Source organism: Falco biarmicus, chromosome 4 (genome assembly GCF_023638135.1).
Source record: "Falco biarmicus isolate bFalBia1 chromosome 4, bFalBia1.pri, whole genome shotgun sequence".
NCBI classification, from domain to species: Eukaryota; Metazoa; Chordata; class Aves; order Falconiformes; family Falconidae; genus Falco; species Falco biarmicus.
In genome coordinates this window covers 56,765,136-57,339,530 of record NC_079291.1, presented here as the reverse complement: position 1 = coordinate 57,339,530, position 574,395 = coordinate 56,765,136, and the positions used below count along the sequence as shown (strand labels likewise).

General features: G+C 44.6%; 10 protein-coding genes and 2 long non-coding RNA genes across 23 annotated transcripts; 8 read left to right on the top strand and 4 right to left on the bottom strand.

Moving 5' to 3' along the window:
• Positions 1-43,038: 43,038 nt before the first annotated feature.
• Positions 43,039-127,704, top strand: CTDSPL (CTD small phosphatase like). Of its 4 annotated transcripts, none has more exons than XM_056338673.1 (9): positions 43,039-43,305; positions 90,923-91,077; positions 98,230-98,262; positions 101,725-101,778; positions 105,024-105,125; positions 110,109-110,165; positions 117,433-117,525; positions 119,139-119,324; positions 121,216-127,704. In XM_056338673.1, exons 1-9 carry the CDS (start codon positions 43,230-43,232, stop codon positions 121,339-121,341), a joined length of 882 nt encoding a protein of 293 aa, XP_056194648.1. In that variant the 5' UTR covers positions 43,039-43,229; the 3' UTR covers positions 121,342-127,704. The 4 variants fall into 4 exon arrangements, with proteins under 4 accessions (XP_056194648.1, XP_056194649.1, XP_056194651.1 ...); XM_056338675.1 differs by lacking the exon at positions 43,039-43,305 and adding an exon at positions 43,940-44,124; XM_056338674.1 differs by lacking the exon at positions 101,725-101,778 and having other exon boundaries at positions 43,040-43,305.
• Positions 44,136-65,529, top strand: LOC130149250 (uncharacterized). Its single transcript, XR_008821843.1, has 2 exons — positions 44,136-45,432; positions 45,523-65,529. It is a non-coding gene; the product is annotated as an uncharacterized LOC130149250 (long non-coding RNA).
• A 17,851-nt stretch (positions 127,705-145,555) lies between the features above and the next one.
• VILL (villin like) lies at positions 145,556-183,196 on the top strand. Of its 3 annotated transcripts, XM_056336299.1 has the most exons (21): positions 155,081-155,566; positions 156,840-156,882; positions 158,564-158,645; positions 160,173-160,247; positions 162,311-162,507; positions 164,343-164,451; positions 164,762-164,872; positions 166,812-167,011; positions 167,099-167,177; positions 168,550-168,648; positions 170,892-171,045; positions 172,059-172,159; positions 172,838-172,975; positions 173,492-173,650; positions 174,548-174,727; positions 175,468-175,613; positions 176,324-176,468; positions 177,129-177,317; positions 179,550-179,618; positions 180,501-180,758; positions 181,971-183,196. In XM_056336299.1, the coding sequence occupies exons 2-21, from the start codon at positions 156,854-156,856 to the stop codon at positions 182,082-182,084; spliced, it is 2,634 nt and encodes an 877-aa protein (XP_056192274.1). In that variant the 5' UTR covers positions 155,081-155,566; positions 156,840-156,853; the 3' UTR covers positions 182,085-183,196. The 3 variants fall into 3 exon arrangements, with proteins under 3 accessions (XP_056192276.1, XP_056192274.1, XP_056192275.1); XM_056336301.1 differs by lacking the exons at positions 155,081-155,566; positions 156,840-156,882 and adding an exon at positions 145,556-145,840; XM_056336300.1 differs by lacking the exon at positions 156,840-156,882.
• A 1,993-nt stretch (positions 183,197-185,189) lies between these two features.
• PLCD1 (phospholipase C delta 1) lies at positions 185,190-241,590 on the bottom strand. 2 transcript variants are annotated; one of them, XM_056336304.1, is made up of 15 exons: positions 241,296-241,590; positions 227,255-227,419; positions 216,157-216,385; positions 211,147-211,276; positions 207,067-207,295; positions 205,750-205,951; positions 203,628-203,772; positions 202,430-202,579; positions 195,497-195,664; positions 193,525-193,681; positions 193,093-193,209; positions 191,046-191,224; positions 190,387-190,519; positions 187,136-187,285; positions 185,190-186,761 (listed from the first exon to the last, which is right to left on the bottom strand). In XM_056336304.1, the coding sequence occupies exons 1-15, from the start codon at positions 241,327-241,329 to the stop codon at positions 186,670-186,672; spliced, it is 2,280 nt and encodes a 759-aa protein (XP_056192279.1). In that variant the 5' UTR covers positions 241,330-241,590; the 3' UTR covers positions 185,190-186,669. The 2 variants fall into 2 exon arrangements, with proteins under 2 accessions (XP_056192279.1, XP_056192278.1); XM_056336303.1 differs by lacking the exon at positions 241,296-241,590 and adding an exon at positions 232,182-232,465.
• A 16,382-nt stretch (positions 241,591-257,972) lies between these two features.
• On the top strand, positions 257,973-298,404 carry DLEC1 (DLEC1 cilia and flagella associated protein). The gene is made up of 38 exons (XM_056334268.1): positions 257,973-258,005; positions 258,884-259,024; positions 260,674-260,830; positions 261,364-261,474; positions 262,555-262,748; positions 263,007-263,227; positions 263,466-263,547; positions 263,931-264,018; positions 264,823-264,996; positions 265,787-265,923; positions 266,838-266,930; positions 268,107-268,197; positions 269,116-269,278; positions 271,023-271,215; positions 272,543-272,601; positions 273,136-273,310; positions 275,098-275,191; positions 275,423-275,553; positions 275,865-276,023; positions 277,872-278,011; positions 278,235-278,388; positions 279,864-279,974; positions 281,422-281,552; positions 282,592-282,777; positions 283,223-283,290; positions 284,485-284,636; positions 285,144-285,247; positions 286,192-286,262; positions 287,142-287,359; positions 288,361-288,495; positions 290,391-290,513; positions 291,295-291,389; positions 291,481-291,565; positions 292,113-292,313; positions 293,191-293,352; positions 294,317-294,470; positions 295,062-295,182; positions 298,281-298,404. The coding sequence occupies exons 1-38, from the start codon at positions 257,973-257,975 to the stop codon at positions 298,402-298,404; spliced, it is 5,031 nt and encodes a 1,676-aa protein (XP_056190243.1).
• A 175-nt stretch (positions 298,405-298,579) lies between these two features.
• ACAA1 (acetyl-CoA acyltransferase 1) lies at positions 298,580-311,297 on the bottom strand. Its single transcript, XM_056336163.1, has 12 exons — positions 311,062-311,297; positions 310,258-310,351; positions 309,906-309,963; positions 309,012-309,091; positions 308,511-308,553; positions 306,256-306,354; positions 305,758-305,838; positions 303,662-303,852; positions 303,382-303,561; positions 302,468-302,523; positions 301,515-301,660; positions 298,580-300,551 (listed from the first exon to the last, which is right to left on the bottom strand). Exons 1-12 carry the CDS (start codon positions 311,269-311,271, stop codon positions 300,476-300,478), a joined length of 1,314 nt encoding a protein of 437 aa, XP_056192138.1. The 5' UTR covers positions 311,272-311,297; the 3' UTR covers positions 298,580-300,475.
• A 758-nt stretch (positions 311,298-312,055) lies between these two features.
• On the bottom strand, positions 312,056-394,387 carry LOC130148330 (mitogen-activated protein kinase kinase kinase 3-like). Of its 3 annotated transcripts, none has more exons than XM_056336790.1 (17): positions 394,229-394,387; positions 372,143-372,222; positions 356,565-356,674; positions 346,728-346,771; positions 345,606-345,705; positions 338,983-339,096; positions 337,362-337,473; positions 329,560-329,693; positions 326,712-326,785; positions 324,597-324,664; positions 322,549-322,641; positions 321,340-321,534; positions 320,310-320,458; positions 319,587-319,718; positions 316,818-316,947; positions 316,010-316,187; positions 312,056-314,790 (listed from the first exon to the last, which is right to left on the bottom strand). In XM_056336790.1, exons 2-17 carry the CDS (start codon positions 372,144-372,146, stop codon positions 314,562-314,564), a joined length of 1,866 nt encoding a protein of 621 aa, XP_056192765.1. In that variant the 5' UTR covers positions 372,147-372,222; positions 394,229-394,387; the 3' UTR covers positions 312,056-314,561. The 3 variants fall into 3 exon arrangements, with proteins under 3 accessions (XP_056192765.1, XP_056192766.1, XP_056192767.1); XM_056336791.1 differs by having other exon boundaries at positions 346,728-346,768; XM_056336792.1 differs by lacking the exon at positions 372,143-372,222.
• Positions 394,388-407,604: 13,217 nt separating this feature from the next.
• Positions 407,605-428,866, top strand: LOC130147332 (cryptochrome DASH-like). The gene is made up of 14 exons (XM_056334304.1): positions 407,605-407,752; positions 407,872-408,044; positions 409,664-409,757; positions 410,997-411,127; positions 412,557-412,705; positions 413,077-413,165; positions 414,289-414,362; positions 416,088-416,177; positions 418,060-418,139; positions 419,506-419,565; positions 420,631-420,788; positions 425,232-425,351; positions 426,370-426,546; positions 428,345-428,866. Exons 1-14 carry the CDS (start codon positions 407,687-407,689, stop codon positions 428,450-428,452), a joined length of 1,569 nt encoding a protein of 522 aa, XP_056190279.1. The 5' UTR covers positions 407,605-407,686; the 3' UTR covers positions 428,453-428,866.
• Positions 428,867-429,451: 585 nt separating this feature from the next.
• On the top strand, positions 429,452-444,292 carry MYD88 (MYD88 innate immune signal transduction adaptor). The gene is made up of 5 exons (XM_056334305.1): positions 429,452-430,202; positions 434,911-435,042; positions 437,335-437,515; positions 438,545-438,636; positions 440,648-444,292. Exons 1-5 carry the CDS (start codon positions 429,863-429,865, stop codon positions 440,800-440,802), a joined length of 900 nt encoding a protein of 299 aa, XP_056190280.1. The 5' UTR covers positions 429,452-429,862; the 3' UTR covers positions 440,803-444,292.
• A 2,699-nt stretch (positions 444,293-446,991) lies between these two features.
• LOC130147334 (uncharacterized) lies at positions 446,992-453,909 on the bottom strand. 3 transcript variants are annotated; one of them, XR_008821190.1, is made up of 4 exons: positions 453,210-453,909; positions 451,297-452,631; positions 450,417-450,495; positions 446,992-449,793 (listed from the first exon to the last, which is right to left on the bottom strand). It is a non-coding gene; the product is annotated as an uncharacterized LOC130147334 (long non-coding RNA). The 3 variants fall into 3 exon arrangements; XR_008821193.1 differs by having other exon boundaries at positions 452,574-452,631; positions 453,210-453,820; XR_008821192.1 differs by lacking the exon at positions 451,297-452,631 and having other exon boundaries at positions 453,210-453,812.
• A 262-nt stretch (positions 453,910-454,171) lies between these two features.
• Positions 454,172-547,798, top strand: OXSR1 (oxidative stress responsive kinase 1). The gene is made up of 18 exons (XM_056336287.1): positions 454,172-454,450; positions 474,305-474,417; positions 484,652-484,760; positions 497,464-497,605; positions 512,735-512,790; positions 522,357-522,466; positions 525,926-526,027; positions 528,660-528,793; positions 530,949-530,997; positions 533,312-533,377; positions 533,621-533,743; positions 537,849-537,884; positions 539,033-539,188; positions 541,709-541,782; positions 542,728-542,780; positions 543,177-543,245; positions 544,140-544,204; positions 545,162-547,798. The coding sequence occupies exons 1-18, from the start codon at positions 454,381-454,383 to the stop codon at positions 545,234-545,236; spliced, it is 1,602 nt and encodes a 533-aa protein (XP_056192262.1). The 5' UTR covers positions 454,172-454,380; the 3' UTR covers positions 545,237-547,798.
• Positions 547,799-551,521: 3,723 nt separating this feature from the next.
• Positions 551,522-559,192, top strand: LOC130148792 (solute carrier family 22 member 13-like). 2 transcript variants are annotated; one of them, XM_056337773.1, is made up of 10 exons: positions 551,526-551,968; positions 553,038-553,141; positions 553,494-553,648; positions 554,228-554,396; positions 554,757-554,877; positions 555,497-555,591; positions 555,909-556,123; positions 556,618-556,726; positions 556,879-557,089; positions 557,612-559,192. In XM_056337773.1, the coding sequence occupies exons 1-10, from the start codon at positions 551,597-551,599 to the stop codon at positions 557,705-557,707; spliced, it is 1,647 nt and encodes a 548-aa protein (XP_056193748.1). In that variant the 5' UTR covers positions 551,526-551,596; the 3' UTR covers positions 557,708-559,192. The 2 variants fall into 2 exon arrangements, with proteins under 2 accessions (XP_056193749.1, XP_056193748.1); XM_056337774.1 differs by lacking the exon at positions 557,612-559,192 and having other exon boundaries at positions 551,522-551,968; positions 556,883-557,029.
• The last annotated feature ends 15,203 nt before the right edge of the window (positions 559,193-574,395 follow it).

The window sequence follows — 574,395 nt, the reverse complement described above, 5'->3', positions numbered from 1 at the left end:
GAGCATCCCCAACTCATGACCACTGGTTCTCCAGAAACATCTCCCCTCGGCGAGCACCTGCAGCAATGGTGAGGCAGGGTCTTTCCCTCTAGAACCCTTCTCCCATGGGGGTCTGCAGGGACCTGATTATTTCTATACCAGTTAAAATCCAAACAGCTGTCAAGGTCCTGCATGGTGAAAAATCCCCAAACTCCAGCCAACAGCTAGTTAAAACCCACGAACACCCACAGGCGCCTGGAACATGGGGAAGTCCTGGGACACTCACTCACCAGCCAAGGTGCCGGGATCCTGCCATGGGTCCCTGGCCATCTGGCTCAGAAAGCTGCAGTTGTTGCCTCTCTCCACCCCACCCCAACAAATTTTTTCTTTTCTCCTTGGATTAAACAAACCCTGCGGTGTTTCCAGCGTGACTAATTCCATAACGACAGCAATATCCACTGCCTCCCGTGCAGCCCAGGAAGGTGCCAAGCGCCATTAATGTGCTGGTACACATTGCTATTGCATAATCAGCTGGATCTTCCAGGGGGAAAATGAGCTGAATTAGACAGTCTCCTTCACTGGAATAGCAGGGACCAATGGGGATTTCCACGAGAGAGATTGTTATAAAAGGAAAATCCATATGACGCCATCAGAAACAGCCTTGAAAAACTGCTGTTGTCTGACAAATGCCAAAAAGGAGTCTGTATCTCTAACACACACATTATGTGGCTGTGAAAGCAAAGGGGCTCTTTTCTTCAGTCCTCCCATGCTTCATACGCTGTTACTCTCACACTCTGTGTGGTTCTGTTCATTTCTTCACTCCAGAACTGAACCTACGGCAAAGGGTGAAGTAGGGTTTATTCAACACCACTTCAACTGAACTGAGTTGAAATGTGCCCCGTGTATCTGTTCCTCACCCTGGGCTGCTAAAGGAAAGCCTGGACAGCCCTGGGACCACACCTGGAGAGGCTGAGCACAGCCCCCAGATTCCTGGTGAGATCTCAGCACGATGCTTTGCCCCTCAGATACCCCGTCTCTGCAAGGAGGGGTGGTGACGTGATGTGGTGTGTGACATGTGGCAGTCATATACCAAAGAAAAGGACTGGCTTAGTCTCTGTCCCATAATCCAAGCAATTTTGGACAACTAACTAGGTAAAGAACTGAATTAATTATCCTGCTTTGGCAAGGAAGATGCTACGCATAGAGTCTCATTACTGATGCATTACCACGGAAATGTGTGGCAGGAGGGAGAAAATCTCACCTGCAGTACCTCTAACGTAATTCCCTTCCTTGTGCCCGAAACTGAAAGCCAACGACTGGAAACGTAGCTGAGAAAGGCTTTAACTTCCAACCATTAAGTGTTGAAAACTGACACACCTGATGATGGATAGCAAAGCATCTCTTTAATTTCATTACGGTTGCCAGCAATAACAGCCTTTGTTGGCTCTGGTTTCTGGGCCGGCTCTCCTGGAATCAGGGGCAGGCGATTCCCCACCCCCTTCTCCTGGGATTCACAGCTCTGGGTACAGCCTTACGCCGGCGTTCCCGCGTACCCCTGCAGTCCCTCTTTGCTCATCTGCTAAATTTCCCTGACTTGGAAGCACTAAGCCCTATGCGGGATGTATGAATGTTCCAGACGGCTCTGTTTATTATTAATAAGTTTCTATACGTGTGTGAAAGTCCCTGCAGCTCCCTGCAAAATGAACCTCCAGGCACAGATTTTGTATTGCTTCCCTTGGCCAGCTTTCCCCTCTCTGCAGAGCACGATGCAAATGGGTTTCTAGCAGCACATAGAGGCTTGTAACAAGAAAAGAGGGACCACATCAGCCTTTGGGATCCTTCTTTGCTTGTGACCAAAGCTGTTTTCTAAGCGATGGCTGATCTGTTAATTGGAAGTGTTACGTGGATTGTTTCCTGCCCACCACAGCTATCGTTTTATAGCCTGAAGAATGGTTTGCTCACATCAGGTTGGTTTGGGAGATGGATGTTGGTTAGGACGTCATCCAAGTGAATCCAACACGTTTAATAAGAGCAGTCAATGTCTGTCAAATGCTCGCTGAAGAACTTTGCAATGTTTCTTAGGTATGATTATCCCCAGCTCACAGAGAGGAGACAGTGAAAGGCAGACCACAAGCGCAGAGCTGGGACTGCTGCTGAAATCACGACTCCCAGCGCGGTGCCTTTCCCTGTTATTCATGTAGGAGACAGGAGGACAAGAAGGCTTTTAGGTGAATCTTTTTTTCTGGGGAAACAACAGCCTTCCCAGGTTACCACCAGGACTTCTATTTTTTTATTATTTTTCAGCTCAGCCAGGCTAGATAAATTGTCCTCCAGCGTAAGCACCAGAGCTGCCTCTGACGCTGTGCTTTCAGACAGCTTTAATCTACAGCACAGCAGTTGCCCGGGGCTTTGTGTTGGAGTAACTGAGCAGAGAGCTCTTAGTTTCCCCTCCCATAAAGAAGTTTTCCCCAGGCTTTGCCGTACACACATCCAGGCAGCCGTCACCATGCGGGACACACACATACAAGCTCTGCTCTGTGTTCCTGGCATCTGCTTCCACAGCTCCTGCACTCTGCCTGATTTGCATTGGGGATGTAAAATCCCTGTTGGGTGTCGAAGGACCCTGGGGATGTTTTACACTCTTACCTGCTGAAAGAGGTGGGGGGGACGGTTAATAGCATGGTTGCCTGGACAATGTCAGGTCGTTCACACACGTGCCCCTTTCTTCTCACAATGGCCTGTGGAAGGAAATCAGATTGACCTCTACTTTATTTATCTTCACCATCACTTGCTCTGCCTTGTCAGAAATTGATGACTGTTCTCGGTATTTGCCCCCCGCCCCCGACCTCAGTCAAGAAATACTACAAGGCCCTGCTCTCTTTTTGGAGAGATGCAATCACAGAGCTATAGGCAATCGGCCAGATTAATTCCTGATTACAGCGCAGAATATATGGCCAGTGATTTCTCACATCCCACAATCAGCTGTTTTAGGCAGCCATAAAATATAATACTGCTCATACAATGACTGAAATCCATCTAAAACAACAGAAGGATTTAGTCCCTTCTCCTGGGGATGACTCTCCATTCCTCTGACCTTCCTCACAGCTCTCGTCTGCCTCCTCCTTCAGGTTAAAATCCCCCTCCTTGTACCCAAGGGACCCGCATGCAGCGTTCAGGATGAAATCTTCCAAGCTCTCCGTAAGCATGCTAGAAACACTCCCCTGATTTTGAAAGGAAGGGTAACTCCGTCTTTTCCTGGCCCATTTTTCTGCTGTCTCTTGCTGACTTTGTCACACTTTGTGGGCATGTTTAGAGGAGGAATTAATTGGTTGATACAGGATTGCCTGAGAAAAGCCAAGTGAGAAATGCCTTTCGCAGAACATTCAGCTGGATTCAGTATACAAAATCACAGGGTAACTGCTGTCACAGGATGTACTTCCTCGGTAAGCCAAAGAAGAAAAAAGATAAGAAGGTGAACCCTTCAGTGGACTGGTTTATACTGGCCAGCTCTGATGGTAGGAGATCCCCATCAAAGCTCAACATATCACTGCTATGGCTACCTCTGCAATGTGCTCTGTGGTGCTGCACCCCTCAGGGTCCTGAGGGAGTTAGATGAAGCCCTAAAATCTCCCTCAGTGCCTTCTCCCAGGGGCTGCCTCTAGCAGGCAGACCTGCTCCTGAAGGATTATCTCCAGCATCTTCACCTCCTGCCCCAGGCAGCGCTCCTGACCCAGCAGCTTGACGGCACAGGAGCAGCCCACAGTCCCCTTGCAGGAGACACAGTCTCCCCCCAAACCATGGCCACCAGAAGCAGCTCCCCACGGCCTGGCGCACTGCCTGCTGCATACCCACATGCAGCATCTGGCAGGGTGGCACGCTGCCCGCCCGCAAGCATCTTGCCAGCATCCCCTGGCCCCGCTGCCAGCCCACTCGCCAGGGGCTCACCGCCGGAGGTCTCCTTGCCCGGTCACTGGCCCCTCTGGGGCATCTGCATTCCCATGTGAGACCCATGCAGGTGGCCAAGAGAGGTTTTCTGAGGTCTCTCGTTCCCTCTCAGCCCCTCTCCCAGCATGAGGGATGCTCACACGGAGGAGGAAGCATATGTGTGGGTTTGCTAGAGAAGCAGTGTGCCACGTGGCACCTCTTTTGGACATCTCCCTCACTGGAGACCTTTCTCATCCTTTTATTCCTGTACATGGTGGAGAGCTAAACCACTCTGCAAGCACGAGTTATTTTTAGAAGCCTGCACAGCCAGAGACACCCTCTCACTAGCCAAAGTAAGAGGACACCAAATGGTCCTGACCTTTCTCTCCAAGGCCCCATGTCGGGCCTGTCATTGAGCAGAGCAGAGGGTGGAAGGAGGGAAGGAATGAATTTGTGTGTACTTGCTTGGCCGACTGCCCTTGCCTGGGGCTTGAGTTTATATAAAGAAGGTGAGGACACCACACAGGGATGAAGGTTTTTTGGCCATCACAAGGTTCGGAAGCTCAAGTGACAAGGTCATTGGCTTGAAAATGCTTTCTGAAACCTCCACAACAGGTCTCTTGGAAATGTTTCAACTCATCCCACCCAGGTGTCAACCTGAACGTGCACAGTGACTTTATCTAGAGACTCTGTGATATTTGTTTTTCCTGTGTTCTTATGACACCCCAGTGCTGCGGCAGGAGCACCGGTGCAGTTCTGCATGCATCTAAGCCATCTTTAAAAAAAATAATAAAATACCAAAGAGCAAGGAGTTGATCTCTGCTTGCAGATAGGAGTCCTGAGATGCAGCTAAAAGGAGTCCCACCTTTGGTCTGCCTTGTGCAGAGCCTCAGTTGTCTTTCTCTTTACTTAAATCAGGTGCGGTGTTTATTTGCTCACTATTGGATGTTACCACTCCTGCAACTGCACACTGTTGTGACCAGCTCTGGCTGGAGAAGGTCTTGGCTGCTGTTTGCAGGGTGGTGTTTAGAGAGAGCCCAGCTCTGCCACACAGCCCACCTCCCTTCCCCTCCTACCCCTCGGAGGTGACTGCACACGGTTGGGTGCTGTAGCCGGCGTGGTAGATCCAGACTTGAGCTATCCAGGTCTGGTCCCTGCTTTTCCAATGGACTTTGGAAACAAATCGCTGCCATCCTCCCTCCCACAGCTTCACAGCTGTACAAAGGCACTGTTTCAGTTAAAATGATGTTCCCTGGCCATGGATTGGGGTCCTGCAGTGCTCGCTGCTAAACAAACATAAGAAAGGGAAACTCTGGCTCCAACAAACTTGCAAGATGATTTTAAGACGGGAGGGAGCACGCCAGTGCAGATGAACAGGGTAACAAGATACCTGGCTGTGCCTTTTCCCCTGGCTTTATAACCTCCTCACCCATCAACACACAGCAGTGAACACAACGGACTGCAGGCGCAGCAAAGGACTCAAGCACAATTTGGATAATTAATATCAACAGCCTCTCAATCAGCCCCAGCCCTTGCCTGGATGTGAAAGCCACGCCAAGGAAGCCTTTAACATGCCTGGAGCTGCTGCAGACAATGGGGAGGCTGGATCCCTGGGAGGGCAGCAGGAGGAGAGGAGGAGTCGTCGCTCCATGACCCGTCAGCTCTCCCGAGCATAAGGACGCCTTTGTTTGCTTCTCCTTCAGCCTCCCGTTACCCAGAGGGGGAGAGGCAAGCGATGGCAGAAACCTGGGATTTTCAAACATTCTCTGAGTCAGATGCAGTGGGAGAGGAGGAGGAAAGATTTCCTGCACCCAGCCAGGCTGAAATAAACAGGTTGGAGAGCATGAAGTCCTTGCCTTGGCCGAGAGCAGAAATTTCATCTCATAAACACAAGTGCCTGTGCAAACCCTTAGGGACTTGGGCGTTTGCTTGGTTATCATCTCCCTCAAATCCATCACGGGCAACACCTTGTCGGAAAGCAGCGTCACCCACAGGGTGATCCCATCAGGGGGGGTATCATGATGGGGGCTAGAAGCTTTCCTCCTCACAGCCAGGGGTGTGCAAACCAGTCGGCTTCCCGCTGGCCTGGACACAACCTGCCCCCGAGCCAACCTGAGCCAGGGATCCCCCCTCGTTGTGCCGCCTCCTCCCCACCTCCTGCCCGTGTCAGGGCTGGAGCAGACAGAAACGTTTTCTGGCCCCAGGGTCTGCTCTGAAATGGAGCCTCGCCAGTAGGTTTAGGTTTGTCAGTTTGGGGATTTCCCCTTCTCCCCCCCCAGTTATTTTGGACAGAAGTTTTAAATTACACCAAGTGTCTCCCCCCTCCCTCCTTTTCCTCCTGTGCAATTGTTGTATGAGACTGGAATTACCTGAATGCTGAGATTTCATCTGAATGTCAGGAGGAAGAAGGCAAAAATGCCATTAATTATCTCCAATTGCTTTTATTTACTAGGTATAAAAGAGCAACTGGAAGCTAAACAGGCATGTGGGCAAGTAGGTTCAAAGGGACTGCTGTCATTTAATGGACGCAATGATAAGGAGTTTTAGCATGAGGCTGAATTTAAGGTGATGCTGGCAGAGAGCTCCAGGGCTCTTTTTCCAGGTCAGAAGGAAAAGCTAAGGACAACCGTGCTGACTTTGGCTAAACTCAGTCAAATATTGCAATGGCCATTCTTAACTTGTAGTCAGCTCGAAGGCAGAAAAAACAGCTCCAAACCTGAAGAAAAAGATCGCATGCCTGAAATCTTGCCCGATTTTTTCCAACTGTATCATCTAGTCTAATAAAAGACAATAACTCCTCCTCCCAACCTTGCCTTGCTCACAGCCTGAAAACACCAGAGCTTCAACAATGCTACTATAACAAAGGGAATGAGTCACTCATCAAAGCAAGCATTTGTGCTTGAGACCTTCAGAAAAAAAAAATTATACATATTCATTTATTCTTCTATTTAGCTAAAAAGATCTATGTTACCTGTACCAAATGATATTAAAAAAACCCCACCAAACAAACAAGGAAAAAAACCCAAAAAAACCCACAAAACCCACCCACAGAAAAAAAACCCAACTGTGGCTTCTTGAAATTCAAAATCTGGGTGCAAATGGTTGAAAGATATATCTGGGCCTGAATAACCTAATGTTTCAGCCAGAAGCAGAACAGCAGGAACAAAGGACTTGCTGAAGGATTACATCTAAGCAAGCTCAGGGGAGATAATTTCAACAGATAGATGGCTGTAAGTACACCCAAATGTCAGGAAATGGCACCCGAAAACTGACAGTATCCAGATTCCCTGAGCACAGCGGGCAATGAGGAAGCTGCTGCAATTTTATACCACGAATACTGATCATCTGCACACAAAAAAAGAAAGCCACGTGGCTTGAGAGATTTTCTCGAGTGAGAGATGTGGTGACCACAAGGTGGGCAGGTTGTCAGCTGTAGAAGTTTAACAACACTCCAAAACCCCTTTCAAAAATGGATTAATACAGATGGCCTCTAGTCTTTAAGGCAAGCAGATGCTCTGGCTGCAAAGACAATGTTTTTAAGTGGCATCCACGCTAGTTTGTATCTCTAAACACTGGGGTATGCGCCCAGGACCAGCATCGCCTGGAATTGCAGCAATGCTGAGGCTGCTGCTGCCTGAACAAGGTGGCTTTGTCCCAGCACCTGAAGAAGTAGTGGGGTTTGGTAGCTTCAGTGAATCTTAATTGTACCCATCCAAAAGTAGTGACCTCAGCTCTGCTAACCATAAAACACTGCTCACTTCTTGGGCTTAATGGTGTGTGGCCTGCCAAGGAATCTTTTTTCTCGCTTTCAGAGGCAATCTGTGGGAATTTATTGGCTTTTTAAAGCTGTCTGATCTTTCAGTGAAGGAAACTAATGGAATATCAATGACACCAGGTATTTGTCACAAGTATCATTTATGCAGGAAATATGGGTCTGGCTCAGGAAAGCTCTCCTGCACATGGTTAACCGATTCCACGCGCAGGTCCAGGCAGCAGCTGGAATCAAACCCATGCTTCTCTGCGGCTGCAGGCTTATCAGTCACTACCAAACACAGAAAAGCAAAAAGCATTCCTAATTCAGTTAACTAATTCAATTTAAAACCCCGATGAGGACAAGGCAGCTTGAATTTTCATGGGAGGTTGAATTTAGGACGACACCTTCGCAGCTGGAAAGAATATTTGGTTGATTTTAAGCGCCTTTCCAAAACAAGTGAAAAAAATTTAAAGATGAAAACATTAATTTTCTTGTATTTTATCAGCATCTCCATTTTTTTTCAGCTCTAACTTCTCTACTGAACTACACCTACACCGTATTTGGTGAAAGGTCTGCTCTTTCTTCATCTCTTTTTCTGACAAGTGAAGAGTTATCTAAAAGAAAATGCTATCTAAGAAGTGCTGTGATAGATGTGCATCTTCAGATTTTAACAGAATAAAGCTTTACACACACACTACGTGCTTGTGGGGTCATCTACCTCATGGTAGAGGACTGGAGCCTGCTTTGCTGAGGTCTTACTCCACAGGGCATCATCACAGCCATGATCAGATCCCCAGTGCTGAGACGTGCAAACATCTCACACTCAAACTCTGGGCTTCGGGACACAGATCATCCTTCAGGTTTTCTCACCAGCATTAAATCCAGCCTGCTAAGGACCAAGTCCAGCAGTGAGCCTTCCTGCAACATGGTGGAGAAAACTGCTCGTAAAAGCATGAAATGTACCAGAAAGAAATAAGCAACATAGCTCATTCCTTAAATTTTTTGGGGACCAGTGTTTGAAAAACAGAGGGCAAAGGAAAAAAAGGCCACTTTTGTGCTCAAAGAGCGCAGAAATGTTTAAGTACCTGAAGCTTCATGTTAAATTAGTGCAAAACATGGTGATCTGCTGCAGGGTTTGGATTTCAGCTACTGCAGACCTCAGGGGAGAGGGGAAAGGGAAAGCTCAGGTCCCTGTTTGGACCTGAGTCTGAAAACAGTGAATAAATTAAGCCCAGGATCCGCTAACCCCAGGCGTGTGTCAGGAGAAGCCTCCATAGGAAGGCAGCAGGAATCTGCTGCAGAGTTTTGACAGTGCAATTAACAGCAGGGCTTGATCTGGCAGGGAACAAGAGCAGGAGCGAAAGTAGCCAGGGGAGGATTATTTGTTGGCTCACGTGCCGCTGGGCTGCAAAAACCTCTGGCACTTAGATTCTCTTAGAGCTCACTTAAACAATGATGCCCTGTTCCCTGAATTCAACCCCCAGCTCGGTGCGTCGCTGCCATCACTTGCATCCATCCACCAGCCCACAGGGGAGCAGCTCCTGTCTTGTTTTGCAAACTCCTTGCGCTTCCCTGCCTTCATGGGGAAATGGGGCTGGGATGGGTGCAGGGATAGTCCATCACCACCAATCCCTTTAATTCCTCTGTTCCTTCCAAAGTACACAGAAATCAGCCAGAAACCCAAATTATGGTGGAAAGAGGGTTCAAAATGTAATTTTTTTCTGGAGTCAAACGCTGTGAGTATGTGTTCTGCAGGTTTTATGGGCTGACCCTTAACTCAGAGTGTGGCAGTGCTGCAGGTTCACATCTGAGCTGTCTCTAGGAATATCTACATTAAATGCTGGCAATTCCTGAAGCGGGGAGGGGGGGGGAGGGGAGGAAGAGAGTGAGCGGGAGGGAAACGTGCTACAAAAGCTTGCACATTAGAACATCACATGAACATGTTTAGTATTTCTCCAGTATTATCAGGGGAAAATATCATCCAATTATATCTTAGGTTCCCCTTTTTTTACAGGGCTTTTTAAGCAGTTGTTTTGTTTCATTCTTCTCCTTTTTCTATTTTTGAATTACAGCATTTGCAGAAACAGGAGGAGAATGACAGTTAACACAAGAGAAAAGCCATGGGTGCTCAGAAGGGAGAGAGAGGGAGAGAGATGCTGCCGTTCCTCACCATTTTGGCAGAAAACAGCACGGTTCCAGCCATGCTGCTCAGGTTTGCCTGGCACCAAGTGTCTTTCACCTCTCTCCAGACCCTCTAGTCCCAGCTGAAGGTCCAAGACCCATGATGCAGTTACAGGCACCAGGTTCAGGCAACGGAGTTCCTCCTGTAGATGGAGGCTTAGGCACCTGGCTCACACTAAGATGTCTACACAAAAGCAGCTAAATTTAGGCATTATTCTGCAAGCTGATTCCCAGCCATGGTAATCTGCAATGGTATTCTTGATGATCTGTCAAAGGACAAGACCTTGGGAAGAGAGAACCTCTTGGGGTTCCTACTATCCCAACACGTCTCAAGCTCCAATTTCCCTGGGAAAATCCACAAGAAGTTGGTTAAAGCAGTTCAGAGCAGTTGGATATTTTGCAAACCTCCATCCTGACAGGTAAGACATTGACCCACGGTCACCATCGGTCAGCCAGGCCCAGAGGACTGCTCTCCATCTTCCCTACCATCATTCATCATCATTATATGCTGCTCCACTGGCTCAGTGCCACAGCTGGAAGGCAGCAGCCCTTCCAGTGATGCCAGGAGAGCCGGGAGCACAGCATGTTTCCACAAGTTAAAGTCCCCAAAGGCACTTAACATTGCATGCTCTCTCCTTCTAGGCTGTCACTACAGTACCAGGGGGCTTCCCAAAAATAATCAACAATATTGTTATGAGCCGCTCCCTTGTCGGCTTGTAATTAGCAGCTACTCAACATTTTGGCTGAAAAAGGGTACCAGTGGGCATTGACAGTTCATGTTTCAGAGGGGAGATTTACACGATGCACCTTGTCATTGGTCACCTGTGGGCATCTGCGGTGCGTGGAGGACAGATTCCTTCCCAACACCAGGATGCTTTCTGACCTGAAGCATGAGATCTGATTACAGCAGAGAACCATGAAAGCTATTATGGGTCATAAAGTCACTGAGGTATAAAACCCTCTATTTACTGTTTGAGATCCCAGCTGTAGTCATTGCCTCCTGTGGCACAGACACCCTTCAAGGAGGAATTTCTCACTGTTTATTCTGAAGGCATAGAAGGGGTGATGTTTTCAGCAGTGTTTTTATACCTTGTTCCACTGATGGGCTCTGGCAGTGTTAACCTCTTCAGTGAGGCTGTGTGCTCATCTACCAGTCTTAGAGGGATGTCATTGACCAAAATTAGCTTTGCACTTTAGGATTTGTCAAACTACAATTTTACTAAATGCTTTACCGGTTGCAAAGTGACAGTCCTGACAAAGATAATGCCATGACCCATTGGCTACAAACAAGTGTGAGCACACCCCCTGGCCCCTTCATCTCCTCAGGATTTGCATCTACTGAGATATATGTCACAATGTTTTTTTTATTTTGGTTTTTTTCTTTAACAGGATAGTTCTTTTTCATGTTTTCTGAGAATTTCAGAGCTGCACTTGGAAAATGTTTTCAAAATTTCTTCCATATTTACAAGGACTGGAAGCCCTTTTTAATGTCTGCACTTATTTACTTCACTGAGCATCAGAAGCAGCCCTGAGTTTGGGGGTGGGAACAAGGACCAGGTATTTCAGGTCTCATAGTAAAATCAGGTGAGACAGCAGCACAAATAAGCTGCAGGGCTGCGGCAAGGACAGGAAGGAAGGACTTCGCATGCCACTCTACAGAGGGGCAAGAGCCCAATGAGTGCAGTGGTTTAGGGCCCAGCCCTAGCTGGACTCAAGCTGAAAGAGTAAGGTGCCAGCTGGTCCAGAAAAGATTCAGTAGTATCAGATCTCCTAGTCCTTCCCATACAGACACCTTGTGCCATCACACAAGATGGTGCTCAGAATTTGGAGGAGCCAACAGAAGAAAACTGATTTTAGCTCATAAGGTGCTTAGTCCTATTCATAAATCCACGTGTCAGTGTTAGGCACTATAAGTTGCTAGAAAATTCCAGCCCAGATGCCCAGCAAAGAGACACTGTTTCCTTGCATGATGACAGCCATTCTCAAAGGGGCACCATTGGGACCTGACACCACTGAAGCACACCTGGCTGATGAGCATTTGTAATGAATTAAACTCCCACTGCCCTCCTGTTGTCTCTACAAATGTCCCATTAGGATATAAGCAACAATCAGAGTCGAGAATGCAAAGACAATTAAGCACTGGAATTTAAACAAACCATTAATTACCAAGATACTCTGGCAGATGATGGCACCAACGATGCTTATTACAAGAACCTTCATCAAGTTATCTGCTTTTTCATGTAAGCAGAGGTGATGCTCTTAACTGAGATGAGAAAAATAATTAAAAACCATATAACAAGATGTTTTATTAATGACACGCACATCTCCATCACTCTAAGAAAATTGGGCAATCTGTTCCTATACCACAGCTCTCCATCAAGGGTTTATATTTACCATCACTTTAATAATGACTTGTTAAAGTGCTATCTCATTCCCTTGGGTTGGCTTGAAGGAGGAGGGGACAAAGGAAGCATTTATTTATTAATGGCACCCATTGAGAAGCAGTTCTGTGGCAAAAAGTGCGGTAAAAGAGGAATAGAAAAAAGCATTACAAAGAGGATTCCTTCTTAGCTCATAGGTCTGTTTTTAAGGAAGGGTTTCAGCAATGTAATAACAAAATGCAAATTACTTTAAAAAAAATCTATAGGAAAAATAATTCCCTCCCCCCTCCCCCCCCCCCAAAAAAAAATACCCACCTCGGTTTCTCTTTACAAACCTAAGTCTTTTCTCAGTTGAGCTCGTGTCAAAGGTCTTCAGTGGGAGCAGGAGCAGACCCACCAGGGAATTTGCAAGGTTCGGTGAACCTGAGTTCAATGAGGGGACCACAGAGCACAGCTCTGGGACATGAAACTTATTTTCATTGTCCTTCATAGAAAGCATGAGGTTGGTGTGTCTGAAAACTGAGGTCCTCTCTTGAGCTTTGATCAAACCCTCAACCAAACAAGCTTTTCTAGACTGCTCTGTCAGCTCACCTTGGTGCTGCCTTGGAGGACTGCACACAGGAGCATCCACTTTTCCTGTCCTCAGGCTGGCACTGACAGTGGAACCACCAAGGAGATGACTCACCAAGGTGCTGAGCACTTTGAGTGCTGTTCCCACTGAACTCTAATTTACTTAATCACCACAGATTAAAGCATGTCGAACTAAGGACAGGCATTAGATTTGATGGGGACCCGGTTCTTGTTCTGTTCACACACTATCTAGCAGGGCAAGTCCATTGTCCCTCACCTAGTTTCAGGCTCTAAAACTGAAATGTTTTCTTCCTTTTCCAACAGCAGTTCAAAGTGTACATTTCACCTAAAAAATGAGGGTATAGAAGAACCCAGTTTTCAGATCAAAAGAAATATTTCAGAGGCAACTTTCTCTCTGTCCCACCTATTTACATTAATACACTGGGTCCCACAGGGATTCAATAGCTGTGCTTATGAGAGGGCTGAAAAAACAACAAAATATTATTATAAGTAATAGAGAGGGAAGGTCTCTCACCACAGGCTCACTGCCCAGCACAACCACAGCTCTGCAGAGAGACCAGGAGGGACTAGGACCCTTCTCTGCAAGGACTGCTTTACTCTCTGAAGCCTCCAGCAATGTGGCACTGAAAACGGTCCCACCTCTTGCACATGTAGCCTTGGGTGAGTCACTTTACCTCCCTCAGATACGCATTGTACGGCTAGGGAGGCATGGATACTCCATTTCTGTCATCATTTGGCTGATGGGATTGTAAGGTCTCTATGGTGGCATCCATCTGCTAATAGGTGTGGACACATTTCTGACATTGGAATAAATAATAACAGCGATATTTGGCTTCTCTAAGGCACTTACTGCAAGTGGTCTTGAAGTGCTTTCTAAAAGGTGTAAAATTTCATTATTCTTGATCAGCAAATGCAGCCTTACCCCTGGCAGGAGTGTCTACAGAGTACCACAGCGCCTTTCATCCACTGTTGTCTTTGAAATACAGTAAGCAACCAAATTGCCTCATAGGATCATCCAGGGCTGTGGGCCACGGGTGGTTTGTGACTCTCATTCATCAGAGCACTTCCACAGCCATGTCTCCCTGACCTCCAGGAGAGCCATGCGCCCGCTTAGTTTACAAACAAGTTTCAGAAGGCGTCTGCTGGGCTGGCACTCTGGAGAAGCTCAAGTTTCACTTCCCCAAATGATGAAGCACTTGTTTAGCACTCATTTGGTCAGAAGGTACAGTGCAGTTATTTAACCCTGCCAAGGTTTCACTATGAGAAAAGACAAAATAGTTGAGGTCTAGTGTTATTTGGGCTTTTTTTGGTATTTAAAAGAAAATAATTCCAACAGAAGAAGCAGTTGCCTAACACTGAGGCGAATCAGGGCGTGCACAGGATTGTGCAGCACCGTGGGCGTCTCAGCCGCCCACCCTGACACTGTCATCGTGTGGCCAACACAGCCTTCAAGACCTGCAAAGGGTCTCTCATAACAGGTCACAACACGGATGTGCCAAGGGCTTCCCAAGGGTCTCACAGCTCCCTTCCAGCAGGATGCAGAGGGACCAGCAGTGTCAGCTTCCTAGTTAGAGGAAGGGGCTGCTGCAAGGTCAGGCTGGGAAAGCAGGGTGCTGTGAGCACCATCTGTGTTGCAAACGCAGCAATGCCAAGGGAGTGAGAAGCGGTCTATCAGCCAGGAAGAATACAAGCCCAAGGCCAAAAGCAGGGATACCTGCCCAAGAAGAAGCAGGAAATCGAAATCTGTCCCCCATCAGATGCTGCATGCTCACAGCCTCTAACAGCTGGCAATTGGGGTGATGCAGACACCCAGTGCCCTGAGCTGTATGCAGGGAGCCATGCACAGGCGTGGCCACTGTGGCAACAGCGGCATTTGTACCCCCCCAAGGTCCACCAGCCCACGCATGCTATAGTGAGACCCCAGCTCTGCAGGCACCTCATTGGGATGCCAGGCGAAGCCAAACCCACATGCTTTCAGCGAAGAGAAGGAAACAGCAGGGAGTACACGTCTGCATGTGACCTGGGTGACACAAGCCTGCAGGCACAAATTACATACTTTACAAGTGACATTTGCTGCCATGGGGGAAGATTTGAGTAAGGCTATTAAAAATTCAGCTAAAATCTGCCTGGAAAGAGGACAGCATGTGGTCTTCTTTTATTTTGCACCCCCCAGGGTAACACTGTGATGCTTCTAGCAAGGAAATCCCTCTCCTGCTCCCAGATTTGGCAGTGGGTTTTGCCCCAGGGATGGATTCACATGTTGCATGTGAATCTCTGGCTGCTTTGCAAGCTCCAGGCCAGAATCCCCGCCAGTAAGCACCATGGGAATTGATTTACACCATCAGAGGGTCTGCGTTAGACCAGCTAGAGTTACACAGCTCAGGAGATCCTCAGCAGATTTGTCCTATCAGCCACACTGTGCAGATAGAGAAACTGAGGCACACTGACTCCATGTGCCTTTCCAGTGCAGGCAGTCATAATGAGAGGTCATAACACAGCTCTGCTCCCCTTGATCACATCATCTGGAACAGCATCCACCTCCTCTTTCACACTACCTGCAACGAGAGTGACAAAAGAAATGGCAGCCGTGCACAGAGGCTCCACCTGGGATCAGAGGCACTAGGTGACAGTGAGTAGGGGGTGCCTTAGCACTCTTCTGGGTTTTCATTCAAGGTTTTCTCTTGCTTGATGTGCAATACCCACATCAAGGGACTTCTCCCTCACTCAGCCTTGAATCCTACTAACTTCAGGTATCCTATATGCTTATCTTCTTAGCATCTCTCCCACGGGGTATGAGGCCAAGACCTGTGAAGTCATGGTGTCAGGACCCATTCTGAAGGAGATGAGATCACCTGCTAGCCGCACAATTACATTCAGCCTTCCCTCCACTGAACTTTCTCCATTGCTTCTTCTAAGCTGTGCAGTTTCAAAGGGGGAGACAGAGAAGACCCAACATACTGTTCCAAAATCTGGGATGAAAGAGGGTATTCTGAAAAAAGTAGTCATAATGCTTCAAGAAAGGCACCTGTTCTGGGTTGTGCTGAAGCAGTTGTCAAAATTCAGAGTTGCTTCCACCAGGAGAGATAATTGTAGGATCAAGATCTCCGCAATGCAGTCTTGTTCATCGAGTAAGTCCTTTTTTTTTATTTTTTCTCTCTAGAAATGGTGGAAAAGAAATGAAAGCTGTTTCTGAGTTCACAACTCCAATATATTTTCCAGGTAGGACATGAAAGTGAAATGTATTGTTGCTCTCCTCCTCTCCATTTTCTCAGCAAATGCTAATGGTATTCCTGTGACTACATCCATTGGATATTCTCTCTCCAGTTCTCTGGTCTTTCTCACTAACTTTGGATATACACACTTCAATCTAGTTAAACTCTTCAATTCATATGTGGCTTGCACATTACTTTGCTTTGTCATAGATGGCTACATCACCATGATGATGAGACAGTTATCTTCTTACATGGAATTACTTAATAACTTGCTCCATTTTTCCTCATTGACAGAAACAGTGTGTTCAACCATGTGTTATCTCGGTTCTTAAGAATTTTAAGCAATCTTGCAAGGCCTTGAACAGCTCCCACTCTTTATTTTATCAATGGGATGATCAGAATACATGACTCGCTGCAGTGCTAAAGGATCCTTCAATCTACTGAAGAGAAGCAGGACATAAACTGAAGCCAGAAGTTCAAACCAGGCAAATTCAGATGACACAATTCCCAGTCACAGGGAAAATCTATCAAAGGAAGAGCTGGACTGCCTATCTCCTGAAGACACAATTCTTCTGATTAAATGACTATCCACACGGAAAAGCCAACACTGACTCCTGTCTTGCTATATACCTTTTAGATCCTGTAGAGATCTAGTCCATGTGGTCAGGAGAACCAAAGGGTTATTCTTGTTTTCCTAGAGGACACATCTATAACTGGGCAGATAAATCATGCCTTTGGAGCGTGCCTTTGCTACTACTGATGGTGAAAGGAGCTGGGAGCAGCCACATTAGAGGTAACTATCTATATTGTGATCGTCTACTTCGGAGAGAAGAACTCAGTTTTGCTGCTCAGCTGCTGGCAGATATGATAAAAGACCTATGGAGATCTGCACCTGTCTGGAACTTGGTGTCATCCAGACCTGGGTCTCCTGTAAGTCCTTTATCACGTCTGTCACTGCAGATGCCCACAGATAGCCTGGGTATCAGCTGTCTGGGATAACCTGAAGCATTTCACATAGCAAAAGGTGCCAACGCTTAGAAAATGTATGCATTCAACAAAGCTGCTCATCTGACCAAATCAATCACTCTCTGGGATCTATTGACTGGATGGGCAAGATCTCCACTGACTGTAACTCAGACATTCAATGCTCACATGGACACCACTCTGCAGATGCTTGAATTCAGCTGTCTCTATCTGTGACTGAACCCTACCCTTCATATCATGCAGGGAGCTCAACTCTGTTGACAAGACATAGATCTCTCACACCTCTCAAAGGTCTTGGGGGTATCTTGCCCAACTTCCAGCAGCTGCTCCAAGACAGAGAGAGCCTGTAGACCTGCATCACCTCTTACTAGACTTGCATGGATGCCTCAGATTCCCACAGCATCTCAGAAAAACTCCATACACCCCCCTTTAGGCAACTGAACAGTGCCCTGTATGTTTTCCAGGAACAGACGCATTACTCAAGAATGCATTGCTGGACACAATGCAGAAATACGTGGGTGAATTTTTATGGCATGTGTATACAAGTGCTCAGACTCAAAGATCGACTGGTTTTTATGGCCATATAGTTTCTAAATGCTCCTTACCTATCTTACAGGATGTTTGCTTTGCTCAGATCATTGGTGTAGACAAGGTACTTTTACCGTGCTTTATCACAGGATCTCAAAGTATAAATGTTTTATATAAATCCTGATGTTTATTCTATCAATGGGAACACTCAGTGAAGTTAAGATATAGTCAAACAAGATGCACTAGGACAGAAAACCATGAGCTGCATTTCATACATGTCCATAAACAATCCCAGCTTATCAGAAAAAACAGGTCCAAATGTGTAGGGGGGGCAAAGTAAGCTCTTGGTTACACAACTTCGAGATCATAGCCAATGTGACTATTAGACGTTTTTCAGATGAGCAAGTTATTATCCATGTTGGCATGTGAGAAATAAGGAATTGGTGGCACTCATTAAGAAAGAAAAGAAATGGAAAAACACAAAAAGGAAAGTAGCTTCACTAGTGTTTCCAGTGCTGAACCATTGGCATTCAGGGCTGTGGCCAGGCTAGGGTGAGAAGGCATCTAATTTGGGTGCCCCACACTGACAAATCCTATGAGGGAAAAAAGCTAACCCTCTTCCTCTGGAAGCAGGGGGGGAAGGAGGGTTAGAGCTCAGCTGCTGCAAGGGTTTCCCTTCCTCCACCCTCCCCAGGAAAGCCATCCCCTTTCAAGCACCCCACTCCACCCTGGCCACATCCCAGCACTCGGCTCCCAGCCTCACTTATCCATAAAGGCTGCTCTTAAGATGTTCAACCCCCTCCTTTCCCAGCAGAGAAGGAAAATCCTGGCTGTTTAGAACTAATGGCAATATTCTCAGAATCTGCGGGAAAAGCAGAAGCATTTTCCCCATTTTCCTGTGTCCAAGCTCTTACTGGTGCAGACTGGGAGCAAGCTCTGGCCCCTCTTGCCAGCAGTGCTTTCCCTATAAAAATAGGAGTTTCCAGCAGAACAAGTTTCCCCTAATCATTCGTGGCAGGTGTTTCACCATCAGCCTCTCCATGGGCAAACCGGCTACCAGTCCCTCCACTAAAACCACAGCAAACAAGGTCTGGAGAACAAGACTTGAGATGACAGTCTTTAATAAAAAGGAAGGAAGGAAGAAACAAAACGCTGTGGCAGGCACATAATCGAGTGAACCAAAATGTTGCTACCAACAACCGGGTGACCAGCCTGCTTGGCCAGGGTGTGAGAGGCAGAGCAAATGGCTCAGCAAACCAGCCAGGGGCTGAAATTCAGCACCCGATGATGAGTTGCTGGGGCCAGGACTTGAATTTAGTGTGATTGGGAGTGGAGAAGACAACCTCGTGCTGCCTGCAGCGCCTGCGCTCTCCGGGGAGATGCCTGTCTCCTGCCTGGTCCAGCACTAGAGGGTAACAGTGAGTCAGGCTGCTGGTGGCACATGGCTGGGACAGGTCTTGCTGATGGAGGAGTTGGAAATGGTGATCCCAGAGAGGTAAGAGCAGGGAAGAGCAAATGAAGGGGCAGGTTTCACAGCCCTTGCCACCCTTGCTATGGAGTGCTTGTGGGGCCGGGCTGCACTGAGGAGACAGAGGCGGGTGTGCTGGGAGGGTGCCCTGGCACACTGGTGGGAGAAGAAATGAGGTGGCATTCAGAAATGGGTCACTGAGCTTTGTGTGAGCTCAGGGCCATGAGGTGGGACCCCAGGAAAGGGGATGAGGAGCCTGGTGGAAGGTGCCTTCTGGCCCACACAAGATGACTTTGGGAAAGAGGCAGCTTTACTGCTCGACTTCTGCAAGCAGAGCAGGAGGTGCACGCACTAAACTCCATATGTTATTCTCAAAGCCTGGGTTGCCTGTATTTAGCAGCTAAATGACATGCTCTTGAACACATAATGCAACAGAAGCCCAGTGTAAGCTGTAAACCCACAGCTTGCTGCTTCTGCAGTTCAGGACCTCATCTTCTGCACATGGACATACAAGGCACTGCCAGACACCTCAGCTGCCCGTGACGGCAGGAGCCAGACCTGCTGCCCGTGTCAACCGGCATCGAGCCTAAGACCTCATGCGTATGCAGAGCATACAGCAGATCAGCTCTTCTTAAATAGCGCTTGTATTCCCAGAGGGGCTGTGCCCGGTCATGCATTGCCTGGTAAAGTTGTAGTGAATTATTTTTTCCTTTAAAGCTCCAATATTTTTTGAATCTTTAATCAAAACTGTAAAGCCTAAGAACAGGTTCTCTAGCAATTGATGTTAGGTATCTAGTGGTTAGAAAGGACCAGCAGTCAGGACTCCTGGGTCCCATTTTCAAATTTCCCACTGACTCTTCGAGTGACCTTGAAGAAGTCAATTAATTTCTCCATCATTTTCCAGACAGGTAAAAATGAGGAGATAATTCTTCCCCAGCTCGCTGGGGGATTGTGAGACTTAATTGTTTGCAGGGCACTTTGCTATCCCCAGTTGAGAGGTAAAGGACTTTTACTACACCATAGCTGAAGGAAGGCTGAAGCTCAGCATGGAAAGCCATGAATACTTCAGGAGCGAGACTGCAATGCTCAGAGGGCACACCTGTCTTTGCTGCAAGGAGGCAGAACCGCTCAACTCTGGCTCCCGCGCCTTATACATATGGAAAGCAACTTCCTAGCAGAGAAGACCAGCGGTGCTTTGCACCTGGTGGTCCAGCTCTCCCCATCAGCTGCCCTGCCCCAGGATTTCATCAGCTCTGGAGGCTGATGTCACTTTGCAGTCACGTTACGGAGACAGAAGCAATAAGAAGGAACCAGCTGCCTCCACCCGGAGCCACTCGCAGACATCCATTGTGCACCCCCCCCAGGCTCTCAGCTTTGGCACGTTTGCCGATCCTCACCGATAACATGCTGATACCTCACCAAAAGGGATGCATCACCAGCTGGCAGCCTCTCAGCATCCAGCCACAGCTATGAAGTCCCATCTGGCCTATCAGCTGCTTTACAAAGCCTACCAAGAAATCCTTTAGGGCGTTAGCTTTGCTGGAAAATTGAATATTTTGACATATAGAATGGGGTGATCCTTTCACTGGGGTGCTCTGTTGAGGTCAGTGGAACTGTGTCAGGCCATGCCAGCTGTCTTGGGGTGTAAATGACTCCTGTAGGAAAGGATCTCTGAGTTTATAGATGTGTAAGTTTATTTTTGCCTTGAAGGGAAGCTTGTCACTGCCCTGTCTGCAGAGCTGATCACTGCACAGGTTTCCCTGGGCAAAAGAGAGCAAGAGGAGCTGCCACCTGGGAACTCCATCCAAATTCTCCTGCTTGCCAGGCAGCTCTCCTATCTGCGCTATGAGAGGGGCTGTTTGTTTGCTTTAGGCCATTTCTGTGCAAGGAATAACTAGAGATGAGCAAAATTCAGAGAATTTCTGCTCACATGGGAAATTTCAGCTTTTCAGAGGTTGGTTTGCATCCCAAATCGGGCCATTTCAGCAAAATGAAATTCTGGTCGAACTCACTTGAAACAGTTGGATTCCCCCTGGTGAAAACTGGAATCTGGGGAAAGAAAAGCAGGGAGAAATGGGGGAAGTTTTCTCTTACTTACAGGAAACTTCCCTTTTACAGAAATTGTATTTTTCACTTGTTCCAGTCCCAAACTGCTCCAGAACTTATGCCAGGAATTCCCTCATCTATTTATACTCAGTTTTGCTGTCTGGGTCTTATTGTACCTGGCATTTGCTGTGACATATGACCATGTTGCAAGATAATACCAGGAACATTTACCTTGTGGAAGTGTCGAGGAGGGAGGGATTCCAAGAGCCCTTTGTTAACCTGCTGTCACCAACATGCAAGGACCGTCCCAGGTCCCTCCCACCCTGCCAGCAAGGGTCCAAAGCCCTGTGGCTTTTTGAATACTGCAGCTGCAACAGCGTGGGTATATTTTTGGGGGCCTAAATGCTCTTTTCGGTGAAAAAAAAAAAGCAGCAATGCTGTGAATTTCTATCAGTTTTGCCAAATGAATTCATCTAGAATTAAAAAACATAAGTTGCTTGAGATGGATTTCACTATGAAATGTCTCTTTGTTCAGAGATTTCCTTTTACTCTGTTTTTCTTCTTAAAGTGAAAAATGCTTAAAAGCAAACTTAAATGTTTTCTCTGGGATTGAGTGAAACTTTTTATTAGATCAGGAACAATATAGATGTGTGCAATTATCTTTCAGCATTGCCAGCAAACCAAAACATCTCTTACTCACCTCATTGTAATTGAAAGCGTCGTGGGACACCCCGTTAAAATTGAATCTGCTTGCAATTGGCTTGAATCCAAACAAATAACTCGTAACTGAAACTCTTGTTTTTACACAAAGAGCCATGAAAACATTACTATAATGAGTATCTGTCAGAGCTTACTTTGGGGGACAACTGCCAAATGGTGGCTCTGAATCTGATCTCATCAACACTGCTGTAATTACAAGTAAAATCAGGTCCATGGATTGCTGTTTTCTTGGTACTAAACTGATGTCAGTGTGAGATAGACCAGATCCGGGATGAGGCTCATCTGATTTTATGTAAATGTCTGTATTTGAGTGCCCTTTGCAGCCTCGCACAGGTCCCATCTCCTATCTGCCAGCCTTATGCAGATGCCTCTGATAACATGGGGCATCTAAAGCAGCACATGATGACTGATTAACTCCCTGAAGTTGCATGAGATGAAAATCATTCCCAGAGTCCTCAGGACAGTGGGACTTGGAAATTATGATTTGAAAGTCCCCCTGATGGGACAGTATTTCCAAAGATGGATCATGTAATGGCAGCCTGCAGCATGGCAATCCTGCCCAGATTTTCCGGAGGTTACCCAGCTGAGTCAGGCCATCTCTCGTTATTTTACATAATACACATGGTGAGAGGAAGAACTGCCATGGAGACTGTATGGTACTTTCTTGGAAGGTCCGTGCATTAACTTCTTTTGTCACCTTCCATATAATCGCTTCCATGATTTTCCCGCTGACAAGTCACACCTCTTGCTTTGGGGTGGCGCAGCACCATGCCAAACCGCCCTCCCTCTTTGCAGCGGCAGAGCTTGCTTGCACCACTCTAGGAAGCAGGAGTTTTACACCAGCGGGATTGCATAATCGCTCCAGAAAAGAGGAATTTAACATGTCAGCACTGTCCATGTCTTTATCTCTGTAGGAAAGACATATAGGAACACGCAGACCTTTGTGAGTTGACAGAAAAGAATATCCTTCCCCTGCAGTCTGTCTGAACACAAGTGGCGTAGAGCAGATAGCACCATTTGACCAACAGCCCCAGTGCTGTTTATCTGCTATTAGACCAGAGCTGGCACTGCTTTAAATCACACGTTTCCCCTTTGCTGTCATTTATAACCAATAGAGATATTTTGCATTTATATATCTTCTTTCATCCTAAGGATCCCATGGTGTGTTGTAAGGTATGGTCCAGATGTGGCTCTCCTGTTCAGCAAGTACAGTGGCTCACGAGAACGTCGTGATGGGTTTTGTCCAGGGTGAACTTGCCTGGGCTTTCTGCCCTAGTTGCTTTTTTGCTCATGGGTTCTCTGGTCAGTGGTGGTTTCCCAACTAGTAAAGGAAAGAAGTACAACTGTCCCACTCACTCCCCTATTATGAAATACGTCCTAGAGGGTGGTTTGAAAGGGAGGCATGCCCCAGGGCAAGAAACTCATGAAAGCATGATTTCTGCAAAGGGTCACATGTGCAGATGTTTTAGGGACCAAATTCACATCGTATCTCAGAAAGAAGGCAAATCCATCTCCAGAGATGACTGACTGAAGTGAAAACAGACGGAACAGAGGTTTGATTTTAAAATCCTGAGATCCAGAGAAAACTAGACTGTGAATCTGAGGCTCTCTAATCAAATCTCCATAGCTCAGCTGTAGATGTCTATCTCTGAGCTTACTTGCTAGACCCCATTAGAGTCCATGAAGACAGCCAGGGTCTTTTAGGGCATAACTCAATAGGGCATGTCTTGCAAATGTCTCCTTTAGGATGAGGTAAATTGCTGGAATGCAAAGAGAGTCCAGGATGACTACTCAGAATTAAATGTCCCCATCTCTCTTAACTTCAAGAGAGATGAAAGTTACCGGACTGTACCTTGTAGTGGCACCTGTGAGCCCAAAACAGAACAAGGGATGGAAGTCCCGCTTTCATCTTGACCAACACCTTTGTGTTCTCTGCCCTGCACCTTTCAAAGCAATGGAGATCTGGCAAACAGCACTGGGCAACTTGTTACTTTGGATCCGTACGACAAGCCAGGGAAACAGGCCTTGCTGGACAAAGCCTCTAAAAGTAGTCAAACGATTGCTTAGTTTAATTACCCAGGCCAGAAGTTGGTATAGAAATCAGCAAGTGCAGAACTGCTGATTCACACATACCCAGAAATAACAATCGTAATATTTAGACCACTGAAATAAAAAGAGTGAGCTGGAGATGGGATGAGAAACAGTAACCTTTAAAACACAGCCCATTTTAATGTTTCTTTGGAGATTATAATGCGAATTGTGAAATTACAGGATAAGATGCAAGTTCCCTATTTAGCAAATTAAAGAGAGGTTTCTAGGCTTTCCAGACGCTTCAGCCAGCTTCAAAACAGAGTGGACCAAAACTAAACATCACCCAGACTAGTCACAATCCTGATCAGAAGAACAGATCTAAGAGTATTCTCTCTGAGCATCTGATTCACAATTGATGGGAGTCTTTCCACTGACTTCTCTGGGGTTTGGACTCATGCGGAGCTTTTTCCCCTTAGACGCAGATGATCTCAGACCCATGCCTACAGCTGCTAACAGGGGCAGTGTCTGCCTGTCTGCATTCCAGAGCTAATGCACATTTCAGCCCCTGCAGAGGACTTTGCCTCACCTCCAATGCACAAGGTCACCTCACCTTTGATCCTCTGCATTGGTGTGAGGCTATCTGAGGAGGGCTGTGTAACAACTCAGCAGCTCACTGCCTGCAATGTTTCTCTCTTTAACTGGATTTTTTGCTCCAGTGAAGCTGTTCTCAGAATGGCTGAAGTTCACATGCCCGATCTTAAAGCTAGCGAGAGCGTGATTATTCAGCAGGTGTAAACCAGCTAATGCCAGTACAGTGCAGCTCAGGCATGCATCAGGCAGGATGATGTGTCAAATGATTGTGGTTGTTGCCACGGGAATAACAACACAGGAGAACAGCATCACGTAACATCATGGCAAACTGTCAAATGTCAGCAGGCCATCCATCTTCACCTGCTTCACCTCAGCTGGAGAACGGCACCATGGTTTGGAGACCTGTGTACATTTGGGAGAAGTTTTCTTATCAACTCAATCAGTCCTATTTGTGCTGCTAAACCCCAGCAGTGACTGACAGTCCTGAGCTCATGAGACACATACCAGAATCTTAAGGTGGCCAAAAGCCACAAGACAAGTGACCAATGGAAAGACAGATTGAGGGGAGGGCTTAAGAAGGAGCACGTAGACCAGCTATGTCAACTGCTTCTTAGCTTCCTACTGTTCCTTGTGGGAAGGAGTCTGGCCATCTGCTCTAGTCCCAGGACGGACTCGTGATGTCAGCCTGAGCAACCTTGCCACCTCCACTCTTTCCTCAACTCAAACTCTAAATCACACAGCTGCTTCAACACCAGCAAAGACTGAAAGGTTTCTACATATCCTAGACCAGAATGGCAGATGCACGTGAGTTAACATGCAATTCAAGAGCCCTAGGTGGGCCACACTAGAGGCTTTAGGAGAAAACTTGCCTAGAGTCTTGCCTAGTTTTCCTTCACTCCATATCACTGGTACTCCTACAATCACTACTGCTAGTGAAGTCACATCAACTACTGGCCAACACATCACCACATCACACAGCTCTCTTCAAACATCTCTAGAAGGACACGGCTCTGAAGACACAAGTACCCCCAAGACACTGGCTGCATTAGTTCTCCCTGAATTTCAACCCTTACTAAAGTCCACTAATTAGTACTGTTGGGAACTCTTGAGAAAAGCACGGACAAATACTGAGAAACTACTCAGTGCCAAAAAGCCTAAAATATCATGGCTTTACCTAGTTTATAGTGTATCATAGAATCCAACTTAGAGCACAGGGCGCAAAAATAGCTTCCAATGATGTTATGATGGGCTAAATTCAGCCCTGAGGGGCCGTAGAAATTAATGGAGTTTGGCCCAACATGTGGTTAATGAGGATGGTCTATTTCAAGCCCATAAGGTACCACACTTCTGCCACTACAGATTGGCTGGGAATAATTCACCTCTTTAGAGGCAGTGTATTCACTTCCAGCCCTGGCTATGTTTGCTCTAAATAGAGGCAGCAAAAATAGACATCAAAACCAACAACATTTCTTTCAAACTCCAAATGCCTCTGGCTCCGATTTTGATCTCACATGCAGTAGAAGCTCAAGTGAGTGGAGAAGTTTATTTCTCATTTGTGCCAGTAAAAATGGAATCAGCCCACTATGTTTAACATCGCTTTACAATGCAGAACATTTCAGACAGTATTTAAACATGTAGAAAATGCTAACGCTGATTAAACAAGGCTAACCTTTACTTCTTCAGACCTCTTCCTATGGATAATCTCTTTGCATTTTTTGATTTCTGTAACCACTTAGTTTCTAACTTCCCTGCCCATACAGCTAAATCCACCTCCCCAGAAGTCCCTTGTCAGGAACTTCAGAATCAAACTCATCCAGCATCAGATTTCTAGTTCTGCACAACCCTGTCCTCATTTCTAGAAAACATGTAAGCCCATTCAGACCTATTCAGACCAATATATAAGTGTTTGCTTGTAAGAAGAAGTGCATAAGGATGCTTTCTTGGAGCCTGCATTGTTGCTCCTCCCTTTTGCATCTTAGTCTTAGCGCTCAATTTGAACTTGGCCTTTATGTCTTTGCTGCTGTTTGTTTGTTTTGAGTCAGGACACAGACGGAGAGGCTCCAAATATACCCTCAGTTCCAGTATCCAAATTCTCCATCATGCCCTCTACTTTCCACAAACACTGAAAACCTCCAAAAATGCAAAATGCTCCAGAAAGTACTAAACTGCAATTCAAGTAGTGTCAGATCTTCCAAACAGTCTTGTCATATTTAATGTGGATCATTTGTGCAAAAAATCTCATATATTCCCTCTTCCTCTTACAATTTATCTCAGCTATTCTTAGCTGAAGAGGTGAGGAAGGATTTCCCCTGAATGTCTGACTACAGCCTAAGAAGTTTCAGCTACACCTCTTCTAGTGGACTAAATTGTGCCAGGGAGTATTTTATGGTCCAGAGGCCAACTACCATAGACTGGCTGTGTCCATACTATCAGAGTCCTTCAGCTTCCAGAAAAGGGCAACCTCATCCAAACAGCCTATAGGGAAAGATTCTTTATCCATGTGAGCTTCCAAACAGTGATTGGAAACTGTTTGGGACAGCACTAGGTGGCCTGGGCCAAAAAATGTGCCACGGACCATTCTAACAATCAGAAAAATAATAGAAGGCAAATTCTATGGGATCAACACTATTTGTTTCACTATTGTAGAGGTATCCTCTAAAACCTTCCCATCATCACCAAAAAAAAACCAAACAAAAAACTGGGTAATTTTTTCTGGACTACTTGCTTTTAGCTTACAAGTTGTTCTCCTTTTCCCAGAAAGAAAAATATTCACTGCTGCTAACAGCTGTGTAAGTGGAGCACATGTACATCTTTCCTTTGGGATAAGCTTATGATTTCATTCCTCTGGCTCATAACCTTAGCTCCCCAAACCTGATGACTTTCAGCAAGATAGCCAAAGGTGGGACTTGGGACTGTAAGTATGGACTCATGTCACCTACAGCTATGTAGATTAGGACTTTCCAAGGAGGCTAAAGAACTAAGCGCCCAGCTCCCTTCAGACCCAAAGGTTCTACCTGGGCTTCACTGATACAGACAGTACCTCCCAAAGCACCACTCCGTGTTCCAGCAGAGATGATGAAGGGGAAGATAGTGAAGGGTTTATGTTTAGTCTTTTACCACCCCCAAGCATACTCCATTAATTACTTGGATCACAGTAAAATAAAGAGCTGATTTGAGATTCTCATCTACTTAGTCATTTGTTAACTTCTGATAAAACTGAGCTTTGTCTTCTTATCTCTCTTTGCCAAACAAAGAGGCCAAGGCCAGCAAGTGAACCTCATCTTTCACACTACTCACCTGATTCAACCAGTTACGTATTGTAGTTGATCATTACATTTTCTAGATAACGACTTGCCCTCTATTCTATGATGTAAAAACTGTTTGGTGTGCTAACCAGCACTTAATGGGAAGGAGGAGAAGAGACAAAGCTCCTCTGATATCATATCTTTGTTATCAGTTTCATTGGTGTAAAACTGGCAATAATTTAGCAATGTGTTTGGACCATAATCAGTGGGAATAACTCATCTCTCCAGAATGAAAACATAGTCTTTATCCTCAGTATAAAGCCATTACACCTTATTCTCCACAGACCCTCGTAACAGAAAAGTTTCCCAATGAACAAACTCGACCATCTTATTTTTTATCATTATGATTTCTGAATTCTCAAAATACGAATCTACTCTTCGTTCAGGGAGCTCTGACCCCACTTACTCCATTATACAATCCAGGTTGAAGGCCTAGCCCTTACTCATGGACGCTCTGTGTCTCTTGGGATCTACCTCTCAAATACAACCACCACCAGGCTTCACTTTTCTGGCTAACATATCTGCTCATATCTATCAGGCCTCTCGTCTGGAAGACACTGGGACTTTCTTGGGAACAGACTGACATCTCTAGCTTACAGTCTTTCAAGTCACAATTCCTAACTAGTCATCAAATCTGAGGGAAAATGGAAACTTTGAAAACTTTGAAAATTTACTTTAGAAACTTCACTATCCGTTCTGAAAATCTCAACTTTGGACTGATGCCCTCACAGTGGAAAGAGATCTGTTTTCATTTGGTAGTAGTGATAAAATTTTACTTTCATTTCTAACAGCGTAATTCTGGAAGCAGGTTTAGTTAGTCCCTACAACTATTTCTTTTGGCTAAGGGCAGATTTACACATATGTAACAGATTATATTACCTTTCTCCCACCTACTCTAAAGCTTTGGCACCATGTGTATTTATAGCATTATGCATACAGTAAACAATCACCCTGTAAAATAGGAAGGCAACTCCAGAGAGCAAGTCGTTGCCAATAGCAAAGAGCTGGTTACTTAAAAGGGTAGGTAATGTTCTGAAATACTGAGTGGTTAACAACACATCAAGCGGCTGCTGAGACAATGCTCATATTTACTCAGAGGTCAATTATTCACTCATAAATTTATTGGTTTAATTTCCTTGTAGTCTATTTCCTCTATTACATATTCATAATCACCATCTCTTAAGTTCTCCTCCTACAGCTACTAATTATTCTCTATGTTCACCACATACCCTTTTGTGCCATATAGATGGTGACTATTAATTTCTGTAGAGGAGAGGTTTTTTTAATTAAAACAATGTTCTTTAGAAATAAATGTAAGAACCATCAATTAAATTTAACAAATAAGGAAAATTCATTAAACAGGAATGCCAGTCAAGATGCCAAGCTGAAATTCAAACAACATCCATCACAATTCTATTGTTCCAAAAGGTTGATATAATCAATACAAAGTCCATAGGGTTTCAGTAAGGGAACCATTCATACACTTCTGTTTCTCTGGAAGATGTAGTTACCAGCTCTGTACCTGGGGCAATCAAACAGCATCTCAGCTACTCTGGAAAAGGTGTGCAAAAAGTGTGCTCCATGCAAAGTGCTTCTAAGAAATCAACAGAGAAGACATCTCAGACTTTGCATGGTGTCTTCACTTCTCCACATGAACAAGATCAGGTGCAACGAACTGAAGCATTTGAAATACATCACTGGAAATAGGGGGTCATATTCTCTGGGGACTCCAAACTATTTACTTCTTCAGGGGAGAATCAGGTGTCATTCCTTTTTCAATGAGGATCTTTAAAAAAAAAAAAAAAAAAAAAAAAAAGATGCACAAGCCTTTTAAGGTCTGCAAAGGGTCTTTTTTTGCATCAGCACTTCCCTATTCTGTTTAATTGAAATAGCTGAGAGGGAGAAACTAGAACTAGATTAAGAAAAGTAGTCTGGTGGGTCTCACAAAATGCAGCACTTTGGATCTTGGCTCCAAGCGAACAGGGTAAGAAATGCGCAACTCTGGAACTGGATATTGTCGAGCATTCATTTCATACAGCTACGTTACATAGGACTGAGCAGTTACACATGGTCATTCATACTGTAGTTATACATAATAAAAAAACCATACAATATCGTGCATCTTGCCAATTCTTTTGTAAATACCTATTTGGCCCTGAGCAAGAAAGAAATAGTAGCTTCTGCAGTAGAGCAGTCTCTTGGTCCAGAAGTTGGATTGTGTCCTAGAGCTACCTCATAGATCTGCTTTCCAGAATTGCAGCCAGACACACACAACTCCCATTAAAGTAATTGATTGTTCTGTGAGTTTAATACTTCAATATCCCAGAATCTATAGATTACAATACGCTATATCATAATATATAGCAAATAGCACCGAAGTCAGTTGGCACCAGCTAAATAAAGACCAAACAGAAGATGGATATTAGAGTCCAGAAAGAGGCACAAGGGATATGTTAGAAGCCAGTAGCCAGCTGTGCAGAGTTTAACCTGCCTATGATATTTCTGTGAGGGCTGCAAGCAGAAAATCCCATCCCATTATCTCCAGAGAAGGAAGAAGGATCGTGAAGAGAGAAGGGTGAATTATTAAAGGATAGGCCAAGTATGACTGAGAGCTTATTAAATAGGGAGGAGGATGGGTAAGCGGAGAAACAGCTTGCCAGGCTGGTTCTATTAAAATCTAAGGCCAGATCCTCCATGTAAATTAGCATAGCTCCATTGACTCATGTTGACTGGTTGACTTCTCTGGCTTTATGGCAGTTTACCAGCTGACATTTTAGCCCATTAACTTGAAGCATTGCATGTTTTCCTGTGAGCTTGGTCTTTGTTTATTCTGTCCCCTACTCTTTTTTTTTTTTTTTTTTTTTTTTTCCTGCCAGAACTGACAAAATTCTTCAGCTGAAACATCTGAGGAACGACATCTCATCAAAGATGGACGTTTCCATGGAAATATCTGTTTCAGATGAAATTTTTTGAGCCTTTCACAGATAAAATATAAATAACTGGTTGGACAAGTTTTCAATAAATCAAAATAGAAACTTTGCTGGAGAAGCTGAAATGTTGTTTGGGTTGCATTTTTCCACTCTTTTCTCTAATAAACAACATACAATGCCTGAAGAAACAACCAAAATGAAAATTTGCTGAAAACTCCCAAGAGGAACAAAACCATGTATCAGGTTATTCCCCCACAGATGCCCACATTTATAGCCCTGAGGGCAGAAAGAGATGATGAAGAGCTGGTGGCAGTGATTGCAAGGCAGAGGAGGGAGAGAGAAGCGCTCCTGGATTCTCTCTAGATGAGGGCCTTTTCTTTTTTCTCCCTCTTTTCCCTACTCCTCCCTTCCCACTCATTGCAGCTAGTGCCTCAGACCGTAATCTGCTGGAAAAAAACCCAGAGCAAGCTGTGCCTCCCCTGCACCAGCCGTTGCTGATCGAGAGATACTCTGACATGAATCTAGAAGGTTTTTTCTTCCTCATTTTGAGCACTGATTTAGCCATTCAAATGGACTGACATTTAATCATAGGGGAAATACATCCCAGGGGTGAAACTGCTGTCACAGTCACAGGACTGTTTCCCAAAATATGATCCAAGGAAGCAGAACTCATTATGGAAGATTATGCACTGAAAATTATTTTAAAAATGAGTTTGTAAAATAAAATGCAGAGTTCTGTTCAAACACATAGAGGAGTCTGACCACAATGGAAGCTGGTAACTAACATCCCTGAGAGTCCCGACTGGCAGTCTCGGCCCAAGAATACTAGAGGGAGTAGGAATGCACCCAGGATCCTGGACATATCCACATCTGTGAGCAGTCCCATGCCCTGAAATAATGCTGGCAAACCACTCTTGGAGGGCCTACCCACTTTGTGTAATGACAGCTTTACAATTGCTTTTCAATGCAAAGATAGTATTGAAGATAGAAGATTCAGCTGAGTATTTCCAGGGCTTTACCTTACCACCACTACCCCGAAAGCTCTCCATAAACAAAATGTTCCAACTTAATCCCTGCTTCTGGATATACAGTACTAGCTTCCTTGGCACAGTTCAGAAAAGCAAAAAATGTAAGAAGCCTCCTACGACTGGGGAAGACAGCTAGAGCTACCAGCTGCTTTGAACACTTGTAGAGGAGTACTTGGGGACTGGGTTGCAAATACACCAATACATTCCACTTTCCAGGAGTCTGAAGTATGTTTGGCAATACACAGGAGAGAACTGCTGTTGGTGTGAAACCTCGACTGGGAAGTTGATTAGAGCAGTGCATAATCCCACACATGGATGAATATGGTCATGCTATTTCATTGCCGTCCATAAGGGCCCATAAAAAATATGTCATTTGACTTACTTTTCCCACATAAAGAATAAGATATGTTTAAATTATTGCTAGCTTTAGGCAGTGCTTAGCTGCTGACCAGTGTGGATATCCCATCTGATGGAGCTAAGGAAGAGACATGCAGATTCATCATCACTGCCAAAGTGCTTTTGTACAGCATGTGCTAATGCAGAATGAGACAAGAACTATTTATTTTGGTGGAGGTAAACTCCAGCTTTTCCCGTCAGCTAGTTAGGTGAGGTCAGCCAATTCTTTTTTTTTTTTTTTTTTTAAAAGGTTTGTTAAACCATAAGTGCAATTAAAACCAAAGAGACTGCACTGGGGATAGGTGTTATTCAGTGTGTGTGTGAGAGGGTGCCAGAATCTGGCTCTGAATAGTTTTGATTAACAAACCTGAGTCCGAATTGTTAGAGAACTGTTCATTTCGTTAAGCCATTATTCATGGCCTGTGACTGGTCATAAGTAATGTTCTGCATCCTGATGAGAGGATTGAAGCTTACACTGGAATGATGAATGCCTGACAGCAGATAATGAATAGCGTACTTCCCTCACAATTCACAAATGCTCTAGGGTTTTTGAATTGTAAACTACCAGGCCAACTCACTGAACAAGTACATTGAAATAACATTCCCAAAAGCAGCAGGATTTCAGCTCTTTCTCTATGGGGTAGAGTTTAATTTCCCTAAATCAAAGCAGTACAGGTCAAGCAGGTGTCCTAGAGCTGCTTGTTGGTTTTGTCTCAGGCCCAGGCAGTCTGCAAATACAATCCAACCCCTCAGCCACAAAGTCCTCCTTAGGGAGAGAGCTGGGGGGGTTCCCTGTGAAGGCAAAATGCAACTCTCCCAAAAAGTGTTATCGCTCCATGATCCAGGTACTTCCACTTGTAGTTGGAGCTGCACAAATATCTGCAAATAATAACCCACACAGTCACATAAATAGCAACCAATGGAAGCCAAGTAATTCATTTATCAATATATTGGCCAGCAGACTGTCTTAATTATTTAACTATTCTGGTAAAAGCTAATGCATAAAGAACTTAAATGGTGCATGGATCTTGCACAGGGCCTTTAGCCAAGGGGAAATTTCACACAAAACACCAGGCAGCTCAAAGTCTTCTCTGCATGCAAATGGAACAGAGTACACTTGTGCTACACAGAGCTGCAGGGGCAAAGCATTGCAAATGATGCTTGGACCAACATATGGTGATACTATTTCCCAGTTTTATCACAGTCTCTAAAGGCCAGTTTGGCTTGTCCTCCATCATATGTATTTCCCCAAATGAACGTAATGCAAGTATGCAAGGAAAATGTTTCAATTACTGTCCCAAGGGATAGCCAAATGTAGAATACCAGTCAAGTGATGCTTGGAGAAAATCACCTGAGAACATCAAGATGCACCATGTTGCAGCTGACATTTGACAGACAACCACATGCAGAACACCTTACCCACTACAGAAAAGAAAAAAAAAATTGTTTGGCTGCAGATATCTGCACTTCTCAGGTTGACCTTTCAACCAAGCTGAGGAACCAATTAATTGGATTAACATGGTATATCAGTCTCCGGAGCACTCAACACTTTGCAACTGTGTGAAGTCTGTTGCTGTGGCAGGACTGCCTACACATCTTCAGCTAACAGCGCTACAATCTATTTGCTTCCATTTACAGCCACGTCTTTGCTAGCTGTAAATGACAGCGATGGCACTCATTAAGTTGGTGGCTTGGGACAGGCTTCAAGTTGGAAATGGCTTATGTGAGAATCTCTGTTCAGCAGTATCCTGCTGGGATGGTGGCTCCAAAAATAAACAAGCAGAGGCTTCCCACTGACCCACTGACACAGCATCAGTTACATTTTTATACTTGGCACCTTTTTAGCAAACGATTGCGCTGCGGTTGCATGAGGCAATAGTACACCCTCTGTGAGTCCTTTGTGTCTGTTTGCAGGACCGAGCTCCCGCATCCCCATGGGCTGCTCTGTGCTTCTGCTTCTGACAGGTGGGTGACAGCACCAGGAATTACGGACTTTGCCTATCTTCAAGGAGTAGTACACAACTTACCACACTATACTCTCTCCTGTGCCTTTACCGGGTTGATTTTAAAGACCTTAAATGATAGCTTCAGTCTCAGAGTGGAGAGGTAGCAGATCAGGTAGTCCCAACCCTGCCAGAAACTGTAATCTCAGTTGAAATACTCTTTCTATGCTTTGGCTTTCCACATGAAATTATATTTCTTTTTACACTTCAACTGTAAATCTTTAGGCTGTGGGTCACCTTCTACTACTCTTCATACAGAATCCAGCACAATGAGACTAATTTTGACAAGAGTATTGAGTTACCTTGATCTCACCATCAAATATTTTTATTAACATCAATTTCATCCTGATTGTCCTACATAATTGCATCTTCCTGATGCTTAGAACCTTCTGCTACTTGTAGATACTTATCAGAGAACCTGTTTTGTGTTCCTTTTACTGGACTACAAATTCTTCAGTGTAAAGTGTAGAATATTAATTACTCCAAACTTTTTGTGGATGGCCAGTGTCTCCCGCTTTGGGAGTCACCAGGAACCAGTCAAGCAGCAGCACCTCCACAGCTTTGTATATTCAGGAAAGCAAAGTCATCCGGAGGTCCTGGTGTCCACTGTACTCCTTTTCATCACACAGGTAGCAGAAGGAATATCTGGAGAACAGAACCATATTATTCCCAAGCACAGCCACAGAACTCCTTTAAATTATCTTTGCTCTTCCAATATCTAGAGCTTCTTTCCCCAACAAATGCTGCTAAGTTTCTTTGCAGCTCTCCAGCAACCAGGTGCTGAAGATCACCCCACATTTTAAATGCCCTGCTAGGAAATTCTCCAGGGGGAAGCCACTACAATTGAAATGCTGAGAGTTGTTACGAGCTTTAACAATTTCCTATTTCCTACCCTTTCTGTGGTTCATTTTTCCTTTCCTCTGCCTTACCACTTCCCCCATCAACCCTTCCCCCTCACAGCTTGTGTACAGAACTCACACATGCCTAAGGCTCCCTCTTGTTACATCTGCAGATACTCTCCCCTCTTTTCCACACTCAAGCCTACCCACTTTGACTCAGATTTCTCTACTTCCAGCCACACAGACCACCCCACCACATGCAAAATGCTCTTTCACATTCCAGACACTCTCCTGTTTCACTAGCAGCCGTGTGAACAAAATTTCAATCAAATGGTCAGAGCAGCAAGTAAGCATAGCTCCAAAGACTTCAAAGAGTCTGTGGGTTTCATGCTAGCAATTTTTTGTGGTAGTCATTCACTGCTAGTTAGGTCTAGTATCAGCCTTAACCAATCAAGCCATTTCACTTTCCAAAGCCAACCCATAATTAAAAAAGAAGGCCAAAAGACTCTCAATGATGATGCAATGATGTGTTCTCAGGTGCTGTTCTAGGCACGAGGCCAAAAGCAAAGTTACCATTTATGCAATTTGAAATGAATGGCATAAAATTAGGCACTGACTAGAATTTCTCATTGCAATTGTTAATCGTTTTGACTTTATCTTCCCAACAGTCAGCAGGTTTTCCTTCTGAGAAGTTCTTTCAAAAAAAAATTAGATGGCTACTTACCATGAATATCAGTTGACAGGACATTGCACTTACAAGACCTTTCACGTTCCTCACCCCTCCTTTTCTGTTTCTCAATTAGGCCAAATTCTACTGCCTTTATTCATACCATTGCTTTATTTCATAGCTCACACTGATGATTTCAGTAGTGACTCCTAGAATAAATTACCACTTCAGTGTGCCAAGATGACCTGAAGTCCTTGCTGAGGGCTGTTTCAGGCCTTTGTCATGCTTTTCTTATCCCATTTAATCATCCACAAAGCCAGGACTTTCTCACAGCTCATCAGCTGGTTCCCCCAGATTTGGTAGACAAATATTTTTCCATGTGTACTGTACTTAATGGGAAAGCATAACTGCATCACTAACATGGCATGCATCTACTGTTGCTGTTATTAATGTAGCATTCCCATCATGTAGCTATCAGTAAGAATGGTATTTGTTGCCCTGTTTCAAGGAGGCAAGTTTTAGATGTGATTTATAATGGTTGCATTAGTCAATGCCTCACTGAATCAGGTATTTCACGAATATTTCACATATTTGGGGTTTTTAAGAATAGGTACCAGTAATCAAGATGGGAATTCAGAACATTTAGAAGCATTTAAAAGTATAAACCTCTAAGAGTTATTGAAACACTGTGTACCTTTCTTATTTCCCTCCAGTAAAAGTCCAAACAACTCAGCAGATCGCTTTCAAGTGCTGTGAAGATACCCACCTGAGCTGGTGCACAAGGTAGAGCTTAGTTATGGAGCCTCTTCTTGGAAATCAGTTGGGACACTCGCAAGTATAAATCATGGAGCAAAACCCATTGCTTACCAATACCAGGAGCACAAAGTCAGATCTCCAAAAGATAGGGAAAGCCAGAGTTAAGATGAACATGACCTAGTCTGGAAAGGACAAGCTGCTACACTTGATGCTATGTAGCCTCAGGGGAACATGCAGTAACTGGTTACCCCAGTGCCCTATAAAATCTTCTCCCAGGCTTTCCATAGTTGCTATAAATAGGAGTTATAAACAGCCATGGAACCATAACACGAGATTAGCTATTACATCTGTTTCACAGATAAACTATCCGACAACCAGTAAAACTGAAATGGAAACCAAGTCTCTACAGCTGTATTGGTAGGAATCCTATAGGATGATACAGGGGAACAGAGTGCTCACAATGGGTACCCAGATAAGGGCAAAGCCAAGTTTGACCCTATTCCACTGCTGTGCTCAAGTGAAACAGAAGTACAATCAAAAGTGAAGTCGCGTCTTGACTGTGGTCCCTTGATGACACAGAGTTCCCACCTCTTATCTCTGACCAACAACATAATGTTATAGCCTGGATATCGTCTAAGGCTGCAGATAGACAAGCAACTGCACTACTTGAAGTTACTGTTGCCTCCTAAATGGTTGTTTCTGGCCCTGTGGTATTGCTTCCGTAGTTTCATTTAGGTTGGAAAAGACCTTTAAGATCATCAAGTCCAACCATTCACCTACCACTGCCAAGTCCATCGCTAAACCATGTTGGTAAGCACTGCATCTACTATATGTTTTTAAAATACCTCCAGGTATGGTGATTCCACCACCTCCCTGAGCAGCCCATTCCAATGCTTCACCAACCTTTCAGTGAAGAAATTTTTTCCGAATATCCAACCTAAACCTTCCCTGGCATAACTCGAGACCACTTCCTCCTGTCCTGTTGCTAGTTATCTGGGAGAAGAGACCTACCCCACCTGTCTACAAACCTTTCAGGTAGTTGTAGAGAGCAGTAAGAACACCCCTGAGTCTCCTCCAGACTAAACAAACCCAGATCCTTCAGCTGCTCCTAAGACTTGTGCTCCAGACCCTTCACCTTTGAAACATTCAGAGTAAGCCCTAATTTGGTTTAGGCCATATTATTCAGGCTAAAGAATTTACATAGCTGCCTTCAGTCAGCTGGTTTTAACTAAGTGGGAGCTTTCTTGCAAATGTCTCTGCTAGCTGAATTCTGGTGGCAGCTCATCCAGCTCCAAGATGCTGATGAGCATCTTAGGGCAGTAGGATACTGTTTAAACTTGACCATATGAAGCAGAAGATGCAACTAGCACACACAGTGAATGGGAGACTTTGCTAGTCTTTCAAAAGGCTGGAACATGATTCGGTTGCTTGCTAAAAGAAAAACCAAACAAAAACCAAACAAAAAAAAAAAAAAGAAAACAAACCATGCTCTCTTGCAAAAGTTTATCATTTGCAACTAGGGAGGACTGGATATGTCATTTGTAGTTCACCAGGTGATGAGTTCTACAGAGCCTTCCACCTGTTGGTCACCAGTTGAATTCAACTCATCACCAAAATTACAGCCAGGCATTTTAATTATATGTTTGCTTCATAGTGGGTTGAGCGCTTTTTAGGCATCATTTCTCAAGTGGGTGGCTAGCATCTGGCACAATCAGGCCACATCTGAGTTGGATTCCTTAAAGTTTCTGGATTAGGAGTCTATAGGAATGCAGGATTGAACATAAATTGTTAATGTTAGTAAAAAACCCATTCACCTTATCTTCGGCACTAACTTGACCCAAGCTAATGATGTACATTTTCTGCTACGATATGCACAGTGAAAAGTCAAGGAGAATAAAAAACAGGACCCAAAATTTGCAATGTTATCTTCCCCGCAGAAAAACTTTTATTTTTTTGTTTTACTGGGGAAGAAGAAGGGAGACAGTTTATGTTACAGCTCTTAAAAGTGGCTTTCATGAATCTTTCTCGCCTTGACAGTAATACTGATTCCTCCCAAACAACTCAGCCTGAAACAGAAAACTCAGAATGTTAAAGTTAGGTACAGTTACAGTTGACTGAAAAAGGGACTTAGAATGGAAATTGTTATGCAACTGCTACTTTATGAATTGCTGCCAGATCTGAAGATAATACTAAAGCAGCCTTTTCCTTCTGATTCATTTGGTACTCTTTTACCCTTCCCTGGGACAGCAATAATAACCTCTAATGATAAGTATAGGTTGGAGTTTTCTCATTTCTTTTTGCACAGACAAAAAGAAATAAATACATCGTATGCAAAGGCACAGAATTTTTGGATTTCACAGCATTTGGTGAAACAAAAAATGATCAAGTAAGTACTAGTTTAATAAAATCTCAGATATTCCAACAGGGAATATGCTATGTTTTACTTTGGTGAAAGCAGAGTCCCAGCGCTCTTAAATGCTCTACTGTTTTCTCATCAAAATCTCTCCTGCCATATCAAATAGGTCACTGCACTGAAATCACAGCTACATTTTACGCAGATTGCCTTAACTTTATGAATGCAATCATAAAAAGGGAACTCCATAACTTTGTATTGACGTGTTTTACTGCTGCAATTTACCATTGTAATGGCACTATTTAGGAAACAATGAATGAACTGCAACGAGATAATTAAGGAATAATCTCTGTTACTTCCAAGTACACAAAGCAATAAATGGCTGCCAAAACTGATTAATAGCTGAAGTGAAGTTAAGACATGTAATCAATCTAATAAACCATCTATTGCAAGAATATAGAGGCTTACACTAACTATGAGACATTTCTCTTACTGATACAAACTGCAGTATTTTCCTTTCTTTAGGACATAATATCATGAGACCTTGATTGTTCTTCCATCAAAGTCAAGGGTAAAACTCCCATTGTGGGCCCAGGGTCAAGCCTGCACTGAGCTGATATCAATGAAAATAAATGCTTCCTTTTCATGTAGAACAGTTCTGCTACAAAAAACATTTTTTCCCCCTGTTATAAAACATCCTATGGCATTGAAAGGGGGACACGTTTTAGTGGCAAGGACAAATATCAGAAGTCATGATGAAAATCTGGATGTCCTCCTAGCTTGTACTGCCATTTCCTGCAAAGTGTTGCTTCGCCTGTGCCTCCACCTCCTATCTGTAACATGGGGATGAAACTGTTCACTTGTTCCACCAGATTATTCAGGATTTAGTTCATGTAGCATGTAAAGAAACATAGATAGAAGACACTGTATACACTTCAGAGTGTCTCTAAAGTCAAAGCCGAAAGGAAACAACATGGCTTGCTCTTGATTCTGTTGCACCCATCTCATAACCTGCACAGGAATGGGAGTGAGAGGGCTGGGACAGGCTGAACCACATGCTTGGAGGAAGGGAACCATTTCCTACGTTACAACAGTGCTGCCAGTACCTGCACAGCTGAGCTTCCCAAACTTCCATTCTGCCTCCCACTGCCGTGCAAGAGCATGGACTTCCTACAGCTCCTAGTGTGTTATCAGGATTCTGCTTTTCTGCTCTCCACTTTGGACTGGAGGAGTGACGGAGTGCATGACAGTGGCAAAGGGACAAGTATAGGGTGAGATATCCCCTCCTGGCACGTACTCTCATGCTACTTCCACTTTATGTATCACCATAAATAGCAGTTCCCTCTCTAAACTGAAGTAAGTATCAAATTCCTTCATAAGATAAACAAACAGCTAGCTGTTCAACTGGAGTTTTACAACTTAAGTTGCAAAACCAATCCTACCATCATTTAAAACATACATAACACATGGGCCCAAGGTGAACAATGCATTTGTCAAGCCTTGCAAAACGTGCTTTTGAGCAGACAAGTTGTTTGTATCTCCTCATCCCTGCCTAGAAAAGAGGCACTAGAGCACGTGGTCTCCTAAACACACATTATAATTGCCCTTTCCCTGCAAAGAAGTGGAAGATGTTTTCAGCACTGGATGACTCTCAAACTTGCTCTGAAGCAAGCCCCTTTCGCTTAACACCAGTAGGAAGCTACTTTTGTTTTATCTGAATATAAATATTGATACAGAAACTCACACCAAATAATAATAAGAGGTATGAATTCATTGTTTCAGCAAAAGCTTCTATGCAAATTAACCCTCAGATAATTAAAAATGCCTCCAGTGCCTGGGCGGGTAAAAGATCAAGCACTTGCTAGATTACAACATAACTAGTGCTATGATAAAGCTTCATAATAGCTTAGGAGCAGGAGCTCTCCACCTTTACAGGTAGCAGGACTAATTCCATCAGCCAACACATACTAACTTCTATTCATCTGTGCCCGATCTAACCTGTAAGGGACTGTTTGCAACTGCAGGACTCTTGTCTTAAGAAGCCAAAGCTAAATCGCAGGTTGAAACCTGCACAATTGGATGCAATGCAAGCAGTGGCATTGCGCTCATTCCCTGTGCAAGTGTTTGTCGTAAGAGTAGGACGGGCAAACCTAAAATACAAGTCCCAGAAACCTGCAATACTGGTATCTCTGCATGTACTGCTGTTTAGGGAGTGTTAGCTTTGGGAGAGAAAACACAGCTAGATTTTGAACAACTTTTTCTACATTGAACAAATGCAGCAATTTGAAGACTCACAGCAAAACGTTTAAGCGTGTTGACTGTAGGAATGCACTCACTGAGAGCGAAACAAGGCCCCAGAGCTTTAAACAATTTTCCCCAGAAACTAGATGGGCACTACCACAGATCAGAAATTCCTCAGTGCTGGGCCCATAGCCTCCCTTCATGGTAAAGCTCTGCAACAAGAACAGCTGCTTGCTGTTGGTGGAATTAAACACAACAGTCATTTCTGCAACCTAGCTTGGCAGTTGAAACGCCATGTTTCTGCTACTGCTAGGTAAAACTGTTCAGAACTACATATATATTTTTATGTACATATTTTTAAAAAGCACACAGGCAGTGGCTTTCTCTTTTAGGGCAAAAAAAAGATAGTTGTAGCTACTGTTACTAAAATTCACATCACCTGGGTCTATGCCAGCTACAGAAGGATTTTCCCCCAGTTAATTAATGGAACTTAAATTTATATCTGTCCTTTTTGTAGCAAGGTTGCAACAGAGACTTGCACATGAAGTATTTTTTTCTAGGCAAGAAAAGAGGTTGCAGTTCCTTATTTAAATATGCCACCATGCTTTCTTAAAGGTTTTCTCTTGATTTTGCACTCTGACAATCCCATAAAAGAGCCATTTTTCCGGGTGGGCTCCCCCACCTACCTTCCCCAGCATCAGGGCCCAGCCCCTGGCCAGGGGCAGGGCCCTGAGGCAGGCAGGAGCAGGGCAGGCAGCTGCACCGCCTCCCGCCGCACACAGCAGCACTGGGAATTCCTGGAGAGTCAGACATGCCTTTTAAGATGCTCTAGGGGAAAAAAAACAAAAAAACCCCCAAAAAACTCAAAATCCGAAAATAATAGTGTTTTCTCCGAGAAGAGCTGCCAAAGCTGCCCTCTGTACTTTCTAGTTACACGCTCACCTCTGAAAAACACTTCACGGCCACCTGTAAAAATATTTCATTCCCCACCGGCCAAATCGCCTCCTCGGGCGAGTAACGCCCGTACCCGAAGTAAACCAGCCCCCGCGCAGCCCCGCACGGCCACGGGACAGCCCCTGAGGGGGGGAAATGGCGCTCAAACGCCTTCCCGCCTCCCGGGGCGGCCGCGGCCCCACCCCGCACCCCGCCCGCGACCGGCAGAAGAGCCCTTTGTACGCCACGACAATGGCCACCCCCCCCGCCGTCTCCGCAGGCCCGGTCCCGCCGCAGGCCCGGTCCCGCCGCGGCCCCGCCCCCCGCCGCGGCCCCGCCCTCGCCGTGGCCCCGCCCCGTTGTTTACCGCGCAGCGGGGCCCGGGCGCTGCCCGCTCCCCGCCTCCATGTTGGAGCGTCCCGCGGCGCGGGGGCGGAGCGGGGCGGGGCGCGGGCCGCGCCGGGCGGGCTGACAGGCTGCGAGCGCGGCGGCGGCGGCGACGGCGGGTTGTGGCGCAGCGCGGGGAGCGCGGCCCGGCTCGGCCCCTTTCCCCTCCCTTCCTCCCCTCGCACCGCGCTTCCCTCCTCGCCCGCGCACGGCGGCGGCCCGTGACCCGGGAAAGGGGGGAGGAGGAGGAGGAGGAGGAGGAGGCGGAGGAGGAGGGGGCGGCCCGGCGTCGCTCCGCCGAGCCCGCAGCGCTGCCCGCGGGAAGGGGGGTGGGGGGGAGGGAGGGCCGGGGCGGAGGTGTGAGGGGGGCCGGGGCGGGGGGGCGCGGGGATGAGATAGGCGCGGAGGAGGGCGGCGGCGGCGGCGGCGGGGTATGTAGGCGCGGGGGGCTGTGCCGGGGGACGCGCTCGGGGGAAGGCCCCGCGGGGCGGCTCAGGTGGATGCGGGGGGCGGCGTGAGGCGGGGGCTCGCCGCGGGGGGAGGCGGGCGCGGAGGGCCGGGGGCACTTCCCCCGCCTCGGGAGGCGGCGGCGGCTCCGGCGGGGGCTCGGGGGGAGCGCTGCGGAGGGCTTCCCGGCGGGGTGAATTGGATTAATTAATTTTGGTTTTAAGGGGGGGGTTAATTTGTCTCACCCCCCCCCCTTCCCCCTCCCCTTCCCCCCCCCCTTCCCCGTGAAGAATTGGCGCCTGGAGGAGGCGGCGGTGGCAGCGCTACCGGAGGGGCCCCTGTGCACGGTGCTCCCCCTCCTCCCCCCCTCCCCCCCCCCCAGCTTGGCATCGCTCCTGGAAGAGTTGGGTTTTTTGTTGTTGTTTTCTTTTTTAAATACAAATCTGCGTGTTGATTTTTAAACAACAAACAAATCCCACCACCACACACCCCCTCCCCGCACACAAGCCTGCCTCTGGGAGGGAAATAGCCAGGTGGAATCTCACTCTGTTTCCATGGACAACCCGTCCATTATCACCCAGGTGACTAACCCCAAAGAGGAGGAGATCCTGTCCTGCACTCAGGATAAAGGTGAGCTGCCTTCTTTCTTTCTTCATGTATTTTTTTTTTTGGTTTGTTCGGTTTCGGTTTTTTTTCCCTGGAAATCGGTGCTTAAAAATGCATGTAGTAACAACTTGCATTCTTCAGTGACCATATAATCCTCTCTGGCTGCTGGGAATAGAGGAGGGTTTGTTGGATTTGGTTGGGCTCTTTTTGTGGGATGAAGATATTTGCATGAAGGTCTCGGAAACTGCTTGCTGGATACAGCTGAGAACTTGTTACAGTGCTTTAACTATGGAGTTTAATCAGTAGCTATGTAAATAAAATACTCTTGTTCCTCGAGGGTCGGCGAGGTAACTTCGTGAGGTTGTCACTTTGCAGTTAGTGCCCTGTTTCAGGGAAAGGATACCTGTGCTGGATGTGTTGGAAAATTTTCCAATCTCAGCTGTAAAGATTTAATCCTTCCCCCCTCCCCCTTGCTTTTTGGAAAAAGGTTTCCTGATTACTCTCTACTTGCCTGCATTTCTCCATGCCTCACATTTAAGAATCTGTGTAGCTTTCAGGTTTGCTGTTGGAGGATACTTAGACGTCTCAGAAAGAAACATGGGCTGCTTTTAAAAGTGGGCTCTGTTTACTCTGTAGATAAACAGTTGTTGCTTGCGTAAGGCATCACATTTGGATTGCGTTTTACTCCAAAATAAGACGAATCCAGCTTGGCCGGAGGAGCTGCTGCTTCTCAAAAGTCTGCATATTGACGAAATCCCTTAACCTTATTTCCTTTTGGAAGCTTGGAGTGGTCCTGGGCTGCAAGTGGTTGTGCCCTTGCAGCTGGCAATGAGGAAGGCATGGGTAAGCAGCAGTGTTCAGGTTCTGGGGAGTTGTGTGTGATTGCTCACAGATCTTGGAAGTTGAGTGACAAGTTTGTGCTTTGTTACAGGCAGTGCTGGTAAAAAGGGGAGAAAGGACAGAAATGAGAAATAGTGTGGCGATATGCCCTAGTAGGTATGGTAATAGACCTCTGAGTGGTTTTCTAAAAATGGAGATTGATATATCTCCCCCTAAAATCAATGCTTTTAGTACCCAGAAAGCTTCCATTTTTATGTGACTCATCTTGTAAATACTGAGGGGTCCTGTATCGTTGGAGAAGTTGATCCCTGTTGCTTTCAAAAGGCTGTATGTGAATTCTCTTGTCTTCTCATCTCACCCGTGGTGATTGCAGGAGGAGTGTGGAGGTAGATTTAAAAAAATAAAAAGCCGTCAGGTTGGGAGGTGTCTAAACAAAAAAATATTTTTTTGTTCAGTATAGGAGTGCTGATGTAATTCTCTTTAATTCACATAGCTTGTGAAGTGATACTTCTGCCACAATGCCTTGTTTGTCTCAAGACGTGTTTACCTCTGTTTTGGCAATGTTGAACGTGGGGCATCTACAGTCAATAAGGTGCTGGTGCTCTGCCTACGATGTCTCCTAAGACCGGGTTTGGAGTAAACTTACGTGATTCTGTGCTCAGATGTTGTTATGACTTTAATGGCCTATATTGTATGTACTGGAAGAGCTTCGCTAATATTGTCAGCAGCTGGTTGAAATTTTAGTGTAAAAAAGCCAGCTGAGGCAAGCAGGAAAATTTGACAGCTTGAAAGAAGAGTAAGCATCCACATCAAACAAGTGTCTTCAGAGTCGTCGGTACAGTGAGCTACTCTGTGTAGCGAAAATATGCATATAACTTGCATAACTATGCAGTAACTTGCATAATATGCATTGTGTTCTTGCTATTGGTTTGTCTTTGGCTCGGAATCATGATGGTCTTAATTGCATAGCAAGGGCTTTTCAGGCTGCGCGTTAGCAGGGGAGGGCTGGCAAAGAGTGGAAGGAGAGTAGTTGGAGTTTGAGGCAAGAGGGGACCTCGGCATGATCTTAATACAAGAGGTGGATTAATGTTTTTTCTCTGTGTTTTTTTGGGGAGGGTTTTTTGTTGTTGTTTTTTTAAATGCTGTTGAAGTGCATGCTTTGGATTGACTCTCTGCTCTGTGGTGAGATTTTCCAATAGTGTCAGAACAACTTTTGCAGAAAAAGAATTGCAGGTCTGTCCATCCTGCGCTCTGGAAGGAGAGTGCTGCTTGCTGCTGCCTCTTCCACTACAGGTTTTCCCACTGCTCAAGGTACAGAGCTTGTGAGAACCCGTTGCACTACCTACTTTCCTTTCTGGTTGCATATCGCGTCACTCAATTTTCTGTTACATTTCTTAACAGTTTTAGCAAAGCCTTTGGGTTCGGTGAGCTCGCAGAGAGCCTGACCCTGAAACGGTGAACACGGACAGGATCTTAGACACTGATGTTTAAAGTGAATCTTCACTGCTAATTCAGATTGAATGGAGTATATTGGTACAAAATGGCAAACAAATACTTCAAAGCGCAATGAATTAACTCTTTATTTAACAAATACAAGAATCACCTGAACCTATCTTCTGAAATTTTGCGATACAGTGAATTACAACAGCACTGTACTGTGTGAGCAAAGGCTGTCCAGTTTAATGAAAACCTGCTTTTCCCTTAGAGTTTAGCGTTTGGCTGCAGAAATATGCTTCAGGGTATTAAGTGGCATGTAGTGGCTTCGGGAGTCAGGGTTTTTGTAGGATTTTTGGAACCTTCTGTTGCTGTTTCTTATGGAAAAAATTGGTATTTTTCTTTAAGCTGGAGAGAAGCAGTTTTACAGTAGCTGAGCAACTGCTAAATAATGCATGTGTATACCTTCCAGTGTTCAGTTTTTTTCCCTAAAATTTTCTGAAGCTTTTAATCAGCCATGAGTTCAGCATTTAGCTTGATTTGTTTTGTAAAAAATGCGGTTTATGTTTTTAATGCTTATGCCCAATTTCGCTTGTGCAAGCGAGCGTGATTGGCAAGAAACAGAGCTGTTCTCTGGTCCTGGGGCAGTTAAGGTTTTAGGTTAATACTGTGCTGTACAAATAAAAATGCCTGAATATTTTCTTGCTAATCCAGATGTATTAAAAATTAGCTTTTGAGCCAAGTGAAGCTGTGACAGCTCGTTAAAAAGGAGCTTTTTTAATACTAAGATGGGATTGTTAACATCTATTCTTAACAAATTGTAAAAAATTTCGAAAGTGGAAAAAAACAGATCTTGGTAGGTGAACCATTCCTGAGTATGTTGCCACATGGTGGTGCACTGTATTTAGTTGTCTGTCAAAATGAAAGCTGAGCATGGAAAGTTGCTACAATTATATTGTATTATTATTGTAACGTTTGTTCTGAAATGCCTGTGGTGGTCATGCCTCCGGAGGTTTTTCGTCCCTGTCTATGTTGTTAAATTAGTTCTGGCAAACAGAAACTTACTTTCTCCCTACTGGAAGTGATAGTAGGTGATTAAAGATATTTTGAGCACTAAATTCATTGAGAATTGAATTCCCTGTTTATTTTTTAAGTAATGAAAGTGGTAATTTTTGCAGAAGTATTTTATGTTGTGGTCATTTGGCACTTCTGGAAGTTGGAAGCATTAACAAGACTTGTAACTTGAAATTAAAATGGGGGCTTAAGTTTGTGAAAAGGGATTTATTGGATCGCCAATAAAGGAGAGCAGCTAAGAAAAACTATAGATGAAAACCACAAAGAAAAACTGAAAATCTGAATCCCTGCATAATCAGTTCTACAGATAAAATAAATTGTTTATTTTTATAAGGAAAGTATTAATTCTTATTAAGGAGTTGAACAGTGACCTCTAATGTAAAATCTATACAGTTAAATGTAGAAAACAGTGCAGTACTGACAAGTCTTTGCACTGAGTGTAATGTAGAGAGCGTGATCATTGGTGGGTAATAGGCATTCAGTCCAAAGAAATGAATTTCTTTATTTTACCTACATGCTTTAATTTGATCCTCATAAATGATGCAAGTTCTTTGACATTTACATGTGCCAAGTTAAGTAGTAGCGTAATAATAGTCCAGTCCTCCTTTAGGTATCACCCTCAGGCTGTGGTGTTGTATTTTCTCTCTTCAGATACATCTGTCCTGACTTCTATAAAATTTGTCTGTCAGCTGAGCATCTATTGTCAGTTATTTAGAGTAACTGAATGTTTTACTGTCCCTACAGAAGTGTATTTTATTCTGCAATAAATTATTCGAAAAAGGTTCACAGTGGAAACTAAATCATTACAATAACAGTTTTTAAGATCTCGCATTAAAAGCCAAAAGAAGTGTCCTTACTGTGTCTTCAGTAAAAATAATTTTGAAAACCTATGAAAATATCTTGAATACTCTTTTTTGCCATTACATCACCTGGATTTAGAATACTCAAACATGTGAACGTATGTTAATGTTCCTGAGACATTGTTTCAACAAATTTTTATATTAACTTCAGAATTTTAACTATAAACTAGTGTTAAAAAAAAAAAAAAAAGGTGTTTGAAGCCACTCCGGCGCTACATTGGAATGTGAATTGCTCACAGAGGATAAAATTTTAAATCATTAACTAATGACAAAGCTGTTATATGAAACCAGAGTAACCATACAGTAGGTTTTATGTACCAGGGAGACTGTAGTAACCCAGGATTTGATTTAGGGTAGCAGTTAACAAGCTGAAGTGTGCTGACAGTAACGTGGATGATAATTTGCATGAATATCTAGTATTCAGGCCATGTCTGTAAGCTGCAGCATTATCATTTCTTCATAGTGCATGTCATCTCAAATTCATATTTGTTTCAATGCAGTGATTTAACTAAAGTGTTTAGAAGTTTAACATGCCTTTAAAAAACCAAGGTTGACCTACATTTTGTCAATTCAGTATTCAGAAATGCAAATACCATTTCTGACATAATCACTGAAATGCAGTGTGATCGATGCTACACTTTCAGAATTTAAGCTGAATATTCCGAATAAGCCTTTGGATGATGGGTCTATGTTTGTTTCTTTAAAGTGATAATGAAACTAAAATGCTGAGAATGTGAAAGCTAAGAGAAATGGAACTCGCTTCCCTGGTCAGTGTCAGTGAAAGATGATATTTCCATTTGCCAGGTAGATGGGTTTAACTGTGGTAAGCTTATTTTTCCATCACAGAACACTTAATTTATGGGGTTTACTATCTTGTAAAAATCATCACCCAAATATAAAAATGGTTGCAAATTAGTTCTAGCCCACAATTTTTGTATATGTTGAATCTTAAATATTCACTCAGTAAGCAAGTGTGCCTTTGTTTTCTGCTAAATTTTGGGTTGGAAGAGCTGTTGGTAATGATCACTAGTTGCTCAGTATCACATTTTCTATTAAAAGTCTAGTTTCAGGCAATCCTGGATATGGAAATATTAACCCAGGGAGTGAACTGGTTCATTACTCGACCCTACCTGACGGAGGATTTTGCATGGATTTCTTTGAATTATATTTGAACTATTTCTTTCCACAAGATTTAACATTTTCCTTCCAAAATAAAAAAAAAAAAAGGAAAAGCAAAGCTTGATCTACAGCCTTCTTAGGTTTTTACCCACTGTGTGGATCAGTACTGGAAGATGTGGTTCATCCCTCTTCCTGCTCCTCCCCTTCCTCCTTCCTGCCTGAGGGATAGATCTTGCTGGGAGAGAAGATAGGCATGTACATAGGACGGGTATGAAGTCTTGGTTCTTGAGGGCTGCTGGGCCCCTATGGGGGCTGCTAATAGGACAGGGAATAGGTTTAGTGTCTGCTACAGGCTCTTGACCTGCTCTGACCCCATCCATCTTCGTACTACTCCTGGGTGGTGGGTACTCTCATGATGAAGTTGGTGGGTCTCTCCACCAGTTGGGTGGTTGTCTGTGTTCCCTTATCCCAGTTCATAAGTATTCCCAGAAAGGGGAAGGAATCTTCCAAGCTGCAATAAGAGAGTGGTTGATAGAGCTGAGCAAGCCTATTTAGATCTTTAAAGACCACATCTGGATAGTTAGTAAGGGTTGTATACCATTTGATTCCTCTTAGAAGTGGATACCTGGCTTGAAAATCATAGAATCATTTAGGTTGGAAAAGACCCTTAAGATTGTAAGAGTCTAGCTGTTAACCCAGCACTGCCAAGCCCACTGCTAAACCATGTCCTGAAGTGCCACATCTACACATCTTTTAAATACCTCTAGGGACGGTGACTCCACCACCTCCCTGGGCAGCCTGTTCCAGTGTTTGACAACCCTTTTGGTGGAGAAATTTTCCCAATACCTGAAAAAACTCGCAAAAATTTTCAGCAGCATCTCCGAAGTCTTCATGTGTCTATTCTGTTGAATGATGCTGATACAAGCTCATCTTCCTGGGCAGGAGGCTCAAACGGGATGACATTGTATCAATGGGTTTAACTGCTTTGCTCAACTTCAGATCTTTTTGTAAGGGGCTGTGGGCAGGCAGAGAAGAAAGATGCTTTTTGTGCTGTAATGTAGCCAGAGGCGTTTTTAAGAGTTTCATGTTGGAAATGTTAATATTCTATAAACTCTGCTTTTGCCAGAGTTTCACGGGAACTTGCTTTATTTTTACTTGGAGAGGTTAAGGTGTAAAATGGACATAGATGTGACAAATATGGAAGCGTAAGTAGCATTTAAATAGATCAGAGTAAAAATATGTTCCACACTGTCTACTGTGGTACAATTTTGGCTTCTTTTTGTATTTCTAGAATGTTTGCTATAAGAAAAAAATCCCAACAAAGTCAGTCCTATACGGTCCTTTCAGGATCAGCTACTACTGTGTAATATAGATACTAGTGGTAAAAATACCACCTTTAGACAGATGAGCAGAAAAAGTTCTGTGCATGGTGTTGGGCCTACATAAATTTTGTAGGCTTTAGTCAATGTGTTATCAAAATGAACACTCACAATAAAGTGCCAGATGTTGTTTTATTTGTACAAGATAATAAAGTATAATTTGGAAAAAAAAAAAAGACCCCATTATTAGAAGCGATTGGCTGTACTAGAAGCTAGAATTCTATTATCTAGAAAATCTGTTGAGTTAAATCTGAGTATATATATATGGTAGATGGGTTCTAAGGATGTTGCGATTTTTTTTAAAATGAGATCTTTTTCCTTATTCCTTTTTGCAAGGAAGAACTATTACTCTCTTCTGAGTGTTATAAGTAAATTTAAAGCCTGACAGGGTGAATAAAATGCCCCAGGACATATTTTGTACAGAGAGCTACCCCGAAAGAAGGATGCCTGGTTTGTCAAAACCTCTTTTGTATGTAAATTTAAAATTTTTTTATAAAATTCAGAACAGTTTTGTAGGAAACAAATATTTTATGAACATCAACCTGAAGTTACAGTTTGTATATTGATGATAGTGTTGAAACTCAGATCATCTCTGGTGAGTAACTGATTGGTCAGTTATGTCCGTTGTTTTCTGCTACTGTTGCAGGACCTTCTTATTTTCTTGGTAGGAAGTGATGTATTGATTTTCATTCACCACAGTGCTCTCCCCTACCCCTGCAGCTGTCATGCTTCCTGAGTTGTCTTCCAGGATTCCCAGCAGAATTAGCAAGTTAAACTCATTTTGCTGTTTCCTTGTCTGCTGTAATCAGCAGTAAGATTTTCAACTTTCTTGTTTATTTGATGATTTGCAAAGCTTGGTTATCTCCTTGGTGTATAGCACTGCTCTCCTGGCCTCTGGGAGTCGGAGGGAGGGATTTGTCTCCAGCACATGGAGATGAACTAGCCTCGGGGAACATTTTGGGGTAGATGGATTGGTTTTCATCTTCCTTGCTGTCAGAAAGAAATTCTTCCACAATGGGTGCTATTACAGTGGACATGCGTAGAAGAATCCAGGCATGTTTCTTTCAAGTGATGTTCATAAACAAATCTTTTTAAAGGTATGAATTTTGTACAAAGTTGTTCTCAGCGTGCATTTAACCATTTGGATGCAGTGCTGCTTTAGTTTTGTCCACAAAAGCTTTTTTGTATATACATACCTGAATACCTACGTACTTGCATGGGTTACCCATGAATGCAAGTACATGCGGTTACTGGGGATCTAATCGGAAAGCTTTAGTAAAGTTCAAAATGGTGGGCATAGGTTTTGAAGTTGTAAGGTTTACTCAAACTGTGAAGTCAGCAATTTTTCCTAGTGATAGTTCCAACAGAAGTATTCCATTCTGCAAAGGAGTGGTTCATAGTGACATTTTCCTAGAAGATACTTAATAATTTATACTTGCTTCAGCCAAGCACATTGAAAGATCTAATATTTACCACCTGGAAAGATTTTAAGATTATAAAGGATCTCACTAAACTTTAACAAAAGCCTTACCAATTTTTTTTTTAAAAAAGGACTTATGGGACTTCTTGTAAACAAAAATTGGTTAAAGACCTACATTAACCGTTTGCTGAATACACTGTAAAGCAAAGCACGTCAGAAAAAACATTTTAAGCATGTCTTTTGCAGGGATTTTTGGAGTGAAGCTTTGACCTTTGGTTGGTTTGTTTTTCTTTTTTTAATTCTTTCCCTGGCTGTATTTTGCTTTCTTGCCGCTTTCTCGTCATAAGGTTCTGGACTGCAACAGCTGCCTCTTCGTGCTCTGATGCTGAAGTTTAAGGGGCTCAGAGGTGTTTGGCTCTGGTGACTGTCTCCAGGGTTAATTCTAGTATGAGAAGCTGTAGTAGATGTTTGGGGGTGAGATAGCGGTAATGAGGAACCTCGAACCATATTGCACGGGCAGATTAGCCCCTGGCAGGTTGGCCAAAATGACATAGGAGCTAGCTTAGGAGGAGATACATTCTCTCTTTCTTAACTCCCTATTAAAATCTAGGAAGATAAGGGTCTTCCATCTTGAGTCAGATGCAGGATCACTGCCACTGTATAGCAGCTTTGGTAAAGCAAAGACACTCATTTCTTCTTTGTAACTACCAGTTAAAAACCTTGAGTGAATGTTGTGCTGTGTTTAAAGGGAGGAGATGCATGAAAAATAACCAGTATAATAGAGTAAGTATGCCAGGACTCTCCACAGTACAGCACAGCTTCAGAATTACAGAATATCCCATTTGGGTGAAAGTAAGCATTTGCTCACACATTGTACAGATGACCTGCATAATCCTTGAAGATACGGTTGCCAAAATAGTTTATCTGGGAATTCCTAAACAGAATTAAATGACAGCAATTTGCATTTATTATAATAGTAATCTTAGGAAGGTACTGAAAAATAACATTATAAAGGTACCGATCATGTTTCAGCATATGAATTGTGTGTCAGTAGGGGAAGGAAGGGGAAAATATCTTTACACAGTGACCAACTGAACATGTCAAGTATCTGCACTTGTATTTATCATGAACTTTCACCAACAATCTTCCTGCAATGGATTATGTGTGCTGGAAGGTGATTCGCTCCACCAAGCCATTTGTTGGCCAGCTGCCAATTCTCATGACTTCTTATATGAAGCTGATTTTGTTGAGAATCAGTAAGTTGAAAATTATTTGAGAGTTTTGGAAGTGTGGAGGGGGAAGGTTATGTTAAACTGAGAAAGTTTACAGATTATATAGATCTACACTGATGATTTAGATTAGATATGAGGGAGAAATTCTTCCCTGTGAGGGTGGTGAGATGCTGGCACAGAGCAGCTGTGGGTGCCCCAGCCCTGGCAGTGCCCAAGGCCAGGCTGGACGGGGCTGGGAGCCACCGGGGCTGGGGGCAGGTGTCCCTGCCCATGGCAGGGGGGTTGGAACTAGATGGTCTCTAGGGTCCCTTGCAACGCAAACCACTTTTTGATTCTACACGACTCTATGTTAGTTGGGGAATTAAGAAAAGAAAAGGAAAAGAGTACTGAATGCAATCTACAGTGCAATTCATTTGCTAATGAGACATTGACATAAATTGAAGAGTCCCAGAAGGAGTGGGTTTACAACATAACTGTAAAACAATTTGCATCTGTGTAGAGGTCTCTGCTTATCCACAAAGGAATGAGATTTTAAGTGGATTTGTTTAATCGGGTTTATCTGAGTACATAGTTGTGGGGCTCCTTTTTCCTCACATTTCAAAATCTTGTGTCTTTCTGGAAGATTCCCTCTTGTGTTGAGATTAAAGATGTCAAGGATATAAGTATGGTGAGGTTTAATGGAGAATGAAAGTGAAACCATAAAAAGAAACAGAGAAATGTCCCTCAGAGTGGATTGAATACTTGAATGTTTCTAGCTCCAGGCTATCGTGATAAAACTGACAATTTGATGCAGACTCTGACCTGAATGCTTTTTTTTCCTACCCCGTAAGAAATTTGAAACACTCCAGCAAATTCTTGATATCTGTATTGGAAAAGGATGCTTACAACTTAGACACGCTAACATTACTACAAAGAGCATTTACTGTTGATATTATGATTGTTTGAGGCAGGGGAGTAGTGGTATGTCTGTAAGTCTTTTGGTCTTGTTGGTACCCACCATGCTACCCTACAGTTGCTGCCACTTTTTTTTTTTTTTTTGTAAACATGTCATGGCAGGAAAAAGGATAAAAATTTGAACAAAACTGGAAATCAAACTTGGCAGTTTTGAAAGAGGAATCTCTTCAAGTCTCATTCCTGTATTTACTTGTACTATTATTGCTGAACTTTATTATATTACCTGTTTGGCATTGTTTGAGCAAGGAAGCAAGTTGTTAGAGCAGAGTGGTTTTAAAAATGTCACTACCTTAGTTGTTTCAGTAGTGATGGACTCTTCAATACCTTAAAAATACCTTTTAAATCCAACAGTTGTTAATCTTAAACATAGTAATGGGATACTTTTACTCTCTCATGTTATAAGACTGTAATATTAACAAAAGGAGAAAAATGTGCTTACAGACAACACCTGCCTCAGGCGTAAGAAACAATTTCAATAGATTCCTAAGGACCAGATGCCCCTAGATCCATCAGAAAGGTACTGTTTCCATGAGGTGCAGAATAGCACTTAGCAACTACCATACCACATCTCAAGAAACAATGAGATCAGGAGGAGGGTTTCACTTTATAATTTCTGTTCAAAGTGTTCTTTCAGGATATGTACTAAACAGAGAGAATGAAATTATGCCATTTCATTTGGCACTGTGCAATATGCTAGATTAAGCCCTGAAGTGCAAAACTTAGTCTTGAGCTGGCACCACTGTGGTTCTGTTCAAATACAGTTTCTGCAGTGGCAAATTCCTGTTGCACCAGAAATTTCTGGTTCTTCCCTCAACAACCCAAAAGTGTTTGTATCACCAAACTGTTCAAATAGCGCTTGCAGTCTTCCTAAATTGCGTATCTAAAAATATTTATTGGATCTTTGCAACCTAAAACATAATTCTTCTGTGCTCCTAAAACCAAAAAAACAATACATACACCCCCACACACCAAAAATAAAGCAAACAAACCAAAACCAAGCAAACAACAACAAAATCCCAGTAATATTAGCAGGGATGTAAGCTGTGAAAAGAAACTAATCACAAACGTCTCAGAAGGCAACCTTGTGACGATGACCAGAAAGGATTAGCAGTACGATTTGTACTCAGTCTGTACAAAACATACTCCAACCCCTTGAGAAGGTGTGATGTTAGTGTACAAGGTTGTGCATTTGTTTGAGTAGTGTTTGTACTAAAATGTAGAAGTAACACTGGTTTTGTTTTGGAAATAGGTTCAATGGGTACTAAGGAAAGATAAGAATAAAATAGGGCTGCGCTGACTCATCACAGAATATGCTGAGATAGTCCTAAATTCAACATCTTAAGGTTAATAATCTGTTTCGTTTAGGCTTTGTTTATCCTTTGTGCTGTGGATGGGGTGATGTTGCAATTCACTTTAAATCTGTAGAAGTACATAGGTAAAAATTCATTATTTTGTTTCAGCAAACAGTAATGTATCTCCTACTTACCAGAATGCTTGGTTGTTTGGGTTTTTTTCCTTTACTAATGGTGCAAGGTTGAAGAATGTTTCTTTTGGCCGATTTAAATTACCAGTTGGAGTCAAGGTGGGAAAACAAACCCAAAAATTGATGTGGTGTTTTTAAACTATTTTCAAGTAATTGTCAGCCCAATACATGCTGTTCTTAAAAAAAAAACAAAAAACAAAAAACCAAAAAAACCACCAAAAAAATACCAAAACAAACAAAAAACAAACCAAACAAAACAGCTCTGCAGTTTTTTATTGTGAAGATGATTTCTTAAGTCCCACTGTAGGTGGTCTTTGCATCAGAGCCTTCAAGTAACAAATTACTTTTATCTTCTCCTCTGCTAATAAGGTCAGTAAAGATTTCTTTTTGGATAATAGTGGCTCAGTTTTGAATGCATAATAGTTCTGACTGGGGAACAGGTTCACAGTTATCACCTTTTTAATAGCTGATTAGGTGATAGTCAGCTAGCTGGCTGTTACAAAGTATTTTACAGAAGTAAACATTTCTTGCTTTAAGACTGTATGTTTACAGCAGCTGTGATTGTTTGGGAGTCTGTAGCCTGTGTTTTTGGTTAAATAGCTGATATAGTGGTGCAGTTGTGAAAATGAAGTACCAAGTCCAGTAGGCAGATGTCCTTTGAAGGCAGTTTTAGTTTTGCTTTCTATTTCTTCTACAAAGCAACCAAACATTTATTGATGTTTGATGATCTTGTGCTGTAGCAAAATAAATACTGAATAATTTCCTAATGGGATAGGGTTACTGTTTAGACCCAGTATTCAGAAACACTTTTTTTTTTTTTAAATAAATCTCAATTTTACTAAGTGGCAATGCCTATAAATTCATGTGTTTTCTTTGCAAAGTCTGCATGGGTTAACTCCTCTGTAAACAATTGTTTTGCGTGTTAAATAATAGTAAAGATGTATTGAGCAAGAGAGTTGAATATGAACATGTTAAATTCTTGGTTTGTGTTCCAGTGAAAAGAAGCATCGAGAATATACTAGTGAAGTCACTTTTAAATTCTAGAAAAAATTAAAACATGTCAACTGAATGGCGTACTCGGATACTTAACCTGAAGATACTACTTTGGCAGTGTTTGGGTAGAACTGACCACCAACACCCTTCCCTCTGGAAAACATCACATCTATTCATAGCACTTCCCAGAGGTTAAATGAAGCCCTTGGAACAGTCACAGGAAATAATACCAATGTGCTCTTAAACCGTGACCTTTTGGTCAAAGTGGCCAAATATGCTACTTCTCTTGATTACTGGGAGGACGACATATAATTATTCTTGCCCTGTATGGAGCCGGGAGGTGCCAGGAGGTGTCCCAGGGCCCTTGTGCTCCTGCATGGCCATCACTGACTCCCCTCCCTGCTGGACAGGGTTTTTTGCTGTGTTTATTCACAAACACCACCTGTATATTGATTTCAGCATTTTGGTTCTTTTTGAGGAAAAGCTGAGCCAGATGTTCTGTTGTCCATCAGCTGAGGATGCGTAACTGAGAGAGATGGTGTGCTGCTCATCTTTGATGCTGTTCATTTGGCAGTATTTTCTTAGAAACAAGGCTTTCTGCTGTCATAGTATTTTAAGTACAGTCATTTGCCTCACTTGGAGGAGTTCTAAATAATGCAATACTTAAATATCTGGTAGATTTTTTTCAGTCAGGTACTCAAGCTGTTGGTAGCAATGCTAGAAGTGTTTTCATGTTTGAAAAATAGAGATGTTGCTGTGCCTTACCAGGTGGTCAGAAACAGGAGAATTTCCTTCCTTTGGTCGATAAAATTAGAAGTTGGGGCATCTTCCATTTTTGTCAATGTGTTTCAATGTTTTTCGATTTTGTTTTGTTTGGTTTTTATGAAGTCTGTGATACTCAATAAAAATTGTCATGTGTGCATGTAAGTAAGGTGAGTTTGTTTTAATAATTGGTGGAGGAAACACAGATGCTTGTATGATGCAGTTGATTGCACTGTTGTAGTTGTCTGCTTTAGGATGACATAAATTGTGTCCTGGAGACTCCATTAACAGTAAAGGAAGTGTGCACAGTTTTTCACTGACCTCCATGCTTGGCTGTGTGCAAAGATAGGTGGAATGGAGTTCAGAATCCTAATTTGACAATTTTGTCATCAGCTCTGCACACTGTACATGCCACAGTGGTGTTTGGCAGCACTGAAGTGTAACCAGGGATACAGACTTGCAGAGTCCCGCTGTTTATCTTTAGCTCCTCTTCAGAGGAGGAGGAGGAGAAGAGGGAGAACTTGGCAAAAAAATTTCAGCGGTTGGTGGTGGTGTTCTGCTTCTCTAAGTTTAGCAGCATTGGGGGTGGTTGTTAAAATGGGCTTTCAGATTTTGAAACCTTCTGTTCTGAGCAGCATTAAGTAACTTGGTGCTTCAGCACAGTGGTAGTCTTGATTATGGTGCAGCTTCCAAAGCCAAAATACCTGGCTGAATTTAATCAGTAGTTCAGTAAAAATGGAAGAGATTTAAAAGCCTTCCCTGTTGCAGACAAGAATTGCGTAGTTCGCTCACAGGCAACTTCAGGCAACATACTCAAATTGCAATTTGTGGAAATTTCATGTCACACAGAAGTCCTGTCGCTTTACTCCATAGAGGCAAACCTGAACTCAGCATCAGCAGTGGCTTGTTGTTTTGCCGCTGTAGAGAAACTTCTTGTCTGTTACACAGCCAGGAGAACAATATAGAGGGTTATGGAAAGGCTGCATTATTCCAGGGGCCTTTCTGACTGTTTTCACACTTCTATAGGATGTTAGCAGATCTCCCAATGCAAAAAGCTGCAACTGAATTTGATAAAGTACCACCTCTTCTAATTCCTTCTCTGATGGATTTTGGTAGCTGGCTTCCTGAGTGAGTATTACCAACATTTTTATGTGCTTACCCTTCAGCATTTCCACAAAATCTGCTATAATTGTCTGTTTCTGAATTTACTAAGTACACTTGCAAGACTGTGATCCTTTGCATAATTATTTTTTTAAAGTCTTTGTAAGAAACTTTTTAGTTCCCTGCTCTCCTGTAGTCTGCAGCATTGAAGGGGAATCAATACAGAGTTATGGAAAGGGGGGGGGATTCATCAGGGACAATCACTAACATTGGTTATAGAAGGAAATGGGATGCTGTTGCGGAAGGAAAGGGAGAGATCACACATACATAAGTGTCTCGAGTGGATTCTGTCTGGATTCATCTCTTTATGCTTGCTGATAGCCCAGGGTACTGCTAAGACTAAAAAAGAAGTCTGAAGTCTGCATTCCATTGCAAGAATTGCTATACTTCTTTTAACATATTCGGGAAGCATGAATTTTCTGCAATCATAGCAAAATCAAATTTTCATAGCTCCTTAGAACTAAGACTTTGTATTTTTTTATAAATTTCCTTTGACTTAGACTTCAGGTTGCTTGCATCAGTAGAGGGAAGTGGTATGAGAAGCCTTCACAGAGCTGCATGGCCAAGCCTGGGATGGGGTTCTGACCAATACTCTGCTCACAGGGCTTCCATCTTCCTAGTGCCCATTTTCCTCCTTTCGTGAACTTAAAGCTGTAATATATTGGAATCTTGTCTCATTGATGCCACAGGTGTGTGGGGTTTGGCACCTGTACAGAACCTCATTTGTGTGAGTTTAAGCTCTAGTTCAAGGGGAGGCATTTTAATGCAGGTACTTGCTATGTGGTTTGGGTTGGGGAGGGGGTTGAATTTACAGCCAACTTGAACCTTCTGTTCTGAAATTCTACTTCAGGACTGGATTAAGTCATTCCATAAGCTCAGTGGTATGATTTTAATGGAGCTGGTCTGTGATACTAAGGATAAAATTTAGCTCACTGCTGGGCTTTGTCACAGTAAGATGCATGATGAAAGTTTGCAGTTTGGTGAGTATTTACAAGGTGTTTAGCAATTGGTGAGATGCTAACAGTTTTCATCATTTTTTTTCCTGTGATGTGATTGGGAAGGTGGTATTTTTATTTCTACCGGCAAGCTATGGTACTGCTTGCTCTACCTTTACTATTAACATCCTGGGAAGTAACTTAAGGGAAAGAGAATGATGGTAAGGATCTGGAAAAGGAAGATAGGGTGATATTTCTGAGGTAAACAGAAAACTGAGAAAAAGGAGAGTAAGATAAACTGGTGGAAAGATGCATGAAAGCTTTTAAAGTATTCAGTGTGATGTAAATGTCAGTTTAAAAAAAAAAACACCTTTCAGATGGTACACAAGCCCTTTCTAGGTTTTCATATTTGTCAGTATAGTTTTTCAAGATAAAAATACTAAGCTTTAATTTTCTGCTACATAAAAGAATGTAAAAGAAAAGGCTTATTGTTACACAAGACTGGCAGACTAATATTAGAAAAGGATTTTTTTTTAAGTAGGAATTTTTTTTTAACCCATTAGTAGTATTTCAGCTGTTGTAAAGACTTCTATATATAACATATACAGGAGCGCAAACTATAGATGTTAATCATCTTTACGTAGCAGGGTTGGTTGTTGTGATAGGTGGTGTCCAGGCTCATGGCACCATACAGTAGTTTAGGTTGGAAGGGACATCTGCAGGTCCTTGCTCAGCGCAGGGCTGAGGATGCTCTTGAGTCTTGCCCAGTCAAGTGTTGATTATCTCCAAGGATGGAAGTTTCACAGCCTATCTGGGGCAACTTCTTTTAGTGTTTGACCGCTGCAGTTCTTAGTATTTAGGAGGAATTTATCCTGCTGCAGCTTGGCTTTGTTGCCTCTTCTACTGTTATTGTGTATGTCCAAGAGTTTCATTCCATCTTTAGGTTGCTGTATCTGCTTAAAATGTTAATCTAGACATACAAAAGAATAATTAAATACTTGCTTGTCTGATGTTTCCCTCTTCCTCAAGCAGTTCTCCACTCACTTAAATACAATTCATCTGCAAAGAGCTTTCTCTTCCATTATGTTTGCAGTAATTTTCAGTTTAAAGTCAGTGCTTCTGTTCTCTCACTTGCCTTGGCTGTATTTTTTCCTAAAGATAGGAAGATGCTATAGCTATAGGTTCCTCACTTTACAAAATAATACAATTTTGTCATGCTCTCATATACTCATTTAAGCCATTCTTTGGTTTAGCATAATCACCTGTTAAAAGTATTTATCCTACTGTGCATACACAGTTCTTAAAATTTTCTAGAATAAACAAAATCCCACTTTAAACAGTCATGCTGTGTGTCAAAACTCCCTCAAAAATGTTAAGTCTCTTGGGAAAATGGAACCTGAGTACATTCAAAGGGGATGCTCTTCTTTTTCAGCACCCTCTTGTTGGAACTTACTGGTTCTTGAGACACTGTACCCAACTTACTAATTGTTTTAATAAATGCGTACTGTTAATCCATGAACTTTTCTTAATTGCCCAGTGACATATCCAGAAAAAATATTTTGATAAGGGTGAAGATGCACCTCTGCTTTTATGACCATGTGTTGTAAGTGTTGCATGTCTGAGCTGTAGTTAACACCCCCATGTACCCACCCACCCCCTTTTAATTGGGTTGATTCTCTCCCAGGGGAGAAGATGGGACTGTATGGTCAGTGGCAAAGAGTTCTGCCAGTTTTAGCAGACTCTGTAATTGTGGTTTTACATCTTCACAATGTTAGGATAGGGACTGTTGTGTGTTAGGGTGATAGCTACAGTGTTACAGTAAGTAGGAAGCACACTTCTACAGTGTTACAGTGCTTATATGTGTTCATTACCGTAAAAACCAAAACAAAAAGCATAGTCTCTCTGGAAAACGAGAAAAGGGTAAGCTTAAGAGATGCTGTTAATGAAAATATTGCATTGGTTCCTATTTCAAATAGAGCAACAGCATGTACTTTCTTCAAAAATAAAATTTCCCAAAAATGGAAGGTTCGATGGGAAACCCAAAACCTTTCATGGCTTTTTTTGTCCACTTTTTTGTGGATAAAAATTCTGTTTGAGGCCATCCTACAGAATGCCTAGAGATGCTTAGCTATGGTTGTATACAAACTATTTTTTCTGGTTATGTATTTATGTGAAGGTAATAATGGTTTCAGCTAAGCTTTTCAAAGATGGTAAGGGATAAAATGGTATGTTGTTATTAAATTACATGTGTTTTTCACTCCTTGATAAACATATTCCTGACTATGTAGTGGTCTCACTCCTGAGTAGTTTGCTGTTGTTACACAGTGTATACTCATTTGATCTTGAAATCAACTTCAGCTTGTCTGGTTTTAAAACATAGATGAGATCCTTTGCCTCTAAACTTAACTTTCTCTGCTTTAAAACTTGGTAGGTCGTAATATCCTGCAGCAATGTTGCATGGCAGTTTGATATATTTTCTGGCGACCACACAGAATCTGAGCCTATATAATCTCAGTGAGTAGCAGTTATGATAATGGCTCTTACATAGTACAGTATGAATGTGAGGAAAGTGGGTACTAGTCCCTCCAGAAATGACATGATGATCCATAAACAGCTCTGCGTTCCTGAATAAGAAGCTTAAATAGTGGGCTACTTTTGAATAAATTGCCACCTGACAACTTCTGACATTTTTTTTCTGTTAGATCCCCACCACCCCACCCCCACCCCCCCAACTGTATAATGATTTAAAATAGATTTTGGAATTATACTGTAAGGTGATATGTGAGGAAGTCATGTAGAGAAGATTCAGTTTTGAAAGAACAGCAACATAGAAGACCTTGGTGGTTTGGGGTACTTTTTCAACTCTTCTTTCATTCTGCCTGTTACTATTTTCTGTGCCAATTATGTCTTACGTCACCAGGAAGTTCTGCAGGTCGCACAAGAGATGGGAATGTCAGGCTGGAGTTGGTATCCTTCAAAACATTAATCTTTACTCCAATAAACTGTTGCTAGTATTTGCAGTTAACACAAGTCCTCTTTTCAGTGCTGTGCTTCCCAGATTTTCCTCTCTTGTAAAACTGAACCACTGACAGTCATATCTGCACAAAGGGGCAGGGAGAGCAGGGGTTAAAGATTGCAACAAGGGACAACTTAGCCCTTGCAAAATGTTCTTCTCGGGTTACAGAAAATTACTGTTAAGACTAAGTAGGGATTTTTTTGGTGGTATTAGTGCTGGAGGTGCTTTGTATTTTTTTTTTTTTTTTTAACTGTTGGGTAGAATAATCTCTGCTGCTTCACTTTAGCTTTCCCAGGACGTGTAGGATGACAGTGGTTTAGGTACCACTTTTTGACTTAACTTCTTATTTAGCACAGAACCTGCAGAGGTGATATAGCTTAGTTCTTCATACAACCTGCTGTTCACACAGCCTCAGGAACTATTATTGTTGTTATTATGTCACCTTAGCATTTCATCAGAATACCATGAACGTTAATTTTCAGCACAGAAAATTAAAAAAAAAAATGTCTGGTAGATACTGCTGTAGAAAATCTGTACCTCATTGTAAAATTTCCCCTGAATCCTGTCTTCAAAGAAAATAAAATACAAAATTCTTTCTGTGTCTCCCAATAAAATTCTGACGTATCCTTTCTTTAGGTTCAGCTTTACCTTTTGCAGTGTCTGTTGTTTTATTGCTGTAATACCAATTAGTCCCTAAGAAGCCAGCTCTTTCCCTTTAAACTGCATTGTGATAGTAGGTTGCTTATATTCTGTTAATTCTGTCAAATAAAACAATGTGTGTTAATTACTGGTTTTGTTTCTCACATAGTTGAGCATACAGCTCTATTACACTCAATAGCATGTTTTCTGATTGTTTGTTTTAGTGACAGTATTAGTATTTCACTTCAGTGTTTTAAGATTAACATAATCATTAAGCTGTGTAATAAGATACAGTCTTTATTCTCATGCAGTGAAATGGCAGGGGAAGGCAGGGCATAGTTTTGTGGTTTATTCAAGAAAAGTAAGAAAAAGCAGATTAGCCAATTACTTGGCGTTCTCTGTTATGGGATAGCAAGGCCAAAACTGAAGCATTTACAGTAAAACCCATGTTCGTGGGAGTGGATTATTTTTCCATTTTTTGCCAGATTTGCAAAACACTGAATGTTAGTACCAAAATAATCTTTGTAGCTAGTTTTTGCATATTTGGGGACACGTCTTCTATGATTTACCAGCAGTATTTGGTATACTTTTATAATATATTGTGCTGTTTGTCTCCAGTATGGTTAAACAGAGGTGACTCTGATAACTGCAATTTGGTAGATTTAAGAGTTGAGTGTCTTTGGTTTTGGAGGCAAGATATTAATCTTTGATAACATATTTTCGATGTGTTACTGAAATTCATTTTGTACACTAGCTCTGCTGCTTTTTTCAGTGTTTGTTGTGAGGCTCTTTTCAGCAAAACTTCTGTCAATGATAGCCCCGTGGAAGCGAAGTAGCAGCTAATCAATGTGTGTTTTATCTGTGGATTTAAGTGCTTAACTTAAATGGAAAATTGTTTTATAAAAATGAAAATCTTCCCAATGCAATGTGACAAGCTGCTGCAGCCTCATCTTCTCTGTTTCGTTGTGTGTGTTTGGCTCCCTTTCTGGGTGTAAGTTTAAACAGGAGTTGTCAGACAGAAGAAAGGAAGAAAGGTTGTGTCTTTTGGGTTTGTCTTTTTTTTTTTTTTTTTTTTTTTAATCATTATGCTTCACAGGGCTTTGCCTTTAAAATGTGGTTCCACGTGGAATACATCATGGCTGTTTCTCTTGTGGCCTGTCATCGATGGTGTATTCTCTTCAATTACTATCTTGACTAGTACCCGAAAAATGTAAGACATTAGGCTATCTGCTAGTAGTGTTCCACATTGTTTAGCATAAAAGTATTTGGAAATCCTGTACTCTGAAGTATTTCAGAAAGGTTGCCTTAAAAGTTCTTGAAATGTGTGTGGTCCCTCTTGGCACAGAGACCTGGGATGTGGTCCTCGTAGTTGTACATCCTGGTCTGCCACTGATAATTGCTTGGCTTCTTATTTCCTAAAACAAACAGTATGTTTGGAGTGTGGTTAATAATTATTTCTTAAACTGCTGTCCATGAAAAGCTGTTCTTAATGTGAACCTGCTTTTTAGTAAAAAAGGTTACAGCCCTATTCCTTTAAAAAAAAAAAAAAAGGGATAATCGCGTCACTTCCTGGAAGTATATAGAGTCTGACTCTTACAGTCATCTTCATAAATTACAATGGTTTTCCTTAGGATTCATCCTTTTCTTCCCACTCTCTTCTGGACTTCATGAGCTACCTATAGACACAAATGTGCCAAACATTGTTAATCATTGTGGTTGCTTTTACTGGAGTCTATAATAAGACATCTCATGGCTGAAAGGTGGTTGTACATGTTGAAAAGCTGATAGATGAACATGTCACCATTGACACGAAACATTACAAATGTGCCTGTAGTCATTTCATTCATCACTACAAATGCGATTCTCTTGATCTGCTTGGCATGCATATATATGCACAGTGGCTGAACGGATTTAAGCATGCCTGTGTGTCAAATGATAGTCTAGATGGAGCATGGTGGTAGAAACACTTCTTGTTACAAGAGACAGTTGTAAGTTCAGGGGCCTCTGTTAGCTCTGCTGCATGATGACAGTGGTTATTTGGTTATTGCTTGGAACATGATGGGAAACCATTGGTGTCCATCTGAGCTGTAAGCATCATTGGTCTTGAACATTTTGTTTCCTGTTATATTTGCATTCCTTGAGTTCTGCAGGTTTTGGTTGGTTTTTTTCATGTTTAAGCTTCCTGTTACTACGAACATTTGGACATACGTAATGCTGTTCAGAAGTAGTCCGTTTACAAAAACTATAAAAAAAAAATCAACCTGGGACAACCACAATAAAATTTTTATCAGTTCTTGTAAGGAGACATAATATTGGTTAAAGTGGTGGTTGATTGGTTTATATTATACTATGTAAATAAGGGAAACTTTAAGGAAATGCATAGGTGTTTCACTGACTGTGAAGCCTGTGGACCTGTGTTTTTTACTAATATGCCACGTTATCTTCAAAGGTTAATAAAGAAACAATACAAAATTGCGTGAAGTCTTTTTTTTTAATATATATATATACACACACATATATATCCTTTCTCCCAGGCATTTGAGTTCAGAATTAATTTAGAAAAAACCTTAAACAAAAAAAGCACTAACCCCCCACCCCAAACAAAAATATTTCAGTGTGGTTAGTCACAAAGTGGAAGCATTGATCTCTGTGACAGCTTTCTTAAAGGGAGCTGGGCACCTTTGCAACTCTGACAGAAAAGGCTATAGGCAGGTCCTCATTTGATCAAAAGGGGAAACGTGCCCTGTTGGAAGGTGCTTGTATGGGGATTTTGAGCAGAATTACAGATTGCTTTTGTGTGTTACTGCCTGTGGCACTTAATAAACCCTGAAAATACTAAAATTGCCTGCTTAAGAAAGTGAGAGTCATCTCTTAAGGATTAATATGCACTTCTCAAAATTACTTCCATATTTTATAGAGACATGAAGATTTGTTACAGCAATTATTTTTTAAAAAAGATCTGAGATGAATTGTGCATTTGTGGAAAAGGTTCGGTGCAATGCACATGTTGTGGCAGATGTGGTAAAAGCAGTGGTTATGATGAAAGGAGGTGATCTGCAAAGGCAGGAAAATGCAGGGTCTGTCACAGGAGAGAATCTCAGTTTGGGCAGAGTCCTTCAGCTGTGACAGATGACACCTCTTTAAGCCACATAAGAACTTGGGGGATGCAGGAAGAGACAGTCCATGGTCTACGTTCACACTGCACATGTATTATAGGGTGGAGTAAGATGTACTTTATATGAACAGGAGCAGTGAAGATATTACAGAGCACATAAATACTGTTTGCATTTGCTTTTTGAAGACTGCTGCCTTGCACTGTGGTACATCGTAACAACGGACTTTCAGTGCTGTCCTTGCTCAATAAATGTGTGTCAGCAGTGTCAGCTTCAGAGTGCTCTGTTATGTGGTGAAGCACCCAATGGCATTGTGATGGGTCTTTATGACATTGTAATAATCAAACTTCATTTATGGAGTTATCAAGAAAGATTAAGTGTTAGAAATAATAAAGTTTACTGTAGAGTGGTAGCACTGGAAAGTTTCTGCAGTAACCGAGTTGTATGAATCATAGGATGGGTTGGGTTGGAAGGGACCTTAGAGACCATCTAGTTCCAACCCCCGTGCCATGAGCAGGGCACCTTCCACCAGCCCAGGCTGCTCCCAGCCCTGTCCAGCCTGGCCTTGGGCACTGCCAGGGCTGGGGCACCCACAGCTGCTCTGGGCAACCTGTGCCAGTGTCTCACCACCCTCAAGTAAAGGATTTCTTCCTTATGTCTAATGTAAATCTCCCCTCTTTCAGTGTAAAGTCATTCTCCCTTGTGCTGTTGCTACATGCCCTTGTAAAAGCCCCTCTCCAGCTTTCCTGTCGGCCCCTTTAGGTACTGGGAGGCTGCTGTAAGGTTTCTTCTTCTGCTGTACACACTTCTGCTGCAAGCGCCTTCTCTTCCCCAGGCTGAACAGCCCCAGCTCTCCCAGCCTGTCTGCACAGCAGAGGGGCTCCAGCCCTCTGAGCACCTTTGTGGCCTCCTCTGGACTCACTCCAGCATGTCCGTGTCCTGATGTTGGGGGCCCCATGTGAAAACACATGTCTCTTAGCAGAATAGGGGGTAAAACTGAACGCTACTGATGATGTAAGTACAGCCACGTTGTGTAGATAGTTTTTCCTTGGATCCTTTATGTCTTTGCATCCTTACTGTGCTTTCATTCAGGTACCTGACAGTATCTTGTAATTAGCACATGCCCTATGCTGTATGAGTCCCAGAGTGATTCAAACGATGGTGAAGTGATTTTTGCAGCTAGGTGCTTGGTGAAGGAGTACAGCAGGGCAAGCTGTCCAACACGTCCTCCTAGCATTCAAATAGACTTTGATGTAGGAAGGGCAGCTGAGAGAGATCCTTAAATGCGTGACCCTGAAATCCTAGGGAAGGAGGCACCAGGAGCACAAAAGCGGAAGGTGACTTAGAAAGGGCGACAGTGAAATGGTGACATTCATCAGAGGATTCAAGGGGGAAGAGAGAGAAAGAGAGCGTAAACATTATGATCTGTGAACTACAAGTTGGCAAACCTCAGTAAACTCAGAAGCGGGAGACGTGGCTCAAGAGGGTTCTTTCAGATGCAAACCTGAAAGGAAAAGAGGAGACTTAAGGTGAGGTAGCAGTTTAACAAATTTTTTGTTATGGAGACAAGCACAGACTGTCCCAGTTCAAATGAAGGTAGAAAATACAGTAACATACTAACTTGATACGTTTTTCCAGCATGAGAGGGAAGTTAGGAAGGAAGCAAGCCTGTGGAAAGTCTGACCTAGTTTCCAATAGGGATAAGTATAAAAGAATGTTTGTGTTTCTCTGGTTATTTTTTTTGTTGTTTTTTTTGATGTTCTGTGACTTGTGCTTGCCAGAACATGCACCTCGTAGTGGCTGTGGGGAAAACAAAGAATCAGAGTATTGTAGTAATGAAAGGAAGACAAAGGACTTGGTCTGCTGCTCAGCAGGAAGAGGAAGTTACCAACTTCTGACACTAAAATATTTTATTAAAATGGGGGAAGGGAAGCTTGTATCAGTCTTTGGCTAAGACTTTAATTGAGAGCAGATGGCAAATTAAATCACTGGATGCTGAGTGGCTGGTGTGAAATTATACAACTTCAGAGCTGTGAGCTGTTACCTTTGACACCTTGGGAAGAGTAAATAAGCTTCTAAAAAATCCCAGAAGAATGAACATAACACTTAGGCTGCCTTATTCATAATTTTTAATTTCAGTTTTCAGAAAGGAACATGGAAACATAAGAACTGTTGCAAGAAACCAAGGAAACCAATAGTATCCAGCAAATTTTTCTTTTCAAAAATAAACCATGTCAAAGAAACTGAATGCATTTCTGTAACTTGTTAACAAGGAAAGGATTAGTACATTACCATGAACTGAAGTGAAGCTTTTAAGATGCTAAACTAGAAAACTGTGGTCTGCATATAAACTGCTATAAAATGGGTGGAGAAATCTTTTCCTAATGTATCAATAGTCCAGGGCCCTGAAAGGGATATGGCAGATGGGAGTGTGTAGCAGCCTGTTCTAGGTCTGGTGCTGGTCAGTCTTCAATGAAGTGGATGATGCAATGGAGAACATACTGAATCTGCAGGTACTGAAATAAAAGACACACACTGGATGTTTCCACTAAAAATAGAAAGGGACTGGATGAGCTAAATGTATAGTCTCTGTTTTTCATGTTATTTCATCAGACTATTTCAAGATTTTGTGGAATAAGCCACTGTGAAAACTGAGAAGGGACAACTAATTGTGTTGCTAGTCTGTAGAAAATCCTGAGATACTTGTAGGAGTCAAATTTGACATGCAGCAGTAAAAAAAAGATATATGCCTGTTTACGCATTCCAACATGACAGCTGATTTGTGAGAATGGTGAAGTCGTCCTGCTGTACCCTGTTTCAGAAAGACTTCTTCTGAAGTGCCGTGTAAAGCTTTGAGCACTGGATTTGGATCTGAGTTTTCCAAGGAGCTGGGAGAAAGAAATCAGACTAGAAAAGCAGACCTTCAGTGAAAGGCTGAACAAATTGAGAATTTTCTTTTTTTTTATCTCTGGGAGAGGAATTCCTGATTTTTATTTATTTATCTATGTATCTGTGTGTTGTTTCTGTGATTGATGTGACTGCAACATTTCAATAGTTTGTTTGCCAACAGAAATCACAATAGTACTGGTACTGGCTTACGTTTTTTTCTTTTTTAAATATAGAAGAGGTGTGTTGGTGTGGCTAATTCTGCATGTAGTTAATGTGTGTCTAGTAACTTAATTTTTCCCACCTCTTCTTGATACTACATTGCTGAACATTACATATAAATGGCTATGGGATCTCTGTAGTTGAACATGAAATAAAGGATGAGCGTTTAAAAGTGTCAGGTTCATTCATAACACTGGAAGCACCTTGAATCAGCAGGTCAAACAACCTAAAAGAAATCAAACCCAAATCAGTTTGGGTTGGAAGAGACCTTAAAGATCATCTAGTTTCAACCCCCCTGCCACGGGCAGGGACACCTTCCACCAGCCCAGGTTGCTCTGAGCCTCATCCAAATTGGCCTTGGACATTTCCAGGGCTGGGGCAGCCTGTGCCAGCGCCTCACCACCCTCAGAGTAAAGAATTCCTTCCTTGTATCTAATCTAGATCTCCCCTCTTTCAATTTGAAACTAAATCAGTTCAGCTGTCACTTAAAGCAGTAGCTCTTCTTCCTGCCCTTTTGAGAAAGTAACTTTTCCCTTTAGCCATAGTAAATGCTTTTTGCAGAATACCTCAAGGGACTGATGGTAGGGGGGTGGTCCAATACACCCTCATTTTGTGGTGCCCTTTGCATGTCCTGCAGTACTTTTGGTCGGTAGCTGGTGTTACTCAGCAGACCATAGGCATATAGAAGATACATCAGCTCCTTTTGATGAGGCTGTCAATACAACAGTCAGTGCTTAAGTTAACAGCTGCTGTGCAGTCTGCATCTTAAATGCTTTAAAATTATTGAGAGTAAATCCAGTAGAAACAGTAGTGGAGTGGCTGCTGATCTTACTCAGCAGCTGAAGGAATGGTGAGTCTGGGAATTGGGCAATTGTACCCTGAAGTGCCATGTATACAATTCAACAAATTGCCAGATGTCTTTATGTATAGTATAGTAGTTTACCTGGAGTCGGTAATTGAGGAAGTGCCAAAATAACTGGAAAGGATGACGGGGTTATTTTTACTCTTATTTTAGAGTAGGCCATGAGATTCAGGAAGAAGGAATTGAGGAAAGCTGTTGGGACACATACACAAATAACATTACAAAACACAACATTTCAAGATAAAGAAATCTGACGGTTGGTTGGTTGGTTGGTTGGGGTTTTTTCTTCCCCCTGGGTCATACTGGGGTGGTCTTGACAATGTTGTATTGGCCAAGGGAGGGAAGAAAAGGAGATATGCCGCCTTAAGCTGAGGAGGAAGGAAGCTGTTCTGAGGGTGGAAGGGGCTGATGGCAGAGCCTAGAGACTGGCATGGAGTAAGCAGGCGGAGCACTAGAAAGAGACATGCCTTAGTGCAGAGAAACTCAACTGCTTTGAGACTAAAAGATGATAAGTTGTAGACTCTTCCTTCCTCCCTTGACCACCTCAATCTGCTGCACTGTGTTCCGTGGTTGCCATAGCCAAGCTGTTCTGCTTGCAGTCATGTCTTTTCCATCTTCCTTCCTATCTTCCACAAGCCTGCTATTGCTGCCACTTTCCCAACCCCACAGAAAAAACAGTGGAAGTGCTCCAGTGCAGCTGCATCAGGCTCACATGAAGTGCCTGAAGCATAATGCTGAAAGGTGAATAAAGCTATGAGGACATTGGTGGTTATCTGCTTGTAGTGGCGTTGCAAGGTTTGTTTGTACATTTGTATTTGGATTATCTGCTCTCTTGGTGAATAAAGTTTAGTGTGTTTGTTCAGCTGCAGGAATTTGTTAATCTTTCTTTCCTTCACTTTCCTCCCAGAAATGAGAATAATCTCACCATGGAGAAGTTCAGCAAAGATTTGATCGCAAGAGCTTTCGCTGCTTGCGCTTTTCTTTCTTTTTTTTTTTTTTTCCTGTCGCTGGGAGAATACATTTGTAGTGGTAGCTGGAAGAGAAGAAAACTGAATGTGCAGGATTAAGCTTGAGGCCCCAGCTTCCTGTATAAGGGGAGAGGAGCTCACGAGCCCAAGCCGCCAGGCAAAAGGAAAAAGGGTAATGGACAAACATAGACTATGCCGTTTGCTGCGCTGCGTTCCAGCTGCTGCTGGGTGGACCTCCTGCTGTGGGACATGAGTGACATTTGGGGCAGTCACCGTCAATGCAAAGCTGCCCTTTCGCTGTGCTGAACACGGGAGCTAATGAGGGAAGGTTGGCAGTTTCTCATGGTTTTAACAGTTCAGAAAGCAATAGGGTTTTATTTCTGAGAGGGTTTAGGTAAAAGAGCACCTCATATGAATTTTATTATTCAAGGCTAAAGCAAATGTTGAGAAGTAGGAAAATAGAAGTTCTTGGAAAAAGAGCACATGGAATTCGCCACTCTTTAGTTGAAGAGCCGCAGGTTTGTAGGAGGCTGTCTCTTGAATGCCGCAAAGCCAAGCAGCTTGGGAGTGCCCTGTTCCAAAACCTGCCTGGACCTCTCTTCCCTTTGAAAACTCACTTAGAAATGTGGGTTTTGTAGAGTTTACAGCTCGTTTTCAGTCTCTGATGGGGAACAGATCATCGAACAATATTTGCTACCAAGTTCTCTGCAAACCAGGCATTAGGAAGTCTCCATTTTCCGTGTCTTGCACCTTAGATTTGTCTTTTTGTAGGGAACATGAAGAGCCACCTGAAAATCCAACCAGAGTGAAATCTTTGAATGACAGTAACTTAATGATAATTTTAAAAGGACTTGGTAGTAGATTAGGTTAAAAATAATACTTTCTGTTTTCTACTTTCTTGCTGCGATAATAAGCAGAGTATCCTAGCTCACATGCGTGATACCTTAAAGAAGAAAAATTAAAAGGTATCTTTAAAGGGTAATTGGGCTGATGGTTGGCTTAAACCTGTAGCTGCAGCCGTACAGTCCAGTACGTACCATTTCTTTCAATCACTTTAACAAAAATGACTTTTCTGCCCTTGATATCCTTCCCCTGTTCTACTTACCCTTCCAGCAGCGACAATGCGTAGAGATGAAGACAGAGTTTATGTTTGTTATGTTTGTCCTTCGTTCTGCAGATTGTACTTCTTGTGCTCCTTTCTCAAAGGACACCTTGTCCAGTTCCTTAAGCGACAGCTTGCTGGTGGCTTCCTGGAAAAGATACTTGAAGGCTCCAGGGAATTGAACTTGGCGATACTGCCTTCTAACACAGTCTTGCGAGTCACAAACACTTAAAAATACTTCTATGGTAGCAGTATAATTGGACTCTTGCTTTCTAATTTCTGAAACATCTGGGTTCATATTCCGCAGTTTGTTTATTTTTATCCAAGCCTAAGGATTAGGAAGCCTGAGGCCGTAGCGGAGCCATCAGTCTGCAGAATCAAGGCTTAAACAAGAAGGATGAGATCAATGTGGCCATCGTTCTTAGAAGGACTTCTCTCTTCCTAGAAGTTTTCATCCTTTATAACAGGCAGTTCTTTTTCTCCCTCTGCTTTCTTACATAACTTTTTCTGCTGTAAATGGTTTTGCTTGTGGGATTTGTTTTTATTTACATATGCTGTTAGTACTGTGGACTATAGATGCTTACTTGAAGCCAGGATTCTCTTTGTCTTCTTCATGTAAACAAATCAGTTTTCATGTATAGCTGAAAAAAATCTGTTCCACTTCAGATTATAACACAGTTATGGACCAGAATGTATTATACTCCTTATTGTGGATCCGGTAAGTGATTATCTTTTTTTGATGGCAGTTATAAAGCTATAAAGTATTGTTTTAAAATTGGACTGGTAAGTGGTAGAATATTTTGTTACAGCTTAATTATGGAAAACAGGAGCTTATGGTTTACCCTTACTTAAATGTGTACATGAATCTTTTTAAAGTAATAGGGCAAATATAGTACTGTTTCTGGAGGCTTAAAAAGAAGATTTGTCTCTAATATTAAATTTTTGATGTATTATTCATGAGGAGAGCAAAGCTGAAAGCTTTTTTCTCCTCTCAGTAGAAATGAACTTGGAGAATACATTATCTGTACAGAGAAAATAAAAAAATAAAAGTGACTAACGCTTTCTTATACTGGAATGGTGCGTGCAAGTACTATGAGAATTTCCTCAGGGAGAAGAAGCCAGAATTTTATTGAAAATAAGCTGATACAATCATTGCATAGTTAGTACAATATTACTGGAATTCAGTTCCTAAAAATAGTTAAAGTAATTCTAGTTAGAATGTGTTTTTTAGAATGCCAGAGTGACTGTTTATTGAAGTTGCTTTAAACTCCATGTTTAGGAATTACTACCTCTGGTTTGGATACAGGGCTGGGCTGCATATTTTTCTTAGTTATACCACTTTCAATCTAGCTGTTCAAGATGTATGCATATGCATGCTATGTATTCATGCATGTGTGTATGTACTGTTGTTCTAAGGCAGGCAAAATTTGTGTGAGCTTTTCTATTTATGGCATGTAAATGGCATTTGGAGAAACATTTAAACATATTTAGCATTATGTAATATAATAAATTCTTTCAATATGGAATATTTTAAACCTGGTGCAAACTTAGGTTTGTAATTGTATTTTCTGCTGTATATATATATATGCTATACTACTGTCTGCTATGGTAGTATCACAATAAACAGCAAGTATAAGCTAAGTGATGTCATTTTTAGCGTTCTTTTTCATTTGTACTTTCTCATTCCTAGATCATGCTTGGTTTAATTGCCTGAAATGACTCAAGAAAAAAACAAAACCAACCAAGCTGCATGTTTAGACAAGAGCTCTCAAGATTCGTTTTTCCATTGCTTTACTAGAATCTTAAGCAACAAATTAGTTTATTAATAGGAAAAATATCTGTAATTACTAATAGCCAAACACCACAATTATATTTTGTGGAAGGTGTACCTTAAATTGTTACTTACATGCTAAGGACCTCGTCTAGCAGTGTTTCCTAGATATGTTTACTGTCATTTCTAGATGTTGGATAAAACAGTGTGTGATACCACTGCAGGAATTTATGGTACCTATGATAAGGGAATAAAGTTAGGTTGTTAGAGAATAAAGTTAGGGTGTTACAAGCTAAGTACTTCTCTAGACCTTACTATTAAATTATATGAGTACCTCTCAAATTTTTATATATATTCAGCCCCAAGCTCCTAGTGGAAGGCTGTGTGTGTGCTTTACCTAAGAATAAAAATAAAGGAGGAAATGTTTTGTAGGTGTTTTTTACCCTGGGTTTAAAAAGTCGTTCTATAGGCAGGGAACCATAGCACAAAACATATAAAGCCACTTGACAAAAAAACATGGAAATTCAGAGTGGAGCAGAAAAGTGAATCTAGTTCTCTTTAGACTTTAACTGGTTGTCTTAATTGGTGGGGTTAACCTTTTTCCCTTTGCAGTACATACATCCTATTTAGAAGTAGAATAACAGTATTGTCTTTTGTCACTTCATCTAAATCAATCCTCAATTCCGTATGCCCAGTTGTTACTTGGAGCAGTTGGTACCTTCTGGCATTACTTGGATTTTTGTATTGTCTTTGCTTTTAACAGGAGTATCCAGAACATACAGTTGCAAAAGAATCTGCATATTTCTAGCTCTTTTTTTACATACTCACTTCCAGCCATATTCCTTAATATTTGCTGTGAAATTACAGTGACATAAAACACAAACTGATACAGATGTTTGTACCATAAGCAGAAGAGCAAGAGGAATGTTGCAGGTTAGTAGAACTTGGCATTTTTGAACATTATTCATGAAGATACACCTATCTTTGGGATTGAACAGAAGACTTAAGATAGGAGTGGGAAACTTAAAACCTGTGGCCAGAAAGCAGGCACAAACATTCGATGAGTGTTATAATTACCTTGCATTGTTATCGGATGGTGGTGAAGCATGTTTTAACGCGTGGCTTGTTGAAGGTATTTGGAAACAGTGCTCATCCTTCATTAAAGGGATGAAACAGCCTCTTCAGTGCTTGAGCTCATCTATAAATGTGCACTAGGTGATTAAATAAGATCTTTGAACAATTGCATTTTCTCAAATGAAGAAAAAAAAACCCCTGAGTTTTCTGGATAATGTGCTTGTTTAAGTACTGCACAACTCAGTGTCCAAGGTATTCTCTGTATGAAAAAACATTCCATTTTCACCTCTTGGCAAAAGGAGGGAGGGAGAGTGGAGAAAAAACTGCTGTGAAAGCCCACCCAGCAGGTTTGCCCTGTTTGTATAAGCTCTTTCCCTTGCAAATTGTGTTGTGGTCTTTGAGCTGGTACACATAATCTTTAGGGCAAATAATCTTCCATCAAATGTTCTTTCATCAGACTGTTCCGTACCATGGCATTTTTCACACAGCATATCATGGAGAACTTGCTGGAGTCCCCAGGAATCCTGAAAGCTGGGGTACATTTGGTGGGTGCAGGAGATCATGTTTGGTGTCCCTGTTCCTGATTCAGCCTTGCTGAGGAACCTCAGGTTAAGCCCTAGTCCCGTATTTTGTTTTTCTTGCGAGCAATCTTTTCTGTTTGTAATATGGATGTTCAGGTTTGTAGTTTCAAGTGGTTGGGAAGTAGTTGCATTGATATGGGTAGAGGAGTAGAAGGGTTCAATGAAGGGGTTATTTTGCAGAATTTTTAGGATAAGCAGGCTTGATGGATTGTTTCTGGTCTTAGCCAACTCCACTAACTTACAGGAAAGACTAAAGCAGTGATGTGGGGGATGGTGATCTTTCCCCTAACTGTAAATGTTTGCAATATGAACAGCTGAGCTATTCATCAGGGGCTCTCAGTGGAGAGAAGAAAAAAAATATTTGGTGTTTTTAGGGTGGGTTCTAGTGTAGACAAATGAAATGAATTACAACCTACAACTGCTTATCAGCTTGGCTTTGTGAACGCTGCCTGTGGTCAGCTGGACTGATGAGTGAGCTACCAGGAGGTTATGGAGGATATCCACATAAATTATTTTGGAGCTACAATGATGTAATTAAAACAAAAAATAATAATAATCATTCTGTTCAACATGGAGACCCATTACCACCCAGAAACTTCCCACCACCAGCCGTCTGGCCCTTGGCAGGAGATTTTTGGCAGTGTGAGTCTTAAACACAACGGACCTTACTTTGTTTATTTTGTAGGGCTGGAGTTCGTTGCTTGTGTTGGGACCATGGGAGGAGAGGACTTGTGCCTTCGTTCATGCACATGTGTTTCTGGAGTAGAGTTCTTCAGCAGAAAAGAGAATGTCTTCATAGCATTGCAAGAGTTAGCTCCAGATTTGTACTGTTGATCTTTGTTAAATTTTGGTCTGGGAAAATCCTGTTTGGTCATGTCTTTCTCTTGTCATGTTGTTCCCTGTGTCCCCAAGAAAAATAAGATTTTCCTAGGGAAGGCAGTAATGAAGCAGATATGCTGCTATTTGTCCTCCTCATTTTGGTTATGTAGGAGCAGGAGAGATGCCAGACAGCTTGTTTTGCAGCAGGCACACAATCACATACAATGCTTTTCTGCTTTAGCTTTGTGTAGCTTTGGGAGATTAATTCGAATGCAGAATTTTAGTAATTCATTGATTATGCTGGGGCTGGGCAGAAGGAGCTAAATGGGCAGGGAGAGGCTCTGCCCGAACTGATTAGCACTCAGCCAATAGCCAGAAGACAGCTTTTAAAACTGCTTGTGCCGTGTTATAGTGCAGCAAGTAATACTTATTATTTGGGCCGAAAGGGATTTTTAAAGCTGTTAGGATCAACAGCGCATACAGCTGTGGCAGGTGTGACCATCTTAGGCGATGCTTTTCTCAGTGCAAGTTTTGCTGCACGCAGCCGGGGATCCCGGAGGCACCCGTGCAGTTTTCGGTTAGAAATCGTTGTTGCTGCCCCCCTCTTCCGTCTCAGTGTAAGTTACAACCCACATCACCGGGGGTTGTTGTAGTGAACACCTGCTTGCAGAGCCGGTGCAGGCGTCTCAATGCCAACCGGCAAAGTCCGAGTCAGAGTTGTGCTGAGCGTGTGAGATGACTGAAGAGGAGTGATGCGGAGTGTTGGCTGCTGGCTGGAGCTCTGTAAGGTTAGAGCTTATTATTTTGGGGAGAGGAGAAGGGGCAAGTCTTAAAGATGGCCTTCTAAGTGCTTGAGTATATGCTGAGGTATAGATTTCATATGATTTAAGATTTATGGGTCTGTATGCCTGGGTTTTTCCATCTAAGCTAAGTGCAGTAGATGACTGGATCAGTCATCTGGTTTGGGCTCCTACATGAGATCATACATCAGCTGCTTTTGTCCCCTGAGCCTAGTTGGGACCTCTGCTATTAGAAGTGCTCTTAGTAAGACAAGGGTCCTGTCTCCCTAAGAGATGAAGAATAAGTGCTCTGAAAGACCTGGCTTTCCTTGGTGCCAAGAACAACAGGACAGTACGGTCTGTTTAATGCAAATGGTAAAAGTTCGGCTCCTTTATCCCAAGAAAGAAATGGATGCAAAGCGGTGGGGGATAGTATCGTGTTATGTGCGCACCCTCGCCCCTGCATCATTGATGAAGGGAAACAGCTCTTTATTTTTTTAAATTTTTTGCCAGATCGGGCAGAAACCAACTGATTGGAAATGTTCTGCATAAACGGCTTGGGCAAGAATCTACATTGAGAAACTAGGGCCTGGGCAAGCAGTAATATTAAGAGTAATTTCTGTTGCATCATGCCTTGGTTATCTCCTACAATTAGCACAAAGGCATGTCCTGAAGAAGTAAGCTAGGAAAGAGTGTTAATTTTGTTAATGGGTGCAGATGCTATTTTTACCTTCTTTTATTTTCCTTTGATAAGATCAATATATGACCTTTGTTTGGGGATAACAAGTGGGGTTTGTAGAATGTATCCACATAATTACAAATGTCATCATTTTTGCTTTGGTAAACAACAAAAAGTTACTGTACTGCTTCGGCTATTTTTGTGTTTAGTTTTTTTCTACCAGTTTTTTTTCCTGGTAGAATTAAGGAAACAGTTTATATTTAAACTTCTGCAAACTTGGTCGTCATGAAGACACTGGGTTTTTAACATCAGTTATACAGCAGTCAGTCATTTATGCTTTCTCATGACGTACATGTACAATAACAAGTGGGTAGCTTTCTGCTTTATGGGATTGTTAGAAGCTAAAGCATGGGTATTAAATTGTGTGCATTCCTTCTAGTACAAAGTTTAGGATATTTCAAATAGGTCAAAAGTACTTGATGTTCTGGGTATTTGGAGAAGCAATTAAACATGTCTGCAGCTGTTCCAACCTGCAGCTGAACTGTCAGCTTGGTAGAGTCATCCAAGTACTTGTTCAAGGCACCAAAATGCTTTTTAAAAAATGTCCTCCTATTAAGATTTATGGAATAAGAAAAATTAATATTATTTTTTTTTTAATTTTTATTATCTAAATTTCTAAACAGGCAGTAAACTATGGCTTTATTCTAGAAAGCAGCTGCTGGAAACTGGGCAAATTCTGTTACTTTTCTTGTCCAAACTGTAGTAAATTTATCATACAAAACTTGCAGTTTCCCAATATCTTTTGTTTCATTCTTAATCTAGCTTTCTGAATATCATACTTGCAGGTAGGAATTTGTTGCTTTTAACGGCCTGGGAATACAGGATGGATAAAATAATCTTGAGTTCAAAGTACAAGGTGAGAAGAGCTAGGAATTAATATTTTCCAATTTATTTCTTGGCATTAGTTAAAAATATACTTAATACTAAGCAGTACCTGCAGTCCATGCTGTTAAAGTGCTTGCTGGCATTGTTTGAAGTACTTTATAGACTGTTGATAGTTACCATTTCAGGCTTCTTAATTCTTAATGTGAAATACTGCATTTATCTCTTTTAATAAAATTACAGACTTGCTGAGTAAGGTAAGTTGAACGTTTTCTTTAAAGGTGGTTTTGATATTTAGTTAAGCTTTGTGTTTTGGTACAACTTACATACTCAGCCAGTGGGGAAATAAAAATCTTTGTATCAGACTCCTAAACATTTTTAAATGATGTAAGATGTATATTGGTTTTGGCTGTTCCTTCCTCTGTAGTCAGGGTTTGTTGTTGTTTGGGGTTTTTTTAGTTGATCAGGATTCAGATAGACATTTAGATGTTTTAAACTTAATAGGAGTGCGTTATGTTTGTGTCTCAAAAATGACAGCATGTGTCCTGCTGGCCTTTTTAAATACACCCCAGGGAAGACAAGTTTGAAAGCCAAGGAGGGAGGGTTTGTGCTTCACCAGGGCAATGCTAGGTTTTTTAGCAAATGATTAATAAGAATTCGCGGTACACTCATGTGGGGTTTTTGTGATGTACCTCTTTACTTAGGAGTGCAGATGCTTTGTTACACAAAGATGAAATGCAGCTTAAAATTTTCGTCAGAGATATCTGGCACTGCTGCTGTTCCACAAGTGACACGCTGAATTGAAAAACTGCAGTGATTGATGCTGTAATTACTTTAGATTTAATATAGTTACTGAATATGTGTAGGTCTTACAGAAAACCTAAATTCATCAAAATTCTTTCTAGTTTAACAGGTGAGGGCGGATGCAACAGTTTGAAGAAAAAAAGCAGCAAATACAATTGCAAACATTTTTCTCTCTGTAATATGCACTAGCATTACATGTCCATAAATATTGTATTTAAAAAAAAAGAGAGAATTTATGAAAGATAATCTTAAGGTTGAGTAAATCCTATTCCATGGAAGCTGAAGCTGGAGGAGAAATTACTTTGGCAACAATTCTTCTAAGTCAGGTTTTGTCCCAGCAGATGCACTCGAGTGTCTCACAGCCTGCTTCTTGAGAAATCCCTGTGACTAAAGATGCAACAATTAAGTTTATAATCAAAACCTGATGTTTTAATTTTGCTCCCAGAAGCACTGGATTCAGATAACCTGCTAAAGTGATACTAGCTGTATGCTGACTGTAACTTGGTTTCAGGAGTGTTTTTAGTTGTTAGAAACAGCTGTTACTTTTATATTAATGACCAAAGCACAGATGATGCAGTGATTTAGGGGAAGTTTCCTCTTCCAAATGAGTGGGGTTCCTCTTTCTTCCTTTGTATCTGGGTTTCCTAGTACAGAGAAATTTGGGGAGGAATGGGGGAAAACAGTAATTGGTCCAAATAACATCATCTCTATTAAAGGCGATGTCTTTTGAAGTTATGCAACATCTGGTTTTCTTCCAAAGAAGGTAAATATTTCAGAAGTAGTCATGTGTGTGCCCTTCTCCATTAAGACAGTCTTTTCCAGAAATTACATTATTTAAATGGCATTGGTTCTGTTAAACATGTTACCAGAAATGTTAGCATCATTTTAAATGTGTACTTTCTCGCAGAGTGGGTGATTTATGAGAACTGCACTCAATATCCACAAAATAGGAATGGGTTGGGAGAAATAAGTGGTAATTGGAAATAGAGATCAAAGGAACTAATTTAAAAAAAAAAAAAGTGTCCTAGTTTGATCCTAGTTTGATTTTTACTGTTAAGGATGTATCTTTTGGGGAGAAGACTTTGGATGAGCAATTTCCCTGGAAGGAATGAGAATGTCCCAGAATTATCCCCAGGAAGTGAATGAACAATTCATAAGGCAAAATGCAAAACCAAAACTTTTCCTTGCAAGGGAGCACCCTTTAACAGCATTTTGGTGAGATGCATCTGTTAGATAAGAGCTGTTCCTAGGAAAGAGATGAGAAAGCTTACAAAAATAGACTAATGCTTTAGATTTGATGTCTTACTGAAGTATTTTTTGCAAAAAGTACAGTTGGGAACATTGCTGTCTCTATGGGAACATCTTATGGCTGTATTTAGGAAAAGTAAATTAAGCTTACTGTCCTCAGATGAGCGAGTTTTTGATAAAGCTTTGGTTGGAGGTGTCCTAGTATTTCTGAGGGGAAAAAGAGTGGAAGCATTTTTTCTACATTTGGGTTTGATGAACCACTCATCTCATGCTTTCAAGGCAAAAAAAGTACCAAAACTATCCCCTGTCTTTGAGTCAACCTGCTTGCAGCAGGAGGCAGAAAGAAACTCAGCTCAATTTCACAACCTGAGGTTGTGAATCTGGTCATTGATGGGGAATGGGGGAACCCAAACATCTATTTATTAAACAACAAACTTGATAAGGAAGCAGGTTGATCGTAGGTATGGTGCCCAGCAACAGTCTTAAGGTTTGGATCGTGCTTTGACTTGAAAAATTAACAGATTGGGTAAAATAAGTGCAGCAGGTGGATAGCTTGGTGGTTTGCATGGAGCACAGAAAAAGGGGTTTTTACAGATCTTCAGTAACTGCATACTGATTTCATGGCATAACTTCTTAAAGAAAACATGGCCTGGGGTTGCAGAGGTGTATGTGTCTGTGCCGTAGGTGACTGTCCGTCTGTCTGTCCATTCATACCATGTGTAGTAAGAAAAACACACCCTTCAAAAGTGCTCTTCTTTAGCTTGTTTTTCACTCTGTCTTTATTTTTAAGGAACACCGGTTCGAAGACTCGTGTGTGTGTGTGTGTGCGTGTGTGTGTGTTTGTTTATCATACCAGCTTTGAATTAAATTAAAGTTTAGGGAAAACTGTTAACTGGTTTGGTTGGGTGGTGGCTTCAGATGCCTGCCCGTTGCTCGCTTGTATCTGCTTTTCCTGTGTTTTAGCTGCTCAGCATTTGGCGAATTGTTCTCTTCTGCCTTTCCCACCATGGTACATGTAAGCACAATCCAAGGCAGAGCAGATCAGATACTGTACATATTTTTGCTGTATAAACACATGCTTGTTTACATTTGCTTCGTTGCCATTTTGACTCTAATCCTCTTCCGATGCCAGAGGGTATCAGCCGTGACTAACAAACTCTGAGATACTGCCATTTTGACCCCGTGTGCTGCTCGTGTTTCCATTTGTTTGTTTCTCCTTTGCTTTCCCTCCCAAGTATTTAACAAATTATTATTAAATATCTTCCAGAATGTAAGAGGCCAACCTGGGAGCAATTCAAAAGAGTTGAGATACACAAACATATGTTCTGGTTACTAACCGTTTGTTACTTTACGATTGAAGGCAAACTTAAGTGCTGAGTCCTCGTTCATTAGTGCTGCACATAAAATGGAAATAAAACAATCTTTTTTGCAGATAGGTCTCTTTTGCTGTACAACATTCAGTTCTGAGTAACTGTTGCAGCTTGATTGTAAGCTGCTGCTAATATTTGGCAAAACCTTCTTAAAATAAACCCCCTGACATATGTGCAGTTACTGCTCACTTAACAGCACCCCACAGAAGCTCAGCTTTGCAGATTTTGCATCTTTAAACTTCCAGGTCTTTGCTGATCCAGCTTCACAACACCATGACGTTACACCAACATTGCAAATGCATCAAATTCTTTTTTATCAGCAGAAAAGGCCAGTTTAGATTCATAGGCCACATCTGCTGGTGAACTTTGTGCAGTCTGCCTTTTTTTTTTTCGGGGTTTTTTTTTTTCCTCTTTTACTAGAAGAAAGGTTTGTTTGTTGGCTGCCTGCTCGGGGTGGGACAGGAATGTAATGCATGCACAGACTGCGCAGTATTTCCTGTTCAACTGCTGCTCCAAGCTTCAGCACTGGGAAAATCTCCAGATGGAGCAGCTCAGGCCTCACTTAAACAACGACGAAATGCTACAGCTTCTGAAATGCTTTGGGTTTTTTAAAGAAAATACTTTTTTTTTGAAGTGAATTTTCAGGGTGTGCTGCTGCTTTAAATGCATCAGGTTCTGTGGCATTGCTTCTATAGATTACTGTGGCTGAGACAAAACATTAAGCTTACTGAAGCACTGTAGCACTTACTGAAGCACTCCATAATGTCACTGCAAAAAGTTATATTTATTTTGTAGCATAATACATCTCCATAACATTGCCTGCATATTCAATTAGCTTCTTTTCCATCCAGTTAAAAACAGTAGTAATCTTTTGGCACTGGAGCTACTTTTGCATTATTTGCTATATTTTATTTTGCCCTTAAACTATTTTGAAGTGTTGCTTTTGCAGCACATGAATTACTTTAGAAGTGAAATACTTTTGGTTTAGCAGAAGGAAAAAAAAAATTGGGTTTGATCACTTCTGCCAGTGAATACTAAACTCCAGTGCCGCAACCTTGCCTTGTGTGTAGCGTAAAAGTGAGGTGGGGTTGGGGGGGTGTTTCTTTTAATGTTTTATCTTTTTTCAAGTGGTTCTGGTCCTTTGTATGTGTGGGAGCTCTGTTACCATTTCAGACTACCAGCTGATGGAAGGGTGACTGTGGGGCGTGGCTAGTTATTTATTTTATTTACTAATTTTATTTATAATTTTAAGCAGATACATGATTTGAGAATTTCTATCCGTAGGCTCCTCTGGAATGTATGAAGATGGACTATCTCCTATCTCCCTTGTATTCTTACCCACCTTTTCTGTCCCTGGCTGTTGCAGTGGCAAGCAATACAGGCACACAAATGAAAGTGCTAAGCATTAATTAGTTCCTTCCTGGATCACAGGGAGACCTACTTTTCAGTCTTTTGGAGATACAGATGTACATGTGCTGCTTCTCTAAATTGGAAGTGGTCTCAGTGTGGCCCTGTTAGCTTGTCAAGCACTGGAGCAGGAAAGGAGGCAGCCAGAATCTGGTCTGTTTAATTTGAACTTGAAGGTATTTAACTCAGAACATAGTTCAGCAGGTTAATTAAGTTGTTAAAACAGTTTTTAACTTTTTGGCTTCATTATGAAATTTGGATGCCCCTGAAGCAGTAGATCTGCCTTCAGTCTTCCAGCTGAATAAATGCAAGACTTTGACAGATGCATTTCTTTTAACACAGTATTTCCTAGTAGCAGCTCTCCTAACTTTTGAATACTGCAACACTGCATGACAGCGCAGGTGTTTAAGTTATGGCTTATTTGAGAAGCTGACACACATGATGTGAAGGTTATACCATCATGTATGTGTGTCCAACCAAACCTCAGCCTGCAGACTGAAGTGTACCAGCTGCTTTAGGGTTTTGGAATTTGCCTTGAGATGCATCAGGTTTTTGTGCTGTTTTGAGCCTTTTCATGGTTTCTTGTCCCTCCTTGTCAATTGACTTCTGTGTACAGTTGCTGTTAATATTTACCAGCTGTATCTCATGATGCATCGCAGCCTTGTACAGAGAAAGCAGTGCCACCTTCTTAGTCCCGTATTAAAAAAGTTACTTTAGAATTTCACTACTTTTGATCCTTAGAAAATGAGCATCCAATAACCGACAGCAGATACTTAATCCACTAAGATTTGAGGACTGTAGTAAAGAATTTATGTAGGGCAAAAGAAGTTTTTTTGCTTTAAGCTGCCACAACAAAAATGTTTCCAGAGCTTGCTTTGGTTAGGTAGAGGTCTTATTTCTTTCTCATTCGTCCCAATGATTTTTTCTCCTTTTGTCCTAGGTATTATGTGAAAGTGTATTTTTGTAGGACTTCACAGGTATGGAAAGCAAATTGTAGTATTCTGATATCCACTAGATAACTTCTTTTTGAATGAGATAAACTGTTCTTGCATAACAATTTGATCTTAGTGTACAGGTGCAACTTCTGAGCTTGTTTTCCAAAACATCACGGAATGGGTTAATAAGATTAGTGTTCACTTCTTCCTAAAATTCCTAAAAGTTCATAAATCATAGTGACATTTTTTTTCAGGTGGAAGTGCAGTGACCTACTTTACGTAGATTAAAATGAGATAATGAGATTATCTCAAAAGTAGAAATAAGTTTCTTGGTTATTTTTCCCCTATGTCCCCACCTGTGTTACGTATTTAAGCTTTTATTTCTTGGCCCCTAGCTATGCAATCAGCTCCATATCCAGAGCAGACTAATGCAATGTGTAGGAAAAGGTTTGGTGGGGAGGGGAGAGTTAAATGTTTCAGAAAGATTGTTCTTTCACTAAACTGGTCTGGGATCACTCCCTTCAAAGACATAATTTCAGTGGAAAAACCAAAACTTTACGTTTACTTAATTATGGTTTTAGGGGGAGGAAGGTTGCCAGCTTCAATTGAAATGAAGATAATTCAGGGTTATATCATGCAGAATAATAAACAGAGCGATTTGCTTGGGTTATACATGTTTGAAAGTTAAACCAGTTGCGGGTGGTTGTTTCAGGTATGTGACAGTGCTGGTATTGCTGTATTTTCTGCAAAGCTTACATGGAAGATTAAACTTTTCAATTACAAACTGCAAATGGCATTTAAAACCAAAGCTATGTGGGCATTGCTTACAGATTCAGTGCCAAGTGTTGTAAAATACTTTCTATCCTGGACAATAAGTGACAAAACCAGGAGCTGTATAAGCAAAGTTAGTGGTTTTCTGCCACTTGACTGTTTCTAGCTTGAATCATGTAGGATATAAAATTCTATTTTTCTAATAAGATCAGATGCAGCCTCTTAAGATGGACAAATTATGCATCTCTAATCATGTATACATTGCAAAACGGCTTCCTTTTGAAGAAGGGCTTTGTTTAATACCACTTTATTCTGGCTTGTATCTTTCCATTTTGTATTATAAACAAACTTGTTAGCTGAGAGCTCACGATACACAGATGTTCTTTTTATTGCATTTAGCAAGTTCATCTGTAAGTGCATGGAAAGTCTCTTCATTACCCAGTTCATATTATTTGGGAGAACTGGCTATTGCATTCATTTAATTAGGAAAAAAAATTCAGTGGTAATTAGCTCAGTCATGCACTGCAGCGGGATGGGCTGGATTAGGAGCGCTTCTGTCAGCCCACTGGCTTCCTGCGGCAGCAAGGAGTTCATTGTACAAGGGCAGCATGACAGCCTTTTTTTTTTAATTTCACACAACTACAGCAAAACTTGATGGGAGAATACCTGAACTATACCTTTTAGAGGACAGTGCGAGAGAGAAGCTTTTTCTTCACTGTTTAACTTCAGCTTCTGTTGAAAGTGTCCTGGGTGGGAGAAAAGCAGTGCAACCCTCTGCCTCCAAAGGATGGTTTGGGAGGATGCTGTTAGATTACTTCTGTTAGCATGCTCTTGTATTAAATTCTATTATAATATTTTTCTGTAATACATGGAATTTGTTGTGTTGTCTTTTGCTTCCTCTTCTCTTTGTATAACACAACCACCCAGTATGGGTGCATATCTTCCCTTTAAGCTTATATGATTATAGTAATTTATTTTAAAACTTGCCTTTATCTTTCCTTGAAGCCCTCCCCAGGCTTAGTAGTGCCATGGGTTTGTTAAGACTTGCCAGAAGACCTCAGTAAGCACATTTCTGTGGACCGTCATTGGATTCCATAAACTTGTAGGCAATTCAAGAATTAACTTACCCGCAAGCAGCGGGTAGCACACAGGTTATGAGCAGTGAGGCTTGTTGTTAGAAATAGGATCTGGAAATTATAGGTGAGACCTTGCACTTTCAAATCAGGGAATATCTGTGCCAGAAGGACTTTGCTTCTAGACAGGAAGAGCTGTGCTCCTGTTTCTGACCCTGTCTGCAATAATCTACGAATCCAGCTAATTTGACAAAGTGCTTGGCTGAAGGCTCTTGCAAACCTCTGTGAGATTCCTGGGGAAGAAGTTACACAGAGATCTGAGCATTCTGCTCTTCAGTGTAGCATTAAACCATATGGAAAAGGGAATAAGGAAATAAAATGACAAAATTTGTAAGGGAAAGGAGTGTGTATTTGTTTGTGTGCAAATATGTATGCATATATGTGCATCTGTATATAGATTTAAAACTGAAGAGTTACAGGAAGGTGACATGATTTTGAATGACTGGCCTCTAAAATAGCAGATGAAATTAAGTGTAGATAGATGTGAAAATTTCTACATGGGAAGAGATAAAAACTCTTGACTTAAATTTGCAGTGATGCCTGAAATAACTACTAATAAAGATATCTTGGTGTTACAATAAGATCTTCTGAAAAATCACATTAGCGCAGTCCTCACTTGTAAAACTCAAGTAAGATATTAGGAATTACTAGAAAAGCAATAGAACAGAGAACAAAGCGTTGTGTGGGTGTATAAATTCATGGTGCTGTCCTTTCATTCCCGGATATTGTGTGTGGTTCTAGTCCCTCTCCTCTTGCTCAAAAATACGAATCGGTACAAAGATAAGAAACAAGGAGAGGTTTGGAATTATGAAACAGCTAAACTGTTGGCTGAGCTGTGGGCCTTCTTGTCACAGAGTGCTTTTGGCACTAAAAGTTGACGTAGGCTCAAAATGGGATGGGACAAAGTCATGAGAGAGGAATTTGTTGAGGGCTGTTCCATACACAGTTGATGCCTTTGGGTAAGTTGGTCCTTAAACTGTGGTTAGAGTGCACCTGGGGGGGTGGTAAGGGAAAGCATCTCCTCAGTCTTACGTTGTTCCTTTTCTTGAGCTCTTCTGTAGGTATCTGCAGGTTACAGTCTTCTCTGCTTTCAGGGATAACATGTTTTCGTATTGTGAAGTTGTTTTGCCTGGGCTTTTTTGGTATGTGGTGTTTTACATGTTTGGTATGCAGTGTTGAAGATGTAAAAGGTCAGTTAAAGTTGTCTTCGGCTTTCAGTGCTGATAGGGGTAGTGAGTGTAGTGCTTCTATGGATGTTACAGGAAATCAGTTCCAGAAAGAGAGGTTGTAACTCCTGGAAGATGGAGAGGAAAAAAAGAAAGTGCTCTAAAATTCCATAGGCCGGGTGCTGCTCAGGGTTGGAGTTGACATAATTCAGCTTACCATTCCAGTGTCATTACTACTGGGTTTACGGATAAGCTTTTAAGGAACACCAGCTTTTGTCCTCTGGAGTTGTTTTTTTTCTGTCTTTAAAAATTGCTGGCATCCAGAATACCTAAATTTATGGTAGTGGTTCAATATTAATGTTTCTTTGCACCTTCAGAGTTACAGTTGTTATATTTGTCACTGCTTCAAGAAAAGCAAATCTAGCAAACAGCAGCACCATATTGCATGTAGTCCAGCGTAACTAGGGAAGGAGAAAGTATTTTCTGTGATGCACAACACTGTCATAATTGCTAAAAATGAGACATGGTGCAGATCTTTTCTACATATGCAATACATGTGCCTGTTTATTAATTAAGCACGACATGTAAAACCGCTTGAAAACTTCTGTTCCTTACTGCATCCAAAATTGTAGTTCAATAGGTCACAGTAAAGCCTCTAGAATGTATTATTTTTAAAAATGGATCTCTTTAAAATAACATTCAAATTCATGAAAAGACCTATTTGAAACAGTGCTGTATTACGAATGGCAAAACTGCCAAGATGAAAACCAACATTATTTTTCCTCCAACAAATATTTCACGAAGTGAAAGTGAGTGGCCAGATTGCAGATGTATAATTTGATCAAGGAAAGCAAGCATTCTTAAAAGATTTGAACAAATCAGTAGCTTTTGTCTGAGATTTTTGAATGGTTATTTAGACTAGCCATAGAATTATTTAGTTCAGGAAAAATAAAAGCTTGTAATAAATGCTGTTTTAAGAGCATTGCTATTTTAAGCAGTCAAATGTGATTATTTGCTGTCATATTTTTAAGTAGAGGCTGAAGAAAAAAAATTATTAGGAAGGTTTCTGTGGCACTAGCTGTAGGGAACAGCACACACAGCATTGTGCTTCCCATTCTAATTTCAGCGTATTTCAGTGTCTAAGGTCAGAAAGGAGCTCTCCTTGCCTGGATGACATTGCAATAAACTTGCTTGTGCTTGCCATACCAGTTTTCTTGAGTGCTGTTTTGAGAAAGTCCTTCATAGCTGCGCAGGCATCCTGTGGGAATTTCTAAACACGTTTCTGCAGATCTGTTGCAAACAATGTGACATTTTGAGAGTGAGTCTTTTTTTACTGTGGCTTGGACCATCAATGGCCAGAGTTCTGCATATTTTCTGTTTAACTGGAGTATTGAAAAGCAACGTTTAGATTGGTTTCAGTTTGCAAGTGTCTTCAAAGAAATAAATCACTTCCTTAAACACACGACGCGCAAATCTGTTCACAGTTCCAACTTTATTCTGTTGTCTGAGCACTTTAAATGGTGAAAGTTTAAAAAAAACATTCAGTTTTTGATACCAGTACATTTGCCTCTTAGTAGCAATTAATAACTAAACCTAAGCGTTGCTTACTCCCTTAAGGCAGGAAAATATTGTGGGAAATATGTACTGTATAGAGAACAAAAAATTACTGTTAGACCCATTGGATACCTTGCAAGTGCTTTGAGAGGAGAAGGTGTAGATGTCTAGCTTATGCTGACTCTACAAAATCAGAAGATTTTGTTTGTACTTTCAGAGAGTGCTTGAAAGTTCACTCAAAATCTGCACCATGAGGCTTTCTTGTCAAAGCACATACATGTACCTGCACACCTTCTGACTTCAGAGCACAATGGTATCTCTTAAGGCTTCCAGGGGAGATTTGTTCCATTTCCTACACAACTCTTCTTTCACTGATATTTTCTTCATATAGTAATAATTGTATTATTTGTATTTCTCTTGCCAGTTGCCTTGATTGCACTTGATATATTTGTAGTATCAGGAGGAAGGTAGATACATGTGGCAGTTCCCTAACAATCTGAGAGAGGAGGAAAGAAGGGGAATTATATATTGATGTGTGTAATGGAATTTGCTAAGAATTTCACTTACCCTCTAACTTTGGGCTGGGGAGAATGTTTTGTTCCTTCTAATGCAGCAAGTAAATAAACTGTGTAGCGCACGAATGGCTATTAATCTGTTTGGTGCTACAACTTCCATAGCATCCTTTTTTTTTTTTTTTCCTCAGTGGAATCCACCTTTTAAAGTTTGCTACTTCAAGGTGTGTTGCTGCATAGCTGTGAAAAAAGAATAAAAAGTAACTTGTTCGGGCTTGTTTCCATGTATGTTAAATGAAATCATTTGTTGACTCTGAAAAGGAAGCCATTAATCTCTGTAGTCTAAGGTAGTACTCTGCTGAACGGAGGGGTGGGTTGGTGCTGGGTGAGGTAAGGCGGTACAGCTGAAGGGAGTGCCTGGCTCTGGCGGGGGTGCGTGGTGTTTCGGTTTGCACAGTATTCATGGTCATAGTTGCGGTAAAGTAGTTATTTACAAGATGCACATGCCCCGGCTGTGTCTCATTGTGTTACAACGTGATGATAACAAGTTAAGGATGGATAGCATACAGTTCTGTGTGTTGCAGTGGTGTAGATAAACATCAAAGAAAAAGGGCTGCATGAAAGGCGTAAGATGAAGAGGATGCACCTGCTGTCCCTGCCCTGGAAGGTGCTAAATCTGTCGGGTATTGCACTCTGACATAGGAAACAAATACTTATAGCTGACAATAGATCATTAAACTATTTGGTGATCAAATTGAGTATTACTTAAAATACTCTTAAAACTCTTTTCCAACTCTTTTTATTTGTATTTTAATTTTTTTATTCAATTATTTTATTTTCTATTTTATTTTAACGTGTGTTCAAGATCCTAACATTCAGGAGTTTGAATCTTAAAGAAATCACTAGATGTCTTATGTGCATTTCTCTTCTCCAAACTGTTGCTTCTATTTACAGGTTTTAGTCTTCAAAAAACCTATACTTGCTTTCATTGAACTGTATGTAATGTTTTACCAGTTTGGGTTTTTTTTTTAATCCTGATAGACCAATAAGCAAATTGAAAAGAAAGGCCAGGACTTCTGCTTATTGAGTAACACGCTCTCCAGATTTATTCTGCAGGCAGTGTTGCAGCTCACAGTGCTGCCTCTGTCATGTCTTTTGTCTTCCAGCAACGCTGCCAAACAGTAACAGATGAAACTCAGAAACATCTCAGATCTTTTTCTGACCCTAGCAGGAGTTTAAATGTTGCACATGTGATCGTTAATTTAGCTAGAAAATATGCCTGGGCCTCAGTAGGCATTCATTGCGTTTCTTCTGTTTGCTTACTCAGTCCTGTTTGCTTCCTCAGTCCAGAGACATATTCTAGCAGCAAGTTATTTCATGTAATTTACAGTAATTACTACTTTGGATATTTCTAGGAAAACTCTCAAATGTATTCTCTTAGTGTGGCAAGATCTTTGTTGTGCTGATATGTCGGTTGGCTATAATAGGTTAATGTCACCATGCGAGTTTGACAATGAAAAAATGTGTCGATACAGAAGGAAGGGGATCTCAGTGGGATGGAGAACCTCTTCAAGGTTATCCTAAGACTTGAGAAGGACTTCTGAGGTTATAACCATGCGTCTTAAATTCAGTCATTGTGGTCTGGAAAACTTGGTCTGTACTACATGAATTTATTTTTCTGTTTGGTTTTTTCCTCTCCTAGTGTCCCAATGTAATATCAGCTTGAAGAAGCAGAGGAGTCGAAGTATCTTTAGCACCTTATTCTGCTGCTTTCGTGACTACAATGTCGAACCACCATCTACCAATAGCACCAGTGCTCTTCCTCCTTTGGTGGAGGAGAATGGAGGACTTCAGAAGGTCAGATTTTTATCTTATTTTGCTGTCATATGGGTCTTCTGTAATGAAGGTTTAACTCTGCACTTCTGAAGGTTTGTCTTAATAGATTTCCCTCATGGGGAACACGTTATGAGTTAGAGAAAAAATTACTGTTTTGATGGTGAATGGCTAGTACTGCCTACTCAACTGCAATTCAAAACCAACTGGTCCGTGAAGGGTATTGGCACTATACATTTTAAAAGCAAATGACATCTAAAGTAAGAGTAAGACACTAAAAAAATGTGGACTTCTCATAAATCTTCAGATGCTTGCTGAGTTGTCTCTAGCTTTGGTCCCAGCTACAGGAAGGTTAAAATGTGTCCACTGGAGCATAGTGGAACCTCTTCAATGCCAGTTGAAAGAGTTTTCAGTGACGTAAAAACAGTTTGAAAATGGGGAGAACAGTAATTGTTTGGACCTTTTTTCTAACCAGTTCACCTATGTTTAATGCACACCAACTCCAGTGGTACTGGCTTTTGGCCATTTTTCCAAGCTATTAAGTTTTGTTTACCTAGTAAGTCAAATTGATAATACCTTTTAGCACTTCAAAGCATTGTACGCCAGAGCAGCATGTTACTTTCATGGAGTTCTAGTAATTATATTGCCTTGTCATATTCATAAAACCATGACTGTTCTTTTTAAATCTGATAAGACTGAGAGTTTGTGTTATCAACTGAAGAATTTCAGTTCAATACAGCAACCATTTTTCCATACCATGTTGTTTTTCAGCACTCTCAAAACTCCACTAGTGCTGTACTCTTAACTGAAACACCATTCCCCTAGCACTTACCCCAGACTTCAAGAGATTGCAGATATAGGTGTATCCATGATGGGGAGTAATAGCAGAAATTGAGATGTTTCTATCTTTTTACCCTTCTGCTCTTCACGCTAATTTTTCATATTTGGTGCAGCTGATTTCTTACCTGCCTTCTCCAGTCCATTTTATTTTGTTTTGAATTTTGCTGGTTATGTTTGAATTTTGAAAAGCTCAGGAGAAAGAGCAGAGGAACTGTTTGATGGGAGAGAGGAAAGGAAAGCAAATTTAAATGATGGATACTAAAAATACATGTAAAGGTGAAGGTTGAAGTGCAGCAGTTCATGCTGACACTGCTCACACAGAAGTGCACTGAATATTCCTCTGCCAAGGGAAGGAATTGTATGTGTATTTTTAGGCTTTTGCTAGCCAAGGTACATTTTCACTGAAATGAAAGAAATGTAGCCTGGATGTGCTGAAGGGAAAGCAGAATAGTGTGTAGCATGTGTGCGCACATTCACCTGAGAAACAAAAGGAATGGGAAACTAGTAAAATTTCCCTTTCCGCTATGCTAGGGAATAGGAATGAGGCAGAAGTGAGGCTACTAGCAAAACTACAACTGAGAGAAAAACATAAAGAAGACTTTTGGTTTTTTCTGTAGAAAAATGTGAGTTAAAATGATCTGGAGTCGGTAGTTTTCAGATTGCATTTTTAAAACACTTAATTACTTTCCAGATATATCTTATGCCTTGAGCAAGTGATAGCATGTGTGTTTACACAAGTTTCCATCCTCACTCTGTGCTGCCTTAGCGAGCAGTTTTAAAGTTGTTCAATAGTTGTACAGGAGCCCAAGACACAGATCACAGAATTCATAGGATTATCAGACTGCAGCTCAATAGAGTAAAGAAGTTCAAGGAATATGTTAAAAATAAATAATAAAGTTAAAATGATAAAAATAAAAAATAAATATTTTTTTCAAATAGAATGAAAGGCACTCAGATGCATACAGATCTTCATAGAAGAAATGAAGTATAGCTAAACTTTTGGGTAGTTCTTAAGCGAGTGCAAATAAGTCTGTGACATTTCTATTTTAAATGCAGTATTAAAGACTAATAAGCTTTGTATGTGGTTTTATATGCTGTTTTTATTTTGAGTGCTAACATGGTTAGTGTAAGTAGGAAATTCTTTTAAAGAAAGAAAAACAGCATTGAAGATTTAGATATATTTAAATACTGTTACACTGTCAAGCTAGTGCTTTTTACCAGGAGAGCTGTGGTTTAGAAAAATGCAGGCTGGTTGAATTTGATCGAGTTACACTGAGCATCTTGTCTAGATCAGAAGTGGTAAGTTCATTGGGGTGTGGAGTGGGCCTCTACATCAAAATTGTTGAAATTAAATGTCCAAGAATGAGAAAATTACCTGTTCAAGGAAAGAAGAGAAAGCCTGACAACATACTGCTTAAACTTCTCTGCTATTTAATTAAAGCTCTTTTTGCATTATTCTGCCTGCCAGGTTAGAATACTTTAAATTCTGTTGAGCTGCTGTTGAAATGGTCGCTTACTTATATCTGCTATCTCTTTTGTGTGTTTTATTAATTATTTATCACATCACAGGTGACCTCTGACTAAGACCCAATCAGGTCATGTATTGTGACTCCTCCCTTCAAAACTGGAAAAAGAAAAATTGTCCTATCATTTTAAATAGTTACCATTAGAAACTAGTATAAAATTGCTTGGATGTGCTTTCCTTCTGTCTTTACTGGTTAGTAGTGTTGTTACATGAAAACTGGTGATAAAGACTTCAGAGGAAGGAAAGGAACAGAGAAAGCTTCTGCTGGCTTCACAGGAATTCACTGTTTGTTTTATATTGCTTCTGGCATATTCTTTGAAGTTGGTGTGACAAGCTAACTTCCTTCTCATTAGGAATCTTGATTTTTTAAAATGCTAACCTGTTGAAAAGGAGTGAAAGCAGGGGAGAGTATTTTATAAAGTAATTGAACACAGTTCTGAAATTTTGTTCAGAGTAATTGCATTGTGTGATTTTCATTTATTATTATTATTATTATTATTATTTTTCTGTATTAGAAAAAATGAAATTAGTGCTTCATTTAAAATTTTACCAAACGATGTGACTTGGTTATGCTTGGCAAGTCAAGTGTCATGTCACCTCCTCATAGGATTGGAAGAAACACCAAACCAAGCATGATTTCGAATAAACAGGGTTTTTCAGCACTGACTTTTATTCTATTAGGAGGAAAAAAAGCCCAAAAACTTCTTTAAAGTATTGAGTTAATTTTAAAAACCTCTTACTCACAGAGCAGCTGCTTGTCCAAGTGTGACTCTAATACTGGTAATGAATGGTCTGTTCTGTCTCTAAAGTTTCAATACAACATTTTCCAATAATAACTTGTATTTACTGAAACTATTGTATATTTGGTTTTCTTAAAATGCAACAGCTTTTTAGTGCAGCATTAAGATGTATTCTAAGACATAATATCTATTACAGTGGGTATATCAGCCTCTCTGCAGCTTGGATGCCAAGCCAGATGTGTCATTGGGAGCACACAGTGTTCAGCCTCACGGAATCCTTGCTAATTTTTTCCTGCCTCCTCAGCAGCATGCAGCTCACCAACACCTTTCAGCCGGTTGCTTTTTTTAGGGGCTGGAGTGTTGGAAGAGGGAAGTGTCTTTTGTTTTCTTCTGAGTAAATTCAAATCTCCATTTCTGTTCTTCAATTAGCAACTTGACTCAAGTTGTCTATTTTCTGGGCATGCTTCTGGGTGTAAGGGGTGTGTTTTCTGGGTGAGTTTGCTACCTGAGTTTTGAACTGTTTGCGGATACAGATTTCATCTGCAGACTTCAAGGAGGGATCCAGATAGAGAAAGGTGAGAAAAGCTAGATGTATACTAGTTCTTTCTTCCTTTTGCTTTCAGTCATGGTGGGTGAGGGAGCTCTGACAAGTCTGCCGGCAGCTTGCCATTTCCCTTACAACCCACTTCCACTAGAGTCATCTTTACTTGTGTTTCACAGTTAGATCCAAATCGTGCAGATGGCTCATGTTCATTAAGACGAAGCATTCATGAGGAAAGGGGGTTTTATACTTGCTGGATTAGAGGAGAAAGTCTTGATCCACACTCAACAGGGAAGAAGACAGAATTAGAAGAAGGTTTATTCTGGGGGCAGCAGCTGCCCCTGCTGCTTTCCCTGTAACAAGAATGAAGCCAGAAAGGTCAAGTCCTTGAATTTCCACCTCACCCATCCTAACCACTCCAAAAGTTAGGTCTCCGTCTCCCCACTGCTTTTTGCAGCATAATGCTGTCATCTCCAAGGTGATGCTGGAAAGCTATTTCAATGACGTGTTGTGATGTCTCCAGCACTTATGCCTACTTCAGGGATCTCTGTTTATAACACAGTGCAGGAAAAAGCATCTTCTCTATACCATGTGAATGTGGCTTACCAAAGCGAGAAGAATGGCTTGTAGGGAGCACATTCTTGAGGTCAAAAGTTGTGTTGTCTTCATGCAGGAGACCTGTAGAAGCTGCCTGAGCGTGGACTCTTCGACGGGGAGGTTATTGGCTGTGGACTTTCTGAACAGATGTGGAAAGCAGTCTTACCCTGCAGTGTGGAGGAAGATAATTGAGATTAATGTCAATAATAGTACTCTTTTTCTTAGCTGATCAGAGCAAGAAAATTCCTAGTGTTTGGTTCTGTTGGTCACCATCAGTATGCAGTATGGCAGGTCTATTTAGAGATCAAAAAACCCCTCTGCACAGCTACGTTTGGCTCCTCTCTCTCTGCCAACTCATTCTGACCTCCTTTGCCTCCCAAAAACTCTTCTATATGAAGAGACAAAGCTTGGTATTCCAAGTCAACAAAAGAGTCAAATAGTAACTATATTATTGTTCCTAAAGAACTTACCGCAGTCTGAGATAACCTTTGTGTTAAAGAAATGAATGTGATAAATCTGTTCTTTTGATCAGCTTCTTCTCTAAGGGGGTTATTCTTTAAAATGAAACAGCTTCTGATCTTTGAATACAGACTGTTCTGAAAAAAGCAAAGTAGTGTAGCCTGTCGTTTGATGCTCATTGATACCGTACATGACTGTAGACAGCATTAATGAATGGACACAGTACTGAAAATGTTGTGTGTCTTGCACTAAAATTACATAGCTAAGGGAAAAGGCGGAATTTATTGTTTCATCTGTATATATTGTGCCATTAAAAAACCCCCTGATTTCAGTGGCTGGAGCAATCAGTTCCTGGGTTATATTAGTGACACAGTGGGGAAATTTTGGCATTCTAGGAACCGCTTTGTCCTGTTACCAGTATCAGGAGCTTATGGAAAAACTTCAACAAATGCAGTCATCTGTCATCTATTTCAAACGATACCATTATGACCTATTTCCCTTCCTGTTCCAAGGCATCAGGAAATGAGACAGAACACTTTTTAAAGTTTCCCATAGCACAGTTGTTTTTAAAAAGTATTTGCCTGTTCATGAACACTACGCTTTACCAGCAGACTCTTGCATTTATCTTCCTGCTTGTTTTTACAGTTGTCATCATTACCATTTTGATTTTTGCAGAGGTACTTTTAGGGTTCCTTTTAGGAAATTAGCTTGTTTTCCTTGTTTTTTGATTTGAGAAATTCTGCAAGAAAAGTAAGGGAAGTAGTAATGCAAGTCCTTTAGCAACTTAGGTTCTGGATTCCCATGAAAGTCAAGTTTAACAGTAATACCATGGGGTGCAGCTCTCTCTCAAGGAGACTGCCAAAAGAGAAAGCAAGTTACACTGCAGTGAGTGCCTCTTGAAGCCTGTGGGAAAACCTGAAGTGATACAGCTGTATTTGTGTCCACAATTAAGATAATCTTGTACCGTAACTGTGGATATGCCTCTTCCTCTCATAGATTGTTTTCATCTGTTGACAGAAGAGAAGCTCCAGTTGAATTCTCTACCAGTCAATCCAAAAAATGCCTTTCAGAACTAAACAAAACATGGGTTCACAGTCTGTGTTCTGCCTGCGTAACCATATCCTTGATAACAGTTTGATCACAGGCCAGCTAATCCAGCTGGCACCTACTCAGATTCACTCCTTTCTGAAATGGCCTGTGAACTTCGGATGATGTTCCACTAATAGGACATTAACGTACTGAATTATATTTCTTTTCTTTTTGCCATTACCTTGAGGAAAATTTGGATTCTTACCAGGTCTGTGATGTCTTTCTTTTTATAGAAATCAGGTACTTTTTCCTAAAGCAAACTTCTTGATAGTTCATGCCAGTTGCTGCTCTCTAGCTGCTTCATCATCTTCTCTGGATTTTGGTCAAACTTCAGTAAAAAATTGTGCTGTTATAGCAATAAAAAAAAGAGGACTTTGAGAATAGTATCAAATGACTTTTGTTTGTCAGTGATGTGTCAACACCATGTTAGACTCCCAAACAAGTGAGCATTAGACTTTTTCAGCTGGAAGAGGATGTTTTGGTATTGAAAACAGCTCTTTCAGTAGATAGTCAATCTGCTGGTAAACAGAGCCTGTGTTGTCCAAGTCATCAAAGAATGAAATCATCTACCTAAGCATCATCTGTACGAGAAGGGACAGCTTCCTTTTTTTTTATGTGCTGTGCCCACAAGAAAACAAATACTTATTTTTGACAGATCGGAAGGTTTAGAAAATACGGTTCCTGCTTCCCAAAACCTCTTAAGTATTTGAACTGGTGACCCAGTGACCAGCCTTTCTCCTTTGGAAGCTGTCTTTGTCTCCCAGTGTCAGGGCCCAGGATCAGAAGGTCAAGTTGGCAGAGACTGTTTTGCCTTCTCCCGAGTACAATACAAAAGTGAGACCATGGGAAGAGCACTGATACTGTTGCCTCTTTCTGGGTGAAGAAAGTGGGGTTCCTTGGGTTAGTTTATCATCTTCATGTCCTCAGACTGTTTTGCTGTTGCCTGCATGGAAATGCCTTTTTTTCTGAGGCAGTTGTCTCAAGTGAACTTAACTTCGAGTGGGCTTCTGCCCTGCTACCGAGGTCTGGCTAAGCCTCTTGTTGCTGCAGTGAAAATAGACAAATATACCCATTTGTAGACCTTAAAGCTGAAAAAGTTACAGTAAATACAGGTACTTTCTTATTGTCATCTCTTATTAATCATAGCATGGGGTTTACCAGTCCAGTCTCCTAAAAATCATAAATGTTGATATACTAACAGATCATTTCAGTGACTAAAATGCAAGATCCTGTTTTTATTTATTTATTTTTTACCCCGGTTTCTTGAACACTTTGACCTTTTAGTTTAAAATGTTTGAGTGCTACATTTACTGCTTCAGACCTTTGTTCTACCCTTTAAAAGCCATTACCCTTACAGTGATTTTTTTTTTTTTCTTTTTCCCCAGGGTGACCAGATGCAGGTCATGCCTATACCAAGTGTATGTATTTTTATCCCTTTTTCTTTTAATAATTTTCATAACTTTTGCTTTGATTCATCTTATGTTGCAGTCTAACAGGTCTGTTTTGTGTTGCATGTTAACAAGAGGATTTTATGTTCTGTCTGTAACATTGTATACTCAGAGATGAATTGAACTGCAGGTGTTGTACAGGGACCAAAAGAAGAGTTTGGGTTTTACATGGTTTTCATCTTGCATCTCAGTTAAATTCATTTCTGAATTTTTATTGTTTTGAAAGTGCTTGAAGTAGTCTGAAAGTTGAAGTTACTTACTTTAATTGACACAAAAGGTGACCCATCATCACTATGTGAGAGACAGTTACAGAAACCATTTCCTCTAATTTTTCCCTGTATTCTGGTTGAAAAGAAGAGTTAGAAACCACGTAATTTTTTTGAAACAAACCACTCTAGGAACACAAAGAGTACACTGACCATAACTGCATTACTGCACTCGTTTGAGGTGATGCTCTCCCTGTCAGCTGCTGGTTTTATGGGCCTTAATGTTTCTACTTATCTTCCCTGGATATTCCCTTGGAATGCTGTTTGACATCTGAATTATTTTTCAAAACTAAATAATAGGGGGAAAAAAAATTATTCAAGCTGAAGAGTTTAGTCTTTCTTTTCATTGTTGTTGTTACACTTGGATTCTGTCTTAAAGGTCTTTTCCAACCCGAGTTATTCCATGATTTTTTTGGTTAAAAAGCTGCTCTTTTTTTTACTTATTTTTGTGTGTATGAGAACGTAGGCTTTTTAAAGCTGGAAATATTTTTTTTTCAGCTCCTGTGCTGTTTATAATACTTCTTTATTGCAGAATTTTCCAGGAAATAGCCATGCTGATGTGTGGAGTTACTGACACAGCCCTCTTTCTTGAGATATTTGGTAGCCCCTAAAGACCCAAATATTCCCCAAGATACCGTTTTTTTCATCTTTCCCTTCTCATGTAGCCCAGCACTGTAAGACCTCCTGTAAGAACCCTGGCTGTGCTGCGGGGCAGTAGTGTCAGGAGATTGCCCTAACTCTGCAGATCACTTCTCTCCTTCACCACGTTTTCCTGGATTTAAGAACTGCTAGAAATTACTCTTTATTGCTTACCTATTATTTCTAATATGAAGTTAATTCTAATGTGGCTCATGCATATGTTTGCGTGCATGTGATGTATATGTACACACATGTACATGCATGTAACTTGTTTATATGAAAGTCTGCAAATAGAAAACTTCGTATGTATGAAAATACTGATTTCTAAATTACTTCTCCTTTTACATACCTGCCAGATTCCATTTGGTAACTGTAGTTACTCTGCTAGTAGTTATTTGAATATGAAATATGTTCTGGCTGTGCTCTGAGCTGAAATAAAATTTTGACTAAAAGTGAGCATAGGTATTAATAAGAATTCAAACAAAACAAAATTTTGAAACAACAAATGAGTACAGTTTTGTCAGGTACAAACATGAAATTGAGATACTTTACTAGAACACTGTCTTTGCGATGTTAAAGCAGTGCACTGTTAGATTTGGGTAGTGGTAGGCAATTGAGTGATTCAAGAAGGGGGCTTTTTCCTTTTTCCCAGCTGTAATTGTGCTGACCTATATTCCCAGCACTTTAAGTCAGTAAAATTAGCATATCTTTGCAGTCATGACGTGCAGTTCACAGTGAGCAGGTGACTTTAAACACACTCATTCCTCTTCTCCGATGCCATCAGATGCCTTCTTCCAGCAGGACATGCAAGTGTTGTCAAGCGACCATCAACCGCAGGCAGTTGTGTCGCATTTACTATCGGAGTACGAGCACTTCTGGCTGTCAAACAGAAGCCAGCTAGCATTAGGACATAATAGTCTAAATAAAAGACAGAAGCAAGCCGCCTATGGAGAGAGTGGTAGGAACGAAGATACGTTATATTATAAAAAATCCTAAAATGGAAGCAGTCCTCTTTGTCAGTCTTGCAAGGGTTGTTTGTCCTCAGCACAGCACTGGAGCCCAGAGGTTCACTGCGAAACAGCATTTAACTGTGTGTTTAAGACCCGTTAAGGCAGAAATTCTTGATGCTCTGCTACATGGATGAGAAGTGGGCTGTTGGAACTGTACATATTGTACATACCAGGAAGAAAATCTTCTAAACAGCTCAATCACAATTAAGTTGGGCATTTACTTTTTATAGGGCTCATTGCAAATGGAATCAAGTGTTTAGAGAATTCCTTAGTGACTCTGAAAAGAGTGGTGCCCGCTTCCCACTCATTAAACATTAAAGCTGAAGCCTCCAGTCAAAATACAAGGTTTTCTGGGGCTTTATCATGCATGTATGAAATGTGTCAGTCAGCTGAAGTCACCTGTTTGAAAACTTCCATTGCTTTACGTACATATGTGCAAATCAGTGAAGTGTATCTTCTGTTCAGTCAGATTTTTCCTGTATTAATTGCACTTTATTTAAAAACTTGAAGTAATAGGTATTTTCTCTTGGCTATTGATAGAGATAACTACTAAGCAAGAAATATTCCAACTTCAGGTTAGGTTCTTTAGAAAACAGAAACACTGTGACTTTGGATTTTTTTAAAGATGAACTTTAACGATTCCCAGATAAAGCATAGATTAAACAGCAGCATAATTAATTTTTTCTGATGTTGCAAAATTACTTAGTTTTAGGGCTGAAATAAACACACACAAAATTAGGAAAAACAGATGACACATTATGATGGACCTGACAAAAACATATTAAGTGTAGCTCAGAATGCCTGTGATTTCATGGATTTTTCTCAGCTTTGTTTGGAGAGGAGTACGGTAGAGAAATCAAAGTAGACCCATAGCAACTTCAGCAGTTGTTCTTACTCTTTTGAATAAAAAGGTAGATGAAAATACAAAGCCATGTTAATGCACCTTCTTAAATGAGTTGGAACATTTCTTTTGTTCAGTTTAAAATCCTGGTGTTAAGGAGCAGTACCAAAATTAGTCCTCAGAGTCCCTGCAGAAGTTAAATCTTAGCACTGAGATACTGGTTTTTCGCTTATCCTCACATACTTTTAAACAATTTCTTGTTACAATTTTTTCTAGAAAAAATTCTGTGAACTGCCTGTTTCAGAACTGGAGCTAGCATCTTTTGGCAACTGTGTTTTAAGTGGGAATAATTTATCTTCTATAAGAGTATTTCTGTGTGTAACTGCTGGGAGAAGCTGTTAGCTACGTAGACTGCAACCAAACGTGAATTGAAGGGAACATGAACAGCAAATTAATGTGCTACGCTTAGGCTAGACAACATTTCAAGTATACGAAGAAAGGGCTTATTAATTCTGATACTTGACTCTGTGGGAAATATGGGCCTACAGGGAAGAAAAGTTATGATTGTTTTATGCAGTAATTTTCTGAAAGGTTTGTGTTGACCAGCTGTTTATGCTTCAACCAAAAGTCCTGTTTTCTTGCCACCACCACCCCCTTTTTTTTTTTTTTTTCTTAGGGAATATACTATTTCCACGGGACTGAAGCAGTGCAGCAGTCGTTTCACTACAAGGTCTGTTAAGCTGATCAGCCATGAGACCTGGCTGGAATGTATAAATTCCAAACAGTGACTAGTTTAAAAGCTTTAACTTGTATACAATTTATGTCTTGTTGGAATTGAAGACCAAGCTAGGACTTACAGTACTGAGATACCACATGTTATTTTTCTGCTGAGTTCTGTGGAAGTCTGCATTCTTTCAGAGAGTATTACATAGTAAATACGGGTTGCTGATAGTGACAATTAAATACTCTTAATCATCTTAGATATCTTTGAAGCTACTGTGTTTAAAAAAAGAAATTATCAAAGATCCATAACTATTTGCTATTAACCATGGTGGGAATCTGGTAATTAGAATTCTGCTTGGATATGTCTCCATTAGTGAGAAAATTAAAATACAATATTGAGTAATGCGTGTTTCTGCCTAAAAGCTTTGCTACTCTTGGCATGTGGAATTTGCTTTAGATCGAAAAGCTTGAACAGCGAAACAAATGGATTGACCCTATGTACAAATCCTTTAAGTTCCTAAAGCCTCAAAAATGTCATCCTTGCTCCAAAGCCCTACACAAGATGTTTAGCAGTCTTGCAACTTAGTAGTGCCTTCAGCTTCAGAGTACTTTCCTTATCCCTGTTAGATTATCAGGGGGCAAATGTGTTTTCAGAGTTGAGGCAACAGATACACGGGGTTTGAAATGGAAAATTTATTTATTCTTATCTTCACGTGTGCAAACTGTTGACTAGGTGTCTTTGAAAACAGGATCGGATTGAATTCAAGAAGCGAAAGCGTGTAGGAAGGTTGGTGTGCAGTAGTGGGAGAGTGTCGCCAGGAAAAACCTTTAGGTGTAGTCTTGGTAGATTGTTAGGTCAATAATTACACGTTGTCTCTTAAGGCAGTAGTGAAAAGGGAGAGAGACTAGCAGTAACCAGCATGTGTGTGCAGGTGCCGCAGGTAAGCCTGTTCTTCTCCCGGGTGCTGCTTTTGAGAAAGCAAACAAAGCTGCAGGTGGGTGAAGAAGATGGGCACAGGCAGTCTCTTGCCGTGCAGTCAAGGAATTCAGGTTCTCAGAGTTGAAGGTTCTCACATTTTGTAGCCCTTGGTGTATGTCCATCCTTTTCTTGGTGACAGGCATACTAGTTTCCAGATAAAAAACAAAGATATTTGTGATAAGACAGTGCTTGTATTTTTCATACTCATATTTGTATATGAATGAATATCTATTTCCATATATAAAGATACCCATAGATATTTTCAGTGTGAAAAAGAATTCACGTAGCAGAAGAAATTGCTGTCTTTGGACTGCTTTTTCAGATTAACTTGGTCAAAAATTTGAACTAAATACTAAGTCTAAGAGTACAAAAATTAACTGAACTTTTGTTTAAAACAAGAAGTACACTTACATTTTCTTGGGACATTCCTTCCTTTTTCTATTCTTCAAAGACAAATCAGTATCAGAACATGGGTTTTAAAGATGATTGTCTTAAATGGGTTTGGGGCTTTTTTCAATAACCTTTTAGTCTATTTAAGTTGCAATTCTGGATCCTTCTTACATGAAAAATTGAGATGGGGTGCCTAAATACCTTTTAGGTTTTGAAATAGAAGTGAGAAACCAAAATTCTGTAGATCTGATCTTAGTTGCAAAACAAGCAGTGGTGGAGCTCAAGCAGTTGTTGAAGTAATGTATACTTGGGACTGTCTGTAACCTTGAAAGGGTGTCCTATAAATTTCAGCCTAAGTTACTGTGACAGATGGATACTTTACAGGCATTAAGCAGAAGTTGTTGGGGTTTTTTTTGAAGGTCATTGTTAGATGTGTGCTGAGAGAAAATGCATAGAGGCAAGGGGGTTGTAAGCAAGGCAGCTTCCATTTTGCTAGCTGAAGAAACAAACTGTTGTTGATCTTACTTGTAAGAAAATAAATCAGTTTCAGTAAGCACTCCTAAAAATCCCCCAATAACTTACACCTCAGCTAAAGGCACTTTAAGTCCAGAATCTCATTTGTTAGTTACTTCATTTAAACAAGAACTTAGTAGGCATCATTGGCCAGTGTCTAACAACTTAAGATGACTGAAATCGATCAGTGGTTAATAAACTGTACTTGCTGCTAAAGCAAGTGTTCGGAGGGTGTCAAACTCATCTGTCACCCGCTGTCTGCAAAGGGGTGGCCTCAGATCTCTGCAGCCACCTCTACGAAAGGCTATTGAAAAGAACAAAACCATGATAGATGCATCCTTACCAGAGCAACATTGTCTGAACAGATAAAAAGACAGCAAAAAAAATGAAGTTAGCATTCTGTATCCAATTCTTAATTAATTTAATATCCTCTCAGTCTTGAGCTTCTCCCTATTGATACTTTTCTATAAAGCTGGTCCTTTTCCTTCATCAAAAAGAAAAACCTCTTTAAGTGAGTGTTTCAGCTCTAAGTGGAAGCATTCTCTCCCATTCCTGTTATTTCAGGAAGCATCCAGTACCAAAGTGTAAAATAACGTAACTGTATCGCAAACTGGTATGTTAAAGTGGGGAGTGAGCGATCTGAAGACTACATGACTGTCTGCATTGCTTTCAGAAAAATTGTCAATTCATGTAATTGGTACCGTTTTTTAGTAAGGGCAGCGTACTGTAGAAGAGCCTGGTTTAGGTTCTTTACCGCAGTTTTAATACCTTGATTGGGAATGTAACCATGTGAAAGCTCTTGGTCAGCACCCTCACAAGTGGTAAAACTGAGAGTAGAGACATGCCCTGGAAGATAAAACTACTAATGCTGTCCTACTCCAGGACGGATTTCTCCACTGTAGCGTCTCTCATGACAAACAGAAATCATTTATATAAATGTCCATCAGTGTGATATGGCCGGAAATGGCTTTGACTGTGAATAGCCTAACAAACAGGATAGCAGCTAAACCTCAGGTGTTAGGAAGAGGGCCACTGGAAAAAGATACCATTCTATCAAATGTCCTGTTTTTCTCGGTTTTTTAGTTAGTGATGGTGTTTTGCCATTTTCATTTCCAATGCTTTGGAGATCATTCTAAGTCAGTTTCTCATTTTAAAAAAAAAAAAAAAAAAAGGGAAAAAGTCTATATGGGTATTGCGTGAGCCATTGATTTCCATACATGTACTTGCAATGAGCCCAGAAAAACATTCAACTTCGAGTCATGTATTTCAGTTCCCAGTAATTAATAGAATAGTGATGTTGGCAGAAGAGTGCCTCTTCAATAGAGGTTTTACTTTTTTTTGTTGTCTTCCTCTTTTCTTTTTGTTTTTAGCCACCAGCTAAATACCTCCTGCCAGAACTGACAGCATCAGACTATGGGAAGAAGTGTGTGGTCATTGATTTAGATGAAACTTTAGTGCACAGTTCATTTAAGGTAAGTAAATTCAAAAGCAATTTCTTGCAACTTGAATCTGTCAGTGAATGTTGTAGGAACTGTTAAGTGTCTTAACACATTAACTGGTCTTACAGGCTCTCCCAGGAAGCCTGGTAGTTCCCATTGTTACCCCTATGATTATTCATCCGATTTTAGCTGTAAGGGGGGTAACACAGACATTGCTGGTTTTTTGATTCTGAGAAAGTCACACTGACTGCAACAAGGCCTGGAGTAGTTACTGACTTTATGGCTTCAAATGGCAACTATTCCAACAGAGACCTGTATTTTAACAGGTATAAAACCTGTTGCTCTGAAAATAAGTTTCGTTTTTGATGTTTACATGATGCCATAGTTAGTCCAGGAGAGTGGAAACACAGTACAGCTTTATGCTAGGTAGGCATACCTTAAACCAGTTGATTTGGGGCACCAGTGATTGTTGTGCTGTGTTGCTGGAGAAGATTGCTTTCTGTATCTAGCTGCCGTCCCAATTGCAGTAAGTGTTTTTAAGTAATTAGCTTTCACAACAGTAAAGCAAATAGTGTTAGCTATAGCTGATGAGTCAGTCATCTTCTAGAAGCAGCTTCTATAACCCCTCAAATTTCAGTGTGTGATGGAAGTAGTGGTATTTTTCTATTGTTTAAGTAGGGCTAAAATTACAATAGGAGAATTCAAAAATACCTAAATTGTCTCAGAGTACTGTTAGCATTTCTCATCAGTGTCAGTATATAGTTTTGTACTTCGACTGGAGAATTTATAAGAATTAATAGTATGTTTCCTTACTAGTAGCAAACTAGAATTACCAACTTCATAGTCTTCTAGTTTTGGTTGCGCTCCATTTTTCACTGCTAGCATAAACTCAGCATTTTAATCCTGCAATATTTAGTTGCCAGCATTTAAATATGCGAACCATAATTCATGTTGTGGTTAGATTTTGGCAACAGCCTGTCTTTGTTGACTTAAAGAAGACCTTATATGGAGATACTAGAACAAACATTCCTGTGCCTCAAACTGAAACAAAGAGATTACTCTCTTTATTGTGCCAAATGGTATGTAACAGTTTGTGGTGGCATGCAGGAACCTCTTAACCTCACTGCCAGATCCTTGTCTTCTGTACCCAGACTGAACTTGCAGTAGAGAATTTTCCACGGAGGTCAGAAACACAGCTGGGTTGGGAAGGGAGGGACCATGGCTCCCCAGTTATATGAGAGCCAAAAGCAGGAAGGGAAAGCTGAATATAAATGTCTGAATTTACATAAAAATAATGAAGTCTAGTGTTATCTGAAATGTAAAAATAAGTTTGCTTTCTGAGTGCTGTGGGTAACTGCTGTGATTTTTCTGGTTTTTGAAACAAAATGAGATTCAGTTTAGGTGGTTATTTTCTTTTAACCGTTTTTAAAAAAATACCTGTTTAATGGTTGATATAGTGTAAATCCTTTCTTTTAGGATTGAGGTTTGCCTTTATTGCAGAGTGCTTTTTTAGTGGGCTCATTTTAATCATCCCATTATTCAAATGATATTTAATGGGCATTTAAATGATGTTAAGTAGATACTTAAGAAAAATCAAAAGATTATTCTACTTAATCTTGAACACTTGAATAATGTTTTGTGTTAGGAAAAGAAAACCGGTCCTTTTCTGTGTGAAGTAAATTAGGCAAATGCTGGAGTTTCTGCAGTGTTATGGCTACATGGCTTTATCTTGATGTGAAGTCCTGTGGTGGGAGTCTGTAGGAGAAAAGCAAGTGTTGGAGGAAATGGCTTTAGCTGTTCAGTGGCAAGCACTGTCCAGTGGTGCTGTTTGGATTTTGTTTCATAAAGGGAAAAAAAATCAGCTTAAGTAAGACCATTTGTGGTCATCAGAAATAACAAAGGATTTCCAGAAGAGCAGTGGGTTTAACGCCTATATGCACACTGCTCTGCCTGAATAATCAGCTTACTTTTGCAGTTTCTTTCAGTTGGGGTTCCCCCCGCCACCCCCAACTAAAACGTGTCTGCTCAACCCAGGCAGGTCCTCACTTAAAAGCTGTAAAACCATACATGAATTTGTGATTTTTTAGTACAATAGGGTTTATTTAAAACACATGATATTTTAGAATTCATAATTCTGTTACGAAATAGGCTTCATATTTCAAATGCAGATAATTTTTTTTAACACAGCCAGAGAGGCAGAATATTTAAAGTGCTTTTTATGAAAGCAGCAACATCTGAAGGAGGGTAATTCTTGTCTTTTTATGCCCCTGCATATTTGTGAAGCTTCAAGGAGGTACTAGTCTTTCATGTTAAGTGCATATTAAAGGAATAAAGTTTGGGGTGCTTTGGCAAGAGTAAAAAAGGAATAGATAGACAGTATAGTTATCATTCCCATCATAAAACAATAATAGAAGAAAAATCGTAAATTACTAAATCAAGGAGATGCAAACATGGTTTTGTATAAAATGAATTAAACCACATGCAAGTCTGGAATGTAATCGTATTCAAAACTGGCTGTGAAACACTTTTACAACATTTAAAACACTGAAGCTTTTTATTAAATAGAAACAGTTCTAACTGAAGTAAAAATTTTCCATGGAAATACATTGTCTTTCACGCTCTGTCTCTGTGCTTCCCACTCAAGGCATGTACATGCTTCAGGTGTGCAACACCAGAAACCTTTATCCAGCAAATTCTTGCAGACTTTTCTCTCCTGTCTTCCCGTCAAGAGGAACACAGAACCCCAGTCCATGCTCCCTTCCTTACCACTTGTGCCAACAAGAAAGCTACATAGTACCTGAAGTAGAAGTGGGGGAAGCAAATAATGTAGTTAAGAGTAGTTTGGTTAGTGTTACAAAGTCTAAGGGTGAGTTTTATTTGTTAGCAAAAACTAAGTTGTCTAAACAGAATGTGGTTTTCTCTGACATCTGGTTGGTGTTGCTCCTGTTACAAAAGTTTAGTAATAGCTGTAGTTTTACCAGTGGGCTTCAAAACCTTAGCAACTTGCAGTGACCTATTATTTTTCTGCTGCTACAGAATATTTATCTTGCTTAAGGGAGTCATGCATATATAAATTCTTCAAGTGTGTGCAAGTCTCTTCAAAGTATGCACGGAGCTGGCACCCACTTGAAAACTGGTGGCTGGGTCTTATTGACAGTTCGTTTGGGTTTCTTAAGGTGAAGCTTTAGAACGTTTTTGTGTACCTGTTCTGTGGCTATTAAAGGTGCTGCAGAGTATCTCCTCTGTCTGAGGGGCTTCAAGCAGGTAATGAATGGGAGCCTCCCCTCCATCTTTTTCAGAAGCAGAAAGGGGAATATATCTTGGAAATTGCTTCATGTCAGCTAAACCCAAAAATAACTAGATTTTATCTGTGTGGGTATTTGAGGAATTCTTTAGATCATACTAGTGCAGCGGTCATCGACAAGATGGAGTTTTCCAACGTCAGCTGCTCTGGAGGTTTGGTTGCCTTTACTGGTTGGTCAGGATGAGTAGATTCAGTGTAGCTTCTCATTTGCCCTCTGACACAGCACTTGCAGATGTCAGATCAAACCATCTTGCTTATTACTTTGCTGCTGAGAGAGGGTGTTGCCCTTCTTATAAATTCTTACAGTCATTTTGCTCTCCTCCCAGGAGGCTCGTTTGACGCTGGAATTGGAATCTCATCTTTTCCAGGGAATGGGGTCAAAGTGGTGCTGTCAGTTTAATACTGCAAGATTCTTTTTTCCTACCATTTTTCATAGAGCATAGGCTCACCAGTTTGTGATCTCCTTCTCAAGGCTCCTTACGTTGGCTGTTTCTCTGCTTTCTCGGCACCCCCTTTCCCCCCACAATGGGTTTGAAGGCTGTTTCTAGTCTCACAGATTGTTCAGAGGCACCTCCTTAGTGTGATACTTGAGATCAGCCTGTTAGCTCATCCTGAAAACCAGGTGGGAAAGTCTGTACGAGTTTAATAGAGCTGAGTGCAGAGGTTTTCCAGCCTTAGCTTAGTAATGCCTTACCAGTTACCAGCCAGACTACTCCCAGCCTTCGTTTTAGGCTGTTACCGGTGAAGCGTATTGTCTGTCAATCAGTCACGTTAAAACTCTATTTGGCAGCTCTGAGTCTCAGCCATTTCCAAGCTGCAGACCGTGGAATGAGTTACAAACTACAGCCAGGGATGTTTACGTGATTTTTTTTTTTATCGTGGACATAACGTGTGAGCCATACTAGAGGGTTCTGCCAAATTTGATGTCCACTTGAACAGTCAGCAGTGTGTTCCCCCGCCACCGCTGCTGTGTAGCCAAGATTAGATTGCGTACTCTTAAAACTGTCGGCAAGGACACTTTTCTGTTGGTCAAGTAAAATTACTTTGGAAAGCAGATTTTCATGGTAAGTCTTAAGAAATAAGTTGTAATCAGCAGGCTAGAAAAATGGATTCAAGACCTTGCTCAGAGTGTGCCTGCACTTCCCTTTTGAATTAAGTTTTACATGATTAATTTGATACAGCATGTTATTGAAGCATCGCATCCTGAGAATCAAAATTTAACTATATGACTTCAGTCGTGTTGCAGCTTGTTGCAGTTCCCGATTCAAATATAACTGTTTGGTATTACTTTTACCACTATCTTTATTTTTAATTAATTACTGATTGATGACCCAGAGTAGAATACGCGAAGCACATAGCTGAATTTCTTTGTCATCCACACAGACTTGAGGAAAGAGTTATCAAAATAGATTTTTTTCCTGGCAAACACTGTCAGTGGTAGTGGGGGTTATTCAAGCAGTAATGGATATTACATTGTACAAACCTTAAAAATACAAGAGAAGAGGGAAGTGCAGTATCTGGTGAATACAGCTGTGTAAGGCTTCTGACTTACGTGTGTGTAAAGGGTGTGCACACAGAGTGGAGCTGTATAGTCAGTAATGCTTATTAACTTGTTCCTGAGAAGTAAGTGCTCGTCTCTTTTATGCCTCTGAATTCTCCCTTCTAATGATCTTATTTTTAATGTCGATTTATTTCCTTGTCACTCTTCCTAGCCAATTAGCAATGCTGATTTCATCGTTCCTGTTGAAATTGATGGAACAATACATCAGGTAAGTGCTGCTGTTCTAGTGGTGGAGCTGTCCCAGAGTGCTATCATTCTCCATTTGCTGCTTTACATTCAATAGCATGTCCTTTTACAAAATACAAAAGCTGTGTGTACTGGAGTGTATCATCCAGAGAGGTGTCCCTGTCTGATCAGATATGTAGTTTCTAACTACTAAGTCTCAGTTTTAACTTTTTCAGTTCTCCAGAATATGTCTCTCAGGACTTCAATACTTCACTCTCAATTTTAAAACATTTTCAAACGGGAAATACACTAGGGATGAGTTTTCAAACATTGCTAGGCCCAGAAAAAACTACTTGAATACTGCATTTCACATTCTGTCCACAGATAAACAGGACAGAAGTTGGTTTTAATGTCTGTTTGGTAGTTCATATGGACAAAGCTTTATTAAAATATTAAGGAAAAACAGACATTTCTTCAGCTTCTGTAGCAATCTATGTTTAAGTTCTGTCCCCATTTTTTTCTTTAAGTTATTTAAGTTCCTCTGATAAGACTTTTTATATACTTCAGCATCTTTAAAAGGTCCAGACAAAATTGGCGAGGAGACTAATTTTTATGTCTTATTCTGTAAGAACTTCACTTAAGACTCTGAAATGGTTTTCAGTAAATGCAAAATACCCATAATTTGAAAATCAATCCCCTTCATGTATCTTGGTGCCTTAGCTTTAGTGTCTTTAATCAGTAGTCATCTCAGAAAGCACTGAATGAGAGAAATTACAGCGCCATAAATTTTCCTCTTCAGGCAGACATTAAAGTTCTTGCTGGAGATGGGTTATACAGGCTAATGTGAAGTTGAGCCTTCCTGATACATGAATCTTGCAATTTGTTTGAAACGGCTTCTGTTGGTTGTTATCGGTTAAAGATAATGCAGTTACTGAGTTGCAGATCTTCCCTGGCTGTGATTTAATGGAGATTTTAAATACTTTAATTTCTGAAATGTTGTGTTTTGTGTGAATTATTTTCACTTGGACAAATAGGTTCGTATTTTGATCTTAGAACAATTGATAGGTCATAGTGTTAACTTCCTATTATGAAAACCGTCTGTGTAATTGTCACTCTTTAAATGATATACTAAATATCAGTCAGTGGATTGAAATGTGTTTTAAAGTGATAGTTGCTTTGACAGTTTTTCAGCTGTGCCTGTTTTGTGTAGAAAAATTCGATACCTAGGGTACTTAAACCTGTAATGTTCACCAGCACTGAATGCTTAAAACATGTAAGTGATGGTTTGGGAGGTTTATATTGTGGTATAGTTGGTCCTCATTTGACCTGGGCTTTAGTTGTGTTTGGTGCTGTAATGTGGACTTTTTCTCTCCTAAAACTTTCTAGATCGCTTTCAAGAGGGGACCTAACAGTTTTGAATTGTGTAGGATTGTGATCACTTAGCTTGTCAAGATGGTATATTTACATTTTGAAACAAAACCCAATAAAAGACTGGCTGGGCTTAACAGTCAAGCATTTCAAAAACATGTCGCTTTTCCACTCCCTGCTGCAAACTTTCAGGTTCTTCATCAAGCATAATGCAGTTAGGTACTTGAGATGACTGCATATGGGAGACAACAAAAGAAAACAAAACACCTGGTCAAAGGGAGTGGATCTGTGCATACCCTAAATGTGAACAGGAGGAAGGATGCTCTTAACAGAGAAGGTCAAGTGAAGTTAGTCTGACTGCTCTGCTGGAGACTTCCTTCGTCTTTCAAGGAAATTGCTTAATCTCTTTGTATTTCAAGTTCTTAATCTCTAAAATAGGTAAATATCTCAGTTGCATCAGGGCGGTAGAAGTAAAGTTAATTGTGAGGACTTTGCAATCCTTGAAATAAAGGTAATTTATATAGTATTTATGCAGAACAGGCAGTCTTGGGTTCCCATGTTTGTAATTCCTCTGCAGGCAAAGCAGTGTACTGCTAGCCAGCAGTCTTTTAAAAAAAACTGTAATAACCTAAAGGGCAAAAGTGGCTGTTCTGGCTTAGTCTCATGTGCATTAACACAGGCTGTAGAGCTTTGACAACCAGTTCCCGCTTCAAACCTGAATTTTTGTATTCACTTAGAGCATAAGCGAACAGCTATCAACAGGTTTTCTTGTCTGTCAGAATTTGTCATCTGTATAATGCTTGTCCATTTTCTTAAGCAGTTTATATACTAATCATTGGCATTGGGAAATACAGCCGCATTTTTAAAACGTCATGGGATATGTGAAAGCATATGTTGTGGAACCATATTGTCCGTGGTGCATATCCCTACCTGCTTTACCAGTAAGCCTAGCATCTTGGTAAGCAGGAGATTGTCTGAGAGAGTATTGTTGTACTTGAACTCTGCCTTAGACAGAACTCCATGGAAATCAAGTGGAAAACACCCATTTCAGAAGTGCCCATTCAGAAGGAAATCTGAAATTATACGATCTCGTATACCAAAAATACAAGTTGTGGCAAATTCAGTATGCTTGAAAGAGTTTTGAGACTGACTTACCGAGCAAGTTTTGTTCATGGTAAATGTAAATTTTTGTTGTGCAACAGAGGTATTCAAAGAAGATTGTCTTTGGTTCGGGTTTTTATTTTCACTTACAGAATTTATAATCCAAAGGCTAGAGAGATTCTTGTTCTTCTATAGGGAAGACAATTTAAATCATAATCTTGATGGGTGCCTGGGTAAACCAGCTTCCCTAGATTAAAAAATAGCTTTTCTGAACACCTCTTTTCCCTCTCCCGTCTTTCTTTCTCTAGCTTCATTTACCTTGTCTTTAGAAAGGGTTGGTCATTTTATTTTACAAGAAAATAACTCGTGTGTTGGAGGTCCCTCTCGTTCTGTTATGGGTCTTTAGATGCCTGCAGAGACTCAGCCCATCCACCCATTTACAGGGCAGATGAAGTTACAGGAGGTGAATCCCACACTTTGTGTTGGAAACAATGGCATAGATACAAAAGCACAGTTCTAATGCAAGCTGGTGGTTTTCTGGCCAATTCTCTCATTTCTCTTTAATTCTCTGAATAAAAGGAAGTCAGAGCTGGTCCCCTGCTCTACTGAATTATAGGTGAGAAACTTTGGGAAGTCCAGTTAAATGTGTTGCAACTGAGAGTGCCCTTTAGAGGAAGTTACTGAGGGTGAAAGTAGTGGCTGGAGAAAGATGTTCAACCTGTTTTGTACCCTTGACGTAACTTCTGCAAGAACATGTCCTCTCTTTTGGAGCATGCTTCCCATGTAACAAGTGCAGGGCAATCACAATCCCCAGATTAGAAACTGTGCATCAAGTATAGCTTTAATCGCCCATGAGTGAAGATCTGTAGGGTATGGTGCTCCTTCTTTTATCCAAATTGATTTGCAATGCCTTTGTGCCTTGCTGTCACTGTCAAAGAGTAAAGAGCCAGGTAGAGTTGGATTTGGTGTTGCTTGGAATTTCGTTCTTGAATGTAATTTATTAGGTGAGTAAAGCCAGTTTTTAAGTGTTTGGGTATGTTGTTCTAATTCAATTAGCAATTGCTTGGGTTCAATTGTTGAAAGCTAAAGAAATGTTTCCATGCATACCTTGAATGTAACGTACAAAATGTTTTTTATTGGTGAGGGGAAATGCTGTTTGAATAATAAACTTCCTTTCTGTGAAGTACAAAATGTATTGATTTTCTTACAGAAGGCTGTGGCCTGGTTCAAGTAATCCAGGATAGGCTGTATCCATTCTAGCTGGCCTATTCTTGGTTACTTGCACTGGGAGGCAACCACAACTGCGTGAACCAGAAAAACGAGCCTCAAGGACACACGGTAATTTCTGCTTGCTGTTAAGAAGATGCACCTAGTCCACAAAACAGGACGTTACAGGAGCTTGAATTTGTCACAGGCAGAATTCTTTGTCATTACTTGAAGATTTCATTATTGTAAAGCTGGTTTTGAAAGGCAGTTCTTTGTGACCTGTTCAATTGATTACAGTTGAGCTGGGTTTCTCTTTTGGTTTACAAATACTGAGTCTTTTTAAGACTGCTTTGAGGTATTGAAAATGTATGTGGAAATACCAAATGCTCGAAAACAATTAAAGATAATTGGTTGGGTTCTGCCATTAGCAGCTTAAGTACAGACTCCTGTGAAAACAGGCCTACTGCCTGATTTGTGCCTTAACATTTTAAGAGTAGGGTTCATTTTAAACTAAAAAAAAAAAAAGGGGGGAAAAAAAAGAAAAAAAGACTGTATTCCTCTGAATTCTTACTGATAAGGAAGAAATTAGTGAGCATACGATACAGGAAAACTGGAGGGGGTTTTTGTTCTTTAATGCCCTGAAGACTGTATATAAATCTCAGAAAAATGCCAGGAGCCAGTTAGTCTAGAGGCTTAAACTGAAGACATCAGGCAACAGAGGAGAAAGCCAAGCCACAAATAACCATGTGGCATTGAGATTCAAGTCCAGCCGCTAACAAAGTAAAGGGGAAAATTTTCCAAATGAGGAGGAAGAGGAGAAAAGAGCTGCACTGTCAGCTGAAGAAAGCTTTTTATGTGAAGTAAACCAAAGAGATTTTGTAGCCCAGGATACCAGTACACTTGAAATTTCTTCCAGAGTCTAAGTAGGACTTCTCAAAAAAAAAAAAACCCCACACAAAACTTCAAGGAGAATAACCATCCAGAGTATTAAGATATGTTGTTCTGCAGAAAAAACAGTGCTAAAAAAAATTAAAAAATTTAAAAAACACAGGTGAAGAAGTTGGGTCTTTATGGAGAGGGAGAGAATTAAGGGAAAAATTTGGTGAGACCTGATCCTAAGAGATCATATTTATTATTAATCAGGTATGAGAAGTGGGGCTGTTGGCCTGAGCCCAGTAGATAAGATTTAAGGCCAAACAGCAAGAGAAACTCAAGCAGAGGAGATTGACAGTGCTCTGTGGTGGATCAGGAGATCTAAACTGCAGAAGGGAGACAATATAGCTTAAAATGCTGTGTACTTACAGCTAATACTGACTAGATGCAGTATTAGGAGACCAACAAATTGCCAAAAGAGCATATGTTGCAAATCCTTGCTTTTATAGGGCCACTCCTGTCCGCAAGGCTGTGGTTAAGGAGCTCTCAGTCTGTAGCTACTGAGTTGATTTACTGCATGCTGTCTTTATGGAGGAGGTGGGTTATGTTGCAAGCAGTAAAGTCATATCCTTGGCTTGGAGTTCGTAATCACATTCCAAGTGGAAATACTTCAACACAGGCATAGATAGGGATGGAGAGTGAAGAGGAGGCTTCTTTTGCTGTGGCTGAAGCCACTAGGTTTTAAAAGGGAAATAAATACTAAATTCAGCAGTTACTATCCGAGCATGACTTTGAGACTCTGGAGTGTCCCTTTTGTGGCCTCAAAAATAAGTGTTGGAATATAATTTAAGGCTAAAGAATTAAGGACTTGATTATGAACTGTAGAGTCAAGGAGTAGTTTGCGTCCTGCTGTCTTTCCTCTTATAATTGGCAAGTCAGATAGTTTCTTTCTGGGTACCCAAATACGGAGGAACTGCAATTCTCTTTGTGTCTTTAAAAAATTTGAAGGTGTAATTTGGAAAGGAAATAGTACAGAACAACTTTCTTTAGTAAGATTGAAGTGAAAAATTAATTGCATTGTTATAGGAGAGGAAATTACTTGGTTTATGCCTAGTGAAATACAGGAAACCACTGTAATTATCTGGAAGGAGAATGGTGTTGAAGTGCATCTGTTAACTGTCTTTAATTCATAAAATGTCACATTTATTTGGTTAGGTGCTGCTGTGGTTTTGAAAAAAATACTACAAATTAAAAGTTACAAATTGTCATCTGTATCAAAGTTTGAATATATTGCTTGAATTGGAGGGGCCAGAAATAGTTTAGTTCAGCTGCATAAAAGTAACTTAAAGTGCAAGTCTTCGTGCTCTGCACTATATGCTACATAAAGTGGAAAAGTAATTAACATTTCTGCTTTAGTCACTGAGGTACAGCTGCATCATATATGTTTTTAATAAAACTTTGCTTTCAGATTTAGGTTTTCAGTTTCGGGTCCCTATTCCACAACTGTTTTTCTTTTTTTGCTAAGGACTTGGTTACACTTCAGTTCAAGCTGGCACTTCCATATTTTTCTCCTTCAGGCTTTTTCTCTGGCTGCCTTATGTTTTTTTCCTCTTTATGAATATGAATCTAGTAAAATACATACAATTAATCTTAGTTCTGCATATCAAAGAAAGAAATTACTGGAATTGCATCAGTCTTGCAATTCTTCCTGCATTCAGTTCTGTGCCAGACTTCTCCACTTGAAATGTCCAGTATTAAGGATTAGTTGCCAGAGAAAGATAAAATGCTGCCAGTGTTTTCTCTAAAACTTTTAATCTAACTGCAAACAAGATAAATAAGTATTTTTCAAGCAGACTCCCCTCTTCCCCGTACATTCTTCCCAGTATATTTTGAACTACTTCAGAGCTTTCTGAGCAGCAGTTATCTTATCTTGGTATTTTCTGTGACTGTAGATCATCTTGCTTGCTCTGGAAAGAGAGGCGAGGAGGCTCTGACACCTATTAATCAGGTTGTTGACAGTAGGCAGCCAAGCTGCCTGTATGGTTGTCAGTGCAGAAAGGCAATGTAGCATTGCTGAAACCAAGCTGCTCAAGAGGAGAGAGATCCTGAGTATTTACCATCTTTAAGGCAAGGTCCCAGTAGAAGGTGCTGTAGACTTCATCACTGAATTCTGAAAGCAGCATTTGCTAGACATTTGGCGTGGTGCTGTGAAGATTTTTGGTGAAAGCTTGTCTGCAGAGCCAGGTAACCAGTAACTATCCATAGTGGGAGACAGTGCTTACTGTCTGGATTTTAAAAAATGAAAGAATTAGCCACAGGAAGAAAACAGGTCCCTGTTGTGCTATTCCTGTTATTGCAGAGGTTTCATCAGATTTATTGCTTCTGTAAAGCTCTTCAGGACTGAAGACACCAGCACCAAAATAGTGTCAGTTAAGAGACCTGAATCCTTGCTTCTTGAGAAGCCCCACTTTCACTCTTTGCCTTTAATGAGATTTTTCAAGAAGCATCACTCCAGATGATGCACAGTATTTGCAATTGCATAATCAGCATGGGTCTTGGCAGCCCATGCATTCAAATTTCTCATTATTGGATGACTACTTTCATCTTGTATACTTTTTTTTTTCCTTTCAGCATTTCATTTGAACTGCTTCCACATTACCTTTTGTTTCAAGTGTTAGGATCACAGGAGTGTCTGGGGGTTGTTTTTGTCCTTTCCTTTTACCTTAAACATCATTTGACCTAAGTAGTCATTATCATTTCAGGTTTATGTATTGAAACGACCACATGTGGATGAGTTTCTTCAGAGGATGGGAGAGCTCTTTGAATGTGTACTCTTCACAGCCAGTCTAGCCAAGGTATGTTCCTCTCTCCATCTCATTAGCCCTTACGGCGCTGATCAGTGGACTTTTGGTCGGGTTTTCTATGGATAATTATTTCCACAGTTGGTACTATCTTAATTTTTTCCCCTTCTTTTCTGCTTCTTTGTCTGACAGTGTGTACTTTGTCTGCTAGTGTGTGGGTAAGTGTTTCCATGGTAACACCATCACATATGGGCTTGTCTCATAATGTAGCCTCCATGCATTGCTCATAATGCCAATATGAAAGGCTTACCAAGTTACCATGGTTATAGTGAGAAATTAGAACAAATAGCGTGCAAGTAAAGCAGTATATTAAAGTTGGGCATGAAATAAAATACACTGTATTTAATGCTATCTACATGATCAACCAGTGATTCAGAAATTTTACTGCGTCTGAAAATTGGGAACACGTTTTTGTTCTGTCAAGGTGCAATTACAATCTGAAGTTAGAAAATTGGACATTTTGTGATGCTTGAAACATCAACAGGAATATTTTGTGCCCTCTGGTCTCCAGTAGCAGTAGTACCTCGTAGGTAGTTTTGTGGTAGACATTACAGTAGTAGACACCTTAAGTTCTTCGCTTCTTTCAGTGTACTGTATTTGTGGTGGTTTTGTTTGTAAAATCATACTGATTATTTCCAGGTAATACTCTCCCCTAGTAAGCTTTTACTCCAACTTAGCGTAGAGATGGTGGAAGGGTGCAGGACCCTGTTTGATCTGCTATAGTGCCTTCTGACCAGGGGATTCCTCCCTGCTTCGTGTGTTCTGTTCAGCCACATTGTGAAAATCCTAAATAATGGAATAACTTCATACTGAAGTTAGATGTCTGACAGTTCTCATAGCTAAATTGTGATGGATTTCAACATCAGTTTTTGTTTCTTAGTTTAAAATATAGGAAAATGGTAACTCCTGTAAGTTTTAACTACCATTGTCAAGTACTTGGTTATTTCATGTTCTAGTTTATTTGGATACTTTTCCTTGGACAGTTTATATCAGTTGTTGGATTCTAAGCAGTGCCTCACTCAAAGTATCATCTTATATATAAAATGATAATTTCCCAGTATGGGCATTTTTTGTAATAACATCTTTGTCTGATCTTTTATTGCCCAATTATGCATTTTGGTAATCTGAAGATTCTTACTGACCCAGTCGCTCCAAGGGCATCATTTGAAAAACGACATCAAGCTCAGATTCATTCATTGCAGTTTGTCTTCAGAGGCACATGGAAATGAATGGGCTGTGGAAATAGCTTTATGCAGTTTTTCTGTTAGCATTGGCTGGTTTTATGGTAACGTTAGTTGTGAACTCTGGATCCATCAACTTCTAGGTAACTCTAAGTTGGCCCTAAGAATAAAACCTAATCAATAAATCACAGAAAACATTAGGGTGCAAGTTAGCCTTCCACAAAAAGATAACTGTCCTACTTTTTGTTATCTCCTTATTAATCACTGCAGGTTTGCAGGCATGTAAGTTAATTAACAAGGAACAGGGAAGAAAATTAAGAAAGGGCATTCTATCTGAAATTATTGTCTGTCCCTTCTTTGTATAGTTCTGTGAATTAGCCTTATCTGCAGATTGCTAACTTTGTGTTTCTAACTTCTATTTTTAAGTATGCAGACCCAGTAGCTGACTTACTGGATCGCTGGGGTGTGTTCAGGGCAAGGCTCTTTAGAGAATCCTGTGTTTTCCATCGAGGAAATTACGTGAAGGATCTGAGTCGACTGGGACGTGAGCTGAGTAAAGTTATTATAGTAGATAATTCTCCTGCATCTTACATCTTCCACCCTGAAAATGCAGTAAGTATTCTTAGTATTTTAAGTACTCAAGTGTAACTTTATCCTTCTGGTCCTTGCCCAGACTTTCTGATTCAGAAAATAGCTTTTCAGAACACTTAACTTGTACTAGTTTCTGTATGTTCTTAGACTGCAGGTAGGTTCTGGTATTCACTGCCAAATGGTGAAGGACTAGGGCGAACTGATGTTGACAGTGTGTCATAGTAGTGACTGTTCGTCTGCTTTCGGTTTTAGCTTTTGGCATGAACTCCATCAGTTTTGAGAAATACCAAGCGGTGTAGAACCTGAATAACTAACCTATCTCTAAAAAGCGAAGCTGCCCTCCGGCGTAGTTTTTGTTCTTTGGAGTGGTGATTATGAATGGTTTACTTGAACTGCTTTTAATACTCCCATCTTTTTTCATTGTGTGAATAAAAAAAATATTAGACAAGATAATTAATGCTTTACTGGTTACTATCTGAGTTCTGTATTCGTGGCTAAGGGGAGGAAAAAAAATCAAGATCCTGTTGTGTTGTTGTGCTTCTCCTTTAAGTGTTTTTGTGCTAACTCGCTTCATAATTAGAAATGTTAGTCAACAAGTTCTTCAGGTTTTAGGAATAATGATAAAAGGCAGGCAACAGTACTTCAAGGGAGAATAATTAGGAGCACTGTACATTTTCACTGTGTGTTTCATATCAACTCCAGAAGCTATGATGGAATGGTCTGGCACTTGCTCCATCCATTCCTGCAATCAGTACAGATGCTTACATCTGTTTTATAGCTGCCAGGACAGCAAGCTGGAAGTCCCCTTAGATATACTGACTTTTAAACAACCAGGCTTTGCAGGGTTTTCTTTGATGTTTTTAGACTGCCTTTCATGTGAACTGTTAAAATTAACGTAGGAAATTTTTAGCAAGAACCCTATTTTGCATGGTCCTGCCTCTCTGGATTTTTTTTTTTTTAATGGGAGCTATTTGTCTTGCAGCAGTCAGCTTTTAAGTTTGGATCCTAATACTCTGATGCCCAAAGTGATTGGGTGAAAATGTTTTTCTGGTTGGTGCCACACATGGTTTAAAGCTGCTGTTTATAATAACCAGGACACGTAACTCTAATTTATGTTCATGGTTAAAATTAAAAACCTGATCCAGATCATCATTTGGTATGTCGGAATTCAGTACCAAGAAAATAACAAGCTGTAGAAATTTGGGAGATGAAATTAAGGGCCTTGTCAGAGTGGTTTAATCACGTATGGAAAAGTGCTGCTAGCTAACTGATACTCGAGCCTGTGCAGAAACCAGAGCTTGTAACAAGATCCAAGATACTCTTTGGAAGACCTCAGTATACTTCCTTAGTGAAGACACACAGAGCTCCTTCCCCAAACCCAGCCCACGTATTTAAGGAGTGTTATTACATGCGTTACTTTCTGAACGTGTGCTCAAGGTCTTATGTTTTAATCAGAGAACTGCTCACTGTTTAAATATTTCCTCCACAACCTCATGCCAGAAGGGGTTGTTGCTGCATGCCTATGTTTAGTGACTCACACCGATAATACTTAGAGGGGGAGAAAAAAAAGTTGCCCGTAAATAAAGTGTCAGTACAACTTTATAACCGGTATCATCCTTCCAGTGTGTTCTGAGTGTCAAAGAGGCAGAGCAAATTGAGTTGTCCGGTGCTGGGTCGTGTAGGTTACCTGGACATGTAGGAGAGGGGCAGCTGCATGTCAGCTGGTTTACAGCTGGATTTGGGGGTCGATGTTGCATACTAGAAGACGTGGACTTGAACCTGGCGCTCTGCTTGAATGCTAATGACTAGCAGTTTGCCGTACTGTGATGGCGATGAGTAATCTGCCTAGGCAAAACTCACATGTTCTTCACGTCATGAAGTCATCTTAGTATTGTTGGTTGCTTTGTTTCAGGTGCCTGTGCAGTCCTGGTTTGATGACATGACAGACACAGAGCTGCTAGATCTTATTCCTTTCTTTGAAGGACTAAGCAAAGAGGAAGAAGTTTACAGTATGCTTCATAAACTCTGCAACAGGTAGCCCTTAACTTTGACTGACTTCTGCTACTAGATTGCAGTTGCTAGAGGCTGTCTCCATCTTTTTCAGCTCTTTCAAATGTAAGCTTTGGGGAAGTCGCCCCTGTCAGAAGTGCTACTCTTGATCTTCCTGTTACATTGGACACGAAGGACAATCATGAGTGATGCTATTAAGCCTTGAGAAGCCTGACTCCTAAGGTCATGTGTTCAGACTACTTTTTTAAAGGAAAACAAAAAACAAAAAAAAAGAAGCTATTTTAAATGGGACTCTTTTAATGAATTTCATAAATGGACATCTTTTACTGGATCAGCTTTTCTTAAAACATGCCAAAAAAAGAAGCTTGTATTTCAGCAGTTGAATTTCTCTCCCTTTCTTCCCCTCCCACTATGCAGACAATTTTACCCCCTGCTTAGAGCAGTTGACCTGACTCTGAATTTTTTCTTACAGAATGAAGTGCCTTTTTGAATGTTATTTTAAGATAAAAATTCATTTTTGTATAAGACGTATTTCCAGACATCTTTTAGTCTTGTATTGTCTAAATGCTTTAAAAGGAAAAAGGAAAAATTTTATAGAGCACTGTAATATATAACAAAGGAAAAAGTTGAAACAAAGATGCTGGGTTCCTGTCTCCACAATGACATTAAGTTGTATTACATTTTGTCATGCTCAGAAGGTTGAAGCGTTTGTGGGAGGGGTGATTTGGGTTAATTACATGGTTGTTTCACTGATATGATTTTGGGCACAGTTTTGAACGTATCTGCAGTTGTTTGAGTATTAGGGAATGATGGAATTGAGAAAATAAGGTGGCTAATAGATCTAAAGCACCTTTTAGTCTAGACAGATGAAGTTCTATTGTCTCTGCTTACGCACAACTGCCATGCCTCTCGTTTTTTGGAAAACCATTATCTTGGGAGAATGGGGAGGAGATCTATTTATTAGTTTAAGATTCTTTTCTTAAAAAAAAACCCATCTGGGTAAGCTGGATCTGTATTGAGCTGTTTGGAGTACTTTTTTCTTTTAATTGCTGCTACTGTATACTCACCAAATGGAGTTGACCATCGGCTGTTATACTGTTTTTGCCACTGTGCCTGTGCTATGAAACATTTTCTGTAAGCTGCAAACTTGGGCAATAAATAAAATGCAGGCTTCATAACCCACCCCTATGTATTAATCCTATGGTATCTGATATACCAGAGAACTCATTTAAAGGTGACCTGTAAAGGTTATTTAAAAAAAAAAAAATTCAATTGGGATGAAGCCCTCTCCTTTCTTTGTTATATAAAAATGCACAAAGTATTTTTCCCACATCTCTGGTTTGTATTTCTTTTTCCCCAGCGTGTAAGGTACAGATGGGGAGCTTTACTGAGTCTCACTAGAAGGGCAGATGTTACTAGCCTAGCCTAAAATTGGTCCTCTGGCTTTGGAGCTGAGTCATTCTCATCTCTAAATCTGAGAACCTGCTTAGCATCTTCTGTAGTGTCATAGGTACCCTTTCAAAAGGATTAACGTTTAAATAGATTAAGCCTTTGAAGAACAAGGCACACCTCTTTTTTTTTTTTTTCCCCCTTTCCAGTGTCACCTTTTAATTACCTGCACCAGAAATCTACAAACAGAAAAATTACAGCTATGTTAGCTGTCATCAGAGAAGACTAAATAGACTAGTTGGTGCTTCTAATTAGCCTAGCACTAAATTCTGAATGGTAGATCCCCTTGGCCTTTTTCATTTTTTTTCTCAAAAAGTCTTGATGACTTGGAAAAAAATTTTGGAATGGACTTGGATCGTCATCCTTGTCTAAAACATTGGTGAAGCAGCTTAACAAATTCCTTCATAGAAGGGCAGGCCAGCCTACGCAGGCAGTGAGTAGGTTGTCATAGGTGCAGTATAAAACTGAAAGATGACTTGTCCCCTCGCAGTGCAGCTGTGCGCCAGCTGCTGACTGTGCCGGGTAGCGAGGGATGTTGGAGGCAGTCCCGTGACACTCGTGAGTCTGTACGGCATCACCGTTTTGTTTTCTTACCAGTTGGCATTACCTTAGTACTGTATAATTCTGTGCCACAACAAAAGACAAAAACTGTCAAATTAAAAAAAATATTTAAAAAAAACTGTGTTGGTAAAAAAAAAAAAAAAAAAAAAGACGTATGGATTCTGGTTAGTCCATTAACGTTTACTTTCAGTTTAAGATTGTTTAATTTTGTATTTGACTTCAGAGTAATGAAACTGTAAGCTGCCAAAAAGTTGTTCTCTGAGCAGTATTTTCAACTGTGTTTGTAGCTTCTGGGCTTCAGATGCAGTTTGCAGGGAAGTATTCAGGTTGTAGTTAGTTGTGCAGGTATGATAGAAATGGCTGAAAAAATTCAAAGACTTTTTCGCTAGCATTAGACCAAACAATCTTCTAATTAGACAATAAATGACCCCACCGAGACATTACCATTTGATGGTTGTGACCTGTTGTACGAGATGAACCATGTCATTAGTTCGCATTTATAAAAGCAGCGATTTCATGAACCAGTTGCCTTAAGTCTGTGAATGAATGTTGATTATTAAAGTGTCTTGTATTGTTTTAAAATCCACATATAATGGACAACTGAACTTCTGCACCAGCTTCTGGAAGAACGGTTCTGATGATGTTCTGTGCAACCATTCTTGTTCTGTAGTGTTTATTTTGGCTCTTGAAATCCACGAGTTTAAAAATAAACAACCAACTTTATTTTAACATAGTACAGCGTTAAAATGATACTTGGTGACAATACAAAGGCAAAACACAACAGTTTTGATCTCTGCTAGTATCTTAAGAGTGTTTTCTATAACTTTTGATGGAAAAGTTATTTATTTATTTTTTAAACTCACTCCCATTGAAATAAAACTTGGAGTGCTCTGCAGTCAGGTTTGGACTTGCCTGGGTACTCAAATTTGGCCAAAGGGATCAAACTGTCGTACTTGTTTATTTTGATGCGCTATCATCGTACTTGAAATTTCAAGTGTTAAGTTTGCGTGAATATACATACGCTATATATTTAGAGTTTCTAGATTTTAACAAAGCAATATAGTTCTGTCCATAAAGTCAGATAATGAGTGGAATGTTTGTAAAATTTGTAATACGGGTATTTGATTGTATTTTAAATACAAGATTTTAAAAATCAAAATAGGAAAAAAATACTACTTTCGTACATCTCTTGCATATTTTGAAGTGCAGTTAATGCATGCAGGTCACCAGGGCGGTTGTTAAACCCTGGTTTTCAGTTCTGTTTCTGGATATTACAGAAGCATTAAATAGTCTTTTCCAGTTGGTCATTCTGTTCAGCTAAAGAAATGCTGCCTGGCCTGAAGTTCTGTTGTCCTTTTTATGTCGGGCTAAAAAAGGTTCTTTGCCTGTATAGGTATTTTTAAATTAAGCTGTAAGGCAGAATGCCTTAGATTCTTGAAATTCAACTGAAGTGTTACGATTAAATTGCCGTTTGTAAACTAGGGCTGTGCGCAGAATACTTGTTAACCACCAGGAAGCGTGGCAGGTTGTGAATGGAAGGTCGTAGCAAATGTACAATATTGCTGTGTTCATTTAGGTAGCTTTGGAAGAATAATCTGTCTATTTGTTTTGCCCTTTAATCTTTTTTAAACAGCAAAGTTGTACCTGGAAGAAACTCAGCACCTGAAGAGATTTGGTTATCAGTGTATGCAATCACTTTATCACAGCATGATTTGATTAGACTGGTTGGGGACAATAAAGTATCTAAATGACACTGGTGTGTACTGATGTTGCAGCTCTTGAAATTTCAGTGTAAAAAAAAAATCTGTAGCTCTCTAATTTACAAACACATAATCCTATGTTTTACAGATTCTTTTTAAACTAATAAAACACAGTACCGCACAGCCCTATTTGTAAAACAAAAACAAGTTTGTGCCTCTGATTTCCAAGGTGCTGTGATGTTATGCCTTTGTGGGGCGGGGAGGGCAGGTGAGACTTGCGTGGGGCAATTGCTTAAAAATCTCTGGGCTAACTATGCAAAACCAGCTGTCACTTTTCTGTTTCACATTATATTGTAAAAATCCAGCTGACTCTCTTTCTTTCTTGTTAAAGATCTATTGGGAGCTTCTTAACAGAGGAGTAAGCAATGGAAATGTTTCTTTTTTCTTTTTTTTTTTTTCCTAATAATGGAGCTGTTTACACTTTAATGCAATGAACAATCCAGCGATACTTGAGAAACACTACAGATACCATATGAGTGTTTTCAGGAGAGAGAAGTGTTGTCAATCAGGTATTGAATGGTTTCTTTACTGTCACAAATAAAAAAAATTTAACAATATAGTTACTTGTGCATGTAATACTTCTCTGGGAAAAATAACTTCTGCACTTCTTCAGTAATAGTCGCTGCCCTAGTTTGACAGGGACTTTATTCCTGCTATTGCATATCCGTGTTAGCTAGTAAAATCACCCATCTCTGTTCCACTCTCCTCCTCCTCTCCTCTTTTTAAGTCATGTATAGGACTCCTCATTGACTGCCCTGGCACCTGCTTGTGCAAACAGAGCTGATGAACTACTGATGAACTCTGCTAAATAAATTGGTGGTGACTCTTGCAGATGTTCCAGCTATTTAGATCTCTTGGATGAGATCATACAATAATTTGTTCAAGTCTCAAAGCTGTGTGACTTCTTTTGAAGGGCTTACTTCAGCTACTTGAATAGCTGTTCTTAAAATCACTGCCGTGTCCAAATGAATATCTGAATAAAACACTTTATTTGGTTGGAAACTATTTTGGGACTTTTTATCTGACACAGTAAGACTTGGGCAGAGCCGTCCTTTCTAGGAAAAGGCACATACTATTAATGCTTTATGAGCAGAAAACCTCAGGCCTGTTAGAATAAGCAGCTGGCTCAAGATAACACATTAGTTGCAATTAAAAATATTTTTTTAGTTATTCCTGTAATCAGTTGGAATTACCTGGACTGCCTGTACTTTGTACTGGTGGGTTGGGGGTTTTGATCTATTTTAATTTTTAGGTTGGTTTTTTTGTTTTGTTTTAGTTTTACGAGTCTCCCTAGCTGCTACTTAGCATAAAGATGCCTTTCTTTCACTCAGTAAAACAAGTATTTCGAAACTCATAAAACAGCTCTTTTATAGTGGTGAGAAAGGTACTGTTTTTCTATCCTGACTGATTGAAACTGTCTGCAAAACTGAATATATGATAGTCTATATACATATATGCCTTCCAATATTTTTTTCCCCTTTTTTATTGTGTTCTGACTCAGAAGGAAAGCCAACCTCTCTGAAATTCCCTGCAAGGTGGGATAGGGCTCTTCCAGGTGGGCTGCAGCTCCAGGGGACCCTGCAGTCTGCAGCAGTTTTCCTGGCAAGCGACCTTCGCCTTCCAGATTTCCCACCAACCCAGCTATGCTGGCAGGAGACCAGGTGAAGTTCTCCTGGACTCCTCTGTTGGTTCTGCTGCCACTACTGGAAAATAAATTATCTTTGGGTATAAAATATATTGGTTTGGACAGATTGGCAAGCTCTAAACTTGAAAAGCATCCATGTGTGTTTTGTTTCAAGCCTTCTCAAGCGCTGTTGGGAAGGGCACAGCGCTGAGGAGCGGGCTGTCCTCTAATTGCCTAATGCCGCCGTTAATCAGCATTTCTGAAGCACAGGACGTACACAAACATCTTAGTCTTAATGAGAGATCGATTCGACTCTGTGAAGTAGGTCCGCATCTGCAATTACACACCTTCCCAAAGAGCAATTTAACAAGGGTAGAGTTGGTCATCGCTGAAAGCAGCAGCAACCTGGATTTTGGAGGTGCTGGCTGTGTCTGTGTCGCTGTGCCCCCAGACCCTGGTGGAGCCCGTGCTGCAATCGTACCTCCCACCGCTCCTCTGTGCAACTGGCATCATTACATTTTGCAACCGCCTTTTAATTTTCGGGATGTAAACACGTTTGATCGGGATGTAAATTGCAGGAAAATGCTGGACAGAGAAACGCAGCTGGCACCCCTCAGCCTTGGCCACCGCCCCGGGCTGGACTGCAGCTAGGACAAGGCTGTTGCTACCTGAAGGCGAACAGAGGAGTCACCGTTAAGCCAGAAACATGTCACCCCCTCTGAGAGCCACTGTTCTTCCAGAGAATGAGGGTTGATCGTTTTGTTCATACAAACGCCATGTACACCACCCGTGAATTCCCAGCATTTCAATAAATGTTGCACTCAAAGAGTCTGAGGGTTGTTGGAGGAGTTACTGGCTTGAAAATGGGTTGTTTTCTTTGTCAGATTTTAATGAGCTTTTGTGGTGAAAACCAAATTTCTTTACAGTGTAACTTTGTGATGATTTTTTTCATGCTTTGATTCAGTTTGACAATAAACTATCTGTGTTATTTTTTTCATCCTCTTCATGTCTGATAATGCATATAGCTGAGGTCCGCTCCCAGAAACGCCCCTTTCCCAACACATGCCATTCTCCGGGGGAGGGAAGCAAGGACTGTGTAGCATCAAGTCAGAAAGTTCTCCTCATTCCATTCCTGTCCCAACTTTTTGGACTAGCTGGGATATAATAAGGATTAAAGCCTTGACCGCTAACCATCAAGGGCTTCTTCCTCTACCAGCGTATTTGGGTGGGTGGTTTCAGTTCCTGCTCGCTCTTGTTGACTTGCTGGGATTTGAGTAGCACGATCTTGCGTCTTCCAAAGCCACTGAAGCCCGTCTGTAAGCTGGCGGCGAGGAAGGGGCATGATCTTGGATCCTGGGTGGGGGTAGGGTGGTGGGAGACAACAGATGATAGGGTCTGGTGGGGTTTCCTCTGCAACCCTGGTGCAGGTCCTGCGTAGTCCCTCACGTGGCATTCAGGCACCTGCCAAAGCAGAAGGTCGCTTCCATACCCGGCCACCCTCGGTGCGCTGGGGTGGGCGGGGGCACGTGGAGCAGGAGACACGCTGGTCACGGTCGCCAGTCACCGCGTTTCCCTCCAGGCTGCGCTGGCATCTGCCTCTGTAGCTTGGCAGTCAGTGCCTGTCGTCAGAACATCCCTCGGCAGGTGACCTGATCCTGGCCTTGGGTTAACCAGTGACAACCAGTGTACAGTCAGACAATGCTTAGACCTGAAGCAAGCTGGAGGGAACTGGGGGAGCTGCCTGTGACTTGACTTGAGTCAGTTCAAGGTGACCTTGTGCAGCTGCTTTTCATCTGGCAGGTGTGTCCGAGTCGGGTCTCCAGACAGCAGCATCTAAGCGTTGTGCTGAAGAAGTTTGGTGTAAGCTAAGCACGTGCTAGCAGATTAACCCACAGAAATAGGAAATGTTTTTAATAGGAAAGTCATTTTATAACTGGTTTTAGAATTTTTTTTTTCTAATGTCTACCTAATCACCTGGTTACTACGTGCCATACCATGAGAGGCTGAGACCCGTAGATACATAGAAAAATTTATGTGTGTTTATGCACCTAAAGTTTTCAGGGATAATATGTCTTGGGCCATTTTGCTCCTTCATGAGTAAAAGCATTGATGGGAAGAAAGGTGGAAGATGCGAGACCTGAGCCCGTTTCTAGCCACACGCTGTGTAAGAGTAGGGCTAAGACTGAGAACACACAGCTCCTGCCCTTGGCTCTGCATCACGGGGCTGTGTAGCTCCATAACCCTTAATTTTCCTTTTATCTCTAAATAGCGAGTAGAGCCTTGATCTCGTCTGAATCCTCTGTAACACAGCTTAGTGATTCAGTAAGGCGGGTTCGGGTGGGTAACGGTTCACTGCCCGATCCCTAATCTGCTGAATAGATCTTGAGCTAGTAACTGGAGGGATATGGGCAAATACTTGGGATGATGATGGTTGCAGTTGGAAAATGCTTGGGCCGTTGCATCCCGGAGAGGAGGATGAGCAGGCAGGAAGGGTGGGAGCTGTGGGAGGAGTGGGGTGACCTTGTGGCTCCGGACTGTGGTAGGCCAGGCTGTGGTGGGGTCCGGCGGTGGGTGCACTTGGCTTTTATACACCCCTGATGACAGTTTATGAAAATGGAGAGGGTTTCAGAGGCTGGGGCCATGCAGGGCTCGGTCGCACCACGAGATGGTGCAGCGGTGCAGCACTGGCTTTTAAAGGCACCTAAAGGAAAGCTTAAAAGACGTTATCTCAAGTAAAAGCATCACCATAACTCTGGTAGCTGAATCCCCTGCCAGGCTTGCACTCCACAGGTCCACAGATAACCTCTTCCTTCGGTTAAAAAAAAATATCTCTCAGTATTTCAGAAGCAATTTCTTCATTTGCCCAAGGACTGCTGAGTTCCCTTTGCAAAAGGAACTGGTGGCTCCACAACCCAAGGCAGGGCAGGCAAGTATTCACGGTAATTTTAGTTGCTGATTATGAAAATGCAGAAATGTATGATCAACACATGAAAAATAACGATGGAAATCTTCACTGAACAAATAAATAGTTGAGTTCAAATTGAACGTCCTTACGCTTTCCTAGAATGGTAATCCCATTTATTTTTCTCCAAGATCTTTGCTGTTAACCATCTTCTTCGTCCTTTTTAAAGCAGCGTCATTGTAACTTGTTTGGGATTTGGCTGAAGTGCAGCAGGAAAACTGTGGACAAATGTTAAGTCTCCAGGAGGGGAAGGAAAAAAAAAAAAAAAAAAAAAAAGAAGGAAACCTGGTGCCAAGCTGGCCGGTGCGCCTCCTCCGCTTCCCTGCGGACACGCGTGCGCTGAGCCCTGCGCGCTGGGACCGAGCCAGCCTGTGGAACTGGGGGACGCAGCCGGCCAGGACAGGGCTTGGGGCTGGGCCAGGAAGGCTGCACCTGCCGGGGAACGGACCGCGCTGGCAGGGCTGCATCTCCCCCGCAGTTAGCGCATCGTCCGGTGCCATGTGCCCAACGCGCTGCCAACTGATGAGAGAAGGTGGGTTTGCAGCCTGTAAGCCCCCCTTGCAGCTCATCTCTGTGGGTTTCTGCTCTCATTGCATTGACAGTTGCCTGCTCCTTCCCACCTGGAAGAACCTGCCCTATGAGGAAAGACTGAAGGAGTTGGATCTCTTCAGCCTGGAGAAGACAAGGTTCAGGGTGGACCTCATCACAGCATTCCAGTAATTAAAAGGTGGCTACAAAATGTATGGAGGCTTTTCACAAGGAGTCATCGAGAATATGGTGGGCAATGGGTACAAGCTGCACGAGGAGAGGTTTTATCTTGACATACAAAAGAAAATTTTTATGTTGAGAACAGTCAATCACAGGAACAACCTCCCCAGGGACATGGTGGAGTGATTCTCCGTTGCTGGGGGGTTTCAAGATGTGACAGGACAGGGGGCTAGATCACCTCACCTAGGCTTCCCTTCCCAGGAAAGGTTGGACCAGATGATCTTTCAAGGTCCCTTCCGACCTGAGCTGTTCTTTGATTCTACAGTTCCCACGTGGCTTCTTCCACCTCCTGGCTGACTGTCCCCAGGGATGGGGTGGCCACATGTCCTGGTGAAGGAGGAGGGCTTTGTGGCTCCAGCAGCTGATGAAGATCCATCCAACCAGGGTATCACCCCCAGCTCTGCTATAAACCCTCCAGCCTACCTTGGACACGCTATTTGCTTCCGGCTCCGTTGTTCCCCTTCTTTTGTTCCTTCTTTTAGAGGAATGAACAGGTTTCCCTGAGAGTTGGTTGTTTTATTTCTCTAAGTACAAAACATCTGGATTGGAAGGCGTGCTAAACCCCTCGCAATCCTGCTCCTCATTAATTCTGAGGAGCAAAACTGCCCTTTTCATTCAGTCAGAATATTTTTATTTTGCACATACTGCCATTTGATAAGAGAAGGAGCGTTACTAGAAGGGCATTCACAAATGAGAACACATGGGGCCAAGACATGCTGATGGGTGTTTGCAGACACACATGGGAGAAGCAAACCCTGTCTGGCTTCACCAGGGAATATGATGCACCACGGGGTGATTCGTTTGTGTTTAACCTGAAGGTTAATTCATCCTCTTACAGCCGTCTGAATTTTTCAACAAGACTCTCAGCTGTAGCCCTGAATACATGTTTTGATATAAGCTGCCCTTGCAAAGAGTGAAAAAGGTCGTTCTTGTGGATTTAAATAAGCACTGCAGGTTCTCCTGCCTTCCCATGGTGAGGGGGAGGCTGCCTTGAAAGTTAAATCCCAAGCCTGGGATCCATGCCTGAGCCTAATTCCTGGCTTTTCTAGGTGACAGCTTTGCCTGTCGTGGGCAGCCTCTAGCTGCATGGGGCCCTGGGGGTGCTGGAGCAGAAGGGATGATGCTGCAAGTAACACCTGCATCCCTGTTAGCAAAACAAAGATGTTCTCTGTGCTCCAAAAAAATCAGATTCTGAGCAAACGCATACTCCCCATGAGATGCAGAATGAAGGTGCAACTCGATTAATGTAACCCAGCCAATACAGAGAATTTAAATTAAAAGGAAAAAAATTCCTTGGGAGGTGTCTCCCAGCCTTTCCAGTGATGTACCAGTACCAGGGAAAAGGTCAGGCTCCAGTGAATGACTTGATGTTAAACATGGCTCCCATCTCTCCAGGATCCTGTTTCTCCTTGAACTATTTCGGTTCCCTGGATGCTGTTGGGGCACAGGCGCTTACCACCGTCACTCCAATGGAAAGGAAGGAAATTACCTGAGTTCCCATTGTCCAAGGGGTAAAAAAACCCCCATAAATAATATGTTTTCTTATATCTTCTGTAAAGGCTGAGGCCACGTGCCATTGGACTCCATATCACCCTGGCTCAAATCCGTACTTTGGGAGCTGGGGGATAAATGCTTTTAATTTGCCTATGGTGACTCAGCTACAGGCAGCAAAGGGAACCGGTTTTTCTGGCTGCTTTAGATTTTCTAAATTTCAGCTTTACAGAAAATCAAGTTCTTCTTTTAACTTCTTCATAACCAGGTTGTCAGCTCTGGTGCTTTCTTACTATGTATTTTAAAACCATGAATTTGATGTGGTCTCTGACAGGCTGGATTGCATGGGCACCGGGTTTGTGTCCTCTCACCCATTTTTAGGGAGCTCACCGAGATGGGTATCAGCTCCACCCTGGAAACAGAAGGCTGAAGCAGGGGCACTAATGAGCATAATAGCGGGTTCCCTTCCCTAATACCTTTTTCAGCTTTAGAGCAGATATCCCCTGAGAACTATTGCATGATATTAGTGAAGCAGATACGGGATCATTATGAACTTCCATAATTAAAGAGAAAGGCAGCTCATCCTCCAGTGAGACGAGGCATTTGGTAAGTGCACAGAAGTGCTTTAGCAAATGAAGTGGTTCAGGATCTGAGGAAACTTAACCCAGAGGGAAGTGAAACACAGGTTAGCTGCCGAGATTGTCGGCAGGATGAGAAATGGTTTATAGGTCTCTGCCTTCAGAGGAGCAGAACGCAGGCACCGTTTCATGTTCCTCGGCTCCATCAAGGGGCAAGGTACCCATTTTACAGATGGGAAGTGGAGGTGGAGGAGGGAGAGGGAGAGGCTACCCCAGATCACATAGGTGACCTGTGGCAGAGCTTCTGGGTCCCCTGTGTCCCACCCCATGGGACACGATGTTGTCTCCCCAGGTATCTTGTGAGCCCACACACTCACTGCCGAGGTGCTCACAGCTGCACGGGCTGTGAGTGATGAAATACCGCCAGTCTTTACTGGACGGAGGCGTGTTTGATTTCTCAGTCCATACAGGCCCGCAGCCCAAACCACCTAGCCCTGGCTGGGGGAGGAAGGACACCTCCAACTGCAGGCAACCCTTCTCTATCTCCACAGGAGAGCATCACCCTTTTGGCCCTGCAGCACACCTCTCAGCCCCTGGGATGTTTGCTGTGGTGTGGGGCCAGACTGGCTACAAGAAACCACATCCAATGCACTGGCCTATGCCGCAATAAAGTGGGACTGCAGAGGGACGAGTATTCTTAAAAACCTCATCTTGCTTGCAGCTCTACATCCTGCCATTGCATCAGCTTTGCTTTGGTTCTGAGTCGCCCAGGCTGTGCTCACAGCCAAGTGCTAGAACAGCTTGGGTTTGCTGATCAAAATAAATTGTTTGCATCCTGTTAGAAAACCACAAACTATCTCCTGTCTCTGCTTCCCCACAGGTAATCAACTCCACCTCCAACATCACCTCGAGGTGGCCCATCCACCAGCCTTTATAAGCCTCCCATCACTTGCCTCACGGTAGGGACTTGCTCTTGATGAATTATTTTGAGCAGAAGCTGGAAATGTGGAGCAGCAGCACTATGTCTGGAGTAAACCCAGGTTGTGAATGAGCCTTAGCTGTAGCTTACAAAATTATCAGTAGTTACAAATACAATAGTTAAGGTGAAAGTTGCTGTAGGGAAGCATCTCTCCTGCAAAAGGAGAGGGCTAACAGGCGTGACATGAGATCTAGCAGCTTGTTTGGATGGAGTGGGGGGATGCGTGTTTGCTCGCAGAGACTTCTAGCTTCAGTCTGGGATGTCAGAGGTTTCACTGCAGGGAGGAGATCCCGCCTGCCATGGCACTGCTGAGAAAACCCTGCCAGGGAAGGTGTGATGTGGAGCCAGATTTTCTGTGCCATGACCTCCCACCGCTGCACTCCACGCTCTGGAGAGCTGGTTCTTCTGTAACGATGGCAATTGGAGCCTGGCGACAGGGCTCTGAGTTGCTTTTTTAAATGCCAATCTTTTATCAAAACAAACTGCAAAGTTAGCAATTTCTACAGACTTCCTGCTCCCCTCTCCTGTGTCATGGCCAGCTGTAAAGCAACGAAAAAATGTCACATTTTGTAATAGCACTTTCAAAGTTCAAAACAGTTCTGTAATCATTATTCCCCCCCCCCCCCCCTTTTTTTCCCCCCCTTAAATGTGCAACAGCTCTAGCCTAATTACTTGTATCTTTTATCAGCCCCGAGAGCTGCTCTGAGGACTGTTACGAATGAGCTGCACTACCATAATGGAAGTAACAGAGATATGGGGAAACAAAGGCTGCAGCACTGGCGAGCTGCGTTTGGCCTCAGAGCAGTCAGTTCTAACTGGCTGCTGGCCTGAACCACTGCTCAACGGAAAGAAGTGGAGATGCTGATTTCTAACTAGTCCCAGTCCAAGTCTGTAACTTGCGGAAAGGCACGGTCCTGTTTTCCTAAATATCTGTTGGGAGCTTATCCTGATGCTCTATTTACAATTGCACAGTGGCAAGGCAGGAGGGGAGAGTGACGTTATCAGGCTGAGGTGGGTGGGAGGATGGGAAGCACAAGCTGTCAGGTACCAGAGCTGCCTTCAGATCTACAACAGAGGCAGGAACTTCAAAGCGCTTCAACAAAATGCTAGCTGTCTGAGTTGGAAAACATGCAAGATCGGGAAAAATAACATCAGGTGCTTTTTGCTGGGAAAAATGATCGTGGGAAAAGTCACCCTCATCGCTGGTCAGTCCAAATCATTGGGTGGCAATGGGCAAAAAGTTGTATCCTCTTGAGGTCAGTGTTTTCCCTGCTGTTATCTGCTCCAGGTGATGTTTGTCTCCATCAGTCGCCTGTCCAGAGGTACGTAACATAGCTTTGCTCATCCTTCAGCTCCCCCAGCCTGATCCGAAGCACATTGCTTACAGGAAATTTGAGCAAAAATTGCTTTAGTCATGCCCAAAGCCCCATGGAAAGAACTAAACCCTCCTGTCTCAAAGCCATCTCCTTAAGCTCACTGGGCTTGGTGGTACTTCCCAAAGATCATTTCTTAATGCAGTTTTCCCCAGGGAGAACCCTTTCCCCGCATGGTTTTGGTTACTGCGTTGAGTGAATCGAATCACCAGGCTAGGGGAAGATAAGAGAGGCACTCTTTTAAACACCGCTGTTATTTTAAGGAAGCTCCGTGCAAAATTACGTTACAGTCAATGGGGCTGTGGCTAGTCACACCTGACTGATGGTCTCCCAGGCGAACCAGGGAAGTGGCATGGGTGATGGGTGTCTGAAGCCATGGAGAAGCAACCTGCAGTTCAAACACCATAAGGAGTAGAGGTGAGTTTTCCTGGTGATGATTAAAATTAGAGATGTGAGCAGGGAGATCTCCCTGCATGATAAATCCAAGCAGATCAAATGCATAGAGACCAGAGAACAGCATCGTAAGAAGCCGTGCTGCAGAAAGAGAGCAGGGAGATGGGGTCCAGATCATTTACACCAGGCTTCAGAAGAAAAAACAACCACAAGTTTTAAAAAAACAAACCATTGCCAACAAAAAAAAAAAAAAGAAAAAAGAAAAAAGAAAAAGAAAGTCTAATTCAAGGAATATATTCAAAAGGGGAGAAAGGAGAGGTATGTTAACTCTGGGAAATAATTGCTGCTGTTCTACTGGTGCTGGAGAGACTTTGCTGGGAGCTGTGGTCAGTGCCCGTGTGCTCTAAGGCAGAAGTTTTGAAGTGGGCTGGGAGAGCACTGGGAGGGGAATACAGAAAGCATAGCACAGAGAGCAGCACACAGAGAGGTTCTAGAAGAGAGAGAAGGTTGTTGTCAGGATAAATGCCTGGGTTTCAGCAGGATGCCAGATTTCTGTCACATTGAGAAGGTGGCTTAATTTAAAAAAAAAACTAAAATATTTCAGCAGAGTATTAGGACTACTACACAGCTACTTCCTGGCTATAAGAGTGCATGATGCTGTTGTACTAGATGACTGTTGTGGGTCCCTTCAGACTGAACTTTCTCTCCTCTCCTCTCCTCTCCTCCCCTCCCCTCCCCTCCCCTCCCCTCCCCTCCCCTCCTCCCCTCCCCTCCCCTCCCCTCCCCCCTGCCCTGTGTGGCCTCTTCAGGATGCTTCACACTTCCTATTTCCCTTGTGTGAGTGGGGACACCCCTCACCTAGACAAACAGAGCATGCACCCCACGACCATGACCGTGCTGCAGGTGATGCTTCTTTCCCTTGACCACCAAAGCATCTCTGGGACCACAAGGCACCATGCGCTTCTGTAGCTGGGATCTCTGTAGCTATGTTTCTGTAGCGTCTGCAGCTGGGATTTTCTGGCATGAATGTATCTGGACTTATCATCAAAAGCAAGTGTTGAGAAAGCTCCCAGTGGCCAGGCAGGATGCTGATCTGCTGCTGCTTGGCTTTCAGGGAGCATGAGGTGCAAATCACCCCAGAAAAATTGCATTAGGGGAGCCTCCGGGAAGTGTAATCCAGCTGGGAAGGCTGGTTTAGGAGAGAAAGGGGATGTAAGGCAATAGCGTCAAGCCTACATCATGGGAGCTCTGAAGTATTTTGGAGTTTGGCTGAAATGGCCGAGAGCTGGGGTGTGGGTTTTTATCGAATAACTGCTTCTTTCTGGCTAAAGTGGAAAACATTCCTGAGAAATCTTTAATTTGTCAGTCGTTCATGCAAAACAGCAAATCTGGGCCATGCGCTCCCTATGTGTAAAGTGCGGTCCCTTTAAAATGGCAGGTCCTTTGCTCCACGGGCAGGTTGTGGAGCAGCAGCCCCTGCGCCTCATGCAGCTGCCATGGCCAGTGCCGGCAGAGCTGTGCGAACACGCTCACTGCGCTGCCGACTGCTCTCCTGCGCCTTCCCTCGCACTGCCTGGAACTTGGAAACTAGTCCATCCCCTTCAGATCCCCTCCCTCGCCTGGTTCCTGGCCTTCAGTGCGTTAGAGATGGGCTTTTCCCTTGTGGGACTGGAAAATGATTCATCCACCAGCCCAGGAATGCAACCCTGGAGGCATCATTTGTGGTCCTCTCCCAAAATGCTCTTCTGGAGCTGGATTTCTGTGTGGAAGGAATGTGGTCTGGAAGAGTCCTCCCCAGTAAATCTTTGAGCAAAAAGGAGTTGAGTCCCGGTCTCATCCAGATCCTCCCCAGTAAATCTTTGAGTAACGAGGACTCAAATCCCGGTCTCATCCAGATCCTCACCAGGGAGTGAAAATATCCTGAAACCAAAGGTGGGTGCAGCAGATCTGCCCCCAGGGCCCAGGACCCAACTGCTACTGGGGTGTGAGTGCCCTGCCCTTTCCTCCTCCCCAGGCTGCCAAGCTTCACTGCCACCCTCCTCCTCCCCTGTTTGCAAAGGGGGCGAAGCTGCTGACCCCAGGTGGGGCCAAACCCGTGCAAACCCAGCCAGAGAGCCCATGTGTGAGCGTACGTTGGTGGCATCACGTGCACAGCAACATCCCCGGCACCTGATTATCATCTGTCCCCAAGCAGTTTTCGTAAGAAGTGAAATTGCTCTTGCACTGTGCGGATGCCTACAGATAGAGCTGGTGTCCATTCGCTTTGTTGGATAATATGTTTAATCCAAATAGGCCAAGCCCTGGGCCTAAGGGAGGCAGTTCCGTGACTTCTGATGCTTTCCCTTCATGCCAAAAATTGCTAAGATAATACTGCCCTTTGCTGGACGAGCTCTTCATGCAAGTGCTGCTGTTCAGAAAAACAAGGAAACAGAAGGAGAAACACTGGTCAAATTCCACTGGAGAGCAGAACAAGGATGCCCCAAGCATGACCTCTCACTTGTATTAGAAAGAGTCCCACCTCACACAGAAGGTTTCTCATTTAGTGTTCAACCACAGTCACCAGAACTGCCTGGGAGGAGGCTCTGGGCTCACACGAGCAACTCCCGGTGCCGTTGCTCCAGCCTCTTAACAGTGGGTGGTGTCAGTGTTTGCATGGATTAAGCACCCCTGGGTGTATCAGCCTCACCACAAGGTTTTTCCTGCAAATGAGCACCACTGTTCCTCCCCGGCCTCTCGCACAGGGGTTAGTGGCAGCTGGGGGACACCATCTGTTGTGGGCACCCAAGCCTGTGGGCAGCATTTTAGCTCCAAATGCAACACGGTAGGATGTATGGCCCAAGGGATACAAGAGCCTTGGGTTTCAGCTCTGGCTTTGTCTTCCTGAAGATTATTTCTGGTAAGGCACCTTGACTCTCCAGACTGCGATGTTGCTTAAAAAGTGGCTGGAAGAATTCTTCAATCATTGAAAAACTGTAATAATAAAAATAAAATTGTTCCCCTCAAGTAGCCCTTCATCTTCCAGTTTTTAAGAAGTTCTGTGGGTCCTACTTAATCCAGCCCATTCAACATGTGGTCTTTTACGTGTGACCCTTGGGCTGGTCTACAAGAAGGAGGTGGAGATGAGGTGCAGAAGGCCAGAGGGCACAGGGGGAAGTGCCTACTGCACCCAGCAAAGTGCCTGATCTTCATTCATCACCTGAACCGAGGCTGTGATGAGTATCAGTGCCCTCCTCATGCTTGCTGCAGCAGTACTGGAGCTTCTCCAGCAGCATGACATGACCGTCTGATGAGTGGGGTTAACAGACCAAGCGCGTGTCAGGTGTAGATGGGGCTCCGTGCCCTTGGGGACCGTGGAAAACAGGGAGGGGCAACACGTAGCAGGATGACAGTTTCTTAGCCTTTGGGGTGATTGATTTTTCTTGCTCCTTCCTGGTTGGCACAGGCAGGGCTGCATTCCTGCAGACAATAACTTGCCACCTGGCCAGCCCCAGCGCCAGCTACCTGCTGTATCCCAAGCCCTGGTCTTGGCTCTGCCGGCAGGTCCTCGGGCTCAGCACCCGGCATGGTCTTTCCTCACACCCCTTTGCCTCCTAAGGTTTGAAATTCATTAACTCTGTTTAGCAGATGTGAACAACGGAACATGGTAAATTGGTAAATTCAGCTCACTACCAGACTGCCTGTCCTGGGGAAATTTTTGCTCTATTTTGGGGAAAGACTTCGGGAACCAATTCAAAATTCCCTGAGAAAAACCCAGATCCTCTCCCAGGGCACAGTTGCCACCTGACATGGTACATGGACATCCCCGACACTGTCCATGTCTGGGCACCGGAGACAGGCAGCTGCTGTGACACTAATTTCATGGGGAAGGCTGGTGTGTGTTGGAAGCAGGGCAGGGCTTCAGGGTTTCATCCCTCACCCCAGCCCTTAACAGAGCAACTTTCTGTAGTCACACATGCAGCTGGGTCACTGAAATGAGAGAGGTTAAAAATTAAGCTTGCAAGGGAGGGTGGAGTTATTTTGTGGGCACTCAGGTATGGTCAGCAACGTGAGCAATCAGGTTTCCCACAGTTGTGAAAGCTGCTGGTCTTCTTGAATGCTAGAAGAAAAAAATATAAACAGTGAGAGTAAGAGCTCCAGCAGCCTTTGCCAGTAAAGCTAGCGTGTCCTGCAGCTACACCTTTCAGCATCCAGGGATCCTAAAACACATTAAAACCACTGGGACCGGTTGGCCTTACTGAGTGCTGAAGGACCAGCCTTGTACCCTGCAGGAGAGAAACCCAGGTCACATCTCCCACAGGGTGCGGGCGAGCTGCTGGGGACCTGAGTCGACTTTCTGGCTCTTGCACGGGCATCCCACGTAACCTCATCCAAAAGGCATAAATAACCTCTGTTCGCTCCGGCTCCCACAGGAGAACAAAACATTAATCCCTCATCTTGCTGGCTTGTAGTGTGATTCCCATGCCTAGTCCCGAGGAGCCTGGCCCTCAGGGGGTGTCACCACCATGGCACCAGTGAGTTGCTCCTCCGCTGCCCAAGGGTTGCCCGGGATAACTGCTGCCAGGCTCGTGCACCCATCAACCAGCGCGGCTGTGCCGCCCCTGCCTGCATGGCCTCTGCTGCCAAATGTCTCCTCTCTGCCAGCTCAGCTGACGCTGGAAATCGCGGAGGCTCTGCTTGATGACCCTGACCAAAGCGTGCTGGAATTTGCTGGGTTTCATAAGGTTTTCATTAGGGTGGAGAGGGAGCCCCTGAGGTTTTGTGAAACTCCTGAAGTATCTGTTCAGTGATTTGCAACACCACCCCGTTCGTAGGGATGTTTGTTTTCACTGATCCTCTCTGCTTTTTGTCTGCCTCTCCTCACTGCCTTCCTCTTCAAGGTCAGCGTGCTGCCCTACCTGGGGGAAACACCTGCTCCGTACCATGGCTGAGGTCTGAGGACAGGGTGGCCACAGGATGCTCAGGAGGCTTCATGAACAAATCCCCAAGCTGGAGCATGGGTGACCTGTGTTTGTTCTTCTCCTTTACTGCCCAGTTCCTGCAGTGATGCTGGTTGGGAAACCTTATCCATCTGTATCCTGTACTCCCTCCCTGGTATTATCCCTATAACAGCGAGAGATAATCCCTGCTACCATCTTAAGGCAGACATGAGGGAGGTAAACATCTCCATGCAGGGCTCCCACGATGCCTTATCCTGGGATTAAGTCTGTAAATCACCTGCGTTTGCTTTGCGAATGGCTGAATCAGGATTTAAGATCTCTAGAAGAAGATTGTAATTTAATAACAGTAATCAACAGCTGATAGTCCAGATCCTCAGCTCGCCTGCTTGTGGCTTATGTAAAAATAAGAAAACCACTCAGGAACAGGAACACAATAGATTTGTTTTCCTGCACATCGTTCCCCCATGGTTAGACTCTGTGAAGTCCACCATGCTGCCTTGATGCTCACCCCGTTAGAGTCTCCATCTATTTACAATAAAGGGCCAGCTCCTGCTGAGTCTTCATTGCCATCAGGTACTTCCCTAAAGCTTTTTGGCATTCTGGAAAAGCAGGCTAATTTTCTGAAGTAGTAGATCTAAGCTTTTCTAGCACAAACCTCATTCGTACTAGCAGACAGCAAATAACCTGAAAAACAGCAGGTGCCCAAACTCTGGCATCAGCATTAGGCGTAGGGTTTGACAGGGAACTTGGGGTGATGGGTCTGAGGGACTGTGGTCCTTCTGGAAGTCTCCCCAGATAAAATAATGGTGGGAACACATCCAGCTCTGAACTGAGGCCCCTGTGTTCCTCCTCTGGCTGGCAGGCAGCCAGGGCTGCTGTTTGCCCATGCCACGTCACCCTCCCACCTCACCTATCCTGTTTTCTCAGTGCACCTGCTAATTCTTGGTGGCAGCGGGCAACAGCAAATGGAGAATGGATCAGAGGAACCCACACCCTGCAGTGCACACAGGCACGACCAGCCACCCCCAGAGGTGGCCACCTCCCCAGCTAGCCCTGTGCCCCGATGAGTTGCAGATGAACCTCCCGAAAGGTGATGCTAGGTCTTTTGCTCCAAGGCAGGAGTCATTCACCAGCAGGAGTCTGGAAGAAACACCCTCCCCAAGGATTTTCCTCCACATTACCCCAAATGTAATTCTGGAAAAGAAAACGCATTGCAGTATATCACTCTGCAAAGCCTCCAGTAGCAGCCAGAGCTCACACAGAAAGACCAGGGGGGGTCTGGCACAGGGTGGCCATTTCCATCAGTGTTGTTATAGCCCATATTTATAGTCAGTGCAGTTATATTCACCAAAGTATTCCTCCTTGCTAGCAGAGACTTAAAGTTGCACCTCCCGCCTTCAAGATGGGTTATAGACATTTTAGGACATAAAAGAGAGGTTCAAGACTGACCAGCAGCCCTGGCAGACCTTGCTGTCATGCTACATCCACCCTGGCCCTCTCACCTTTTCTTTCATAGGGGGGTACTTTCTCCTGTAAGCCTGAGGAAACATGAGCCCCATATCCCCAGTTCACAGCCCAGCATAGCTGGCTTAAAATGGCTTTTGCACTAAGATTGCCAAGCAATAAATTGGAGCAATGGCTACAGGCTGCTTCTGCCTCAGTGCTGTGACCCCTGTGCCAGAGCGACTGCTCCTGTCTTATCCTGCTGCAAGCTTGTGGCTCCAGGAAGACAAACTACACCTCTAGAGCTCTCACCAAAATTATTCCTGCCCTGGATCAGCATTTACCCTTCTGTCCTTAGCTTGCCAAGGCCACTCCTTTCTTCTGAATCAGGAGAAAAGGATTTGCCTCTGTGGTATCTGTCGCTCACACGGCTCCGTGCACAGCCTTGCCCAAGAGCTGTGCTGCAAGGGCTCATTTGCAGGATCAAGGCTTCTCTGGGTGCTGAGAGCCATCGACTGACGCGAGGTGCCCAGAGGAGGATGCAATGGCTCCCTGCAGCTCCAGAGGATCGTCTCTCTGTCGGTGCAGCGCAGGCGTGCATCGTGGCACTGCAGCACAGGAGCACGCCTCACCTGCTTGCCCAGCACCTTCCCCTGTCCTGAGACATTCCCATTTGCTGCTATTAATCATTAACCAGCACACTGGTAGCTGCCAGCAGCAGCTCTGTGCTGCCCGGTCAGCTGGAGCACTGCCCTATAAAACTGTTTCCCCGCAAAGCCCCCATCTCCAGTGGTCCGAGCCCACCAGGCCAAAGAGCAAAGCTGTGTTCACTTCCCCGCATTAACACTCCTTTTGCAGGCAGCTGGGCCAAATCCTGAAGCTGGTGCTCAGTCCCTCACAGCTGCCAGTCATCCCTGCCTTGCTCACAGGTTGGATGCCATGGCTGGCTGAGATGTACTTCTCAGGAGGGTCTTTTGCTTTGGGAAGGTATATGCCCCAATAAGTGAGATCTTCGCACATCTTATGGTCAATATACATGCATGTGTACTGCTTCCTCAACTTTTTCCCCATCCCCAGGAGCACAGCAGATAAGGGAGCAGTAAATTATAACCAGTTCTCCTCTATCAGGTCTATAGGCAGACCTGTAAGAGGCACCATAGATTTTCATTTGGCCATCGTGATTTTGTAGGGCCGAGAAGTGCCTGAGCGAGGCTACGTGAGGGATCTATAGTAAAATGTCACATGCTTTGGTTGTGGGTCAAGGAAATGTCTCCTGAAGCATTCTCAGAAATTCATGCAAAGCTTTGGCAGCTACAACTCAGGACATTTAACCTCAAGTAAGTAGTGATGGGTCTTTGCACCGCTGTCTTGAGCAGCTTTGTGGGGTTTTCTTTTTACCTCCTTCCCTCACTTTTCCAAAGGGTGAGGCCCTTGCCATGTTATCTCATCTGCAGGGTTTGGCCTTTCCCCTCTTCCTCCCAGAGCTCCAAATGCAAAAGCAGGGTGGAAATACCTTTGCAACGTGTCATTTTGCAAATACATCCTTGGCAGAGCCTGTTTCCCCATGCACAATGTTAACCTTGTCCACAGGCATGTGGGGTGGCCAAGCCTGAGGCAGATGTGGGCCATTATACTGCCAAACCTTGCTTTTGCACTTCAGCAGTCTTCCACCCAGCAGCTTCTGATTTACAGCAGCATCAACCTGTGACAATGTCTTCAGTGTCTTACGCTTGCACTAGGACACTGAAAACAGCCTCATCTGCCATCTGTATGCATAAAAAAAAAAAAAAAATTAAATTAAACCACAAAGTCTTTGAGCTCTGGGAACAGAGTCAAGGCTTAGGACCAGAACATGAGTGCATCAGGTCATGCACATGGGAAGAACAGCCGGACAGGAACATCTCAGATAATGTTTCAGTTATGAAAGTCAGGCTATTCTGCTTTCTACCAGTACTGAGTTAAACTACTCGGAAATAATGTTTTATGCTCTATAACCCCATGGCATGCCCAGTATTAGCAGGAAGCAAAAGTGCCTACAGCTCAGCACTAAATGAGCCCATGTTTTATAACAAACATTTTCTTTTCCCTTGGCATTGATTGTTCTAAACTGCTTTACATATATTTTTGCAGATCTGGGCTCCTTAAAAGCTTACCAGGATTATTTACTACTTTTTCACTGTGGTGATGGAAAGGAGTGGGGACAGGCAGCTCAGACATCACCTGTGCATGAGCCTGAAGGGCATTCCCAAAGCTGCGGGTATGCGAATGACATCCTTCATCCCAGAGCTCAAATTCATGTAGCCGCAGCCATGGAAATGGGTTGGTTTACATCAGCATCTATCAGCACTGAAAAGGACCCAGCCACACAGCAGCTATTAACGAAACCCTTGGTGCTGGAGCTAATGACGTCATGTGGCGAAAGGGGAACCAGTACATGATTGAGTTCGGTGCCAGTCCTCTGGGATCTCCCATCTTCCAGTGCCTCCCACCACAGCTGCCAGTGTATCACTCTCACTGCGTATCACCCAAGCCAGCAGTGGGCTTGGGGCTGACTCCCAAGATAAAAGCAGCCCTGTCACAGGTCCCCATCTTCTGCAGACTGGAGGAAGACAGAAGATCATTCCTCTGTTCCCTACAGCTGAGGAAGCCACTCAGCATGATGAAATGAAAAGAGCAAAAAATGAAAGGTGAAGGCTGTTAGGGGTTTTGTGAGCTGTAGCCTGCTGACTTTGAAGGATAAATTGCTTTCTAAGGGTCAGTTTTGCATCTTCAACCATGAAACTAAGATCTCTGAAGTGCTTCTCTCGGGTATGGGCACACCTGGGCTGAGTAAGCAGGTTCAGTGCACGCCCTGGTTTGCAGCTATCTGCCGTCAGTGGTACACGGGTCTGTAGCTAATGGCACCGGTATTTCGGGCACTCTTCCCATTACAGGACTAAGAGTGGTCAGTGGACAAGATCTGTGGAAATTGTAGATTTAAACCCGTTCTACACCTGATTTAGCTGATGAGCTGAGCCATATTTATTTTCAGTTTGTGTGGGTTAATCCAAAAAATTAAGGAAATGGCAAGAGAAACTTGAGGTGTAGAAAGGGAGGGAATTGGATAGTTCCCAGTCCAGAGAGGTCATGTAGTTTCCATCCTTGGAGATATTTGAAACACAGCTGGACACAGCCCTGGGTGCCCCAAAGGCAGAGCCACCACCTGATGACAGTGTAAGAAGTGATGCCTCCATCCCCCTCCAGCCAGGGCTGTTCCCTCCACCAGCAGCAAGCAGCACGGTGCAGATGCCAGGCAGGAGCAGCTGGGAATGAGAGGAGATGGTTTGTCTTCAGGTCACCCTCAGCCAGAAGCATCAGGGCATCTGTCGGAAGAGGTAGCTGCGTATTACAGCTGCCCTTCACAGATACTTTTTTTCTTAACGCTAAGCTATGACATTGCAATGAGTATCAACAGGTGCAGCTTTCCACTGCAGAAGGTGGCTGATGCAAACGCTGCCAGCTCCGCTGGGGTTTTCTGGTTTATCATTCATCACCTTTCTCCCGGGAGGGCAGCCTGGTTGCATGCTCCAATGCTCTGTCACATCCCCGTGTCAGCCAGGCACCTTGGTGACAACCCTTACCCCTGCTCCCCATCACTCTGGGCTGCTGCACACCCAGGGCCCCAGCCAGGCCCAGTTTGGCCTTGCAGGGAGCGCAGGAGCCAGCTGAGCCCCTCTCCCCTCAGGCCAGCTGTGCCAAAATTCTGGACAGAGTCAAGGACGGGAGCTGGGACGTTTGGCCCCAAGGGTTGGTGTGGCACCGAGCAGCACCCCACCGTGCTTTGTCCAGCAGAGACAGAGAAAAGGGAGGCGGGGGAAATCCTCTCCTGCCCTTTTCAATCTGGACAAAACAGGTTTCTAATTAAAGCAGCACTTAATCATTATTGCCTCGTGAATGCAGAGCTGGTGGATATTTGATGCAAGCAGAAAGTTGGTTGAAACTCTCTCACACCGGCTCCCTCTGTGAGCCTGGGAATGGGTGTGCTCTCCGGGTAGGAGTGTCCCTGCGGTTAAGTAGAGGATTGAATTACCGAACACTGCTGTTCCGAGCTGACAAGGTAGCAGAACAGCAAACAAAAAGTGCCTTGGAACGAGCTCACTGAAGAGGACAGAAGGCACGGGGGCTGTGGAGGAGGAAGACCTGCGAGGACACCGCGCGCTTCCCAGTGAGGTAAGGAGCTTCCCTGCACCCCTCTTAGATTTATTTCTAAAGGCCAGAACTGTTTAAGGACTTTTGTTCTGCGGGATAGTAAGAAACAACAACAAAAGATAATTAATGGATTTCATATTTTGTTAAAAACTGCTCACCTGGCGTAAGCCAGGATGTCTTTACTGAAAGCAGTGAGCCCATCCTGGTCCGCGCTGTTCAGGGCTGGAACAAGCAGCTCGCTCAGCTTGCCAAGAACCCACCCGGGCTACGTACGGGCTCTGAGGACACATGCTTTTCATTTAGCTCTCTGCACAAACTGGCTTTGATTTCATGCAACGAGCAATTAACAGCGTTCTGTTTTGGCCTGGTTTGTTCTATGCCTTGCTGCTGTGGGGATTTGCTTAAAGCTCACCTGTTTTTTCAACCGGTTACACGGCCAGGCAGTGACAAAAAGCTGTTGGAAGTTCTCGTCAATAGGTCTTGTTGTGTCTAATCGATAGATCTGCTAATGGCTGAACTGCTGGGCTGGTTCGCTCTATAAGCACAGAGTGTTTTCTCATCCTGTTCATTTGAGATGCAAATCGCACTGAGATAAAATTGACTTCTAATGGCGTTGAGCTGCGGGCTTACTTGCCAGTATTTTTCTTAGGTGTGCCTATTAAGAACATAAATATTTAACACAAAGGAGAACCAATATGAATTAGCATCCATGGGAGGTTCACACTTATTCAAGGCTACCATAGCACAGGTGTAAACAAATGTTACGACAGCAGAAGGGAACCGGCCCTACCAGAGCAACACTTGGGCGGTGAATCATCCAGGTGCTCTTTACAGGCTGCCACTAAATGTGAAGAACAGAGCCTGCAAAACAGAGATTAGACCATCGCAGAGCATCAGCCTTCCTTTTTGGTGGGGTTTTACCGTTCCCAGCTGCATGGGCTGAGATACCAGTTGGAAGCAAATGCTAGGACAGGCAATAGCCTGCATGGTGCACATCAGGAAAGCCCTGACAATCTTCCCTTGCCTTCCTCCTGGCAGAGCCAGGTGAACCTCACAGTCTCCTCCTACTCCCTGCAGAAGCAGGCTGCCCCTTCCCACTGGCAGACTTCCTGCCTAGGAAGTAACTCATGATGTTACTTCCTAGGCAGGACTTTGCAGCAGCAGTTGCCAAGGTCTCCCAGCTGGGAGCAAAGGTTTCATGCCATGGCCGCAAACAGTGTCACCCTGGTCTCCTGCCTTCCCCTGTATCCTGGGGCTCCCGGTTAGTTTGAGATAATAAAACTCTGCTCTTGCATGGCCAAATGAAGATGCTCACAATGTCTCCTGCTCCTTACTGTGGAGCTGCACAAGTGTTTCTGGACTTTAAGCAAGGAGGTTGTTAGCTTTTCTGCTACGGACCCTCCGGGGAGCTGTGGGACACGTCATGTGGATGAGATGCACCATGGATTCTGTGACTCGAGGCTGGACCTGCCCTGCAGCCCGGTCCTCCAGCACCACCCATGCTGTGATCATTCATCCCCAGCTGAGGAGGAGACCGGCTCAGACACCTGCCCCATGTTTGGAAGATGCGGGGGCTCTGCTCTGTACTGGGCGTGTCCTGCTGGACCAAGGGCCTTCCCTCAGTTTTAACAGAGCTAAATACCTGGTAGCCCACTATCAGAGCCCTGGAATGCCCTGTGCAGTGAGGAGAAGCTCGAGGCACAGTGAAAGCCTTTGTGCTACCTTTGTTCTACCTGGCCCGGTGGCACTTTAGCCACCCCTGGGGAACACATGTGCCACCACCACCCCTCCTCAAGGTCCCTCCTTCGTCACAGGGAATGGGCTCTTTTGCAGCCCTCTGAGATTTGTCCTGGACTGACACAAATCCACAAGTTGGGCTTTCTATGTATGAAAAGCCCAACAGCACAAGGAAGGACTCGACACACACGCCAAATATCTCTGCTCCAGCTCTTTGTTTTTTCACATATATTCTTCACCTTCTGTTGGCTCCTCAGAGAAGCAGATCATACAGTCACAAGGGGATATACGCTCCTACGACTCATTAAAACCTCTCGTGTCCTCCCTCTCCCCATAATATAACCTTGGAAATGGGCCTAATTATGATTTATCCTGGATGATTATACATTTCATCCCATTCTGGGTGTAAAAGCAATGCAGAAAGAAGTGCTTATTGTCACTAAGTCTTTGCCATCCTTGTCTGAGAAGTCCTGTGAGATGTAATGTTAATTTCCAGCATCAGATGATGTGCATTTGATTCAGTTGCCTTGATTTCCAGGGACCTCTACTTGAAACAGAAATCCTACCGTTTGTTATCTGTCTTTATCTGAGCCTATTCATGCTTATCTGAGGCCGTGCTGGGTAGAGTAACAGTGAAACTTGTTATTACTTTATATCCACATCAAAGACATGAGACACAGGGGATGTTAAATCCTATGCTTGAGCTCCGTCCTGGGCAGTGCCTGTGGAATGAGCTATTCAGAGCAGCCGACCTCCCCTCCCCTACCTAAAAATGTCCTGTTGCCATGCCCTGGGATGAAAGAATAGGTTTCTGTCTGGCCTTTTATTTAAAACTGCTCTTAAACTGAGCAGGGTAAGAAATAGGCAGCACTAGAAAGCATGTTCTTTTTTGGGTGATGGAAACTATGTAACCACTCTCCCTTTGGGAGAGTGCTAGAGCCTGAACTACTATGCTTTGTTGCTGCCTATGAAATAGCTGTCTGGGTCCGGGTAAATCCCACCCATCCCAGTCTTTCAGATGCCTGGTTCCCTTCCCTGTGGTCAGACAAAATTCCCATTGGCAGCTCTGGGCGCGAAAGGCCGTTCCGGATGTATGACTCTTTCTAAAGCTGTTTGCAGGATTTGCAGGGATGTTTTATTCATTCAGCTTTGTGCAGTTGACGTGCTACTCTCTCAAAGCTTGCCTTCATTTCTGCCAAGAGGGGATCACACACGCTTCCCACGCTCGTGGGCTGTGGTCCTGCGTGGACGGAGTTTCACTCCTTATGCCAAGCGAGTGCCAGACGTGCAGCCCCCCGGGCCGGGGCTGTGCTCCTTGCTGTGCTGTGAGTGGAGAGCTGTGCTCAGGTGTGCAGCAGCCCCAGAGCTGGGCAGCATAGGGTTTAGCTCACAAAACCTTGGTGCACCAACACCATCCATCATACAGCACATGATACCACAGGGGCAAAGTTACACCTCCTTATTGCCCCATGTCCCTCTGCCTCTCATTCCCAGTAATCCACCCCATCTCCATTTACCCCATTGTCTCCCTGGACCCTTTTCCTAGCACAAGAGAGAACAGCCACCAAAATTCACCTTGGGAAGGAGACACAACCATGGGGACTCTTGAGGATGAGATGGTGCTCCTCAAGGAGCTTAAAGTGAGGAGAGGCAGGTGGAGACTGAGTGGCACCCACAAAGCCACAGAAGGACCAAGAGTGACCTTGCAGCTCATCCTGGGCTGGAAGGGCTGGGTGAAACAGTAACAAAGACATGACATATGTGGTGCTGAATGCAAGCCTAGAGGTTAACACTAGTATGGGTGACTGCTACCAAAAAACTGGGAGTTTCTGGTGTTCCCTTGAGAGAAGATGCTGTGAAGGGCTGGCTCTGTTTCAAAGACTTAAAAGATCATGAAAGGCAACCCATACCTTGGCTCAGCAGCCCGTTCTAGTGGAAGCCTGGGTTGGGTTGGTTGCTACCTATTTGTTTTGGCACAAGCATCATGGTTTAACCCCAGTCGGCAACTCAGCCCCACACAGCCGCTCACTCACTCCCCCCCAGTGGGGTGGGGTAGAGAATGGGAAGGGTAAGGTGCAAAAACTCCTGGGCTGAGATAAAGGCAGTTTAATAGGTAAACCAAAAGCCATGCAAGCAAAGCAGAACAAGGAATTCATTCATCACTTCCCACGGCAAGCAGGTGCTCAGCCACCCCCAGGACAGCCGGGCTCCAGCACCAGTAATGGGGACTGGGGAAGACAAATGCCATCACTCCAAACATCCCCTCTCTTCCTTCTTCTTCCCCATCTTTATGTGCTGAGCATGACGTGGTACGGTATGGAATGTCCCCTTGGTCAGTGGGGGGCAGCTGTCCCACCCGTGTCCCCTCCCAGCTCCTTGTGCCCCCCAGCCAGCGCTAGTGGGGTGGGGTGAGGAGCAGAAAAGCCCTCGGCTCTGTGTGGGGCCTCAGCAATAACAAAAACATCCCTCTGTTACCAACACTCTTTTCAGCACAAATCCAAAACATAACCCCATATCAGCTACTGTGAAGAAAATTAACTCTACCCCAGCCAAAACCAGCACAACAAGTTCGGTGTCTTTCCGCAGAGGTATGTCAGCCAACATACACAAAAGGTGAGCTTTCCTTTGCAGCTCGAGAAACAAACCTTCCCCCCTGAATAAATCTGTTGCATCTCATCGGGCCAGCGATGGAAATGCAGAGTTACGCACAGAGCACCATGCTTAGGTTCAGGTCGTTTCATTTGCAATCTGAAATGTAAACCTGGTGGGGTTTTTTTCCAGAAGTCTTGGGTTTCTCTTCCCAGTTTTCATGTGATGCTTGCAGGTCTGACCTGGAGCAAAACTGCAACAGCCCCTTCCTTTTGATAGTTAATATCAGTCTTGCTGCTTTCCACTGGGAAGCCAATGCTGTAGGAACCAGTTCTTCAGCTGGTCTGAGTGGAGCCAGACCAGCACCCCTGCTCCATCACCAGCAAACAATGGTCCTGATAGCAAGGGCTTATTCAGCTCCACTAGTTAAACTGTGCACCAGGGAAAACCTGCTTTTTATCTTGCACACGTACATGTATGCACATACACACATGTGTGCGTTCTCACAGTAAATATAAAACTTAGATGCAGCAGCAAAAATCATAACTCATACTTGGGTTTTGAGAAGGATGGGCCAGGTGGGCACCGGTACTTGGGTTTAACTGCAGCTTTATTGACGGTGTTTGGCTGAGTTCACACTGACAGGTCTGGCAAGCAGAGTCTTGGGGCATGATGGATGGGATGGAGCTCCCACACCCGGAGGTGAAGGGCAGCCTGGCATGTTGGGCTCTGCACCCAGGGGGTCCCCATAGGCCAAGGGGACAGTACGTCCCCCCTGACCAAGACCCACTGCATCTGCCCTAGACTCAATGTCAGGATGAGGTGAACCACTCAGGGAGAGTCCTTCTTAGACTTAAGCACCCAGAATTAAGAGGCCCAAGTGAGGATGGATGAATCCCAGCATCTCTCCCCCTCTCCTAGCCTCCCTCCAGGCTCTTTTAACCCTACATAGGAAGCAGTGGCCTTTCCTCAATTTCAGCTGGAAAAATGCCTTCTTTTGAGGCTCTCTCCTCAAGTCCCAGCTGTCACACCCTTCCCCTAAGCTTTTGAAGTTCAGGTGCTCCCCAAAGCTCAGGTAGGTCTCACACAGGTGACCCAAACACCCATGCTCTCGTCCCTGATGTCTCAGCTCTGGCTTTACTTAGCTGCAGTCATTTGCTTAAATAATGCTCCATTAAAGTGCTGGTGTAGGAGAGAATTGTAACTTTTTTCTTGGAGGCGGTGAGTCATTAGAAGTTAGTTTGTGAGAATATTTCTAACCTTAATGACTTCTCTGGAAACCAGGAAGAGGAATTAAAATGGCTTCAGCTTTGTTTTCCTCCTGCGTGCATCTCCTGCCCTCACTGTGGCATGAAGCCCTGCCTTCAGATGCAGTGCTGGTCCCGAGTCAGCGATCTCTCCTTCTCAACAGGGGAGAAAGAGCTGAAAGAAAGGAGAGATTTGTTCGTAACGAGTTGGCAAGCTACACGCTTGCCTTTCCCTTGGGATGGCTCCATACCGTTACTGACTCAATAACCTCACAAAGAGGAGCCAGAGGTGAAATGGATACCTCTGAAGTAGGTGTGTGCCAGGCTGCATTTTATTATTTGAAAAGAATTCACCTGGCACCTTAGCAGAGGTAACGCTGCTGCAAGGCGCTTGCACGCAGAGTAACAGCTTCTTGTGCCACTGTTTTTTTCTCATGGATCTTCAGAGAGAGGTGGGTTTGCAGCAAAAGAGTTTGTTATCGATCACTGGGGCCGATCTCGGGGGGAAGTTACTGCAGCTCAGACTCTGCTGCTGCTTCTGAAAGCTTTGAGTATAACAGGGTTGCCCTCGCCTTGCAGAGATGCTACCTGCCTGGGAGAGCATGCTGCTTTCAAAGACATCCTGGGGAAGAAGGACTTCCCAGGAGAACAGCCAAGAGCTGCATGGGTGCTCTAACCTTCTTTATAGGACACCCAGGCAAGGACTGCCAGCCTCCACGTTCAGCCAGTTTGCTCTCCCTTTCCCAGCGCCAGCCACTGCTGAGCACTGGGCTGTACATCCAGTGGGATGCATGTGGAAACTCAGACTGCATGACTTGGGGGTTGTGGCTGGTGTTAAGGCTTTCTGATTTAATTGTCAGTACATTGTTCTTACATTGTTGAGAAGTTTGCTGGGACAATACAGCTCTACTGTTCCCAGGACAAATAGTCAGTTGTTAAAATTTTAGAGGGGGGATTCAGAAATAGCAGCAGTTCTGGAAAAAACTCCTACAAGTCAGTTTCCCAAGACCATCTGCTTGAAGATCAGACTGCTGGAAAGCTACCAGCACTGAGATAAATAGAGAGGACAAAGGAGGTCATAAAGAGAGGTGTGGAGAGATGAGAAAGATCTTCTGGATGGAGTGAAGCATCGAGCTAGAATTTATGGCAGGTGGAAATTAGGCAGCTGCAGGGACTAGTCAAAGTCAGAGGAGATAAATCGTGTGTTGCCTGCCCTTCGAAATCAGATGTCCTCGGAGAAATTTGAGGAGACAGATGAGATACAGATCAAGGGCTGTTGCAGCTGGGAAGGTGGTTATTCCCCAGGAACCTAGTATTTCCTTGTGCTCCTTGCTTTTAAGTGAGGATCGATGGTAGGATAGGAGAATTAGTGCCCAGCCCATCTGCATGTGGCTCACAGGGGGCTGAAAGGGAAAGGCTCAGCACCAGCAGGTTTCTGGGAAAAACTATGTATACACTACTAAGTCAGAGATGCCAGAAACAGACAGAGGGCGAAGGCACGGGTTGTAAGAAGACACCCTAAGCTAGAGGTCTACTTCTTGGGATGGTGGTTGGAGATGGGGTGGATTTCCAGGGTTCAAGAGACACACCAGGTGGGTCCTGCAGAGACTGGTCAGCTTTTTTCAGACAGGGCAAAATGGTTATTGTTCTTGCAGAACTTGAGAAATTACTTGGTTAGGTGGATCCAGGTTTGTGCATCCTTCAAATTTACTGAAAAGGGAAATCAAACATCTCCTGGGATGTAGAGCCCTTCCAGTTTGAAAGGCCATTATTAGCATAAATTCATCTCAGTGGTTCTCTTCACCCCAGGCTTTTCGATCTTCGCTCACACCCTGAACAGACTTTAGCATCTCAGTCCTCAGCATCCCAGCCCTTGCCCCATGAGCAAAGAACAGAAAAGACCAGTCACCTGTGATGGCAGGTAGCTGCTTGGATGAGACGTGGTCTTGTGATCCCTGGCAGCCACTCATGGAAAAAGGCAAAACCTGCCCATCTGAACCCAGTGAAGTCCCTTCTTAGCTCCAGAGCCACTGAGCCTGAGAAGGTGTGCAAGAAGCTTTTTCACAATCTTAGTTCATCCTGTCCAACACCCCATCTCAATTTTTGATCCACCTTTACTTAAGAGAAGACTAAAAAAGCCCTTCAACCCCTTTCATGATCCACACAGATGATTTTGGTAGCATGGATAGGGGATCTTTTCTGACCAGTGGGGGCAGGTGAAGCATGAAGGTCAGTCCATGTTATTGCCTTAATGCCAACCTGATGGGAGGGCAAGGCTTGCTGAAAGGGCAGTATCTGAACAGGGGCTCACAGTCACCGACCCCGCGGAGCCGAGCCAAGAGAGCACATCCCAGCCATTTCGCCATCTCATTTCAAAGACATTAAGTAAAGGCAAGCCTGCCAGCTTCCCTAATAGGCTGTTCCAATATTTAATTGCCCACCGTGACCAGAAATGGCACTTTATTTCAAGGCCTGTTTTATGTGAATTTTAGCTGCCATGCAAGAGCTCTTCCCAAGAAGGCTGAAGTGCTCTCTGTGGTCAGTCACGAGCGTTTGTGCAGAGCCCTCAGCATGCTGGCCACACTGAGCTCCTGAACCTTGCGGGACTTAGAGGAGGAGGGTGCACCGAGCTGGGCTTTTTCCTCTTTTGCCACTCCCCAAAACTCATATCCCATTCCCTGCCTCATCATCGTGTCCCAGCACATCCAACATGGGTAAGGCAATTCAGCTTCTCTGATTGCAATCCTGCTTGTGATTGTGCAAGAGGGTAGGAGCCGTCACCGACACACACATAGGCATATGGATATGTATGTTGCAGGTGCTCTTGCCTATGCAAACTTCGCCTTCCTGCCAAAAAATTGGAGGAGGATATTATATGACGGTGTGACAACACGGGAGAGAAGCCCCATTGCTGAGCCTCTCTCCCTAGCATTTCCACCTGAGATAAAAGCTACTTTTTCTCCCCTTTGCAACGAGAAAATAAGACAGCTTCCATTGGCTGAGTGCTGTACTTCTGGACAGTCACTCACTAGGGACAGTCACCGTTCAAAGCAATAGTCCTGAGCTGATGCTGATGAGCCACACAAGGTAACCCAACGCTGAATTTCATTCCTCTGGGCAAAACAAGAGTTAACTGCTGTCCTCTCTGCAAACAAAAACATGGCACCTACTTGGGCCCAGATGCCCAGCTATAATGGAGACAATGAAAGCAATTCAACAGCCCTGGTTTACCTCATCTAATGCCAGTCCAAGTATTCCCAATAATTAGGCCTTTCAGCCTGGAAAGGCTGGAGCCACAGCTGCTTCCTATTTTCCCGAAGCTGTACAGAGCATTAGTCATTTCACTGGGGTTTTTTAATTACCGTGACTACAGCCCAGTAAGTGTGCCGCCAAAACCCAGACAAGCCAAATCAGGCTTAATTCAGAATGTACTTGGGGAGTTTGAAATTATCTTCTATCCCCTTTCAGAGTCCTTATTTTCCCTCCCCACCCAAACAGCCCGAGTCTCCGTGAAGAAATGTCCTGCTAGGTCTGCTTTCTCAACACATACCAGGTGGACAAAACGAGGTCGTGAATGCTGGCACTTCCACCCCAACTGTTATTCATTAACTGATCTTGGGAGTGACCTTCACACTTAATTAGTCATCTAGTCCTTCCTAAAGGCAAAGCTTTTCCCCACGCTGTGCTGATTGGAGAGGGGATGGAGAACATATTTAGCAAGCAGGAGCATGGCTGTGGGTTTTGGCAGTGGGTGAAGGGGAGTGGGTGTAGCAGAGACCCATCTGCCCTCAGCCACCAGCTTTCTTACCTAGACCACATCAGGGAAGGCTTTGCTTTTAGCTCTGGAGGCTTCAGGTTGTCCTGGCTGTGACATCCAGCTAAGAGGCCAGACACCAACATTTGGTTTCCAGGTCCTCAGCCCTCACCCAACAGCAACATTTGCTCTCTACAGTTTGATTTATACATCTTCACTGAGGGATGGTGACCCAGCAGAGCAGCTCCAAGCCAGAAGTTGTCTTTGCTATGTAGTGGCCATGTCTCAGCCTGTGCTAATGGTGTGAACCTGTCTCTTCTTACCGTGGTTGTGGGAGTCTCTGAAGATGGTGAAAATAGAGTAGGTGGCCCTGGAGGTGGATATTGGGCAGCTGCATATTACTAACATGGAGGCAAAGAGGTAAGCTACAGCTGCTTTAGTCTCTCTCTCCCTCTTCACAGGTAAAGCCGTGTCTGTGTACAAGGAAGCAAATGTCCGTCCCCGTAACCAGTTTTTTTGCTGGTGAATTCCTGCCCCAGAGGCAGTTGGCTCCTGCTTCTTGCCAATCAGCATTTTACCTGGTGCTGGACCAAACTGGTTTGATTGATCTAGGCACTGACCCAGACACTGCTGCTTAAACCCCACAGTGAACCCAAGCCTCTGAATACCCCCTTTTTATTTTTTTTTAATTAGAAAAGTTTCTGCCCTTCCTCCTGAAGCACAGATGGGAAGTTTGCACTCCATAAATACTGGGTTTTGTGTCTGGTCAGGAGTTGAATTATGGGATCATCTGATTAAAAGCTCACATTAAATCGTTAATGAAATGAGCTGTCTGATTATATAAGTCATATTCCTATTATTTCTAACTTGGCCACCAACTGAAAGAAGCTGGGAAGTCCAAAGAAACAGCCAACCATGTCTGCTTCACGCTCCCCCCAGCTTGATGACTAAGGAGCAAGGGAGGGACAGCATTTCCCAGAAAAGTGGGGACCAGCATTAATGGACAGGTTTCAGGAGCAGAGAACATCCAAGATTCCTGTTTTGAGTCAGAGGTTTGGGTGGGAATTGGTAGAACACTGCTGGCTTTCAGGGGGTTTTGTCCAACGTAGCTGTCTCCGCTCAGAGGAATCTCAGCATCCTTTGGGTTAACTTTTCCAACGGGAGAGGCTGGGAGAAGCAGGGAGCCAGCTGTGTCTCACAGCTGGCCAGCTGCTGGTTTCCTGCTGCCTTTCACAGGGAGCAATGTCAGTTTTGCTGAAAAACTTTACCCCCCTGCATCCTCCCTCACATATAAATGTCTTTGCTGGCTTTGTTTTCAGATTGTTCCTATTTTGATGCTGGAAGGAAAAACCCTAAATAAATGTAAAAGATGGCTGAGGGAAGGAGGCTTTGCTTGGGTTTTTCTTTGATAGGGACTTTTTGAATGCCATGCTAAAAGAAAGGAAAAGTCTTTTCGTTAAAGATCTGAACAGGGATCATGTTTTTGGCTTTAGTTTCTGATAGCCCTGGGCTTCACAGTAGGTGAGTCAGGATGCCATTCAGAAAAGTGTCTAGGTCCTCTGCAGGCGCTGAGATACCTTCCTGGATCTGGCTTTTAATCTGTGTAGCTCTTAATTACCTTTCTGGGAATTGAAATGAAAAATGTCTTTTTTCCTCCTTGCTATTTGTCTTCTTGCCTGGATCCTATCTGGAGGACCTGAGAGGGAGATGAAGGTTGCTGAATGTGCTCCTGATAGGTACATGAAGACATGTGGACTCAGTCTTCCAGAGTCCTTCAGATCTGTGTTCAGGACGGAGTGAGTGCGTCTGACTCCTGCTACAGGGCGCTGCCAGGCTGTAGGTGCCGGCTCAGTTCACACAGCGGCGCTGGGGCTGTGCTCAGCAATGACTTTACGGTGCCAAGTGCAGCACGTCTCTCCATGCTCTCGTAACACGAGCAATAAAGGCGCTTTCTGGCAGGGGATCATCTGCCTTTGTTCTTTTCCTCCTTCAGAAGTTTATTCCACGGCTTTATGCAGTTTGGTTTTCATCTTATGGCGGCTCCGTCGCTGTGCCGAGCCGTGGCACCGTTCCTTCTCGGAGGCGGTTTCCTACAGCTGAGCAGAGGAGTGCGGGGGGGGCTGTGGCCTACAATCAGGGCAGCCTTTTCATCCAGAGACAGAGCAGAAAATGCAGTCAATCAAGTTGTTTTTCACATAATACAATCGTTCCGTCTGTCATGAGCAAATGCAAATCAGGGGAGCGCACTGGCGAAGCGAATGAGTACAAAACACAGGAATCAGTGAGCCGTGTTTTCTCTCGAAGCCAGGCCTCGATTTGTGAGCAGGATTGACTCATACGGGAAAGGCTGATACGGGTCTTGCCCCTACACAAACACAATGTGTCCCGTGGCCACTGCAGCGGAGCAGAGCTGCTCAGGAGGCACCTGCGAAGCCCCCTGGGCCAGCCAGCTCTGCTGGGGTGTAACTCACTGTTTTCATCTGCGTTGGGCTGGGGTTCAGTTTGTTTCAGGAGCTTCCCCTGTAAACAAGCTGGGTTCAGAAATTGCTTCTTGAGCAAATCCTCTGCTATCCAAGCAGTAGGAACAGGGAGCATTGTGAATGGTAGTCCTTTTTTCTTTTCACAGATAGTAGATAGGAGAGAGGATGGATAGGAGACCTTTGCCCATCAGGGGGGCAGCTGGAGATACCAAAAACATGTCGAATGGCCCCAGGCACCTTTGTACAGGCAACTGAAAGCCACCTCTCGCCCATACAGGCAGCAGAGCCTAGGAAACTGCTTGGCTATGTGTAAAGTAGACACCTGGGTCATCATTTGGATCACTCCATATGCTCTGGTGACTATGCTGTGCCCATTGACCTTTACGAAGCTGAGAGCCTGGTGCCCTGCCCTGAGATACCTGTCTTAATTTGGACCTGAATGCCATCCTGAAGTGGAAGGGCTTCATTCCTTAAGCTCCCAGTGCCCCAGGGTACCTGACCTGACCTCCAGTGACTGCTCCAGGAGGGCATGGGTCTCCTGGAGGTCCACTGTTGTCTCTGCCACCCCTTGTGCCATGGTGGGAACAAAGCAGTCCTGATGTCAGGTCCAATACCCCAGCAAATCCTTTCAACCTGTTCAAAATCGCACACCAGAATAACAGTATCCTATCCAGTCTTTGCTGGGCTGTGGTCCCACACTTTGCTTGCCCCACCTTGAGCATGGATAGCCTGGGAATGGGGGTTCATCCCACCTAACTGTTGATAACTAGAGCTGTGCTCTCTTCATAGTCAGCACATAGATATAGAGATACTTCAAGGTGTGGATTATCTGTAGTAAACCTCCACTGACAGTAAGAGGAACCCAGCCGGCTAGCATACTTACTGTTGTATCCAATTATATAGTTATTTTGATTTTTCTTCTTCCTTTCCCTTCTAGCTCAGACTGCAGGATGACAGACGGTGACACAAATCTCCCAACTATCGAGAGAAAGCTGGGACTGCAAATATGGAGCATAGAGGTATGTCAAGAGGCAATGATTACATATGTCCTCTGTGTGTGTGTTTCAAGAAAGAGATACTCCTGAAGTAATCTGAGTAGGAAAAGAGGGTCTTACAGACAAGATACAGGCGGGAAACAGGAGACCCAACGTCTCCCTGGGCAACTTTTAGCATGTTATTGCTTTGGTTTCCTGCTCTGTAAAACAGGGATAATATTGACTAAGAAAACATGAACGTGGTGGGAGTGAAGCTGTTCCTCCAGCACTGGAGGCTTTCTCACCTGCTTCGGAAACCAATACAAGGCTGCTTTAGCACACCAGAAGTAAATTCCCTGTCTGGCCAAGAGGAGGGGTTGTGCATAGGTAACCTCAGCCTATACCAACAGCTGCTGCGGGGGAGGCACCCATTTTTGCAGCAAAGGCATCCCGTGGGGTTTATTTGCACTTCATCTTTCTCTTTCCCGCTCTGATCAATGGATCATTGCATGGAGGGATACTGCAGCCTGCAAAGTCACCTTCTGCTTGCGTGGTGGTTGATTTTTGGATTGGATGTGGGCTGTGCTGAATTCTGCCTTTTTCTGGCCCCATTCACCAAGAACATCCCCCTGCAATAAGAAGGGGTCCCCTCAGTGAGAGGGAGCACATACTGAGGTGCAGAGTCCACTCAGGGGAGCAGTGGGAAGGGGCATCAACACAGGTCTCCAGGTTGTGGTGGCCCTCTACAGGTCCCACTTATGTTCCAAATATCACCGGGTTTTTGCCTTTCCATTTCTCTCCAAAGCACTGTACTAAGCTTCTTTCCAGAGGATCTGTAACTAGAGACGTGTTGGTTCACAAGGGTCAAGCTGGTATGCTGGGAAACAAGTCAGGCCACCAGAAGAATGTATGTCTCTAATTCCAGGGAACCACAGAGCCAGTTCAGGCCCAGGAGCTGCATGTGTACTGGTGGGTGGCACATCCAGGCACCTACAGTGGGCAGGCATGGCTGGTTAATTGTGCACTTGCACCAGCTGAAGTGTGCAATTAGGGTCTGGAGGGGTGAGGCACATGATGGTGACCTCAGGTCTGTCTTTTCTCGGCACTCCTAGTTGCTGTGAATCCCTGGCAAAGTGGTCATCCTAACAAAGCTCTGAAAGTTATCCTTGAACTTAAAGGTACTGAGTAAAAACCATGTCACAAAACTAAACTTAGGATGAGATGTGCTCACTCCCTTGGAAAATTCCCTATAAATGCAAGCTCTGGAGCACTCCAGCCTGACCTCCAGGTCTCCTTACTCTGGACATACAGGACTGCAGAAGGGCAAGGAAACTAAAAAATACTTGTCAATCTGTCCAAGCAGCATTATCATTCACCCCCTCTTACCCCTCAGTACTTCGGCATTTCCCCCAGAAGTGGATTTTCCCAGCTCACAAGCACATTCCTAATTCTTCTGTCTCCAAACCCTGATCGTCACCTTAATATTTCATGCACCCCAGCTGTCTTGCTTCACACACATCAACTTCTGGCTCTGAAGTACTATCAATGACCTAAACACTCATTTCCTTACAGAATATGAAGATGGTTCCTGTACCTGAAAAGGCTTACGGGACTTTTTTTGAAGGAGACTGCTACATAATTCTGCACGTAAGTAAGGCTGACAAGCATTGGTCTCTCTGGTGGGCAACTGGGTCGACCCTTTTCGTTTAGCTCCAACTTGGATCCTAGGTACCCTCACTGTGGGTAAAGTGGTTGTGCATGTACATCCACCACCTTAATCATGCACCTGAATTTAATGTGGCTGTTGCAACACCACCGTGTGTTTAGTAAATCAGAACTCCAGAGAAGCCATTAACTCAGTAATTAGTTGATTAGAAGATATCTAATTGTAATGGAGTCATGTCCGGACATGGCGAAATGGCCAGTACATTCCTGGCAAATTAAATAAAGGCCCACATTTGCATGGCTTATTGGGAGTCTTTTGAGGATGTGAGAGGTGGCCAACTGGAGGGTCTCATTTTCAGCAGATGATGTGAATTATGGAAGTGTGCCACCTACTCTGCATCATGCAAGCAGCAGACAGGCTCTGCAGCCCCTCTCATGTCCCCATTAGGATGCTTCATCTGTCCCACCCAAATCTGATCCAGACCTACTTGTAACCAGCTAAACCCAGGCTAGCCAGAAGCATGAGGAACTTCTGAGAACTAACTCTACTCTATGACCTTGTGTTCCCGAAGCTCTGTGGAAGGATGATGTGTTGCACTCAGCTGCTAGAATTCTTTCCAAATCTCTTCATCTGCATAGAGAAGTCCAGGCCCCCTTGTATCAAAAAACATCCGTACAGTGGAAATCAGAATCATTTCCCCCTTCCTCTGTCTAAGTGTCCCTCCTGCAATTGTCTCCATCAGTCGAGACAGCAAAGCCTCCCCTATCCCACAACAAACAAATGCACATCTACTATATACATCAAGCTGGGATAGCAACGCAGAATGAGTTTCCTGCTCTAATTCACCATGTATGTGCCTTTATGCTGCTGCCTTTCAAGCGCTGAATCAATGTGGTGGCAGGTACCCAAAGACATGCTTAGAGCAGAATATGAATGTCCTTACAAGGAGCTGACTGTAGATATTGGTATAGATTTTGATGCTCACAGACTCGGCTTATGTTGCAACAGCTTCCCCAGGTAGAAGAGCTTGTAACCAGCCCACTCCTCTCTTTTGCCCCTGCAGATGGGAGGGTAAAAATACTCATCTTTGCATTCTCATCTCCACTGGAGGCCCTCCAAACAAAGATTGTCCACAGGACAATGGGACTTTGATCATCTTCAATAGAAAAGTAATAAATTGAGTGATTTTCCCCAAAATTAATTATCTGTGCCTAGAGGAACAGAGGAGCTGTATTTTATTCTTCTACTGTGTTTCGCTGTGGTATCGCTGCATAAAGCAAATAAACAGAATTTAGTGTCAAATCCAGTTTATAAAATGAGCTTTTATTGCCTTTCCCAGATGTCCATGATAGGGTTTAACACAGTAGGTGCTAAAAAATAACTGGTACGACTCGCATAACGAAACACACACCTGTTCTCAGAACACTTGCCTCCTCTTTCTAGGCTGTTGGGTTTTTCTGTAATAAGGTGCATCACAGCATGCACACACAGGCTCAGCTTCATTTGGAGTTATGTCTGTTTTGCAAGTCAGCAGGATTTCAGAGGCAGTTTGTGTTACTATGTCCTGTGACATGAGAAAGAGAACAACAAGAAAGGTAAGAGAGTATCTCCAGGCAAATAAATAGCAGTGTACATAACTTTTTAAACGGTGATCTGTGAGAAGAGTAAAGTTTAAACATCAAACTCTACAAAAGTAGGACAGGTTGAATGCATTAATTTTTGTAATTGCACAGGTGCTCAGTTTTCCTTGATAACAAGAGTTAGAAAAGAGGATCAGACAGGAACATACTTCAGTTCAATATGTACGTAAAACCCACAAATGCTCTCCTGAGCAAGGCCCCTGGCTCCAGGCTGAGCTCCCAGGGAGCATCCTGAGGATCCATCTTGCCTCCCCTCGCTCAGGACAAAGGCAGAAGTGGGAAAGGCCCTGGGAAAATGCTGTATGGTCACTTGGTTTTGCCAGGTCTCCCTGGCCAGAGATATTATTTGGAACGTATATATGTGCTGTGTCTTCATCCCACCTCATCTTTCCCACCTCTTCCAGACCAAAAGAACCTCTCGTGGCTCTGCTGTGGACTTGCATTACTGGATTGGCAAGAATTCATCTCAGGATGAGCAAGGTGCCGCGGCCATGTACGTCACCCAGATGGACAATGCACTCAGGGGGAACCCTGTGCAGCACCGGGAAGTGCAGGAACATGAGTCTGAGACCTTCCGAAGCTATTTCCGCAACGGCATTATGTGAGTAGCACAAAATACCCTGCACCATGGTACGTCATGGTCCCTGGGATTCCCTCTGCTTCTCTACATCTCAGCCATCAATAATTCAAAAATCCAAAAAATATAGATCAGCACTGAAGTTGGTCAGAATTCAGAAGGAAAACTTCCCATTTTGAAAGAATTATTAATAAGCATTGAGTCTGGAACCATGTCATTCTGTTCTACTGGTCATTTTCCCAGGTGGTTGCAGTAAGTGCATCTTAACCTCCTTTTTGCTCACCCTAGGGTCATCCTCTCCTCCACACACTTCATATTAATATGCTTGTACAGGGTACTTCAAACTAACATCCACCTTGAAGAGAAGTGCTAATTTGGTTCATAGTGGGAGTAATAGTCCTGTAGTGGAAGGAAAGTTTGACTCTGAACTTTTGCCATCTAGAAGATACTGTTGAATCCAGCCCTGTGGTCTTTCCTCACTTTGGGGTCTTCAGCAGGTGACTCAGATAGCCATCCTCCAGGAGGACCTTCACTGGCAATTAACAACCAGAGTGCTGTGCTTTTAAACAGCTGAAGAAAACTCAGATGAAAACCCATCCTTGGTCAATACCCTATATCCCAGTCTGACTTCTGCTACTCTGCATTGTGCATCTCTGCTGAGTTTCCTTAGGACTTTTGTGAGATGGAAGAGTGCTTTTACCCTCATCTTAAGGATTAATAAGGGACAATGAAGAACTAAAGTTCAGGCCTTCAAAACCACGTAGGTTTAGAAGTCTATTTGGAAGCCTATCTGCCTGTGAAATGAGTTAGACTTCATCTTGGTCTAAACCACATCCTTAAGGTCAATTAGGAAGCCTGAGGCAGAATGAGAAATTAAAGCAGGCTCTTTCCACAGCTTGATAGGTGGAGTAATCACCAGAGTATCCTTCTGTGGACATGTTAAACTGTTCCACACAGGTCTAAAGTACTGTGAATCACTCACATGCCTGGCCACATTTGCCAGTCTCTTCTTAGCTGTGATAAAATACATATATTACCCACATGGTGAAAACTATACGACTCTCAGCAATTGTCTCTTTTTCCCATAAATGGCCATTATGTTGCTTCACTTATTACTGTAGTATGAACATTGGATCTGTTTTTTACAATGGTCTAGAATATGTGGAAGTGGGTTAGACTTGCCCCAAAGCCATTTTAAAAGCTCTGGGACTTCCCCGGGGGACTGTATCCTCTCACGATGTGATTATGGCTTCCTTGCAGAGTTGCCCAGAAAGCAGGGAATGGTGTTGTGCAGCGAGGCAACACAGTGCTAGCAGCAGCTAGTGCAAAGTGTGTGTTCAAGGATGGAAGAACAAAATTCACAGATTAAATCTGAAAGTGTTCTCTACCTGTTTATGATAGCATTTTTCTGTTTATGGCAACAATTTCCTATCTAAGCTACTTTTAATAGAATAGCTATTTTGAATAAAACCAAATTTTAGCAAAAAGTATGTTTTCTGCAAAATCAATTCAATTTCTTAATTGAATGTTTATGGAATAGTTCAGTGGTGAGATGCCATTGCCATGGTTATTGGGTTCTTCAGTTTGGTTGTGTTATGTTTCTGTTGCCATCCCTGACCTTCCTGTCCATCTACACACCTTCTCCCAAGATGTTCAACAGCGACGCAACACCCATAACAGCTGCATGGACACCATGAGAAGTCATGGTCTGACCAGGGACCATGAACAGTAGAATAAGGCAACACAGCATCTGAAATTCTATTTTTAGGATTACGTTGGCTCTGGAATTTTTAGTTGTTGCCAAAAACTTGAGGTATTTTCTAACCAGCTCTAACTCTTTATTCCCTGCTACACAACAGCTACAAGAAGGGAGGAGTGGCTTCAGGATTTAAGCATGTGGAGACCAATATGTACAACATCAAGCGTCTTCTTCATGTCAAGGGGAAGAAGCACGTGTCAGCCACAGAGGTAAGAAGAAGAAACCTCTTTCCTTACAGATCTTTCCTCTCCTCCTACACTCATTTTTGACCAGGTTTGCCTGCTAGATAGCTCAAGAACCCCTACTACAGGATAGTTTTCAAGACCTCATTTGGGGGGTTGGTATTGCCATGAGAGAAGCCATTGGGTTCAGTGAATAGCTGAGCGCTAGAAAAATGAGCATGTCATTGCAGACCACTTCTTACACACCCAGGGGCAAGTTTGCCATGGCTGCAACATGTCTTCTGCAGCTCTTGTTGTGCTCCCCAGCCTGCCAAATGCTTTCATTTCCTTGTGACAGGTAGCGCTTTCCTGGGACAGTTTCAATAAGGGTGACGTTTTCTTGCTGGACCTCGGGAAAGTGCTGATTCAGTGGAACGGACCCAGCTGCAGCATTGCTGAGAAATCCAGGGTGAGTACAGGCAAAAGCCACTTCATTTACCGGCGGTCTTTTTTAATGCCTGGGGGAAAAAAAAATAGAAAAATAGCACCCAGTGTTTGCACAGTGAAAATCTCAGTAAAACCAGCAGCACAGATGAAAGTAGAAAGTAATTGAATCATAGAATCTTCTGTTGGTTGGAAAAGCGTAGGCTGGAAAAGACCTTTAAGATCATCAAGTCCAACCATCCACCAAACACTGCCAAGCCCACCACTGAACCCTGTCCCTAAGCACCGCAACTACCTGTCTTTTAAACACCTCCAGGGATGGTGATTCCACCACCCCCCTGGGCAGCCTGTTCCAGTGCTTAACCACCTTTTCAGTGGAGAAATTTTTCCTAATATCCAATCTAAACATCCCCTGGCATAACTTGAGGCTGTTCCCTCTTGTCCTGTCACTTGTTACTTGGGAGAAGAGACCCCACCTCACTACACCCTCCTTTCAGGCAGCTGTAGAGAGCTATAGGGTCTCCCTGGAGCCTTCTTTGCTCCAGGCTAAACCACCCCAGTTCCCTCAGTGGCTCCTCATCAGCCTTGTGCTCTAGACCCTTCACCAGCCTCATTGCCCTTCTCTGCACATGCTCCAGCACCTCAATCTCTTTCTTGAAGTGGTAAATCTTGGTAAAAAATCAGCCTAAATCTTTTACTTGCCCATCTGCTGGTATCAGAGGCTCAGGGAAGTGCTGTGTTCCAGTTCGAGCCTGGCCTTAGCTTGGGTTTCGTGGGCAGCCATGGGCACATCACCAGCTCCAGCTCCAGAAAGGCATCCAGCTCCCTCTGGAGAGAGGTCCATCTCCATCCCTCTGTGCCCCGCAGTTTGCATGACATGGAACTAAAAAGTCAGCAACACTAGTAGGTTTAGCTGCAGTCACTACTCCAGGAGTAGATGAATTTTAATATTTTTTTTTACAGCATCACAGGGAATTCCAGCTTGGTCGGTATGAGACAAGTAGGAATACATAACCCAAGTGGTGACATGTCAGGTCCTTTGCAAAAGGGGTCATTATCCTTATCTTACTGATAGAGGAACTGAGATACAGAGATGTAATAAAACATGATATGTCATCAGCAAAGCTGGTGGCCAAACTCATAGCCAATTATTATAAATATTAAAAGTCAGGTGGGTCTGCTCTTCACATGGTGTCACTTGATGAGCTAGGAAGGGGGAGGCCTCACAAGGAAGGCAATTTTCCAGGAATCAGTGGCTAGAGAAGATCCAACAGAGTGGAGAAGAGACAAAGAACCCCTCAGGATACAGAGGGGGGGGAGCAGGTAGAGGAATGGCTGCAGTGAGGACCAGGTCATGGTTCATCTCAGGCCTGGCAACCAAGCAGGTTGTTTCCTAGGTCTAACAAAGAGGGGCCTCTTTCAAAGCTATTGCGGTAAGAGTCATGGGGAAAAAAAAAACCAATGGAAAATGGAAATTTCAGCCTAATTAGTTGCTTGGCATTTCACGCTGCTTTTTCACAGAAAACATCCATGGTTTTTTGAATACTTGAATCATTTAAATATAAAATGTCACCATGGGGCACCCAGGGTCCTGCAGCTCTGCAGCAACAAGCCTTGCTGTCCTCAGCGTGTGTGCATCTCTCTCCCAAACCATCTCACAGGATTATTGGAACTGCTTATGTACAGTCGTACATTGGCAACCCCTGTTGTGGCTACCGCACGCCTGTGCCCGGCAGGAGCAAGCACTGGTAGTGACTATAATGAGCAGTATTTTCCTGAGAGATAGTTAATAAGCAGGCAGTACAGACACATCTGCTTTGTAAATAGCTAAATTTGGAGGACACTAGAAGTTTCAGAGAGCTGTGGTAATCTGGCTTGGAGCAGTGGTGCTCAGTCATTGCTCTAGGTCAAAGCTCACTCAATTTGTCTGCATCAGGATTTACCACCCACTGATCTTTGTGCAGGGTCTGGCGCTGGCTCGCAGCATCAGGGACAGCGAAAGAGGTGGCCGTGCTCAAATTGGCATCATTGACAATGAGAAGGACTCCCCGGACCTCATGCAGATCATGAAGATGGTGATGGGTGAGAGGCACGGGGAGCTCCGAGATGCCATCCCAGATACCAAAGCAGATGAGCTGCAGAAAGCAAATGTCCGGCTCTACCAGTAAGTCTGGGGGTGGGCTCCAAACCCTGCCCTTCCTCATGGTGAACATTGTGGAGCCTGACTCCACTCCGTGGCTCTGTCTTTCAGCGTCTACGAGAAGGACAGTGACCTGGTGGTACAGGAGATAGCCACCCGGCCCCTGACACAGGATCTGCTCCAGCACGAGGTGAGAGAAAGCCACCAGCCTTTACAGCGGGAAAAGGGTGCTGTGGCTTGCTTTGTTTTCATCTGAGCACCTGTTCCAACAGGATACCCCATTTCCTGAAAATTATCAGCCCTTGCATCGTTCAGATTTGTCAGGTGTCCTCTGCAAACAGGACAGCTTAGCCCTGCCACAGCCTCGGTGGCCAGAGGTCGGTGGTGCACTGAAGCTGCTCTAACAAGAGATGGCAAATTGGTCTTCTCAGCCGAGGATGTTATTAGCTTGGCAATCAGAGTCAAGGAGAGCTGCAGGCCCGGAATAAATTCTAGATGGAAATAAGGCTTCTTAATACTTGATGTCTGGGGATAGCCCTCCTCCATCTGCAGAACTCGGAGCAAATAAATATTCTGCTCACAAAATGATGGAGATGTTTTCCTGCAGTAGCAAGTGGCTGGTCTCACTGACCCACCCTGGGAGGACACTCCTTACAGACCCTCTGTCCAAACGCTTTCAGAAACAGCGGCTTTCCTAATATCCTTCTGGCTAAAATCTGGCAAAGAATTGCTTATCCTTAATTCTCTGCAGTGCAAACCAACCTATTCCAAAACAGCGTTGTGCTGCAAGGCTCCAGCTCCCTTATCCATCCTAGTGTCAGCCTTGTTAAATCTCAGTCTCCTTTTACAGGCATATGAAGCTTTTACTTTTCTTGTCAAAGTTCAGTCTGAAAAATGAGAAGCCTTTGGTCGCACAGTGTGGTGTTAGTTTGGAGCAGCAGCTCTCTGCAGCGGAGACAGGCTGCCTGGCAGCCATCTCATCCCCTTCGGGTTCAGGATCCTACTGTGTTCACAATGACGGAACACTTCTAGCTCCACATCAAGGACACAAAATAGACACGCAGAAGATATCTAATTTGGACTTTTCCTGCTCCTTTAGTAGCAGATGTAGATTAATGAGCACTACCATCAGCAGAGCTGAAGCACAGCAGGCTGAGGCTGATATTTCAGCGTGCGCTTCTCCTGGAGCCTATTGGAGCTGGTGTTTCTGTTGGTTTGGGACCATCTCTCATGAGATGGTAATGGCCAGTTTTGAGCAATGCCTAAGAAAAACACATATTTTAACTCATTACAGTTAAAGTGTCCTTGCAAAGGTGGTGTATCCCCAAACCCCTGCCCTGTAGGGTTGGTGGTAGCTGTAGTCCTTTTATAAACCACAGTAAATCCATCCTCTGTTGCCTCTGCTAAGGGCTGCACCAGGCTTAGAGCTCTGCAAGACAAGCAAATGAGCTAGATCTACATCTAATCTAAATCTTCAAAAAGGATCCAACCTGAGTAGGCTACACATGAGGACCTTTGCCTGCACGGAGTTTTTTATGCCTGTTTTTTCTGTTTAATCTCAGGACTGCTACATTTTAGACCAAGGTGGTTTTAAGATTTACGTCTGGAGAGGAAAAGCCTCCAGCCCAGAAGAGAAAAAAGCAGCCTTCACTCGAGCTGTGGTGAGTTGTAATATATGTCATATTGTATATAAGTGCTAGTCTAGGTCTGACCACTAATTACAATTAAGCGTAGGTCTTGAGGAGCTGGTCTGTGTAATAACAGAGAGAGAAGTTAAACCTCTAAGGGAGGCATGATAATGTAAACACACAATTATCAGTCACCAAATTGCACTAGAGCTAAGATCTGCCACTAAAACTAGGAAGAAATTTGTTAAAGAAAGTACAAAAGAAAATACTTCATTACACAGTAAATGGTGAACTTCTGAATTCATTGATTCAAGAGATGGTGGGGGCAGAGAGTGTCAGCAGAGTCAAGGTGGGATTAGACAAATTCATGGTCAACAGGTCCATAAGGATATATTAAAGGGGCTCTTATATCCTAACATCCATGATCCAGTACTGGGGACACTGGGGAGAGTGAAGGCATCACAGTGAAGACAGCCACCAAGCCCATGGTGTGCTCACTGAACGGCATCTCTTAATGCCACTGCTCAGACCCTGAAAGGCATCTCTTGTGTTCCCAAGAGTAACATCTCGGGCAAGTCAGTGGGAACCTTGATTATTTGGGCTCTCAGGAAAAGCCAGACCTTTTATGTAGGTGCTACAGTCCTTAACTGCAAGTCCATCACAGGCAACAAGTCTTTGCACACCATCAGTGGGTCGGGGCCCAGGTTCTGCATGTGAATTTGAAGGTGATACGGGGCTCTTCCTCTGACTGGGTAGAAAGAGATCTGTTATTAACTGCTATTAATTCAGATTGGCCAACCTGAGGCAAGACCAGGGCTCATGTTCAGGTAGAGCACACCAGCATCGTGCCCTGGTACACATGCTGCTCCTCCAGATGAGCTGCCATGCAGTTATTTTCTGGCTCAACACCTCCTTTCACAAAAAATTAGCCTCAAGGGAGGCTTAGCAAATGAGGTATTTGGTAGTTAAGTTGGCAGGCTGAAGTGAAGGCTACAAAGGAACTTAGCTTTTAATTCATCTGTTCACTTACATGAAGACCATAAACAGCCTCATCTTCAATGAGATCTTACCAGGAGATACTGAACTTCGCTGGCCCCACCTTCAAAAAAGTCTTACCTGGAGACACCCAGCTTTAATACCAATCACATCTATTGTCTCAGAGAAGAAAAACTTAGAAATCTTTGCCTTAAAACTTATCTTACAGTCCTCTATGCTCCTTTCAAAAGCTTAACTCAGATGCTTTTTAGTAGGCAATCAGCTCTGCAAATTCTGGCCCTGAGCTACACATGTAGAACAAAAGAGATCTCTTTCTTTCAGTGTGGCAGGTGGGAGGGATGGGAAGACCATCTGCTCTGCTTTTCCCTGGGGGTAATGTGTGGCTGCAGTATTTACAACAGAAGATGAATGCTCAGAAGCCCATGATCAGGCTCCTTCCCCAAACCAGGGCTGTCAGCACTGTACCTCCAGATCATGCTGGAGCCCGCTGGGATAAACAGAAGAGCATTTCCCAAAACCGAACAATGACTTTGGCATTGTGGCACAATGCAGATAATTCTCTTCCCTTTCATATTTTATCAAGCACCTCTGTTGAAGTAATCTTTAAACTCAGTAGTAGCTCTCTTGCAAAGAAATAATTTCTTTGGGGGGGTGGCAGGGGGAGCTGCAGAACAAAAACCCAGAGACTTGTGAGAGTTTAGCCCCTTCAGGACACACATCATGCACTGGAGTACTTGGCTGCCTCCATCCCACCACTACCTTGGCATGCATGCTCTCTACCACACTACAGGGAGGAAAGTCTTCCCTGTTTGAGAGGGACAAACAATCTGGAAAAAAAACTAAGAACTGAACCAGGCTTTTGGGTGATGGGCACACTCAATCGCTATTCCCTCCTCTCTTCTAGATCCATCACTAGAAGCCATCTACAGAGCTGTCTGAGATAGAGGAGGAGGCTATTCATTAGACCTATTGAGTGAGATTTTTTTCAAGACTAAAGTGCCAGGTAGAGATTAAGTTTAGGATGTGATCCAGGTCACCAGCCTCTAGGGAAAGGGGTCAGTCACCTAAATGCAGAAATAATGGATGCTGCAGTGAGAGCTTGCAGACACCTCCATTTATAAGTCTGAATGCAAGTCTTGGGGTGAATCCTGCTCTTGGTCATGCCACTGTGTTCAGTGGGGGATGTTCACTCTTTGGGCTGATTCAGGTCCACATCCCTCTTCTCATGTCTGTAAAAAGCCCAGTGTGTCTCCACTAGCATGCTTTTCCAACCCCACTAGGGTTTTATGCAAGCCAAAGGCTATCCTTCATCCACCAATATTGAAGTAATCAATGATGGAGCAGAGTCAGCCATGTTTAAACAGCTCTTCCAGAGGTGGACAGAAAAGGACGAAGCACAAGGACTTGGCAAAGTCTACACTACTGGCAAAATTGGTGAGCTTGTTTGTCCTGGATTGGGCTTTCCTACCTGTGCTAAGCAACAGCTGAATCCTTCACATTAACTGTCTCCTGCCTTTAGTGTCTTGAAAATCCAGTGCACATGCTTCTCATGCCTTGTATTTTCCACTTCTTCACTAGATGCAAAGGATTCAGGAACTGAACAAAGTTCAGAAGTGCTGAGGCTTCTTATATGAACCAAACTGCCACTTATTCCAAATGTAAATGTTGGCAGAAGATCACTCTTGTCTGAAAAACTTCTGCAAAGTTTCACCTTTGCAGAACTTCCTTATTTTCTTTATAAAGGGCTAATGCTGAACCTGATAAGGAAGTGCTGAACAATATTCTGCTTTCATTTACTCTGGCACCCACCCAACACTTTCCTGACATCAATAGAATTGTTCCGTATTTGCACCAGGTGTAAACGGTGCCTCAATTTATCACGCTGCTGAAATGAATATGACAATGCATTAACCCCAAAGAGTAAACAATACCAAAGAGAGAACCTGTTGGTGAATGATGGGATGGTGACAGAGATGCCGAATGTGTCCATCAGTAACAGTACGAGAGCTGCAAATCTCCTTCCCTTGCAAGTTCTCTTTTAATTTTTTCCTCTGTCTCTCTCGTTGCTGCCCATAAATACTGTTTCTTTATCATGAGCTGGAGAAATATAGCCATTTTATTTCTGAAAGCAACTTTTTAAAAGGAGGGACATATGTATAGATTTTGAAAACAATTATGATTTTTCAGTCAGGAGACAAGTAATATTTTTACAAGCCAATCATCACTGGAACACACTATATGGCCAGTTGCCAGCCTGTAACAGACCAACACGGGAATGTGTGAGCTCTTGCATATTCCAAATTCAGCATTGGCTTGCTGGCTTCTTGGAACCATGGACCAGGTTTTTCTCGCATGTGTAATGATTGCGTGCATGAGGGTGATGCAGAGGGTTTGTGTTTTATTGTACATTCACTGGGTTCTTGTTTTTATTTTGCTGGTGCATGCAGCCAAGGTGGAGCAGGTGAAGTTTGACACCACGCAACTCCACGCCAGACCAGAGTTAGCTGCTGAGCAGAGAATGGTAGATGATGCCTCTGGGGAGATAGAGGTAAGAGAGGTCCTTTTACTGACAGAGGATGCAATAATCAGTGTGTTTCCAAGCATCTCTGCCTTTTCACACACAGCAGCTGTACGGAGCTGGGAAGGTGTGCCCAGCTACCCTCCCCAAGGCAAGCATGGCTGTGGCCAGAGCAAAGTGCTTGCAGACTCTAATGCAGCAGTTACAGCGGTTCAGGGGCATTTCTCCTCCATCCCATGACCACTGGAGCAAAGCAGTCACCAAGATGACTCCTCTCCTGCCATGTGCTTGGGTTATGAAACCAATACAGTCAATCTCCTTCTCATGCTATCTCCCAGTTAGGTCCACACCAACCAAACTTGTGCAGAGCAGAGGCCCCTCTCCAATTCTTGTGGCCTCCCATGGAAGATGGAGCTGGTTGAGAGATGGTCTGTGGGGATGAGAGGGACCTGGAGGCTGCTCCTCCTTGAGGGCCACTGGCTGCTGAAAGTCCATTAACAGCACATGTATGGCGACAGTCACTGGAGAGGTCCAACTTGGCCAGCAAGCACTTAATCAAGCCAGGGGAACATAGGTGACACCCAGGAGAGAGAGGAAGTGTTGTCTTTTCACCTGAAGACCCAAACTTCAGTGGTCTACTAGCAAAGGGGCTGTGCTTTGTCTTCACGTTGACTCTGCTGCTGCTCACCAAGATGTTTGTTTCACTAGGTGTGGAGGATTGAGGACTTGCAAATGCAGCCGGTGAATCCCAAGACATACGGGCAGTTCTACGGGGGTGATTGCTACCTGGTCCTGTACACCTACCAGAGATCAGGCAGGCCCCACTATGTCCTCTACATGTGGCAGGTATGTCAAACCGAAGCGGAAGGGACTGAGCTGTGTCTGCTGGAAGCCTAAAATTGACAGAAGCAATTGCACACAGGAATCCCAACCCAAGCATCCAGAAGAACTCAGCCACCCTTTGCTCAGCAGTTGTCCATTGCAAATATCCCAAGCTGTGCTTTGTAGGCAGCGTGGACACTGAGCCCAAGCTGGCATCAGACAGAACAAGTGATTATGGGGTCTTACAGTGCTGAGGTCAAACTTTGCAGTCTTTCAGATTGTCCCTTAAAGCCTCAGCTCCTGGAGTCATGTGGGTATATGAATTAAAGTGTATTTTCCTCCCCGGAATGCAGAGAGAAGCTTTGAAAAATGGGATGCTAAAGTCTCCAAAAACAGAATGCAAGTGAAATTTAAACATCTGGAAGTTTTAACTTTGGTCTCATGATATCATATGCAGGGCCTGGTGTTGGCAAGATGTTGTGCAGAGCTTCATACCCTTCGTCTCGCCACACTGCACGTGGCATCTCCCTCTCCCCCCAGGGTCGCCATGCCTCTGTGGATGAAATCACCGCCTGTGCCCTCAATGCCATCGAGCTGGACAAGAAGTATGGGGACGAGGCGGTGCAGGTGCGCGTGACCATGGGCAAGGAGCCCACCCACTTCCTGGCCATCTTCAAGGGCAAGCTGATCATTTACGAGGTAAGGTGGCTTTGTGCGCCTGGGCAATGGAAGGTGCAAGCACCGACGGTGGCTCGGCAGTTGCAATGGAAATAGTCCAGAAAAACAGGCTGATACTCGGGAAAGGAGCCTGCCAGGTCTTCATGGGCTGGCAGATGATAGAGGTGGAACATTTCTGCTACTTCTCCCAAGTAGTCTGAATACTGTGTGTGTAAAAACAGTGCTGGACTGACCCAGACTCAGCTGTCCATCCCCAAGCTCCAGCATTAATGTGCGATGTTTTTTCCAACTCCATCCCCAAATACTTTGCAGTTGCAATAAGACAATCATCCCGTGAATTAGATATCACTATCCAGAGAGGGTCCTCCAAAATATCCTACAAACAGTTACATTATTTGAATTGTCCCTGCCTGAATTACATCATGTTAACTACTAACCCACTTCACCTGCTGCTTTGGCTGCCGACATCTGTGGTGGAGACATTGTAAATGGCTGGAGAAGAGGGGGATTGCCCCCAGATCTCAGTGTTGGTTCCACCAAACAGGATTCCATGGCAGATGTTCAGCTAACCCCAGCACAACTGGAAATCAGAGTCCAGCTGCCTTGCCCAATTTACAGGGCAAATGCCTTGCAGTCACTAAGATCTACTCACATTGAACTTGAGCATCTTGATGGAAGCTGGTCAAGAGTCAGAGTAATCAGGGAGAAATGTGGAAGTTATGCCATGTGGGTTTTATTCTCACCTGGAATCAGAAGTTATTTGGATTTCCTCACCTGCTCTGCACAAGACCATGGTCCGTCATTGCAGCAGCGTGGAAGGCTGTGAGCCTCAAAGCCTTCTTCCTCAAATCAGTTGTGCCCTGGATTTGCATGTCCTCCTCCCCTCCCGATAACATCCTTCCCTCTGTTTCCTTGCAGGGCGGCACAAGCCGGGCTCAGAAAAGCATGCCCGAGCCAGCAATCCGCCTCTTCCAGGTGAGGGGCACAGATGAGATGAACACAAAAGCCACAGAGGTGCCAGCCCGGGCCTCCTCGCTTAACTCCAATGACGTCTTTCTGCTGACAACCAGCCAAGTCTGCTACCTGTGGTGCGGGAAGGTGAGGATGCAGTGAGTCCAGGGGAGGAAGCCAAAGGGAGCCAAAATTGCTGATGTGGGGCTTGAGTCTCCACCTCCACGGAGCTGTGGATGTGCCTCCTTGGGTACATAGCCCGTTAATGTCAGTGGAGAAAGGTACACCCAGGAGAAGGCTCTGTCCGTGGAGGATCAGCAGTAAGGCAGCCCTCTGTCTACACAAGTAATCCATCTTGGGGTTCATCTCACCTAATTTTAGATGTTCACACAGCTTTCAGCTGAATAAAGCACCCCAGGTTCTCTAGCTGTAAGAAAATAGCCAGGATTTGAGCGTACTCATTTGCCCTGCTTCAGTCCTGTGTTTCAGGATGAGATGGTAGATGAAACCAAAGCACAAAGAGAAGTTGCAGATGCACCATCATTTCAAGTGTTCATGGCCAGGTTGGATGGGCTTTGAGCAACCTGGTCTGGCAAAAGATGTCCCTGACCATGGCAGGGGGGTTGGAACTAAATGTTCTTTAAAGGTCCCTTCCAGCCCAAACCATTCTATGATTATCTGAGTTTTACTCTAGATGCCATTGGCTGCACTGAATGTCCCCTCAAGGACTAGAAATGGATTCTGAGTAACCAGCTCAGATGAGACCCTCAAAAGCATTCAAGCAGTTCTGAAATTCTCCAGAGGGTAGGACCAAGCCAGCTTTTACCCACAGATAAGTTTTGCCAGTCTGTCCCTAACTCCACCTCAATCTTATGTCCTGAACACAGGGATGTAGCGGAGATGAGAGGGAGATGGCAAAAATGGTAGCTGACATCGTTTCCAAACGGGACAAGCACACCATTTTGGAAGGACAAGAGCCAGCCGAGTTCTGGGAAGCCTTGGGAGGCAAAGCACCTTACGCCAGTGAAAAGAGGTAATAGTGACCTGCCTGTTCCTCTGGGCTTGGCCAGGCAACTTTAAGGAAGAGATCAAGGCTTTGCAGGGAGTAAGCACTTTGATACCGTGTCCTTGCTAAAGGGAGCATGAGGTCACAATATCCCCAAAAGCTTGGTCAGAACCCACAGTGAGATGCCTCTTTCCTAGTTTTTGGGTCAGGCCTTCTGTGAAGTAGGAGCTGCAGAATCAAACCCTGCAGTCAAGGGTGTGCTACATCCTCCTTTCCCAGCAGTAAATCCATCCCATACCTTGTCATAAGGGCCACATGAGCCACATGCTCCATTTCCAGCCTTTATTAGCTTTATGGGCAGCCCCAGAAGGTTCATGAAACTAAATCTGCTTGTGAACAATCTGGATTTCTCCAACCCTCTGGGCAGGTTGATGGGTTTCTTTGCAACCAGGTGATCTGATGTGGCTTTCACCTGACACCAAGCTCACCTCCACAATGAGAGAAGGGGTCTGCTTTTGCCTTCTTTGGATGGAGAAGGAGATATCTTTAAAAACTGTTAAAATGGTCTGAGAATCCCAGAACCTGACATTGCTGACCTTCAGGCCCTTATATGAGTGTTGCCATGTTCCCACCTCTTCCATCAAGGTCATGACAAGTAGCGGCAGGGCCCTGCAGTAACCACAAGGGAAAGGTTTCCATCTCTTGTGCTTTTTCTTTCCCTGCCATGCATGAGGAAGGTTTCAAGAGCAGACCACACACTACCAACCTCGCCTCTTTGAGTGCTCCAACCAGACGGGTCGATTCATCATGACAGAGGTGGTGGGTTTCTGCCAGGAAGACTTGGATGAAGATGACGTCATGCTGCTAGACACATGGGAAGAGGTCAGCACAGACTCCCCCTTCCCTTCTCCCCAAACATATTTTCCAACAGTTTTTGAATCCCTCGTTGAATGTGAAACCAAGAGCAATATATCTTCTGCCCCATCTCCAAACCCTCCACGACGCTTGGTCAGACAAACAGGACTGTGCCCAGTCCTTCTCACCCAGGTGCAGAACACACGGGTGAGGTAGTGTTGCTATCCCTGTTTTGGGATGGAGGAAATGGATGCACCTGGTCCATGCCTTGCTCCAAGGGCAGAAGAACTGGACCTGCTCCAGTCTTTGCTGCCTCATACAACAGGGTGGCACACAGGAACTCTCCCCCTCCTTTCCCAGCACCGGTGGTGACTTGCTTTAGACTATCGGAAACTGTCTCCATGTGGTTCATTTTCTTAGTTGGAGTTTTGGCCCATGCAAAGACTGGGTTTAGCTACCTTGAAATGTACAAGAGCTGTTTCCTGAGTTATTTATGCTTTATGCCTGTCTCAGAAGTAAAATCTTTCTTGGCTGGGATTAAATCTGGGATCAAAATCCCAGGGGACCATTGGGAAACACCATTTCAAGTGGGAAACACTTCTCTCTGCTCCAGCTGGCAGAGACAAACAGCCACCTCTGCACAGGTCCTAACTCCTCACTGATCTTCAATACCTTCTGTCCTTGCAGATTTTCCTTTGGATTGGCAAAACCTCCAACACATATGAAAGGAATGAGGCAATTGCCTCAGCCAAGGAGTATCTCAAGACCCATCCAGCAGGGAGAGACTTGGCAACTCCAATAATTCTAGTGAAACAGGGCTATGAACCCCTCAACTTCACAGGATGGTTCAACGCTTGGGACCCCTACAAATGGAGCGTAAGTTACTGGAAAAGCCCTGAGACATGGACACGTGCTCAGCGGTGCTTGAAGGGTGTTATTGTCGGCGAGCACATCCTCTATGGTGCATGGAACGAAATCTCACTGTGATGGTCCTGAGCTTCATGGTTTCCTGGTGCTACCTGAGCAGCTTCTAACACCTTCACCAGCAAGAAGTACCTGTTTAGTGAAAATGAGGCTTTTGTAAATACATGTAAACATGCTTGAATTCACAGTATTCAGATTTTTATTTTAAGAAAAGATCAGGTTCCAAATCAGGTTTGTGATTTCAGCCAAAAATGCATTGGGGCTGCTAGTAGTAAAATCAAGTTCAGAGTGAAAACAGAAGCACCCCACATCATAAAGGAAAACGAAAAAAATATTTATTTTTCAAAATGCAGCCACAGATAAAAAAATATGATGCAGTTTGAAGGGCAATCTTCGATGAAATGAAAGATACGAGCAGACAGGTATTGTGTCCAGGTTTGTATCTGCCCATCCGAGCCCAGGAGCTCCCGAGCAAGGTCCCTATAATATACAAGCCTCCTTTTCAAAAGCTGATTTACAAATTTACAAATACCAGCTCTTTGCTATATAGAAATGGAGACCTGCCCCATGAGATGCCTGGAAAAGAAGAAAGTCTTTTCTCTCTTCTCTCTCAAACACACAGGCTTCAAATCATTTCAGGAGTATAATGCGGAGCTGAGATTTGCTTGTGTTGCACGAGGCCCCACCGTGCGCTGTCAGGAGCTCCATGCAGACCATGCACCAGCTGCTACAGCCAGCCTGGGGACTCTGTGCTGCACCACAGGGTATATTTGGAATAAAGAACAATCCTGGAGGGGCTTTGGTGGTTAGGAGAGCCAGAGCATCAGTTTATAGTGAACAGGGAGGTGGAAGCAATGCTGCCAGGCTGTGCACCTACATTCGTGCCACCCGATGGCACTGGTGCGCACGGCTTAAGAGGAGGGGAAAAAAAAAACAAAAACCCACAACCCACCACCACAGAAAAAACACAGAAGATGATGGGCAGTTGTGAAAAGCTCAGCTCCCAGGTGGTGTATTCCCGGAGCCTTCCCCAGTGGGCTGCCACTGATTGTCCCTTCTCTCTCCTGGGCTGTTTTTTTTCTGTGAACGTTGGTGTTCAGCCAGTTCACAAGCCATCCCATCTTCTAGTTGCCCAAAGGGCTGTAAGTGAAGTCCCACGCTGAAGCCTGCGGGTGGGACAGCTGGGACAATAGCGTGAAGGTCTCCAGGGGACTTCACACTGCAGGAAAATTCATACAGAGTATTTTATTTCCTGTCACTGGGTTTGCATCGTCTTTCTTTACAGCTGGTGTGGTGGTACAGAGCCTGTCTTGACAGCAGGCTTTGGACAGATAAGACAGCAACTCCCAGAGCAATGACCCTTAAAACAATGTTGATGCTTAGAACAAAGGTCAAAACCTGATATTTTTTTTCTGAGGAACTGCTGAAAAACAAGGATACAGCTCATAAAATATGTGCCTGTAAAAATATCCCCTGTAGGCAGCTTCAGCAACTGCAGAGAAGCAATCCAAATTGTTGACATCCCAGAAACATCTGGTGTGTGTGTTCATTGCTCAGTTTTGGGTCTAAATCTGTTTGCTCTGCAGTCCATGTGTTTATGTTGTTTGTTCTTGTTGGGGAACTTTGTTGGATGATTCTGCTAAGAACTGACATCTCCTGGCTGCTTAGGAAAACACAGTCGTGAGCTTTGCCAATGTATCTAGCATATTCCTATTTTCAGGAAAGAAGAGGTAGCTGGTAATGCATGGCACCAAATTACAAGAAGTCAGGGACTGAGGCTATGAAAAATCTGTTGCTTTAGCTAAATGAGTCAGGGAAGGGAGAAAAAGGAATATTATTTTATCCTAACATTTTCATGCACTGCAAGATTTACTTCAAATGTAAAAGATTTAAATCCAGCAGTAAATAAGATTTCTCTTCATTTGCCTTCTGCTCTCTGAAGTCTTTAAACTTCCTATTTTCACAGACTGGCGAAAGTCCATTTGTTTTTGTTTTCTAGTGAAAGCTCAGATTCTGGCACAGTCTCCTGATTCCAGGAGCTGGCATTTGCAGGAGGCACCAACTGCCACCTCAATGGGCACCACTGGGCTTTAAAATTCATAAGATCTCCTGATCTCATTAGAGAACAAAAGCATGTGCTAATTAAAGGCAGCCCATGCTTCTTACAACTCTCTTTACCTTTAGGATGGCAAGTCCTATGAGGAGATGAAGAACAGCTTAGGAGATGTGTTGGCTATATCCGAGATCAAAGTGGTGAGTTGCTCCTCAACCATACAGGTGGGAAATACCTGAGTTTCAACTCCCCTGCATCCCCCCACCAGTTTGCATGAAGGAGAGGGCGTGACAAGGGGACCTCAGGCTGTCAGGGTCAGGCTGCTGCGCTCCTCTGTGCAAAGCAGAGGGAGACGGGATTAATAACCCCTAAATGCACCCAGATCTCCTGGGCCTTTTCCAGCCTTGTGCAGAGGCATCTGTGAGCAGGAGGTCGGCCAGCTGCTTCCCAAACTACACACGCAAACCAAAGCGTGCACAGCTTTGTGTGCTCAGCGTTGTGTGAGCACTGCGCAGTGGTGGGGCTCTAGAGACGCCTGACAAGGGGCTCCTGGCCAAGAAGGGCACAGCCCAGTGAGGGATCCTACAAACCACAGAGAAAACAAGGTCCCAACAGACCCGAATGTAACAGTCACATGGGATCGGTTCTGCCCTGGCCAGGGGCAGGAGGAAGGCTGGAAGGAAGTGTCAGGGGCTTTGAGCAAGGAGAAATGGCATATCAGGGAGGGGTATGCAGGTAATGCAGAAGTTTTAGACATGGTTGATATCTAATCTCACCTTCTGTCCTCCCACATGTACCTTCCCCTGCTGTTATCTTGAGAAGAATGAGACGACTGTAAGTATTTTCAGTTATTTCTAAGGGCTCTCATCAGCGCTGTGCTTTTAGCAGTCCTAACACCAAGATGCAGCACTGATAGAGGTGTGGGACTGGTGGTTTAGCTCAGAATTTCTCCTTGCATCTTTGGACCAACAAGACGGCCTGTGCCAGAAACAGGGGCCCCAGCAGAGAGAAAGATTGTGGGATAACCCCCAACTTGCTCTGCCAGAGCTTCTTGTCTTGACATGTTTTCCTCCATTTGACAGGACCTTAACAACATCAGCCTGAACCAGAGGACCCTCAGCATGACCAGCTTGGCTGGTTCAAGTACAGCAAGTGCTTCCCCAGATTATAAATCACACTACAACCACAGCGAGAGCAACAGCTACAGCAACAGCAGCAACTACAACAGCAACAACAGCCCTTCCCTGGTGCCCAACGGTGAAGGAATTTACTCCCGAGAGGTGCTGATGAACAAGACGGTGGATGAACTTCCAGAAGGCGTGGATCCCACTAAAAAAGAGGTGACAGCATTGCTGGTTTGATGCCTTTGTAGCTTAACCTGGAACATAGTCATTGCCTAAGTGCACTAGTACTTTATTAAGTCCTGCTTCAGGCTCAGGGAGATACAGCTGGACACGTAGGTCTCATCAAAAAGCAGGAGCTTCACATGAGAGGAAACTGTGGTAGTTTTACCCTAGTTGAAATATTTCTACTTTTTTATGGCAGAAAAATGAATTTTAAATAGTCATTTAAAAAAAAATATTCTGGTAGAGTTGTTTTATCCTGCCACCCAACGTCCCTCCTTGGAGGGACAGAGAATCAAAAGCACCATTCCCCTGCGACACAAGGTGACACAGCTGAGAATGAAGTTTGGTGCAGGTGGGGGGGTGTCAGAAAGCTTGCATTTCAGCAGATCCCATCCAGGGGCGGGGAGGAATGCCACATCTCATATTCTGATCAGCCCAAGGATTCTGGCAACACCTGTAGCTGAGCCCAAGCAAGCCGATGAGAGGGACAGAGGGGCTGAGTTCCTCTACTCTCTACAACCCACATCTGAGCAGTGTCTTGCCCCAAGAGCTCTCCTGGCAAAGGCCGATATGTGCAGCCAGGGAAGCTCATCCACAGCTGCGCCAGCAGCCCTGCCCCATGGCAATGCCCACGTGCTGATGGCTGTACTTCAGCTGGGCTGTGCAGAAGAGCTTTCTTCTACCCAAAACGATGCCGAAAACTCAACCTCCATCTCCCACAGGGTCTTTCTCAGTATCACTGACAAGCCCGCTATCTACAGAACTTTCTTTCTTTCCAGGAATAGGAGTGAACATTTCCAGTCGAATATTTTGGGGGGCTGGGGGTGTAACTGAGCGAGGGGAAGATGCTTTCATAGTGAATCACTACCCAAGAAACCACTCAAAGCTTCACCAATGCACCATGATTAATCCTGGCCTCAGTATGTTTAGCAGGGACCGAATTCCAGCCAGAGCGTGCTAACCCCTCAAACCGAGCATTGCTTTGGGCTGGTGGGCTTTTATTCCCCTGGTGCTTTGGGAAGTGGGATGCAGAATGGTTGCTGGGATATCCCCCCATGAGGACAGGCAGCTGGACAGGAGGACAGGAGCTGCTGGCCTGGAGTCAGGGCTCAGCACTGGCACAGTGAGGAAGGGATGCAGCTGATGGAGGTGTCCCAGCCTCTGTAAAAGCCAAAGCTGACCTCTCCTTGCTCTCTCCCGCTGCAGTACTACCTCTCTGATGCTGATTTCCATGATATCTTTGGGAAGTCCAAGGATGAGTTCTACCAGATGCCCAAATGGAAGCAGCAGAACGAGAAGAAGCAGTATGGACTCTTCTGAGACCGCAGGGGCCATCAGGACTCTGGGACCAACCCTCGCTCTCCTAGGAGCTTCAGGGAAGAAGTACAGACACTTGCTCAATGAACCCACTTCGACATCTCAGTCAGGCCCAGATCCGACGCAGTTATTCCAGCAGCCACTGCTCAGGGGATGGCTCCTCTCTCCCTGCAAACCCTGAACCTAAGGAGGCAAAACCTTTTGCAGGAATGATTTTGCAGGATGGTTTTGCCTCTTTTTGCCACTTTATTGCTGATAGCCATGAAGACATGCACGTGTCACACAACTGCATTGTAGCCTCTTCTTTCCTCTCCCTTTTGCAAATTGCCACGTGCACAAGGTCGTTATCTTTCTTCATTTGTAGATGTCTAAAATTGGGTAAGACAAGGGCTACTTGCAACTGCTATGTAAATCCTGGGTAGGGAGAGGACAGGGGGAGCCTTGAGGTCAGGAAAAGGTGATGGGGTAGCCAGATGTGTGATGGGAATGCACATGGAGTGACATCAGGCAGTTCTGCCACTTCTCACCTTGTGGAAAAACTACTCGCCAAAGAACAGCAAGAATCAGTTGTAGCACATGCATAGCCCAGTGCAGGTAAAACAAATGAGAACCTGGCCTAGAAAAAAAACCACTTATTAAGAATATATTTATTAGCTGATCTGTTTCAAGGGAATGATGAGCCTGAGGGCTAGACACAGCTGTTGATTTTGACTGCCAGAGAAGACTCTATTTTTTTATTATTCAGACAGCATCTCTAATCTCACCTGGCTTCCCTGAGCATGACCAGGTGAATGTAAGAGTCCACCTGCCCACAGACCAGAGGGTTGGGGAAGCCAGGAGAGATTTGGGTATGACCTGAGGCAGAGGGTGTCCCAAATGAAGGTTTTACCAGGGCTCCATCCCTGTGATGTCCGTGGGGCTGAGAGCGCTCATTCCACGGTGCGAGCTCAGTCTGACTGGGGAGGGAGGGCAGGGGGAAATGTGAGCAATCAGTGTTTAAGGGGTACAACTGTAAACTAAAGGCAGAATCACATAAGTTTAAGAAGATGTGGTTTTGCAGCTTTACTCCATTTCCCACCTGATCAGTGATTTCAAATAAACAGCCAGCATCAGCACTGTAAGTGTCCTTGATCAGCATGTGGGGTAGGATGGCAGTAGATGAAAGCTCTGCAGGGCCACCAGTCCTTCAAACACCTGGTCTTTAATGGAACTGGGGATTTCTTTTTAAAAAGAAAAGAACAAACAGAGGAGATGGGGCCCCTTCTGTTCCCAAACATGACATAGCCAGAACCATTTCTCTCCCCATACTCACACACCCTGCTCCTGAAGCCCCCCGTTGCCCATGAACAGGACTACTTGGCTGTGCAGCGGTTGGCCTGGCTGCCCACCACTGCTGCAGGGATGTGGGCTTGGAGCTGAAGAGCTGCAGCTTCCTTGGTTGAGGAGCTAAGGGCTTTCACTCAACACCCAGGACCATGCAGTAGAGGTGAAGTGTCACCATCTAGACGGGCTGGAGGCAGGGGCCTCCAGGTGACGGGGTCTTCTGGACAGATCTTTGCGTTTTAGAATTAGTACTTGCTTCAAATAAACCACAATGCCATCGTTACCTCCGTGCTTCTGCCACCACTGCAATCCCATTTCTGCTTGAGGGTCCAGCCCAAAGCCCACTGCAACCTCCCCGTGCAGAATAAGGTAAGAGTCAAGCAAAGGCACAAATCAGCTGAATTACCCACGTGATTGCTCCTGTTGTGTTCACGCTGAATACAATCAGGGCACATTATCCCTGTTTCAGCCTCTATTGCCACTGCTGGAAGCAGCAATATTGGCAGGAGCATGCTGCAGCAGGGCAATGCAAGCTCCGAAATTAAGGAATTGCTTGTGCACCTCAATAAAAGGCAGGAATGCCACCTACCAGCCCTGGCTGCGGGCCCAGCGAGCACCACGTGATCAAATGGAGACCAGCGGAAATATAGTCGGATTAGGGAGATTAGGCTGGTTTGCTACAAATTGCTTTAATTCCTGTTGCCGTGATGCTCAGCCACACACGAGTGCTCCTGCTAGGACTTGGAACCAGCATGGCATTTTACAGATAATAGATCCTTTGGATATCTGGGCCTCTTGGAAACGGCTGCTGCTCTTCTCTCCTCATGGGCAGAACTGTTCATACTCTCTGCCTCTGATTTCTAAAGAAAAGATTCTCACACACATCATCCCTTTCACGCTGTGGTGTCTGGTGGGCCATGTCCCACTTCTGCTGCTCCCCTCACCAGAGCTCTTCCCTGGAGTGGGGCTCCTGCGCATCCTAATCCGATGATGAGTTCCCTTGACAACAGCATGGACCCTGTCCCTTTCTCTGTGGACCTTGCAGCATTGTCCATCCCATCTCCACCTCAGCTACCTTCCCACCTGGCTCCAGTAGTTTTCCCCCAACTGTGCCCACCTGATGAGGGATGTTCTCTCTTCCCACTGATCTTGCCTACCTGTAAGTGCACAACAGGCAGAGGAAACCCTGGCCTCTCTATGCAGTCCATCTAAGCACACCCTGGCCCTGGATAGTGTGGTCCTGCCCTCACATCTCTCCCCATTCCCTGTCCCCTACTCCTTCAGTACTGGCCACCGCAGGCAGGTAAGGGCTGGTTTAGCTCGATAATTCAACCCAAATCCAATCCTGCAACACCAAAAATGCAAATAATTTTTCTAAGCCAACTCAGGGGGCTGATCTGACTCACCCCACAAGAGCTGGTACCGACACGAGGGGGCAAGAATCCCCTGATCACGCCCACTCTCAGGCTGCATGGTGCAAGCTCCCTCCATGGTACAGGGCAGACCTGGGTATCCTTTGTTCATGCTTTTTACCCCATGTCTCCTTAAAACAAAATGCTCAGAGCATCCAGGGAGCAGGGACTGAACGTAGGCTGTCTCTGAGTTGGAGTCAAGGATGCCCCGGCCTTCACCTTCAAATGCATCTCCTGGTACAACACGCCCCATCCCAGAGGTGAGCTGAGAGCCAGCCCATGTCACTGCAGGACACCCTGTTCCACCTCGGTGGCCACTGCCACTCTTGAACTCTTTCAACCGCTGGTTGTTAATTCAATATGAGCCTTGGAGTTGTGGATATAATTCACATTTAATCTGGTAACAGCTTATAACATCACACAATATTGTAGTGAAGAGGAAAAATCAATGTGCCCAGCAACGCTTACTGCAGCACAACGAACTCCAGGTAGGACTAAATGACACCCAGTTTTGCAGTGGCCCCAAGGCTCACTAAATCCAGGCTATTTTGGACTCAAAAATAGGTGGGGGAGCGAGTTGACTGGAATATGTTTAAAGGGACATTGGCCTCTTTGGTAACAGCTCATCCTCCCCACCATCAGGCATGAAAAACCCCAGAAAGACTGACAGCCTTAAGAAATTAAGCAGGTCTGTCTCCAACTTCATCTTTGTTGCGTTCAAGTAAGAAAGGCAAATAGCGACAAGTAATTGGACGTCTCCAGATTTTTTTTTTACCTTTAATAGTCTAACATGTTGTTAGTAATATAGTTGGCACTTCAAAATATATATTATTTTATTTCAACAATATTCCCTTAACTCTTTAGTTGTACATGAAGAAAAATCACTTGTTGCCATAAATACTGTGTTGCTGAACACTCCTGCCTGCTTGTGCCAGGTTACCTCAACAGCGCAGCTGGGACCAGGCTAACATTTACGACAGTTCCTACTGCCACTTCCTCTGTGTTAAAAAATGACGTTTTTTCTACAAAAACACCAAAAAAAAAAGTTCTACTGCATTAAAAATAAGTCCCACTGTCAGCTGAGCGTATTTCCACTGTCACTGGCAAAAGGCATTCTCTGAGGTCCCGTTGAGTGGGTTTTGCTTTGGGTTAGAGGGAAATTTGCCGTTCGGCAGCTTCTTTCTCCTTCCACAGGACGAGAGCCAGGCTTTGAACGCAAAGCAACCTGGCTGAGAGCCAGGCACACAGGCGGAGAAGTTTTCATGTATTTTTTATTATAATACAAAAGGAAAGTTGAGTTATATAACATGGGCCTTTGTAGTGCAGCTTTCTTTTTTAATCTGCTACAGAAAAGAGGAGAATTGCGTCCCCAATTTAAGACTTCATACAGTGAAAGATGGCTGACATCTGAAGTTACAAAAAGTCACCTGGCATCTGGCCACTAATTTCAGTGGTGGGGTGGATTCTTTTCTTGCGCAGATGTTGGGTGTTTTGTCCAGATGTCTGACCAAACCCAACCCAAGAGCTGTACTTTGCTAAAAAGGAGTCCCTATCCTCTCGCTAAAAGCAAAATTAAAAAATCACACTAAATAAAGTGAACTAAAAACACAGCTGGATTGGTCAAACTGGTACAAAAGGGTTAATCTCAACAGCAGCATTAGGATGTCTCCAGCATGCAGAAGGGAGAGGGTCGATGGCTATTTCACTTTCACATCGGGGTCCTCTGGAACACCATGTGCTGCTCCAGAGAAGGCACTGGGGATTTGACAGGACCCTGACACTGGCAAACTTCACATGCTGAATTCCTTCTAGGTCTGTAACCAAGTTCACTGTGCCCTAAAAGAGCTGGGCTGCTAATCACAGTCCTGGATATTGATGTACACAAAGAGGGTGGAGGAGGAGTACGGGTCTCCATTCTTGGTTAGAAGATGGATGTGGCGGTACCCTGGAAGCAGAGACACAGATGGAAAGTGGCTTTTAGTCCAGCTGGAAAAGTATTCGCTAGCATTTGCCAAGACCCTGCAAAAACATCTCCTTGCCTCAGAGCGTTTCGCTCCCAGTAGCCCAGAGAACAGGTAGGTCTGAGAGGCATGGCTTTGAGCATTGGTGACATTGTGCCCAAGGCCACTGGTGACAAGAGGATCCCTTCCCCAGCGACAGTGTTAACAGCTGCCCAATAAACCATTTATCACTTTGCTCCTACCCTAGAGAGAGGACCTGTTCTGACTCGAGGTGTGATGGATCTGGACCAACTCATCTAGGACACTGGAGCCCCCCCAAGGGCTCAGGGGTTGTGATGAACAGGGAGCAGGGCCTTACCTTGCTTCAGGCTAGTGAAGGGAAGGGTGTACTGCCCGATGAAGTCATTCTTGGTTGACATGTCAAAGTCTTCCACCACAAACCGGACCAGGGCAAGTGCAGGGATCTCTATATCGAATGTAAACTCTTCGTCCCATTTTGGGTTAAAACCTGGGCAACATAGACAAGGATGGAGGTCAGAGCTGCTCACGGTCAAGGAAGGAAGGGAGAGATGCTCACAAGCGAGAACGGAGGTCAGAGGTGCTTGCAAATGGATGGAGACTTTGCCTGACTGACAACCTAATCTGACCCAGGCCAAAGGTCTTAGGAGGTGCCGAGACCATTGTTCCCAGCTCTGATACCGATTTTCTACCTGGTATTAATAAATCCTTCAGCTCAGGCTGCTCAGACCTCAGCACCATGGCCCCAGAAGGCAGTGAGGAGCAGGAGGGAAGTGAGCTCAGCTCCGCTCCACAGGATCTTGCTGGCTGATACATGGACGTCTTTGGTTGCTATTGGACCAGCTGCAAATTCCTACAGCCCTAAACCAGGGGAAAGCAGAGAGGACAGCTGTGCCTTTGTGTCATGACAGCCTTCTGGCACCTTAAGCCTCACTGAGTGCTCAAGGTACACCCATCTGTCAGCACTCTGTGCCTCAGTTTCCCTGTCTGTAAGAAAGGTTAATGAGGAGTGTCTGATTACAAAAAAAGCAACATCAAGTCTGTGGACAAAATGTTTTATGTCTCCCTGTATAAGGGCAGTGGCTGAGACAGCCAGATTAGCCCCACTTCTGTTACGGATAAGGATCTTGTGGTCTGGACTCAGAAAGCAAACAAAACTGAGACTGTCACATCAGAGGAGAGATGAAGAGCAATCTCCGTGCTCGCTCTCCAGGTCACGGCAGGTGCTCTCTGCAGTGTCAATAAACCACTCCCCAGAAACAAACAGGAGGAGAGCACATCCTGTTGGGAATCCTGCTGCCCTTGGCCCAGCCTGTGCAGAGCAGATGCCCAAGGACAGCAAAACATCAGCTGAAGCCTGTCAGTCATGGAGGGTTTGTGGATGATTCCGGAGGAGGCAGGGATCTTTCAGCTGACCCTGAAGGTGCTGAGATGGGCCTGTGGACAGTGCTGCAGCAGAATACCTGTGCTGGGTTGGTGCACTTTATTTGGACTTTCATAGGATTAAATCAACTGGACTGTTCAGATAACATACATCTGCTCCTGACCTCCTTCATCTTTGGGGAAAAAAAACAACCCAGTGTTGTTGAGTCCACGGGAGCAAATCATGAAAGCTGAGGGAAAGTCATCAGCCCTGGGACAGCAGGTTTCACATCTGTCGGGGATTTTCAACTCATTCCAGAGTCATAGCAAGACGATCAGAGCTGTTGAGCCAGCAGGTTCCCACAGCCTCTCTAGCTCCATGGCTGCACCACTGTGACCTGATCTGTGCCCACAGCCTTCAGTCCCACCAACACAGCTCATAGAATCATTTAGGTTGGAAAAGACACTTAAGATCATTAAGTCCAACCATAAAATATCAAACCAGGTGAGCTGCTGAAGCATGGTCACATACCTGAAACCTCAGCCCATGAAACGCAACCCTCTCCCTGCAGCTGCTCCTTTCCAACATTGATGTTTTCACTGTTTGATTCACTTTCCATTGGACAACACTCTTCACACCAGCATGCCTCCAGTACCACTCCAGTACCGCTCCAGCCAGCCAAGGGCTGGCTGTGGGGCTGGGTGTGCTAAGCAGCCCTGAGGAACAGGCCTGGCAGGTCTGCAATGTTGCTTACACAGCTTTGACTCAAGACATTACAAAAATTATTGTAGGTGACGGAAACGGCTGTGAGCTTTAGGAGCTAGGCCAGATTTACTCAAACAGGAAAGAGGAAAAGGGAAACACTGTTGGCAGGGAGGAAAATATGCGTTGGCTTTCTAGTGCTTGGCTCTTACTCTACACAGAAAATGGGGGTGGGGTGGGGGTAGGGGGTGGGGATGTCTGTGTGTACACACATGCCTGTGTGTTTGTCAGCGGGAGGGTGAGGACGGATTTCTCAGACTCCTACTGTCTCATTACTCCCATAGGAGGAAGGGCTGAATATGCCCTCTGCAAATTCAGAAGGCCACACTATTCAGACCCTCACTGCACAGAGGGAAATCACAGCCACGTTTGACCGATGAGAAATGGTCCACAGGGATGTGAAACGTCTGTCTGATCTCTGAGGTCAGTGCTGGGTAAGGCTTGAGCCCGGCTCCTTGGAGGAGGGGGCTTATGGCTTTCACCCTTCACCTGTAACATTGCTGTGATGTGCATTAATCTACCACCAGTGCCACTGTGGCCAAGAGGATGAGCAGATGCAGCGTCCCTGCCTTGCGAGGAGGCGAGGAGGCACAGGAAATGTTCTCCTGCACAGATTATGTTACATATGAGAAGAGGCTGAGAGAAGCTGAATTATTCAACCTGGAGAAGGTTAAGGGGATTATTACTATCCTCCATGACCTCCTTATAGAGAAGACAGAGCCAAGCTCTTCTTACAGGTGCACAGCAAAAGCTTGATGCATAAAGACCACAAACTGCAACAGGGGAACTTGTGGTTTAGAATAGAGATACCTTATTTTGTCATAAGGTCAGTCAAAGACTGGATCACTTGAGAGAGTCTGGGGAATCTCCATCTTCAAAATTCATCTGGGCAATACCCTGAGCAACTTGAGTTGAGTATGGCCCTGCTTTAGGCAGGGGCTGAACAGACACCTCCCGAAGTCCCTTGCAACCTCTTTTTTTTTTTTTTTTTTTTTAAGTTTTTGACAACTTTCAGGATAAAATCAGCCTCACAAGAAGCCTTTTTTAGGGAGATCTTGGTGGGGACCAGTCCATCCCAGGTCACATACAACTGCATGGAGGCAAAGAGCACTTCCAAAGCTCTAGCTCTGCCAATTTGGCAGCCAACCTCAAAACTGACGTTATTTTGCAGGGAATGTCTGTCTCCAAACATCTTAGAGAGAGAAGAGAGGAAAGAACCCCTGAAAGCAATTCTCCATAGGGATATCAATGTGTGGGGCTAGTTGATGCCACCAGCAGTCTATAACCAGAGTCCCTGCACTGAAGCAGGCCAACAGGACCTCACGTATCTGCTTAGTGTGGGTAGGCTTGGGTGCACCTGGGCAGGTCAGGCCACAGGGCAGCAGCCTTGGCAATAAACACTCTACTACATGGAATGAAAGGGTTACTGCCCCATGGAAGCAGCAGTGTGGATGAAAACCCCTTACCATTGTTTTCAATGACTTTGGTCTGCTTCTTGTTGTTATCCTGTTGGACGCCATGGATCTCTACTGTTACCTTAGGATCAACAATGGAATTTTTGCTTTTGTTCACCTTGGGCAGCTGCTGACCAGAGATGATCTGTGAAGGAAACAGAGGAAGAGGTCAGGACATCATTAGGAAAGAGGGCTCCCTGGCACATTTCCCTCTCCTTCTCCAGGAGTGCAGGACTTGCTGTGACAAGCTGATGCTGGTCTTTCAGAGCCAGTGTTGTGACATCCTTCAGAAGAAGTTGTCATGAGTCAAAGCACGTAACGAACATTGCTCCAGCCCAGCCAGCTGGCTAGGGGACAGGCAACTTTTCTAACTGTCCCCACAGTGATCAGATGATACCTGGAAACAACAGTGCTGACTGTTGACTGCATGTCTGCCTGTATGTTTCTGTAACGACAGTGAATGTTGTCATTAACCTCTCCTGTTGCCAAGCATTAAACATGTGAGTAAGTCCCTGGAGGATGAGAGCCCATGCAGCACTGAAGCAGAGACCCCAGCGGTGGGAAATGAGTAGGGGTAAGATAACATTGCCTAGGTGGGACCAGAAGGTACAACCTACACACCCCCCCTGAAGGTGGATGCTACTGAGACATTTTCTGACTTCTGTTCTTACTTTAAGCAGAAGCTTCTTCTTTGTCCCCCATGTTCCTTCTGTGATGGATTTTGGATTGAATTTGGTTTGTTCATCCCGAAGGAATTCCGGCTTTAAGACATACCCAGAAAACCCATTGTCCTGGAACCGACCCTGGTAGACATCCATTTCTGTGCCTGCTGTCTGGAAATTTAGGGCAACTGCAACATAAATAAATAAATTCAGTCACTTTTAGATAAATCAATGGGAATCTTTTTATACTGATTCTGTTCACATGAAATTGCACTTTGTGGACATAAACATTGGCTTCCCATGCTTCAAAGAGCAGGGATAAAACTCTCACAGCCTGATACCCCTAAGGATTTCTTGCATTCAGAGATGTTAGAGACAGGAAGAGCCATTACAGCCACCCCATTTGTCACCCTGCCTTCTACAGGATCAAACAGTGTCCTGCATTGAATTTATGTCACCTGGTTGAAAATTGCATCTTTTAGATAAACCTATTCATTTCTACACTGAAGGAGTTCTGAAGGAGTTATCTCCTGCAGTGAAGACAGCAAATCCTTCTCAGATTGTTTCTCTGGCTACTTAGCCTCATTATAAAACCTCCTTTCCAGCCCAGATATGCCTGTTCTCATTTGCCATCCTGAGGGGCACTGACGCCTCTGCTGGTTAGACTAGAGAGTTCCTCGCTGTCTGAACTCCTCATGTGGGAGCACAGAAGCTGTGATCAAATCACCTCTTCATTGTCTTCTGCCCAAAATAGATCAAGCCTCACTGGTGTCCTAACACCAGGCAGATTTCTTGTATTATTGCCGATGTGCCACTATCTTTTTAAAAGCATTAATGTCAAATCTGGAAGCAGTCTCAGTGAACAGTCTCACTAATACACATAGGGAGCACACACGGACCGCAGCATCTCCTTAGCACTCCATTGATTTCTCAAGGGTGATGCTAACCCCTTTAGCAACTTCTAAGACAGCTCTAGGACAGACAGTAATTTATGTTGATCCTGGGTCCTACATACCCTGTAATACTTGAAGGCCAAAAACATTTTAAATCACTCCCCTGCTTTTCCACCTGCAAGCAAGATTTTAATAACTCCAGTATACTGCTTCTACTGGGAGCTGTAGGTACTTGGGCTTCTGAAAAATCTTACTTTGGGTGCCCAAATACTGAATTCAGGTCAGATAAGGCATGCAGGTCTAGCTTTAGTGTACCCTGGGGGACCTGATGTTGCCTTGCAGGGACTCTCCTGAGTGCTGGGAATACAAGCCCATGGGGGCTAGTTGTGGCCCCATGGGACTGCAGAACCCAGCAAGTTCATATGCTGCCAGGCACATCCAGCCCATGCATATCTACACAGCTGGGGCCAGGGAGTCCTGCATCTGCAGCTTCTCTTGTCTGGCTGGGCCACATTGGCACAACTGGGACATTTCCAACATCCAGCATCACCAAGAGAGCCAAGCATGTCATCGCCACCCTGCCCACTTACCACTGCACCAGGTTTCCTGGATGACAGCTACAACATAATCCACTTAACAGGCTCTGGGACCCTTGTTTTCATGAAATCTCTGAGACAACAACATACCACCAGGGAGGGGCCTCAGTGCTCTGGGGCTAGGTATTATGTGGTGCTGCTCTGACTACAGGGAACAGCTCAGGCCACAGCTTGGCCTTTGTATGGTTATGGCCTTGCCCTAGGGCCCAAGAGAGTTGAGTTTAATTTATCTCTGCCAGATAATTCAGGACACTTTTCAGTATGGGACTGTAACTCCTGGCTCCCTCCTCCTTTGTTAAATGGCAGTAACTCTGCTTCTCGTGAAACTGCAGGGATGCACACATTAATGTGCAGGAAAGACTCTCCTAACAGTTTTGAGGTGGGCCAGAAAGTGGTCTAGGAAAAGTCACTGAGCATTGGCTGAAGAGCTGATCCCTCCCAGTGACCAATGAAACTGTCTGCAAATGGCTTGAGATCACACATCCACCTCAGCTGAAGCCCCTTCCTAGCCAGGTCATGGGTGACCCAGCCAGGCTGACCCTCTCTTGATGTCCCAGTTGTACCCACCGATCTGGCAGCCGACATTCCAGAGATCGATAGGGTTGTAGTTGGAAGAATCTGTCCTCCAGCCTGCAGGGTAGATTCGGCTCAGATGCCTGATGTTGTGATGAATAAAACTGGTTGCTACAGAAAAAAAAGAAGAAAATGTCCCTTTCAGTGATGGGGGCTACTTTTATCTCTTGTTGATGCTGCTGTAGACACTCCCTCTCTGCCTAGTGAGTCTGGCTACATGTGAACTACCTGCATAAAATGCTCTTCTTGGTAATAGCCTCTATGATATTAAGTTATTCCCACTGTTTCTCAGTGACATTCATGAGCAAAGAGATCATAGCCCATGTCTTTCAGGATGCCTTTTTCTCATGCTCAACCACCACTAGCTGGCCCTTTATGGGGGACTGGGATAGGGGATGGCCTTTTGCTGGGGCAGAACACACATACCAGACTCCTGGGCTAGTTTCAGAGCTTTGCTTTCTGTGAACGATGACATCTCGTAGAAAGCCCGAGGATGGCTAGGGTCCTCAAAGCCATTGAAATGGACACTCTTGCAGTAGACAACCGTGTCTGACAGCTCCTTGGCCAGCTTCAAGGTGTCACTCTAAAAGCAGGAGAGATTTGTGGAGAGTTTCTGCAGTCATACTCAAAAGTAATAATCATGTTTTCCCTAGGACCCCTGGGGTTCCTCTTCTCTGCCATCTTCACATGAAAAGGATGCATGCTATCAACCTTCAGTGGCACCTCTATGCAGAGAGGGGATGATAAAAGGGACAGGCTGCCCTTGCCATGTCCCTTGCCCCGTATGGAGAGTGCTAATCCCTCCTCCCAGAGCATCACTTCCCTCTCAGGCCCATCCTGGCCTGTCCAATGATATCACTGACTTCCCAAGTGTTACTACCAAGAATATTTCATTTCATTTCATCTGGCCCATCTCTCCTTCTGCATTTATCTGCACGTTATTATGTGAATAAGTATTTTAGCTTGGCTATCACAACTCATTAGTGATTAGGGCTACAAACACAGTAGGAACCAGCTCAGTCAACCTGTATTGGTGAGCTAAGAGAGGATTTCACACAACAGATGCTTTGCCATCCCAACCCCCCTGTTGCATGATGCTCTCCAGATGGATTCTCTCTTTGTTGGTAGGGTAGCATTTCTGTGGCTCTCTGCATGCATGATCACTTGTATTTCAGCATCCATGGCTGTCTTCAGTTGGTAAACTTTACAACAGAGCCCTAGCAATGAGTTTTCCATACTGTCCTGGTCCCAAGCACGCAAACCTGGGAAGGGAGGGATGCTTTGGCCTCCACAGGGCTAAGGCTTTTTTTCCCTTGAACTAGGAAGTTCTCACAATGCTTTGATGCATCTCACTCCATAGCCACATTCATTGGTGCAAGGCTGATTGAGAGCCACTAAGCTCCCATTAGAAGCAAGAAAAGGAGACACTTCAAAATTATACACATTATTGACTACAGTTCAGAGAAAGAAATGAGACCCTCACAGAGTGAGCAAATCAGCAAGGGGAAGTATAGAGCAGACCAGATCCAGAGGCAACATCAATCAGCTTTGCCATCAGTGGGACTTTATGTATTTATATGACGTGTGAACCTTGTCTGTAAGGGATTGGCATTCACAATGACCTGCAGTCTGGAAAAATGAATGTCCTCACATGAGGGAGCATAACACTGGTATAAAGGCCAGCCTTTTCCTCCCAGAAACAGTCATCCCAATAGCTTTTGTATTGAGCCACCCCTTCCCCATAGATCTGTAGCTCTTCCCTCTCTCCCTTCCTCCCTCCTCTGGGTCGGCAACACAGGGCCCAGTGAGGGTGCAGGTATGTCCCAAAATATGACTAGAAAAGCACCAGTCTCTGGTAATAAACAAAGTCATGACGGTCCCATGACAAATAGATTTCTGGTAATCAGAGACAGATTGAACATGTGCCCTTTCACTGTTTCCCTAAATGCTACGTGGTCTGTCCCAGATGTGGGTCCTCCAGCCTCATCTCAAGGGAAGAGGCCACCCTTCACGCTTGGCTGGCTCTGCAAGATCTCTCGTGGTGCTTGAGACAGAGATCATGAAGCGGAACAAGGACCAGGATCTTTAGCTCCAGCAATTTCAACAACTCACCCTTATATATCCCCAGATAAGTAGCTGAAACCACAGTGAAAACTTAGTTGGGAACGTATTAAAAGCATATTAAAATCGGGTTTTGGTTTGTTTTGTTTTTTTAGGCATGGTACAAAACCCACCTAGAAAGGGGCTTCCCAGCATAAATTGTGGGATAGACTAACAAAACAGGATCTCCTGATGTAGGACTTCAGAGCCTTCTGCAATAGGCAAAGATCTTTTTTTATAGCTTTTCTGTCTTTTCAGGTCTGCCCCTTTTTGGGACTCAGTTACTTCTTTTACTTACCTTCCCCTTCTGCTGTATCTCAGTCTTTACAGATTCATCTTCAATTTCAGCTGCTTCATCTTCATCAGAGACATCCTCAGCCTCCAAGTTGTTGTTCCCATTTGTTCCAGTGGGGTCCTCCTGCCTACTCAGCTTCTTGCCTTTCACAAGGATCTTCCCTTTCAATTGCTGCACAAGGAAAAGTGGACAAATTAGCTGGTGAGTAGAAAAGGTTCTGGCCCACCCTGAAGGAGCAAGGATATAACAGCCCCTCAGCTGTAACCAGGGCCAGGGCCTTTTAGAGTTGCATCAGTCACTGGATATTATCTATAGATATAGGTAAAAATAAGTCTGTTTTTCCACTGAGGCCCTTCCCTGCCTCTGGCCAGCCTCTGAGACTGCAAGCCACAAGTTTGAAAACCCCAGATAGCCCACTGATTCCCCTCTGATACAGAGCTGACCATCCCCTCAACTAGACAACTTAAACTATTGTGCTGTTAGAGGCATGAAAAATCTACTATTTTTTTCAAAACTGAATGTGGCTTAGCAAAAAAGGCCAAGTCTGCCCCTCTGTGGGGCCCTGTTACTTAATTTACCCCAGTCTCTGCAATGTATAGTTATAAACACATGCACAACTTATAAAATCGTATGAGATCCATGCACAGACTGAAACAGCGCAGCCCTCTGCTTCACTGGACATTTCAGTGGGGAGAGAGGTCCATTAAGTTCTGGACCTGTGCTTCATGCATAGCAGACGTGGAGGGTTAGTATGTATGGGATCTGGCAAGTGAAATCTTAGGGTGCTGACAGCCTAAGGGAGCGTTCCCAGACCCTTCCCAAAGATACCTCCTCTTCTGAAAGGAGCTCCTCCTGTGACTGCTACCATGGTACAACACTAACCATAACCAGCAGCGTGTGCCAATGTAACGCAGCTGGCTGCTGAGCTAACCCCAGGAGCACATTTCTTGTGCTGAATCAACTCTCTCCAGCCTCTTTCAAAGTCCACATAAAACTCTTTGGTGAAGGAACCCTCCAACAGTACGTGCTTGCTCACAGACCACCTTACCACTGATGTATCTTGTGCAAGATCTGACTATGGGAAGAAAGCTGAAGCCTGGAGAGGGCTGACTTTGAACCCAACCAAGGCAGCAGCGATTTTGGCTGCAGGGAGCAGTACTGAGAAGGGTGACTGCCTGGGTCCAGTCTCTAAGTGAGCGGGTTATGCCTTAAAATCAGGAACACCCCTAGACCCTATAGCTTTCAGCGAAGTCAGTGAGAGATTTGCTGCCAGCTTGGATCTGTTTGGTACTCCTGGCTTTGGAAGGTTTTAGTTATTCCAGAAAAATGCAATCTCAGAATTAGTCAATGCAACCCCTCAGTCTGTGTAGTATGTTCCCCCTTTCTCAGAGACACCCTGTATTTGCCTTTTCCACTACAACAGCAAAGGCAACAAACCCCACCATTCTCAAATGACAGGACTGTGGAAAACCAAGGATCTTTTATAAAGCAGCACAGGCATTTTCAAAGAGCACCATTCCTGCTTTGTGGGTACAAGCTAATTGCATCACATCTTTACAGAGACCAGCCCAACCCCTCAGCACCCAGCAAAGATGTGGATGAAGCCTGGTTTGAGCTGAAATTTGGCACTGGCACCTGAGACAGCAGTCAAGAGAACTTCAGCTACCACAAATAATCTGTTTACATTGGGGCACTTTCCCTGTCACTCAAAAGCTACACAAAGGCAGCTGGAAGGAATGTACTGGTTACTGGAAATAAAAGGCCCAAAGGAGCAGTCAAAGCACAGCAGCATCCTCCTCCCCATCCCCAGACCCATCTTCCCTCCTTCCAGCCCCTCAGCTCTCTTCCAGGCAGAGCTGTGACCTGCTTCTTCACATCCATGGCCAGGAGATGAGTCAGCTCATCCTCAGAGTCTCACTTCAGTCTGCTCCATGTCTCTTCCCACCGTCCTGCCTCAACACCCAGCTCTCCACTGTTCTTCCACAACACTCACTGGCAGCAGGTGAAATCCAGTTCTGTGTGAGTTTTTAGGCTCCAGCCAACACTTTGAATGGACAAGCCCGGAGGGATTGCACTGGGGACAGCGAGAAGGGGCTCAGAGAATCCCCTCTTGTCCTTTGCAGGCTGCAGATAGCATCCTGATACATAATACACTAGCTGCGTCTGCTTTCTAATGCTCCATAAGAAGTGTTACTGCCTCACCTCACAGGTCAACAGTAAAGAGCTAGGGATAAGGTACCTGGGGCAGATTGCTTGATTCTTAATTACCAGTAGGGCTACTATCCCTTTTTAAGCATCTTCAGTTCAGAACAGCCTGTCCAGCAAGTGGGAGGTGTAACTTCTGGCATGAACCCATCCTACCTGGCTGAATAACACCAGCAGTGAAGGCACAGCAACACAGCCTCCACCTTGTCTCCTCACCACACCCCATACCAGGGCTGCCAGCAGTGGGTCCTTGGTGCTGCTGTTATCCTGTGTAGACTGTGGCTACTCTGTGAAACCTTGGATATGCCCCAGATGCTCCCCATGGCCACAGGAACACTGGTCAGCCCAGACTGTGTTGTACAAGAGTCTCCATAGGGCAATTATGGTGGTCCCCTTTGACCTTGAAATCCCCAAGGCTGGCTCCCTTCTGGAGTCCTGTTGCATAGCAGAGTTTTAGGATCCCCTATACAGCTAACTTCCACCATGACTACAAGGGAGAGCAGCCCATGTGCCACTTAACTCCAGGGGAGAAGCATTAACTTGGTCCACAATAAGGGGTGAGATTCAACCCAAAACAGAGCATTTTCACCTCCTTTTCCTGCAGAAGATGCTATTCTACAGTAACATTCCACTGAACCCACCCTGCAGAAGCTGCCAGTCCCAAACATTGTCTTCCTTCATTTAATATGGGTACTAGGAAGCAAAGTCCTAAATTTAAGAGCTTATCTTCGACAAGGCTTTAAATGAGCTGATACACACAGACACAAACACACACATGCACTTCCTCCATCTCTCTTGGATCCCCATCACGTGATACTGTTTCTAGCCTGAGGCAAAGACACTCACCTCATCAGTTCAGCTCTGTTGAGCAGATCCCTTGTCTTAGGAAGAAGCATTAGCTGAAATACTCAAGAAATACTCTCCAAGTAGATCATAAAGGTATCCTGACTGCCTGTGGCATGTCCAAGGTTGAATACAGGTGTGCTTGTTTTCAGCCTTTCTTTTCTCGTGTGGGCACTGGACACATGGTGTAGCATTGTTTCCAGTTCTGTCCTTGGCTATGTGGTCTGCTGCTCCTGGGTGGACCAGGTTCACCCCCTTGCCATCAAGCACAGTTATCCAAGTTGTTTCCATGTGATGATACCACTGAAAGCCAAGGATTTTTAGGGACAATGCTGTGGGGAATTTGTAAGCTAAGGAAAGGCTACAAGGACACTGGACTCTACTGTGAACATACAGTGGAGTGGCTGCTGGAATAGATCCTTTCCTTTCCTATCCTTTTTCCTTTCCTTTCCTCTCCTCTCTTCTCCTTTCCTTTCCTCACATGCCCTGTAAATCACATTGCCTTAGTTCTGTGCAAGTGGAGCTCTCCTGCTCTCCCACCTTTTCTACTGCATGCTCAACAAGTTCAGCTCTGCAAGAGAAATGGTTCTGACACATGGCTTTACTTCCTTTGGGATTCTGTGACTTGGGACATGGCAACCATCTTAAAAGCACTGTTGATTTTATCAGAAGGAGCAAAAGCTGTAAAGAGCAGAGGATTTTAAAAGATCCGCATACACACATTTAACACACCTGGAAGTTTCCTACGTAGATGTTCAGTCAGGCATAAGGCAGAATGACTTGAAGCCACGTTCATGCCAAATGCATCGTGCCAAAGTAATCCCCCTGGGCTGCCAGTCCCTGGGGTCCATTGCTGGCTTAAGAGACCTGTGACTGAACCCAGCCTGGACTTACCTGAGCCAAACCCAGAAGGGTTTGCTGCCTTGCGGTGAGCATGGGGCACAGCAGCTCAGCCACTCTGCTGGCAGATCAGTAGTGCTGAGCCCTGCACCACCACTGCTATACTGCAAGTGGTTCCTGAGCTGCATGGTTCAAAGTGGTGTTGTATGGGGGCACAGGACACAGCAATGAATGTGACTGATGGGTCAGCTGGTGGGACAGTGGAGGTGTGGGATAGCAGAGACACCTGCCACTGCACTGCACCTCCCAGTTCATGTTCCTAAGGGTCACTTGGCAAGGCAGTTCTGTTAAGCCCAAAACCACTGTCATTGTAAACAAGGAAGTCCAGGAACAAAGATTTGGAGGGGTTTCAGATATGACTGATATGCTGAATAGTTACATGCAGTGTTGGCAGCTGGTTTTGTCTTGTTCCAGGGCTGGGTTTTTGCAGCATTTCCAGCTGGAATGCAGGGACAGGGGAAGGGGCCCTAGCAGACCCCTGTGCACATCAGGGATGGGGCAGAAGGGCCTGCAACAAGCAATGAGCTGCAGAGACTGGATCAGCAGTTCTCTACAACCCTGGTACTGCCCGGCACCTTTATGTGACTTTTGGCCTTTCATCCTACAGGCTTTTAATTTACTATTGGGACCTAAAGACATCAGCTTGAGGGAGATATTTAGATGCTCTGTGTAGCCCAACACTGTTCCCGAAGGGAGCCTAATAAATCAGATGCCCGCCCTGGGCTACGGTATGAATCGTTAGCATGAATCCAAACTGTGTCGATCTTCCTTTAATTACTGACACTGCCCTGCTAACACACCCTGTAGCAATGCTTCGCCTGTTTTTATTTTACAGCCTTTCAGCCCTCTTCCCAGTGACAGATCCCACCCTTTTTCTAATATAAAAAATACTACATTGTCCTGGGCTTCCCCATGTCAGCTTCACAAGGAAGTGGAAAACCCAAGAGATTTCTGGTTTGTTTGATTTTTTATTTTTTTCCTTAATGTTTCAGCTTCAATGTATTTTCCAACAAAAAAACCAGCAGTCCAGCCCTTTTCACATTCTGCCAGTTCACATAGCAGGAAGGTAAAGTACCAGCGAGAAAAGGATAGGTTTTGCTACATTGGCAATTTTTCTCCCTTTAAACTAAATGGATCACTCCTTCCAATGGAGCATATCAGACCAAATCCACTCACTAAGGTAGGTCTGGGCTGTTTTGTTCCAGCTGGGGCCGTGTGTCTGTCTGGGCAACTGGAGCAGGAGGTTAGACAAGCACAGGAATGGGAAAAACATCTTTGGGAAGCTGGGGTCATTCCTTGCCACACACATCACACATTTCTTTCCCTGATGTTTCTCCTTTCTCTCTTCATATCATTTCCCTAGTCACAAGGCAGTGTTTTGAAAAGCCATCGGCATCCTTCCTGATCCTGCATCGGGAAGCCAGGAGGTGACAATGAAGACTTTGATTTTTCCAACTCAGGGAACAGCCTGCAGAGACCTGTCTCCATGCTGGGCATATTGTCACCCTTATAGTCACTTCTTAAATGGAGGCACCTTGTCTGTGGCAGTGCAAATGTCCTGCTGAAGCAGCAGCATTAAAAATTATGATTCATCCTAATTTATTGCACTGGTGCCTAGGGACCAACCCAGATCAGCTTCCCTCTGTGCTAGGCATTGTATCAAGCAAGGCATGACACTCCCAAACAAAAGGGGAAAGTCAGAAAGGAAAAAGAGAAAAAGGCAGAGAGACAACAAATATAGAAGACATTTTGCGTGGATCGTTTCCCTATCCTTTCTCCCCTGATGACTGCCAGCTTTATCCCACTCACAAACTCCTTCCAGCTCCAGCTAGGCATGCTCATCCAATTTTTGGCAAATTATTTCTTTAGTAAAGAAATGCAATTTAAAGGGAACTCTAGCTATCTACACAGAATTAGATTTCTGCAAAGTGCTTAAGAGAAAAGAAAGAAAGAAAACAAACCGGAAGGATGGAAACAGATGAATGTTTCATTTTTACATATGTTTTGGAAACTTTCTTTGTTCAGATCAAGATTCCATTTCCATTTTTTTCTAGTTGTCAGTTAATGATTTTATAATCAAGATCCACTGTTGAGGGCTGTAGATCTACTTCCTCCTGCAGGGCCCAACCTCAGCTCCCAGCTTCCCAGCTGCCCTGATTCATGGGAATCAAAGGGGCATCTCTCTGCAGCCTCCTGCCTCCCCTTGTCCTCCATGGATATCTCCACCCACACCACCCCAGGCCGTTCTCAGAGGGAGGACACTTCATGCTTGACACAGTCTTAGATTACCTGTACTAGTTTTCCCCTTGAGTTTTGAGGGGCAAGCAATCACAGCTTTCAGCCCTCATCACTTCCTAATCAGCAGCCTGGATCTCCACAGTAGAGCACCCAAGGCATTAAAGGAGGAGGAGAGCGTATGCTACAGAGCTCAGCACAGAGCAAAACATTTCACTTACCATGGTATCAGGCAGTGTTCAATCTTGCTGAATTAAAAACATTAGACACCTTGTAATCACTCCTTGTGGTGCTAACCTTCCCTGCATGTGCAGCAACCTAACAGTGCTTCAGAGGATTAGCTGGAAGGAGGTCATATTTAGCTTTGGGGTGTGGGGGGCAGACACAAGACAGACCCTTGGGATTCAGTTCCTCTGGGGCAAGCCAGAAAAGCAACCACCTCATGGGATGAAGGACATTCCCTGGCCTTGGTAAATGGACCAGGAATATCCTCAGTCCTGTAGGGATGTCTCCTCTGAGAGCTTAGACAACACACAAGGAGCAACAGGACATTTTGTGCTTGAGATGCGTATGTTACTTCTAGGTACTCCTGTGTCTTATTTCACCATTGCCCACAGACAACTTCAGTTCCTCAGCAAGTGCAGTTCCCACCAGTTTTCAGGCATATTATCCACCGCTTGGCACCCAGTAAGAAGACAGACCTCTCTTCTTCCACTCTCAGAAGGCAGAAAGTGCTAGAGTGGCCTTGCTTACCTCGGGGGAGGGGAACTGGGATTTATTTCCATCAACTGGGGCAACCAAGAGCATGTCCTGCAGGATCGTCGTCATGTGCTGAGCCATGACCTTCTGCTGATCGACACTGCAGTGGTTCTCCAGGGAGATGATGACAGGGTATGGTGAGGTCTACAACAAGACGGTAACATACATCATCAGTGAACCATGTAATTTCACCAGTCTATAGCAATTGATATAAGCCCAGTGCTGTTTTGTCTGGAAATGAGTGCTTCAACAGTAGGGTCTAGTATTCTGCTAAAATGAGCATTTGTTAAAAATGGACAAATTTAACTATGCAGTAGCTACTCAGATCTCTGCTGGCACCTTCCAGAGATGATGATCCAATGGACAGGGCACCAGGCTGGGTCAGGATGCCTCCCACAGACTTACTGGGGCCCTTTGATGAGGCTCCCTGTGCCTCCATTCTCCACTGGCACTGTGGGCCAGAGCACCTTCCTACCTCAGAGGAAGGACTAGGAAGGGAGGCTTTGAAATCACTGTTTGCTCAAATCCTTAGGTGACTTGAACCCTTCTCCCATTCATGCACAGGCCTGATCTGGTTCCCTGTGGCCCCTGCTAGTCATTTTGTGTGCTGAAGGCATTGTTGTTGTCACTGCTTTAAAACCCCAAAGGAAACTTGATACTAATTCTCAAGTGCACTGAAGGAAAATAGGAGAAAGCCCAGTGAGCCTGGACAGACCCAAGGTTTTTAAAGGCTGCTGGCCCAACGCTGCCATACAAGACTCTAGGCCTGCTCATTCCTTTCAAAGCAGATTGGAAGCAGTCCTTCGCATCAGTCCCTCCAAAACACATGCATATGGGTTCCTCTAAACTCGGAACGGACCCAGAGACATCAAAGCCAACAAATCATGAGCTTGTTTGCATTTCCCACCAGGTACACTCAAGATATTGGGCATTATTTTCATTGCAGTGGGGTCCAGGATGCTGGTATAGATCCAAACTCATGCTCAGATAGGGTGCCTGTCCAGCAACTCCCAGGAATGGATCTCTGCAGAAAGCAGAACATGGATGCCCAGACAGAAGGACACATCTTGTACCCATGAGAAATGCTAAGATGAAGTCTTCATTGTTTATGCTCTCTTCTGGGAGAGCAGAGACCTACGATCAGTCTTGGACTGTGCAATATGAGAAATCTTAGAGGGTCCCTCATCCTTACTTTGAAAGCATAGTTCTTGATGGCCTTAATGACATCGCTGAAGAGGATCTTGGAGGTGAGAGTGTAGCCATGATAAATGATGGGCTCTGAGTTAGGGCCATCCCAGCAATCCAGTTCCACACAGCGGCAGCCTTTGGTGAGGGCTCTGGAAACAAAGAATGGACCTGGTTGGGTACTAAACCTTCTGCTCCATCTCAAAATGAGTGTGCGTGATGCACAGGAAGGTTGACAGGAAGTTAGGGGAGCAAGGGAGAAAAGAGGAGCTTGGAAAAACAGGAAAGCAGATGGAGAAAGGATGGGATCAGGAGGGCTCAGAGGTTGAGCAAGGAAAGCACAGTGGGATCTGAGAAAGGAGGCAGTGAAAATCCAAGGTAAGAGTTATCCAAAGAAGACATAGCAAGTGTCAGATAAGAAAGGACACTCATCATGACTGTGCCCCAAGTCTTTTCCTAAAGATGGCGAAGAGCAGAGAAAATCAAGAGTGGCTGCATTGGAAGAGACAGTAAGACAGTCAGCCTTAGAAGTCAAGTCACAAAGTGTTGATGATGCAACTTCTTCATCTAGATCTGACAAGACATGAGAGATGAATCCTCAGAGCTGTCAGGGAGGGAGATGTGGGAGCCCCATCATAGCTGGGGAGACTGCTGAGGGCCAGTTTTCTAAACTGAATCTACAGACTGAATTTCCACCTGCAAATCCCACCTCTACATACCCATACTTTCATTTTAACTTACTCTAAAATGTAGGTTCCCCCTGTACAAACTTGTATTGTCTAGGAGGTGATTTTGTCTCTTTTACAGTAACTCCCTATATGTTTCAGATAACACAACTCCTTTAACTCATTGCAATAAGAATCATAGAATCATAGGCTTGTAGAATTATAGAATCACAGAACCATATAACGGTTTGGGTTGGAAAGGACCTTAGAGATCATCTAGTTCCAACCCCCCTGCCACAGGCAGGGACATCTGCCACCTGCCCAGGTTGCTCCAAGCCCCATCCAGTCTGGCCTTGGACACTGCCAGGGATGGGGCACCCACAGCTTCTCTGGGCAACCTGTTCCAGAAACATGGGATGTTTGGGTTTTTTTAACAGCCAAAACATAATAATTCTGTTATTTTAAGATACTGTAAGAGGAATTCAAATAGCTACTGAAAAGCAACTTGTGCCAGATTTCACTCTCTACTCTTGAGGTTGTGACTCAAGACAGCCATTGTTCCCTGAGAATCAGATAAGTAATAAACAAAGAACTGTAGTCACTGGCTTGCTTGTAAGGAAATACTGTCTCACTTAATAAAAGTACAGGTCATAGCAGAAGTAATGTAAGATGGCTGTGCAAATTAGTAAAGGCCAGTGCAAACATCTAGCCATGAGACATCAGACAGCATTTGTTGTTAAAGGGAGAATTAGGCAACATGTGATTGATTTTCTGTCCAGGGACACTGCGGGAGTATCTGAGCTGCTAAAGAGGGACCAGGCATGAGTTTCCTGATCACCCACACTGCTTCATTAGCTCACATCCCACCTCTTTTTTAGGACTGATCCAGCTAGGTCTCTCCAAAATAAACCCCACCATGGCTCTAGGGATAGTCCATGCCAGGGGCAACTCTCCAAAAGCAGTCCAGATTGTAAACATCATGACAGTATGCATCATTTTGGCTCCTTCCAGTACCTACAGAGTCCTGCAGCTCTATCCCAGAAATCTTCACTCACTGTAAGCTCCTTGCACTCTCTCAAGCCATATTCAGAGGAATGCAACATACCCCCTCAGCATCATGCTTTGAAAATGCCATGCTAGAGGGCTGGAATTCAGCCTCCACATGATGGTGGATATTTTAAACTACTCCCAAACGTAGTAATTATACATCTTACAGTTGGGTGGACCCCACATGGGCCCAGCAGAGACCCAGGTCAAAGTGCTATGAAAAGGGGGGGCATGGCCAGCCTGGTTTAGAAACAGCTCATCCTAATGTGAACATGGGCCAGTCCACATCACCTGGTCTTGGGGTGGGAGATTGCTTCTTGGTCCTCTCACATCTAGCGGTATAGAGGCACCCTATGTCTTCTGTCAGACAGAGGTCAACCTCTCACACATGTATAAACACACACACACATACTTTACCTGATATAGGCTTCTGTGCTGCTCGGACCTGTGAGCTGGTCTTCCATTAGATAGGTGTTGTGTGAGGATGACACCAAGTAGTGACTGAGAGGTTGAGTCATGTCCTGGTAAACTTTACGGTGGGAGGAGTTGAATATATTCCCATCATCGGACAGCAGGTACATCAGGAAACCATCTTTGGTCATGGCGTTACCCCTCTTGGCTGCCAGATAAATAGATAGAAACCCCATACTGAAAATCTGACCCCACCAGCTTGTGCCATCCTCTTCACCATGATGCCTGCTGCTCTACAAAGGCAAAACATGCTCCCTAGGCGTTCAGCTAATAGTGAAGATACTGATGTTGTTTAGACAATGATGACAGCTTTATCTGCCTGAAAGTGCTTTTAAAACCCCTTCACAAGCATGGGTTTTTATGACACTTATTGTCCTTGATAACACCTTATAAGTGTCAAAGACAGCCCTTACCTCCCCTGTCTCTAGAGATCTACAGTATAAAAATCTCCATTCGACCACTTCAAGCTTCCTTCATGGCAACACAGAGAAGCTTTCAGATGTCTAAACACAGCCAGATAAATCCTGTCTAGATTATCCAATGAATACATGATTTGGAAAGAGTAAATGCAAAATTACCAAACTTTGGGGAGAAACAGATCTCCCCAGCTTGAGAAAGTGAGTTAGATCCCAAGTCTGACATCTGCAAAGCACCATCCCTCTCCTGAAGGACAGCAGATCCTTCACCAGGATAGTGCCAAACCAGTCTGTGGTGCTGCATTCGTTCCTTGAACATGTCTCCGAGGTGCTCCAGACTGACAATTCACTTAACTTCCGAGCAGAAAGACAGTTCTGTGATTGCTCTCCTGAACAGCTGCCACCTTTTTGGCCCTCTAGTCAGAGATCTCACCACCTGATGGCTTTTCAAGTGCCCACATTCAAAAACATCTGCCTCCATTCCTGCTTCTGGAGAACAGAAATGTTGCTACGTTCTTAACCCTGCAAAGCCACATGAGGTCTTGGCATCTGAATAAGCCACCAGAGCCTTTCCCTTAGGAATTGCATCACCCTCTAGCCAACTCTATAGCAACCCCTCTCCCGCTGCTCACTGTAACCAAGCCAAAATTGAAGAGAAATATTTCCCAGGCTCTCCTGTGCCTCCTCTCCTACAGCTGCTAATGTTGCCTTAGAAGACTGGTGTTTTAGAAGCAGCTCTAAGGAGAAAATGACACACAAGACTGCAGAAGAAAGCAGCAGCAAAGCAATTCATAGTTCATCAAGAAAGCAAGATTTTGAACCAAACCAGCTAGGGTTTCCAACCTACCTCTTTCGTTGGGCTCATATCTCTGAATTAAGGCAGGGGCAGCAACAACAGCATCTTCTTCTTGCTGCGTCTCATAGAGGAACCTCACCAGGTTTTGGCAGGACATGAACCCTCCTGCATCTGAGTATTTTTGGAAGATCTTGTCTATTTCCTTCCTCTCTGTTAGTATCTTGTAAAATTCCTCTATCTCATCATCCTCCAGAGCCTCTGTTTTGGACTTGTCACAGTGCTGTAAACGTAGAGGGGAGAAGGAGTGAAAACCTTCTTTCCTTCTGGCATATGCCAGCCGTAATCTGCACCAGGGCTACACAACGCAGAACACAAAATAATTGGAAACAGTTACTGGCCAATGAACAAGAAGCACTTGTTCAATGACAATGGCTTTCATTGACAAGGCCAACAGTCACATAACAGTTACAATTATTACTATTTACTCATATTATCACTGTGCTGAAAAGCACCAGGCATGCCTTGAGCTCCACTGCACTGTGTACTGTGCAAACCATAAGTTCATCAATCTAAATACAAATCAAGGCTCAAGAGAAATGTAACTCTTGATCTCAACAGGAGGAGGAATATAGGGAAACAATTAACTTGATGCATCTTAAACTACTGATAGAGACTGTGGCCTAAAATCCAGTAAGGCCTTCCCCTTGACCTTAGTGGGTCTGAGCTCAGGCCTCAAGAGACTGTCAAGGCTAGCAGTAGGGCTAGTTGCAAAGATGACATCAAAACCCACTTGAAAAAATTGCTAAACATGTACATATTAAGGTATGAAAAAAATCCCTCTTTCCATGGAAATTTTCCATTCTTATCCAAAACCCAGTAAGTAATAAAATCTCCACAAAATTTCAAAGCAGGTATCTTCTCAAGGAGCTGCAATTCACATTCTTCATGCCCCCATGTTCCTCTGCAGTTTGAACTATTCCAGTAGATAACAGCTCCGACAGAGCATGACAGTCAAAGACTTGACTGACCATGAAAGATTAGGAGTTTAAGATATGCAGGTTAGTATCTCCATGAAGGACAACAGCTTTTCCAACAACAAATACTTCCAGTTTATTTAAAATATTCCTGGTTCAATTTTTCATCAGAAATTACAGTCTTTCTATGGCAAATCCTGATAATAATTCTGTTGGTTTTTTCCTAGCAGAATTCTTCATGGAGAGGTGAACAACTATTTTTCAGTCATCTCTGGGATATAAATCTCTGCATTAAATATGGACTGAGAAAAATAAGCTGAGATGGAAAACAAGAACCTATCCCAGAAGAATCACTTATTGCAGGGAGCATTATATCACTTCCAAGTGGTTTTCCCTGCAAATTTCAGCAGTCAACTTACTTCTAGTTAATGCCTTGTTGTTATGATTTTCTCAATATCTAAAGCAGACAAACAGACCCTTAATAGTGGTGTCCCAATCACACATAGCTCACTCACATATTTCAGGTAAGTCTGAAAAACACCATTTTTTGCATGGATGCCAAAACCCCTGCAGGACAAGTTTTTGGCCTAAAAACTCTCCTCTTCAGGCCTGAACTTGGAATGGCAAGTGTGGTCCAGGTCACTCAGAGGAGACCATTGTGCATTTCATTTCACCCTCGCTACTATCAGTTACTACAACTTAGCTGACAGATGGTAACTTCTCAAACCAGAGGAATTAAATTGTTTTCCCTCTTTGATCTCCTATGATAGACAGAGCCATTGTCCTAGGTTTTATGACCAAAATGTATGTCTCAGTTTAACCAGTCATCATACCAATCTCAGCCTAACTCAGCTAATGATCTCATTGATAACCATGGTGGCTTTGGCAGTGCTCCAAGTGAATGACAATGAGGGACTTTCATCCGCTGCCAATCCTCCACTAGAGTCCTTCACTATCTGTTTATGGTGCACATATAAAACCAAACAAAATTATCACGATGTGCAGCATTTCACAAACTGAACCAGTAGCAAAAAGTTCAACTTGTCCTGACTTCAGAATCCGCTGGGTAGAAGCATACTCCAGGACAGATCAGATGCACAGTATAAAAGTGAGTTCCTTCTGCTTGGGCTACAAGAGCTCCAAATTAGAAAGAAGATCTCAACCCAAAATACTGTGATTTACCTCACTTGTATGGATCATGAACCATGAGTCCTGAATGAACCTTGGCCTGCCAGAAAAAGTCAGAACCTTTGTGATGCACCAGAATGAATATTCAGGTTGAAAAGATGTGAGCAATTAGAGGAGCTTCGTGCAGTTTCTGGTTGCATTGCATATGTCTTACTCAGGTATGCCTAAAACCTAGATGTGGACACAGAATTATGTGATGAAAAGCAGTAATAATGTAAGAACATGCCCTGTAGCACTCTCCTGAATCCTTGATCACCCGTGCTTCCTGTGACTAAATGAAGAAAAACTCACTAAGACAGAAAAGATCACCCTTTTAATATGCTGTAATGTCTCTCAGTCCATCTAACTTTAGGCAGTATGTAAACTGAAAATGTAATTGCTTTAGGAGCAAGACAGACTCTTCCTGGAGGCAATTCAGCCCACAAGGGATCTGGAAGAGCCTCTCTTTCCAGTGGCTATATAGGAAACTTACAACAATTACATGCCTAATGAGGGTACTTTAACTAGCTGCCTGTGTTTAGATGGGTTGAATCAAGGTTTAAAAATTACTTGGAGTCCTTCAACAAAAAGGGAATTTAACTTCATCAAGTTTCCATTCCTAGAGCTCCGTTGTAACTATTGCAATAGCAAGAGTTTCATTAATGAAGAGGAGACTGCATCTCTAAAAAAAGGGGGTATCTTTTCAGGTTTTTGATGTTTGAAGATGTAGGGAGTGATTCAGCTGATGAATGTGAGATGTATCCTTTAGGACGAGGTGAATCACACCCCGATCTCCATTATTGGCCTGACCTACACAAACAGCAAAGGAAGTGTAAGTGTTGGTGACTACTTCCAATGTAGAAGTCTGCACTGGAGGCACCTAACTCAGAGGAATCCAAGCCCTATTGCTATTCTTCCAGGATCTTCCTGAGCAGGGAATGAAGCACAGGATATGCCAGCCAGAGCAGGCAATACATTTGGAAGATTTTGCTGAAATTCTTTAAGATCTGCTGACGACCTTCCCCCAGTTCTTGCAGAGTTACCAGGGAAAGAGAGACCTCTGTAAAGCAAGGATTAGGAAAATTGTATCTCCTCTGGGGGAAGGTCCTAGTGAGATCTTGCCAACCTTCCTGCTATCTGCTTACAGGAAGGAGCAGGAGAACTATTGCCCGGTGCCCAAAACCACCCACATGTTTACTGCTGATCAGAAAAAGCATTTCTGAAACTGCACACCCATGAATTCAAATCCTGCTTCAGACAGGATGGAATCTGGAAATTATCCAGATGTTTTATCTCACCTCAGCAAGAAGGCTTCTTTAGAGAGAAACTAAAAGCTCAACAACTGAGAAATTTTCATCCCTTTCTAATCTTCTCATAAGCTCAGCCAGCAAGCCGAATCTTGCGAATTTAGAAGTGTATGTCCCTGACCAGATTAAATATGCCTTGGGTTATTAAATCAACCAGGCTGGTTCAGGCTTGGGTGCAATGTTACACATCTATCATGAATCTGGGTGGGGTTTTTCCTCCAGTTTGATTTCTTTTTGTTTATAACTGTCACTTGGCGTGCCCCACCTCTGAGAAGGTGAGGAACTGGGTTCATAATTGTAACAAAACCACTTTCAGCCAGACTCAGGCACTGACATGTGGTTATGGCATGCAGAACTCCTGAAACACCTGGGACTCAAACTGCACTTGAACTTAGCTTTTCCCTTTTTCTCACATTACCTATGTTTGCATTACATCTTCTATGAATCCTGGCAAAATTAGGCATCAATGGTAAAGAAAGATCTTAACACACCTTCATCAAAGCATTGTGCTGACCTAAGTTGTTAGTGGGGATCTGCTGAGCACCAAAACCCAAGAGTGCTTCCTTGGTACAAGAAAAGATGCTAGGAGTTCACTTTAGCTTAGGTCTCCCACCAAAGCTGAAAGCTGTGGGAGACCTTGACCTGAGCCAATAGCAAATACTTTACTGGCTTGTTCTTATTACCTGGAAAATTTTCTTGGCATGATAGTCATCAACTTCAATGTTTACTTCTTTCAGGAAGTTCTTGAGCTCTTTCAAGCTCATCTTGTTGTCTTTGTTTTTATCAGCTTTCCGCAGGCAGGTATGAATCCAGCTGTGGGATGATGTAAGGAAATCTTTACAGGTCAGTGCCTAGCTTAAATACCACCCTTCTGCTGCCCTTGGCAGTCTGAAGACTCTGAACCACCTCTCCAGCTGCTGTAAATCAGCATGCTACCACTGAACAGCTTACATCATCTCACCTTCTGCTCTGAAAGAGCAAAATGGTGCTTTGGCAGAAGCAAAATGCACTGTAATACAAGCAATTGTGACCCAGGAGAAGCTTTTTGCCATCTGGCCAAGGCTGGATCTGCTCTCTTTACCCTGTAGGAGTTTCTGGCCACAGCCAGAAACAGTCTGATTTCTCTTTTATGACATTCTGCTCCAGATGTATAAAGGGGATAGAGGAAGGATGAAAAGCTCCCAAGTGGAGCTTGGTAAACTCACTGTTACAGATTTGCCCATATTCAGGATATCAAGGCAAACACTGAACAGAAATTCTCCAAAAAGAATCATTAATTTTTTGACTCACCTTCAGCTTCTGTATTTCTTTAGGGATTTCTTCATATATGTCTTAAGAGCTTTGTTGTGAGCAGAATAAAACCCAACTTCGTAGGTCTTGGCTTCCCCTCATGAAATGCACAGGGTCTATTACCGTATCATACTGTGGTAATAGTTCCTAAGAGTCTGGTTTATAATAACTTCAATATATCTATGGATCTGGAGTGTTTACTACAAAAATGAGCTTTTTAATGTGATTCCAGATAATTTGGACTGGATCTCCCATGTTCTTTCAGTCTCTTGGGAAAATAATGCTAGACAGTTGAGATACCTTGCAGTTTGAAACCAAAAAAAAATAATGCTTTTTGCATCATGAACTGCCTCTCTCTAATTTGCTTTACTGTCAAATAAGAAAGATCATCCAGAAAAATCTCCTATTTTTCAATAGAAAAATTATCAAAGTACCAGTTTGATCTCCACAAATGCAACCTTTGACATCTTGCATAGGAAGCATTGCTTCAAACTCATTCTAAAAAATTATCTTTAAAAAATGCCCAATCTGGATGTTAAGCAGAGTAAATCTCAGTGTCAGGAAATACCAGCTGAGGCATGTAATAACAGAACATTTTAACTAGCCCTTTGAAAATAACCCCCCAAAAGGGCATTAACTAACAGGCTTAGGGGCTGTAGACATAACCCTGAAAGAGATTATTCATCACACCTACCACTACATCCAAATATTTCCGAATTATGACTATGGAGATATGTGTAAAGTGTTTGTAAGTATTGTTTGTCTCATGGAAAGTTGAACTTTCTGTCTTTAAAAATCTTGGCAGGTGCTAAGCAATGACCTCACACTGCATCCATCTTAGCCGGGTAATACTAATATTCCCCTTCTTTAGACAGGGAAACCAAAATAAAGAGAGGCTACATTTCCCCAGCTCCCAGGGACACTCTAAGGCCTTGAACCACGGTCTGGCTTGGACTGATTCTTCCCAGAAAATGAAGTTTGGGTCCAGAAGCTCCCATGTGCAGAGAATGCTCTGCTGGGAGCACAATACCATCCATCCTGGGGTAGAGAACACCCCCTCCACCAGCTGTGCTCCAAAGAGCGTCTGCTTAGCATGTCAACATGGTGCCAATAGTAGTGCCACCCATTCATACCTGACCCCTGCACTTCAGCTCCCCTTCACAGCCTTCCCTAAAAATAACAGGCAGGAGTAACATGCAACTCTAGAGAGCCAAGAGGCAATCTAGTCTGTCACGGCCAGAGATGAGTAGCACAGCTGGATAACTGTGTGTAGAAACTACTCTTTTTGCTCTAACCACTGTAAAAACACACCTGTTTTTTAAAAGTGCAGTCATTTCCGCTGATCATGAGCACCCAGAGGTCATGCACATACCCAAAGGCAACTCTGGAAGGCAACATATGGGCAGTAAATGCATCTGCAAAAGAATACGCCCGGGTTCTGCCTGTGAAAGGAGGGTGCTTTCCTGTTATAATCCTTCCAGGGAGGCTGAGCAATGCGGGAGGGAAATCAGGGAGCCCATGAAGAGCACAGGCACACAGTGGGCCCCCTCCCCGCAAGGGCAAGCAGCAAAGAGAAAAAAAGGAGACTACAGACAACTGGGGCCTCAGCCTGCTGTTTCAGCAAGCAGCAGTGACCAGTCCCCAAACACCCAAACTCCCCATGCATCTGGCTCCCCTCAGGTTTAAGACAGCTTAGCAGAGCTGGATGAACCAATTCTTCTCCTCCAATACAAACAGCATTTTGCAGCCCTGGTTGTGGGTCTTCCTTTCACCCAGCGCACCTATTTGGACTTGGGTGGACTAGGAAAAAGCTGGTCCCATTCCTGTGTACATCCAGAGAGAGCCTGCTTCCTTGCCTCTTGTTTTTAAAGGAACTTCCAGCTCCAGGGCTACCAGCTTTCTATTAGAAACCAAAGAGAGATGACTGAAACTATCTGGCAGATATCCCATGAATGTGCTCAGAACAGAAACACTGTAAAACTTCTGGTAAGTGCTTCCCAACCCAAATAAAAGCTCATACATAAATCCCAGAATCGAAGCAGACAGTGCCACACTACTCAAATGAAAAGTCCCTTGTATTTTCTGGTCTAAAGGCTTCCCTGAACAAATACCTGCAATATTTGCTAAATAATCTATGCCAGTTTATTGCAGAGTTGAATCAGAGGCTTAATAAAACAGTACTGTATGTACAAGAACACCAGAAGTACTCACCAAGCATGTGGGAGTTTTATCTTTGTAGGCATACAGGACTGGAAAGGACACCTAAGACACTAAATTGAGTCCCTTGCTACCACAGGCAACTCCATCATATTATAAACTGAACAAACCCCATCTGAAACTAGCAAAATTTTTGCTTTCAATACTTGTTTTCAAAGTCTTGCACATTCCTTACTTGCTTTGCAAGGTTTTGGAGGCTGGAAAAGATACATTGCAAGGCAATTCTCTGGCCATGGGGACAGGCAGGGGACCCAAAACTTCTCATCTACTGACTTTTCTTCCGTGCTTACAGATGTGGAGAACACTTCTGAGGTTTAAAGAAGATCTGAGTAAGCCCACGCTGCCAAGCAAACCCAGCGAAGACAGACTAAATTTAAAATCCCAGGCTTTAATTAAACATCATCAAATTTCAAATGAGAAATCATGCTGTTCTGTAATTCCAGGTTACGTTAAATGGTCTGAGACAATCCCAGATTGGAAGCCAGCACTGCACAGTAATTACTCTTCCAGAAATACGGCTTGCCTACCCACCCTATTTAGCTTCGATTCTGCTTTCCAAAGACAGAGAGGCACTTTTCCACACTGGAAATTTACAGCCTTCTTCCCTTGTAAATGTCATTGTTATTTTTCCCCCCTTAGCAATTTTATCTCTTCTTACGGGGAAGTTTTTCAGCAATATATTCAATTTGACACACTCCAGGGACAACTTTCTGTAGTACAGATTTTCCCCACACACTGTGGGGTGGGGGAAGCCTTCATATTGAAAAGTAAGACTGCCAGGCTGCAACATTTCCAATAACACCAAAGTTTCAAGATTTCAATTTGTCTAGGGACTGCTCCCTTCCACCATGGACACACAACTGGTAACACTCCTGAGGAATGACCTTACAGCCCAGAGCTTGAAAAACCATCTAAGACACTCATAGTGCAGGAGATAAACACAGCATCCCATGCACATCAGAACCAATGGAGCCTGATTCCTTTAAATGAGCAGCACTATTGTTGTGCAAGAGCTTATTAGACTTCAGAGAATTCACAGAAGAGTAAAGCCTGATGAAAGATCATCATTTATGGGCCACCTCCATCATCAGTACCTTATTACCCAGCAGGGAATCCACGTGGAGTGAAGCCTTCACTGAGGGCGAGACTCCCTGGTGCCTGCTCAGGCTCAGACTCCAGCTTTGTGATTTCCCTTAGCTAAGGATTTTGTATCTCCCCTCCTCTCCACAGACACTTTGATGTTGAACAAGGCATGAAGCTTACACCACCTTCCCTCACTGACAGCGCTATCCAGTTTCCTCTCTGATAGCTGGATGGCTATCTTTCTGGAGCTTAAAGGAACTTAATATTTTATGACTGCTGAGGCTCTGTCAAATCAAGGTGAAATCAGCCAACAGGTTCATATGTCATGGTCAGGGCATCAGACACACAGGAACTGCAGAAAATCCATCAAAACTGCACCCACAGATATTGACTCTTTTTATATGAATGTGAGACCTGTGATCACAAAGCAACTTACGGAGTGAAATGCAGCCCTGGGGAAAATTCCTTGTGAATTCAGAGAGCCAGGATTTCACCCAGTAACTCGCTCACTCCCCATTTCACAACTAATCCACTCTTTTCCTGCTCTGCTACTTTTCCTTTTTGATGTCTGCATTGTCACTACAGCAATTGCAGATTCTTTCAGTGCAAAACTTCCTCCCATGCTGAGGCAAATAAGAAGTAATTTTCACTAAAGTCAGTGGAGCTACCCCAGAATAAATTTGGCAGTCAGAAGAGGAGAATCAGTTCCCTCGCCTTGTATTACTGAGAAACACGATAAACAGTACAGGCTTTTTATGCCTTGCCAAGAAGTGTCTGTCCTGGAGTTTACTGCAATGCAAGTGAAACCAACCCCTGATGAACACAAAAAATAATGATTGTTTTATCTGGAGCCCCCTGAAAGAGGTGATTCTTTGCTTAAGGAGCTACGTTAAGCCTGAATCCATTTTTTCTGGTACCACTGTAAACCAGGGGGGGAAAAGCATTGGAAAACAAGGAGCTTACTTGGGTGCAAAAACAGTGTGAGAGAAAACTTGGTGCCCAGGGCCAATAGGAAAAAAGGGGGTTAGTCTAGTATCTCCACCCACAGAGAAAGACAAGTGCATCTTTGTCTGTGATTAATCACTTTATAAAGCAAAGGATACTGTTGGAGTTTCTGTTTCTGGTTCATGGAGTTGCTGTGGGCTATAATTTTCCCGAGGCCAGAGATCCAGTGGTTGGCATCATCCTCTGAACTTGCAATGAGGTCCAGGTTTTTCCGCTGGTCTTTGAAAATGATGGAAAAGCAGCGATACTCTGGGACATCCTTGGCATATTTTTCCATACCTTCTGTTTTATGACCTGACCTCACATCCCGAATATCTTCAATGGAGACTGTGGAAAGAAAGCAGAGCCTGCTGTCAGCAGGGGTTCAGTCAGCCTTATCTCTACTCAGTGAGGGATATTAAGAAATTACTCTCTCCTTCTCCTGCAGCCTCTGAGGGATTCCCTCCCCTTTTCCCCCTTCCACAAACTTTGGTACTAAATAAAGTTCAAATCAAGAGGAGCAGAAAGAGCAGGAAAATAATAATAATTTTTAAAAAAACAACCACAATTCTTTCCCCATGTGCTTTATGTACCAAAGAAGCAGAATATGCACTAGATGCCATGCAGAGATTATCATGTTTATGAGATAAAATCATTGCCAAGAATTTGGTTCCGTCCTTGCAACATCCCTGACTTGATCTCTGCCTCCCTGCAAACATCATCTCACAGGAAAATGAGAGATGACTGCAGTAAGAGGAGAGCAGAGACTAAAATAATAATTCTTTAGTTTGCAATAAACATGAGAACGTATAATTTAAAATCCCATATACTCTTCTCAGCCACATTAGTGCAAATCAGGGAGGCAAAGACCAAAACTTCAGAGCAGTTTGGTGTCACCCATACTCTGTCCTCACCCCTGTCAAGAGTAGACTTGATCCCCTTTGCTGTGAGAAAGCAAAACACTGCTTTCAAGACCATCCTTCCCCATTTCCATCTCTGCCCCTCAGCTAGTGGAAATGAGCCCTGAAGTCACACCAAGTTTGCAAAATGCACACACAAAGCAATCCAGAAGGAGCAGTGCATTCAAGAGACTATATTATTAAACAAATACAAGTAACAGGGACATCCATACATTGCCCCTGAAAGCATGCAGGTACCCTCAAACTGTGGTGAAATCAAGCAAGCTCCTAGCAGCCTGCACAGCTTCTTTTTGTCTTTCATGGGCCACTTAATACATCTACAAAGGACTGAAAGGGCAGAAACCACTTAATCACATTTGACTGCTGAGAAACTTAACACCAAAGTAGGGATGGCACCTTCACACAATAAATGGCATCAATGTTTGCAAACAGTGTTGGAGTCCATAACTAAGAAAGTCTCATTGCATTTTTCTTGGGTGGGAGACAGGCCAGTTAACATTTTGCAAATATCTACCAATACCATCTCAGGGCACACACACAGACAAGGCAATACACTTGAGATATCCAGCCATCTTCTACAACAAGCTTGCCAAAACCTAAATATAACCACAGGACTTTGAAAAAAGAAAAAAATTAGCTTAACCTCTCCTCTACCTCAAACTGTAAATTACAGGTAAAAATTATTTCCTGTAGTGCAGATGTGTGAGATTGATTTTGTTTGTGCTTATCTTGAAGGAGCTTTGTTGAAAATCAGTATGTAAAATCAGAGTGTAAAATAAGAGAAATTTGCCTTTAAGCATCCATTTTATCAGCTTCTTCATTTAAATTGGTGTAATTTCACCATTAAAGTGCCTGGTTCGTTCAAAGTTAACACTGCAGAAAAACACCAGTCAGTATCCACCCTCCACTTTTTAGCTTGGATGCCCTGGGATCATTCAAAATTCCGAAGATGCTCATTAGAGTTTGAAAACTTTCCTTTTTTTCCCAGGGCAGTCATGATACTGCTGGGGGGGGGGGGGGGGAGAAGCCACTCAAAACCACACAAAACTTCAGTCTTCAAAAATCAGTAACTTTCCAAAACCAACACCAGCCATTTGCTTTAAATTCTTACCACATGTTGGGGTGGTCAAACATCTTCCACAGGACTTCGTTGGTTTGGTTCCTATACAAGAACATATCATGAGGACCTTCCTGGAGCTGGCAAAGTTGCTCCCTGACGATTATGAGCAATTATCTTTGTGTGGTCTTTTATTATCACTTCATAAAGGCCAACAGTTGATCAGTCAGAGAGGAGAGGAGGAAAAGGTTGGGTTGGGCTGCTGTGGAATTACATTATCTGGCCAATTAACTGTAGAGTGAAGGTTTATGGTTTTGAGTACTAAAACCATTCTTGAAAGAAAAGGGCTACAATTCTGTGGCAGCTGGGCTGCTAATGGAGAGCCTTGCTGGTGATTCTGTCCGTTAACTAGGGCATTGGGCAAATGATAGTGATTGTGCCTTAGGCAGAACTACACCCTTTAATGTAAAGGATGCTCTCATATTTGGACAGATCCAGCTCAGTCCAAAAGTCTGAATTTTAGTTACGCTCCTTTTATAGCCAATGGGAAAAAAAGAAGCTTTTGGAACACAAATGTTCTGTCCTGTTTAGACAAAAACTTTATGGTAAGATAAATCAGACCTTTAATGCATGGCTGCAGCGGACCCTTGACCAGAAAGGAAGTCCAGCCTGAGCATCTCAGATGCAGACATGATAAGTAGGTGATTCTCCTCCACTCCCGGTCTTTTCTGGTTATGGCATCGCAAGTGGAAGGATCATCCTGTCATTCCTCATCACTTGCCAACTGCTCACCACTGCTTGGCTCATACCAGTTATTGTCCCTTCAGAATGGCTAGCTAGTCTGCTTGTGCAATCAATCCCTAAACTTTGGGTTGGCAAGGACCTAGTGTTTCCAAGACTAGAAAAACTGATGTTAAATATTGGAAATTTAGAAGGGATTCTTTGGAAACCATTACCTGGCAAAGTGAATCCACTGGAAAAGAGAGTTGTGTGGGAGGAAAAAAAGATTGAAAACCTGGGTCTGGAAGGGCTGCCTTGATCTCTTTAGGGTATGCTGAGAAGAGGATGATAGAGGGCACAGAGCTCCTCGATGCAGAAGAGGTACAAGGAAGGCTGAATAACAGCACTGGTGTCTACTATAGTCACGCAAGAGACAAGGAGAGAAACTATCAACACAGGAACTGTTAAAAAAGCAGGGTAAGGGAGGACACTTTTTAAAGCTTTCCATAGCTTGGTCATGTGTACTGCTTTCATCTGTCAATAAAAAAGCTGAAGCCAAAGGAGTTGGCCCAAGCCATCTGCAAATGTTACCTCTTTTCTGGAAAATCTTAACCCAGCATGAGTACATTATCAGCTGCTCCCAGGCAGTGAGTGTACTGTATTAGCAGTCCCAAACTAACTGTGTGCTTAGCTATCTGCAAGGAGAAATCAGAAATAACTGGGGGACAGAGACATTTCACAGCAGAGGAACACTTATAGCAAATACCCATCAATCACATATCACTGCAACCTTCCTGTTCCTTCCCCAACACGCCACAGTGAGGAGGTAACCACAAGCACAAGAAAATCTGGAAAGTTTGCATCTACTTCTCCTGAGTGTTTACGTCTGCTGAAGAGGTGGTTTGTGTAAAGCCCAAAACGTGAAGCACAAGACAAGGAAGCTTGTGTCCATCCTGGCCTCCAGACATTGAGTCAAACAGGTTACATCCCGGTCAGCCCTCCCAGCTGCTGCAGATGCTGCTCAGCCAGTGCCACAGCCAAAGGCTCCCCACTGACATGAACATACAGCAGCATTCCAGTGAAATATTCCTGTCTGAACTAGTCTCGGGGATATGTTGAGAACTTTGCTTTTTAATTCTCCTTTCAGTTTTCATCACTGGATACTGCCCTTGTGCTCCTCCCTTGGTAATTCTCAGTGCCATGCCCTTCTCCCATTTCACCCGTGGCATTAGCAGGCAGGTATGAGTCAGGCCCGCAGGAGGCCAGTTGTGACAACCGTGATGCTTTCAAGCAACCAACATGCATCTTTTGGGTGTCTCTTTTGATTTGGATTTCTCTCTTCATGGCTTTCAAGGAACTTGCTGTTACACTTGCAAACTCATCTGCTCATGCAGAAGGAAGACAAACACCTCTCAAAGGAAAACAAAAGCTGTGATTCACACTGGTGTGTCTGTAATCGGACTTGGGAGAGTCTGCAAGTACCCAAGTCCAAAACAGTGACCCACAAAACCTTGCTGAGCAGGTGCAGAGCCTCACCTGTGCCTCTGCCTGACCCAAAAGCTACCCCATGCCCCAGAAGTTAGTTTCTTCGTTCAAGTGGCCCATGCACAAAAGGGTCCCTCCCCACCTCCCTCCAGCAGGACCTGGGCTGGCCTGACCGTCCTCCATGAGGTGCCCTCAAACACACCCCAGTGCAAGGGTTTCAGCCCTACATGCATGTGGGGAGAGGATGACCATTTGTGTGAGAATCATTCATGCAGGAAGCATTAGGGAGAGGGACATAAAGTCAATCTCACCATCACCTTACAAGCTGTAGCCCCAGAGCTTTCAGGCTTCAGAAGTGCATCCAAGTCACATGTACGCACTGTGAGCCACTGAGCAGCCAAAAATACAAGGGCTGAAGAGCCGGAAGGACAAGCCTGGTAAGGTGTCTAATAATCAGTGCACTTATCTGAGACATGAGCCCTTGCCACTGGCCTCTCCACCTCTTCTCCCATCACTGCTCCACAGGTAAAATGTCCAGACTGTGCTGGGAGCACCGACAGTAAAACATTTTGGTAATCCTAAGGAATACAGGGAAAGGAGCAATGGAGGCAGAGAGCAATCACCCTTTGCCTTCCTCCTGTTTGATAGGCAGCCCTCTGAGAGGAGATATTTTGTCAAGTCTTACGGAAAAGAGAGACAACAAGGAACTGAACCCACATATCCCGGAAACCACTGAGCATATGAAGGACAAGGACTGAAAGGTGCTTCCTCCCTCCTTGTGTCTTTGCTGATAAAGAGGGAGAGAAGGGTCAATCTATCGACACTTGGAGGCACTGCCAGCACAGCTGTCCTTGAGCTACTCCTCAGGAAAGAAGGGCAGTTTTTTCACTCTGGGGAAATGCTCCTCAGATCCTCTTCCTTCCTTATCCTACCTCCCTGTCATTAAGTAGTGATCTCTGCAATGTGGCATTCAGTCACACTGAATTACTCCATCCCGCTCTAATTGTCTCAGTAAGTCACTTCTGTTTACTGTCAGGAAATGCAGATGAGAAATGTACTCTGCTGTTAATAGCTTGCACCGCATTTGCACACAACACTGCATGTCTGCAGAGAGATCAGACCTTCAGCAGCTGCAGCTCAGCCAGGCTGGCTTAGCATCTTGTCAAGAACAGACGAAAGCTGCTCCCTGACCCCAGGACTGCCCTGCCAGCCAAGATGACTGCAGCAAGACTTACACGGATTGCACAACACGCAGAGCACGTGGGGCAAACTGGCACTACTGGCTGCTTCTCTTTTTGGTTTCACCCCAGAAAAAGCTGTTTAGTTGATTTCAGTTTCACTATAGGTGGCTGAAGCTAACGGCCAAACGCAGTTGGGACCAGGACCTTTATAATCAGCGGGAGCTGGAGCACTGTCAACTTGCTGGACTGGGAATGCCAAAGGCTATCCATCACCCTCATCCCTGAGGGATGCTTTAACATAATGATTCAGGGGTGGGTTTAGCATGAGCCCCACTGTGCTGTGCTTTCTTAGCCCTGACCACACTGCACTTTCATCTCCCTCTGCGTGAATTACTGCAGGTCCAAGCTGCTGATTCCTCATCCATTCTCTTCTCCTCTCCCCCTCCACTGATTTGCTCAGCACATTGTTTTAACTTGAGAGCTGCTGCACAGCAGTCAGTCCTCAGTGCTGGTGTGTGTCAGCAGCTGACAACCAGTGATGCAGTGCACATGTAATTTCACAGGTTGTTTGGAAATACCTTTTAATATAAAGTCTTTACCCAATCTTTCTGTCTACCCAACACAGCCCAGGGTGTTGATGTAAATAGAGTGATGTCTATTTACATTCCTTCCACACATCACAACCAGGGCCCTGCAAACTATTTCTGAAACTAGTCCCTACTTCCGCCATTACAGTGCCATTAAATTTGGATCTAAGGCTCTCAACACTTCTGTCTTTGCATTTAACATATGCTATGGAGAATAAGGTCAATATTTGTCAGCACGCTGCCTGTGATGAAAACTGTCACAGCAACGCATGCGGTGGCCTGATTCAAAATTAAATCGAAAAAACAGGCAGCTCTGCATTTGAAATGACTTGTTTTATGGTTGGTGATTTTGATAAAAACTAATGAGACCCACAGACAGGCAGTTTTATTTTCACAGCTGACTGGTGCCTTGCATAACACATTCACATCAGCAAATATTTTTCCAGGGACAAATATATGTCTGACCATGAAGCAATGATTCCTAAAGAAACTGCCTAACCAGCTCCAGAAGGAAACTGTCAGTGCAGCCAGCTGCCTGCCGCGCATATACAGGTTGCTGAGAGTTTCTGTTGACTTTAGGCACTTATCAGGAGCAATTTAAAGTTTTCACTTCTTGACTTGAGCAAGCCCCGAGTAGTATCATGTTTTTTCTGCTCTTCTGCAAGCAAGTTCAGGGCATTAACTCAATGGAGACCACTGTTCATTCTTCCATAAAAATGGTATGGTATGTTCATCGCATGGCATTTTAAGAGCATTCCTAAATTTCACAAGAACTCAAAAATGAAAGAAAACATTTTCTGCTCAACGCTGGTAGTGGGCTATAAACACAAAGCCTTTGTACTACATTTAAATCATGCAAAAATATCCTATAATTGGCTCAGAAGTCAGGGGAACTGGAAGAAATTCTATGCATTTTTATTAGTGAGGATAATTAATCATCACTTCAAAATATCAGTTTCATTACTTTAAATAATAATACAATCATCACTTGCAACATTCAGTTGTGCAACTGAACTCAGTTTAGCTCACCTCTGTAAACTTCCCAAATTGATTCTTTTAACCAAAATACAGGGAAAAAACCACCAAAATACAGGGAAAAAAACCTAACAACAGTGGTTTTTATGTAAAGCTTTTGGCCAGAAATGGAAATATTTCAGCCAAAACTCCTAAATGTCTTTCTTGACTACACTGCTAGTGACTCAACAATGCACCCACAGTGAGTCATCCTTGGTGCAGTGTCTGAAGCTTGCTCACCGCTGTCATGGAATACGTCATCTCCCTGAGTCTCCAGCACAGAAAGAGTGCAGGAGGTAGCAAAGCACCAGCTTTCCCAGGGCTCCACTGTAGCACCCCTAAATCTGAAACAACTCATTCAGTCTTTTCCTTCTGGCTTTGAGTATCCTGCTTCTCCACCAAACGCTCAAAAGGACGTTTCGCTGGTAAGTTTTCAACCATCCCTACAAATCCCCAAGCTCATGGAGTTTTACAGGGATTGAGTCTGGCTTAAGTGAGCTCATGCTAGGGATTTCAGGTGGTTTAAGAAAAGACTTTCAAAAATCAATTTCACTGAAAGCAGCACATGCCTTTTTGATCTTTTTTTCACATAGGTGAGACCTGATATTTTACCACAGCTAAACAAGAGACTGTTGCTGACAGGCTGCTGCTCTTTCAACACAAGACCCTCTGCTCTTCCCCCTTTGTCTCTCCTCTCTCCCACCATATTGATGCTCAGGAGTGAACTAGTTTTGATTGAACTATTTACCAGCTCTCTTGCACAAACCTTTTCTTTGCCCTCAAACTGTTAATCCTGCCACTAGAACCCTATTTTCTTAGCCCAGGGAGAATGCTGTCCCATGTGTAAAAGCCTCATGAGCCAAACAAGGATCCACCCTGACCATGGCTCTACACAACATTTAAGATAACAGAGAGCAGCAGTGCGTTTATAGGCCTGGTATGCAGCTCAGATACAGGATGTAGAAGGCTATGGTGAAAAACGGATTTTTAAAGGTGCCTTTGTACAGCTCTTTGTGCCCAGCACTCCTATGCTTCTGCTGGAGCTAACCAGACATACACACAGGGCGTAACACATTTGTTGGAAAACTGATCACTTAAGATGCTTCAAGGGCTTTTGGAAAAAAAAACCTCCACCCTTGGGCCTAAATGGAACACACTGAAAAATAATGGATTATGGACAATAAGGCACAAATGGATTATGTTCTACCTTCGTAGAACCATATTGGCTATCCCTCAAAAAGCCCTGTGGGTAATAGCTATCAACACAGTATCCAATCTAAATTTCCAGTTGTTTAATATAAAAACAGAGGAAGGTATTGGCTGTACCCTGTGTATCTGATCCAGATAACATCTGTGTCTGTGACAACTCTGATGTGTTGGGGTTTTTTAACTTCAAGCATCTGAGATTTGTCTGTCTAACCTTGGCAGTCCCCAGTTTTATCTACTAGACACCACCACACAATGGTTTACAAATAGCTTTTCTGCATGATTATACGAACAGTAACAGAAATAACAGGAAACTGTCCAAAGAAAAATAAAACTTTTACTCTACCCAGACTTCTCTGAGGTGCCTCCATCTGCTTGCTGTCAGCAATCCTGCAGATAAGATTAGACCTGCTGCTAAAACCTCCCAGTTTCCATTCTGCTCATTCTTTTTCCTTCCTAAAAAAGGCAGCTTATCTGCAGTTTCAGAAAGGCTTTGTACTGGAGGGCAAAAATTACTGTCTGTTAACAAGAAAGGGTGACCCTCTGGAGAGACTCATGTTGAAGTCCCTGATTTTGAGTATCAAATCATGACCTTGCACTCTTCCTCTCATTTGATCACCTCCATACACTGGACCAAATGAGAAGGTAGGTGTAGTGACAGAGCCCTCCGTAGGACACAACACTAACCAGGGGTAATCTTCTCTATACCTAAATCCAAAACAGCCTGGTGACGTTAAAAGCTCAAGAAAGAAACTCAACCCCAGTGATCACTCTGAAAACTTGAGAACGGAAGGTCTCAGAGGAAAAAGGCATGGGAAAAGAGATGTCCTTGGGGTTACGCCTTGGGACTGGGCAGGCACCAGTCCACTCAGTACTCATCTCTCTTGTTGACTTCCAGGTTCAGATGCATCCAGAGCACCTGTTGAAAGCAGCCCTGAGGTGCCCCTCTGAAAGCTTAAGCCACAACTGCGGCACAGCTTCAGACCCTCCCAGAAGCATGTGGGACACAGCCTGCCCCAGCACACTTGGTAGGTCAACCCAGCACCAGGCATGCCTCCGCAGCTAGCCCAGCGTACGGGTGCGAAGCCAGTCCAGCCAGAGCCCTGCCAGAGCCTGTTTTTTCAAAGCAGCAAGGACAAGCTCTGTCTTAGCTGCCTGGTCCCCTTTCCTGCTATCCTGATGACAAAACAGGAATCTTTCTCTGGGGAAAGGTGCGCATGCATGGAGGTGGTACAGTGCACGCAAACGTGGGTGTGAGTCAGTAGGCAGTATCGCTCCACCGTCACTTAGCACTGAGGACACTCCCAGGGCACAGCAAGCTCTCCTTCCTGCAGCGGCACTGACTCCGTCTCCAGGAGTGTGGCAACATCGGTTGTGCCCAGTTAGCAAAGTGTATCTTGAGTGCTGTAAATCCACACCCACATAGACACACTCCCAGCCTGCGCCCAACAGCCAGCGCAAAGGATCTGATCTCGCTGCAGGGCTTTTATTACAGCTCAGTATATGAAAGAGTTACAGTTGTGCCAGGTCTCAATGCCACTGCCCCAGCGACGGGGGCAATAGGTTTGATCAGTGCTTCTCCAAGCAGACAACAAGGTCCCTGGAGCCACAGCCCAAGGATCCTTTACCCTTTACTTCAGAGGACCAGGCGGTGTCAGGATTGTTGCTGGAGGTGTTCTCAGCCCCCATAATTTAGAAACTGCTGGCTCAGAGCAGAGGAAAGAAAGCTCTGAAAGTCATTCCTCTCAACTGCATCCTTATTTGCTTTATAGCAAGACATTATCTGGGAAAGGATATGGGACAGACCTCAAACATTCACTAAGGCCTCTGCATTTGATGTTGTTATCATGGGTTATTGCATTGGTACCTAAACAGCCTAGCTGAGCCCAGGACACTGCCACGCTGGGCATGCAAGCACACAGTAAGGGACCACCTCCAACCTAAAGCCTTTTATAGCTAGATAGAGGAGAGGAAAGGAAATGTGTGGGGAAGGATGCACCAAGAGATGGTGCCCAAGGTCATGTGAGACGAGTGTGGCCATCAGGGTTATAAACCAAACATGTTTTGCCCTGCTACCTTACTCCTCCTACTAAAAGTCTTATCACTGCTTGTGGGAAGCGTGTAATTTGGAAGACCCACCCTTCATTTAGTTAATATGATTGTTACCAAAAAAATTGTGTAAATAACACAGACAGTGTGTTCTACATTTCAGCATGCCACAAAATATATTGCACATTATTAATTTACCTCCTGGATTTATAAGACTGTGATGATTAGTGACAGAGAAATATGCCAGAAGAATACCAAATGAAAAGAAAAAACAGATATAAACAGATATAAAGAGATACACACTCTACTTGATCCCATTCTGACTGCACAGTTGGGCTCCTGGTCCCAGTTATGGCCCCAAGCTGGGTGATGCTGGCACAGAATGGTTTTCCCTGTTTCCATATAATGGTAACTGTTGTATCTGGACTTGTTACAATGGGGCACATTCTGGGTTTCCAAGATAAGAATAAGAACAAGCCTTTCTTCCCAGAGATATCTCCTGCCAGCCCTTTGATCTCCACATCTCTGTGGCTCCCTTGTGAGGCTTAAATACTAGCCTTCCCAGGGGCTGCAGGCAGAAAAGAAGTTGTAGACTTCTGGCAGAGCCCAGACCAGCAGCCCAAGCGCACCATACCACACTGAAGATGCTCAAACCATGGCTCACACTGAGCATTAGGGCCCGGACACTTGAGTAACCTGAACTCTTGCTTTGGGGAGGAAACGAGCCAGGCAGGGACGCTGACACCAGCGTGGTCTGCCCCACAACGATTTTAAGCAGTAGCTCATGAGCTTGGGAAATGTAGCCATTCCTGACATGGCAGATTCCTCCCAGCTGTCTCCAGAGCTGACACCACTGCTCAGCTTGTATGTTACAGGAGGTATGAAGGATCTGGTCTCATTGCTCCAAGCCCTACCTCCACATCACAAGTGTAATGGTCCTGCTTCACCCTAAGCACCTCTGCCCACAGTGCCCCACGCCTATGATGAAGCAAACTTACAGATCTGTGACTCTGGAGACCTCAGCATCTTCTTTGATTCCTGCCATATGGTTTTGCAGTCCTCCTGGAGCTTATAAAACCGCTCCTTTCTCCAAGAGCCTGACTTCACTTTCAGCAGCTGGCTGCCTTTCAGGAGGAACTTCAGATCCTTGTCATCTTTCAGGCCTGCAGAGAAACAGTAGTGATAATATTATAAGTCAACTCAAGAAATTATGCTTATAGGGTTTTCCCTTCCACAGGACACCAATCACAGACATAGACAACCACTGCAGTGTAGCCAGGTCTGGGGAGGACAGCAGAGGAAAGAGACCAAGAAATCCGCCATGCCACCCTTTATGCTCACAAAAGAGGCTGAAGCCTTGTAGATTTCTTAGGTTGACTCCAAACACAATTCTTAGTTGGTTTACAAACATAAAATACCTTCTTCCCGGCAAATATAGAGTAAACTTAGGATGCAAAAATTACAACAAACCAACAACATGTCAGTAAAAGCAAAGGAAAGCAAGCTGTAAAACTTGTAATTGGAGTGCTGTCAGGAACTTTGAAGTGATTTCAAATCTATTTTCTGACAAATTTCCTTTGTGGAAACAGGAATACACAAAGATATCGCTCTTCTTTCTCTAGCAAGCAGTCCCTTCCTATCCACATGGGAATTTTGAAGATCAGCGTCATAAAGCTTAGGACATACACAGGTAAGTTTGTTGCAGGTACCATCACATCAATAAGGCAGTAATAAGGTAGCAGCCATGCTCTCCTCATTGCCCAGCCAGTATCTGAGAGGACCTTTTATCTTTCTTACCCTACTAGGCCACCACATTGCCAAGTAATAACAAACAGAGCTTCTGGTTCCAGGAACTTCAGATTTCACATCTTAATCTAGATTCAGAAAAGCACTTAGACATCTAGAGAGGCAACAGGCATCTACTGAGACTTTGAAAACACAGATTTGGCATTCTACACGGTTTTGAATGTCTCAGCAGCATAGGACTTCCACATACCTAAATACTATGGAGAATCTGTCCCTCAAAACAACCATTAATTACAGATCTGGAGCGTGTGGGCTGGGGAGGGTGAGAGCATGAAACATGAGAAACACATCCTGGGCTTTCTGTAATAGGCACCTTGCATCTCTCTGACACTGCATGAAAGGCTGTTTCCAAGCCGGTGAAACAGCATTCAGCTCTGTAGTACTGATCAAGCACATCCCAACTCAATGGGATTTTTGCTCACCTTATCTTCACAACACAGCCACCTGACACTCACATTATGGGAAATTTCCCAGTGCTACGTAAACATAACGTGGGATCTCACAAAGCAGAAATCCAAGTTAACTGATTATGCAACAACATTTATATTGCAGTGTGGCATTTCCTTGTGACATTGGGTTTGTTCTCCTCTGGAAGACACTGCTGCCTTGAATTGTTTTTTAAACAGGGCAAGGCAATAAATTACTAAGCATCACTTCAGACCTGCTTGAAAAAACAAACCCAGGATGAGATCCAAGTGTCCAAATCCCCAAACTCCTGACAACTCATACAGTAAACCGAAGTGCCAGGTGCTGCAGAGCACCAAGGGGGGTCATGGTAGCAGCAGCAAAATGCAGCACCATGAGTTTGTAAGTGGGATACATTGGCCCAAAGAGAACATTTTAGGTTGCCAAAGAAAGCCTGCAATCTCCACCAGAGATAAATATTAGGGGAGTCCAGTGTTCACTCAGTGGGGCGCTCATACCATTTCACTGGTTTTGCAGATGCTAAGGAGCACACCCAGAGCTGAGCCTGAGTTGAAAGCGCCACAGTGGGAGCTGGAGATCCTGAAAAGGTGGATGTGGCCTCTCTCTTTCCTCTACATTCAATTAGCCATCTCATTAATTGTCTTCCCATGCTACAGCATCCCCTGGGCATCTTGGCTTGTCTGGTCTGGAGGTTCTCAAGGGGAGAATTTGAATGCTTCCTCCTCTAGAAGCCTCAGAAAGAAACTCACAGAGAGAAGAAAAAAAGTCACCTCCACAACACAGAAGAGTGAAAGATTAACCCCAGCCATAAGATCTGGGACACCCTCCGGGGTTTGGTGAGATCAGGCATACCCATGGGTTGACAAGAGGCCAGGCCAACCAGAGGAACAACAGACATCACAACAGCTTCACAGGTCTCCTGACTTACAGTGTTAAGGTCTCCCCTGCGAGGCAAAGGTTTTCCAAGTGCCGAGAAGGTATCACAAGACTTAGGCCTCACTAACATCTCTGTGTATCCCTCAAGAGTTCTGGAGAAGAAACAAATCTCTTCCTTCTCTCTATTCACCTACAACATTTCTGTTCTGGCTCCCAGCCTCATTCCTTCTCTTCCTTCAAATCCCAACCATGCAAGACATCACGGGACTAGGAAGAGGACATGCCATCCTAGGGTGACATAAGGAAAGCAGGAAAGCCATCAATTCCTTTGGGTGTCTATGTGCATAAGTGTGTAATGAGAAATCCCTGTGAACTGGGGCATGTTGTGTTACACAGACACTGCATGCAGCATGCATAATGTGTCATGCTACCTAGACACCCCAAAGAACGGCATCAATGTAATACAGGCAAACCTGGATGGGCACAGGCAGCAGCCAAGAGCAGCTTGCCCTCCTCCAGGCTGGATCTACACAGGCCAGACACAAGCTGGAGCTCAGAGCCCTTTGCCCTGCTCACCAGCACAGCCCAGTCAGTGCATTAATGTGGGTCAAAAACCCCCTTCCTCTTCAGAGGATCTAACTGTGGGTAGGGAGCAGCCCTCCCACTCATTCTTGGCCACCATGCCTGAGGATCAGGCCAGGTTAAATGACTCAGCAAAGGAGGCCACTGCACTCTGCAAGAGCAAGAGGGAAAGATGAAGAGGGATGGTGCATGGTGAAAGCATGGCAAAAATTAAAGATGGCACAGAGCCTGAGTCAGAGGGCAGTGAGAGAAGCCAGGGATGGGATGGAGACAACCTTGCCTCTAGGAGACAGCGAGTTTGCCCAGGAAAGGGCAAGAGGGCTAGTCATGGGTGTCTAACAGCTCCGTCATTCCTTTGATGTGGGAGGCCTTTCAGATAGAGAGCAGTCACCCAGAGTTGACCTCTGCCGGTGGTGACCCCAAGTACCGACTGAAGACCTGACGGTGGGCCCAGAGGAAGGAGTGGCATCCCCTTAGCCAGGTGGGCCCAGTCTGTTTCAGGTCTGCTTTGTGTCTGCCTAGCAGCAGTTCAAGCTCCGACACCTAAACCGGCCAGGAAAGAGGGCCAGTTTTAAAGAGGGCCAGTGTTTTGGGTCCTGCCCCCTATATCCAGTACAAACACTGCCACAGACTCTTTAAATGACCTTGGGTGAGTCACTTAGCTTCCCTACTCCTATCTACAAAGCACCAGCGTTTTGTTACATCAGAGATGGAGCAGAAGATGCTCTGATCTGCTGAGACAGGAATGACAAACACACCCCTCATGTGCCAGTGGGACATTACTCTCTCTTGGTCATTTCAACTGCTTTCTAGAAAGAAACACCTTTTCCCAGTAGAAACCTCATTTCAGGTTTTGTGCCTGAACAAGCTCCTGAGGATTTCTGTCTAACAACCCCACAGAGCTGAGGAGGTTTGTAGTCCAGACCTTCATCTCACAGCAATGGAGACTTGCATGAAAGAAACCAGAGTCATCATACAGATATATGATTTAAAATTTTAAAAACACTGGGCAGCTGGACAAGGGTATTGGTTTCCAACTATATAACAAGACTAGGCATGAGAAGCATAATCACCACACTGAAATAGATGTCCAAACCCTTCCTGAGACATGTGTCTTGCTTAGCATCCTCTGTGAAATACCAAATACATACTTGGCATGCAAAATTGCAGAGTGCGTTTCAAGGGTCAGGCCCCCCTCCTCGCAAAATATCAATCACACACTTTCTAGACAGAACATATTTAGTGTGCAGTAATGTTCAGAGTGAAAATCATGTTTGGCAAAGGTAGGAGCGCCTCAAGCACACACGGCGCTACAATAACTGTGAAGTTAATATACTGCACTATGAAGCTTCAGGCCCTAAGACATTGAAAACGTTAACCTTTGTCTTATCAATCTCAGGTTTACAGCAAGCAGGAAACAATAAAACAATAGCTGTCACGGTAGAAGCGAGACTTTGAGTTCACTAAGGAGATCAAATGATGACCAGAGAAGAGAGTGACAATCCATATTTCTGCATTGCTCACTCACAAATCTGCTGATCTGATATAAACACATTAATTACAATTGCTATAAAACAAGCCTCGTCCTGCTTGCTCTCACCTCTCCCACCTGCTTTAAGACCAGACATAACTCAGGTTTGCAAGTTTAAAAGGGCAGAAAGCCTTTCTGATTAAATCTAAAGAACTCGAGTGCGTAAACGGTGATTTTCCATTTCTACCAGCCCTGTGTAGCCACAGAAATCAAGGGACTGGCATCCACTTGTGCTGTCTCTCCAGAGAGCAGGAACCAGCAATAAGTTCATAGCCACACACAGAAATATGAAACTCCTGAGTTTCCTCTTTCTTTTATCTGGTGAATGCAGACCTCTGAGTGGTTCCACGGGCTCTTACAGCAAGTGGCAATATACCACTGAGAACTCCTAAAATCAGGCAGGAAAAGGGCACTGCCTTCCCCAAACACCCTCAAGCCACGACAGTTCAGAAAGCCCAGCAAGAGATTTGGAAACCAGCCCTTTGCCAAAGAGGTCCCACGTTCTTTGATGCCTCAAACGAAGCGGTTTAAACATCTGGCGGGTGGGTACAGGCAAAGGAAAGGAAAAGAAACCTCGGGAGTTTAAAAATAACCTTGGAGTTGCCTTTAGGGTGGAGCACTGCCTCTGCGCAGGGAAAAGAGGCAGAAATGAAGCGGCTGCCAGCGTGTGGAAGTGCCGAGGGTCTGGCCAACTTGTCCCTTACCCAGCCTGATGCCGTTCAACGCGGCCACTCTACGGCTCTGCTCCCGCAGGATGTTTTCCTGGGACACGCTGCGCTTGGGCTGCCGTCGGATGCACTGCATGGTCCAGCGCCGTGCTCAGGGACACGCGTGGGGCGTCGGGCAGGATGGGGGGCCACGCCACCCCCGCGGGGATCCCAGCTCATCCAGGAGCCTCCGGCGTGCGCGGCGTGAAACGGGGCTCCACGGAGGGAGCGGGGCAGCGGGAGAGCAGGCAGGGGAAGGCAGGGGAGGGCAGAGTCCAGCTGGGGGTGGGACCGCGGGAAGTCTCTCCTCCTGCTTTGCTCACCAGCACGCACTGGATGCAAAATTACAGCAAGGAGCCTGCCGGCAGCTGCCTAGGTAGAAGGAACATGTTTTCCTACAGTCATATGCCAGTGGGGTTTTCGGCATCATTTCCAGGGAGCTGGAGGAGTCCCAGATACTGTTTGCGGCTCCTAATCAGTGCCCAGGGCACAGCCCTGCCTGCCCACAAGCGCCTGGATCAGGGGAAGGCTGCTCCACCCTTTCCCTTCTGTGCAGAGCTGCTCCCTGCCGTTCTCACCGACGGGCACTGGAGAGGGAGCTAAAACCACCTTTTAGCCAGGCCAGACGTAGCCCAAAAGCTGCTCGGAAATTGTGCTTTAATGCTTTTCCTTTTCCACCCAGAGAAGAGCATTTTCCTAAGCCTCTGGAGCAGATCTTCTCTGCCACCGACTTCCGGTATGACTTGGGTGAGTCACTTATCCTTCATTTCAGCATAGCTCTGACAATTCTTGTCATATTTTTGTAATTCGAATTTATCCCATAGTCTGGTACAGAAATATGTCCCCATCGTGGTTTCATAAGTCACTGATAATGCAGAATCAGAGAATAATTCAGGCTGGAATGGACCTCTGGAGCTCTCTAGTTCAACCACCCACTTAGAGGGGTCACCTTCAAAGGCAGATTGGGTTGCTCACAGCCTTGTCCAGGTGAGTTCTGGATATAGAAGGATGGAGACATCACAGCCAATCTACATCCCTGTTCAAGAGTTCAGATGTTCTTAGTGAAGAATTTGTTCATTACGACCAGTATAAATTTCCTTTGCTGAAACTCATGACCATTGCCCATTGCCCTACCAATGGCTGGGACTAAAATCCGTCTCTTCCCTAGCCATGACCCCTTCTGCAGTGAAATACAGCAGCTATGCTTATTAAGCTGTTCCATCCTAGGTCAGACCTTGTTACAGACTAGGGCTTTTTTGTCATTGCCTTTGCTGGCTGCTGCCCTGCCAGGCAAGCCAGAGGTGAAGATACTGCAGGGAGATGGATGTCACCACCAGGGGTGAATGTCCCTTACTGCAGAATCAGCATATGCCCGAAAAATGTCACAGCAAACTACATGTCACTGTTTCTGCTGGAGATGTTACCGAAGGCTCTCCATCGCCAGCCCTCCATCATATTCAATACAGGTTTTAGAAACATAATCTCTATATCTGGTGACTGGCAATCCAGCCATCTCCCTCTTCTTTCTCCACATCCTGAAGGAAGCCCTACCAACATTCACAAGCAAGCACAGAGGACAGGATTATTTGACTAGCACAAGGACAGGATCAGAATCATTAATCGCTGCCATATGCCGCAGGTAAGAAACTCTCTGGGGACAAGGCAGAGCCATTGCATGGCCTTGAACAGCAGTACAACTAATAACACCTTATTTACACATTGCAACTACAAATGACAGGCAGTGAAGGAGCATAAAGGCTTTTTCTGGATGGGACATTTCAGAACACAATAGCCAGGCAGTCAGTAGATGTCTGAGGAAACACCTCCAGCTTTTTCTGAGCCCCCTACACATACAGGGGCTGGGTGTTGGAGCCGTAATCTCTGTAGTGCTCCCCTGAGAGCTGGGAGCTTTGCTTTTCCCTGGCTAGGAGGTGGGCACCATGATATGTAACGGCTAGATGATATTTATTAGCTAGCAGTCTCTGAGCACTTCCCATATTTCACATTGTACTGAAGAGAACTGAGCCAATTAAATGAGTGGGGAAGAGTGGTCTCCCGTACTTGCCTTAGCAAAACAATTTGCTTCTGTGCACCAGCGCTCCTGTCCAGAAGCAGCCAGAGTCCCATAGGGATCCATTTGGGAGCACACAGAGCCCCTCTGCTTAATTTTCCTCTTAATTCCTATTAAGTAGTGCCAGTGACAGCACTGCTCGGAGCTTTCCAGGCCCTCAGAGAATATTTACCATACTTATCCCTGAAATCTGCACACACGCAAAGCACAGGGTCGGCATTCACCGAGTTTATATACTTCTCCAGAACAACAATGTGCAAGTTTTACTGTTGTGAGGACTTCAGAGATGTAAGGCAGTTAAAATCGGCTTGTTTTTAAAATGACCATATGATCATTGGGCCAGAAATGCCCTGCTTTGGGAAACAACAGATCTGGATGTATTGTGGTCTTGAGGTCATTCAAAGACAATCTCGTATCTCATAGATGAAGCCTGATGGGTAAGCATGACACTGTGGGTTACATGGCATTGCTTATTGATGTTACATGATGCTGTGTCACGCTCCAGTGCTGGAGGAAGTGATTCCTGCAAATGGCTTAGGGACAAATTCTCCAACCCTTATTCACTGCAGGTAACACCTGACTAGGTCCAAAGCCTGCAAACACTCAAGCATGCAGTTTTACCTATATAACCAATCCCACTGAAATAAATGGCACTAGTCACATGAGTGAAGTTATTCATGTCCCCGTGCCCAGGTTAAGGGCTGTGCTAATCATCCTACTGATTCCAGCTGGATTACTCACAGAGCAAATGGAGATCAATGTGAACGAGGATGTCAGAACATGGTCCTAAAGTCAGCAAAATGCTTTTAATATCCAGGAAACAGGCACTTGAGATAGAAAGGCTGTAGAATCTGGTAGGAAATGTGCTATGTGAGAAAACTATTAATGCACAGGCTGCTCTTCAGACGGTTTCCAAAATGAATTAATCTCTATCGCATCCTTATACAAAGAAGCTAAGTAAGCACTATTACCACTTCACAGAGGAAGAAGCAGATTAGTTTTGAGCTCTTTGGGGCTGGACTTGTTCTCCCATCACCACAGCGTTTGGGCAATGCCAAAAGCAGTGCAACCCTAATACTGATTACAGTTTCTTTACACTACCCTGACACAAATGACGTGATGGAAATCAGTTGCTGATTTGCCCAAACTTGTGATAATTTAGGACTGCAATGAAAATACCTATGCTGGCAATGACCTCATCTTCACTTCCCCATTGCATCATGCACATGATGTAAATTATTATGACTCATAATGCCTGTGACAGTTACATAACAAATAACAAGTGTCATGTTATTTGTGGGAGTGGGAGATTTTCCCACTGAAAAGGGCCAAAGGCTGTGCCTTGCTCTATGTTTGTTTCCAAGAAGAAATTATCTCTTACATGATGCCATTCTTTGCAGAAACACTGTAATTTCATCTTCCCTTCCAGTGAAATTCAATACAATTATTTTAATAATTGTAATGGCACAATCAGAGTGTCACTGCTTATTAATGAACTGTAATGTCTATCCCTACATGTTTCTAGTCCTCAGCAAGTGTGAGACCAATTCAGTCCAGGTGCACTCAGAATCAATGAGAGTTTGGAAAAGCTGTAGTTCAGCTGGTCTGTAGTAAAACAACAACCTTCCATCCCTTGTCAGAGTGAAACATCAGTCAGAAACTCAAGTTCCTGATGGTAAATAAAGTTCAAGGATTAATTCTGCACACCTAGTATGAGGCATATGGTCAGTGCAGCAGATGCTTGGAAACAAGCACAACCAGCTGCAGTACTGGGCAGTGGCTGCTGTTCAGAAAAGCAACAAACCTGTCAAGTGGCAAGGATTTTGTAGGTTTCTCCAGTGCTTTTGCAAATCATTGATGTCACCTGTGAAGTGCAGAGGCACCTTTTGGTCATTTGCCATCATCCCATGGTTGTATTCAACCTGGCTTTTGTATAAGCTCTTTAGCAGTTTTGTGCCTGGTATCAGTGTAGTACCAGCAATGGCAAGTTGCCTTCCAGCCAAGACTCTGCCAGAAGGACAGGACAGCGAGGCTCCTTCCTTGCCTGTAGGGTCCCACCTGCCCTGCCTTTCCCTCTGGAGTCCATTCGTCACTTCATTCTGCCCTCTCACATCCCACCCATAGAAATCTTGCTCCTTCCTTGTTACCTCCAGGACACCACTCGCTGCTCCCAGCTTTGTTCTCCCCAGCCATGCCTCACACCCTTCGAGGACCAGGCCTTGTTGGCACAGCAGAGCTTGAGAACAGCCAGTTTCTCATCAACAACAAAAAATGCTAATAGCTCCTCTACGCCACCACTCCCCTCCTTGCTCCATCCAGGGAAGTGGGGACCTGAGAGTGGGTGCTGAGACCATATGCATTGGTGCATCTCAGCCCAAAGATGATGCTGCTTTACAGTGGGTGTATCTCTGGTGCATGTGCTATGTACCAAGTTCCACCTTGTGGCGACACTCAGAATGGGCTTCTCCACAAAGCCCGTGGCAGCACCAGCAAACCTCTTTCTATTCTTTACATTGGCTTTTCTTCCCCGTTCCCCTTCCAGGATGCTTGACCGGTCCTGCTGAGCCAGGGCAGGATGACCTTAAAGTTTCAAACAGATATTCTCCCCAGGTATCATGTTATGGCTGTCCTTCAAATCACTGCTTAAAACCTTCCTCTCCTGGTATGCTGGCAAGAAGCCTTATGACGGGCAGGTTTCTGATGCACTGAGGTGACCACTGCCACCTTGCTCGGTATTTCTCAGCCCCACTTTCTCTCTGTATCCTTTGGCTGTTTAACCTTGTGTGCAAGGTCTCTGGGAGGAGAATGGTCCCTTCTCCAGCTCTGCTCTGATCAGTCCACGCAGCCCGACCCTCTTTCCCCAAAACAGGCTGACTATACCCAGACTGCCTACTGGGAAGGATTGCAGGCCCACACTGGATCATGCTATGTGCTAGCTTGCTATGGATCAAAACCAAGTTGGGGAATGTGCTGGCAGTTAAACGGTGCAGAGCCCTGGCCCTGGTTTGCATAGATGAAGCCAGGCTGCCTGCTCAGCAATTTCACAGACAATTCAAATTGTGATCTTTATTCGTGAAAATCTTCATAAATCTTTGTGCCAGTCTGGGTCATTCAAAGGGGAGCCTGGATCCATGCACAGCACAGGCTGTGACCCATCAACAGCTACTGCCCTGCACTCTTGATGAAATCCAGGCAAAACACCTAACTAAAAAGTTCATTGCACTCAGGAACGCAAAACCACACTGAAGGTTTGGTTCGATCCTTCCACTGGTCCCTCCGTTACAGTGCACACCATAGATTTGGCTGCCGTCAGAGGCACTAAAACAAACGCTGGCTTGCAGTAAATTACAGCTTTTCCAGTATTTGGTGTGAACAGTGCGGGAAGAAAGTACCTGAAAAGGACATCAACTTGATGGATAGGACCAGCATCAATAGCCAGGAGCACTCATGCAGCTTAGTTGCCTGACTCCTAAGGCATGTTTCTAGGCACATGCTGATGAAGATGTTCTTTTCATAAAACTGAAGTCAATTGTAGGTAGGTCCCAGGTTCATTTTTATTAAGGACACTTAGCAGCTTTTCTCAACATATTCTTCAGAAGCTGAAATTTCTTCCACAGATGAAATGCAGGTCACGCTCACCATTCTGTAGCAGGAAAAAATTTGTGCAATAATTCAATTGCACAATTGAATTATGCAAAACTAGGGAAAATGTCATTTTTTCCCCTCAAAGTGATTTATCTGGAATTTCAGCACTCTATAAATTTAGCCAAAAACAACCAACTCAACTTGTTTGTTGAGTGTGGTGTCTCAATACAGGGCTTTAAAAGGTACCCATGTGAGGGGCAGCCTGAGCTGTGAGATTTTTCACACACACATTGTCTAAACTGGTTCGTTTAATGCATGGAAGTACCTCAGTTTAGAAGAAATTGTGGCAAAATCTTCTCTACCTGCATAAAAAAAAAAAAACAAACACACACACACAAAAAAAACCTCCACGTTTGACCAAGGTCTGCAGCTTCCTGTTCTGGTGGGCTTGACAGAGCAAGGATTGAGACCCTCCACCCATGGTAAGGACCTAGGGGACGCAGGGGCTGGGGATTAGTCTCGTAGTATTTGTATATCTATAGCACACTGAACAAGGGGCCAGGGGAAGGCAAGATACAATTCACCTGTCTAGATTGCTATAAGCCTAAAATTTCTTGCAGGTACCTACATTTAGCCAGCTGAATCCCACCCTGGATGATCAAATCACCAAGTATTTGTCTGCAGCTATCATTCATAAATACCTGTTTATATATGTCGATCTCCCTGTAAAGGAAACTATACTTGGCTCCCAAATCATCAACACCTTTGGCTCCCCAGAGCTGCCTCTCCAGTCAGCTGAGTTTCTGGATCTTGCACAAACCATCTCTTCTCCACATACCTCTCCCTTTTGTTTTTCCCTGTAGTTGACTATATCCTTTCATCTCTTCTACTTGCAACAGCTTTCCAAGCAACTGTGTTTCCTTCTTCCTCCTCTGTCATTTCCTCTTTAAAATCTATTTTTCCCCAAGCATCCTCTTGCCCAAACTCATCTGCATTTGGGCCTGATGCTAGGGCTTTGCACACCGGCAACAATTTCAAAACCAGCTGCGGGCTTTAGTTTTACTAGAAGACATTGCTTAGATTGGAAAACTAGGAGCTTTTGTATCACAATTAAAAAAAGACCCGAAATGAATTTTACTTATCCTGTCTGAAAAAGAGACAAGTTGTATGTTTAATGCACTGAGAAGTGTCAGTATCACAAATTCTTCCGCACTACTAGAAACTCTACAGCTCAAAAAAACCCCATGTAACGCATCAGACACAACCTGCATCAAATTGGGTGTGCTAGAAGCCTTTTGTTTGTAGGAAAGGAGATTAAGGTCACAGGCTGCTTCAGAACAGATCCCAACTGATCCCAAGCAGCATTATCTCCACCCACGGAGGCTGAAGTTCAGAAGGTGCTTCCTCAGTGCTCCCAGCTAAAAAGGGCAGGTGGAGATGATTCACTTGGAAATTTAGAAGTTAATCCTCAGGAATACCTGACAGAAGAAACAAGGAAATGGCCTGGTTTGTAGGATTTTACTAACCCTTCCTGGCTGATTCTCACCCTGGGATGCAGCAGAGGGCCTTCCTATAATGGGGCTGTGGCATTCCCTGCACAATGTACACACTGTCTTGGATGAAAAAGTCAGTGTATAAGAATAAGGCATAGTACAAATTAGCTATTCTATAATCTGTGTGAGCACAAGGGCTCCCAGTTCAGAAACAAACCAACTTCATGAGGCAAGAGAAAGATTATTAATAGCCCACCGAGTTTAGCAGATGCATTGCATACTAAATGTAGATGACCCCTTTATAAAATAAGCAACAAGAAACCCATCCAGCTGAATTAAATGCATTCAAAATAAAAGGCACAGACCGCTAAATCACAGCAGCTGCTGTGGCTCTGTGGGTAAGGGAGCATGCTCAGTTTTCTTCCCTGCTCAGATCTCCATCCAAATGCAGAGTAAACAAAACCATGTAAACTTTTCAGAAACTCTCATCTACAGTAATACCCACTTCTGCTACCAAAACGTATCTCAGGTGTCTCCTACTGACTGTCAGATATTTTACTGAGACTGAGCCACGTGCCTGTGGTTAGTTCTGGCATGGTAAATACAGACGTTTTACCTATGTTGGGAAAAAAAAAAAGAGAAACTAAAGAAACTGAGTTTCAACATACAGCCATAAACAAAACATATCTGTCTATAAACCACAGTATCTGAGAAATTTCTGACAAGCTACATAGCACAAATCTGATCCTGCTAACGAACAAACATGTGAGCAACTTTTCTTGTCTAAGTAGCCTGGCATTCAGAGTGACTTTGGCACTTGTGCGTGTTATGTGTCAAGGAATTTCAGTAAATACTTTTTTAAAAAGCTTGGCTCATTCAGCACTTGTGTATTTTTCTGCTTGAGACAAGAAAACAGATTAACAAACAGCCACTGAATTCTTCTTGGTTCCTAGCCTCAGAAGACTCAATAATAGTCACTGAAAAATGACCCACAGGCCAGAATAGGAAATATTTTAATAGTTCCAGATGTATTTCTTAGCTTTCTTTCCCCAGTGGTTATATAATGAATGAGATGCCTACAAAAAAGTGTAACATTAACCTCTGTTTCACCTTCCTGTCCAATTTCTGGCATCTGGGAAAATCACAGCAAAGATTTATCGAGCCTGGGAGAATCTTCTCACATTTCTCCTTGTAGTGCTAAACTGATTATGTTCATGGTCAGTCACTTATTGGTCTATTAATTTTTTTGTTTCTTTGTTTACAGCTCAGCTACAGTAAGAAAGCAGCTATCTCATGAACTAAAAATAAGCACTGCTGACTTTCCCCATTTCTGTGGGATCACAATATTCCATTTCAACCTGTAGCTATCACAGTCCTGAGTTGTTTCTTCTCATCTGAGTAAGTAAAATACAATGAAGAGGTAACAAAGCAATCTATTAAAAGTCCATCAAGGGAATAAAGAATATTTCATTACCCTGTCTATAAGACAAGCCTCCCAGTCTTGGTACCAATTGAATCTTCCTAAATCTCACTTGCTAGAATGGCAGAGAGGATTTCTTCTTTTTTAGAAACATTACTTATTTTGTACTTAACATTTATAGTCCTGTGGACAGACGTTGAGCTGAGGTGATTTATCCTGTCTCTGCTGTCTTCACCAAAACCCATGAGTTTACTCAGTTGAGCATCAGTCTCACCCAGTTTCACCATAAAGGGGAGGAGATCTGCATCAACTTTTCTGGACTTGCAGACACGTATCCAGACAAGCCACCTTTCCTACCCACACAGCTAACCCTACTAACAGAGAAAAATCTGTTGTCTCTCTCTGTAATACCGACAAAATGCTGCATTGCTTCCGAGTGAGAGAAAGGGGAGGCAAAGGAGGCGGGGAGAAGAGGGGAAGAAAAATAAAGCTCTTGGACGAAACAAGAGAGCCGAAATGCAAGGACATTTCTACAGACTTACTGTTGCAAGCGAGGAAAGTGCCATTCAATTCCATTGCCGCAAAACAAGTCGATGTGCAGCAGCAGAAAGGGCTCCGGGAAACAGCTGTGCCCAGATGTTAGCACTGGCGCGGGGTGGAAGCCAGACCTGCGAGGCTCCCTCTGCTCCCGTAATCCCCAACGTCAGCTCCCTTCGGAGAGGCCTGCTCCTTCCTCTTGGCTGGAAATGCGTCTTCGCTATGACTCCTCATTTATTTCCCTCCCGCACCCGCACGCCGCCGGCCCAGCGCAGCGAGTGCGGCCGAGCGCCCCAGCCCAGCGCCGGCGGCCCCGCCCCGCCCCGCTGCCCCCCCGCCCCGTGCCCGCTGCGGCCTGACAGCGGAGCCGCCGCGCCGGGCTGCCGGCTCGTCCGCAGCCTCTGCTCCTTTCCAGCAAGGATTCCACAAGTCACAGTGCTGCAGATCTGTCTTTCCGGCTCCCCAGGTCATGGGAAGGGCCTTCAACAGATGCCGGTGGTCGGGGCCTGGGTGTAAAGAGCTTTTAGACCCTCCTGGGGGCATATTTCTTTTTGCAGGGAGCGGGGGAACCAGGTCAGAAATTGCCAATGTAGGAATAGAAGCTGTAACCGCAGCTCGCAGAGGCATGAGTTTAAAGCCAACGAAAAGTTACAAGCTTTGTATTTGAGACAGCGAGACAGAAAGCAGGAGAAACTCCACTGTCCTGAGGCTTCTACTGAGTGGCACTTTCTCCCACTCTGTCCCCTACTCTTGAATTAGATTTTCAAGTGTAGAAAAATAATGCTGGCAAACAGGGAGGGGGAAAGAAAGGGAATCCAGTGTGGGAAAGTAAAGTTTCCCTCTACTTGAATGTTTGGGGGAGATTTTCAGCTATTGTTCTGCTGTTGTTTATTTCCATTTCTGGTTATTAGGTTATCTTGATGCAAACAATTGATGGAGTTGTTGGCAGATTCAAAGCTGTCACTCCTCAGTAGCTGTAAACCCGCAGCTCCGCTGATAAGGGATAAGTCCCTCTCTGATGATGATAGCTCTGGGAAACACATGGTAAAAAATATTTTGGGACTGGGACTGTTTGTCCCTTCCTGACAGGAGGAACTGGGCTGCTCCTTTGAGAGCCCAGACGTTGCTCTCAGATAGTTTTACAGTCCACAAATAAAAGGCTACTGCCACTATCCAAGGAAAATTGCTATAATATAGCAAAGCTCCTTGTGCTAGTACAAAACTAACAAAACCAAACAAGTAGAGAAAAAAAAGAGCAGATTCCACCCCATGCCTCCTCAGAAACACACTCTTCTACCTCACGATCACCAGCATGGCATGGGGGGGGGCTTATCTCCTACTAGACACTTTCCAAAGGACCCAGAAAGGAGCACTCCTTTTGCAAACCCACAGACAAAGAGACATTGACTTGGACAGGGGCAAACTTGGCAGCAAAGTCAGCTGCTGGCAGGCAGGACAGCAGCTGGAGGCACCGAAGAGATCCCCCATACAGCTTCAAAAGCTTCAAGGCAGGAAGATTTCTGGAGGACAACACCAAAACCTATTGCCCTTTCAGCTGATGGGGAAGCGTACTGGAGGGAGTGTACAAGAGGCTGGTGGATGAGTCATCCAGACTGGAAACTCCAGTAAAGCTGAGGTGATGAGGGCACTACGGTTTTCACAAGGGAGTAAAAGTAGAGAAAGGCAGTTTGAAAGCGGTGATGGGAAATGGCATTATAGTAACTCCTTTGCTCTTTATATCACACACCATTGCATGCTGACGTTGCCTAACACAAGCCCCTTAGACATGTACTGGCCAGTATCCTTATTCCCTCTGTGGCAAAGAGGGGAGATGTAAGAGATCTGCATTAATCCAAGAAATTATGAGGCCCATAATCTGGATAGAACCTTTCCACAGCAGCGTAGGGCATGATAGCACCAAGACATGACCATCACTCCCCTGCACCGCTGTGAACACCACCATGATAGCACTGACTGCCTCAGGTTGGGCAGAGCATCGCTAAGCAGGCAAGACGGAGTTTCTCTGCCATCATCCCTTGAGATGTGACGATGAACCCCTGCATTTACCCCTTCATCACAGCCCACTGTACCTTCTTGTGCCTCCTTATTGCCATGCTGCCTTCTCCATGATTGTAGCAGAAGTGGTACCAGAAACAGTGCTGTCAGAAGCATTCACAAAACTTTGCCCAGCTTTTCACTTTACCCCATTACATGTACTCTCCATACTTCTCTATACACCCAGAAGCAACACCATTTAGGCTGCTTTGAGCACTGTGGGAACTTCTGCCACCTTAAACTATGTCATCAGCGTTCCTAAATCCTTGATGCGCTTAACGTTGTAATGTGTGCTCAGAGCAAGTCTGGCACTGGCAGACAGCCTTTCATTTCTCGCATTCATCAGAAAGTACAGCAATCACCATCAGAGCCAGTGACACCTGGCAGCAAACACCCAGAAGCTGAGATCACACAGCACAGGTCTCATCAGAGCCTTGTTTCAGAAGACAACAGCCCTTTTAGTGATATTTCTGCATGCACATCATATGCGCTTGAATTCCCTTTCCTTTGCATTACTGAAACTAGTGAATGTCCAGAATAACAATGAAACCAAAGTGACATGAGGATCTACTGGGCTCCTGTGAGCTGCAGAAGTCCTACTAACAAACAATATTCTAAGAATAATACAACAGTTTAAGAATGTCACATGAATGTGCCTTTTTTCTTGTCCACACCATCATTTCTGAGCTCACCAAAATGCAGAGTCAGGGCATTTCCAGGACTGGAGACAGGCTGTGGGGTTGGCATTGCTTTCCCAAAGCAAAGCTGCCACCTAAAATAGTACAAGGTCAGCGCCGTGATATTTTACCAAGGGACGAGTCCTAAAGCCAGGACACACCTTGCTTAACCCCTTTGCTCTGTAGCCATGTAAGTGAGCTTGGAAAGATTTAAATGTCAGCTGGGCAGGGTGAGAAGCCTGCCTCCCTCTGTAACACACCCTCCAACCATCCATGTGCAGAGGTACCAAGATATCTGCTGAACTGGAGTTGTGCAAAGACAAGGAGCGCTCCCTTTTCTCGAACACCTACACCCCTTTGCCTTCTCCTCCTTTGTGCACACACAGCCCAGCCCAGGCAGCAAAGAACATTTGCAGAGTTCAAAGCCAAAAATGTTTGGAGGGTTTAATTCAACGCTGAACCATAAATCATAGCAAACCCAAAGCAAAGCAGTTTACCTGTCTCCACTCCAAAAGCATGACTCAAGTGTCGATTTAATTGTATGAAGTGGAATGAGTAGCTTTTCATCTCGGAGGAATGCTACACTGCCTGATCACCAAGTATTTCTTATGGAGACGATGCCTCCTGGCTCCCTCTGCCTTTCAGGCTCTCACACACACCCTCCTCATCGCAGATAATGTTCCCAACAGCCTCTCCCAAAGATAACAGCAAAGTGCTTTGTTTGCTTTACAAAAAGGACTCAGGATTTCTGCCGCTGTGACACAGCAGGAGTGTTAAGAAGCATTTGGGGGTTATATGGCCAGCAGGGAGCTTTGGTAGCCATGTGGGGGTCTTTTGTCAGCAGGAATATTACTGAAAGCAGCACAAAAGAAAATGTCATATTAAATAGAGTTCATGTCAATGCAGAAGCAGGACTGGAATTTTTCAGTCACTTCTGTTGTGGTCTGGCTGTTCACAGAAATGTTTTTCATGTCTTTCCCAGTCTGTTTACTGTTTTAGGTGGGATGTTTTGCCATCCTCAGATCGCTGGGTCTCTACATCCAACTGTCATGTAACTAAATTAGTAATACATGGACAGCAAATGTAAAATTTTCACTTGCCTTTTACATTTTGGGAATTGCTCAGGGCTTTTATGAAGCAGTCTATATAGAATTTGGAAGGCCAGCTCCAGTCACCTTGATGACACCTTTTGTAAAGGTATTGTTACTCTTTTGTTATCAGTACTGTCTTTCATTAGGTGGACATAGTTCTTGTCGATAAACACCTTGTGCTTCCTGCCTGTGCAAGATCTGGGATTGAAAGGACTGATCCTGCCACTGAGTGTCCTCTACCCAACATTAACCTATCAGCAAATTTTTCCACAACTGCCAGGTTTCTGTCAGCTGCCAGTCCTTCACCTACAAGAAACATGTTGCAGTGTGGGGAAGAGCAGCCTCACGGCTCAGCAGAAGCTGGCAGAGCTCAGCACCATTGAAAATTAGGTTCCCTTAGGAGATAAATTGGAAAAAGCTCAGGAACACGATTAATGACTCTTCTAAGAGATTACTGGGTTTGTGGACAACTCACTGGGCAAAATAATTCACTGGAGTTTATAAACTAGGGTGGAATGGAATTAACACAACACAGTATCATAACATTCAGAGAAGGGGTTGAGCAGCCAGATGCCTTCTTTGTCACCGTGGACAGCTGTGCCAAAATATCTTCAGACTGAATGATGTTGATCTACATATCTTCATTTAAACCATTTATTGTCACTAGTTACTCCCATGCAGGAGGGTAGTACATAGCCACAAGAAAAAAAAGCGACAGATGCTGGGATGTGTAAAGCTAAACCTGCTGGTGTCATAATCGTGTACAAGTCCCATTAGAACTAATGAGGTATTGCTGCTTGAGCAGAAGATAAATTTCACTTACTAAGCCAGAAATACACCTATCTGACTCTGCATATCTAAAGTATTTGGAGGGCTTTTTCCTGAGTATAAGTTATCAAGAGCAGTTCTAACCACCAAATAAAGCAATAAAACAATTGAAAGAGTCGTCTATTACCGTATTGGTCACAATTAAAGACTTACAGAGTTACCAGCTCAACAAGTCTCACATTGATTTCAGACTGAAAAATTATATGAAAATAGAGGAAAAAACAAGATTATGCATAAGATTTGGGAATAAAAGACCTAAGTTTTGCTAGTTATTCCAAGAAGTTCATTATAAATAGGAATTTCAGTATAAAGGAGACAAATAATTTGACCTCTGTCCAATAGTACTAGGTATGATTTAGATATCTCACTAATTTTGTCTTCAGACTAATTTTAATCTGTGTTGAAAGTTTTATTTCATGTCTGTTTACCTATACCTAATTTCTGTCACTACAGAATAGATTTATGAGTGTCTGAGACTAATTTTTGTGCATTTCTATGCTTTAACAAATTTAGGTTTAAGTGAGCCCTCTAATGTTGAATTCCCTGACTTTAAATATTTTGATTCTGGGATAATGAAAATGTCTTTACCAAAGAGCTATACAGAAAAGTACATTTAGTCTTAAATACTTACTTGCAAGATTTTTATTTTTTTTTTTGGGGGGGGGGGGGGCAGAGACTTCTTTTAAAGCTATGAAAATCTCACCTGTCAAGAGTGAATGAGAGGCTCAAAGAAAATGTCACTCATACATTTCATCAAATTCTCAGTTCAGTGCATCAGTAAACAGCATGGAGCAGCCAATACTAGACAACTGCATATGCTTTATAACTGTGTGAATAATTCAGTAAATCTGAACATTAATATGAAGTTAACATTGTGTGAATGAGAATAACCTAACTGGAGAACCTAGTAATGTACTAGACTTACTGGTATGAAAACATTACTTGGAGTGATTATCACTGTTAGGAAAGAATAGCGGGAGACTGGTATCAGGATCCTGCCACTTTTATCCATTAATGGCTCCTTCTGATACATCCCAGATTATAACAGAGCTGAGACACTGAGCTTCATAACCACTAACATCCAGGTTAGCAAGCACATTTCTAACTTAAAAGACCACAGTCATTAGGCCAAGTCATCTGCTGTCAGGAATGCTTGCCACACATCTTGCACCGCTGCCTCTTTACAGCCAATAGGACTGGGGGTACACAAGTTAAGTATGGAGGAGGGTTGATTATTAACATCACAATAGTTCCTTTTAATATGCTTCATCTGTCAGCTTAACTCTCTGTAACTGGGATAATCACAATAATTGGATGCAATTGTTCATATCATTACCTAATTGCAGCTTTTTTTCACTGCAGCCAATTCATGTGAATTTTAAATGTGCAGAAAATATGGGAAGTCTGAATTACACTGACATTTTAGAAAATCCTATTATGTAGAAGATGGTCCCACAAGTTTAAATTGCATATGAGAATCTTGTGATTCCAGAGTGTGCAACACAGGCAATCAGTGATGTTACAGGTAAGGCATTTTTATTTCTGATCCCAAAGAGTTAAAACTACAATTCACACAAGCTCAGTGACATCAGACTTCCGTCCATGCCCATCAGAACAATTCATGTGGAGTACCAAAATGTTACTGAATTGCTAACATCTCCAGAGCAGATGTTTATGCAGAAAGTATGCAAGGAATTCCTGTGTCTCCCAGAGTCCCAGTGAATAGCCAGCATTTTTGGTGTTAATTTATAATCAGCCATGCTCTTTGAAAAGCCAGACAAGAGATGAAGAGAAAGACATGTACTGAAATCATTTAGGACCGAAAAAAAAAAAAAATCAGACAAGGTGACAATTTATTACGAGATTAATTTTTAGATTAACTTATTTCCTAAATGAATAAAAGGATGAACTTGTAAAATCTCATCAAATGTATTCAAAAGGAGTATTTGTAACCTCTAATTTAGCTTCTTTTAATATCTAGTTTCATTTCATAAGATGAAAGTTAGGAGCACAGTTCAACAAACTGTCACTGAAGACAGGGGAGCCTTTGAAAAGAATGAAGAGGACCAAATTAAGATGCTGAAGTATCTCAAAATAGACAAAGTGAATACCCTTCAGAGAGGTAGTGTTGCAAGTCTGAGATCACGTGCTATATCTTTATTACAAAGGGAATAATGAACCTTTGCTTAAAGTGCAAAGTAGAACTCTATATAAAGGTACAACTGCTACTTCCAAAATCACGCATTTATACTCTTTGACAGAAGCAAATGCAGCCACATTCCTCTGGCTGGTGGTGTTATTTGGATTTTTAACATGAAAACACGAAGAGGATATCAGGGTGCAGAAAGAACCATAAAAGTTGCCCATTGAGGAAGCATTTTATTGTTTTTTGGTGCCTCCTCATCAGTTCTGCAAGTCTGGTGCAGCCAAAGCAAAAAGGTTGAATGACTCATTTCCTTCCTGCTCCTGCTGGAGGGCACCTAAAGCAGCAAAGCCTTTACACAGATGTGCACCCCCTCCAATGTAGACCTGGTTTGTGCAACTACATGCAGACGTGCCTGTGGGAACAATACCCGGAAACTAAGGCACAGAGCTACCCAATTGCTATTAATATATACAGTCCCAGCTACGAGCTTGTGGGCTGTACAAGAAGGAGAGAATAAAACCCTGAAGCTGTGATCTGGACCTTGCCTTCCAGTTTGTGGCACCTCAGGCACCTCCCTAAGCTCCCCAGGGCTTCCCTCATCCACCTAGTCCAAATGATGCCATCAGCTACCCTTGTACACAGCATGAGATCCTTGAATCCTGAAAACTTCACCCTCCTCTCACTCTGGCCATTTATTTGGTAGAGCAAAAGGTGAAAATCCTCACGGACATCTATTTTTCTACAGAAATTGCACTTGTAGCTGACACACTCCAGCTTATAATAGTGGTAGATCTCTTTTAGATGAAAAGTAAAAAGGTCTGCTCTATGAAAACAGAAGACAACCCAACAAACAAGCTTTGGCTGCTTATTGAACATTTCACTCAAAAGCGTTAAAACCATATGGTGTCTCAGCACAAGAACACACCAGAAGGACATGATGGGACATGTTCTTGCTGTTTTATGCCTTATATTCTTCAACCCCAATGAGAATGCAGACCTGATGCTTTTAATCCCAAGGTGCCAGCTGCAGCCCAGGTTAAAATGAGCTTTTGAAGGGTTTTGCTCACTTTCTAATGTATCAGAGAGAATTCTGGGCTGCACTTTGAAGATGCAGGGTTGTATATTTTTAAGGCCAAGTGCAATTAAAAAGAGAATTAACCCTTTCTGCCAAATAGGAAAAATACAGTGAAGCCCCCAAAATTTTTTCTTGCATTAGGAAACTGGTTGTTTTCAGGTCAAAATTAACACTGTAAAAGATTCCATGCTAAACCCACACTGAGGGTCAGGCCATACTTTGTTAATCTGTCACTGATAGTGTCTGGGGGCTCCTGTGGGGCAAAAGTGCTGCTCCTTGAACTCAACAACTTTAAAAACAGTACTTGGGTGTTTAAACACAGAATTCTTCACATCATTTCAAGTGCTCTGGGATGTCCCTGCTGGCTGCCTGCTTCTGCTCCAGAAGGCTGTCAGTCCCCAATAGGTCCTGCATCAATGTCTGCCAGTCCCTAGCAGATGTATTTTGTATCCATGGGCATCTTATATGACAGGCACCTAAATGTAGGCAACTGTAGGCAACACTGTCCTAAGAGCAATATCTTCCCTTGGGAGACCTTGCCTTGCTTACCAGCATGAGGAAGCCCCTAGCTTAGAAATTAACCCTGAAATGTTAAAGGATTATTTAACTAGCCCCTAGAATAGCCTATCTAGAGTTATGTTGTAATACAAACACAAGTAATAAGCTTAATAGAAGAGTTATGTGCAGTTTACAGCAGGGCACAATGGGGAGAAACACAGTTGTTCTGGGACTTCCCCACTAGTCTCAGTGCCTTAGATGAAGGCCACTTAGACGGCAATAAATGAAGGTAAATGGAAACAACACAGCCCTTGCTTCACGATTTCCTGGGCACAGTAAAGGATACTACTGAACCTGTCTTGCTAGCCTGGGCAGAAAAGAAGATGCTGATTTCGTAGGCAGGTACCAGTTCATCTGGCTGGTGAACCAAGCTGTTTCCTCACTTTCTTTGATCTACTGCAGGGCTCATATGGAAAAGCATATGCAAGCCTGCCGGTTTGGCTGAGCCAGCCTTCTCTTTCCCTACCAGCAAAAATGATGTAATATGCTAGGAAAGCGAGGTGATAACACAGCTATACATTTTTCTGATGACAGACTCTGCACACGCTCAGGACACCACCACTTCTCACACCCTCCCATCCCAGTGAGAAGGATTTTCTTTCTTTCATACCAAGTTCCCCTGACTGTATTCCCACAGACACTATTTCCAGTGACATACCTCCCATTCTGCAGGATCTAGGGCACAGCTTGGAGCTAACGTGGCCAGCAAGAATCAAAAATGAGGCCAGGCTATCTTCAGGTAATCAAGCCACTTCCTTTGCAGTTCTGCCACCAGGGCATGCTGCAGCCATGAGCCCTCTGTTTCTCTGGAAGGTGGCAGTCAGACACCCCTCTCCAACAGCACAGCCTATATCCTCTCCCTGCACTCCAGCTCTTTGCAACAGATGACATTGTGCTGCCTGTGATCAATTTGCTTATGTCTCATTCTACCCTTGCAAAGGCTTTGGAGGTAGCTCTAGCACTCCATATTCATGTTGTCCCAAAGTGAACAGTCTCCTTGAGATTATCTTTTGGGACTAAAGGAAGATGTTCTTGTTCATTGTGCAGCCCTAACTCAGCTGGCCTTCTGGGTCATTTATCTGTGCCCAAGTTCCTGAGGATATAGGGATGAAGATATATTTAAACACACTCCATTTGACATCCTGAAACAACATAGCCAGGAAAGACACTGTTTGGTGCTTGGCCTAAATTACTGGTTTCCAGGGAGGTGAAAATAACTCAATTGTAAGGTAAAAATTAAAAATAATGTCTCCTGAGGTTCACCTTAGGAACTTCCTTCTCACCTGGCCTGATGCTCCTATAAGCTTCATCCCCAGTGCTCTCAAGTGGCTGCCTCCTGCCCTCAGCACGCTGACCAAGAGGGAACACTGGGTTCAACAGTTTACACTAAATGTAAGCTGTCTGAATCTGGGACTGTCAGGATCACCATCTGCTGCAAACACATTTTTGCTCATGCTCTTCTTAAAACAGAACCAAGAGCTGGGGACAAATCCAGATGAAAAATCCTAGGTATAGGGGTGTTTGGATTTCTTTTCCTTCTGAATTGGGTGGCAGTTTCTCATTGTACTGCACTTTACAGAGTGCGTGGTGGGTCTTTTCCATCTTCTACTCCAAAGATTCAGATCTCATCCCACCCTCTGCCAGGCGAGGGCCTTGCTCAGCACATCTTCGTATGATAGACATCTAGAGCACAGAGAGGTGTGGAAGAACAATTTTCGGTTTTCCCTTTAACTTATTCACCCAATGCAGAAACCAGGAGAGCAGGGGAATATCTGCAAACACATTGTGTCTGAAAGTTTGCTGACAGGAGTCAGAGAAAAAAACTTACCGGATAAAGGTAAGAAAAAACCTGTTCAATTTCTTGTGCAAAAGATTTCAAGACAAGGAAAGAAAGCCTGATAGCCTGATAAAAGTACTGAGGGCACTGAGACAGCACAAGACAGGCCCAAGCCATGCTTTTCTGACAGCCATGGCTTGGCTGAATGACCCCAGCCAGATAAGTCACAAGCGGGTAAAAAGTAAGTAGTAGAGGGGGGTCTTGGACAGGAGCTTCCAAGGGTAGGGAGAAAAGTAGAAGGAACAGACTGGAAGTTTCTCCTCTTCCAAGGATTCTTTGCATTTATAGAAATCCTGGCTGCTGTGTAAGGAAAAGAACCTCCAAAAGAAACTGAAACCCAGAAGGCAATCAAGGGAAGAGAGAATCTTATTTCCTATTAGTAAAGTCAATCAATGGGTCATTCCCAGTATCATACATTAGCTGTTGTGGAGCTCTGCCATGCCACGCTAGATTGCTTCCAGGACAGAAGAGGCTCACAAAAACCTATTCTAGGAACTGGTATCTGCAGTGTAGTTATGGGGTACAGACATCTCCCCAGTGATGCCCCTGAAGGGTAAAAGAACACTGTTAAGCATCAGTTAAATCTTTTTGTTTACTGCAGTCTTAAGGTCTGGAGAGGTGAAGGCAGTGGTCCACCACCATGTAGATGATGTGCCAAGAAACAGATTAATTTACCAAAAATAGCACTGAGAAGAGCCTTTATGACCACAGAAAAAAAAATCTTGAGTGTAAAAATGCTAACCTTATTCTTTAATTTGGTGAACAAAGGAATATCCAGAAGCAGAAGCCAAATATTGGGTTGTGAATCTAACCAGAGGCTGCTATCCTTGTTAGCTTTCATAGACGTCTTACAAATAATTGGTGGACCCTCAGCTAGTCATGGAGCACAGAATGAAAACCACTAATTTTAACAAAACATGGTACTGGGTAAACTGTTTGGGGCTAGATGTAGCAGCTTTTGACAAAAGGAGATTAGACTGTACTCCCCAAACCCCTCTCTGACCCAGGGACCTGTGAATATGTTGGTGAACTTGGAAGATAAGCCCCGTGTTCTGTTCTGCTTGAGGTCCCAGTATCACACCAGCACTGCACCCTCCAGCTGGATCTCTGCATGGAGGCATAGCCCATTTCCACCCTAATTAGAGAGTGATGTATCTGCCCAGACACTGTCGGAAAGGAATGAGTGGCTCCTTTGTGTATGCATTTTCCACATGCTTCTCCTACATGTTGGGTGTGTCTGCTTTGTAAAATCCCATTCGGCTTGAGTGAAATTACATCATAAGTGTTTCATCAGAAGTACGGCAATACCCACTGACATGTTTTGGTGAGGGATAGACTTGTAGATACAGAAGAGAGAGGTGTGGAAAACAAATAAAAGCTTAAAGCCAGGAAGTGTAAACTGGAAGCAAGTGAAAGGGTTGACTCACATCAGGAGACAGCCACAAAATAACAGCACACAAGATGTTATGAGAAAATAAAGAATACCCAGGTAGAACTGCCAGTTACAGACAATTTCAAACTGCCTCCAAGGGAACTGGAGATGACCTAAGTACAGTCAACAAGGCAAGAGCTGTAAGAAATGGATAGTTTTAAACCAACTAGGACATTTGGAGAAAAAAATATCTTTGGTAGGACAAGGAAGCAGTGCAACGTGAGATGCCAGGTTTCAGAAACTGAGCTGTTTGGCATTTATTACCTGAAACTGAAAGGTTATTTCTCCATTTTCTATGTTTGAAAATTTTACTTGGGTTTTAAAATCAGACTGTGGATGCTGGGTTTAGTTCTTCTTCAAGATACACATGGCAATATGCAAAGGAAACCCACATTCTAGTGATACCTGTTTGGCTGCATCTGCAGTAATTATGGGATAATATATAGATTTGCCAGTGTAATGAATAAACACACTTTACCTAAGACACTGGTAAGAGACTAAGCAGGATTGCTATGGAAGTATTTGTACCTGCTCAGTTGTCTGATTAGAACGAAGATTTAATACAAGGTTTGTTTATAAAGGCTTTCCTGAATACGTGGAAACCTGAATAAGACCACTGGAGGGCAGCAACGTCAAAGTGAATCATGCATCAGCATACTTTTGGGAATTGTTTGGTGAAAACCCAAACCCAAGAAGACCTTAGCAAAGAAATACAAGTAATTAGAAATATTTTTCTGCTACCTAGATGCAAACATACAAACAGTGCAACTATTCTGGTGCAAAAGATAGTACTGCAACATCATTACCTTTACTTTCCCGCATGTAAAAAATGCCACCTGAAGTCTGTATGACTTGTCCTGTTTTCAGAAAATGCTAAAAACATCCAAAACTTGATACATTCTGGACTCTATGGATTTACGGGTTTTAAAAAAAATCAATATATAATAAAAAACTATTTTCTTTATCTTTTTATATACATATATACAATTTGTATCGTATTTCTATTTGAGATAGGTACAGATACGTTTCCAAATGAATCAATATGGTTGCATTAATATAATGGGGGTGGCACACTCAGCAGAATTTTTAACTTTGATTTTTATTTTTAAGAGTGTCCTAATCTTCATAATATCAAGAAAACCTTCAAATATTAATTGAGTGGAATTAGCTTAGTGACTTCTCTGTAAGGACTGTATGGAAGTCCACTGACATTACTGAAGGTTTTGAGGTTGCCATGAAGATAAACATATGAACTTGTCTGCAAGCTGTTTTGATTAGTGAAAGGATGCTATTATTAGTCCAATATTTACACATTTAAGGAATACATGTTCACAATAATTTATTATAATTAGTCAAACACAGCTGTCCATTGCTTTCAAATATATAAGGAAATATACTGTCTGCCTTACATACCCAAGTCATAACATCCAGCTATACTTTTGATAAAATATGAGCATGGTAAATGAAACTGCTATGGAGCTTGCTGTTTTTGTAAAAAGTGTAAGATACAGTTCCATTCTGCAATGTAGTTACATACACATCACCTCTTACTCAGTACTTGAGCTCCGTGATTGCATTCAAATCACATCTCGCCATTTTATATACAAATAAGTTCTGTTATGGTCAGTCTCAGAAAGCTAACAAGCAGGAAGAAGGAGCCAGGCCTGCCTTACCCATAGTGTCATTTGGTACCTGGATGCCTGAACAAACCACCGACACCGACTGTAAGATGATTTTGATAGCTTACAATGGGAAGGACCTTTTCTGAACATGTTACTACCAGAAGAAAGCATGGTTTTGGACAGTAGTTGAACTTTGAACTTGTGGGATAATAAAGAATGTGTGGGGACCACCTGGGGAGCGTGAACAAAATAGATACAGAAAAGCAATACGATCCTGACAAGACATGGAGACTACTTTTAAGAGTGGAATAATCTTGTCTTTAGCATAACTTATGATTCCTCTGAGGTCTGTGACTTAGGCTATGTCTACCATAGCAGGTGGCTTGGTGCACTAGGAGCAGAACTGCAGTGCACAAAAGTCAGTGCTCAGAAAACAATGTCCATTCTGCAGGCATTTGGGGATGTTGTTTCAGACTAGTTTTTGCCTGATTCTGTAGATTGAGAGCCCGTTAGCTAACAGAGAACATGAGGTGAGCTCCTGGAGAGTCGTTTTAGATTAGTTCCCTCCAAAAGAATGTCATTATGCTCCATATTGCACACAAGCATAAAAAGTGGGACCCTCAGGAGTCTCTTCTGATCCACACACCCAATTCAAATCACAATGTCAGCATAAAATCTAACCTTACATGGTACAGAGGGGAAATACAGGGTAAAATGTCTGGTAGAGGTCATATATGGCAGTTAGAAAAAACATCTACATTTATACTTATAAATGTAAGCTAAAGTTTCTGGTGGTTTTTTTTTTACCCCCATTTCCTACATATATAAGTCTCTTTTCAGCCTTTGGAAGTTAAATATCTTAGAATGGTGATAAAGAGGATGATATATATGCAAATTGTTCTTAATATTCATAATATTATATGGAAATGTGAATACATACGTGAACTAAACAGCTTTACAACAGACTAGCGGCATTTATATTTTATGTTTATATGCATAAATGACAATGGCATAAAAATGGAGATCTGACACAAAATATACCAGTGTCACATGGCAAACAACTGTATATAGCTTTGGACCAGTGTTTAAGCCCTCCCTTCTGATCTTGCATTTGACTACTAGGCAGATAGATCTCACCTTCACTTCCAGTTTTCATGGTACATTTCCAGACTGCAGTTGGAAAAAGAAAAACCACCAGCTTCTTAACAGATGATCTGCTTGGCAAGTTACTGAAAGACAGTAAAGATGAAAGTAATGAAGTTTTTTTCACAGTCAGTTTTCATGTGCGTCTATATACTATTTTAAACAAAAGCGTCTGCTTTACTGCCACTACTCTAAGGCTTTCTTAAAGGCTGGGGAATAATTCTTTAAAAAATGCTGGACTTCATTAACATTCCAGTTAGCAAACAGATGTTACAATGAATTGTAACAGCACATGATGAGAAAAGTTGGAATTCTGATACGGAAACATGTCAAAATGTGAATGCTCCAACCTACTTTTAAAGGCAAAGACACACCTATGTGCCTGCACGGAAACAAAGCTACAAACATTTTCTATTGGAAAACACTGGTACCTGGTCCTACTCTTGTCAGTGATTTCTCTGACTTGCCTTAACCTTTGGAACAGGATATTGCAGATTCGCTGTGCTTCCCTTTGGGCAATTTTCCCTTTTTCACAGGGAAACTGAAAACACAGCAGTGCTTCCTAATCTAACTTGGTGTCTTATTCCAAAAGCAGACTTTGGTGAACTGATGAACTAAAGCTTGTGACACTACGTAGTCCCAAGCCCACGTGCCACATGCCTACAAACACCAGTTTCTCAACCACCTCCACAGCTGCTGTGGGGCTTGCACCCCGGGCCTTTTGCTTGTCTGCTCATGGAAAACCTGTTGGTGAATTATTTTTGTGATGGTTGTTTTCTGTGAAGTACCATCAGAGGGCAGTAACGTTGCCCACCTCCACTTCCAGCCCCTGCAAACCCCCTTACAGCAACTGGGATGGAGCCAATGACCCTGAGGGCGACTGAGAAGCCTTGGGGCCCACAGTCTGGTTCTTTCAGAGGAATACGCAAGGGGGAGGAAAATGAAAAAAAAGAAAGAAAGAAAGAGAGAAAGAAAGAGAGAAAGAGAGAAAGAGAAAGAAAGAAAGAAAGAAAGAAAGAAAGAAAGAAAGAAAGAAAGAAAGAAAGAAAGAAAGAAAGAAAGAAAGAAAGAAAGAAAGAAAGAAAGAAAGAAAGAAAGAAAGAAAGAAAGAAAGAAAGAAAGAAAGAAAGAGAGAAAGAGAGAAAGAAAGAAAGAAAGAAAGAGAGAGAAAGAGAGAGAGAAAGAAAGAAAGAAAGAGAGAGAAAGAAGGAGAGAAAGAGAGAGAGAAAGAGAAAGAGAGAAAGAAAGAAAGAGAGAGAAAGAGAGAAAGAAAGGAAAAGAAAGAGAGAAAGAGAGAAAGGAGAGAAAGAGAGAGAGAAAGAAAGAAAGAAAGAAAGAGAGAGAGAGAGAGAAAGAAAGAAGGAGAGAAAGAGAAAGAGAAAGAGAGAGAGAGAGAGAGAGAAAGAGAGAAAGAGAGAAAGAGAGAAAGAGAGAAGGCAGGGTAAGCAGTAAATGCTACGCCAGGATGGTTTCTAAGGAAAACATCACCCACTTCAGCAGGAGCAGGCGGCTGTTGTTAGCAACCGGCATACACAGCCAGGGCACTCTGGCAGGCTGAAGGCAAGATGGATGGTTTCTTGGGCTGATGATGAATTACCCCATCTTCCATCCCTCACAGCCCGGCCTCCGCACTGTGTGTGGCAGCTGGGGAAGGAGCAGAGGATTTGTGTCCTCCCCTCAGCTGCCAAGCTCACGGCCTGCACCGGAGCCTGATGGTGGCGGAGAGGCAAGCCAGGCACAAATCCCCTCAAAAGTTTCAATTCAACATTTTATTTCGTTTCTTATCAATTCATACAGCTCCACTGCTTTAAAAAGAGTACAAAAAGTACCTATTTTGACAGTGGCAGGGCAGAAACAGGGTAGTTGCCCCAGTAAGACATGGGTTGCCTGCCTCAGCCCTCCAACAGCCCTAGCATAGGGGCACGGCGGCGGGAGGGCGGCAAGAGGCTGTGTAAGGGGTGACGAAGCGAGGGGCTGTGTGAGGGGTGACGAGGAGCAGGGTGGGCTGCCCACCATCACCCCGCTCCGCGGTGGCCTCGGACGGCGCTGGGCGCCGGGTTCCTCCACTCCGCCCCGGGCCGCTGCCCCGCCCGGCGGCCGGGCCCTTCCCGCCCACACGGTCGCGTAGCAACGGCGGCGGCGGGCGGCGGCTGAGGGGGCGGTGGGAGGAAGCCGAGGCGTCCGGCCTGCCCGGGGCCACCCCAGCGCCGGGCTTGCCATGGCTCAGCGGAGCCTCTCCGCTGGCACGCAGGTAAGGCAGCGGGGCTGGGCCACACGGGCGCACACCCCGACACCCCCTTCACACATACACACACCACCCGCTGCGCAACCCCCCAACACCCCCTTCACACACACACTCTGCACACCCTCTACACCCCCTGCACACACCCCCACACCGCCTGTACAGCCCCCCAACACCCCCGGCACACACCCAGACACCCCCTTCAGAAACATGCCCCCTGCACAACCCCCCAACACCCCCGGCACATACACCCCACACACACCCTGCACAACCCCCCAACACCCCCAGCACACGCCCCCCTGCAAACACAGGCAAACACAGAACATCCCTACATATATACACACACACAGCCGTACACCCATGCACAGCCCTGCACACAGACACCCCTGTATGCACCCTGGGGCACACAGAGACACCCACCCACCCATGCATGCACCCTGGGGCACAGACACACACCTGCACACAGACACCCCTTTACCCTGTGCAGTGCTCAGTGCTTGCATCTCCCTCGCACACACACACACCCCACTCGCATAGCCCCATAGACACATCCCTGCATAAACCGTGGCACACATACACACTGTGTGCACATGGAGAACCGTGTCGGCCACCATCAGTCACACATACAGCCCACCAGCACAGACACCATCTCTGTGCATGCATGGCCTGTACATGCACATACTTACATACATGTCTTCACACCTCAGTGTTCACGTGCACACTTGCAGTGTGTCCCCTTTCAGGGTCCTTCCCAGGTACCTTTCCCAGCCCTTTCCCCCCAGTTTTCCTTCTCTGTTTGTTAATTCCAGCTGTTGGCACACACCCAGGGAGCTCTTTTGACCCTATCCCAGGCTTTAAACACTAACAACCTCATTTTCTTTCCTCAGGACATCTCCCACTTGCTGGCTAGCACCTTTGAGGACCTGTACACTGGAGATGTTATTGGGGTGGACACGGAGACAAATTGGATCAAGTCCCAAGGAGGAGACAGTGTTTATCATGAGAGTTTTATGGAGGAGCTACAGACGGTACAAGTTGAAACCAAGTCAGAGTTTGGAGCTCTATTCAGCTTTCATTGCTACTTTGTAATTTCTAAATCTTCTGTGAAGTAAAATAAAAAGGCAGGGGGAGATCCTAGAACTGACATTTTAATGGAAATGTGTTTGAGCACAGTTCCCCACAGAACTTTTCATATATGTTAATATTTATCACGTGCTCCTTCATGATACTTTCAGCTCTGGATGGCTTTTCAGGCAGAGTAAGACCAGTAAGACCCGTAGCCCTTTAAATGCCTGTTCTACTGGCTAACAACTTTTCCCTGTAACTGCTGCTCAGCGTCCTAGACTTCCTAACTTGCAATGAAGTATTCTCATGTGCTGCATTTTGAAACCAGATGCTGCAAGTATTATTTATATATGCTTACCTTAGTGGTGCACTACAATACATAACCCATTATTACATCCAAGATTCCCAGTGTTGCAAATGCTAAACAGTGGAAATGAAAAGTACTTGTATTAATCATTGCTCTGACAGCTATTGTCAGTGTATAGAAGTGGAGGAATAATTTGAGCAACAGGTATTTTTTCCAGTCTGTGTCATCATATCCTCTCAAAGGTTATCAGAGCTGAAAAACCTGAAGTTTTATATTTCTTTTGAGTCATTTATGAATATACTGGTGAACACAGCATGTTCTGACTAATAAACATGAATATTTACTCCTGAAATGGACTGCTTGGATATTTCAACTGACAGTACCTGTCTGTAACATGTATGCTACAGCTGAACTAGTCATTCAAGGCTCTCTGTATCATTAGAAAAAAAAAACCACACACAAAAAAAGAAAAAAACCCCCCACCCAGGCACTTTTAGAGCACAATCAATCAGATCCATTTTCATTATCAACTTTGGCATGGGTTGGAATTCTATCCTGGATTCCAGTGACAGTGGAGGGATCCCAGAATGAGCAGAGGAAGAGGAAGCATCTCATTTTAGCTGAGATGCATCCTGTACTTTCTATTTTAAAAAATTAATAAATTATTTAAATCCATTAAATGAATCAAAAGGTTAAGCCTTGTTACGTAAAAGTTCTACAGAAAGCTCAGGCTACAGATGGTCTTGAGGCCAATGTCAGTTTCTCTCGCTGTTGGTCTTGTATGTCTCTGTGTCTCTGCTATATTCCCTCTTTAACTTACATTGCTACCTCTTTGAGGCAGGATTTTTCTTTTTGAGTTGTGCTTGTAAAGCACTTACCACACTGTGCAGAGACATCCAAAATATAACAGGAGGGAGGAGTGAAGTATCACTATTGGGGTATTCTGGTGGTTTAGAAACCCTCCTAGAAACTAGGAGGGAACATTTACTTCAAATTTATTCCTACATTTACAGGCAAAATACAGTGCAGTAGCTACTGTCCACAGAAGGGAAAAGACATTTTTCTTGTCCTGAGAGGGTTTCCTCATCTTTCACAGGTTTTTCTTGGGTAACGCTTCTTACCCCACACAAGTAAATGATAGGAATGACGGTGTTTTAGCAGGCTAGTTTATACTTGTAAAGTAATGATGTTTTGCCAAGCTCTCTGTATTTACCTCTCAAAGGCAAATAGAAAATATTTATCTGTAAGGAGATGTTAACAGCAAAAATTACAGTCATTTCTTTACATTCACCCATCCTGTGACAGCTTCTTGAGGAGTATAAGTGCCAACTGACAGAAGCTGACATAGTAGAAGAGAACATCATTCAGGCCCAGGATCAAGCAAAAGCTGAAGAGCAAAGGGCCCTAAACATGCTGAAGGCAGATGTCGGGAAAGATTTCCACAAATTGGGGTTGCCACCAGGTGAGGATTCTGAAAACACTCTCTCTCTCTCCAGTACATGCTTATGGTACCTGGAGACCAATGCAACAATTGTCTAAATCACTGGCAGGACTGTCTAGTACTCAGTACGCCTTTGATTTGGCATTACATCAATAGAGAAACTTTGAAGCACTTCGTGCAGAGATTCAAGTAGAGTACAATCTGTTTAACACTGTAAGAAACTAAAGAACTAAAAAAGAAACAGGTGGTTTCCAAGGTATTAAATTTGCAATTAATGGTTTGTGACATAACTTTATTACAAGTATAAATACCTTGATATATAGCAGCAACAAACAGACATTAAATGTTTCTCTGATGTCTGCATAGTTGGGTTTGAACTGAATTTAGAAGTGTGGAGGCACATGTCTAAGTCTTGTGATTAAAATACCAGATTCTTTCTCTACCCAAAAATATTACCTGACAGTGGTAGATTATAAAGACAACATTATCTTAAGGGGCTAAGCTTTTGCATATTTTTTTAAAAACTTTTGTTTTGTTTTGTTTTACTGTGGCAGTGGCATCCTCTTTTAGGTGGATTGTGGATAATGAACTTCTCAGAAAGAATAATTTGACCTGCCCTGATGATTATATCACTGATAAATTACCTGTTACTAGAGCACCAAAAGGTAACTTTTAAAGCAGAGGATAATTTAGACTTTCTAGAACACTCAGTAAGAACTGAAGCATTGGAGGAGTAGCAGATCAGAGTATATTTTTGTAGTTTTCTGCCAAAGCAGAAGGCACTCAGTATTACAAGCATAAAATTCCACTGAAGGGACGTTGTCAAAATAAAATTGATTAATTAAAAATTATTAAGCTTAAGTGTGTTTAAATCTGAAATTTAATGGCCATTGCACATTTGTTTACAGTTCTTTCCATCTGACACAAAAACTGTATTAATTGTGACTGCTCTGCCTCTGTTCTATTTCATTAGCGCAAAGCTGCAACTGTATCTTGTGTAGAGAGAAGGGAAGTGGTTACAATAAAGTAAAAACTATTTTCAGTGAAATAAAATTATATTCTTTATTCTGGGTTTAAAATTTTCCAGTTCTGGAAATGTATCAGTTTAATTTGCAAATGAAGATCAGTAAGAAAAAACTTTTGGGCAATGTCAAAACTTCTTTACTTCTTTTACTCATGTGTGAGCCAAGGTGAAAGGTTTTAGTATCATTAAAATGAAATTTCTTGGTCAAGTCAAAACAAACATTTCAGAGTAATCAACTTAACCAAAATTTCCAAGATTTGGGGGTTTTTTCCACTGTAATTCCAAATAAAGCCAAAAATCTAACATCACCTCAGAGTTTCCTCTGAGGTGGCGATTTTGTTGTCTGACTATAGGAACATGGGACTAGATGGCACACCCTGTTTATGTAAATTTTCTGACTGTCATAAGTCCATCATGCAGATCTTTTTGTAAACTGAACAGGATATTCTAAGTCCCACTCACTCATAAGATTAACATGGCTTTCCGAGAGTAGTAACTTTCTTTTTATATGGCTCATTTCATTAGTATTTCTGAAAGCTTTTTATTACAGCATGAAAATTCATTTGTGCAAAGTAAATTATAAATGTATATTAAATTCTAGAGGATTTAAAGTGTTTTTACTATCAGCAAGACTGAAATAAACTCATACACCTATGCTCAGAATAAATGCTTATAATTAATGTGTTTCTTTTACAGAATTAAATATTTCTTTGAATTGCAGGAAAATCAGAACCTGGCTACATGAAAGAGACATTTAGTTTTCAACAGCATGTTTCTTCAAGCTCACGGGACCAGATGCCTGCAGAGGTTGCACACCTACAGAAGACAGCTGGTAGTATGTCAAATGTGTCTTTGTGCACATTAACTCTGCCTTCAACTCCAGACTCCAGCCCCCAGACTAGAAAGACAAATAAGGTACATTTTACAGATTTATTTATTTCAGTTTGTCAGAACTATAAAGCCTATTGCTGTTCCTGTAACAAAGGGTGAATATCAATGCATTGTTGATTTGGCTCCAGTATTTATTCGATTTGATCTGTCGACAGAAATGCAATATTTCTATATGAATTTTCAATGCTGTATAGCTTTCATTAGCCATATACAGATAGCTTTTTCATCATCCTCAAAATTGCCGTGTTTAATTTTGCACCATGATCTCTTTGTTTTTCAAAGAAAACTAATGCCTCACAGAAGTTAGCCTGGAAGGATAGTAAGTGCAAAGCAGAGGGAGAAAGTGAGTGTGCTTACCTTGCCAAACTTGAAAGAAGGCAGAATTACTTGAAGAACCCCCGCTTTTTACCACTAAATACTCTTCATGGAGGCAAATCTCTTGTAATTTCTCAAGTAAAGATGGAACAAACTGTAGCCAGAAGAAAAGCAGAAGGAAATAAAGGGTATGCAGTATATACAGTTTCTTGATTCTGGGCTGGAGCACACAGAGAGCTCCGCTATAGTATTACTGTGGATTTACATGCAGATACTTTGAGCTAAATGTCTGTATAGTCTCTTAGGAAACATGTCTGTATGACATTTTGGTTTTGCTAAAGGGTATGGTACCTTTTTCAGTTTTTATTTTATAATTATTTAAAGAACTTGGCAGTAAGATAACATCTCCTTTTTTTTATCTTTCAGTGATACCCCATTTATTCCTGTGTTTGTTGCCAATCCACCTGCAGTTTTGTTTTCTAATTATGAAGTTGGCCAGGTTTATGAGGTAAGGACTTACTGCTTTGTAGAGAGTTAATTCTGCTACTGAGAAGCATTATGTCCTGCCGTAATCTACATATTTCACACACTTTTCACTTTCTGCAAAAGTCTTGAGTTTCCTCTTTAAATTGAATTAATGACCCTTTAGCTTCCTTGAAGATACTCTTTCACACATGCCACTGACACACTAACCAGTGAAAACTAAAATGGACCCTTTTCAGTCTTGTCTTCATTTTGATAGCATCTGATTCAGCCCTTATTGAATAAACTGAGATTTTTAGGTTGGTTACGATGAAGTATTCGTTACTACTAACAGAGCACTAGGGAATAGCAAACATTATAATGAGTGATGGTAAAGACAATGGAGTATTTTATTTTCTTTTACATAAGATGACTATAGAGCTGCAGAACATCACTTCAACATGTCATCATGTAAGACTTATCCCCCCCTCTACTTCAGCTTTTGCTGTTGGGCCAGGTAAGCGTTCTTTTTACTGCCTTTAAGATGTTAGCACATAAGAGATCTAATTTATCTGCTTGAACAAAGATTTTTTAGAGATGTTCTGTTTGGTTCTGCTATCCATAGTGCTCAGTTCTTTAGAAACTGAAGGCTGACTTATGTCATTGGAACCATTCACATGCAACTCTTAAGCAGATTCAAATGGCCTAATGAGGAATTCAAGAAGACTAATTAATATTAAGGTGTTTGAAATTAGATTGAAATGTATCCACGGAATACCTAGATTGAGTCTTATCCAAAATTCATCTAGGAACAGACTTAGTTTCCACTGAAATTATTAGGGGAACAGGGCAGGAAATAACATACTTCAGTTACAGCAAGGAAGCTTAGGTTAGCGGAAAGTTAAGAAAAACATCTTTCCTACAGTAGAATGAGTAGGCACTGGGACAGGTTGCCTAAGGAGATTGTGGTATCTCAGTCACAACATTGGAGGGATATTGAGAAGAAGTTAGATGACACCATGTAAGCCTTGTTGTCTTGTGGAAGAGAAAAACTGGGTAAAGGTCTCTAGGTTTCTCCTCACTCTGTTTTTTGTAGCTATAAGCATGTTTCAGACAAAAAATCTTTCGGTTCAGTGGAAGATATGCACATACACTGATTACACTGGCAGGCCTTTTGTGGTCATTTATTTTTATCAGCTTGACTTAGGCAATAAATGTGGAGAGTTTACAGGCACCTTTGTTGGGGGAGATGTGATCATAAATACATATGCCAACTTTGGGAGGTTTTAATTTTTTTAATTCCCTGCATTTTTTTTCCAAGGAAAATTTCCAGGAAAGGGAGGAATGATTGCTCCTGGGATGACATGCCAGTATACGGTCCAATTTATTCCTGAATATCTAGGAGATTATGAAGATTTTATATTAGTAGGAACTCAAGTGTCAGAACCCCTTCTGATCCCGATCCAAGCTAAAAGGCCACCTCCAGTGTTAACATGTCAGTAACATCCAATTCTTAAGTTTCTCTAAAGTTAAATGGGCTTTTTTTTTTTTTAATTTCATTTGACTGTCTCCAATTTTAGTGACAAAACAAACATGGACAAATGTGGCAGTCCAGTTTCTATGTTTTGATATCTATCTCATTTTCACTCATAATTAATCTATTAGTTATTAAAATGTAATCCTGTAAAATTTTTCCCCAATTATTTGTTCTTGCCACATGAAACTAATTTTTTTCCACTGTGTTAGAGGAATGAGCAGGAGCCACTTTTCTAGGCTTGCGACTTGTTGATTCTTGAACTCTGACCTGCAATCACTAAATATTAAGGAATTATGTTTTAGTTATAAATATTTGATGCTATTAATTAATATTAATGGCATGTTATGTTAACTATATATGGCTATGACATATCTGAAGGATTCACATCTTAGATATCTAGCCTTAACTGTAACAACCAGGATTACTTTTGCAGAAACTTCCTTTGATTTTTTGTAAATTCATTTTTCCTGTTATACTGAGCTTTTTATAAAATAATCTTACTTTTTGTTATCATTCAGTAGTCTTTAACTATGAAGCACCATTAAAATGTAAGATGAATGCAGAAATATACACCTCATACTGTTTAACATTCAAATGGAAAGAATCTGAGGGGTTTTAGGATTGTAGCACCCAGCATATTCATATGCGGTAATGTTGTCTGTAAAGAGTTATTTAAGAAGTAGCTGGCTTTGCCGACTGCTGGCCTTCACTGTCTGTGCAGTCTGATTTTCTGTGTTACTCATTTCAGTGCCTCACATTATAGACTGTGGTTCCTGCCTTGTTGGAGGAATAAAAGTAACAAAGATTTTGTGCAGAAATGAGGGAATTAACCCTGAGAAGTTCTGTATAATGCCAAAGAAAGCCTGGCCACCACCTGATTTCAAGGTAAGTGATTAGAATGGAAATACTGGGCATGGATGGTATAGATGCCCTGACATGAAGGCCTTTTGATCTAGTCATGGTATATTAGCACAGAATTTGTAAGAACTTTCTGGGGACATCTGTATTGTGCCATTTCCTCAAGAATTCACATTATCCTGGGGACCAATCTCCCTGGATGTCCATACCTTCTGCTTATGCTGTGGCTTGCCTCTGGAAGAAGTCTTGCTCAGTGGTGAGGTAAACTCAGGCATAGATCAGGGAAAGGATAACTGGCTTGAACTTAACCTTACCCTTAAAGCAAATTGAAATGCAATCAGTTCTAGCATTGCTTAAGCTAATTTCCTCGCTGTCCCCACCAAGTTACCACTTACTGACCTTGCTGCACCTGTAGACCCTAGCGGTCCACTCCAGTACTGCTCTGTCTTTAGATTTCCATCAAAAACAAGGTCTAAAGGAAACGGACAAAGAAGATAAGATCTAACTGGTAGATTGGCATACTATGTGCTGGAGGAGAGGCTAACGGGATAGCTGATGTGCCAGGTTGTCCCTCCTGAAACACTTTAAAGTTCCAACTCAAAGTGAATCATAAGCATGGAGAAACAGACAGAGCTCCTATGCTCAGGCATGGCTGTTCTTCTGTGAACATGAATATTAGGGCTCCTGACACTATCGTTTTTCTTTAGAGACAGCACCTTCCCTCCTGCTTTCACCAAGGTAATAAAGCAGGAGTATTTCTGCTGATTAAGCCATATACATAAGCCACATATTTTTGAGATGTGTGAACAAAAAATATAGTAAGAGCTAAACCAGTGATGTTGTAGTATACAGCCTGTTTTAGGTAATGCTGTATTTTAAAAGCAAAAACCTGATCAATTTAATTTGTTTTTTGTTTTCTGGGTTTTTTTTTAACACCTTAGGCTGTTGACACAGTTGATTTTGTGATACAAGATCCTTTTGGAATCCATCCTCCTGTTTTTCAGCTAGCTCCAGGGCAGAGTACAACAGTAGAGGTTAGTATCAACTGCTATAGAAAGTATTTGTACTTTACCAAATACATTAACAAGCAAGAATGATTTTAGAAGATCTTGGCTGGACCTTGCAAATTTGGGTTTGTGTGAACAAAAATGCTCAGATCTTTTTGTGCAATTATACTGGAAGAATTGCAATTGTGAGTCTTATTGGTGAGTCTTTCACTGCAACTTTGAAGGTCTTGCTTATCCACTCAGAGATGGGTCAGATTTTCTCCATGTAGAACATCCTGTTAGAGAAAACTGGAATCGGAGAACACAGGAGCACTTGTTTCACTTTAAAAAAAAAAACAACTTTTACTTTTTGAGATTCCTTGGGAAAAAAGGACATTTGGGGTAATAAATTCTTTTATTGTAGAGCAGCAGCTACAAATCCTTCACTTATGCTGTGCTCTTTCTTCAAAAAGATTCTGTAGTAAGTGTGCATCAATGGTTGCCACCACTGCTTTGTCTGATGTGGGCCATGTTTTGTTACAGCATCACTACGGAGAAAGGAAGAGAGCATGGCTAGCCTCCAGCCCCTCCTTTTACCTGTACCTTCTGGCTGTTGATAAGAGGAATGGGTCAGGCAGATGTGGATAAAGGAGAAACATTTCTCCTCCTTTCTGTCTCTCCAGGTGCATTGCTTCAGCAGAGCCAGGCACACATGGGAGAGAAAGAGGAGATGAATGTAGCATGGGTTGGGTTTGCCAGTGGTAATGGATAACAGGTAGAAGAACAACAATGCACATTACACAGCCAGAGTTTTTGGCCCCTGAACCGTTTTTGTTGAGGTGGGACTCGGGAGGTGGGGAGGGGCACACAACTGCTGCCCTGCTCACACTGTTGTAGCTTGAAAGGCAGCAGTGGCATTGCTCAGAGGGCAGATCCAATTCTGAGGATGCAATTCCACAACTAACCCAGTAGACTGCCCACAACTCCAGTGACTACAAAGGCAGCCTCTGGTGGCCATCCAGATACACACATCTAAGTTTAGTGACCCAGAAAACCTATTTCTTTCTGATCTGTATTAAGGGAGTGTGACACTGCTTCTTGCAAATGCAAGATTTAGTTACTAATCACTAGAAATGTCCTTTAATGAACATTCATGAATTGAAATTTATTACTTCCTGAAGAAAAATCAGTTACAGACATTGCTATTTTACTTCTCTCTTTCAGGTAGTGTTTTTCCCTTCTTTTCCAGAAGTCTCACAGCAAACATACACCATTGTTTCTGACAATTGCCAAGTCAAGGATGTTACAGTCTCAGGTTGGTTTCTAAACATCTAAACATTTCTAACACCATAGATATTCAGATAATGTGAGTAGCAGCTGATGACTTGAAGTGATGGTAACATTTTATGTAATTGGATTAAGCAAATACTTTGTCCCTGATAGTGTTAAATCCTAAGCATTATTATTTTCACTACTACTACTACTACTAGTGTGCCCAGTGCATGAAATACGTTCAGAAAGCACTGAGCTCTTAACTCACTGTAGCCAAAAATCCAAACATGAAATGTCACCAAGTAGCAGAAAAGAAAACCTGTTGCTAGGTGCAGTTTGTTTCTCATTTTGTATCTATAAGATAACATGACAAACTGTAAAACATCAGCTTTAACAGGGCAGAAATACATTTGGGTGTGAAGCAGATTTGGGGCACATCTTGAATTAGGGTATTTAGGAGAGATAGGCAATCTTTGGATTAGCTAATGAAATGAGTTGAAATTCTTGTAAATGTTAGTGCTTGTCTTGTAATTGAGAGTACTATAACATTAGGCTTGATTACATCATGTTATTACAGGTATTTCCTTTGGAAATGTTAGAATAGTGGATTTGTTGCTTTTTTTAAAATTTCAATATACTGCTTAAAACATCTGGGAGCCACATTATCAACCATTGTGAACACCCTGCTCACTTCAGTGAAACAAGGCTAATGTAAGTAAGTGAGCTGAGGTTGTGGCCCTGAAATCCAAATCTGTTAAATTCATGAAGATCTCTATTGATATATGTTGATAAACAAAGAACATCAGGAAAATATTGTACAATTAACACATTGGACTTCTGAAACTTGAGGAAACACCAGATATGATCAGTAATGGCCATTGCTGGCATTTGCTATTAGTGAGTAATATGAACAATGTTAATAACCAGATGGTAAACAGTAATACCTACTCATTTCTTCAAGGAGTTGGACAGCTGATAGCTCTGGAGCTTTTGTTCGTCACAGGTGGAGAAAGCAAGCCTGAACCTGATGAAGTTACTGACGTAACATTACAGCATCTCATACGATTTGACCCCCAAAACCCACACACCACTGAGGAGAAGAAATTGGTTATAAGAAACTCTACGTATGTAGCTACTATATTAATAGAGCAATGTTCTCATACCAGTAGGGATCTCATTTGTGATACCATACTCTTTCAAGCTGGAGAAACCTTCATGCACTTGACAAACTTTGTGCAGAAGCCTTGCTTCATTTTGCTCCCTTGTTTAGTAATTAAGGTTCAAGGATATGCTTGTAAGAGCAGGAACATTATACCTAGATCAAATACTTTGGCAACCACTAGACATACCATTTGGTTCATACGCTGCCAAGGTCAATATATTTGCTTTGGTATAGATAAATCTGTAACTCCAAAGGTTCATAAATATGGATGGTTGAGAAAATATTTTACAGGGTCACCCAGATAAGATTTATCTAACTTTACATGTCTACACTGCATACTTGTGCAACTGAGCTAGGCAGCCTATACTCTTTTCCTTTCATAGTGCAAGGAAATAGATGTTTCTAAGGATGCAATTCTGACTGTAGACATCTCCCATAGAGCAAGACATAAAGCATCCCGGACTCCACTAGATCTCCACTGATTGAAATGGGAGCTCAATGCAACTAACTCATATTAACACTTTCATGATCCCTACTATTGAGTCAATAGATTTAAATATAAACTCTATTTGAAGTCAAGGAATATGCCTCTGTGTACAATTACATTGTATTGAATGTAGTGGCATCCTGATTTTGAGCAAAATCAGTCAGGCAATAATAGAAGTACACTGATGTGCAGGATTGCAGTAGTTAGAGGCTGCAAGCCATCAGAGTAGTAAGGGGGTCAGTGCTGGTTTTAGATACATTCACGTAAACTGCTACTTGCTACAATGAATTTCTGGAAGTTTGTTTTGTGGCCTGGAAACCACACATGCGTAATGCCAGAGCATAATGCTGTTTGGGTAAAGATAGTGTGATTCAGTGAACTGGGTACTGTAAACTGATAAACAATGTGACTATGCCTATTTCCACATTTTCTCTGTGCTATAACCATGACAGCCGTCCCTGCACATCTGGTGTCAGCATTTGTACGAAACAAAGCTGGCAGGTTGAGACTGAACTCCATAGAAGCAAAGAGAAAACTTTTTACTGCTGTAGAAAGGATTCAAGAAATTGTACATGTTCAGTTTTGTCATTGATACTCACTTTCAAATTCCAGTGTCCTTCCTCACCTTAGTAAGGCAAAGTTTCCGTGGTCAGCATGAGCAAGGTTTTAAAACCCATGAAGGCATTCCATGGAATACACTTCTGCTGAAGCAACCTAGTTAAGCAACCTTTTCTGGATTACAAAGAGTATTGCAGAGCCATTGCTGGGTCACTGTGTTTGTTGACATGTTAAAGACCGCACCTTGCACTTGGATTAAATTGAGAATGTTATGTGGATCATCGGCAGTGATCCAACGCAAACATACTGATACCAGGAATGGTCCTGTTGATCTCAGATTCTTGAAAGAATTGTAGAGTTTCCTAAAAGTTGCATCACATGACAAGTTAAATAAGGCAAGAAAGTGTTAACATATCTTACATGTTTATGTAACTTACTTCCATATATTAGCATGTAGTTTGTATAATTTAGATACTCTGAGTCTATGCTGCCTCATCAGCTTTGTAGCTCACAAAGACTAGTAAGTCTAAGTGCTGTAATTTTTAAAGAGAGGAATTCCCTACATGGAGAAAGAAAATGAAAATTTTCTCTCAATACTTTGCTCAAAAATACCTGATGTTTTTAATCATAGCTTTTTTGTTGTTTATTGATCTCTTTGCAGCCATGTAGAACTTCCTTTCTACTGGCAGATAATAAAGCCTAATCTGAAACCATTAATACCAGAAGTAACTGCAGACTTTATGAAGCTTAAATACAACCTAGACACAGACTCAGCCTTCTCCCTAAATCCTGAGCAGGGAGTTTTGCTTCCCCATGCGGATCATGAGTTTACTCTCACTTATACTCCACAGGAGGTATGGCTTGTGATTCCCTCCTATCTACAAACTCCAGCTGTGTATTTTTATGCAAGTCATAAAATCCTTGCTGTGCAGCTTTCTAAATTAAATTTAATTAGCTGGTACTATGCTCTGATAAACAGTGTTCAAAATGTAGAAAGTTACTAAAAGAAAACATGTTTTGACTGCAAAATGCGAGACAGTTTCTGATCTCACGTCAGTTTTGGTACTGACTGGACACAATTTTACACTGAAACTAGGAACACATCCTCAGAGCTGCAGCTGTGCTGGCTGGTAAATGTACCACCCTCACAACACTACCAGCTCCCCCCCAATCTCCTGACCCTTCCCCTTCTGCTAGTGAGCTGCTTTGGGCACGTGCCCCATACCTACTGCAGCCTAAGTAAGTTTGGTTAGCAAACTGATTATTTGAATGGTTTCCAGCTGTAGCTGTTTGGAACTGAAGTGGGTCCTATGAACATCTGTGTGATAAATTAAGGGGATAGTAGTAGCCTTTGGCAGACAAATGATAGTATGCAGCTGTGAGTAAAGAAGGGTGCAACAATGTTTAATGCAGCTTACCAGTGACTGTTGTCTTAGTTTCTGCTCCATTGCCTGTGTAAATAAGGAGTGTGAGCTCACTGTATTTAAAGAAACTTGATCCAGAGTAAGCCCAAGAGTGGGAATATCCCATGCTGTGATGACTGACAGCCATAAGAATGCCTCAAATATGTATGGAAAAGAAAATAACTGGGTTTTTTAAATACTTTAATTAGTTAATAGAAAAATAGATTGAATTAACATATATACTTAAATTAATATCTCTGTACAATCAAATGAAACTTTTGCAAAGCCCTTCAGATTTAAGGCCTGCTTCTCTGTTTCCTTTTTTTCCACCCCATTAGAATATAAAAGGCATCCTCTTTTCCCATGATGGAAAAGTAATGTTTCTTACTCAAAATCAGATTGATGGTCAATTAAGCTAAATACTTTGGAGCAGTTAGGAGAAACTTTTAAGTTATTACAGCAGTACTGAGCTTAATTTGGGGAGTCTTTGCAGATGCTTGTGTGTAGTATGCAATATACTAGGGAAATAATAACAGGCATGTAAAAAATGAATATTTTTCTTGGAACCATGCACCATGAGATCAGAATCTGGCTTAATATTTTGCAGTCAAACATGTTTTCTTTTAGTAACACTAGAGTTTGAATATTGTTTATCAGAGCTTAGTACTCCAATGATGATTGTTCATCCTTTAAATGTAAACTACTTTTTCATCTTTTTTTAATCCTCAGTGTAACTGATTCCATGACATTAAAATCTTCTCCTTCTTCATCTATGTAGCTGAAGAGTTACCACAGTGTGATTCAGATGGTACTGAGGGACATCCCAGAACCACGCTGGTAAGCTGAGAAAAGTATTTCCTGGTAAAATATGTAGCCACATTTTAGCTATGCTATTACATTAAGTTACTGGAATTGTTCATCTTTCTGGTGGTGATGGACTGAGAATTATAAAGGATTTTATCTGCGCAACTAATTGTGGTACCAAGAGCGTCTCTGTGATCTTCCTTCATGTCTGCACACGTGCCTTAGCCCTAGCTAGGGCTGCACCTCTCTTGGAAAAAGATAATACTATCATTTTGTCTGTTCATTTTCCAGGCTTTCTGCTGAGATTTCCAGCTGGTTTTCCTGTTATTACTGTTTGTCACAGCAGTCTATGACTTACATACTTGTTCATGAACAGACTGGGACAACTAGAGTACATTAAAGAACTACTATAATTTTTCCAAGTTTTAACTGTCCCCAGCCTGAGCTAACTGCACATGGGCAGTCTGTAATTGAGAAACTTTTGATGATTTTCAGTTTTGATCTGGCAATTAAAAGACGGGATCCAGTTTAAACTGCTTAATAATTCTACCATGTTTCCTCCCAAAGTTTAGTAAAAGAGGGGATGCTTCAAAACATTCCAGAATACAAAACAAAGGATGTAATAGCACTGGAAATAGAAGTTAAAGGATCTACAGAACCAGTTAATCTTCTTCTGGAACCATATGCCATTATCATCCCTGGAGAAAACTTTATTGGTGTAAATGTCAGGAAAACATTTAAGGTTTGTTAGCTTTTGACTTCACTGTTACCATGTGGTTTTTGTGTCACTAGCTGTCATAGGTGTTATTAGAAGGTACCAGACAATCCATGTTATTTTAGTTTTTCCTAAATATCTTTAAAGGAGACCATGACTTCAGGAGGTCTATACTGAAATCCCCTAGCAAGCCTCCTTAACCCTACACCCCAGGCAGCATGCTTTGTTCTTTTTTTCTCTCTTAAGTTTGATATAAGAGTTTTAGCCTTCTAAATATTTTTGTGGGTCACTAACCTGTTGCTTATCACTTTGTCACTCCTGTAGTGTAAAAGTTTTCCAGTTGGGAGGGATAGCCAATGGATGATTAAATTACTTCATAACAGAGGCACTGTTCATGCAAAGGACTACAGCAAGCACAGAAGAGCTATAAAAGTCACATATGCTGCAGCATGCTAGACCTTACTCTTTCCTGCGGGTTCTGATAATTTCTATTTGACCGTTATGGAACAGACTGCTGCTGAAATTGTCCACTCACTCAATGTCCTCTTTACTATAGATCAGGATCACTTGGGAAAAATAGGCCTGTTAGCAAAAGCCAGGCAGGAAGACCTTTCCCAGTTAAAGGTCTTCCCATTTTTTTGTAAAGATACTGCTCGTCAGCACTTAGTTTTATGCTCTCTCTTCCTAGAAATTCTTTTTCAACTTAAGCCAGCCATTTCATACGTTCTGGTAGTCTAGTATAGCTACATGTGTAGTATAGGTAATTAAGTCACTTACTGATAATATAATGGCATTCTTCACAGTTGCTTTTTTAGTCTTAAAAAGATAAGAATTTGAACTGTGCTTAGAGATAATTGTGCTTCAAAGAACAAAGTCATTTGCTGTAATTAAGAAATAATGTCTGAAAAGATCAGAAGAGCAGGCCAAAGATTTCAAGAGCTTACATCTCTCTCACAAAGAGATCCTTTGGCAAAAAAAAAAAAAGGCTGCTCTCAAAAGATGAATTTGAAGTTCAAGTTTAGAAGGTCTGTTACATTTTTGAAAAATGGAGAAGTTGTTTAAAAGGCTTCAAATATATAATGTTCTTGGAAAGAACAGTTAATAGATTTTCTTCAAGTTTCAGAAAACACCTTCACCTGCATGAAGATAGCGACTGTTAAATATAGTGCTTATATAACCTGACTAAATATAGTGTTTTCAGAATGTATCTCCATATCTGAGCTACATTTACTAAGCTTTCTTTATAGACCTCAAAGATATTGTTGGCAGCACCCAGGGAGTAATAAATCTCATCCTATGGGCTAAAATAGGTCAGAGTAATTGCTTCCAGCACTCTTTAGTTGGCTTTATTTTCAGTAAAGGCAGTGCTTGGAGATGAGGTCAGATGTAGCTCTTGCATCTGTTTTGCAGACACCTGAAATCCAGTCAGGTGAATCCCACTTCTTCCTGTCCTTGTTTCACATCACAGAGGAGAAAGGAAAGGGAGGATGCACTATTATAATGAAAATAACAGTAATTAGTGCATGGTGCTGGGTTAGTACTGTTCAAGTCAGAGGTCAGATGAAATTCTATGCCTTTCTACTCTTAACAGTGCTCAGTTTATTTCAAGATTCAGGTGAAGATACAGTATGTTGTAGCTATATTCAAGGTGTCATAATGTTTAGTAGTGAGCAGGATATGGTTAGAGTTTGCGAAGTATGTGATGTAAGACTCACAATACCTAATTTGCAGTTCATCAGTACTCTCAGCAAATTGCCTTGTTGCTGTGAAAGCTTAAACTGCATTAACTGGCTCGTTGATTTTAATTGTTCTAGATGTGGAATAACAGCAAATCATTGATCAAGTACACCTGGGAGAAAATCGTGTCTTGTGACATCATGGAAGTTGAACCTCACACCGGCATCATAGGTAAAGTTTCTGTGACTTCAAGTATCAATTAATGATAATAATATATAAATTGGTATGAGTGGAAGAGAAGTCACAGAGCACTGTAATGCAAGCTGCAAAAGAAGACCTGATCCCCAGCCCACTGGAGCCAGCAGGAGACTTAATTTGATTCCAGGAGCTCCAGCAACAGGCTTACAGCAAGTGGTTTCTTTGCAAAAGGGTGAGACAGCACCTTGAATTTTTCTTTTCTAGGTAAGAATAAATGTTGTGAATTTGAACTGGTAATTACTGGAAGCAAACCTGGGTGTATCAGCTGTAACCTGCGGTGTAAGATTGAACATCTTCCAGAGCCGGTTGTGCTGCATGTTGAGGCTGCTTTTAAGGTAAGGAACTGTTTAGTGTTGTGGGGTGACTAGCTGTGGGGCCTGCCTATTATCCATATAAAGCTTTTTGCCTCTTAGAGGCGTGACAAATCTAAAGCAGTTGCAAACAGGAGGTATTTTTGCTGTCTAGTAACTATTGAGGCAATGTCGATAGTCCCATGAAAGTAAAAATTTTTTCTGTATTACATGCAATGCATTTGCTTTCTGCTGTTCTTTTTGAAATTGGGTGTTAATCTTAGATAATGTATGCTTCTTAATCAGGCAGTTTTGGCAGAAGTGTCCATTCTGACATCTGTTTCCTGGTGTCCTAGGGTCCACTTCTTTGTATTGATGTTCCATCACTCCAGTTAGGTTTGACTAAGCAGGGTGAGAGTGTGTTAAGAACCTTTGAGATAAAAAATCTATGTCAGCTGCCAGCACAGTGGAGAATGCAAGAAAGCCATGTTTGTCTGGCTGAAAGGAATGAGGAGGTAAGTCACTGCTACAGCTGGCTGCGCTCCCTCTTCAGCTATTTCTTCCTTATGCTTAGCAGTTGTGGTATTCATTCCAGGTATCAGAAGTTCTAATTTCTGTGACTTCTTATGAAACCGGTTCTGCATGGCTCCATAGGTGCACAAGTTATTTTAAGATTAAATGCTTCTTTGCGGTTTTTCCTCTATTTCCATTTGTTACAAATCCACTGCCAGCCTGATCCAAAGAGGTGTGGAATATTTCCTGTATGACAGTGATTTCAGCTGCTGCTGATACAAATAAAAGGGTAAGACTTTATCAGAACTAAGGCTGCTAAACAGTCCTCCCACACACTCACATCAGCACCCGAGATGGGAATCTCAGCACCTACTGAATTGGGCCTTTTGGCTTTAAGCAATAGTTTTGAAACACGCAGGTGTGTCCCAAAATAACAACTTACCATGATGAATATTGAAAGTATTGCTTAGTATTATCTAGACTGTGATGTGTCAAATGCAGTCTATTCCAGTCTTTGACTGCAGAGCTCATTCCATCATTTCATATGAAATAACTAAAGCAGCGTGGAGGCAATACTGGTGGCAAAGAATTGAGTGTGAGCTGCTATCTGCAGATCATCACATATTCCTAAAATAAAAAAAAGATATAAATTTTAAAAAGGCAAAATACTTTGTGGCACGCAGTGGGATTTGTAGCTATATTTCTCTTTGGTATTATGCATTAAAGGGAAGTGAGGAAATCCAGATTCTGGGGTAAGTGCTTTTGGTTGTAATGAAAGGCCAAATTCTGCCTGTAGGGCAGAATTACCTATGCAAGGAATTGAGTTCATTTGTTTTGTGCCAAAATTGGTCTAAATGCTGTTCAGGTCTTCTGTTTTTCTGGAAAGGCTGTCAGTTTTGCAACACAGAGAGAAGCTTGTTAAGCAGGAACTTTCTATTGACCAGCAAGAGATGAAAACCTACAAGATGTTGAACTGTATCCCCATGAGTTCTTGAGCTTTGTTTTCTATGTATCATGTAGATATCTCACCAACTTTGGGGGTGAAAGTTGATGGCAAAAAGAAAAGATTTATAAGTGGTGGTTGTGGCAGCCTTGTAAAACAGGGGGGTGTGTGTGTATCTATCCATTTACCCCCAGTAATCGGAAGTGCCTGATTAAGGATAGGTGTGCCCTGGGGGGGACCCTGTCCTCACAGTCCTCAAGCCCTTACTTCTTACTGTTATTCTTTTGTTGCCTACTATTCCCCATAATTCCCCAAACCCCAGAGAGATTTTAGACTTAGTCTCTAGAATTTTTTATCTCAGAGCCTGTTCATATCCCAGTGAAGATCATGGATCAAGTACTCCATTCCTCCTACTTAAGAGCTACCCCTTTCCTTTCCTGAATCTCTCCAGCCCACACTGGTGCTTTTTCTCTTTCCAGTCCTCCAGCCTTCCTTCCTTGACCTTCTGTCTGAGAATCTCCCCAACTTGTGGCATCTCACGTAGCGGCTGCTCAGCCCCTCCACTTGGGAGGAGATGCTGCTACTGCTGCTGACTGCTTCACATTCCCCGTCACCCTATGCACAGGCTTCCCTGTTATGCCCTTGGCTCTGACTATCCTTCTCTTAGGTCATTGCCTTTTTATTAGCTGTCCCCAGAGAAGCAAAGTCCTGCATCCTTGTCTAGCCAGGTTTTCACGAAGCTAGCACTGTGTTTACTGAAATCAACCCAGGTGGGACTCCAAGGGAAGAAAGAAAGGACATGCCTGAGGAAAAACGAAGCATTGAAATCCTAATTAGACTGTGTGACTTTAGCATTTTACACTTGCTTTGCAGATGTCAAATTTCCATTCCCTCTCTCCTCTCCCAGGTATCTCCCTTTATCATTCAACCATCTGCTGGAGAAATACCTCCTTTGGGTATATGCAGTGTGTCAGTTCAGTTCACATCGTTGCTGTGCCAGCGTCTCCAGACAGTATTAGAACTAGAGGTAGAAAATGGAAAAGGAAGGTAAGGGGGAAAAGTGGTTTTCCTGAGATTCACATGTGATTTTCACTTGAGGTGAAACCAAAAATACGTAGCAGGAGCTCAGAGCGGGGTTGTGCAACTTATCAATGAACTATCCAATCACTAATATTGCTAAATAAACATAATCATTCTTTCCAGCATGCTGTTGTATGTCTAGCACACTTCATTAATGATAACAATAGACCATCTGTGTGTTTATTTCCAGTCATCTTCCTGTTTTTGTTGAAGTTCAGACCCCCCAAGCATGCTTGATATCTAGTCATCTTGTATTCACTGAAATTTATACTGGAGTTCCTGCCAAAGCAACCAGCAAACTTTTTAACCGAACACTACTGCCAGCAAAATACTTATGGGGAAAGGTAAATGTACTTCTAGTAGATGAAGCATACAGGAGGGGTGGAAATTGCCGTTTCTATCAAAATATAAATAATAACTACTCTTAAAAGCTTTTTGGATGTATCTTTTGAGTAGTGCTAGCTGTTTACTGGCTTATGAGCAGAACTACAACTTAAGACCAGCCTTTCTGAAAAGATTAACTACTAGTTCATGTCAATATGCTCTTACTGTCTGTGGATCATCCCCAGGAAAATGGGTGGACAGAGATGTGAGGGGAAATAGAATGTAAGCTACCAGAGTACTGAACAAAGTACCACGGTAGTTTAGGGTTTGCCTTTAATTTAGTAGAGCAAAAAAACAGTGGTGCTTTTAAGTTGTGCCTACGTTTTGCTTAAATTTCACATTCTGGGTGGGATTCAGTTTACAGATTAGGACCCCTAAATTTAATGTCAGTATGTAAGCTATGGTCTGAACTCTCTTTTCAGTCAGTGGACATTCGAGCAGAAAGTTAGTCACCAGAATATATATGTCTAGTGTCGTTTCGTGTGTTGTAGAGTGTTATTGTTGATCTCCAGGTGTAAGTCAAGAAGCGTGGTCTTCTATAAGTCCTGTCACACCAGCCAGCTATGCATGTATGGCTTAACTGTATCCTCTGTGCCTGCATTCAGGAGACTGAGTCCTATCCCATCTATACAGCCAGTGGAGTTCAGAGGAGTATTCAGCTCCTCCTAAAACGGACAGCTACTTTGGTCTGCAGAATGCTCTCTAGCACATACTAGCTGGATGTTGCCTACAGTGGTGGTGGTGTTGACAGCCACAACATATACGTTTAGGTGACTTAGCCTGTAAGCTGAATCCTACTGTCAGTGCCTTGGTCAATCAGATCTACTCTGACATCTAGGGTTCAGCTCAGCTGCCTGCACAAAAGATTTCAGTGCCATCCAAGATGTCCTCAGGTGCCCAGGAGATCTTAACAGAGCATGTAGATGATATAGGACCTATAGGAAAACCTTTTGGAACAGCTGGAGCCAAGGAGGGATATCCACAGCATTTTACATGGTATCTGATGTTTGTGTGTGAGCAACCGAGCTGAACCCCTGGATTCATGCCATGTGCAGTTAGTCACTTAGGGAAGGTGTGAACACCAGGATTGTCTCTGTAGGCCACCTCTGTAGTTAGCGGAGAGAGATGAGGCACCTCTAGGATCCTGCTTCGATATCAGGTAGGTTGGCTTCACGCTGAAAAGGTTTGTGACTGAGAGGGATGACAGTGACTCTGCTCCCAGCCCTGATGCCTCAGTTGGGCACCTGAAGTCATTTGGAATGAAGAACTTACCAACCATGGGGCAAGAGCAAAGCAAGCCCCACAAACTGTATGAGTTGCTACTTGAAAGTGTCTGGAATCTGAGGATAACTTGGTCTTTATAGTCCTTTTTGATCTGAAGAGAAAAAAGGAAAGAATCAGAGTTAGCTGAATGTCTGTCCTTTCTGTTTGGCAGCTCATTGGAAGTCAGGCAGCTTTCTGCTCCACCACTGTCTCCCCGGCCGGTGGCACCTTGGGCCCAAATGAAGAAAAAGAATTCTGCATAGAGCTGTTGGCCAACATCACGGTAAGTTTAAAAGCCGATGCAATTTTATCAAAATAGCAACACTGGCGTTCTCATCTTGCCTCCATCTGACAAAAAGAAGGATTTTTATATATAAAACATAGTGTCCTTTTTTCTGTGCAGTATCTCTGAAATTGCTTTGCTTTAGAGGTACCCTGGTTAAAGGCAAGAATTATGGCAGTCCACATGATGTACAATTTTCTACCCTGTCTCTTTGTTTCTCATCTGTTCTTGTTTTCCTTGTTTCTTAAATCCCTATTCAATTACTCTTAGTGCTTATCACTTCTCTTGGAGCATACAGATCGTCACTTCAGATTACCCCAGATGAAATGGAGCAGACTGGCATATATAGTATAAATTTGGTTTTCTGAATGGAACTGGACTCATGATATTTTAATATTTGAAAATTTAAAAAGGGCTGATGGGACTGAGAGTCTGCAAAATTAGGGTGTAGACTGCAGAGTTTACAAACTTGAGAAATTCAGCCATAGACTTTGTAGGGGCATTCAAACAGCCGATTTAAGAAAACTAAATAAAGGAGCTTCCTATCAGTATGGTGTATCAGTTCCTATTACAGTCACTGGACACCTAAGTTTCATTTATTTGCTTGAAAGTAGGTGTTCAGTACTATCAGAGATGCCCTAGCAGATCTCAGATACCTATGTATGTCTGGCATGTGTGGCACAGGATCCCAGTAAATTTGAGCCTTCTTCGTGGAAGGCTGGAAGCTCAACAGGACATGGGCATCTGAAAGGGCACTTCTGCATATGCCTGGGGAACGGAATGCCATCCCAGCCACCTACAAGAAAGGTGAGCTAGATGCCCAAGTACCATTAATGAGTCAGTGGAGATTTAGAGCTCGTATTTGGAGTTCACCTTTATAACTCAAGGGCTGACATTTAGGGAGTTACATTTAGAAGTCTGAATCTGGATCTGAATCCAGGTCTGAATCCCAGCCTATTACTTTATGCAGGACACACTGATCACCTAGGTATTGATTAGGTGAAAAAGATTAGCTGTGTTGAATTAGAATACTGGTGTGACTGGGCTATATAATTCATCCTACAAGTTCTGCTTTAAACCCAGGTAGAAATAAAACCCTGATTTTGGAATATTATTTAAGCACAACTAGAAGTGAGCTTCAACACTTGCTGTATAGGCAGTGTGTCAAAATTCACTAATGCAGCAGTTCTAGGCTTATAGACTGAGGTGGGTACAAAGCCAAGAAGCAGCCACAAATTTTTATCTTGGTATATGCCTTCTAAGCAAATCTGATACTGGCAGAAAATGCACTTAAAACAATACAGTAAAGCTTCTCACAATTCTGTTGTAGTTCTCATTTTAGTCCAGTGAAGTTTATACACACTTTTAAATAAATTTCTTAATGAGGCTGACTTTCCTCTGTGAAGTTTGTTTCATTCACAAGGAAACTTGACTTTTTGCCTTTCAGGGTGAGCTGAAAGACCTTGTCCTTTTGTGTAGCATAGAAGACATGACTGAACCTCTCTTTCTGAGCATTTCTGGAGAAGTGAAAGGACTGCATGTCACCTACTCAGTACATTGTGACAGTGGAGTTACCAGGTAAATCAAAAGTTTACCCCTGAAGTAAACAAAAATTACTTCTTCCCAGAGCAAAGAAACAATAGAGAAGGGGGGAAAAACCCCACTTACCTATGTAAACTTCAGTCCTCCTCCTGCTGTAGGCAGCAAGGATAGTAAAATGTACTGTGACAATTCAGTAAAGGTGTCTTTTGTGAAGAAAAGGTAAAAGGTGCTGGATTTACACCCTGGCCAAATTCAGCAACTTCATAAGCCCAAGAGAAGACTGGAGAAGAGCACTACTCCACTCCCACCCCACCATTGTTTAGCTGAAACAAAATAAATTAACTGTTAACTTCACACAAATTTCTTATTCATGAATTAATGAATTAACTGCACGTCAGTGAAACTCGTGTTCGTGTGGTGTGGTGTGTCTGCCCTCCCTTGTGCTTCTGGTGCTTGTAACCTGCCAGTTGCCTTCACGCTTGTGTGTAGAGAGTATGAAAAATTACCTTTCTCCCCAGTAACAAAGTGTGGGACCTCTGCAATCTGTCATGTGTTTGTGAGTAACAACTGTTTTCTGGAATGCCAAAAATGTGCAAATTCAGCTCTTAGATGTGAATTTAGAATTACAGAATTATACCCAAAATTCTATATTTTGGACCATTACGTTTTGTTGTTGCACTGTGAGACATGATATGAAAGGAAGATGAATATACTTCTCTTTGACTTGGTATATCTGACTGATTTTTATTTTATTTTTCTGATCTGTTGCATGATTACTCTCTTCTGGAATATGCTCATGTTTATATTTTTTATATAAGTAAAAATGGCTTTAATTTGATAGGTTGGCATGTTATCTATGATAAAAAATTTTACCCCAAATAAATCCTTACGTGGATTGAAGTGAAAACAATGAAAAGCAGTAAATGCTGATGATAAAAATTATAGCCTGCATGGTCCTTTTACACTGATCATTACAACCACATTGCATATTGCACATTTTAAAATCTGCTGAAATTACCTGTGGTGTAAGAAAATAAGACTGATGTCTTCATACTAATGTAACTTTTTCTGACAGTGGTGAAAGGCAGATGTTACAAAGCCCTTGTGATCTTCTCTTGGACTTTGGATCTGAAGTTGCATTCAAAGACATAGTAAAGCGTCAGCTAATTCTTACCAATCACACTGGAATCAGTGCTCCATTCAAAATAGAAGCCGAGTATTTTACTGGCTATTCACCTACTCCAGAACAAGGAATCTGTCCGTAAGTCTTGCTTTTCTGCATAATGACTCAAATACTAATTCAGGTCTGGAATAAATGCAAAATCAGGATAGAGTGCTATTGCCTTTGTCACAAGATACACTTTCTGCAGTGCTCTGGTGGGGTTTTTTAAGCTCTTACTCTGACTGTGGTAATGACACCTGCTGGTGAGGTTTCCTGCAGAAACAAGTAGCTTGCAATGCAAGCTGGTGTAAATGGCAAAACACTCTTGGTTTACACCAGCCAAGGCTCTGTTGTGTTATATTGTGCAGTCTTACAGCTCTCGAGCTAATTGACTCTTAAGGATGTTACTTTCAAAGAATGCTTTGTAGGATTTCCTCCTTTAGGTTATAATGACTACTAATTTAGGAGTCAGGTGGAGCTGTTACTTTAGCAGAGTCATTCTCATTTCACGGAATTGCTGTTGTGAATTTTTTATTTTTTCAAGCTCCTCAAGTTACCTGTTGAAAAGAAGAGGGCCCATCACAAAACATGCAGCTAGAAGAGCACAGTCAGGTATGAGAATAGCTGTTCATTCCCTCAGAGGAAAGAGGGAAAAAGCCGGTGACTACCATATTCAGCATTAAATGTGCCAGTCAGGCACATAATTTCATTCTTGGGGCGTTTGGCTAAGTCTACATAGTTAAATGACTTAGTTCCTCAATTCATTCTGGAGCTTGAAAGCCCACATTGTATAAGCATTAGGTCAGGCTCTTTCTTCCCCCCTCCTCCCTCCTTTTTTCTCTCTTCCCCTGCACCCCCTGCTTTCTCTCTCCATTTCCTCTCCTTTTCTTGAAGAGAATGGTCTGAAACAAAATGAGCGATTCCAGTGATAATTCACTCCCAGAATCACTCCCAGCACATAGTATGGATGACATGCATAATGTTTGGCTATTTCCCTCCCACAGAACCTTCCAATACCATTGCAGCAGGCTTTCCTCCCTCAAACTCAACCCCTTTTATGTACCCTCCCCCCCGTGGAAAGCTACAGCCCAGCCCATCTATCATTTCTGATGCGTTGTACTAAAAAATAATAATATTTGGAGCCACATGAGACCCAGGGAGGGGGGAAATGGGAGCGAAATGCTGTAAAGTGTGGATGTGTCTTCTGTATCCAAAATAAAACTTGGACATATTGGTACCTTGCCATAGAGTTTGGTATCTGTTACAAAGACAGAGCTTTTCAGCTGTTGAATTAGTGCTTAAGATTGGAAAAATGCTGTTCTGACAGATTCCATGCAAGCTTATTGATTTAAAAGGATAGGTGACTCAGATTGTGGAAAGGCTTTGTTTTTTCTAGTTAATTCTTTGCGTTGAAGAGCACACAGAGGTAAAGAGGCAGCTGCTAGTAGAACAATAACCAGTTAGCACAAATTCCAGCTTATTTTTCTCCAATTGAGAGTATGTTTTCATGTAACTAATTAGTGCCTTGCATATTCCAAAGAGTCCTGGATCAGGTTGCTGGAAGAGAGTCCTATAAAATAATTCCTTCAAGAACAAACTCTGAAAAAACAGATGAAGACCAACTGGAGAAGGGAACTTGGGTAAAGTGGTATAAATGTGGGTTGTGTAAATAATCCCAGGATTTTTGAAGCCAGTTAGGTTAGGCTGATTAACATCAGCTAAAAATACGGCCCTATATATTCTTTGGTAGACTAATTTTGTTCCATTTTCTCAAAATTCATCAAATGTTTCTTTGCTGTCCTCCAGAATTTGCAGCAGCAGTGCTGTCTCATGGGAAGGGAGTAGCTTTCCATATACAACCTTCCAGAGGAACTCTGAAAGCCTTCCAACAGCTAATCATAGAAATAGCAGCTTACAACAACATGTGGGGAGAGTACCAGGATAATCTTGTCTGTGAGGTAGGTGGGGCTTTGGTTTTAAGTGAGCTATTGCCATGGCAGATTTTACACTGATTCTACTTCCCAGATTCCTTTCTGTTAGAAATGCTTTTTCAGTTTATTAAGACATCTGTAAAAAGTCTAGATATTGCTATACCGCTACCTCCAATGCCATGTAAGGATCAATTGTTACAGTACCTGGTTTAGTTTTGCGATAACATGTTTATCCCTTGGGAGGTTTTCAGGTGCCTTTAAAATGACTGGAGCTGTTTTGATTTATGTTTGGTAGCTGGCCAGCACACTACTCTGCTCTACCAATACAATATATTGTGTTGTATAGAAAAGCCACAGGAAAGCTGATGAATGTATGAGGCATTGCATTCTCCTGCTGAGAAGACTTTCGTTAGCATATGAATGAGACACTGTCAAAAGAAACCAATCAAAAATATTTGAAAATCCAATCGATTTTGTAACCCAGAGAACTAAAGTTTTATCTTTATTCTAATAGCTAAAATTGATTTTTAATAGGTGGGAGACTTAAAACCTAAATTAATTCCTATGCAAATGACTGTGAAAGGCTCTCCAATCTTCCTACAGATGACAGGACCACAAACAGATCAACCCATAATCAGGTATAGTGCAAAATACTGTCAGAGAAGTAAGAATTAAATACTGTTGGACTACAGCCAACATACACACCTGTTCACATCTCTTTGTGATATAATGAGAAGGTTAGCAAAGTGGTTGTCAACATACAGTATCTGCTTTGATAACACCAATACATTCGTCTCTGCCAACATAATTAGAGAAGAATCTGCATACAAGCCTTCTCAGTTTTACCAGCAATTACTATTCTGGGCTTACAGTCATAGAAGTTCATACAGTCCAGCCTCAGCTGATTCTGTGGAGATGGAAACAGGTACACAGTGGCGGTTCTCATCATCATCTAGAGTTCATTTCTCCCTGTCTCTTTACCTGGAACAGGAAAAATGCAGCCCCAAGGTAAACAGGGGCCTGGGAAGGTTTAAGCCCTTTCAATACAGCACCCAGATGTGCACATCTGGGTGAGGGGTAAGGGTTGGTTTATGGGGACCACGGCACTACACCCTTGACCAGCTGCCTTACAGTATGACTGCTTCTTTCTGACTTCAGAGGAATTGTCACTGTGTATCATGCTCCAGCCAAGAGCATTTGCAATGTCAGCTCTGTAACGAAGCATAGACAATGGATTTAGCTATCTACCATAAAAAAGGTCCTTATGCACCTGGAAATCTGTCTCTGACACAGATCACTCCACTGCTGTGTAGCCATTTGCTGCCGCTGCCAGAGTGTTTCACAAAAGCTGACTCCACATGTTTATCCTGAAAGGTCTGAAACAAATAAGAAAACTGGAAAAAAGAGGCTGATTAAATAAAGCAGTATTGTGCCTCACGGTACAGACTATGCTTTACCTGATAACCGCTCTTAAGAGCTACCAGTGCAGCCAGATATGTTTCTACTTTTAAGAAATTCCTTAATGATTTCAGACATTCACTTCTATTTTCTGCATGTACTGACAGCAAGGTTCCCCCCTCAGGTTTGGCACTCATGTCTCTGGAGAGCCTCCTGTCTTTCGGAGGGTCCAGCTCAACAATCCCACTCCCTTTGGTAAGAGTGACACTTGTACAGCAAACATTGACGCTTGCATCATTCTCCTTATGATAATAAAAATAGAAGAACCCATTAACATGTTAATTAACAGGGCTACTTGTTTCCTAATCAAGATGGGTTTTGTACAAAAAATAACAGTATATAAGTGAGCATCTAAGCTGTTTTCGAACTTAGCTAGTACAGAACAATAATATACTTTGTCAGGTCTTTATATGCATAGTAGTATTTATGATTATGGTGTTATTGCTGTGAATATTAGTTTGCTTTCTGTAACAGTAAAGCAGGTAAGCTCCAGCCAGTGTGGTAGAATATATGTAGTTGACTCCATGTGTTGTTACTATGAAACTGTGCATCCTATCCTGATGTGTCTGTGTTTTCACTCACTGAAATGATGGCAATTCAGGATTTTCCATCCTGTTTTTGTAAGTCTCTCACAGCACTAACCCTGGTCAATCAGATGCGCTACCTGCTTCTTAGTGGCATCATCTGGCTCTTCTGTGTTTAGTCTTTTTTTGTCTCTTGAGTGAGATTTTAAGCTCTTCAGAGCTATCACCTTTTTTTCTTCTTTTTTTTTTCTCCAAATACCACCAAACACATTTGCTTAACAAACAAAATAGTCATAATTTATTTTAAAGTTATTAAAAGTATATATATAAAAACGACCTAGAGAGTGGCCAAGCTATAATAAGAGCATAGCACACGTGGTCTTCAATAATTTTAGTTTACAGCAAACATGGAAAGCTTAAGAAATGCTTTAATACAAATCCAGTTGCTAGACACAAATTGGTTACTTGATGTTCTGGTTCTCTGGTACCAAGTAAACTATGAGTCTTCTCAATGACCAGAATTAATTATCCTTTCTCCTTTTCAATTCAGATATTCGCCTGGACTGGGAAATTTACAACCAAGAGCAAGATGATAAAAAGCTGGTGGACCTGTTGATGTTCTTTGGAGACCCTTTTCCTCCTAAGGATATGGATGAAAATGAGACTTCATCAGTTGGTAGCACCTCAGAGTCAGAGACTGTGTTAAAGTTGGATCAAACTGCCATTCCCTGCGGAAGCATTTATCCAGCTTCACAAACCACAGATGAGGTCAGCTGTTAGTCTGGTTTTTATATTGCTGCTGAGATACTTGATGGGTTTCTTGGCATGAAAGGTTGAAAACAATAACATGCAATATAACTTGTAACTAAGACTGGATTGTTAAAAGAAATGTCAGCTCCTCTCACAGTCAAAAAAGCAGTGCATGGGTAGATGGCTATTGGTATCAGCAATCAGTTTCCAGAATGAGTTACAATCAGATAGCTCTTCAGCTTCTCCTTTTCTTAAAATTAAGGAAGCTGATGAGATACTTTTTAAAATACTGTCATTGAAAAACTAATGCCATTTTTACATGAAAGTGTTACAGTAACTAAAACTCCTTAATTTGGGTCTGCTTTCCTCATGGGTGCTTTGTGGTGTCAATGTGTGCTGTAGTCAGGGAGCAGAATCTAATCTGCAAAGTAAAAATAGCATAAAAATAAAATGATATGGAGGTATTTATCCCACGGCTAAAGTTAGATTGGTTCTGTTACTCTGTTAGAATATGGTAACATCTATTACTCATGAAGTTTGATTATAATATGGCAATTTACTGTCTTGAAGGGCTGGGAGTGACAGGGAAGAAGGTATCATGCAGGTTGCGTAGCTTTACAGAAAAGGTATTAAAATCACATTTTCTCTGCTTCAGCTCAGAAAGCATAGTTTTGAATTCACCTCTACCCTTTCTTGTGCAACAAGGGAATGTTATTGCCCTAGAGTGCTCATTTGTGTAACGGGCCAGAGATGTCACAGTTGAGTACTTCTCTTGGTAGAACAGGATTCAAGCATACACATTTTCCAAGGTATCCAGCAGCGGTTTCAGGAGAGCAAACCCATGCATGAAAAAAGGAATGTACAGGACACATCCACATGTCCAGCTTTTGTGCCAGAATGAAAGAAACTGGAACTGGCCATGCTTACTGACTAGCACAGCAGTTCCCTGTACACTTCACTTGCATTCCTCCTTCACAGCGTAACAGTTTTAACCATTCCCCACCCTTGTGTCCCTGCAGTCTTCAGACTCTGACAGCAAAGAGAAGGAAATCATCACTCAAGAGCCTACAATACAGAAAATTGTCTCTGTACTTACACGACGTCATGAAGGTGTTCCTGCAGACAACCCCTACTCCATTACTCCAAGACAGATAGTAAGCTTTTACATTTTCTGTGTGCTTAGATTTAGCTTATTTTCTGTAGGACAGAGGAGGCAGAGAAGGAGGAGAAGGGAGATTTTGGGTTGAGGTTGAGACTATTAAACAGTGAAACAGTAGACTGGGAGTCTTTGGGATCTTGAAGATGACCATGAGAAGAGTTTGCAAAGTCCACAGAAAAAAGGAAGTGTCCTACCTACATTTGAGCAGTTAACTGATGACTGGAATTAAGTGTTCAGGTGTACTAGGCTTCCTAGGAGTGGCATCTCTGGTCTTCTCACTTGGATTGCCTTGGTAAAATGTGTGACATTAGGTGGGAGACATCCAGCCTGGAACTTTGGAAGCATGTTACTTAACCAGGGTAGATTTGCTGAGTAGGCATGGCAGAGCTGGAAAGCAGTGCTCTGTAGACAGCTCTTTTGGATAAACTATCGTAACTCACAGTACTTCAAAAGCAACTGGTGCAAACAGGGACCAGTGTCACAATTACTTAGGAATAAGATAAAGACAGCACTGGAAAGATCTAACTATGAGTGACAGAGTTGCCAAAAACATCAGTGTGTCAATTTTGATTCTCAAATACTAGCAAGTTTTTTGCCAAAGGGTTTCAGTTACAAGTTAGAATGAGCTAACGATTACATAAAAGAAATAATTACAGAAATGGCATCTTGAAGAAATGAAGCCTACAGTCAGCTCTGGGGTAATTGGGGCTGAGATAGTTCAGATAAACAAGTGCCTCGTTGCAGAGGCAGCCTACATTGGGCTTAGCCAGCAGTGAGCTTGGCCCATATGGAATGGAGTTGATACCTATGCAGTTATTCAGGTAGTCCTCTGCCGAAACATTCTCCCTGTTTCTACTGTTGCTCCAGAAAGGTCTGTTAGCTCAGGTGTTGTGCAGCACAGCTGGCCAGGCCTGGCTTAACTCCATGTCTGAATAGCTAAGCTCTCTGTGACCACAATGCACAGACCCTGCAGTGTTGTGGGGTGTGACAGAGCTTACTAAGCTCCGCTGTGGCCCTGCTAGACCTTAGGCATAACTGTCTTACACTCCTTGCCGCTCTGAGCAGGGGAACAGTGCAAGGAAGAGCTGAGCTAGCTCTGCTTCTGCTGAACAGAGGTCCAGCAAGACCAAACGTCTCACTCTGTAATCGCATGAAATGGGGGAGTTTGTGTCTGCAGAGCACTGGCCTGGAAGCAGTACACGCCACATGGCCCCTGTGCTTACAAACTTGGCTAGCCATGAATTGGCTCTACAGGGAGATGGCAGAGGTTTTTCTGCAGCAATAAGAGGATTTAATCAGAACCTGCATATGTTTCTGCAGCAATAGCAGGATTTAACCATAACATGCATAATGCACCTAAAGAAAGCAGAATCTATTCAACCTGTAAATCCCAGAAAATCCACTGTAGCTGGCTAGTGCATTTGATTACATTCCCTGCTGTCATGTAAAATAAAATAATAGCCAAGAGTAAACTGAACTGTAAAAATACTGTGAATTCACACTTGTAACTCTTCAAAAAGTTTCTTGTATCTGTGAGTGCTGTCAGCTGTGGGAGAAGCATCCAAGTTAGCCAGTGAGTAAGAGCGGGCAGAACTGGGTATTTTTAAAAACAAACAAACAGGGATTTACATATGTTTGTGCACTTACAGAGTTCACCCATGACTGTGCTTAAACTTTGTTGATGCTAAAGAGTGGCTACGGTGATATTTGCAGTTGAACTAATTGTCAGTTTTGTTGTCACATGTTGTCATTTTAGCGCAAGCCTGAGTGTAGCCCGTGTCCAGATTTCATGCTGCTTGTGCAACTCAGCTTTAGTAGCTGAGTACTGAGGTTGTTTGTGCAATCCTAGGCAGCTCCCTGTGCTACAAATCAGTTGTGATTCAACTACAGGTGATTCCAGGAGGTGGAAGTATCTCTGTTGGCATCTCCTTCACCCCACGCATCCTCCCAGAGACTGTGACTGAAGTACAGTGTGAAGGGTTTGTGCTGGGTTTCATGAGCCTAGATGACAAGGTAAACTCCCTATCACAGCAAGGCTAATAATGGCTAGAAAATAATTGTTTCCCTTCCTGCAATTTATGTACAGGCTACTGTGTACCTGGCCAGTCTGTATAAACAGTCCTGCTCCTGCTGCCTTGTACATCCTTCCTTAACTAGGGTTGTTCATTTGTTGCATTTGTCTTTTAGCTTGGAAGCATTTTGGGGTGGGAATGTCACCGTCTTCTTACATTGTCTGGCGCAGTAGACCCCAGACAAAAGCCCAGGATTTGAAACGCTATCACAACATCAGGTTGTATTGATAACAATGGTTAACAATGGGGCTGAGACTCTGGACTGCTGAGTTCTGTTCCTGGCTCTGCTTCCACCTTCCTGTGTGAATTTGGACAGCATATCTCTCCTCTGGGAAACTTCCTCTTCAACAACTGCAAGTGTAGCTCACAGGCTGATGTGAAGCTTGAATAGCATTTTATGAATTACTCTGCAATTCTCTGACTTGAATCATTGCAAAGGCACAAGGTATAATGAATGAATGATAACAGAACATTTAATAAAAACATCCCTAATGTTCCTGATTCCTGGAGGAAGAAACACCTGCGTCTGTATTTACACAGCCATTCAGAGTTCAACTACTGCTTAGCTTTTGCTGTTCCGTGCATGTTGCCACGTCTTAAAACAGGCAATATGTTGTCAAGCAGAATCCTATTTTGACTAACAGCCTCTCAGGCTGAAAGCAGGGGGTTAGGTTTTAGTGCTATCATTTTGTACGTAATTTCTGTTCTCATTTTGTTGTCAGCTTGCAAAGACAGTGCCTAACAAAGTGCATCGCAGAGATGGCTATGAAGCTCCACCATTACGAGTAGACTTGCAAGCTTTTGTAAAGCACGCTCTGTAAGTACCACCGCGCTGAAGGCTGCTACACTCGCAGAATGAACCAGCCTGGAGGGCAGGGCTCTGACCAGCTCTGATTCTTTACACTCAGGGTAAAACTAGACACGGATCATGACAGAGGAATGGTGTTTTATTCAACAGCAAGTGATCTTGTACCAGATCATCCTCTGTTAGGAGTAAGTATTTCATGCACCAATGTATTTGGCTGGTTTGTACTGCTGTGCTACAGTAAGAATTCAGAGCTGTATGCACATCATTTTTAAAATGCATCTTTATCCCCAGTAGCCTTATGTTGCAGTTTTCTATACTGCATGTAACAAGACAGGTAAAACAAAAGGACTACAAGTACTTACCAGCCAGGAATAAGCAAAGTTCAGTTCAGACAATGCCTATTTTATGTGTCTTTCCTTGTAGAGGAGTTTGTAAGTAGAAAAATAAGTACTTATTTTCAGGATATAAAGGTCTGCTAGCAGAATGAGTAACTTAGAGTGGCCTTGTTAGTTTCTGTGGCCCCTGACATTAAAAGTCTTTTAGATTTTATTACGTTATTTGTGGTTTGTTTTCTTTTTAACTCAAGAAATTTTGAAAAACACAAGTAGAAAATACTGGGTTGCTTTGGGGTAAAGTCCTTCAGATCCCCAGTAGTGCTGAATGACCAGACAGACTAGTACAAACCTCTCAAGGGAGTTAAAACTAACCAGTTTTGAATCATTTCTCCACCAGGTTTTGACAGATTCGGTAATGACTCAGAGTTTGAAACTCATCAATTGCGCTAAGGTTCCTCTGTACTTTAGGCTACTTCTGTCTACGCCCTTCAGTCTGTCTAGCACAGATCCCAAAAAGAGCACCAAAACATCCCATGGCAAGAAGGAGGAAAAAGAACAGCAACCACAACTTGTACTTTATCCACAGCAAAACATGCTGGTAGGCTCAAAAATAATAATCTTGTGCCAGAATAGATAGTTTAGTAATTGGTGTGTTAGCATGACCCAGATGAACCACAAGAAAAACACAACCAGCACAGAAATTTCCCAATTTCAGGGGAAATAGTGGTATATTAGCAAATGCTAATTACTGCAATTTTGCCTGCTGTACTGTGGGTACAAAGTACTTTTCTACAGTGGCCATGATGTGCTTTTCTCATCAGCTCTGACCTATTGCAAACTCCTGCAGAAAACCCTGTGGTTTTTGGAGCTCACCTAAGTCAATAGCCATGCATATGATGGGCAAATTAAAAGATTTCCAAAGACTGCAGTCCTTCATTTCCTTAAATTAGATGCAAGCAGTGCAAACAGAGAAAAAATTGCTTCGTTCAATGACATTAAAGGAAACCAAGTTCTGGAGTCAAGAATTAGCTAGGGTGCAAAAAATGAGTAATAGTTGCATTTTTGAAGCGTGCTTCTCATTTTTCAGTGTTCATTTTGACACAGACACACACATGTCTCAATTCCATGTGTGTGGGAAGAAAGAAGGCTTACATGTTTAAGACAGATTTGGGAATATGGTATTTGTAACCTCAGGAGTTGGAACCTTTGTCTTGCTAAAGACTGTTTCTCGCCTGTGGTTCAGAGATTAGCTGTTCACCTTTACACTCCCATCTCTGTGTACTGGATTCATAGGAAATAGCTGTGGGGTTTTTTTAATTATAATGCTTTGTTGCAGTGGGAATTTGGTTGCTGGCATGACACCTTTGGGTCCCAGTGGGAAAATGTGCACCTGGGCCTTTGAGCAATGTTTACTTTGGATTTCCTGCACACAGTGTCTTCTTATGTGATGGTCATCTGAATTCCTCTTCCCACAGGTGAAAGTGTCATTCCACATGACTCTGGAGTTACTTGCGTATCCACAATTGCCAGATACCCAGCTGCTTCCTGGATTCGAAGTGCTCCAGTTTGATAATGGAGAGAGAAAGCTGAAATTTAATCAAAATCTGGTCATTGAACATAGTAACGGCACTACCCAGGTAAGATCAGAAGATGATCTGTGGGCCCTGAGAAAGGGCTGTGCTTCGTCAGCATCTTGGACTTGGAATGAATGTGCCTTTGAGATACAGCCACCTCTAGAGTGAATTGTGCCATCCAGCAAGTGAACAGCCACAGATTTGCAGAAGGAAATAGCTCTCCATTGAGACTCCAGGTGACTCTCAAATGGACAGAGCAGTTTTGGGTCAGCACCCTGGTGCTTGTACCCGAGCTCTTTGTGCAGCATGAGGGCCTGGGTGATACAACTCAACACCCGATCACAGTACGACTCTCCACATCCTTCTGAGACGTGGGGTCAGGACTGTCTCAGCAAAAATGCCAGTGACTGAGTCACCAAGCTTTGCCTCCTGCAGTACCAGAGTGCTTCTTGAAAGTCTCCTGAATCTGTCTAACTCGTGTGGTGTGGTCACAGCCCACACACATTTACAGACCGATCTCTTCCAGATGGAAAGATATAAACTCCCTCAAAGTCTTCAGCCGTTCCAGTACACTGCAGGCATTGTATTTTTTTCATACCAGGTAGTTCTGAGGACTGATCAGTGTAAGATCTGAGCACCCTATCTAAGTTACAGTCAATTTAATAAAAATCTTGGCCAATCTGCACAAACTGAATGACTCACAGCAGGCCATATACAGTCCTAAGGGACAACGAGATGCTGTAATGTCTGCATCTCCACAGAAAACTCTAATAACAAATGAGAATGTTCACTCTGTGTTACTTCATTAAGACCAGTGTCTGTTTTGAAAACCTACCCCAAAAAACAAGCAACAACTTAATTCACTCAAAGCTGTAGAATGGGGGAATTGACTCTATTACAAAAGAACACAAACTACTCTTGATTCAGTGCTTGAGGTTAAGAATGATCCAGCTGTAGCAGATATTATTAAAGCTCTACAAAAATAAGGTGGGGTTTTTTAGTCCATTCCCTTTCCTCTGTTTTGCAGCTGGTGCCAGTGACTGCATACCTCACTGTTCCAGTTCTGGAGCTCTCTTGCAACATGGTTGATTTCAAGACCTGCTTTGTTGAACAGACCAAGACTGAACATGTCTTCTTGTGTAACAGGAGTGGCTGTAGAAGTTACTGGACTGCTTTGCTGGGTATTCTGGTTTTGCAATTCAATTTCCGTGCTATGTAGTTTCCTATTCAGTGTTTTTATTTAGTAAGACTGCATGCACTCACTCGATATATAGCAAATATATGATGTGATGATGTTGGCTGCAAGCATATTGGGTCTGCTTGTGTTTTCACTTATGTGGGCTTTTTTTTTTTTTTTGACATCAGTGTATCTCTGCTGATTTCAGCAGTTATTCCAGATTTAACTAAAAAATTGAATCGCAACTCTCACAAGTAGTGAATATGCTTTGCTCATTTGTAATGGAATCCGAAGAGGCAACAAGAAGTAGCCTGTGAGTTTGGTTTGAGCTTGTACTTGATGCTTCTGACAACAGATGGGCTTCAAAGGGAAGAAGATCAGGGCCTTATTATTTTGACTGTGAGGCCACCAATCACTCCCCTTGATTAGAGGATGAGAACAGAAACTGGCCACATGCATAGAAAGCCTCTGACAGTGCAAGACAATTTATTAGCTGGCTAGCAAGGAGGTGCGTTGTTTTGAGTGCTATATGCTGCACAAACTTATACAAAGGGTCTCGTGTTGCTTTGTTTGATATTTGCCTCTTTCCCTGCAGATGAACAGGAAAGGAATAATGACCTGCAAGTATTTTCTATCTCCCCTACTAATGGCATTTTGGAGGCATGTGAAGGGGGCCCACCCACCAAAGAGATTCTGCAGATCAGCTTTACTGCAAGGTACAGTTAACAGGACTGAAATCTCACTGTTATTCCCTGTCAAGCCCAGACTTACGGTGTGAGTAGTCACTGAAAGCAAAGAGCAGTCCTGCTCTGTTCTTGTGTTATCAGGCTGCTCATTTTGCTTCTAACACTTCCCAGTCCTGGCCTTCCAGCTGGTACTTTTCCCGTATAACAATGTTCCCTACACTGTTCCCATAGATGGGATTTATTTTGGATTTGGCACCCAGAATTTCAGACTTTAGATTTACCCACTTGAAATCATGCTGTTCCAACAGGTGGCACAATGCACTGACTATATAGTGCTGGATAAATTCCCTATCTTTAGGGCAGTGTCTTCAACGGAGGATAAATCACAGGCCTGTAATTCAGTGCAGAAACTGATACAACAGTGACCTCTTTATGCACTCAGCACTTTGTTTAGACAGAGGGAGAAAAGTGTCTGGAGTAGTTCAGAATTCCACTAAAGCATCCGTTTGTCCTGCAGGAAAGTGCAGTGTCTTTTGCAGTCAGTCTCGGGGATCCTTCATTATATAGTTTATGTGCCTTCTCTCTAAAAGAAGCTTTTTAAAGTCCTTTAGTTCTCTACATGCATTCAGCCTACCTCCTGAGGAAGCAAAAAGAGAGAAATGTTCTAATGCAGTGGTGATACAAGTTGCTTTATCCTTGCTTAGCCTGGTGCGGTTTAGTGTTACAGTCCTGTTGATGTTTTGATGAGAAAGAAAAAAATCAATGTATTTTTGTGGCCTCCAGTCCAATGGTTTTCTTCACAACAAAGATAACAGGACCTGCAGGCAAATAACAGCAAAGAACAGATGAAAATTACTTACTTTGTCCTATAAACATAATTTTGCTCTTAATTATGTTTTTGGACACCTTACCATAACCTTTGTAAGGCTAGGGATTAGTTATGAATGGCAGAGGTAAGCAGACGGATCCAAGCTGTGGTGTGGGTGACACATGGAAGAGAAGGGATGCCGTCCAGAGGGACCTTGACAGGCTTGAGAGGTGAGCCTGAGTGAACCTGGTGAAGTTCCACAAGGCCAAGTGCAAGGTCCTGCACCCCATACCACGGCTGGGTGGAGAAGGGATTCACAGTAGCCCTGAGGAGGACTTGAGGGTGCTGGTGCATGAAAACCAGGGTATGACCCAGCAATCGCACTTGCAGCCCAGAAAGCCAACCGCATCCTGGGCTGCATCACACGAAGCATGACCAGCAGGTCAAGGGAGGTGGTTCTCCCCCACTGCTCTGGTGAGACCCCACCTGGAGTAGCTGCGTCCAGCTCTGGAGCCCCCAGCAATAAGAAAGAAGGACATGAACCTGTTGGAGTGGGTCCAGAGGAGGCCACGAAGGTGATCAGCGGGCTGGAGCCCCTCTGCTGTGCAGACAGGCTGGGAGAGCTGGGGCTGTTCAGCCTGGAGAAGAAAAGGCTCAGGAAGATCTTATTGCAGCCTCCCAGTACCTAAAGGGTCCGACAGGAAAGCTGGAGAGGGGCTTTTTACAAGGGCCTGTAGCAACAGGACAAGGGGGGAATGGCTTTAAACTGAAAGAGGGGAGATTTAGATTAGGTATTAAGAAGAAATTCTTTACTGTGAGGGTGGTGAGACATTGGCATGGGCTGCCCAGAGCAGCTGTGGGTGCCCCAGCCCTGGCAGTGCCCAAGGCCAGGCTGGACGGGGCTGGGAGCAGCCTGGGCTGGTGGAAAGTGCCCTGCTCATGGCATGGGGGTTGGAACTAGATGGTCTTTAAGGTCCCTTCCAACCCAAGCCATTCTATGATGACCCAAAGCCCTTCTTTGCTCTAATTAGGAAGATGCAACTCCTGTAAGAAAATTCAGCTTTCATTACAAATCATTTTCTTGGAAGTTATCACATGGTGGCAGAAAGTTTAAGACTGACAAGTCTATCCTGGTGATTTCAGTGAACTCTGAATGGCGCTGATAGGGAAGTTTCAAGAAGCAAACTAGAGGTGACGTGAGTTACTGCTGTAACTTTGCTCTCCCTGGAGCACACTGTGAGATGTCCATCCCTGGAGCTACTGACACCTCAGGGGGACAAAGCCTGGAGCAGCTGCTCAAAGCTGTCCCCACTCTGGGCAGCATCAAGGACCAGAGACCTCCCCAGGCTCCTGACTGCCTACATTTTTCTGGAGCGCTTCTGAATATGCCTAAAGCACTTCTTTTTGTCTGACAACATACATGCTAATCAGCGTGCTGCAAAGTGCCTGGAAGTACCAGAAAGCAAAGATGTTGCTGCATAGCAGCCAGCTCATCTGTTCAGTTCCAGACGAACTCCCACCACAGCAGAGCTCAGGACCAGCATGGCATTAGTAAATAATTATATGCAAGGTGTGAGGTAATTTTCATTTAATAATTCACCTCCCTAAATCAGTGGTCTTCCTGCAGGGGAATATTTTACGAGAAAGGAAAAACAAAAGTTGTCTGGCAGAACAGACTCTTGCCTCAGGCCGTTACAACAGCTGTCTCTCAGATGCAGAGAAGTCCTTCAGATAACAGCCTCAGGAGCGCTGGGTAGCATTAGCCTCAGGCAAATCATGCTGTAAGACTTCCACGTAGCGCAAAACTACACTTGCTGTAAGCTTTTTGATGTTCGCTTACAACCTGGACTCCACTGACTGCCCCTTGTCCTAAGGGAGCTGACAGAAACATTCCCATTGCAAACTCTGTCACAGGGACGCGTTTTCACGTCGAGGCAGTGCAGGAATTTGCTCCCAACCACTGGCCCCCAGCAGAGTTTAATTTTATTTATTTAACTACAATATAATTTCACAAGTAGGAAGATACTCAAGCTGTTCTTTCAATCATGAAGTTAGCAATCCAGGGTCTTTACTTCAGGTACAGGCTGGACCATTCTTTTCAAGCACCCAAGGTGTAGCCATGGGAGATGACCCCATGAAGCCAGGTTGCCACCCGCAGACTCAACATTCAACGTTGAGAGACCAGTGCTTGTGACTAGGCACAGTTTATGTCTTAGGGCAACATTCTCCCCTTTCTCCTCTGCAATATAACTAATCTCATCCTTAAACACAGAGTTGCATCTAGCTGTAACTGAACTATCGTTTTTGCTCTGTGTTTTAGGAGCAACATTGAATATGAAACTATCGTGACCATTACTGGAGTGCTGGGAGAGAAGCCTTGCAGGTTACAGGTCAGGGGACGGGGAACGTATGATGGAAAGTATGAAGACCTGGATTTAATTTAAGCAAGAAAACGTGGGACAAATGTCAAGGTAATGGGTTGGATGCACATGTGCCATCAGTTAAGCCTGTATTTTTGTCTACTTCAGTGTTTTAATATGGACTGAAATTTTAGCAGAATAGAATTTTAAGTTATGAGGGGAAAAAAAGCTTATGCTACTTCAAAGAGAAGTCATAATCTCATTCTGTGCTATTACTTTTATTGCTGTGGTAAGCTTACCATTACCCACAAATCAAGGCTCTGCAAAGAACTGGTTTAAAATTGCAAAGCAGCTACAGTAACACTGTGGCCAAAACCTTCTGCAACTCGGTGTGCCTCAAATTACAGTTAAGCCTGCTGGTACCTTTAAAAAGTGGCTTTTGTTTTGCCTTGTTTATTTGTTTGACATTAAAATGGACAATGACACATAATAAAAGCAAGAATTAGTGAACAGGCCAGCACTCCCCAGGCTGTTTTCTCAATGCCTTACATGAAAAGGGGAAGAGCCAACTTTCCCTGGACTCCTTGGAAAATGACCAACCTGCATGTTTCATCGTGTTTGGGTATTGAGAACATCCCCTTTAGCTACAGAGGGAGGAACCCTTCTTCCTTTTAATTCTTTTCCCCCCACATGGTTCCCATTTACTCACACTTCTCTTTAAATGTTTTTAGTATTACTTTAGCTAAAGGTCACTGAAATTCCCACTTCTGAGCCACTCCCATAATATAAAAGGTTTTTGTTAAAGGCAGTGTGTGTGGGGAGGAGGGGGCTGCAATCCATGCTGGAGGGGAACAAAAGATGCATGATAGCCACCTTCTCCCTAACTTTAGCTTAAACAAACTTGTGCTAGCACTGAGAACTCATTTTACACACAGGAACCTCAGTGTGAAAAAAAAAAAAGACCCTTGAGGATGCTAATACCTCTTTAGTCCCTCTAAATAATTTAATCTCTTTTCTCTAAAACAACAGCATGTATGATCGCTGGGTGAGTGAGACAGGCTACAGCACAGCAATGTGAGAGTATCAAATAGCTCTAACTAATCATGACCAACTAACAATCATCATAAAAACAAAACAAATACACCACAAGAACCCAATTCTATTAAGTGCAAAAGCAAGAGCCAGGACAAGAATTTCTTTTACAAATTTAAACTTTTCTAACATGTCAGAGACTATGTGTACATTTATTTTACAAACCATTAGCTCTGAGTTTCAGTGATCTTTCTGCTCCTAACAGAGAGAACAGGTAAGGGAGAACTTTTCAAGATTAAATACACATTTGTGTTAGCACTGAAGTACTGAGATGTAGTAGTATGTGTAGTTCAGGTAGTACTTGCAGTAAAAGTAAGGCTGAAATCTGTTTTATGGTAGCCAAGTATTATTAAGCATAAGCTTGTCTCTAAGTTAACATCATACAAGCTGATAATTAGAAGTATGTTATAAAAGATGGAACGGCCACTTTCAAATTCCTGCCCTCTAGCAGGCACCTCCTGTGTAAATTACATTCTAGTCCTTCCACTTTCCCCCACTGGAGGCTTCAGAGCAGCTTGTTAAAAGTAGGAAGCTCCAGCGCATTCCCAGCACAGGGACAATCTAAGACACAGCCAATTTATGACTTGCAAAGGACAGACACAGTTGTAAAGGAAATGATGTGAAGTCTTGCACTGCTTTCAAAACAAGCTTCTTGCAAGATGGCGAAATCTTTTAAGAAAACCCTGGAAAAGATGTGCACTCATTCTTCTTTTGAGCAACCCTTTTAGCCAGTTTGTCATACAAAAGTACCATGAACAACTGCTCCCTAATAATAGTCACAGAATAGAGAGATGGATTAAATTAGAAATACTCATTCGCCATCACCACACAAGGGCCTGCAGTTGAATTTCAGCTGATTTCTCACGTCAGCATGCCATTTGCCAGTTTTGTATTCTCCCACCTGCTTAGTAGCTCTGTACAATTTACTCTACAATTTGTGCCTAAAATTTGTAGATGTGGTAACAAATCCCTGAATCCACTTGACTTCAAAGTGCAAATCATTTGCTATTATTAGAGAAGGCAGAGAATTAGCTGCTGCGTTGTTTTGTCAGCACGCTGGAGTTTAGTTCCCTGGGTACTCAAATACTGCTGCAGCACCCATGCCCGTTCCAATGCACATTGATACAACACCGTATGCTCTGAAAGGAAAGAACACATGGAATTAGTAAAAAGACAGATCAGTTTAGATCATCTTGGGGGATTAAAAAAAAAAACCATAAATTTGAGCTACCCACTGCTCTCCTGTGTCACCAAGAGATCCTAACCTAAGGGGTCTCAGTGCTCTAGAGTTCCTGCAGTGTGTCCACATGCTCTGCGAAGCGACACCCATTTCTCTGCCTCCTTTCTGCACAGGAGTGGTGTCCCAGAAGCAAGTTCCTTACCCACCTGCCTCACACATCCTAGCAGCAAGGTTGATCTAGGCCAACTCTTTGTTTCAGGTGGGTTGAGGAAGAAACTCTTCCTTTCCTGCCTCCTACCACTGCCCTTCACATAGCTTTGCTATGTAAAAGTTCAAGGTAAATGTGGGTAGTCAGATGACGTGCAGTTGGATTTCTGGAAAAACAGAGTGGAAAGCTTAATTTCAGAGCAAGTTCTTCCACTTCAGTCTGAGGTGGTTTACTGTTACTGCCCAGTTTGCCTGGCAATTAACAGCTTGCCATCACCATCACCCTCCCCTCCAGGCCTGGTGCATCCTAAGGTGCAGTCCAGTGACACTGTATGTGCCAGCCCAGAGGGAGCAGTGGCACAGCCAGCCAGCAGCAGCTACTGGGTTTCTTCCACATGTCGGGAAAAGCCCGCAGCCTAGGCAGAGGGCTGGCACCAGACTGCCATGAAGCCTGATGCAGCCCAGCCTCACAGAGCCGCCAGCCCTCCGGCTCTGACCGCTGACTTGCTGCCAAGGACCAGGAGAGACTGCCTTGGTGGGCAGCACGACAGCAGACAGCCCTGCCCCTGCAGAGAGCCGTCAGGAATTCATGGTCAAAGCTATCAAAGGCACGGAGAAGGCACACCCAAACCGCTGGCTTACTTCTGAGCCCACAGTACTTACACACTCGGGCTAATACTGTTCCTCAGCGCTCACCTTTTCCCTCTGCGCTCACCTTTTCCCTCTGCGCTTCAATTCATTGAGCAAAGTGACAACTTGACGAGCACCAGTACAGCCCAGTGGGTGCCCCAGTGCTATCGCTCCGCCCAGGGGGTTGACCTTCTCCATGGGAATGCCCAGCTTTTCAACACAGTACACGGCCTAGAAAGACAAGACAGAATGGTTTCATCAAGATGCTTACGCCTTCAGTAGTTCCCAGCGCTGCTGCAATAGAGAGCTGAGAGCACTGCAGAGAAGACTGGTGGTCTCATCCATACATAAAGACAGACCACAAACTATCCTTGGCAGCTCTAGGGTCTTCAAAATATTTGTGTTTAAAATTAATTTAGCTCAAACTATGTTTGTTATTACACAAACTCCACATCGTGTCAGCTGCTCTTAAAGCATTACAGTTAGTACTTAGAGGCCTGACTCTGGCTAGACCATCTTTCCCAGTGGAAAGGAGTAGAACGAATTACAAGTCGAAAGCACACAGAAATGAGCTAAGCCTATCTGCTTCATCTCAAACCGAGCCCTCGTGCTTTCTGACAGGCATGTCACGGATCTGTGGAAGACACGGCAGCGAAGTTTCTACCAAGGACTTCCAAATTAGCGAGTGCCAACACATGCACACTGACACCACCCAGGAACAAATTACAGCCCTTGTGAAACAGAGCTTGCAAGTTGGTATGAGGCTCTGATAGTGAAGATTATATTCTTATCCACTGGACATACTTTTCTGTGTTTTGGGATTTTTTGTTTGTTTGTTTGGGGTTTTTAAAATATTAAGCTGTGTAAGCAATGCCCTGCTTATTTTTACTTGAAGAAAAGGGAAAATAATCTGTGCGTGCCACTAACATTGGGCTGAAGATGTAATATGTGGAACAAGTTCAAATCTTAATTGGGAGACCAAGCTGAAATATACTCAGTGACCAAGAATTGTACAGCTCAAACAGGACGCTCACTCACCTGGCTTGCAAAGGCTTCATTGATTTCATATATATCAATGTCATTCAGAGTCAGACCTATGGTTCAGAAAAGTCAGGATTTAAAAGGAGATATTTTTGCCTTATGACTCCATCAAGTAAAGTAATTTACTTGTAAATTAAAGTTAAAAAAAAACACCAAAAAACAAAGAGAGTAATGCACTCACAGCCTCCCCTTTTTGAATTCTAGTTCTACTCCACTCATGACAAAAAGAGGGGGACCTTGGCTCCACATGGGCTATCTACACTTGTACTCATGTTTATGTACAACGTCTAAAGACTGCAAAATGTCACAGTTCATAGTATTGTGTCACCAAATTTCCCAAGTCTTCCTTAGATTAAATGTGATTTCTTTGTAGAGGGATTAAAGATTGAAGGGTATTTCAGGACTTAAAAATAAAACTATAGGTGAGCAGGAGACCATAGCAACGACACAGGTGGACACAACAATAATCATCAGCTATAAAAGCTATTCAGCCTAATGAGTATGATAAGAACTCTGAGGCAAGCCTGTTCCACTCATCAGATGCCAAAATTATAAAGAAAAAAAAAACCCCACAACCAAAGACCAAACACAAACCCCACACGTTGATCACATTAAGGAAAACAGCACTAAATGAAGGCTAAATCACTTGCCACATGTTAACTGTGGCTGAGACTGTGCAGGGATTGAATCTGGAGCTTCTCAAAGGTGAGCAGACGACAATTCATACATGAGTGCAAGTGAACAGTATTACAGGAATCTGAGGCAGGATCTCTTTGAAGGTTTTGAATTTAAGCTTGCTGTTCCTGCAGCTGATAGCTGCACATGCTTGAATAAATACAGTCTTAAATTTCAGCTCACAGAGTCTGATTTGCCTTGTACCAAACACTGTATGAATGACAAGTGGTTCTCACCCGCCTTTTCCACAGCAACAGGGATTGCATAGGCTGGTCCGATGCCCATAACATCGGGCGGGACTCCAACGACAGCAAAGGACCTGAGCACCCCCAGGACGGGCAGTCCCAGCTGTGCTGCTTTTGAGCGTTTTGCCAGGAGAACCGCAGCTGCTCCATCGCTCACCTGGCTGGCATTACCTGTTGGAAGAGATCTATTAACACCTTTTTTTTTTTTTGCCTAAGCACATTCAAGGCAAGAAAACCACAGGAAGAACACAAATTTAACAAGAAAGCTGACCTGCTGTAGTGCTCCCATCCTCTTTGAAGGCAGGCTTCAGCTTTGCCAAGCCTTCCAGCGTCGTGGAGGGCCTAATCCCTTCATCTTGGTCCACAGTGATTGTTTTTTGCTTGCCCTGATTATCAAGAACAGTGGTCTTCACTGGAACAATCTCAGTTTTAAACAGTCCCATCTGCTGAGCTTTTGCTGCTCTGTTGAAGAAGAGTATGCAAGGTTAAAATATTCTGGAGGAAAACTGCAAGAGAATTAATGTCAAGGAAACCAGTTAGTAAGAGAATGAACTAAGGTGTGACTTGGTACACAGGTACATCATTACCCAGTAGTAGACAAGATAACAGGTGAATAATTACTTCCAACCACAGGAAGGCAGACTTCTTACCTCCACATCACAGGAAAAATATTGCTAACATTATGGGCATTCTCCCCAAACCTGGACCACAGGATCACACACTTCTGAGCAAGATCCCCATTCTGTTCCCATCAACACCTTTGTGACTGGCTGACCACCACCAGCCCGCAGCACGAAGCTGTACTTATCCAGTGGTACAATCACATCACAACCGTAAGAAAATAAATGAATCCCGATGTTCAAAAATCAATTTTTATTTTTGAGAATCTAAACAGGGCAAGTGGGCTAAGCCTCCACATAATGCTAATAATTTCTAAGAAGATAAGGAATAGCTAAAGTTTCACTCATTCCTTGTTTTGTCCTACTAAAGACAAGTTCAGCTTTAGACCACAGACTTCAGGTATAATCTTCTGGCATTTAAATATAACCTTTTAATTCCAAATGACTGCAATGTATGGTGCATAGTTCAGTGTGACTATGTAGAAGGTTATCACTTAAAGATGTGGTAAAGATGGGGTCTGGTCCCTGAGACAGCAGTATTAGCAGCAGGGAACAACCGATACGACCAGACTGATATAAGTAGGCAGAATGCAATTAGCTAAATTAGAATTAGCTCAGGGCACACAGTTTTAATCTTCCATATCAATATGGTATTTTAAAAACCTCCCCTGTAGAGCTCGTTTAGATGATTTACCTGCCAGCAGCAGAGCACCCTTTCCAGGGAATAATGAATTAGAGAGTGAAAGCTTGTTTTACCCACTCATCGCTTCACACTTTTAATAATAAAATGAAAATATTTCCAGGTAATTGAGCATTTGAGCGAAGTGCTGAAGGAAGATCAGTAACTCTGCAGACATCCTGAGACTGAGGCCAGAAAATCACCCCTTTCCTCATGTGAGAGGCGAGGATCGCGTTCACATACCCTTTTGTGTTATCAGTTCAATGTCAGTGAGAAAGGCTGGCATGCCAAGTTCCCTGAGAAGCAGGGCCAGAATTTAAAGGTTAACTGGCCTGTGCAGTGGCTTCCTGTATTAGATAAATAATTGGACCGGGGCGATGCTTAAACAGAGCTCTGAAAGTTAGTTTAACTCTTTGATGGCAGCAACTTTAACGGATCACATGCCACTGGACCGCCAGTACAACTCCACAGATTCCAGGGGTCAGTTGACTTTGGCAGCGATTTAACTGCAGAGGAAGGTTATTAGAGGTAGGACTGGGCTCACTTAGAGCCAAACACCTGCAGTGAAGACAAGCCACTCTTCTCAAACTCGGCAGTTCTCTGAAAATGGCTACATTTAAATATTCCCTCTTAGGACAGGTTCCTTCTGCTGTCACTCCCATGTTCAGTTTCAAATCATAGCGAGCCAAAGCCACTACAAAAATCCTGCACCATACATTCATTTCAGAAACCTCACAGGGGTTGTATCCTTTGGATGCTGAAAAACAGGGGCATTCGCTGCTCAGGGCTCACAAGCTCGATGGTATGTGCACAAGAGTAGTCATACAGCTCTGGACTCGTGTTTCCTTATCACACAACCCGGGACATGCACTGATCTTCGCTCTGACCATCTCAAGCTTCTTTACTCACTACTAAGGTTTGGAGGCAACATGAAGGCTGCACTTAACCACTCCTGGGAAGTACCAATGTGCCTTCTATCTATTTATTCCTTAATCAAAAGGTTAGGAAAAAAAAACACACAACAAAAAAAAAAAAAAAAAAAAAGAGAGAAAAGAAAAAAGCATTTACTTTTGCTGGGAAGCCAAGGCAAAGGCATCCTGCTTCTTTCGGGAAACTCCAAATTTCTCTGCCACATTTTCTGAAGTTATTCTGGGGAAAACAATGTCACAGAATTAATCCAGTGACACAACTAATGGAGCTGCAGTTGGCTTTTACTAACACAACACAAGTACAAGCATTTGCTTTAGTCTGAAAGCTATTTGCTGCCTTCTCAACCTAGAACTGCCTGGCAGAAGCAAATCCTGAATCAAATCTAGGATCAAAACAAGGTTCAAATCCGTTTTCCTTGCTCATTAAGCTGCTGAGCTTAAGACAGAAGACAAGGAAATCTTTCATCAGTTGCTGATCTTCTCCCATTTCACATAATTCATCTTCTACCACAACCAAGGAGGATGCTGACATACAGATCCAAGGTCACCGCATTCAGATTGATTTGAAACAATATGGTAACTGAGAAGACAGGCCATCTAGAAAACTCTTAAACCTTGGGGAAGAGGAAACACTTACCCCATAGGAATAAGGCAATCTCGAGCTTTGCTGTTTTCCATCATGCTGGAACTGATATCACCAGGGTTATTTGCACTTCTGAGGGACATCGTTTCCACCCTAAACAGGAAAAATTTGAATTTGCAACCAGTGCTTTCATACTAACTTTGTGGTAATTGCTCCATTAAGACTATCAAAACTCAGTATCTTGACAACACGCTTTCCTATTATCCTATAGAAATGCAGCTAGTAATTAAGAACTGGCTGAGGCAGCAGCTCATCAATATAAGAATTACCACGAAATGAAAACAGATTGCTAGATTAAATTGGTCCTTGCTTCACTAGCATAGGACACCAACGTCAACAGCTAACTTCTCGCGTTTCCACAGCCAGGAAGGAATTGCTAATGATTCTGGCACATTTGTCCATTGTTACGTGCCATAAAAATGCCACTTACAGCTTAAGAACGGGTTGGCAGTTTAATAGAAGTATTAAGCAAACCATGACAGAGTTATGCCATTTGTATTTCGCAACACAAAGAATTTAAGACATGGATCCCAGAGGCTGCAGATTTTGACCTACAAATGAGTTAACAGATTTAAAACATCCAAATTTACCGCAGGAATACCCAGACATCACTGGGTACAAAGGACCAGTGAGCTTTTGTAAAGTTAGCCTAGATCATGAAGCTTACGATGGGGAGAGGGTTTGAATTCTACTCTGCACCACACAAATACATACACTCATGAAGAGTAAATAACTGAGAAACTATTCCTGGAAAATGCAAGACAAGCAGAAAATAAGTTTGTTTTCCACCAACAGTACTCTCAGGCATTTAAACTAACTTTACTATGAGACACTGCATTACTTGACTGCAGCTGCATCTACTCCCTGAAAGAAGGTATAGAATCAGGTTTTAAGTAAGAGCAAACCACAGCGACTGCGTTTTGTGTTGTCATCCAGTATCTCTTCACCTACAGAGTGCACGCGTCCACTCAGAGGAAGAGCACAACTTGGGATAAACCCAACTCACAAAAGCTATTTTATGTCTTCATGAAGGACCCTGCAGGTTAGAGGCCAGAAAACCTCCCACAATGAAACCCAGTGGCTTGCATACCCAGCGGGCAAAGGCTGGATCCCAAACCCTTTGAGCCTTTCAGTACCTTTAAGCGTATCATTTTGGTGGACATCACCAAGCAGCTTCTGGGAACAAGTGTGTTAAAGTGAACGAGTGAAAAGCCTCATGTGTTCAAACACAAGCATTCCTTGTGAACACCAAGTGTTCTGCCTACATCGGAGGAACACGTCTGACTTGCTGAGCTGTTCATTTCGCAGCAGCCTAAGAAGGCAAGGGCATTCTCCACATCAGATCTTGCTCAACCAGGTACATGCAGGTGCTAAAAAGTTGTAAATATAAACATCTTCCTAAGGACTACTGGATGACTGTGTACACTAACAATTCAAGACAGACTGAGAGTTTCCACGGTAAAGAAAAAGAGAAATCCAGTATTTCAGCCTCAGGATTACGGAATACTTTTTCTTTTCTTTTTTTTTAATTCATTCTTCTGAAATGAGTGTGAATGTGGTCACTAGCATTTCTCCAAAGCTAACCTAACAGTTATGTAATCCTCTAAAATATAAACACTTATGATGTTAGGAGTGAAGCAAAGAACAGCATGCCTGTCCACTGCAGAAGAACATCTGCTGTAAGTACGTAGGACAGTTATTAGCACGGGTAGGGCATTCATTTCTTTATCCAAGAGAGCTGCTGGATATCCAAGGCACCAGTTAATTGGAGATTAATTAAAAAGCTAATAATGGCAGGTTTCAGGTTGTCAGACCTCTGCACACAAGTAGTATGCTACAACAGGGACAGCGGACAGGCTTTTTGCATGCTTGTAAGACATACACAGCCTCTTATTGCAACCCCAGCAGACATGTCACCAAGACCAAAACTTCCAGGAGAATTAAAGGATTTTCAAGCACCCTCCCTCAGACCCTTTAAGATAACCCAATCTGCCAAAAGTACTCAGCAGCCGCTGGAACGGCACAAATTACATCTGCAGTTCCACACTTATATTCAGGTCCTAATTTTAGAGTTTATTCACCCATTTGTCACATGAGAACACCATCTGTTTCCTTGGCCGGGGCGGGGTGGGCGCGGGTGGGACAGGTCTGGTTGGAAGGGGGTTCTAATACCTCACACAAGAGCTGCTGCAGCAGGACAGTGCTACCTTCAGGAAGCCTAGGCAAGTACCATAAAAAGACTTTCTTACCCACAGGCCAAGCCAATGTCATACGATCCATTTCGGATGCCACCTGTAACAGCAGTACATAAATGTTCTTACTATCAGCAGCTGCAAAAGCATTTCCACTCCGGCTGCGGTTTCACGAACACCTGAGGCACCCACTGCAGCCAAATGGGCCATTCCCTCCGCCCTCCTGCCTGCTAGAACGTGAACCAGGTCAAGGAGCCAATGGGGCTGAAGACTAACTGTGACCTGACACGCAACCAGAGAGGACCAGAGGGACCCTTCCAGAAGCTGCCCGATATGAAAGCGATGGTAGGACTTATCCTCAGAAAATCAAGTTACTTCTCTGTGGGTAAACTTGGCCACTGAAGGATATAAAAGTATTCAACTAGCAACACGCTGAAAATTCCCAGCAAAAGAAGACATTGCCTCTACTTTTACTGCTCAGAGAGAGTGGAGGACAGGAGAAATGAGCGATGGGGGGCGGCAGGCATCGACTCTGATCCAAGTGCCCCTAACACGTACCAGCTATGTTGATAATGGCCTGTAGCCCGGAGGAGCATTGCCGGTTCACGCTGGAGCATGGCACCGTCTCTGGAATACCACTAGAAAATAAGACAGTGTTGGCAAAGATTCAGTGATGAAATCCACGCAATAAACCAAAGCTCTAAAGACAGCATTAAGCCACTTGATTAAACTTTAACCCTCAAGTTCAAGACAGATCCCTTTATACATTTCCTGACCTCTTGGTCAACAAGAGAAAGCAAAGTTCATAGATAACTTCCACACTTGATTTGGAAGCGGCTCCGAGTGCTGCTTCCCCACAGGTCTGTCTTCAGAAGATCCTCTGTACGCAGGGCCCTCCTGTGTGCCTAGCTCCCGAGGTCTGATCGGGGCCAGGAATACTGACAAGCTCCGCAACATTTGTAATTACTGGTAGGCTGTGTGTGCACCCTCCAACGCAGTAGCTGTACACCGGTTTACAGAAGCAAATGTCACTTGACAATAGACACTGGCTGGCATATTTGGAAGCTGGGATCCAGCTCAATATGAGCCATCGACCACCAGCACTGGGAAGTGAACAGGAGGACCAGAGACAACTCCACGGGTTTCGGACCATGCAGAGCAGAGCAGCACAGCCTCGCAGCACAGAGAAGCAGCAGGTGCAGCTGGGAGCCCACAGAACAAGATCTCCCGTTCAGAGGCTCAACACAGGTTGAACAGCCTCACTTCTGCCTCCCTGTCCCTTTCCCATCAGGATTCTCCAACTGCTCCATCAGAGTCTAATTCCTAGGCAGAGGGTGATTTGCTGTAACTTCCTAGGAGCGCATAAGACTCGTCAAATCCTCTGACCCAGTGCTGCGCCGTGGCGGAAGACCAAAAAGGAGAGAAAGAACCTTGATCTGATTGAGAGTTTACCTTAGAAACTGTGCAACTCTTGCAATCAAAGCGCCAGCTCCAGGCTGCAGCACGTTTCCTGAATGCAAAGATATGATTCAGTCAATCGGTTGCACTCCCCTCGCTGTTTGCGGTGGCAGTCGGAGGGATGTTAGCATCCCCACGGCTTGGTGCATCCAGCACCCGGATGAGAGCCCCACCACTGGACAGAGGAGTCATGAAGGACACACTGATTTCACAAACCTAACGCTACGCACTAACCCCTTCCAGCCCCACGGTACTTGCAGGACCCCATGGGACACCAGGAGCCGCCTGTCCCACAGAGCTACCCGGGCCAGGAGCTTCCAAGTCTGGACAGAGGCTGCGCGCTCACCCACACAGATGTCTCCCAGGGCCTCAGGACGAAGGCTGACATCTCGAAGGACAGCTGTCATAACGGCGGAGAGCAGTTCATCGGGTGTAGTATCCTGAAAGCACAGGCAATTAGCGCTGCCCAAGGAACACCAGCAGCTGCCCTGTCACCTGTTTGCCCTCAGTGTGCTGGCATACCGTGCTCGGGCAGCTTTACTCCAGTCCTCGCCCCAGGACGGTGGTGGTTTCCCTACAAATGTGGAATTCCTCCGCGCGTTTTTTACCCCAGGGAGCTTTCAAGCACTAACGCCCTAACCCTGCTCCCGTCCCTCCCGGTTTCACACGAGCATGCCTTGCAGGGCCTGCGGGACCAACCTGCGGCCAGTCCGGTGCCAAGCCTCAGCAGGCTGAGCCCCCCCGTTTGTTTCGTGACAGGGCGGTGACCCCCAGCACAGGAACTGGGTTTGACCCAGCAATGCCCATCCTCCGGGGCCATCGCGGCGGTCGGACGCGGGACGCTGCCGTCGCCACCCAGGAGGACGAGGCCCCACCGGGCCGTGCCAGGCGCAGAGACCCCAGGCCTCAAGGGGAGCCGGGACACGCGCGGCTCTGGCCCGGCGTTCGGGGTGGCGGTGGCGGCACCTGGGCCGCGCAGCCCCGGCGCGGAAGCCGTGAGGCGCTGCGGCCCCTCAGGGGGTCCCGAGGCAGCGCCGGGGGCTGCGGGCAGGCGGCGCCGCGCACCCAGCCCGAGCGCAGCGGCGGCGAGCAGGGGCGCCCCCGGGGCCCGGCGGAGGTGCCGCGGGCGGGCAGGGCCCCCGGGCCGTACCTTGAAGGCGCCGCGCTTGGCGCGGCCGATGGCGGTCCTCCGCCCGTGCACCACCACCACATCGTCGGGGCTGGCGGCCCGCGGCGAGGCCCCGGCGCGGCTCCCGCACGGCGCGGCCCGCAGGCCGGTGCCGGGGCCCGGGGGGGAGGGGGCGAGGTGCCCCAGCACCAGCTGCACCCGCCGCAGCGGCGCGCCCGGCCCCGCCGCCATCTTGTCACCGCCGCCCCCCGCGAACAGCCTCGCTCGCGTGCCACGCCCCCTCATTTGCATGGCGCCGCCCTCAGGGCCGCTCCGGGCAAGGAGGCGTTAAAGGCGTGAAACCGAGAAATCCCACCAAAACAAAGCTTCTTAAAAATAAATACATACTGAAATAAATAAATTTAAACTAGATTTTAAATTTCATGTGTCAAGAAAATATAACAGAAAAAAGGGGAAAAAGAGGGAGGGAAGGGAAGGGGAAACGGGAAAAAAAAAGGGAGGGAAGGGAAGGGGGAAGGGAAGGGGGAAGGGGGAAGGGAGGGAAGGGGGAAGGGAAGGGAGGGAAGGGGGAAAGGAAGGGAAGGGAAGGGGGAAGGGAGGGAAGGGGGAAGGAAGGGAAGGGAAAAAATAAAGACCCAATAAAAATAAAGAAAAAAATTAAAATAATTTCAAAAATCAATAAATTAAAAGGAACTAAAATGAAATAAATAAAAAAAAAATAAAATGCCTTGTGCGTTTGGAGCATTTGAACCAAGGGGGATGCCAGGACAAAGGGACACGTGGAGCTGCAGGGGCTGAGACCTGCCGAGAGTCACTATTTGGAGGACGTGCCAGGAACCACCAGGTCCATCCTCACCGGCCCCCCCGGTCCCCTCCTCGCCCCCCGGCTGGGAAGGGACTATGGGGTGTGCGTGGCTGCTCCACCTCCCCCCCAGAGTCATCTCTCCCAGGGACGCCTGCGTGGACGAGCCACCCGGCCCACTACAGGCAAAAATCAAATAAAAACCCAAACAAACCCAAGCAACCAAGAACCAACTTTACATGGCATAATATTACATTCTCTTTTCCTAGTTCCATTCTGTACATCAGAACACTGCAAGGGTTTTTAAACCCAACAAGGCAAAGGCACCTGAGGAGTGAGTCGCACACGCCGACGTGCACACACACACGCACACACGTGCCCCATCCACCCGCGGCGGGCTGGGGGGTTCGGGGCCTGGGGTGGCCATGAACCCCGCTTCGCTCTCAAGGCTTTGGAAAGAAGGAAAACACCCACTCACCACTGAAGGGCTGGGAAAATCAACACCGAACAGATTCGATGGAAGAGGAGAAAACAGCTTAAAAACGCATATTTTTTTTTTTTTTTAGCTTTGGTGAAAACACCTTTTCCCAACAAAACCCTCCCCAGTCAACATTGATTTTTGTTTTTTCTTGTATTTTTATTTTTTCCATTGATCCCGTATTACTGAAGAGACTAATGGATTTGGTCCTATTCACAGAATAAAATTGTTTATTCCCCCTCGGAGAAAGGAGGTGACTCCAACACCCCCCCCCCCCCCCCCCCCCCCCCGAGGAGGGCTGCCCACCACCACCATGTCAAGTGGCACAGACCCCTGGGCGCTGCTCCACCGCAGCCCGCGGCTTCACCGCAGCCCGGCCTGGCGAGTAACTGGCCTCTGCAGCTTTGCAGGCACATTTACAGGGAATCCTTCTAGAATATGCCCTGACACTACCAGTGGTTTGTTTGGTTTGTTTTATTTGTTGGCTTGTTTTAACTGAAATAACTCTAATTTTTGCTTCTCTTTTTAGAGCTGTGGACAAAGAAACACTCCCAGCAGCACACCAGCGGTGCAGTCTAGATCTCTCCCACGCAGAATTATTCAAGGATGTGCAAAGTGACAGGAACAACTGATTTCTGAATTTCCCCTTTGGTCCAAGCAACACTTTTCCTTTTCAATTAAAAAGAATATTAAAATAAACGTGTGTGTGACACACCGGCCCAAGGATGGCAACCTCCCAGCTACTGCTTATTTAACCCTTTGCTGAGCCCATAAAAAAAGTAAGGAAGGGGGAGGTGAGATGGTACAATTAATTTGTCCAAAATAACCAAGATCTGATTAATTAGCCTCCAGGGACTCTGTACGCGCTCCCTGCCCAGGAGGTAGTGCTTTCCAGCAGGGTAGTGCTGCTGTTCAAAGAGGCTGTAGCCCAACTCTGCTTTCAGCTGGCCTGCTTCCTCCTACAAACTCAAATATACCACAGAAAGAAACCTGCTTCCAGCTGCCCTCGGCTGACACAGCTCTGCTCTCCTGGTCTGAGGCTTCACGGGTCTGCAGCTGCTCCCTCAGGCACCACCACAGAGGTGACGTCCCCCTTCCCTGCACCCTGGGCTAGTCCCACGAGGCATGGAGAAGGCACCCAGCCCTCAGCAGCCCAGATCCACAGGCACTGGTCCTCTCTGCCTCATTTTAGGCACCCTCTTGGGTTTTACAGAGACCCACCGGGCTCCTCCTGCAGCTCCACTTCCAACATGCATTAGCATCCCTCCAGCCAGCCCCAGCGCAGCATCAGGGACAGGTTAGCAGGGCTATGGCTGTGAGCAGAAAGCCATCCTCGCCAAGGTCCCCTCCAGCTCCCACCCGAACCCTGATGGCTCCCAGCACGAACTGGCTGGTGCTCAGCCCTGCCCACCGCAGCCATCGACAGCATTTACACATCCCTCTGCACAGCCCATGGCAGAGGTCTCAGGCATCCGTCCGTGGGTGCACCCCACAGAGACCTCCTGCACCCCGAGAAGACCCCTTTTTCCAAGACTTGCACACACATGCGTGCACACACACACACACACACGCACGCGCACAAAGGCAAAGTCAACACGGCTGCCGCATCATCGCGCCCGACGGTGCTTTGTGCCGAGTCGAGCATCACTCCTTGATTGTAACCGCTTAAGGCACAGAACAGTATTAAATGCCGCCCTGCTGGAGACGCTGGCTGCTCCCACGACCTCCAGGAGGGTTTGGTCCCCTTATGAACGGGGACACCCGGGTCCCCCCGACTCTGCAGTCTGAGGATCATCTCCTCCGGCTTGGCTGAAGCCCCTTGTCTGTTCCACTGCGAAAGGTGGTGATCGCCACTGAGCATCTTATTCCTCTGCCAGTCCCGGGGATGCTGCCAGCATCACTGTCGTGCTGGGGGGGAAGACAGATCCCATTTCCCACACTTTCCCCAAGAGATAAGTAACACAGCAAGGGGGGGTGACCCCGGTATCGCTGGCGGCAAGGAGGCTACTTGGTCTGAGGCCAGCACCCGCACAGTCCAGGAAATCCCTCGCTCTGAATTCCTGGCACCAACAGTCCCAAGCGCAGCTTGGAAATCCAACAACGCGGCGGGTGCCGAGCCAGCAATGAGCAAGGGACCTGCGGGGGCCACTGCCAGGACAGCCCAGGGTGGAGGTCTGAAGGCCCCGGGTCTGGCGGCCACCCCCCTCCCACCGGCGCTTCCCCATCCCCGCTGCCAGGGGCTCAGAGCCCGCAGTTGACGAAGGGATGTCTCAGTAGGTCCTCGGCCGTCGGCCTCCGCTTCTCCTCCACGAAGATCTGCTTGAGGAAGTTGCGGCAGGAGTTCGAGACGCCGTCGGGGAGCTGGGGGTTGGTCGGCTGGGTGGCGATTTTAAAAATAGCCGCCATGGCTTCGAACTCTGCCCACGGCGGCTTCTCCGTTAACATCTCCACCACGGTGCAGGCCACGCTCCTGAAACCACACCAAGCACGCAGGGGTGAGACAGCAGGTTAGGGACTGGGGTGGGGGCTGCGCTTCTAAAGTCTAATCGGCTCTAGGATCGCACCTGCCTCAACGGAGCAAACCTCGCTGTTCACACAGGTCCTTGGCACTGAGCTCTCCACTCCCACTAGCAGAAGCAAACTTGAAAGCCTTGCCCTAAAGCCAGCGGCTTTTCTGCCTATGTTAACTGGCAGGTATTAAGTTTCATAAAAGCATACGAGACACCTTAGCAGAGCATCCCCTGAAGGGAGACTCAGGCATGAGTTTAGACACAACAGTTTCAGCAATGCCACGTAGTTCCCCGGGAAGCTGAGCCAGAACGAGATATGTGTGCCTCCATCTCTGACAGGCATCTGACAAGTAAGACATCAGATGAGAGGCAAAGAGCCTGAAAGGTTTCCCTGTCCTTGCTGAGGAGTCCTTGTCTCAGCAGGGACCCTTCTCTGCCACCTCCATTCACGGTGGCTCCCCAAAAAATTGAACAATGCTTCCCTGTCAGCGGCTGGAGCAGGTGGTGCAGGGTACCTGCCTGCCTGCCTAGGACCCCCTAGGTTTCCCCCGCAAGCAGGACTCTGTTGGAGGACCCAGTTTTTGTGGACCCTACTTGCTTGGGCACCCAACAAAACACACTGCAATGACAGTGCTTCCTCCTCATTTACTGGGAGGATTAGTAGTGTTATCCCAACTCTTTCAGGCTCTAGCTGACACCCTCCACAGATCAAAATGTTCACAACCAGCCAGTGGTTTTGGTTGTTTTTGTGCCTGAGCCACGTGCAAACATCCAGCAGCAGATTTTGACAGGCTGCACAAGATCCCCCAGAGCCTCTGAGCTGGGTTTAGTTAACCTAAAAGCAGCCACCAAAACTCAACACCTCTTTTAGCAACCTTTGTTACCAACCTGCTTTCCAGAATTAAAAAGCAGCTACGGGGTCGAGCTGTGCATGACCCTCACATGTGATAAAAGCTTCCAAAAGCAAGTTGTGATTCTGAGGGCTCCTGTTTTAGGACCTTCAGCTACAACACGCTCCCTTGATATCTGCGTAATCGATCCTAACATTCAGTTTCTATTTCCATCCTTTACACTCCTCTGTCTTCCAACTACTAGCTATACCTGTTGCTCCCATGACAACTTCCCAAAGGGACTGTTTGATTTAAGCAGAAATGGTGAGGTTTCTACTACATTCCTTACCACACATCAGCTTTCCTTCCGTAGCCCTCTCCACTGATCACCTCTGGGCTCATCCAGTATGGCGTTCCCGTGACAGATTTAATCCCAGTCCCAGACATGCAGATGGTCTGGATCCGTTTGCTGGCCCCAAAATCTCCAAGTTTCACATTTCCAGCAGAATCTCTCAAAATATTGGCACCTGGGGTGAAAAGCAAAAAAAAAAAAAAAAAAAAAGGAACAAAAACCACAAACACAAGAGATGAAGCAGCAACCTGAACTGAAGTGGCTACAGCGAGGAGAGCAGGAACAGCACAGGCAAAGAGCTGGACACAAGGGAGACCAAAGGGCCTTGCTGGGGCCAGACTCAGCATCACGTACAATCCCTCTCTCCTAAGGCAGCTGTGCTCCGAGAGGCTTGACTCCCACCAGCATCTCCTCACTCCGCAGGTTTCCCAAAAGCAAGCGGTGAATGGGAGATGACAGATCCTCCTCCCCACCCGCAGAGAGGCGAAGAGAGCCCCAGATCTCTCTGACTGCCAGGGCCTCCCAACTCAGGTACGTTACACCAGGTTTTCAGATGTGTAAGGGCAGTTAGCAATAACCCCTCTTAAGAACACCTCATATCTGGGCTTCCCAAGCAGGAAGACAGCACAACGTTTTGGTTTCAGCTGCTTGTTTAAGATTCTCACAGTTCGAATTGGTGAATGCTGGGGGCAAAATTACTTGACCAGATCCCAGCACTGTGTTTTGCACAAGAATTTATATTGGCGCACTGCGAGGCTGGGTTGAAAAACTCCAAGCAAGAAGCCTGTCTGTATTATCTACTCACCTTTAATATCCCTGTGGACAATCATATTGCTGTGCAAGTAGAAGACTCCTTGCAGGATCTGCCTGGTGTATTTCCGTGTGACGTTCTCGGTCAGAGCACCGTAAGCTTTTAGCTGGTCCTTTATTGAGCCCTGTTGCAAAGAAACAACACACACCAACTGTAAGGGCCAGCAGAACCATCATGTCAGGAAAATTTAAAAAGTTACTGTGACCAGCTCAAAAAAACCCACACTCTGCCGCAGAAACAGCAAGACAAAAATTCACTAAGTGCTGGATGGAGCAAAGACTTGTTCTCAGCATCCCAAATCCCAGTGGAGAAAAGGGTACAGTCCCTGCCAGCACTACAGATCTTCTTCCCCCTCTAGTGGCTGGCTGTCACCAATAGCTCATGGAGGAGGACCACACTGAGGAGGAGTTACAACTCCAGCGAGGGGACCAAATCGACCAGATCTTCAGGGCCAAGCTGATGAGTCAGTCTTCTGTGAAGCCTCCCCCCCCCAGCTTCTCACAGCACGGAGCACCTGCTGCCATGAGGCAGGCGGACTCACCAGGGGCAGGACCACATGGGACTGCTTCAGCAAGACCACCCCGGGTAAACAATGTGCAAGTACTTGAATTTCTGCCCCAGGCACGCAGGCTCCTACTGGTTTGATTTCACTGACCAAAGAGGAAAGGAAGCAGGGGTGCAGACATCTAGCATTTGCAAGAGGGTGACCCCCTGCTTTTAGCTCTGTTTTCGGTCCACTTGGAAACAGATGTCCCTCACTATGCCAGAGCTGGGTTTTAACCGGGATGAACCAGGGGTGGATCAGGGGTTCAGTCAGAGAGGTGGCACCCAGCTCTACCTCCAGCATTCAGGTTACCTGGAAAGCAGCAGAAGGGGAAACTCATCCCGTTTCTGCCTGTCCTGCAGCTCTGGGGTTGATCCCAGATTGCCACAGTCCTTCTGCTCTTGGAACAGTGGGCTCCTCTGCTGCAAGTCAGTCACTCAAACCGTGTCAGCTTTTCCACCCACCCCAGTTGTTGCTCTGCCCGGCTACTGCTTTGGCCTTCTGAGGCTGGTGGTGGATCCTGTGGATGGATCTCTTCTTTCCCTTTCACAGGGCTGCTGAAGTAACCCAAGATGCTCTGAAATCGCCCCCTGGTATCAACTCGTATGTAGGGTATGTTCCTTCGCCCACCACCGAGCTAAGCTTCCTTAGCCTGGCCTCCCTCACCCTGACAGGGGCACATCAAACAAGACTGGGAAACAGGGTCTTCAGGGCCTGTGGTCAGATAGACCGTTCCGTTTTCCAAGCACAAATTTTTAAAAAATAGGGCAGGACAGAAAAGACAGTCTCAGCTACTTAATGGGGCAATCATAAGAATGCCAGGCGAACGGTGCACCCGGGCTTGGCCCTGGGAAGACTCTGCCAAGCTGGCTGTGCGAAATCAGAAGCTTTGCAGGACCCAGCCCTGCAGAGCCGCTGCCCTGCAAGGTTCGGGAACGCATTCGCTTCGCTGGCCTTGGGAACCAAAGCCCCGAGCTGCTTTTGTGAAATGGGCTGTTGTTGCAGCACGGAAGTCAATCTGTATTTGGTCAGAGCTCTGGTTTATCGTGTAAAAAAACAAACATTCGACTTCCAGCCCTGCTGGACACTGCCCCCGCACCAAATGTTGGTTTCCTGGCTGCTAACAAACATCGGCACGCTGCAGAGTAAGCGGCAAGGGGCCTGATGAAACTCACGGGGTTTATTCCTCTGGGTCCCCGCCTGGTGGTAAGGCCTGCCAGCGAGATGCCTGCCCACAGGGAGAGAGGAAGGACAGGGCTTGGAAGGGACTCAAACATGTGGAAGTCCACCTGATTGCTCACATGCAAGATGTGTTAAGACAGCTTCTAGCATGTTTACTAATAACTGAAATTATTTGTGACCGGATGACCTAACAGTCCCTCTGACCTTACAAATCTTTGTATAAACAAGGGTTTATCTTCCACACTCTGCGGAATGAATCCAGCTAGACAGGAGGGACTTTGGAGAACAGATCCTCTGACAATATAAATAGCATTTATACCAACCGAAGACTTTGTCTATAAGACTGATGTAATTCACATGCTCACAAACAGAAAGAGATATTCAACTAATCTGCATACATTCTCCAGCCCCTGCTTAGACTCTCCCAACGCTTTCTGATTCTTCTTCTTCCCTAGGGCTATTTCATCCTCTATCAGCAAAGCCACAGACTGAAGCCACTCCTGCCCAAGAGGATAATGCTATCAACAGAAAGTTTTGTCCCGAACAGGAGAAAACTTACAAGTGAGTAACACTGTTTTTAATACACACGTGCTGAAAGCCACAAATAATTGGTGACAGCTGTGGGTGGACAGTTGTACTATTAGCTTTTCCTGCAGGGATTTGCAATAAATACTTAAGGATGGGCTCAGGCCACAGTGTTTGGAGCCAAATCTGGATCATGTCCCACAATCACTGAGTTCAGATTCCAGACTGTGAACACACCCTGCTCCAGGATTCAAACCGAAAACCTGCCTTCAAGGCGTTTGGTGGCTTTTGATTTCACTCGGTGCACATTGAGGGCCTTCACCATGACATCTGACTCACAACCTAAGTCTTCTCGAGCCTTAGGGATGCATCCACTGTTTTGGTCTGGCTCATCAGATATAGAGCAGCTCAGCTGAACAGTTTAACTCCAGATCCAAATTTCACCAGACTCCAGGGCAGTCTAAACACGTTCTCTGTTGCTCAGGACAATCTTTAGCAGGAACTGCACTTACCCCTGGCATGTATTCAACAAAGATAGACAGTTTCTTCTCCTTAGGGTCCCGCAAGCACCCATAGTACTGCACTATCCTGTCATGGCGGAGAGTCTTCAACAGCTGAATCTCACATTCTAAGGCATTCACCTCCTGCAACAGAACAGACGTACTTCGTGACAAAAGGGCATGGTTACTTTGGGAATATTATCCAAATATCGCTTGATGCTGAACACTCTTTTCAGAACACCTGTGAAGCTGCCCACGAGGACATAAGTCACATAAGGCTCAGCAGTGAGAAGCACTGCCGTAAGAAAAAGGTAAGGAGAAAGACAGATGGGATGCACAGGGCCTTGGCTTTGAGACAGGTTTACTCATTATTATTCCTTGTGTTCACGAAGTTTTTCTGGAAAGGTGTGAATGAAGATACCAGCAAAGCTAATGCAGTGCACAGAGTGGGAAGAAGATGAAGGGAGGAAGAAGGCGGAATCTAAGGAAGAGCAGACAGCCCTGCAAGAAACGATACCTGAGACAAAGCAGGCCAACATGACCAAGGAACTAAGCAGTAGAGAAGTCACCAGAGCACGCTGATTGGTGCCACAAGCAATTCGAGACCACTCCAAAAAGGGCAAACACCACATACCCTCCACACACTGCTTTCCATCAAGGACACAGACTCCTCTGCCACCTGCAGCCCACAATTCCCCAAGGGGCTGCAGAACGCAGCCCTGCCCTTGTACTCACTTTACTTGTCTCTTGACTGTCAGGGTCAAAAGGCACCTGCTTCACCGACAGCTCCCGCCCAGTGTCAGCATCATAGCAGAGATAAACTTCCCCAAAAGCTCCTCTTCCCAGCAGCTTCCCCAGCCTCCAGTTCACAGGTGCCTGCAGGGCTACACGAGAGAGGAGAGGGTTAAGAGAAGGGCACGGCAGGGAGACTTCAGCATCAGGGTCCACCTGACCCTACAGAGTGCAGACCAGGCCCGCTGTGAGCTCGCCAGGGCAAGCAGTGAGCCACCCTCTCCCAGGGGCACCATGAAAAAACAGTTCTAATTGCACTAGTGCTCCTGGTCTGTGTGTGGGATGTCTCCCAGTCTGCATTGGTATAAAGCAGAAACAAGTTCCTGAAAAGCGACATTTCTTTAACAGTCCTTCCTCCAAAAACTGCTTCTTAACCCATGTGGGACTTTCTCTGCCCAGCTGTAGGGGTGGTTAGAAGGATACGGCACGGCTGAGCAGCAACCCAGGCAGGGACCAGTAAAGATTTTCATCTCACTGGTCATTCCTATATTGTCGTCCATCCCTGAACAGGCCCAGAATGCACAAATTTTTATAGCGTGGTCAGTCTTGCAATATGACAGCAGCCTGCAACACCATCTTTGGGTGCTGGGGTGACAACAATGTAAGCCAAGGAACAGAGCCTCTGGCTGCATTTGCTCCTACATCCCAAGCCTCATGGAAGCTTCTGGTGCATGAGCACACCGACAGTCCAACACACAAGCAACTTTCTGCAACTCGGCAAGTGATGAACACCAGCTGACCCCAGGCACGCTCTCAGCTCAAGGCCAAGATAAAATACAGTGTGTTCTATTAAACCTTCCTCACTGAGACATAAGCCAGCACAGCATGCCTTGTGTTGGCGCTGGAATCAAAGTGCATTCACACACGGTTAGCTTAGCTGATGCGCAGTAATTAGCAGGTCACAGTAACTCAATTTTGTGTCAAGACCCAGAGGTACTGAGACCTCAGAGACTAGTGGCTTTGATTCACTTACAGTTCCTAGCTTTTGTAGGGGAGGTGCTGAAGACCTGCAGACCTTTTTCACAATTGTTCCACCATTTGGGCCTGTACTCGTCGTACTGCAAGGTGCTGAGCTTGCTGTCCCCATTAAAGCTCTTGGTTCGGCTAGAAGGGACAAGCTGAAACAGGTTCTCCTGGGGGAAGTAACTCCTGGGAAAAGTCCTCCGTCCTGTAGGAGAAAAGGGGAGAGTTACAGCAAGAACACACACACCAACTTGGATCTACCTACCGCCACCTTCTCATGTCGCTGCCTAGATCCAGTGGTGCACCTCTTCCAATTATGCAAAATAAGTTTAATGAAACTGAAGCAAAGCTGTACGGATATTTTAAATTCAATTCAAGAGTTGTTAGCAGCAGGCATTACATCTAATGCAGATGCTTCTAGAGGGGTTTGCAACAGTTTAATTACATTAGGGGTTTTGTTGGTTGTTAAATCATAAACAAACTCTGAACAGCCAAGGATTTGCGCTGCAAATTATCCTTGCCATCCTTTAAGTCCACAGCACAAATGACCACAGAAGCAGTGCCAGATCTCGTGGTAACTGCTTTAACAAAGGTGGTGTCAGTGAGAGATGAAGTTCATTCTGGAAGGCTCAATATGCTGTCTGCATGTCCTCAGTATTTTTCTTCTAAGGGAATTTGATTCTTACTCAGTTTTGCTTCCTACCATTTGCAGTCTCATACAGTGAAAGGAGCGGCAAGATGGTGATGGAGTGGTCCCCACAGCTCAGAGCTCGCCAGCTTAAACCAGAGATGCGCACAGATACCGCTACCCTGAAATTGCTAGGATATTTCCTACAGTGCTGTGAAAAACCTGCTGTAAAGGTCACAAACCAGCATCCTCAAAAGGAAGGAAGTTAGGGGAACAGAAAGGTTGGTATCGCTAGGGATGAGAAATGCCAATCATCCACGTGGCTAAGTTAAAAGAACAGGTGCTAGCAGAGGAGGAGCTGAGCACTGCCTTTCATATATGCTGTGGATGCTCAGCACTTCTCAAGAGCAGACCCACAAGGTCTCACAGAGGATGCTTTTCAGAATACACAAGCGAACCCCAAATTACTCGGTGGTTCTCCCTTTATTAGAAACCTCTCCTTTCCAAGTCTCTCCAGTCCTAGGCACTGTCACAAGCCATCGAGATCCTAGACTGACCACCTCCCTCCCTGACCCACCATCATTTTCTTACCGTCACTGTAGTCCTTGCGACTTTGGGAGAGGTGGTACTGCCTCGGGAAGGTCCCACCTTTCCCAAACCTCTCGCAGAATGGGATGTCAAAATCTGCAGGAGGGAAGAAGATGTGTTTCTGAGATCAGCTCAGTACCAAATGCCTCAAGTGTTTCTTACTGGAAAGCATTCTGGTCCTCAGGCTGAATAACAGACAAGAACCAGGTGACAAGCTATGCATTCACGTGGCCACACATCCCCCAAGGCTCACTCTGAAATCTGTCCACATTCACACACTCCTTAGGGAATAAGGGTTAGACACACTGGTCTTGGTCCCCCTAAAGCAAAGGGGTTTAACTGCTGACTTGATGGACACTGGCCCACACTGTTCAAATACCAAGCAGGGGATTAACACAGACCATGCCTGGTCTCCAAGACAGAGCACTAAACATCTTATTTGCATGTGGAAAAATGCAAAAATTAGCATGGAAACAGAACTGCCAGGCAGGGTCAGGTCCAGATCCATCTACTCCAAAACTTCTGCTCTGATATCAGCTATTTCCAGCTGATATTTGGGGATATCAGCAAAAATCCAGCACTTGGCTAACACCAGACAATCTCTCCCCACTTACTTCTCAGATGTGACTCCTGACCTCTGAAAGCCAGAGACTGATTTATACCTCCAGAGCTCCAAACTTTTATACTTACTTTGATTAAATGCTAGAAAAATAGAATATACAGGAGGGATTAAAGGCCATCAGAGTTTAGATTAGACACAAGATTGAGAGAGAGATGGATATGCACAATAAGAACGTATTTTTTAAAAATAAAAAAATTCCAGCACAGGAAGCCATTGCTGGTAGCACCAAATAACTTTGAGATTAAGATATCTGTCATTTCCCCCCCATCTTTCACTTGCTGTTTTTCCTCCATCCAACTCCAATGACACAGTCCGTTCTGATTGTTTGTTTGTCTTAGCCTGGGGCCAGCAGCCGCTCCTCCGAGACCATTCCTGGCCTCTGCTGCACTTCAGCATGATTTCCCCATTACAGCAGCGCACAAGAGGAGTGCATTAATGGCTGAAATATGGTCAGCAAGAAAAGCAACAAGGACAGGGCAAGACGTTCTCAGCGAGCCACGTGTAGGCAACGATGCCGAGTGGTGTCTCAAAGCAAAATGCCTCCCCAACCACTAGGGATGTATTAAAACCTTGGGCGACGTGGACTGACTGCAGCTTCATCTCTACAGTTCAATCTAGAAATCCTGCCTCAGGCCAGAAATAAGTTAACGTGCCACAGGCTGACTGCCATTTGCTCATTTTTAATAGTGAAAGTCATTACAATATTACAGAGTTTCCATGATTTAACCAGCTGGATGTTTTAAGTGATTAAGCAGTAACCTATGATCCTTGCAAGTTACCAGTACACTTTCCCTAACAGCATTTGCGGTATTACTGGTTATGAATAACGTAAGTGAAAGAGGCATAACTCCCTAGAGAGTTTGGGACTCCAGTTTTGTTATGTACGAAGTCAGAATCCTGAAAGTGCAACTCACAGGTGCTAACAGAGACAAAAGGTGATCCCACGAGGCTGTTTCCATTTGTCAGCACCTCACAGTTGTCTCCAAATACAAAAGCAAGCCTCCCCTCAGCAACTTCTTCCAACACAGAACTCATCAGTGATCTTTCAACAGCTTTAGCTGCTTGCATCCACTTACTTCGGGGCACTTGCTACCCCGTTTGGACTGTTGCTGCTGTAAATTGATTCCCAAACCAGGTCCAAAGGTTCTTCTGTGCTACCACTATCGCTGCAGAGCCAAGGAGGGTTAACGATGACAAGAGCAGCCCTGCTTATGTTTGGTGCTCTGTGTCTTTTGATTTTAAAGAATATTCATGTTTGATCATTACAGGGTCACTTTTGAAGTGTAATCTAAGCAACGGATCTGGTTTGCTTGATTGTTTTTAATTACTTTTCATGCAGTGCCATCTCTCTTAATAGCCTTTTATTCAGACTTTTTACCACATGGCTTTTTATACTTTTAAACAAATACAAACCTCCAAGAGTGCTTACCCATGCAATCGAGACTGTCTTTGGGATGGGTCTTCCTTCCAGGAACAGGGGTTTGGGTAAAGGGTGGGCTGCAGAGGAATGAAAAAAAAACAAAAAACAAAAACCCACAGATACACTTTATTATACCAGAAAAGCTATGGAATGAATTAGGAAGCGATTACATGCAGAAAGGACAGGCTATACCACAAGATGCACTGATCACTGATCAGCCCAGTCTACACAGCTGAGTTCCCATCCTCAACCTGCACAAGAATGAAGATTATTTTTTTTGCTGGATCACAGCTTGTTCCTATGGCAAACAAAAAGGATGCTGCAAAACACAGTCACCAGGTCAAAATGAAGTAGCCAAAACCACCTATGCACAAGGTGGCACATAAGGAGGACTGCAAAGTTCTCTTCCCACAACTTCAAGTGTTCAGCTGTGCAACTCTGCTTTCTATGTACATGGCTTAGTTGCTGCAGATTTACACGCTGGAGTTCTTCAGTCACGCTTGATTCATGTGGGTCTCCCCTCCTCTGCAACATCATTCTCCCATCTTCCTCACACAGGAGGGTCCGTACCACTGCTGGGCACACGCACCCTTCCCCGGAGACCAGGAAGGAGAGAGTGCAGGATCAGTGCTTCAAGGCTTAAGGTCTTTAAACTACACTGAGAGGATGGATAAACTACTGCAAGGGGATCTCAGCAATCCTTTCACTCCAGCCTCTGTAAGGGCCAACAGGGTGATCTGGACAGGTTGCTTTTCCACTCTCCCTTTTAACAAAATGTGCATAGCAGTACAAATCTGCTTTATAAAGCGCTCTGAAATCTACTCATGCCAAAGCTCATCATGGCAGGTTTGCTATGGCAAAGAGGAATTTGTCATGTTATTTCTTAGCATCAGACTGGTCACCATGCCTGGTGACTAGCTCTGCCCTCTTGAGACTAATGTCATCACAAGTAATTGGCTGCAAGGGCTCAGCTATGCCTTTGCAGGAATAGTTGTGCTTACTCCTCTTGCTGCCTTTAAAGAATACAGCCTTCCTCATGCCTTTCCCAGCTCCTAGACCCCATGATGGAAGACAGCTGCCTCCTTTTTTTGCATCTGAAATCAAGCCATACTACCCTCTCGCAAACATGCCTAATGCTCTTCTCTCAGTTCACAACAGTGTTACAACCAGGCTGTGCACCTTCTGTTGTTCTTCCTAGCAAAGTTTAGGCAAAAGCAAAGCTGGGGCATAGAGACCAGGAGCACAAGGAATCCAGCTTTGATACAGGCATAACAATGAGCAAACACATCACAGGAAATTATTAAAAGCCACAAAAAGGAAATGGACCTTGATGAGGAGACAGATCCAAAGCGCACAGAGCTGCAAACCCGAAGCACGCTATGCAATCAAATCAACACAACACAGACCTGCTGGACCATAGCCTTGATGCTGTATGGTAAAAGCAATGGGGCGAAAAAAAGAAAATCTTTGATGCAGATGGAAAAAAAAATATATACTGCTTCCCAAAAGGACACTGTGTCTTATACACAGCCTACCGTGCACAGCAGCAAACATACAGTTGCTGTGCACGTGTGAGCTTGGACCAACCAGCCACACCAACTATTGAACTGCAGCCTGTGTTAGTACAACGTGTCCTAGTTGTTTCCTGCCGAGAAGCTAAACTTAGTTGTTGCTCATCTGGTGTCCTCAGCACCTTGACTGACACGTCTGTGGCTGCTGGCAGTGCACAGGGGCTGCCAAATTTACAAGTGGGCAATGGAGAGTAAACAGCACGCCCAGGGAGGAGGAGGAGGCATGGAGAGGCTAACAAGAGCACTGACCTGGTGACTGCAGAAAGCCAGAGAAGTAGGAGAGGGATTGAACCGAAGCAGAAAACCTGGGCACACAAAGCCAGGCTGTCCACAGATCCCTAGCTACTTTGTCCCTCTCAGATTACTGCAATTCAAATCATGCCCTTACACAGACGTTTGCGCTCGGATCTGGTTTTCAGCATTCAAGATACATTTGTTTTGCTCATCCTCATCCCAACAGGAACCTCAGGGGATGCTACTGACCGCACTCCTCTCCCGCTGTGGAGCGGAGGCTGCCTTTCAGCTTGTGAACATGGTGACATGCACGACTCACCTGTCCACAGATCTGTCCAGCGACTGGCAGCTCCCAGACAGTGACTCATCAGGGCTGATGAAAGCTTCAAGCATCTGACAGTGAAAGAAAAGGGGAAACAATAAAACCATGCACTGCGGCTCTTCAAGCTCCTGTCCTAGCAGACCTCTGCAGGGTCAACAAAACTGCACCAAAGCCAGCTGATTTACACCAGCTGATGCCAGCCCCAGTAGAGATGAGATCCAATCTAACAGAAGTTTTCTTCCCAGTAAAATCCATTTATGACGCCCCCTCTGGATTACTGTTCTTTCCAACTGCTATTTGATAGTAGGGAAACTGAGGCAAATACAATTAGCACCCTGATGTTCAAAGCATGCTGAGAAGTCAACGAGATTCACAGCGCTCAAAATATTTGTGAAAAATAATAGGAATAATAAAAAAAATATATCAGGACAAAAATGATGTGCCCAAGGCCAAGTGGATATTGTGCACCATAGCCAGGATCGCAGCCCTGGCCTCCTGACTTCCCGAGCTGCCCTGGCACACGAGACCAGCCTTCCTCCCCAGTGATAAGCGAAGCATCATCAGGGCTTTTGGCTGGAGGAACTGGCTTGGCTCTCACTAGCTCAGTGAGTCAAAAGCCGCATTTGTGTCGCTTCCTGGATGAGACATTGTACTGGACGGGGTTATTTATAGCTGGTTAGTAACAATAGAGGTTTTGTATTGAGTGGTAAACCTAAGGGCTGTGTGTACTTTCATGTGGAGCAGAGCTTGCTCAGGGCCATGCTGTGCTGCAGCCGGTACGATGCTCCCTCCTGGCTGCAGACCCACAGCAGACACTTGCTAACCCTACTCCACAGCCAGCCCCAAGCCCAGCCTGTTCCCAGGAAAGCTGAGCAACAAGGGTTAAACACCACGTGGAGTCACCCTTTGCTGCTCCTGGACCCACATCGTTCCTCCTTCCCCATGTACAGCAACAGCTTCTCCTTCCACGCACTGTTCCTGCGTTAGACCTCCTCAACTGGTTGTCATAACAGCTCGTGTTGTTTTGGCAAGACAGTCCCAATTGGAAAGTGCAATTCTTCTCTGCTTCCCAGTTTTTACCCCAAAGCCTCATCCTTCAAAATGCACTAGCCAAAGAGGAGCAAGACCTCTGCTAGAACCCACTCCCCACCTCTGGCAGTCATGCCAGGCCTCTCCCGGCAGTTAAAATAGTGCTGAGACAGACTCATTTCTCAAAAGCATAAAATCGGGAATCCGAGCAGGCTCTGTTCAGCTGCCAAGTTGGTCTCAAGGCAAAGACCGCAGTTACATCACAGGCTTGCACAGGGGCATCCCTCAAAAGGCATCCAGCACCAGCTTGTAAGTGGTTTTCCACAAGGCACATATGGAAGCTGCAGCACAAGGACATTCTGAAGGCAAAGCCCATATGGGGAAAAGCATGGCTGTTCCATAAGAAGAGCAAAAAAAACCCCCAAAACAAAACATCCCCAATTCCCCTTTTTCCTGCATTTAATTCACCAGAGAAGGACAGCAGGCCACCCACAGCGCGATGCTGGAGAAAAGCGAGGAGAGAGCATCTGGGAACCTTCATCAGGAGCAGGCTCAGAGCTCAGCTAACGCTAATGAAGCTCCATTAGCAGCCAGTGGAGCTGCACTGATTTACACCCAAGGGGGGTTCATGGGTACTCTCCCCCTGCACGCACGCACACTTTATCTTAATCATACCAAACGTGTTTGGAAGGCATGTGAAAACAACAGAAAGCCAACTTTTGGCTGCAAGAAGCACAAGATACATCTGCACTCTGACGCTGCCAAGCTTCACCCGGAGTGACTTCTGATTTTATTAATGGCTGTATAATAAATGGTTGAAAACACAACTTTGCCATGGAAACGCTGGCACAGCCTGTACACGAAAGCATTACTAGTGGGTGCTGTTTGAGTGTAGGAAATACATGTCTCCCCAGGCAAGATCCTTGGGGGCCAACACAACAGCCTGCTGGAGCGAGCTTAGTGCCTTCCGGATGCCCTTCCATGCCCCTCCGGCATAGCCAGCCCTCCTGCAAATCGTGGATCATGGTCCTGCCCTTCTAAGAGCTTTGCAGGAAGGAATTGTGTGTCCAGACAGCCTAGCTGACTTCACAGGACCTATACTAAGCCCTTCAGAGCTACAGCTTGAGCAGAGATGCAAATGGAGAGGGAGGTGTAAGCTGCTCCCTGCCTTGGGTCCCTCAGCACTACAGAATTTCCCCATCATGGGTAACAAATTGACTGGAGGAAGAGGTCCTGCTCATCCCTGTGCTGAAGAACTAGCTGCTCTTTTATTACGGAGGGATCGGAATATACAAACTCCTTATTAAGAAAGGAAAAAAAAATATACATGGGGGAGGTACAGAGACAAAACCATAGAGAGAGGCTGTGGGCAGAGCCAAGAACTGTAACTAGAACTCAGGCAGAAACAGCACATGGGAAGCAGCAAATGCTGCTGACATCCCCAGGCTGTTGCAATCACAGGCAATCGGTTGCTTGGCACACTCCCACAAGGTCCCCGGGATCCGGGAAGGCTGCAGCCACGAGGGCCCAGCAGCTGGCACGCACGCGTGTCCCAAATCTGTGCGCCTCCAGAGCTACCTGAGGTGCCTGAGCACACTGCCATCACCACTGCAGCTGTTTTTTCAGGTTCCTGGAAGTCAGACTCACTGTTTCTTGAGCATGGCAAGCCCATTGGCACTCATTCCTGGAAAAAGCTGGCCTAAGCCCCACACACAGGGCCCGCTGGGGATTTAATGATAGGAACAGCACTCACAGCACAGCCTCCCTCGTGCCTAACACTGTCCTGGTTTAACCCACACACCCAGACCCCACTTACATTCTGATCCATGGTCTCAGGGATGAACTCGCCCTCGCTATTGATGCTGGTATAGGATCCTTGGCGAGCAATCTGCTGCTGCTCTTCAGGAACGCTCCCTGGGGGCGGAGAACTCCGGCCAGTGTGCAGCGAGCCTAGGACATGGAAAGGTATTGGGTCAAGGAGAGAACCTGCCACATCCAAGTCCTTCCAGAGATGTTCCCGTGATCACTGACCTACTGGAGATGCTGCTGGGTTTGAACTTGTATAGAAGGGAAGAGAGGAGCTAGAGATGTGATACTCTTTATGGGCATCCTACAAAGCTTTTGCAACAGGTACAGTTTGTTTCTGTGGGGCCACACAACATCTAGCAGACTTGGCTTTCAACCTGCACTGGATCCTAAGAGCTGTGCACTGTATCCAGGTGCTCTGTCAATGCCAGAAAGAAAAGGGCCCCAGAGTTTTGTTGTGATGCAATCAGTCAATCTCAAAGCAAAACACGAACTCCAAACCCACCTCCCCTCTTTGACCTCCCAGCGCTTCCTCCCTGGATCATGTCACTGCCTTATTCAGCAATCTGGGAAGCAGCCCGGGTGAACTCGGTGCAACATCACTTAAACGCTTCTTATATGGAAAACAATTTGCACTCAAATACCCCTCTTCTCTCCCCTTCCCTACACAAAAGCGAAAAGCAAGGAAAAGCAGCCCTCAAATCCAAGAACACAGGGAGAGGAATGACCTACAGGATTAGCTGGTCCCATCTCCTGCCAAAGGAGTGTCGTCTCCCCTGTCTGTAGCCCCAGGGGCTCCATGCCTGCAGCTGGCAGAGCCTCCACACCGGGCAGAGCCACCTGGGAAGCCCTGGGGATTTGCAGAGCATCATGTGCAGCTCGGCACAGACAGCAAGGCTTTCACAGGCTCCCCCATAGGGCTCGTCAGCAGAAGAGGGTTTCTATTCTGCACGTGGCAGAGAACTCCACAGCTTCCTTACACAGAAGTCCCACTCCTCCCCCTTATTCCCACAAATCCACCCTAACAGATTCCTTGTGCCTTTTCAGGCTTTAGGGAGCATTGCCCTCACTTGGCCCAGATACATCGGCTTGTCTCCACTTGTCTTTCTGCAGTCCCTCCCCCCTCATCCCTGGGATGTCATCACTTCATGGCAAGGAGCTGCTGACTGAGGTCCATGCTGCTCCGTGCTGGAGCTTTAACTGGTCAGCATTGTGCAATGTGAGCCTTCACACCATGTAACGCTTGTTTTTAAGCAGACTTCTAAAAAGCACACAACCTTGAAGGGTTTAGAAGCACATGGAGATACGTTTCCTTACACTTCATATCCATTTTTGTGTCATTCTTGCCAACTCTTCGGTTCATTACTACCATTTGGTAACAACATACTCAGGCTAAGCACGATATTGCAAGAGAAAGGTACCGGCAAAGGGCCTATCCCATCGTGAAAAGCCAACACTGATCAACACAACACTTCTGCCTCTTCTGCTGCTATTCTGCATCACAGTTACTGTACCAGATTGATCTCTGGCATAAATCCATCAGCGTGATCGACACTACAAATTTGAGCCCCCACCTTTCACTTCAGCTGCTTCTACCATCAGGCACCGTCAGGTGCTTATAATGTTAACAGCATCACACCAGCATTAAAGATCACTAAATCAGGCTTGCTGGATTTATACCAAATAGATAACTGTCCCATGGTATGCCTTCCTCCAGACTCCTTGCTCAGATTGTAAAAATAAAAGTCATATGGCTTTGAGCTACTTTTTTTCATCTTCCTATTTTCTCCTTCACAGATTTCCTGCAGGATAAGAACACAGCGAAAAAAGTCCAACTGAAGTAATGCCAAGATCAAGGGGGAGAAAATCTCTCGAGTGCTGTGGCACTCGTAATGAACTGGCTTTACACCAGCCCTGAAAACAAAACCAGTTGGGAAGTACAGCATCCTCTCTTTGAGGATAAATAAACAAACATTTAACCCTGTAACAGTTTGGGCATCCCAGATAAATCACTGCAGTATCATCCCCTCAACTGCTTAGCAGATGTCAATCTAGAATGCAGCGTAAGGACATTTGGGTGGCTCTTGCTCCAAAAAGCTGCTAGAGGATTTGGTGTGGTGTAACCGCTGCATTGTAGCTCTGTTGAGCATTTCTGTTACTACTACAGTGAGGTGTAGGTCTGCTCGTGCACTCCTGGGATCTCTCACTGCAACAACCCACTCACTGCTCAGAAAGTCTTTGACTTTCAGATTTTACAAAGAGTTGTACATGTGCTGTTTGCTTTTGAACCCAGGGAGTTAAATGAAATTTATCACAAGCGCGAGGACTTTGCATGATCTCACATAAAACCTTTGCCTGTAACAGCTACTCCCAGCCATCAGGTCGGTTGTGTTTGACCTTCCAGAGTCACATTTCCTGCCAAAAACTGCAAAAGGGGATAAAACACTCGCCATTTCCCAGCAGGCAAAGAAGTTAAACAAAACGTTTAGGCTTTTGCACGTCTGGAAACTGTTGGATTGAACCAGATTCCTTTCAGTCAGGCTGTTTGGGTTGAAGAGCTGCTCCAATTAATATATGCAGCTTCACACCTCCAGGGGCACTGGTTGCTGCTGCTTCGCATCCACGCATGCCCATCCACCGGGGAGGAACACAGGGAGGTGGTGGGAACAGAGCCCCAGAGCCCAAGGTCGATTCCCCCGCTCCAGCCCTACCCTGCCTTGTTAACAAAACCTCAGGCAAACTCAGTACTGCTGGTGACTGGGGAATGGAAAAAGAGGGGTCAGGGAAGAGAGCAACTGTGGTAGTCAATGGCAGGCTTTACTCATAGTGGGGGCAGTGCAAGGTATATTGGATATAATAGATAACGCTGCTTTAAACACCCAGAGGCAGAGGAAGAAATGGACACACAAGCCCAGATGTGTGTGTTTGACATATCACAGATGCTCTTCACACTCAAGAAACAGCAGCAGCACCAAGCCGAGGAGAAGCCCCATGGGACTGTCCTCCTGGAGGCTACAGGATTACATATCAGCTCCAGTCCTCAGACCCAGTGGGGATGGGGCAGGCTGTAAGGCACTTCTTTGTAAGTGGAATGCTGGCCAGATCTCAGCTGTTCTATCCAGGATTCCTGAACTCGGAGAAACTCTGCAGATTGGCACCAGTGGAGCATCTGACCTCTGTTACCCTTTGGAGCAAGGTGCTTTGGAAAGGGATTCCTGTGCCTTGTTACACTAATGTAAAGCCATATATTTGGGTCTAGAGCACAGCATGTCCCGAGCAGGGTGAACCAGGCCAGCACGGAGACTTACAGTCACTGCTGGCATCTACTGGGGTCTTTCATGTTGCCTTCTGTTATTTTTATTTAAGAAGTGTCTTTTGTGCAGTATGTGCAGAGCTCGTAGTGCTGCATGTACAGCCAGCTCCCCCGTGCCAGGCTCTGCTTCCCTCCGCCTCCACATTCCCTTGCTTCACCCTTTCCCTGCCCTGGCAGGTCCTTCCCAAAACTTCACCCATCACCAATCAACATCAAGCAGGGGTCCCAACAGAGAAGCCCCTTAAAAGTCAGAGCTGGGGAGGGTTTGCTGGCAGCCACCTACACTCACAGCTGCAGCCACACGGAGCCCAGCCCTGGGATGATGTCAGCGCCGAGCTGAATGAGGGACATGATGTCAAGATGTGCCGTTCCTCTGAGCCCTGGCAGAAACACAGGGCTCAGGATGCAGCAGCACAAGGAGAAGAGATAAACCTGCAGGAAATTTCTCACTCTGTGACTGTCAAGGGGAGGTGTGAGCAGATGGACCAAATCCCCCTTGCCTTCTTCTTTTTCAGTGGGGACCCCTACAAGTCTCCCTCCTCTCCATGCTGATCCTCTGAGGATGGAGTGTCCTACACGCTGATTTAAGGCAAACTTTAGGGTACTTCTATACTAATAAGCAGGAGAGAACCCATTTTCTAGCCCTAAAGCAGCTGGCACGATGCACACAGCCGAATTCTCTTCCTCTTCTCAAAATAAGAGAGGGAGTTACCCATCCCAACTCCTGCAAGAGGTCCCTAGCCCGTGCTACCTCAATTCATATGCAGGCACTGCTGGGATGGCAGCTGTTGGTACACTGGCCAGGGAACGGGCTAATAACTAAGCAACCTCATCAATAGCTAGCCAGTGCTCGTGTCATGGCCCCATTAACTTAACCATGCAGACATCACCTCCACACCTTTATTTCTGAGTCACCTGGCCAGCCTCTGTACCAGCAAAGTCTTTGTACTGTCTCTCTTCAGAGATCTGCATTCAAATCTTCCCAGCATGCTAGCAGGGGTTAGATGCTGCTGCACACGTGTCCCACCACTCATGAAAACCTGGGCACCATCACTGCAGTGGCAATTCTCCAAGGTGAAAGTCCTGCTGTTCCCATGGCTGGTCCATATTCCGCAGCCCAGACCCAGCCAGCATTCACTCCTGGTCTGGAGAGGGCTGGCAGGCACATGATGCCATGGCTCAAGCAGCCTGGTTTGCCAGCACGGAAAAAATAAAATATAAATACAGCTTTTGACAAATGTTTCCACTGAAATGGTGATTCTGGAATGAGGGTTTTAAATAATTTGTGGATAATGTTCTGAAACATGTATTTCCTCAAAGTAAATAAAAACAACCCTCAGTTATCTGAAAATCCAGAACCCAAACAGATTTTAGCTGAAGTTTCCTGGCACTCAGCTGAACAGTTGCAGATGCTGGTCGCCAAGGGACTGGAACATTTTCCACTTCCCCCTCTCCCCTCCAAAAAAGGGGTGTGTGTGTGTGTGTGTGGCAGGATTTTCACTGAAAAAGTTGGGGGGGGGGGGGGGGGGGGGGGGGGGAGAAGAAAATACTGACTTTACATAAGGTTTTTCAGGGACATGGATGAAGACATTTTCTGTCCAGGAGAAGCAAATATAGCCAAATCTTCCCCAGAACATCTATCCCCCGCCTCCCAATGTGCTTGTGCCAATAACATGCAGTTTTATTATTTTTCACTGCTGCTAACATGGCAGAGTCAGCAGAAAAACATGAGACATCTCAGAAACACTGAGAACATGACCCTGAACCACCTTTTTTTATAAAGTCACTTTAGATCTCCTTTTAAATGTGGTTTCAAGAGAAAAGCTGAACTCAGTTAAGATCCTCTCTTGATAGAACCACTCTGACGACAGCAGAAGCAGACCCTGTGGAATACCTCGCAACTGCAAGAATAGCTTCTCCTACAGAAATCCAAGCCTCTTAGGCTGCCTTTTTGTCCATCCACCAGGTTCAGTGATCCCTGGTTTAGGGAACCACAACACAGGATCACCTCCGTCTATTACCTGACATTCAGTTTTATACTCCATTGAAACGCTGCTGCTCTCCCTCGCAGCTCGCTGGAGGTTCTACCCAGCAGTTAGATTACCCAGTTGTGACTCACAAGGTCAAAAAAAATGAATCTGCTGGATTGCAAACACCTCCTAAGCAAAGCTGCAGTAGCTTCATACAGACCCCAGATAACACCAAAGAGAGGTCTGGTGTGCCATCACCATGCAGAGGGCTTGTTGCAACCTCTTTTCAAACTAAAAGCAAGACTGCATGGAAAAAAAAAAAAAGAGGGATGACTGTAGCATGGGCTGGTTACCTTTGCTACTTCACTTTTTAACAGCACCAAGGACACTGGGTTTGGTGCCTTAGCAATCACCATGCAGATTCTCCTGAGGATCCCAGCATTAGCACACACTGTATCCTGCATCTGGTGCTGCCCAGTCCTCCTCCTCCTCCGTTACCTAGGTTAAACCAGCATGTTATACCCATTCCTCCACTCTGTTATTCAAGCATTCCCTCAAACCCCATCTGTACCTCAGGCTCTCACCCTTGCAGAGTTGACATCTCTTCCTTTGTCTGCCTTGTCTTATCTACAGGATGCTCTTCAAGGCAGCGACACCTCACAGTCGGTGGTGTGGACCTGGTCAGAGACTTTCCTAGTATTACAGCAGCTCCGAAACAGTAAGGAAAGGCCAAAGCATGGCATAAAAGTTAGTAGGCAAGTCTAACTCTGCAAGAACTAATCTTCTCACTAGCACAGCTACACATGGAATCAATTCTGCCCATCACGTTCGATTCACACATCAGTGACAGCTCCTGGTGCCACAGCTCTTCGCTGGATTACATTAACAGTTTAACAAGTGCCAAAAAAAGAGCAGCAGAGATTTTTTTGCTCAAGCACAGTTTCTGCTGAGGCTCTGTGCCTTACCATGTGGGTTTGTGTGCATTTCATTCAGGGTCATCTAGTGACTCTGCCAGACTCTGGACAAACTCTCAAGAGCCATGTGAGCTAGAAAAAAAAAAAACCACAATAGAAAAAGACAACCCTAATACATCCAAACACCAGGCCTGAAGGGAGCTCTTGTACAGGTACCACCCACCCCTGGCTTCAGTAAGAACTGGGCATGGCTACACAAGGGGCTATACTGGACCTACCCTGGAAGAACATTTCCTATACATCATTGTCTGAGATGCAGCAAACCACATGATATGTTATCAAGGCAGCACAGGCTATGAGACAGAGAATGGGCTAATCCTTAGAGAAAAGTACTCTTTTGTTGCACAGAGGAAAGTGTGGAAGTGTTTATCACCATATAAGTACAGAGGATCTTTGGAGGATGAAATGTATCTCCACATATATTGGTATAGGTCTCCACTTTATTCAAGACCTCTGATGCTGCCATTTCTACAGTTATTGGATAACTGTATGAAAACAGTAGAGATCCGTAGAAATTACTCTGTAACCAGCACCCACAGACATGCCAGAGAATGTTTGCTGTATGACAAAATCATTAACCCTGCATATGGGTTGTAATATGAATAATTATACCCCTGCTATACAGTCCTGCTTTACCGGTTCTGCACAAGGCACCCTGCTCTCAAAAATCCTACACGGTTCTTTACACAAAAGGTCCTACAAACAGCTTATCAAGAGTACTGAGTACTTGTCATTTCAAAAAGCTCAGAGTATTTTACAAAGCAAGAAAAGCATAAACTCAAGCACAGAAAACCAAAGACTACACAAAGCTACGAATAAACTCCAGTCCCTGCAGAACTACAAGAAGAGACTAGGCATTTGCCAGCCTGGCTTCACAGGCTGCAGGTATCTACTCCCAGCACATCTGAAGGATGGGGATGCTCCCTTCATCTGAAATGAGACCACTGCAAAACTCTGCACGCATCCATTCCCCTGAGAAACCACAAAAGCAGCTACCACAGCCTTCATTTCACTAACAAGAACAGACTGCTGGCATGGAGACACGTATTTGGTCCTCATGTGGTGAAGCTGGTCCCAGCTCAGGAGCTAAGGCACGCAAGCCCATTCAGCTACATTATTCTGCTAGGTGGGAAAGGGGAAGAGACCCCAAGGGAATACTAGCAGGTGGTTAAAAGGAATAAATACCTCAAGGTCTCAAAAAGCCCTGGCTTTTCATAGAGCCTCACTCTTCACTTTGATAAAGCTCAGTAGCGTCAAACCCACTGGAGATTTTTACCACAGCATTCCTCCCCTGTAAATTACACCTCAGATCTCCTGTTGTTCTTAGCTTCCATGCCCAACATGACTCCCTGCTCAGCACAACTTTGTCCGACCTGTGCAGCTTGCAGAGCCTCTTCCTCAGGATAAGTAACAACTGCCCTGATTTGCTGGTGGGAGGTCATCAGGGTGGCCATCCAGACTGTAGCAGCTACAGGGTTGTGACAGAAAAGAGATGGGGATTGTGGCCAGCTTGTAATAGCACAAAACACCCTGCAGAGCGTTGCATTTTACTGACCTGTTGAATACTTCCGTGTCCTCTCTGAGTCTTTGTACAGGGATCCCATGATATCACCCATTGATCTAGAGATCCTCATTTCATGCTGTTTACTGTTGTTTGGCTGGAGAAGCTGGTAATCAGACAAAGGGAATGATCAGACTTGGCCAGAGCCCTTGCGGACACACCATATAAAACCCTGTATTTGGCTCCCCATGACCATATTACCCAAGAACTAAAAAACCCAAACAAACAAACGAAAAACGTGCACGTAATCTAGAGTGATGCAAATATTCACACACAACTCACATCTGTTATTAAAATACTCAAATAAGATTAAGATTAAGCTCCAGTTGATAATGGTGAATACAAATGTTTGACATAAAAGACTGCTCCTGCACTACTTCCAGATAGATACAGACCGATCCCTGGCCTGAACCCAAGTTTGCAATCCCAAAATCAGAGCCTCTCCTCCATACTCCCTAGACTTCAGTGGGCGCTTAGGCACTGCAGAGGTTCCTCTGTAACAGAGCAGAGGAACAGAGTGGAGGATCCTGCTCTGCTTGGCAAGTCAGATAAGGGGGAGAGCAAAGAAATGCATATCCAGCTGTTAACTTAAATGGTAGTGGCCAAGTCTTACTAAGATAACACGCTACAGTATGCTGTGATTTTGCAGTAATTTTATGTGTGACCTTGGAACTGTATGTTCTTACATGCAGGAGCATGGTTACATGCTTCAGGGAGAGATGGACCTACTCTCAAAGGTATGCATGAGTCTACCTGGCTTCTTCGCTCTTAGTAGCCAACTTGCAATACTGCAATGTTCCCACAGTTGCTAAGGCATATTGCCCCATTTCTGCCCAGGATTTAGGAAACCCCAACTGATGGCTTGGTTTCTCTCTAGAACTCTGGTCCCTGTACTTTCTGAGCTTCTAAAAAGGAGCACAGAAGTTCCAGGAGCTGTGAACACCAGCAGCAGCATGAGGACAAACATTACGAGTTTCAATACTCCTCTCTCTGGTACTTCTAGGAAATATAAGGAAGAAAGAGTTGCAACATCCGTAAATCCCTTGCTTTACAGCCTGTGCTTGGGGCAGCATGACATGTGCTTTGGCAAGACACTCTGTGCAGGCGAGGTCAAGCTAACAGGCTTAACTGCAAAACCACTAAGCTCAGGAAAAACAAGTAAATAAATATGGAAAAGACTACAGTCCTGCATGAGACAGAAGGATTCTCCAGTTTGCTGTTCCTGGCCTTTAGTACTGCAGCACCACGTGGAAGGAGCAGTCCCAGTGCTGCCACCCAGCATGGCAAGGGCCTGGGCATCACCCTGTATATGGACAAGAGGCTACAGAGCAATGGTGACAGAATCCCTAGACAGAGAGCACAAGGGGTTCTCTTGGGGTTTAACCTTGTTTGAGGATCAGTACAGTATTTAACCCTCCACAGGATGCAGGAGGAGCTAGAGGGAGCTGCCATCACAGGAGGATTTCCGAGTAGCTGAGCCAGAGCAGGGCTGACCCCCCCTCACGACCAGCTCGCCCTTTGCTCTGCACCGTTCAGAGACTCGTTTCCACTCCCCAACACAATAACAAGGCATCTCGCTCCAGACACAAAAGAGCAGAGAAGGTGAAGGGCTCACATTCGCTTTCTTTGGAGCGCTCACAAGGATCCGCAGGCTCTTCAGGGAAGGGCTCAGCTCCAACTGTTCCATCGCTTTGTCCAAATCTTCCTGGGATTTCAGCGGGATCAGGAGCTGGAAGGGATTGAACAAACACCGGAGCATGGCAGTGTCACACTTTTGGGTAAACAGAGGAAGCAAGATCCTTGCAGTGAGCAGCCTGGGAATCAGGGGACGAGGGAGGAACCTAAGAAGGTGGATGGAAAACAGAGCTCCCATGCCCTCCAGCTTGCCGACCTCTAAAGGTTTCTTCCAAGTTCTCATCTACCAAGGAACAGACACAAAAAATCACAACAAAAAACATCTGCGAGGGGAGAGCTTAAAGGTCACCAGCAATTCAGCTAGTAGGAAGAGGAGATGGCTGAGATGAAAACTTAGGCTTGCTGCCTGCTATTATGGGGCTGCTCTGATCTTGGGGTTTCGTAGGCAAGACCTGCTGCTACCCAGCCTCAAAACAGCCCCACATATGATTCCTGGGAAGATGGTCATGCAGTGGTGTTCCAAGAAAGCAGTGAGCTGCACCCAAGGATTTACTTTGGTGGTTCCTCAGTGGCCGTCCCTACTGCTGCAGCCTGTGTTCCCACACACTGACACAGTCTCCCTAGTATTTGGGCATCAGGTGAGATCGGGGGACATGTCACAAATAAGTCTCTTCCCTCTTCATGTGAAAGGTGTGCATTGCTCTCCCTCCAAGAACCACTTCTTTGACTCCCAGCAGGACAAATTTAGCTTCTGCTCTTTACAAGATAAATAGAACAGAGAACTACACAGTGCTGTGTCTATCAGGCAGCTAAGGTCCCGATGTTTTCCTGGTAAGTGGCAGACTATTGCCCTCGTATCTCCAAAGGGAATTTGACCCTCCTGACACGGCTGTGTGGTGTACCACGTCCTGCAGACAGCCTACAGAGCTTCCAACACCCAACACAGCTGCACTTCAGAGAGGCTCTGTGGCCTTCTGCTGCCCTGGGCTAAGATTAAACCCACAACATTTTGCCCCTCATTCAGGGGCATTCTGCCTAATCTCATAAAAACCGAGCCTCAGCCTCCACAGGTTGCCCCAGGCACTGGCACCGAATCCAGCCAACAGCACACATTATACTCCTGCCTGTGCCAAAGTACACAGCGGTTCCACCTACCAAAGGGACCAAGCAGCCACAGCTCCCAGTAGACTCTCACTGGTCTTACTGGGAGCTGCAGATGCCCAGAACTCCTGAAAGGCAGCTCAGCCCTCCCAGTGGTCAGGGTTCATGCCACCAGCCACAGCAAACACACCTCAGGTCAACCGCCACAGAAGATGACACTCAAGAGCCGCCTGTGTCTACCTTTTTGATCCCAGGGTGTAGCCAAGGCTCTGGCTGTTGGCCCACAGGCAAATACACCTCAGACTGTGTGCACTGAGGCTAGGAATTTGAGTATGACCAGGTCAAGGGAAAACTGCGGGCCCTAGCCAACAGAGATGAGGTTTCACCTTGAGAAACTGGTACAGTCACCTCCTCCACCCATGGACCACAGACCGAGCCTGCCAAGCTCCATCTTCGATATCCCTGTGGCTGCTGTTTCTATGCTGGGAGCACCTCAAGGTTTGGATGGAGTTTCTCCTCTCCTGTGTGATAGAAAGGTTATCTTTTGTCCCCATTTTGCAGACAGAGGAGCAAGCCATATGTGGGCCACCTATTTCATATGATAAAATTAGGCTTAGCTTCATCATCATAGAATCATAGGATCATTTAGGTTGGAAAAGACTTTCAAGTCCATTGAGTCCAACTGTAAGCCTAACACTGCCAAGTCCACCACTATACCATGTCCCTAAATGCCGTATTTACATGCCCTTCAAATACCTCCAGGGATGGTGACTCAACCACTTCCCTGGGCAGCCTGTTCCAGAGCCTGACAACCCTTTTGATGAAGAAATTCTTCCTAATATCCGACCTAAACCTTCCCCAGTGCAACTTGAGGCCATTTCCTCTCATCCTATTGCTTGTTACTTGGGAGAAGGGACCCACACCCACCTCACTACAACCTCCTTTCAGGTAGTTCTAGAGAGCAATAACACACACACACAGACACAGGCCTCCTTTTCTCTATACAACCCCAGTTCCCTCAGGTGCTCCTCATAAGACTTGTGCTCTACACCTTTCACCAGTTTCATCACTCTCCTTTGGACGTGATCCAGCATCTCAATGTCCTTCCTTGATAGTGAGGGGCCCAAAACATCCCTCCAAGAAAGCCAGGCTCCCGCAGCTGTGGATAGCAGGTGGTTCTGAGCTTGTACTTGCCTTAGGCACCCAGCTTTGAGATACTAAAAGCCACGTCTGCAAAGGGGCACTGCAATAGCTAAGTATAACACAACCTGCTATTCTGTAGGTTACAGTCCCAAATTAGATACCCGGGACCCCTATAGCTTGCATGGGAGAGTTAGATACCAGAAACTGGATTAACAGGTGAGAAAATAAAGCTGCCAGATGTAATTGCTGGAAGCTGTAGTAATTGCTGAGGAAAGACAAGGCCAGTTCTCAAAAGGTATTTAAGTAACGAACTCCAGGTTGAGCTAGGTGTGCTCTTCTGGTGTAAGGTATGCAAACGTGGTTGAGAAACTTCTACAAAAAGACAGAAAAAGAGACTCTAGAGCTAAGTATTTAGTACATTCAACCAAGAAGGTGGATAATCAGGCTGTGCAAATTTTGTCTGAAAACTATTCAGTTAACTGTGTGTAAGGAAAAAGGTTCCAAGAGGAAGACTCAAGAAAGCCCTGCTCCAGGATATCCTACAGGCTGTAGGGACCCAAGTTCTCAACCAAACCAGATAGGGAAAAGTTCAGGAAAATGTCCCTTACCTCCCAAGGGACCTAAGCAGCTAGAGGGTTTACAAAGAACACCAACGCCAGTCTTGTCTGGGCTGGGTCTCAACAAGCAAGGCTGCTAACAGATTCCCAGTCTAGGACAGGGCCTGGACATGAATGAAAGCACTCAACAGGTAGATGTTGACTATTGAGGGCTTTCAGTAGGTCCACGGATGAAATGGTTAGACCATTCGTTCATGGATAAACTTTGGGATCTGAATGAATCGCTCACATTCACAGCAGATACCAGACAGAGATGGCGCTGAATACATCTCCCAAATGCTGTGCAGCTGTTCACAGTCTGCTTCCTTAAGCAGTAAAGCTGAACAGATATTCTCTTGGTGCACCAGCTTAACCCTCTAAGTTCATAAGGGCTCCACAGGTGCATCAAGCAGACAAGCCTTCTCTCCTACACTCACCCAAACAGAAATGGGAATGGTGGAGAGCTGCTCCCCCCCATTTCACCACCAAGCAGAATCTGACTCTAAACTCTAAGAGCAGTCCCACTGGCTCACCCATCCCTTTACAGAGCTCCTCACCAGCATTCAGAGCAATCCCTCAACTGCTGCTCTGAACAGAATGTTCTGCAGGTCACTCCATCTCACTCCAATATCACAACATTAATACATTTGCATGTCTGCTTCAGAGGAGCCAAAAACCTCAGGCAGAAACTGCCCTCCTGTTAAAGGGACTGGAGCCAAGTATTTAGCTTGGCTTTACCTATTACCCACATCTGGCAAGTAGATTTTACTCCATTTGGCTTCCAGACTATGGCACATACGGGTATCAGGAAAAGATATCTACTAGGCATGAAACTAAATATAGACTCATGCAGAACCATGGAAGTAATTGCCAGGGTGCATTTCTAGTAACTGGGTTTATTCTGTCTACAGTGAGCAGCTATGAGGAACAGCAAAATTTTCATACATGGAAGTTTCACTAAATAGAACTTATTAGATTTCCTTCTTGCTTTTAAATAGGATACTCCTTGGAGCCTAATATTTTATGTGGGACTTGGTAGTCAATCCACTGCAGTCTAAGAAAGTGAGTGCAAAGGGTGCGTTTTCACTGACTACAACCGTATTGCTAGACCTCACTCTGTAAGACACTGCAGAAAGCCAAAGAATAGTAGGAAACAGGGTTGGGGAAAAATCTGAGAGGTCAATTAGTTCATCTTCCTGCCCAACACAGGACCAACTGGCATCAACAATTCTTGACAAATGTTTGTTATATATGCTTTTATCTCCTCCCCCCCGTAACGGAGCTTCTAACACTTCGCTAGGTTTAACTCTCACTAACCTTCCAAAATGATGCTGAGTGACAGCCTGAGAGGGGACAAGCAAGGGGAGGTCAGAAGGGAACTGGTGGCACACTGAGGTTCAGTGTCCTGCCCAAGGTCACATGACAAGCTGGTTGTGGAGATGGGACAAACAAGGTTGCACTTAGTCACACCTGGAGCAGCTGTGCAGCAGCGCATACAGATCAAATTCAGACAGAGCACTGGCCACAGAAGCTAGTCTTTCATTCTACAACACAGCCAACTGCCTAACAAACACCCATGCCATGCTGTCCATGGACAGGCCAGACTTTGCTTCCCTGATCATCAGCAAGAGCCCAGCCTAGTACTAACATGCAGACGTGCCCCATGCAGTACACCCACCGCCAGGCCCCACTCTTATCTGTACCAGCCCAAGCCTGCTGATTCCATGGTCCCACCAGGATGTGATTCATGCGTGCCCCTGCTCCACCCAGCTGGCATGCTCATCTCACTGATCTTGGCTTCAGGATTCCTGCTTCACTGGGACAGGGACTGCCATTTAGTAAGCTTTTGCAGGGGCCTGTTGACCTCAGTGTAACTTTGGTCTACAAGGTGCTACTGCAAGAGAAACATCTGATGGCAACAATGAATTACTGCACAGCTCCCAGTGAGCAAGAAGAAAGGGTGAAACATTTAATTGTATTGAGTTTGTGGTCAGGCTGTCCCTGAGACTGGCTGTCATGAGACTCAAAACCCTGACCGAGAACACGCTAGGAGCAAAATGTTGGGGTGTCACCATGTGGATAGGTAAGCTATCTCTCCAAAAGGTCACTTTTGTCTGTTTATAGTGTTTCCACAATAACAACCCTGAATTACTACTGCTCAGACCCTTTCCCAAAGGTGTGGGTTCTCACAAAGCAGAATTTTTATGTATAGAAGAACAAAACACAGACTGGAAGCCATCCTCAACCCTAAGAAGTTAGGAATACCCAAAGGCCTGCTCATGGTCCTGCTAACTGCTGGGCACATGCCCAGGAAGACAGTCTCTAGCATGGGATAAAATGCATTATTTAAGCTTCTGTTTGCTGTTGTTGGAAATAAATTCTCTTCCAGTGGAAAGAAACCTGGAATGAAATGAGTCATTCCTGGAGAATTCAATGGCAGGCTTTTCCCGGGAGGGCTGTCAGAGAATGCCCAAGATTAGAAACCTGACTGCATTCAACACCAAAACCCAGCGGACACTTTGGTATCGTGAGGTACCTATTACAAAAGAATAGCAACTTTTTTGTAGATCAAATCTCCATTGAAACAGAAGGGAGGGGGAAAAAAAAGAAAAATAAAAGGGAGAAAGCTCTCTTTACAGTTTCTCTCTCTCCATTCACACTTTAGAGAAAGGCTGTTAGTAATTTGCAATTAGAAATTCAACAAGCAAGATGTCCTGACAGCTTGTTTAAAGGCCATCTATCTGTCATCTGGCCCTCTCCTCTTTCACGAAGCCAAACACAACTTGAGAGTCCAGTGGCTCCAGATGCCTACACAGCTCATGGCAAGATGCCTCACAAGAAAACACTGAGCACACCAAAACAGATGCCAAGCATTGGCCCCTTCTAGGTAAAGGCCCTCAGTAGTACCCTCTTTCCAGACACGGTGCTGGTCTCAAAGAAAAAAGATGGAAAAACACAGCGGCCCATGTTATGAAGAAGGATGGAGAAGACAGACCTTCAAGCCTTACAGTGCCAGGATCACAGAGGAAAAGCTTCTTGGCTGCTTGTATGTGGCCACAGGACCTGCTAAAGGAACCTTCCGTGATGCACATTTCACCACAAGAACATGCACATGGTTCTGGGGTTTTGGGGTGAAACAAAGTCAACCCTAAATAAGAGTACGCTGCGTTAGCAGCACTGTCCCTCACGCTCTGCACTTCACCATGCTCCTGCCACTGCCCCCAAAATGGGAAGGCTTCACATCCAGCCCAGGCATGCAGTAGCCTACAGTCCCTTCATGTAGCTCGCAGGAAAGCCATTTGGACTCAGCTCTTCTCCTCTCTGCCCTGTGTGTGCTCTCACCAGCCAGACATACTCTGAAAGTTGGTCCTATTGCCCCAAGGGTGTTAATGGGAAAACACCTACCGCTGCTGACTGTGCAGCTGAATTGACATCTCCATCATCTCAGTTACTTAATTCTTCCTGCTGTTTGAGTTAGGGGAATTTTTTGTTCTGGGAGAAAGATGACATTCCTGTAATAGGCCTTAATTGAAATAATTTTGAGAAAAGAAAAGTCCGGTTTGGAGTCTGAGAATCCAACTGATCTGTGTCCATACAACAGCTCTTGTATGCTCGCTAGCTGGGAACCACAACATAAGATTACTTTTCTTCACATCCATGTACAAGACAAAATTACAGCCTTAAGAATAAACTACTGCTCAGTTCTGAAGTGGCCACCAGACACCATAAAATGCCCCCTTAGCAATAAGGGGAAGAGTAGTACCTCATTGTTCACACAAACTAAGTCCATCGTCTGTCCAAAAGCATCTGTGACCTTCTGCACCACTTCTTTGAATTTGACTGGTCTTGGAAACTGGATAATCCTGTATACACAAACAAAAACAACAACGGTCTCCATTTAGCAGAAGCATATTGGAATTCAGGGTTAGACTGACAATTCAGAAGAAAGGACCTCTATTCTCCTATCAGAAAGCATAAAGCTTGCTCCTTGCTTTTACACTCACAGAAATGCTGCTCCATCTGCTATGCTCAAGAGGGGAACTGACCAACCCTGCAAGAGTATCTACCCAAAATCCTAGTGCAGCTCCTCTGCTCCTCCCCCTACCGTGAAGTACAGGTGGAAAAGAAGGAATTCCAGCAGCCCTCCACTGGAGAAGACCCAGGATCAGGCACTGGTCCGTGATTCATCACCTCCATTTTCAGCAAGCATCTCTGAATAGGGAGGGGGGATGGAAGAGAGAATGATGCAGTTTGGCATCCTGTGACTCTCCTGTACCACCCCATTCAGCAGATCTATAGGTACATTATCAGCAGGTACTGTCTAGCCCTACGGTAACGCTACTTAAATTTTCTTTGGCTTTAACACGCAACTTGGACCATCAGCCTGTGAGTTTCCAGCCCTGTGTCCTGCCCCACCACCGTCACTGAGCAGAGGTGATTCCATGAAAATGTCAAGCAGGGAAGGGCGGGCAAGCTTTAACTCCCAGCTCTATTTTTATGGGACCTGTGCCCAAAATCTGGTTATCTTAAGTGTCATAGGCTGTTAATCAAAGGACACATTTCTGTAGAGTTGCAGCTCAGCTGTGGTTCAGCAGGGCTCAAGAATTAAAAAAAGAAAAGGAATCCAAGCGTGCACCCTGCGTCCCTGGTAAGAGGCATTTAATGACTTCCAGCTTGGAATCACTTTGCCTGCATGCAAATCCCAGGAGGTACTTGTGGCAAACAGGATGACGAGGCAAGGCTCTTGCATATAAAACTGCAGTTGATTTTAGGGGAATGAATCCTGTTGTGAGCTCATCTGCAGCTGGCTGAAGCCAGTGGGACGATGCTGGCTAGAAAAGGTAATTTGTCCCTGCACGTGTCAGGGACTGGGTTGGGTACATACCTTTTCTCTCCTTCATATTCAAACTTGATCCTGACATTTCGCTGCTGAAAGAAAACAGAGAAAATGGTTAGGTCCCAAACTGCATCCCAGACTGACTCACAGACCCAACGCTGACAGGAGCTCCCAGGGAGCCTTCCCTAACTGCACTGGGCACCTTGTCTATTTAGGGCCAAGCTGTCTGCTGGACTTGCACACTTGGGAAAACCCCACATTGCTGATAAATGTGCTTGTCAAAAAATAAGGTCTTCTGTAAACAAGAGGGCACTCGCTCATCTGTATAACTGTTAGTTTTACTGAAATGCATTAATAAAAGTGGGAAATTGGGAATGCTCTGAACTCAGTTGGGAACAAGGCACTATCATCAGAGGCAAACATGTTAAGTGATGTCTGTCCATCTTCAGCACTTCCCATGGTTTTATCCAAGTACTTTTCTATTGGAAACCTGAAAGGCAAAGCTCAGAGGATGTTTAATAGAGCACAGGAAGATTCTGGGCAAAGAAATAAGAAGTAAAAGCAAGCATCCTATAATGGAAGTGGAGAGACAGTCTCTGGTTTTAAAAGGCAACAGTGCTGGGATGGTGGTGGCTGTTATTTCGTTAGGACCTACAAAATGCAAAGTATATCAGGCACTACACTACACACAGTAAACGCTCACCCTGATCTGACCCATTGCTCACCTCAAGAGAAACCATTAAATTTGCCCAAAGAAGAGCCAGCAGAGTCACAGGCAGACTGGGTACACAGCTGTGCAGGGACTAGTAAAAGCCACTTCTCCCATCCTCTATTTGTGCATATTTAGCAGCAACCGAGACCACAAGGAGCCTTTTCATTCATTCTGCTTCTCAGACCAAGCCTGAGCCAAGCATGCCTCTAGCACCCCTTGGCTCATTCCCAGCACTTTCCAATGGTCTCTAAGGCAGATCAAAACCCTCTTTACTTCCCAGACCACGTTTAGTCACCTCAGTTAACCAGGGCTCTGCCCCGACTAGTGCACACAAGCCTCCTCCAATAGTAGTTTTCTTCCCATGGAGAAAGAAATGCTCGCTGCCTCCCTCCAAGGTGTAACACCAGCGATGACTCGGTCCCGTGCCACCGGCATCTCACAGGCATAATCCCCGAACGGGTGGGTGACAACCCTTCCTGAGCAAGGGCCTTATCTCTAACCCTGGGCTGCCAGCGCGTAAAGGCACACTTTCCATCCTCTCAGAGGGAAAGCAGAGCCACATCGAAACAGCCTTGTCTGTAATGAGGAAAATGAGCTGGATGGGCGTCCTTAGGTTTATTTTTAATCTGACAGCTCAAGTTCTGCGAACACCCACTGAAGTTCAGGAAGTCAAGGCTGGAGGCAATTTGGTTGAAAAGCTTAAAAAACCCCAGCAGATTCAGGGTGAACATGTTGGCTCATCTGAAATGCATGCTTTTTATCTCTGCTTGTGGCATTTTGTGTGTTTCCAGAAAGGCTGGGAAGAACCAGTGCTGGGACAGTCACCAAATGGGGCACTCCATCAGCATTAGAGGCCTGTGCTAAACAGGCACTTGCATCACCTCAGTGCCTACAGCCAGTTCTCCAGACCCACAACATCTGGAAAAACTCCAGGTTCACTTCTAGAACCAGGCCTGACTCTTAAAAAGACCAAACTAACTCTAAAACAGTCCAAAACTCAAAAGAGATGACCATAACCAACCCAGTGTTGAAGGTCCAAGTCATTCTAGCGAGACAGGAAAATACAGGTGAAATTGCTACCTTGGATTACCTCTGTTGGAAAAGGAAAAAAGATATGGGCCCTTTTATGCCAAATTTTACTTGCATGTGCCTCTTTGAACAGGCCCTGGCTGGTTGATCCCTCCTGAATGCTGGCAATAAATCAGCTGGTGTGTGTTCACTGCATGGAGCTCTGCAAAGCCCTTCTCTAAAGTAAAGGAAAAAAATCAGGGCAAGGAACTTTCGAGGTTTCTCCTTACAAAGAAGCAGGACGTGTAAGGGGAAAAGCACATGCAGCTCCGGCCTCACTGCAGGAAACCTTTCAAAACAGAGGTTTCACTTTCAGCACAGCTCTGAATGCTGCACCGAGCTGGGATGTAGCACACACTGCCTGTTTATGCTGAGCAACACAAATTTCACAGACAAGTTCATTCTGAAAAACAGCTTGTGGCTGGAAAATGTCAAAACACGCATATAAAGCTCCAGAGAGAGAAGAAAAGGGGAAAAAAAATGAGCCACGACCCTGCTGCATCCTTTTCTTCTACATCAACAACAGGGCTGATGTGCTGTGGCTCAAAGCCAACAGAAGTAAGCCAGCTGCCCCACAGTGCTTCGCTCTGCTTCTGAGCAGAGCAACACACACACCAGCTGCAACAGGGGAATGAAAACCCACTTCATTTCTTAATTAGGTTTCTTTTCTTTCTGATACAACCTCTTGTCTCCCTCAAAGAAACCAAGACCTTAAGCTCAGAAGCATTTGGAAGGACAAATATATACTTATCTATAGACAGGGAAGTTGGTTAGTTTTAATTTTCAGTCTTCCCTTGGCTTGCTCATGTTTTTGAGCCACAGCTACAGCTGAATTCATTGCTGCTATCAGCAACAAATACTCTTTTCCTTTTTAAAAAAAAGAAGTGGGCAGTGCCCAAAGCACTAGGAAATCCCAAGGGAACGCAAAACACTTCCTAAATGCCAGAGCCGGCTGTGATTTTTTACACCCATGGAAATCTGGTTTGGAGCAACTTGTTTAAGATTACACAGGGAGTCTGGGGCATGGCCAAGTGCTGGAGCAAAATCTCACACGAGTCTGCACCCAGGACCTCAAATGCACAACCAAGGGGAAGGCAGGACCAGAGGACCAGCACCTTCTCCGCAAGGACCTCAAAACAAGGTGCAAATGCTCGAAGGCGGGTCACAGAAGAGGTTGCTGGGTCCTACTCACCTTTTCAATTTCATGAGGAATGGAGACAACAGTGACCCCTTCTTGCACAACTCACATCGTGCTATTAACCCTCTCTGCCATGAGATGTCAAATGATGTTAACAGCAGCCTTGTTCTCCCCTCAGTCAAGAGGGCATTAGCTGGTGTAGAACAAGCTGAGACATCCAAGAAGAGCTTGTGTTAAACAGAGGGGAGGAGAGGGGTAAAGCCATGCCACAAGGCACCTGCCTTAAACACTGAGCTTTGGCAGAGGATTTCAGCAGCGGTGTCGTGGAGCACTGTGAAAGCTGAGGCAGGCAGCGGAGCAAGCAGGGGAAACTGAGGTATGAAGGCGCAAGGTGCTTCACCTAAGGGTGCGAAGAAAAAGCCTGGACTGGGGAAGAGAAGGGTCTGGGGAGACTTTACTGCAGCCTTTCAAGATGTGAAGGGTGTGTTACAAGATGGAGAGAGACTTTTACCAGGCCCTGTAGTGCCAGGACACAGGACACCAGTTTTAAACTGGAAGAAGCGAGATTTAGGTTGGATATTAGGAATATTGGTGTTGGTTTTTTTTTTATGATGAGGGTGGCAAGACACTGGCACAGGTTGCCCAGAGCAGCTGTGGGTGCCCCATCCCTGGCAGTGCCCAAGGCCAGGCTGGACGAGGCTTGGAGCAACCTGGTCTAGTGGCAGGTGTCCCGGCCCATGGCAGGGGGGTGGGAACTAGATGATCTTTGAAGGTCCTTCCAACCTAAACTATGCTGTGATTCATTCTATGAAGCAGAAGAGTGGCAGAGTCAAGCACAAAATTTAGATGTTTGATCTCCTGGATTGTTCATACTGAGCAACCTTCCCTCTCCACGTGCATTTCCGTGTGACACGGGGCACAGCGGAGCCCACGTCTCGGCTGGCGCCTGTAGCCCCTGCTGCGACACAAACAAAACAAGCGACAACCCTGACAGGAAATACCACAGTAATTCCCTTCGTTTCTGGAATAATTTCTTCTCCAAGATACTCGTACCGGCATTTCCTCCAGCCCTGCTAACAAATGGTATTTTACTCTTTCTTGCCATCCACCTTGGAAAGGAAAAAGCAATGCCACTGCAGCCGCCACAAACCCATCACCATCTTTCCAGGCTTTCATTGAGGTATTTTTAGCTCCTTCCTCAAAACTTCAAATTTCACAAAAAGATCACAACTGCCAAGCTTCAGAGGAAGCACTGACGGGAATTGGGGGGGGGGGGGGGGGGGCGGGGTTAGGGGCAACTGCTTCTGCTCACTTGGCTGGGGACCATGCACCCCAGCAAGCTTGGCCAACCTCAGCCCCCAGAGCTGGAAGCAAGAAGCCCTGCACGCTGGTTTAGATTAAGGAAAATGATGAGAAAAAAAAAATATGGAAAAAGTGTTTCCAAACGAAGTGAATCACGATCTTATACAGAGATCCCTGAAGAGCTGACTGCTGTTTGTAATAAAAGCACACACGGAGAGCCGGAAAACATGCGGTTATGCCTAAAATGGAAGTGGCTTCAGAGGAACAGAAGTTGCTGAGCACCCTCGCTGCTGAACACCCACAGGGTCAATCAGATCAGGCTATGGGTCCGGGCTGAGCAATACCATGCCTGTGGAGAATGGTGTCTGGAAGCACAGGGCAGCCTGGCTGCATCACCTCAATGCCACCGACTGCAGGCAGGGACCCAGCGGAGGAGACAGACCCACGCATCCACGTCTGCCCGTGTGATAGCATGGCACCGAGCACTGATGCACCTAGAACTGCCACACTTCAAGATCCCGGACCAACACCAAGTTCAAAGACTCCTCCCTCCACGTCCTCTCCTCCTCCAAAACTCAGCTGCCATCAGAAATAGCATTCTGGTTGGATCCCCACCTCTGTAGCTTGCTTTTTAAGCTGCTCTTGTCAAACCTGACCAGTGGGCAGCTTCGTGCAGCTGAGACACCACAGGGACAAGGCCTTTTGGATCACTTCTTCCACCCATGGTTGCCTCACAAACCACCTGGGACAAAGCCTCTGACTCCAGCATTAACTCTTCTGAGGTCAAGAAAGGCAGGAAAAATCATCACAAGGGGCCTCCTGTTCCCTTCAGCGCTGCCCTGAGAGGGGCTCGTTCCAGCTGTGCTCTCACCCACCCATGAGACCTTGGGCACGCACTTTGCCTCAGTTTCCCCCCTGGGTAAAACAGGGACAATGAAAGAGACATACTTTGGCATGCTGACGGTGAGCAGAGGAATTATTTTCACTTCTCTCATTTTCTGCTCATTGGATTAGGAAACAATGAGAAAGCCCTGCTGAGCAGTGCAGCGTTCAAGCATTAGTGCTCTAGTTACTCCTTTGTACAAAGCCACAAAGCAGTGGGATTCCTCCTCAACTCCTGGCTTCAGGCAAGAGAAATCAGCACTGCAGGGCCAGGCTGGTGGGACTTCTGCACCTCCCCGACGTGCACGTTGTTTGCATTAGTCCTGCGCTCGCCCCTGCTTTTAGCAACGGGACATTCGTTACAAGCCAGACAGCTGGACCATGTCCCTAAACCGCAATAGGAGATGACTAATCCACGTCATTAGGAATTATCTGCACAGAACCCCCACGCACTTTGGGTTATTCAGCAATCAGACAGAAAGGGGTTTGTCTGGGATTGCCCCCTTCCCCTCTCGGGGGGTGGGAGCTATGAGATATCCTGGTCCCCCTGGGAACTTACAGCTCCTTTCCTCTGAACAAGCAAGCCCAGCACGTGAGCAGCTCAGAGGCCAGTGGAAAGATGATGTCTAGAGTGTCCACCACTCCCTGTTACAGATATTTTTGGTTTGTACAGCAGCAGAAATCACTGGCTTCAATATGTTTATCCAAAACCACCTACCTGGCAGGGAATAGCTTTTTATCCAGCTGGATTTCTCCTTGGCATTACCCTCTTAGCACCCAAGTCAGCTCCACACACAGACAAGGGGAAGCCTCTGCCCCAAATCCCTGGGACTCCGCTGCTTTTGCCATCCCCAGCCCAAGGCTTTCCCAGCCAGTGCTGCCCCTCTTGGTCCCTCGCTTCTGCCCCTCTAAAGTGGGGCGATCCCTGTAGAGCTCGCCATAAACACTCCCATCTTCAAGGTGATATTTATGGACCCCCATCACATTCCCCAATGCCAAAACAGAGGTGATAAAGCTAAACTCCTTTTAGGCTCCTTGAAGACCTAGAGACAGAGGGCCCTAAAACATGAGCTGTAGTTTATTCTAGTTATGAGCAAGCCTTCTCCTGCATCCAACTTGCCAAAGAAAAAAGAGTCCAGAGGTAATTTACTAAAAGAACAACTTTCAGGTCAGTCTGACATTGGTTGTGCATGGGAAAACGCTCCTCACAAATATCAGACTTTAATGCCACAGGAGAACTTGCAATCAAAATTAACACGGCAGAGGAATCGTTAGCTGTCAGCAGCTGGGACAAAGCCCCAACACCAACAACCAACTTCATACTGCGAATTGCCCAGTGTTGTTTCTATAAATAAATGGATAGGCACATAAATAGACAGATGCAAAATGAATATTAATATAGTTGTTCCTTTCTACTCCATGCTTTTGTTTGGGATTTCTAACTCTTTGTTGTTTCCCTTCTTATCTCACTCATCCTTTTCCTTAGCAATCACAATGCATATCTTTAGTCTGTTTTCTCCTTCTCCTCTTCAGAGCCACTGCTATAAACAAACCCCTTTGTCTGTTCAGTCCAGGAGATAGTCTGAAAGGACTCCTTCCAGCCACACCAGAGGATGGACAAGGAACAGTGGAGTGATAAAAGGCATAATAAAGGAATAACAGTGCAGATGATGCACCAGGAATAATGTCAGAATGAACCCCCTGTTCCCAAAGAACAGCTTCCTTTTAAAGATGGTGACTTACATGTGGAAGGAAAAGCGCGCCCATCTCTATCCCTCTACCCTGTTTTCTCACAAGGCAGAAAGGCAGTGTAATGTAGTGGCTGACACACCTGACCAGGACTCAGGAGATTCAAGTGCAGACATCACACCTGCTGCCAGCTGCCTGGGCAATCCAGGGGAAGAAACTCATCTGCACCTTGTGTCAAGTATTGCTGTTCTCATTTCTGGCTTGTTCTGCCATGAGGCATTAAGCATCCAGAAACTCAGCCTCAGTCCTAAACTCATTTATAAAGAAAGCAAACTAAAAAACACAAAGATTTTTACGCAATTTGCAAAAGGATGTTCATATCATAAGATCATCTGAAGCAAAACTGTCGATATTTTTGGGAAGTATGGTGTAGCATGCACCACCGCACATTACTTTCTTGTGTGGCCCAGGTCTACCAGGAATACTATCTGGCAGGCTCTACATTTCAAATGCTGTCAAGAGAGCACTAAGGAACCCCTCCAGGAGACAAGGATGAGATAGCACTTCGGTTGTGTTTTTCTGCGGATCAAAAAATTGCTGCAAGCCTCAAAGGGACAGGCTAGTTAGTCAACACATTCTTATTTAAAGTGTTTTTCAGTGGAAATTTGGAACACTGACTAAAGGATTCCCATGCCTCTGAAGAGCTTTTTTTTCCACAGAAATATTTTTGGTTTTGTTGTTTTTTAATCTAACAACTGAATGTCCAGACCCAAGTATTTCAATGTGAGCATGTTGCTGCACAGCCTCAGAAGAGACACCTACAATGTGATTCTCAAGAGGGCAATTTAGCATCTAAATGTCCCATGCCTCACTCTTCGTCTCCAAGAAGGGAGATTGCACAGTGCATCCTTCAGCCTAGCCAGCCAACCTGATTAAAGAAAACAATAAAAAAAGGGAAAAAATACAAGGGAACACCAAGTACCAAAGGGACAACAAATCACAGGCATGAAAACAGCAGTTCCAAAGCAATCTTTCCCCCCGCCATCAATTTCTGTGCTAAAAAGACAAGGAAAAAACCCAAAACTAAAAGGGACTTGAACAAGTTGATTAAAAGTTTGAGCTGCAAACATGAACCAAGTCCCCAATAATTCCACCTACTTTGGCCACTCCCCACCTCGCAGACTAGACTCCCATCACCCCGCAAGCCAGACTTGTTCTAGCTAGTCCAATTTAGTGAAGCAACAATTCAGCATACTCCAGCACGCTTCATCTCGTGGGGCCTGTTGGTCTGAATCCTCAATCCTGGATCCGCGAGGAGAGTGGGATGCTGCTATTTGCATCTCCTCCATCAGAGAGCTCTGAGTAACAATAAGCATGCAGCTACAGCTGGTCCACTTATAGATAAGAATTAAAATACAAAGGAGTAAATGTTTTTCCAAGCATCGATGCTGTAATTGGGAAGGAAATTTTGATTCCTAATACAATACAATCAAATACAAGTGGCAGCCAACAATTCTAAACCTTATATCAGAGCACCACATAACTCCATTGGTGATTTATGAACGAGGCTACAGAATGGATGGGCTGTAGATATGAATTTTACTGCACTACATCAACTTTATGAAACTTTTGTAGATAAGAATTCTGCCAGTGAAAACTCTTATTTTCCTTATTCTCAACTAATTATGCAGTTAACCGTGCATCTGCAGCATTTACATTTCAAAAATGACAGCAGGGATTTTTCCCCAGTGTGAGAAAAATATGCTATTTGAGAGAAGTCTAAAAAGCTTTGCTATCCTGAAAGCAGCCCAAGATGGTTTGGTATGGTCCCCACCCATCAACTTGCAGAAAATGCTATCCTTGGAGCCATCCAAAGCTGTGCTGGATTGTCTGCTTTGCCTGCAGCTGCAGAGCCAGCTCTGAATTTCTCTGGTCAGTTTTGTAAACATCTTGGACTTACTTCAGCATAAGCTGAACACAAATCCAGTGATTCAACTTGGACAGCTGCTACCGCCAGGATACACTTTAAAACAGACATGCTACGTGCGCACGTGTTTTCGTCTGCATGTGTCTAGGAAGCCTAGAGGGATTTGGGAAAGGATTTTCCCCCTTTGTATCCAGAGTTCTTTGTTAGTAGCACAAGTGCCATTAAAATATGCATGACAACAATAAATGACAATTTGTTTTCCTCCTTGCTAGGCATTCAGCAATTGCAAAGTTGACTGAAAGCTTATTCTATGCCACAGCACTAGAAGTGGAACTCCAAGTGGGTTTGCTCAAATGCTTCTCCAGCACCTTCCTGGTCCTCTTAATTATTTTTCCTCTTCTTTGTTTCTTGCTATTTTGACAACTGAATTCCTTCTTCACAACTTCCATGTTTGCGTAATATTTGCTCCATACAGAAACAGGCTATTAAATCCACTTTAGCTATTATATCAATGTCAGCAAATAACTTCTGACATTGCCCAAGGGACAATGTTTTTGCTCACCAGATCAACTCTGAATGTGCAACAGGGCCAAAATGTTTGGTTTTAGCAGCATGAAGATAAACACTGGTAATTAATATTTAAACACTTTATATAAGAATGACATTATTCCTCCCAAAAGAGCCTGGGTGTCTACAGCTCAAAGTTAACAGTATTTCTTTCAAATATCTGAAGCAAAATATGCACATGCTAAAAACCGTATTTCATCAACACTGTCAATAGAAAACATTTGACTAATCCAAATCTTAAAGCTGCATTGCCTGTTCTACTACTTGCAGTTCTAAGCAAGAGAAAGAAGTGCCTTGGGGTGGGATTTGAGATTTAAAACCAGTTTCAGGCTCTCTTGCTATATCTGTAAATGATTTCCGGTATCACTCTTCTCCTCTGCCCCTCCATTGCTCCTCTGCGATACAGGGATGCCTGTAGATCCTTTTCAGCTCTTCAAAAAGAGGTCATGAAGCTTATACCTGGGTAAAATTACGTTATTTCTGATGTGCTGAGCTCCCACAACTTGTCTAACATCTAAACTCAGTTCTCCCAGCATGGTAAGCACTACGTCCACCTCTTTGGTCTACTGGACTTTGGGGTGGACTGAAGCAATGCCTTACCTGTTTGCTGGAGTGGACACTGTTCTTATTCCTGTTGTTGTCCAGCAGACCCCCACATTTGCCTAATGCTGCCAAATCCTTCATAATAGAGTTCAGAGCTTCTTCTTCATCTGCAAAAGAAGGAGAGACAACTGAAGTGTGGAAGGCAACCTTGCCCCTGGTAGTGCAGAGTAAAAATACAGTATTGCAAATATAGTCTTTCAGCCCAAAGTGTTCAAAAGACACGATGTCTAGCCTTCCTATCAAGACGGGCATTCAAAGACTACACCGCAGTCCCTCCCAGTCCATCGTGTCTTGGAAATACAGGTTTCTTCATCACAGATCATCAGAAAAAAAGCCAGTGGCTGGGTGTAGGTGACCACTGCTCCTTCAGCTCGTAGCCCACGTTCACTGCCCACGGGGCCTTTTAGAGAGGCACCAACAGACCACATGCGCTGCCCAGGGGGGCTGGATACAGTTTGTGAACTACAAGGTGGTGCTCTACAGGACAAACTTTTCAGGACCCAGAAAGCTCACGCAGCAGGTGATGAAGAACACCACAGTTCTTCGTTGCCTCATTGCCTCCCTCTTCATTAAAGAGGCTCTAGAGCCACAACTGATTTTCAAAACTAGAGCCAGTGAGAAACCATGGGCAAGGGCAAGAAACTCATTAGAAGAGGTAACAAACTCAGCTATGCTGGATAGACAAACACACACACTGAGAACTTATATAGTATTTCTGATTTCTGCAGTAACTAGAGAACTTTGAAGGACCCATTCGATCTGAAACCAATTTCCTCCTTTTCAAGACTTTTACATCTATGGCTGTGGTCTCTTCAAGTGAACTATTACGCTGCAAAATACCAACCAGGAGCACTAAAAACCCTATCAAGTCCTAGGGCACAGCACACTTGTTAGGAGGGTGTGAAAACCCGTTGCATGCTCCATGGTTATGATACAGTCAAGACAGGCAGGTATTAGGCACATGTAGCTATTACTGTAAAAATATAAATACAGCTACCACGTTTTGTAATGCGAGTTTTACACACTCAGTAAAACTGCGCGTCTCCAGGGACAGAGCCACCCCCTGTGCCAAGCCCGCCTACAGATTTAACTCAAAGTCTGCAAAGATGTGAAAGGTGACAAAAACGGTATGAAAGCAGACAGAAGTGGACCCAAACACTGAGGTTCTTTCCCCAGGAAGGATTAAGTCCTGGATCCTTGTGCTGAGATACAACATCATCTCCTTTTTTCCCACTCCTCCTGATGGGTTTTATCAGGACCAAAGCTATGGGGGGAAAAAAAAAAAAGATGTGAGAAAAAGACTTCTTATGCATGCTGTGCACCCAGAGCCATCTCATTAAAGAAATAAGAAGGGAAATGGGGAAAAATGTTTAAAATTCAGTGTCACTTATTTTAGAGCTCAGAAATGAGCTCTAATGCCTGCATTTTCCTGTAGGCAATGTATATGTGTATATATATATATATATTTAAAATGTAACTGGAATATATATTTTGTTATCAATATTAAATATATCATTAATAAAATAGTAAAATTCATATCAAAGTACACTAAAGTCTGATTCCTCTTCCGTTTTGCATTTCCCTACCCATTAAAAATACAGTTTTGTTTTTCTGGAAGGATGGCAGGGAGCATAACCTGAAATGCTACAGGAAAACACTCAAGATAGATAACTTTCCGTTCTAGTTCCAGGGGGTGGGGGGGGAACAAAACCCCAAAACAAAAACCAACAAGAGTGTTCCCGTAGTTTTGGTTTTGGGGTGGTTTGGTGGTTTTTTTTGGAGGGGGGAGGGTTGTTAGAAGGGACCTCTGTGGGCAAGCATAGTTTTCCAGACAGATTTTTGTAGTAGGAAAAAAACAACAAAAAAACCCAACTTTTTTTGTTGAGGGGGGAGGGACAAGTTAAAAAAAACCCCACAAAAACAAAACCCCCACACACCGCCCTCCAGGAATTTTCCACCAAATCTATCAAGTCTAAAATGCCCTTCATCCCTTTCTTTTTTCCAACCCGAGTGACAACAAACTCTTCCTGACACAAAATGCAGCCTGTAATGTCACAGGGAAACTGGGCTTCAACAGGCAGCAGCAGAGCTGGGCTGTTTCTAGCAAAACCACCGGATTCATCACCACTCTTCCACCTCCAAGCCTCCCTGGACGTGCCTGGCAGCATCTTCGAGGAGATGCATCTCTGGTTATCCCACCAGTGCCCTGCAAGCATATTCCAGAACTTACAAGATTCAGCAGTGGCTGTCCCAAGGAGATGTTAACAACAGGGTTTGCTGGAGATCAATAATAATAATAATAAAAAATAATAAACCAACAAATAGGGACAGAGTAACTTCAAAGTGTTCTGGAGTGACTGGAAGCTGCTCCCTCTATTCCTCCCAAGAGAAAGACCTGGCAGCCCCCAAGAACTGGCCCAACAACCCCACAGACCACATCCCAGAGAGCTCCCACTACATCCCATGGGTACCCACCACAAGGATCAACCATGCAGCTGAGAGCAACAGTATGAACCACACTTTTGCTAGGATGTCCGACAAGCACACGGCACCTCTGAAGACATCAAAAAAGAGAGATCTTTGAGCTGAAGCAGATCCTATCAATATTGCCACTAGAGACCAGTATTCAAGGTCACTGCTTCAGTGCTATTCCTAGAGGACAGATTACTTCATCACTCACATGGACAGTAGTTACAAGAGATTGCAATGTATTTTCACTAGAAGGAAGCTGGAATTGAGCAACACTGCAAAGCAGTGAGACTGATTGGAAGTCACCTCTGCAGGGTGTACAGGAAACCTGGACGTCCTTCTGCCTATCCTACCACATGGGGCTTACACTGGCTACCAAGTCAGGGTCTTCAAACTTTTCCTGGACATTGGAAATCTCTTGGTGTTTAAAGAGAAGACAGAAGTTCATGGGAAATTGGCCTTCCTTGCTTTGTCAATCAGTAAATAACTTGTTACAGGTTAGTTTGGTTTACATTACACTGCCCTCAAAGCAATAACTAAGTCTTCCTCCTCTACCTACCCATCCATTTTGTCAAAACCTTTTCCAACACAGTCTTCTCAGTACATCAAATATAGGTTTAAAAATTCCTGGTGCTCCAGCCCCACATGCATGATTATGAAACTCACATTTCCTTAGAAAGTCTGGCTGCATATCTCTGCTAGAAGCTTCCTTTTGCATCTCTCCCAACATAGCAAAGAGCATCCACTCACTTTCAGTAACTGCTTAAGTTTAGCCCATTTTCAGAAATACCCAACCATCAATTTAATCAGCCTAGAATCAGTAGTCTACTAAAAAGGAAATGCCAGAAACCATTCTGAAAAGCATATGAGAATTTTTTGTAATAAACCCTGAGTGTTACTGGTCAAAAAGGCAATACACACATTCATGCCTTCACTGCTATGAAACAAGGTAAGAAAAATTCTTCCTATAAAAGCAGTGAAGGTTGTTTGCTGCTGCTGCTGGAGTGCGAAAGAACATGACTTAAGCACAAGCACAAATACATTATTTCCTTGAAGTAATGTATTTCTGTGTATTTAAGCAGCTTTTAAGCCACTTTTAATAGTGTGGTTTTAGTTCAAGAGAACTGCAATTTCAGAGGGACTATGACCAAAGCCTCCAACTGTTCAAAACAAAGCGAAAAACACCCCCACACCATGCTCGGAAGCAACTTCAGAGCAGGAGCACAACTTGCATCATCGGTTGCAAAACTGACACTTTCCAGTCCTCCCCACGACAGTTTTGCACAGGGACTGATGCTTTCCAGACTAAGCCTCTTGCCCATCCTAATTACTGCTCTTGGGGTCTCCAAGCTGACTCCCAAGAAGGGTGGAGAACTTTGTTCCATGGAAATAAGCAGCCAGCTCAGCCAGTTCAGTCAAAATTCAAACAAGCACTGAAGCTTACTGGATAATTAAATCCAAATGCCACTCCCAAGCATCTCCAGCAGAAGAGGCGTCACAGGCTGCTTGCTCTCTGTTTGGCTTGGTTTGAGCGAACAGAGGGTGCAGGATGGATGTCTCTCCCCAAGAGAAAACACCAGGAATCAACAGGAATCCCATGCCCAAGGGACACGCAAGAACAGGTTCTCCTGATCTAGCACTGGCAGGACCCAAGCACGCTTCAGCCTTGTGAGAAGGCAGCATTGCAACTACACAAATATACATCTTCCCAGGCTTCGCTGCAGCTCCGGAACAAAACAGCTGCAAGTTGCACAACACCAATGAAGTATCCACAGAGCTCAGATGGACTCAAGAGACTCATGGAAACCATTGACTGTGCAACGTGAGCAGGTTCTTGCTCCTGAACAACCTTCTGGCCCAGCTTCACTCTTGCACCATTTTGTACAAATTCACTTAAGGTATTGCAGGTTGACAGGATGAATTGTACAATGAAGCCTGCCCTCTCTCCCCAGCACAACAAGTAAACAGGACTATTTCTACAATGGAAGACCAGGACAAAGAAAAGCTGATTACACAGGCAGCAAAAATGAAACTTAAAAATCAATTGTGTTTAGCACTGTCCCTTCGTCCCTAATGTCTTGTCTTCCATCCTCAGCTCTGTCTTTATCTTCAGTTATTTCCCTTAGCAGCAAACTAATTTCTTTCTTCCCTACTTCCCACCAACACCCCAATTTTGTGCTTTTTAAATCTGCTTCCCGTGACAAAGCTCATTCGACCATGCTGCCAGCCCACCCAACCAAGGACCACTTCCAACCAAATATAACAGAGGTCTCAAAGATACTCATTTCCCAAAGGTTTGAGGGTGGGGGGAAATATCCATAGTCAAATAGACGAGAGGAACACACACAAGAAATCAACTAAGAGCATGCCGAAGAAGCAATGACCAGTCGAGCTACAGTGGATGTGGGAGGGTTTGGTTTATACTTTTAAAGTACACTGATCCACTTTGGCAAGATCTTGTATCAAAACCAAAATACCTCCTTCTCTCATCAAGTTTTCAGTACTGTAAGATGTTAAGGCTCACAGGTCCCAGACACCACGAATGTGAATCTGGGGCATTCAGTACTTAGCAAAATCAATTACGAAGTAAAATAAAAAAGCCACAAGATGACACATCTCTCTGCCCTTCATATACAGATTTCCGGTACAGCTACATGGCTTTGGTTCCAGCATGTATGCAGGAGAGAGGAACCTGGAGTTTCAGTCTTAGTGCAGTAGGCTCACTGCTGAAAGAGGAAAAGAAAAAAAAAAAAAAAAAAAGAAAGTCAAGGGAGAAACAGCAAGCCTGAAGGTCAACGTGGACCACCCAAAACAATTCAACAGTCAGGAGAGAAAGCAAATGAAGAAGGGACAAAGGAATAATTTAGCTGTGTTCAGATGGTCTAGACAGTGCTGTTATTGTTGGCTTCACTAATAGGTCATTACTAAGAAGCAGCTTACGGCAGTTCCATGAAGCTGCTTCCATGAACGCTGCAAAAAAACAAAAAAGCACCAACCGGATGAAGCACCAAGAAAAGCCTGCAGAAGTAAAACAGAGTCTTGTAAAACACGTCAAGTTTTGATTTGGGCCTCTCACATACACCAGGCAGAGCTAGGGCTGGGAAAAGACAGGGAAAAATCCAGGGCGTTGCAGAAGGGTAGAATATTGTCCTCTGAGTCATTACTGAAGAAGGCTGGAGCATGTAGCTAAGGGGCTGTAAGTTGTCACATACGCTTCCGCTTGGATCCAACGTAAAACCACCAGCGTGACCACCTGTGGTCACTGAACATCTTGCTGTGCTTTTTGCAACCATGATGCTGATCGCCCAGTTCAGCCATCGAGTCTCTGTAAATTCCAGTGGCACCCTCTATCGCTAGCATCCACCTCTCTGGAAGGTGATGCAGCTGCTGGGGATATCCCCAGGCAGAGGAAAGAGTTCTGTGAAGTTTGAGAGGGGATGAAGAGAGGATGGAAAGCCTCACAGAAACATTGTCACCTTCATTAAAAAGGCCTTTTTTCAAAAGGCATGGCTTCAAGCATATAGTGACAAAAATACTCAAATGTAATAAAACATAGTGAAAAGAAATACAGAACCATATGACTATGCCACCGACAATGTTAACTTTGGCCTGAGAAAGACATCACCATTTCCTTGTCTGTTTTTTGAAAAATACACAATTTTTGGATTCACTGCTATATGACATTTATCATTTACCACAGAGAACCTCAATCGAAAGCCAAGACCCACTGCCTCAGCATCAGCCAGTACATGCAAAGGGCAGTCCCTGTCCTGATGGATTTTCAGCTAAACTGTCAGATGGAGAGAGAGGTAAGAGGTTTTTTATGTCTCATCTGATGGACAGGAATCTGAGACAGACAAAAGTCTTTATCAAGACTACACAAGTCTGCAGCCAGAGCTAAATACATTAACAGAGCTTAAATTCAGAAACTTCATCTAGCCTTACTGTCTGTATACAAAGGCCACAGAAATTCATTTAGCAGCCTCTACATCACAATCTTGACTTGGAATCAAGCAAAACAGCCTCTTTCTGAACAGCTTTCTAAAAGTCTCAATTTGAAGAACTAGCATACTTATTCCAATAACTTCTCTGCAACAAATACCTATCTCACCTCCCATTTGAATATAGCTCACTTCATATTCTACTCATTAAATCTTGATATCCCTGTACCTTACAGACCCCTCTATTAACAGAAATCCCTCCCCCATCTTCTGCAGGTATTGACAGACAGCGATCTTCTTCATTTAACTAAATGGAAACACATAGCTTCTTCCATTAGAGTAATCCTTAGTTCATTCCTACAGCTCTTTCTGGTTGTCTTTTTTTTTTTCTTCATGAAGAGCAGAGCAAACATCAGAGTAGCATACAATGTTCAACGGCCACAAGTCCTTTTCGCTTCTATCTGCAGTGTGAGCATGGGGTAACAGCAAACGGTCACATGTTACAGTGAAAGTTCACATCTGTTGGACCAACAGCAACGTGGACTGCCTGCTGCCTTCATCAAAAGGTCAATGCCGTATCAGTCCTGGGTTTGCTTTCCTGGACCTGGGAACTAGAAAACACTAACCTGTTTGAAAGCAGGTGTCAAAGAACTTGCTTGTGAAGACAAATGTTGTCTTTTCTCCAAAAGCCAGAGGAGAAAAAAACAAAAACAAAAACAACAGCTTGGAGATGAAGAGAAACGCAGGACTTTGGGTTTCTCCAGTATCCGCAAACACTATCAACAGACATGTACTGCCACCAGGACTCAAGCCACGCACAAGATACCGGGGCAGAGGTACCAAGACAGCATGGACTTGATCTTAAAAAGCCTCCTCCAGCCTGAATGATTCTATGATTCTCAATAGCAGACAGGATCAATTAGTAAGTAAACACTGTCCCAGTCAATTTAAGGAAGGAGACCAGTGAGCTAGAAGCTCAAAACCCTGATTCGGACCGTAACAAAAGCCCTTAAGCAAGTAAAGAAGGGATCCAGACACTCTCACGGGCAAGTACAAATGCTCTCTTACAACTCACCCCCCCTTAGAAGGGCTGTCTGTAAATGACCTGTGGCAAAACAGATTGCTGTGTGAATCCATCTATGAGAGGTGCAGATAAACCTCCATGTAAATTAAACCCACATGCACAAATCATTTTGCCACCGTCTGGAGAGTGTCCAGTATCTGATAAGGAGAAAAATTACCCAATTACCCTCCCCCAGCCCAATTACTGTGCACCCCAGCAGACACACCAGTGGAGCACGCTCCCTTTGCAAGTCAGCAAAGGGCTCGCTGGCAGCTGGATCCTGCTGTCGTTCACCCTCCTGCAACCCCACCCAAGGGATGGCAAGGTCACCCCTGTGTACGACTCAAGGGCAGGGCACAGCTCAGCAGGTCGAGCAGAGCAATTATACATGAGGAAGTGAGGAAAGACCCTTCTGATACACAGGATTTCTTGGCAGGAGTTTGTTCGCTGACGTCTTAACTTTGGACACACAAATTCACATAGATAACTAATGCTGCAACGTGCTCGGGTTTCCTGAAAGTGCATTTCTTCTTATCAAGAAATTACGATGCTAAAGGGTGCACCATTTAATAGGTAGCAAAGATTATTAACAAACTTTACCTGACAAACTTATGGTAAATGCTCGCTTTCCATAAGTGACATCGGTTTGGATTTTTAATATTGTGTTTCTAGCACAACCAGTAGCCCCTTTGTAAAAATAAACAAAACCAAACCCATCAGAGACTTTTAGCAGCTACAGACGTCCATCACACCAAGTGTCCACTAAAATATCTGTGGGTTTAGGGTACAGTTATACTGTCTCACAAGCCATTTTCTCAGGGGTAAAGCTCCTTTTGAGAATTCCTGCCTCCTATTCCTGCTCTACTCCATGCTATCCCTTAGGTGAGCCGTCCAACTATTGGTAAAATCACACAGTCAACAGATCAAAGAACCTGTTCAGATCAAAACCAACCCTTCCCTTTACATGCCTTTGCAAAGGGGGACAGAAGTTAGTGCTCAGGAGTGGGCTTGAGGGGAAGGCAAGAACCTGTTTGAAAAAAGCTAAATGAGTTATTTTTTAAAATTATAATTAGTAAAGCAATGTATCACATATGTAACTAATTCTGGTCACCATGACAGGACACAACCAGTCCCCAAAATACTAATGTACACAAATAAGCAAACACCTCCAACGTAATATGAAGTGACTGGACTCTTAACATGTCTATAAGAGCATTGAGAGAACAGCAAAGGAGAATAAACTGGTGAATAAATTAATAGGTTATGTCATAACTTATTTGAGATCCAGGGTGTGAGATAACTAAGAACTTCAACTGCCCTCTGAATTTCCCCAGGGAAACCCAAAAACTAAAGTAACTACTGGGACTGCACCTCAGTTTAGGTAAGGCAAGAGCTGTGTCCTTACACCACTGAGCGATCAGTACCTTGCAAAAACCAATACAAAACCTTCCAAGGACACTGAATGGCAAGTTTTAACACTTGTGTTAAAGTTTCAGAGGCTAAGCCACAAATCTTACAAGAAATTTCTCTTGATGAATGCAAAGAGCTGTGGCATGATACTGAGGTATACTCATCCCAGGGATTTACCAGGGACTTTCGCAGTGGAAAAGGACTCGGGATCCAAAAGGTGTTTGGTTTAGATCAGCAGGGAGGGAAAGCAGGGTTGCATCTGTGGTTCGCCGCAACCCTCCGCTCCCAAAACAGCCACCCCTCTGACGGCACCACGCACAGTAACACTCCACGGGATTAGAGCCTGCCCACATTCTGCAACACGCTGCCCTCCACCACAGCTCCCGTCCCTGTGCACGCTTGTCACCATGTCCCCCATACATCCCTGCAGACACGGAGGGCAGCGAAGCCCCCTATGAAACCATTTCCCCCCAGATATACAGCCCCGACGGCTAGATTCGGTCAGGGCAAGGCCGCTCAGGGATGAGGGCAGGTGAACTCCCCAGCAGGGCAGGATGGGGAGCGCTGCTCAGAGGCTGCGCTCTGACGGGTATCTGAGCTGGACAGCTTGGAGATGGGCAAAAACCTTTGTCCTTGTGGGGGTTTTATCCTGTGGCTTTCAGATAAAGGCTCAGGCATAAAACCCTCCTCCCTCCTTTTCGCAGCCCCTCTCCCCAGCACAGTGTTGCTGCTGGGCTTTGTAACAACCTGTGGGGGTTCAACAATGGCACCCCACACCCTTCAACCCTCCTTGGCTAATGGACCAAACATCTGGGTTAAAACTGGCTAGTGTTTGTTGGAGGGAGGAAGATTTTCTGAAGAGAGGGGAGCTGCAGAAACAGGTGCTGCCCCTCATATCCAGCCAGCAACTTGAATCCTGGAGCAGGAGACAGGATGGTTCAATAATAAAAAAAACAGTGGCAAAGCACAGCCCACAACGTGTTTTGCTGGCTAATGAAGGTGTAACTGGGTAAGCTACTTACCTTTAAGCACCTCTGAACTTAGCTGCAAAGCTGGAGGTGTTTGCAAACCCTACTAAGGGGCGCAGAGAATGACAGCATACCTTGATCCCCTGCTACTGAAACTCCTAATGAGATGTAAAGCACAGCAAAGATTAAGCAAGGAAGTCTGTCAGCCAAAAAGCAAGCATTCACCCTACACAGCACCACAGGGAAATCTAACCCAGCCTTGACCGTTCCAGCTGCCAAAGGTCTCCAAGCCCTAGGCAGGCTCTGGCATTGGGTGCCTCCCAGTTGCAGCCCTGGAGAAGACGGGAGGCAGAAGCAGGAATAGAGAGAGCAGTGAGAGTCAGGGCTTTCCTGTAACAGCAGAGTGCTGCAAGGCAAACCATGCTAAATCTCTGCTTCTTAGAATCAAAGTATCATTTCGGTTGGAAGAGACCCTTAAGATAGAGTCCATCTATAAAGCTAACACTGCTCTAGCACAAAACTGTTGTTCCTCATTTGCTTTTGCAGATTAAAATTAGTCTAGGAGAGCTGCAAGCAGGGGCTAGACCCTTGAAAAATTAACATTTAAGAATATTTTGCACACCCATAGCTCTGCTAAGCATTAAATATATATATTAAAAAAATACAGGGGCTGTTTGGTTTTATGGCACGATGCTTCTTCTCCCACGGCATCTGCCTGCAAAACTCCTTACCACTTCAAAGTTACCAGGTACTGGTTTCTCTCACTCATCCCACAACAAACTTTCACAGCTTTTTTGCTAAGCCTGCCCATTGCTCCACAGATACTCGCTACCTTTTCCTTTAATGGATTAACATAATTAAATTAAACTCTGGGCAATTTTTCCAGCCTGTTTTCCTCCTAAGCTTAAAATTTGCTCCTTCTGAAGAAGGGCTTAGTGCCTAAAAGGCAGACTGGTTTTTTTCCACCTCTATCAGTTTGGTCTAATAAAAGATATTACCTCTCCCCACAACCTATACCTCTCTCTTGAGCACACTTGAAAGGAGAAAAATGTTTACCCAGCAAGAAACATAGCTGGCAAGTTATTTCCCCTGACTGCCTCCAATACCTTTGAAGGTTATTTGCAGGCTCATAAAGACCTCTTTCTCCCTCCCAGCCCAGTTACTTCCAGTGCTCAAAGCCACAGCCCAGAGCCCATGAACTCATAACCTGCTGCTGCACCAACGGCTGCGACATCCCAGATACAGCGATGCAGGTCCAGTCCCACCTTCCCCAGGTGCCCGAAGTGCCTGGCGTGACCCTCAACAGAAGCCCTGGGTGCAATGGGCACAGTGCCAGGAAAGGGAGGTGACACGGACACCTCTTAACTCAGACACTTCTCGAAAATAACAAAACCTGAGCGTCCGATGTGCCTTACAAGATAAACTGCTGCAATTCAACCTGAATTACTTTTTTTTAATAGCTCTCAGCATACGAAGAGCAAGTGAAGAGCAAACCCACTACCTTAGACTGAAGAATGAGGAAAATATGTCATGGGAGAGCTGAGACATCAGTGCCTGCATGCAGGGGGATAAGGTGAGTTGGTCTGTTCTGCTCCCAGCAACCGGGGGCAATTCTCTCAGCCTCAGCAGCCCCCGCAAAAAAACACTGAATTGAGTTAAATGGCCAGACCATGGCTGTGCAAACAGGCCCCCTCCTCCTTCAGCAAGCTGCAGCACATCCTGCCAGCCCAGCTTGCACTCGTTTTCTCCAAACACACCCACTGTCAAGGCAATATTGTAAATACGCATCATTCTCCCATCTCCTGCACCTCAGATTACCTTTCTGATGAAGCAAGAGTCACACTCGCTCCAGAAAAGTACTAGAGACCTAAACTTTTGAGTTATGCATACGTATGCTGAACAGAATAGGTAAGTGTTCTGGAGCTTTTATCATCAGAAACACATGTGCATACACACAGCATTTCATAACCAGAATTAAGAATACTTCAGTAATTTTTAAACAAAAACAAAAAAGGCAATAAACAAGCTGATGCTTCTTATATCAACTTCTGCAGTTTTTAAACATTACTTTTACTGTGAGGTGATGTTTAAACACAGCAATTTTTAACCACTATTGACCACACTCCTTTCACTGTGTCGTGTTGGAGACGTGGACATTTTTAGAAGTGTCATACACACTCACTGGTCTACAGCTATGTTTGATCAAATTATAAAGAGGTCCTGGACCCTCACAGAAAGGTGGCAGATGGAAATGCACTGTGAGCTGGGGGACCTGTTCTGTGCCAGGAAAGGTGGAACATCCTGCTTTGGGACACACATGATCTCCACTCCAGTTTTTCTTTCATTATCAAAGCTGAAAAAGCCAATGTAAAAGGCATATGTCACTTGGACTCTCTGAAGCCTGAGAAGAATAGCAGCCCAACAACCACGTTAAAAATTAGTTCATTATTCTTCCAGCCTGCAGGAATTACAGTACCAAACTGACAGCAGATAACCACTTCAGGCTCCTGTACCGTTTTGGATGATCAGTGTCCAGCAAGGTGCGCTGGGGATTTGCCTTCCTGAAGATGTGTCTCAGACCATGCTCAGTCATCTCACCCCACTTCATCTCCATACCCAAGACCTGACCCACTCAGGAAACATGCGGTCATCTTCTGAAGCAGTGACTGAACACCTACAGCATGGCCACATGTCTCCCTCTAGAAATCACAAAGTCCTCCCAACGCCTTTCCAAATCTTTGTTTTCCATACAAAGAAAGTGTCAAACACTTCAGCACAAACACAACTGTTATACACCTGGAGTAAAGTGTCCCAGGACAGCACTAAACAGGAGCCCAAGTCATTTATTGAAGACCAAAGCATGAAGCAAAACCAGAGCAATTCCATCCTGAGATCCTATGCTGTATCCAGTTACTTCCCTCTCAAATTAAACCCTCTGATCTATCTTGCAGAGATACATCCAGATCCTTCACAAACAGCATTAAAAGAATAAATAAGCATTAAGTGACATGGTCATAACCATGTCCACACACCAGACCCAATGCCAAGGACCTCTGCTTAGGCTGACCCCAAGCTGGCACGTGTAGAGATACTGTCTTGGACCTGCAACAGCTGAGCAACCTCCCTGCAGCGCTGGGACGCCACGGCTGCAGAGGGCTAGTCCAAGTGCCACTGCACCGCGTGACACCTCCAAACTGCTATGTCAGAACTGCAGCCCACAGAGATCCCAGAAGTCCCCACTTCCCGTCTTGCGGTCTCCGTACACGGTCATACAGCTTCCCTAGAACCTGTCCAGGAGTGAACAGCCCTGTGCTGAACTCTGAGACACTGAGTAGACTATAAATAGGATCCTAAGAAGAATGGTAGACCTGGAATGGATCTTGAGATACACCTCCTCTGTAGTCAGTTACATGACTGCAAGTTCCCTGTGCTTCCCTTGAAAATGCTCCCTCACCTCTATGCGCAGAAGAAACAAGCACACATATAGAAGGGAGGGGTATGTGTGAAACTAAAAAAACCTCAAAATTCAGACTAATTTTCTGTGTATCAGCAAAGCTGTGGCAACAATCCTTTAACTAACACACACCACTCCGTAAGACTGATCAAGATACACATCACTTCATCTTGCTCCAACAGTCAAGCCAGAGACCAGACTCAGGACCACACCACGATCCTTTCTGAATGCAGCCCGGCAGATCTAACAGGCATTGATGCTGTGTTAGTGACAAGCCACCGCAATATGCTCCAAGCAATGACATTTGGGGAAGGGGACATGCACAGCACCTTCCACCCACACACATGTGTAAGCAGAACTGCAGATCTGCATAAGACCCCTACCAGCTCAGCTTGCCTTCCCAAAAAACAGTCAAGAGCGCCTTGCAGAAGGGTGCTCTCTTCAGCATTCCTGCAATTACTGCTTCCCCAGTGTGCCCATACTGTGTTCACAGCTGACAGTTTGAAGGCACCGAGGAGTACCAACCGTGCTCTCTGAAAAAGAGGCCATCAAATTGACTATCTGCTGAGAACTGGACTGGAGCCAGCAACTCATTCCCTACTGGTGCTCAGAGCAAGTCTGAACTTTCCTTCTTAAAAATAAATTGCATTGACAAAGGAGTGGCTCTCACCTTTAAAGTGAAAATGTCTCTAAAACATTGTGGGGTTTTTCACTAGGGATTTAAAACTGAAATTTGTCATTCTTTATATTGAAGAAGCAGTCTGGACTTTCTCTTCCCCTCTTTTTTTTTTTTTTTAACCTTGGCTTCAAATTAGTCCTCTCCCCACAAAATCTCTCTTCTAGGAAGCAGAGGAAGAGCAAAAAAAAAAAAAACACAACCAGAGAGGTAGAGCCAGGATGGGGTAAACGCCACTTTTCTCCTTTCTCCATGAATGAGGACAAACAGTTAAGGTCTGGTAGCGGCTTAATATTTTTCACTTTTTAAATTCAAACCACTATCACCTGAATCACTTTTCTAGTCTGCAAGGTCAATCCCTAAATTTACAGGTATTCCACCCCCATCTCCTTTTTATTTTTTTAAGCAAGATTTCAACCAGCCCTGAAAAGTTTTGGGTGAACTTGTATAAATGCTGCAAATGTGGAAGTGAGGTGCTCAGCTTCAACCAGGATTCCTCCAACACCTCTTCTTTCTTGGGTCACCGGGTCAGGAAGCCATTTCAGGAGATGTGTTTAGGCTCCTCAAAACCTGTCTCTTCTGGTGAAGGAAACAGGACAATCCAAGCTCAAATAGCTCCACGCATTAATCAAGCACTGACACTCATGTGAGGTAGAACTTGGCCTTGTTCTTCAATCTGCTGAGCTTTCTCTTTCCAGCAAAATTAAAGAGGAGCAGCAGAAACCTTTACAGTTCCTGGAACTGCTACTGGCTGGCAAAATAGCTTGTAGACCTCTTTGGAACTGTCAGTAATGCATGCATCTTCTGCAAAGTCCTTTAGCGGGGATGGGAAGACACCAGGCAAACCCTGCAACTGTGTCCCACCTGTGTGACAGGTTACAAGCACAGCAGCAAGGCATGGACATTTTCCTGCAAGTAAGGTATGATTTTGCGAGAGTAATGTGAAAGTTTGATGGCCAATGGCATGAGAACCTGAAGGAGGGCTGGGGCTCTCACACTTATCACTGCTCACGTGAGCCAGCATCACTGAGCTGATTATTTATGTACTAAAACTGAGACAGTCCAGAACTTCCAGGCGGTCCCGATTTATGACATAATGAATTTTCTTCAGCAGTAGAGATTACATCAAGATCATTATGTACCTCCAGAACTATAAATGATTTCCACTTTTTTTATTTAAAAAAAAAAGAAAAAGTCTCCCTCAGCACCGCAGAGCATCTGATACACAACTATTCCAGTGGAAAAGGGAGAAGGTGAAGGTAATCCAGGTCACCAATTAGAAAAGCAATTTACTCAGGCTCTGTTTGAAACAGAACCTTCCTTGGGAGAAGAGATACAGGGAATGAAGATGCTCTGCCCAGAAATACAAGGCAGACTTGGGAAGAAGCTCCACCTAGAACACAAAGCACCAGATCACACTGATAGTAAGAAGAAGATTTGTCTAATTCTGGCACCACTGAAAGGCAAAACATTAGAAAGCAACGTAATATTCAGCCAGACCATCCTGGTAATGTCTCACACTCTGCTGTCATGCTTGGTAGCCCCAGCCAAAGTTAGCAGGCTGTTAATTGCTTCAGGGGAATCCAATTCTTACCCATCTTTCCATCTACATCAGGCCTCCATTCCACCGGTCCCAGACACTTGTACCTTATCCTCCACTCTCAAGCATCCACCCTGTAATAACAAACATACACAGAGGTTACAAGTTAATTTTGATGTGTCAATGGGAACAGAGACTGAACAGGACCACTCTTCACAAGGCATTTCCCCACCATCACCTGGGCTGGAGGAAAGAGAAGAACCATTTAGTTAGGAAATGAGACCAGGAGTTCCTCCACCTCTACACGCCCCAAAGGTAACACACTACAAACCTGGTACCTTTGTAGTTTTAAAGCCTTGGGAGGAAACAACTTATACTTGTGCCACACATCCCCTTTTGTCGCGAGCAGGTATCTTTAATACATTATACTTGTAATGTATTTTTACATTATTTAATGCAACTCTAAAGCAATACTCTACCTTTAACGCATTGCATTTTGTGGCACCCCTATGGGATAACACCCACTTGGGGAACAGCCTAACAGCAGGACATGGAAAGTCAGCCCCAGAGGCAGCCTGTATCAAAGCAGAATTTAGTATCAAACCTGTATTTAGGCCTTTCAAATTCCAGCCAAGGTTCCTCAAGGCTGGACCAGCTTTCCTCTGACTGCATGGGATAAAAAAACCCTGAGTCTAGGCAGCTCTCAGCAGCAACGTACGCTCCACATGTCCCTCATGGCAAGCATGTCCCTAACAGCCCTTCCCGAGTCTCTGGCTGTTGCCAAGTGCTACTCACGGCTATCCGCTAATCTGCCCAAAACTGCTGCAGAAGCGGGTTCAGTCCCTTGGTATGCTGCACGGAGCCAAAGCTCTGTGCCCCACCACAGGTTGTTCGGGGGTTTTTTTCCTCACAGAGAAACTTAAGGAGTATAAACCTGAACCTGCTGGAGTCAGTCCTGCTCACCAGTGAAAAACCTCATTTTAGACTGAATGAAGGCATAACCCACCTAAAGATGGACACCTTTCAAAGAGCAGTACGATAGAAGTGACCAGCGAAGACCAATCCACTTTAGCTGGCCGATAAGCACACATAAACCTGTGTGACAGCATGAGTAAATGAAGAGACATCTTGAACACTCCAGACTTGCATGGGAAGCCTAAGACATTCCTGTTCTGCAGTCACTGCAGGCAACACTGCCCCAAAGTCAATGAGAGCTGCATACGCCAGGACACAGACACAAACTCTGGAGTGTTAAGCACCATGGATTGGGCAGAAGCAGTAGAAAAATGAAAATCTCCCAGCTCAGTCAAATAGATTTAAACACAATAACAAATCTGAAGTGAACCATGGAATGACCACAAGCGTGGATTAAAATGATTTTCTGCAGCTCCAGCGCCTCGGTGCTGGCAAGCAGGAGGATATTTATTCAACCTATTTTGAGAGAGACGAGCAGGAAGGGAATGCGATAAGAAAGCAGCAGAGGCGGAGACATACGTGTGCCCCGAAGTGCGTTGTTCCTTTTGCTGCTGCAGCTTCCTCTCAGGACAGCATCATTTAGCCTAAGAGCCCACAGCCACCAGGGACTCTCCTCTATCCTTTTTCAAGACAGGGAAGGAGACAAGGAAATAACACACTTGGAAAGGTTAAAAATCCTGTCTTGAGGAGCAACAGTTGGTCTACGCAACGCTGAATCGAGAGCACACCACCACCAAGAAGGCAGTATAAAAATTCCAACTGAGTATAACAAGAGCAGGAAACGGCCCAAATCTTCACTGCTTTTGCTTTCAGAACCGATGGAGACACTTCCAGCAATTAAGCTGCATGCAGTTTGCATCAAGGGCCACATGCAGATAGCCTGGATTAACCCTAAATTCCTCTGATACCCCAGGTTAACTCTCCTATCAGCATAATAGACTTTTCTAATGGCTTTCTGGAGACCTTTCAGACCTTTGCCATCCGTATCTAGTTACAAAAGCATGCACCTACAGGAACCATGCAAACAAACCCTGGAAAAAAACAGGTGACCTTTCCATCAGCAGAGCCCTACCCTGTGCTCTTCTCCATCACCTCTGCCATAGCAAGCCCCTGAGATCCCACTTGCCCAGCTCTCGTGAGTGAACAAGCCCCTGCACACAGTGCAGGAAATTTCCACGGGTACACCAGAGAAAAGAGGTTTTCTATTTTAGCAAATCTTGTCAATCCTGAGCACAGCCAGCCTTCAAATTGGACTGCAAACACTGTCGATTTCCGTGGCTTCCCAAAAATACATACCAGCAGCTTCCTGTTACAGAAGGACAAATTCCTGTTTCTAATACAAATTCTGTTCTTTTATTATCTCCCTTAAAAAACGGAGGGGGGGGTGGAGAGAAGGGGAAAAAATAAGGGGTAAAAAAAAGGAAAAACCACTTTTCTACTCCAATGCACTTCAAAGCGGCATCCCCCTTCTCCTCCAGCTAAGCTCCCTGGTCAGAGCCTCCAACTGCTGGCAGTTTACAATACAAACCAGCGAGCATCCAAAACAGGGCTTCCACTTTGCCCTCCACTGCTCCCACAGCTAGCGGAACCAGTCTCCACTGTAAACCTCTAAATCTCCACTGTCAATCTACAAACTACGGCCCTGGTAACCTCGCCACGCACAAATGTCTCCTATCAAGCAACAGAAGTAAGAGCTCAGCCAAGTGTCGGCTCCCGGGGATCTTGAGGCAATACATTACTCGTATTCCAGGTTTGCATTGTGCACCTAAGACAGACTTCAGCTGCTCATGTCTGCTCAGGAAACTGTTGGAAGTTACTTAACCTGCAGAAAAGCCCAGTATAGATGCTCTCATCTAGAACAAACGCAGCTTCGATTTGACTGAGTTGAACTCAATTCTGCTGCCGAAGTGGCTCAACTCCTTTACAGCTACTTGAGCGCAGAACATGAGTACACATGAGAGCTGTATGCAAAATTATTAATCCACTTTAAAAATTAATCCCGGGTTTTCCCTTCTCTCCCCATACTCCTGGCTGGGAAGGGATTCAGCAACACTGAGTTCAAGTGAAACACCACCAATGTACTCTCCATCTAGACATGACTCCAGCTTCTGTGCATTTAAGTTGTGGAAAGCAAAGTAGGGGAGGAAAGGATGAAGAGGAGCAATTTTTCTCCGCATGTGAGGGAAGACAAAAAAGTGACTGGAAGAGACTTACTAGGAGTAAGGATGTAGGATGGATGTTAGGAAAGTGGGAAAAGCACAGTCCAGCATTGAGAGCCTATTACTCTGCAGCCTATTACTGATTTGAAATGGGATTTACGGTATCACCTACCCCAAAAAGACTATTTCCCCCCCCACAGAGGCTCAGCATCCAACATCAAACAAGGTCTCCAAGCTGGGATGTCTTGCCACTACTGCAGCACAAGCAAATGGCATCTTCCTCTGCAGTTTATCATCCCCAGGCTTCCAGGGAAAGCAGCACCTACTTACTCCTGCCTGAGCACCACTTAACACTTTGGTTTGAAGGTGTAGGGACACACCACTGTAAAAAAATAATAATAAGCCACAGTTGCCCCTGAAATATGGCTCAGCTGGAAAGCTACTCAAACTAGCACTGCTAAAATTGGGACTTTCCTTGTTTTTTCAAGCGGCAGGGAACAACATGTTGGGCTCAGAGAGTTTAACAAGCAAGAGTCAAGCGGAAAAAATCTCTCCTTTTTAAGAGTTGACCACATTAACTTTCAGCAAATTTCCGGGAGTCCTGCCAGGGCGCTGGAGTTTTGTATACTACGGAACTGTTAAAAATATTATTGTAAATGTTATTTTCAAAAAGCTTCAGAGGCCAGGACTGGGGTAGTGTTAAAAACAACAGCAAAGCAAATGAGATTAGTTTAATGGTGAGAATACAAACGTATGCATGCTGATAGCTCAGTCAAACAGCCTGCAGGCTTGGCAAAGACCGATTCAAATGCAAAGAGAGTGGTTGAAATATTACAGGTTTCCTCAGACCATCTCAACCTCATCCTTAGAGTTGACCTTGTGCACATAGAACTGCCCTGGAAATGGGATCCTTATTTCAGGGCTACACAAAAGAACGGCTGAATTTTGGTGACACTTCAGACACGTAAGGCCCTATCCACATGGCATTTTCCACTCAGGTTATTCAAAGGATGTGACACAGAGGTAGCCAAAAAGCAGCCATTTAGACTATGCATCTATAGATGTGGCACTTAGGGACATGGTTTAGTGGTGGACTTGCCAGTGTGAGGTTTATGACTGGACTTGATCTTAAAGGTCTTTTCCAACCCAAACAATTCTATGGTTTTATGTTTATGGGCATGAACTGGGATGGATTTTTTGCAAACACACATGTGACCAGGCCTGGTTTGCAGGCATATCTCCCATGTGGGCTCAAGGGACACTTCAGGAGACAAGATGAGGAGGAAAAACACCCGACAAACCTTTTCTGAGCATGCATTGATCAGGCTGCTAAGCAAGAAGTGACACACATGCATCAGCATAGCTCACATAAGGAGCAAGCCAGTGCAGGAACTACAGCACGTGAAACCTGACAAACAATTCTATATGAACAATCATCAGCTGATTTTTCTGCTCCCTATTTTTGGGTGCAGCACCCCAAAACTGCTTAAGAAAGATTTTTTCACAACACGTTGCTGGGAGATCTGTGCTTAAGCCACCATGCATGATGGACAATACCTTTAGCTGGTGACCCAGCCAATGCAGCTGTATTCAACAGCTGCTTCTAAAGAAGAAAATAATCTCTTGAGCCATCCTGTTGATTCCAGCACAACACGTACATAGAATAAGAGCTTTAAAACCTGCATGACTCCAGCCGTTAACTTCCATGACAGCCCTTTAAAACAGCCATTGATCTCTTAAACTCATCCCTCTCAACACTTTCTCTTCTCACAAATTAGTTTGTAAATTAAACGTTGCAGACAGCATGCTGCAGTAAGTTATTTTTTCAGTTAGTTTCTTTTCTTGCTTTACAGTCATAATCCTTTTACCAAATTCAGTGAAATAATCAGGAATGCATACTGGCATAGAAAATAGCTTTGTTTTTCCATAGAGATCTCCAACTTCTGGAAACCCATGAAACAAAGGAAATCAAAAGGATTAGAAAGGACTCTATCAGAAAAAAAAAAAAAAAAAAAAAAAAATCAGACAACACAGCCCTATCAGGTCAAAGCTAATTTATTTTTACACACACACACATATATATAAACAGAGAGGTCAAGCAGAGCAAATTTCCAGAGAACACACGTGGTCCCCACCTGTTTGATTTTTACTTGTATCAAGGTCTGCACAGCACAGAACTATGTCTCTACGGAACAACTTGGACTTGTTACAGAGGAACTGTCTCCTTCAGCAGCTAGTGGAGACGAACCAATTTGCAGATGCCCTGATTACACCCCAAAGCCCACTTCAGTCCCAACATACTCAGCACCTAAATGCAGATTTTTAAATCAGGCACTGAAGTGACAAAGTCTAAAGGATCCTCACCTCCTGCAACCCAGTACGTTCATCTCCCCAGAAGCCAGCCAAGCCAGGATTATTTAAACACACAGCCCTGCCTGCAGAGTATGAGGGTCTGCAGCTAGAAGAGAGCACTGTTCTGCACCATTTCCCCTTTTACAGGGAAAAATCCTGTCCTGACAGTTACCTGTGCATTTATAAATCAGAAAGAATGCAAGTTACACCAACAGAAACACTGATTCCAACGGACATAACCACCCTAAGTGAACACAGCAAAGGGAAGTTGTATCTCTATGTGTAAGATAAAAGCCAATACAGAAGAGTGTTGTACTTTCTTCCTCCTGCAGGTTTTCATGGCTTTATTTTTTGGTTTCTCCTCAAATGACTGAAGACTTTGCAGGAGGGAAATTAAAACAGAAGAGCGTTATCTGGAAAAGTTAGGCTTCAGGCCTTTTCTGCATTCCTGGAAAAAGCAGAAAGAAGAAGGAGCAGAAACCAAAAAGAGGAATAGATACCAAAACATTCAGATGAAATATGCCCTCAGAAAAGCATTTGCCTCAGAGCAAAATCTTTCCTGAGAAAAGCAGTTGGGAGAAAAGCATCTGTGCAGCACCAGTCTGCTATCCAGCATCAGAAATGAAGTTTCCATGAACAAAGCTTTATGCCAAAGAGCTGCAAAGCCAATGTTGTGCAACAGAGAACGTGGCCTGAGAGCCAGCATCCGCACCGGAGACTGGGACACTCAGTTCTCCATGAGAATGATGGCAAGCAGGGAACCAACCCCGTCTCTGTAGGTTTGACCTCTAAGAGTATCAAGTGTATTACAGACTTTATGACTGGCCCAACATGCTATAACATGGAGGTTAACGCTAGGTGACCAAGCTGTGGACCAGAAAGGAGGGAGTTCCATCCCATCCCCTAGGTGGGCAGCAAGACCTCATAGCAGGACCAGGGCTTTGAAGCCATTGTGCCATCTTCCATGCTCATCCTACCTTCTAGCTGACCCACTTTCTGTCACTTGCAACATCTCGCTGAAAGCACACAGATTAACACCTGTATCCCCTGTGATTTGTCCTACCAGCCTTTGTATACCACCATTTACCCTCAGCCTGCTGCGATCGATAGTCCCTCTCGCAGCCATCCCACCGCACAGCTTCCTCTTTAACAAGCCACAGCCTCACCCCTGCAGCCTGTCTAGATTTGATTGATCACAAGGTGACTTTCTAATCGACTGCAAAGCCAAGGGCTGAGGACTAATTGACTACTTTCTGCTCTCTCAGCAGCTACCTGGTTATTTTGCTCCTTCCTCGTGGGCAAGAAGCGTGAGCTCCACAGCACATGGTGAGACCAGGACCTGAGGATCGGCCCCCAAGAGCCACTGCAAAATTTGCAAGATCCTTTTCTTGGTCATGCCACTTCTGCCATGCAAATCTGGATTGAGATTAGACCAGGGGGAGGAAGCAGAGCTCAGCAAGTGCTTGGTGGCAAGCAAAGATGGAAAGATGTGCTGTGGTTTTGGGCAGAAGGACCATGATTCTGCACAGCTCCAGGACACCGCTGTCTCCACAAGCTGCTGGTTTACGCACGCCATCAGTGGGGTCATGATGGAGTTATGAAATAGAAACACGTGGGTCAGCTTTCAGAGAGGTTTCCTTCTCCTTGTCCTCTTGACTTTAGTATCACATGAACTTAAGTACACTTACCTTAATGCATGACTAAACACAATAAAAAATAAGCCATCAACAGAGCAGGAACCAGACTGGGCAGCACACAGCCATACACTCACACAACCTCACAGGTCTGCAGAGCACTACATATTGCCCAAAGTGCTCAGGGACCCCCAGGTCTGCCCTGCCTCTCCTGCCAGCCCTTCACCATCCAATTTTCATGTAGCTGTGGCTCTGCAGAGCCCAGGCACAAGCTGTTGCTTGCTCTAGCACATACAAGGCAGCTTCTTCTGGAGAATGAGAAGCAACCTTGAGTTGCCCAAACTGTGCCACCCAGAGTCATCATGTAATGGTGACCTGTGTCCCCCCCTGTGAAAGGCAGGTCTTGGCTGCTGCACCAACTCTCCTTCATTCCCCAAGCCCCGTGGAGGGAAGGAAAGGTGAGGAAACAGAGGAAAAAGCAGATCCTGACTCTAAATCCAGCTTAGGGCACTGCAGAATGTAAGGTTGAGAGAGAGCATGACAGCTCACCAAGGCCAAGAGCAGTCTGCAAGGCAGGCAGAGCGATGAGTAATTTCCTCTCCTACAGCATCCAGCCTGGTGCAGTGCAATGGAAAGTCACAGGCAGCAGAAGGCTGTGGGCTTCTTTGGCTATCTCTGAGGAATTCTGACCTGAAGACTTTCTGAAGAGAGAAGCCCATCACCCCTGAGGCCATGGACCAACCTTGAATTGTCAAGGCAGCTGCACAACACCTCTGAACTGGACGACTAGTTGCTCAGCTGCTCCAAAATCAGGTCACTTATTAGGCACAGCGGGGAAACAGTCCTAACTACTTTTAGAAGAAAGCTCTGGAGAAATACAGTTCAACTCAGTATTGATTCCCACAGCCCCATTACAGACAGACAGAATTAATTTCCAGGATGGAAAGAAACATATGCCGGCATATCAAAACAAAATACAGAAGCCTTTCCAGTTCTTCAGCTGCATTTCAATGGAAACCAGAAGGCTGTCACGATGGAAAGATTTCAGTTTTCTAATTAATCCTCCCTGCTGAGCATTTAATGCTACTAATTGATGAGGAGAGGCGGTGTCCAGACAGCGTTTGCAATTGCTTTTTACATCTTTAGACCAAGTTTTCTCTAAATTAAATAATAATAATAAGGCAGATTTTCTCCCTGCATGCACTGTGCCCTGCTCCAGCTCCCTCCTCCCTAGAAGATGTCTGGTTGAGGGAAGGGAGGCAAAGCCCATGTCGGAGCTCGTTTACAAGTGTTGGACGTCTTCCTGGAAAACGTCATCTGTGATACTGTCACTTCCACAGAACACGCCAAGAGAAAGGCCATCAGTGCCAGGGACACTGTCTGTACCATGAAACACCCAACCCCTACCCCCCATGGATGTAGGGAATAGCTTCTCCTGATTCAACAGAGCAATCTCTCAGCCAAGAGATGTCCCGTAACACCCCCAGAAAATACACAAATTGCACTGTGCTGTCAAGAAACAGATCATCAGGTCCCACAGCACAGCCCCAGGGGCCCAACACAGTGTCACCACCAGCAAGAACATCTCACTGGTGGCAGATCAGGCTTGGTTGCTCCCCTGTGGTCCTGATCTCTAATCCTAAATATTGATCTCACACCACTGTTGACCAGGAGACACCTCTGGAGCCAGCAGATTGATCCTAAATGCAAAAGCCAACACAGTCCTAACACAAGAAGGCAGTTCAGCACATACCTGGATATGAAATTTCTGATCTCATCCCCTATCTATTAAGCACATGCTCTAGTTTTTTCCTGAATTAGTTAAGGACAGAATCTGTCCCTTTATACTCGACACTCAGCTATTTCAATCTGGGAGATGCTAAGTGCTCTGAGCTGCAAATGAAATCAGGGAGTGCAAAACGGAAAAAAAAAAAAAAGGAAAAAAGAAAATACACATGCATGAGGCTGTGCTATGGTTACCGACAAGTAATAAATGAAACAGTGTTGATGGTCCCCAAGCTCTGGCCTGAAACTCCAGCACTGTTCTGTTTGTCAGAGCAATAGCATTTCCACCTGCACCTTTCTAACATCTCCTCCGGGCGTCTTTACACACCACTGTCATAGATCACAGCCAACAGAGGCCAGGCCAGCTGTGCAGATGTCTAGCTGGCTGACCTCTCCTTACCAAAGAGCTTCTAACCCCTCCCCCACCACCACCCCCCCTTATTATTAGTTTTCAAACCACCTACTCCATCATAAATATAAAGTAAAACTAGCGTATTCCTGGAATGTTAAAAAAAGACGAGCTGACGCCTGCACAATCTCAGCAAGTCAATGGGAAGGCTGCAAGCATGCAAAGAATGTTGAGTCTAGAGCTTTTGGACCTTTTACTACAAAATCCTATTGCTGCAAGAAGCTTGTGCATATGCAAGTCAAGTCATGCACGTGCAGAACCCCTCACCTGCATGGGCTGGCTGCTACTCTTCCATAGTACCCTGAGTAAACTACTCCTGTCTGCCCAGCAGTCTATTAATAAATATACACCAGGGAAAAAAATTGCACGCCAGCAGGGAGGTGGACAAGATGATCTAATAGGACCTTTTCCATCTCTTAACTTTTATGCTTAGTCACAGGATAAATATCTCCCACGTTGTAAAGAAAGCAGGCAAGCAAAGACAGCATGTTATGTTGGGAGAGTGTTGCCCTCTTTAGCCATTTCATTTTCTGGCTGTTATTTCACTCACACTAACAGGACTTACCCAAAGAGTTAAGCAAAGGAAAACTTCCATTTGCCTGGGTTTTGGCTTCAGTGAGCTCCAAGGCACCCAAGCAATTCTGCTAATTCCTGTCCCAGCAGCCACAAGCAGCACAGGGACCTCATTTCTGTATTATCAGAGTCCTTGTGCTTCTCTGAGCACTCAAGCCTGATCCTATCCAACATGGAGAGGCACTCCATGTACTTTTGCAGAAAACAGGTTGGCAAGAGAACAGACAGCAAGCATCACCTCCATCAACCAGCCAGGTCAAGCTTCCTGCGACAGACTGTCAGAAAACAGCTTAAAAAAAAAAGCCAACAAAAAAACCCAAAAAACAACCAACCACCCCTGAAAGGGAAATGCAAGGAACCAAAGGGTTTGAGTAGAAGGGAATCCAATGCAGCTCTGATAGTACGGCTTACATTGCTATTTGCATTGACATGGATTTGTGCCACTAGCAGCACTAAGGCCCTCTCTTTAAGTTTTAAAATGCAAAAGAAGTGGTTACACAGAGAAAGGTCCAGCAACGGCGTTACTTCAGCATTTCCAAAGCCTGTTCAAGCAAAGCATGCACCACCATGCAAGGTTTCTACAAGAGACCACCCTCACACATAATCCAAAGAGCAACTGAAAGCCTCAGGATCACAGATCTGCAAATTTCACCATGTACATAGAAAAAGGGTTTTTTTTCCTTAAATTACTTAAAAACCCAAACAAACAACAAACTACACATCCTAAAACCCCCAAAAGCCACATAATCTAGATCTCTTGCAACAAGACTGACACCAGGGATGGGGAAGCAACACTGCAAAGGGAGTTGGGAGTAGAAGGTTTTGCTTCGTTTTCCAGTTCAGCTGCTGGACCATGGGATAACCCTGAGCATTGCCAGTTCTCATAGGATTCAGTGCTTTTCTTTAGCACCCGGTTCCTGGAGTCACATGATTACATCAGAATCCACACTTCCTTTTTTTTGTTAAAAAGAAATACTTGTAGATGTCAGAAGTTGAAGAAAGAAGTGTAAGTCACTAAGATTGAAATGCTCAAATAAAAAGAAATAGAAAAAAATATTTAAAAAAAAAATCACTGGTTTAAACTTAATTATTCATTTTTTGGAGGCAAGAATGTGATCCAGGACTCTCTTCCCCCAATACTATACACTGGAAACCTTGGACTGGGCAGGGAATGACTTAGTTGGGGGAAGTGAGTGTTCCAACATCTCCATTTGTGAGTTACAGATGAGAAAACAGGTTTCGTAGCAACACCTGCCTAGAAGCTAGGTAGCCCCTTTGATCTACCTCGATGCTTCCCTAGTCATAAAAGCGTTATGCATTGGGAGATGATATGAAGGCACAGCTGTTAAAAAAAACAAACCAACAAAAAACCCCCACCAAAACCAACTGTAACACAGCAGAAGAGCTTTCCAAATTTTGCTTGCACTTACTTTATCCAGCATTAAGCAGGGTAAAGCCCTGGAAGTCAGCCATGCCAGCTCACCTGCTGACATCCTCTGCTCACTGAAACGACTGGATTTACAGCCCCTGCTGGGTCTTGCCCACCAGAAATACCTTCTGGTAATAACTAATCTGTAAAAAAGGACTTTGCCTTCTGAAAAAGCCTTTGTTGGCTCTTACACAGCTCAAGCTGTGCTGCTGCTGAGCCCTGGGGCAGGGCTTCAGCACACTGTGCTAGCCACCATGGCACTGCAGGCATGTGGGCTACAGCTAGCTACTACTGAAGAGCAACGAATTTCAGCCCCGTATTCAAATATCTGCAAGTGCCATGAAGAGGAGAAGACTGCAGGTTACATTTATTTCCTTTTTTTTGTTTGTTTGGTTTTTTTTGCATGGAAGAAAGCTATTAAGATCTAGAAGACCTGAATCTGGGGTGTGCTATGCTATGCATTGAACACACGGTAAAAGGAGGTAAACACTAACTACACTTATGATTAAGCCAGTGGTCTTTATCCTGCTCTGCCCAAAGCTAACTAAGATGCAAAGAAATTCAGGAGGAGGAGAGCAGGAAAGACCTGAGAAATCTGGTGCACCTGTGCAGGGTGCTTGCACAGGCAGCAACAGAGCCAAGCCCAGGGGGTACTGTCCATCACCCCGACTGGAGCTCAACTGTGCCATTCCTCCAGCAAGGATTTGCTTTTAACCAGCTGTGCAGCCAGAGATGATAGCAAGTCAGCTGTTCCTGCCTCACAGGACACACACAGGGGCAGAAAAAGAGAGCCTCGATTTTCTGCTGGCCAGCGTATCTGGGTTTCTGTATTATCTCATCTTTGAGATTACAAGGAAGTGAGCACAAACCTGTTCAGTCACATTGTTCCCACTCACCCCTGGCCGACAGCCGGGCCATTACGCTTCTGTGTTCCTGCTGTTCCCAGGACAGAGCTGCTGCCCTTCTGCAGCCCTTGGGCAGCTCCAACCCATTCCTGTAGCACACCCGGACACGCTTCTGCCTGCCCCAGCTGTGGAATTTATCCACAGCCAAGCACTGGCATAGAACACACACAGCACGAGAGGTCGGTCCACATCTATTAAATTCCTGGACTCCGCTAACGTTGCTGCATACAGCGTTCCTTGCTCATTTCGCCACCCGCACAGCACGAGCACATTAAATCCACCGCACCACGTATCTCCCTATTCAATTACTTTCTGCTTACTGAGGATTTCCCCTCCTTCCTCACTGCCTGCTCTCAGGTGCCAGCCAGGGCTGGCTAGGCTTGGGAAAGATACTGCAGAGGCTGCTGAAACCTGGCAAAACGCTTGGGGACCTCCTGCTATCTGAAGTTCTCACACAGCAGTAGCTGCTCTGATTCTCCTCCAGATAATGCTAATCTTGCTGCACTTGGCTCTCAGGGATGGAAGTGCTACTCCTTTTAGACAGCTCAGACAAAACTGAAAAGTGAATGAAGGGCCGACAAATAAGTAAATACTTAAAAAAAAAACCCAGACTGACACTAGAACACCTCTTGCTAATACCCTTTGCCTTGCTGCATCACCACAGAATCAGTCCTCTATCTGAGCAAGCATTATCAACAAAATAACTGATGCAATTACAGTTTTGTTTGCAGAATTTTCTCTGCACCTCCTTCTCCTTCCCAGGAGGACTCATTTTAAAAGAAAAATACCACCCATAATGCTTCTGTGCTTGCTTATTTAAGAGAAAAAATACAGCATACAGCTCTGATGTTAGTACCTTTCCCCTTTTTATGGCAAGCTACAACTAAATGAAACATGCTACAAAACTATACAGGCATGGAAGTTACAGGTCTTTCCCCCCGCCCCCCTTTTTCAAATGAAATCAGTATTTTATTAGACTAGCTCAAAAAAACAGATCACACATCCAAAGAAACAAGTTTGGAAATCCCCCTCCCTCCACCCCCACTGCTATTTGCTAAGGAAACCAGCTGCCCAAACCCAGCCAAAAAATGATCTCAGCCATTCTTAAGAGAGCCTACAGTGCATTTTCATGAGTCATGGAAAGCAACAGCTCGTTGCTTTGGTAATGCTAGGTAAGCAACTGGTCATCCATCCACCACCAGACTTTCAGCCGCAATTCAAAGAGCAGACCATTTCTTGACAGGTTACGTCAGAGACTGCCCCAAAAGAGAGCCTCACAGCAAGTTTACCTTGCAGAAAGTTTCAGAGGACATGCCACAAAGTCTGTCCTATAAAAGCATTTAGCAAAGCCAGGAACTGCCATGGTCCTGATCCCTGTATGCCAGGGGTGTTCACCAGTGCCCCAGCTCCCAGCCCGCGCTCTCGGAGCAGGCAGAGATGCCTGCTGCAGGCAGCAAAGGGAGGGGGAAGCAACAAAGGGAGGCAGGGATTAGCAAGAAGGCAACAAGTGCCTTACCCATGCTCTTCCCACAAGCCAGAGCAGATAAGAAACCTGCTGCCTGCCAGACCAAAAAACAGTAAGTGAGCAAGCACACTTATAGTAAGAATTGCAGGATGCTTCACCCACCAGACCCATTCCAGCCATTCCAGCACACACACACCGGACTCGATGCATATATGCACACAGGCACATGAAAGGCATACCTGAGCTTTCATCAGTCCCTGACCATATTGCTTGCTCTTCTCATTTCTCAAGGACTGCAAGCTAACAGCCAGAAGGATGCCAACCTGCAATTAAGCAGAGCATTGCTGTGTCTACCTACAGCTCAAGACTCACACAAACAACATACATGCAATTTATCCAAGCACTGCAAAGGGAAAAGCAGGGTTTTAATATACATTATATACATAATTTCCCTACATCCTCTTTGGGTGAGGGAGACTACTGAAGAGCGTCACTCAAAGCCCTCCGTGACAGTCCTGTTCCTGAACATGGCCATGAAGATGATGGTGGTCCGTGATGCAGCCTAGAGCCCTTCAACCATACCTGCCCAAGACACCCACCTGTCAAAACCCAGGAGTGACGTTTTGAAAATCCAGCCCAAGACAAGTCAGGGAGGTGGGAGGTTCCCCTTGCAGCAAGGGGAGACTCTTTCCAACACATCCCATGTTCTTCCACAAACACCTCCCACCAACTCCCACAGGAAACACACAGCCACCGGCTGCCAGACTGCCGGAGAAGCTCCTGCAGAGGTGACATCAGACTACACCTCTCCGGCAACACCTACTACAAAAGGCAAATAAGCTTCTCACGTAATGATGAACTGGGTACTGGAAGTCTTGCTCCATCTCGTCCAAGTCCCCAACAGCTTTGGGACTCTCCATGGCAGTCCAGGACGAAAGCACAGTGTGCCACACCACCTCCTTGGTACAGCCCAACAGCTTCCTGAAGGGGAAGTTCTCCAGCACATTATTTCCTGGACATAGACCAAGGCTGAAACTAGCTCTTCCCCAGCTTTCCCTCCATGAGACAGTTACAATCTTCAGCAGCTTTTACGCTGGGTCCAAAACCAATTGTTTGGCCTCACCTCCTGTAACATAAACTGCAAACAGAAAACACACACCCTCCACCCCTCACAGCCCCATCCTGAAGGCAACCAGGCATGCACCAGGTGTTAGTCACACCGGTAATGCCATAGGTGAAATTGCCGAAATATTGCGATGACTAAACATTTTCTCTCTTTTTCTTGAGTCATCAGACAGGTAACACAGTGACACATCGTGCATATCTTTAGCCTCAGCAGGCATCCCCAAGCCAAACAAAAACAGGCAAGAGCAGGCACGGTCCCTCAGATCCTTCACACTCAATAGATCATTTCTGAGGTAAAGCCAAGCCAGTCTTCAGACAGAGATCATCATGAGGGTACACAGAAAACAACATAGCTGCCCTTTCATCCGAGCCACCCATGGCTTGAGTCAGGGTCGAGGAGCACTTCCTATTCCCCAGAAAGCACAGCCAAAAGTGACAGTATCACAAGAAGCGGAGCAAGCAAATCAGTCCAGGCCACCAGTGAAGCAGATCCTCCCAGCCAGCAACACCAGCATGAACCATCCTAGCAGGAAACAGAGGATGGGGAGTGGGAGGGAGCAACAGGCTGTGTGGTCCCACATTCAGACAGACTGCCCTGATGGTCCTCTCCCAGCCTCAGCATCCAGAAGGTTGCAACAAGAGATGTCAGCAGGGGTTTCCCTGGCTGCTACCATTAGAGGAGCAGCTCCTGGAGGGGTTAAGAGGAGCCAAGTGCAGTTTTCCAGTGCAAACCCAAGAAACAAGCATGACAGGACTTGCCCCGCCACGATTTTTCCAAAGCACTGTAATTGGCCCCCCTGCAGTCCCTGTTCAGAAAGAATACAGAGTGACAGCACTAAAATGACACCTTTCCCTACCATTTTCCCTCTGGCAAAGCACTGCACAGCTTGGGAGTAGCTCGAATGCACCCTGCTGCTGGGTTTATCCCAGGCAGCAACAGCATTCAGAGACAGACCTTGAACCTTTCAATAAAACCCATGATGCAATAAACTAAGCACAGCTCAATACAGTCTCTGTTTATCTCTTTTACTTGCCACCAGCACCATCCAAAGAGAAATAACCAAAATATCTTGCATATTTCTCTAATGACTCTTGCTACTCCGCTAGCACCCGAACTGAGGGACTAAGACCAAGAAGCAGCAAATGCCTTCCACGGGTTTATTAACCGGGTGCTCAGGTTTCCCAACAGCCACTCACTCTCCAAGCGGAAAGCCAGCAGAAGGATTGCAGCAGAGGGATCAGTGCTGTAGGTTTGTCCTGAAAGGCAAACCGAAGGCATCAAGGCTGCAGCATGAGCACCTCACTCAGCAAGGAAAGCTTTTCGTGAACCTGTCCCAGCCTGGTATCTTTACTGAAGGAAGCCTCATCAATCCAGCAAAACAAGTGCTGCTCCACACTACATCAATGCATTGACCAATCTCAACAGAAGTAAGCCCAAATCTCTGATCTCCTATTTCCAAGTACTGGTTATTCATCACTTACACACTCCTGGACCACTCTGCCCCACCATCTCAGCCTGCACATCTTTCTCCAGCCACCCACTTCTGAAGCAACCATATTACTTCTCCTGCAGATAACAAGCTATCAATCCATCAGCATCCCCCAGTGACAGATAACGCTAGCAGCCACCCCTCTGCAATGACATTGCACTGACCCAGCATGTAAAAAAGGGACAGTCCCACGCAGGGCACTCCCCGAGCAGTGACAGAGAGGAATAGGTGAGAGGCTGATGGGAAGAGTATATTTAAAACAGGGTTTCCATGCATGCACACTTCTTTCCTTCAGTTCATCTTCACCACCAGCTATAACAGGCATCACCCTACACTATTTTCCCCCAGCCATTTTCCCCAAACAAGCCTTCCTTATCACAGCACTCAGGCTGCCCCACACAGGGGATGCCCCAACCCTTTAACCCAGATCAGAAGCAAGATTTCCCCATTATCAAGAGCTGGCAAGAGCCAGATGTGCCCATCAACCTGCATCCACCACCCTTCTGCAAGGTCCTTATGCCTTGGGATAGGGCATCACTGCTGCCACCTTGCAGAGCAAAAGGTGCAACAGCCCACTATGAAGAGATTTCCGTATCTGCTAGATTCTTTCAGGCTCTTACAGAGTGTGCTACACTATTTCCAGTTTACAACTAGATTATAACGATCTGACCTCTGCTCAACCACAAAAACCCAAAGAAGTTGTAGCACAAAACCACTAAGCAATCCAAGTAATCCACCATCCTCATCACGACAGACTTCTGTGTACATATCTATCTAATAGAATAGCTCAGCTGGAAGGAATCTACAATGGTCATCTAGTCTAACTGTCTGACCACTTCAGGACTGAAGGAAAGGGACATCACCAGCAAGGACAGATCTCAACAGATACCCAAAAGCAGCAGCATCTTCCTCTGAACCTCTCTAACCTCTGCACCAGGACAGCAGCAGCAGAACTTATAGCACAATACAGAGTTCACTTTTGCAGATGATGTTTGGGCTAACAACTGTTATGTGCAAAATTTCCAATAGACCCTTGGGGATTTGTAGGCACTTTGAAGCTACTCTTCAAGAAACACTTTCACGTGAACAAGGCAAACACAATCACTCCAGGACAGTCCTAGTAGTGTAGGAGCACTCAAAGAACCGCAGAGGCCACAAACACCCTGTTTGTGTTGGATTTAAGATATTCCTACCTCCTTCGCAAAGCCTTATCTCACAAATTATTTTCCCAAAGCAACTGTACAGAATTATTTTTTTTTCTCCCCTGAATCACCTAGCTATCAATTAGATGACTTCTGTTATTTGGCACACAAGCTCGGGGTCGTAGCAGGCTCGCAGAGCGCCTCTAATCCACCCACCCAGGGCTATTTTTTCAAGCAACATGGTCTTTAATCACCACCTGAACACTCAACCCATCCTCCCACCCTCTCCGAGGACCTGGCCCGCACACATGCTGTTTACACAGCAGCCCACGCAGTAGCTTGGCTGGCTCCTTACAGGATCTGTCCCGTGCTGCTGGGCACAGCACACAGCACGCATTGCCAACCGGACTTTGTCCCATGCAGCTTCTACGGTGCTGAGCCAAACCCTGGCTCGGCTCCACCCAGGGTTTCATTGCTGTTGTGGCTTGTCCTCCCTGGGCTGCCCCAAATCATCCTGCAGAGTGTAAAATTAGGGGGGCTTTCACAGAAGCGGCTATTAGTTCTGGACAAAATGCTGGCCAACCTGGGTTTACTCAGGAGAGCAGGACAGGCGCCAGCCTACTGCATATTCTCATCAAATTCAGAGTCCCTTGGTCTCCGCTAGCATTTATATTAGGATCTGCCAGGGTAGGAAAAAGGGTTTGGGGAATGCATTGGGGAGCTGAATCCTCCTTTTTTTAAGGGGGTACGGGCATACTTTTCACCCTTGACTTGTAAAAGCCTGGGAAAGACCAGAACAGACCCTCTGGGTAGCCTTTGCAATGTCCCAAGTACTGTGGAAAGAGAAGCTGGCACCTGAGACCAGACACAGCAATAACATGTATCAGCATGCTCCCACCCCAGGTCACCGAGACAGGGAAGTAGGGTGAAGAGCTGCACACAGCCACAGCGCTCAACCATGAGCCCACACATGCCCAGGGCGCTGAACACTTCCACCACAACCACTGCAGCACCAGGTGAGCTGGCTTTGGCCCACACCATGGGTCCCCACCATGGCCCACACTGATAATGCATCTTCCACCACCCCAGGCTCAGCTCAGTCCCAAGCCCTGTGGCTCCAGGAACAGCTCCTGGAGCAACAGCCTCAGCACTGAAATGAAGTAAGGAGCATGAACCCCATCCTGCAGCCCTGAATCTCTTCGCTAGCCCCACTAAGGCATTCTTCTCTTGTTCTCTGTTCTTGTGCAATGTCTTCTGCTGAGAATAACTCCCCAGTGGTTTTGAAAAGGAAGGCATCTATTCTAAAGGAGATCTTTGCTTTTGATTTCATGTCTTATTAAAGATGATCTGGGACAGACCAATTGAGTTGGATATGAGTGGCATTTTAGTGACTAATGGGAAGATTACTTGGCCAGACCAGATCAGAACTGCAAGGACAGACAGAAAACAAACAGAAATGCCCACATATCAATGCTCTTGCCTGCTCACCCACACCTTCACAGACAGAAAACCACTAGCCCTGTCCATCTGATGCTCACCACAGCCTTCACCACAGCAGACAAAGGCTCACGCCACACAGGGTGTAGGGCAAGCCCAGGGAGAAAGCATGTTTCAGGCCCAGCTGAGACAACATTCATCACCTCTGCAACTCACTTTGCACTCGGCAAAGGCCTAAAAGGTACCAGGAAGAAACATGGTCCTGGCCCGGCATGCACAGCCGCATGCAGCGACGGGGAACCGCTCCTCAGAGGGACTCACCAAAAAGGCCTGGTCACCCATTTCCCCTTGTGAAGCTTAAAAAAATAAGAAAAGTCTGGGGACTGAGGGTAATTGTGCCAGGGTTGGGATCAGAGGGCCATTTATAGCTTTTCTAAAAAGCATCTGATGAAATAAAAAAAAATTTGAATTCCATATTCCACTTCTTATGGCTCCGTAATGCGTTTTCCATCTCCCCAGTGCACAGCTGACATTCTGCACATTTCTGTGCACATTGTGCTCAGCCCATACTACGTGCAGAGAAGGGAGTGGAAGTGACTGAGCCCAGAAGCCTCCTGCTGCTGTCAGGCATCAGTGAGCACCAGCCCCGTTGCCCACAGCTCCTTGCTGAGGGAGCTGGGCTGCAAAGAGCTCTGGCACCTCCCGAGAAAGGTTGGCACAGTGGATACGTGTGCCTGTCCTGTGCTGGATCTCAAGATCTAGAAGAGTCCAGAGATCTGTAGAGAGAGCAAACATGTTTGCTTAGACCAGATGAACTGCACAGGCTGAACTGTAGCTAAAGATCTCTTTCTTAAGCTTTTTTCCCTGTTCTTTCAGATGATCTCTTCAATTAGGAGAGCCAATGTAAGGAGGGAGCGACTGCTCTGAGCTAATTCTCATCTCTGAGGTTTGCTGCTTCTACATGTAGACAGGCTTGTACGCTTCAAAGCCAGCCTGCATTCGCCAAGCGGTCTAATAAAAGATATCCCCTCTAACAGCAAACCCTGACTCACTTCCCTCTAGCCTCGACCAGCAGGTCTCCAACAGCAGGGCCAGATCAACAAGAACAGAAGATCCTGCCAGCTTTCGCACTGGTTCCCACGTCCATCTGGGGAGAGCAGGGCTGGAAGCACATCACCTTCCGTACCGCAGCAGCACACTCCATCCCGCTGCTCTGCCAGGAAGCCAGACACACCATGCAATCCTCACCGGCTTCTTCCAGATGGGAAAATTCAGAAAACACATCAAGTCCAAGCTGCACACTAACATCACAAAGCATTATCAAGCGATAGCAACATTTTGGAAGGAAAGGAGAGAAAACTGCGCTCCTCCAGCTGCTGTAATCGTTGGCTCTTTGCAACACAGTCTCTCCATCCTGGATGAAAATCCAGACTGCATCTCTCTGCATGAGCACACTTCCCTCATGGGTTCTAACAGCCTCCAAAAAAAAGAAATGCATCACCCATCAGCACACGTTGACAGGGCAGAGCTGTGGGTTTCTCATGGAGATTTAAGACCCACGGAAAAAACTGCAGCACCAAAACCCATTTAGAGAATGAAGGTATAAAAGATCCTTTAAATCCACATCCCACCAGGCTGGCAGCCCATCCAGCCTCGCATCCTGCCTCCAACAGAGAAGCTTTTACAAGCTGCAAAACCTTCCTAGGGCAAAGGCTGTACCCAGACACAGAGGTATGCTCCGTAATCTGCAAGAGCCCTCGGAAACCTTGAACCCCTCTTTATACCTAATGTCAAATCAGGGATGCTGGAAACTGGATACTCCAATGCAGGTATCACAAGACACAGGTAGTCAGAAGCCAACCCCCACATGCAGCCGATTGCCCATGCACCTGAGGAACAGCTTCTTAGAGCTGCACTCTGGGCACAAATCCTGCACAGAACTACATCAAACTGCGTGTGTTGGACTGGAAATAAATTCACAAGGCACCATAGAAGGAAAGCCCCCCAAACCTCTCACGCTCATCGGAGGTGAAAGAGCTTGACCCTGGAAATCCCTGGGTCACTTAAACTCCACACACATCCCAAGTCTCCAAATCCCAAATAAGCCCCATGTTTTCGATCCGTGCACAGACAACGCATGCAGACCCTGCACTGAATCAGGAGTGGGTCTACTTCCAAGAACCACTGGATTACAAGACAAGAATTGAAAAGGAGGATGAAAGCAGCAGCAGAGGGGGAAACCACTCTCCAAGCTGTGTCGGGGCCTGCGAGAGACGCACTTGGCCACCATGCAGGACCTGGCGAGCCTGCCGGTGCACACCCACTCACACTGGCACACAGCTCCCACCTCCTCCCCACTCCTCTCCCTGCCCGGCCACGCAGGGCCGAGGTTTGGTGCCAGCAAAGCGAATCATCCCAGAGCATCAGCCTGACTGGTGGCACGGCTCCCCACAACAGCCGCTCACTCCATCCAGGTGGAAATCCAGCACCCCAGCTCTGCCAGCCGGCACGGTCGCTCACGCCACACTGGTATGTGGCTTCCCACGCCCACCGCAGAGCCTTCCTCCCCACCACGCATCCCATCCTCACCGCTCAGGGCTGCCTGTGCAGAAATGACTGCTCACGATGAGGCTGGAGAGGGCTAGCTGGGCATTCCCACAGCTCCCTGGCATGGCCATGACACTTTCCACCGAAGCGGGACCCAAGCAAGCGCAGGCAGTGCCATACCCGCTGGCTCAGTACTTTAATGCATCCCGGTAATGGGACCGTCCGCATTAGGGTCTGATCCTGGCGCTGGCTGTCAGGCTCCCAGGGACCGGCTCCCAGGCTGACTCATGGCACCAGGCAATAACCTGAGAAAAAGTCACCCGGGCGCGCTAACACCAGGCGGGGGCTGTGCCGGGGAGCCCCGGCGCCGCGGGAGGTGAATCCCCGAAAGGGAAGCAGAACCCCCTCGCACCCCCGCACCCCTCTCGGGGAGCCGCTCCACCCCAGGCTCGCCCCCCGCGGCTCCCCAAACGCAGCCCGGCTGCACGGAGGGACAGGCTCCCACTCGCAGAGCTAGAAGGGGAGGAAGGAAAAGCCACCGAAAGCCAGACCCGGCTGCAAAACTCTCGGTCACCACTGCGAAAAAAAACCACGATAATAATAAAAAAATAAAATTACAAGAGCGAAAGAAACCCGCGCACCGCAGCCCGGAGCGGGTGCGGGGACCTATCGCCCGCCGAGCGCCCCGACCCCGCGGCGGCGGAGGGACTTACCTGTCCGGCGGCGCCGCTACCCGCGGAGGGCCATGCCCGGCCACTCGAGGCAGCGCGGTCCCAACGCCTGGCTCGGCTCAGCACGGCTCGGCTCGGCTCGGCTCGGCTCAGCACGGCTCGGCTCGGCACCGCTCGGCTCGGCGCGGCGGCAGCAGCGGGGCGCGGGGCGGCACGGGGCGGCGCACAAAAGCGGGAGGAAGCGGTGACGCGTGGCGCCGCCGCGGCCAATGGGACGGCGCGGGGCGGGCCGGGCTGGCCCCGCCGCTACCGACCGACCGGGGGCCGAGCGGCCGCGGTGCCGTGCTGTGCCGCGCCGCGCCGCGCCGTGCCGTGCCGTGCCGTGCCGTGCCGCGCCGCGCCGCGCCGTGCCGTGCCGTGCCGCGCAGCTAGGGGGCGACCGAGCGGCCGGGGCAACGGAGCCCGGCCCGGCCCGGCCCGCGGGGCAGCCCCGACCCCGGGGGCGGCTGGCAGCACGGCACGCGCTGGCACCGGCCCAGCGCCGCTCGGTCCCGGTGGGGCTGTGTGGGTCCCGACGATCGGATCAGCTCCGGTGGGGCTCCCCGGTCCCGCAGCTCCTCTCGGTCCCGGTTGGGCTCCCCCGGTCCTTCAGCTCGGATCAGCCCCGGCGGGGCTCCCCCGGTCCTGCAGCTCGGGTCAGCCCCGGTTAGACACCGTGGGATCCCCTGCTTTCAAGGGTGGTATCTGACCTTCTGCGCTCCAGCCGAGGGTTTCTGGGACCTTCTGAAACAGGGCGGCTGGGACCCCACGGTCCTGCAGAGGGTTAACTTGGAAAACCAGCTGATGAGAAACGGTGCTGAGACCTCCTGACTCCGGGAAATGGGGCTTCGTGAGCCGAAGGGTTGGAGGAGCTGGTGGTGAACCCTCGCTGCAGCACAGCTTTCTGCAGGGCCCAGCTTTCTCCACACAGCCAGGACGCGAAGATGGGGTGAAAGGCTTACTCTCTTGGTTTGACTTTGCCTCTTTTGGGGGGAACTGAAGCAAAAGTGAGCCATAGTTCAGAGCAAAGGGTAGGGGGAGGCTCTGGGCTGTTCCCCTGGTCACAGCTTGCTGGCCAGAACAGCTCGGGGCTCAGTGGGTAGCTCCCCGTGGGAGGCAGAGCAGCCCGATTTACACCCGCCTGTCCCAAGCCGCCTCTGTGTGTCCAAGTCCCTTTGGGCTTGAATCCGCAGAGGGAGAGCCAACGATGGCGTAAAGGCAAAATTCACCAAAAGCCTCGTGCCTGAGAGACGGATCAAAGTGGGACCTGAGGTTTGTGTCAGATATCATTCAAACTAGTGGGAAAGCGAGAAAATTCACGCAGACAATGGGAAAAGTAAGTAAGGATATTTCCCTGATTTCCCTGTTTCCCCATTTAGTAAATATGTTGTAGAAAGGATCAGGAACAAAGTCAGCTCAGGCTTCTGAGGGGGGAGAGAAAAAAATGGGCAGAATCCTAAACCCATACCCATTCCCCTCAAGTTTTTAAGGACTTGCTGCTGCAAGCAAGTTTGAGCCATTGCCTATAAAGGCAATAGAAACCCCAACCAGGGACCCCTCCTGAGAGATTCAGATCTCACATCCTCATATACAATCGCGTGACCTATTAATAAAATCCATAGAAACCAATTCTGTATATACCAAATAACAGCAGATGGCTCCAGCCCAAACCGCTCCGGGTTCCCTCACTCCATAAATGATTTTACTAGGGCCAGTCGTGATCTTGATGTAATTGAATAGGTTTCACTCTTTTCTTTCTCCCTCCCCCTCCCCAGAATATTTGTGCAGCTTACGGAGAAACATCCAGGGGGACTTTTGCTGGAAGGAACCTCTGACTCCAGCTTGCCTCATCCGTTTGGGAAGCGGCGTAAGTCTATCCTAAGCCACCTGGCTTTGGGAAGGAGGTTGCCTTTTTCTGCACCTTCCCTCTAACTCTTAACAGCTTTTAATAAAATTCTGGTAACTTGGCACATTTGAAATGTTTTGGCTGCTGCCCACTGGGGATGTATGTAATGAATTCTTGGGCTGCAGATGCCTTTCTGAAATAAATCACATGTGTTTACCTTGGGAACCAGGCACAGAACCCCAGGACTTCAGGTTCAAGTATTATAAGGCATTAAGCGACAGGCAGCTCCTTTAAAACCTCCTAGGTTTAATGGGAATTGGTTAGGCAAGCACCATTTACTGCTGAAAACTCCTTCCAAGCAGCTTCTTTTTTCTGAATGTGTTTGATGCCCCAGGAATCCCGCTACAGGGATTTCAGTTCTAGGGTGTTCCTGAACAATATAAGGATTATCACGTGTGTAAAGCCTGTTTTCCATTGATGTCAACAGCTCTCTCCTGATGAGTGTGCTAAAGATCTGCCCCCGGATTCTGCCTCCTCAAGTTGCTCTTGAAAACATTGACAAAGCCTGGCAGAAGAACAGACAGAGGTGTGTGGCTCTGTGCGTAGTTCCATACGTTCTCCTACAAATGCTGGCTGACAGCCTTCACCATGTTTCTGGAGAGGAGTGAAAACCTGGTAGAGAGTGCGCAGTGGAGAGCACTGGTAAAATCAGTGTGTTGCAGGCAGGGGTTGTAGTGCCTCCATATGAGGAAACAAAACAGACATGGGCTATTCTTTGTCCCTGAGGACATCAGGCCTGGCATATTTTGTACATACAGCCAAATTCTCCCTTCTTTTCCAAAACAGTGTCTACTCTGCCAGTAGGAAACATTCTTCGGTGCATGCTGTCCCATGCCGTGCTGGTGTGTGTGCCAGCCAGTGAGATGAAAACCATGCCACACATAAAACATACAGATGTGTGCACTGGTTATCCTTAGTTGACTGGTATACATGGTGGGGTGGATATGAAGGATTAGATCATCCTGATAACGTCTTCAGTGAAAAGTTTGATGGCACAAGTAGGTAATAGTGAGCTATAAGAAAAGCTGTTGGTTCATCTGCAGAGCGAGAACTTTGCAAACCACAGCCCCAGGCTGTTCTATTTATGCTTCTCCTTTAATGACGTAAGCATTAGTATTTGCTGCGGGGAGAAAAAGGGGAAGATATTGGGCTTTTACCTAACTACTACTATTCTGGGCTCTGTTAGGGTCCCTGCAGGAAGTGAACACAGGTCCCAGGGCACTGACCCAATTCTTCTGTGACTAAGTATGCTCCGTCTAACCTGAAAGTCTCCCATGCCTTCTGTTTGATATAATATCCTTTCTTGCTTCCTGTCCTAAATGGCAGCGTAAAGCTGTTGTGTGCTGTGAGACGTCTGTCAGGCTTTCTCTCCCATCAAGATGGTTGCGTATTGGCGGTGGGTGAAATCATTCCTATACTTAGTTTGCAAACTGTACAGGAATTATGCCATCTCGGTGTAAAGAAAAGAAACCAATTACTCAGAAAATGTGTGCTGCTTCACAGCTGAAGGCTGGAGCTGGTAATGGGCTTGGGTGGGATTTCAGCACGTAGGCATGAGCCTGTGATGCTGAAACGTCTGCATGGCAGCGCCTGGGCTTGGCAGACCTGCGTTGGCTGCAGCTCCTCCTTACCCAAGATTAATCGCAGGTCTGCTGTTTGCTGTGGAAAAGCGGGTGGAAAAAGAGTGCTACAGCTGTCCTATGTCCCTCTTAATGGTATTTCCTACAGAGAAGCCACATCTATCTTGCTTAAATATTCCCCCATTTCCCATGTGTTCTAACTGCTGCAAAGCTGAATGATTTGGGGACTACCTGACAGATAAACCTGGTCAGGACCCACAGACCAAACATGTCAGCATTCCTGAAGGATTCGTGCTGTTCCCAGAACAGGCCTGAATGTGTGCAGAGGTTTGCTGGGGACAGACATTTGGGGATAGCATTTCATCTCTACCTCTGCTTCTGTGCTACAAGAACCACATTGTGGAACGGTTGAGGAGGATGAGAGGTGGGTTCAGATCTCCTTTGCTGAGGTCACCGCGTCATTCCTGGCTACCTTTCTCTTCCTCTCCAGTTACATGAGATGCTCCCTGGCTGATATGACTGTATACTGTGCAGGAAAGACACCAAGATCTGCTCTATGAAAGCTCTCACAACCAAACAAGAGCAACAAGTGATCTCTCCAGCTCAATGGGGTTTGAAACCTCTCCTCTTCTGTGGCAGAAAACTTTTTCTCCTAAACAGCAGCTAATGCCTCCTGCCCACACAGCAAGTTAACCTCATGGGTTAGACCTTGGGTTTGTCACCTCTTGGGCTGAGGAGTAAATCCTGGGCTCCTTCCAAGGCTCCGTGTGGGATATTGCTAGCATCCACTCCAGCGTAAAAGGTAGGTGGCAGCAACAGCAACCGTATTTTAAAAGGAAAGGGTGAGTGCTGCATTTGAAGATAAAATGCGTAGGCCTCGTCCTAGAGGAGAGGGTTCAGAGCATGAAGACCCAAGAGCAGGGGCACACTCTCTATGCACTGTCACCCATCCACCACCCAGGAATACTGCAATTCCCCGTATTCGTGGGGTTAGAAAGTTGCTCTGTGAAGGTGTCAGAGCAAAGAGGTGCCCCCCAGCACTCTCTGAGGCAGTGTTTGTGTCCATCCACCTATCTGTACGCAGCTGACAGGAGAAATTTTTCAGATCTTAAGAAACAAACACTGAAGGCTGTGTGACACGCAGAGGAAGGTAGCAGCATGCAGCAGACAGCAATGCTGATCAGCCAAAAGGAACAGGTTTTAACTTGTGTTTCTTCCAAGCTGAGTGTGATTACAATGAGATTGAGTTGTATGGATGGTATTTTTCCCTGGTAGTTGTCACATGCGCTTTCATAGCTGAATGTAAGTTTCCACGCTGACTTTGTTCCATGACTCACCTTCTCTGTCCAAACACAGGGAAAAATCTCCGAAAGGACAGAGTGAAAGTGAAGAGGATCTGGTTTCTGGACAGGTTGTTGAGCAAACATCATTGCAGCGCATTTCTCTGTGATGCTTTTTCATGTGTTCACGGAGCTTGGAACTTGTGTCACCCAAACAGTATTTGCAAGGTGAGTCTGTGTCTCACGCTGGTGAAAGGTGTGGAGCTGAAAGCCCTGGAGAGTTATACTACCTATCTGCAAACAGACCCAGTGCAGACTTTCTCAGGTAAGGTCAGAACTATCCCAGAACATTTATGGGCTCATCTGGCACCTGAATATTGTAGAAAATAGCACAAGAAATACTGTCCTTGTGGCATTTGCAGCTGAAACTGCAAGAAAGTAAAAAATTGCAGGCAACATCCTGCATTTCCATCTCACCTTCCCAGAAAGTTCAGAGAAAATCTTGATACTTTTTCTGAAAAAAACCTCAAGATTCTCCACCCTGCAACTCGGTCCTCTTGAGTACAGTCTAAGGGATAAGAGAACGACTGAAAAAGCATGGTCCAGACACAGGGTTAGGTATGTGTATCCAGCCTGCCCTGTCTTTGTTGCCACTGACTTCAATCGGATTTGGTTCCTTGAGAATATCAGCATATTTCTCTAATCCCTCTCCTGATCTGAAAAGTAACTGATCTACAGGGGTGTAGTGAAAGTCACCCATTATAATGAGTGCATTACAGTTGCCATTTCAATTGGTATTTTGCACTCCTTTCTGTATTCCTAGAATCATAGGATCATTTAGGTTGGAAAAGAACTTTAAGATCATTGAGTCCAACCATTAACCCAGCACTGACAAGTCCACCACTAAACCCTGTCCCTAAGTGCCACATCTACACACCTTTTAAATACCTCCAGGGCTGGGGTGACTCCACCTCCTCCCTGGGCAGCCTGTTCCAGTGCTTGACAACCCCTTTAGTGGTGAAATTTTTCCTAATATCCAATCTGAACCTCCCCAGTAGCTCCTACCAGAACCGTTCAGGCATATTTGTACTTCTGCAGCTGAAAGAGAATCACGTACCAGCAGCTACCTAGCCTGAGTTTCTTTGTATTTCTTCCCATCCACCCACATGGAGCTGGATTTTAGGTGACAGAAATCAGGGGAAGTAGAGACTGATTTACCACAACTGGGATCTCTCCCATTGGCCATAAACTTATCTGCACACATCAAGTGGAAACCTACAGTTTTTCCTTTACATCTGTCACGAGGGGGAAGAAATCACCAAAACAATCAAAACCTGACTGTTTACACATGTTTTGTTTTATAAATGGACTTGTATAGAAAGTTGCAGCACTGTGGCACAGACAGCTTACATAAATCTCTTATCACAAAAGCCATATGTCCTCGTTTCCTCATCTGTGGTAAAATACAAGCAGCGGTGCTTAGATAATTAGGAAGCTGGAGGTAAAGCAGTCAGCATCCAGCAGTAGGAAAGTGTATATGGGTGAAGGTTACAAAACAAAAACAGAGCAGTTTGGTTTCAAGCGGTGTCACTTGTCCATACAACTTTCCATTGCGCAGCTGTCGTTTGCGTGTTAACAAGCCAGTTCCGCCATGGAGGGGATACTGGAGAAACTGGAAAGGTCTAAGAGGTGACTGATCTTCCCCATTTGGTTTGGTCTGAGCTGGCAGCCTGGTGGCTCACCTTTGCTGGGCATTATCCTTCCCTTCAAAAGGACTCAAAATCGGATGGCAAAATGCAGTGAACTGGCCCGGTCCCTTTTAAGTCCCTTTGGTATGATCCCTAGGCACACAGAGGGGGAGAAAAGCATCCATGGATGGTCCTGTGAAAAGCCTTCTCATTGGATGGATGGCACAGTGGGGGATCCCTTGTTCCCTGCACAGAGCTAATAATGGTTTCACCTGGAAAGAAGGAGTAGAAGGGTCCCACAGGACCACTCAGACATTTTTTTGCTTCTGCCTTACCAAAAACTTAGATGACTATCATCTGTGGCCCTTGTTCAGTGCTGGTAAGCCAAGCCAGTGTCACCCACTCACTTCTAACTTCACACATGTATTTCCACAAAGATACTCTGAGATGGATAAAAATTAACTAACAGCATACAATTAGCACAGCTGCCATGTGCCATTATGTCAAATCTGAGTCCTTCCAGTCTTTTATTTTTCCTAAAAGGGAGACATTTCCTAAATTTAAGATCAGCCAGCGATGGTGAAATGCCCTTTTGCCCAGCGTGGTGTGCTTTGTGTAAAAGGTATTTATTTAATCCATCTGAAACTACATGAGAAAGGAGAGAAATATCCCGGCAGCAAGATAAGATGATTATCTTCCTGGCAAACAATAGGAACATGGTCAAAATTAAAAATAATTTGATTGCAAATAGGAAGCCTAGTAAAGCAGCAGGACTAGAGGAAACATGACTAATTTTTTTTAGCTTGTCTGAACTCACACAGCAGAGCCATTGCAAGAGCCATAACTTTGAAATATAGATCTGTAGAAAGCCCATGGGAGGAGGATGGCAACAATCCAACTGCAATAGTACAATAGGGGCAAGTTAATGCAGCTGGTAGATCCAACTTAAATAGCTAAATAGCAACAGACAAAAGCTATTTTAGGTATGATTTGGTGGGGACTACAGTAAATGTGATTTGGGGAGGAGCGGAGAAAGTGAAGGCTTTTTTCTTGACTTGTTTTTTGTTACCATACTTGACTTTTGTTGTTGTTGTTTCCATTCGTTTGCCATTCTCCTTGGCAACACGTGGCTAAACCATGCCACCAGTGTCACCTGCAGGATCAGTACCAAGGTCTCTATACTGAGCCTCTGGGCCAGTACTTCATGTCCTTGGTCAATGTTGGTTCTTCCCGTTTCCAGCAAAGACCCTTACTTTCTTCAGCGGAAGGAGAAGGTGGGTGCAGAACTGAGATGACCTTGAGGTTTGTCTCCAAGGAAAAATTCTAATGGATGTGAAAGCTATACAGGGCCCTTATAAAGGCATTTCCTTTTGAAAATGATTACCAGGTAAAAGTGTTTATATGATTCCCAGAGATATTGCACATTAAACTACTGCTTCCTTAAACCAAAACTTAACATGAAACATCCAGTGGGGATGTGAAGAAGAAAATGCTGTATAGGACAGCTGTTCTTTAGTGTCTGAGGCAGGACTGTAACATCTTCCACTGTCCCAGACAGTGCTTGTATCTTGCTGTTGAGCTGAGTGGACACCGAGCATTCCCTAGGCTGCAGTTCTTGTTGTCCTTGCATCACAGTCTGCATGTCAGAAATGGCCTAGTGACTATTGATTTCACCCAGTGCACAGTAACATTTAGTTCTTCATTTTTAAATGTCTAAAATTATTTGACTGTATCCTTCTATAAATACCATTGTCTAGAATATTCTGTGCTTTTATTAGCGTCATTAGAGCTGGGTCTCTAATATGAAGGCAGTCAACACCCAAAATGCCCTGTGCAATAGGGAAGACAAAAGCAGAATTTCTTCTGCTGTAGATAGAGGGTTGAAATGATCCGTTCCAAGAGCATAGGGAGAAGCATGGATCAGAACACAACAAAGACATGATGTTCCCAGGTCTAGCTGGGACCACAAAACCACAATGTCTTTTTTTGCTTTAAAAGCCTTTTGAACTGAGATTTTTAGTCAGCTAAGGGTTCAAGCAAATCCTTGGTTAGCTCCATTGAAGCCGTGTTGTATTACATCAGCCAAGGATGCGAGCACACTTAACTGATATTAATCTATTTCAGTTGCAGTTATGCACTTCTGATCCTTTACCTGGGCAGGTGTTTTTTCTAGCATTTTGAGGGCATAATATATAAGTCAGGTGAGAGTGTGTTGCAAACCCCTATGCCAGCAGTAGCTGACACTAGATGCTAAACTGTATTTAAGCCACTTGGCAAACCTCAGACAGATCCAGTAATTGTAGGTGGATGAGAGCTTGCAGAAGGTCATTAGGTTCCTGATGGAGGAAATACCGCTGAAAGGCAGAAGAGGAAATGACAGATTTAGCGAATAGTGGTCACAAGCTGAACTACAAAGAGCAATCAGTCTGTATGTTTTCCTACAGGTATGATCATAGCAGAATCAAGGTCAGATGGTCCCTGAACAGTACCTGATGGCAAAAACTCCAAATGATGATGTACTCCAAACCAGAAGGCATGACAAATGACAGCAGGGAAAACTCTCTGACCAGTAAGAAGAGCGGTTGCATTTATGCAGATGGTGAACTGAACTCTCTGAGCAGGGCTATGTCCTTCTGCTTCCACCACAAACAAAGAGTGCCAAGTCTTTTGCAGCCAAAACATCACAACATTGTCTCTGGAATGGCAGGTTCTGGCATTAAAGGCAGGTTGCCACTGTTATTAATGGTTCAAAAAGCTGAAACATAGATCTAGGTGGAGTATCAGATATGCATGAAAAGAAAGAGGTGTTTCATGCTGCTGGACAGGATTTAGCATGCTACTCAAATCTGAGAAAATGAGATCATACTTGTCATAGTCAGGGACATTAGAGCATATGCTTGGACGCAGCAGGACTGGTAACAGAATCACTACAGTCTGCCTCTGAGCAGTGCTGCACTTTATGTTCATCACGGAGGTTTTATGCTTTTATAAAAACAGCTAATGATGACATGATTCAAGATTCTGTAAAGGGCTCAGAGGGAGACTCAGTAAAACAAATAATGATGTCAAACTTTTCATGCATGACAAGCAAAATGCAAAAGCGTCATTCTCACAGAGACTTAAAAGAAGCAACAGTTGGGATTTGCTTCCAAAATGAAAGAGGAAATTATTCAGGCCAATTTGTTACTTTAGACACATGAAACACCACCTGAATGAAGATGGTGGTATGCATCATGAATGAAGTTGGACACAGATGTGTATGAACATGAACATTGAGGGATGACATTTTGAAGACTGTAATCAGTGATGCAATGACAAAGCAGTGCTGGAGACAAACTGCCCAGCAGACAAAAACTTTCTTGTCCTAGGCAAGGTCACCAAGAGTGCGCCTTTAACATAATCTTGTTTGCAGTGCTGCTCAGTGCATGGGTGGACCTGCTGCTGCTCTGTCTCCTGTCTTAAACACTGTTCCTGTTCAGCAGGAAGCTGTCACTATAGAGGAAGACCTCTGCCGTCTCCTGCCTCAGTGCTCCATCGCAGCCTGTTGCTGTATAGCAAACAAAAGCATTGGTGTTTGTATGTTGTTGAACTTCCATCACAGCAAGCTAGCTGCAGAAAGGTAAGGAGGGGAGAGGAGAGGGAGAGGGAGAGGGAGAGGGAGAGGGAGAGGAGAGGAAAGGAGAGGAGAGAGGAGAGGAGAGGAGAGGAGAGGAGAGGAGAGGAGAGGAGAGGAGAGGAGGGGAGGGGAGAGGAGAGGAGAGGAGAGGAGAGGAGAGGAGAGGAGAGGAGAGGAGAGGAGAGGAGAGGAGAGAGGAATCTGGTCCACCTTCAGTTGCTCTGTCACAAAACTGGCTGTCTTTCTACCAGATTTGTCCTGCATAAGCCATATGAGGAGAACTTACTGCAGGAGTGATGAGGTACAATTCTCTGGCTTTCTTATCCAAGATGCGTATAAGAGACATTTCTGACTGTAACACTCAACTCCAGGAGTAAACAAGAGTTGATAAATGGATTTAATGAGTGAAAAAGGGCACCCGAAGCAGCAAGAGGAATGATTATTGACTTGGGCGTTAGTCTGACCAAGACCTTGTATCCCATGAGGTTGTCTCTGAGAAACAAATGGATCACATGCCACTGTTCACATTGCAAGAAGGAATTGCTAGATACTGCCTAGCCTGGTCCCTGGATTTCCCCTAGGTCTGCATAGTCCATGGCGATCCAGTCCTTTTATCACAGGTCCCCTGTGTAACTCCATCAAAGTTCACAGACCTTCCCCCACATCCCATGAATTACCTAACAACTTCACGGCTCCAGGAAGGAAGCCATTCCTTGGAGGATATTTAAAAGAACAAAAATGATGGTGGAAAGCTTGTTGCCCTCCATACTGGCATAGAGATTGACGGTGTTGTTGCACCTGTTGGCAAAGCTTCTCTGTATACCAAAGGGACAACGGAAAGCTGGAACACCCTCTTGGATTAAAGAGACAGGTGTCAGTGGAAAAACCCCAAAGCTTTTGTTCTCATTAACTCTGTTCATCTGAATGGAAAATCCAGGCAAGGAGACTGAAGAGCCTGTAATTCACAATGCCAGGTCTCCTGGTTTCTAATTTTATAACAAAATATTCCTCACCACTGCTTTTCCTAAACACCCCCATTACACATATTTTCAAAGGATGATTTCATAAGGTCTCACAGAAGCAGGGACTGGGCAGATGTACTTACAGAATCTAAGAAGGAAAAACAACTGTGTAAGTAAAAAACTATAATTCTTCATTATCAGGGTAGGTTACAGAGTAGACGCAATCAGCACTGGTTTGAGTGTGCAACAGCATTTATACTTCCCTATGAGAGTGCAAAGGAAATAAAACTGACCTCCAACCATGTGACAGAAAAGGTATGGTGTTGGGTGTAAGGAGGTCCTGACTAAACTGTTTGTCCTTTATGGACATCTGCTTTTCCTGCCTGCTCTTGCTGCCTAGATTGCCACATTTAACAGCATGTCAGTGCAGAGTCTGTCACAGTGCTCTTGCTGCTACCGCAATGTTGGACACCTTGCATCATCTATGCAAATAGAAAGCTGGCAGAGACTCACTTGTGTCTAAATCCATTTTTATTTTCTCATTGGCATATCAAGCTTCAAATCTTCTCTCTTCTCTTTATTTATGTTGCAGAGGTTTGTGTTTAGTGATAACCAGACTTCCTTGCCAAAGGGAAATAAACCCTTTTCAGGCAGTAAGGCACCTCTCTTGCACACCCATTAAATAAGACCTCTTGAGGTTTCAATGCAAGTGGGTGGCTGTCTAGCAGCTAAGTGAGGTACAAGAGGATGTCATTACTGCCAGACTTGGCCCAGCTTAATGTCAACCACGACATTGTGGGGGAAACCTGACTGCAAACAAAAGCAAAGCCAACTATACTGTATGTCCTTGTCCAAATGAAGGCAAACAGGGAAGATTTATAAACTGCATTTGCAAAATACCTTCATTTATAATATGATAGAGAGGTGTTGGCTTGTATGGCATGTGCATTGCAAGCTGACAACAGTGTTTTCCTTGGGCATGAGCCAAAGTTTTGGCTGTTTTTCTTTCACCAAACATGAGCCCATGGGGATGAGTCACTGGTTCTTATAGCGGACTGCTGTCTGCTGAGCCAGGAAGAGGAGCCCTTATTGCACAGAGAAGGAATCAGGAGATGATGTGTCATGTAGGTCACGCTGGGAATCAGCATCACTTCCCACAACCAGCCAATGCAGATTGCATGCAGAGGACCTGCAAGCCTGGAGGAGATGGAAATAAAGCCAGGACTCCCTGGGACCCACTGGGGTTTGGGTACCACATTTAATCTCTGGTGAGCATCTAAAAGTCTGTGTGGCTCCACCAAATGTTCCACTTCAGCAATTCAGGAACTGAAATGAGGTGCAGCAATTAATTTCTGTAAACCTGGATCCTCAGTCATCATCAGCTCCTTGCTGCAAGATGTTGACCCCTTTCCCCATCCTCCCCCACCCCAGGAGAACCAGTGGTTACACGAGGGGAGCATGTGGCTGGAGACCTCTGAGCCAAGCGGGTTTTTTTTTGCTTTTCCTCTTATGAGAGCTGTCAAATGAAAAAAATTACGGATCCTGAGGACAATCGGACAGTTCAGTGAGTAAGGGATGTATGATCACTGGTGTCCAACGCTGACTTATGGAAGCTGTAGGCTAAGGCAAGCCTTTTCACTTCAGCCGCTGCAGTCAGTGCTGGGATTCAAAGACATTAATTATTGCTAATCTACAGCTCACCTTTGGTTAGTCAGCAGCTATCCACAAAGCTGGTTCGCACACTAGTGGGCAAGGATGCAGTCATATCGCAGCCTTGGCACTTCTCGAAGTACTAATCAGAACTAATTGCCCGAGCTGGGTGAGCGGTGCTCTTGCAGGGGCCGGGTTCGCCACGGCAGTGCCCCAGCACAACGGGGACACGCTCCTGCGTCAGGCGGTTCCCAGCTGCTGTTATGTGGAAGGCAAAGAGATTATCGAGGTTAAAAAATAAAACCGCAAATTCAGCGTGAAGTGTGAGCGGCCCGGGGCAGGGCTCTGGTGAGAGGCTGCCGTGGGAAGGCGTGGGGACTCCCCGCCAGGGGAAACGGGCCGCCTGCCCGCCGCTGCCTCTGCGCCCGCACTGCCCCCGCCGGCGCCGCTGGGGGCTCGTCCCCGTCCCACTCCGCATTCCCGGAACTGGGAACAAGACCTGCCCGGCTCACGGGCCCGCAAGGAGGCGGCGGGGGCGGCCGGAGGCAGCCGGGGGCAGGACGGCTTCTCCCCGACGGGGCGGGCCGAGGGAGCGGCGGGGCCGTGAGGCGGGAACGGGGCGGGCTGAGGGGGCTGGGCTGCGGGAGAACGGAGCCGGGGCGGCCGGAAAGAGAACGGGGCCGGGCTGAGGGGGGACGGAGCCGGGCCGGGCTGGGGGGCCGGGCCGAGGAGGGACAGAGCGTGGCCGGGTGAGGCGGGACCGGTCCCGTCGGGGCACCATGTCGGGGGTGGCGAGGACGGCCATCTGCCTGCTGCGCTGCGACCTGCGCGCCCACGATAACCAGGTAGGGCCCGGCCGCGGCCCCCCGGGTATTTATTTAGAAATAACCCTGCTGTTGGGTAGGCTGGGGCGGGGTGCCTGCGTCCTGCCCCCGAGAGCTGCCACGGCCCTCTGTCTTTCCAGGTGCTCCACTGGGCTCAGAGTAACGCGGATTTCGTTATTCCCCTCTACTGCTTCGACCCACGGCACTACCTGGGCACCCATTGCTTTGGTTTCCCAAAAACAGGGCCCCATCGGCTCAGGTTTTTGCTGGAAAGCGTGAAGGATCTAAGGGAAACTCTCAAGAAAAGAGGAAGGTATTTGAGAAAGCACTGTGCAAATAACATGTCTATTTTTATTTTCCTACTCGTTTTCAACACATACCTGTGCTGTAAGCCTAATCGTGTCAGATACTCTGGGGTGTGATGATGGCTTATTTCTGAGAGCCACCGCCCTTCTGTTAGATACAATAAGGTCCCATACATAGCTCCTGTTCAGATGATCTGCTGTGCCGTCTGCAAGGGAGTGAAGAGCCACGCAGGCTGCATGCCATGTGGGGTTTTGCTTTTTTGAACTTGGATACCACAGATGGGCGTCAGCCTTAAGCGCTTTGCCCAGAGTCCTGACAATTGGAGACACGAACCGGCAGTCTTCTGAGTTGTAGGCGATGACATTAGCCGCTGGGGTGTGTGGCCTTGTCCCTAGTGAGTTTTCCCTAAGAGCTGGCTTGAGACAGACCAGCATGGATCCTGGCTTGTGAGACTGGAGAGTTAAGTTTGCTCATGCCCTGTCCCACGAAACCCAATCTCTTTGGTAGGCTACATTGTGGGAAGGGGGTCTTCAGAGATTCCTTCTTCATTATGCCTTTAGAAACCGTAACTGCTGTAGACCAGGGCCTGAAGGTTTGCATGCTGAAGAATCCATTACCAAATAACATCTGGCTTTGCTTAGCAGAAGATGTGTCAGCCAGCCTGTCTTCTCCCAAAGGGGCATAACAGTGGTAGTAGAAGCAAGTGGAACGGCTCTGGGTTTGCAGTGCAGTGTGGCCAGTGTAGATGGTGAATGTTATAGGGGACTGAGAGAAATGACTAGTGGGTATCTGCACCCATACTCTGCAGTGAACAGATTCAGAGCTGCTTGAATGCCGCTGTGCTGTTGTCGGTGGCTGATAAGAGACTGGTCTTCTGTAGTGAGAGACATGTGGTTGTGAAGAGCCATGCTAAGACCTAGGCTCCATTTGCCCAGTCATGATATCTTCTCAATGCAGTGATAGACAGAAATCTCTTTCACGTCCAGTCTGTGGTGTTCCCTGTGGACAGCTCGATCTCTGCTTTTCTGTGGGAAGTAAGGGGAACAGCTCTCTTAGCAGCACTCCTTGCTGCTGCCTTCTTCGGATCCAACCCATCTTTGAAGAAACTTTTCAGTTGTGCTTTAAATTATTCTGGCAAAAACACTGTATTACCCCTTCAAGTGGCTGGGCAGCTGGTGAGGTTGCAAGGTGGGAAGGGAGTTTTTTTGACTGTTATGAACACAGAGCATTCAGAGGAAAGCATTCGTCTGAATACTCCCACATGAAAGTGGAGAGAGGTCTGCACACAGGCCACCACTGCCTGTGAAGGGGGTTGAAAGAGGAATCCGTTGAACAGATCTGACAGATTTACTTTTAGGTAACAGCCTGGCTTTCTGCCCAGTCATCCTTTCTAAAGCATCCGGGGTGATAGAAATGTGTTTGACACAAACTCAGCCCTAGAAGCTTACAAACTGCGTTCAGTGGGTCCTAAAAAACGTAGGCTAGTCAAATCCTGTCTGTCTGCCTCCATATGCTGTCTGTGCTCTGTAGAGAACTAATGGGTGTGTGGACTGGGACAAGGGCCTCTTGTACACATAAATAACAATAGCATCAAACCTAATTCAGGGCAACATTTTGTGTTTGCAGTACCCTGGTTGTGAGGAAGGGGAAGCCAGAAGATGTGGTGTGTGATTTGATTACGCAGTTAGGTTCTGTCAGTGCTGTGGCTTTCCATGAAGAGGTAAGGGAAATACTTGAGTGACATTGTTAAAAGATAAAATTAGGTTGTGGAGGTTTCTTCCACAACTAAATGGTGATGCAGATCCTGTGTGTTCAGAGCCTTTCTTGTCTGTGGCATTGTTAACCTTGGGGAAACTGGCTAACTCCTGGGATGGGATTGGTGTCTGAGTGGGAGTCCTTGTGATTGATGACTTGCAAGTGCTGTGCCTTGAGGAAAACGAGTTTCTAGCAACTGGCATTTTAGGTCAGCTGAGTCCATTTCTCCTCCTGTTTGCATCAAGCTGCTTTTTCCTGGTGCCTTCCTTGCACAGGCAGCTAACTTCCAGGGGACATACTGTATTGAGTGTAGGGGCCACGGTGAGCTGACAGCACCCACATTTAGGAGGTTGCCCGCCAGTGTGTTGAACAAAAGACAAGTCTGGTCCTGCAGTGCCGACGGGGTTTGTGCTTTACTGGCCTGTCTTCACTGAGCTAAGTAAATGGTTTGATCCAGAGCCTGCTGAATTCAATGGAAGGCTCTGAAGACTCCACTAGGTCTGGAGGCTGTGTACAGACACCTATGTATATACATACATAGATGCACTCAGTATTAGCAGTCTGGACCTCAGAGCTGTCTAATGGAGGAACTGTTCTGTGACTCGCACTGCAGGTATTCCTGCTGTCAGGCCTAAGACCGTTGTAATGTGATGTGACAGCCTGCACATCCCATAGTGCCTTGTTCCATGCAGCTCTAAGAACATCCACAGAGGATCAGACAAAACGCCTCATCTAATTCCATAACCTTTCCCGACGGTGGCCAATAACAGACGCCCAGAGAAGACCACAGGAGCAGGACATATCTGTAAAGATACTTCCCCAGAATACTTTCCCAGCCACCAAGAATCTGTGGCTTAAGGACTTCTTGAAACAGGAATGCTGCCCTGATAGCCAATAAACCTCAGTGGATTTCTTTTATATGTATTTGTCCAGTCTCCTTTTCATTCCATGCAGACTTAAAAGATCTGCAACATCCTACATCAAGGAGTTCCCTATTCTGGCATTGGCGCTACTAACAGAGTGAAAATGCTTATTGGGTTTGGCAGAGGAAAATACTCAGAAATTGTCTGTGTGCACCTCTCTCCAAAGGGGTGAAGCTAAATGTGGAGATGAGGGAGAAGGGCAAGGCCAGTGACCAGGGTCTGTGTGCCTACGAGAGCTGAAGCCACGCAACCATGGCCTCACTGCATTTTGTTCTCCCTAGGCCACGCAGGAGGAGCTGGATGTGGAGAAACTGCTGTGCGAGGTGTGTTGTCAGCATGGGGTGAAGACTCACACATTCTGGGGATCCACGCTGTATCATCGGGATGACCTTCCCTTCAGGCCTATCGCCAGGTGGGCTGCTCTGTGGTATCGCTCGCTCCACTGTCCCATTTGTTTCTAACTCCAGTGAACTGCTTAGGAGGGGTCTTAGTCATCCAGTCCCACAGGGAAGGGACCCATGAATCCACCTGCATTATGGAACAGTGCTGTCATGCTCATACACAGCAAGGGGAAGGGGCACATTCATCCCTCTGTACTAGTAGGATTTACTCTTCAATATGCATAAAGCCAAGGGGTTTGACTGACGTGCGGAATTAGACTCTATAACTCGAAAGTTATAAAGTAGGTATGTTTACTGCGCGCAGATGCACGGGGGATCGCTCCTCCACAAGCGTGCATGCCTGAAGTGACGAACCATCTCACATTTATACAATAAAACAAATGAATATTCAATTAACGCCTATACATATTCGTTACCTAAACCCGCTTACTCTCGCTTCGTATGTTAATTAGCTTATCAGTCCTTTGGCTGGAATGTGGTGGTCTTGCAGGTTTGTAGGTGATTCATGTCCTTGTGACCATCTGATCTTCTCCAGCAAGGAGACTTAGCACTCCCTCCCTCTAGATAGCACTGGAATATCTCTCATCCTTTTCTCATTCTTTTTTAAATAGCCCCTTTGTTAGAGGAAGAAGGGCAGGCGTCTCCTCAAAGCTGTAGTCGTCTCCTCAAAGCTGTGTGCCTATGTGACCAGACACCGCACCCATGACTAGTCACCATACCCACATTCCTTGAGCAGACATATACAATCACAGTCGATGTCCATTGTCCCCATTTCACACTATTTCTCCGTATCATGACCATTTATTGAGGGACTGATTTCTCTTTGCCCTTCCACCAGCACAGTTTTGATGCTCTGTCTGCAGTGCTCCGTCCTTGTGACATTGGACTGGATTGCTCCGTTACCCCATCTGGCTAAATGCAGCTGCCTGTGACAGTAGCCCTTTGCGTGTGGACTCTTCATGCCTCCCTCAGTAGTCACTTGAGGTGTAATTAATGGAGTTGAGTGATTCATGGCATCCTATAGAAAATGTATAAAACAGAGCAGAAGAGTCAGGCGATAAAAATTGCTGTTTCTCTCCATTGACTGAAAAGCAGCTGGAGGTTGCAGATTTTTACATTGAGGTCAGCCTTGTGGGTAATCAGAAGTTAGATGAGATGAATCTGACCCTCAGGGATTGCTCCATCAGGACACACCTTAAATTGAAAAGGCATCAGAGGCAGAAACTGGATGAAGGACTGAACTTCTGATGGCTTCTAGCCCCAGGGGAATCTACCTCTTTCAGCAGGCGGTGTACAAACATGCATCACAAATACCCGCTCTGCCCTCAGGAGAGTGCAGCCTGGAAAGCTAACCCTCCATCTATGGAAGATACGTGGTGCTGTGTGGAGGGGCCAGGGTAGCCACCCTGTGGAGATCTGACCGCGCTGTTATCTTTGCAGGTTGCCTGATGTCTACACCCATTTCCGAAAAGCAGTGGAATCTGAGGCAAAGGTCCGGCCAACTCTGCAGATGGCAGACCAGCTAAAGCCTCTGGCTCCAGGGGTGGAAGAAGGGTGTATCCCTACAATGGAGGATTTGGGACAGAAGGGTAAGAAAACTTAATGTGGCAGTTCCTCCCATGAAGTCCTACTTAGATCTGTCTGTTACTGAGGATGAGAAGAGGGAGGCCTCCCAAGGGCAGTGGTTGCCCTTCAAACTGTAACTAAGCTGCTGTTCACTCATATGACAAATGAAGGTAAATTCCCTGTGTGGAGGAGCTGCCCTGCAGCTGGGTAGAAAACATCCCCTTAGTAATTTTTAATATGTTTGATTTGACCCTTGCTTTAGAGGAAGACAGGGCACAATCTTTTATGGCCCCAAAGCAGACACCCTTACTGCTGAACATCCCTAGATTTTAAGCTCCTTACCTTTGAGATGCTTTCCAAGAAGGTAACAAGGTGATGGTGTTTTCTGTGGCAGATCCTGTGACTGATCCACGAACAGCCTTCCCCTGCAGTGGAGGAGAGACCCAAGCTTTAATGAGACTGCAGTATTACTTCTGGGACACGGTAACTCTTACACTTCCTTGTCTACATCCTCCCCCTTGTACATATGGCTGTGCAAGTGCGTGAGGCTGCGATTTTACTTCCTAGTAATGTTTCCTTAGCTCCTGTATAACACTGTACAAAGGAGGGAATTAACGTTTTTTCAGGTTTTCAGAGGGACAAACTAAATCCAAAGAAGTCATCCAGGAACTGGGAATGTAAGCCAAATACTTAGGAATCTAGTTTAGTGGCCATCCCTCTTAAGTCTTCTTTTCATCAACTTTTGGGAATTAGGACGATGCCTTGATTTGCCCTTTCTACTCTCCTGTCCCACATCGTCAGCAATGTAGTTCCTTCACTTTGGAGGAGGGAAAAGTGGCCTGAAGAGCTGTAATTGCAAATGGGGTGAGGAACAACTGACCCAAACTGCTTCCAGTTTTTTTAACAAGCACAGTTAAAAATAGTAGGAGGTTCATAGTAGTCTGACAGTGCTGCCAGCATACAGTCACTGCTGGAAAACCTGTTCCTTCTTTTCTGTTATGCAAATATTGTCTTCCTGGTGAGCTAGAACAGCCCTTTAGCAATTGTAACCTGTGCAGCCAAAGGGAATCAGAAGAGATCAGGCTTCCCAATGTCCTCTGCATTGTCAGTGGAGTTCTCAGAAAACGGAAGATCTGCGCTCTGCTGTAAGTGTGGCTGGCCCAGAAGTAACGATGGCCAGGATTCCCGCAGCTGTGTGTTGGGTGCTGTCAGACACGGTAGTTCTCAAACCTGAACAAGCAACCACATGGACAAGGGAACTGGCCTCCAGTTCTGCTGGTGCTTTTAAGTGGATCATTGATCCAGAGTCAGACAGGTATGGGCAGGGAGCAGCACAGCCAGGTTCATAGTGCTTGTAGAAATAAATGTGCTACAGGCTGAAGCCAGGAGCATAGCTTGTGACATGCATCCCAGAGCTATAATGAGAACTGCTGGCCTGATTCATTCCTGTGCACTGGAGGCAGTAATTTGACAGCTCTGTAGTCCTTGCAGGCAGCCATGAGAGGGAGCCCAGCCCTGCTAGATTGCCCTAGCTCCAGTATGAAAGAAAACGTATTTAGCATGTTGCACTAAAGTATTAAAACCGTTTGGTTTTTCGCTCGCACAGAACCTGGTTGCATCTTACAAGGAGACTCGCAATGGACTGGTGGGAATGGATTACTCGACCAAATTTGCACCATGGTAAAGATTTTTGTTGTGAGTCTGGAAGCTCCTTTTCTGCTCTCATCCCAAACCGATGTTGCCCAGCTGCTGAGTGCTCACTGGGCAGAGGTCTGAGTGTGATTCGTTCTGCCCTTTTTGTTGGGGTACAGCAGCCTCAAAGCTGCTTTTTGTTGTGCTTCTATGCAGTGCTTCACTGGGAATGTTCCTGCAGTTAGGAATTGCTGAAGTGTAGCAGTAGTGTGCCAAGAGCCCAGTGTGCTGGGAGCAGCAGTGTGGACAGGGCACTAGAGAGACACACCACTTGTCTTTGCCTTTGTGCTGTTTTGTGTATTATCAGGGGTGGTTGTGAGGAGCCAGGGAGGAAGAGTAGCTTCAGCATGTTGATAGGGTTGTAGCAGAACTCAGTCCAGTTCTGGTTTGCTGAATAATGTGGGCCAAGTCACTTCACCTCACTGCCATTCTGTTTTTCTGTGGTGTGAAGAGATGCTTCTGATTATTCCTATTGCAAAAGGATCTCTTATTTGGGTAGATGATTTATTATGATTAGGGGTTTTAGTCTCCAGTGCTGGAAGGGGAAGAGTTAATCTCAGACTGCAACAGCAACAGCAGAACCCAGTTCAGCCTAAGGCTGAGAGCATCCAGTGTGTGTTCCCGACAGAACTGCAACGTGAAACAGTTTTCTGAGGCCCCTACAAGTCAGGATTTATTTTCAGCGGGCTTTGTGCTTTACTGGTTGCAGTGGACAGCTCCACCTGCTGGCGCTGTGGGATCCGGGACCACTGCCACTTCAGAAGTTCGTTATTTGTAGTCTCCACTCGAGTTTTTCCGATCTGGACATTTGCCCAGAGCAGACAATCCTGATCTGCCTGTCACAAAGTGTTCCCCCGTCAGATGATCAAAATCAGACTTGTTCAGATTGCAGCCAGCCATTCACATCTCATATTGGCCATTTCTAAGTGTTATTGCTGGTCAACAATCAAGGGAAAACTCTTCAGGCCCTTTCTTCCTGTTTTCCAAAATTCACTAGAACATCAATTTTTTCCACGAGCCCTAGTGGGAAACTGCAGTAAAATACATTTCTAGGAAAATAAAGGTAAAAGTTGTTCCTTATCACCCTTTGTGATGGGGTTGGAGTCTACAAGCTCTTTCCTGTCTTGCACAGCGCTGATCTGGAACAAATGGGAGGAGCCCAGTAGATTGAAATGCCAAAGTTTGTGTTTGATTCCCTAGTTTTCTGACCCTTTGTGAGATTTTTAGCAAATTAATTGCCTTCTGTTGTTGCTCAAATGAGACACTAATGTACTGCAGGAAGAGGAGCCCTGGACATATGATAATTCAATTTGTAGTAAAAGGAGGGCTGTTGAACCACTAGGACAGTTGCTGTAGGGGCTGACATTTGGGACTCATTTCTGTGTTTGTCATTGGTGCACTAAATCACCAGATGATCAAGTCTTTTATGCAATACTTGTCAGACTTGTGTAAAATGGTTTATCTCAGTAGCTTGGAAACTCCTGTAACAGTCATACACTGGGACAGGGAAGATTTTGATTCTCAGATTGAAAAGTTGCAAAGAAGTCATACAACTTGACTAAAGCCATTTGGGAAGTCAGTGGCAGAACTGCAAACCAAGCAAAAGTTTTCAGACAACAACTCTAGACACAAAGCTGCCCCTCCAATCTGTCCCTGCAGACATCGAGTTGTCAGTCCTACATTGCATTCAGGACATCATTCTCCTCCTTTCAGGCTGGCGCTGGGCTGCATTTCACCTCGATACATCTATGAGCAGATACAGAAGTATGAAAAAGAGAGAACGGCAAATCAGAGCACATACTGGTATGTCCTTGCGTGATCAGCATAGCTTGTTTTCTCTGAAAAGGAAACTGACATCTCATGCACAGGAGAGAGTGATTTGTTAACTTAATGTTTGTTTGTTTTTCCTGTGCCTGCTGTCTGGTTCCTCGGGGTTGCATTGCAGTTCTGTTTCAGTATGGATTTATTAGTCTGCCTTTGACATCCAGAGGCTGTAGGCACTTTGTAAGGGAAGATTATTAAAGCTAGTTATCGTGATTGCTGGGAAATTGTGGGTCATGATTTTTAAGAATTATCTCTATAAATCAGTACAACCCCTCTCTGCATCATTGTGGGCTAGATGAGAAGGAAGAAGAATGATTTACAAATAAAAGCCAAAGAGTTTCTCATGCCAAGCGTATGAGCAGGGTTTCACCAAAAAGGCTCAGTAGTTTTGCGACTTGTACAAATCACGCGGTGTCAGAAGGACCTCTGGGCACAGTCCAGCAAATGGCCCTGTGCTTGCTCAGCTGCCTGGCCATGAGTACACCACCATAGCAAAGAAGAAGAGGGGACTGGGAAGTGGGCTTAATGCATCCTGCCTTGTCACCTCACCGCTGGCTGCTTGCCTGCCTGCAGGTTGTCCTGAAGGAGTCTGGGGGACAACTGAGGTCAGTGTAGCTGTCCCTGAGCTGGCCTTGAACTTGCTCGTGCGCTCTGCTCTGCCCAGACACTCTGAACTGGAGCCTGGTAGGGAGCTCATAAGGAGTAGCAGGTTCATGTTAGAGCCTGGCCTAATACTAGACCTGGATGGGAAAAAAGCCCAAACCACAAAGTCTGTGCAAACTGGAGAACTGTGTTTTCAATTTGGTTTGTTACGTTTGCAGTGTGTGTGACAGCACAGTGGTCGGTGAGGAACAGGCAGAACATTGCCAATAATTCTCGCCAAAATACTCCATTTCATTAAAATTCAAACAGATAAAATATCAACCTTTTGCCTGTTGAAGTGTATGCTTTTTTTTTTTTCTTCAAAGACAATTAAGAGAGGAAAGGTTTCAAGAAATGAACATACTTGTGTTTTTCCATCTAACAGTCAGCCAGCCTGCCTGCAAGGTGGGGTGCCATGGAAATCTGAGTGTGTTAAGAAATAGTTATAAAAAAGAAGCTGTCAAGCTGTAGGCACTGCAGTCAATTGTAACAATGAAGTACAGGTCATAGTGGCTGCACATGAGGGACTGATTGAACTTCAGTGTCATGACACTAGTTTTTAGCATTTGGACAGTGTCCTGTTTTGTAACCAGATTTTCCAAAAAGATCTTGTAAGCCTAAACATCAGCTGAGCAGAATATTTCCAATATGCCAGAGTGCTGAAGCAAGTCTCAGAGGCTGAGGTGCCATCATTTTATAAGAAGCTTTATTTATATAAGAGTTTTTATATAAAACTGTCTATTTTCTGCAGGCCTAGCACCTGATTTCATGAGCTAGACCACTGTAAACAGAGTGTTGAAAGGTGCATGTAAGTCCCTTACAAAGGTTATTGCTTAAATCAATGCAAAGGTCTTAGGAATGTGCTGACATGCTTGCTTATGCGGAAGTGTGAAGCTGAATCAGGTCCTCGCCCTGCTCTTTGGAGAATTACATCCCAGTAGGGATGGATGAGAAACAGGTTTCCTGAAATTCTGTTCCTGCACTTGAGTTAAGGAAAGCTTCCCCCGTGATTCATGCGAAGTTTGCTTTCACTATAGTCATCCAGGTGCAAGCTAGATGGGTAGGCTTGGGGCAAGAACTGGTATCATGGGAAGGTGCGTGAAATTGCTCATTGTGAGTAAACCTCACGGGGTTAATGGTGGGTACTATGGAAGCAAAATCCCAATTCAGTAATTTCATCTGACCCACAGCGGAATACAGACGTAGCTTTGTGTTTTAGGGTCCTGTTTGAACTGCTGTGGCGGGATTACTTTCGATTTGTGGCCCTGAAGTATGGCAGAAGGATTTTCTCATTAAGAGGTGTGTATGGATCACCGTATTCGGAGAGGAAAGGTACAGTCTTACAACAGGGAAATTAAGAGAAGATGTTGTCAGCATTGTGTCGTACAAATGTTCTTCTCATAGCGCTTGTGTCACCACTCTGGATGTTGCTGGGGACTTAGTGGTGGCACAGAAGTGCCTCAACACCATGATTCTGTACACTGAGACTTTTTCCCCCAAATCTGATTAGATATGGGGAGTATTATTAACACATGTCAGTGGGAAACAGCAGCATGGTAACAGTAAAGATGTTATTTCTGGAGACATTCCACCTTTGGAGAGGATCCAGGCTTCAGGTTTGCTCCACGTTCACCAGAGTAGCTGAAAGAGAGCAGGAACTGACCCAGCAGTGCAAATCCCAAGAAACCAGATTTTCTTTCTGCCTTGCACTACATAGGAATCAGAAGGAGATTCAGCTCCAGACCCAGTGAGTTACGTGCAGGTGCCTACACCTCAAATGGGGGTCTGAACTCTTGAGTGCAATGCAAATACCTAGCCTACGTAGCCAGGAAACCCTACAGCTGATGCGTGTGCTGGGTGAGCTGTTCTCCATGTGATGTAGCTGCCCACACCTAAGCATACAGCACTGGTTTAGATGCCCCGGGGCAGTCTGCCTGGCATCCAGCTGTGGGTGCAGAGGAACATGTCTCCCTCAGGGCCTGCATCACATCTGCCTGGCCAGGCCTATGTGGCTGTTTCAGATGCCCAACAGCATCTCAAATGGCACTGGATGCCAGTGGTGGGCCTAACCTTAGATGTCTGGAGCTGGAGCTGAGTCATCCCTGCTGCCTCTGTTCCACTGTACAAGAGGTCTGTAATTGCCACTGGACCCTGCAAACATAAAGTCATCCCCCTCATCTGTTCCTACCCCACTGCAGGAGCAAAGTGTTACTGGGGCTTCTGCCAGGTAATTCTGGGTTTAGTGTCTGCTACAGAAATGGATTTCACATAGACGTTGTCCTGGAGTAAAACTGAACAAGAAATTACTAGCTTGGGCCAGAGCACATCTTTGACCACTTGAGAGGTCTGAGTAATTTTTAATTAACAAAAAAAAATTAAAAAATAAAAATAGAGCAAACGCTAACAAAACAAATTATCAAAATCTGTTAAGGCTGGAGCATCCTCCATGTGCGCAAGACATTCCTTTGCAACCCTTGAAAGGAGGAATGGATCATCCCTAAATCTTTGCAGAAGGAACATGGCTTGTTTGTAATACCACTAAGAGGGCTCGCTTCATCCTAATGTCTTGTGTCGTCAACCAAAGTGCCTCTGGCTGTCATTGTTTTATTAATAACTGCCTGTGTCAGCATTTGTCTTCATTAACAGTTCTTTTTTTTCGCAATAGGGCTTCAAAATAAAGAGGTCCCCTGGAAAAAGGACCTTCAGCTCTTTGACTGTTGGAAAGGTCAGTAGAAACCGCAGGTTTGTCTAAGTGTGCTTTATGGTTTCCACATGTCTGTGTGCTAACATGTGCCCTCATGCTAACTCAATTTTATGTCAGGGAACTGTCAGCATGATCGAGGCCTGTCATTTAAACTGTTACCACCAAACAAGAATCCAGCCCCGTGGTCTGATGTGTGATGTGAGTGCAGGATACTTGGTTTCCCTTCCGAGACTGAGCACTGCACAGGAGCAGGCCCGCAGGGTACCGTGAATGGCCAGGCTCTGTCCGGCTGGTACGTGCTTTGTGAGATGCACTGCAGTTAGATTTTCCTGCCCAGGTAGAAGTGTTTACAATCTGTTGGCTCCTTCTGTTCAGTCACACAGGGGCTGACCAGCCCTTCTTACCCGTGCGAGATTGCCATGCCTGCTACATTTTGTTCTTCTGATTGGTTTTGGTTAGAAGGTCGGAACAGTGTTAGAATAAATCACATCTTCCATTATGCCACAGTCTTTTAATATCCTTGCTTTTCCTTTAGCTTTTATAACTCTGTTGTCACTTGAACAGCAAGCATAATATCTCAAAACTTGGAGGGGCTGACAGACTGAAGTGTCAGAATCGGTGAAATACACACCTATGTATATTTCTTCATGTTAATGCCATGTGTATCCATTTGCATGCAGGTACAATAGATCTTTTCCTTAACAATAGACAAGGACTGTCCAATAGATCCCTCTCTGCTATTAGTCACCTGTCAAGAATCTTCCTGTTCTTGGCCCACCTTGCTATTATCTGTGTATTTATTCTGCTCTGCAAAATTCCCTGCAATCCACCTCATTGTTTTTCCAGTCTGAGATTTTTCTGTACCTTGTTTTTTTCCTTGCCAAAAAGTCTCACTTTAATTTTCAGTATAATTTCCCATGGTTCTTAGTGGCTGCACACCAGCTAAACCTCACTGAAATCTCTCCCTGCTGCTGTTACACTGGCACTGTCTTACCTGCTTGGATGGCTGTGAATGCATGACCACAGTTTGGTTTAATAGTGCCCAAAAACGTCATTATGTCCCAGCACTGTCTTTTGTCTCTGCAGAGGGCAAAACAGGGGTTCCTTTTGTCGATGCCAACATGCGAGAGCTGGCTGCGACAGGCTTCATGTCTAACAGAGGGCGGCAGAATGTTGCCAGCTTTCTCACCAAGGACCTGGGTCTGGACTGGAGGATGGGGGCGGAATGGTTCCAATACCTGCTGGTAAGGCTGAGCTGTTTTGTGCCTCTGGAGTTGTTTGTGCTCCCTGCCCTGAGTGACAGACAGGAGGACAGCTCTGCCTAGTAAGGATACAGAAGAGGATGAGTAATTTTCAGGCTGTTATAAATGCGTGTATATACTGCTTGCATGGTATCTACTTCCCAAAGCTCATGTAAGAAAAGGGAATTTTGTCACAGTGAAGCTGCCATCAACCAAGATGTAGCTAGGAAGTTTTCAATGATAGTTTTGGTCCTCCATCTAGGGTTTTAGCCAGAGATCCACCACACTGGAGAAGACTTTCAAATATAAATTATGTTAACAATGCTCTGATTTGCTCACCCCAGAGGCTGGGGAGGAGGATGGCCCAGAAATAGAACATAACAAGAAATATGTGTTCTGGCCACTGAAGCCAGTGTTGGCACAGTGTCCTTGCATTGATGGCTGTGGACAGGGAAGCTATCTAGTCAAGAACAGGCAAGTACGGACAATAGCTGCATCAGCTTCCAGAGAGCTCCACCCTGGCTGGAGGCATCCTTCTTTGTTCTGGTGAGTCACAGGCCTCCCTGCCAACTGGAGCACCAATTCATTTCTCATATGCCAATCAGCAGCCATGCAAGCTCAGTTAAATAGCTGGCTCGCTTCTCCGTCCTTAGTCCTCTGTCCCATAGCTTCTTCCCAGGAAGGTCTGCACTGGCTGGCAGTCCCCAGTTCAGCTCTGCGTGTCTTTGCTTGGCTGCCATTATCTCTGGTGATGGTGATGGAGGGACTGTCAGCAGCACCATGCTGAGCAGTGGGAACTGAGGCTGAGCAGGTGAATCTGCATTTTGTTCTTTACCAGACTGAATGGATCATACTGAAAAAGACCAAATACTAATATCAGCCTCCCATTAAAGATCTTGTTTGTGGGATACAAGTGGCTACTGGTAGTCAGGAAACTTTCTACTCACTAGGACAGCTGGAGATCCAGAGAGAGCTCAGTCACCAACATTCTCTGCAATTAAAAGCGCCTTTTTTGTGAATGTAATATTTTTTTTTTTGAGCTTCCGTGGTGCTGGGTTCTGACATGGCTTTGGCTGCAAAGATCTCCTGGAAGGTCTGGGTGCTTTTCCCAGTGCTGTGACTCACACCGTTGCTGTGAGCAGTGGTGGGCTTGCACAGGAACACAGTGCAGAACTTCTGCAGGATCCTCCAGAAAGTAGTGATGGTAGCTGCATGCAGCAATGTTTTTCCAGATAAAAGTGAGAGCCCCCAGCACATGGCACCAGAGAACTTGTATTGGAAAAGTGGTGGCATTATCCTTCCTATCATGGCTGGAATCTGGGATGGAAAATCTTACCTCGAGTGCATTTTTTTTTGCAGTTTCAGTGGGTTGTATAAGAAAGCTGATACCCTGTGTGTGTGACTTACCAGGCAGGGGCTGCATTTTGGTATGGATGATCTAATTCCTGTAGCCTGAGTGCATTGTGTACGTCACACAGTGGCCCTCCAGAAGAATGGTGCAGCACATGCAAATGCACAAACACATCAGTGCATGTCTGTCCTGCAGAGTCAGCCACTAGGACCAATTTGAATGTTTTGTAGTATCTGGCTTTTGACGGCATCTGTCAGCTGTGGCTTTCACAGCAGTGACAAAGGAGACTTCATTTCACAGAGAGGGCAGCTTGCTTCACGTACAGGCAAGCCTTGCACTCAAAGTCACCAGCTGATGAAGGGCTGGGAGTCAGGAACTGAGGCTTTGCTCTGACAGGCGGGCAGCTTTGCTTTCCTCCGACAGGAGCTTGGTTCACTTTGCAGGCCGACTCAGATGGCCACAGCAGATTCCAGGTCCTATTCCCCAAGTAAGGAAGACCTGGAAGGTCTAACACGAAAAAGATGCTCCCTGGGTTATTTACCTTTATTCACAGGCACATGAGTGTTACCAGACTTGCTGGAAGCAGGATTTAGCACTCTGCACTAGGCCTTTCATCTTGGGAAGCCTCAGCGGCTGACTGCCACCATAGGCTGGTGTAGCACAGGCTGATCCTTGTGTCCTTCTGTCCCTTCCTTTCCACTTGTGTCACACTGATGCATTGCTAGACAGCTGTTACTTTAACCTGGCGGCATCCCCAGGGTAACATACAGGAGACATAAGTTTGATGGGGAGATGTAGCTATAGAATGGTAGAGGCCAGTACAGAACTGAAACTGGTTTCACTTGGCTCTAAAAAGGGAAAGTAATGTGTATTTCATCTCTGATCCTTCCAGCAAAGGCCCACCAAGTGTTTGCGTGTGCCTGTGAAGAGGGTGTCTGTTAACCACGCCAGGTGGGCATGAGACTGAGGCAAGCTCTCTGCAACCTGCCGAAGCCAGGGAGAAGGCAGGAGACCACTGGTGGCCTGAAACAGAGATGATCTCAGCTGTGATTTCATTCACAGGGTCAGGCCCCAAGGAAAGGGAGAGAAACAAACCAAAGAGAATGCCAGGAAGGGGCAAGGCTGAGGGGGAAATGAGCCTGCCTCCTCCAGTCCCCCTTGGATTTGCCCTCGCCTCCCCCACATGCTTTCCTGCGTGTTAATCACACAGTCAGGCCTCCAATGGCATCTTTCTTCCACTCCTTATCCTCACCAGCTGGAGGAAGTGCTGCTGGGAAGGGGGAGCATGCTGCACAGTGAGCATAGCTGGCTACTGATCACCCTGACCCCGGCTCTCAGCTGGCTTTGCAGAGAAAGGGGAAGGGAATTTGGCAGAGCCCGTTGCCCTGTGCCTTCTGCCATCTGGGTGCGCTGAGCTTCGGTTGTGGTTTCATCTCAGCCAGCAACTAAGTACCATGCAGCTGCTCGCTCACTCCCCATCCCACCAGGGATGGAGGGGGAGGAGAATCAGAAAAGTAAAACCTGTGGGTTGAGATAAGAATGGTTTAATAATTGAGATAAGGAAAAAATTAATAACAATAATTGCAATGAAGAGGAGGGGAAGAGATAGGAATAAAACCCAAGGGGAAAAAAAGAAATTATGCACATTTGCTCACCACCTGCTACCAATGCCCAGCCAGTCCCCAAGCAGTGATCACCCCCCCAGCCAGCTCCCCCCAGTTTATGTACTGAACGCGACGTTCTGTGGTATGGAATATCCCTTTGGCCAGTTTGGGTCAGCTGTCCTGGAAGACCTGTCCCAGGTTCTCATGTACCTCCTCACTGGCAGAGCACAGGAAACTGAAAAGCCCTTGATTTAGAATAAGCACAACTTAGCAACAACTGAAACACCAGTGTCTTTATCACCATTATTCTCACACTAAATCCAACACACAGCACTGTACCACCTACTGAGAAAGAAAATCAATTCTATCCCAGTGGAGACCAGATCAGCTCCTCACTTTAAGGATTTTGGAATTGTCACTGAGATTTTGGAAGTGTCACTGTGTGGACTGGTTGTTGCTGCAGCTGCAGTAAAAGCAGAAGAGAACAGCACTGAATGTGCTTCGTGACTCGCCTTTGCAAACTGCTGCAGCTGCCAGCACTACGCTTTTGCAATGGGGACGCCCCTCCTAGGAACGCTCAGAGATCCCACGCCCTACCTGCTATCGCTGCCACTCCCCTCCTGAGCTAGGTCTGAATTGTCCTACAGCTGAAAAGCTTCTGATGCTGGATTTAAGCGACCCTGCCCAGCTGAAGAGCACTCAGACTGGATCATGTCCTGCTCCCGCTTATGCCTGTTTCAGAAGCCTCACTCCATTTTACATAAGCATCCTTGAAAGCTCTTTATTGGTTTAGATGTAGAACAACTTGGCAATGTGCAGCCTACTGAGTACATCATGAGAGCTCTAGTGTTCCCCATAGTAGTAAAGCATCTCTTTCTGCCAAGTCCCTGTGAGTTGAGGCTTATTGCCTGATGAAGGTCGAGTATAGCAGGGAAAAAACTGTAGTGTTTGTATCCATTGCATCTTCACACACTCTGTGTGGTCACTCTGTACAGCCTGAGTTAGGCTTTTCTCCAGTCTGCCTAACAGGATCTGCACAGATGATTTTGTTAGTCTGTGGGCTCTGGGTAACTGGTCAGGAAGCCTTTTCTTTCATATTTGAAATGGACTGGGCTGCTGTTTCTTGGAATATGAGCACTCAAAAGCTAGGGCTAGTGGCCATTAAGTCTGCCAGATGTCAGCAGAAAGAGAAGGTTTTTTTTTAAAAAAAGGAAACAGAAAGTGACTTTGGTTGGACTTTATCTCATTAACCTAAGGACCATGAAGTGAAGTAGCCTGGGAAGCTGATCCCAGCTGTAAAATACAGCCATGCAGCACAGTTCTCTTCTGAGCCAGAGGGCTGTACCTACATGGGAGCTGTGACTGCCCCAGTATTGCCAGGCTGATGCCCACACAGGGAGTTTTCCCCTTGAGATGAGGGGTGGACGGGGAGAGAAGATTCACCAAGCGCCAGCCCATCTCTTCATGCTGTTTTCTTCCTCTGTTCTCAAGGTGGATTACGATGTTTGTAGCAATTATGGCAACTGGTTATACAGTGCTGGTATTGGCAACGACCCACGGGACAACAGGAAGTTTAACATGATTAAACAAGGCCTGGATTACGACAGCAATGTAAGTGTGTTTGGCTGTTTTGCAATGAATAGTGCAGCAAAGCGTATGTGAGAGTTTCAGGGAACAGAGATCGACCTGCTGTGTGGATACTGCTGCAAAAGGTTCTGTGATCTCCTGGCCAACAGTCAGGCAGGTTCCCCACTGCTGCACAGGAAGATCTGACGTTTACAATCTGCTGCTGTCCCCAAAGAGGCTGGTGCTCTGTACAGCCTCCCTGTCCTGCCACTGGCCTATGTTTCGTCACCGTTTCTTCCGGGTAACAGCCACAACCCATCAGTATCTCACACAGCTATTTCCTTGAGCACAGAGCAGCTTCTTAGCGAACTCAGAAGTGACAGGAGAGAGAGAGCTGCTCCTTGGGAGGTCCTAGAGAGTAGATTGAACCTGTGACTAAACCTGACTATCCTCCGTAAGCGGTGGGCACAGATAAATCACGCTTTCCACGTGCTTAGTTCACATACCAGATTACCTGGTCCCACCCTATTCCTGAGCTTCATGGCAAGCTGTGATGTTGCCTTTGGCACTGTAGCTGGCAGGACTTCGCAAGGAACCAGGAAATAGTCCTAGTAGGGGACACAGCAGTGGAGTTAATGGGAGAGATTCAGGGGCAAGGCGGGGTTCATCTTGCCAAGCACAAGAGTGTGCAGCTGAGCTAGTGCCCCTAGTTTCCTTCGCTCACTTGGAAAGGAAACAGGGACTTCTTGGGAACGACTTCATCTCACTGTGTCCTAAATAGGGCAGGTGAGCTGTAGCAGAAAAGCACCTCTGCCTCCCTCCCCTGCCTGCAGTAAGCCTGGGAGAAGAGCTCCAGCATCCAGTCCTCTGTGTTTAGGCACTAATTCTATGTAGAGAGTTTAGCAGGAGGGGCTAAGACTTGACAGAGGTAACCGATGCTGTAGTACACCAGCCTCTTTATCTGGAGATCAGGGTTCTTTCTTTCACATTAAGAAAGACCCTTGCTGGGAAGCATTTACAGGTTGTCACTGAATGGATCCTGTTCTGTTGGTTCTCTTTGCAGGGGGATTACGTGCGGCTGTGGGTCCTGGAACTACAGGGCATAAAGGGAGCAGATATCCACACCCCTTGGGCACTGAACAGTGCTGCTCTCTCCCAGGTGGGAGTAACTCTAGGTAAGACCTACCCACAGCCAGTTGTGACAGCCCCAGAGTGGAGCCGACACATCAACCAGAGGCCTGTGAGTACTGGGAGGGTTCGGATGGGGTGGGAGGGCTCCAGGCAGCTGCTCTGTGTCTGTAGGAGTGTCTGTGAATTCTTTCTCTGGTAAAAAGGGAAAAAATTGCTTTAGTTCAGAGTCACACGACCTCACAGCAGAGGGTGGTCCTGCTCTACACAGGGACTGTGCAGCCAGCGTTATTTAGCTGTGTCTGCCCTACTAAATTAAACAGGTCTGAGGCACAAGCCCACGTATCGACCTCCTGCCACCCGGGCAGTCATATTGTTAGTGTATTCCCCAGCACTGTTTTTGTCAGGGCCAACAAGCACCTTCCAGAACCTTGTCCAAGCACAATCTGAGGGTACCACGTGCTAAGGACTGTCACAAGATACAGTGACAAAGCCACCCTACATCGTACGGTCATAAACCATGCCGGGCCAGCTGGCTTTAGGGCTGAAGAATGAACCCACACATGTTCTGTTTACTACTTTCCAGGTAGCTTTTCTAATTTTTTTTTTCTCCTTCTGGATATACAATCGTGCCAGATACACCCGCTGTGGTGCATGGTGTAAATTTTTTAGCTGCTTCTTTCTCCCATCAGCCTTGGACAGGCAGCAGGGCTTAGACAGAGAGAGCGTGTCCTTCACAGCGTCCTGCCCTGCCCTCCAGGCCCTGCCTGCCCTGGCAGCCCCAACGGCGGGCAGGGAGGGATGGGGCATCTCCAGAGGCCTAACCGCCCCCTGATGCAGATGGGCAGAAAGGAGCCAAGACCGACACTCAGTTTCCACTCGGTTCATGAGGTGGAAGTAAACCCAACCAGCTTCCTACCGTGCTTGAGTGCATCCAAACTGGAGTCGGCGAGACCAGTATATATGGGGACTGGCCCTTACACTTTGTTTTTTGGGTGTATCTCCCCTTTAGAATGGGGACAGATTAAGATGTGGACACTGTAACATGCCGAGGCTCACATTGCTGACCTGGCTGCTGTTCTTGGAGGAGAGGGGTATGGAAGGAAAGTGCTCCATAGGTCTGGGTGGTGTCAGTGGTGGTGGAGCTGGAAAGGAAGAAAAATGGATGTAACTAATGGTGGTGTATTTCAAGGTGTTTTCAGCATTTTGTCTTCCCCCATGCATCCTCCCTGTCTCCTCCTGAGTAAGAATACTTTGTGGACCCTCAAATTTAGTTGTCATACTATGTTCAGTAAAGAATAAGGTGTGTATCCATTTGAGGCTTTAATCCCAAGGTGCAGTACCAAGTTTCTCAGGCCAAATTCCTTTGCCATGAGCGGAAAGTTTTGCAGAAGCAAAGCCTTCCGCTTCTGGCCATGCCATTGAAGGGCCTGGATTATCACCTTTCCGTGTAAGAGTGCATCTGAGATCAGAGAAAGGTACAGAGATCTGTGAAGGAGCCCCTCGGTCACACGCTGGTTTGAGGCAGTGATGAAACTTGAACCCATAAAGCTCCTCCATCCATTTTGATCAACTGTCCAGCTCACCCTGGGCTCTGTGGGCCAGCACTGCCACACTGTGCTTGTGAAATTAACTGGGAGGGGCTGTTGGCCCAGTGTTACTGAGCCCCTCTCCAAGCCCCCTCCAACCAAGCATCAAAGTACCTTTGCAGACACAAGCACCTACCTTACCAGAAACCCTGGCGTCCCAGGCCCAAGCCTAGAGCTGTGCCTGTCAGGCCTCCCCGCTTTCTGAGTGAACTTGGGAGCAGCAGCGCCATGTGCACACTTTTCCACATGTCGGGGCTGCTCTGTGATCAGATTCACTGTGCACCATCAGTGAGTATCTCGCTGTTCGTCTCTCATTTGCAGCAGGAGAGAAGTCCCCATCCCAGGGGCAGGAGAGGCCCTGCACACACGCCAAGGCAGCACAAGGACAGAGGGATAGATTTTTACTTTTCTCGCAAGAAAGATGCATGATGAAGCCTGCACAGGTGCATGCTGGAGGAGTGCTCTGTGGGAGGTTTTGCTGCCGAAGACGCCGGGATAACGGTTCATCACCTTGAACTAGGTTAATCTCAAGCCAATGATACAAATCTGGCCCCAGTAAAGGAACCGGGGATCTGGCCGTTCAGTGTTCCCAGGGACACCAGCTGGTGGCAATTTGGGGGTTGGGCACTGGCACTGGTTGTGGTGAATGGATCTTGTGTGCGCACCCTGTGCTGTGAGCCCCGAGGTAGTTCCCCAGGCGCTCTCCAGGAGCGGCCGCCCTTCCGTGCCCCGACTCCCACGGACAGCACATCACTCCCAACTCTGCAAACTCCTTCGGGTGACAGGGCCGCCTAACCAATGCTAATTAACCAAAACGGTATGGCCTTTCTCTTTGGAGGAGGCGCAGCTTGCTTTGCACTGGTGCTTACAGCTGGATTTCCACCCCTCTACAAACTCGAGCAGGTGGTTTCTGTGGCAGGTGTTCAGTCAGAACTCTTTCTAATGAACTTTCTTGTGCTAATATTTCATGTTTTAAAGCTTTAAAATTACCAATCATTGGGCAATTAAAAGTTTTGCTGCTGGAATATTTGATCTTACTCGTTTCCAGAGATGCATAGATAGAGAGAGACTTCAGAGGACATTCTGTTACTGTGTCTCCTACAGTACTTTGGAGAGACAGAAAGTTCCTCGTGAAAACTGCCCTGGTGTCCTTGCACCACTTTCGGTACCAGCCTGGAAGCTGGAAACTGTAGCTGAGAACTGTTTCGTACTCGGCATCAAAACCCAGTTGAAAACGGTTCGCTGGCCAATTTAAGCATCTTACTTTTATGCAGAATGTTGTACTTAGTGGAAGGGTTTGGGAACTCGCAGACAGCCGTATCTGTGCTGTCGCGGAGCGCTGTCACCGGCCGGGCAGCCCGGTGTGAACGCCTCCAGCCCCAGGCAGCCCTCCCTCTGGCTCCGGGTGTTACCGCCGGGATGCAGCTGGGCCTCTAGTGCGGAGCGCTGCCGCAGGGCTCGCAAGCCTCCGCGGGCGCTTAGCGGGGCGGACGGTTCCGGACGGGCCTGCGCCGACAGGGACGCGGCGAGTTCTGCTGCAAGCGGGGACGAGCCCCGCGGATCTGAACGCGGGCGCTGCCGGGGCCGCGCTGATAACGCCAGCGCTCGTAGTACGGGGCGGCGGGGATGTAGCCGCCGGGGCGGGGGGTCGGGGGAAGCCTCCAGGGCCCGAGCGCCCCCCCCGCCCCCGCGCTGCGCGCCCCCGGGGAGCCCGCGGCAGCCCCGGCCCCAGCCGTGCCCCCGCGCCGGGCGGAGGGCGGGCGGCGGCGCGAGGCGGGGCGAGGCGGGAAGCGAAAGGGCCGCGGAGCCGGCGGGGGAAGTTGCGAGAGCGGCGCGGCCATGGCCACGGCGCCGGCGGGACCCGATCCCGGCCCCGGCGCGCCGCCGCCCGACCTGCACGCCGTGCCCATGGTGGCGCTCAACTACGGCGTGCGGCGCCGCCTCGGCCTCTACCTCAACCCGGCGGCGGCGGCGGCCGCCGACTGGACGGCGCTGGCGGAGCGGCTGGGCTGGGAGTACCTGGAGATCCGGCGGCTGCAGGCGCTGCCCGACCCCACGGGCGCGCTGCTGGAGGAGTGGCCGTGCCGCTGCCCCGGCGGAGCCACCGTCGGCCGCCTCCTCGACACCCTGCGCAGCCTGGGCCGCCACGACGTCCTGCTCGACCTGGCCGACAGCGTGGGTGAGGCGCGGCGGCACCCCCGGCCCCGGGAGGGGGGAGCCCGGCCGGGCCGGGCCGGGGCTGGGGCCGGGGGCAGCTCGGGGCGGCGTCCCGCGGCCCTCCGGCTGGCCGGGGTGTCCGCAGGCCGCGCAGCGGCGGGGCCCGGCCGGGCTCGGCGCTCCCTCGGAGCCTGGGAGGGAGGGGAGGGGAGGGGAGGGGAGGGGGTGCTGGCTGCCCGGGAGGGAGGGAGGGGGGTGCTGGCTGTGTTTGGCGTTGCTGTACCATCCCGGGAGCTGATGCTAAGAAAAAAGCCCACGCACGCAGAAAAGCCGTTCCCAGGCTGTGGAGTGGCCTCCTCGGAGCCTCACAGAGCTTCCAGGAGGGAAGTGAGACGCGTACTCCTACCTCTGCTAACCATAAGCCCTGCGAACCCCGTCTTACCGCAAACCTGCACTAACAAAGCTTCAGTGTGTCCAAGGATGCCGTGGGCCAGGTCAGCCAGGAGGCAGCTTGTGCTGACACAGGACAGGGTGAAAATTACAGTCCAGTGTGACAGGAAGATATTTACAGGGAGAGATGAGGGTTGTGTGGAACTGGGTAACGGAAGGGGAAAATAATTGATAATGGAAGGAAAAATAATTCCTTGCGTACCGAAAAAACAGTTGAGATAGGTTGGTGCGAAGTATGGAGGTCCTTGTGCTGCTTTGCTAACTTGTTCTTTATAGACTCTTCATATTCTTCACCCTCACAGAAATTCAGAGGGAAGCCAGTTGTCAGCAGAAGGGGAGGTTCATTGCCGGAGGATTTCCAAAGCCAGAGGCTCCATTGATGTCCTGTGTTGTATAATATAGGTTACTGGGCTAGTGATGAAGAAATAATAAATCTCATTTCCTGTTACTCTGGGAGATAAGTGAAGAGGTAGAGAGCCTGACTAAGAAGCAGTGGAGGACTTCCCTCTACTCTGGTTGTTCTTCCTACTTAAGGACACACTCTGAACACCCAGTTTTGGGAAAGACAAAAAGCCTGGTGTGCTTTGTGACCCACTGATCAGAGGTTCTTAACAAACGGCAGAAGCTTCCAGCTGTGCAGGGGAGCTGGGACCTCACAAAGACGTTGGGCACCACCTAGGCTGCTTCTGGCCCTGAGTTCAGGAGCTGGCCCGGTGGACGGAGTGTGGTGGGTGGTCTTTGTCAGAACCTGAACAGACAGTTCTCAATAGCAGAATAAGTGGGAGGAATCTGAGCTTCAGGAAAGTCACAAGTTTAGCCCAGTGGTAGGTCACGCTGATAAGGGGAGACGAATGAATTCTTGGAAGAAAGACCCACTGAGGGCTGTTCAACACAAAAGTACTGCCTCTGCCTCAGGAAATTCCTTAACTGCAAATTGTCCAGCAAATAGATTATAAAAATAGGTTGTAGATTATACCCAAAAGATAGATTATTTTAGGAAAATATCACTGTATGCTTATTTTATTCTTATGTTCTCCCTTAGGCATCTGGTTTTGACCACTGCTGGAGACAGGATGCTGGGGTAGATGGACCCTCAGCCTGACCCAGCATGGCCATTCCTCTCTTTTGTTACTTTTGGCTGAAGGTTGCAGGTAGGGCCTGTGACCGGCTGCTGGCAGTTTGAGCTCTTGCAGGACTTGGAGATACTTCCACTCGTAAGAGGAAAGGAAACGAACAGCTGCGTGTACAGTATTTCCTGATGCCAAGGGCATCCATGTGCACGCTGTTGGGACACCTGCAGTAGGATTCAGCTCAGAATCAGAAAACGTCAGTACGGAGGTTTCTGCGATCTGTGCTCATCATAGGAAGTGCAGATCTGGGGCACGGTTCGGCTGCTCACAAGAAGGCATCTCAAGTCATTTGAGAGGCATCGGGGTATCTCACGTGGCCTCTACCTTCTGATGGACACAGACCATTCATAGGTCTGCTGTCATACCTGCTGGCCCGTAACAGACGTCTCGGACACTCTGGAGTCTCTCGAATGACACCTGATGCCTTTGTGTGGGCAGGTGAGCCAAGCTGCTTTGGGATGCAGCATCCCTGTCAAACACAACTCGTCCCTGTCAAACACAACTCGTTGGTGCTGTGCAGCTCCAGAGGATGTGGTTTGTGGTTTCTGCTGCAGGACCAGTTCTGTGTCTTCTCCGTCATCTGCTCCATTCCTGGGTATGCTTAGGGTGCTAAAGAGCGGTGTCTCCTGCAGCCCTGAGCAGTTCCACTTTGGCCGCTCTGTACAGCAGGGCCGTATTTAGGAGCTCCCCTGTTGCAGCATGTGGCGTACAGACTCTTGCAGGATGCAGCTTTTCCATCCCAGCAGATCTGCCCTAACAGGGATCTTTCTCAGCAGTTTATTTTGTTCCGCAATCACCTTCAGGGCTGTGAAGCTCTTTGCTTTGGTATATTTACATTAACTCTTTCCTGCTGAAACTTCATGATTTTTGTTTCTTCCTGACACGTTATAAAAGTGCTGCTTTCCTGCTTGACAGTTACTGGGTCTGTTCCTTCTCTCTTCTCATCATGCTAATCATTTTGCACTTTAGGTTTTCTGGTTTTAGTCTTTCTTTCCGATACCTCAGGTTTCTGTTTGACTGTGAGAAGAATGTACAGCCTGCACTGGGTTAATGAGATGCTGGGTGGAGTGGGACAATTTAGCTTGGAGGAGCTTCTTGCTACTTTGTTGTCCTGGTTTGCATCCTTTTGCTTTAGGGGCCTGCAAAGTCACCTCTGACCCTCCTTCGCTCTGGTTAACCTGTACAGCCAGGCACTGTTTTCAGCTGGGGACTAATTCAGGCCCAATCAGTGAAAGTCTTTCATCCCTTCAGGTTCACTGGGCCTATGGGCAGTTTTGGTGCGACAGGGCCCCCAGTTTGCACTTGTAATAAACCCACAAAGCTCCGGTGTTTTGTTTTGAAAGCTTTGCCCAGCCCTCAGGGTTATCCTCTGGGGCTAAACAGGGTCTGGGATTACAGCATGATGCCATCAAAACTCTGTGGGTCGGCTTGCCTAGAAGAATCAGGAGAACACTTGCGCTCATGAGAATGTGTTTCAGCCATGAGTGGTGCGGTGATGAGCTCTGGGTGCCAATCTGGAAAAACGCGGGTCAGGGCAGCGTAGATGCCACTTTTGCAGCTGGGAGAAGCAAAGGGAGAATGCAGGGAGCAAATACACTTAAAATGAACATTTCTGTATTGAGCAATAGTATTAGTGTGCCTTGAAATAATTGCCTGTTCTTGCCTATTGAGCAGTATTTCGGCTCGAGAGCCTGGCTACCTAAGGGGACCGTGGCACATGTAAGGTGGTGCCCATGTGCCAGTCCTTCCTGTGGAACTTGCGAAGCCGTTGGCCAGTTCAAAGCGGCTTCAATCACGATTTCAAAGACACAGACTTACCTGACACAGAATGTGCAGGCCTCATGGCAGCGGGCTTGTGCTTTAGTGAGGAAAGACCTGAAATCTGAACCTTCTGGTTGCTAAAGAATTCTTTGCTGCAGGACTGGGGAGGAAGGGGGAGGAGAGGGACAGATGGGAATGCCTCAGCCTCAGGAGAAGCCTTGATCAGATCTGACACCTTATTAGATCGGAGACAATCCAGTCACGAGATGCAAAACTGTGAGATGGAAGCAGAGGATGGGGCTTCAGGACCAGAAGTTCCTGCAGACCTGCTGGTTTCACATCAGGGCAGTCACAGCTGTGCTCACCGGGCTCCCACCGCGTCCTGCACTTCCAGGAGATTCTTCACTCTGCTGCTGCTGTACCAGTGATCTCTGTAGCTGTGCCAGCCTGGCCCTCTGAGTGATCAGTACTTTTCTGCTTTGTAATTGTTGGGGCTTTTTTTAACCTTGAACGAGAAGGCTTTAGGGTGTTTCATCTTTTTCTTAATTCCTGGTTTCAAATCTCCTTTTACTTTCAAGTTCTTCTGTAATTGTATATTTCAGAGTGGTAGAGACTGCAGTTTCTTGTCACTTCTCCGAAGACTTAACATTTAGGTTTATCATTTGTTTTTAAACAATATCTGTTTGTGATGAATCTGTATTCCTGTTCGGAAAATTCACAGCAGTGACTATGACAGGCCTGGTTGCCCTTCCGTTATCCCAGAGGGGAGGTACACACCCACTCTGCCAGAGATAAAGAGGATCCCTACTAGCTGTTGCACAATATAAAAACAGTTTCAAGGGTTCCTTAGTATTTTACACAGTCCTCCTGTGTGTGGTGAGTGTCTATACTCATTGTCACCTGCAGTTCTGGCTGACAAAGGCTGGTGGTGTGAATCAGCTAGCGTGTGTCTGCATTAATAAAATATAATAAGAAGACTTCTAACTGAGAGTCCCCTCCAATTATTTTGTTAATTTAAATATTCCAAAAAGCATAACAATGGGAGCAGACGGTAGAGTTGAGAGCTGTTCTGTATGTGATGCATGCTGTTAAGTGTACAGGGGTATACTAGAACTAAGGATAATAGGAGGAGATTGGTTAAAAAAGAATAAAAGAAAGTTCTTTAAACAGCAAGGGTGTGCTTCAGGAATTAATTGCTAGAGGAGGTTGTGGAGGCAGCATCAGGAGGTTCAAAAAGGGGTGAGAGAAATTCTAGGTGCCAAAAAAACCCAGACAGGGCATTTCCCTCTAATATCCTTGATCCATGAAATAGCTATTCCTGTTTTAAAGAACTCCAGCAGTGTAAAGCCACCGTCACAGCAGCCTCTTGCACCTTGTGTGGTTTTGCAGAGGAGGACTGTAAGAAGTACTTAAAAAGGAAGCAGGAGCAGGCTGACCAGCCACTTCAAGTGCCAGCAGTAGACAGCAGCGTGCCAAAGACATCAGAACTGATGGGCATCACCACCAGGGATGATCCGTACGGTAAGCACCCGTGATGACATTGCTGCGTGATACCTCATGTCAGAATCGCCTTCAGCTGCAGCAGACTCCCATGAGAAGTGCAGAAAACCTGTTTGCTTTCATTACTCCCCATGACATTTCATAACCTAGGTCAGAATGCTTTAGCTGGTAGTCATCAGGCATTTTCATTTTTCCTGTTCCCTAGAGCAGAGAGGAAAAGCAACCCCAGGAAACACCATACCCAGAAATGGGCTGGCACAGAGCCCACTGGACACGCATGGGAGGAGACTTCCCAGAAATGTGTCCCTTAGCACAGCCTGGCACACAAAGCACAGCGGGTTGGAGTCAAGGGGGAAGGATGTCAGAGCCGATTGCCTTGGCTACGCTGCCCTGCCTTCGGCAGATTTAACCACCTTTAAAAAGGAAGCAGGGTTTGAAGTACGGCTGGGTGTGAAGTCAGGGGAAAGAGGAAGCACAGTTCTCTGGGTGTGCGCTTGCTGGGCTATGTGCAGCTCTGCACGTGCAGCCGTGTGCATGTGCAGCTGTGTGCTAGGCTGCGTGCACAGCCTTTGGTGTTTCTAACTGCGCGCCGGGCTGCGCAGGCAGCTGTGTGCGTGCTGTCTGGGCTGCGTGCGCAGCTGTGGGCTGAGGAAGTGGACCTCATGTAAAGTTCTGTGACAGCTGGAGCAGCAGCTGAGGCTGAATGGAGATAGAATCACAGAATCAAAGAACAGTTTGGGTCAGAAGGAATCTTAAAGACCATCTAGTTCCAACCCCCCACAAGGGGCAGGGCCCCCTTCCCCCAGCCCCGGTGGCTCCCAGCCCCGTCCAGCCTGGCCTTGGGCACTGCCAGGGCTGGGGCACCCACAGCTGCTCTGGGCAGCGTGTGCTGGTGCCTCGCTGCCCTCACAGGGAAGGATTTCTTCCTAATATCTCATCTAAATCTCCCCTCTTTCAGTTTAAAGCCATTCGCCTTGTCTTATTGCTCCAGGCCCTTGTAAAGGGTCTCTCTCCAGCTTTCCTGTCAGCCCCTTTAGGTACTGGGAGGCTGCAATAAGGTCTCCCCAGAGCCTTCCCTTCTCCGGGCTGAACAGCCCCAGCTCTCCCAGCCTGTGCTCACAGGGGAGGTGCTCCAGCCCTCTGAGCATCTCAGCTCACCTCTTTAGATGCTCCCTGGCTAGTCCGACTTTGAGTGGCCACCTTTGCTGTACATGGGGACATGATAAACCCTCCCCAAATGTCCCTAGACCAATATGCTGGTGTTTGTACATGGCAGCTTTACCTGGTGTGACCCCCAGGTTAGCGCTGTGCTCTCAGCACCCTCAGTTTGATGGACCCAGCAGACAGTTACCCTTCTGCTTGACTGGATGCTTCTTGGGTGGATCTGCCTGCCGGGTTCATATTTTTCTCAGCAGCTTTTTGAGCCTGACCTATTTTTTCACTGTCATAGGCTTTAACTGGCATAAAAACTTGAAAACATGTGTAGTGGCATTGGTACGGAAAAATATAATACAGTGGGAAACTATTCAGCAGTATTAAGGCACTTAATTACAAGAGACATTGCCCTTAAAATGTAAAACACTAGTATTTAGATAATGGGTAACTAAACAAGAGCTGCCAGCCATTAACACCTTGGGAAAACGGGGCCATTCACTTCAGGTATGATTTCAAGTACCCAAGTTTGACATCTTAGCCATAAAAATTTCAGGTTCCAAATTTCAAGGCCTGCCTTGTAGCTCAATGGATGGCAGATGTCAGGACATTGCTGGGTGAAGGGCCTGCAGGAAGGTTTTGGTTGGGAAGTTTGAATCTCTGTCACCTGAACTAGAGAACCAGGACACAAAGCCACAAAGATATTTCAGATGTGTAACTGCCAGTGAAATCCCAGAGCATCGGGGCTCTGAGTTGCATCCTCTGGGGTGCAACCCTACTCCCTCCGGCTCTTCCCAGGCCTCAGTCTCCCTTCGACTCCCTGGGGCTGGTTGTTACTGCCCCTGCAGATTTTGCACGTCTCAGCTGCCCCTCCCCAGCCACTGCCAGCAAACGGGGGTGTATGTATGTGAATAGCCTGGACTGTGAACCGAAGCGGTCAAGGCACAGACATGTTACCTCCTGCCAGCCCTGTTACGGACAGGAGTCTGGGCTGAAGGGTAGCTCATCTGGTAAAATGTTAAATTGCTTCCACAAGTTTGGCCAGAGCTTGTCTGTGAAAGCTCCTGATTCTGAGTCCAAGTCTGTGAGAGCCAGTGAAAGTTCACTACAGGAGTTAACTTCATTTATAGAAGATGACAGCTAAATTTTTAATGGTTTCAGGGAGCGGAATAGAGATGTTTGATGCCTTCATCTGCTACTGTCAGAAAGACCTTCAGTTTGTCCAGGAGATGATCAGGGAGCTGGAACAAACAGAGTTCAAACTGAAGCTCTGTGTATTTGATCGGGATGTCTTGCCAGGAACGTGTGTGTGGTCCATCAGTGGAGAACTTATAGAAAAGAGGTAAGTGAACCGTGGCTGTTTGGGACAGCTGAGTGTAATGGAACATTATGCTCATTTTACCATGATGTCTGCAGTGTGGTGCCAGTGAAGCAGTAAAAATCTACAAAGATGTCTTTATGGGGTTTGTTATGCTCTTGGCTCAAGAAGGAATACTCAAGCATTCCCAAACACATCACTTCATTGTGTTCACAAGAGAGACGGCACTATAGTGAAGCTGCTTATATCTGATCACTTTTCTTTGTCTGGAATATCCTGCAGTCACATCCTTGGAGGTGATCTGGACATGAATGCAGCTCCAGGCGGAGTTAGCTCCACCCCACAGTGTGGGGTTTGAGGGGACAGCACTGGTGTTGGCTCTGGCACTGACTTCAGGAATCCCTCAGACCTATGTGGGACTCAGGGGCAGTGGAGCTGTGAGGCATAAAAGCAGCTCCCCAGATAGGGAGTGAAAAATCCCAAGGCAGGTGTTTGGGTTTTACCCGTCAGCCTTTCAGAGCATTGTTCAGAGCATTCAGTGCAGCCTTGTTGCCTTCCATAAAGAGCCTAACATGTAGTGCAGAACCAGGCACCTCGAATGTAATCAACAAATTGGAGAATAAAGCTCAAATGTATGAAACCAGGTGAATTCACAGTAATATGAGTACATGAAAGCTCAGTCCAGTTCATTCTAGTATTAAAAAGTACTGGTTATGTTCAGTCAATAAAGGCAGTGCGTAAGCAGGTAATTAAGATGGCATTGTTTGTAATATATAGATAGAGGATCAACCAAAGACTGCACAGACGATCTGGACTTTGCTGTTTCCTCTTTTTTTAGTATATAAGTGTGTATCTGTGATCAGGTTTTTGTGTGTAACGTAGCGCTCTGTCTGGCAGTAGCCCTTGCTCTGTAGTTAATTCCTGCTGGAACACAGCTGGTGGCTTCCTTTCTCCACTGGAGCAATTCAAAGGAATACATACTTTTACCAGTGTGAATGAGAAGCATCCCTCTTGACATTTTATTTTTTTCTCCCCTGACTGCTTCATCTTCAGGTGTCGGAGGATGGTGGTTGTCGTTTCAGATGATTACCTGGAAAGCGATGAATGTGATTTTCAGACCAAATTTGCTCTTAGTCTTTCCCCAGGTAAGATTTCACAAATACCCCATTTAAAATTGCTTATCAACATTATAATTTTAATTACAGTAGCATCTGAAGCTCCAGCTGAGATCAGTGGGCACTGTACTGTTGGGCTCTGCACAAATGCAAAATGAGGGGTAGTCTCAGATGTGTTTAAATAAATTAGATAAATACGGGTGAGAAAGGAGAAAATAAATAACTGAGAAGTTACAGAACAGGTAACTCAGTCTCAGACCTGGGTTCTCACCACTGACCTACCTTTCACGTGCGCAAAAGTCCACCCAGGCCTGGGGCTTGCCCTGGGTATGATGTCCTTCACTAAGCAAACAGTCATTTGTCACTATTAGAAGCAGCCATTAAAACTCATGGTGGCTTTATAGTTTTGTTGTGCAGGCAGGGACCTGGACTTGGTTCCTTGCCCTGCTGTTGACCTTCTGCATGACCGCGAGCGAGAAGCTTTTCTGTCTGTGCTTCAGTGCTTCAGCTGTCAAGTGGGCTAATGCTGCCTGCTTCAGAGACATTGTAGCTGCATGTCAGGCTTGTGAAGTGCTTCAGGATTCATATGAGAAATATGCTACTAAAAAGTATTATAATAAAATTAGGGTGTGAGTAAATGCTGGGAATAGGGTAGCAACTAGCAAACACACAGCTTTTTGCAGAGATGCTTGAGTATTGTGGATAGGTAAACAAAATATGGAATGAATGTTCAGCTTGGATTGGAAAAATCTGTTACATATTTTGTTCTGAATTGAAAAGCCATCAGATTACTTCTGTCAAGTCTGTTCAGATTGCTTTTCTCTAGCCACTAGCTATTCTACACTTGAGTATGTTGCTGGGGAGAAAGTGCAGCATAGCCTAACAGTATGGAGCATACACAATATCAGTAGGAGTGTCTGCACATAAAATCTCTTTTCTAGATGAGGTATCTGACATGGTATTATAAGTGACATGCCAGAGGTTACGCTGGAAGCCAGTGGCAGAGCTAGGAATTGGCTTCATCTTCCTTGACACAATAGTTTCATATGATGGCCATTAATCCATTGAAAGCCCCTAGCATGTTGCATCAGCCCTCAGTCATCAAGACTTGTAGCAAAGTCCTTTTAGTTCTTCACCAGTTTTTTTGTTGGCGTCATACCTTTCATTAGAACATCAGGAAAAGAAATGTCTGTTCATATGTAATGACCTGAGCTCTTCCGGTAAAAACACGCCTGTAATTACAGGCTTACAGAAATCAGAGTTCCCTGTTTGCGTAAGCTAACTGGTGCACAGAGAGGCTTGGTGGCAAGTTCTGGGAGCTCCACAGATTACTTAAGCATCTGCTGCAGTTACAAAACCTTGGTTATTTGCCTCATCCAGGTCTCAGCACCATCACTTGCGCTGGGCAGCATGGTTCAGCTAGTAGTAGGTATCCCTGTGGAGAATTACAAGGGGAGAGGCTCCTTTTTAGAAGAGCTGCACCTTCCAGCAGTAGCATTCACAGGGAAAGTTGTCTCATCTTGTGCATGCCTCAAAAAAAGCAGTTCGTGTTAGCAGAGTGCTTCCTTGCCGCCCCTTGTTGGGTAACATCTGCAGCCTGAGTAAATCAGGGTAGAGAAACGGAGGTAACCCAGTGAAGCTGGCCAGCTAGAAGCAGGTTAATCTCAGAATTTTCTCTTCATACACACCTGGAAGTAGTTAGAACTGTATACTCCCTTTTGTGTTCCGCAAGGAACTGCACTCTGTTGGTTTTTATCTGCAGTACGTGAGGCCTTTATCACTCCCAGCTGGGATCAGCGCAAGCTGCCCTACGCATGCTGGACAGGGCCCTGCTGCGTGTTGGAGAGAGATGTTCTTAGCAGAGGGCTTGGGATCCAGGAACTTGCTCTCCAGGGTGAGAGCTGGTTGCATTATAATGAGATGACACACCATCAGGAGCAAACCTGGATCTTGTGATGTGTGTGCTGTGGTGGGGAGAGAATGGAGACAGGATCTGACTGTGGCTCTGAGTAACCCTCTGCCTGTGTGACCTGTCTTTCAGGTGCTCGTCTCAAACGGCTCATTCCAGTCAAGTGCAAAACCATGAAGAACGAGTTTCCAAGTATCTTACGGTTCATTACGATTTGTGATTACACCAATCCTTGCACCAAAAAATGGTTCTGGACGAGACTAGCAAAATCCCTCTTGCTGCCCTGATGCAAAGTCATGAGAGCTAGGTGCTTCCTGGTAATCCACCCTGGCTGTGCCTTCGGACCGTGGTGGTGTTCACGCAGGGTCTTTTACCGCTTCAGAACCTGGATCCTTGCAGTTGGTGTTTGGAGCCTGCAATGGGGAGCAAAGAATTTTCTCTAGCACTTTTTCATAAGTCGGAAGGGGAAGTAAAGCAACTGCGTGGGTGTTCCTGTTTAAGTCAATGAGCGACAGCATCCAGCATTTTGTGTAGTAAACACTTTAACTGAAAATACAGAAAATATATTTAAAGACTGAGTGTCTAATACAAGAAGGCTCTATTGTAAGCAGTTAATAAGACTTAGAGCCTCAAACCACAGGTTTTCTTAAATGTTTTCTATTATTTTAAGAGCTGTTTAATGGCTATAGTAACACCTAGGGTTGGTGGTTATTTTTTTTTAGTTTCCAGTGAAATCCCCTGGCTGCCCAGTGGTATGCAGATCTGAGGTTTCAGACTTCTGTTTCTTGCTTTGTGAATGGCCAGTGCTATGAGAATGACTGATTTTGGTGCCCAGCCTGCCCTGCCAGGGCCGATGTCCCCTGCCCAGCGCTGGAGCCCCACTGCTGGGCAGCACAGGGGAATGCGGGTGGGCTCTCCCCAGCCCGCGCTGGTTCTGAGGGCAGACAGTCTCCTTCGGTCCTTGTTTTGAGAAAAGCAGAAGCCTATTTTAATTGTTAAAGCACTGCAAAGGAATGAATGGGTTTCCCATTGTCTTTAGCAATATCTGCAGAATTAGAGCAATTATCCATGTAGTTATAACTAATGCAGAATTACTGAGCTTGATTTATTTTCTGTGGACATTTTCCTCCTCAAGGTATACTGCAATATTCCTGTCTTGTGTTCATTTACAGGGTAAATCCCTTGTCACTAGTGTTTTCTCAGGCAGTCCCTCAGATTTACTCTAAGCGGGGTTTTTTTGTTCATTGACAGCAAGAAATGTAAGGAAAGGCATGCTCTTGTACCGTGTTGGTCATGTCTGTCTCTGTTCAGGCCACATTTGATTAAATGACCTTATACTAGTGTTTTATATTCCCAGATCTTATTAAATATAGAGTCTTTTGTAGAAATTCAGTCTTAAAATAATGTATTTTCAGTGAAAGTCCTTGCTATGCAAAGTGCAGGCTGCTATTGCTCATTGACTTGACCAGGAACCGAGCTGTGCACCTAAGTGGGTCCAGATCTTAAATTGTTTCACCTTCAAAAGCCTTCCAAAACACATCAGCTTTTGGGATGCCTCAAAGGTACAGGGATAAATACTGAATTAAGAGCGTATTAAATTGTCAATTGGTCTGTTTAAAATATAAAGGTTAATGTTACATTAATAGGAAAGAGCATATTTTAATTAACGGCCACAATAATCACTGTATTTCTGTGACTAAGACTAGTGGCAACATTGATACTGCTCTGCTTGTTAGATTTAGCCCTGAATACTGCAGTGACTAGTGGATCTCATCAGTTCTCAATACTTGGGGGTGAGGGGCAAGGGTTCTGCCCAAAGTAGCATTCTGAAGTGACCTGTTGGTGTATTAAACAGATTTACAGTAAATATTTACTTTCTAAATTGGGAAGAGAGGAATCTTGCTTATGTATCTGCTTGAACTCTGCCACTTTGTTCATTACTTCAGCCACTGACTCATGTTGATTTTTCAGCTTAATGTTTTACTAGTTTACATTTTGAAGGTTGCATTTGGATGTGATTTTATTTTATTTTTTTAAAGGATTTGTTTTAAAGCATTACCAGGGCTGAGGTGCAGACGGAAATGCAGGCTCATGCCTTTCCCTCCCTATCAATGAATGGTCCCTTACCAGTACGTGCTGCACAGTCCCGTCCACGCGTGGCTGTGGGTTCCTCCTGGCTGACAGCCCGTGGCCCGAACACGGTGAAGCCTGTTCACGCACATCACGTTGGCATCAGGGGCCGTTGCTGGATAGGCTGAGCTGGGTGTTTTTCAGTCCCTCCTACAAATATAACTGCTGCCATCGTGCCAAGGTGACGTTTGCACCTTTCTGTCTTGCTAGAACAAGTGAGAAGTCTGTAGGCATGGGAGGAGAAAAGTTAAGCTGATGAGGGGTTTCTGAATAGCTTGTCTTCATGTCCTGTTGCCCTCAGGCCTCTCCTGCAGAAGCCGAGACAGCTGCTTGCCTCGGGGTTTCTACATAATTGTTAAATGTTAATTACTGAAGAGTTTCTGGAGGCTGCTTGATCCCCAGGCGCTCCCGGGGCTCAGTGAATTCTCATACTCTGGAGTGTCTATAAACATTAATTATGGGTCATTATTCGCAGGACCAAACCAGATTCCTCTAGTTTGGAGAGCTGAAAGGGCTGTGGTAACTAATTAGCGGGGAGCCCAGGCAGAGGCAGCGGCTCTGCAGACGCTAGAGGGAAGCAATGGCCCATGCTGGCACCCCGGGAGGGCTCCTGCCTGCGGGGTGGGATGGAGGAGGCGGCAGGCATGGACCCGGGTCTGGGGTGGAGGAAAGGGGAGTGGGGTTTTTTCCTCTGCCCGTTGCACCCTTTTCTAGGAGGCTATACCAAAACTAGCGAGATTTTTTGGCAGAATGAACCTTGTGCAGTGTCTTCTGCGTGAGTCCTGATGGGTGGTTTGGGACATGGGGTGTTGCAAATGATGAAATAAAAAATAGCAGCAAAAATAATGTTTGTAATAGATGATCTGGTGGTTGCCAAATAGGGAAGGTGCTGCTTCTGGAAGGGAAAGCAAAAAGAAGAGCTGAATTTGTAAATTTGATGTCCAGTAGATAAGTGGAATATTCCAATTAATCATGAAAGATGTCTGTGCTTCGGTGGGATCTTGTTACCACCCTGCCCCCTGTGCCCTGGCCCTTCTGTGTGCCTGGTTGGAGTGCTGGGCAAGCATCACTCTTGTTGGACTGTTGCTTTATTACAAGCAGTTACAATTTGTCTTACAGGTTAAAATAATTATTTTGGGGTAAAGCGAGGTAACAGCCCTAACACATAAAATATGTGCTTTACATATGTATCCTCTAGAGTTTATGCACTTCTGATATTTTCATATCTGTCTTGTCATGGTAAATTGATGAAGTGTGACATCTATGACTAATATAAAATCTAGGTATTGCGAGCACATTTCAGTGGCAGTGGTAGTTCTCCTCCCCTATTTCATGCTCAGTGGAAGGTCAAAATCTTAAACACCTTTAAGAAAGGGAATTACAAAACTGTGCTGTTACTGGGGGTTTTTTATTTTTGTTTCTTTCCCTCTCTGAAATTGTCCTAGATTAATCTGTTGGTACCAAATTGCTTATTTTTATACATATACATTTATATTTATATTACTTTCTATCCTAATACAAATCTGTAGAAAAACATGTGCTGTATAGCCATTCTGAAGATAGGCAATGATTTTGTAGTTTTTCCTCCTCAAAACCCCAAACTTTCGCTACTTTTGAAAGCATTTTAAAATAAAGAATTACAATGCAGCAGGCTGAAAGTACTTCTTGGGCATAAGAAAATAAATATTGGATCTCAAAGTGAAGTGTTAGTAAGAAATTATATGAGCTAGTTCTTTTTTATTTCTTCATGTTTTGCCTAAACAGCTTCCTCAGAGGGGGTTTTTGGCCATGCCTGGGAGAGGGAGAGTTTTGTCATGCCAGGAGGAAAATTGTCAAGGAATTGTACTTCAGATGTGTGGTTCCTCTCCAGGTCTCATTTTTGGCTTTGCCATTTGTGTCTGTCACCGTCCTGGACTTGCTCCAGCCCTAGTACCCAACAGGCTGGAGGGGATGGAGCCGGGGCTTGCTCTGCCCGTGCCTGGCGAGCAGGGATGCCGGGCCGTTAGCTCCTGCTCTGCATCCTTTCTAGAGGCCCCGGCAGGGGATATATTGCAGTGCGGCGATCTGGAGGAATTTGCCAGCTTTATTTCCTTTGGCTCCGAGTCAGTCCAAGCCAGGGAAATAACTTACAAACCCAGCAGCTGTCAGGCCAAGGCCCTGCCACAGGAAGAGATGAAGGATCACTGAATCATAGAAGTGTTGGTTGGAAGGAATTTGTGGAGGTCAAGGACGAGCTGCACTTCACAACAGGAGGCTATACGCTAAGCCACTTGTGGGACAATATCCCCTACAAAGTATATGAAGTAATGTCTTTGCTATGGCTACTATGAGTGAACATATGGACAGTGATATGGAAACCATCCCTGAACATACTCCGCTAGATAGAAATCGCTGGCGAGAGCAGCCTGCCAGGAGAGTCACAGAATCACAGAATGGTTTGGGCTAGAAGGGACCTTAAAGATCATCTAGTTCCAGCCTCTCTGCCATTCCACTACACCAGGTTGCTCAAAGCCCTGTCCAGCTGGGCCTTGAACACCTCCAGGGATGGGGTATCCACAGCTTCTCTGGAGTCCCACTCCTAGAAGTGCTGGCATCCCATCAGTTTCAGTGCCGCTTTACTCCACTCACCTGTTTGCCTGTTTTTGAGCAGTTAATGGGTTTTGCCCTTATCTGAGCGTGAGTGTACCTCCGAGTCAGGTGGGATCAGGGGGTCCAGCACAGGAGCTCTTTCCTAGCTGTCATTCCTCTTGTGCTAAAGAAATATTCCCGGTCCTCCATTTCACTTTGATGCAGGAACATCGGTGCCATTTCCTCGTTTACTGGAGGACAGCATTTACCTGGTGAAATTCAGTAACCACTGCCGAATGTTCTAAGCTTCAAGGGTGGAGGGTGAGAGATGAAATATTGCCCCTCGATGGATCAAATTCTGTTCTTCATTACACTGACACGAGAAGAGTTGCTTTATCACCATTGAGGCACTGATTGGTGCAGAGGGCACATTTACAGGAAGAAAATTAGGACACGGAAGAAAATGCAATTATGTATAAAAAATGGCTGGGAAAAATGTTGTTTGAGCATTCTGGAAACATATTGTAATAAGGCAATAAAAAGAAACAAACCCCACAAGTTTCACATTACTGGAAAGCATGTTAATAGAGCTTATTAAAAAGCACCTCTGTCAGACCTGTTGAGGTTTTACCAGACATGTGCTGTGTACAAATAGTTCGCTAAAAGGTAATTTTCTCTTAAGTGCTACGTTATAATAATTTTTGGTTCAGCTGATCCCCAGTAGGATTCTGAGATTACTTTAAACCCAATCAAACTCCTAGACAAGCAGTATGGAGCCTGGCCTGGAAAACTTGTTTATTTTGTAGCAAAATATGCAGGCAGGAGAATGAATATTGTATCCACTCCGGAGCTGAGCTGCTCTGCAAAGGTTTAATTAATTGAAGGTGTATTTAAGTTTTAAGCTGTTGTGAGGTCTGATTTACAAACAACACATTTTCTGTTCCTGTAGCAGAACCTGGCTTCAGCTGACAAAGCTGATCGCACAGTGGCAGAGGTTGGGGCAGTCTGTGCCCACCAGCCAGTGGTTTCTTCTCTCTCAGCTGGGTAAGATGGTTTCTACCAGGGCATGTTGTGATGCACCAGCAGCTGTGAACTGCTGTCCTGTGCTGTGTGGGATGCATCCCTTCAGTTCAGAGCATGAACATTTCATGAGCTGCACCTGGAGTTTCTCCTGGCTGGCAGCCAGCAGAGGGGCCTTAATTCCAATGTCGCCGATTCCTAAGTTGGGGTCTGGTGGGGCAGGCCTGGAAGGAGGGAACGATGTCACTGTCCGTGAAACACGTCTTTTTACAAAAGGTTGCTTGGAACTTTTTTCCTCCTCTTGTTTCACACCCGCCTTCCTGCTGCCCTGCAGTGCAGTGTCTGGAGCTGAGCCCGAGGACAGCATGGTTGCTCTGTGCTGCACTTTCAAGCCTTCCCTTTCTAGCAAACGTGGCCCCCCCCGGGTGAGAAGGCAGGTGGCAGATGGCTGGTAGCACAGCCACACTGGGAGGAACGTGCCAGGGTTTCCTCAACAGCCAAGCATCCAGATTCTTCCTGGACCAGGCAGATTTCGTACAGCTCTCAGCCCTACCACGTGGGGAAAGGGCAAAGGAGTGCTCCAGGCTGGGTGCCAGCCTGTGGGGGAAAGGTTCAGTGGGTCCTGCTGGCTCGTAAGGTGGGTGGCTGCTCGTTTCACCTGTGCTGAGGGTGCAGGAGGGCTCTGTGGAGGAAGCAGCCGGCAAGACGGTGCAGGACCAGGAGGAGAATCCTTGCTCCAAGTACAGTGAGAACAACACTACGAATCTTGCCTGGTTTATTAACGAAATCAAAGTCAGGAGGCTAAGAAAGAGACCTTTATCCACTGTTGAGGAGGCTGCAGTTAGAAAAAGGATGGACTCACGGGAAATATGGTCAGCCAAATGTGGGGGTTACGATGAAGTGAACTTTCACAAAGTTTTTGCAGCATTTTTCTGGCTCTAATATTCAGTTATGTTCGCCTTCTGTTTGTGTCAGCAGAACGAAATGTAAAAGCCACAATTCCTTAGGTGCTTAACTGCTTCTGTGCCAGTTTACAATCTGCTGCCTCAGAAACAAAAAATACCATTCAGGAGGGGAAAACTGGGTAAGTGAACCCGAAGGTCCATGTGTCATTCCCTGCCCTGCTGGAGCCATGGCAGACCCTGCGGACTGCTTTACAACAACATTTCTGGAAGTATTAAGAAATCAGGTGACTGACTTAAAACTACTGAATCATCAAAGATTAGTGTTTGATTTTTGGCAGCACTTGGCAGACACCCCCAACGGAAATATACATGGAAATGAGATTTAAACTGCTTTGAGCTGAAGACTAAAATGGACATTGGCCTTAAAATGTCAGTGCCTCAGCATCTCTAAAACCTCACATGAGTATACAAAGAACATTATTTTTCAGTATCAGTAAAGGGCTTTTGAGCTCTTTAGAAAGAAAGGCAAAGAAGAGAAGCATCACATTTTTTACTGTAAAGCTATTTAGTCTAAAAATGAATATTCCCTGTTTTTCCTAACAGTTATTATTTAGCCTCCTTGGTGACTTAAGCTCTCCTAGCACTGCATCTGGCATCTGCTTAGCTGCATTGTTTTATTGAGCATCAGGAATGGAAGCTTTTAAGATTTTCTATTTGGGCTCTCAGAAATCTCGCCTCATCAGCATGCTGCTCTCGGCAGACGGGTTTTTCTTCAGCTCCAAGACATGCATATTGATCAGTCATTTTCTTTTGTTACCTAGCATCCTGTCATCGATTTTAATTGTTTGGTATTGAAGAGGAAGCATTCAGTACACGTAGAATTACCAACTATGAAATTTTGCTTTCCACACCTTTTGCCAGACAGTGCCCACAGCTAAGCCCTTAGGAGCTATGGATCTCTCTCTCTCAGCTAGCAATCTGCACAAATTATGCAGCAGTCAATTTTTCTCTATTACATCAATTTCTGATTCTGTGTGACAGCTTTCCCTGCCGTATGATTTCACACTTCAGTGGTTTGTTTCAGAGGTGCCATGTGGGTTTTTTAATTTTTCACAGGGGTGGTGGTGGTAATCCATTTAATTTGCAGATACCTTACTTGTGTCTTCCTGGTTCTCCTTTCCTACTGCTGTCCTTCAGAGATTTGTACAACTTCAAGCAACTCCTAGTTTCCTCTTGTGGCTCCTCTCTGGCTCCTCATCAGCCCACAGGGCTGCTCCTGGCCTGTTCCCTGAAGCTTGCTCTCCTGCTGCTGAACTGGAACAGCTTCTCTAAGATGAAACTGTAGCTTGGTAGTATACCTAATAGAGAGAGGAATCTTCTCATCCCCATGGTGCAAAATACCAAAGCTGGGAGCTGGTGTGATTCATTAACTCTTCTCCACTTTCCCCGGCAGAATATCTTCTTACACTTAGATTGTTCCCATCTTTTAAAAACATTCCTGCACTCTTGGAGGGCTTTCATTACAAATATTTCCTGAAGGCTCTGTATGTAAAGACCTTGGTTGTCTCCTACTGTCTCTCATTCTAGGTTTTCCTTTACTTTAGATACACAAAAAGGATCCTATTTTTAGCAGCCAGCAGTCAATGACACAGGAATTCATGAGTAAGGAAGGAAAGGATGTGAACTATCCAAATAGATTTTTTTTCAGATGAGATCTCTATACATTCCTATTGCCATCGTAATAAGCTATGAGTCACTGTTACACTGAACTATTACACTATTATTGTAAACTCATGTCATTAGAATCTGCTAATGTGAACCACTAACCTCGCCTGGCCTCAGCTTACCTGGGTTCAAGAAGATATTGGCCGTTTATAAGGATAAGAACAATATTCCCTCACAAATCTTATTCCCAGATAGCAAGAAGTGAACAAAACCTTATTCAATCCTATCTTTCTATTCCTAGGGTTTCTCTTCTCATTGCCTTTTAAGAGAATTCATGTTGCTTCACTGTAATGTCACACAAGATGTTTTATTTCTTCAAAGTTTGCCAGCTGTAAACTGGGCCCATGCACTCCCAGATGACAGAGTACCCATGCTGTACCACCTTGAGAGAAGCAATGTTTCCTCCAAAAGCTGCTTTCTGTGTTCAGTCCTGCCATGGCCATCCCTCAGGAGATTTAAGTACCCAGGGACACTTGGGCCTTCCCTGCTGCAACAGGATCTTCTCTGGCATTGCTAAACTGATTTCTGTCAGGAGTTATGTGCTGACTGAATATTTTTCTAGGAGAGTTTTGTGTAACAATAAAGAGTCCAAAATGGTCTTGAATACACACACAAAGCTTTGCGTAATGGAACCAACAGTCCTTGGCCACCCTGCACCAACTGCAAAAGAGGAGTCAGGCCAGGTGTACCTGCTTGTCTGTCAGGGTCTGGATGCTTGCATCAGGCTTATTTTGCGCTTTCAGCAATGAGTGAAAAGGCTCTGAAACACATTCTCAACCCCTCTGTCCTGCTCAGCTGCTTAGAAATGCTTCATAATGGAGATTTACCCTCCACAGAAAAGGCCAGTGGGAAAACTTTTCTGTCCTTAGAAGCTTTGACATTCCCAGGGCGAAAGGAGGTGTGGGCATGTGAAGTGTCTTTCATCAGCTTCTGTAAAGACAAAGCAGTATGAAGAAAGCATTATTGTAAACCAGAGCAGATCAAGAGCTGATTACTAAACTCTGGTTCAGGTATGTGGTAATCAAGATCTTGTTATAATTATTTTCTAAACCTAGCACTGATTTTATATTAGATTTGAAGGAGGCAGCAGCTATAGTTTGTTACAGAGAGGGTTAACTGGCTTTCAGTTTGTACACTAAAAAATCATAAACTTAGAAGAAAAGAGTAAAAAGAAAAAACATGTCTTGATCCTAAGCTCTTCACTTGTTCCCTGGAGCTTAAAATCAGGGGATATTTTCAGTGGAGGAAGTAAGAGAACAGCACAACATTTCTGTTGAGGGGCAGTGGTGATGGGATAAGAAGTGTGTTTGCAGAGCGAAAGCTGGTTTCAGTAAACATGCTGTGAGAACCAGAATTCACCTGTTAAAACCGGGCCTTCAGCTACTTGACTTCAAAGTGACCTCAAAGGTGAATTTAAATGACTTAGCACGCCTGCACTCAATGACGGGGCGGAGATACATGGTAGTACACAGGATCACTTACAAAAACCTGCTGGTGTGGTTTAGACTGGCATTTGGCTTATGTTTTGAAAACAACTGTTATTAAAAACTTACCCCAGTTGGAGGGTTTTAAATCACTCCTCCTTCCTCCATGGCATGGTCCTTGCCTTATTTCTCAAAACCCAAAGTAAAGCTGCCAGGAGAAATCCCCAGAGATAAAGTCAGCTGGAGAGGAAATTGCCTTGTACTTTGTTAAATAATCAGCTGCTGTTTGATAGAGTAAGGTCCCTTCAATAAATCTGGAAGTGTTTCCATAAAGCAAGAATAGCGGGCAAATTTTGCAGTGAAACAAGGGCAGGCATTCCACTTGCCGACATGCGCTTGGCCCTATTCTAAATGCAATAAGACAGGCATTGTTGGGCTCCCCCTCGCTTTAGCAAACCATGGCCGTACCAAGCAGTTCAATAAGCACATTAACTGCTATTGCTGGCAAGAATCATGGTAGCTAATGCATAGTCACTTACAAACAGCAGTTTATGATGCCTTAAAAAGCCTTTAACTAGAAACGCAGCAACAAATGCCATGGCCTCAAACACTACTGAACTGTGTCAGCAAATGCTTCTGTGTGGCTGTTCCAAAAAAGCAACTTTGCCTTGAACTATAACAAGAAGAAAATTATTCTATGTGAATAGAAAGATGAAATCTGCAGTGCCTCAATATGCAAACTAGAGTTTAGACTAGTTTTGTACAACCCAAGTGTAAGTGAAGTTTATGTTCACACTAGCGATGATGATAAAATATATCAACCGTCAAGGATCCTTTACAGGCACTAAAGCTAGTATCATCTGTGTACTGAGGATTAGAATCACCAATCTATGTATTAAACATCAGTTCTATGATAGCCAATATTACATGAATGGGGAAAAAAAAGGGTAAAGAGCTGGACAGCACCCAGTAATCAGCAGTTGGCCCACAAAGGCAGGAAACCATGTACCTTATAAGAATGAAAGCATTTTGTGCATGGATCGTGTGCCTGTTGTGCTTGCAGGTGCCAGAAGAAAGCCTTTACTTTGCAGCAAAATCAATGGGAGGAGGGCACCGCCTGCTCTAATCACTGTGGTGTTTTCCTGGAAGTCAAAAATCAGGGGAAACCCAGCTCTGAGACTTTCTCAGATTGCAGCCTTCCTACTTGAAAGACATTTGGATTTTTTCCACTTCTCAGTCTCCTGTAAAGCCTGGTCCACAGCGGAAGTGGATGCATGAGGAAACTGCTTTTCCACTTCAGATTTCTACTAAAACTTCTTATTATTACAACAAACCACTGGATTCAGCAGCACTACTTCATAGGCTGTTTTATAAATACAGGCATCACCTCTGCCCTGATGAGCTTACAACCTACACAAACTAGACAAAATAAAGCAAATTGGGAAGAGTAGCATAAGCAGAATATTAACAATGAAAAAGGAGAAGATGCTGCTTGGAGATCTGAAGTGGACTAAGGATTAAGACCTTTGTGGAAACTCCATTTTTTCATCCCTCAACAGATGCAGGTTAAACCAACATGCTGAATGAATGAATGCAACAGCAATGCCTGTCTTTTGAGGGCCCCAAAATGCTGATTTCATTTAAAAAATAATACAAAATTTGTGGGACCTGGATTCTATGTGAATGAGAGATTTTGGCTTAAAAATGTGGAAGTGCATTTTTCATGGCAGAGCTGGAAAACTAAAATACAGCATTCATCTGTGTATGTTCATGTGGCTGCTGGTGGTCTTGTCAGTGCACTTGTTAAATTTTAATTTAGATCAAAGTCTGTGCTAATTCTTAAAGAACAAGGCTCATTGTGGACCTAATCCTGCCCTACTGATCTAAATCAATAGAGTTTTAGCATTGTCTTCAGGGGGAGGATTTTTGGTCCAAAATAAGAGAATTAAAAATATGGTTCTGATTTAAAAAACACTGTGGTAAAATTAAGCATATATAAGTCTTTCTTTGTTGTTGATGCCTGGCTCAGATCCATTTTTAAAATGCTGTTAGCTATCAGAAATATGACGCTGGCTACCCAAGTGCATGCTCTGGGGTAAAACCTGTTTTTAATTGCTGTATAAACTCCTTTTATAACATGGTTATAAGATCACAGAGACAGTTCTGAGCAGTAATTAAAGCATATTTAGCAAATATTAAAAATCGCTCAGCAGAGGAATGTTTAACACAGACAAGCAGGAAAAACAAACAGCTTTTCAGTTGAAAGCTCTGCCTTATGACAGAGACCATCGTTGTTCAGTGCCTGCAGCGCAGCAAGCGAGATGGGACTGTGGGCCTCTTGCTTCTGTAGGACAAAAAAAAAAAAAAAAAAAAAAAAAAAAAAGAGTAGGAGGAGGGAGTTAGTGTCCTGTGTTAGGTAGCACAAGTGAAATACTGGACTCAGAACTCAGAGGATGCATTTGGCAGGGTACACTGGCCCTCTACAAAGCCTAGTTCATCAGAGGCATCTCAGGAATTTGTCCTAATAAGCTAAAAATATGTATAACTGATGTTCTTTGAGTCACAGTAGTGCCTGACATTGAGCTACAAGAAGAATAGTGACTGACAAAGAGGAATGAAACCTGATGAAGAGCTTCCCAGTCAGCTTTCCTGATGGTTACTATCGTGCTGGGTGACAGTGAGAGATGCACCATTTCATCTCTTTTTATGTTGGAAAAAACGATCAGATCCCCAAACTGCAAACACTTTAACAGCATCCCTCATGGGTTCATGGTACCAGTTAGCCTCACATTCCTTACTCTTTTAATCGGATTTCCTCCCCTCCCCTGACCACCCGATGTACTTCTGAATGCATCCAAATCAACAAAGCTCCAGCTACAAACTTGTGGGCTGTGACCCATAGGATAAGGGTGTTGGACATACCCCAGGAGTGTTGAATTTACAGTGTGGAGCAAGCAGAAGCATTCAGCAGCTGGGAAACCGGAGAATTGCTCATCTTCAGAGGCAGTGAGGAGAAAACCCGACCTCCCGATCCCTCCATACCCATCATAACCCCGGGAACTATTTTTAAACACGGAATGTGGATCCCTGAAGCGCCTGGGCTGGGCTCCACACCTGCTCACCACAGGGCCGTGGTCAGTAGGGAAACGGAGACGGGTGGCAGTGGTTTGGCCCTCTTCGCCTCGGGATTAAAACGTCCCTCCTGGACCAAATCCACACGAGGCTGCGCCATCGCTTTCCACCCTTCTGTCCGGTGGGTTCCAATGTGTCCAGCGCACATTCCAAGGCTGCCACAGCGGCCAGCTGTCACCACGTTTGGGAGAAGGGCTGCTGGCACACCGCGCCCGGGGCCACTTGCCTCCCGCCGGGCTGGGACACCCCTCACGGCAGGCGCAGCCCCGGCCGCCTCTTCCCGCCGCTCCCCGGCCTTCGCTCCCGGCCCCGACCGCAGGCCTCTCAGGCGAAGGGACCCTGGAGAAGGACACGATGCGATTGACAAGTTACCCCGCCAATGGGTGCTGCGGGTTCAGCCGTTGGCAGCCAATTGCAGCCCGCAAAAGGTCTTAGGCCAGCAGCCCCTCCCGCCTCCTGGCTGAGGGAGGGGAAGATGTGGGCAGCCGCCATCTTGTGTGTGGCATCCCCGCCCTTCCCTTTCCCTTCCTTAAGGGCTCTCCCTTTAGCCGTCCTGCTTTCGGCAGCGCTCCGTACCGACCCATCCCCCAAGACCGGTGACGGCAGTCAAATAAACTGTGGTGGTGTGGCGGCGGCGGCTGCGGCGGCGCGCCACGCTCAAGATGGCGGCGGGCGGCGCCCTGCGGTGGAGGGCGGGGCGTGCGCGCGGCGGCGTGCGCGGGTGACGTCAGGGCGCTCTGGGCATGGGCAGGTGGAGGGAGCAGGCAAAGTTTGGCCGGTGGTAGCGGCAGGCGGCGGCGGAGGCGGCGGGGCTGCGGGTGCCGCTGCCGGCGGGGTCTTGGCTGGGGGTCGGGGCAGCCGGGCCGCACGGGGCAGCGCAGCGCCTCTCCGCTCCCTCGCTCCTGCGTGGCACTCCCCCTCGCGGTGCGGAGGGCGGGCGGGCGGCGGGCGCGGCGCGGCCATGGCCGAGGACCCCAGCGCGCTGCCCTGGTCCATCAACAAGGATGACTACGAGCTGCAGGAGGTTATCGGTGAGCGGCCGGCGCGGCGGGATGGGACGGGGGCGCCCGGCCCCCACCCGCTGTCTGTGCGCACGGCGGGGCGGGTGGGGGGTGCGGGGCGCCCCCTCGCTGAGGGGCGTGTGTGTGTCCCTCCGCCGAGGGCACCGTGGGCAGCCTGGCCCCCCTCAGCTGGGGGGTACTGTCACCCCACCCCCACCCCTCCCCGCTGAGTGGGTTGATACGTGTGTGTGTGTGGAGGCTGTGCGGGGCTCTGCCCCCTGTCCCAGGGGTGTGAGGGTCCAAGAGGCCGCTTGACAGAGGGGGGGTCTGCCCCTTTTCGCGAGGGAGGTATGTGCTCGGGGTGTCTGCCCCCCTCCCCGGTCCAGGGGGGGTGCGTGCGGGTCGTGTCCCCCCGCCGTGGGGGGTGCGTGGTCAGGGAGGGGCTGGGGGCCCCCGCGGCTGCAGCCTGGCCGGAGGTGCGGGGGTTGCGGGGTCTCCCCTCCTCACGCGTGTGCGGGACCCGCAGCGGCGGGTGCGGGTCTGCCCCGTCCCCAGCAGAGGCTTGGGGTAGCTGGGGGGCACCCCCTGGCAGGGGGCTCATCTCCAGCCTCTGCCGGCCCTGTCTGGGGGGGGGGGGCGGCGCGGGTACCCTCACGCCGGGCACGGAGCGGGATGGGGGTCCGCGCTGTGGGGGCTCCTCTGTGCCCGTCACCGGGCGGGTTCGATGCGGTGGGCATGAGGTGGTCTGCAGGAGCCAACTCCGCTGCTGACATGGGCTCTCCCTTTCTGGGGCACCCCCATTCATTTCGGGGGACGACTCCTCTCAGCACTTCGGGAGCCCCGTGTTGCTTTGGTCCGCGCAGGGGACGGAGGGTTTTGTAGTGGCACCGAACAAGCCTTTTATCCTGGGTTTTTGCTGCTGCTGTGCATTTTCATTCATTGTCCTCACAGGTCGAGGCCCCAGCCCTTGCTCTCTCCATTAAATGATTTATTTTTTTTTTTCCCCCTTCTCACTCTCTCTTGACTTCAAACTGCACAGTTACCAAAGGCCTCCCGCTGTACTGATTTATTGGCTGTCTCAACCATTTTGTTGGGGTGTGTGTTAGAGGGATATACTGCTCTAGGGCGAGTATGTGACACATCTGAGGTGGTGCCACAGGTGACTCTAAGGTCAGTGCCTCCCGTCTCGCTCTCCGGAGGCACGAAATAAAGCAGGAGGCGGCAGGGCAGGCTCCTGGCCAAAGGCTTTTAGGAAGGAGGTTAATTTTTAGAGTAATCTTTGTGGAGTGCTCTTATTTGAAGTTTATAAATGATGTAGCGCTATCGTGCCCAGGCCTCCCATCCCTGCCTCGTGGGGAGACTTGTTTTCTGTTAAGGAGGGTGGGAGAGTTTGTGAAAATGCTCTTTTAAGAGATTAAATTCTTGGCATTGTTTAAAAGTAGGAAGGAACTAAAGCTGGGGGGTGGTGGTGGAAATCCTTGTTGGAAATTCCTATTGCTCTGTGGGATCAGGCTTTGTCCTCTCCCTTTGCTCGGTGGGAGCTGCAGTGCTTTAGGAAGGTAACAAACTCCCTGTAAAGACAGGAAGGTGTAATCTTACAGATCAACCTTTTAAACCTCCTTTGGAAAATGCGCCCTGGGGAGGATGATGTTCAGCCTCTTTGAGAAGCAGGAGATAAAGGTGCAGGGAGGAAGGGGCAGAACGTGCCACCCCTTTCCCGGGGAAAGGGAACTGGATCTCTGTGTGTAAGAAATTAATTTTTTTTTCTTTCTTTACATTTGAAAGTCTGCAAAGGGGTTCTTTGGTAGCACAAAGCAAGGATTTGAGCTTGAGTACCCAAAGATGGGAGCGAATGGACAATCTGCCTCTTTGTAGCAGGGTGGGATGGGAACAAAAGGGAATGTAAATGCACTTCTGCTCTTAGGAGAACTTGCTGCTGGAGATGCACATCCTATAGCCTCAAAGTATTAGAAGGAGCACAGAGATGTGTCATTGTCTCATGTTAACTGACAACTTGGGGAGAAATCAGAAGTATTTTAATTTCTTTCTCTTCCCTGTCCTTCTGTAAACCGAGGTTCTGGATGTCGCCTGCTCACTGAGAGATTGTGTTGGCATTGTGGTGTGTCATGGAGTGTAGACTGAAACGTGTATATTGCAAACATATGGTTTCTCTTTTTAACTTTCCCATCCCCCGCCGCCGCCGCCCCCCTCCCCAAACATTGGTGTGTCTGCTAGTGTCCTGGATGAATATTTGATGTAGGTTTCTTAGCACATGTATGATTTGTGGGACAAAATGTCACTCATTTAACTGAACTGGACTGCCTTACCTCCTGCTTCATGTCTCCTGCAAACCTCAAGGGTTTTTTTGGTTGTATTTTTTTTTTCTTGAGCTCTCTTTACTTCTGTAGAGCTGTAAAAGTCTATCAGCGGCGAACAAAGAGACGTCCTGGTGTGGAAGGAGATGAACCTTGCACCCGTGCTTTTAAAGGATTTAACTTGTTTCCTGATGAAAACTGTTGCTCTTTAAATTCAGAGTCCACTATTCAGTAGATTGCCAGCTCAGCTATTTTTTCCACACCAGAATAAAGGAAATCCATGTGTAGTTTCATTCCTTAATTTGTATTGGTTTTGCCTGAAAATAGCCATATGTGGCTTCTATTTGACATGGGTGGCTCCATACCGTTTCAGTGCAGGAACTGAAAGAGCAAGTTTTCTACCTGCAAGGAGAACTTCTCCTGTAAAACTGCCTTCCTGGTTCTGGCTAATACTAAAACAAAAAAGGATTACTCAGCACTGGGGGTGACTCATACCATTATAAAGGTATGGATTAATGCTGGTGTTTATTGTGCTTGGTTAGTGTTAATAACTGCTGAGTAGCCTCCTTAGGCTTAAATAATTTCCAGTACACTGAATCAAGGAACCTTGCTCAGGATCAGAACCTGACTTTCATGTCAAAAAGGAGGTGGGATAGAGGAAGCAATTTTATAAAGTATTTCTATGAAATGTACCTCCAGAGTAGCGATAGTCTTTGCAGGTGAGCACCGCCTATGGGGACATCTAAATTTTCACCTAAAAAGAAAAATGTAGTGTGTGCTGGTAGTTGTGGAGGTGGTCTTCTAAGCGTGGATTGCATATAAATCATTGCAGTTGCCTTTTTGAAGCCTGAAAAAAAAAAATTGACCTTATGCTGCTTGTGCTGATCAGATACTTGCACATGTAGGTTCCCTTGAATCTCATAATTCCTGTTGGAAATGCTGGTAGCAGTAAAGTTGGTTGGAACTGGGTCATTCTCATTTTGCTACTTTTTTGGAAAGATGGGAACCCTGCTGGCTGTGGCTGTTTGATTTAGGAGCATCCTCTTTGCTGTGAACAGTCTGTGCCAGAAACAGAAGATAAATTAGAGGTGGGAGTACTCCCTTGCTCTTTTCCTGTGCCCTTTTTCCCCTGACAGATTCCTTCGTAGCGATGAGGACAGTGCAGGCTGCATGAACAGATGTGGTGGGAGTTTCTTATCCCATCAGAAATGAAGCTTAAATTGAAAATTGAAGTTACCGTTTACTGAGTGATTAGTTTTTTTAATGACTGCAGTTCATGTAGCTTTTTGAGTTGGGCTTTGCCTGTGAATGCCATCTTTTGGAGTTGAATATTCAGATTTCCAGCCATCTTCTTTCCAAGCTCTATGTGTGAGCATATGTACACCTGTGTGGGAGAAATTTGTCTTTTGCAGGTATAGAGGAACTTGTTAAAGCTAAGATTTCTGCTTCCCCAAATTGTATCAAAATGTCTGTGGTCACCCATCCATCCATCTTGTGCTTGAGCAGTTATCTCATGTACTGAAAAAGCACTGCCATTGAAAAAGAACAGCCTTTAAGTACTCACCAGGTACCATCAAAGTTTTTGGGTGTAAAAACCAGGCTGAAATGGGATGCTCTTGTCCAATGATAACATTGCAGTCTTTTTTTGGTTTATTTATTTATTTTTTTAAAGCGTGGTGTTGATCTTTACCTGTGAGTCTTATGTGCTAGCTGCAGCCTGTTTCATTTGCCTAACTATTTAAAACCCATTCAAGAAAAATGTTACACTCTATAAAACATAACTGCTTGGGAACTAAATTGAGTGTTTAGACTTCAGTCTTGGTGCCATATGTTTTGTTTTAGCATTTCCTCACGAATTCCCACTCCTCCCCCCAGCCTAGCTAAACAAACTTGATTCCTGCATGGTATTCCCAATATTCAGGCTGGTTAATTCATTTGAAGACTTCCTTTGTGTGCTCACTTGTAAGCTTTTTCCACTTAAAGTTGATAGAAAAGCCTTTTTGTTATTTTGTATTGTGTTAAAACTTACATAAAATTAACATTGAGCAAATGTAGATCTGTTTAAAAAGTTTTTTTTGTAGTCATTTGTATTACTTGGTCTGCTTGGGCACTGGAGTGGGTGATGCTCAGTACCACAATTTCTCAGCTGCTTGGACATAGACAAAGATACCTTCTCGTGTATTCTTGAATGCAACTGAATAGCCAGGTTACTTCTGCATCCAGCATACCTTTCCTTTGAGTACTTGGCACATCTCATTTCTGTAAGACCTTTGATACTATCGCCCTACTAGAATAGGGCTAAATTGAGGTGATCTTCACCTCTTGGGAAGTGAAAGCAAAAAGTGTTTAGTTGTGTGTGTCTTTGTTTAGTATTTCTGTTGTTCTCTGATAGGAAGGAAGATAAAATGCGCAGGGAAGCAGACTGAGGACATTCAAAGCAGAGCAGTGGTGAGAGGCTGGCTGGGAAGAATACATCCTTGTTATCAAAGTGGCATGGCTGCTTGCCTGCTGATTTCAGGGGAGGGCAGAGATGGTTCCCGCTGCTTTCAGCTACTCTGGGGTATTAACAGGAAAAAAAAATCCCAAAACATATGGGATGTTTCATGTGGAAGTAGTTCATGCTTTCCTGTGGTTGGTTTCTATGTGGCAGTTGCTTCCAGTACTTCTAGGTTCGTGCACTGATTAATGCTTTAACACTTTCATTTCTCAAGGATACCATTTAAATAGTTTCAATTCAATGCAATTATTTTGGCTGGTGCTGGGAAATTTGAATGTGCTCTGCTTCTGATGCACACCTGAGGGGTGTATGTGCTGGCTGACAAATGCATGCCTGGGAGGCTTCTTCCTTCTGCAGATGAAGAAATCTTGGAGAGAATCAGCTCTTCCCCAGAACGTTAGTCTGTTTAAACTTGGCAGGATCTATTTTATTTCTGAGTGTTAGCAGCTTGCCCACCAAGTCAGCGTGTAGAGATGTAATCTTTTATTAAAAGTTGGAGCTATTTAAAATGATGGGCAATAACACTGGTTCTTATTGCTAATTGTGTTAGTGAATTGTGAAAAACAGCATTTTGGTCAAATTTTCTTGGAAGATGTCCCCTAAAATGCATGACATCCATCGTAAATCTCTGTAGCAGTAAATTTAGCTGTGGACATGCTAATGGAGCACTTGTAAACTTGGTGTTACTAAAATTTCTTAATAGGGAGAGACAGACTTGAGAGCTTTGTGGGTGTAGAAGAATAGCTGTTGGAGCAGTGGAATTTGGCATTGCAAAGTCTTTGAAATATCAGGATCCTGGGACTTTCCAGATGAATTTAGCCTATTACCCTGCGTTCCCTTTAGAATCAAACAACTGAGATGCAGATGTGAAGAACTTGGCTCTCAAAGTTGCTGCAGTTTCCTGTGACTTCACCTAAGGGAGTTCAGCCTTGACATTTCTAAAAAAACATGAAATGCCATCTATCTTTCTGGCAGTCATGTGGGAAATTCTTGAAGGCAGGGTTAGGTCCCTGTGGCTGACAGGCAGTCCAGACTCTTTACCAGAAGGTCATTGCTCCTGGTCTATGAGAGGAGATGTGGTGCCTCTGTGCAAAATAATGCATATGCTAATAAAGGGAGCCATACTAAGAACAAAATCATACTTGTTTGACTTGAGTAAGACAAGATCACTGTAAGAAATGGTGTAGTACAGCTAAATGACAACAGGGGTACAAGTACCTGACTAGGTCCATGATATTGCTTCAGTACTTCTCATGTTCCTCTTGTGTATAAATACAAGCGAAGCAACTGACCTTAGTGTGGGATTTTGTCAACTCTAAGTTTGAGCCCTTAGGTTGTCTGGGTGTGTTGTTTGCCTTGAAACACTGCTTGTGCCTGAGGTTCTCATATTAATCATCACAGCCTGCATATTCCTTGTTTTTTAACCAGATTATGTGGTCTCATCATGTAGTACAAGCAGGCAGGGATTTGTGGTGATCCAAAAGCAAAAAAGAAAAATCCAGTATTGCTTTTCACACCTACTCATTAGCTACAACATCCAGCAACTTACCCCCCCCCCCCCCCTCCCAAGTCCTTTCTTTTACCACTTCTCAAGGTTCTTAACACAGTGACACATATCAGGTAACAACGATCTTTAAGTAGAAATTACTCTTTTCAAATTAACACAATAGCACGATTTTGCTTGCAATTGAGAGAAATTCCACCCTGAAAAAAAATACTTGGTTGTGTATCAACCTCTACCAATAACACACCTTGCAAAGATTTCTTAGACCTCTTTGTTTCTGCACACTGGGAATTCTGAAGGGGACAGCTATCTTCAAGTCTTAAAGGCTTCACAAGTTGCATTGTGAATGGAGTACAGAGTAAATTCAGAGCAGTGATTCACTTTCTCACCAAATCACCAAATTAGCTGCATCTTCCTTCCACTTCGCATCCATGAAAGTTTTATACAGCTTGTACTGCATGCTTGTGAAACAACACTTTGAAACTCTTACAAGTCAGTTGAATTAAAATGCACTTTTGAGGGAATATAGAAAAGCTCTTCTGAAGGAGGTTTTAATCTCTTGCCAAATTTCAATTTTTTTTTCTCTATCCATTTTGTCTTGAGAGCTACTGTCTTGGGGGTGGGGGAGAGAGAAAAATTTCTTGGTTTATTTCATTTCACTATTTCATGCTAAACTGACTTTATAGCATTCTCCCAAATGGATATTTCCTTCAGGCAGGAAATAAGCCTATGTAAATTCATCCTGGAGAGAAAAGGTACGAGCAGCTGTTAAGGGATAGTGTTGAGTTGAAGTACTTCAGTGATTGTCCCTTACTGTAGTAAATTCTCCTTGGGTTTTGCCAAATTTTTACCGCTTTATAGTCATGAATGGTAATTTAAGCACAGACTTCACTGTTTTTACTGCTAGCACCTTGCTATTAATAAAGCTGTGTGGGAGGATGCTCTGTTTCCTTTTCATCCATCCATGGAATTGTTAATTAAGTTAAAACTGCAGAGTGAAATTTTGACCTTGGAGTACTCCACCTTGCTTCTGGTGAGATCTGACTGAGCTTGTGGCTTGGTCCTGTGGTATCCTCTGCTAGCTTACTGTGTGGAAGAAGTTAAGTTGCCTTTTGTCTTAGAGCAGAGGTAATTGACAAATTTTGCAGCTCATTAGAGGGGAGAGTGTTGTCAAGTAGGAAAATGATTGAAAATACTAGTTGTGAAATTGTATTGATGTGCAGGACGAGCGATTATTGCATCTTGTGGCAATTCAACATGTTTTGTAAAACTGAAATTTTCCTAAATGTTGGATGAAAGCTCTGTAGTTGCTGCTGTACAGTTTGTGAATTTTCATTTTTGATTCATTCTAAGTCAGGTTCTTGCTAATTTCTGATCTTCAGGGGATTTTGAGTCCATTTTATTGGGTTTCAGGGTGCATTCCAGCCCTTCTGAAAAGGAAGCTTTGAAAATGGTGCAGAGCGTAGTGGAAAACGCCATTTGAAAAAGTGAGAAAGCAAGTTAATAGCTGTGGGATGAGAGCACTTACAGACTTTTTCTTAAGAAAATTAGCTGGCCGTGCTTAGAACTGAAAACTGTTGAGGTAAGTGGGGGAGCTGGAACAGCAGTGAGGCATTTCAGGCCATCTCCAGCTTCAGGCAGGCAACACAATGTTAGGTTATCTTGGTGGCTTAAAAACTCATAAATTGAAGACAATGCTTCTTGTCACGAGGTAAACACCTTTCCTGCAAAATCCCCAGGGATGGATTTCATTATGTCAATTTTCAGAACAGAAATGGAAAGCTACTGTTACTTGTTTTGATGAGATGCAGAGCCAGAAAGGACTGTTAAGAGTCATGGAGTCCAGTTCCCTGCTATAGCTGATGCCAAATTGTATAATCCCTATACCAAATTAATGAATGCTTGCGTTTGAAATGGTGCATGGGGGAATTACAGGCACACGTTCTATTAAATGCTCAGACTTCCTTGTGACCCTGTCATCGCTGTATGAAACAGCTGCTTAATGAATTCCCTATGACAGTGGGAAGTAACAATGCCTTCTCTTATGTAGCATGTGTCTATAGCTCAGTGGTTTTTTTTGGTGGTGTTTTTTTTTTTTTTTTTTACACTGCTTGCTTTACATTCAGGCTGTAATCTGCAAGGATACTTCCCAGTGAAGGCATGGAAGAGCTGCAGCTTGGTGTTCGTGCTGTCTCCAAACCTTAAAATATGTTGACTACAAACATCTCTGACTTGTGATTCCTTAAGATCTGCCAGTGGAAAAGAGTCCTTTGGAAACTTGATGGGTTATATGGCCTCACCTGTAAGAACTTTATGTCCTGGGCCACTTCTTTATGAACTTCTTTCCGTTTCTCACCTTGTGAGGTAGAGCACCAAGCAAGTTGAAAGCTGAGGCTGTAAATTCCATCCCTTCACTAAAGTAAAAATTGTCATTGAGGATGCCATGTGGTGTCTAATAAATAACTTGTTATTAACAGCTAAGAAATACCTTGGTATTGACTTCCAGCAAACTGTACTTCACTGAAAAAAGCATCTTGAGCATGAGCTGTTTTCCTGTTGAACAACTCACCAATGCAAATCTTTATTTGAACAGCTGAGAGGCTGGTGGACTAGGAGCCTGAATGTAGTTACTTGTTCGGATCCTAAGGCTCAGGGTGGTTCTCATTACTCTTGGTTAAAGAATGTAATTTTTAACCAGTGGGCTAATCTTGTGTGCTGAACACACTAATAGATGCAGAAAAGACTTACTAGATCAAGTTATTCCCTGAAAAGAAGGGATGATACCCTTTAAGAGAGGACTTATGAGATATTTTAGGTAAATAAGCTTTTAAGTAACCACTGTACTATCAGATATCTGCACTGTATGCAGACAGATTGTTCTGTTTAGTAATTGTCAACTGTAGAAGATATTTTATTTGGCCAGGATTCCACATTTGAGACAGAGTTCAGAGATAAAGGTTGGGAGGGAGGAAAGGAGAGCGCTGGCTTGGCTACCGTACCAGGGCTGTGTGTTGAGCCTTGGTAATACCTGATGACAGCCAGTATGATATTTACATTGCTGCATATACCATAAAGACAACTGACAGAGGGAAGGTTAAATCTTTTCCAGTAATATTGCGGTGTTTGGAAATGAGATGTTTGAGCCTGCTTTCCATTGTGTAGAATTAACACTGCATAGCACCAGTGCCCTTTAAATTAGCCAGAGATGTTGGCATGAAATCAAATAAATATAATTGGTTTCAAACTGAAAATCTAATTTAGGCATGCTAATAGCATCTTAAGTAAATGTGGCAGGTCATGCAGGACTTGTGTAACTGGCCCTTGGAGCTTATTGTAGTTACTGCCATGGGGCAAACTGTCTCAAAGGTGTTCCCCAAATCACCTGGGCACCTTGTGCAACTTGAGGGTGTTTGTGTTTTCTGGTGAGGTCCTGGTCTCTTCCCTGCAGACCGTCAGTAGTGTTTCTATCCTTTTCTGGAGGTGGGCTTCAGGTTAAATCATACCAGCTTAAGGGTATGATGGGGATGGATGCGAGTTTGCACTAATTGGGGATATCCGAGGGGCTGCAGGAGATTAGGCATACAGTCAACAGCAGCACCCTCTCTTCCATGCTTTGGTGTTTGCAGTGGAAAGGTTGGGGAGACTATCAGATGAGCTGATACTCGTCCCTGTTAATCCTTCTTTCTGCTGATACCATCTGTGACCAGTGGATTTTTTTTTTGCCGTTGTTTTTTTTCTCCTTGTTCTAGTTCTTGTTCTAGTGTAGGGTCTGATGGTTGGGCAGCTGTAGCTGTTTGCTGTGTCCAGCACTGCTTGCTGGTCGGGAGGCAGCTGAAAAGCCTGGCTCAGCTGCATGCACTGTAAACTGGTGACTGTAGGTGAAGCAGTTAATTGGTGAAATCAAATGGCAAAGTGACCTGGTGACAATTTTGTTTTGCTGACATGCTTTGCATGACCACCCTTATTCCTTACCCTCTGTTACAGTCCTGGCTTGTGTTACATTGACAGGCTGACAGTTTTCTCTCCGAAGCTGTCTCTTCTGTGCTTAGTGTGTACGGATCCTAACCTGAATGTTTGCTGAAGGTGGGAAAACAGATGATGTTTTTCTGTGTTCAGGGCCTAAGAGATATTGAAAGAGTTTTGAGAGAACAATGCAATGTGGGGTGGGGTGAAAATTTCCATAAGACTCCCCTTCCTTTCTGCAGAAACTTTGGCATTGAGTTGTGCAGTTTATAGTAGTTAGATCTCTCCACAGCATAGAAATCAGCCATTTATTTATAATGTAGAGTTTGAGGGGGCCATGGGGAGATGTACCCAGCCATGGCTATTGCCCGTCAGTTGCTGGTGGCTCTGAAAATTGTACTAGATTTCTTACAAGTGACTGGAGATGGGTTTGTAGTCGTCCTTTTGAATTTAAGAACTGAATTAAAGACCTGGGCAATAAGTGTGCAGTACTGAGTGTTTCTGTATTGATGGACCACTGGAGGGGAAGCATGTTTGAACAAGTGCTGGCAGCGTTGTATGAGCTTTGCTGGTTTATCGCTCTCCACTGTACATGGAGCATTTAGGAGTCTTGAGAAAGACATTGTCTTACATGGGCAGAAACCTCTGAGCTCTGAACAATGTGTGGTTTTCAGTGGTATTGTCAACAGTGAGAGCTCTCATCAAGATGGTGAATAATTCACTGTCGGCAAGTTTATGTGCAGTTCAAATATTTTGGCTATATTTGTCAGGGTTTAACCCCAGCTGGCAACTAAGCCTCACTCAGCCACTTGTTCACTCCGGTGGGATGGTGGAGAGAATTGGAAGTGAGAAAACTTATAGGTTGAGATAAAAAGTTTAATAGAGTAAAGCAGAATCCATGCAAGCGAAGCAAAACAAAGAATTCATTCACCACGTCCAATTAGCAGGCAGGTGTTCAGCCATCCTCAGGTGCAGGGCTCCATCATGCATAACAGTTATGTGGGAAGACAAATGCCATCACTCTGAATGCCCCCCTGTCCCCTTCCTGCTTTCCCCCCCAGCTTTATGTGCTGAGCGTGATGTTGTATGTCATGGAATATCCCTTTGGTCAGTGGGGGCCAGCTGTCCCGGCCATGTCCCCGGCCAGCACTGGTGGGGTGGGGTGAGGAGCAGAAAAGCCTTCTGCTTTGTGTGAGGCTGCTGGGCAATAACAAAAAGATCTTTGCATTGTCAACACTGTTTTCAGCATAAATCCAAAACAGTCTCATACTAACTACTATGAAGAAAAGTAACTATCCCACCCAAAACTAGCACAGTATTTCTAACTGGATAGCTGAGTTCCAGAAATCTGCTTCGCCTTATGTTCTGAAATTCTTTGAACATGCTCTATTAATGCTGGAATATTAGTTGTCTGCTGGACACTGCTCAATCGTTTCACGTTAGTACCTGCAAAGTTTCTCAGGCTTTGGGGAGGACATGTAATTGAATCAATGTAAAATTCCTTGTGTGTGAGTACTGTTTGAAATAAGTGGCCTCACAACTTGCACAGAATTGCAAAGTACTTGAGCTCCAGCTATACTGGAATAAATGATTAGAGGTCATTATGAAGACATACACCTGCAATTTAAATGAAACAAACAGGATTTCACAACTATTAACTGTGCTTTTTCCCATTCTTCCTTCCAATTCTTTCATTACAAGGTCTAGACTGTAGTCATCAGATGTGCTGGTGAGACATAGAAGTCATGTTTCAGTCTTAATTCTGTGCCTGGACATATTACCTCCCAATTATTACCCATTCTTAATGTGTTGTCCAGCAGATGCTCTATGTCTTAATGTATGTACAGTCACCTTTGGCTTGAACCCAGCTAAATGTCTGCAGCACTTGGCTGTGCTCAAGGTGAGCCTGGAAGGGGAATAAATGTGCTGCATTCGATGATGTGAGTTATGCCTTATTGAAGGCAGGGTGATATTTTGACATTGACCACGTGGAAATGTAAAGCTTTAGAATAATTTATTTAAAACAGGCTTGAGCTATTCTTTTTAAAGCCTTTTCCTCAGAAATATGAGGGTAGCTACTCTCTTGTGAATGTGAGAGTTAAACTATTATGCCTGCCTGTAGAACTGCTGCACACATATAATGCAGGTGTCTTCATGTATAGTGTGTACTTACATTGTAATATATAGTCAGTGGGCGTTGCTGGTTTTCCTCCGCTCTCCCTTACAGGGTTTAAAATTGGCTTCCTCAACTGTTCAATTAAAAGTGCTGTCGCTTTCTGGCTTTGCTTACACTTCTTTTATAGTAGATAATTTATTTCCTCCCTGCACTGTATTATCCTCTTCTCTACTCAGTATCTTTTCTGTCTCTGCTGTAGATCAAATACTGCATGACGAGTTGAGAGAAGGTGCACCAAGTTACACCGGGCCACTTACTACCTCTACCAGGGTTTTAAATGTGGTATTGCTGTCTTGCGCTGTGGATGTGTCATCCTTCAGCTTGCAGAGAAATAAATGTAAAGCCCTGGTTCTTCTCTCTGTGGGAAATACTATTCATAGTAAATGTGTATCAGGACTGGGTGGTGGAAAGGTGTCTGGGAGTGAGTGTGACTGTGTTGGTGCAACTCCGGGAGCTTCCTGGGTGTGTGTCATCACTCAGTGCCTTGCTGTGGGAGGGAAACTCAGCTTGCTGTTGTGATTTTGTAGCTTTTTTTTGTCATCTTGGTCATTAATTGTTCTGCTACTGCTTTAGTTTCCAACAGGTTTTCCAATGAGACACAGAACAAAACCGAATGAGTTCTCCCTTACTGGTTTTGCTGTTCCTCACAGTGTTTTAACAACAGTATTCAGAGTTGGCATGCTGTTTGGGTTTGCTCTGAGCAGTGCTAAAGCACCCGAGTGATCTTTCTGCTGATGCAGGGCTGTAACTTCATTTCTAGCATTAACATTTACAACACTCTTTCTGCAGTACTGTGCTGAGTAGGTGATGCTTTCCTGTGAAAGCGTTTCTCCTCACCGTGGGTGCACAGATATTTTTGTCCCCTCTGTGGCAGTACTAGGAATGTGTCTGAGTCCCGTTATGAATTCCCATTGGGTTTATTGATGCTATTTGTTACTGTCAGTGTGGATTGCATCTTCTGTTTTGTAGCAGGAATTTGATGTGTAGTAGGTGGTAGCTTGAAGAACTATGACTGCATTCAAGAACTATTAACGTTGTGTTACTTCCCTCTTCCTGAATCATGGGGCTTGTGCCAGGAAGACTTTTGACATCCAGTGGACTCTTCTTACCAGGTCCTGCCTGGGGAAAGGATTATTCTCACCCCATATGCGGCTGGCTACAAATTTAAGAGGAGGCTTTTTTGCTAGCTTCTTTTTAGAAGAGGCTCGTTCTTTGTGAGGGGACTCTTCTCTCACCAGAAGGCTCAAATGATGTGGAGAAAATAGAGGCATAACTTTGCCTTCACAGCAAATGGACCAAACAATGCAAGACCAGTCTGAGTTTGCAATCTGGTACTTAATTTCTGGTTTAATTAGATCTGTATCTGCCCTATACTCTGTAAGAATGCCTAAGAAATTCTATTCCCAGTCTTGTAGCTTCTTGTTTTATTACTGTATTGTCCTTGGAACGAGTAACGGCAGAGCAGGGCTCCCACAGCTCTTTGGCATGAAGCTGTCAAAGAGTTGAAGCATCCGGAGATGGAGGTTCCTGTCCCTGTGCCTGCAGTGGCAGGGGTGAATACTGAGTCTGTGTTATAAAGCATTAAATGTCTCCTGGGCTTTGGGTGTCCTGTCTGTGTGACCTGGAGTAAGGACCATTAACGTCACATCCTTGGCCGGGAGACCTTAGTGTGTGTGTGATTCCATGGCAGGATCTTCTGCTCATTGTTGTAGATGTGTAATTCCGTAAAACAGATATGGAGTGAAGCAAACTGTCTACTTCTCTCGATGTTTCTGCAGCTAATCACAGCAGGGTGGTTTCTTTGGTTGGTGTAACCAGCAGGGTGTAAGACAAACCCTTTGAGAGGCCGTGCCAGAGCCCACAGGACAGGGTTCTGAGTTTTTATCTGTTTTTACTTGTAACTGGATACCTGGAGCCCGAAAGGCATTGCTTGGTCCAGAGCAGCCTTGCAGGGAAGTGTTTTGTGTGCATTGTTCGTAAGAGGAAAACCCGGGGGCACAATTATAAACAGAGCCTGCGTCACAAGTGGCTTTCTGGCACTGTGCTCCAGATAGTGGAGGATGGATTCCAGATCTCGCTTAAAAATAGAGAGCTTGTGTGTGTACTGGGGAATGGTGAAAGGAGAGGGCAGGGTTGTGCAGAGGTGTTCAGCTGAGCATGGTCTAATGCTGGAGGAGACTTGGGAACATGACTTGTGGAGGCAGGCTGGGAGAGCTGGATTTCTTCACTGTTAGAGGAATAAGCTAAGGGGGGATGTTGTCCTCAGCCATGTAATGGGAGGTCACAGAAGAGATGAAGGTGGACTCTACAGAGGTGCACAGTGAAAGGCCATAGCTGAGAGCAATGCTGGGAAATCTGATAAGGTACTGAGCTGAAAAAACTTTCATTTTACTCTGGGAGGATGAGTGTATTTCCTCACTGGAGGGGATTTGATACCATGTTCAGACTGATGCTCCAAGACTATTATGGAGGATATTCCTGGTTGAAACAGCTTTGTGAGCAACTGAATTACCCTGAAGTGAAATTTTCACATCTCCCAGGTTACCTAAAACTCTGTTTGCAGTAGTGGGATGGATTTGAAGCTTGGACAACACTGTTTTGTGAGCACCCTTTCTATGTAGCTGCTTTTAATTGTCATTGCATCTAGTGAGGGAATGTTCTAGAGCCAGGATTTGATGTTTGTCTTGTGACCATTTGGCATGACTGTTCCCATTGCTTAAGCACATCTCTCTGCCAAAAGGACCTCTGGCTTCAATTGCATTTGCCTGGGAGGAGGCACCAGTACAATTCATCCCAGTGTTACTGGGAGAGCTGCAATGCCCTTGTGGTGGCAAATACTCAGTTGTCTTTGGAGACTGTGTATATGGACATGCTGTGTCCTCATGTCAGTCCCTTGTATTTCCGTACCTCCAAATAGCCTTGAAATCATTGGCTTCCATTAACTTTAACAGAGATCTTGGAGGGTTTTTCTTTTTCTTTCCTTTTTTTTTTTTTTTTTTTTTTTAAAACCAAGCTTCACATAAGTTATGTGGCAGTAAGTGACTTTAGAAGAGATGGTGTCCAGGCTCCCTCTGTGGGGAGTTTGTCTCAGCTTAGGGAGAGGTTCAAGCTGGAGCTCTGGATGCTGAAGATACAGGGAGCGTAGATCTGGGGTGCCAGAGGAGAAAACTTGGAAAAATGAAGCTTCAGTAACCGAGTGCTTGGGGAGTTTTTAGTTTGGGTTGTTTTCATCCTTTCAGAGGTTGGTTTTATTTCAGAAAGAACGGTTTAATCATAGAAACATGAAAGAAGCAAAGGTTAGAAAGGGTAAGTTTTCCTCCTTAGGCAGTGTTTCCTAAAGTAGGTCGTGACCCTCTTATGCAGGAATTTTGCAACTGCTATCCTAAGGGTTGGAACTGTATCAGAGAGGCTAGAGAGGTGAAAGCAGGGGGTGTTAAGCAGATCCTAATACCCACTTGGGGTCTCTTTCCTCCCCCCTCCCAGCCCTAAACAAAATGATCTCCTGCTTTTCAGGAATTAAACAGCAAGCATTTGGCTGTGCCCAGTTTTCATTGTTTTGCTAAGCTGTTATGCTGGAAGAGATTAACTAGGGAGTGAATTTTCTCCGAAAGCTGATCTTGAGGGAGGTAGTGTGAAGAGCCTCAGCGCTGACCTTGATCAGAGTGTCTTGAGGTGGGGAGCAAGCATGAACTGAGCACAGAAACATTAACCCAGTGCTGCCCATATTGCAGCTGAGCAGTGTGTGTGGGTGCAGTTGGCTCTGATCGCAGCAGATACGTCTGCTGGGAGAGCTGGTTTGTCCAAGTTGTGCTACCCTAGTACAAACTGCCCTTATGTTTTTTTTTTTTCTCATTGAAGTTGGCTCATGACAGCCAGAGAAATCTCTCCTCTCTCTACCTTTCCCTGTGTATTTGTTACCTGCTCCTAAACTTTAAAAAACTTCCTTGCCAGGCTTTTTATTTTTCTCTCTGTTGGTGTTGTCATGTCTTGCCTATGCTGTTTTCACTTAGCAATGTGTTTAGCATCCTTGCTACTGCTTCTTTCCTTTTCTTCTCTTGCCATCCTGGAATTTCATAAGCAAGTTGTATGGCTGCAAAGCCTGAAGTGGCCGTGTTGCTATGTTTTCTCTACTCTTCAAAGCAGCATGGAAACCTGTCTTTGTTTGGTCCCAGAAGCATGGCACGCCACTGCTGCTACCAAAGAGCAGCTTGCTTGTGGCACATCGTGCTGCAGCTTGGCTTAATCCTTGCTTGATACGCTTTTGAGATTTCATTGTTTCTCTATAATTAAGTGCTACAGAGGAGCTGAAAGAAATGACGAATTAGTTGGAGAGGGGGGGAGTGGGGAGAGCAGGTGGTGATCGAATTGAAGAGAGCTGCCAGAAAAGTAGGAGCAGCAGGGAATTAAATGGGAGGAGTCTTGAGTTCAGATGATTCCCTGCCATGTGCCCAGAAGGATTTAGTTTGGGATTTCATTACTGTTCAAAAAAATGCCATACACTCGTAACAGATCGGGTCCCTGTAGGCTGGGGCATTGTCCAAACACTTAGTGAAAAGCCATTTTTGCCCTGAAGTCCTAGTAAGCACTGATCAGACAGTCTCAAGGAGTGGGAAGGAGCCGTGGTATGCATGGTCCTGCTTTTAATTAGTCTGCATCTATTGTTTCTGGTAGTAACATCTAAAATTAAAACAGAGCCATTCTTTGTGTAGTCACTTCTGTAAAAACCTGGACTTCAGTATCGTCTTGTGAAAGATGTGGTCTGCAGTAGTGGTATCATGTCTGGCTTGTAAGAAGCATCTCTGCAGTCATGCTTACACGAGCTAGGCTTAACTGGCACAGAAATCCTGCCCGGTGCATTGTGTTGTGGGGGGAAGCGGGTGTATGCTGAAGCTACTGAGTGTCTGAGTTAGTGGGAAGAGTCTTTGAGCACAGATATCTTATGTTGATGGGGACTATGCAGGTAGCTTTAGAGATGAAAATACACACAGCAAAACCAACTGAAAAGCCCTGTGTGACAACATAGTCCTCTGAGGTCTGGCTTGTTGTTTTCAACCTCTGTTTATTACTATGCACCAAGACATCCAAAGCAAGAAATCATAATACTGGTGCTTTGAATGTGTCAGCAGCAACATTTCTTGTGGGATCTAACGCTTTCCAAAGGAGCGATCCAGGCACAAATGTTTTTTTGTTCTGAGTTCCAAAACACTATTGCTGTAGGGAGACCAGCAGTGCTAGGAAGTGCAGACTTGCTTCTCCTGCTTTTGTAACCACCTCTGTATACTCTGCTATCTTTATCTTGAGTCATTTTGTGCCTTCTCACTTTTTTGCCCCTCCCTTAGAGAAGCAGGTACTGGGTGGAGTGGAGCAGGTCAGTGCAACCCAGGATTCCCAGTCAGTGGGAATGTTTGTGTCAGGGCTGATGCTTTTGTGGTGGAGTCTTGTACATGCTACCTGCTGGGCAAAGCGACCACAGGGAGTGTATATGGAGGTTGTTTTTGGGGTGTTTGTCCCCTGCTTAATGTGGCTAGACTGCCTGCAGCAGGGCTGAAATACAAACTCAGCTGTCAAAATCTCCTCCCCTTGCTTTTTCCAAGTGCTTATTTTTTTTTTGTTAAAGGTCTGCCTAGACTCTTCCATCCATTGCTCAAGACCGTGCTTATGGCAGTCAAACTTTGTTTTCAGAGTCCTGTGTAAATAATCTTGCCCCTATTGCTATCCTTTTCTTCCACCTAAACTTCTCCTGGTAGCTTTGTTTTGTCCCGTGCTATGGATAGTGTCTGAAAAATAGTATGTGTGCAAGTAATAAATGGCCTCATTCTTGAACTTCTCAAAACCACATTTGCTTCATGAAACAGTACAGCTTTAGCAACCTTGCTGTTTTGTGTTCTGCGCATTGCTGCATTCTGCCATTAAAATGTAAACTCTTAAGCGCAGGGAGTCAACTGGAACTGGCAAGCTGATGCTGTTGTCCAGGGTACACTTGTAATGCCATATAAAGTGAAGTGAAACTCCTGTAGCTCCACTGTAGCAGGTACTGGTTGAAGATGAGGGGAGCAGTGTCCCACAGTTCAGGGCTTTGTAATGTATTTCAGTGTGACTCTGGATGGAGCAGTTTTCCCTGTATCATTCAGGGCTGGATTTCAAGCTCTTTCCCCCACCTGGCACTTTATGTATTAGAGTTTGACTGTGACTTGGTGCAACTTAATGTGAGAAGACTATTGATGGTGACTGTAGGGAGCTTCAGTAGCCTTCATTTGAAGATGAGATTGAAAGCTTTTGCCCCCAGTTTATCTGAATATACTAGAAAAAAGTTTGAAAAAATATGCTTGTCTTCTATTGCAGAATCTGGAAGTAGTTTTTACAGCATTAAGAATAGGAGAATCTGGTAAAACAGGTGTGTTACTCTGAAGTGGAGTATAGCTGTTCTAATCTCCCTTATCAGCCCAAATTGGCTTGAGAGCTGTGCCTGGGATGATGAACAAAATAGCTGTGGGTTTATTTTTAATGGCATTTTTTTTTAGGTATTGGCAGTAGGAAGCTATTGAACTATTTTCTGCCTATGCTACCCCCTTTTTTATTTGAATTTATTCCATTCCAGTGAAGTGTGTAAATGTGGGGAGGCAGGGTGAAGGCAGAAGGGAAAGCAACAAGGCCTCCTATTGATGAGGTGACTGTTTCTGGAGGCCAACAAATACAGGCTTAACATCAACTATATTTTAAATCTTACTGTTGCAAATTCCTTTTCATATCAAAGGATATGATATTGCTGGGCACTCTTATCCCTACTTCTAGCAGTTTGAACAACTGTGCATAAAAATGTGGTATTTTTTCCCTATTGGAATTTAAATGTTCTCCGGCTGTGGTTTTCAACCCAAACACCGAGGCGGTGTGCTACTATGTGAGAACTGGAGCTGAACAGGCTTGAATGAAGCCTACTTCGTGTCTTCGCATAAAATGAGGAGGGATGGGAACAGCAATTAGTACATTAAAAATACTTGAAAAATCTCATTAGTGTTTGTAGCAAAGAGCTGGGCTTGTTTTGACACTTTGGGTGAGCATATCAGGTTAAAAGCCTGTGTGACCTCAGTGGCCTTTCTTTTAAAAGTACATGAGAAGAATCACTCCTGTAAGTAAGCTGGAGTCTGGAGGTTTATTTTTTTGGTCTGCAGAGCTGTAATGATCCCTGTGAGGGATCATAAAGATCTGCTTGTTTTCATTTGGTTAGCCCAACACTTTGATGTTGCAGCTGAGCTGAGCCAGAGTTGCACAGATCTAGGGCATGGCATGCCTGTGAGGTTGCCTTCACTGGGTTTCACCTGCCTCTGCTGTCTTTACTAACTGGCATTATGTAATTTTGTTATCTCACCTCCCTTCCTTTCTGCTGAAGTCCTGTAAGATATTGCTAACTGTCTGTCTTTTTCACCCACAGGGAGTGGAGCGACTGCAGTGGTGCAGGCAGCCTTCTGTGCTCCAAAGAAGGAGAAGGTGGCAATTAAACGGATCAATCTTGAGAAGTGTCAGACAAGCATGGATGAACTCCTGGTATGCAGTCAAAATTGTCTGGGGAGTTGTATTTCAGTTAGCATAATCTCTGTGTTTGCTAGGTGCCTTAAACAACCTTTCTTGACATGGTGTGAGGGTGAGGGGACTTGACTGACTTCACTAGAGGCAGTTCAGTTGTCCTGGTTGTGGGACACAGTACTTAAAATGTTAAAAAGATCCGACTGTTTTAGGACTTCAGACTATTTGTTTAGAGTTAAGCACTTTGTATAATCACTTTGTTTTGAACAGTTAATGTGCAAGTGTGAAGCTCTGCTGTACCTACAAGAGGTCTGCAGCTTGAGGTGGATCCAGAGCTACGTGCTTCCAGAATCTTAAATTTTAAAGGGAATGGTTTTGCTTTCTTTTCCTGCAGTTCTTTAAATTCCCCCCAGCCCCTCCTTCACCCGTGATGGGAAAACCTGAATGAATTAGCTCTTGTTCCTAATCTCTTTCTGGTACTGATGCCAGCTAAGGGATCACTCTGACATATTGCAGGCTGCCATATGGAAACCCGCACTAATCCCGAGTTCAGGACAGGAGGTAGAGTCCTTTAGAGCTGTAGTTCAGTAATTTTCTTCTGCTGTGTGCCTATTTTGTCAAGATTTTTCTGAATGGAAAATAGTTTCTGGCAGGTAGTTGTGGTAACTAAAATTTCCTTTTTCTCATTTGGCTTGTATGTTGATGGGCTGCTTTGTGTTCTCCTTTCTGTGTGTGTTAGCTTGGTGCTTCTGTAGTGCAGTAGCTGTCACATTCACCTCACATGTGGAAGGTCCCTAGATTTAAGCCAGGCAGTAATAGGCATTCCTGTGAATGTCGAGGTGTCTCCACTAAAGATGAGAAAGCTCTCTTGGGTGAAGCTTCCCATAGTAAATATTGGCTGGCACAGGTTGAGGGTAGGTGGAGAGATAAGGCCTCGTACCTCCTTTGGTTTTAAAGCAACTACCCAAGTCTTTTTTTAATCTTGTCTCTCTGTCTTTCCGCTTGCATCTTGACATTTTCTGTAGTGTTATGTCAGGCACTTGTTTTCGTAATTGCAATTAGAAAGTAGAACAGAGACAGTTCAGGAGTCCTGGCTAGCTCTACACATGTACGATCTTCAGCAAGTTGCTTGAGCCATGGTTCCAGTTTCCATCTAGTGACTAATGCTATTTTTATCATTATAGGTATCTGCAAATCTGCTCTTGTAAAGAGGAAAGGCTCCATCCAAGCTGTCACATTTTAGCGTGCCTGTGAAGAGTTGCATGTAGGACTCCTGGATGACCTGTGTTCAAATCCTCTTATGGCTCATACTAGTGTAGGAGTTCAAGATCTCTTCCCTTTTCGCAGTTGGTCTTTTTGTACTGATACCGACCCCTGATAATATTTTCAGGTCTTTTATGTGGCTTGTCCGTACTGCTCTGCCTCAGTTATATTCCTAACTATTGTCATGATGTAGTAATTGAGATTTAGTCTTCAAGTAATTGCCAGTTCCAGCTAAAAGGGTTAGGTTCAGAAAGATACGCTACAGAGACTTGGCATGTAATTTTAGATAAGTACTTCTAATTGCACATTTTAAATCTCTGGCTGACCTGTTCCTCACAATGATTTTTCTTGTTTTGAGTAGGACTGCAATGAATTGCTGTTGTCAGCTCTCCTAAGCTTCCAATTTTGTGACCAGATCTAGTGTGGGTCCTTCTGTAGGCTTGTGTATGCAACTGTAGATGTTCTTGAACTTAAAATCATGCAGAGGTGGAGGGTTGAAGGGGGTGGTTCTGAGATGTAGCAGCTTCCTGGGCCAGTGGTCACAAAGATAGATGTAGTGTGTGAGAAAGTGTTTTCCCTGGGTTTGTTCTGAATTTGTCAGTTTGAGTGTTGTTTCCCAGTGCAAGAGCCAAAAGGATGGAAGTTCCTGATTTCCCTGCTCTGCTCTTACCTTTCCAACTTCTTATCTTGTCTTCATATTTGCTTGTTCCTCAAAGTAAATATTCTCAAGCCTTTCAGTATTGTAATCTCCCTTCCTGGCAGTTTCCCCGGTCGGTTTAAATACTTTTTTTGAGTAACTACTTGTTACTGCAGGATTGGGATTTTTGAATTTTTTTTCCCCTTCCAAAAAATGTATATTTAAGTCTTTGCAGGTTACAGTGGTTTTAAGAAGCAAGTGGAAAGAGAAATATGATGAGTTCATACTGTATGCCCCCTCCTTGCTTTCTCTTCTTCCCCAATGCAGTTAAAACATGAACTCAGGCTTTTATTAGATCCATTATCCTTCAGCACCGCAGAAGGATATCAGCACTATAGTCAGCTTATGGTAAACTCTGATGTACCGCCTGGGGTCAGGACAGTGCTTTTGTATTAGAGCACTGCCCAGTTGTTAGGCAGTGGGGCAGAAAAGGGAAAATTGTGCTTAAATTCTTCTAAGATTTTTTTTTTCTGCAGTGCTTCAGACCCGTAAGCCTTCTCTACTGAAGCAAGCTTGTTTATTCCCAGAATCTGCCTAGCAAAGAGGGTTAAACAGTGTTACGTTTCTTGGGAGAGGGTAGGGAGAGCAGCAAACAGTTCTGCCATTGATAAGGATGACTTGTCTCTTCTATGACTCTTTCATTGCCTGTACTGCTTAGTGGCTGGTGGTTCTATTTCTTATGATGGAGGAGAAGAGGAAGGTTATGTTGGAGTGGGGTTAGGAAATCCACAGTGAGTGGCTCAATTGCAGGCTGAGCGGATGAATGAGCTTCCTTTAAGCTTCTATGGCAGTTGGTGCCCAGAGGCTGAGGAATCTGGGACTGTCTCCTAGCTTGTGGAGATGCTATGTTTAGGGTGATTGAGTGGTATGGCTTGGCTTGTGGAAGGTACTGATCTTGATCCTTGTATCTCAGCATGCACTTGAGCAGTGTGGGTGGTCAGGAATAACCTGCACACTTTGCGAATGCTGAATGACATTCTAGATTAATGCAGTGGCTTAATTTATTGCTGCTACAGGGTACGGAAATGTAGAAAGGACCAATTTTGTTGCACCATGAGCAAACCAACTCAAGGGCATTCAGCTCTTCAGCAGAAGTGTTAATTGCTGTAAAGAATATAAGCAGGAGTAAATGCCGCATAGAGAAGTGGCTCTTTCTAGCCCAGCTACTGAATTAGGTGATGTTAGTCAGGAATTTTTCAGTGCTTGATTTTTATCTTTTTTCTCCCTGCATGTTTTTGAATTGTCTCAGGTCTTTCTGAGACTGCATGTGTGTTTACAATATGGCTTACAATTATTCTTGCTGACCACTGTAACTGGGAGTGGAGTGTAAGGATAGGTGGTCAGATAGTATTTTTTACAATTGATCTTGGACTTTCTGATTTGTTAGTGAAGTTCCACTTCTTACTTGTCTTACAAGCCCACAGTAGTTAACAAATCTATGCAGCATTTGGTGTGTGTTTGAAAACAGTCTGCTCATGTGGTGTACTTCACCACTGGACACTGTTCACTGCTGTGTTTTGCTCTTATCTCTCCTTCCCTTTGTGGGATGCTGGTTGCATTGCTGCTGTTGCTGATCCTTGAAACACGGTGGTATAACATCTCCCACAAAATAACCATGCTTCAGGCTTTTTTTGTTATATGTGTGTTATTGTTTTAAAGAATTATTGTTCTAAAAGGCCTTAAATCTCCCCTCTGTCCAGCAAACTCTGCTTCATTTTCATGCAGTTAAAGCTGAGTTAGCTTTCTTTCATCGAGGTGGGTTTTTTCCTCTGTGCTTTGAGTAGCAGATGATGTGGGTTGTCAGCTTAGCAGTCAGTAGGAATCCCGAACAGCAGAGAATAAACATAAGCTATGGGGTATTGCACATTGGGCTTTTCCATCTGGGGGAAACTCCTGCCTGTTCAGTTCCTAGGGTTATTCAACAGGAGATGGGTTCAGGAAGGAGCATGGGAGATGTGGTATTGGTGCTCCTAGGAAGGAGCTCCAAACTCTTCTTCATCCGGAAGCTGATGGTACTGGGCCTGATGGGTCTACACACAATGGTAAGGTGAAGGTACTGCTGTGGTCAGAGGGCAGTTAAGGAAGCAGAGGGAACAAGTTTAACTGCAACAAAAAGAAATGTCCTTTTGAATTTCATGGAATTAACCTGGGGGACTTGCTGCCAATAATACAGAGATCAAACATTGCGTGAGATTAAATAAATCAACCTATAGTTGAGAAGGTTAAATTAGATAGGATTTAAAAAAAGGATTATGTACTCCCCTGGTTTAAAGTATAAGCCAACTGTTAACTGCCCAGGCTTAGTCAGAAGTCTTCCCTCTGGGCAGATAATTGTGTAACTCCTTGTTACAGCATTTTACACCTTCTTTTGAAGTCTTGGACAGGATATTGAAGTGGCTTTGATCTGACAGAGCAGTTCCTACAAGTGGATTAACCAGACTGTCTTACAGTGGTTGGGAGCAAAGCAGCAGACTGCTGTAGAAGTAGTACAGATGTTTCATCCATGCCTGTCATCTTATGGGAATTGCCATTATAATTCCATTTGCAGTCCTGAGGACCTTTACTCTTGCTCCAGGGGAGAAAGTCGCCCAGTGTCAGTGCCAGAGTCTCTGACGTATAATGCGTGGCTCCTGCATGGTTGTTTGATATGCTGTGTTATGTGTTTCTTGCATGATGGGATTGCAGCTTTATGGAAGGCTTAAACCAAAGCTGGGTAGAGCTTGGTTGTATTGTTTCTCAAAGCTACAACAACAGAAATCTTAATTACTGTGCTGTTGAAGTAGTCTTTTTTTTTTTTTTTGTTAAAAGTTCATGTTGAACATCAGGATTAATGGTGGGTAAAATCCTGAACATAACATAATGTCTTCCTTCACATTGACTGGATGAGCATGAGATGGTGTATGTAAATAACTTCAGAGAGTTTGCAATTGACTGTGTGGACAAATGGCAGATTTAAGGCATTGTTGAGATGTGAAGACTTAGTGATCTGAACAACTGTAAAGGTCAATGAAATGTTAGTTGGTGAAGTGAGTAAAGCTGGTTTTGCTTGTGTCTGTGAGATGTCACTTGCCCATTTGCTTTGTGGCTGAAACAAAAAAAAAAAAAGGCATGTATGAGTTGCTACACCACGGCAGTTTTAAACATCTGCTTCCTTCATGGCTTTGTCACTCAATACTGCAGACCTTGAAAGAGGGAATGACCTTTGAATGATGCTGAAAGATAGCCACTGAAATGGGCAATTGCTGAATGACTGCCATAGGGGTGGTTTGTTCCCATCACCTAAAGATTAATTTATGGTTGAAGCCTTCTTAATCCCTTTCAGTATTTCTTTTCCACTGTTGCTCTGGGTGGGCTAATCTAATCCCTTTTTAATCATGCCAGCCTATCTCCTGTAGCCACATATTGAGGTAAGGAGTTGAACTGGATAATCCAGAGGTGGAAGTTGGATCAGAATCTCTGATTTTGAGGTTTATGCTTTTTCCATACTCCTTCAAAAAATGTCTCGGGTTGATTGTGGATTTTTTTGGGTGTGTGATGTTTAAAAATGGAAATGAATTAATATTCTCAATTTTAAACCACTAGACTAAACCATCAGAATTTCACTTGGAGCAAAATTTGAACAGTTATGGCTGCCTGTAGGACAGGAGCTCTAAATCCTGCTTTAAAAGGACGAACAACAGCTTTAATGCCTTATACCTTGAGATTTCAGATGAGAGATTGAGTTCTTTGCCAGCCATAGTTGAAGCATTGGTGTATTCAAGGTGGAGATCACATCTGACCCGCTTTGATTTCCTGCCCCAGGCATGCTTTCCCTCTCCATTTCTTTTGTGGTCATGATTGCCTTCAAATAGGGTAGCCAAGCTGTCAGTTTTTTGGATTCCTCTGAAGTTGCAGGTATCCACATAAAAAAAGCATACTGCTGCTGCGTGGTCTGTCTTGAGTTCATGTCAACATGTAGGAAGTAAAACTAAATAAAGCACTATTTTCATCCTTGTACTTGAGAGCAAGTGTCTTTTGAAACGTGTCTCAGGGGCAGATATACACAGAGTAGAAGGTGATGGTGTGAACAGAAAATACTGTTATGGAAGTTCAGCTAATAGCTTATACAAAGCAGGTAAGGTTGTATTTCTTTTCTGCTATTAACTCAAACTTCAACTGTATGTCAGTGGGCAAATAAACTCACTTCCAAAATAGTAGATCTCCAGAAGTATGTCTGAGTTACAGGAGACTTGTAGGTTTCTTATGATTCTAAATTATACTTCACAGCAGTTTTATTAGTGTTTCACAAGCCTTGAAATGCTTCTTTTATTGCCCGCAGAAGTACAGAAAACATTTGTCAGAACCCTTAATGGAAGACATGAAGGCCTTTACAGCTAATCCCCATCTATTTGCTTGTGGTATTTGACAGTACAGATATTTTTAATATCTAGCCCAGGGTGAGCATGTAACCATCTCTAAACCATTGCCTGTGTCTAGACACGTTTTTATCAGTAATTCCTCTACAGAGTGGAGCAGAAGGCAGTGTAATTTATGGATCCTGCAATGGGGAATTGTCAGTAAGGCTGTATGTCATAACTGAAGCCATCTAGTGTGAGGGGTGGCAGTGCATAAGCAACTCGGTGAAGAGCTGTGTGCCATCCACTGGATCTGTAGGTGGTTTCAGGGGTCAGTATCAAGTGACCCATGAGTGTTGGCGGAGTGGGAGTAAATAGTCTTCTACAGCTTAAAACTTGTATATAGCAGCCCAGATAAATTCTCATGTTTAGCATTGATGTTATTACAGAGATGTAGAAATTGCTGAGATTTATATTGGAGGACTCCTAATGCGGTTTTGTCGCTAGTGACAGTGAGGGGAGCATAGCTGTAATTCACTTATTTTTTTTTTAATTTGTGTAATTTGGGGATAGCAGCCTTGTTAGAGAGGGTAGGGAGAGGAAATCATTGCCAGCTATGACTTTGTTGTGTTTGAAGAGCAGCAAACTCTCAAAAAAAACGTTGGGAGTAGTATTAAAGCTGTGCTTAGTACACACAGAAGGGCTATTGCTGCATTTTATCCCTCTTTCTGTAAGTGTGCTTTTGAGCAGAGCTCCCCAGTGTTCCTTGACTGGGATTCCTGCCTTAACTACAGCTCTTTATCCACTACATTTGTACTGCTGTAGCACAGACTGTTGTATGTACAACAAAATTGGCTTGGTTTCAATTACATGAGGAAGCATTTTAACCGCAAAGCCCACTGTGATTTGTCATGATCAGTTAAAACAAATGTATGTGTTGAGCCTCCAGGATGTTGGTACCCTCTGTGGGAGTGAAAAGGAATGTAGCTTTGATGTAGCCGATGTGAGATTAGCCTGGAAAACTACTGTAAATGGGGTGGGGGGGTCTGTGGGTGAAAGGGAAGGTCTGCCTGTCTGCTGCTATTATTGGTAATAATGTAAAAACACTGGAAATCATGGGCTGTGATGCAATTAATTATTCAGAGCTATGCTACACTGTGTGAGAAATGGTTTAATCTGCCTGTGTTACATATCTGCTAGCTGATGGAGGTGTGTAATTGTGTAGATCAAGTTTGTGATTATTTATCTTCCCTCTTTGTGCACCAAAGTACATGACAGACTTGAGCTATTTTTTTCTTTCTTTCTTTTTTTTTTTTTTTTTAAACTGTGCTTCCCAGCCCAGGGAACAGCCTGTGGTAATGAACAAGAGAGGAAGTTCTTGGAAAATAATAAAATAGTAACTAAGCGTCACGGAATGCCTGCAAAATGCTGTAGTAAATAGCTGCTCAAATGGCAAAGATCTGATCCAGGTCTAGGCTCTTTAGTAAACTTGGGCCAGACTTTGTCTGTCTCCTGAATTTCAGTAGAGTACAGTAATATATGCAAAATATGCAGTGTTTGTGTGTGTTTCTTGTGCTACTATCTTAATCTCCCAGGGAGCTGGTTCAAAATATTTTGGGTGGTCTAGCTAGGAAAGGATAAAACCAGCTCCTGTAGGTCGCTTCCGAGAATGGTGGCTTTGGGGCAGGTCTGGCTGATGGGATGATCAGCATCCTGCTTGCTGCTTTTGACCTGTGTTTCCTCTGGTGCCACTTGTGCATGTGTGCTTTTTTCAGTTGTCAGAGATGGAAGCTAGGCACTTGTATTTGCTTGCATGTTTAAAAGAAAAAAAAATTCTCTTTAAAACTAACTTGAAGTTTTAGGCTGAATGCAAATTTCAGACTCACGGAACAAGATTGTGTCAGGTTTATGGATCCATTAACAAGGGGCTTAGTCAGTGCTCTGAGCAAGTCCAGAATGATCCTAGGGTAAGCAAATGAGTTCAAAACTCAGAGCTCAATGAGTTTTGGAAAGGTTGAGTGAATAAAAACTGTTGCGCTTATGTTTACAGACAGCAGCCCAGAGTTTTATGTGTTTTTTTGAAAACATTTTTATGAAACTTATGTATACAAACAGCAGACCCAACCATCTGGGTCTTGTGCAAGGAGTATGACAGCACAAACCAGTCACTGAGGCTGACCTGTGTTATCCATGGTCCCACTTGCCATCCATTCCCTGATAGAAATTTGAAGCAGGGAAGTAAAAAGAACATTTTTGTTGCCAGCTTTGTCTCTCAAGGGGTTTTCCTGCATTGTGATGAAACCTAACTAGAAGGTATTGGAAAACTCCAAAGGTGCTGATTTATTTCCTTTTTGAAAAATAGCTCGATATAAGTGAGTGTTTGCAAGGAAGGGAGCTGTAGCTATCAGAGTAAGCAGAGGATATTGTTTCAGGTTGTATTTATTTTTACACAGTGGTTTTTAATGAATGGGTATGCTACACTGAGATGAATAGCCTACTCCCCACTCTTTAAATATCGTTTCCTGTTTAGAAGGATTCTTCTTTAATTTGCTTATTGGAGTTTCCTGGAAAGTTGGTGTGTCTTTGATTCCTCAAATGCAGCTACTCTCTGAAGAGCAGTATTAAAGTGGATAAATCAACATTAGCATGCTTTTTTGTAGCTTTGCTTGCCAGCTAAACCCTTGCCAAGGGGAAGCAGTGTGCCTTTACGCTGTACTCTGTTACAAGCAGAGCTTTGTACATGAGCAGGGGAAGAATATGCTGCATCTGTGGTGTGTCCTAGACATGTGTGAATCCTTCTTGGAGCTTTCTCTTGTACTTTGGTACCAGAGAAGTTTTGTGCTTAGAGGGAGGAAAGGACCAGGGCATGAAGGGCCCTTGCTTTCTTCCTTGTGTGTTGGGGGTTATGGCACTTGGCTCAGTGTGTGTCCGGCTGACAGTGGGCAGCGATTAAACCTTTGAAAAGTAAGTGGCATCTGTGTGTTCAGTGGAGGAATGTCTTAGTTGAGAGCAGGAGTTCAGGATATCAAGGATGAGTGTCTGGTGTGGGTGATACTGGAAAGTACAACTTGACAGGTTGGGGGGCTTGGCTAAAGCACAAAGGCCCAGCTGGGTGTAGTGCAGGGTGCCAGGCTTAGCTTAATGGGTGGCTTTTGTCTATGGACAATCAAGAAACTGCTAGGCTTTCTGCCCAAACTGGTGATTTGTGCTTGCATAATGAAAAATCAGTCAATGCTTTCTGTGGTGGTGTTCCCCTCGTAACCTAGAAAACCTCAGCCCTTGACCCATAACCAAATCTAAGGATAAGCACAGTTAAAACTCAAACAGTTTAATATCTGAGCGTATTTCATGTTGTACTCCATCTGTAGTAGCTAATGACTTTCTTATCTAGAACTGATTTCCCTCTTCTTCCAAAAGACAGTATGACAAAAGATACAGCTGTCCTTTGTGCCTTCAACCTGATTGAGATAAGCCATCTGCTTTCCTGCTGGGAAGAAACATAAGGGGTAAGAGGCCTTTTTTTTCCCAGAGGCAAATATTTCCCTTTCTCATCCAAATGATGGTCTTCAACAGATTAAGCATCTGTTGTGTAATGTCTCACTGAAAGGCGGAGTCAGCATGAACTTCTAGGGTAACAAACTGGTGTGAATCTTTGGGAATATTCTGTTTTAATTGCATTCAGGTGTTTCTGTTATGACCACTTATGTTGCCCTTGCCAAGGCGTTTTTGGTCAACTTTTTCTTCTTCTAGACAGACAGGAAGAACACCCTAAAATACCTTTGGGCCCCAGTATGATGCAGGCTGAGCGTTATGAGTATTTTTGGATTTTCTACTTTTAGCTTTGAGGTAACCTTTCTCTTTGCACTCTCTTCGAACATTGTGTCTTGAGGAAGATAACTTCTGTGCCCAAGGAATAATAATTGATGGATCCAACTGCCTAATGCTTTATTTTTCTCTACAGAAAGAAATTCAAGCCATGAGTCAGTGCCATCACCCCAACATTGTATCTTACTACACATCATTCGTGGTGAAAGATGAGCTTTGGCTGGTGATGAAGTTACTTAGTGGAGGTGAGTGGTCCAATTTCTTTACCTTAAAAGGCAACATGAAAAGCTGTCTTCCTGTTGTAATACTCTTTCCCTTGTTTACCTCCTAAACTTCCCACTTGTGAATTAAGACATTTTATAGAAGCATAGAGTTGTTTATTATCTTGAAGGTCTTTTCCAGCCTGAAGGCCAACTGTTAACAGAGCACTGCAAGTCTACCACTAAACCACGTCCCTAAACACCACATCTACGTGTATTTTAGATACTTCCAGTGATGGTGACTCAACCACTTCCCTGGGCAACCTGTTCAAGTGCTTGACAACCCTTTCAGAACTTTTCCTAATATCCAATCTAAGCCTCCCCTGGTGCAACTTGAGGCCATTTCCTATCATCCTATCAGTTGTTATCTGGGGGAAGAGACCCACAGCTACCCTGTTAGAACCTTCTTTCAGGTAGTTGTAGAGAGCGATCAGGTCTCCCTTGAGCCTCCTTTTCTCCAGGCTAAAGAACCCCAGTTCCCTCAGCTGCTCCTCATAAGACTTGTGTTCCAGACTCTTCACTACATTGTTCATCATTGAGGTGCTGAAAGTCTTCCCTGTAGTGGGGGACCCAAAACTGAACATAGTATTCAAGGTGCAGCCTCACCAGTGCGGAGTACTGGGGGACAGTCAAGTCCCTAGTCCTGCTAGCCACATTATTTTGGATGCAAGCCAGGATGCTGTTGGCCTTCTTGGCTACCTGGGCACACCTCTGTCTCATACTCAACCAGCTGTCAACAAACACCCCCAGGTCCTTTTCTGCTAGGCAGCTTCCCAGCCACCCTTCCCCCAGCCTGTAGCATTGCATGGGGTTGTTGTGACCCAAATGCAGGACCTGGCACACTGAGCCTTGTTGAACCTCATACAGTTGGCCTTGGCCCATTGGTCCAGCCTATCCAGATCCCTCTGCAGAGCCTTCCTGCCTGACCAACACTCCCCCTGCAACTTGGTGTCATCTGCGAACTTAGGGTGCGCTTGATCCCCCTTGTCCAAATCATTGATAAAGATATTAAACAGCACTGGCCCTGATACTGAGCCCTGGGGAAGAGCACTTACTTGTGACTGGTGCCAACTGGATGTAACTCCAGTCACCACCACTGTTTGGGGCTGGCCATCCAGTCAGTTTTACCCAGTGTAAAGCTTAAGCTTGTCCAAGCCATGAACTGCTGCTTTCTGTAGGAGAATGCTGTGGGAAACAGTGTCAAAGGCTTTACTAAAGTCTAGGTATGCACTATCTACAGCCTTTCCCTCATTCAGTAAAGGGGTCACCTTCTCATAGGAGATCAGGTTTCTCAAGCAGGACCTGCCTTTCATAAACTCATATGGACTGGGCCTGGTTGTACTGTACGTGCCATGCGAGGCACTCAAGATGATCTGCTCCGTAACCTTCCCTGGCACTGAGGTCAGGCTGAAGTTCTCTGGATCCTCCTTCTGGCCCTTCTCATAGATGGGCATCACATTTGCTAACTTCCAGTCAACTGGGACCTCCCCGGTTAGCCAGGTCTGCTGATAAACGATTGAAAAGTGGCTTGGTGACCACTTCCAGCAGCTCCCTCGGTATTCTTGGGTGGATCCCATCTGTCCCCATAGACTTGTGTGTGTCTAAGTGGGTAGCAGGCTGCTAACCATTTCCCTTTGGATTATGGGAGTTTCATTCTGTTCCCCATCCCTGTCTTCCAGCTCAGGAGGTTGGGTAAATACTAATATGATACATCAACATTTCAAATAAATAGTTGAATAACAATATTAACTTCAACCTGTTCAACTCAGAAATAGCTTCTCATGTTATGTATACCAGTAGTAAACCTGTGTATGACTGCTAGCCTTTTCTCCCCCTCCTATTTTGTCTGTTTGACAGTATTTCCTAGTTATTTTGTGTGTATTTGCCGAATGACTCACTAGAGTGTGTGAAAACTGTAGCGTATGACTTCAGACATTGACAAGAGAAGCCTAAGTGCAGATGTAGTATTTGAAACCATCCTAAACTTCTAGAAAAGAAATGTCACTGCCATCAAGTGATGGATCTGAAATGGTGCTTCTCGGCTCATGTTAACAAAAGTTTCTCCATCTTGCTCTGTAAGCCTAGGATAAGCTTCTGAACTAGAAAAGTGTGCAGCTACCTCCACTGAGCCCCAACCATTTCCACTAACTTTATTGTGAGAACTGCAGCTCCCCTGCAAGGCTGGTTCCTTCCAGCTTGGAGGCCTGCATGGTGCTGATGGTTACCTGCTGGTTCGTAACCAGCCATTCTGTTGATGATTCTTTTTTTTTTTAAAAGAACAAACTTATTTGCACATTGGCTGTCCTTGTGAGGAACTTTAAATTGCCTCTATTTTGAGCAGAGCTGCTCCTATGATGTCAGTGTATGCTCTTAAAAAGGGAGAACATCAGTGAAGATGCAGCTTGATTTGTGTAGGATCAATTCTCAGGGCTTAGTTTACTTTGCCCACTTGTACTTGACAAAATAACTGGGAATACTTGGGGCAATTTCAAATTACTGTGTAGTTAACACAGAGCCAGGGAAACCTCCCTTTTCTGGGTTTACTCTCTTAGACACTGGTGAAAGCTTTTTTTTCTTTTTAAGAGAGTGAGTTTGAAAACTTCTTATCATTGATGCTTTATTAGATGTCATAAAATTTTCCAGGATCTGTGTTTGTTATAGTCAAGGCAAGAAATGGAATCAAGTTCTGGATGATAATACAGAGGGCTGTTACTAAATCTTAGGCCTGTCTTTAGGAGGACCTGATTTTCCTGGCACCCTAGTGGAAAGGAACTGAAAGCTGAAAAAAAACCCCGTTTTCTTGCTTTTTTTAAAACAACTTCCTGGATTCTCTGTTATTGGCTTAATACCGAGGACTGTAAAATGCCAGAAGATGCTGTGGAAAAATCTGGCTAAACCTGTTGACTTTTTCCACAAGAGCTTGACAATGGCCATAAAACATTTGTCTTTGATCTTCAGAGCATTTTAGCAGTTCTCTTGGGGGCAATCAAATTTCATGCCAACTTTAAGTGTGTCGTGAAGGGTTTTTAATGTCTTGTGCTCATGTGTCATTAGGCCTCGTTCTCATAATGCTCTCTCTTTTCTTGGAGGGACAGGTTACAGGTCATTAAAGATACATGGCTGTTTGTGTGTGGAAAGAATCCCCTGCCAGCTTAGTGCAAATAGGTTTGCTGTGTGTATAAAAAATGTATCTAGGGGAAGGTTTCCACAACATGAGGAAATGGCATTTCAGGGGTACAGGAGCATCAGCAGCAATGTTCTTGGTCTTTTTCAGGAGAGTGCGCAACCTCCGAAGAAAATGCACAGCTACTTTAGCTAGTATTTTGACGGTGGTTTTCTGTCACAACAAAGTCAGGATTAGGTTCATCCTTGAACCTCCGAATGTTTCTGTTTGTCCTCATTTTTGTGTGTGTTTTTCGTGTAAAGCTGGGAGAGAAAAATCAGATTCTTTCTGGACCACCTTTTTGTTATCAAGGCACCGCAGATGTAAAGACCACACTAGAAAATTTCTGGAAAAATAATCATTGCTTCAGAACCAGCCTCTTGGTAGTATGTGTGATGATCTGCTAGTAATTTAATATTCATTATACAAACTGATAAAAGAGTAGTAGCAGTGTAATGTCCCCTAACGTTTCTGTGAGCCTGTGTTAAATTTTCTCACTTAATGAATCATTTGGGGGCTGGAGGAATTGCTAAAATAGAAGGAAAGACTTTGAGAATGACCCATCACTACTTTTTATGCAGGAGGGTACCTTGAGAGGTATTTTTCAGTTGTTTTCACTTTTTTCATGGCTGTATTTCAGAAATCTCTTTTTAGGTCTCATAGGCAAATTCTACGAGACAGTCTTGAGGATGGGGGAAGAAACATGTGAATTGAAGCTTTCTGACTGAAGAGCTTTTTCATTCACTTTTAATGAGACTATTTCCAGTTGTTTTTAAGGAGAGTGATTTATGTAACGAGACACTTTAAAAACGGCTTCTCATTCCTTTCAGCTGACTTCTTATCAGTAATAAAGTGGCTAATTTTGTAGTCATCTGTATCCAGTGGGAAAAATAATGATCTGAGTTTCTCAACAGGAAAAACCTTTGAGCTGTTTTTATAAACCAGAAAGGAAAAACAAAACAAACAAACAAAAAAACCCTACCCCAACCAAAACAGGGTGCAGCCTCTTTCATTCCATCTAACTATTCAGGGAGCGTGGGCTGAGATTTGTACATCTCAGTAAGCACATATGAAGTGTGTTTTGATGTCCATTCTGTATCTTGATTGTGGCTTTTGTACTTGAGAATTTCTTCTGGGTAAAAGTTCAGAATCTTATTGCTTCTCTTCCATCAGTGTCAGTGTATGCTGGTATGTGTGTTCAGGCTAAAACTAGTCTTAATTTCAGCCTACTTACACTGACCTTATTACTTTGTCAAAGCAGCCCTCAAGACAGTCTGTAATGCAAGCCTTTTTTTGTTGTTTTAAGTGCAATTTTATTTATTTCTTGGTTGCAGTCATTTTGTTGAAATCTTAATCTAGTCATATATACAGGTATTTTAGAAATGTCTCTAAGGGACAATACTCTAAATCCATGAACCATTATTGTCTGATAAGTGTCTTGCTCTTCTGTGCAGCCAGCCAGTGCATTCAAAGGTAGCTTAATTGCCTGCCTGGCATTGTGGCTGGAACTGAACTGTTTCTGCTTTACAAGTGCTGTGTTGGTGGAAGATACTGTTTTCCCTCTTTGAAAGTTACCTGCAGCACGGAGGTAGTGTACTGGTAAGCTGTTGGGGACTACATGTGAAGTTGCTAATCTGCATCAGAGCCAAGTCAGGCTGGTTGCAGTTAATGCTGAAAGCAGTTTGAACTGGCAGGCTTCACACTGAAGCAGATGTGGGGTGTAGTTGTTGCTGATGGCAGAAATGTGGCAGTGATAATATCCAGCTGGTAGTGACAAGAGGAGCTGGTTGTGTCCAGTTACTCTTGACACCCTCTTTCAGATCTGGTGATGTGTGCCTGAATCAGGTTTGTGAAGTATCTGCTGTTTCTGTTCCCTTCATTAGAAATTTCAGACTGTTCTTCCAATGATAAAACATTAGTAGGGATCTAAGCTTAGAAATGTCGACTTGGCATCCCAGCCTTTGGGTCCAGTGTTACCCATACTAAACTCCAGTGGCTATTTCTAGACAACGGCTGACTTGCTCTTTGCCTCACTGGCGTTCCAATTGTGAATTTTACTCATGCCTTTTTAAAGCCATCTGAAGCCCAGTCCTGCTCTCTAACTCCTGCAGCTTTTTAGCAGAAAGAGGACCAGCTGTCCTTTTGTTCTTATGCTTTTTCTGGTTGTGACCTGTTTGCACCCTAAATTCTTGCTGGTTTTAACAGGAGCTCTCATGTCACAGGTGACCCAAGGCAATGACTAACTGCAAAACAGTTGCTCGTATGAAACAGCCGCCTGTGGTGGCTTGCTACATTGCACAACAATTTTTAAGGTCCTAGCCTACAGCAGATGAGACCTCCAAAATATTTTTAAACTATATAAAGCCTTTAAATATTGAAAGATTTCCACACAGGGCGCTCTCAGATCTCCTGCCTTCTTGAAGGCTCCTAATTAAATCTGCTAAGGAGACTGCTGTATTGAAATAGTTAAACCTTTTATTTTCCAGAAGTTTTTAAGATTATTGATCTCTTACATCAACTTTTGATCTTGATTATCTGATGAAGTGCTTGGCCAGCAGTTCAGCAAGCCAGACCAAAAGGGAGGTATGGCGAGTCTTAGGTCTCCACCACAGAGACAGGGTATCTTGTTGGGCTTCTGCTGTGTTAATCTCTCATCTGGCCACTCCCAATTCTAGCAGTGAATTACGATCAAAGCATAAGTGACAGGTTCTTAGAAATCGTCATGTTTATCTGTTAGAGCTACGCTATTTTGAGTCCACTGGAGAGTTTTTAATTTTATTTCTAGAGACAACTTTATTTCAAACAATTAAGGGTGGGATGAGTCAGAAGGAGGAGATGGTAGGGACTATATATGTTTGCAGAATGCAGAGTGTGTAGATATATTGCCACTCCTAGCTATGGTAGGAAAAGCATGGAAAAAAAAATTAGTCTTCAGATTTTCTCCTATAAATGTCTGTCTTGACTGCAAGAGGCTGTTTTGCCCTCTTTATTGTGCCTTAATCTTGTCGTATTTCTTACATTGCCATGCAAGAGCTTTAGAAAGGAGGAGGTGAGAAGTTTCTTTCATTCTCCCTCTCCGCTGAGGTGGTTTAACCAGGGTTAAGAAGAAATTTCAAAACCAGAAACCCCAGCAATCTACTTAGATGTCTTTTCCTTTGTTTTGTATAACTTGTTCTTTCCTTTAGTTCAGTGAGTTTTTGCTGCATCTGTATTCCTCAGCCTCAGAAGTACTGAATCCAAGCAGCTGTTCCTTCTTCTTTCGTGTTTTCTTCCTCTGTTTGTCAGAGACTGACAAGATGCAGATTTAATTCTTGGCTCTGACAGTCAGGCTCACTGAAACCACTGACTTCTGCTGAGGTGTCTCAAAAGCAGCAGCAATGAATCCTGCCAGCTCCCGGTTCTCAAAGATGCACCATGTTTAGCATCAGTGGCCGTCAGGTTTGGGGCAGATTCTCACAAAGTTGTGTAGTGATCCCCAGCAGTGGTTTCCAGCCTATTTGTGCCAGGCCTCTAAATGGCAAATCAATGCAGGTACTGTTACCTGCTTTTTTTTTTTTTTTTAATGAAATTAGAGTATTAAATTTTCTTGTTCTGCTTGCCAGACAAATTTAAAAGAGGAGGGGTTTTTTTGCATTTAACTTATCCTGTATCTTTGCCCTGTACTTAAGTTATACTATAACATGCAAGATGTGGTTCCCACAGCAACTAGCCCAGCCGTGCATTTCTTTTGCCTCTAGGGGCATGTAAAATTCCGGCTGTAATACCCTGCATTTATCTGTGATCTTGTTCTAAACAAGCTTTCCTTTCTGCTCAGGTTTTCATACCCTTCTTTGCTTCAGCCCCATGTGCTGAAGCACTAAGCAGTGTCACTGACAACTGTCACATAGATACTTTCTTCCTCTCCTGAGGAGAAACATTAATGGCATTTAAGAAGCCTGCTTCTATAAGTGCTTGCTGATGTAGGTGAGGTCAAAGAAACACGCTCTGGATTTGGAGCAGGAAGCATTGATGTTTGTGGTGGCTTGCTGTTGAAAGTGAATCAGTGGAACAATTAGGACTTCTTGCCCCGAGGGTGCGATTACACAGAAGTTTTCTCCAGCAGCGAAGCTGGTTTAAGAAGTTCCTGGCTGCTTTGGTCTCCACCCTGCCTGGAAAACTGGATTACCAATTACTGCAGTGATCTCATTTACAGTATGGCTTCGTAAGCAGATGTGTTGGCACAACAGGGAGGTGGTGAACTGTGGAACTCTTTAATCTCATTTTGCTGCTGAAGAAAACACAGAATAGTACAGAGTGTTGGAGGAGACAGTTTTACTGGGTACATGTGTGGGGTGCAAGACAGGATTGCGTTTGCTAGGTTTCAAGAAAGTCCATTGCAAATGGTCTGCCTGATGTCAGTGTACAAAACCCGAATATCCCTCTCTTAGAAATTCAGGGAATTGGACTGTTCATGGGTTTCTTGAGTCTTCATTGCTCAGGTACTGCTATCGTGGGTGGAAATCAGCTACTTGCTGCTGGAAAGTTGGAACTGGCTTCTGTGGATAGAGCCAGGCCTAACTGGATATTCTCTAGCCATGCCAAAAATGGGAGAGACGAACTGTGGGGCTTCCTCCTCTTCACTCCTGGGGGGCAGTGGAGGGAGCAACGGGATGTCCGTCCAGCTGCACAAACGGAACAGACATGAGTCTGCCTGCTGCAGAGCTGGTGTGAGCCAGAAGGACTCTAGAAACAGTTGCTCACTGCATGTTTGTCTTTGACCTGCAGTAGTTACAGGTTGGGTTTTATCAAGTGAGGGTAACTTGATGTACAGCTTGTTCCCTGTGACTTCCACTGTCATTAGGAGCTATTGCAGTAGCAGCTTTCAGGGCAGACTAGGAAGCTTGCGAATTTGAGCAGGAAACCACTTAACCTTCAATTTGCTGCGCAATTTGCAGAGAGTTTGTGCTTTACTAAGTAGATGTAGTATGATTTGCAATTGGACTCAGAATATACTAAGACACTTTAATTAATGATTAATAATAAATAATAGTAAATGCTTTATTGGATTGCACAATATCTTGTAGGCTTCCTGTTGATGTGCTGCACAGTGTATATTTCATGGGTAGGAATTTGTTTGTAGCCACATTTTTTTCCGCATCAGTCTTTAAATGTCCTCTCCTATCTTCTGTCTTTTGTTGGGCATTGAGATCAGTTGCTCATCACTAGATTTCTTTAAGCATCCTTATTAATGACAGCAGTATTTACACTTACATTTAGGCTCCAGTTCTGGCTCTTCTCTGTGTCTCATTTTGTCTTTTCCTGATATGCTTCCCCTTCAGGGTTTGGAGGAGCTTTCCAGTCAGCCTCAGCCAAACTTAATTTCTTTTTCTCTCTTAAGGCTTACCCTCCTGTTCTGTGAATCTGTAGGTTCTACTTGTGCATTTCTAATGAGAAAAACCATGAGGAAACTGTTGTAATTAAACCTAGTGCCATGTATAATACACACCAGAGTACTTCACAGTGTTACCAAGAATAGTTTTATTCTAAGGAGAAATACAAGATTTTTTTTCTTCTTTTTTTAAAAAAAGACATTGTAGTGTGTTGTGTTTTTTTGTTGTTCTTGAAAATCTTGTAACTGTTCTCTAATACAATGTTGGGTGCCTTATTTCCCATGAGAACCTCATCTTCTACCCTTTAGATTATGGGAGGCTTCTGTCTTGCACAATGAGATTGAACATTTTGCACATGGAGCACAAATCCCTACTGAAACTGTATTTAAGCAGAGATTCAGCTATGTTCAGATGTGCTGTTACTTCCCCAGTTACTCTTAAACTGGTTTGGAGGCTGGCTCGGAAACTGGCAGTATGGAGAATCACGCTGGTGTTTCAAAACAGCATGATCAATTTGTAAAGTGCATGCTGTTGTGTAGATCAGATCTTTGTCCCAGTTCAGCTGAATTAGTTTCCAGTTAATTTCTAGCAGTTAATGTATTGCTGGATTGGGAACAGGCCACTTTGTGTGAAACAGTCATTTTTCCCCTTAGGCTAAGGATAGGGCTGCTAATCTGTTGTTCAAGTGTAACACAGTTGGTGTGAGAAAATTTGTCTGCATCCTAAGGCAGTGGAGGCCTTACCCTACTGTGTCACATGTTTAACTGAGATCCTTGGGAGCAACTTTGCATTGAATTTAGCGGCCTGATGCTGAAATCCCATCTCTGCCTTCTAGCAGAAAGGGTTTTCCATGATGGCGAATCTCCCATGACTTCTGCTTTCAAAGTAGCTTAGTGCTTCGCTATGGGTTTCTGCTTGGGGATCTGGGTATTCAGTTGCTCCATGTCATGCTTCCCAAGCTAGAATGCCAGAAGGTTTCGAACGCGGCTCGAAGCAGTGCGTGGAAATGCATTTTGGCTTCTTTTTTCATATTCCATGGTGCTGTGCTTTATGAAGTTGCAATTGAGTTGGGAGTTAGTACCAACTCCCAAATATATTGATCTGTGAGGTGGAAACATCACAACTTTTGTGTCATGGTGCCAGTAGCAAAACTTTTTTCCCCCTGTGCAGACAAAGTAGGGATGATCCAAATAACACTTTCTTCAACAAGGCGATGGCTCTTGGGTTGCTTTTCTGCCGTTTCCTGAACTAAGCATTTTGCTGATAGACTTTTTGCTGTTCTCCTGTCTGTAGAAGACTGGAAAATTCCTCTACTTCTTTGATCATCTTAACGTGAAAGTGGTTTTTAAAAACATGCCTAAAAAGTGGCAGGCTGGGCTGGGAGCAGATATAGCATGGGTGTGAATCAGCCCTTTCACAACGAAGGCTGGTTCTCTGCGTGCCCTCTGGTCTGTCTGACCCCCACCCCCTTTTCTGGGTTAAATACAACCTTTAACTTGGCTAAATGCAGGATTTTTTGACCAGACGCATTTGAGCACCATATGATCTGCCTCCTCATGTTCTCTGAGCCCTTTGCAGGAGAAGGGAGATGTTTGTGAACAAAGTCTGCTAACAGAGTTGTGGGTGGGAAGAGGACAAAACGAGTACGTGAAGAACCACATATTTTCACTGGACTTACAAAACAAGTGACAGTTTGTTCTCCAGATAAAGGCACATTTGAGTTGGAAAAACCTGAACAGTGAAAGTGGAGGGTGGTTTTGGTGGTTTTTTTCTTAGATGTCACAAATTTTGTTCAAAAAAAGAAGCATTGAGGCTTGTAAGCACATACTTTTTAAATACGAATACGTGACAGGCTGAATCCCAGGTGAGTCTTCGTGACACACAAAAGAGGATCCTTTTCTCAGACGTTAGAACCTAAAGGCGAGAGGTTTTACTCCTTTTTCTTTTGGTAGAGGTAATCTTGCTTCCATGCATGAAGTCCAGTGTATGTTAAAACCACTGAGCCTTTGGCTAATTAATTAAGACCCATGTCAAAAGTCATTGGAGATGAGTGTGTTTGTGTGCTCAGGTAGGCTAAAGGAAGGCTGAACACTGCTACGAGTATTCTTGCATAAAAGTTGGGGGGATGTTAGGCAACTTCACTTCTATGTTTTTTCGTTTTCCTTGTTTTTTCTTTTGTTTTGTTAGTGTCTGCTCTGTTAAGATCATGTCTTCTGCAGATGCCTTGAACCAAGCAAAGGTTTTTGGGAAGAGGAAGCTGGAGGTGCCCTTTAGAGCAGCCAAGGAGCTGATCTAATTGCTTGCTGCTGATGAAAGGGGTTTCCTCCCCCATTCACAAATGTGTTCTCCCTCCTTCCTCCTCCTCTTCGTTTGCTCTGAAACTCATCTGTTCAGAGGTTATGCTCACTAACAACCAAACATAGCTTTTGTTTGTTTGTTTTTCTCAGTTTATTTTTTGGTGGATTTAGTAGGTGGCTTGGTGTACAGTGTGAGGACAAGTGCTGGTGGGCTGGAGAAGGTGGAAAGTGCGTGGCTGGGCAGTGGGCTCTCCTGACTGCAGCTAGCTGTTAGAATAACTCGGCATGTACCGTTTCCCACAAACTAAGGGACACCATGCACCCATGTAATTGTTTCCTGTGCAGTTTGAACTGTGCAAAAGAAGCCTTTCCACATGGTGTGCATATTCAAATCTTGTAGCCTTTTTTTTATTTCCTGTGAGAATCTAAATGTTTTCACTTACCAAAGTATTTTACTGATCTGCATGATTGTTTTGGCCTAGAAATTCAGATGGGATAGTTAATAAAACAAATTTTAAGGGGGGAAGGGTTTTTTTCCCACCCTTCAGATTCCAGTAGACAAGAAAAAAACCACCCAAACCCCAAAATATCCGTTGTATTTTTCCACTTGCTTCAAGAATTTACGATGTGGGACTTGTAATCTCCCCGTTGACCAAATTCATGAGAGTAAGTTTCTCTAGATTTTGCTGTTCTTCAGATATAAAATTTTTTTTTTTTGATTGCAAGTTAGGAAGAATGAACTTTTTCTAAACTTTTCTAAAACTTTTTAACTCGGCTTTTCTAAGCTAGTACTAAGATGTTCCTTTCCTGTAAGCTTACTCTTCAAAGACAATCAAAGCTGGAACTTTGCTTTGCAGTTGTGCCTGCTTTTCTGATTTTTGAAGAGCTTTGCAGTACTGCTGACACTGCTTGGTGTCCGTAGCTGTGGAAACCCTACTACCTGACTATCCAGTCATTAAACTGTAGAAACCCAAGTTTGAACGGGCTAAGCATCCCATACTGGAGCAAGAATAATATAGTTCTGAGAACACTGTCTTCAGTCCAGATGCTGATAAAAAGAATACCGTACTCAATGTATCATGAAAACAGAACCTTGCACCAGAGGCATGTTACTAGTCATTGATTCCATTTATTCCTGGGTCCGATTCAAAGGGGTGGTTTGCTCTATAAAACATGGTTTGTCATGCAAGATGATGTAATTCACACCATGGTTGGGAGAAGGACTAAGTATGATGTTTCTAGGGAAGGATCTAAGCTATTCCAGTTTTGTACACAGTGAAGAAGTGACTTATTGTCAGAATGCAGCCTCATTTGTTCTCTAGTTACTTTCATTATTTTTCTGTTAGGGTAGTGTCAACCCTTAACATACTAGATTTTTCCTGCTATTCCTCTGCATAGAGTTTGTAAGAGCTGAAAAGGAGAATCTAACCTTATGAAGCTTGTTGCCTTATGTTTGTGAGTCCTGGCAGACCCCTGCTTTTTCCATTTCCCCCTCCTACTTCTCCAGTACTTGGTACTAAAACAGCTGTGGTGTGGGTATCTACTTAAAAATCTTCTAAGATCCTGTGTATGTATACTTTAAATTTTGACTTGTTCAAATAACTTCTCAGTTACTCGTGATAACAGGGATTTTGCAGCCCACCTTGAGGATCTGCACCCCTGTAAGGCTCACGTGTGAGGCATGCGTTGTTGCCTTGCCTTTCCTGCAGCAAAGGCTTCAGCTACTTTGATCCTAACCATTGATGCTTCCCCTCCCAATGAATTCCTCGGATTTTTATATTAAGTGATGATAAAGTATACTTAGATGTGATATGAAGCAGTTCTCATTTAAACTAAGGTATCTTACTCTTTTTCTTTAGGCTCCGTTTTGGATATTATAAAGCACATTGTGGCCAAAGGAGAACACAAGACTGGTGTCCTGGATGAAGCCTGTATAGCCACAATCCTTAAGGAGGTGCTGGAGGGGCTGGACTACCTGCATAAAAATGGACAAATCCACAGGTATTTTTCATTTTTCTCATCTTTGTACTAAAACGTGCCACTGAAACAGAGTAGCTGAGCACATGCAGTCTCATCCCACAGTGAGCTGTGAGGGCATGGAAACATGAAAGTGAAGGCAGGAGCTTAGACAAAACTCAGAATTCAAATGCCTATATAATTACTGCTGCTTTAGGAAATACTATGACTAGGCTGAGTTTGGGTAAACTTTGGGGCATTGAAAGTCCTGATATAGACAGTCTGTTTCCAAAGGTCAGTATCCAGCTGCAAAATAGTTGTTGGAGCTGGAAAACTTCAGCTGGTTTTGTTTCTTGCAGAGCTACAAATCACCAAGAGCACTGCCTTCAAGTCCTGTTTGTCTTTTTTTTTTTTTTTTTAAGGCTAGCTGCGAGATCAACATCATGAAATTTGAATTTGGGTAATTTCATTAAAAAAAAAAACAAACAAACTAGTGGAAAAACTTCTGTAGGCAAAACCCAGTTAACTAATGGTCTGTGATTTGATGGATCACTGAAATGTGTGGGTTTCTGTGCTGCTGTGTTGTTTGGGAGGTATTTTTAAATCATGTTTTCCTCTCCCCTGGTGTTGAGGTGTGGTGTAGTTCAGGAAGAGAGAATACTAAGTCAGTATGTTCTGCCATTAAAAAGAATGAGATTTGCAATCCTAAATATGTGCTGAAAATAGAGTATACTGCTTGTGGGTAATATACATCATTCCAGCCACAGACTGCTGCTGGGAACAACAGCCTTTTCTTTCTTGGGAATTTTGTGAGCTTGGCTCTCCTCTGGTACAATGCCATTATAAGCATTGCTGCTGCTGTGTTGGAGTAAGTTTCTGTCCTGTTATGATAGCTGCGCAAGAAGAGGTAATTCTTTTTGCCAAAACATTATTTTAATTAGAAAAATCCAAGAAGTATTTATTTCATGTTTTAGTCAAACTGACTGGCTTGTGTAGGTTGTTTTGGGTTAAAAACGAAAAAAATGGTTGCAAACAAGGGAAAAGAATTCCACCTGAAGATTTCTTAAATTTTGGTTTCCAGTCTCCATTAAAATTCTGATCTAAGAAGAATGGTTGTCTTCATTGAAGATGGTTTTAATTTCATAGCTGTTTGCTTAACTTTTGGTTTTTGGAGATAAGACTTCAGGCAGTTCTCGGAATTTAGAGTAAAGTGATAGACCACCTTACTTGGTGAGTACATGGTAGTTTTTCCACCTTGTCATAAGTAATTGACAAAGCCATGTTCATCTGTGACTTCCAGTTGATTTGCTCAACTGGTGTAGTTCATCTTCTGGTTTAACAAAATTGAAATATTATGTTAAAGGAGCAGTAACCTGTTAAATGTCAGATTTTCGGGGGAGGTCACATACTGATTTCTGTATTGAAAGAAAGGTTGTTCTGCATTTGACTTGCTGTCGTTAAACAGCAAAAACTAGTAATTGCGGTAAAGATTATAGAGGATATATTCATGTGTGGGTGTTTTTTTTTTCTTTTTTCTTTTTTACTGTACTCAGCAAAAAAGCAAAATGTTCACAGAAAGTTTGAACTGCTTGGTCTGAAGAAAATGTGATTCATATTGAATCATTCAGAAGCAAACAACCAAACCTGCTGTGTCTGTTCTTGTCCTACTCATTGAAGCGTTTTGCCCATTTTTAGGGAACTTCAGGAAAGTAATCAAAGCTGTGTCATTGCCGCAGCTTAAGGTTGCGGTTGCGTCTCACCTACTTTGCATGTGTTGCATCCCTGTATTTTGGGGATGCTCTGACAATTGCATAACATTTTATCAGAAAAAGCGTTTGTATTACCTCATTGTGTTGGGGCATGGTGGTCTGGGGAATTTGGAGAAGTGGTAATGGTCATGATACAGAAGGAAAGTTGTGTAGTTTTCTGCCTGTGATGCAGAGGATGGGTTTTTAACTGTTGGCAGAAAGTGGCTTACATGCCTTTGAGGGATGGAACATGTTTCCTTAATGGAGTTAATCACGTGTCTTGCGTTTTATCCAGATGTGTATACACTGCTGAGAAAAACACAAAGTTGTAGTGCACATGGGACCTTTCCTCATACATGGGGATATCTATATGGTTTTCTCATTTTGCTTAATGCTAGGGGTCATAATATTGGTCGTGGCTGATGGGTAAGGCAGGTGGAAATCTTGCAGTTGTGCCAGAGATGCTCTGAGAGGAAGTGTTTAAAATAACTAAACTTTGGTCCCATGGGTCAGCTTAAAGTATCTGGCTCTAAAGGAAATGACACCAGGTGATGGCTGAGCTGCTGAATATAGTGTCTGCGATGTGGAGCAGCTGTGCCTTGGGGTAAACTTCAGGGCAAAGCAAGGTCAGCTGTGAGGGGTCAAAATGGAAGGTCTTTGGTAAGACCTGGAACAACCAACCCAAAGCAAGCAGCCATCTGGCAGAGCAAAGTGTTCAGTTGGTTCCACTAAATATCACAACTCCATTTGTATTACACCTAGGTGAAAATGACTTGATAAAGTTAGAGACACAGGATGGGTGAATTAATGTAGTTAGCACATCTGAAGTTGGACAACCAGGCTGGTGGCAGAGCCCAAAGGGATGTAATTTTGGACCCAACTGTAATTTTGTGGGTGCTACTGACCTGAAGTGGGGACAGATTGGTACTGCTGTAAATCATCAGTGAGATCAGAGAATATATGTCTGACAGTGGAGCTGCTTGATCCTTTTAAATTATGCATCATGTTAAATGGGTAAATTAAGTTAACACATAGAAAACTGGGTTAATGAAATTCTGCTGCTGCTGATTCTTACTCTCTGTAAGCCTGCCTTGAACTTACTGCCACTTCCAATTAAGGTTTGGGGAGCTGGCTTCGTGTGGAAGTGTAAATCCCTGCTTTGGACTGGCGAGTAGTTTGATAGTATTCTCTAGAGGAGACTAGAAAGCCAAATATCTAGTGAAGGCTTAAATTATAATTTTTTTGGTTTACTTTCCTAATTAACAGCCAAGGTGAAGCTGAGACTTGAGTAGGTGCCATTGTTCAGCCACAAATGCATAAGTTTTCCGCGTTGTCCAAAGTGACTTTTTTTTGCTTTTGTCTTGCGAGGGCTGTTGGGAAGTATCTGAGGCCTTACGGAAAAGACAAAGGAGAAGGCAGAATCTGTTTCATTTTCATGAAACACTGTATAGCAAGGTAACTATTCCAGATGATCCCTGTCTTACTCTGAAAACAGCACTGCCTCCTGTATCTGGGAGTTGGCAGCTCTCTGCCTTCGTGCCATGTGCCTGTCCCTGGCTGTCTGTCCTGTGCTAGCTGCTGCCATCCCCATTGTGGTGGTCTGTGTAGCATGGTGATCCCAATGACAACTTGAAATCCTAGTGATCCGGCTCATGTTAAGTGGATTAAATACCTGGGCACTGGCCAGTGTGCTGAGGACAGAGGGCCAGACTCGGAAACCTTTGGATGAAGCTGTCATGCAGGAATCTGCTCAGACACATTTTTTTATATAAGTCGAGCAGGACTGATGTGCTACGAGGGGTTGCTCCCAGGCTAACCTTGTCTGGGTGACACACAGGGTATGTTGTACTTCTCCTTTTGGATTCTGATTCCTCTGTGTATTTGGGGATTAGCAGGAGTGTGATGAATGTCTTGGAAATAAAACTAAAGCAAAACCAACCCAAGGGGTTTTATTGCTTAAAAAGACTTGTTGGAGGGAAGTTCCAGGCTTTTTCAGGTGGTGCTCTTCGTGGCAGTCTGATGAATCATGCTGATTAACTGTTATAAAGTCTCTCTGTCTTTCTCCCTATTTTTATCTCTGAGCTTATCTTCTGTTCATGATTAGCTGTTGTGTAACTGAATATTTTAGTCCAGGTGAAATGATACGTTGCTCAAATATAACCAGATTCTCCTATTGCTGCATAATGTGATACTCATGCTTTTTTGTAAAAACAAAAAAGCTTAGAAAGTGGTTTAGGGTTGCATCCACTTGAAATATTGGCATGGCAGTGATCCAGCTATTAATTTATTTGTTGCTCTACTTGGGGGCGAGAGGTGCAACAGCACATTTGATATGCTGAATTAGATCAGCTTGTGCCCCCATACATACAGAATGTTTTGGGGTTTTTTTTGGTGTCTTTTCAAAAGCAGTTTTCTGAGCGTGGGGCAGCAGCGTACCATGGCAGCTATTTGAATGTTGCTTTGAAGAGACCCTGGAAAATAATATTCTTGCTGTGCTTTTATGCCAAATATATTAGCTTATTTTTTGGATCTTAGGATGGTTTCGAGACAGGATCAAAGCTTGTCTGCCTCTTCTACCTATATTAAGAGGAAATCATTTTTGAAAAAAAGATGCTTGTATGTGAGCACATACACATCACCAACGCTTGCGTGTGGGTTTCGCAGAAGTGCTCTTCCAGTAGTGAGTTTCAGATTTAAGGTGATGGATATATTTTTGGCAGAACTCAGCTGTCCTACAGAATTCAAGCTTAATTTTCACATAGCTGATTAATGCATTGATTGTAGTGCTGGCAGGTTTTGGGGTTAAACTGGATTTCAGTACGCTTCTGATTATATTGACTACTGAAATACTGTATTTTTTTGTTTCTGTAGCAATACTGTAGGAGAACTTTGCAGCCGTCCTCTCCATAGTGCTATAATCTCGTTTTCAGGAGTCTGTTTTGGAGCTGAAGTTGCGTAGGAGAGAATTGAGGAATGTATAATGGGATGCGGAGCCTTTAATCTCTAATTGCCAGTTTGATTTTTAAGTCAGGACACTGGTAATTTGAAAGCTAGCTATTGCTCAGCTGTGGAAAGTAGAATTTCATGTTCAGAGAAGTGTACTTTGGTCTCTTCTCTCTTCTGGTACAGAATGGGCAGGAATAACCTTTAGAGGCAGTTGTCAATATAAATTTTAAAGCTTTAATTTGTAAACAGTTCAGTAGCCAGAACAATAGAAATGTTACTCTTGGGTGTCTTGATGGGAAGGAAGAAAAAGTGCTGCTCTAGATTGTACTGAGCATTCCCCCCCCCCGCCCCCAATTAAACACCTTGCTGTTGCAGCATCAAGGGCCCAAGAACCACAGAGTTGCCACTCTGTAACAGCAGTCAGGCTGGGGTATATTGTGGTGGTTTGGCAAACCAGCATGTTCTCCTGGTGCCTGTTTCTTCCACCGCATCATCCAGAAATTCATTGGTTTTTTTTTTTTTAAAAAAAAATGTTTCCCTGTGGTTGCAGAGAGAAAATACAAACCAGATGTAAATCCTAAATCTGCAGACAACCAGAAACAATAGCTCCTGTGGAGATGGTTTTCCTCAAGGTGGATAAAGACAGCCTTTACTCTGAGACTTAAAACCTTGGCAATGAAAACTGATGGTAAATATCACTGGGATGAAAGCGCAGGAGTGCTGGGGGCCCTGAGGTCATGTCAGTGCCCCAGCCTGCAGGGGCTCCCTGCGTTACAAGGTTCCGTGTCCCGATAATGCCTGAAGCGGAGCGCTTGCTGTATGGCTGTTGCATTCAGGTATCTGTCCCTGTGTCATTCTCCTTGGTCCCAGGTGCTGCCTCTGGATTTTGTCACTGGGTGTCCTCCAGTTACTCAAAATAACTTTGATTTTAGTCCAAGGGAAAAACAACTTTTTGGTACAACTACTGTGCACCTTATTAAAAAGGGGGTGAGTTTTTAGGTCTGTCCATCCACTCCACCCCCCCACTCCCACTCCTGGCTTTGTTTACATGAAGATGAGAAGCAGGAAAGAGATCATCAACAGGAGATGGGGGTCGGGAAGATCTCTGAAAGGTTCAGCAGCAGCAAGGACAGGTTCCGTTCAATGATCCATGACTGAGTTGCACACTCAACTAACATGGTTTCTAGCAATTCCTGTGTTGTCAGGAGCATTTGATATGTGATTTGATATGTTTCTGGGGGAATAATCTTCACTCCCTGTCTGCAGCATTAATTGTATCAGGTGAAAATGTAACACGCTCTTAGTTTTTGACTTTGAAGAAACCAAGTGCCATTCACAGGTACCTACAACCACTTTGTCTGTGATGTCCTTCTCATGTTACTGCTTTTCTCTGGTGTAGATACTGGGATGAGATCACCCAGTACAGTCCTGCAGCGCATCTCCAGCAGTAGGGTAACTGTTTATATCACTGGTGTTCATCCTTTCTACTATGATGCATTAAGTGAATAAACTCACATCATAAAGATGGCTTTGACTATGGTCCCCTGTTGTAATGCAGGTATTCTGGCCTTCATGGATCCTAAAAGCTGCATGTGTGGAGATGCCTTAAGCATTTATTCAGACCACTGCAGCCTTTTCATTCGTGTCTTATGCTAAAGGATGAGGAAAAGGTCACTTGCTAAATTTGTGTGGTAACAAATTAAGCACACTTGAAAATTTTGCAAGGGTGCATCAGAAATTATTTTTGCATGTTTACTAGATCAAATTATATCCTGTCTTGCAGAGTTCTTACAGAACTTTTAACATTAAAACATTATTTAATACTTTGAAAACCAAAGTGAGACAAAACCCATGCACATTTAGGACAACAAATAGGGAACTGCCACACATACATTTATCATTTTATGGTAGCCTGGAAAGCATCACCAACTTAGACTGAGAGTGCCAAGAGGACTGTTTCTGTTGTACACATAGCCAATGTTATAACTGCTTTCTCCATTTTATAGGAATAGTTGGATGAAATAAGGAGATCCTTTCCTATGCTGGCTGTGCTTAAAACTGTCATCTTCTAGATGTTGGAGAAGGAAGTTGAGGTGGCAAGTCTCTTGTGAGTCCTGGTCGTCTTGAATTTTTCCTGTGTCATGTTGCAGACATTGCTGAGCAAGAGCTGTGGGTGGCTTCGTAGATAGGGATGGCTCTTGGCTGCGTAGTGGATTGCCTTGGATCTTGTGTGTGTATAGATAGATGTACACTGCTTCTCCAGAACAGGGCTGCTTACTCCTTTTTGGAAATTAAGACTTTTTTGAGCTGCCCTATATCAAAAAGTTTGGGCCATACTTGATCCAAGTTGATGATGTGTTTACTGGAATGGACTTTCATCTCTCCCTCGTGGCAGGGCCAAGGCAGGGAGATGTGTGAATCACTGGCTTTCCTATTTCTTTTGCTACCTGATCCATCTTGTACTCCCAACTGTGTAGTTTTGGGGAAATTCCTATTTCTGACCACACTAGGAATGTGTTTCAGCATCAGGAGATGCTGCAGCATGGTGGCATGCATTGCTAGTATTGTCATATGAAGCACGCTCATAGTGCGCAACAAGAAATAATTTGACATGAAACGTTGAAATAAAGCCATATTATAACTTGACTATTTTTCTCTGTTACCAATGACTAAGGTAGGGCCTCCCAAAAATATCTGGGCCTCCAGGATGGGAGGCAGACCTTGTGACTCCAGTTTGCTGTGTGCTGCTCTTCATGCAGCAGCTGTTAAAGGAGCTTTGTGCCTTGTCCCCACTTCAGTCCTTAGGAAGTAGGATCAGGAAATGGAAGGACTGAATAGATTAATTCGTGGAAGAAATCCTGGTACATTTTTAGCTGCTGTTCAATGGTATGAAAACTTGATTTCTAAGGCCTGCACGGCAGGGTCCTTTTCTTATGGGGGATACAAGAGGAAAAACCTGAAGTTTTGACTGAATAGGGGAAGCTTTAAAAAGTGATGTACAAGGTTAGAGATGTAGCTTCTCTCTTGCATTGGCTGCTGAAATGCTGAAGCTTGTCAGAAGCCCTAGCTGCTTGGCAAATCCTCCTTGCCATATGCTGTTATTACAACAATGATGTGCATTGTGATGAACATGTGAAGCAACAGCCTCGTTTTGTGGGAGGAAGAAGTGGGTCAGTTGCGGTTGGTATGATTAGATAGTCTCTGTGTTGGGACATAGGGCTAGATCTAGTGTTTGTAGCACTTTATTATCTGGCTGACGGAGGTGATGTGTCTGAAAACTGTTTAAGGGTTTGGTTTTAGCTGGAACAACTTCCCCCACACTGATGTGCAGTTGAGGTTACTTCAGCACTGATGCTGGGCTGGAGGTATGGTGACGGATGGAAGGTAAAATCCAAGGCAGACAGGATCTGTCATTGAACCGCACCTTCCTTTAACCATTATTAGGCTTGTAAACACGTGGGAAGAGAAGGAATTGATGAGAGCGCAAAACATCAAAGGCTTAAATTGGCACAGGACCAAAAAGCATAAGCTGGACATAATTTGCTAAGATAAAGAAAAGTTGCAGGCGCTGCGATAACAGTGGCTGTGTGGCAGGCAGGAACACATTAAGTGATGTGACACACTGCTTGCTGTCTTGCTTCATGTTGGAGACTTGCACCAAGTTAGCCCAAGGTCTGCAACTCTCTTTACTGCCTCAGCATCTTACCATCCCCTGGAGCTATTTGGATAACTAAGATGACAGTGAATTTCAGGAGGATCCTCCTGCAGCTTTCTTTGGTGAACTGTCCCTTGTCTGAGCTGACAGAGCAACTTAACCTAAAACGAATCAGACTTGACTCATGGTTTCTTGGACCCCAAACCCTCTACTTAAAGCAGCAGCCCACTTCTGAAGCATTGGAGGGCAAAAAATCAGAAGGCATTAATTGTACCTCGGAAGTGCTTTGTGGATCATTTGAAAGATGTTTTAGCTAAAGTGAAGTACAATGGGAGATTAATTTCTTGTGTAGCCCTTACTGTTTGCCTATGCCAGGCGACTGGATGCGGTTATTTCTCCCAAGAGGTCTCTTCACTGTGCTGGATGTGATCTGCCTGGATTTTAAAGGTAGGGCATGGAGAAAGCAAGTACTTTACATACTTGTATAGCTCATTTGTTGGAAGCTGACGGTCCTTTCCAGTAGGCTTTGCCTGCACACCCCTCTGTTTGCAAAGCCACAGTCTGTCAGTCGCTTCTGCCGTTCAAAGCCTTGTTTCACACAGATTAAAAGAACCCCAAAGAGCTTTTTTATATTCCTGATAACACTGGATTATTTGTCTACCTTTCTCCAGGCATTAAAATGGCAGTTAAAAAGCCTTTAACTATTCCTACCTACCTAGCCCCCACGAAGCTGGGCTTTTAGAACTACCTCTACCATTTATGAGACCCAGAGTAAATCATGAGTTGCCTTGTGCTGCTGGCATTTAGCTCTTGTGTTGAGGCCCTGATCATTCACCACGGCCCAGCAGCCAGCAGAGCAGCTCAGAGAAGAGGGTAGGAGCAGTCACTGTTCTTCCCTGATCCTGAGCAATGAAGTGTGTTGCTGGGCTGGTCCCCTGCTGTAATTTATAGCAGCCTGGCTGCTGCTGCTGGTCCTGGCTGCCAGTGGCCGCAAGGGCCTGCTGAGAGGACTGTGGATGAGCAGGGATGGAGCAAGCTGTGGACTTGGCCCTCTTCCCCCTGCTTATGCCTGCCTCAGCAGGGAGGCTGGAGAGAGGGGTATGGAAGTTGCTTTGCCAGCTCTCTGCTGTTGGAAGACCTTCAAGCTTTGGGAGATGTTCCCGCATCCAGCTCTGCAGACTTCAGTACAGCACTGTTAACAGACAGTAATTGCATCTTGCCCAAGAGTTTGGGACTTAAGGCTCAACCCTGTGGCATGAATGTGTTAGTATACACAGCTTTTCTGATCGGGAACAGGGAGCATGCTAAGGTACAGTGCTTCTAATGCAGTTGTTTTGAATGCCCTCTCCTACGTTGTACTCAATGCTGACATTTGAGGGTGTAAAAATACTACTCTGCTTGCATACTCCCAGCCTAGTTTCAGTTTTGCAGCTCTGTCTCAAAGGGTAAAGCTTTTGTGTATAGCCTGCTTTTTATATGTTGGCTTATAAGGCAAAGGGGAGAGGTGACATAGGTAATAGCATATCATTGAAGGCAGAGTAATGTATGGTAGTAGAGAGAAGAATAGTACTGATTTTGTGTATAATGTCACATATTGCTTCATATTTAACTGTATGTAGAGAAGCTGTCCTGGAAGTATTTTGCGAATTACTCAGAACAGTGTCAACTCCAGGAATTGGTTGCATTCAGTATAAATATTTTGAGTTATTCATTACCATTAACAGAAAATAGTAATTCTTGTATCTTGCACCTTCTCTTTTTTTAAATGAAACTTGGCAGAACCAACCACTCCTTCCTCATGCCAAATTATGCACTGTAGAGTTCAGTCCATGAAAATTTATTGTTACAGTTAATGTAAATTGCATCTAATGGGCAGATGACTCATGGCTCTGCTGACAGCCAGCATTGCATAGTAAAGGCACATATGAGCAGGTTGGAAGCAAAGGCATAGTAAATGGGGCCTGTCTCCATTTCCCTCTTCATATGACAGTTTTCTTAGTGCTAGGCTACAGAAGTCCTGGGATGCCACTCTTTACTCAGGTCACATGTATCATGGCTGCAGTGGCCTTAACAAACTGTCCTAGCTATTGCTTCCAATGTAGACTTTTGAACACAAGCCAAGTGTATCCTTTTTGATTTCCAAACAAAAGAGGCTTGTTTAAAAAGCAGTAAGTTAACGTGCTTCATTGCTTTTCTTGCAAGTACCAGTCCTTTTAAGTCTGTAATACGGAGTTTTATTGCATATGCCAGGATTGCAGAGTTGCAGCTGGTTATTGGTAACACTGCTGTCCATTATGGACCAGCAAGTCTTGCTTTTTCCCTTATTGTTGTCACTGCAACGACAACCATTATGTGGCAGCACCAAGGATTGAGGCCTATGGGTGAGGGCAGATCAGATCATTCAGCAGCATTTTAAGGAGTTGTGCAGGCTTTTTTGTACTGGGAACAAGGCATGAAGATACAGTTCCTGTAGTTCCCCCCTTGCCCTGTTGAAAAACTTACTGGGGTGTGTGTGTGGGTTGTGGGAACACTGCACTCAAAACTGGGGAGCATCATCTCATTGCCTTCCTGTGCTCCCAAGTCTCCTGTAGCTAGATGCTTGGTTGTAATTTTGTTGCATCAGGGATCAGTTTTGGTTATATAGCACCTAATGGCTATGGCCCAGCCCTAACCTGGAGGCACTAATGTGATCTAACTGGTACGTTAGTGTTTGGTCACACTGGGAAGCTAAACCAGTTTGGAATGCAGATGAGGAGGAATTTCTGCCCTGCTGCGGAACACTTCAAGGCAGATGTGGAGAATCCAGCTTTGCACTGGATTGAGTCCAAACCCCTTTTCCCACTCTGGTTGTGAAGTATGAGGTAAATAAAAACATAATTGTTACTTTGCGGAAGGGCTCTTGGAGACTTTAGAAGAGAGGAAGATGACAGCTACAGAGCGGGAATGTCGGAAACTACGGTAGCATTTGTTAAACAACGGTCAAGAAAGTTTACTCCATCCTTCTGTAACTTTATTTAAAGTGTGATATAATTACTGTTTATGCCACAGCCTAAAGCTGCTTCCTGTTTCCAGCATAGCAATTATGCCAGAGGCACACCATTTATTCCACCATATCAGCCCAGGATATGGTCATTACCACATTAATAGGAAGTACCTTCAAATTGGTACACTTGGCAATAACTATATCCTGGAGTAACAAAATTCTCACCATCCAGCTTGCAAGTTTATAAGCATCTCCTAATGAGAACAAACAGGAAAGCACCATTCTTCTCTCCCCTGCCCCATTGCTCTAACTGCAGTTAATTAAGATTAAAGATGGTTTTAAAGGAGGACCTAATATGAAGATGCTGCTGGTGACACCAGTATGTGCTAAAGAAAGGGATCTTTGTTCGCCCAATGTTGCTGCTGCTTGATGTTCACCTGGTGCTCTTGCAGAGGGTGACGCGATGCCAATACACTGGGGGAGGAATGGGAAAGCTGGAAGTTGCCTCTATGGTACAGTAACTCCGAAACAGTCAGTGTCCCCAGATAGCTTGCTGCCGATCTGTTTTGTTGCTCTGGGGTGGAGTGTACCACGCTGGGGTGAGTAATGGTCTTTTCAGAGGGTTGGTCACCCAGAGGAAATGCCACATCAAGTGGTGATTTAATTCTTCAGCCTGACTTGGATATTTGGCAGTGGCTGTTGTTGGCCTCCTGGATTTCTTATTGTAGCAATGACTTGTTTTAATTTCTTGAACCAGCTTGGAGCACCATATTTACTGACTTTTGTTTCCAACGAGAAATTATATAAGTTTTAATTAATCCAAGCTGAAGTTAAAAAGAAAACAGACCTCTGCATTGGAGGGGGTTAAGGAACTGGAGTCCTTTGTCTCTCTTCCTATGGGATTCAATCTGAGGGCTTGTTCCACTGCTTTAGGCACTCCCTGTACAGCTTGCTCTGTTACGGTAGGATGTTCTGGTGGTACTGAGTGCATGCTGCTTTCTGGCCAGCTGTTGCTGTGTCCATGAAACCTGCTTGAGATGGTTTGGACTCAAGTGTATGATGGTTTAGACTTGGTCCTTAGTTCTGCTTAAAAACTTCCTGGGCACTTCCTTCATTGCTGAGCGTGGTCTGCTTTGGGGGCTTGGTAAGCTACACACACTGTCATGCTGGCAGGAGAAGCTTGGGAAGGCTGTAAGGTACCACACAGCCCAGCTTACTGGGGAAGTGCTACAGCATCCTGGGCTGCCTTGGAGTACAGATGGAAGAGGAAATTTCTGTTGCTTGTGTCTATCTTCAGTAAAAGGAACAATAACTTCAGCAGGCAACCTCGATGCGTGCTATTCCTTTCCCCATAACCTGGAACTGGCAGGCAGCTTCGAAAGGGCCTCATGCATCTTATCTGTTGCAGGAGAACTGGTCTGGATAAACACTTCCAGTAGGACTGGAGAGTTTCCTGAATGCCCTCTGTTCCCTCTCAATTAGCACTGGTATGAGGGGGGATTTCTGGAGATGGCTGCGCCTGTGCCAAGCACATTTCATGCCGCGTGAGCCAGCTCCTTACCTAGGAAGCAGCAGACTTGGGCGTTGTGCTCTCATGGCTCCATGTGATCATGGGTTTGCATCCCAAAGGCATCTTCTACCTAAACATTGGCAGGAAGCTTTTCCATTCCCTCACTGTTACGGACTGAGTGCTTTGTGGGAGTGCAGGGGTTACTCAGGTTTGTATCTTTCATGGTGATTAAGTTTCTACAGCTCCGGTTGCAGTGGATTTGGCCAACAGATGCTAAGAGGGGGGTAGCATAGCTACATGCTTAATGTTGTATTTAATCCCTTCAGTTCCCTCTGTTTAAAAGTCTCCATCCATTGCAGTGCTGATGCTTTCTTGTCTGCAATGGCTGCAGCTGTTAATTGCAGGAAGAAAACGAACTAATGCTTCTTGGAGGGAAGGCTGACTTGCCCCTAAATGCATTTCTGTGTATTTGGCCAATAAAATGGGCTGGACTGGAGCTGACTGGCAGCAGTTGTTTTACCTTTGTTTATTCCGGCATCGCTGTCATAGTGTACTACTGCTTTGAATCCCATCCTGCTATCCAGCTTCTCAAGGCTATCTCACCGTACAACTTCAGTGTTCCCATATAGTTGTATTCAAGTGTTCTTGATCATTAAAACGAATTAATTTTCCTGCACTTGCTCTTACACATGTGTTTCAAACAGGGATTAGGCTCCAAGATGGTCACTGCTGGCAATAAGCGTACATTTTGCAGGACTTGAAATACTCGTTTGAAGGCTAAAGGCTACTGTCAGCTGTGGTTTGCTGTTAAAGTAATCTTTAGTGGGACTGTCCTATGGACAGCCTTTGTTCACTTCTGTTCTGCTGTGCGCTGGGGGAGAGCCTTGCCATGCCAATGTCCTTGACTGGGTACTGGGAACAATCTAACAAATGCTAAAGCTGGAGAGGATGTGTTTAAAATTACCCTGGCCTGGAACTGGCAGCGGCCCAGGCTCTTCTTCAGAAGAGCAAGGCCAGGAAGGAGGAGATTTCCAGGGCTTGACCGGGGCTCTTTGGCCAGGCCATCATGCCAGTTCTGTTCTCATGATGCATGAGGGAGAAGAGAAAAAATAGCTTCTGACTTCTGTGTATGTGTGTGTGTGTGTGTCTGAAAGGATTTTGGGTATTTGCAAAAGGCCATGGAGGGAGAATCTGCTTGGTTTGGTTTGGTTCCCCCCTGCCCCCATCTTCCATGCAGGTGGCTTCTGTTAAGGAGAGGTGTGTTGTGAATTGCTGGCTATTCACACACATCCATTCCCCAGGCAGTTGCTTTTCTTGCAGCCCGTCTTGAGAGAGCAACTGTATGTGCTCTGGGTCCGCATGGTTTCCTCGCCAGTGCAAGCTTAGCAGCCATGCTGCTGAATGTGGATGTCAGCTATAGAGGTGCTTCTCCTGGCTTTGTGTGGGTAGCAGCCTGTGAAAATAAGCTGTAAAACTTCAAAGCATGTTTTGGAGCGAAGGTAGCGTTTCCCTCCAGGATGGAGAAGTGCTGCTGTTAACCTGACAAACCAGAGTGTTTTTGGGGGTCGAAAGGGTATAGTACAGTAACTTTCGTAGCACATGCTGAATGTTCTTGTGCATTCAATGACTTTGGTTTAAAAAAAAAATAATGTCTTCCTGGTAATATTTATTTTTATCTCTAAAGTTGAGATTTCACAGGACGGATGAGTGGCCCTACTTTCCCATTCTCCCCATCTGTGTTGTACCAGCTCCGCTCACCTGACCTTTGGTAACGTGGTTTGCTTTATTAGGCCACGAGCAAACAACTTTTCTATCAGGATTTTCACCAGTGTATGGGGCTAAACTCCTTTCTTGAGGAAATGCGTGAACACCTCCGGGGCTGGCGAGCAGGGAGACTTGGGGCTGGGGAAAAATAGGATGCATTCAGCTGTAGTGACACTACATCAACTCGCCGTTTTTTGAAGTTTGCTCCCCCCCAAAAGGATATATGAGTATCAAACCAGTGCTAGGTTCTGTTTTTCATGTTTTTAACTAACTTGATAACCTGGGACAAACCTCTTTTCTTGTCTTTTGGAGGATACCCTTCTGATGAGTTTTTCAATTTTTATGTGTGTAGTACTTTGCTACTGGCTGTAAATCATGCAAATACTACTCAGTGTCTGTCTATTGAATTTACAACCGGTGTTAAGTCCCTACTGTTCCTGCATGATTGGAAGCAAGACTTGCTAATGCAAGAAACAAAAATATAAGAAACAATAACATTTTAATGTATTTTTGTTATTGCAGGAAAGATTTAATGACTTCCACTTATTGTTGCTTTATCTTTCTGCAGGGATGTGAAAGCAGGAAATATTCTTCTTGGAGAAGATGGCTCAGTGCAAATTGCAGGTAACTTTCTTGGCAGCTTTGATTAAACATTAGGTGTAACTGTGTATCCAGAGAGATAGTTTAATGATCAAGAAACCTACATAAAAATGTTAACTTCAAGAAGCCCCACAGTTCTTAAAACAAACAAACAAAACAAAAACAACAACAAAAACCCCAACAATAAAGAAACCACAGACCAAAACAAAACAAAAAACCCCAAACAACTCAGAATTTATTACATCTTATCTTAAAATACTGTTCTTTGGAATACTGGCAATCAGTATGAATAAATCCTGTGACTGTTAAGTCCTCAGAATCAATAGGTGACATAAAATTCTTGGCATATGCTAGTCAGATTTTTAAAACAGCCCGTTCATAGGTGTGGGAGTGGGCTGCACAGACCTAACTGGTTTATTACCGGTGCGTAAGGTGGTTTTCAAAAGGACTGTGGTGAACAGTGGATAGATTCATCAGAAGGAAACTGATATGTCTGATGCTGTAAGTCGCTTGTGTCTTTGCCTTAATGAAGTATCTGCCAGTCAAATGCTCATGCGCATGCTCCCCAGTCCATTTCAGTTGAACCAAGTGGCGGAGTGCCTGCTTAACTGCCCTAACCTAGCCTAGAATGGGGTGAACTGAAAGTCTTGGAAGCAGTCGTGCAAGCTGAGGGACAGGGTGGGACAGGCTTTTTAAGGCAGTTGCTTTAGCTAATACAGATGTGCCTGGAGGAGGTGTCTGTTACTGTCATGAACTGCATCAACACAGGTATGTAGGAAATGGTCCTTGGTGTGGATGTATTGCGTCTGCGGGAAAGGGTGTTGTGTAGGGTTTTCTTGGAGGGTCGTCTCTCCCCTATTCTCTTCTGGTCTTTTACTTCATACATGTTTCTACAGAATTCACTCTTCTTTCCAGAAACCAAGAATTATTATGATTATTGTAGACTATGAAGTAAGACAAGATTTTTGGAGAGTACATTATAGAACCTGCGAGACTTCTTTTTCTTCTTCCTAGTCAGTGTGCCATTTCCCTATCCCACGTATGATTCCTCTCTGACTGTCCTGTCCCTCAGGACTGTGCTTTTCCCATGAATCCTGTAGTGCCTTTCCAGTCCTTGGGCCACCTCTAGCTGGAGGGCAGAGCTCGCTTCTGGTCCTGCTACCTTAGCAAACATCCTTGTACACGTTTAACTTTTCTAGTCCCATGTTTAATTGGAAAGAGCCATATCTGTTTGTGATAACGTCTTTTCTTTTTTAGTGCCCTGACCTGCTGGCAGAGGCAATGGGTCAAGTTGGTGTGCTGGGGCTTAAGGGACAGGGCTCTGCAGCTGTGTGGCAATGACTGTTGCGTCAGGCAGAATTAATTCTGTGTTGCATTGCGTAGTGCTGACAGGTACGGGCTTCTCTGGTACATCTATGCCTGGATTTGCATCTTGGAATGGAAAGTGTAGATTTTCCCCTAGGAAGCAGAACACATTGCAGTGCACAGTTTTCTGTAGGTAGCTCTTCTCCCTCTGCAGAAGGCAGTAAGCCCTTTTACAGGACTTAAATAAAATACAGGACTTCTGTTTAAAACCTGAAGTTGCTTTATTTTCCCTTTTAAGTCTCCCTGTGCTCTTAATATCTGCTGTTGTATTTCTAATGAGGTGTAAATAATTCATTCCATGTGGCAGCTGATGGAAGGTAGGGAGTGGCTTCTAAAATGCTCAAAGGAGCAAACTTCATACAGTGAAATCCTACAGTTTTTTCCATAATGGGGCCAAGATGTAACAGTTTGGATCTCTAATTGTACAGAGCTTTAGATTAAGTTCTGGGAGGGGCTGCAAATAGCTGTTGCATTAGAGCAATGCACTGTTATTCCAAGTGTTTCTGCCAGCCTAGCAGAAGGTTGCTTGTGTTTCTCTTCCACAAGGGTCCCAAGGCTTGGCTTTTTTTTTTTTTTAATTAAGGCTCACTGGTAACAGGTACCTGTTCATGTATTTTTTTCCTGCTGAGTAATTTTTAATTGTTAAATCGTTTTAAGTTTTACTAGCCTTGTACTCGTTAGAGAGGATTTATTTTTTCTGTGATTTGTACATGTTCCCCCGGACTGAACTGTCTACTAGTGGGTTGTTAGTGCAACATTTAAATGATGAAAGATGAAATCCAGCTCTCTGCATATCCTGCGAAAGCAAGGTTGCAAGATTTGCAAAGTATCCTCTTTACAAATTCTTTCTTTGAACATGCAAAAGGACTAATACTGTAACCTTTCATGAGACCCAGCCAAGCAACTAAACTCAACCAAGGTCAGCAAGTTCACCGCAGTGGCAGGAAGCACTTTAGCTTCTGTGAAGGCAACTGATGGCTTGAAAGGAACAAAAATAAATGAATGACTGAATGCTAGAGAAGAGCCTGACCTGGTCATAGTATGGGATTTTGTTTCTGTGGGAATTTCTGACACTTAAGCTTCCTTTCCTCCTGACCCAGGATGAAAAGCAAAATTTCTTGTGAATCTTTTGAGGAGGAAAAAAATGCTGGAAGCAAACCAATCCCAATAAAGTGAGTTTTGTTTTAGTGACATCAAAGCACTTGCCTTTGACAGTAATATTAATGCATATTATGAATAATTCCATTGATCGTTGAGTGCTTCAGTTATCAGCTGGATGATATCACTGTGTTCCCATGAAACAAAGTTGTATAAGTGTAGTTGGAGTTATACCAGAGGGGAGGAAAAAAAAATAATAAAAAAAAATTGATCAGCTGTGGAATGAAGCCTGAGGGTTCGAGTGCATGGTGCACCTTCCTTGAAGGACCTGGTTTGGTGTACATAAAAAATGCAAATAATGTAGCAGGAAAGAATAACTTCAATTCTTTTAAAATAACGCCTTTCCCTTTTGCCATCCCTCTACCAAAACTACCAGTGAATAGTTAAGGAGGCTTTTATTAAATGTTTGGCCTCTGCAACTGTATTCCTGTGTGTTTCCTACTGCTTCACATGATTAATGTTTCTTGTCTCAGAAGAAATGTAAAACTTAAATGTAAATGTGAGGAATGTAAATCTTAAACTGGAAATCCTCTGAGGAAAACCCCCCAAATCTACAAAGTAGATGTAGAAAAAAATGCTCAACCTTGTGGTGGAGGAAACCCCACTGCTGGTCTGTACCTCCACAGCATGTCAGTGAATTTAATTGCTTGGGAAACTTCTGCTGTATAGAATTCATGGCAGTAATTTTGCTGCAGGATTATACAGTTCTAAGTAGTGAACACTCAAGCCTCTCTTTAATTCAGGTTGTGCAATTCTGTTCAGGCTGAACAGAAAAAGTGACTTGATGAGGGTGTGTCTGATGTTTCTCAGGTTCTGTTCGTAACTCTGAATTGGTGGCTGAGCATGGGAGGTAAGAGCACCGAGGGCTGAGGGTAGGCACAGGTAAAGGGGCAGAGGAGAAATCCGTGAGTTTAGGGGCATTTGCTGGAAGTAGGAATTACAAAAATTCTTCTAATGGCCTGCATGAAGGCCCAGCTTCAAACTCCTCCCCAGGGCCTGGGACTCTGCATTTTTACTCATGGGTCGGTCTATTTTTAACGGTGTAGCTCCTCTTGCTTTCAAAACATGCATCCACTGAACCAAGGCATAAAATTGCCTTTAACAGATCTAGCTGACCAGTGAGACCTAAATTGAGGCTGTTTGCTTCTATCTTATTTTCTCTCTCTTTTTTTTTTCTTTTTTTTTTTTTTTCCTCCAAGGGCTTGGGCTTGTGGCTTGGCACCAAGTTTTTGGAGCCTGTTAAAATTCAGAGAGTTTTGCTTTCTCAGTCTGAAGTGTTTTCCTGCACATTGAATTAATCTGTCTTCTGGAGAGAGCAGGACTCTTTCCCAGATATCATTGTTCTGGGTCCTGCTGACGGTGGTTGCAATGTAAATTGAGATAGCAGTGTTCTTTTGTGTGCCAACCCCTCCGTGGCAATTTTTTTTTTTTTTAATTGGAGCATAAAACCTCTTTGCTCTGGCATTTATTGGCTCCCTGAAGTCTAAAAGCTGCACAGGTAAAATGTACTTTGTCAACATAAACTGCATTGGCACCAACATTGCTGCATAAACCATGAGGTGACTTCTCATAGTAAGCAAGGCTTACTATTCTGCAGTTTATTTAACTGTGCTGGCCCTGTAATTTACTGTGAAATGAACTGAGAGTCTTGATAGACTGAGAGGGGGAGGGAGAGGTTGAGGAGAAGCTCTCCCAGGGTGCATGAGACTTGCTTGGTATGAACCGTGCTCCAACCCTGGCATGATGTTAACATCCTACTGAGACCAAGCGCAGATTAAATCTCCGCGCCGCCCCCCCCCCCCCCCCCCCCCCCCGTTTTATCCACTGGGATATTAAATATCACCCACCTCTCTGTTACCCACCCCTCTGTGATTGAATGTGAAGAAGCAAGGGTCTACTGAAGGCTGAAAGGTACACATCTCTCCATGTCTTGGATTTTTCTGTTGTAGGGACAATAACAGGGTATCTTCAGGTTTTTTAAACCAGTCAGGGTTATTAGGACATACTCCAAGAGGCACTCAGTGTGCCTGCCATGTCCTGGGCAAGCTGTGTTGTCAAGCCATTGAAGTAGATTGAGATTTCATGAAGTTGTTCAGAACTTGCTAATTGATACTGGGCAAATTGCCTAACCCCTCTTGCTTTATCTATTTATAAAATGGGGATAGTTCAGGCCAGGCGAAACTTGTGTAACTGAATTTGTGTAACTTTCCACAAATCCATGCCAGCTTGTCACCGGTTCTCTGTGTTCCTGACTGCTCTTAATTCATTGTACTAAAATAGCGCTCTACATAAACATTGAGCTATGATGTAGGCAGTGTTGTTTCCCCACTTTCCTTTAGGAAAGTCTAACTTTGGGAGATTAAATTGCTGTAACAAAGTGCAAGGCACGAATCTAACTTGGGGAGAGGAGTGCCAATTGCAGGGCTCACTTGAGCAGCCAGTAATGTATCACAGACACCTCTGAGCCTCTTCTCCGTTTTGAAAAAGGGGCAAAAGTCTTTTTCTCTAGGCTTGGTGGAGTGTTTTGGTGCCTCTGCTGCAGCAGCATGAAGTGAAGTAACTTTTTCTTTGTCACTTGTAATATCTGTGTTTCCTGAAGAGGTGTTGCACTGTTTGGTTGTTGAAACCATTTGTGAACTTCTCCAAGGATGGTGGCTTCACCCAGCCTGGGCTTTGTCATCCTTCAGTTACTTTATGCAGTATTAGCCTATCTTTATTAATGTGCTGTTGGGCCGCTGTTTCCAGTGTGATCTTTACATTTACTCAGCAGAGGGATTTCATACATCTTTTATGTGCCTTGCCATTATTGCAAAAAGGCTTAAACTGTGATGCAGTGGAATTGTTCTGCATGCAAATTCATTAGAAATACATGTGACTGTACAGATCTACCTTTCCAAATGAGAATTTGGGAGAACAAGTGTGTATTTATAGGTCCAGTACCACTGTATAACCATATAATCTTTAAAAGGAAAGAATTTTTTGATTCTTGTTCATCACCAATCTTCTTTTTCTCTGGTGTCTTACCACCCACTGCATTCTCAGCACAAAATTGCTATTTACCACTGCCTTCCTCTTCTTGCCAGGCTTTATTCATCTTCAGTGCTCTAAAAACTGTAAGCTTTGCAGAAAAACACGAAATACAACTGCAGATATTTTCTGACGGTGAATAACTGAACAAAAAGGAAGGTGACCAGTGGAAGAAAACTTAGTGCTGTCTTCTGAAATACTTTTATTTTTGCTTGAGGAGGGATAATATCTCAGCTACTCAAGTTTAAAAATAACTCAAAGTGATTTGAAGTCGAGAGTGGTTTATTCTGTTGTTCTTCTCCCACAGAAGTTGCGTTCTGCTTTAGGATCTGATCCAAACCCACAAAAGGAACCTTTCTGATGTCAGTAGGCTTTGGTCCTCTCTCCTAGTTAGTGTACAGTCTTCTTTCCTTTGTACTTACCTTGTAGTAGCAGGTACTTAGGCTTTTTGGGGTTAATGTGATGTTACAATATGAGATGGCCAAGGGGAGATGATTTTTAACTGCTGTCGTCTTGATTTGGATAAGACAATCTAACTTACCATACGGTAGAAATGTATCTTCCAGAGGTACGCAGCAGCAATGGTGCCTGTTGTGATGTGGTCCTGCCACAGCATTCTTGTGCTGGTGAGTTGTTCAGACTGGGTCTTTGTTTCTGCAACACAGAATAGTAAGAGGCAATTTTCCTTTCGGTGTTTGCATTTCCTGAGTGGCCAGAATAGTTTGAGTTTGACAACTTGGATACCGTAATAGTGGCAACTGTTGCCTAATACCATGCTTTTTTCAACACTAGCCTGCAACGTCCTTGCCACTGTAGAGTGTTTGGTAGGGTATGTGGTTTGCAACACACAATGTTTCTACTGAAAAAGACAGAATTGGCTTTATTTTCTGCAGAGCCTGCATCAGCAGAATTGTCTTTTCTATTCTGGACTGGTTTTGTTGTGATGTGAGAGTCTGGATATACATACATATATTTTTTTTTGTTTTTATCTTTTTTTAAAGAAGTCTTTGGTTTATATCACTGTAACAGGTCCAGCAGATGAATCTTTTCTACATTGTTTCAGCAAAATGATTAAAAAAGAAAATCCTACCATTTACATCCAGACATTCTGGAGACTCTTATTTGCTAGCTAGCAGACTTCTGAAAGTCTGCAATTTTGGAGCTCCTTTAGAATATCTGACAGTCCTTGGATTCCCAGCAGTGGTGGTTACTGGTGTTGCAAGTGGGTCCAAACATTCCCAATTCCTTCCTGTTTCTGGTGACACAGTCCTCTCTAGCTATCACCATAGTGAGCCAATATAAAGTGCAAGCTGCCAAATAAAAGTGCAAACCACTTCTGAGCTATCATACCTCTTGAATTTCATGACTTCCCTGTTTTTTAGAGTTAAATTCATTTGCAATAACCTAGTTCTGGTTTAGCCCTTCTGATGGTAGTTAACAGTGGCAGAGGGAATGAGATGCAGATTGTGCCGGCTGCTCAGGAATAAGAATTGAACCCTAACTTGTGCTTAGGATTTTATTTTATTGTTTTACTGATATTTCTTAAGAGCAGGCACTTTCTTATCTTCGTAGCTGGGACTTGGATAAAGTTAGTAAGATGACATTTGAGAAGATGGTTTCAAAGTCGTTCCTAACAGCAGAATAGCGCAGTCTGGTTGTGCCTGTTTTAACCCACTGGAAATCAGGGAAATTGATTGGGAAAACATTGAATAAATCAGCCAGGTAACAGAATAAAATTTAATTCCATTTAAGCTTTCTGTTGACCTCAGATGGCAGATGTAGGGGCACAGTTTCCAACTGGAATTTATAAAGCAGTGTTTGGTGTGAAATGTGGTAAATGCTGTGTGTGCTGTGTAAAGGACTTGCTTTTACAGCTGGAATGATTTTTCTTTGAATGGCATTTCCTTTACCCTCAAAATGACTGCATGGAAACTTGAGGTAAGATATACGCAAGTTCAAATACAGCACATCACAAGAATATGCTGATGGCACTTGGAGAAGTTTCTATTAGTATTATCTTATTTAAAAGAACTTCTAATTGCTTTTGTGTTTAGAACAATAGATCTTATGAGACTTCCTGTAACGAGGGGTTAGGTGCAAGTAACTTCACTCTGAACTTTTTAGGGACTCATTCACTTTTCAGAGAAAAAAAAGGATAGTGGATACACACATGGAAGATTTCAGAGCAAAATCACTGTTGCAGAACATGGGTTTCCAGAAAAATACAGATTGTAGTGCTGATGAGGATAGTGATCAGTCTAGACATGCTAAAACTTCAAGGTTAGCAGGAAGACAAGATGCCTCTGGGAACAGGAAAGTGCATCTGGAAGATGATGAACCCTAACGATAGGCGTTTGCTAGTGCTTGTTTTAGCCCTGTGATTTCTATGCAACTTTCTTTAATGTCAACTTTCAGTTATCAGAGTCTAGTATTTTAGTTCCTGCCCTTGGAAGCCTCTAACCTAAGTGATCTGGAATCTTTCAGCATCTTATTCTTTTGAGTGATGATTTCACTGGTGTTTCTCAAATATTGAAAGACTGCTGAGAAGGTGCTCATTGCACTGCTGCTGGAGTGATGCAGAGGGAAGCTTGGGACTGTCCTCACGTGAATGCCAGTGCTTGCAAATTGTAAGGAGGGGTCTTTTGTTGCAGTTGATACCTCAGTTAGGGTAACATCTTTAAGCCATGGAATAACATAAAAGAATATGGAGTAACTCGGTGGCTCCTGAGTAAGTTTACAGTTAACCATGTCAACTGAGTTTCAAGATTTTTCAAACCAGTTGTGGTCAATAATGTTCTTTTTTATGTCAAATAGCTCTTGAATTTCAGAGGCTTATCCTCCAAGCCTGTTACCTTGAATGCCATTTTTTAAATTGATTTTGACTGCTAGTACTGTGTTTAAAAACGAGTGTGTGGGGGTGTGTGTGCATAAAACTGCATTATAGAGTATGACCCATTTCAGGTCTAAAATTTGGCAACACATAAGCAGTGTAGTTTGGAGCAAATTAGGAAGAAATACTTAAACAGTTTTGTGTTTACAGTTTCCTCATGAGACTATTTTTTCTACAAGGAAAGTCTCCTATCGTCTCTTGAATGACTTGGTTGCCAAATCTTTTGTAATGCTCTTCTCTGAACAACAGGCTGTGTCCCATTGCTATACCTGCACACTACTGGTGCTGTTCACAGATCCTGTTTTCCATGTCATTCTTAATTGTGTAAAACATCAATGTTACCTTTGAAAGCATAGTTTTCACATAAAAGAACGATTTACTTTATAATACAATTAACCAGTGAGTGCATGGGGCACCCTTCAGACTGTGAAAGATGCTTCAGGTGGGGGTGACGCTGTGCAGGGTGCGAACACCCGCCTGCAATGCTTCCTCTGGGGTGGCTGGGCTGGTTAGCGGCGCGTGCTGCTCGGTTTGGTAACACTGCTGTATCATCGGGAACCTGTCCAAGTTCCTGTTAAAGCACTGAACGTCTCAGTGATAGAAGATTACCAAGCAAAGCATATTCTGGTAATAAAACATTCTAGAATAAGGGGCTGATAGCTCCAGTCTGCAGGATGCACTTAGGACAGTTAAATGTTATAAGGCCTAGTAAATTTTTATTTACCCAACTTTGTTGCTGCAAATATTAGCAGGATTCTAATTGAAGTTATTACTTGTTATGTATGTATAAAACGGAAATAAAGGACTGGCTGTGGGAGGCAGGTTTGTACAGTAGCAGGTCTGCTGGGGGAGTGCAGGCACGCTGTAATGTGACCAGTGGGCTGTAATGGAAAGTGGAATTTTCCTCTCTGCCAGCCAGCACTGAAAGCTCTGCTATCCCCGGTAATTAAATGGTGGACTACAGACTGTTCGTGTACCCGCACTCTTAGCTAACTGTTGCTCGTTACTCGTTTATTAGGCAACTGCTCATGCGTAACTCCATGGTTTAGTATTTCATAGGTGGCTGGGAATATGAGGGGAAAGAGGGGACAGCCCTTCAGTTTGCTTGGGATATGTTCTTAATGAAATCTTTTGTTTCTTTTCTTTTCAGACTTTGGCGTTAGTGCGTTTCTGGCCACTGGTGGTGACATTACCAGAAATAAAGTCAGGAAAACTTTTGTGGGCACACCTTGCTGGATGGCACCAGAAGTTATGGAACAGGTGAATTGTCCTCTTTGCTGATCTGCACCTGGAGTTCCCTGTTGTCATCAATGGTTGTATTGACTTCAAATTAAGATGATAATTTGGCATCCTGTAAGGCTTTCTTAAAACCACAGGATTTTCTTTGATTTGCCTATTGTAACCAGGCTTGTACTGGAGCATATTAAGTGTTCAGGAGGCTTTTGCCCTGTTGCTTCTCTTCAGGCCTCTGCCTAAGATGAGACAGCTCAGCTGTTGCATAAAGAAGATTAACCTGCCCCTCCCTCTTGCATAAATATGAGGTAGAATATAAATAGTTTCACATGTGGTAAATATGCACATATACAGCTTGGTAACATGCTCTTCTGCACTTGCAAATGTGAGAATCTGGAGCAGCTAATCGCAAGATGTCAGAGTGGGGAGTTGTTACGGTAAAATAATGTGCAGTTGACTTGATTCAGGTTTTTAGTTTTCTCTTGGCTTGTGAGTATCCAGGTTGTAAATGCTGAGAATTGCTTGCCTTTCCCCTTTCCTCCTCTGCTCTTATGGCTAGCTAAGAGATTTACTTCTTGCCATGTGGAGGTATGTCACTTTTTGTCCTCCACTACTTCTAGACTAAACTACAGAAGCTTGTCTCTGTGACTTCTGGTGAAGGCCACAAGGAAACTTTGTTTAATGTAAAAATATCATTGCACACTTCTGATCAAGATCCACAAACAGAATTATGCCACAGTCCTGACAGTGATTGCAAATGCCCTGTCTATTGTATTGATGTCCAGTGCCATAAGCATTCTGAAAATTATCCCTAATCCTCTTAAAAACAGTTTGACAGAGGGCTGGGCTCAGGGTTTGAGTTTTGATAGGTGTGCCAAGCAGAAATACAACTAACTAGAAATGTTTTTACATTTTTCCTTCAAAAAAATCTTTTTAGGAAAAAAACATGGGAAAATACTGTTTTATATTAGTAAACCCACCTTGTTTCTTTTATCTTTGCTGTTCACAATTAAATATTTTGAAGCTTAGGAGGAACTTGAATAAGACCCCTGCATACGTGTATATCTCAAATGAAATGCAGCTAAACCAGTGGTAGAACTTCAATGCATTTTTTCCTATAGCTAAAACTTCTTGAGGGATTGAGATAATTTTGAGATAGCTTAAATATACTATTGATGAAAGGCTTTTTTGATGTTTGGCCTTTTCAGTGGCTCCCCGTGGCGGCACTGAGGGGCTGGTGCATTGCAGCACTCCTGCAACCTCTTCAGAGTGCAAGTCTCACACCGTACATGACGCGCTCCCCAAGTCAGGAGCTGTCTTTGTGAACTTGCTTCTGAACTGCCTCACAGTCATGTTATTTTGGAATTTTTGATGTTGACTTAAAAATAAATAAAAATAGAGTATTCAGTGTTTTGGAAACCAGATTAGAGTTGCCCCTTGCTTTTCTGCCCTTTATGTCCTGTCCTGGTGCACAGGGCACAGCAGGATGGCCAGGACCTAATAGTGCTTCTCCAGGCTCATCGTGGTTAGGGTTGCTGCAGTCTGCAGGACAACAGGGGAAAAAAAGATCTTAAGAAAGGTGCTAAAAAGGAGAAGTGAAGGTTTTAGTGACAAAGGGAGGGTTCTTGATGAAATACATGTATTTCTGAAGAAGGGAGGTTTTTTAGGGAGTCAGGTACTTCCATGAAGGCTGTGCGCATATAACTTGTTACAAATATTAGATGGTAAGGTGGTACTTTGGAAGTGCATGTGAAATCTCTCACTATCCATGTGTATCATCTTGCTGTCTCCCAGCAGGTGTCACTCTGAGCCGCTAAATCTAACCCTGGGAAAAGGATGAAGGGATTGCTGTAGATTAGCCTTCGATATGTAGATATTATTGACTTAATTCCATCTGGTTCAGCATCATTGAGTTCCTTTAGCATGTTAAAACATGATAGCCTGGCATTGTCTTTTAATGTATGTTCACTTGACAGATTTATGGCAAAAGTTGATGAGAAAAATAGATGCTGATATAAACTAATGGCAGGGTGGTGACTAATATGTATTGGACAGATGTCAAGATGAACTGCTGTAAACTGTTTTGAACTTCATAGCTTTAATTTGAAAGCAGAATTATATGATACAATTTAAAACCCACTAAACAGTTAAAATCCCAATGGGGAATGGGGAGTTGTACAAGTGTATAGATGTGCTGCAAGACTAACTGAAAGATAAAGCTAAGAAATACTCCCAAATTATTCTCAAAATCTAAAAATAGTGTGAGAGGGGGGAAAAAAACCCCCACCCTTACAGCATATTTTTTTCTTACACTGTGTCCTTTTAAATTGTACTAGATATCTATGCTTTTTTAGTTAAATGACTTAATCTGTTCATAATCGTGGCATCCATAAACTGAGGCACTTCAAGAAACCTTTCAGACCTTTACGGCTTATGAAAATGATGCTTACAAAGTTGAAGAAATTAGTGCAAGATATAAACTCCTGTTACTACAATAAATTTGAGTTCAATTATAGTATATGAAAAATGGTACAAGAGTGGCTTTTGTTTGTTTGCCAAAATTCAAGATCATCTTAAAGGTAGTTTGCGGAACATTTTTGGCTTCATCACAATGAGTGCCTTTCTAAAGCTTGTTAGGTTAGCTGAACACAATACCCCTATTAGCTTTGCTCTGATTGAATATTCATTTTTCCATAGTCTAGTGAGAAGAGACACAAACCATTCTAAGCAGCCAAAACGCTTTGATTTTTGTAGCTGCTCTTGAAGTTAGTACATAATGTCTCTCCCCTGCAGCAGAGAAAGCAAGTGCCAAAATATTACCTAATAATAACAACGAGGAAGTTACTGCTTTGGCATATGAACTATTTTTTCCTGTGCATGAGGGGAAGTAAAGGCTATAAATTTTTCTGAACAAGCCTGTGTTTAATGTCAAGTGCAGAAGCTACTGTTAATTAGTGGAGGGAAATAATAGTCTGCAAACAGGAATGAGGGGCTTTTGACTGAGCTGGTATGTACTGAAGTTTCAGGATTAAGCATGTTTGCAGTCAAATTGATTAAGCGGTTGACTAAAAGTGTAGTGAGGTCTGTATGTCCCCAGGGGATAACAATCCATCTATTAACTATGAGAGCTTCATTATGCTCTTTAATGACTTTCTGTATCTTTGTGTAGAAGTCGGAGCCTGGTTTAACCCAGTGCCCCTTTATGTTCTACACATGGAGAGGTTTATGGCAGAGCAGTCCTAGCTGCACAGTCCATAACCATATCTTCAGCAGGCTGACTTCTAAAACACCTCCTTGAAGGTATAAGGAGCTGGGGGGAGAGGAGGGGGAAGGTGTTCTTTCCATCTCTTTGACATTATAGTGCTGGTCTTTCCAAATTCGAGAGGAGAGGAAGGAAAGGGCGAAAGGTTGTGTAATAGGCTAAAGAAAGGGATTGTAGTATTGCATAGCAAGAGGCACATGCTAACATTCTTGAATATTTTTCAGGTCAGAGGATATGATTTCAAGGCAGACATCTGGAGTTTTGGGATCACTGCTATCGAACTGGCTACAGGGGCAGCTCCCTACCACAAATACCCACCGATGAAGGTGAGCAGGTCTCCAGATACTTGTGCAAGATAAAGGATCAGTGTGTTTTGTGGAAGTTTCCAAGAATTTGGCCAGCATGCTTTGTTGCAGAGTTTGTCCTCTCAACTTGCACTTGTGGATCACGATGTTCTTGGATTTGTCTGAAGGCACTTTTTAAAAATACGCCACTTAATCAGCATTGTCTGAAACGGCAGTTCTTATTTAGATTATGAGTCTCACCAGGGTCACCATTCTTGAGGGGAATGCTGTGTGTTTTAGTCCCGGAGCCTCTGAAGGCAGCAGATGTTTTTAGGACTAGAAATAGCGGTTCCAAACAAGTTATCTGGCATCCAGTAACACTGGGATGGTGAGCCATTCCTTCTCCTACACTGACAATCCTTCTTGATACCTCTCAGAAGCCCTGTTATCAGTTAATCCAAAAGAATCTTACTTTGTTTAATGCCAACGCAGTTCTGTCAATTACTGGACCAGTGGAAAGTACCACATCAGTATGAAATGGCGCGGTATCAGCAACGCTAATATTTTATTGAAGCTGAGGTGGAGGAAGTGTTCTTGTATAAACACTGATACTTCAGAAATCTTTTTTGAATATCTTGAACTGTACATCCCCTTATAGTTTTGCTAACTTTCCCTACTGCCTGACTCTTGAACCAGGAGCTACTTTCCAACATGCTGCTCTTTCAGGGAGTCTACATCTTAAGAGTTGACCCCATCAGTTGAGGTCTGAAGCATCCTGTCTTACTGAGCTTTGAGATCTTCTTTCTTAGCCCCTTTGTGAGATCTGATGGGGTTCTGTCTCAGTCACAAAACTTTGAGCCCCTTTGGCACACCCTCCTGAAGGCTGCTTTGCTTCTGCTTCTGGGTTTCATGCTCCCTCGGGTCGAGGAGGGGTGGAGAGCCCTTTTAGTAATCTCATAGCTTATGGTTAGACTAGTTACCTGAGATACAGGCCTGTGGGTGCTAGGTCCCTCAATTTTAGGCATACTATGGGGCAAGCTTTCCTTCTCCGAGTCTTTTAACTGTTGGAGTGCTATGCAAGTTGGGTGTCACCTCTTTAGGACCTGGGTGCATCCCCTCCCACTCTGCAATTACAATAACATTCTGGAATCCAGTAGCTCCTAACACATTAGAACAAGCACATCCATGTGATGCTTTAAATGCCAGGACTTTTGCACTGGTTTAACTCTTGTGGAACAGAATTAATATTAAGATTTTTGTCACCTCTGTGCAGGGACTGTTGCTTAGCTGAGTGATTTGGAAATGCCATTAAAGTTCATACCATATCAGTGATTGTAGCAGAGCAGCAAGGCGTTCAGGAAAATGTTTTGCTGCTTTAGCTGTGCTGTTTTCATGGATACTTCCTTCTGTGCTGTAATTATTGGTAGCATTTTGCAGCAGCTTCTGTAAGCTGTACTTCTGTTTATTGTGTTTTGAATGCGTGGGTTGTAGCTTTCAGTGCAAAGATCACCTATTTAGTATCATGTGTTGTTGTATAGTAGATGGAATTATGTGTTTCCAGTTCTATGAGGTGTGAGTTCCAGTTATGCAGCCTGCAAGAGGACTTCTGCCTTTTATTTATTGAATGTAATTGTATTTCACTGCAGATTAATTTTATTAAACAGCAAAATGACACATGCATTAAGTGGCCCTCCAAGGAGAGTGGAGGAAAAAAGCATGGAATTTTGTCATGGACTGTATAATTTCACCTAGATTGATGGGCTCTTGCTGCCCTAAGCAATATAGCTGTTGAAAGCTATTTAAATGTGCAATGTGCTGCTTCCTTTTCTAAAAATAGATATTCATCTGTATGTAGGTGACAAGTGAAAATGGAAATGAGTAATTTTCTCCCTTTCAGAATATCTGAGTGATGTGAAGGAAATAATCAGTTTGGCTTGATAGGTGCTTGTGTGAGAAATGTCTTCACCTGCTCTTGGATTGGTACATGGAAGTGAACCTTCACATATTTTTTTTTTTTTTTGTTGCCTTTCTTTTACATTAATTTGATTTCTAGCTAAGAAATATCTGCAGGGAGATCTAAACAGAGCCTTTGAATCAAATGCCTCGCAGAACTGCTCGTCTCAAATGAGGAAGGCTGGTAGAAGTTCTGCTGTGCTTACACCTTTAATCACACCAAGCATGCCTGAAAGCACATCCCAGCCTTGTGTTTGTGCTGCACTGTGGGCCAGGAGATGTGATTGAAAACAATAGCATAAATGATTGGGTATAAATTAGCCTGGCTTCTCAAGGAAAGGAGGCGGAGGTAACTCTCTGTACCCTGTTGTATGGGTCTTGAACCTCTCAGCTGACAGTCAGAATTTGCAGAGGTGTAAATGTTTTGAAAATTGTTTCTACAAAGTTAGTGAATGGGGGAAATGGAGAGGAGAGACCCTATAATCACCTTGAGGAAAAGGTAGGTGAGTTTTTGCTCTCTGATGAATGTGAGGAGACTACCTAAATTGTAAAAAAAACTTTACTCTGAGCTCTGGCTACCGTCAGAGAGCTGTTGTGATGAAACGGTCCTTGTTGACTCAGATGCTTGATGAAAATGCTTGTCCAAAATACAGTGTTCCCAAGATCTGTTTCTAACAAAGGCCAAGAAAAATCTCACTGCCAATAGACATAATTCTTTCAGGTTTTAATGCTGACGCTACAAAATGATCCTCCATCTTTGGAAACTGGTGTGCAAGATAAGGAGATGCTGAAGAAGTATGGGAAATCATTTAGGAAGATGATTTCATCGTGCCTACAAAAGGACCCTGAGAAAAGGTAAGATCAGGTAGCACCCCCAACACAACAAACCTGAAACAAAACCACAAAACTCACTGTATTCCCTATTTTTTTTTAAAGCTGGTACACTGTCTTACCCTCCAGTGTTTCAGTCACAAAGGACACAGCAATCTTGCTGTGTGTCAGCAAATTCTCTTGGCTGTCCTTAATTTTGTGGATAAATGTCTGGCGTTGTGCCTGGCCCCGGGGCACACATCTTCCATTTGGGTTAATGAGAGTGCATCCCAGTCCACTGTGTGTGTAGTGTCATTCTCCCCCTCTGCCACCTCCAGCAGGTGACAGCAGTTCAAGCTTTGTACCCAGGCAAAACTGCTCTGTGTTTATAAATCAGAAATCACATGTTGGGCAATATGTGTTGACTTGTGAAGATTCATAAATAGACTTTTTAACGTTTTGCCAGTGCAAAGAAGGCTTTCAGTGTAGTTTTGACTTGCTTAATTGTAAGTAATATTTGGCTGGGGGGGGGGGCGGGGGGGGGGCGGAAATCAGGAAAACCACTGGTAAACTTTACCAACACATTTTCGTCAATACAGGTTGTTTAGAGTGACCTGATGACACTTTCAGTCTTCCTTGTGACAGTAGCTTAAATAGTCAGTGGTGTTAGAGATACTGCCAAGGAAGGGGGTGTTGCATATGTTGTGGTTCCTAGGATAGCATGTTATGTCATTGCTCAAAGCTGCACGAGGGTCCAGCTGTCGATGGCACTGTTTAAAACCCACAGCCCGTCACATAGGGTGGCTCAGACCTGTATCTGTGGAGGACAGTCATAGTATTTGCCAGTTTGTGAAACTGAAGGAATGTTCATCATGTGTTAAAATTAATGTTCCTTAAAAGACAAAGGTAAAGAGAGACACCTTCCCACAGATCAGTTTTTGTAGCTGTTAGTTTTCTTTTTTTCCTCAGTAAGCAAACTAAGCAAACTACTTCTGGAAAGTCCCTTCATAAAATAATAATAAAGACATTTTTCAGTTCCCTTTTGTGACAGATCCAGGAACAAAGGCTTCTCACGCTTTGTGAGATGGGATCTCTCTCTTCTAACAAGCTCTACACTTGAAATGCTTAATGAATCCAGTGGAGTGCTTGATAAATGCTGATAGCAGGGTTTTTTTTCCCAGCAGGATGTTTTTCATCGGTTCTAAAGCATATCCTGTCCCTGCAGGTTAGAATGTGTGCTGATCAGAATTAAACATAATAGCTTTGAATCGTGGCATACTCCTGCTTTCTTCTCAAGCACCACTAACAGGCTTTGTCATCATCCCGACTATGGGAGCAGGAGGTCAGCTGGTAAAGAGCAACTAGCAGAATCAGATATGCTCATGCATATTGTGTGGGTTTGCAAAGAGGAGAATTTAGTGCGATTGCTTTTTAATTATTTTTGGGGCTCCCTTGCTATAAGGTAGATGATTTTTTGTTAGAACAGTCTGAGGTGAAATAAACCCTGTGATGAATGGCCTTTGCAAGGCAATAATTAAACTCTATTACTATTTAAGCACAGTTTACAGTGTGAGAAATGCTGTAAGCTGGTACTTTCTCGTGTTGATCTGAGTTGTCAGAAAGTTCCTTCTAAACTGACCAAGGGATGTCTTTTTTTTTTTCCCCCCGTATTTATCCTAAAGCCATACTTAAAGGGGAAAAATAGTTTGTACTTGATCATTTTTTATTAGACAAAGATTGATCATCCTGCCTGTGCTTAATAGAACTAATTATGCACATATAATCAGGTATCTCTGAAATAACGCTGTTACTTGGACATGGTGAGTACTGCACTCCTGCTGCTGGTGATGATCCTTCATTTCACTTTTGAGCAAATTATTTGTGTGATCTATCAAACAAACTATCTCTAAGAGACTCAAGTTCCGTATCAAAATGGGAGCAATTTCTCCCCCCACCCCCTGCCTCCCAGTTATTCACTGCTTTTGAACAGAATAAACTTTGATCAGGATACACTGAGTGTTTAAAAGACTTCTGGTGTAAAATTTATTGGGAATACATTGACTGATTTTTGGGGGAATTGTGCAGGAGAAGCTGATGCACTTACGAGATGCCATGTTACAACAAGCAGCAGCAACCTGGATGACTGTTGTGTTGAAAAGGAGCATTTGTAATTCTTTTCTACATCTGTTTTTATTGACAGACCAACAGCAGCAGAACTCTTAAGACACAAATTTTTCACAAAAGCAAAGGTAAGAAAACACTTCCTAAACTTTGTGCCGAAGCTGTGGAGAGGCCTTTTCCAGAAGTATGATAGGTGTTGTAACAGCTTTATTGGCAGTTGTGGGCTGTTTCACTTAAGGCCAGCATAGCTGAGTTGAACGGGTCATTGTGAACGAACAGACTGAAACTCCTCTCCTGTACCTCCTTGTGTATGCTGCTATTAAGACAAATTATCTAGAAATTCTTGAGCATTTAAATGTCTTTCAGTGGCTTTTGGTTTTTTTTTTTCTTTGCTTGTAATGGTGCCATTGTGGCTGCCTGTCCAACTGTAAAGGCCTCTGTAGCAGTAAATGTAACTTATATTTTAGTGTAAACTCTGTAATGAGTCTGTATGCAAAGCAGTGAATGAGGCCCACTGTGCAGAGGGCTACCTAAAACTATTTCACCCTGTGTTGCATTCTGGACAATGAAGATCCTGTGATGAAAAATAGGAGACTCCCATTTCTAGCCTTGAACTTTCTAGAATTTCTAGAAAGTGAACTGCCAGTGAGTGTTTATGTAATTACTGCCTGGAGATTAGTGCATATGCAATGTGCAAGGTCTTACTGTGGGAGACAGACAGAAATAATACAAGGGAGAATTTTATTTCCATGGGAATGAGGAGATATTTCCTGTTTGTTTATTTTTTTATGGTATATTTGTGATCAAAATACTGGGTTTTATAGCAGAACAGAGATTAAACTGTTGAAAAGATACCTGATACCTAGGATAGCACAACACCATTGCCAATTAATCAAAGTAGTTTTCAGCTTTTGGGTTAAGGTGCTTAAATGGAAGTGGCCACATCTAGGTATCTGCACAGGAGCTGAATGTCCTGTTAAAGTTGATAGAAATCTTAATAAGTGCAACCAAGGGAGTCTAGAGTGATCCAGTTTATGAAATGTAGGAGTTTGCTTTAGGGCAAGTTTAATTGATGTCCAGGCTCTTGACAGTATTAACTAGGTTTTCATTGTCCATGATGGGATTTTAGGTAACTGAACGGTGTGCATCTGTGCATACTTGGATACACACTTGGTGTCCAAAGTAACAAGATGGTTTACACATTGCTGACCTTTCTCTGTTTGGTTTTGCAAGTTCCAGTTCATGTTACCTACTTCGTTGTGTGTAAAATCTTTCATGCTTTCATTAAGCTGCTTCAGAGTAACATATTAGCATATGTGGTGATAGAAAGTTAACATTACTATAGATGAGGCAATACTTAAACCAGCAGCCGAAGCGAAAATGTGTGTCAGTTAACACTCAGTGTTAAATGACTTTCATACATCAGCCACTGCCAAACTGACAGCTGTAACTTGACGATGGAAGAATCCAACTTCTGCACTTCTGTATTGATCTATATATTTAAATAGAGTATGTTATGTAAAAGTATGTTTTGATAATGCTGCAAGCCACTTATCAGGAGCTGACAGTGTATGTCTTGAGGCTTTCCATCCTGCATGCAAGAAACCATCATGGGGGAGTTCTGGGAGCACTTTGTGGGCAGAGATGGCAGGGCTATCCAACCTCACCTGTGTGAAATACCCAGCCAGATCCCATGCTCTTGCTGGGGTGCTTGCCTGGCATGCATCCCCTGCAACCAGCAGTTTGGCTCTGCAGCCAGTGGTTGGAAAATTGTACACTCAGGAGCCCACATGTTAGCCGGTCCAGAGCTTGCTGAAGAGGAGATTTAATACAGTAAAGCATCACAGCAGATTCCCAATACGTAATCTCTTGGGATCACTGTATTTACTTCCTCTCTGAACATCATGTGCTGTATGTTTTTTCAGCTGCTTGAAATCCTGCTGCCCCCATTCCTTGGTCTTGTTACTCCAGCATAGAGGGGTTCCTGTGTCCTGGCCTGCCTCACATCTGAGGTTTGCCTTTGACTGTAGGACAGGCATAAATTTAGATGTAAGATAAAGCAAAGGGGCTAGATCCAGGTGGCATAATGTCTGCGAATGGAAGAATGCCAAATGTCTCAGCAGTGTATCAGATGCTGAAGTACATTCTTCAATAAATCTGGTAGAATTTTAGTTGTTAGTTCCACATCACTTTGCATGCGGAAAGTGGCACTAGCTAACTGAAAAGGTATTTAGGATGAAGCATCATATACTCCAGATATGTCCATGATGAAGCATCATATACGTCCAAAGGAAGAAAGTGGTTAATATCTTTGGGAGAGTGGGGATGAACATTTAAAACACTTTCTGTTAGAAATAGCATAACAGTTTCTTATCAGAGACGCTGAAGGAATCAAAGGGCATTTTCAGCAATGCAAATGTTTGGTGTTGGTTTTTTGTGCAGAATAAAGAGTTTCTACAAGAGAAGATGTTGCAGAGAGCACCAACAATCACTGAAAGATCCAAAAAGGTACTGAAAACCTCCTGTGTTCTTGCGGTTAGTCATACTAGTATGTTATGCTTGTGTTCACATTTTTAATGATAATTACTGTGGTATGGCATTCTCTAGATAGAACTAGACATTTCAATAAAGTATTCGTGTATCCCGGCAGGTGGTGCGACCTGAAGATGCTCTTGTGCTCTGTCTCCTAAAAAAGATAACTATAGAAATTGTCTGCTTGACTTACAAGTTTTCTCTCTTTGTGCTGAGTAGGTCCGGAGAGTCCCAGGTTCCAGTGGACGTCTTCATAAGACTGAAGATGGTGGCTGGGAGTGGAGTGACGATGAACTAGATGAAGAAAGTGAGGAAGGCAGAGCAGCAATTTCACAGCTCAGGGTGGGTCCTCAAATTCCAGTAGCTCTGTCTCTGTTTTGTTTTCTGACTGTGATACATTAAATATCCCTGGGAAGCCTGTGGCCTTGTTTTAAGTATGATACACAGTAAGTTGTTATCCCTCCCCTCAAGTTCATAGACAAACCAGAGAGAAAGCAGGCTGAAGGTTGATGGAATTGTATTGATCTGGGGTTTTTTCTGTCATCGTTCTGGGGCTCAACTGGTCTCATTCAGGGATGTTGAACCAAATTAGGAACATGAATTCAGACAGTCTGCTTCCAGCTCAGCATACTAATTCACTTGAGCTACGATATTCTCTTTGCTTTTAAGGGTGCTGACTGTTTGAGATGTTCTTATGGAAGTGTCAGGAGAGGTTTTGTCCTGCTGGCCTCTCCAGGATGGAGCTGAAATCAATAGGGCCTGTGCTTATGGCAGATACCCGAAACACTCAGGGACTAGTTCTGTCCCCTTGGTTACACTGACATCAGTTAGTCCTAGTAGATGATGCTATGGCATCCCTGTGATTGGTCTAGCACTTGAAAATGCTCCAAAAACCACCATCTCCCTCTCTCCACAAAAACTCCCAAGCCCAGACAAACTCCCAGTAGCACAGGAAATGCATAATAGAAGACTAAAAGATTACTGGGGAAAGACAGTCCAGAAATTTATTGTAATTGGCAGTGTGGATTTTGACTGTAATGGCTTGCCTATTTCCCTTTTTTTACAGCTTGATTAAAATGCATAGTTCACTTAATTCTGTAATTCAGTTGGTGAGACAGTAAAGGATTTTTAGGGGAAGTTTTTCAATTTGAAAAAGGGGGGGGGGGAAGCAGTATTGGTTTGAAGCATTTATCCCTTTACAACTTTTCACATTTCTCTTTCATTGGTCTTCCTTCTACTGGTGTTCTGTATGGACACTTAAATATTGAAAGCCAGATTTTGCATCCTTTGAAATGCTTGGGTTTTTAAAGGCCACTATTGATCCAGGAATTCCATACTTCATGGCAACAGCTATTGTGACTTTTTAAAGACCTGATTGTACCCAGCTTTGTATTGCACAGTCAAGGAGGATCTCTTGGTACCAAGTGGCTACTACTGAAATTCCTGATGCTTTATGAGCGGGAATCTTCTAAATTCCTTTTGTAGGTTAAAATGTGATCAAATTTTAGGAAGCAGTATTGTAGAAAAACCTTAACTCCGTTTCAGAGATTACTTAGAACTTGTTCTGTCTTGTCTTAAGCTCAGGGTACTATGACTTAATACTGTTTACTGTGTTTTGAACAGTACTGACTTGTTTCTTTCCTCTTAATGCAGAAAAAAGCAGATTGACACGCATGTTTACAAGCTCCTTTTCAAGCCAGTTTGGTTTTTTTCTTCAAACTTTGGCACATTTCCTTGTACTGCTCTCTGTTCTGATTGCTCTAATTTGGGTTGTGCTTGACCTCTACTTCTAGGTCTCCCCTTCAAGAAACCTTTAGGATGGGCGTTGGAGCAGTAGGTCTCAGTTCAGTTACCTAAAGGCAGATGTATACTGCCATTTTGGAAGCACCAGTATAGATAAACCACAGACCTCTGGGAGACCTGTACCTTTCTGGAGGTCAGGAAGGGCACCATGGCACCTTAGACCTCACTACATGTCTGCCTGGGTACTTGAATCCTGCCCTCGGTGTCTTTTCTTTGCACACCTTTGGAGTCGCTTTCTCCTACCTGAAGATGAAGGGATAGGGATGCCTGTGCATCTCTGGCATTTGATCCTTTTTCAAGCAGTCTTATGACTTGTATCCAGACTGCCAGTGTTTGGCACAAATACGATGGTGTTATTGAGGACTAGTGTTTATCATGTGGTTTTGGCCATATTTCAAACACAGGGTATAAATTCCACCTGTCTGTAATCGCTCTGCAGTTTTAACTAAGCTGTAGGATGGAATAACTTGTGTTAACTAGGTGTCACCTTTTATTCCTGCCCATTGCACTTGGGGTGGAATAAATGATCTTTAAAGGTCCTTTCCAACCCAAACTATTCTGTGATACCATCTGTAACTGCGTTTCGTTGCTGTCAGCCTTAAAGTAAAAGGATACCTCACAGATTGACTTGATTTGCTAAAATACTTAAGTATTAACATGCACAAAAGCATCTACATAAAGGAAAAGTGTTTGTACTTTTTGCTTGTCTCCACTTTGCAGGCAAAAAATAGGGTGAATTTAATGTGTACAAATACGTATTTTAAAAGTCTCTTGCTAGGACTGCACCTGAAAGCAGTCAAATATTTGTTATAAACAGAGCCAGAAATATCTGCTCAATTCATTGAATGTAACGTTGACCAGCAAGTCACTGTCTTTTGGATATAAAGACTTACTGAGCTTCTTTCTTCTCTGCATTTACAACCTTGAATTCAAACTAAAGCAATTGTGCCATGTGGGCTCTTAAATCATTCACCTTCTGTTACTCAATAAATCTGTGCAGTGGCATGCCGTGTGGTCACATTTCACTGGTTACTCACATCACCTCTGATTACACAAGCAAAAATAAGTTAGAACTAATACATTTCAGCACATCCCCACAGTCATCCTATTTGTGCCTTAATTAGGTAAATGTCTTTTATGATTAGTCCAGTTTCCTTTCCGTCTGTTCATATTTTTCCTTAGTTTACTTCTGTTCGTCATTTATCAGGGTTAGTTGTTAGCTGTGGGGCAGGGCTACTGTTTCTGTACTTGTCTGTGCAGTGTCTAACACACTGTGATCTTTCAGACAAGTTCCTTTTTGAGTTATTCCTTGAGGCATCTGGGTACTCTCGTATATGAGTTTTGTGCCTGAAGGAACGGTGCTGCAGATGTGGAGCATGGCTGTTTATCTCTGGGAGCAATGCCACGTTTTTCATCTTGCCTGCTAACTGTCAAGTGAAGGCTCAGCATATTGAGATGGATTTCAGGCTTTACCTTTCCAGCTGCATGACTTTTTTTCCTGACAGCCTGCACATAGACATAGTCATTGGGGAGGAGCTGTTCCCTCTCCTCCTGTCCAGAGGGCTTTTTGCAAGTTGCTGTTCTGAGAATAAGACTTTCTAACCTTTTCCTGTGTTCATATGTTACAAACTGCTCTGATTGGCATTCATTAAGGTAGTGGCATTGGTTAGTGCATGAACTGGCACAAGATACGGTGGCATGATGAGATGTTCTTCTGTTGAACTTGTTCTGTCCTAATCACAACCTGTCTTTTAGACTGTTTGTGGAGAAGGAACATCTATTTTGTTAATTCCAGCATGGACTGAGCCATCCCACCTGTCTTGTCTCCACGTGGTAATGGGACATGCTAGAAGTCAAAGCTGCAGGCTATCTTAAATGCAGGGCTTTCCAGGAGTACTTGGCAGTCTCTTCCTGCTGACGTGAAATAGCGAACACAGTTGCCTTTGTTTTACTGATAAGCAAAGATCGGTTGTGTTTCTGTGACTGCACTTTCCCCTCCGTTCCACTAATCTGTTTCAGTGCTGAACTTGTGTACACCTGTCGGTTTTCTGCTTTCTTTCACAGAGAGCATAATATGATGCAGAGTCCAAGGACAAGGAGAGAAGATGAGAGATTTCTTTCTGTAAAGTAGCACAGTTAAGGCTGGTTTCTCCCCCCACCCCCCAGGTTTTGTATGGTTTAAACAAGTTTGTGAAATAGCTCCCAAAGTAGACGAAGGGGATTTGTTTCCTAGTGGAATTCTGCAGGGCAGATTTGCATGGCTTATCTTTTTTTCTGCAGGACTTGGGTAGCCTAAAATGGATTTTGCCATCTTGGTGCACAAGTAATTTGGTCCAGTCTGAGTGGTTATCAAGAGTACTGGATTTTCCTAATAGTTAACAACAGTAGCAACATAGGGCATGGTATGCCAGTGTGTAAATATCAACTGCAAGTTCTAGAACAGGACTGTATGTTTCTGGGTGGTATGATATGATAAAGTTGCCAATAAGTTGTGTGGTGTTCCTTTTATTGTGCATCTTAATACATATGTGGAACTTGAAAGCAATTATGTAGATTTCATGTGTTCAGTAGGGTTCTGACAAGTCCTTCTAGTCAGTCAGTTTCACTTTTGTCTAGGCAATGACACTTTTTTTCTGTTTTTCAGTCTCCCAGAGTGAAAGAACCTGTACAGAATTCCGAGGTAAGTTATAATTGCAAATGGCTTGCCAAAATGATGACTCTTAGCTATGGCTGTATTTTCAAGGAACATGTTTTTATTAGCCTTTGGAAACAAACCTGTGTGAAGCAGAAGCTAGTATCTAGCTGAGTCTGCTTGAAAACCTCCCTATGAAAGGAATCATTGGTTGTGTAATGCCAAGAGGTCTTCCTGAGGTAACTTTGGTGTGTATCTTTTCAACTTTACTTGCTATGGCAAAAGTCTATGTGTTGTAAGATGATGTATTGGTCATAAGAATAATCTAAGCAAAACAACCTCAACAAAACACAACTTTAAAATGTCGGTTTTGCATAGTCTAATTCACTGGTTTGGAACCTGTGCTCAGAACTGTGAAATACTTCTGTAGTAGTATTTGATAGCAAACAAAACTTCAGCTGCAACTTATGATCTGCCTTCAGTTCTGTCCTGTGTTTCTTACATTAGGAATATTAGTATATAGTATCTTTCAGTGATAGATGCTGCTTATCTTTCAGAGACTGTGCTATGTCTTTCTTTTCTCTGTGTGGAAAGATAAACAAAGCTGACTCCTAGAAATCAGTCTTTGGTTAGACTGTCCTGTTCTTCCTTCATCTGTTTCCAAGGTTTGATTATAAAGGGGGATCTTAAGAAAAATAAACTCTAAATTCAAAGAAAAAGCTGAGAACCAGAATCCCTTTGGAATTAACTTCCCCATTGTGATACATCCTTTCATATATATTGTGATTTGGAGGTCTGCTGCCTGGAATTTCAATACTCAAGGCGATTTATATTTCCTACAACTTAGCGGAGTAACTTGCAGGGCACTCTGAAGAACTGTCATCAAGTTTACAGTTCTTTGGCTATCATGCCAAAATCGGTTTCTCTGTTCTGAATAACACAGTATCTTAGCTTTTTATTCTCCTTCACCAGTGAGTAAAACTTGCAAGTCTCAGGGAAGAAGGGGTCCCTGGACATAAGGATACATTAAACTCCTTGAATGCCAGCTTGGGATCAGGTTTAGTGTCCTGGAGAATGCCCTTGGTGATGCACTTAGAGAAGCAATTTGTACATTAAATGAGCACTTCTTGGAAATCTGGTGCTTGAGTCAGAACACTTGAGTTCCTTTTCTCATTAAACCACCTTTTTTCTTGCAGCTATTCCCATCAGCTGAGCCTCCAGGTCCTTCACTCAATGCTGCAGCACAGGCATCTACTCAACTACCTCAGGCTGCAGGACAAGTACCTGCACAACCTCAAACTGCTGTACCTCCACCTAGTCAGGCTCCTCCAGCAGCCCCAGCAGCAGCCCAGGTAAGATCAGATGGAAACCCTTCACATCGGCCTTCAGCTTTGCACTTAGCTATTCTATTCCAGACATGCTAAAGTGATGTGAAGCCATGAAAGTTGCTTGTCCGGAGTTGATTTAGTGCTGCTGCTTCTGCAGAAGTTATAGCTGGCCTGGTGGCTTGCAAAAGGAAGACAGTCAGTGGCGTGTGGCAGTCTTCCATTCTTATTCTGTGTGTGAGCAGTGACTTCTTATGCTGTTTAGGGAGTGTACTCTGGCTTTTGAAGCAAGGCTAAAGGTAATAAAAAAGGAGAGTATCATTTCAGCGGAAGCTGCTTGTTCCTGGTATTTAAGGTGCAGCACAAACAGGCTCAGGTTGTGTGTCTCGGCATCACTGGCATCTATGGGATAAGAGGGGAGAGAAAAGCGAGAGGAAGAAACTAGAACATACACATTCTCCAGACATCAGAAAAGAGACAGGAGGTCTAGGTTAAAACTGTCCTTGTAGCAGTCAAAAATTGTGGAGAAACTCCATCTTTGGGAAGCTCTGAACCTTGTGGTGCTTTCAAACACTTCCATTTCAAGCAGAGAGGGAAGAATGGACCTTTAGGGGGGAAGTACAGGGGAAGTGAAAGCTTGATAACTCTAATTCTTAGCTACTTCACCCCAAAGTGTAGGATATAGGTCAGATAGGCAGGCATAGCGAAGTCAAAAGGAGCTCTGACTTGTGTTAAAAAGAGAAAAATGGCCAACCCAAATCATTACTGAGACACTTGGAACATGTCTTGTGGTTTGCTGGAGTGAAGTACTGCAGAGTTTGCCAGACTCCTGAATGATGGCACTGCTTTCATATAAAAGACACCAATGTTCATATTTGTTGGTAAGGAGAGGCTGTTGCTGTTGGAGGTGGGGCAGGCTACCATCACCCTTTGGCAGACCGAAGGGGAAGAGACTTGGCAGTGTTGGTCAGAAGAACAACTCTTAGGGCTTACTCCTTCCTAGAAATGTTTCATTATTTTTATTTTAAGGAATATAGAAAGATACATATATCACTTCACTGCAGTCAGCTCATGTTCTTGTTTACAAAACAGTTAGAGACAGGGCGTTAGTCATTTAAAAAAAATAGTGGAGTTGGGGTCTGACATATTCTTGGCTATATTGAAAGTAGTTTAATGCTTAAATCAAACCCCTTCAAATCCCTTGAAAAAGGGCGAGTGTTTAATCCCTGAATTTTATGCAGCAGTTGAAACACCAGCAGCACTGAAGGCCAGGACTCTCCATTCGGTAAAATGAAGTAGCAGTGTTGGTCTTAGTGAAAGTGTTTTGATTTGCACTAGCAGAGTATCTTGCTCCGTGCCACTAGTGCCCAATAGCTTATTTGTTTGGTAGCTTGTCCTAAGGTGAACTTCATACCTGTATCAGTGTGTTCTTCATAGCTCTTTTTTTGTCAATATGATGTTCTTTACAGTGCTCTGTATCAGTGTGTTATTCTTTGTAGCTTGTTGGTTACTGTTTTGCAGACCTCTGGGTTTCTCTATGAACCCTTGTTTGTTTTCACTGACCTGGTAAAGCTTTCAGCTTCAACAGAAACGAGATTGTGATCAGAAGCCCTGAGCTGCATTGCTGGCGCAAGAGCACCAACAGATGGAGTAAAATACTTAAAGTCTTAAACAAAGGGTTTATTTTTTTTTTCTCATGAAAAAGCAGGTGATCTAGATGAAAAAACTTGGTCAAGACCTCTAGACTTAAATTATCAGCCTAGCATTGTGTCTGTCTTGTTACTGCAGATTTAAAACCCCTGCCTCAGCATGGGCAGTACAGATGACTTGGGCAGTGGAAGAGCTGACCCTTCTCTGTTTTGTTTGGTGGGTTTTTTTGGTGGAGATTGATTAACGATTAGCCCTTTACTGAAAGTATCACAAGTGCTGTAAAGATGGACACCTCCTGGATGTTTCCTATTGAAAAGCTGCTGTTGGCTGATATAAAAGGCTTTGATTACATGTTCCAGTAATCCAGTAATTACTCAGAAGTCATTTAAAACTAAAATAAGCAGCTATAAAATTGGTGCTAAATGCTCTTAAAAGCCTTTGATTTCACAGAAAAGTAACGGAGAGTATATGCTAATCTGCCAGTTGAATTATTTTCTAGGTACTCTTCACAATTTTATCAGGTTTTAAAATCAGTTGTTTGGGGCAGGGATTAAAACACAGGAGGTCTTGAAGCTGTCGTGAGTGCATAAAAACCTTAATTTTAGATGCAAAGCAAGCAGTCTTTTTATATTTAGCATTTCTTCTGAAGTCTCCTGCCATTTTGGCATTTCTCAAAGTTGGATAGCTTTTACTCTTTTCAAGGCAATTGCAGAGAGAACATCCTGGGTTACTATTTAAGCGTGAATGTTTCATTAGTCTGTCATCGCTGGAATCATGACGCTACAGTGAAAAAGACAAGCTAAACGTTGTTTGTATTTATAGCTGATCAAGGTTATCTCTAGTTTTAAAACCAGAGGAAGTGTTGATCTGCTTTAAAATGGTGTAATCCTATTGCAGGCCCCACCTGCTCCTGCTGCCGCGCCGGTACAGGAAGATACGAAAGTCCCCATCAGCCTTGTACTAAGGTTAAGGTAAGGACACAAAACTGACCTTGCTGTCAAAGTGAGCCTTTGTAGAGAGGGACACTGGAAGAAGACTTCTGCAGTGCATCTTGCCATCTGCCTTTTAGTTAAAAAGGTGGTGGTTATTGGTTGTTTGCCAACTTGGATTTCATCCACTTTTCTGAAATTGGGACCCAGAAAAGGATGTTTCTCATCCACTTCTTCAGTTTGGCAAGCGCTGTGTACTGAAAGAGGTTTTAATATTTGTATAAATGTTCCCAAACTCTTTAACAGTGGGAAGGAGTAATAAGCTGGATTCCCTACAGGGCATTGAAGATCCAGGGGTTCTGGCCTTGTGCTGGACAGTCTTATTATTCAGGCATGACTTCAGCCAGTTCTGGGAGTGAAGAGCTTTTACCCAATTCAAGGCATGGATTCTGGCCTGTGTTCTTAGGCAAAAAAAGGATTCTAAGCACGTTGTACCATTGTTACCTATATTGACATTTCTCATTTAGGGAACCTGCCAACAACCTGTAGGCATCCTGGTTGTTGATAGGCATTGGACTGGGACTTCTGAGCATCACCTCCCAGTCGCTCCTGGGCAGTTGCATAATGTGTGTGTATCTGCAGTCAGTGAGGGCTTCCTTCCTCTCAGAGGTGTGCTCCAGGGACTTTTCTGCTGACCCATAGGAGTTGCTGAGACAGTGGAACAACGTGGCCTTATACCAAAGAGGTGACGCTCACTTATCCTGGACTTCAGCCCACTTGGGCTCTGTCAGGTCAAGAGTCAGGCAGTGCGGAGAGCCCTGCTTCCAGATGCATGCACAAGTGATTAGTTTCTGCCCTTTGAGGGGGAAGGGTGCAATGAATTGGCTTATCTTCCCAGACTGATTATTCAGTGATAGCGCTTTCTTTTGAGGACCAATCGTTTCAATGAAATGGTCTCTTCTATATAAAACTCTCTTCTTTCCACAGGAATTCAAAAAAAGAGCTCAACGATATTCGATTTGAATTTACCCCAGGGAGAGGTGAGCTGGTGGGAAATTTCAGTGTATGCAGGTAGCTTTGGTGCAGGGGGAGGGTTTGTGTTTGGTGTTGTGCAGCTGTATGGGTGTCTGCCCACAGTGCCTTCCGAAAGGGCTTGCCTTATGGTTGGGCTCGGAGCACTGCTGTTGAGAAGACCCTTCTTGTGGAACTGTTCAAGGATAAGCCCAAAGTGTAGCCCTTTGATGAATTTCACCTCAGTGTGACGGCATAGCTCAGGGTGTACACCAGGTGCAGTCAGGCAGCTCTAATATCTGTTCTGTGTAAACAACGCTGCTGCTGTTTGGTTTGTACAAGCTGCTCTTAGGTTTCTGTGATGCCTTCATCAACTGGACAATTTCTGTTACGTGGTGACTGGCTTTTGGGTTTCTCACCAACAGATACTGCTGACGGTGTGTCTCAAGAACTCATTTCAGCCGGTCTTGTTGATGGCAGAGATCTGGTAATAGGTAATTACCTACTGTATTTTCTGCTCTAACCATTTCCGTAATTTTTGGCATGTTTAAAATGGACTAATTAGTGGGTACTAGCAGAGTTTGCTGTGGCCTTGGTTCTCTACCCCAGTGGCTCTACAAAACTGCTGTTAATTCTGGTGACAGTTCTGTGCCAGTACATATAGGCAACCCCCAGTTCACAAGAATATGATCTAGTTGGAAACATTATGAAGCAAATGTTCCTTGTAATGCAAAATGAAGGCAAATCAATGCATTAGCTAAATCATTATCTGACATACATGCATTGCCAAATTACTGCACCAGCCTGTACTGCTCACAGGTCCTGCGCAAAAGAGGTCTGGGACTGCAATCAGCCAGGCTTTTTTGTTTTAAGTAGGACTAGGGAAGGAAGTGTGAAGTGCACGTGCACTAGTACAGCAACATGTGTTGAGCGGGTATGAACAGCTACCTCTAGCCATGATTTGTTAAATAAATATGTCTTTTTACATAGCAGGTGAGACTTTTAAGCTGTCAGCACTGCTTGTATATTTTGACTACAGCAAGGAAACTTGTTCACTTTACACAGGCAGCAACATCTGGGAAGGCTGCTAGTGCAAAATTAACTGGATTTCCAGGTGCAGTTGGGCAGTTTATTACTACTAATACCACCACATTGAGGAAAAAATAACTCCCGCTGAAAAAGAAGCACAGTAACAAATCATAGCATCTTCACAGTTTAAAGTTTTAGATTTAAGTAGATTGAGTCTAATTGAGACCTAAACTTCGTTATCATTTTTAAAAGTTCTCAGTTTACTGAGTAATAGAAAGAGGCCTAATGAGGTTGGGATGTTTTCTTTAGCCTGTCCTAATATTTGCCCATTTTCTTTGTGTGTGTGTATGTGATTTCAGTTGCAGCCAATTTGCAGAAAATTGTGGAAGAGCCCCAGGCAAACAGATCCGTCACTTTCAAACTGGTATTTATTCCTGTTCCCTAATTGAACAAGTTGTCACTTGCAAAGAGAAGGCATTGCATAGAGATGGCTGTGATGTCTACTGTAGGCATCTAATGTAGGCAGTCTAAATCCCTCCTCCTTTCCTGAAGCTTCCTACTGTTTGTCAGCAGGCAATGCAGGCTCTGTGCTTGTGTCCTCTGAGCAGCACCTGGGTTACATAACTGCGAGGTGATGTGCTAATACAAACATTCCCTTATCCTGATAAATAAACATTTCAAAATGCTACCAAAGGGTGTTTTCTGGGTTTGGAATGTACACTTGCCCATAAAGGGCATATGTACTTCAAGGCAGGTAAGTGGGTTAAGAAATACCATGGACTGCTTTCTTGGAGGAGGAGACTGAGGAGGGCCCAAGGGTTCAAGTACATTGTCTCTGAGGAGGAAATGAAGGGGGGAGCGTGGGTAGAGCAGGGGTCAAAAGAAGAGAGCCAAAACTAAGAGAAGATAGGCTAGGAGAAGAGAAAGAACAGCGGATGTTTCTTTCAGAGGTGGTGAAATGCAGAAGGTAGTTATAGTGGCAAAGCCAAAAGCGTTACCAGTTCATTGGTAGTGAAGCAGTAAGTTCTGTTATTTTTGACTCTTTCTGTAAGTTTTCACTTGGTTTGCCCCGGTTAGTGCACATAGCCTCAGTCAGAGCAGACATTGGCCAAACTTCAGTCCCAGCCCCTCCTAGCCTCAAAAAAAAAAAAAAAAAAAAAAAAAAAAAAAAAAGCAAAAAAAAAAAAAACCAGTTAAAATTGAGTGCTTTATTTTTAAGTAGTGCGATCTGCTGAATACAGTGAATACAGTGCAAAGCTGTCCTATGACTGCTGCCTCCCCAGACTATATCCGATGCTATGTATCACGATAAAGTGTACGGCGTGTATCAGAGGATAGAGCATGTGTGTTGCTATTTGGATCTCTGTTCCTTGTGTTTCAGGCATCTGGTGTTGAAGGCTCAGATATTCCCGACGATGGCAAACTTATAGGATTTGCACAGCTCAGCATCAGCTAAACAATGGTCCCAGGAGATGTTTCCCAACTGAGAACCCACATGTGCATATTTGTAATGCTTCTGTTAGCCTAAAAAAAAACCACTACTGCCAAAGAATTGAACTACAGCCCCCTTCCTAGAAGCTTTAACATTTTCCTTAATAGGATCACAAACCTTCCTGAAATTACCGATGGCGTTTACACCTTTTGTAAACAACTCTCATGTTTTTGTATCTGTCATCTCAAACATGCAGATCAAACACGTCATTGCCTGCATGTTCATTTTATTATTGCCTTACTTTAAAGAAAAATACTACTGAGTACGAAGCAGGGGGTTCCACTGCTCTGATGATCTTGCCTAAATGTTTGCTTACATGTGGTTTCATTTTCTCACTTGCTATTTTTGCACAAGTTTTAATACCGAACGGATATTTTTTGTTCTTTACCTGCTTCTCCTTCTATCTGAAACACCAATGTACATGTTGTTTGGGTCACCTGGAGTGCTGAGAAATCTGCTTCTCTTCGGCTGTGTTTTTTAAAACCGCTGGTTTGAGTGCTTGCACCTGAGAAAGCAAGCCAAGTCTTAACCCGTGGGAGGGAGAGCTGCCTTCCCTTGTGTTTGTGTTTTTGAGAAGTTTCTTGACTTTGAGGTGTTAGAAGTCAGCTTCCCTTTGTAAACTGCCTTAATTTTTTTTTTTTTTACCATTTTGGTTCTCTCCACATGAGTGCCAGGCATGGCATGAGGGCTGAACCTTTATTTATGTTAAGCAGTCCTTCCTCAAAACATCTTTTTTTCTGCATCTTAGATGTAGTCTGTTCTTGAAGCAGACCAATGAGGCATTGCTGTCTGGAAACCGGTCTTTCAATGATCAACAAAATATTCATGGTCAGAGGGAGAGGAGATCTGTGTCGCTCTGCACTTGGAAAAGATGCACTTGGAACTGTTCCTGAAACCCAGTCTGTTATGCCTGGCTGCACGAGTCCCCCCGACGTGTTTCCCAGTCCTTTGCAAACTGGTACCCGTGGAACCATCCCTGTCATGTTTTACAGCAATAAAGAATTGCCAGTAGAGTGGTAGTACTGGGCAAGCGAGCACCGGGCTGTGTCCCTGCTGCACTAATCGCTTGGGTCGTCAGCCTCCTCGCTGGTCCAAGCCTCGACGTTTGATCAGGATGTCACTGAAACCCTGTCACACACGTATTTAGCTTTTATTTCTATGTGGTGTTGAATTTGAGTTTCTACATGAATAATATAAATTATACTCTGAGTTTGATAAGAGACACTTGTAATGCAATATGTGAATAATAACTGGTGTTGACGTTTTTTTTTCTTACTGTTCACAGTTGGCCTTTGTAACTGCTATTGGCTGCAGAGTGTTTTCTACACAGAAATTGTAAGTCTGTAATTTAACATGCAGATGGAAACGTGTTTTGCTTCCATCAGCCACAAACAATGCAGAAACAGAGCAGGATGACTGAGTTAAATTAGGGCTTTTTTTATTTCCAAGTCTTCAGATGAACAATCTGTATTTATATATTGTTCTCTGTGAGCAGCTGTGGAAGCTTCCTGAATCATGCATGTTCTCTTTGTACCGCCCTTGTTGCTTTTAGCCTGTAGGTGCATATTGGGTATGTCCCCATGGGCTATTTGCAGCCCCATGGCTGGTGAGTGTGAAGGGGAGGGACAGGAGGAAGAGGGTTTGGGAGCAAGAGCATCCCAGGGTGCCAAGCAGAGCCCAGGAAGCAGCTGCCTGATCCCAGGGAGTCGGTGGTGGCTGGGTTTGGCCAAATGGGCACGTGTGTGTGGCACCTCTGGCCCTTTCTGCTGTTGTCTGATACAAAGCACTCTCTACGGTGTCCCCCATTGAGTTTCTCGACTTGGGAAGAGCAGGCTGGCAGCTTGATTTTCATGTCACCCTGCGCTCGCTATGGATGTATTTGGAAACCCTTAGGACAGGGAGACAGGGTAGTCTTGGTACAGTATTATTTTCCCTTCTGCCTGCATGCCATGGGGAGCTCCTTGTTCGTTTGTGTACTGGTGCTGAGAAAGGTAGGACTCTTAACTGCTCAAATGGAACAATGCAGCATCTATTTATTAAGTTATTCCCCACCTTCCCAAAGCCAGGACTTCGAGGGCTTGAGCTCACACTAACCCAAGGCTCCTTAGTTCTTTAATGGAGAAAATAAGCGAAGAAGAAACTGATGGGTTTTGCTCTATAGATCTCCAGACCTTTTGGGTAGGGATCCAAAATATTTACTTGGGCTATTACAGTGCTAGACAGCTGTCTTTTCTGATGTTGTTCCAGTAAGTGCCAATGCTGTTCATAATTGTTTTCCAGTGTCATTAAGAATTTGGTTTTTGTGCAAATTTCTGATCTGAACCTGGAAGCAGGTGGTAATTTTAAGTTAGTTCCTACTTTTAAGGACAATGCTTTGTTAATGAAAACGGATCCTCTTCACAACTTTGGTGTATTGTAGATTATAATGAAAGATGTAAAATATTCAGGCTTTTTTCCTTTTTTTGGACTTTGTATTTTACTGCATGTCTCTAATTTTTAATCAATAAAGAACAAATTGTCCATTGCCATGTGTTTGCTGTGTGGTTTACGTGTTACTGGGTTGGATGGTATATCTTGAAGGGGTTTGTCTTGAGTTTGGTCTGCAGCCCCTGGGGCATTTCTTCTTGGGGTGGTGGGAGGTTTGACAACCCCCAGGACAGACTCATTGGGGAGGGGGTGGGGATGCTCTGCAGGAGTTGTGGGCAGAAATGGAGCCAGGATGGCACTTAGGATTGTACCCCAAGGGGTTTTGTCTCCAGCTGAAAGGTTTGCTTTAAGCTCTGCATGCCCTGTGCAGCTGGGAATGAGCTTCACCTGTCCGGGAACACCTCGGGGCGACACAGGCTGGTATTGAAGTGGGATGATTTATACCTTGAGAAGCGTTAGGAGCATGAACTGCACTCTCCCTCTTCTCTGCCTCCACAATACTTGTTCTTTCTGAATTTGAGGCTTTGGGGCAGATCTGATCCGGAGGTGCCTTGGAGGTCTGTCCCTTACATTTGTGGTGGAGCCAGGACTTCAAGAAGATGTGCAGATACGTGGTGGGAGGCTGAGCCCACATGTCCTTGTCTCTTATCCTGACAGCTCCTAGCTGGAGTTGGGCTGTTCCTCTCTGTAAGCACTGGTGTCCCCTTCTGCAGCGTACTCGTGTGCCAGTGGTCATGCTTTGGGCTGCAAGAGCAAGGAGAGGTACTTGAAGTGGAAAGGTCTTGTCCCAAGCAGGTGCAGGTGACAAGACAGTTGGCAGACTGTCAGTAAACCTCTTGCCACAAGACTGAAAATACTTCTGGGACCTGGCGCTGAGCCACTGCTGTGGTTGTGGCAGTAGATTTGTCATGGTGAGTGCTGCAGTTCGATGTCCGTTAAAGCCAGTGGGCATCTGGACAGCTTTCCCTGGTCATGGTCATCCTTTAACAGCAGCCGTGGCCTCAACCTTTTAGTGTCACCTAATGTCCTGAAAAGAGAAGTGTCTGGTTGCAAGCGGACTACCAGACTCCCTGTTGGAAAGCCAACTCTCTGAAGCACTGCACTGGAGAAATGCTAGGGTTTTGTTTCACAATCTTTGATAGTTCTTGCCTTTCCCCACAAAGGAAGCAAATTTTAAGAAATGAAGGGAAATTTTACCTGAGAAGTAAAAAACCCTCGTGTTTCTCACAGGAGGTCCTTTTGGCTAATATATGGCCTCTGTTTGCAAGGTGCCATGTTCAATCAAACTCTTGACAGCTTTGTTGATGAGATTTACCCAGAGTTAGTGGGGGGGTTGTTTGAGTGAGGTCATGGTGTCTCCATTAAGTGAGGCAGAAGGTCTCATGCTGCTCAGAGTGTGGGGAGAAGTTTAAAGTTTCAGGGACTGTCAAGGGCAAGGATGTATCTTGGGAGGGGATGGGGATGGTCCGGTTTCAACCATGTTCCCCAGGCCTTTAGCTTGGGGTGCGCCCATCTGTGTTGGCTTAAAATCATGCGTGTTCTTGCTTAAAAACAAACACACATGCACCAAACCAAGCAAACAAAAAAAGCACTGGTCTTGGATGATGGTGCTTTCTCAGCTGCTTTCACTCTCCCTTCCAAGGCTCTTGGGCTTATTTTGACATTTTCTGGCGCTTTATTTCTCTTAAGGTGTTCTTTACTTGCAGAGCCAGAGAACTAGCTTGGGTGAATGTAACTTCCGTGTTTAAGACATGGAATGGTAAGGGACATTCTGGGTTCCTGAATATCATCCTCTGCATCTAAGCAAACTTTCTTTGCAATCTTTCCAGTATTTGGCCAAACCCTGCTTCAAAACGCCTAGGGAATCATGCACCAGTTTTGGCTCCCATCCGTGTCTCCGTAGGAAATCCCTTCATGGACGCTCCTAAAGCTTTTTCATGCTGCCTTACTCCAGTGCCTCATAGTCTTCCTGTGGCTGACAAGTCCACCCCAGTTACCTTCCCCTTGTGGGGTGCACACCACGAGGTGTCTCATCCTGCCCGTGCCTGTGGGCTTCCCTGCTCTACCTGCCACATCCCCATCCCCTTCTCAAAGTCTCTCCTTCCAACTGATGACTTCCCAAATGGAAAGCAACCTCACCTGGATGGTGTGCACCTCCTGAAATTCCTGTTTCCCTTAATGGTAATGCAGTGTGAGTACAAATCTCAGTGCTGAGCATTGCTTTTCCTTCAAATTTGCATACTCATGACTGCCTAGAGCCGCAGGGCTTATCTTGGGCTTAAGTACTGTTTCCAGCCCTGGGGAGGCCTGTATCTGGAGATACTGCTGCCAACGGGCCTGGGGGTGATGCTCTTTCTGTACTTGGGCTTTGGTGCACAAGATCATCCCAAATTGCAGCAGATTGATTCTGCTTGACCTTTACTTAAAGCCATGAAAAGGTGCGTTGTGGACACATGGCCCTGCTCAGGTCCGGAGGAGATCGTCTCAGCCTGGAGATGTGACTTGGCTCCAGTCAACTACTGCTGCCTCCTCACCTGTTGTTGGAAACCTGCAGTGGGTTCCTGCTCTGTCCCTTGGTCTGGGCCCTCAGTGTCCTCCAGTCTCCTATAACACGGCTCCCAGCTCAGGCTCTCCAGTGCCAGTCCAGAACTGATCTCATTTCAACTGTTGTAAATTCTGGCAGTATTTTGTTCTGTCTTCTGGCTCCTGCTTCTCCAGATCCATGAGACCCATGACTGGTGTCTGACTGACTCTCCCAGGCTTCCCCATTTTAAACCATGACTTGAACAGACCCAATTTGTGTTGTCTAGCACCTCTGCCTGGTTCAGCATCTGCCTGTTTATCTCTGTCTTTGGTATTCCCTGCTTGTGGCTGCTGAGCTGGGCTTATCCTGAGAGCAGCACCTCTCCTCTGGCTGCCTGGGGACCTGGAGTTCCTCCAGGTTTGACCTGTGCAGGTGCCCTGGTCAACCCAAACGGGTCAGCCATGGTCTGGTTTCCATCATGCTTATACGATGCTCTTCCCACAGTTGTGTGGGCACGAGAAGGAGCATCCAAGTTGCTTTGGGCACCTCTGAGGGCTTTGCCTCATGGACATCCCAAAAGGGGCACCAGGCAAATGCTGTTCCTACATCAGGAATGGGCTGAACAGAGTTGGTTTCATGTTCTCAATGATCATTTTAAGGCATGAAGGCGTCTGAGCTGAGATTTGCCAAACCTGCCTCAAGCGGCATTGCCCTGTGTCAGATTTCTGCCATCCCTGTATGCCTTCCCCAAGTCTTCCCTACACATAGCCCCCGTCAGCCGACGGGGTGGCCCAGAATCGGTGGGAAGGGTGGACATCCCATGTGCGGCTTGCTCGTGGCTGCACAGGGAAGCTGCGGAAAATGAAGGAAATGGAGTCTCCCATCGCATGGGACCACAGCCAGCTGGCTGCCCTTCCTCGTCTCCATCTCTGCCCATCCGTTAGAATCACTCTCTTTATTCCCCTGGCGTTTTCCCAGCTCTGCATCGCACTGGGCTTTCAGCCCCTCTGAACCTTGCGTTCCTGAGTGGAACCACTGGTGACCGTCTCAGCGGTTCAGCCCACGCAGCGCTCGCAGTTGCTTTGGAGAAGAGTTTTTTCCCCTGTCAATGCCACCGGCCCTGGCCGAGGAGGTGACCCATGTTGCCTGAAACAGGAGCCTTCTGCTCCAGCCAGCGCCGTATGTTCGTGGGTGGCAGAGATGATTAATGTATTACATGGTGTGCTTAGGTAAAACATCAGGCATTAAGTCTGTCCAGACTACATGTCTGTGGTGGCTGCCTACGTCTGCAGAGCTTATCTTAGGTTTAAACATTAATTCTAGTCCTCTGGGAAGTCTGTCCCAGCACTGTCCTGTTCCAGACGCAGCTGCCAATGTCAGGCGCTGGGGACATTTTGAAAGCAGTTGGTGAATTTGGGCTGTTTCAGAAATGGCTGGTGCTGCTCACCTTGTTCCCCTGCCTCAGTGTGGCTTTCCACCAGTTTTGCCAACTTTTTATGGTTCCACACATGCCTTATCACTGCGACACCAGCTGGATCCTTGCCATCGGCCCCAACCTGACCGAGGAAGAGCAGCTGAACCTCACCTTGCCCCGGGATGCTAATGGGGCGTATGAGCAGTGCTCCATGTACTCGCCCGTGGACTGGGACCTGGGCTCCATCGTGGCGTATGGCCTGAACGCCACGGAGAAATGCAGCAGTGGCTGGGTGTACCCCTCAGCACCGCCGCCGTCCCTGCTGACCGAGGTCTGTAACTGCCTTTTGACGCACTGGGGACGTGGAAGGGGAGACCCAAATGGCCACCCTGTCCTGTAGTTCAGTCAGAGCTGTTGCCAGCCATGGCGCAGCTGAGCTGGGCTGAGATTTGCATCAGGTGTCTTTTGGGGACCTTGGCTTTACCACTCAGCCCCCAGATGTGGTCCCCGGGAGGTTGCAAGCAACCAGGCTGTGATACAGATGTCAGCGGGACCATAGGTGGACCCAGTGGAGAGATTAATCACTCCTGGTTGGGACCTTTTGGGTCTCCCTGCCCCAGCTGCCCCTCTGCAGTCAGGGGGTGACTTTCCCATTTGTCCCTGTGCACAGGTTTGTGCTTGGGAGACCCTGGCCACGGGAAGGAGGCAGAGCTCGGCACTTGGCTCCTGCTCCCACACGTGTCAGGGCAAGCAGCTGTGGGGTGCTGCCGTGGGGTCTCAGTGTCGTGACGCCAGCTCAAGGTTGTTGCAAACAGCCCGAGTCCCTCACTGCTCCTTGCTCTGTGCGGAGGTACCAGGTTTGACGAGGAGGGGAAATCTTGCAAAGCCACACATCTAATGGACAACAGGAGCTTCAGCAATAAATAGTGCTCCGGCGAGCAGTGCTAAAGTTCTTTCAGTGCTTTGTGACCTCTCTATTTCCTGTACATGATCTTCCCTATATGACTTTTTCTGTAGCTGACCTCTGGACCCTGGCAGTTGCAGAACATCTCTTTAAGAGAAACTGCTTGGCCCAGGAATCAGCGTTGCACTCATCCTTTTTCCTCTGGGAGGGCAGGCAGTCTAGGAAGAAGCAAGCTGCTGGGACTTCCGTCCTATGTCCCACTAGAAGCAAAAATTGCCAACAAGGAGTGGGGTTCTGGGCTGGGGTGGTTCTGCAGGTCCCACTGCTTGGGAGAGGGACACTACTATGTGCTCCATGGGCTTGTGCCACAGAGGTGTGCTACGTGCATACCATAGAGTCTCACATCCTTGGAGGTGGGATCAGAAAGCACCTGTCAAGAACAAAACAAGAACAAGAACCTGTCAAGAACAGAAGCATTTGTGTTTCCTTCCTCCAGTTTGACCTGGTGTGTGATAGGAAGGACCTGAATGACATCTCCCAGTCCATCTACATGGCAGGGCTGTTCATAGGAGCCATGATCTTTGGGCCACTAAGTGACAGGTGAGAGAACACACAACCACCTGTCCAGGGTGTGTGCAGAGCCGGCGGTGCACAGAGCGGCACGTTGCTCCGAGCCTGCCTGGGCACTGCACCCCCTGCATTTTGTCACCCCTCCTCACTAACAGGGACCCTGACCAAAGTCCTCAGGTCCTGTGAGGTCATGGCCACACAGTGAGTGGAAGGAAGGAGAGCACAGTGTGTGCACAGGGTGCTTCACATGTCAACCCAGAGTCTAGCCTGAGCCTTAGCACCCTCAAGAGAGGGCGATACAATCCCTGCAGCCCACTGGGCTCTTCTCCATCTCCATGGGGTCTATCCAGGTACTGACCGTGTCTTCCCTCTTCCTCCCCAGGATCGGCCGACGGCCAGTCATTCTGATCTCCGTGTTCCTTCAGGGCTTGTTTGGTGTAGGAATTGCCTTTGTGCCCCATTTCTATGTGTACATGGCCTTCAGATGTGTTGTGGGGGCTTCGGTGTCAGGGATCACCATGACGCTACTGGCCTTAGGTGAGTAGGACGCCCTGGTCCTGAGACAGATAGTTGTGGCCTCCCAGAATGTAATAGGAAAGGTCTGTAAAGAAATAAAAATCATCACGTACAACTTGAAAAACACCACGGTGAGGACAGGCCTTGCTCTGCACTGTCGTTTGGTGCTTTGGCACTTTGGCATCTCCTCTGAGTGAGAGCCATGGGGAGCATCTCTCCCATGCCAGTACTCAGAGAGGGGCAAGAGGACAGTCTTCCTTCCAGCTCAGAAGCTCAGCGCAGGGAGAGAGCCCAGTGGCTCTGGGAAATACTGTTTTGGGCCCCAGCTCTGTCCCAGTGAGGGGCTCTGTGGATGCTGAGAGCAAAGAAGTGACATACCTGAGCTTCATGTCCTCTTGCAGAGGATTGGGACACCATGACGATAAGGAGAGGTGATGCATCTCAGGAATCACTGATGACTTCAATGTGTGACTGATGCCAGAGCTCTGATTGCTGATCTCTCCTCACCTCTAGGACAGCTCTTCTCCTGGGGAAACACCCTGTTTGCATCAGGGAAAATAATTTGCATGGATGACTCTGAACCTGCATTCTTCCTTTCAGCTACAGAATGGGTTGGTGTCTCCTCCCGGCCAAAGGCGGTGCTGATTTCTCACTGCGCTTTCGCCATCGGACAGATGGTTTTGGCAGGCTTGAGTTACGGTATTCGCAACTGGAGGCTGCTGGAAATTGCAGGATCTGCTCCTATATTTGGCTTTTTCTTCTTCATCCGGTAAATGGGATGTGGGCAGAGCTTCTTGCAGACACAGCAGCAACAAGAGTGAGGGGTGGCAGTGAGGAGACAGCAGCTCTGGGGCAGGTTGGGTCTTTCCCAGTGTGCAGATACTGGAGAGGCTTCAGCACATCACCCTGGGGTACTGGACCACTGAGAGCAGCAGCTGCTTTGCTTCAGGGCTTCGAATGTGGCCTTTGGGGCATGAAACATAGACCTGGAAAACCTGACCTGGGGAGGTGTTTAGAGCCATCCATCACATATGATGCCCCTTGCTTTCTGGACATGGTTACAGGGAGACGGGCTGTGGGGAAACTCAGCGGGTCACAGCAGCATCTCCTGGTTTCATCTTCTTGACAGGGTGCTACCAGAATCAGCTCGGTGGCTGGTGACAAAAGGCAGAATAGAAGAAGCTAAGAAGGTCCTTCAGAAGGCAGCAGCCACCAACAAGCGGTCCATCCCACCAGCACTCCTTGAGCAGGTACCTGTAACGGCATGGGGAACTGCCTGTTGTCTTCAGAGACTTTCCTCTGTGCTTGGGTTTGTAGCAGCTATTGGAGCTGAGGTCACCTGAAAAACATATTTCCATGCCCATTGGGGATGATTTGGGGATGGACTGTGGGTGACTCCAGTTTCAGCTGTGCTGTACAGGGACAAGGTCAGGGAAGAGCCACAGCTTCTGCTAACACTCACCCTAGAGCTTTCTGGAGTCTACCATGGGATATGGGAAGAACCCAAATGCTTCCCTGGCTTTTCTTCTGTGAGGATTGCAGGACTGTTGATGATGAGCAGGAGGTCTCTGTTTAGTCTGTGGTTTTCCATGCATAGATGCCTGAAGGTGAGTTATCTCCTTGCCCACCCCAAAGTCCCTACACTAGGGATTTGTTCATCCCAAGGAACCTCTCAGTCACCAAAGTAGTGCACTGGGCACCCAGAGGACAGATGCAGGAGCCCAGCTCCACTGGGCTGCCCTCCCTCCCAGAGCAGTTTAGTGTCACAGGACTGTCCCACAGAGGCTTTGCATTGACTGCAGATGGAAAAGGAGTTAGCCACTGGTCTCCCTCACCTGGTTTGACTCCTTGGCTTTCTGCCTTTTGAAGTTGAAGCCTGAGAAGCAGACCAAGTCTGGAGGTATTCTGGATCTCTGCCGGAAGAAGCAGCTCCGGAAGGTGACTTCAGTCATGTCATATGCCTGGTAAGACATCCCCTGGCCCCATCTTCTCAGACTTCTAGTTGAAGAAAACAAGGGATTGATGGTTAGTCATAACCATAAATTCACCTTGTGTTTTTTGGTTGTTATTGGTGGGTGTTTCTGTTCCTGGCTATTCAAGATGTTACGTGGTTTGTGGGAAAGGTTAGAGCCTTTCCAGCTTTGGCAGTCCTGTGGTGTTCTTCCCGTTTTATGTCCCCTTGGAAATTCTGTGACTTGGTCAAAATGTTGTCATTGGAGATCAATATTGTATTTGCTCATGGCTCACAGCTATGCTCAGTGCCAACCTGCCTGGCTTTCAGGTTTGCAAACAGCCTTGCCTACTACGGTTTGAGTCTGAACGTGACAAATTTTGGTCTGGACATATACCTGACGCAGCTTGCGTTTGGAGCAGTGGAAATCCCAGCACGTGTTGGTTGTATCTTCACGCTGCAGTGGTTTGGCAGGAAGAAAACCCAGGCTGTTCTCCTGCTGCTGAGTGGCCTGGTGTGTCTGATCATCACTGGCATCCCTGAAGGTGAATGACCTCTTCCCATCCTGAGAGGGCAACTTCTGGGACAGGGAGTTACAGAGCCCCAACTCTTCCCTTGCTGGTGCAGGTCCTGTCCTCCCAACCAGGCCAGCTCACATCTCTCAGGGTGACCTGAGAGCAGTGTCTCACTGGCTGACCCTGGTGCCATGGCCACAAGGGACTTGGCTAACTCGCCAGGGTCCATTTGGATCAGCAAACTTTTGCTTGCTGCTTATGAAAGGAGAGGGTAGAGCTGAGCCCAGTGGGCCGCCTATAAGCAGAGCTGGCCTCCAGGAAAATTGCTGTGTGGGGAGCTGGGATGATGGAGAGAAAATGCGCTGAAGATGGCCCCCAGGCAGACCTGCTCCTCGGTCCACGTTCAGGCATGGTTGGAGACTATGGCTCCCCGCAGGCAACATAGTGGTCCCTGTGCAACCCCAGCCCCCCTGAGTGGTGCTGGGCCCTTGTCCCACAGCAGTGGTCTCTCCTCCTCCCCTCAGAACAACCTGTGGTGACCACCGCCCTGGCCATCATTGGCAAGTTTACCACTTCAGCTTCCTTCTCCACCTCCTACGTCTACTCCGCAGAGCTCTTCCCCACAGTTGCCAGGTGAATTCTCCCCACGATCAGGGCTTCCCTCGACCATGGCTGGTGGCAGTGGTGGGGCAAAAGCCCAGTTGTTCCCATGGCCGACCTTGCTCCATGGCATCCTGGTGGGGCTGAGCCCTGCCCGCATGTCCCACTGCCCCTTGCTTCCCCAGGCAGACTGGCTTGGGGCTGTGCTCAATGTCAGCGCGGGTGGCGGCAATCATGGCCCCGCTGATCCGACTCCTGGGCCAGTTCCACCGGGCCATCCCCATGGCCATCTTCGGGAGTGCTGCCGCGGTGGGGGCACTGCTCTGCGTCCTGCTGCCCGAGACCTGTGGCACCGACCTGCCGGACGACACGGGGCATGGCCACCCTGCAGCTGAGGTGGGTGCCCGCGGTGCCCGTGCTGCCCTTGCGCAGGGACACGGGGTGCCAGCGCTGCGGAGGCTGTTGGCATTGCGTGGTTGGGGCTGGGGGTTTCTCCCAGAGCTTACAGTGGTGGGAGGGCAGGGAGCAGGATGCCCCACTGCGGAGGGAGGGGAGGAGGCCCCGTAACCCTGCACATGATGGTCATCCCTTCATTCCTGTCTGTGGGATGGAAGGACTAGAGGAACAGCTGGCGCTTGGCTTGCACCCTCTGCCCTCACGAGGGAAGGACCAGTGCCTCGTAGCCATGTCCTCTGGCTTTCAGCCTCTCGTAGCTCCCAGACTCCGTTCCCTGCGGGACTGGGTGGAATTGCACTCCAACAGTTTTGCTGTCCTGCTGGGAGCAGGGTGCCCACAGGGGCCCAGAGAGTGAGTGGTGAATGGGAAGCCAGGTGGCTGAAGGCCGCGTGTCTCAGAGAAGGCTGCCATCAGCTCGTAACGGGTCTGTCTTTGCTTTTAATCTCGTTTCCCTTTCATTAGGTCTGTGGAAATGCCAACAGCAGCTCTGGAAAAGGACACATGACAGGAAAAGATGGTGGCCAAGACAATGAGTGCACAAAGACAACTCACTTCTAGCGGGGCGTGCAAGCAGCTGTAGCTAAAGGCGACCTATAGCTGTGCCAGCACTGAGGATGGGCAGGGTCTCCCCTGGCAGGACACCACCACCTCTCAAGCGGTCACTGCCAATTTTTGGTTTTCTTTTTTGCCTTCCTGTATCTCCCTCTATAGCTTGTCCTCAGGCACTGCATGCTGTCCGGGGTGTTCAGCAGTGCTCTCACCGGAGAAAACCTGATGCTTTTCATTTAAGGGAAAAAAGGAAGATATCAGAAACCAGGATGGAGGCAACATTTTCTCTTCCTTTTTCCTGTCTTGTCTTCAGGAACGTGAGGCTGTAAACTTTGTCCAAGTGAGACAACTGCTAGAGCATTGAATAGACTTGCAGCAGAGTGCTGTGCTCACTAAAGAGAAAGCCAGGGCAGATGCTGCAGTGAAAAGACTCTCATACTTGCAAAAAGGAGTGATTTCTCTTGACTGTCTAGCATGATCTTCTCACCCTCTCTTAAAAACACTCCTTTTTTTTTTTTTTTTTTTTTTAACTTGAGACACTCAGTTGAGGAAAAAAAAAGATGCCATGGAAGAAACAGCAGGCAATGAGCAAGGATGTCTAAATGTCTAACAGGCAGCAGAATTTTTGCCTTGGTGCTGGTGGCTTTGAATTAAAGCATGTCATGATGCTTTGTGCATGGAAAATAGTGCTGTCAGGCTGTGGTGTAGAACCACATTAATGTATGTTCCAGGAAGCTGAGAGACATTGTGGCAGCTGGTCTCTTAGATGAAAGTACAAATCTTTCTGGAAACTATCAGGTCTTCCCACTCTGTTCTAAATTCTAGTCTATTCCTTCTTGCTGTATCCATTCCTGTCTTTAAACAGTTTAGGACTACCCTTGCCTTATGCTATGAAGAAAACCCGTGCTTTTCCTGTGCTTCCCCTCCTCTTATCTCCTGTCCCTCAAGGGGACTTTCTTTTACCACTGGCTTGGTACAGATGAAGCCCAGAAGCTGTGCAGTGGTGACGATCTAGCTTGGTCTGTATACAGCTCAAACACTATTTTCTGCTAGTGTCCAGAAGCTTTTAAAATAGACTTTATTTCTTCTCCCCATTGTCATGCCTGCATGTTTTCCATGGATCCAAGTACCCCACGGGTACGCAGTTTGATAAAACAGAGTTTTGGATAAGATCAGTGACATGCCGCACCAGGAGGGGCTGCCTGTGGTACCAGCTTCCCTCTGGCACTACTTTTCAAAGGATTTGCTCCTCTTCAGTGACCCTGAGTGTAGAGGAGCCCTGTCCTTTGCCCGAGGGCATTCTTTCCTTGGCAGAGGCTGGGGGCTTCTCCTTCGGGCTTTTATGGAAAATAAGGCATTGAGGGTAAGGGCTGAGGGAAGAGCTTGGAGCAAAATGCACAGTTATTGAGCGAACCATGGCTTCTTTTGGGAATTCTGCTCTGAGACTCTCTGTTTCAGCTCACTTAATAAATAAAGGTGTCTTAGCACATCTGATGTCCTTCTGCTTCCACCTCTTTCATGCCTCCAGTAGGCTGAAAATCCATTTCATCTGCTCTTCCCTAGACCACTGCATCTGGTTAGTTTGAAGACCACTGGATGGAGCCCATCTGGCTGAAGAGCACCTGAATAGCTTAGAATCATAGAATCATAGAATCATTTAGGTTGGAAAAGACCTTTGAGTTCATCAAGTCCAACCATTAACCCAGCACTGCCAAGTCCATGAGCAAACCATGTCGCTAGCACTACACCTACATGTTTTTCAGATACCTCCAGGGATGGTGATTCCACCACCTCCCTGGGCAGCCTGTTCCAGTGCTTGACTATCTTTTCAGTGAAGAAATTTCTCCTACTATTCAATCTAAGCCTCCCAAGCTTGACTTGGGATGTTTTACCCAGCTCAGCAGAAATGGGAGGATACCCAAGGGTTTTGCTGTGCCTTAGTGTCACTGCTACCTGGTCTGCGCCTGGTCTTGCACTGTAATAAATAGACCTCACAGCAGAGTGGGGCCAGGTGTGGTGGAGTAGCATGTGAGAATGCAAACACACTTGCATGCGTGCAAGGGGATGTTTTGGGCTCTCATCATGCTGAGGCTATAGGCAAAGGGTAAAAAGTGCCTTGGGTGACCTGAAGGGATAACTAAGGGAAAGAAGATGACCTCATAGCCAAGGAGAGGGGGCCAAAAGGCTGAAGAGAATGTGAGAACAAAATGGGGTAGCAAGGTTTGTCTGGGAAGAGCAGATGCAAGACCTTAATGGAGTGGCTTAATGGAGTGGTCACTGTGACTGAAGGGCCAGTTGTGGGAAGGTGCTGAAGGGGGCAGGGACACTGCCAAGGGTTTGCTGAGGCATATTGATAAATGTCCAAACCTTCTTCAGGCCCTTCTACACCAGATGTGGAAACGAGGCCTTGCTCCTGTGCTTACACCCTCACTCACGCCTGCCTGTGTCAGGTCAGAACCTCTTGACCTCCCTTTCCCCTTTGGACAGACCCATGTCCACGTACCAGAACCTCGGCACTGCTGAGGAAGCTGGTCAGGCAGGGCCAGAGGGACCTAAGGTGTGGAGGGGCAGCAGAGCCTGGCCTGACCCTGTTGCCGGAGGTAAGGTGAGGAGCTATGGGGGTGAAGCAGCTCCTGTTGCCAGAGGACCCCCCCAGGGAACACTCAGACACTCAGTGCATCCTCGGTGCCAGTGACACCAACAAACCATGTTGCAACTCTAACTTCTGGCTGTGGGGCAGAGGTGTCAGGATCTTGGACCTTGCCCTTCGGCTAGAGGGTGTCGTCCTCTCCTTCCTCCTGACGCCATGCTAAGAAGGCTCCAGATCCATGACAAGAGCAAACCTTGCAGAAATGGACCCAGCAGGGAATGGCTGAGGAGGTGAGGAGAAGCAGCATTAATGCTGCTCTCATGACTCTGTGCAATGAGTCACAGAATCATTTAGGTTGGAAAAGACCCTTAAGATCATCGAGTCCAACTCTTAACCCAGCACTGCCAAGTCCACCGCTAAACCATGTTGCTAAGTGCCACATCTACACACCTTTTAAATACCTCCAGGGCTGGTGACTCCACCACCTCCCTGGGCAGCCTGTTCCAGTGCTTGACAACCCTTTCAATGAAGAAATTTTTCCTAATATCCAATCTAAACCTCCCCTGGTGCAGCTTGAGGACATTTCCTCTTATCCTATCAGTGTTACCTGGGAAAAGAGACCCACAGCCACCTTCCAACAGCCTCCTTTCAGGTAGCTGTAGAGAGTGAAAAGGTCTCCTCTGAGCCTCCTTTGCTCCAGGCTGAAGGACCCCAGTTGCCTCAGCCGTTCCTCACAAGGCTTGTGCTCCAGACCCTTCATCAGCCTTGTTGCCCTTCAGTGCAAAAGCCTAGATCCTGCAAATGCCATGGCCCATCTCCAGCCATGGCCAGGTCCCATATGACTCTGGAGATTTTGTGCACCAAAGCTAAAGCACAAAATGAATATCACCTCCAGTCATGACTAGTCCAGACTTGAGACATCCCACCCTTCAAAACTGCATTTACTACCACACAAAGCAACCAGAAACAAAAGGATGCTGCAAACTTGAGTGACCAACCTTCTTCTTTGACCAAGAGTAGTGCTGTTGTTTGAGGAGATAGCTTCATGAAAGGCCACCAAACACATTCCTTGCTTGCAATCAAGCAGTGTAGGAAAGGCCACCCTTCTCTTTCTTTGGCATAGTGCTAGATGACACTAAAATGTTGTGGCTGAGCTGGCAGCAACCCACCAAGGTCATTGTTAAAAGCTGACCATGACTGCAGAAAGCTGTCCGGATGTCCACTCAGTTTAACTGTCATTGAATTGCACCATACACCACACAATTCAGGAAACTTCCACAGTTTCTAGTAGAGAAAAATACAGGTTGTTCATCTGAAGACTTGGAAATAAAAAAAGTCCTAATTTAACTCAGTCATCCTGCTCTGTTTCTGCATTGTTTGTGGCTGATGGAAGCAAAACGTGTTTCCATCTGCATGTTAAATTACAGACTTACAATTTCTGTGTAGAAAACACTCTGCAGCCAATAGCAGTTGCAAAGGCCAACTGTGAACAGTAAGAAAAAAAAAAAAAACCGTCAACACCAGTTATTATTCACATATTGCATTACAAGTGTCTCTTATCAAACTCAGAGTATAATTTATATTATTCATGTAGAAACTCAAATTCAACACCACATAGAAATAAAAGCTAAATACGTGTGTGACAGGGTTTCAGTGACATCCTGATCAAACGTCGAGGCTTGGACCAGCGAGGAGGCTGACGACCCAAGCGATTAGTGCAGCAGGGACACAGCCCGGTGCTCGCTTGCCCAGTACTACCACTCTACTGGCGATTCTTTATTGCTGTAAAACATGACAGGGATGGTTCCACGGGTACCAGTTTGCAAAGGACTGGGAAACACGTCGGGGGGACTCGTGCAGCCAGGCATAACAGACTGGGTTTCAGGAACAGTTCCAAGTGCATCTTTTCCAAGTGCAGAGCGACACAGATCTCCTCTCCCTCTGACCATGAATATTTTGTTGATCATCTGAAAGACCGGTTTCCAGACAGCAATGCCTCATTGGTCTGCTTCAAGAAAGATTGGATCAGACTAGACCTTTAGTATATGCCTGCCCATTCATCACTTGCTTACTGAGCATCTGCAGATGTCCTTCTCCAAGTCTACTCCATCCTCTCTGTTGTCTGTCTTGGACAAAATTTTCAGTCTCCTGCTGCTGAAGACAAGAAGGAAAGAGGACGGTGATACTTTTTCCATCCTGGTTTCTGACATATTTCTCTTTGCCTTAAATTTGCACCTTTTTTTTTTTTTTTTTTCTTTTTCTTTCTTAAATTGAGAGCTCCAGGTACCCACCTTATCCGTGGGGTGGCCATACCCCATGTCATCTGGCATGCCAGTGCCATGAGTCTCAGCCAGCAGGATGCAGAGCAGCCCCCCATCCACTTTTACTAGCATGTTCATCCATCACAATGATACACTGTGGTCCTCCAGGGTGTGCTTTGTCACCAGCCATTCCCTCCACATTCTTGGGGCCTGAACAAAGGTGCCAGAGCATTGCCACTCTTGAGGATAGCGTGGGGACAGCTTGTCTTGTCCCAGCCCTGCGTACGTCCCCAGGCCTCCTGAGGGCAACTGTGCTGCAGGGCGAGGTTTTTGTCTGAAGCATGAAGCTGTGACTCTTGAAATGAGGGCTGGTCCTGCTAAGCGTGGTGAAGCAAACAGGGTGAATGTGCTGCTCTCATTAATGGGTTATTGGATACATAGCCCGTCCCGGAGACTACAGGAAAGAGAAGCAGAAAAGCACATCTCCTCTGCACCAGGAAATATGGCTGGTAGTCAGTAGACTTGGTCTTGACAGCTTGTGTCCCAAGCTGTCGCTTTTCATTTTCACCATGTAGATAACCTGTTTAGTCATAAAACTAGATCTAAACTATAGTGTCTTGAGGAGAATCCTAAAATAGATTTGGCTTAGAGAGTAACCTTAAGACAAACAGCATGTTATGCACACAGACGTACAGAGCACATGGCATTTGGGGATAAGAAATGACACCAGCTTGGCTTTGCCCGAGGTTCTGATGTCACTTGAAAAGCAGATTGACCTGATGTCTGCTGCACGTCTGAGCTGCTTCCTGGACAGACTCCCTGAGTGGTTTGTATCTTTATTCCTGGAATCTGGAAAGCCGGATTGCCCTCGGTGTATGAAAATCCACGTGTAACTTGGCAGAGTCTTCTGACTGCTTTCACAAGAGCAATAAGGACAGGTTACTAGACACAAACCTGCTCACTTCGTGCCTCCTCTCAAATCCTTTGCCCTTTGCTCTGAACGCAGATAGCAGGTCTGAGCCTGCAGTGAGGTTACTGAAGGATCACACGTCTGGGTTGGTGCTTCATGAGTGGGTATGGCATTTGTGGCAGCCAGAGGGGTGGAAGACAGGATCTTAGAGCATCACCCCCTAAGCTGGTGTGGGAGAGAGAGAGGTCATACTGCTAAATGTTATTGGGAGTAAAGGAAGAGGGGAGTAAATGTTAGAGTTGTGTAAATTTGCACAAGTGATCTGCGTGTATCATATGCAAGCACCACACAGCCAAACATATCACTGGGCTCTGGATCCACATCCTTGGATGAGAGGACTTGCTATTATTCAGAGACATGCCTTGAACAGGAGGTTGAGCTAAGCAACATCCAGAGATTCCTTTTACCCTAAATTCATATCTGGCCATGGTGTGGGGTGACTTGGCCAAGGAGATCTGCTGTGGCAGAGGTGTTTTGACCCTGTACTGCTGAACAAGGAGTAGGTGCCTTTTCCATCAGCGTGCAACAAGCTGAAGCCTTCAAGCTTACCCAGCTTTGTGTCAGATTTTGACTATAAAAACTCCTTGGGGGTGACCCAGACATGACTGTAGTCTCATGCACTAATGCAGATGGGACTTCTTGAAGCTGTTCTTCCTAACATCATTAGACGGGCTTTCTTGAAGCCCAGGGGAAGCTTCAGTCCCTTTTAAACTCTGTCACCCAAAGAAGACATTTCTCATAGAAAGGTATTGTTCTTATGTCTGTCTTCGTCAGTTGGGGCTGAGTGGGTCAGCCCTGCACGGTGGAGATACCTGAGGGACAAAGATGAGGTCAGCCCTGCAAACCTGTTTTCTGGAACTAGAGTTTCTGAGCTTATTTCTCTGTTCAGCATTTTTGTCCTGGTGGATTACTAAAGCTTGCAAAGCCTTCAGAGGGCATAGGAAATCAGCAGGTCTCAGGGAAGACCTGGGGTGGACAGCTGCAAAGCCTGTCCATCCATGTACCAATGTCAAGGGCCATGGGAAGGGAGAGGGAGCATCCAAGAGAGTAGTTCAGAAAGAGGAACCATTGCCTGGGGAGGAAGGCTGGTGTGGGCAGTAGGGCAGTGATGCACTAATGCATGGAAAAAGAAATAAGAAATTTCACATCTGGGCATCAGGTGTGACTGTGGTTGGACACCCATTTGGACATCTATATGTTGGGGTGAACCGCAGCCAGAACGGATTCGTACCCACCAGCTCCTGCATTGTCCTCCTTCCTCTTAGTGCTGGCAGGGAGAGGTCAGGTTTATGGGTGTCATGTGCTAGTGACAACTTGGTCTGGGGTGTCACTCAGAGCGTCTTTGGCACAGCTAACAGGTCAGCCCCTTCCTATTGCTACAGTGAGAGGCGCTTGATCCCTGCAAGCCTTTAGGCCTCATTTCTCCATCTCTAAACACAGATTGACCAGGTTTCAGGCAGGGCTGTGAAATGGTAGCACCTCTGTCCCAAGCGTTTTGCCCCATCCCAAGGTGAGACTGACCGCAGCATCTAACGGCTTCTGTAGCTTTCAAGGACATCTCTCTTTTCCCTGATTCAGGTTAATTGAACAGTCTCCCTGCGCAGGGCACCGACACACTGCTTTGCAGCAGATGCAGTCATTGAGCAGCTTTATTCCTCCTTCAGATCTGACAGACCCAGGGTTATTTCAGCACTGGGGAGGCAGGAAAGTTGCTTTTTGTTTATTTATAAAAAAAATAAAAATAATTATTTTAACATCTTTACCTGTGGGTTTTTGTTTTGTTGGTTGTTGGGTTTTTTTTGACAGCTGATTGAAACAGGTGAAGCGATATGCTCCACAATACTTCTCAGAAGACACGTTCTTGCTTTGTCCCTCTGAGGTTTCTGGTGAGCTTGTTTATTGTTAGTGTAACTGTTAACTCCTGTAACATTTATGTTATGACAGCAAAGGGCAGTTAGGGAGGGTCAGAGTGCAACCACACGGAGAGAGCAGATGTAACAGTGTCCCAAGACTTTAAGAGACCTTCCTCCTCTGCCCTTCTGACCAGGTAACCTTGGCAAGGTCATTTCACTTAACTTTGCTCATCATCATACAATGAGGCTAATGACAGTGACCTCCTATGTGAATCAGTTTTGCAGTCTACTGAAGGAAAAATATAATGAGGGGAGTGAGATATCAAAATTATTAACTGTAGGCAAGCTATATGGTGAAAAGGTGCATGACATTTTGGGTTGGATCTATGTCTGGATGTCTAAATGTAGTTGCCTACATAGGAAATAGATACCTAAGGTTGCACTGTAGTTCATGGAGATGGATCAACAGGGTTAGTAAGAGTCCAGAGAGCTGCTGTCTGTTTTAGGGTGGGCTGAATCAGTCCCCAGACTGCCCTTGCTAATTCTCCTTTGACTCCGCTGTGGCCTTCAGCATCTGGTTTACATTAAAACACGAACATTGCAGACACCTAAACCTAACCTGGAGACAAATCTTCACCCTGCTGCCCTCAGCTTTACCTTTGCCCATTGCATTTTACTTGTGCACTTGTGGCCAAGGCTTCAGTTCCTTCCTGATAACAGCATTCTCTTCTCATTTGAGTTTCTAGTTCTTGACTAGCTTGTTGCTCACAGCTGCTTGCTGGTTGGACCTCTTCGGAGGTTTGTCTCCCCTCTGCCATGCAGACAGTGGCCACACAGACATGCTCTGAGGGACCTGGGCAGGAGGTGGTGCAGAAGATGCCCTCTGCAGAAGAGCCCTGGGTGCAGAGAATGAGGTGCTGGTTGGTCTCTCCTTGGTGGCTCCTCACAGTGAAGCCAGTTCTGGCAATGTTCTTTTTCAGGAACTGAGCACTGACCCACTATGACCAGGATAGAGATCTTAACTCTAGCTCCTTAAACCATTAATAAATCAGCCTGTGCACAACAGAATTTGTCTAGTGCCAGAGGAGTGGAGGATTCCTAAACTGATCTCATGAATCAATTTTTGTCCCACATAAGCTAATTTGTGCTGCGGGGTGGGTGTTTTTTTTAATCTTTTTTTTTTTTTCTTTTTTTTTTTTCTTTTTTTTTCATCTATATAAAGAACTCCTGATCTGAGAGGCCATCACTTAGCACATTCAGGTCTGCAGAAGAGAGACTTTCGTAATCTTCTTCAGCTCCTGATGTTTCTCCCCTCCCATTCATTTTTTCAGGAGCTTCCTGGCCCATTTTGGTTGCATCAACATGGAAAGGATCAAAGACACCCTGACTGAAGGTTTCAGAAGCATGGCTGGTGGGCATGCACACTGGGGGAAAATTGTCTTCCTGTGTAGAGAGATGCTTGTTTGTTGAGCCTTCCTCACCGAGACCTGATCCAAATGTTCCTTCTGCAGCATTTGGAGCCTGGCGCTGTGGATCCAGCTGCTGCAGCAGCACACAGCTCTGAATCCCTTTTGGGTCTCTAATCTCAATCTCATCCTGTCCAGCAAGAAGCGATAGACTGGAGGTGTCCCACAGCACTAGTGGGGCATTTGTTTCTGGTGGGATGTCCTGGCATAATTCTGATGGATTTAGACCAAAGCAAGGCAGAGTTTCTGCCTCTGAACTTTGCAAGTTTGAATTTGGGGTTTTACTTGCTATGCTGGGAAAATCTTGTCCTCCTGATAAGAACAAGTTACTGTCCTCCAGAAAATCCACGTTGTCTAACTGAAGCTTGGCTTCCTTTGGTAACTTTTCTGAATTGCCTGGTAAAAAAATTATCCCATCCTCACACGCTGTGTCCTGGACATCTGGACTCAATAGGTTCTGAATTTCTAGCAGATGAGCATCATGATTATTTCCTTCCCTGGTGAGATTTTTGCTGTTATCAGCTGGAGGCATAAGCTCTGAAGGAGGATGTAGAGGGTTTGTTCCACCTTCGGAGGTTATTGAAGCTTCTTCCTGATTTTCCTGTTCTGGGATGAGAGAGGGCCAACAGCTGCCCCACTGCTGCCGAACCTGACTATTGAAAGCTGGTTGATCATCAATGTCAAGTTTAGTTCTCTCCTGTTTATCTTCACATGAAATGCTTGTGCCGGGAGCTAACAACAGGATACCAGTCTCCTTGCCCTCAGTAGAGTCTGAGAAGCTTCCAGAGCTCTCCTGGATATGTCTAGAGAAGACCTCCATCCTTCCTGGCCGTGGCTGCTGATCATTCTTGGAGGCCTTTTGTTTTACTTGGCTGGAGGACCTGAGGTTGCCCTGGGGCTTTTCTGGCCTGTTGTCAATATTTGTTTGTGCTGATGATTGTGCAGGTTTTTCTAGTTGACTCTGCTTCTTCTCTGAGGAGTAACCAAACAAAGTGACAAGGGCTGACTGGGGCTTAGTGGGTTTCCTTTGGGTTGTTGTTTCTTTCTTGGGAGTGCTGCTTTTGTCTTCAGAACCAAAAAGTGTGGTGAAGGGTTTTTTTCCAAGCCTCAAACCTTTACCTAACATCTCTCTGCAGGCTTCACTGCTTCTGGTCTCTTTGCTGTGGGTACCAGGCCTTGATGTATGCACAGTGCTTTTGCCTGGGAGTTTCAGATCTATTTTTTCTTCACCCACTGGATGACCTCTGGATTTTTCCAAGGATATATTTGGTTTGGAAGAGTCTAATGTCTTGGATGATTGCTCAGAAATGTGAAGGATGTTTTCACTAACAAATTCTTTGGGATCCTTTGACTTGGAGTTGTTGACTTCATCATGTGAGGGCCAAGTGGCACATGCTCCTTTCAGAGGTGTGTCTGCTGATACTGGAAAATCCTTGCCAGGTGATTTTACATCATGTCTCAAGATATCCTCATGAGGGTTAGTTATCTGTGGGCCACATGTGCCCTGAGGTTCTGTTTCTTGTAAACAGGACACACTGTGGTCATCTGTCTTATGTGGCAAACCAGGTGAAGACACTCTGCTCTTTTCTGCTTTGTTTTCCTCAAATGCATGCTCAGGGCCGGGCTTTTCCAGAAACCCCGACGTGCTTGCTGGTTTCACTTCTGTCTTTTCAAATTCTGTCCCTTTGCTCTCAATTCCAGGCAAAGGACTTATGCTGGATGGCTGCATATTTCCCCCTGAAGTTACTGGTATCTGTTTCCCAGTGAACTCATTGGTGTTTGCCTTTGACTTCTCATTCACCAGCTTGGTGATCTCAGGTAAGGCACTCAGCCCTCTTGGCTCCAGGGAGCCAGAAGATACATAAGGGGTCCCTGACACACCAGAGAGGCGATGAGCTTCTTCAGCTTCATTTTCAGGGGCATCAATAGTCTCAGCTCCCCGTTTTTGCTCTTTACTCACAGTGTTCCTGGTTTTGGTCTCTCCTGGCACACGGTTGGACTGTGGGCTGTTCATTCTCTCTCCAAGATGTTGCTTGTCTCCTGCAGTAGCTGGGGTGGCTATGGTCAGTTGAGGCTTGTTATCTTTCACGGCAGGCATTGTACCTTCTTCCCTGGGTGTGCTTAAAGACCTACAGGCCTTGTTTTCCTTTCCTGGGAGCTCCGCAGCAGAGAGGATGGAGCCCCCTAAGTACATCCAGTTGGTGGGTTTAGTGCTTTGAGGTGTGGCATGGTGCACAAGGGAGCCACGAGCCAGGGACTTCACAGACTCCAGGACTAGAGGGGAGGAGGCAGAGGCAGGTTCTCTCTTCAACTGGACTTTTCCCTGCTGGATTGCAGCCACTCGCTGGGACACCTTGCCTCCTCTCCTCCCTTCTGGAATGTCCCCATCCCCAGTCTTTTCCCTGTCTCTCTGTTCTCCAGTCTTGGGCCAGGAACATGTTTGCTCTCTTTGCTTGGTATGGGTGACACCAGGTAAGAAGCTTCCCTTCTGCACTGCTGCCTCCACCCCTGATTTTCCCTCCTGACCCCTGAGCACCACCCTGCTGGCCCTGCTGCCCGCAGCCGGGTGGGTTTGCAGGCTCAGTGTGGGCTTTTTCCAGGAGCATGCTCCCTTTCCAGCCTTCCCATCTACAGCCAACAAGGCAGTTTCTGGAGGTAGCCAGCTTGTTCTGAACTTGTTCCCTAAGAGGACGGACCTGCTGTTCAACTCTTGCCTGTGATCAGCCAGCTGCAAGCCGCACCGTGTGTTGAGGGATGTCTCTCTTGTTTCAGTCTTCTTTTGGGTGCTGTTATACCAGTCCTGGGGGTGTAGTGCTCTGCCTACCATCACCACTCGCTGAACCTGAGGATCTCCTAGCCCATGCTCCAGCTTTTCTGTCTCACTTCTGTTTTGAGCTCCAGCCATCTGCTTATAGTGGACTTGGCAGTAAAACACCCCATGGAGGGCAGCATAGTTTTGCAAGCTGGAAAACACACATTGGCATAGCTGTTAGCGGCTGTGTGGGAGGGAAGCTGTAGCACTGATGGACAGGTTTTCAGCAAAACTGTTTTTCAGTGGAAATTTGGGGAAGGGAGGGAGTTTGAAGAATGAAACCTTTGAAAAGTGTCAGTTTTCTGAGGATATGTTTGATTTCTTTTTCAAAACCCAAAACACATGAAAAATTAAACATTTCCTTGCTATAACTCTGGGAGTTGTAGCCCAGGTTACGTGTAACCCTTTTCTCATTTATGGGTCAGGCTTCATACCAGCTCTTCATCCCTTCCTGCAAATGCACAGCATGGGCCATGTGGGTGAACTGCACGGGGCTCCCATGACACAGCTGTATGATGGCAGAAATGGTCTGCACATCTGGGATGGGGTGTGAGGGGGGCAAGAGGATGGCAAATAGCCTTGTAGAAAAGGGCTGGGGTGTATCATTTTGATCTCATCAGTGCAAGAAACCCATTCACACACTGGAAGGAGTCCAGCAAAGGGCCACCGGGGTGGTCAGGGGCCTGGCACGCGTGTCATCTGGGGAAAGGCTGAGAGCAGGGTTAGCTGGGTCTCGTAACGAGAAGGTTAAGAGGGATGAACTAATTTCTGTGTGTGTCTATTTTATGGGAGGTTATAGAGAAGACAGAGCTGGAGTGCTGCGGGAGGTGGATGGTGACAGGATGGGGGGCAATGGGAACAAGTTGTAACATGGGAAATTGTGATGAGATATAACCCCCCCAACTTTTCAATGGTGGTCAGATCTTGAAAGAGGGGCCCCAACCGAAAGGTTGTGGAATCTCCATCCTTGGAGCCATTCACACCTCTCCTGGACACATTCCTGAGCTACCTGTCCTACTTGGACGTGCAGGAGGCTGGGTGGAGACTTCCAGAAGTACCTTCCAACCTACCTGACTCCATGAACATGCAAAGCACCCAAACTACTCATCCAATTAAATTCCATATCAGCATTCTAAAACTGTACATTTTTCTTGTATTTTCAGCTCACCCTTGTGTAGAGGAATGAAGCTAGGTTAATTAATATTGATAATATACAGCTGTGGGCTGGCTTCAGGGGTGGCAGTTTGGCTGATGTAGATAAGGTGCAGCTGTGGCTGGTTCTGTTAAGTGGTTAAATAGCCATGGAATAGAGAATAGCAAAGGAAGAGAGACCTGGATGAGGAGAGATGAGGAAAAGGTAGCAGAGGGACTGGCATGAAATGTATATGGACCTTTGAGACTTTGTGGGGGATTGGTGGCCATCTGGGGCAAGGTGTGCTAACTACTTATTGAAGTTAACTTGGTATGTGACTGTAAAAGACCTTGTTGCAGCTTGATAGTTTTGAGAGTGCTGTAACACCCTTGCATCACCATGCAGGTTCCTGATCTACAGGTATCTACAAGCTTGAGGTGAGCAGTCTTCAGACTCTAGCAATGGAGAGGCAGAATGTACCAGGGAAACTGTGTACCCTCCTGATTTCCTGAAGCCTGCCCTGTTGGAATTACCCTTGGACTATTGTGATAGAAACTACTTGGCCATCCTTTAAAAACAAATGCAACTGGGTCCTACCACTCACCTCAGCTTCCTTCTGCAGACCTTGCAGCAGAAACATGAGCGGTGCACACAGACTTGGTCAGCGACTATACTCTCCATGGAGTAGACAGGCTGCAGGCAGGAGGCACACATTTCTTTCAACATAGTCTGAAGAAGAAGAAACCGAAGTTAAATATCTATTCATGACCACTTGGAAATGGATCTGCAAGCTAATTTGCTGAATCTTCTGCTTGTGTTGGACTAGTGTTGATGTTCTTTCTCAGGTCTGCTGTAAGAGTTTGGATTCATGCCTGACTCAATTTACTTGTCATCTTGGATAGGTCAGCATTAACTTTCAGTCAGGACAGAAAGACAAGACACTCTTGGCCCCCAGTGAGAGAAACTATTAATTTGATCAAGAGCAAATCGTTCACTCAGTTAAATTATTTCAAAGTCTTGAAGGAGGTAAGAAACATTGTTCAGAGGCTCTGACTAAAAAACTCTGGCTGAGCAACTCCTGAAATCACTGATATTATATGGCTGCTCACACAGACCACATAGTCCAAACCCTCAAAATGCAGCACATTTCAGCATTAAAGCTTCCACAGCTCCATAAATCTGGCAGTTTACTCCAAATGTTTACTTTGTGGACTGTGTTTTGTGCCATGACCTGCTTCCTCAAACAGCACTTTATGTGAAGAGCACAGGGGCTCTCTCTGGAAAGCATTGCCAACACCAGCTATTTTATTAGTAGACAGAGAAAGGGAATAAAGAAGCTGGGATGTCAGCCTAGCTGCAGAAACAGCTCCAGGTTGTCTACATGGTCAAGCAATCCAGAGGATGCTGGTGGCAAGGTGGATATCACTGTGCACTCTTTCTCACTGTGGTGCGAAGCAGGGGCTCAGCTCACCTGGTGAGTCCATCTGCAAGTCAAGCCTGTGCAAAACCTCGGAAGGACCACAGCTGGCTCAGACTGACCAGGTCAGTGCTCTGAGTGCTCCCTCACATAAGGACATCTTTGCCTTTTTTGTTGGGGGTAATCTGCCACAGTTTGATTTGATAGAGTTTTGCTGATGCTCTCTGATCCCTCCAGCTTTTTGTTTAATATGTGCTCACCCTGGTTTGCAGTGTTGTTAGCTCACAGGAGAGCCAAGTTTACTTTCTGCTCTTGTGTGGAGCAGGCTGATGACCAGATTTTAGCTTTGACCAGAGGAAACAACCAGAGGTTGCTCAGAGAAGCTGTGGAATCCCCCTCAATGGAAGTGTCCAGGGCCAGGTTGGATGGGGCTTGGAGCAACCTGGTCTAGTGGCAGGTGTCCCTGCCTGTGGTAGGGGGGTGGAACTCTGTGATCTTTAAGGTCCTTTCCAACCCAAACCATTCTGTGATCCTATGAAACAGGAAAGGTGTTTCTGTATCTAAAGAGCTGAGTTGACAAGGGAACAAGAGTCCTCTTTTATTTGCAACAGAAACCTTGGGGACCAAGTTTTCTTTCATTACCTTCATTTTGGCTAAACGTACCATTAAGGTCCAGTCATTTTTGGTTTTGTATGCCAACACTTTAAAGAGGAAGAGTTTGACATCTTCAGTTTTCTTCCCTCTCTCTAGAGGGAAGTATACAAAAAAACCCCGTCTTTCTTTCAGTCAGCAGTGATCTCATCATACCTCTGCTGTTCCAGCCCTCTGCAGAGGGAAGACCATAGTTCTGTAAGCGTCTACGTATGTAAGGGTGCCTGAACTCCCAGTATACTCAGTGGAGATCCAGTTAAGGGAATCTAGAAGGTGATGCATCTGGCCTAGAACAAGCCCATGTAGCTGGTCAGAATCAGTCAGTTAGGCAAGACAGATTTCACCAATGTGACTATGGAACTGTCAATGGGAGGGCAGTGCTGGTGAAGGTGAAGCAGAAATACGCTTTTGTGCCATAATAAGATAGATCTTTCAGGTGTAAAATGGTAACAGAGACCAGATGGAAAGTGATGCCATGTTAGCAGGTGTCTCCAAGAGAAACCGAAGCTGTGCACCTTTGCAGGGGATGCCATTTCACTAGGGGAAATGAGCGGGCGGTTTGGCAAAGAACAGTGAGTGGTGGTGGGCAGCTGCACAAACACAGCATTGTCTGTGATGACGGAGCAAAGTGCCAGTCCTGGCGATAATAAATCTCAGCCAATAGATCAACTTTGCTGCATCTGGCAGTACAGATCACAGTTACATCTAAGTACTCTGACAGGCGTGTTCTCTGAGAGCGACAAGCTCTCATACAGCACAAAGATGTGTGTCCTGGCAGAGAAGAGAGTAACTGTCGATGTATTTCTGTTGCATAAGGAAAAAAAAATGCTTTCCTTTAATCATGACCAAGGAATGAAGCAGAACTGTTTGGCAAACCAGCAAGATCTCTCTGCTCTTAGCTGGGAGTGAATGTGCTAATGTGAATGGAGCTAAAAGTGGGATAGTCTTTTATAGGGGATGTATGTCTCTTTCACTAGGGGATTTATTTTAAGTGCTCACTGTCTGACGCATGGCAAATACTCTTGCTCTTCAGAGGTATTTTTATCAGCCCCAGGAATAAGCCTTCCTAGTGGTCTGGAAGATAGAGAGGTGATTAGCAGCAATCAAATGGCACTGTGGGCAAGGAAATTATCTTAAGTCTTCTGTGACAAGCAGCTTCGGAGTGTGTCGGGAATTAGCTGCTGATTACTGCCCCGCTGAAAGTTGCAGCTGGCTTATGGCTTGTCAGTTACTGCCTTTTTTCCCTAGGTGAATTAAAATCTTCGTAGCAGGAGGGGTCAGCCTGAAGACGCCTGTGTTATTGACAGATGGAGAAGATGGTGAGCACAAAGCTTTCTGACCTGAGACTGTGTATCCTCAGGGAGACTGGTGGCTGAAATGGAGCTGGGAAGGGTGATACTTGATGTAGGCACTTCAAATGTGGCATATTTGACACCGACTGCTGCAAGAGAACCAGATCTGTAGCTGAATTTGTCCTTTGGCCACTCACGGAGGTACAGTTAAGACAAGGCCATCTGTCCTCTGTCCACTGGTCCAGGTAATTCT

Excerpts from the sequence above, each read along its gene's own strand:
- LOC130147332 (XM_056334304.1), top strand. The coding sequence starts at position 407,687 with ATGTCGGGGGTGGCGAGGACGGCCATCTGCCTGCTGCGCTGCGACCTG. Across the intron at positions 407,753-407,871 it reads TGCGCGCCCACGATAACCAG|GTGCTCCACTGGGCTCAGAG; the intron begins GTAGGGCCCGGC and ends CTGTCTTTCCAG. Across the intron at positions 426,547-428,344 it reads GACACATCAACCAGAGGCCT|CAGGAGAGAAGTCCCCATCC; the intron begins GTGAGTACTGGG and ends TCTCATTTGCAG.
- MYD88 (XM_056334305.1), top strand. The coding sequence starts at position 429,863 with ATGGCCACGGCGCCGGCGGGACCCGATCCCGGCCCCGGCGCGCCGCCG. Across the intron at positions 430,203-434,910 it reads CGACCTGGCCGACAGCGTGG|AGGAGGACTGTAAGAAGTAC; the intron begins GTGAGGCGCGGC and ends GTGGTTTTGCAG. Across the intron at positions 438,637-440,647 it reads TGCTCTTAGTCTTTCCCCAG|GTGCTCGTCTCAAACGGCTC; the intron begins GTAAGATTTCAC and ends CCTGTCTTTCAG.
- ACAA1 (XM_056336163.1), bottom strand. The coding sequence starts at position 311,271 with ATGGCGGCGGGGCCGGGCGCGCCGCTGCGGCGGGTGCAGCTGGTGCTG. Across the intron at positions 310,352-311,061 it reads CCAAGCGCGGCGCCTTCAAG|GATACTACACCCGATGAACT; the intron begins GTACGGCCCGGG and ends CTGTGCTTTCAG. Across the intron at positions 303,853-305,757 it reads GCCTTGGCTTCCCAGCAAAA|AGCAGCAAAAGCTCAGCAGA; the intron begins GTAAATGCTTTT and ends CTTCTTCAACAG.
- CTDSPL (XM_056338673.1), top strand. The coding sequence starts at position 43,230 with ATGGACAACCCGTCCATTATCACCCAGGTGACTAACCCCAAAGAGGAG. Across the intron at positions 117,526-119,138 it reads TCACAGCCAGTCTAGCCAAG|TATGCAGACCCAGTAGCTGA; the intron begins GTATGTTCCTCT and ends TCTATTTTTAAG. Across the intron at positions 119,325-121,215 it reads TCTTCCACCCTGAAAATGCA|GTGCCTGTGCAGTCCTGGTT; the intron begins GTAAGTATTCTT and ends GCTTTGTTTCAG.
- DLEC1 (XM_056334268.1), top strand. The coding sequence starts at position 257,973 with ATGGCTCAGCGGAGCCTCTCCGCTGGCACGCAG. Across the intron at positions 275,554-275,864 it reads ATGTTGAGGCTGCTTTTAAG|GGTCCACTTCTTTGTATTGA; the intron begins GTAAGGAACTGT and ends CTGGTGTCCTAG. Across the intron at positions 279,975-281,421 it reads AGCTGTTGGCCAACATCACG|GGTGAGCTGAAAGACCTTGT; the intron begins GTAAGTTTAAAA and ends TTTGCCTTTCAG.
- OXSR1 (XM_056336287.1), top strand. The coding sequence starts at position 454,381 with ATGGCCGAGGACCCCAGCGCGCTGCCCTGGTCCATCAACAAGGATGAC. Across the intron at positions 512,791-522,356 it reads TGGCTCAGTGCAAATTGCAG|ACTTTGGCGTTAGTGCGTTT; the intron begins GTAACTTTCTTG and ends TTTTCTTTTCAG. Across the intron at positions 537,885-539,032 it reads AACCTGTACAGAATTCCGAG|CTATTCCCATCAGCTGAGCC; the intron begins GTAAGTTATAAT and ends TTTTTCTTGCAG.
- LOC130148792 (XM_056337773.1), top strand. The coding sequence starts at position 551,597 with ATGTCAGGCGCTGGGGACATTTTGAAAGCAGTTGGTGAATTTGGGCTG. Across the intron at positions 551,969-553,037 it reads CGCCGTCCCTGCTGACCGAG|TTTGACCTGGTGTGTGATAG; the intron begins GTCTGTAACTGC and ends TCCTTCCTCCAG. Across the intron at positions 557,090-557,611 it reads ATGGCCACCCTGCAGCTGAG|GTCTGTGGAAATGCCAACAG; the intron begins GTGGGTGCCCGC and ends CCCTTTCATTAG.
- LOC130148330 (XM_056336790.1), bottom strand. Across the intron at positions 326,786-329,559 it reads CTGAGACCATGGATCAGAAT|ATGCTTGAAGCTTTCATCAG; the intron begins GTAAGTGGGGTC and ends TTTCACTGTCAG. Across the intron at positions 322,642-324,596 it reads AGACAGTCTCGATTGCATGG|ATTTTGACATCCCATTCTGC; the intron begins GTAAGCACTCTT and ends TCCCTCCTGCAG.
- PLCD1 (XM_056336303.1), bottom strand. The coding sequence starts at position 232,281 with ATGCAGTGCATCCGACGGCAGCCCAAGCGCAGCGTGTCCCAGGAAAAC. Across the intron at positions 227,420-232,181 it reads GTTGAACGGCATCAGGCTGG|GCCTGAAAGATGACAAGGAT; the intron begins GTAAGGGACAAG and ends GTTTCTCTGCAG. Across the intron at positions 190,520-191,045 it reads AGAAGAAGCTTCTGCTTAAA|ATCATCTCTGGTCAGCAGCT; the intron begins GTAAGAACAGAA and ends TTTCCTTCACAG.
- VILL (XM_056336299.1), top strand. The coding sequence starts at position 156,854 with ATGAAGGTTGCTGAATGTGCTCCTGATAG. Across the intron at positions 164,452-164,761 it reads AGCACGTGTCAGCCACAGAG|GTAGCGCTTTCCTGGGACAG; the intron begins GTAAGAAGAAGA and ends TCCTTGTGACAG. Across the intron at positions 177,318-179,549 it reads GGGACCCCTACAAATGGAGC|GATGGCAAGTCCTATGAGGA; the intron begins GTAAGTTACTGG and ends CTTTACCTTTAG.